Here is a 550,957-nt window from a genome sequence, read left to right on the forward strand (position 1 = left end):
CAGTTCTTTGAGTGTTGAACTTGGACTTTGGAAACTTCATGGATTTTCCTCTCAGCCATGAAGAACCACTGGTGGCCTTGGGTGAGTCATAGACTTTCAGCCTCAGATAATTTCACCTTAGGATCACCATTAGTGAGAAATGACTTGAAGAAACACAGCAGCAGCAGCAATAACAACAACAACAACAACAACAACAAAAACAGCAACAACAACAACAACGTGTTATTGTGAGCTCAGGATGCCTTATGCAATTTGTTAGAGGTTAGGTTAAAGGCTTTCCCCTGACGTTAAGTCCAGTCATGTCTGACTCTGTGGATTGGTGCTCATCTCCATTTCTAAGCCGAAGAGCCGGTGTTGTCCGTAGACTCCTCCAAGGTCATGTGGCCAGCATGACTGCATGGAGCGCCGTTACCTTCCCACTAGAGCGTTACCTTCCCACTTCCCACCTATTGATCTACTCACATTGGCATGTTTTTGAACTGCTAAGTTAGCAGGAGCTGGAGCTAACAGCGACCGCTCACTCCGCTTCCGGGATTTGAACCTGCGACCTTTCAGTCTGCAAGTTCAGCAGCTCAGTGCTTTAACACATTTCGCTTCCGGGGCTCCTTTGTTAGAGGTTAGCCTCCCCTAAATTTGAATGATATGAATTATTTCTAATTTCCACATGTATGTGTAAATGCTACCAATCCATGGTCTCTTTTTGGCAATGTCTAAGCAGCGACCATACAGAAAAGAAGGTTCTAGTCTTGGGTACAATGTTCATATCTGCTTTTGCAGATAGATCTGACACCTCCCAAACCATGGACAGTTTGTCTCATGATCATAGGGAGAGATGTGAACATTAAACACAAGGTCTTACACATGTGCGTAAAGAACAGGAAGTGCACGTCACTTGTGCTTTCTATCTCCCCATCCCGTTATTAGCATCCCAAGTTGCTGGTGCCGCTGTTTTAACATATTTGCCATCAAATGGATGAGCAGTGAAGCATAGTGTGGAATAAAAGCAGGTGGTGTAGGTAAGCAAAGTTTTCTCGGTAAAAGTCCAGATCAGATGTCATCACTCCTATACCTATTTACCATCCTAACACCTGGATGCACACAACATGAATCTGGCAAAAAATTCATGCTGTCCTTTTACAGCAAGGATGGGCAAATTGTGGCCTTCCACGTGCTGAAATGCAAGTTCAAGCAGCTGTTGCTGACTCAGGCAATAGTGACATTTGAAAAATCTCATTTAGTCGAGCCCTGCTTTAGAGGGACAGTTCCAGATCTCTGGACTGGTTTGATCTAGATTGATATATAGTTATCCTATGTTGAGAGGCAAAGTTCTCCTATACACATCTATTCAGAAGCCCACTTTGAGTGACAGAAAAAAAGCCCTATCTATGTGTGTTAGTGGTGGCAGTGCAGTGTGTTAAAGCGCTGAGCTGCTGAACTTGCAGACCGAAAGGTCCCAGGTTCAAATCTCGGGAGCAGAATGAGCGCCCGCTGTTAGCTCCAGCTCCTGCCAACCTAGCAGTTCGAAAACATGCCAATGTGAGTAGATCAATAGGTACCGCTCCGGCGGGAAGGTAACGGCGCTCCATGCAGTCATGCTGGCCACATGACCTTGGAGGTTTCTACGGACAACGCCGTATTTGCATTCAATTTTACCCAGTAGTTGTAGGCCCTAATTTTGGATAAACCATCAACTATACATACTACCAGTTCTGCTCTTACTGCAGCAGCTGGGGTCTACAAAACCCATTTATATTTAGATGTGTATATTAAAACCAAGCATACAGTCCAGTCAAGATCCAACATTTCTATATCCCATTGGGGAATTCCACACATCCTTAAATATCTCCGATTCAAATTAGCAAGATTCAAACTCTGGTTGAATCATAGCTTTAGAATGTGTATGATATTTCACACATACAGTTACATAAAAGTATACATTTTAAAATTCATATAAATTAAACATAGAAAAGAGTGATAGAGCACTATATTGCCCTCTAGACCTGTAGTCCCCAAACTGTGTTCCAGGGAGCCCTAGGGTTCCATGAAAGCATCATAAGGGTTCTCCGATATATACGAGGGTTGAATGAAAAGTAATGCTTCCACGTTCGTAACTCCTCAACAGATGGCAGTACTGGCATGCGGCAGGTACTGGCTTGTTCAGTAGATTCTTGTTCAGGAAGCCTTAGCATTAAACGGTTGTATTGTTAAAGTGCGAAGTATGGAACCCTGCGCAGACGGTCGGTCAATGCGACTTAAGCAATGAATTCTTGACAGCAGAAGGTGTCACCCCAAAGGAGATTAATCAGAGAATGCAAGCTGCTTATGGTGATTGTGTTGATGTGAGTACTGTGCGTCGTTGGGCGAGTAAGTTTAAAGATGTTGAGGTGGGAACATCTGACTTGCGCAACAAACAAAGAGTTGGACGACCTGTGACAGCAACCACCAAGTTTCACAAGCAAAAGGTTGACAGATTGATTCAGGATAAACGTTGTATCACTCAGAGAGAAATTTCAAGCATAATCGGCATTTCACAAGAACGTGTGAGTCACATTATTGCTTTGCTTGGCTATTGGAAGATCTGTGCACGATGGCTACTGTGAGATGCTGGTTGTGGAAACAGACTGTCGATTTCCTCCGTGACGGCTTCAGAAAACTTGTTCATCATTGGCAGAAATGTATCCAATTGTCTGGTGATTATGTGGAAAAGTGAATAGTGGTAGTTAAAGAGCACATTCTAAGGATTATTTCTGTGTTTGATTTATTAAAATATTCGCATCCAAACCCAAGTAACGAAGGTAGAGGCATTACTTTTCATTCAATTCTCGTGTGTGTATACTTAAAAAAATTGAATCTTTTCAGATTTACATTATACAAAACACCCAGGTAACAGAAGTAGATGAAATAAGGAAGACCTTTGTGGGTTCATAGTGTTTAGAGACAGAGTTAGGGTTCTGTGGGGGGAAAGTTTTCTGAAGGGTTGCAAGACTCAAAAAGCTTGGGAACCGCTGTCATAGACAGTTGATTCCTGAAATGGGCAACTCATATCATTATGACAGACATGTCTTTTGACAGTGACACCTTACTCCCTTAATACCACCGTTATGGCCTATGTCAACACTGATGTCAAGAGAGTAGACAGAGTAAACGTGTGAAGTCACTTGTAAAAAAAATGGTCAAATGCAAAGAATGGCAAACAAGAGAATATGTTTGTTTGGTGAATGTGTGTGTGTGTGTATTTTCCCCCCAACTGAGTAAGGAAACTGTCAGCAATGATGCAGTCTCATAAGTGCTTACTGGAGCTGAACAGTATATATAAGGCTATGCGAGACAACTAGGCAGTCACTCGAAGATTCTCAAGACTTCCAGAGGTCCTACAGAATTAGGAAGACCTCCCTTCCCTGCTTCTCCAGATCTTCTCCAAGTGTCCAAAGGTAAGAGTCAGCCTACTGTTTTGATCTAAGAGAACATTGTTGTTTCATATAGTTCTGGGAAACTTTGGCTGCCTCCGCAGGTTATTTTGTAGTGTACTTTATGCATGTTTTCTGGATGGTAAGTCCCATTTACTTCAAAGGACTTCACTTCCTAGTAAATGGTTATAGTATTGCCGCCCTGTAATATTTTGTGTCTACATAACTAGAAAGACAGGCAGGCAGGCAGATAGAAACATACACGCGCACTTATAATAAGATAAGCCTTATCTTGAGAAGCATGATGCAAAATTGTTTAAAATCTATTTCAATTAAGCACAGTGGGAATTGGTTTCCATGTTGCAGAAAGCTGTGTTATATGTAAGACATCAAATAGAACAAAGAAAAAAATAATATAAAATGAGAAATTAGCAATACAAAGTGGTTAGCTATTTTAAAAAAATCTTTAACAAATAAAGTGGTTTATTTTCGATACACAACTGTATCTTTAAAAAAAGTTTCAACAATACAGGAGAGTCTCACTTATCCAACATTCGCTTATCCAACGTTCTGGATTATCCAACGCATTTTTGTAGTCAAAGTTTTCAATATATCGTGATATTTTGGTGCTAAATTCGTAAATACAGTAATTACAACATAACATTACTGCATATTGAACTACTTTTTCTGTCAAATTTGTTGTATAACATGATGTTTTGGTGCTTAATTTGTAAAATCATAACCTAATTTGATGTTCTCCTTAATCTCTCCTGGTTATTTAACATATTCGCTTATTCAATGTTCTGCCAGCCTGTTTATGTTGGATCAGTGAGACTCTACTGTACTATTAATACAATCCAAATAAAAAATAGGAAACAGTCTAGCCAAAGTCAAAGAGCCATTAAGTTACATGTTGAGATCTCTACATCATTTAATTGTACACTTGTTTATTTATGATGTAGTTCCATTTAATTCAGTGGTGTCTATGCATTAATGGAAATGCAAAAGACCTCTGGTTGAAACACTCTGGACGTCCAAATAGCGGTCTGAAATTTGGGAACGCCATTATCTGGCACAAAAATACTGATTTGGAGCTTGGATGGGTTCCTACATGGGCAATAACTTCTAGAATCCTTCAACTAGCGTGGTTTCGACAATTCTGGGAGTAGGCAACACATTTACAAGCTCTGTATTTGTCCAGATGGGATGAGTATAAAGCAGTCTCCTATGTTTATAAGTGGACCAAAAATAATGCTTGCATCCTGCCTCCCTTTAGAGATATAAATGGGACTATACAGTGTTGTTCACAGTTATTCATTGGGCTTTAAAACAAATACCTGTATCTTTCTTTTTCTTGAACTGTTCTGGGATGCTTAGCTCTGGAACCATTATCAGTTTATTACAAACAACCCATGAAAATCTATTTTGGCAGATAGTTTTTGACCAGATGTTGATAACTGGCCAGTGCAAGAGAGCTGTGGCTCGGTTTTCTGATGGATTAGATTTTCCTCCCATTTTCTAAATGTTGCTACTGATTTGGATAAGATATGTGGCACCAGTGGAAAAGGAGCATCCAGATTTTCCCATACTGATTGGAAATGAGATTAGCCATAGAAAGAAAAGCATACAGGTATAGATAGCGCTACTCCTTCTTACTTTCTGCAGTTAGTAAAACTTTTTGGGAAATAGAAAGGCACTCTATTATCAAGGAGCCCCCGGTGGCACAGTGGGTTAAACCCTTGTGCCGGCAGGACTGATGACTTGAAGGCTTGATTGCTGACCTGAAGGTTGCCGGTTCGAATCCAACCCAGGAAGAGCGCGGATGAGCTCCCTCTATCAGCTCCAGCTCTATGTGGGGACATGAGATAAGCCTCCCACAAGGATAGTAAAAACATCAAAACATCGGGCGTTCCCTGGACAACGTCCTTGCAGATGGCCAATTCTGTCACACCAGAAGTGACTTGCAGTTTCTCAAGTCGCTTGTGACATGAAAAAAAAATCAAGTGCCATCTCACTCTTAAAGACGGAAAATAAAATATTAAATGAAAATGCATTCTAGATTACTGGTTCTCAAGGCTTGGTATGGGACTTCAACACCAAAAATTCCTGATCATTAGCCATTGTTAGCTCAGACATTTGGAAGCCAAAGTTCAACAAAATCTGAAGGACCATAGATTGAGGAAAAACTGGTCTCGAATTCATTGGGAAATAAGCGCTTGGATACAGATTTCCAATTTATGTAATTTTAAGACAGACAGTGTGGTGCAGTGGTTTGGGCATTGGAGTAGGACACTGGGAGATCAGAGCTTGAAACCCTCTCAGTCATGAAAACCATTGAATGACCTTCAGCAAGTCACATTCTCTCAGCCTCAGAGGAAAGCAAAAATAACACATAAACTCCCTCCTCCCAAAAAAACAAATCATGTCAAGAAACCCGTGATAGACTTGCTATAAGTTGAAAATGACTTGAAGGCACACAACAGAATTAAATGACAGGGGAAAAATGTGTGTGAAGCATGCAACCAATGAATACAGTTAAACTGTGTGGAAAGCCTGTAACTGATGGACACATTAAACAAAAACAAAACCATATCCATATTTCAGTGCTTTATTTATTATTTTGAACACATGCTGCATTCCCAGCAGTATACCTGGGTGCCTGACTTGCGGATGCTTAAATATTTGTCTACCTGACCAAAGTCAAACCAACATCTGAGTTACATTGTTCAGGTAGCTACAACCATCCAGGCAATGAATTTAAATTCATGCAGTCATGTCGGCCACATGACCTTGGAGGCGTCTACGGACGATGCCGGCTCTTCAGCTTAGAAATGGAGATGAGCACCAATCCTGAGAGTTGGACACTACTAGACTTAATGTCAGGGGAAAACCTTTACCTTTACTTTAACATAGTCTACTAAAATAAAAAGGCTCATAGTATGTCTGACATTATGCTATTCGTGCATTGGTAACAAGGAGTACTGCTGTTGAATAGTCAAACATATCTGGAAAAGTATAGGATCTGGACTAGGATCTTTTAATAGTTCTTTCCCACAGTATTTTCCAGCAGTTGCTTAGTTTTAGACATCATTATATGTATCAAATGCATATCAGCATATTTTCCTAGATTCCAGAATGTAAACGAATATGCTAGTCTTTTTATTAGGATATGTTACTGAAATAATAATCCTTTCCTAGCAACATCTATTCAAATATAAGCCTCGCTATAGATGTGTTCAGGATGTCAGCTTTAGATTCTTTACTGTCATTTTGGTGGTGGTGCAGTGTGTTACAGCGCTGAGCTGCTGAACTTGCAGACCGAAAGGTCCCAGGTTCAAATCCTGGGAGTGGAATGAGCACCCGCTGTTAGCTCCAGCTCCTGCCAACCTAGCAGTTTGAAACATGCCAATGTGAGTAGATCAATAGGTACCGCTCCGGCGGGAAGGTAACGGCACTACATGCAATCATGCCGGCCACATGACCTTGGAGGTGCCTACAGACAACGCCGGCTCTTCGGCTTAGAAATGGAGATGAGCATCAACCCCCAGAGTCGGTCACGAAAACCTTTACCTTTTTTATAATAAAATAAATTATAGATAGACATATAGACACATAGATCCTAGAGCAAATCATATTTAAACTGTCCATAGCATGAGAAGACATAACTCAATAGAAAAGACCAGAATGCTTGGGAAGGTGTAAAGCAGTAGGAAAAGAGGAAAACACCATTACAAATTGATAGATTCAATCCAGAAAACCACAACTCCGAGCCCCCCATATAATCCAGTTTCTGAATCCAGATTGTAGAGTCATATAATCCATTTCAAAGCAGATAATCTGAATTTAGAAACTGGATTATATGGCAGTTTAGATCCAACCTGAGCCTGTCAGTCCAGGGCTGTCGAGATTAGGCTGGCTTGGAGATCTCTCATTCATAGTGTCACTGCAAATCAAAGGATGCATTTATACTATAGAATTAATGCCATTCGACACCACTTTACTCAGTAGCGCTATGTGCTATGAAGTTCTGAGAGTTGCAGTTTGGTAAGACCCCAGCACTCTTTGGCAGAGAAGTCTAAAGACCTTGTAAAGCTATAATTCCCATTATTTCATAGCATAGATACATGGCAGTGAAAGTGGTGTCAAATGGCATTTATTCTGCATGGTAGATGGATCCAATGTTCACAACAGTAGCAACAATGTGGTCAAAATTGTTATGAGGGTAAAAAAAGCAGGACCGTTGATAATATATAATGATATACCATATATACTCGAAGATAAGCTGCGTTTTTCAGCCCTTATTTATGAGCTGAAAAAACCTCCCCTGGCTTATAATCGGGTCAAGGTCAAGCCAGCAGCGGAGCCTGGAGGCCTTTGCTTGCAATATATGATATATTTATCTCTCATCTTGCCCTCCCTTATCAGTGTTTTCTTTTCCAAAGCCTCCCTCGCTCTTAACCAAGGGAATGTTTTGAAAAGGGAAAGAAGCTCTTGCAAATCAGGAAGAAGAATATATATATATATATACATATACCCATTAATCTTATAAAAGCATTTTCCCCTGAAATATTTGTTAATCTCTGCTACAGATATATAGGCATTTCCCCCTTTGCAATCCCTATGTACCTTTATATTTGTATCTATCTATCTATCTATACACATTAATTTTATATATGAATTTCCTGGTCATATGTTTGCAAGTCTTTGCAAATCATATAAACATATCGATATCTAAAGATTTCAATGTACCTATATATCTGTATCTATGTGTATACATTATTTTATATATAAATTTTTGCCTCACATGTTTGCAAGTCTTTGCAAAGCCTATACAGATATAATTATGTTTGCAAAGCCTATACAGATATACATATAGATATGTAGGGCTTGCAAATATTGCAGGTGAAATGCACGCACGCGCGCGCGCGCACACACACACAGATTTCTAGATAGATATAAACATAAATATATAAGGCTTGCAAATATCGCTGGAGGGAAATGCACATATATAGAGAGAGGATTTGCAAACGTTTCAAGGGGAAATGCATATGTGAAATTAGTATATATAATTATAGACCTATATCTAGTTCTGCATTGTTTATTTAGGGGCCGGGCTGTGGCGCAGCTGTTGAGCAGCTGCCTTAAATCACTCTGACCATGAGGTCATGAGTTCGAGGCCAGCCCGTGGTGGGGTGAGCACCCGTCAATTAAAAATAAAAAATAGCCCCTGCTCGTTGCTGACCTAGCAACCCGAAAGATAGTTGCATCTATCAAGTAGGAGATAAGGTACCACTTATAAGTGGGGAGGCAAGATTAACTAATTTATGACCTGGAATGAGGAAGTGCCGTCAGTGTGGATGATGAAGCAGCTGCTCCCCCCTGTGGCCAGAATCGAACATCCCCTCAGAAGAAGGTTAACTTGCCTCTGCGTGTGTCTCTCAGTCTCTGTTTGATGTGTTTATGGGCATTGAATGTTTGCCCTATGTGTGTTATAATGTGATCCGCCCTGAGTCCCCTTCGGGGTGAGAAGGGCGGAATATAAATACTGTAAATAAATAAATAAATAAATATTTAGGTATTGAATGTTTGCCTGTTACTATGTTGGAAGCTGGCCTGAGTCCCCATGGGGAGATAGTGTAGGGTACAAATGAAGTTGTTGTTGTTGTTGTTGTTGTTGTTGTTGTTATTGTTATTATTATTATTATGTTATTGTTAATATCATATTTTTTTCTGACCCTACTTTTTCACTTACAGAGCTAGTTTACTGTTTTTCTTTGAAATACAGTAAATATTGAAAAACCTTTAACCTACTGATGCCTCAATATAATTTCATTCGGATCTATTTTCATTTTGAAATGTACCAGTAGCTGCTGCATTTTCCACCCTCGGCTTATACTCGAGTCAATAAGTTTCCCCAGTTTTTTGTGGTAAAATTAGGTGCCTCGGCTTATATTAGGGTCAGCTTATACTCGAGTATATACGGTAATATATTTATTTTTATATCCCGCCTTCATCTCCCCAAAGGGACATGAGTTGGCTTACATGAGGACAAGCCCGATCTAACAGAGATTAAAACCCAACATGGATTAAAACATATCTCAATAAAATCAAATGACATTTAAACAGAACAATCACATAAAAGCAGCAGCATCAGCAACCAATATTTTGAACAGTAATAAGTACTGAAATTCAGGGGAAGGAACTTGTGCAGAATTTCAGAAACAGGGCAAATGGACAAAAGTGCAAGAGTCAATATAAATTAGGACTAAAAGAATATGTCAATTAAAACACTAAACCTATAGGTCAAGAGATAGGGGTAAAGTGCAGAAATTGATGGTAGTAGTTGGGGCTGAATATTTTGTGAACTGTTTAATTGCAAGCACAGAAGGCTAAGTTACCCTATTTACTTGAAACTAGTGCTCACCTTTTTTTTTTACTTACCTTGCCAAAATTAGATTCAGGTCATATGGAAATCTTAGTGCTGAGCCAAAGCAAAAGGGGAAGTTGCTTCTGGAGCGGCACCTGGAACTCCTATTTGAGGGATGTCCTCTCTAATTAAATAGACACAGCTCAATGCTATGGGATCCAGGGATTTGTAGTTTGTTGAGCATTCATCAGCATTCTTTGGCAGAGAAGGCTCAAGACCTTGTCAGACTACAACCCTCATGATTCCATAGCATTGAACCAAGGCAATTAGAATGGATTCATTCTACAACATAGATGCAACCCAAGGTTTTCCTTTCTGTTGCTGAAAGCTTTGATGTTCTAACATTTTTGTTGTTAAGGAAGGAATTCTAAGCAGGTAGCATCATTTGGGGCTAAATGACAAAGATGACATATGTTGCCACTGCACATAACATTAGTCAGCAAATACTTTTTCGGTTTCAGGGTTTTGAAAATTGAGGTGAGCATTAGATTCGATGGTGCATTAGACTTGAGTAAATATAGTAATTTGCCACTCTAGCTTGTTGGCCATGGGAATTCTGTGTGCCAAGTTTGGTTCAGTTCCACCGTTGGTGAAATTCAGAATGGTTTTTGATTATAGGTGAACTATAAATTCCAGCAACTACAACTCCCAAATGAAAAAAACACACACACTCCCCAACCCCACCAACTCTGGGGGGTTGGTGCTCATCTCCATTTCTAAGCCAAAGAGCCAGCATTGTCCGTAGATACCTCCAAAGTCATGTGGCCGGCATGACTACATGGAGTGCTGTTACCTTCCCGCAGAAGCGGTACCTATTGATCTACTCACATTTGCATGCCAACTGCTAGGTTGGCAGAAGCTGGGGCTAACAGCGGGAGCTCACCCTGCTTCCCGGATTTGAACCGCTGAACTTTCGGTCAACAAGTTCAACAGCTCAGTCGTTTAACCCGCTGTGCTACCGGGGGCTCCAATATATCTCTATTGGATAGGAAAACTGATTTGATCTCTTAGGGCTCTTCGGCACAGCCATATAACTCAGAAGATCAAAGCAGAAAATCCACAATTGAACTGGGTTATTTGAGTCCACACTGCCATATATTCCAGTTCAAAGCAGAAAGTGTAGGATATTATTCAGCTGTGTGGAAGGGGCCTCAGAGGGTTATTTTTCTCTTTCAAAATACAATATTTCTGTCAAACAGTGATACACAATAGTGTCTCACTTATCCAACATCCGCTTATCCAACGTTCTAGATTATCCAACGCATTTCTGTAGTCAATGTTTTCAATACATCGTGATATTTTGGTGCTAAATTCGTAAATACAGTAGTTACTACGTAGCCTTACTGCATATTGAACTACTTTTTCTGTCAAATTTGTTGTATAACATGATGTTTTGGTGCTTAATTTGTAAAATCATAACCTAATTTGATGTCTAATAGGCTTCTCCTTAACCTCTCCTTATTATCCAACATATTCGCTTATCCAACATTCTACTGGCCCGTTTATGTTGGATAAGTGAGACTCTACTGTAATTGCATTTATCATTTTGTGTTGGGATTAGAAAGAAACGAATAAAATATTCTAATTTTTCATATTATGCTGTGGCCCCTTCTACTCTGTCATATAATCCAGATTATCAAATCAGATAACCAACATTATCTGCTTGCCTGGAACTGGATTATATGAGTCCACACTGCCATATAATGGGATAATCTGGATTTTATAATATGTCAGTGTAGAAGGGGCTTGTGTAAAGGGGAACATTGTGTAAAGGGGCCGGGCTGTGGCGCAGCTGTTGAGCAGCTGCCTTAAATCACTCTGACCATGAGGTCATGAGTTCGAGGCCAGCCCGTGGCAGGGTGAGCACCCGTCAATTAAAAATAAAAAATTGCCTCTGCTCGTTGCTGACCTAGCAACCCGAAAGATAGTTGCATCTATCAAGTAGGAGATAAGGTACCACTTATAAAAAGTGGGGAGGCAAATTTAACTAATTTACGACCTGGAATGAGGAAGTGCCGTCAGTGTGGATGATGAAGCAGCTGCTCCCCCCTGTGGCCAGAATCGAACATCCCCTCAGAAGAAGGTTAACTTGCCTCTGCGTGTCTCTCTCTGTCTCTGTTTGATGTGTTTATGGGCATTGAATGTTTGCCCTATGTGTGTTATAATGTGATCCGCCCTGAGTCCCCTTCGGGGTGAGAAGGGCGGAATATAAATACTGTAAATAAATAAATAAACATTGCTATCTTTGGAAGTAACACTAGAGGGCAGCATAGCACTACTGAATGAATGAAACCCGCAGGGAAAAAAAATCACTTGTTCATGAGAAAATGGAACAATGTCGGCAGATGAGTAAGAAAGAGACAAATGTTGATGAAAGCAAAGCTTTTCCATTTTTACAAAAGATGTTGCAAAACATATTATTTGGCACAATAATCTAGCAAGCATTAGTCACAACTAAAGTCTATCGCAATGGGCAAGCTTAATCTAGTCATGATAGAATGACTGCTATTGTCAGCTTTTGAGGAATTATGCTATTTGTTTAAAACTGCAAGTGTGCCGATTTGATAGTTATATTATTATTATTATTATTATTATTATTATTATTATTATTATTATTATTATTATTAATAATAATAATAATAATAATAATACACTTTATTTATATTCCACTTTATCTCCTCGGAGGAACTCACAGCGGATTACAGTACACCTAAAAGGCAAACATTCAATATCTTTTGCACAACAACGACATACAATACGCATACACAAACAAAGGTAAAGGCCTTCGCCTTTCATGTTTGGTGTCTGGAGGTGATGCTCAACTCCGGCTATGGGAAGGTGCTCTTGTTCCGTTTTTCCATGCCGAGGAGCCTGTTGTCTGTAAACATCTCCAATCGGCTTTTGCTGGCATGTTGGCATGTCTGCATGGGGTGTTCTTTTAATTTCCTACCAAAGCAGTACCTATTGATCTACTCGCATTGCATGCTTTCAAACTTAGGTTGGAGGAAGCTAGGGGTAACAGTCAGGAGCTCATCCCAACTCGCGGCTTTAAACTGCCAACTCTCCGGTCAGCAGATTTCCCACAGCTAGTGGTTTAACCCACTGCGCTACCATGGACCCATTCAAATTGAGTTGAAAGAGCAAAGCAGTTTGCACTCAGTTGACTCAGCAGAAGAAGAGGCTTAACTTTCCCAGAAGGCTCTGGCTAAAGCAGGATGCTGCAACCTTTTGTAGCTTCCTCATTAATAATTTTTTTTGCCATCTTGACCATATTCTGCTGTTGCTTGGTCTCATGTGTCCCAAATGTTGGAAAGTAGGTCTAGAGAGTCACTTCAGAATATACGATAGAACATTGGATTCATAGGTGTACAGTATTCCCTCACTACTTCGCGGTTCACTTTTTGTGGATTCGCTGTTTGGCGCTTTTTTTCAATAAACTCTAAAAGACAATTAGCTAAAGGTAAAGGTTTCCCCTGATGTTAAGTCCAGTTGTGTCCGACTCTGGGGGTTGGTGCTCATCTCCATTTCTAAGCCAAAGAGCCGGCGTTGTCCATAGACACCTCCAAGGTCATGTGGCCAGCATGACTGCATGGAGCGCCGTTACCTTCCCGCTGGAGCAGTACCTATTGATCTACTCACATTGTCATGTTTTCAAACTGCTAGGTTGGCAGAAGCTGGAGCTAACAGCGGGCGTTCACTGCGCTCCCCGGATTTGAACCTGCAACCTTTTGGTCTGCAAGTTCAGCAGCTCAGCACTTTAACACACTGCGCCACCAGGGGCTCCAAAAGACTATTATAAATCATAAAAAAATTACAATTTACAGCTTAAGGAAGGGAGGAAAGAGAAGCCAAAGGGAGAGAAAGGGAGCCCAAGCAGCAACGGGAGGAGAAGGTGGTGATTTATCCTCACACAATTGTTGATAAAAACTTAAAATAGTGTATAACTACTAAAATAATGTATAAATATTAAAATAAATATAGCATTCCCTAGCCTAAAATGATACATTTTAATATATTGGGTTTATGGTTCCCGTCCCCTTGATCTGGTCATGTAAGTGTTATTTATTGTTATAATTGTATTATTTTACTTTGTTTAATAATGTGTTATTATGTTGTTATGTAATGTTTGTGTTGTTTTTATGACTGTAAACGCCCTGAGTCCCATCCGGGAGATAGGGCGGTATATAAATAAAGTTTTTTTTATTTTTATTATTATTGTTATTATTATTATTTATTTATTTATTTGCGGATTTTCACTTATTGTGGGTTGTCCTGGAACGTAAACCCAGAGATAAGTGAGGGAACACTGTACTGTAAAGTCAATAGGATAAAAAAAATAAAAACACTTTTTCCCAGAGGGCACAATCAGGAAGCTGGTCACATCCTTCAGTCTTCTCTGTTCGTGTGAACTTGGATGCAATCCCCACAGTACTTGGGCAGGAAAGGGGCAAGAAATAAAAATTCCCAAGGAAATTTGAGATTTATTTGGGAGTGATAACAAAATTTATTTGAAGGTGGTTTGATTTGAAACAGCCAATAAAGATTCAGCCACATGACCTTGGAGGTCCACAGACAATGTCTACAGACAATGCCAGTTCTTCAGATTATTTATTTATTTACAGTATTTATATTCCGCCCTTCTCACCCCAAAGGGGACTCAGGGCGGATCACATTGCACACATATAAGGCAAACATTCAACGCCATAACACAGAACAGAGACAGACGCAGGCATGGGATGGCCTCAAACTCATGACTTCTAGGTCAGAGTGATTTGTTGCAACTGGCTGCTAACCAGCCTGCGCCACCTCCCGGCCAGATTAGAAATGGAGATGATCACCGCCCTCCAGAGTGACTAGACTTAATGTCAAGGGAAAACCTTTACCTTTAGTGTTAGGAAATAATAGCTCCAAGGAGAGATGAAAACTCCACTCAAGACAACTGCCAGAAATTTTGGTGTAGCTTCCTAGACAACTTCCTGTATTACTGGAAAAGAGATTGCAGCTAAACATTGTGAAAAATTTATTGACAGCAAGAGCTGTTCAGCAGTGGACTACGCTGCTTCGGAGCATGGTGGCATCTCCTTCTCTGGAGGATTTTGAACAGAGGCTGGATGGTTAGCTGTCAGGAGTGCTTTGATTGTATATTCTTATATGGCACAATGGGGTTGGACTCAATGGCCCTCAGGTTCTCTTCCAACTTACGATTCTAAATTCGTATACTGTATGGAACAGGTTGTGGGGCTTCTTCCACCTTGATGTAAAACATTTGAGTCAGCTGTAACTGAATTTGGATCATGTCTCAATTCAGTCTCTTAGTATAGAAGTCAAGGACCCTTCCACACAGTCATATAACCCAGAATATCAAGACAGAAAATCCCACAATATCTGCTTTGAATTGGGTTATTTGAGTCCACACTGCCATATATTCCAGTTCAAAGTAGATAATGTGGGATTTTATTCAGCTGTGTGGATGGGGCCATAGTCAAAGTCTGTTGTAAGCCCTGAAGCCCCATGTAAGCCGCCCCGAGTCCCTTTGGGGAGATGGGGCGGGGTATAAGAATAAAATTATTATCAACACAACGACGTTGTATGGCACAGCAAACAAGATAGATATGCTGGATTTCGTTTTGCAAAACCACAAGTTATTATTATTATTATTATTATTATTATTATTATTATTATTATTATTATTATTGAAATGACTGTTGTTTCTTCTCCTCCACCCCATTTCCCACAGATGACAAACATGAAAAGCATGTACTTTGTGGCTGGGTTGGTTTTGATGATTGTTCAAAGCAGCTGGCAAAGCCCCCTTCAAGAAACAGAAGAGAAATCCAGGTAAAACTCCTGAGACCAAACTCATATGCTTTTATAACCTAAGAGTGGATTGTGTGTGTGTCTGTCTATCTATATCTGTATCTGTATCTGTATCTGTATCTGTATCTGTATCTGTATCTATATCTATATCCATCTATATCTATATATCTATATGCAGAAGGAAAGCTGCATGGAATTCCCTTAAAAATACTAACATTGATTATTTTTTCTCCCCATCCATTGGCCATTGGATAAGTCAGCAGAATGTTGTTCATTCATTCAGAAAAATTTGGCTTGTTGCTGCTGTTCTCTTAACAGGATGTATTGTTACCTATTACCAAGCATTTATTGGGCAACTAATGGTCTTTCCCTAACAGCAACTTTAAAAGGGATAAAATAAATATATCATGCAAGGAGACCGAGAACTGTTATGGCACCTTTTAAATGTGCAGTCTTCAGTGCAATTAATGTGTTACAAACCACACTTATAGATCATTCAAAGCTTCCCAGGCTGAACCATTAGATGACTCTAGACAGCTGAACGAAGTGAAACGGCACTCACAAGGTACATTCACCAGCGATTACAGCAAGTACTTGGACACGAGGCGAGCTCAAGATTTTGTGCAGTGGTTAATGAACACTAAAAGGAGCGGGTAAGCAAAAAAGACACCCCGACAGTTATAAATTTCACCCATGGATTTTAAAAACTGAATTTTTCACCTAATATTCTATCAACCAGGGATAGGGAACATGTGGCCTTCCAGACATTGTTGGTCTTCTCCCATTTCCCCCCACCATTACTGGGTGAAAATTTCATTGGATGGCTACATATTCCCTGCCTATGATATAAAGCCATGGTGAAACAGTAATAGTAAATAAATGTCCATTCATTTATTAAACTATCCATCAATCTAACCATTAACTCATCCATTGCTCAGTCCATCTACATCTCCAGCCACCCCTTCTCATTCACATCTTATGTATTCTGTAGATTACAGTTCTAGCAAATGTTCTGTATATCACAGAGATACCACTAAAATCATCCATTGAGATATCATTTTCCATCACCCCCATATATATCTGCTAGGGAAACATCACTGTTTTTTTTTCCTCCAAGATATATCAGTTCAGGAAAGAATATGGAATCTATTCACTGGAGTGTTTTGCTACACAGAAAAGTTTTTTTGGAACCCTAACATCAAGCTAAGAGGACCCAAATTGGGATTGGGACCTACAGTATAAGAAGCAGTGATCGAGATCAAGTACGGTCTATACAAGTGTTTATTAGGGCCCTTCTACACTTGCTGTAAAACCTGAAAGTAACTGGGTTAAAAAGTGGGGTGGCTAAATGACGTTTAGTCAAAGTTCAAGAGGGATCAGGTTAAAAGCTAAAAAGCAGATCTTAAAACCCAATTCCATCTTAAAAATGCACCCATTTCCATGACAGTATATCACTGCGGTCATGTAAAACACATGTTTTCCTTCCCTCTCGCCATGTAGACTACTTCGGTGCACGTATGCTTTTAAAAAGCTCAAAACAGCTGATCAGCTGATTGGGCTGTCAAACAGACAAAAAAGTGGTTCAAGGGAAGCACAAATGGAGAGCAAATAGAACTCTCTGAAACTCTTTATTTTACACTTTATAATCTTAAACAGAGGTTGAATTGAAAATTAAAGGAGGAGGGATCTGAAGGAAATTTTTAAAAAATCCTCAGTTATGTGCTGGACCTCATATGCACACATGCAAATCTGCTTGTGTTTATATTAATATAGTCACATCTGCACATATATGGTCAATTGCATAATAGGGGGATTTAAAAAACAAACTCTCGCCAGATGTCCCCTGTCTGGCCACCATCTTAATCCACTTCAAAAGAAGATGTGAGGATGGCTAGGTACCATTTTTTGGGACTGAAAGCTCTGTGTGTGGACCTGCTATCAGGTCTCGGGATTTTTTGACTCATTTATAAAACATGGATTTTGGTGCTGTCTGAAAGCGCCCTTAGGCTTGATGTGAGAAAAAGGCAGGATTTCTCCCCCAACATGACAGGGACTGGTTCTACATTAATTTATTTTTCTTTTCTTTCCTTGAAAATTTATTTATTTATTTATTTTTCAAACTTATATGCCGCCACTCCCCTAGGGCTCGGGGCGGCTTACAAGAACCGGCTAAAATCAACAATTTAAAAAACATCTTTAAAAAACATCTTTAAAAAATTGCCACAGACCGGCAGACAATGGTTTGTCAACTGACACAAGTCCACAGATCTTGTGTCACAGGCGGAGTGAAAAACCAATAGACACAAGTGCTCCCCAAATAAAGTTTTTTTACACTTCACCCAAATTTTTGTCCATCTAGCCCAATAGTATCTGGCATATTGTTTATCTGATAGCATCTCTGTAAGATCTTAATAGAGTTCAGTGTCACTTATTCTTTTGCAGGGTTTTAAACTGTGGACATTTTATATCCAAGAATAGACTTTGCCCCATTCCTCCTGGGAGAATAATTGCAACTCTTTAGTTTTTGCAGCTAGATGTGTAAAGCAAGATTATCCATGTGGAAGAGAGAAATTAAATACAGCTATCTTTCCCTCTGCCAAGTTTTTTTGCACAAGTTGTAGATGCAAAGATTGCTTCACCATTAATCCACCCATAGTTTAATATAGCAGCGTCTTCCAAACTTCCTACTTTCAGCAAATCTTAGTGTGTTGTTGTCGAAGGCTTTCATGGCCGGGATCACAGGATTGTTGTATGTCTTTCGGGCTGTGTGGCCATGTTCCAGAAGTATTCTCTCCTGACATTTTGCCCACATCTATGGCAAAACGTCAGGAGAGAATACTTCTGGAACATGGCCACACAACCCGAAAAACATACAACAATCTTAGTGTGTTGATTTGTCAGCAGAAGTGTTCATCTACGAAAACATTCATATACTTTGACAAGGACTCTGGGACTTCTAATCTCTGGTGTCTCTCTGGAAACATTCAAATTCACTGGTTTAAGTACAGACTGCAGAAATGCTTCCAGACATCACTAAATCCCAGGAGAAACTGGGATATTATACTACAAAATCTCTTTTCATACTTGTAGATGTATGTTCCACTGACAGGAAAGCTGTATTCTGAGACAACTTTTCCATTATTAGCGATTTTGTGATTAGGAACCCTTAGATAAATTTTCCAGAATAAAATCTGATAAAAAAAAGCCTTGATGTAAAATGTACATACAATTTGAAATTCCTGAAATAAATACGCATGGCTGGTAAGTACCATTTCTTTCATATATTCATTCATTCATTTTCAACCTTGCTTTCTTGTCCTTCATAACCTTGTACCATTTACCATTTTTGATGCAAGCAAAGCAGTTTGATACTTTGCTGTCTCACAGGTCAGTATTTGGTCTTCAAATACCCCATCATCCATTGCTGTTTCACAATCATATCTGTTGTTGTTTTGCTTCCTTGGCATTTTTCATTGTCATTATCACCATACACTATGGTTCTGCCATCTGATAGACAGAAGTTGGGGGAGAAAGTGGTGTTTTCAGTCCTGCTTTTACATGTAATATGCAAGCCAAGCAGTAAACATCTCAGCACTGCATTGCTCCTGAGAAAGATTATATAAAGACTGGGTTTGTTGGCTGGGTTTATCCAATTTCCTATAGCCTTTGAAATAAAAACTTCTCTCATCTCTGTTTTCATCAGCAGAGTACTTGGGAAGGACTCATTTTGAATAGCCCAACAGTTAGACCTCTGAGTTTGGCTCTATGGAATTTATTTCTCTTCTATATAAGATAAAATTATACACATGGGATGGGGTGTCAGTGCTAAATATCTGTATGTTAGAGAGAAATGAGTCCTTGCCTTGCAATTCTAGAACAGGCATGGCATAATACCACTGTGGCTTGTATACTGTTGGCCCAATTCCAGTTGTAGTCAGGGATAGTCAGAACTTTTGTACCAGGCCTTTGCATGGACATCTGGCAGAAGCAGGATGATGCTCACTACAAATAATGAAATAAGCTACTAATAGTACTTTGACTTGGAAACAGTCCTTCTCTGGGGTAGATAAGCTTGGTTGTTTTACTGTGGGCCCTTGGTATGCATTTGGTTTGGTTACAAGGCACGCATACACCCCACCCCAAAGGATACCAAAAATCTATGGAGGCTCAAGTCCCATGATATTTTATGATATAATACAATTATGTACCTTATATAAAGTGGCAAAATCCAAGATTTGGATTTTTTGAGGGGTGAATATTTTTTAGCCTTGGATGGTTGACTGTGGGTACATAATCCATGGATACAGAGAATCAACTGTAATTTCCAAACACTTAATTTTATTTTGTTTGGATGCCACCCTGTGTTGTCATAGTATCTGCTGGGATGAAAGTATTTCAAGACATATTCTTTGAGATAAATGTGCCTGCTTAGAACTTAAACCTGAGCCAAAAAGGAAGCATCAGTGTTGCCTGAATAATTCTGGGCAAAAGATATGTTAGAACGGATCAAGAGGGTTGATTTGTTCATATTTGGATGGTAACCAAAATTTACTGCAAGTTGGGAGATGTTTTTGGCTCAGAGTTTGAGTGGTTTTATGAACTATGTCATTGGCACTGAGAAAAGTTTTTTTTAACTATAATCTCAGAATTCCCTAAACTGTTGTACTAGTGGCCATGTGGACATAGGAACACCAGGCATTATAATCCAAGAAAATAACTGTTTATAAACTCAATTGAAATTAAACAGTTTTGTTTCAAACATTTAATACACTGTTGCTTGCATAGTTGTTTTCATCCGTAGATCATTTTATAAAACAACAACAAGCTTGAACATTGCTAGCTACTGAAAAGATCAGTTGATCAATCAGATGTACTCTAGGTATAAATAATGACCATAATATTCATATATTATGCATATTAATCCCATAATGACTCTACACCTGTTGTTTTCAACAGGTGTAGAGTCATTACGGAATTAATATGCGGGCACGCAGTGCACATGTAATTCTTATCCTACACATTTAAATGTCATGCTAGAATGCCATGGTGTTTAACTAATTAAGAGCATTTTATGTATTCAGACATTTTAATAATTAACAATACTATGATTTTCTGCTGCAGACAACAAGGATTTGAAGAGAAAGAGAAAGAAAATCTACTGGACCAACTCTCAAGGTACTGAATGAACTTGACCACCACAGTGAAACGTATCCCAACTTCATTTGGCTGAGTTGGCATTCATAAAAGGTCCTCACATGTTAGTGTCCAATACTACTATGTATTGTGTGTCTGGGTTTGACAACCTGACCATCTGCCGAGAGGAAAAGGTTTGATTAGGAAGATCTCACCCTTTGTGGCATACTGTCAGACCTGATGGCAATGGAGAAACAACCCAGGGCTGTTCAGAAAGTCTATTGTAATATATAGTAATAATAATTTTTATTTCTTATCCACCTCTCCCCATGGCTTGAGGTGGATCACAGCAATAAAACACACAAATACTATAAAATTTCACATATATTAAAATGCAGTTCCATAAAAGAGACATATCAAGCATTTCTATAAAATACACATTAGTCACACAGGACAGAGACCAAAACACAGGTCATGAGTTTAACATTCATGCTTTCAACTGGCTGGGTAGGCCTGCTGGAAGAGATAAGTTTTTAGATGGTTTTAAAATCTGACAGCTCATTTAGCTGTCAGAGCTTTTCCGGCAGGTCATTCTGCAGTCTTGGGGCAGCCAATGAAAAGGTCCTCTTAGTAACGGTGACCAGACGGGTTCTGGCTGTTTGGAGTCATCGTCCTCAGATGTCTCAAATATTCTGGGTGGATTGTATGAGAGAAGGTGATCCTATAGGTAACTTGGACCCAATCCATGTAGAGCTTTAAAGATCAAAACAAACACTTTGTGCTTTACCCAGAAACTAATTGGCAACTAGTAGAATAACTTTAGGATAGGCATAATATGCTCACTCCTAGATGTTTCCGTAACCAATCTGGCTGCCATATTTTGAACCAGCTGGAGTTTCTGAACTTGGTACAAGGGTAGCCCAATGTAAAGCACATTGCAGAAGTCCAATCTTGAGGTTACCAATGCATGTACTACCATCTTCAGGTTCTCCAAATCTAGGAAATCTACCTTATTGCCATGCTGGTAGGAAATCCAGTCTTAGCTTTACAGCTACTCTTCCTGCAGTAGCCCTAAGTTGTATGGGAGCCACCTAAGTTGTGGTTCCTATTCCCAACAGAGGTTCAGCTCCTGTACAACATACTGCAGGTGGAACAGTCATAAAACTGAGAGTGGATTCACCATCCACCCATGAAGTTAAGGGCACGTATTACATAGTCCAGTCCTGTCTTTTCTATACCTGGAGTATAGTCAGATATATCTCCCCTGTTCTTATCACCCAATTCCCTTATTTGAAGATCATGTGGAGTGAACCTAAGCATGTGCTCTATCACGAACACTGTCCTTGTATTGCAGCTTCTTGTACATTCAGGACTTGTTCCCGGAGAACTGATGCGCTTCTGCAGTTACATACCCCTAGCTGGTTTCTTTTTGGGGAAACACGGCCCATTCATTGCGAGGAAAGTTCCATCCAAAAAGCGATCTTAGGACGCTGGCTTAAATTAGATTTTTCTAATCAATTGAATCCAAGTGTGGGCAGATAAAGTCAAGATACTTGGCAAGTGTAAACTTGCGGCAAGTTGCATATGTGGTATCACAACTAGCCATGCTCTTGGCATTGTGGGCACATGCGTCATTAGAACCATCCACACCTTCATTTTGGATAATGTTCTCTCAGACATATGGGCTACTTCACACATTATGTGGAAGCAAATTCATGATTAGTGGAACGATATAAAATGGATATATGACACACCATGTGCACCTTGCAGGGAACAAGAGCCCATCACAGCTCCTTGAGATATGTAAATACTTCAGAGAACCATGGCAAATACATGTGTGCTTTTGCCATGTGCATTCATTTCATTCTTTACTTGTAGATGTGAAATATTGTATATGTATCCATAATCACACAAAGTGTGAAGTAGTCCTTGAATAGACTTTGAGAATTTCTGTTTGCATTTACACTAGAAGCCTTTAGCAGAATTCATGTCAGGAGAAGGGACTTTAAATATATATACAGTAGAGTCTCACTTATTCAACATAAATGGGCCGGCAGAATGTTGGATAAGCAAATATGTCGGATAATAAGGAGGGATTAAGGAAAAGCCTATTAAACATCAAATTAGGTTATGATTTTACAAATTAAGGACCAAAACATCATGTTATACAACAAATTTGACAGAAAAAGTAGTTCAATACGCAGGAATGATATGTAGTAATTACTGTATTTACAAATTTAGCACCAAAATATCATGATGTATTGAAAACATTGACTACAAAAATGCGTTGGATAATCCAGAAAGTTGGATAAGCGAGTGTTGGATAAGTGAGACTCTACTGTATATATATTGCTTTATGTATCGTACTTTATATTTCACAAAATTCACACACATGCACACACAAACCCCATTAAATACAATGTAGTTGGATCAGTACACAAACAAGGAGAAAGCAAGGGTTCCTAAGACAGGTAGGTAAAAATGAATTCAGTTATTCTCTGTAAATGCTTTTAAAAATGGTAAATGCAGTGGAACTATACCTCTGTAATGCAACAAAATTACTCAAATACAGTGTTCCCTCACTACTTCGCGGTTCACTTTTTGCGGACTCGCTGTTTCAGTTTTTTAATAAACACTAAAATAATATTATAAATCATAAAAAAATTATGATTTACAGTGGTGGTAATCTCAGTCAGGTGCAGGTGGTGGGACGGAGAAGGAGCCGAAATGGCAGTGGGAGGAGAAGGAGGCAGAGCCATGTTCCTCTGCCTCTTTCTTCCCTTCTTCCCTTCCTTCCTCCCTCCCTCCCTCTTTCTACTTCCTTCCTAAGGAGAAGCTTAGCATCCCTACTTCGCGGATTTTCACTTATTGCGGGTGGTCCTGGAACGTAACCCCAACGATAAGTGAGGGAACACTGTAGACAGAAGCACAGTACTTTACAGCACAGAAAACCTAAATGATAGATTTACAGTATCATGTTTGGGAAAAGACTCCTCGGGGAAATTGTCCACACTAAAGACAGTCCAGCTAAAATTTGATCCCTAAGTGAAGAGAGTGGTCTGAATTAACTGAATGGGAGACATCTTAAACTTGACTGGAGACCATATTGAGGGTACAATGAGAAATACAATTCTTTAGCAAAGCTGATTCCTGACCAAAGGAATTTAGCACATTGAATCAGAGAACATGCGGCTATTTCCCTGTAAACATGGGACACTAGTACAGAGACTAATTCTTCCTCAAATGTCATGTCGAATGCTCCATAACAGATCTGCTTTGTGATGTATGACTGTGGGTAAAACAAATGTGGCAAAACAAACATATCTGACTGGGATGCACACTGAGGAATAGAAGGACTCTTCAGTCTGTCACTTGCCTGCCTCAGTGCTAGATTGATTCATTTGTGCCGAACTGAGAGTAATATGACAATAGCGTTGTTGTATGTCTTTCGGGCTGTGTGGCCATGTTCCAGAAGTATTCTCTCCTGACGTTTCGCCCACATCTATGGCAGGCATCCTCAGAGGTTGTGAGGTATGGAGGATGCCTCTGAGGATGCCTGCCATAGATGTGGGCGAAATGTCAGGAGAGAATACTTCTGGAACATGGCCACACAGCCCGAAAGACATACAACAACCCTGTGATCCCGGCCATGAAAGCTTTCAACAACACAAATATGACAATATTACCATCAATGAATTGGGTACTTGGGGGCTTCCTTTAGCTATCCTTAACATGTGGCATCTTGTCTTGTAGTGCTTCTGCGATCAGAGATAGCTTGAAGAATCAGGTTGCTCTCAAGCCACTTTATACAATTATACTGACTTTCTGAGAATCTAAACAGATCAGTGCTTGGGAAGTCAATCACAGGATCCCTTTATTACACGCCTAAGGTTCTGGAAAATGTAAATGTCCCTTTTTGGAGAAAAAGGGACAAATACTTATAATTGAAGGAGCCCTGGTGAAGTGTGTTAAAGCGCTGAGCTGCTGAACTTGCAGATCGAAAGGTCCCAGGTTCAAATCCCGGGAGCGGAGTGAGCGCCCACTGTTAGCTCCAGCTTCTGCCAACCTAGCAGTTCGAAAACATGCAAATGTGAGTAGATCAATAGGTACCGTTCCAGCGGGAAGGTAACGGCAATCCATGCAGTCATGCCGGCCACATGACCTTGGAGGTGTCTATGGACAACGCCAGCTCTTTGGCTTAGAAATGGAGATGAGCACCAACCCACAGAGTCAGTCATGACTGGATTTAACGTCAGGGGAAACCTTTACCTTTTACTTATAATTGTGGTCATGGGCAGGTTTCTTTACCACAAGCCATTTACTATTTAATGACAGCCCATATTAGGATGCTTGCTAGTGTGGGCTGTTTCATCCAGAAGCTTTCCTGTCCACCTCCCAAAGATTTGATCCCTGGGAGGAAAAGTGGTCTGAATTAATGGAATCAGGGACATCATAGACTTATGATGAGGGATCTTTAAAATGCTCAGCCGGAAACGTCTTAGGTTTCACTAAACTACAAGCCCCAGAATTCTGCAGGAGGCAGCCATAGGATTTCAGATGGGATGCATACTCTTTGCCTACTTTTTAAGACCTAGTGTGATAAGGACCTAAACCTGCTCCTTGCCCTGGTGACAACAGCCTCTCAAACATATCTAATCTGCATAGGCCCATTCTTTGGCCATGTTAGACCATATTAGAGCTTGAAAAACAACTTTTTTGGGCTACAGCTCCAGGAATCGAAGCTGGCTGCATAATTTTTGGAGGATATGAAGGAAGGAGAGAGGGAGGGACACTAGGGGGAAAGTGACAGCAAGAAGACAATACAAGAAGACAATCTGTCCTCAAACACTGTGTCCTTCTTTCAGCAATGGACTTGCCAGGCGTCATGCCGAGTACGAGAGACATGCTGATGGCACCTATACCAGTGATATCAGCTCTTACTTGGAAGGTCAAGCTGCCAAGGAGTTCATTGCTTGGCTTGTGAATGGACGAGGGAGAAGAGAGTAAGAACCCATCTGTTGCTACTATTGTTAAGCATTTCTTAGCTTTTGGGGGGCTATCATCAATCAAAGCATAGTGAAACTCTAATGTTATCCCCCCCTCTTTCTCCTCTGTATTTCACATTACAATTTTGTAACTGAAGATATTATCATGGGTGTGTGAAATGATCCAACTGCTTATTAAAATGTAGCTCTTTGCAAATTCATTGTGCTGTTACATATTTGAATAGGTCACTGTGTCTCATATTCTGAAGGTCAATGTTTTCCCATCTGACTTCTTCTGCACCCATCCCTGCTTCCACATGACGTACCGTGACATTCCTGGATCACCAGGATTATTATCCCAACTCACTCTTGTTTCCTATTTGCCCACAATCCTTATTCGTGTGCTTCTGGTGTTTGTGGCATTTTGCTTTCCCTGGAGTTTTTTCTAGCTGTTATTTCTAAACTTTGTACAAACTCCTCCTTCTCAAGCCTCTCCTTCCTTCCTCACCAAGAGGAGAAGTTGCTGCTAAACTCATCACCACACTGTCATCATCCTTCCACCCCTTTTAAAGTTTTATTCCTGCCTTCCCACTCTCCTTTCTGCAATACGCTGAATATTTACCCCTCCCCTGCCTCCAAGCATCCCATAACTTTAGGCTGCCAACACCTCCATCAGTAACCTGTACTCCATCAGGAACCACCTACATCCTGTTCTCACCACTCTCTTGACAACCTCCCCTTCTTTTTGCTCCTTGGTCTGTTCTACCCACTGCTAACTTTGATCCATCCTTCTAAGCAACTGTACATTTGGAACAGCATATTTTTTGCTTCATTTCCTCTCCTAATAAAGCCCACTCACAACAATCTTCAAGGCCCCTACATGTTCGCCTGCATGGTGTGTCAGTGAGACATCAACCGGCCTTGTCCCATATGTACTTATTGATACCTTTAGACTGTGAGCTCTCCTGAGCAGGATTTCTTGTTCCTTCTTCTCTCTTGGTTTCGTGCTTGAAATTAATATTGCCTGCTGTAAAAAGCACTGTGTATGGCACTGGCACGCTACGAAACTGATTATGATTGCCATAATAATAATAAAATAAGATCTGAGAGTCAACAATGTGTGCTGGAATGTAGAAAGGCAGCCAACCAAGACATGACTGAAATGCCCTGTTATACAACCCGAGATAGGCAATACTATATTGCCCTTAGATGATTTTTACAGCATTGGTTGGAACAGGATGATACCGGGCCAGAAATACCAATTTTTTTATTACAGTAGAGTCTCACTTATCCAAGCTAAACGGGCCGGCAGAAGCTTGGATAAGCGAATATCTTGGATAATAAGGAGGGATTAAGGAAAAGCCTATTAAACATTAAATGAGGTTATGATTTTACAAATTAAGCACCAAAACATCATGTTATACAACAAATTTGACAGAAAAAGTAGTTCAATACACAGTAATGCTATGTAGTAATTACTGTATTTATGAATTTAGCACCAAAATATCATAGTGTATTGAAAACATTGACTACAAAAATGCGTTGGATAATCCAGAACGTTGGATAAGTGAGACTCTACTGTACTATATGTAAGCCCTTAGATGATTTTTAAAGCATTGGTTGGAACAGAATGATACTGGGCCAGAAATACCACTTTTTATTATAAGCAAAGAAGCACATTTTAGCAGTGTCAATTTATCACGGTGAATATCAGTTCTTGGAGCCCACAAAAAGCAACAATTCAAGAGTATACATGCTTCCTTGCACCATGTTATTATGATATTTCTAAGGGACATATTTCAGGGTGGTTGTACTTTACACACAAATTCGTGTACCAGGTCTCTTTTGTTTATAGAACATTAGGGATTTTTTAAAGTAATGAAGCAATGAGAGTTTGACTATTAATTCCTTTCCCCATCTCTTTCCCATGGAGGGAGTACCCTGTTTCCCCTAAAATAAGACATCCTCAGAAAATAAGACCTAGTAGAGGTTTTGCTGAATTGCTAAATATAAGGCCTCCCCCAAAAGTAAGACCTAGCAAAGTTTTTGTTTGGAAGCATGCCCGCTGAACAGAACACCAGAGCATGCAGGATCAGTAAATGTACGTACCATAGAGTGTTGTACATGGAAATAATTGTAGTAACAAGAAATTCTTGATAGGATTCACAGTTTGTCTGGTTATGCTGGTTTGTGATGACAACTACTGTACAGTATATAATGTTCATTTTTTTGTTCAACAATAAATGTGAATTCTTCTTCATGGAAAAATAAGACATCCCCTGAAAATAAGACCTAGAGCATCTTTGGGAGCAAAAATTTATATAAGACACTGTCTTATTTTCGGGGAAACACGGTACTTCAAAGGAGGGGAAGGTGAATAGAGAAGGCTGAAGCACCCTCGCCATTGCTAGTTCTCTGTGCAAAACCCACTCCTGCCCAGAGACCATTCTGTTGTCATATGCCTATGGGTAATCTGGTACCATTGTGCTATTATGTGCCATGTGTACCTAGACTCAAAAGCTTCAATCGCTTCAAGAGAACATAACAGGTCTATGAAATGCAGTCTGTTCTGATATTATTATTACCAGTCAAATCTGCGCCATACGTTTGATGGGGATCACAGCAAGTGATTGCTCTTTCATTTCTATTTGTGTACCTGTTGAAAGGAACCCCACGGCCATAAAGCAGGAACAGGATTTCTCTCCATATGTTTGTATGCTTACACATCATCAAATGGATATAGAGAAATAAGATAGCAGGCTGTTGCAGATTCCGAGCAAAACTATCAGTGCCATCTGATGTTGCTAACAGCAAGATATTTCTACATCTTTCTCTTCTCCCATCCCACCCCAAAGCTTTCTTAGGTATTAAATTTAGAGGTGAAAAGAAATGCTCAATGAAACAGTTGGTCTTTGCTATGAGTACATTTAACTCTGAAGGATATTGGGTTTTGCATGATACTTTTTAATAGCGTATTTGCCTGCCAACAATCACATTCGGGCTTCAGTGAGATATGTTGCGTCTTTGGTTTCTGACCTTAATTAACATCACAAGCCAAGATTTCAGAACATTTGCCTCAGGAAAAGTGAATTCTGATATCTTGTCAAATATTAATTCCTCTTATCAGATAGGAAAGCTGCCTTGTGTCACTCTGAGCAGCAATACGGTATTCTTGGGCAACAAACGGGAAAAACAGAAATGCAGCACTATTTACGATAAACATAAATATCCTCATCCTTCTCTGAGAATAAAGCTCTCGAGAATACTGATATTTTTGAAAAGTTCATTAACAAAGTTCTACTGGTGTTGATAGGGAAGCACATTGGTGTATGTACCCAATCACAAATCCAGTGTATAACCTGTTGACTCCAACTGACAGTCAAAATGTTCCCTGAATTCAGCAGCGAGAAGCCTCACAATTTCTGTCACAAATTATAGATATTGTATATACTCGAGTATAAGCCTAGATTTTCAGCCCTTTTTTTAGGACTAAAAAAGCTCCCCTCGGCTTATACTCGGGTGAGGATCCTGACTGGCTTATATTTGGGTCAGCTTATACTCGAGAATATATGGTACATTTATTATTTTTCTCTATTATAATTGGTATTATTACATTTATTATTTTATTCTATTATTATTACATTTATTATTTTACTCTATTATTGTTGCTACTATTACATTTATTTTACTCTATTTTTATTATTATTAATACATTTATTATTTCACTCTGATCTTATTATTATTATTACATTTACAATAGAGTCTCACTTAACCAAGCCTCGCTTATCCAAGCCTCTGGATTATCCAAGCCATTTTTGTAGTCAATGTTTTCAATGTATCATGATATTTTGGTGCTAAATTTGTAAATACAGTAATTACAACATAACATTACTGCGTATTGAACTACTTTTTCTGTCAAATTTGTTGTATAACATGATGTTTTGGTACTTAATTTGTAAAATCATAACCTAATTTGATGTTTAATAGGCTTTCCCTTAATCCCTCCTTATTATCCAAGATATTAGCTTATCCAAGCTTCTGCCGGCCCGTTTAGCTTGGATAAGTGAGACTCTACTGTATTATTCTACTGTATTTATTATTACATGTATTATTTTCCTGTATTTATTATTATTATTACATGTATGTTTTTACTCTATTATTATTAAAAGGATACATAAGCACATTTACATTGAAGAAGATGAGAATAATGATTTAATCAGAGTTAGACAGTCTTATCTTAAATTAGAACTTGACGTAAATATTCAAAAACATTTAACCTACTGATGCCTCAGTTAATGTAAATTTTTTGGTATCTATTTTTATTTCTGAAATTTCCCACCCTCAGCTTATACTTGAGTCAATGATTTCCCAGGTTTTTTTGTGGTAAAATTAGATGCCTTGGCTTATATTCGAGTATATATGGTATATGTCTGCATTATATCAGATATATTAATCACTACTGATTGAAATTGCTCGTGAAAGTTGGGACTCCACTAACAACAATGTGTAACAAACACTCCTGGGATGAGTTAACACATATAACTGAATCCAGCCAGCATTCTCAAGTTCCATGTCTGTAGATGGGTGAGATAATCATGGGGTTCAGTATTTCCTGTTGAAATCAATGGGATATTGCAAAGACTTAGCTTATAGTGCCAAATGATACCCTTTTGAAAAAAATATTTGTAAGGCATTGCTTTTGGGGTAAAATTTCCAGCTATTTTGTGGAAAGTTGGATTGGGAACTTGCACAAAGGCAAGCTTTATTTTGTTCTAGAAGGATGTCATTTGTCTGTTTCTCCCCTTTAAGTTTCGTGGAAGGAGCTGGTGCGGCTGAAGATGTTGGCAGAAGACACGCAGATGGCACGTTCACCAGCGATTACAACAAGCTCCTGGACGATATGGCTACCCAAGAGTTCTTGAAGTGGCTGATTAGCCAAAAAGTGACCCAGAGGTGCCTGAATTATTCTTAACAATTTTGGCTGTATTTGGATTACATTCTAATGTAGGGGAACAATGTTTATTTCCACATTGTAAAAATCTATTTACAGGGTTGCAAATCAGTGGCTCCACAGATACTATTGGATGGGAATTCCCAGTAGCCATGGCCAATATACCCAACCATGAGAAATGTTAGAAGCTACAATCCAGTGATATCTGGAAGCTCACTATCACCACCCCCTTTAATATCACATGAACAGTTTTTTTAAAAAAAGGAACATTAGAGCTTTGAAAAAAATAAAAAGTCTTTCTAGGGCTCATACAAGCCACTTCTCGATTTTCTCCTTGTATGCCTTACTCATGGAAAACAAATACTGTATATACTCGAGTATAAGCCTAGTTTTTCAGCCCTTTTTTTAAGACTGAAAAGCCCCCCTCGGCTTATACTCGGGTGAGGGTCCTGGTTGGCTTATATTTGGGTCAGCTTATACTCAAGAATATATGGTACATTTATTATTTTTCTCTATTATTGTTGCTACTATTACATGTACTTTACTCTATTTTTATGATTATAATTAATACATTTATTATTTCACTCTGATATTATTATTCTTACATTTATTATTCTATTATATTTATTATTACATGTATTATTTTCCTGTATTTATTATCATTACATGTATTATTTTATTCTATTATTATTAAAAGGATACATAAGCACATTTACATTGAAGAAGATGAGAATAATGATTTGATCAGAGTTGGACAGTCTTATCTTAAATTAGAGATGTATGTAAATATTCAAAAACATTTAGCCTACTGATGCTTCAATTAATGTAATTTTATTGGTATCTGTTTTTATTTCTGAAATTTAACACCCTCGGCTTATACTGGAGCCAATGTTTTCCCAGTTTTTTTTTGTGGTAAAATTAGGTGCCCCGGCTTATATTTGGGTCGGTTTATACTCGAGTATATACGGTAGTTGCTTTTCATATAAAAGGGGAGAGTGCGAGGACTGACAAATTGGATATGAGACAGGGCTTCTGTAATTTTAATCCTGAACAAATTAAGGAATAGAATGCAATATTATAAAGCCCTAAAAAGTCAGGAAAATATACCAATGGTCTTCTAAGTTCATGAAAGTGGTGAATGTATTCTAGATTCTAAAAGAGCTGTCCAAGGTTCTGAACCATATTCCCCAAATGTATCTAGCACTTTGGATAGCTCCTTTCAAACGTAGAGCAAGAAAGAAATTATTGTTGCTTTAGCCTGGTTTGGGGCTCTCTGAAACATGTGATTCACATCCACTATCAGTGGCAGCTGATGCCTTCCTTGCTAATAGGATGGTAAATCTCCCTTATCCGCAAGAGAGTAAAAACGTGGCTTTGTGACCAAGACTTTGGAGAACTTATGCAATAGATAAATATGGAATAATGTGCAATGACTATAGGAACGGCCCTGATTATGCTTAAAGATTACGTGATTAATTGTGATTGCATTGTTTAAATGTTTCTAATTGTTTTAATGTATTTTATTATACTATTTAAAATGTTCATTTTATTGTACATTGTTTTTAAGGTATCAAATAATTGCCTGTGTGTAAAGCCACCTTGAGTCCCCTTTGGGGTAGAGAAAGGCGGGGTAGAAATGTTCTAAATAAATAAATAAATAAATAAATAAATAGATAAATAAATTATTACTGTATATACTCGAGTATAAGCCTAGTTTTTCAGCCCTTTTTTTAGGACTAAAAAAGCCCCCCTCGGTTTGTACTCGGATGAGGATCCTGGTTGGCTTATATTTGGGTCAGCTTATACTCAAGAATATATGGTACATTTATTATTTTTCTCTATTATTACTGGTATTATTACATGTATTATTTTACTCTATTATTATTACATTTATTATTGTACTCTATTATTGTTGCTACTATTACATGTATTTTACTCTATTTTATTATTATTAATACATTTATCATTTCACTCTGATCTTATTATTATTATTACATTTATTATTCTACTATATTTATTATTACATGTATTATTTTCCTGTATTTATTATCATTACATGTATTATTTTATTCTATTATTATTAAAAGGATACATAAGCACATTTACATTGAAGAAGATGAGAATAATGATTTAATCAGAGTTAGATAGCCTTATCTTAAATTAGAGCTTGATGTAAATATTCAGAAACATTTAATCTACTGATGCCTCAATTAATGTAATTTATTGGTATCTATTTTTATTTCTGAAATTTTCCACCCTCGGCTTATACTTGAGTCAATGATTTCCCAGGTTTTTTGTGGTAAAATTAGATGCCTCGGTTTATATTCAGGTCGGCTTATATTCGAGTATATATGAAATTTGTATTTTCAGAGGATTTCGTGGACAGAATCACTGGAGTGTTGTGTGGTTTCTGGGCTGTATAGCTGTATTCTATCAGCATTTTTTCTTTACTTTTTGCCTCCTAAAATCCCTAACCATGGAACAAGCCTACTAGGATTTCTGGGAGTTGGAAACCCAAACACCCGGAGGGCCGCAGTTTGAGGGTGCCTGATGTAGAGTAACTAATAGAGGAGATTCGTGTGGTTTCCAGGCTGAATGACCATCTTTGAGCAGCATTTTCTCCTGACGTTTCACCTGCATCTGTGGCTGGCATCTTCAGAAGATGCCAGTCACAGATGCAGGCAAAATGTCAGGGAAAATGCTGCTAGAACAAAGCCATACAGTTTGGAAACCACACGACACTTCAGTGATTCTGTTCGTGAAAGCCTCTGACAAAACAAATATGGGAGATCCCAATCCAGGCTAAAGCAACAATACTTTCCTTCTTTTGTCTCTCAGCAATACAATTCAGAGAGATGCTGTCTCTAAACTTAGAGTTGTGTGTAGAATTCATGTCCAATACCCACTGTAAAACTCGTCCATGAATTTGTTAAAACCATCACCATCTCTTCTGGCAAAAATATTCCATCATTTGTTTATTCATTTTAATCCTCCCTTACTCCTGATATAAGGACTCAAGGCAGGTAACAGCAAGCATGACACAATACAATTAAAAACAGAAAACTGCATTAAAATATGAACAAAAAAGCAATTATATATTTTGTGTCATGGAAAATTAAAATACAATTAAAACTGCACAGCATACAGCCCTCCAAAACCTCACTTACACCATCCCTAACAGCCTGCCTGTCATTGTTCACTGATGGCAGTAGTACGCTTTCATGATTTAATTACGTGTTGTTCGAAGAAGTGTATCCTTTTGTCTATTCTGAATTAAATGCTAGTAAATTTCCTTGGAATTCGAGGCCAGAATTCTTTACACCTTCACTCCTACGCATTCATAGCTATTACAAATAGAATTTACTTAGAAGTAATGTTGGACAGGTTCACACAGAGATAATTTAAATATATTAAAAGCTGAAAATCCACACACCGTTATCAGGAAACAAACCTCACAATCACTATGTCCAAATAAAGACCTAACTAAGTTGTGTATTCCATTTTGACTTGAACATGATTCATCCATTCAAATCAAGCGTCTAATACCACTGAGGCTGGTACAAGTCAGATCTAACCACACCCAATGGACTAGTCAGACCTGAATATACCTTTCCTCCTTTTGCTGGCTCCAATAGAGGTTTAATAATAATAATAATAATGATAATGATAATAATCAACATCATCATCATCATCATCATCACAGCGACGAAAAACAAAAGGAAAAACTCAGCCGCTATCAGGACCTCAAGATTGAACTTCAAAGACTCTGGCAGAAACCAGTATAGGTGGTCCCGGTGGTGATCGGCACATTGGGTGCCGTTCCAAAAGATCTCAGCCGGCATTTGGAAACAATAGACATTGACAAAATTACGATCTGCCAACTGCCACCCTACTGGGATCTGCACGCATCATCCAAAAATACATCACACAGTCCTAGACACTTGGGAAGTGTTCGACTTGTGATTTTGTGATACGAAATCCAGCATGTCTATCTTGTTTGCTGTGTCATAATAAAATATTATTATTATTATTATTATTATTATTACTATTATTATTATTATTTCCAAAGGCCAGCTGAGATCTTCAACTGCAAAAGGCCACCTTACTGGGATTTGCGCGCATCATCTGAAAATACATCACACAGTCCTAAACGCTTGGGAAGTGTTCGACTTATGATTTTGTGACACGAAATCTAGCATATCTATCTTGTTCGCTGTGATAAGGATGATAATAATGATAATAATGTGTTGTCGAAGGCTTTCATGGCCGGGATCACAGGGTTGTTGTATGTCTTTCGGGCTGTGTGGCCATGTTCCAGAAGTATTCTCTCCTTGGTCCACATCTATGGCAGGCATCCTCAGAGGTTACCTGCCATAGATGTGGGCGAAACGTCAGGAGAGAATATTTCTGGAACATGGCCACACAGCCCGAAAGACATACAACAACCCAATAATAATAATGATAATAATGATAATAATAATAATAATAATAATAATAATGATAATAATGATAATAATAATAATAGCATCTTTATTTTTATATCCTGCCTCCATCTCCCCAAAGGGACTCAGGGCAGCTTACATGGGAACAAGCCAGATCCAACAAAAATTTAAACCAAACACAGATTAAAACATATCTCAATAGAATCAAGGATTTTAGTAATGGCCCATTTGACCAAAGACTAAGGCCACCGTGTAAATGGTGTTATATAAAACCATCACCACCCTTGTAACACTGAACTTTAACTAGAATGCGCCCATATTTTTAGATTAAAATATGCAAAGGAGCAATTATATAGATGCGATCATTCAGGTGTATGACCTGTGCCATTCTATATATTTATGTTTGCATATACACATATGCCCACAGAGGGAGAGGGAGGAAAGAAAAGAGGAAGAAAAACTTGTAAACTGTAAGCCTACAGAATTAACTCTGGGATTTGTGGTCTAGGACATGTCTGTTTAAAATACAGGACTGGCAGCTTTCTTTCCCAAATGTGCTAGGGATCGGCTTCGTATTTGTGTCCATTGGAAAGTGTTACCTTCTATTCTGGAAACCTGACACAGATTGGACCAGATTGCCTGTTCCTCGTGGCTAATATTAACTAGGTTTTATTTTAAAAGCACTGTATAATCTCAAATGAATTTTGTCAAAGTTCTGAATAATATCCCTGTTATTAACTTTCCCTCTTTGTGTTTCCAGGGATCTGGTGGGAGAGTACCAATGAGTTCCAGAAGAAATATTACCTATCAGTCAAGGTCTTCAATTCATCTGCTACCAGCCACCAGAGATTTTTTTTTTTCAGGCTTACACATTCTGTACCCTAAAGCCACACAGCTTGGCATGCCAGGAAATGAGTTGAACCATTTTAACCTGCTACAAAATGATTGTGTAGTGAATATACCTTCATCAGCTGGACATAGCTAAAGAGTTTGTTGGTGTAAAGACTGTAGGTTTTTGGATTTTTCTGTTTATTTAAGGAAGATCTCAACAAATGCCCTAAACCACCGTGTTTACATTTAGCAATGATTTTTTTTTCTATGAAGGCAAGGTGTGCATAGAAAGGAGGCAACACTCAAACACAAAAACAAAAGTAACCACAATGCTGGCAAGTCAAAATTGTGTAGAAATGTCCCTCTTGAAACCTTTGTTATAAAAAGGATCCACTTTCCAGACACCAGTTGATAGTCTTAAATAAAATATGTATATATTCAAGCTTCTTTTCTGGTTTCTAATTTCTAAAAAACAAAACTTACGGTGCCTTTTAAAAAAAGACGGAATGAAAATATTATATGCCTATGGGTCGATTTGATTCAGCACTCCTATTTCCTACAGTCAGGTTTAGTCTCGAGAAATACATGGAAGTGTTAATGAGAAAACCCTGACAGTAACTCGTCTCCCAAACAATCTAATTCCTTTTCCTAATCATTGGGCATAATAACATTGCATTAGTATTTTAGTATAACAAAGACTAACATTTTTGCACTGCAACTTTAACTTTTAGTTATTATATGAAGCGAGACGATCAGAGGATTCAAGTGTTGGTTTGTGCTCTTTCTTAATAAATGGATACAAAGAGACAATGCTTTCTCCCACACTTGCGGAGTATTAGCATTGTAAGAAGAAAATGCCTGTTTTAGTTACTTCTGAGAAATAGATAATCAGAGTTATTTTAACATTACAACTATAATAGTAACTACCTCAATTAGGGTACAGGCTGAATAACTGCAATTAAATTTATTTACTTTTTCAAGATCATTTTCCAAGCTGAGGAAGATTTTATACTTCTAGTATCTCATCAGCATTTGGATAGGAGGAATAACATATAAAAAGGTTGAAATTGATTTTTGGTCCTTTTAATTTCTCATCCAACTTTTCTTTCAAGGCAACATTTCAAATATATCCATCCCTGGCTAATAAAAAAATCAAGGGAGTGCATGTTCATGCAAAATCGGGAATGACTGAAAAACTCTTTTCTATTTCATTTTCTCTTCTTTGTAGTAGCCAGAAAGCTTTATTATGCCAAACAGAGTATTAACACACATATTCTACTAGCAAAAGGTCTTACATACAACAAGTTCTTCTGAGAGTGAAAGCTCTTCTTTTGCAATTTAAATTCATTGATTGATTTTCTGTCCAGAGCAGGAGATACTAGAAAACAAAATTAGTAAATGCTCTCTATGGCATCATTTCTTTTACAGTGCTTTGATAGAATAATGCTTATTAGAAGGGAAGGGAATAGCAAATATTTTCAAAGAACAATCCAGTCTAAATTAAGTGTTTTAAATTTGATTGATTTCAACCGAATTGGACTTACTTTTGAGATGAGTGCAAATTAAAAGTACTTCATTATAACCATAAGGGTTTCTCTGCAAAAAAATACTACAGAGCAAGTGTTAGTACATTTCCTCATCCTAAATTGTTGTGGAAATAACACTGTTGCAATTATAGATCACTGTTGTAAATTAACAACTCCTAGCTTGACATCTGCAACCGTTTACTCAAGAAAAGCACATAGGTCTGAGTCATGCTTCCTTTTCCAAATTAAACCAAATTCCAAATAAATCCACTGTGTAACAAAAATTGAATAAATATAGTATATACTCATCATGAAGAGAAATAAAAGTTCAGGAAATCCAGAGGAATAAACAAGTTTGATCCCCACCCCGCAAAAAAGGTTGGCAAGCACTAAGGAGAATGATAGAAATTAATACTAAAAAAATACTTTCAAATACTAGAGTTGCTAATTTGATTTAACTTGCTGTCAATTGCACATGGCATAGCAGGAGGATATGAGAGCAAAACTATTCCAGACACATAATGATGAAAAGCTTTACCTGTTTGTTATTTTGAGGCTATAGTGGTGAAGCTACTAAATGTCTGGAAATCTTAAGCCTAAGATACTTATTTGCATTGTGCCCACTCCCATACAAAACAAACAGTGGAGCACAGTTAACAAAGTGAAACAGATTAAAAGGCTATTCAGCATGCACACTGAATGCTATTATCTAATAATATGAAAGAGGAAGCGAGAGGAAGAAGTTAAGCTGAAATTAAGCCTGCTCTCAGTGTGCACAATGGTTTTGCAAAAGACTCCGACCCACCCATCTGACCCACCAAGTAGCGGTTAAAACTGTTTAATAATGACTTCCTGATAGCAATAACTGTTAGACAATGGAATATGCTTTCTGGGAGTGTGGCGGACTCTCCTCCTTTGGAGACTGCATGGCCACCTATAGGGAGTGCTTTGGTTGTGTGTTCCTGCATGGCAAAATTGGGTTGGACTGGATGATGATTATGATATTATTATTTTATTGTATGACACAGCAAACAAGATAGACATGCTGGATTTTGTATCACAAAATCACAAGTCGAACACTTCCCAAGTGTCTAGGACTGTGTGATGTATTTTCGGATGATGTGTGCAGATCCCAGTAGGGTGGCCTTTTGCAGTTGGCAGATTGTAATTTTGTCAATGTCTATTGTTTCCAAATGCTGGCTGAGATCTTTTGGCACGACACCCAGTGTGCCCATCACCACCGGGACCACCTGCAATGGTTTCTGCCAGAGTCTTTGAAGTTCAATCTTGAGGTCCTGATAGCGGCTGAGTTTTTCCTGTTGTTTTTTGTCAATGCGACTGTCACCTGGGATGGCAACATTAATGATCCAAACCTTTTTCTTTTCCACAACTGTGATGTCTGGTGTGTTGTGTTCCAGAACTTTGTCAGTCTAGATTCGGAAGTCCCACAGTATCTTTGCGTGCTCATTCTCCAATACTTTTGCAGGTTTGTGATCCCACCAGTTTACTGCTGGGAGGTGGTACTTGAGGCATAAGTTCCAATGAATCATTTGGGCCACATGGTTGTGCCTCTGTTTGTAGTCAGTCTGTGCGATTTTCTTACAGTGCTGAGGATATGATCAATGGTTTCGTCGGTGTCCTTGCAGAGTCTGCATTTTGGGTCATCAGCTGATTTTTCGATCTTGGCCTTAATTGCATTTGTTCTGATGGCTTGCTCCTGGGCTGCAAGGATTAGGCCTTCTGTCTTATTATTATTATTATTATTATTATTATTATTATTATTATTATTATTATTTTAACCCACCCTCTCTCCCCGAAGCGACTCAGGATGGTTCTTACGGCCTCTTCCGACTTTTATGAATCTAAAATCCTTATTCTACCCCAGTTTTCAATTCAAAGTAGTGCAGTGTATTTTCCTGCATGTGTCCTGCCAAAACTCTTTTTGCCTGTTTCGAGATCATAATAGTCTAGAGGAGATCTGAGTGGTACATTTTGACATAAGTGGCATGCACAGTTGAATTAAACCAGGGTATGCAATTCAAGAAATGTGAGACAGGACATCCTTAAAGCCCAGTGAGAAGTCATCACTTGATACTGGGCTTTATAGTCTATCTTTTATAACCACACAAATCCACTCCCAACAACCAGGAAATCTGAAGTGATATTCAACACAATGCAAGTGCCTGCAGTTTGAAGTGAAAACAGGAGGTACGCCTGCCTAAGGATTGCTTGGGATCCTTGCCAAATTGCCTTGAGAATTAAAACACCCTTCTTACTTCTTCCGGTGGGACATGCAAAGGTTTTGATTTCTTGGGATTGTGTCAAAAAGACCCGTATCCCACCTGTTCCTGGTTTTACATGGGGGGAAAATGACCCAACATGCCTTCAGTTTACAATATTCAGATGACTACTAGTTGCTGACGGGAATGTTTCTTTATGCGCTGATGTCCCAGGTATGGAAACATTTATTGCATCTCATGCTCTCCTGTGCATTGGCTTTCCCTCTCACTTTATGGTTCTGCTACTTTGTACAAAACAACATTATACATGCTTGACAATCAACAGCAAGAGAATATGAGAGGTTATTTTAAATTATCAGCTGGAAATTCAAGACATGTACCTGCAGAACATGCTCACACTTTTGGGAATGTGGCACTTGTCACAGTCTGGGGTCCTTCAAACTGTCTGGCTTACAGCCACAGGGTTTCCTCCTTATGAAAGGCAGACACATAGGCACACAGAGACTTCCAAAATGTTGTTTGTTCTGAAGACTTTGTCGCAAGAGAATTTGGCTAACGAAAGTACTACCTGTTTCTCACAGAGGTATATATCCCAATTTTATCATTATACATAAAAATTATATGAGCTCACAGAAAACATTGTAAAAATGGGTCCTATTCTGATGTAAGTTATTCATGGAGTAACAAGCTTAAGTTAGTCATGACTTACCATATGTACTTGAGAGTAAGCTGAGTTTTCAGCCCTTTTTTGAGTGAGGGTCCTGGCCGGCTTATATTCAGGTTGGCTTATACTTGAATATATAGGTAATCAGAGTTGTACAGTCTTATCTTAAATTACAGTTTTATGCAAATATTCAAAAACATTTAACCTACAGATGCCGCAACTAATGTAATTTTATTGGTATCTGTTTTTGTTTTTATTTTTGAATTTACCAATAGTTGCTGCATTTCCCACTCTCATCTTATACTCGAGTCAATAGGTTTTCCCAGTTTGTGTGGTAAAATTAGGTGCCTTGGTTTATATTCGGGTCGGTTTATATTCAAGTATGCATAGTAATCTCATTAGTTTCAACACATGAATTTCAGATGGCAATTTTTGCTCAGTACAGTAGAGTCTCACTTATCCAAGCCTCGCTTATCCAAGCTTCTGGATTATCCAAGCCATTTTTGTAGTCAATGTTTTCAATATATTGTGATATTTTGGTGCTAAATTCGTAAATACAGTAATTACAACATAACATTGCTGCATATTGAACTACTTTTTCTGTCAAATTTGTTGTATAACATGATGTTTTGGTGCTTAATTTGTAAAATCATAACCTAATTTGATGTTTAATAGGCTTTTCCTTAATCCGTCCTTATTATCCAAGATATTCACTTATCCAAGCTTCTGCCGGCCCGTTTAGCTTGGATAAGTGAGACTCTACTGTAGTTCTAGGCTTCTCTTCTGGAGCAATAGAAAAGAAATCTACATAGGAGCCATTCAGATATTCAGGAGAGCCAGCTCATCTTCCTTTAAAACAAACACACACACACACACACACACACATTGTTTACTTTATTTATTCAATTTATATTCATCTTTCCTTTTCCAAGGGCTTCTTACAAATTTCAAGGCAAACCTTCTGCTAAAAATTTACCATTTAAAAAGCTTAAACATAATTAAACATCAATTCTTCTGAACACTCATACTGTCGGCCCACAGGATCGGTGAATTCTTTTTGCACAGATTCAACCATCCTCGGTTTGCAAACATTCCAAGCAAAACAATTTCAAAAAGCAAAGCTTCATTTTGCCGTTTTACATAAGGGAGAACATTGCATATACATTAGAGTCTCACTTATCCAAGCCTCGCTTATCCAAGCCTCTGGATAATCCAAGCCAATTTTGTAGTCAATGTTTTCAATATATCGTGATATTTTGGTGCTAAATTCGCAAATACAGTAATTACAACATAACATTACTGCGTATTGAACTACTTTTTCTGTCAAATTTGTTGTATAACATGAAGTTTTGGTGCTTAATTTGTAAAATCATAACCTAATTTGATGTTTAATAGGCTTTTCCTTAATCCCTCCTTATTATCCAAGATATTCACTTATCCAAGCTTCTGCCGGCCTGTTTAGCTTGGATAAGTGAGACTCTACTGTAATGAGATTTGAGCATCCACGGATTTTGGTATCCAAAGGGATTTTGGAACCAAGCCTCAGTGGACACCAAAGGCTCACTGTTGTGCAAAACGATATAAACATTAAAGCATAATGTAAAGCATAAAAATAAACAAAGAGCATATCATTTTGAATATTGTTCAGCCATAGAACTAGAATCAGTTCAAAGAATAAATCCATCCAGCTTTTTCATCCATTCTCTCCCCAGCCTTAGTTTTGTCATACCATCTCAATCACCTTTCTCTGGATTTATGGTAATATGTTAGTCCCAACTAAAGAAGGCTTGTTGATTCAATGGAACTAAGCTAGGTATAGACTTCACAACTCATATTCATTCAGTAGGTCTACCAAAGTTGGGACTAAAAATTGAATTTGGTTCTTCGTCTTGTTTTTAATATATAGAATGTAAAATGGATATACAGCCTGGATCTATACTGCCATATGATCTAGCATTTGGTTCCAGATTATCTGCTTTGAACTGGATTGTATGAGGCTGGATCTACACTGCCCTATATCCCAGGATCTGATCCCAGATTATCTGCTTTGAACTGGATTATATGAGTTCCCCATGCAATCTGGGATAAGCAGATAATCTGGGATCAGATCCTGGGATATAGGGCAGTGTAGAAGGGGCCTGAGTCTACACTGCCATATAGTCCAGTTCAAAGCAGATAATATGGGATCAGAAACTGGATTATATGACAGTGTAGTTCCAGCCTTAGCGAGTGTTACCTAAATCATTCCATCACATTCTTAATATGATGCATCCTATGAACAGCAAAACCACATACTATCACATGCCTTCCCCTACCTGCCCTCTGGCTGTTTTAAACAACCTGTTTTAGAAAACTTAAATTTTGATTTGAGCAGTTCTATACAAACTATTTATTTATTATTTATTTATTTACCCTATTTATATCTCGCTTTTCTCTACCCCAAAGGGGACTCAAGGCGGCTTACATATGGTAATTATTCAATGCCTTCAAAACACAAACAAAACATTATCTTAAAATATTTGCAAATTAAAAATTACTACATAATGACATTTTAAAACATTACACTCAGTTCTGTTAAAATCACGCTATCCAAAAATCGTAGTCTAAAGTCATTCCATGGTCACTGCAAATATTAAAGTAAAGGTAAAGGTTTCCCCTGATGTTAAGTCCAGTCGTGTCCGACTCTGGGGGTTGGTGCTTATCTCCATTTCTAAGCCAAAGAGTCGTCATTGTCCGTGGACACCTCCAAGGTCATGTGGCCGGCACGACCGCATGGAACTTACATGTCTATTATTTCACTGAGCTATTATCCGAAAGCTTGATCCCAGAGCCAGGTTTTTACTTTCCTTCTGAAGGCTAGGAGGGAGGGGGCTGATCTTATCTGACCGAGAAGCCCCTGTCTCTCGTCCCCGCCAATCGTGCTTGCGAAGCAGACGAGACTGAGAGCAGGGCCTCCCCAGATAATCTTAATCTTCAAGGTGGTTCATAAGGGAAGATATGTTTGGACAGGTAAACTGGGCCAGAACCATTTAGGGCTTTATAGGCTAAAGGCAGCACTTTGAATTGTGTAAAAGTAAATTAGTAAAAAGTGTTGCTTTACTCAAAATGTAGAGTTTTATCGCTGGATGTAAATAACAAATTTAATATAAGGATTTAAGTACATCGAATGAAACAATTTTTATTGATCAACTAATTAGCCTTATGAAAACAATTTAAGTACAGAAGATAGGAGCAAAATTCAAAACGATCTTAACAGATTAGAGAGATGGGCCGAAACTAACAAAATGAAGTTCAACAGGGACAAATGTAAGATACTCCACTTAGGCAGAAAAAATGGAATGCAAAGATACAGAATGGGGGATGCCTGGCTCAACAGCAGTACGTGTGAAAAAGATCTTGGGGTCCTCATGGACAAGAAATTAAACATGAGCCTACAATGTGATGCAGCGGCAAAAAAAAGCCAATGGGATTTTGGCCAGCATAATGTCAGAGTAATTGCAACGCAGCAGTAGTTGGATGGAGTCAGTGGAATGCAGAACGAAGAGACACCAGAGCCGATGGTAAAACTAGATACAAGTTTTACTGAAAGCAGTAATAAAGACAAACAAGCTTGCAGACAAAGGATGAACACAGGACTTGACTCTCACTCCAGGCAGACAGGGCTCGACTCAACTCAGAACTGAACGCAATCAGCAATGTACAAACACTTGTGTCTGGATACTCCCCAGTTCCAGCCACACATCAAGGTCATCACAGCTTCTTAGTAATTAACTCTTTCCAGACTATAGTACACTCTGGATGATGCAATCAGTATGCAATACAGGCAAGACACAAATTTCATTTAAACATTACCAATACACAAATCCTGTGTGTGATGGAGGCTCCATCTTTGGAGGTTTTTAAGCAGAGGCTGGATAGCCATCTGTCAGGGGTGCTTTGAATGTGATTTTCTTGCTTCTTAGCAGGGGGTTGGACTGTATGGCCCGTGAGGTCCCTTCCAACTCTATGATTCTATGACTCTATTATTCTACATCTATATAGATTATGGGAATAATTGGTGGATGCAAATGGGAAATGTGTATTATCAATAAAGACTGTAGAACAACACAAGAGGAAATATTGCTTTTAAACTTTAATTTCTACTTACAATTAACTTTCTGATTTCTGAAAACTATCTTATACCTGGGAGATGGCCACTGGTATTCGTTTTTTAGAAGAAAATGTTTTCTCATTTAGACAATGCTATTTCTGTGTTGGCCTAGTGGGCCAACACAGCTCTGGACATGACTGTTTAAAATAAAGATGTTAAAAATACAGTAGGTGATGAGGTGAGAAAGAAGAAGTTCTTCCTTAACGACTGTTTGATTGATGCCTTTTTTGACAAGTTCCTAGATTGAACTGATGAAGGATAAAGCTTTGCCCATCCAGTTCCAGTTCCTTCTTCTACCCTGATAGCTGTCTAGAAGGTGGATTTAGGGTGCATCTATACTACAGATTTAATGCAGTTTGACATCTCTTTCACTGCCATGGCTCAATGTCCTGGAATTGTGGGAACTGTAGTTTTAGAAGCTTCTTCTCTGCCAAAGACAGTGACTCCTATCCTAGACATTCACTCTGCAATAGTTCTGGTTTCTATAGGGAGAAAGTACAGTCTGGGCCCATTAGAAGTAAATACATCTTTAAAGAACAGCCACAAAAACTATTAATTTAAGATATATTAATTTCAGATATGGTATTAATTCAGTTTGACACCACTTCAGCTGCCATGGCTCCATGCTTTGGAATTCTAGCTTTACAAGGTCTTTATCCTTTTCTGCCCAAGAGTGCTGGTACCTCACCAAACTGCAAATCCCAGGGTTCCATAATACTAAGCCATGGCAATTTAAGTGCTGTCAAAATGCATTAATTATGGAACGGCTGCAGACCTTGTCTTCGGATGACGTCTTTTATATTGGAATGTATTTTAATTATGTTTTTATGTCTGCCTCAGTTTTAATAATTTATTTTATGCTTATGTTTTATGCCCAAGGCACTGCGCAGCTGTCGTTTGTAAGCCGCCTTGCGTCCCCCTCAGGGTAGAGAAAGGCGGAATATAAATATGGTAAATAAAATGAATAAATAACTAAATAATTTTAGTGTAGATGCACCCATACTAATCATTATGCTTCAGGTATAGGAGTCATTGTGGTGTAATAGTTTGAGCATTGGACTATGGTTCTGGAGACTTTGGAGACCACAATTCAAATCCGTCCTCAGCCATGGAACTGGATTATACGGCAGTGTTGATAGGGCTTCAAAGTCCTTGCAGGCAACCAATTCTCTCACACCAGAAGTGACTTGCAGTTTCTCAAGTTGCTCCTGACACACAAAAAAAATTGTAAATGTCAAGGCCCCTCTGAACAAATTTTGCCAAGTAAACCCTATGATAGCATCACCTTAGGCCGCAGATCAAAAACAATTTATATTTCAGATATATAAATTTCCATTTCCTCAAATATACCATATATACTCGAGTACAAGCCAACCCGAATATAAGCCGAGGCACCTAATTTTACCACAAAAAAACTGGTTAAACATTGACTCTAGTATAAGCCAAGGGTGGTAAATTTCAGAAATAAAAATAGATACCAATAAAATTACATTAATTGAGGCATCAGTAGGTCAAATGTTTTTGAATATTTACATAAAGCTCAAATTTAAGATAAGACTGTCCAACTCTGATCAAATCATTATTCTCATCATCTTCAATGTAAATGTGCCTATGTATCCTTTTAATAATAATAGAGTAAAATAATAAATGCAATAATAATAATATCAGAGTGAAATAATAAATGTATTATTATTAATAATAAAAATAGAGTAAAATAAATGTAACAGTAGCAACAATAATAGAGAAAAATAATAAATGTAATAATACCAATAATAATAGAGAAAAATAATAGATGTACCATATATTCTCGAGTATAAGCTGACCCAAATATAAGTCAACCAGAGCCCTCACCCGAGTATAAGCCGAGGGGGGCTTTTTTAGTCCTAAAAAAAGGGCTGAAAAACTAGGCTTATACTCGAGTATATACAGTACATTGGCATTTTAAACACTCACAAACAGCCTTTTAAATGCAAGTATCCCCAAAAATCAGTTTGTAAATTCAAATCCACATCAAGATTTTTTTTTTAAAAAAATCATCATAAGAATTCTGTTGGATAAAAGAATCTGATATTTTATTTTTTTCACCACCAAAAATAGCTGCTGGTGGTGGATATGATTTTAACAGAAAATGCTTCCAGAAAGAGTATGGGATGTTACAGAATATTTATGAGATAGCTTTCAGTTCATAAAAGAATATATTATTTTAATTTTATTTCTTACAAAATAGAACAGAAAACATTTAAAATAACCAGGCAGACTATTTATTTTCTCATTACTTAACAAAAGATATTGTAAATTGTTTTATTCTACACAAGAATCCTGAATAAAACAAAAATAGAACAGAATCATTATTTTAAAAAACCAAACATTTTTTTAAGAACCAGAAATGGAACTTTGGATACGTTGTGAAAACTGTTGTTTTGTTATGCCTTTCATAACAAAACAACAGTTTTCACAACCTATCCAAAGTTCAACAGGAGGCAGGCTGAACTCCCTTTGGTTGGAACTCCAAAAAAAAAGAAGACCTATCGTACCAAAAAAATATGCTAATCTCTACGGCTGCATTTTGTTTTCTTTTCCTTCTCCTTCCTAATTATAAAAATAACATTTCAGTCTCCCGTGTAGCATCTCTGTAAGGATGCTGCCAGATTGAGTGTTTATTGTGAGGATGCAGGATTTGGTGGCATCGGCCTCTTAAAGACTTTGTCCTCTTCCCTTTCTAACTTTCCCCAATATCCCTGATGTCTTTCTTTTTTTCACAGAGTCAGAGAATGGATTAATGAAGGAACGGCACTACCCGATGTCTTTTGACAATCTGCTCTCGGAGCTGCCTGTGTAGAGAAGCATTTGCTGATTTCATACAAGTTTTCCCTCTAAACAGCCATTTGTCAAATGTTTTGTAGTTTCCGCCTTTCCCCATACCAAACAGACCCTTCTTGTTCTGCCAATGAGTACCTTACAATATGGACTTTACACCCGCACAAATGGTTCCAGTTAAACAAACAGCCTTTTATTGCTTGCCCCCTCCCCAACATTCAGGGAAGGATGGAGGCCAAGAACTAGAATCTTCATGGAGCAGCTGTAAAAGAATCCCCCCTGAGAGCCATCGGAAGTTTGCAATTTAGTTTATTCTGCCATGAATACAATTTGTAGCCTATACATTGCAAAAGTGAATGTTGAGAATGTCAGCACTTTTACACACCAAGAAAGTTAGAAGACTTTCTTTGATATAAGCCAAAAAGAATTAAATAAGAAAGATCTGAGCTTCCCAGGAACTGTATGACCTTTATGCTTTATGCAATTAATTCATATAAAATGGCTGATAATATAGTGCTGAATACATGCATGAGGACACTTATTTCACATCTCTTTTTCTAACTACAATATTTCCCTTACTGTACATCTCTTTTTCTAACTACAATATTTCCAGCATAATAATAATAATAATAATAATAATAATAATAATAATAATAATAATAATAATAGACCTGGCTATGGCTCACGAATGGGACACTGAAGATGGAGACAGAAGGCCTGATACTTGCAGCCCAGGAGGAAGCCATCAGAACAAATGCAATTAAGGCCAAGATCGAGAAATCAGCTGATGACCCAAAATGCAGACTGTGCAAGGAAGCTGACAAAACCATTGATCATATGCTCAGCTGCTGTAAGAAAATCGCACAGACAGACTACAAACAGAGGCACAACTATGTGGCCCAAATGATTCATTGGAACTTATGCCTCAAGTACCACCTCCCAGCAGCAAAGCACGCAAAGATACTGTGGGACTTCCAAATCCAGACTGACAAAGTTCTGGAACACAACACACCAGACATCACAGTTGTGGAAAAGAAAAAGGTTTGGATCATTGATGTCACCAACCCAGGTGACAGTCGCATTGACGAAAAACAACAGGGAAAACTCAGCCACTATCAGGACCTCAAGATTGAACTTCAAAGACTGTAGCAGAAACCAGTACGGGTGGTCCCAGTGGTGATCGGCACATTGGGTGCCGTGCCAAAAGATCTCAGTCGGCATTTGGAAACAACAGACATTGACAAAATTACGATCTGCCAACTGCAAAAGGCCACCCTACTGGGATCTGTGCACATCATCCGAAAATACATCTCACAGTCCTAAAAACCCGGAAAGTGTTCGACTTGTGATTTTGTGATATGAAATCCAGCATATCTATCTTGTTTGCTGTGTCATACAATGTCGTGTCAATAATAATGATAATAACAACAACAATAATAATAATAACAACTTTAATTTTATATCCCGTCAACATCTCCTCGCAGGGACTCGGGGCGGCTAACATGGGGCTAAGCCCAAATAATCACAATAGAACAAATAAAACAAATAATATACAATGAGAACAAATAACATCATCAGCAGTAAAAATTCAAACAGTTTAAAAGTACTAAAACAACAGTAAACCGCCATAAGGAACAAAGCAGAGTAATATAATAAAAGACTAGGCAAAATGCATGTTGTGCATGGTTAGGAGTCTGAAGAGATCAATAATAAAGTGCTGTATTATAGCTAAGAAAAGGAGAATTCGGGGGTGGGCAAAGAAGAGGAATTAATGCCTACTATAGACAGGAAGCAGAACATTGACACAGCAAATTATCAATATTGAACATGCTAGTGTGCCGGCCATTGGCTACTGGTTAGGCTGTTGTTGAGTATTTGTTGAGTTTTACATATTTTTATGCATCAGTTTTACCAATTTTTATCTCAATTGGAATGCATTTTATGTTGTTGTATTTTATTGTACCTTACTGGGTTTGGTCCCCATATAAGCCACCCCGAGTCCCCTTGGAGAGATGGGGCGGGATATAATAATAAAGTTGTTGTTGTTGTTGTTGTTGTTGTTATTTCTATTTTCCTCACACCATTAACACAACACTTTTCTAAATATAAAACAAAATAAAACAATCTATGTTATAAGGTATTATCTCACCTGGTAGAAAAAAAAAGCTGTTAGTAGTGATAAAGAATTTTTTTGAAAAGAATAAAAATCACTTAAAACATGTACAATGTTCCCTCACTACTTCACGGTCACTTTTTGCGGATTTGCTGTTTTCCGTTCTTTCAATAAACTCTAAAAGACTATTATAAATAATAAAAAATTACAATTTACAGCCTAAGGAAGGGAGGAAGGAGAAGCCGAAGGGAGAGAAAAGGAGCCCAAACGGCAATAGGAGGAGAAGGGGGTGATTTATCAACACACTGTTGGTTGATAAAGACTTAAAATAGTGTATAACTACTAAAATAATGTAAAAATATTAAAATAAATATATTGTACCTACTTCACTGATTTTCACTTATAGCGGGTGGTCCTGGAACCTTCTCTGGAGGTTTTTGAACAGAGGCTGGATGGTTAACTGTCAGGAGTGCTTTGATTGTATGTTCTTATATGGCCCAATGGGGTTGGACTCAATGGCCCTTAGGTTTTCTTCCAATTTATGATTCTAAATTAATTTGTGGACCATGTGGAGCAGGTTGTGGGGCTTCTTCTACCTTGATGTAAAACCTTTACATCAGTTGTAACGGTTACATCAGAGTCAGTTGTAACTGTATTTGGATCATGTCTCAATTCAGTTATCTCAGTATAGAAGGGCCCTTCCACACAGCCATATAACCCAGAATATCAAGGCAGAATAACCCCAATATTTGCTTTGAACTGGGTAATCTGAGTCCACACTGTCATATATCCCAGTTCAAAGCAGATAATGTGGGATTTTAGTCAGCTGTATGTAAGGGGACTGAGAGATGATGAAACCACAACTAGAAGAGGCTGCAATTGATGTCACCATTTTCACATACCCTCTGATATTTCACAGATGAATACCTGGGCACATGTGACTAAGGCCCCTTCCACAAAGCTGAATAAAATCCAACATTATCTGCTTTGAACTGGGATTTATTTATTTATTTATTTATTTACAGTAGAGTCTCACTTATCCAAGCTAAACGGGCCAGCAGAAGCTTGGATAAGCGAATATGTTGGATAATAAGGAGGGATTAAGGAAAAGCCTATTAAACATCAAATTAGGTTATGATTTTACAAATTAAGCACCAAAACATCACGTTATACAACAAATTTGACAGAAAAAGCAGTTCAATACGCAGTAATGTTATGTTGTAATTACTGTAGTTACGAATTTAGCACCAAAATATCATGATATATTGAAAACATTGACTACAAAAATGGCTTGGATAATCCAGAAACTTGGATAAGCGAGGCTTGGATAAGTGAGACTCTACTGTATTTATTTACAGTATTTGTATTCCACCCTTCACACCCCGAAGGGGACTCAGGGCGGATCACATTGTACACATATAAGGCAAACAATCAATGCCTTAGAACATAGAACAGAGACAGAGACAGACACAGAGTCACTTTAAACCTTCTCCGGCTTCCTGCTTCTTGAGGATATGCTTGATTCTGGCCACAGGGGGAGCAGCTGCTTCATCATCCACTGCGACGGGAACTTCCTCATTCCAACGGCAGCTGGGTGATTTTTTTTATGGTGTCATAAATTAGCCTCCTCACATATAAGTGGTACCTAAATTTCCTACTTGATATCTTTCGGGTTGCTTAGGTCAATAACGAGCAGGGGCTATTTTATTTTTAATTTTAATTGTTGGGTGCTCACCCCGACACAGGCTGGTCTCAAACTCATGACCTCTTGGTCAGAGTGAGTTATTGCAGCTGGCTGCTAACCAGCCTGCGCCACAGCCCGGCCCCTATATGGCAGTGTGGACTCAGATATTCCAGTTCAAAGCAGATATTGTGGGATTATCTTCCTTGATATTTTGGGTTATATGGCTGTGTGGAAGGGCCCTAAGCAACATCAGGATGGAAAGATTGTTAATAAGGAGGAATAGATAACCTAGGGGTTGGGTATGGACGATCTGAAAGATCTTATCTTCTCATATAAGTGAGCAAGAGGTTAGGATCTGTGGGGGAAGGCTTTATCTCAGTGAGAACTTGAAAGAAAGCCTTCTTTGTGGCTACTCTCAGGTTCCATGGAAGGTCTGGTCAGTGAAGACATTTTAAGGCAAGCTTTTGAATTTTGACTCCCCTGTTTCCCCAAAAATAAGACATCCCCTGAAAATAAGACCTAGTACAGGTTTTGCTGAATTGCTAAAGATAAGGCTTCCCCCAAAAGACCTAGCAAAGTTTTTGTTTGGAAGCATGCCTGCCAAATGGAATACCAGAGCATGCAGGATTGGTAAATGGACGTACCATAGATTGTTGTACATGGAAATAATGGTAGTAACAAGAAATTATTGATAGAATTCACCGTTTGTCTGGTTATGCTGGTTTGTGATGACAACAACTGTACAGTATATAATAAATCATTTTTTGTTCAACAATAAATATGAATTCTTCTTCATGGAAAAATAAGACATCCCCTGAAAATAAGACCTAGCGCATCTTTGGGAGCAAAAATTAATATAAGACACTGTCTTATTTTCGGGAAAACACGGTAGGGAGCTGTGGTGTGTGCGTGTTTAAATGGTATACTTTAAAAAATGTTTTAACCTTAAATTGGGAAATGTTTTACATATGCTTCACGTGTATTGCAAATTGTCCTGAAACCCATTCTGGGGGAAAGGCAGGATATAAATCTAACAAACAATAATCATAGTATCATAGAGTTGGAAGAGATCTCGTGGGACATCCAGTCCAGCCCCCTGCCAAGTAGCAGGAAAATCACATTCAAAGCATCCACAACAGATGGCCATCCAGTCTCTGCTTAAAAACTAGGTGAGTTTGCTTTTGGAGAAAGCTATTGAAAGGATCAAGATAATACCGCCGTCTCTCGCCTCTTCCGCCTGCTGCTGGGTTAACTAAGTGCAAACCATTTTTGCATTTTGAATTCCTTTTGCAGCAACTGAAATAAGTCAAAGACAAAGAAGAAAAACAGGAGGAGGACAGACACTGTGACATATTTTAAAAAATGAGATTACAGAGAGTTAACTGGGATTGTTCTTGCCAGATTGGGACAGTTGGTATGCATTTTAATCTCCCGGTCTTCCCCGGTTGCTCTGGCTGGCAACCTCTCTGTCAAAGACAAAGGAAGAGGCTGGCTAAACGGCATGAGCTATTGAAAAAGATATTTTCCAAACCCATCTCTCTGCAACCAGTGCCATCTCATTGCCATTCGCTGTTATTCTGCCACGGTTGGACCATGCTTCCTTCTCCTTTTTCAAACAAATGTTTCCATCCTGAAACTCCAATGTGGAGTTTCTTAAATGTTTCGTTTAAGTTTCTTAATTTAAATGAGAAGTCAGATGAAAAGCCAGTTTAAGGAAGTTTTTCTATTAACTGGAAATCAACCACAATCTTGCGTTGTCGAAGGCTTTCATGGTCGGAATCACAGGGTTGTTGTGTGTTTTCCATGTTCCAGAAGCATTCTCTCCTGATGTTTCACCCACATCTATGGCAGGCATCTTCAGAGGTTGTGAGGTATATTGGAAAAAAACTAAGCAAGGAAGGTTTATATATACAGTAGAGTCTCACTTATCCAACACTCGCTTATCCAACGTTCTGGATTATCCAACGCATTTTTGTAGTCAATGTTTTCAATACATCGTGATATTTTGGTGCTAAATTCGTTAATACAGTAATTACTACATAGCATTACTGCGTATTGAACTACTTTTTCTGTCAATTTTTTTGTTAAACATGATGTTTTGGTGCTTAATTTGTAAAATCATAACCTAATTTGATGTGTAATAGGCTTTTCCTTAATTCCTCTTTATTATCCAACATATTCGCTTATCCAACGTTCTGCCGGCCCGTTTATGTTGGATAAGTGAGACTCTACTGTATGTGAAAGGTCCAGGGTGGGAGAAGGAACTCTTGTCTGTTGGAGGTCAGTGTGTTTTAGTTAATCACCTTAGTTAGCTTTAATGGCCTTGTCAGATTTATGATCTGGCTTCTTCCTGCCTGGGAGAATATTTCGTTCAGAGGTATTAGCTACCCCTGATAGGAGAGAATACTTCTGGAACATGGTCATACAGCCCGGAAAACACACAACCTTAATTTGGTTTGCTTTTGAACATGAATCATAGATGCATTTGATCTAAAATTAACTGGAGGAGTTTCCTCGGGAAAGTGAAATTGAACTCAAATCTGAAAATGTTCAGTTAGAAACTATTGCTTAAGAATTACGCAAAAAAAGAGTTTAATTTATGGGCTAGTTTGAACTGGTTTAAAAGACCTATTTAGTGAATACTGAGTTTCCAGTGCAGAATATCCGGCTGTTTCAATTATGTACTTGGACTGTTCTTCAGAATATTTGGAATTCCAGGAAGGAAAGAAAATTCCCAATGAGCCTTATACTTGAATATATGCAATGCCTTGCAGTTTAAGACAAAGAAGTTCTCAGGCAGAACACAGCACGATAGGAAGAAGCTTAATTTCATAGAATCATAGAATTTGTTCTGCTCTTTAGCATCTGAAACACAGAGGTACGTTGCTTTTGAATATGGAGGTTCTATCGAAATTGTCATGGTCTTTGATAGCAATTATCCTCCACGAAGCTGTATAAATATATTTTTTTTCCAAAAAAGCCACAATGCCATCCAAGCTAATGGCTATAATATCTTAAGAGTGCCATACGCTAATTATGCAGTGTGATCAAATACTTTCTTTGACAGTCCTAAACTTACTGCCAAAACCTTCAGTAGGTGTCCCAAGTTCGAGTATTATGAGAGTGGGAGCAAAGAAAATCTGTATTCATGGTGAATTGTCATCTATAATTCTGTGGTTTTGATTCTCTGCATGGTTCATGGTGTTTAAACATCCATAATTTCATCAGTATGATTCGCCTCTCTGATTCATCTCCTGCCCCTGTTGCATTAGACTTTTTTTCATGTAAATGGGTTCTAAGCTGTAAATCAAAACCATTTTAAGCAGCAACTTTTTGTGTACATTTCAATGGAAGGCCAATTCCACACTTATGTTTGAGTAAATATCTATAGAATGGTGCCACAAGAACATGAAACTTACATTCCTACTATGCAAAAACCATTTATCGGTGAAATATCAACTTGGAGACACACCAAGGACAATGAAAGTTTTTGTCAGTGTGTCTTTCCTATATTGTCTCTGTAGAATATAGATATACCTGTACGGTGCCATCTGGCTTAAGCATAGTCCCATAGCTGAAGAAATGCTAGATCTTTCATCAGACTGGCCATACTTTCAAGGTTGTCAGGAGCATTGGTAATGAAAGGTCTTATCCACTTGAAATGGGAAGACATATACTATCTTAGCCATCTTAGTAGCAACGATCTCCACTGCCTCCACTATGTCCCCCATCTTCTGTCAATCTCTCAAGCAGTGGCAGCTCGTGACTTCTGTGTCAGTAAAGCAGTGAATGCACCAGGCAAGCATCTATCCAAGAGTTGTTATTAATTGCTGTCAAGTCAACTTCAACTTATGGCAATCCTATGAATGGAAGACCCCCAAGTCACCCTATCATCAACAGCCCTGCTCAGGTCTTGCAGACTCAGGGATATGGCTTCCTTGATTGATTCTATCCATCTGGAATGTGGTGGTTTTCTTTTCCTCTTCCCTTCTACCCTTCTGTGCAGTATTGTGCAGTATTCTGTGCAGTACACCCAAGAGTATTGAAGGAACTAGTGGAAGTTATTTCGGAACCACTGGCAATTATCTTCGAGAGTTCTTGGAGAACGGGAGAAGTCCCAGCAGATTGGAGGAGGGTGAATGTGGTCCCTATCTTTAAGAAGGGAAAAAAGGACGACCCAAACAATTACCGTCCTGTCAGCCTCACGTCGATACCAGGCAAGATTCTGGAAAAGATCATTAAGGAAGTGGTCTGCAAACACTTAGAAACAAATGCAGTCATTGCTAATAGTCAACACGGATTCACCAAAAACAAGTCATGCCAGACTAATTTGATCTCTTTTTTCGACAAGTTCTGAGTTGGGTCGATACGAGGAACGCTGTAAACGTAGTGTACCTGGATTTCAGTAAGGCCTTCGACAAAGTCCCCCATGACCTTCTGGCAAACAAACTAGTAAAATGTGGGCTAGATAAAACTACAGTTAGGTGGATTTGTAATTGGTTAAGCGAACGAACCCAAAGGGTGCTCACCAATGCGTCGTCTTCATCATGGAAAGAAGTGACAAGTGGAGTGCCGCAGGGCTCCGTCCTGGGCCCGGTTCTGTTCAACATCTTTATTAATGACTTAGACGAAGGGTTAGAAGGCACGATCATCAAGTTTGCAGATGACACCAAACTGGAAGGAATAGCTAACACTCCAGAAGACAGGAGCAGAATTCAAAATGATCTTAACAGATTAGAGAGATGGGTCGAAACTAACAAAATGAAGTTCAACAGGGACAAATGCAAGATACTTCACTTCGGCAGAAAAAATGGAATGCAAAGATACAGAATGGGGACGCCTGGCTCGACAATAGTACCCATGAAAAAGATCTTGGAGTCCTTGTGGACAACAAGTTAAACATGAGCCAACAATGTGATGCGGCTGCTAAAAAAGCCAATGGGATTCTGGCCTGCATCAATAGGGGAATAGCGTCTAGATCCAGGGAAGTTATGCTCCCCCTCTATTCTGCCTTGGTCAGACCACACCTGGAATACTGTGTCCAATTTTGGGCACCACAGTTGAAGGGAGATGTTGACAAGCTGGAAAGCGTCCAGAGGAGGGCGACTAAAATGATTAAGGGTCTGGAGAACAAGCCCTATGAGGAGCGGCTTAAAGACCTGGGCATGTTTAGCCTGCAGAAGAGAAGGCTGAGAGGAGACATGATAGCCATGTACAAATATGTGAGGGGAAGTCATAGGGAGGAGGGAGCAAACTTGTTTTCTGCGGCCCTGCAGACTAGGACACGGAACAATGGCTTCAAACTACAGGAAAGGAGATTCCACCTGAACATCAGGAAGAACTTCCTCACTGTGAGGGCTGTTCGACAGTGGAACTCTCTCCCCCAGACTGTGGTGGAGGCTCCTTCTTTGGAGGCTTTCAAGCAGAGGCTGGATGGCCATCTGTCGGGGGTGCTTTGAATGCGATTTCCTGCTTCTTAGCGGGGGGTTGGACTGGATGGCCCATGAGGTCTCTTCCAACTCTACTATTCTATGATTCTATCATTCTAGTGAATCATGCTATAAAGAAAATGTTGAGGCAGGAGGAAAATCTTTTATAATATACTAGCTGTGCCCGGCCACGCGTTGCTGTGGCATTGGCTGGTGGTGTTGGTGAGAAATTGTTGAGGTAGTGGTGGTATTGAATGTCTGTTGTATGGTTGTCTTTATGTTTAGTATGCACACTGAAGTGAATTATCTGGCAGTGTGGAGTCAAGATAATCCAGTTCAAAGCAGATAATATAAGATTCTAAATGGGTTATATAGCTGTGTGGAAGGGCCTTGAGTCTACACTGCCATATAATCCAGTTAAAATCTGATAATCTGTGGAAGAGGCCTAAGTGAGGCCTAACTGTGCCTGTCCCCTGGGCTGAGTAGATTGCTAGGAGACCAAGTGGGCGGAGCTTAGCCTTCAAACTGGCAGCAATTGGATAAAAACTATTATTCCTCTCCCTGTAATTAGGACTTTTTTTCTGTTCTTTTTGTTGTATCAACCTAGAGCCGTGGATGATAGGTTGTGTTGTCAAATTTCGAGGTTGGGGGGCCTGTAGTTTTGTTGTTTTGTCCGCTGCCCTGATGCCATCACTCTTTTATATATATAGATTATCCCACTACTGCCACCAATATAACGGGAATCCGATGGCAGGGGGAAAAACTTTTAATAATATCCCACCACGGCCCCCAATATAAAGAAACTGAGCAAGCGGGGAGAGGCTAGGCTGAGAGACGAATTATAACAGATTTTCTTTTAAAACTGGTAGCTGCCACCAACCTAAAATGTCTTTAGGATTTTTAACAACCTTGCTCCCCTGGGTTGTTAATTAACTCTAACCTAGAGTCCTTCTATTAACCAGCCCAATATTGAGATACAATCCCTTGAGTTATCTCCCCCAAGAGATCCAAGCTGCCTGACTTATCCTGTCAGTTTCCACAGCTTTCAGTTCTCTCTCACACACACACTATCCCAACTCCAAAACCAAACTGCTCTTTTCAAACCCTCAAACAGAACTCTCTTCTTCAAACCTCAAAACAGAACTGCCTGGAGCTCTTTTTTTTCTGCACTCCAATACTTGGCTCCTCCCATCTGCTCTGGTTGGCCAATCCTAGGAGTCTCTCTCTAAGCTCCTCCCTCTTTCTAACCACACTCAAGATGGCTGCCTGGCCTTCCAAAACAAAATGGAGGCTGCCTCACTCACTGTTACCAAGGCTTAATCCCAGGCCTAATAGGTAAGGTTCACTACACATGCCTTCTCATAATATGTCCAAAGTTTGATAGTTTCAGTTTAGTCATCTTGGCTTCTAGGGAAAGGTCAGACTTGATTTGTGCCAGGACCATTTATATGTCTTTTAATCAGTTGATGAAATCCATAGAATTCTTCTTCAACATCACATTTCAAATGAGTTGATTTTATTCCTATCCATTGTTTAGCTTTCTCAATCATACATAGAAACTGGAAATATGACAGGCAATTCTCCCACAGTACTTGGTCCTGAGGAACAACTACCTTATAGCCAAGAATTTGTGCCTGGATAACTTTCAAGACAGCCTAGCCAACGTTCTGAGAGAGATGTCTAGAACAGGGGTCCTCCAACATTTTAAACAGAGGGCCAGTTAATGGTCGCTCAGACTGTTTGGGGGGGGACTATAGTTAGAAAAAAAATGAACAAATTCCTGCTTCCACTGCACATATCTTATTTGTAGTGCAAAAAAGCATGAAAGAGCAATACAATATTCAAAATGAATAACAATTTTAACCAACATAAACTTAGCAGTATTTCAATGGGAAGTGTGGGCCTGCCTTTAGCTGAAATAGTCAAGTTATTTAGGGTTGTTGTTGTTGTGTGCCTTCAAGTTGCTTCAGATATAGGGTAACTCTAAGTCTAAATTTTAGGCAGAGAGTGGGTAAATGACATTGGACCCATTGGCCTCTCGTCTAGAATGAGGCTAGATATAGTCAGCACCATTTTTCAACTAGTTTCAGCCCCTCGTCCAATTTTTGAACCTTGGTTTCTGCCTCTGGGGCACACTGGAATGTTTTTTTCTCCTCAATCAACTCAGCATCATGTAGTTTTCTAGTGTTTACTCTTGCATTTTCAAACAAAAAAAATCTGGTTTCTACTTTTCAACCAATTCCATTTTCTGACCCTTCTGAACCCATCAGATAAGCTGGAGCTTTCTGTAAATGCTCCAACAGATCTCAAAAAGAAACAGAAGATAATAGGCTGTAGCTCCAGGGAGTACCATGGTTTCCTATAGTGTTGCCTTGGTCTGAGAAGGAAGCAGCTATGGGCCTCTGGTGGCAAAGCGCTGAGCTGCTGAATTTGCGGACCAAAAGGTCCCAGGTTCAAATCCCGGGAGCAGAATGGGCACCCGCTGTTAGCCCCAGCTCCTGCCAACCTAGCAGTTCGAAAACATGCAAATGTGAGTAGATCAATAAGTACCGCTCCGGCGGGAAGGTAACGGGGCTCCATGCAGTCATGCCAGCCACATGACCTTGGAAGTGTCTACGGACAATGCTGGCTCTTCGGCTTAGAAATGGAGATGAGCACCAACCCACAGAATCAGTCACGACTGGACTTAACGTCAGGGGGAAACCTTTACCTTTACCTATGGACACACCCAATGTAGTGTATGAGTGTGGGTGGGTTTATACACATGGGTGTGGATGCAGAATTCACAACACACACACACACACACCCCTCAGAGACCCTTCTCCAAGTTTTTCTAGTGCCTTATAAGCAGGGCCAAAGCCAGAAAAATGTTTTGGGGTGTGTGTGTGTGTGGGGGGGGGGGGGCACTTTTTTAATCGAATCATGAAGAGTGCTTTCATAACGCAAAATAATTTAGAAATCAGGCTCCACTGATAACCTTCAGTGCACACTCAAGACATAAACTTCAGTGGACACTCATGGGGATTTGGTTAACCAGTGAAAATTCATGAGTAAACCAGTTTAAAAAAAAAACCCTGAAAATTTTCAGATAGTAGCCCCCCCCCCCCCCCCCATCTACAGCCCTGCTTATAAGGGAGACAGTTTTCCTAGTTGTGTCACTTATATTGTGAGAAAAAACTCCTGGAGATGCAAATAACATTAACTCATTATATTAATTTTGAGTACAGTACTTGGTCAAAACAAAGATGCTTACCCAGGCTTTTTGATTTAATTTATTTTTAGGCTGAGCTGTTGTTTTTAACACATATAAAAAGTATTATATGAATTGCCTTGAAAAAATCTAATTTATTACTTTTCCTGACATTTACTGCAGCAGTTGTCTTATTGTTTTTACCAGACATGGTACCATCCCATTCTCATACTTTTTCAAATTAACAAGCATATATATGCTTAGGATTTCCAATATTTTAGAAATATATCCGCCCATACTCTCTTGCAAACCGTTAAAAAGAATTCACCACAGAAAGGACAGCACTTAAAATGATGATTTTACGGGAAAGGCTTGAAGCATCCACAGTGAATACTCTAGAGCCCTAGAAGTACCTGGGAGCTCTGCCATTAATGATGTCAGTGAGGCCAGAATTTGACCTCTTGCCTCTTACATTTTGCAAACCTGCAGAAATCTCTAGCAGGATGGAGTGAAACAATGGACCCTTGTTTGGTTACTGCTGTGCTACCTGCTTGGTCAGCTTCACTTTTTCCATTAACAACAACCACAGGCACAAACTACCAAATACGGCACACGCACACACTCCCCAAACTCCAAAGTGCCATGAGTTTCATTTCATAAAGTTCATGTCACTTCAAAAAATGCTCTGACTGAAGATCACCACCACCTCAGAATACATTTCCCCCCATTATTTCAGCCCTAAGGATCCATTTTCAGTCTGTGAAAGGTTTGGGGGCCACTATTCCATCACTGAAATTGTTTAAGAATGGTATACAGAGCAAAGCACCAAATAGGCAAGGCCAAATTAAAGTGGGCAGAAGAAAATGCAATTCCTTTGCTACCAACTTGAGCATTTTTTCCCCACCAGATGTGCAAAGTACAGATCAATTTCATGCATACCTACTTAGGAGAAAGTTCAACTGCTTTTCTGTCTACAAAGCATATTTCATCCCTGACTGCAAAGCATCATTCAGTTCTATCCTATAATTTTCTCCCTCCAAAGCAAAGTTCAGTTTTGTGCACAGCATTTAAAGTTTATTCATTACAGAAAACAGCAGAAGAAACAGGCAGGCTGGATCAGAAACCATGGGAGAGATCCATTTTTCAGCAAGAGGTCTCTCCAACCCAGTCGTATTTTTCTTTTCTTTTTTCTGGACTCTTATTGTCGGTGGCACAGCGGGTTAAATCGTTGAGCTGCTGAACTTGCTGACCGAATCCAGGGAGCGGGTGAGCTCCTGCTGTTAGCCCCAGCTTCTGCCATTCTAGCAGTTTGAAAACATGCAAATGTGAGATCAATAGGTACCTCTCTGACGGGAAGATAACGGTACTCCATGCAGTCATGCCAGCCATATAACCTTGGAGGTGTCTACGGACAACGCCAGCTCTTCGGCTTAGAAATGGAGATGAGCACCAACCCCCAGAGTCGGACACGACTAGACTTAGTGTCAGGGGAAAATCTTTACCTTTACTCTATCGTCGGTATAATATATTTCAGTATTCATTTGATTCTTTTCCTTGAATGTGTATTTTTATTCTGTGTCTTTTCAGAGGTAGTCATTATTATCTTTTCAGTTAACAGGTTGCCACTATATCCCTTTCCTTTGGGGTAAACACTGCTGAATTTAATGATTCCTGCACCTAAGTAAACACATACCAGCTTGTGCACATTTGCTAACATGTTATTACTTAATCATTAAATGGTCTTATAAAATTAATCGTTAATATTAATGATTGCTTTAAACATTGTTGCTTTTAAAAATAAAGTGAAAGTAAATTGTTGATTTAGTTATTTTAATCTTTTAAAATTACTTTAAATATCCAGACTTCCAATGACTTATATTAAAATAAAATGCATGCTTCACACATAGTTTTGAGTAACAATCGAGATATGGAGACTTAAAAATCACAAAAGGTACAAAATATCCTTGAAATAGAAATAACCAACAACACAATTCAGGCAAATATCTGTAAAAGCTCATCTCACTGGCATATAAAAATGTATTTTCAGATCTGGCTAGGGGGGAAATTCAAATGAAGTACAGATTATGGAAAAATAGCAAAAGTTATACATGACTACTCTTTCTAAACATGTTTGCTGCTTAAAACATGGGAAAGAAAGTTAAATCCTAGTGGGATTTTATAAATGCAGCAGTGATTATGTGGCTATGTTTCAGTTGCTCAGAGGAAATATAATGTGTACCTCAGAAAGGTTTGTTAATTTTTTTTGGCACGGAATACATTTTGATAACCCCCAGTGAGACCATATTTGATGCACTCTGATATAAAAGGACTCATTTGTCTTATGGAACTCTGAAATGAATGGAGTTATTGTTGCCACTGATATGAAGCAAGTGGAGTAAACTAATTGCCTGTTAAGCATGCAGAAATCAAATTTCTTAAGTTCATTTACAGAACAGATTTGATATCACATTTGTTTAGCAGGGAATTCAAAACTGAAGGTGGAGAGATTTTAAGAAGATAGGCTACTTGTGAAGGACATAGTTGCATAGTCTCCGAATAATGAGATGCACAGTGTAAATGTACAGTATGACCCCCATATTACTAGACATATAACAGCAAACCCTATTGCTATAATAGCGAACTCTGTTGAAATGAACAGTCTGATTTCAGTAAGAACTCTGCAGAAGGATTTAGAAAATGCCTAGAGTAGTAAAAGGTAAAGGTTTTCCCTGATGTTAAGTCTAGTCGTGACCGACTCTGGGGGTTGGTGCTCATTTCCATTTCTAAGCCGAAGAGCCGGCGTTGTCCATAGACACCTCCAAGATCATGTGGCCGGCATGACTGCATGGAGCGCCGTTACCTTCCCGCCAGAGCGGTACCTATTGATCTACTCTCATTTGCATGTTTTTGAACTGCTAGGTTGGCTGAAGCTGGGGCTAACAGCTGGGTGCTTACGCCGCTCCCAGGATTTGAACCTGGGACCTTTTGGTCTGCAAGTTCAGCAGCTCAGCGCTTTAACACACTGTGCCACCAGGGGCCCTAAAGAGTACATATTGTTAAAATTAATTTTAAAAGCACAAATTTCCTTAGGTTAAATGAAATACAGAATGTTTAACAACAACAACAACAACAACTTTATTCTTATATCCCGCCCCATCCCTCTGAAGGGACTCAGCTTACATGGGGACCAAGTTCAGTAATGCAACAATAAAACACAATAACATAAGATACAATCAATTACAATGAATTAATACATAAAATATATAAAAACCATAAAAGCATAAACTCAACAACAACTGATAACCAATAACCAATAGCCGGGTGCAATGGGCATGTTCAAAAACTGGAGGCAAGGCAATAAATTATACATGTGCAATATACTGCAAGGTCACTAATAAGATGGGCCAGTAATAAAGTGGTGTGTCTGGGTATAGGTGGAGGTAAAAGGACTCAGTAAAATTGTGCCAAATTAGTCAAAAGCACATTGAAATAACCAGGTTTTCAGGTCTTTCTGGAATGTGGCCAAGGTAAGGACTAATCTAATTTCTCTCGGGAAGGAGTTCCAAAAACAGTGGGCCATCACTGAGAAGGATCTTTCATCCCCGCCAAATGTATTTGTGACGGTGTCGGGAGTGAGAGAAACGCCTCCCCAGCAGATCTTGAAGTTAACGCAGGTATATAGAAGAAAATGTGATTGCAAAGATAGGCTGGACCCGAACCGTTTAGGGTTCTTTCAGAGTTTGCTCTTATTTGGTTATGTTTTCAGTGGGTTCGGGGTCCCGGCGTGCCTATTCCAAAGTTTCAAATCAGACATGAACAGGATGAAGGCATGGATTAGAGGTTTATTCACTTTGGCCAAAAATGGATGTCGGGGTAGAAAATACTCCCAAATCAGGCATAAAGCAATGTATGCATTGACATTTATAGAGACTTGACAGCAATTAAAAGAATGGGGTTTTGCCACTTCAGACACTGACTAGTGAGTTACGGTGCACACAGATTGGTGGAGGTGTGCTTCCCGTTGTTGCAGATGATTGGTTCACTGGTCAGACGGGAAATTTAATAAACTATAATTGCCCCAGTGGCGAAGTGTGTTAAAGCACTGAGCTGCTGAACTTGCAGACCGAAAGGTCGCAGATTCAAATCCCGGGAACAGAGTGAGCACCCGCTGTTAGCTCCAGCTTCTGCCAACCTAGCAGTTCAAAAACATGCCAAGGTGAGTAGATCAATAGGTACTGCTCCGGCGGGAAGGTAACGGTGCTCCATGCAGTCATGCCGGCCACATGACCTTGGAGGTGTCTACGGACAATGCTGGCTCTTCAGCTTAGAAATGGAGATGAGCACCAACCCCCGGAGTCAGACGTGACTGGACTTACGTCAGGGGAAACCTTTACCTTTACCTATCATTGCTCAGTTTGAAGTTTTGTGTGTCCACCTTCTTTGTTTACTTAAGGAAATGAATGTTTTAATGGTTCTAATCCTGTCAGCTGGGATTTCACAATGCGTCCTGGCTCAGGAAAGAATGGGTGCTGAAACACCTTAATGGGTTCTCAAGGAGAGACAAAGACAGAGCTCTTGATGACTTAGTGACCTTTTGGGTTGCCCAGGAATTAATTTAGGTGAAAGGATTCATTGTTGGCCAAGAAGGAAAGGATGGGTGATTGTGTCAACTGCCTGGAGGAGTAATGAGATTAGCCCCATGTCAAGATTATATCTTTATTTATTTATTACAGTCGATGACCAGCAACAGAAAATGTACAAGCATCAGAATAGATTAGTCCCATGTCTCTCTTAGGAGTGCTTCTGTATATGGGGAAAATATCATCAGTCAGTGGGACCTTCTCTGGCTATCTGGTCAGAACTCTCTTGGTCGCAAATTTTGGGGTCCCAGTTTTCTATAACAAAATTATTAGCAAACAAATTGAAACCCTTCCTGGGCTTTAAAAACAACACATTGCTTCTTTTTCTTATTTTGTTCCTGTTGTTCTGGGGACCGGAAGGAGTGTGACTGCTTACTCTACACGTGGTCTCCGCACACCCCCCAACATTTCACACATGGAAACTTGAATACAGTAACACAATCCATTGTCAAGATAGCACACATTATTTATAACACATAAACTAGGAGCTGTTGCAGCAGTTTTGTTAAATTTTTAAAAATTGCATTAAAGTCTAAAATAAGTGTATTGCTTTTTCAAATGGAGGACTATAGTGTGTTTCAACAGCACTGAGACTTATCCAACATATTCACTTATCCACTGCCACTGTAAATTATATTTTTTATGATTTATAATATTATTTTAGTATAAAAACCCGTGAAACAGCGAGTCCGCGAAAAGTTAACTGCGAAGTAGTGAGGAAACACTGTATTATCTGTAATTTGCATTATAATTGCAAACGGTTGAGCCAGAAGACCTGCTCAATGATTTTAAAAGACAATCCACACAAGGCAGTGGATAATTAAGATTATTGTGCAAGGACTTTTTTTCCTTATTTGTGGTGGCAGATGTCATGAAAATTATGCATGGGCCCTTTTTAAAATTTGTTTGTTCATCAGCTATCATTAGGATATTTTATAATGCCTCAGTTGGCATTATAACTCTATCCTGAATTTTATTAGGTCCCTTTTATTCTGGTATTTTAACTGATGATGTTATTTTTATATTGCTGTTGCAGTCCCCCCAACCAATGAAGTCAACTGAATTGTACTTGGTAGTTGATTGATATTATTACTGCTGTATTAACTCTTGTTTTATTGTCTTACTGTGTTTGGTTTTTTTGGTATATTGTTCAATGTATTTATACTGTTGTTTTTGTAAATTGTGCTAGTCTGGCCTTGCCCCATGTGAGCCGCCCCGAGTCCCCGTGGGGAGATATTGGCGGGGTATAAATAAAGTTGTTTATTATTATTATTATTATTATTATTATTATTATTATTATTATTATTATTATTATTATATTTTATGTATGTCCCAAGACCATTCTTTTGCTTCCATTGAGGCTCAAGGAAGTCAAAGGTTTGGGCACTCCTGGATTAGAGCACAGTATTTACTTGAGTCTAATGCGCTATTGAATCTAATGCATACTTCAATTTTCAAAACTCTGAAACCAAAAAAAAGTATTTGCTGCCAAATGTAATGAGAAGTGGCAAAAAAGTGCACTCTTTGTAATTTGGCAAAACAAAAAGATGTGCATCACAGTTGCTGCCTCCTCAGAATACCTTCTTTAAAAACAAAAGTGTTAAAACACCAAAGCTTCCAGCAACGGAAAAGAAAACCTTGGAATGCACCTATGCTGTAGAATGAATCCATTTTAATTGCCTCGATTCAATGCTATGGAATGATGTGAGCTATAGTTTCACAAGGTCTTGAGTTTTCTCTGCCAAAGAATGCTGATGTCTCATTAAACAACAAATCTCAGGATTCCATAGCATCGAGCCATGGTAATTAAATTAGAGATGACATCCCTTAAATAGGAGCTCCAGATGCTCTCGAAGCAGCTTCCCCTTTTGCTTGGGCTCAGCACTAAGTTTACTGTATTACACAAATCTAACGCACACCCTAATTTTGGCGAGGTCATTTGGCCAAAAAAGGTGAGCATAAGATTTGAATAGATAGAGTGTTTAGTACTCTGAGTATTCCAAGAAGAATCAATGGCACATATAGAGACTTTATAGGATCTCCATATTAAATTTGTGAAAATCCCACAGAGAGCTTTCCCTCTTTCCAATAGTCAAACAACAAATTAAACTACTACTTGCTGTCCTTTTGTGACATCCAAAATTTGCAATTTGAAGTCACAAAAGGACAGCAAGTAGTAGCTTAACGTGGTGTTGTTTTACTGCTAGAAAGGGGAAAGAGTTGTGTGTGGGATTTTCTGCCTTGTGTGCCAAAATAAATTACTTTGGAGAATTATGTAACATGACTTGAGTGGGTGCAGAATGCCCCTGCTATGCTGCTTCAGGCATTATAATATCTTGGGCTAGCCCTATTCCTAATGCGAGTCTGCTCCGTAACATTTCTTAGTCTCATAATTAGATTCTGATTTCACAAGTATTTTGGACTCACACTTCTTTACCAGAAACAAAGTTTGTGCCTATCTTTTTAAAAAATATGCTTGCTTGCTTTTTAGGGTGCAGAAAATTGTGTTTATTGTTTGTGCAGATTTCTTCCTACTCCTTGGGGCACTGTAAAAAAAACCTTCACACATGTCTTCCCTTATAATGGGTACATTCTCAGCTTTAGATGTAAAAAAAAAAAAACCCAATCTTTGTCCAAACATATTTTCTGAAAAAGAAAATAATTGGCTCTGAGGTGAATGAAGAATGTAAAAACTTGCTGAAAGATTTATTGTGACTGAACAACTAACAATGCTTCCTGTCACTGCTTATACTTTACAATGGATGTGTGATAATATGTGATACAGCTTTAAACCGGAAAGCAGCTGCCTTCATGCAAGTGCTTCAGGATGAAGGTCAGTTCCTGAAGCAAAAGAAAAAATTGAAAGAAAAAGTCTTATTCCCATACTGTGTGTATGGGTGCATATATATGTGCCTTCAATTCACCATTGAGTTCTGGCAACTCCATGAATTTCATAGGCATAGGAGAATGAGTAGGCTGAAGCCTGTTAGAGTTAGTGGGCCAAAGCTAGTTTTGTTCTGCGGAGTGTATGAGAAGGCCTCATTATAAGAAGGCCTGGTGTGAGAAGCTTCAGTGTGAAGGCTGCCTTAAGTAAAAGCTACTACGTGAAGCTCCTGTGTAAGTTCGGCTGAGAAGAGGCTCTGTGAGAGTGAAGCTGTTTATCTGCATAAGAAAGAAGCCCAGGATGGAAGCAAAGAAGGAAGTACAATGTTCCCTCAGTACTTCACGGTTCACTTTTCATGGATTTCCTGTTTTGCGATTTTTCAATAAACTCTAAAAGACTATTATAAATCATAAAAAATTACAATTTACAGCCTAAAGAAGGGAGGAAAGAGAAGCCAAAGGGAGAGAAAAGGAGCCCAAGTGGTGACGGGAGGAGAAGGAGGCTATTTATCAACACACGATTGATTGCTAAAAACTTTAAATAGTGTAAAAAAGGTAAGGGTTTCCCCTGACGTTAAGTCCAGTCATGTCTGACTCTGGGGGTTGTTGCTAATTTCCATTTCTAAGCCGAAGAGCCGGCGTTGTCCATAGACACCTCCAAGGTCATGTGGCCGGCATGACTGCATGGAGCGCCCTTACCTTCCCACCAGAGCGGTACCTATTGATCTACTCACATTGGCATGTTTTCAAACTGCTAGGTTGGCAGAAGCTGGAAATAACAGCAGGCGCCCACTCCGCTCCCGGGATTTGAACCTGGGACCTTTCGGTCTGCAAGTTCAGCAGCTCAGTGCTTTAACACACTTCGCCACCGGGGCGAAAATAATGTGTAAATATTAAAATAAATATAGCATCCCAACATCGCGGATTTTCACTTATTGTGGGTGGTCCGGGAACCTAACCCCCACAATAAGTCAGGGAACCCTATATATATAAAGCACTTTGTGTTATGGAAACCTTGTTCTTGTAAATAGTGCAACCATATTATATGTAACCATATTATATTATTACAATGTAATAATAATTATAATTCACTACTATAATTGTATATTTATATTACATGCAATATTACTAATAATATTGCAATATAGTCGTATAATATAATATATTGTATGTATATATACTTATAAACCGCCCTGAGTCCCCTTCGGGGTGAGAAGGGTGGGATATAAATGTTGCAAATAAATAAATAAATATTATTTTGCTATAAAGAAAAGTCTCCTAAGGAAGAGATAACATTGGACTGTGTTTTTTTTTCTATCACTTTTGGCTACTGGTACTGGGTCACGCTGCTGCTAATAAGTTACTCTACTATATGTTTATGGAGAGGGTCTTTAGTTAATAAGCCCACTTGCCCAACAACATCTAGGCCCTAACCAGGACTGACCCTGCTTAGCTTCCAAGGAAGTAATTGATGGTCATGTTGCCAGTTTCTTCCTTTGCAATATAGCCTACAGTACCATGTATTGCTTGGAAGTCTCCCATCCAAGAACTAACCTGCATAGATTCCAAGATCAGATGGGATTTGGCACTTTTAAGATATTTGGGCATTTCCTAAAACAGGGTGTGGGTAGTTGCAGCCCTTCAAATATTATTGAACAGCAATTTCCACTATTGATTGTGCCTTGATCAGACCACACCTGGAATACTTTGTCCAATTCTAGGCACCGGAATTTAAGGGAAATGTTGATTTTATGATATTATATGATTGTATTAGGCTTGCCCCCGTGTGAGCCACGCCCCCGTTGGTGAGATGGAGGCGGCATACAAAAATAAAATTATTATTATTATTATTATTATTATTATTATTATTATTATTATTATTATTATTATTATTTGTTGACAGGCTGGAATGTGTCCAGTGAAGGGCACCTAAAATGATCAAGGGTCTGGAGAACAAGCCCTATGAGAAGTGGCTTAAAGAGTTGGGAATGTTTAGTCTGCAGAAGAGAAGGCTAAGAGGAGACATGATGAGGGCCATGTATAAATAGGTGAGGGGAAGTCATAGGGAGGAGGGAGCAAACTTGTTTTTGGCTGCCCTGAAGACTAGGACGCAGAACAACAGCTTCAAACTACAGGAAAGGAGATTCCACCTGAACATTAAGAAGAGCTTCCTAACTGTGAGAGCTGTTCAGCAGTGGAACTCTCTGCCCCAGTGTGTGGTGGAGGCTCCTTTTTTGGAGGCTTTTAAGCATAGGCTGGATGGCCATCTGTCAGGGTGTTTAAATGTGATTTTCCTGCTTCTTGGCAGGGGGTTGGACTGGATGGCCCATGAGGTCTCTTTCAACTGTATGATTATATGATTATGGATGTTATTGGACATAAAATTGCATCCCTGCAATGTAGAATAACAACTACTTCCTGGCATTATGAGAGGAGACATTGAACAATAACTGCTGTTGCAATGCCACACTTCTGGGTAGGCAGTGTAACTCCGTGCTCCTGCTATACTACTCCTCCCCCCCTTTCCCTTTAAAAGGCACTTTGCAATGGTGATGGGACCATCACCATTGCAAATCTATGACAAATCTATCCCAGGCTTTTCTTGGCAAGCTTCGTTCAGATGGAGTTTGCCATTGTCCTCCTCTGACACAAAGAATGTGACTTCCCAGTGGGTTTCCATGGCTAAGCCCTCCGGGTTCTAGTCCATCTGAACCCTCCAGGTTCTACTAGAGCAATGAAACAACTAACTACACTGGGCCACAATGTGGCCAGTATATGCTGGAACACAACTCCATGGAGCTCACAGCAAGGTTGTTTGTAGTTCTGAAGTAGGGAGCATGACAAAATATTAATATCTATTTGCACACTCTGTGGCAATAGCATTATTGTTGGTCATTTGTTATGTTGACTTTAAAAACTTTTTTTCATGTGGCCACTGACAAAAATAGTTCTCATTTAGGAATGTAGAGAATAATAATGTCCTTACCCTTCACACGGTTTGGTGGAAGCACAGAACAGCTGTGGGGCATGTGAGATCATTGCTTTTAAAAAGCATGGCAAAACTGATTGAAGGGGAATTCTAACAATCTTCTACTATGTGCACAGCCAGCTTAGATACAACACTACTCCACATTATTCTCTGCACACACAGTGCATAATTATCACTCAAATGAAGAGTGCAACGTATGTTACAGTGGTTAGGATCACCCTTCTCCCATCTACACTGTAGAATTATAGTAGTTTGGAACTACATTAACTGCTATAGCTCCATCCAATGGAATTCTGGAATTCGCTGTCTGTTGTGACACTAAAGCTCTATGCCAAAGAAAGATAAACATTTCACAAAATTATAAATCCCAGAATTCTATAGTTTTGAATCATGGGAGTTAATGTGGTATCGATCAACTGTAATTCTGCAGTGTAAATATAACCTTCACCTCTTTTTGTTTTTTTTCGTGTCAGGAGCAACCTGAGTTGCTTCTGGAGTGAGAGAATTGGCCGTCTGCAAGGAAGTTGCTCAGGGGACGCCCGCATGTTTTGATGCTTTACCATCCTTATGGGAGGCTTCTCTCATGTCCCCGCATGGAGCTGGAGCTGATAGAGGGAGCTCATCTGCGCTCTCCCCGGTGGGATTCGAACCTGGCAGCCTTCAGGTCAGTAACCCAACCTTCAAGTCACAAGGCTTTTATCCCCTAGGCCACCGGAGGCCACCTATTAGGGGATGGATCAATTAATGTGATGACAGACACATTACATTGCTCTGTAGTTATTCTGAAAAATTTGGTTAATTTTTTGCATTTATTTTTGCATTACAGATTTACAAATGCATTCCCCTGAAGTCAGTCATGTTTCATGAGGTTTTTCAAGTGCTATGCTTTATTCAGATCATACATTTCATGGATGTTGCATGTTGCAATTCGCTACAAAGACGTTGCCCAGGGGATGCTCGGATGTGTCATGATCCTGTGGGGAGGCTTCTCTCAAAGGATATTTAGTATAATGCCAAGTTGTTGTTGTTGTTGTTGTTTTTAACTTTGTGTTTTCAAATACATTACAACTTGTACCCTCGGTTCGCTTCTGACACGATAAATAAATACATCTCATGGTTGCTGTGTGTTTACCAGGCTGTATGGCCATGTTCCAGAAGCATTCTCTCTTGACGTTTCACCCACATCTATGGCAGGCATCCCCAGAGGTTGTGAGGTATATACAGTAGAGTCTCACTTATCCAACACTCGCTTACCCAACATTCTGGATTATCCAACGCATTTTTGTAGTCAATGTTTTCAATATATCATGATATTTTGGTGCTAAATTCGTAAATACAGTAATTACTACATATCATTACTGCGTATTGAACTACTTTTTCTGTCAAATTTGTTGTATAACATGATGTTTTGGTGCTCAATTTGTAAAATCATAACCTAATTTGATGTGTAATAGGCTTTTCCTTAATCCCTCCTTATTATCCAACATATTTGCTTATCCAACGTTCTGCCGGCCCGTTTATGTTGGATAAGTAAGACTCTACTGTAGTTCCTTCTATGGTTATATATTCTGACTTTTGACATGTACTCAAATAAAATGCAACCAAAAGGGAAAATCCAAACTTACTTTTCTAACAAACAAAAAACAAAAAAGAACAGACACAGTTTTGGTTTCCGTTTGTTTGAAAGGATTGAAGTTTAATGTAGGAAAGTTCCTCATAATAGAACTGCTTGACGAACGCGGTGTTAGAACAAAAGACCTATCTGTTTGAATCACAAATGAAGACCCAGCTAATTTAAGAGGAACCCTGCTGGCTCTGGTCCAGTGTTGTATTCCCACACGGGCCAATGAGATGCCTCTGGGAGGCCCACAAGCAGAACAGGAGTGCAGTAACACCCTCCCACTCATGTTCTCCAGCAATTGAGATGTTCTGGCTGTGACACGGGCAGATTAGCATAGAGCCGTCCTGACTATAGCCAAGGATAGCCTTATCTTCCCTAAAGCTGCTTTTAGAGATATTCCAACTTATGGCCATCACTAAGTCTGATTTGCAGACCAAAAGGTCCCAGGTTCAAACCCTGGGAGCGGTGTGAGCAGCCGCTGTTAGCTCCAGCTTCTGCCAACCTAGCAGTTCGAAAACATGCCAATGTGAGTAGATCAATAGGTACCGCTCCGGCGGGAAGGTAACGACGTTCCATGCAGTCATGCCAGTCACATGACCTTGGAGGTTCTACGGACAACGCCGGCTCTTCGGCTTAGAAATGGAGATGAGCACCAACCCCCAGAGACAGACATGACTGGACTTAACGTCAGGGGAAACCTTTACCTTTACCTTTAAGTCTGATTTATATATATATATATATATAGTGAAACATATTCAGGGGAGTTTGTTGAATATGCAGCAAAATAAAACAAAAACCCATAAAACAGTGATACTTTACAACCTACAAACTATCTACAGACCCACAAAGAAAATACAACAAATGCTACGGTCAGCGAAGGACAAGCGGGATCCTCTCACTTCTGCAGGAGTCTACCGTATACCATGCAGCTGTGGACAAGTCTACATAGGGACCACCAAACGTAGCGCCCAAACACGAGTCAAACAACATGAAAGGCACTGCAGACTCACTCAACCAGAGAAATCAGCTATAGCAGAGCACTTGATGAACCAACCTAGACACAGTATATTATTTGAGAACACAGAAATGCTCGACCACTCCAACAACTATTATGTCAGACTACACAGAAGCCATTGACATCCACAAGCATGTGGACAACTTCAACAGAAAGGAGGAAACCATGAAAATGAACAAAATCTGGCTACCAGTATTTAAAAAAATCAAAAATCAGAACAGTAAATAAGAAGCAACACTCTGAAAACAGAAGAGTTCCAGACATGAATCAACTAGGGGCAGCTAACGTCTCTGAACAAAGGATGCCCCCAGGCAGGAAGAAGCCAGGAGATGAAGCTATTCAATGCTACTTTAGGTGATTAACTACAACATTCACACTGGCCTCCAACTGACAAGAGTTCTCTCATCCTGGACTTTCCACAGATATATATAAACCTCCCTTGCTTAGTTTCTCCATACCTCACAACCTCTGAGGATGCCTGCCATAGTTGTGGGCGAAACGTCAGGAGAGAATACTTCTGGAACATGGCCATACAGCCCAGAAAACATACAACAACCCAGTGATACCTTAATTGGCCAGCCAAATGCACAGAACATATCATGCATGGTTTTGAAGCTCTTCTGGCTTCTTCACCATGTAGGAAAAGAAAGGTGACATTGTCGGTGTCACAGGTTTACAATTTGTAGCAGATATCTCTGGTTCAGTAAGTCCAGATGGATCTTTTAATGGTATACTTCCATCCCAAGTATAGTCAAAATAAAAGAGTTCACTATTATCTCCCTAAGGAGATCAGGTTAGCTCCTTCCCTGCCCATTTTCCGCCGGGAATTGAAAACATGGTTGTTCCAGAGCGCGTATGAATGAATAGGTCCAATAGAGCTGTCATTAGAATACTTCTTTCTGTTTTAAAGCGTATGGCACTTTATCACTGTTACTTATTTCCATGATACAGCACTTTATGAAACCTGTCCCCGCTGGTTTGCTTTTAATTACTCTGATTTTATCTGCTTGGATTTTAATGTATTGTGCATTATTTTATTTTGTGTATTGTTGGAATGTTTTAAGTTTTTGTCAAATATGTTGTGTTGTTGTTTCGGGCTTGTCCCTGTTGTGAGCCGCCCTGAGTCCCTTCGGGGAGATGGGGTGGGATATAAAAATAAAGATGATGATGATGATTATTATTATTATTATCTGCAGTTTCAGGTATCTATGGAATGTGTGTGTCTGGAAACATATATCTTGTGGATACAGGGGTTGTACTGAACTCAAAACTATTTATTGCAAAAGTTAAGAAAAACATACAGTAGAGAGTCTCGCTTATCCAACGTAAAAGGGCCGGCAGAATGTTGGATAAGCAAATATGTTGGATAATAAGGAGAGATTAAGCAAAAGCCTATTAAACATCAAATTAGGTTATGATTTTACAAATTAAGCACCAAAACATTGTTATACAACAAATTTGACAGAAAAAGTAGTTCAATACACACTAATGCTATGTAGTAATTATTGTATTTACGAATTTAGCACCAAAATATCACAATGTATTGAAAACACTGACTACAAAAATGCGTTGGATAATCCAGAAAGTTGGATAAGTGAGACTCTACTGTACATTTAAATACACTGTGAGATACAGATCTCAGCTGAAACATTTATAATCATTATATATATATATATATATATATATATATATATATATATATATAAAACATTTATAATCATTATATATATATATATATGGTTTGTAAACTATGCCTCCAGTTCAGCCAGGTATGTCTTAAGGAGGAAAAGATTCACAGGAAGAAGAGCGTTCCAAAAGATGAGGGTGGCAGTGGAGAAAGCCACCTTGCTGGTTGTCCACAGGACCTTCTACAATCTCATTTGTAGGCCACCAACGATGGTGAGGTTCACTGGTGGTGGGACATGTCATCCTTGTATCTTGCATTATCTTGCTACTACTGAAGCATTGGTGCCAGCCTAACTAACAGTATAATGCAGTGGTTCTCAGCCATCCTAATGCTGCAACCCCTTAATACAGTTCCTCATGTTGTGATGATCCTGAACCGTAAAATTATTTTCATTGCTACTTCATAACTGTAATTTATGAATTGTAATGCAAATATTTGACATGCACGATGTATTTTCATTCACTGGACTAAATTTGGCACAAATACCCGATATGCCCAAATTTCAATACTGGTGGAGTTGGGGGGGGGGGGGGGAGGGATTGATTTTGTCATTTGGGTGTTGTAGTTGCTGGGATTTATAGTTAACCTACAATCAAAGAGCATTCTGAAATCCACTAACGATGGAATTGGACCAAACTTGGCACATAGAACTCCCGTGACCAACAGAAAATACTAGAAGGGTTTGGTGGGCACTGGGGGCCCTGGTCGTGGCGAAGTGTGTTAAAGCACTGAGCTCCTGAACTTGCAGACCGAAAGGTCTCAGGTTCAAATCCCGGGAGCGGAATGAGCACCCGCTGTTAGCCCCAACTCCTGCCAACCTAGCAGTTCGAAAACATGCAAATGTGAGTAGATCAATAGGTACTGCTTCAGCAAGAAGGTAACGGCACTCCATGCAGTCATGCCGGCCACATGACCTTGGAGGTGTCTATGGACAATGCCGGCTCTTCAGCTTAGAAATGGAGATGAGCACCAACCTCCAAAGTCGATCACGACTGGACTTAACGTCAGGTGAAAACCTTTACCTTTACCTTGGTGGGCACTGACCTTGAATTTTAGAGCTGTAGTTCACCTACATCCAGAGAGTACTGTAGACTCAAACTATAATGGATCTGGACGAAACTTGGCACGAATACTCCATATGGCTAAATTTGAACACTAGTGGGGCTGGGGGGAGAGGGGGGATTTTGTCATATGGGAGTTGTAGTTGCTGGGATTTATAGTTAACCTACAATCAAAGAGCACCCTAAAATATATATTTTCTGATGGTCTTTGGTGACACCTCTGACACTCTCCTCGTGACCCCCCCCCCCCCCAGGGGTCTCAACCCCCAGGTTGAGAAATGCTGGTCTAAAGTATGGAAAGTATTTTTGTAAAATAAGAAAGGTGTGAGATGAGTAGGATGGAAGAGTGCTTGGAGGAGAAGGGATAGCTAGCCAAATTTTGCTTGGTTTATTTCCAAAACTTAGAAGACTTTGCTTAGCTTATTTTTGAGTCAATCTCATGAGGATCTGATCATGTCTAGAATAGTTCTTCTTGAATGCACTTTTTTGTTTGTAACAGCAACAACTCTGTGGAGCATTATAAATGGAGCGACACTGAATTACATTCACCAAATGCAATGGGGTACATTTAAAAAAATCCCCACTTCTATCTCTTTATTCATAGTTCCATGACCACAGTGTCTTGAGGCTGCAATCCTGTACACTGATATTTTAGAATAAGCTTTATGGAAATCAGTGGGGCTCCTGTCTAAGTAAGCTACCCACGAAACTCCCTGCACTTCCTTTCTGAGAAGTTGTGTGTGATTACATTGCAACCAAATCCTCCCACAGACATTCTGTTTATTAAGATACCTAGGAGCATCTAGTTCAGTGGTGGGTGAGGTTATAAACAACCCCCAAAGTTTTTTTGGGGCGGGGAGGAGGACATAAATCTTCTCCAAACCACTCTTTCTCTGGCCAGAAAAAGGTGTGAATCTTCATTTTTGGAACCCTCTAGGAGATGCAAACTGCTTTTAAAATATATTACACCCCCTTGCATTGCCTAACAATTTTGTTTTAGAAAACCTATTGATTTTCAAAAGCAGAAGTAGACTTTGGCTGTTTTATATTCCTCTTCCCTCTTATTCCTAATTTTTGGCAAATTTGGCAATCCCTCTTAGTTGTTATTTTGGAAATACAGTAGAGTCTCACTTATCCAAGCTAAACGGGCCGGCAGAAGCTTGGATAAGCAAATATCTTGGATAATAAGGAGGGGTTAAGGTAAAGCCCATTAAACATCAAATTAGGTTATGATTTTACAAACTAAGCACCAAAACATCATGTTATACAACAAATTTGACAGAAAAAGTAGTTCAATACGCGGTAGTTATGTTGTAATTACTGTATTTATGAATTTAGCACCAAAATATCACGATATATTGAAAACATTGACTATAAAAATGGCGTGGATAATCCAGAAACTGAGATAAGTGAGGCTTGGATAAGTGAGACTCTACTGTACCAGGATATAAAGTTCGCTCCAACGTCAGTTGGCCAGCTTAATCATGATGCTGCTTGGTGTGGATGTATACAAAAATGCTACCGGTGGTTTTTTTGTATGTGCCTCCTGTTCTCCAAGGATGACTGGTTTCAAATGTGCTAAAATGCTGCTGTAGATGAATGCTTCCCAGCATATGCAAAGCCTCTCCACCCCTCCGACAACTGCAACTGCCCCTCTCACAAGGCCTTTAGGATGAAGGAGCAGAACTTCTATGTCTATACACTGTACGAGCTTTTGTCATGTAATGAGCTCTGTCGGTAGCCATTTCTTAAATGTATAGAAATGCTGATTTTATTGCATGTGATGAAGTCTTCGGTCTATCTAAATGTTGGATATACAGTGTTCCCTCACTTATCACTGGGGTTAGGTTCCAGGACCACCCGCAATAAGTGAAAATCTGTGAAGTAGGGACACTATATTTATTTTAATATTTATACATTATTTTAGTAGTTATATACTATTTTAAGTCTTTATCAACCAATCGTGTGTTGATAAATCACCTCCTCCTCCTCCTCTTGCCACTTGGGCTCCTTTTCTCTCCCTTTGGCTTCTCCTTCCTCCCTTCCTTCGGCTGTAAATTGTAATTTTTTTATGATTTATAATAGTTTTTTAGAGTTGATTGAAAAACTGTGAAACAGCGAATCCGTGCAAAGTGAACCACGGAGTAGTGAGGGAACACTGTATTACTTAGGATTTATTCGAATCATCTTCCAAAGACTTGGAATGGGGAACAAAAGCAAAACCCTTTAGCAAAAGTACTACATTTCATCAGATAAGGTGCTCTTCTTTGCAGGTATAGCAATCTTCAAATGCCATGAAGAGAGAAGGAATTTGTTTCTTGAGGAATTGTGATTTTGTAGCCAATGTTTTCATAGTCAATGTTTTCAATACATTGCGATGTTTTTGTGCTAAATTTGTAAATATAGCATAATGTTACTGTTATTTTGGTGCTTAACTTGTTAAATCATAACATAATTTGGCCTTTCCTTAATCCCTCCTTATTATCCCATATTTTCGCTTATTCAACATTCTGCCAGCCCGTTTATGTTGGATAAGTATCTACTGTAAGTAAAGTTACTGGGCTTTGGGTCATTACTGTTAGGTAAGTGGCCCCTTGGCATAGCTTGGGGCTCCAGAAAAAAAACACCCGAACACTGTAGAGACCGAGAGGGGACGGGGTTGCTGTGATTTTTCCGGTCTGTACAACCATGTTCCAGAAGCATTCACAACTGACGTTTCACCCACATCTATGGCAGGCATCCTCAGAGGTTGTGAGGTCTGTTGGAAACTAGTCAAGTGGGGTTTCTATATCTGTGGAAAGTTCAGGGTGGGAGAAAGAACTCATCTGTTTGAGGCAAGTGTGAATGTTGCAATTGCCCATCTTGATTAGCATTGAATGGCCTTTCAGCTTCAAAGCCTGGCACTTCCTGCCTGCTGGAATCCTTTGTTGGGATGTGTTTGCTGGCCCTGATTGATTCACGTCTACAATTCCCGTTTCCAGAGTGATGTTATTTATTTACTGTCCTGATTTTAGATTTTTAAAATACTGGCAGCCAGGTTTGGATCATTTTCATGGTTTCCTCCTTTCTGTTGAAATTGTCCACATGCTTGTGGATTTCAGTGGCTTCTCTGTGTAGTCTGGCATGGTAGTTGTTAGAGTGGTCCAGCATTTCTGTGTTCTCAAATGATATGCTGTGTCCAGGTTGGTTCACCAAGTGCTCTGCTTTGGCTGACTTCTCTGGTTGAATGAGTCTGCAGTGCCTTTCATGTTCTTTGATTCGTTTCTGGGCAATGCTGCATTTGATGGTCCCTATGGAGACTTGTCCACAGCTGCATGGTACACGGTAGACTCCTGCAGAGGTGAGAGAGGACTCTTTTTGAATCCAGTAGTTTTAACCTACCCAGCCGTAGTTCTTTGCCAACTCCTGCCTTCCTGGCCGCCTCCCTCCACTTGCCCCGGCGGAGCGGCGCCCGCACGCCCACGGCTGTTTCTCTCTCGATCTGTGTGTCTCTCTCTTCTGCCTCGGCTCGGGCGGCCTCACGCCTTTGGCCTCTCTTTCTCTGTCGCTTGCCTTTTCACCCCCGACGGGCCCAAGGCTTGGCTCCCTGACCCCCTCCTTCTCCCCCTCCGCCCGCCCCTCTCCTCCTTCTTGCCTCTTCTTCCCGCCTCCTCCTCCTCCTCCTTTCCTGGAGTTTGCCCCGCTCGCCTTGCTACTGTTTAAACTCATCGCGCTGCTCCTGCGGCTGCCGGCGGAGGACTTCGGGGCACCCGAGGCGCCCCCAGGATGAAGGTCAGTCCCGGGCCGCCCTTCTTGCCTTGCCTGGGGCCGGGGCGGAGGGCCAGGGAGGCAAGCAGCAGGAAAAAGACAGCGCTTTGCCGGCTGCCTCTCCGCTCCCGGCCCTGGAAGCGCTTGCTCTTCTTCGCGGGCAGGCAGGCAGGCAGGCGCCTTCTACCTCTCGCCCCCTCCCTCCCTTCCTTTCCTCATGCCCACTTTCCTCCCTCTTTCTTTTACCTTCCTTCCTCACCTCCCTCCAACCCCCTTCCTTCCCCTTCCCCCTCCCCCTTTCCTCCTGTCTCTCCCTCCAACTCCCTTTCCTCCGTCCTTCCCTCTCCCTTTCCTTCTTTCCTTTTCTCCTCTTTCCCTTCTTCCTCCCATTCTCTTCCTTCCTTCCCCTTCCCCCTCCTTTCCCTCCCTCTAACTCTCTTTCCTCCTTTCTTCCCCTTCCCCTCTCCTTCCTTCTTTCCTTTTCTCCTCTTTCCCTTCTTCCTCGCCTTTCCCTCCTCCTTTCTTTCACTTCCCTCCTCCTTTCCCTCCCTCTAACTCTTTCCTCCTTTCTTCCTTCCCTTTCCCCTCTCCTTCCTTCCTCCTTCCTTCTTTCCTTTCCTCCTCTTTCCCTTCTTCCTCCCCTTCCCTCTTCCTTCCCTTTCCCCTCCTCCTTTCCCCCTGTCTCTTCCTCCAACTCCCTTTCCTCCTTCCTTCCTTCCCTTTCCCCTCTCCCTTTCCTTTTTTCCTTTTCTCCTCTTTCCCTTCTTCCTCGCCTTTCCCTCCTCCTTTCTTTCCCTTCCCTCCTCCTTTCCCTCCCTCTATAACTCTTTCCTCCTTTCTTCCTTCCCTTTCCCCTCTCCTTCCTTCCTCCTTCTTTCTTTCCTTTCCTCCTTTCCCTTCTTCCTCCCCTTCCCTCTTCCTTCCCTTTCCCCTCCTCCTTTCCCCCTGTCTCTTCCTCCAACTCCCTTTCCTCCTTCCTTCCTTCCCTTTCCCCTCTCCCTTTCCTTTTTTCCTTTTCTCCTCTTTCCCTTCTTCCTCGCCTTTCCCTCCTCCTTTCTTTCCCTTCCCTCCTCCTTTCCCTCCCTCTAACTCTCTTTCCTCCTTTCTTCCTTCCCTTTCCCCTCTCCTTCCTTCCTCCTTCTTTCTTTCCTTTCCTCCTCTTTCCCTTCTTCCTCCCCTTCCCTCTTCCTTCCCCTTCCCCCTCCTCCTTTCCTCCTGTCTCTCCCTCCAACTCCCTTTCCTCCTTCCTTCCTTCCCTTTCCCCTCTCCCTTTCCTTCTCTCTTCTTTCCCTTCTTCCTCCAACTCCTTTTTCCTTCCTTCCCTTTCCCCTCTCCCTGTCCTTTCTTTTTCTCTTCTTTCCCTTCTCCCTCCCCTTCTCTTCCTCCTCCTTCCCTCTTCCTTCCATCCCCTTCCCCCTTCTTTCCCTCATTCTAACTCCCTTCCTTCCTTCCTTCCTTCCTTCCTTCCTTCCTTCCTTCCTTCCTTCCTTCCTTCCCTTTCCCCTCTCCCTTTCCTTCCTCCCTTCTTTCCTTTTCTCCTCTTTCTCTTCTTCCTCCCCCTTCCCTCTTCCTTCCTTCCTCTTTCCCTCCCTCTAACTCCCTTCCTTCCTTCCTTCCCTCCCTCCCTCCCTTTCCTTCTTTCCTTTTCTCCTCTTTCCCTTCTTCCTCCCCTTCCCTCTTCCTTCCTTCCCCTTCCCCCTCCTTTCCTTCTCCCCAACTCTCTTTCCTCCTTCCTTCCTTTCCTTTCCCCTCTCCCTTTCCTTTCTCCTTCCTTCTTTCCTTTTCTCCTCTTTCCCTTCTTCCTCCTGCTTCCCCTTTCCCCTTCTTTCCCTCCCTCTAACTCTCTTTCTTCCTTTCTTCCATTCCCCTCTCCCTTTCCTTCTTCCTTCTTCCCTCCCTCCTTCCTCTCATTATTTTCTTTTTCCTTCCTTCCTTCCTTCCTTCCTTCCTTCCTTCCTTCCTTCCTTCCTTCCTTCCTTCCTTCCTTCCTTCCTTCCATGCAGGGACATGAGAGAAGCCTCCCATAGGGTGGTAAAACATCAAAACATCCAGGCATCCCCTGGGCAACATCCTTGCAGACAGCCAATTCCCTCACACCAGAAGCAACTTGCAGATTGCACAAAGAAAAAACCCTGCACTTTAATTGCTATGGCTCAAGGAATGGAATCTGGGAGTTGTAGTTTTACAGTCTTTAGCCTTCTCTCCCAAAAAGTGTTGATACCTCACCAAACTGCAAAACCCAAGATTCCATAGCATTGAGTCATGGCGGTTAAAGTGGTATCAAACCACATTATTTATACAGAGTAAATGCATCCTAAATCATTATTGGAGCCAGCATGATGCAGTGGTTTGAGTATTGGCGGAATAACTAAAAGAAGATTCCCTCTGTGGGAGTGTGCAGAGTTCATCTCCTGACCACTGAAGATTGAGAGATGGCCTTGTCCCCACATCTGGAATTTAAGCATATGGGCTGTTAGGCTTGAATCCTAAGCTAGGCTCGAAAACATAATTTAAACAATGGCTACAAATTGCAGAGGCCTTCTTATTGACATACGCTGGCGTTAAAACTCAGCACATCTGCATATAGATTATTTTCATATTAGCGTTTAAAAACTATTACTTCCCTCTTGTGTCCTGCTTTTTTTTCAAGTGTGGAACATATTGTAAATACATTAGAAGGAAGTGAGTGTACTCCATGTAAGTTTGACATTCACATTATAGACTGATATGCAATGAGATCTTTCAGTGAGTTACATACACCTAAGACTGCTGTTGGAGCCCACGGTGGCGCAGTGGATTAAACCGCTGAGCTGCTGAACTTGCTGACTGAAAGGTCGGTGGTTCGAATCCGGGGAGCTGTTAGCCCCAGCTTCTGCCAACCTAGCAGTTCGAAAACATGCAAATGTGAGTAGATCAATAGGTACCCGCGCTGGCAGGAAGGTAATGGTGCTCCATGCTGTCATGCTGACCACATGACCTTGGAGGTGTCTATGGACAACGCCAGCTCTTCGGCTTAGAAATGGACAGGAGCACCAACATGATTATTTATTTATTTATTTATTTATAGTATTTATATTCCTTCTCACCCCGAAGGGGACTCAGGGCGGATCACATTGTACACATATAAGACAAACATTCAATGCCATACACATAGAACAGGACAGAGACAGACGCAGAGGCAATTTAACCTTCTCCTGAGGGGATGTTCGATTCAGGCCAGAGGGGGGAGCAGCTGCTTCATCATCCACTGTGATGGCACTTCCTCATTCCAATGTCGTAAATTAGTTAAATTTGCCTCCCCACTTTATAAGTGGTACCTTATTTCCTACTTGATAGATGCAACTATCTTTCGGGTTGCTAGGTCAGCAACGAGCAGGGGCTATTTTTTATTTTTTAATTGACAGGTGCTCACCCTGCCACGGGCTGGCCTCGAACTCATGACCTCATGGTCAGAGTGATTTATTGCAGCAGGCTGCTCACCAGCCTGCGCCACAGCCCGGCCCTTGGGGAAAACCTTTACCTACCTTTACTAAGACCTCTGAAAACCACAGATTTAGGCAGGTATTTTTATGTACTTAACATATAATTACTGCATATAATCCATATCTGCTGATTCTGCATCCATGGATTCAATCAACCGCTACTTAAAAAAATTAATCCAAAACACAAACTTTGTTTTTGCCATTTTATATTTTGCATCATTTCACTACGCCATTGTATATAATGGGACTTGAGCATCCACAGATTTTGGTATCCACAAGGGTATTGAGACTAAACCTCTGAAAATACCAAGGGCCCAGTGTATTACCCAGTGGTTTACAAATACAGACACAATACAGGCTTTACAATTAAAAAAACGAATAAAGAAATCTGAAGGATATCAAACTATTAAATTATGGTGATGTTAACAGCTGCCATCAAAACTTGACATTATCAACAAAGGCAGAATATTTAGGCATGGGCATACCCAGAAAACTATGTACTAAGAAGTTTAAACCTCAGATGAAGAATGCCTTGTCACTCTCTTTATAAAGGATTATCAGATCAAGGACAGATCTGACAGATCAAAGGTCTGTGAGTTCTATCTCAGCATGGAGGCCGTTCCCGATAATAGCTCACAAGCAGATGAAATACCCTTGCAGATTGGCTGCAAGAATAGATTGAAAGTCCTAAAGCTCCATCATACTGACCTGCTGGGAAAAATGCTTTTGTGTTAAATCCTATTATATTAATTATATGTGGATAAAATCACAGCCATCCTAAGGCAACATTGGCTCCCATTGCAGCATGTATATTTGTTCACATGAAGACAAAAATTAAAATGCAATAGGCCAAACCTCTTTAATGCAAGAACAGGAATAATCTGGATGAGAGTTCTGGTTTTGTGCTGTTTCAGGGATAGGCAATTTGTGATCATGCAGGTGTGTTGAATTGCCAATCCCACAAATAGTTGCATTGGTTAAATTGGCTGATGAGAATCACAACAGCTGGGAAGGTCTAGGTATTTCTGGATTGCAACGCATGGGATTTCCAGTCTAGCAGCATATGCAGAAGTACAGCTTTCTTGTTCCTGGTTCTGAGGAAAGCACCAAGGTCCCTTTTTCAATCTTCGACAGAGCCTGATTAGATAGGTGGAATATCATGAAACTTTCAAAAATGGAAACATTGTTCCAGGTGAGAGGTGGGACATACTTTTTGGATACTGTGTCAGCCATTCTTCTTGTGGGTTGTGTGAGTTTTCCAGGCTGTATGGCTATGTTCCAGAAGCATTCTCTCCTGACATTTCACCCACATCTATGGCAGGCATCCTCAGAGTTAATGAGGTCAGTTGGAAACCAAGCAAGTGTGGTTAATATATCTGTGGAGGTAAGTGTGAATGTTGCATTAATCACCTTGATTAGCATTGAAAATCCTTGCAGCTTCAAAGCCTGGCTGATTCCTGCCTGGGGGGCTCCTTTGTTGGGAGGTGTTAATTGGCCCTGATTATTTCATATCTGGAATTCCCCTGTTTTCTGAGTGTTGTTCTTTATTTACTATCCTGATGATAAAGTAAAGGTAAAGTCCAGTCGTGACAGACTCTGGGGGTTGGTGCTCATCTCCATTTCTAAGCCGAAGAGCCGGCGTTGTATATAGACATCTCCAGGTCATGTGGCCGGCATGACTGCATGGAGTGCCGTTACCTTCCCGCTGGAGCGGTACCTATTGATCTCACGTTTGCATGTTTTCGAACTGCTAGGTTGGCAGGAGCTGGGGCTAACAGCGGGCGCTCATTCCGCTCCCAGGATTTGAACCTGGGACCTTTTGGTCTGCAAGTTCAGCAGCTCAGCGCTTTAACACACTTTGCCACCAGGGCACTCTAAGTCCTGATTATAGAGTTATTTTAATACTGGTAGCCAGAGTTTGTTCATTTTCATGGTTTTCTCCTTTTTATTGAAATTGTCTACATAAATAAAATCTGGCTACCAGCATTAAAAGAACTCTAAAATCAGCACAGTAAATAAAGAACAAAATTAAAAAACAAGGGTCTTCCAAGCATGAAACAATCAGGGCTAGTTAACACTCTAAACAAAGGATTATCCCAGGCAAGAAGCAGCCAGTCTTTCAAGCTGCAAGGCCATTCAATGCTAATCAAGGTAACTAACTGCAACATTCACACTTGCCTCAAACAATCAAGAGTTCTTTCTTCCACCCTGGACCTTCCACAGATATATAAACCCACTTGATTAGTTTCCAACAGACCTCACAACCTCTGAGGATGCCTTCCATAGATGTGGGCGAAACGTCAGGAGAGAATGCTTCTGGAACATGACCAAAACTCACAGCAATCCAGTGATTCCAGCCATGAAAGCCTTCAAGAACACATTCTTCTTTTTTGTTTTTGAAAAATGTGTTGTTGGATACATTCATGTCTGGAATCACGATAAAATGATCAAACAACAAAAAACAAAATTAAAAAAACACATTCTGTTTTTGTTGGGACAACTGGTTCTTTGTACTTGCACATAAAAGATTATCACAGTATTTATCATATACTGTAGCAATCTTCCATGTTTTATTTCTAGTTGATCGTCCAGATTTCCCAACAAATAAAATTCTGTTTTCATTATGTTAACTGTAACAATTTTTTACAGCATGAGATGTATTTGAATCCAGTATATCTGGGCCTATTTGCAAAACTATCACGTATGGTAAAATATCCAACAATTTTCTCACATTTCCAACATTTACTACAATTGCCTTTTTATGTCTTAGAAAGTCTGTCTGGTGTCAAGTACAGTAGAGTCCCGCTTATCCAACCTTTGCTTATCCAACGTTCTGTATTATCCACGCAGTTTGCCTTTTAGTAGTCAGTGTTTTTGTAGTCAATGCTTTCAATACATTGCAATGTTTCGGTGCGAAATTCGTAAATACAGTAATTACTATATAACATTACCGTGCATTGAACTACTTTTGCTGTTAGTTTGTTCTAAAACATGATATTTTGGTGAAATCATAACGTAATTGGATGTTTAATAGGTTTTTCCTTAATCTCTCCTTATTATCCAACATTTTCACTTATCCAACATTCTGCTGGCCCATTTATGTTGGATAAGTGAGACTCTATTGTACCACCCATATCTCCATATATCTATAGATATAGATATTTTCAAACCAAACTCAAACTTCAAGTTTGTTCTCCACATCCTCTCCCGTTGTTCCAGATGAATTTCTGTACCTTTATTTTGAGACCATTTAACTATACAGTTTTTCACTTGTTCTTCTTCCATTTCATTTTTTAACAACAATGTGGACATTCTTTGTAATCAAATGGTCATCCCCTAAATAGATTTTCAAACTTAGGTTTAACTTTAACCAATTCAAATGGGCAAACCATTGTATAAAGAAACCTTTTGTTATTAACTCCTCTCTCTTCTTCAAACTGTATCAATTGTTATGAAATGCTAACAAGTCTTTATAAGTTAACCATTTTCCTACTCTTTTAAACAACACCCTAATCTGTGTCTCCTAGCCATGATGTCAGAAGTGGAAATGTGTTGTCAAATGCTTTTAGGACTGGAACCACTGGGTTGCTGTGAGTTTTCCGGGCTGTATGGCCATGTTCCAGAATCATTCCCTCCTGACATTTCACCCACATCTATGGCAGGCATCCTCAAAAGTTGTGAGGTCTGTTGGAAATTAGGCAAGTGGGGTTTATATATCTGCGGAAGGTCCAGGGTGGGAGAAAGAACTCGTGTATGTTGGAGACAAGTGTGAATGTTGCAATTGGCCGCCTTGATTAACATTGAATGGCCTTGCAACAGACAAGAGTTCTTTCTCCCACTCTGGACCTTCCACAGATATATAAACCCCACTTGCCTAGTTTCTAACAGACCTCACAACCTCTGAGGATGCCTGCCACAGATGTGGGTAAATATCAGGAGAGAATGCTTCTGGAACATAGCCATGCAGCCCAGAAAACTCACTGCAACCCAGAAGTGGAAATGTTGGTCCCACCTCTAGCATTTGAGGAATCTGATTGGTCAATATGGGAAATAGAATGCTGGATTTTTTTTTGTTTTAATCCAGCAGTGCAGTTGCCATTTTCTTACATGCTTCTAATGTGTTTCTTCTTTCTTTTATTTGCAGAAAGCACTGAAATATCTGTTTGGGTTCCTTGTGGTCGCCGTTATCATTACAGCCATAGTTGTTCCTGTAGTTTTGCTGACAAACCAAAGTAAGTTGGGAGTGTTGACTGTAGTTTTGCTGACAAACCAAAGTAAGTTGGGAGTGTTGACAGTAGTTTTGCTGACAAACCAAAGTAAGTTGGGAGTGTTGACTGTCTCTTAAGTCTTTGCAAAACCTGGGGCCTATTCACACTACACAAATGTAGCTATCTCTATATGTTCCACTTTAATTGTCCTATGAAATCCCAAGGCTCGTATTCCGTTGAGACACTAAAGGATTTAGTCTCTAAATTGCAAACCCCAAGATTCTATAGGATGGAACCATTCAGTCAAACTAGAATAAAGTACTATAATGAAATGATATGATTGTACTCTCATTGTACCCACCCTTTTCTGTCACAGGAACAGAAATTTTAGGTAAAGGTAAACCTTTCCCCTGACATTAAGTCTAACTGTGTCCAACTCTGGGGGTTGGTGTTCATCTCTATTCCTAAGCCAAAGAGCCGGTGTTGTCTGTAGACACCTCCAAGGTCATGTGGTCGGCATGACTGCATGGAGCGCCATTACGTTTCTGCAGAAGTGGTACCTATTGACCTACTCACATTTGCATGTTTTTGAACTGCTAGGTTGGCAGAAGCTGGGGCTAATAGCAGGAGCTCACGCCGCTCGAACTGTCAACCTTTCAGTCAGCAAGCTCAGTAACTCAGTGGTTTAACCCGCTGCACCACCGGGTGCTCCATAGAAATCTTACTCTTAGCTAAAAGCAGACTTAATGTTATTTCATTTTGGCATTATAAAAATGTGGTTACTAGATGGTTTCTTAGTTTTTTATGCCTTTAAGTTGATTATGAGCTACAGTGAATCTATCAAGGAGTTTTCTTGGTCAGATTTGTTCATGGGGAGTATAATAATGATGATGATGATGATGATGATAATAATACTTTATTTATATACCGCCCTATCTCCCGGATGGGACTCAGGGTGGTTTCCAATCATAAAAACAACACAAACATTACATAGCAACATATAACACATTATTGAGCAAAGTAAAATAATACAATTATAGCAATAAATAACACTTACACGACCTGATCAAGGGGACGGGAACCATAAACCCAATATATTAAAGTGTATCATTTTAGGCTAGAGAAATCTTGTGCAATATATTGCAGTAGGTCCTTCCCCTTCTCTAAGGTCCCATCTACACTGCCACATAATCCAGCTTCTGAATCCAAATTATCTGCTTTGAACTGGATTATATGGCAGTGTAGACTCATATAATCCAGTTCAAGGCAGATAATCTGGATTCAGAAACTGAATTATATGGCAGTGTAGACCCAGTCCAAGACTGAGAGAGTACAGGTACACTTTTTGGGTTTCCATTGCTGATCAGAGATTTGAACCCTGATCTCCTTAAATTCAAGCTTGTACTCCAGCTCTCAGAAGATTTGTGATTCTGCTAAATAACTTAGAGGTGCAATCATTCTGATGTCTAAACACCTGATATGATTACAGATACAGATACTGTGTAGAATGAATGCAGATTGACACCACATTAACTGTCATGATTCAATGCTAATAAATCCTTGGAGTTGTAGTTTGGAAAGAGCACTCCTTGGCAGAGAAAGCTACATACTTTGTCAAACTACAACTCCATGAATCTATATCACTGAACCATGGCAGCTAAAGCGATGTCGAACTGCATTCATTCTACAGTATAGACACATCCATAATCAGATGGTGAGAAGTAGGTTTCGGTAAAGTGAAGCAACTCTGTCAGGTGATATGATGTAATAAAAAGACCGTAAATCATTAATTATATATGTTGTAATTATGATATGTTTACTGCCAGGAACTGGGAGAGGTAATTGACTGGTTGCGATACCAGGCACACAGACAGTCCTGTTTTTATCTTCTCTTTTTTAGACAACCAAATGTCTTGGGCAGTCCATTTTGCTAGTATTTTTTTCACCACTGTAACTATCATAGCTCAGCGGGAATTTGTAGTTTGGGGAAGCATCTGCATTCTGGCAGAAAAGGCTCACAAATTTGTAAAATTACTTTTATCATGATTCCATAGCATTGAGCCAGGGCAGTTAAAGTGGTATCAAACTGCATTAATTCTGCAGTGTAGATGCACCCTATAATACAGTATGTACATCCATCACATAGAAAGGAAGAGAAAGACAGGAGTAATGTCAAGATGGAGAGGTATGGCAAAACCATCCCATAACCCGCACAGGCTGATTTACTCTACACTGTCATATAAAATCCAGATTATCTGCCTTGAACTGGATTAGATGCAGCATAGATTCATATAATCCAGTTCAAAGCAGATAATGTGGATTGCCTGCTTTGATAATCTGGATTATATGGCAGAAGGGGCCTAAGATTGAATCCAGTTAAGGCTGGATCTACTTCCAGATAATCCATATTATGAAGATACAGTAGAGCAGGTGTCCCCAAACTAAGGCCCGGGGGCTGGATTCGGCCCATCGAAGCTATTTATCCGGCCCCCATGGCACAAGGGCAGAAGGGGGTTGGGCTAAATGACCCAAGGGGTCTCCTCTTCTCTTAAAACCCATTATTATTATTATTATTGCTGTTATTATTATTTATTTGAAACACAAGATGAGTCAACAGCAGACACTCTGCTGGCTGTTGTATTGGATCATACATCGGACAATTCTCAAGTGTCTAGGGCTGTGTGATGTATCGGCGAATAATGCATGCAGATCCCAGTAAGGTGGCCTTCTGCAGCTGGCAGATGGTAATTTTGTTAGCGCCAATTGTGTTTAAGTGCAGGCCAAGGTCTTTAGGCACTGCACCCAGTGTGCCAATCACCACTGGGACCACCTTGACTGGCTTGTGCCAGAGTCTTTGTAATTCGATCTTTAAATCCTCATATCGTGTCAGCTTTTCCAGTTGTTTCTCCTCAATCCTTCTGTCACCTGGGATTGCAACATCGACAGTCCATACTTTGTTTTTTAACACAATTGTGAGGTCAGGAGTATTGTGTTCCAAAACCCTGTATTATTATTATTATTATTATTATTATTATTATTATTATTATTATTATTATCATTATTACTAAACATTGAGGCTGGGTGGCCATCTGTCAGGAGTGCTGTGCTTGTGCTTTCAGTGCACAAAGGCAGAAGGGGATTGGACTCAATGGCCCAAAGGGTCTCTGCCAACCCTCTTTTTTATTATTATTGTTGTTGTTATTATTATTATTATTAATTATTATTGCTCGGTGGCCAACTATAGTCCGGCTCTCCAATGGTCCGAAGGATCTTGAACTGGCCCCCTGTTTAAAAAGTTTGGAGACCCCTGCAGTAGAGTCTCACTTATCCAACATAAACGGGCCGGCAGAACGTTGGATAAGCGAATATGTTGGATAATAAGGAGATATTAAGGAAAAGTCTATTAAACATCAAATTACCTTATGATTTTACAAAATAAGCACCCAAACATCATGTTTAACAACAAATTTGAAAGAAAAAGTAGTTCAATACGCAGTAATGCTATGTAGTAATTACTGTATTTACGAATTTAGTACCAAAATATCATGATGTATTGAAAGCATTGACTCAAAAATGCGTTGGATAATCCAGAACGTTGGATAAGCGAGTGTTAGATAAGTGAGACTCTACTGTAATCCATATTATCTGCTTTGAACTGGATTATGTGAGTCTACACTGCCATATAATCCAGACTATCAAAGCAGATAATCTGGATTTTATATAGCAGTGTGGATGGGGTCTAAAAATGCACTATATGTCTAAGTAATAAAGAACTAATTAGCTCGTTGTATAATTAAATCAGGATTGTACTAAATGAAAGTACAGACAGTACAAATTCAATTTAAGAACAAACCTACATAACCTATCTTGTTCATAATTTGGGAACTGCTTGTGCATTCTTTCATATGTTTCTTGGATCTTAAGATTGTTCATCTTTTTGGTGTTTGAATCAGTGGACAACTCTTCTCTGGACTGCATGTATCACATTAACAAGAGTACAAAATAAAATAGATTTCATAAAAAGTCTTGGGGACGGCACTGAATGCACTGGTGGAATGTTTTTTAAATCTCAGTTCTTGCAATGATACTTCATAAGAGCAACTTGCTTGCAACATTTCTTTACCGATAATTTGGTGTCCATTCTCATTACAGTGTGTAGAAGGTAACCTCCTGTATTGTTCATTACTTTTATTTTTGTTACTTAAAAAAAAACCCTTGGGGTTAGAAGAATGTAGCATAAAACTGGAAACACTCATTAAAATCTCTTTACATCCCTACATTTTTAGAAGGAACTTTAAAAACCTATCATTATATGGTGATAAAACATAGCATAACTATCATTATGGAATATCTTTATTCTCACATTTTAATTCTGGAATGTGGTTCTGTTATACTACTGTTATCCCCAGAAGCATTTTACATATAACGGTGTTACTTGTAGCTTGCATTCCACGCTCTTCTCTGTGTAATTGTATAAAGATGCCTTTAAAAACAAAGCTTTAGATATACAGTAGAGTCTCACTTATCCAACACTCGCTTATCCAACGTTCTGGATTATCCAACGCATTTTTGTAGTCAATGTTTTCAATATATCGTGATATTTTGATGCTAAATTCATAAATATAGTAATTACTATATAGCATTACTCCGTACTGAACTACTTTTTCTGCCAAATTTATTATCTAACATGATGTTTTTGTGCTTAATTTGTAAAATCATAACCTAATTTGATGTTTAATAGGCTTTTCCTTAATCCCTTCTTATTATCCAACATATTCGCTTATCCAATGTTCTGCCGGCCCGTTTATGTTGGATAAGCGAGACTCTACTGTAATTGCTTAATCCAGTTTTTAATAGACTTAATTTTTATATGGAAAAATAATGGAGCAGGACTTGAAACTACTGTATTTCTCCAATTCTAAGACACATTTTTTGCCTATACAGTATAAACATCTCTGAAATGTGGTTTGTCTTAGAATCGCAGGTGTATCTTATGGATTTTTGTTGCTGTTGGTACTGAAATAAGGGCATATCTTACAATCAATGGCATCTTACAATTGAATAAATATGATATTAAACATTCTGCATAATGTTCCAGCTATGCATTGTATATGTTACAATTTTGCAATTCCCTTATAAATGTTGAGAATTTCCTTATTTTGGACAATCACTGTGCAGTGTTATCTCCTAAACTGGCTACACATTAAAAAAATATAATAATAACCTTAGCTTTCTTTTGGAAAATCCCTTATAAATGTTGAGAATTTCCTTATTTTGGACAATCACTGTGCAATGTTATCTCCTAAATTGGCTACAAATTAAAAATATAATAATAACCTTAGCTTTCTTTTGGAAAATTCAGGACAATTAATAACAGCTGCTTTGAATGAATAACTAGGAAATTAATGATGCTGCTAACCCATTCGTGTAATGCCTTTCTTCTCAAGGATAAGCAAATATTTGTGTATTTAATTGCAGATATTTTATAATCATGCAGAAAGAAAGGTCCACTTTCTTACTTAAATATTTCTAAATGTGCAAAGAGTATGTTCAGATATATTTAAATAATTGTTATGAATTTAAGATTTTTTTTACTCCTGTATTGCAGGATGCCATTTGAATTGTATTGGCTGTAAGTTATGACTATTCAAATTATTTTAGAGCTATGAGGCAGCCTTTAAACAAATGCAAGTAAAGCCATTTAATTAAGAAATATAATGATGATGATGATGATGATGATGATACCATATTTTAAGACACCATTGATTGTAAGGCACAACTGATGGTAGTACCACCAACAGAAAAAAGCTTGATTTATATATAAGAAAACGTCTGTGATTCTAATGGCCCTTCCACACAGCCATATGATCCACAATATCAAGGCAGGGAATTCCACAATATTTGCTTTAAACTAGAATATTTGGCAGTGTGGAGTCAGATAACCCAGTTCAAAGTAGATATTGTGGGATTTCCTGCCTTGCTATTCTGGGTAATATGGCTGTGTGGAAGGGCCCCTAAGATGCACCCCATTTTTAGAGATTTTTTTATGGTGGCGGGAGTGTATCTTAGAATCAAAGAAATAAGGTAATAATAAAAATTGTTCATTACCATGCTCTCCTCAGGACTCGGATCAGTAAACAAGAGTTAAAATACAATAGGTAAAAACATAAAAATATTTAAAACACAGAGATTAGAAATGCATAAACATAAAAGTAATAAACACACATTAAAATAAATAAAAATCTGTAAGATATTGATTTAAAATCCATAGATACTGGGGGAAATACCATATATACTCGAAGATAAACTGAGTTTTTCAGCCCTTATTTATGAGCTGAAAAAGCCTGCCCCGGCTTATAATCGGGTCAAGGTCAAGGCCAGCAATGGAGCCTGCAGGCTATTGCTTTCAATATGTGATCTATTTCGCTCTTCTCCTCCCTTATCAGTGTGTTTACTTTTGCAAAACCTCCCTTGCTCTTAATCAAGGGAATGTTTTGAAAAGAGAGACACCCTTGCAAGTCAGGAAGAAGAAAAATATATATTCATTAATCTTATGAAAGCATTTTCCCCTTAAATATTTGTTAAACTCTCTGATAGATATATAGGCATTAACCCCTTGCAAGCTTTTGCAGTCTCTATGTACCTTTATATGTGTATCTATCTATATACATTAATTTTATATATGAACTTCCCCTCATATGTTTGCAGATCTTTGCAAATCCTTTATACATATAGATCCATGTACCTGTGTATCTGTAGCCATACATATACATTATTTTTATATATGAATTTACCCTAATATGTTTGCAAGTCTCTGCAAATATCTATATAAAGAGAGATGTCTGGATAGATATGAATATATTCTTACCTACCTATATATAGGGCTTAGAAATATTACAGGGGGGAAATGAACACACAAATATATATTGACATGTCTAGATAGATATGAATATATATATAGGGCTTGCAAATATTGTAGGGAAAATGCACACAAACACACAGAGGGATTTGCAAACGTTTCAGGGGGAAATGCATATGTGAAATTAGTATCTATAATTATAGATCTATATCTAGCTCTGCATTGTTTATATAAGCATTGAATGTTTTCTTGTTACTATGTTGGAAGCTGGCCTGAGTCCCCATGGGGAGATAGGGTGGGATCGAAATGAAGTTTTATTATTATTATTATTAATATTATTATTAGGTTATTGTTGATACCATATTGTTTTTGTTGCCCCTACTTTTCCACTTATAGAGCTAGTTTATTGCTTTTCTTTGAAATACGGTAAATATTCAAAATCATTTAACCTACTTGATACTTCGATTAATGAAATTTTATTGGTATCTATTTTTATTTTGAAATTTAACCATAACTGCTGCATTTCCCACCCTCGGCTTATACTCGAGTCAATAAGTTATCCCAGATTTTTGTGATAAAATTAGGTGCCTCGGCTTATATTTGGGTCAGCTTATACTCGAGTATATATGGTAACTATAATAGTATTGCACTAGTAATAGCAAGACCTGCTTTTGCTCATAGACTCAAGCGTGTTTTGCTTGGTTTAGTTTCTACAGTGTTTAATAAATAATAAATAAAATAATAATAAAACTTTATTTATGTACTGCCCTATCTCCCGGATGGGACTCAGGGCAGTTTACAGTCATAAAAGCAACACAAACATTACATAACAACATAATACACATTATTAAACAAAGTAAAATAATACAATTATAACAATAATTCACACTTACATGACCAGATCAAGGGGACGGGAACCATAAACCCAATATATTAAAATGTATCATTTTAGGCTAGGGAAATCTTATGCAATATATTCAGGCTCAGAAATTTCTGCTGTAATTTCTTATAAAGCAATGCAAGATATTTGTGCATTCTCAAAAAAGACTGCAAAGCTGTCTTGAACATGTGACCCTATTATTAGAATGGACTTTGGTCCTGCTTAAGACTTGCTGGAGATTATGGCAGCATTTTAACCTTTCCTTAATGAGGAATTGTATCAGTGTTCAAAAGGATGTAGTATGAAAAAATGCTTATTAAAATTGCCCAAAAATGTTTCAAATCATCCCGATTGCTTTTTGTTTTTTACATTATTTCCAATAAATATTATCTCTGTCTCATCTTCCATCAATGGATGAGAAGGAGTGTGTTTCCAAATGAATCTGTTATTGCCCTGCCACATTAACTGAATTTTATGGCGGGGCCTAAAATTATGTAAATATTTGCTTCTAATCCAACCAGCATCATTTTCCATTAGTGCACAAAATCTATTAAGTAGGAAAGGCTGCACAGTTCCCTCTAATAGCTAAAGTGAGTAGTCTTATATGTCGAAGTGACCTAGATGCTGTCCTTGCTTCAGTGGTACTTTATAAACAAACTGGGCAAAAAGGACGTCAATATACTGCATGTGTGTATCTTGCAAGCAGCAAGGCTGTTCAGTGCTGTTCAACCTGACCAACCAAGATTTCCCCTAGATGGAAAACCCTCAGGTTTTGAAGCCATGAGGCTACTCTGTCCCATTCAACCTGCCCAAGGAAGGATGCCACTATGTAGAAAGCAGCCAAGCTTTAAAGCAGTGAGGCTATTCAGTGCAATTCAAATTGGTCAAAAAACCATTCCCCTAGAATGCAAGTACCCAGCCTTCCAAGCAGCAAGCCTATTCCATTGTATTCCAGCTCACTAAACAAGGATTCGCATAAGAAGAAAACAGCCAGGCTTTGAGGCTGCAAGGCTATTCACTGCTATTCCACCAGGTCAACAAATGATTCCCATAAGCCACAGCAACGCGTGGCCGGGCACAGCTATAAACAGCTAAATGAACTTTATGGGGGCCCCTAAAATGATATAAATGTTTGCTTCTGATCAACCTGCATCATTTTCCATTATTGCCGAAAATCTATTAAAAAGGAAAAAAGATAAAAGGCGGCACAGTTCCGTCTAATAACTAAAGTGTCTTCTATGTCGAAGTGACCTAGGTGCTGTCATTGCTTCAGTTGTGCTTTATAAACAGACAGGGCAAAGAGGGCATCAATATACTGCAAGTGTGCACAAAACAATATGCTCTATCATTCTATAAGCAGCCAAATGAAGATAGGTGGTGTAGACTAGGAGAATGTGCAACTCAAGCCCTACAATAACTAGAGTCCGAACCAGTGTTTCCAACATTCATGAAAGTTGATGTATACTATTTTTAGAATTAATTGGAAGTAAAACCCATGCTAGTAGCAAGTCACATTGTCATCGACATTGTAGAATAAATGCAGTTTGATGCCACTTTTACTGTCATGGCTCAATGGTATAGACCAGTGGTTCTCAACCTGGGTCCCCGGATGTTTTTGACCTTCAATTCTCAGAAATCCTAACAGCTGGTAAACTGGCTGGGATTTCTGAGACGTTGTAGGCCAAAAACATCTGGGGACCCACAGAACCACTGCTGTGCAATCATAGGAGTTATTGGTCTCAGGATTCCATAGTATTAAGCAATGGCAGTTAAAGTGGTGTCCAACTACATTAATTCCTCAGTGTAAATGCATCATTATAATCTATGCAAAAGCAGAAAGATTTTTGTTTTATTTTATTTTTACACTGAACCAGGCCATTGGAGCACTGAACGTAGTAGTGCCTATCCTCATTGGGAGTGGTTCTTCAGTCTTTCACATCCGTGTTTGGATCTGCTAGTACTTGATCCTTGGACTTTGGTTATGAAAGGCATCGGTTCTCTACCTATGCTACAGTAGAATTCATGATGAGATAAGGAACCCACCCTTGTGTTTTTGCATGAGTCAGTGATCAAGGTGTGCCTTCTGATTATAAGGAAAGTAAATGCCATAGATATAAAAGCAGTGTCCATAAGGAAACAGGATATTTATTAATGAATACTATTTGAAATAATATATCAACAAAATGATTCTATACAGTTGGCTTTTCTCGTCTAATGATTCGTCCAAGCACAGCTCAAAATATTCAGAAAAAAATCCAAAAATTAAATTTTGCATATGCCATGCATTGCTATGCTGCTGTGTAGACATACCTTGGTATCACCTGTTGCTATTTCACAAGACCTTTCCAGACAGGCCCTGTGTCCTAGGTTCTGATCCCAGGTTTTCTGCTTTAAACTAGATTATATAAGTCCTCATTGCCAGATAATCTGGGATAAACAGAACACCTGGGATCAGAACCTGAGACATAGGACCTGTCTGGACCGACCCACAGATCCACAGGCTCTTTCCAGCACATGTTTGCTATTTTATATAAGCATCACTATTTTGCTACGGTATCTATATATATAAAAGAGTGATGGCATCAGGGCAGTGGACAAAACAACAAAACTACAGGCCCCCCAACCTCGAAATTTGACAACACAACCCATCATCCATGCCTCTAGGTTGATACAACAAAAAGAAAAGAAAAATAAAGTCCTAATTAGAGGGAGAGCAATAATTGTTTTTATCCAATTGCTGCCAGTTTAGAGGGCTAATCTCTGCCCACTTCGTTGCCTAGCAACCAAGGGACAGCCAGGTTTCAGTTAGGGGACAGGCAGATTTAGGCCTCACTTAGACTTCTTCCACAGATTATCTAATTTGCACTGGATTATATGGCAGTGTAGACTCAAGGGCCTTCCACACAGCTATATAACCCATTTATAATCTTATATTATCTGCTTTGCACTGGATGATCTTGACTCCACACTGCCATATAATCCACTTCAGTGTGCATTTTATACAACTGTGAAGAAGGGGCCTCATATAATCCAGTTCTAAGCAGATAATATAAGATGATCAATATACAGTAGACTCTCACTTATCCAACATAAACAGGCCGGCAGGATAAGTAAATATATTGGATAATAAGAAGGGATTCAGGAAAAGCTGATTAAACATCAAATTAGGTAATCGTAATACAAATTAAGCATCAAAACATCATATTATACAACAAATTTGACAGAAAAGGTAGTTCCATGCGCAGTAATGCTATGTAGTAATTACAGTAGAGTCTCACTTATCCAACACTCGCTTATCCAACGTTCTGGATTATCCAACGCATTTTTGTAGTCAATGTTTTCAATATATCATGATATATTGCTAAATTCATAAATACAGTAATTACTACATAGCATTACTGCGTATTGAACTACTTTTTCTGCCAAATTTGTTGTCTAACATGATGTTTTGGTGTTTCATTTGTAAAATCATAACCTAATTTGATATTTAATAGGCTTTTCCTTAATGCCTCCTTATTATCCAACATATTCGGTTATCCAACATTTTGCCAGCCCACTTATGTTGGATAAGTGAGACTCTACTGTACTGTATTTACAAATTTACCAGTAAAATATCACAATGAATTTGAAACACTGACTACAAAAACATTGATTATGAAAAGGCAGACTGTGTTGGATAATCCAGAACATTGTATAATCGAATGTTGGATAAGTGAGATTCTACTTTGATATGAAATAATTTCTAGGATAGAATAATGCAGAACAATATAATCTCTAAAACCAGGATAGTAATAAAGAAATAAAGAAATAAAGAAAGTAAATAAAGCAAGGAAATTGGAAATTCCACAAAGGAATCAATCAGGGCCAGCTAACACCTCCCAAGAAAGGATTCTTCCAGAAAGGAAGCTGAGAAGGCAGTGAAGCACTATGTATTACCAAAGTCATTATTATTACTATCATTACTATCCTTACTATTATTATTATTATTATTATTATTATTATTATTATTATTATTGTGTTGCGGTCAACCGTGAAAATGAACAATCTGGCTCCAAGTTTTCAAAAACACTAAAATCAGAATATATAAAAATTAATGTGGTATAATAAAACAGAACAATACAGTCTCTAAAATCAGAACACTAAATAAAGAACAACACTCTGAAAATAGGGGAATTCCAGACAGGAAACAATCAGGGCCAGCTAACACCTCCCAACAAAAAAATCACTCAGGGAGGAAACAGCTAGGCTTTAAATCTGCAAGGCCATTACATCCTAATCATTTTTCCTAATTGCAGCATTCATACTTGCCTCCAACAGACAAAAAAAAAAACAATCAGAAATATTGTATATTCACAACCTTTAGGAAATAATGTCCCCTGATGGCACAGCATGTTAAAGCGCTGAGCTGCTGAACTTCTGGACCGAAAGGCCGCAGGTTTGAATTGGGGGAACTGACAGAGCCCCCACTGTTAGCCCCAGCTTCTGCCAACCCAGAAGTTCAAAAACATGTAAATGTGAGTGCATCAATAGGTACTGCTCCGGTGGGAAGGTAATGCTGCTCCATGCAGTCATCCCACATGACCTTGGAGGAGTCTACGGACAACGCCGGCTCTTCGGCTTAGAAATGGAGATGAGCACCAACCCCCAGAATCAGACATGACTGGACTTAACGTCAGGGGAAAACATTTACCCTTTACCTTAACTACCACCAATTCCTCAATACTTTATTTCCCATACCACCATTCTTCGCCACAGCAACGCGTGGCCAGGCACAGCTAGTTGCATATAATGGGCTTTAGCATCCATGGATTTTGATAGCCATAGGGGTCCTGGAACCAAGCTCAGAAGATACTAAAGGGCCACTGTATATGTTTATTCAGAGGTAAACACCATTAAATTAAGTAAGATTTACTCCCAAATAAATATGGACAGAATAATGGCCATATTCACATAGAAATGTAGCTGGTATTTTTTTTTTCTGTGAGTGGGTGAGCTGGGCTATCAACAACCCTCTGTTATCTAATTTATTTCTCACAGCATATGTTTTGTACCTAAAGGTTTGCTAGTATGGAGTGGGCTAAGGTACATGGTTTTTATTGGCCTTTTGCGATTGGTTACATCTGGCACACTTCAGTCAGTTTTTTTAACTGTTAGCATTTCCTGTTGGTAGTTTGTTTATTTTTGTAATGATTGGAAGCTGCTCTGAGCACTGCAAATTGTTGCTACTGTACAAGAAGTGGTCACTAAAATGCATTTCCCACCTTCTATGAAAAGAGAAATGCAGCTTGCAGATACAGTAGAGTCTCACTTATCCAACGTTCTGGATTATCCAACGCATTTTTGTAGTCAATGTTTTCAATACATCATGTAATACAGTAATTACTACATAGCATTGCTGCATATTGAGCTACTTTTTCTGTCAAATTTGTTGTATAACATGATGTTTTGGTGCTTAATTTGTAAAATCATAACCTAATTTGATGTTTAAGAGGCTTTTCCTTAATCCCTCCTTATTATCCAACATATTCACTTATCCAACATTCTGCCGGCCCATTTACGTTGGATAAGCGAGACTCTACTGTATGTCCACTTTTCAGTTTTGTGGTGTTGATTGATGTATTTTATTATGCTTTTACTTTCTCGGTTTTAATTGTTTTAATTCAGTGGTTCCCAACCTTTTTTTGACCAGGGCCCACTTTGACCAGGGCTCACTCTCCATTAGTACCAAAATGAATTAGTTTTTGGTCAACTTGAGATTTGGTTTGATTATTTGGGGTGTTGATTCAGATTATTGCACAGAATAGACCACATCAGCTCTAGTTTCTGAAACAGAACATACGCCATCCAGTAGTTGCTATCTGCTTGCACAAGAAAAAAAATATTTAATGATCTAGAACTGATGTAATCTATCCAATGCAATGGTCAACTTTGTGGAAAGGGGCAGAAATAAAATTAATAAAATAAATAGATAAAGAGGAAGGAGGTTCGCGGACCCGATTTTTGCACGGCCCACAGGTTGAAAACCATTGTTTTAATTACATTGTTTTTTGCTATGTGTTTTGATTTTGTCTCCTGCCAACCTAGCAGTTTGAAAACATGCAAATGTGAGTAGATCAATAGGTACCGCTCCGGCGGGAGGGTAACGGCGCTCCATGCAGTCATGCCGGCCACATGACCTTGGAGGTGTCTACGGACAATGCCGGCTCTTCGGCTTAGAAATGGAGATGGGCACCAATCCCCAGAGTCGGTCACGACTGGACTTAACGTCAGGGGAAAACCTTTACCTTTACCCTTTCATTTTGTACCTTGAATTCTCTGTTTATTCTGGGCTTGGTCCCCATGTAAGCTGCCCCAAGTCCCTTCGCGGAGATGGAGGTCAGTTATAAGAATAAAGTTATTATTATAATATTATTATATTATTATTGCTTATCTTATTTTTCAGTCTTAGCTCTTAATGGTCATTATGATAATTTTAAAAATGTAATCAACAATGTTTAGAAATAATATGTTCTTCCTTGCTCACACATTAAGTTTTAGGCAGACTACGTTAGGGCAGTGATTCCCAAACTCTGGTCTTCCCGGTGTCTTGGACTTCAGCTCTAAGAATCCTCAGCCACTTTGGCCGAAGTTCTAGGATGCTGGGAGATGAAATCCACAATATAGAAAGGAGCAGGGTTTGGGAACCATTGTTTTAGGGGGATAACATCCTACAGCTTTCTTACCTTTCCCTCTTCTTGACAGATACTCCTGATCCCCGCAGGAAATTTACTCTACAGGACTATTTGAGTGATCAATTTCAATACAAATCATACAACTTGAAGTGGATTTCAGGTAACCAGCATATTATTTCTGGAATGTATTGGGGCTGCTTTCTTGACATATAGAAGAAATCAGGGAAGATTTGGTTGTAAAATGTGTCTATATGCACACAAAGTGCCCTTCCAGACAGGCCCTATATGCCAGGATCTGACCCCAGGTTTTCTGCTTTAAACTGGATTATATGAGTCTGCATTGACAGATAATCTGGGATAAACAGAAAACCTTGGATCAGATCCGGGGATATAGGGCCTGTCTAAAAGAGCCTATAGAAAAAGCCATGCATGGGATCCTTGGTAATCAAAACTCCCAGGTGCTTATCATGCATTCTAGGCTGGCATTCATCTTTCAGGACATGCATTGGTAGACAAGCATAACTAATGAAGCACAAATGCTGCAGGGAATGCAAAAATATTTAGTTTATTAAGATGCTTTTATGGCATCTATCTCTTATTTTGCTTCCTGCTCTCTCTGGAAAGCCTTGCAATGATGATACCTCTTGGTGTTAGCCTCTCAATATTCTCTCTTTCTGATATATCTGTATCTTCTGCTGCCCATTTTATAGGGACCATATGTCAACCAGCTCAACAATTCCTTTTTCCTGCTGTTACTTTGTAGCCCTGATTTCTAAATGTCATTAATGAATTCCACTTTGCGATCCTAAATTCCACGCATGCAGAAATAAGAGCTCCAAGCATCTTCATCTAGAAACTAAGGGCTCTTCCGCACAGCCATATAACACAGAATATCAAGGCGGAATAACCCACAATATCTGCTTTGAACTGGAATATCTGAGTCCACACTGCCATATATCTCAGTTCAAAGCAGATAACTTGGGATTTTATTCAGCTGTGTGGAAGGGGCCTCAATGCCATTTACAGCTTTTGACTAGCTACATATCATATAGTCTATTTGCCATATGATACCAAGCACAATAAATGCCTATAAAGTGGTGGTGGTGGTGGTAATTGGTTTATCATCACTAAATACATAAGGGGCTATTGGATATTAGAGGCAAAGATGAAGTACTTTGGCCACATCATGAAAAGTCAGGAATGCTTGGAGAAGAAAATGATGCTGGGGAAAATGGAAGGAAAAAAGGAAGACGGGCCGACCAAGTGCAAGATGGAAGGATGGTATCCTTGAAGTGACTGGCTTGACCTTGAAGGAGCTGGAGGTGGCAAGCCCCGATAGGGAGGTTTGTCTTGGACTGGTCCATGAGGTCACAAAGAGTCGGAACCGACTGAACGAATAAACAACAACAAATAAATGACTATCTTCCATTTTCTCTTTTAGGACATCAATATATCCACATCAACCAGAGCAATGCCATTCTCTTTGATGTTGACAATGGATCACAGACCATCATCTTAACAAATGGAACATTAGTAGGTTTTTATGAATATTGTATGTTTCAGCCTCTCAAGAAGTTGTAACCTGATCTTTTTCATTATAATATGTGCAGCCATAGTCTTCTTGTTTTCTAATATAACCTTTTTTTTGTTCCTATGTTAACAGGCCACTTATAACAGTAGTGAAGTAATTTTGTCACCTGACCAAAAATATGCTCTTTTACGATACAACTATGAGAAGGTACCTATGAAATGACCTTATCTCTTTCTGTTAATCTGTTTTGTATTAGTAAAAGGTTCAGATTTTGGTATACAGTGTTTCCTCACTACTTCGCAGTTCACTTTTCGTGGATTTGCTGTTACACGGTTTTTCAATAAGCTCTAAAAGACTATTATAAATCATTTAAAAAATTACAATTTACAGCCTAAGGAAGCGAGGAATGAGAAGCCGAAGGGAGAGAAAAGGAGCCCAAGCGGCAATGGGAGGAGAAGGAGGCAATTTATGAACCCAGGATTGGTTGATAAAGACATAAAATAGTGTATAACTACAGGAGAGTCTCACTTATCCAAGCTAAACGGGCCGGCAGAAGCTTGGATAAGCGAATATCTTGGATAATAAGGAGGGATTAAGGAAAAGCCTATTAAACATCAAGTTAGGTTATGATTTTACAAATCAAGCACCAAAACTTCATGTTATACAACAAATTTGACAGAAAAAGTAGTTCAATACACAGTCATGTTATGTTGTAATTACTGTATTTACGAATTTAGCACCAAAATAGCACGATATATTGAAAACATTGACGACAAAAATGGCTTGGATTATCCAGAGGCTTGGATAAGCGAGGCTTGGATAAGTGAGACTCTACTGTACTAAAATAATGTATAAATATTAAAATAAATATAGTGTCCCTACTTCGCAGATTTTCACTTATTGCGGGTGGTCCTAGAACCTAACCCCAGCAATAAGTGAGGGAGCACTGTATCAGGACTGAAAAAAGTTTTTTTATTTTGCTATGCCTTGATCAATTAACCTGTTAGTTGATACTTTATAGTTTACTACCAACCAGATACTGTCTCTTTCTTATTCAGAACCTACCTTACCTACCTAATGTCTCCAGCCAAAACATGTAGATATCTTGCAGGCATAATATAAATTATGTAAACAGGTCCTATATTTTTAGTTCTTACTTTGGAAATAAATGTTTATGGAATCAGCCAGCATTTGCTTTTTAGCAACATTGTGCTGGGATTTTGAAATGTGAATATTTTCATTTATGTGTGGATATGTGAGTGAGAGAGGGAGGTCTGGTATTTGTACAGACAGTTAAATGTGGTATGAGTAGGTGATACACAATATCATTCTGAATTAGAGGGAGTCATGACCATGAGGCTCATTTAAATTATACCAATTGTAGTTTACCATTACATGAAGTAAGCTAGTCTAACAGGGGATATGTGTTACCTTGGCCATGCGCAAGCACATGTTCTCATTTCAGTAAAGACATTATCAGAGCGCTCTGACTATTATTATTATTATTATTATTATTATTATTATTATTATTATTGACACAACAACATTGTATGACATCAAACAAGATAGATATACTGGATTTCGTATCACAAAATCACAAGTCGAACACTTCCCAAGCGTTTAGGACTGTGTGATGTATTTTCAGATGATGCGCGCAGATCCCAGTAGGGTGGCCTTTTGCAGTTGGCATATCGTAATTTTGTCAATGTCTATTGTTTCCAAATGCCGGCTGAGATCTAGATGAGTCCACAGCAGACACTCTGCTGGCTGGTGTATTGGATCACACGTCGGACACTTCCCAAGTGTCTAGGACTGTAATTATTATTATTACTATTATTATTACTTCATTTCTATCCCGCTTTTCTCCTGTGGGTGGGATTCAAAGCGGCGTACAACATATACAATTCTTACAAATACATCAGACAGCAATACATAACCAATTAAAACATCATATCCCAATGTAAGAACCCAATTAACATAGCAAATAAAACATTTTTATGCCTTTATGCTGTGAAAGGCTTGAGTGTTGGGCCAAATATACTTCCAGCTCCTTGTTTCCTGGAAGTATATTTGGGGTCCTGGTTTGTTAGCAATTCTACAATGATTTTGGGGTATGATGAGAAAACTTGATGTACCTTCTTGTTCATTTTTCCTTTTTCTCCTCTTGTGTTGAAATGCTCCTTTTGCAGGTGTGGAGGCATTCATACAAAGCATCATATTACCTCTATGATTTGGGTAGCAGGTCAGTAACAATACTTGCTTATCAAAGGGTGCTTCCAGACAGCACTAAATCACGGGTTTTAAATAGGGGCAAAAAATCCCAGGACTTCAGAAAAGGTCCACATACAGACATGTTAGTCCTAGGATTTTTGCCTCTGTTGTCCAGACTTGCTGCTTTGTTCTGAGATCTAGGGGCTCCCAAAATGGCCTACGTGAGACTTCCGCTGGAAACCTTGGCAGCTTTTTTTTTTAAAAAAAGCCCCAGGATGCAGATATACGGATATGCGGATCTCTGCAAATGTTCTTTGTCCTGGCCAGATAAACTGTGCCCTCCAGATGTTTTATGAAGTCCTGTATCTTCCAGAGCCCGGTGGTGAAGTGTGTTAAGGCACTGAGCTGCTGAACTTGCAGACAGAAAGGTCGCAGTTTCAAATCTCGGGAGCGGAGTGAGCGCCCGCTGTTAGCTCCAGCTTCTGCCAACCTAGCAGTTCAAAAACATGCCAATGTGAGTAGATCAATAGGTACCACTCCGGCGGGAAGGTAAGGGCGCTCCATGCAGTCATGCCGGCCACATGACCTTGGAGGTGTCTACGGACAACACCGGCTCTTCGGCTTAGAAATGGAGATGAGCACCAACCACCCAGAGTCAGACATGACTGGACTTAATGTCAGGGGAAACCTTTACCTTTTACTGTATCTTCCACACAAACAAACCTAACGGGGTAGGACCACTTCTGCCCAAGTTAGCACTGCACAATGAAACAGGAACACACACTTTCAAGCCAGGAACAGAACCTTGTCATTAGTGACACTTTTTAGAGCCTGACTGCCTGGCCATCTGTCCAGATAGATTTGCTTGTGTACTTGTGGCATGGAACAATAAGGTGCTGCTCCTGGGTTATACATGTGTATATAACAGTGTCTGGCCACCCTCCTGATTGCTGCGGGAGATCCTGGGATAAAGGTATTGTCTGGACAGGCCCAAAGTGTCACAATGATGATATGGATTACATTCCTTTGAGTTTGTTTCTTTGTGTTTTCCTTTCTCCCAGGTCTCTAATATCAGGCAAGCAACTTCCTGAAAATCTCCAGTACATAACCTGGTCACCAGTTGGTCATAAATTGGTTAGTAAAAAGCAAAATGCCCATCCACACACCACCCTTCCTTTGAATATTGTCAGATCTCTCTGTACATACCTATTTGTATGCAGCCAAGTCAGTCACATGCAAGAGACACATTGTTAGAGGGGATGTTATCTTAAAATTTATACATAACAAAAATCTATATGGTTAAATAAAATTAATGAGCAAATTTCCAAAATAGCCTTCATTAGACTCAGTAACACAGAATATTGAATAAGACTAAAAAACCTAGGAACCCTAAATGCTGACAACCAAATTAAAAAAAGGATGGAATAGCTGGGAAAGAAGTGGAGAGAGAGAGGAGCACAAAGAGATGAAAAAGGTGGAACAATCAATTTAATTGAGTTTCTGTGAGTCTTCCGAGCTGTATGGCCATGTTCCAGAAGCATTCTCTCCTGACGTTTTGCCCACATCTATGGCAGGCATCCTCAGAGGTTGTGAGGTCTGTTGGAAACTAAGCAAGTGGGGTTTATCTATCTGTGGAATGTTCAGGGTGGGAGAAGGAACGCTTGTCTGTTTAAGGCAAGGGTGAATGTTGCAATTGGCCACCCTGATTAGCACTGAATAGCCTTGCTGCTTCCTCCCTGGGGAATCCTTTCTTTCCTATCTGGAATTCCCTTGTTTTTTGAGTGTTGCTCTTTGTTTACTGTTGTTATTCTAGAGTTTTTAAATACTGGTAAATCCATTTCATTATCTAAATAGGTCATTCATAGGTTTATGCTGAACACGAATACTGTTTATTAAGTATTGAACATGAGAATAACATGGATAACTCGTAGCTGGGAAGAACCTTTAGCACCAACCAACAGAAAAGATCTCAAGTTTCAGACTATGTAAAATAAATGGAATTGTAAAGCAACTGAATAAAATTGGAATGATTTTGAAGAGCTACAAAACTAGCATTATCTGTTGTTCTGCTCTGTTTCTGACAGGCTTATGTTTTAAACAACAACATTTACATCAGAGAAACTCCCAATAGTCCTGATTTACAGATCACCCACAATGGAGAAGAAAATAGAATTTTTAATGGATTAGCAGATTGGGTGTATGAAGGTAATTATTGCATAGCTATAACTATATTGTTGTGGGCCAGTATGTTGTTGTAGTTTGAAGGTTGACCAAGCATGCCATCTACACTGTAGAATTAATGCAGTTTGACACCACTTTAACTGCAATGACTCAATGCTATGTTATCCTGGGAGTTGCAATTTGGTGAGGCTCTGGCACTCTTTGGCAGAAAAGATAAAAGACTTTGTAAAGCTGCAATACTCAGGATAACATGGCATTGTGCCATGGTATTTAAAGTAATGTCAAACTGCAATATTTCCAGAGTTTAGGTACAGATCAGAATCTGATTTCATAGAATTTCAGCCATGGAAACCTTCTCGGTGGCATTGGGCAACTTACATTCTCTCGGGGCTTATGTACAATGGCCCAAAACCTTGGTTCCAACTAGATCAGTGGTTCTCAACCTGTGGGTCCCCATGTATTTTTGCCTACAACTCCCAGAAATCCCAACTAGTTTACCAGCTGCTAGGATTTCTGGGAGTTGAAGACAAAACATCTGGGGACCCACAGGTTGAGAGCCACTGAACCAGATGTTGCTCTTAGACATCCACATGATATGCAGGAATTTCTTAGTTGGTAAAATGGGGTAAAACTTCTTTACCCATTTTTACTCCAGATTAGGAGAAGTTGGGGAATGTTCCAGCTCCATATATGGTAGTGAGGACAGCTGAATCAGATATAATTTAGACAGATGAGTAATCTGCAGTGCGGGAAGAAGCAGATCGATTGGGACTGTGACATCTTTGCTGTAGTAGCCATTCAAGCTCTCTGGAGAGCTACTGGGTAAAACTGGGAACCTTTGTTGATATCACCCTCTCCGTTTTCCCGGCCATGCAGACACCTTTGCTAATATCAGGAGTTCTCTGGTCTGTGGTGCCAGCTGCAGCTTATAGAAATATTATCCTGTGCAAGGGTGACCATCCAGCAGGGTTGTACTGGGCAGTCTGGATTCCAGTCCCACTATGGTTCTGGGGTGGAGTGCGTAAACATCTTCTGAATTCAGAGCTGCTCTGAAGCAGCAATGCTTTGGACCAGCCCTGGATTTAGGTGACCATGTAGATGACTCCTTGGTCTCAGAGGAAGACAATGGAAAGACAAAGCATGTGAGAGATTCATCTCTGAGTCACCTTGAGTTGATAAAAATTGCAAAATAGTCATTCCGGAAAGAAAATCCTTTTGCTCCAGAATGCTGCCAAATGTATCGAGGAAGTATACAGATTATTTCTATTATATTTAAAAGCTACTTGAACCTCCAGGGACCAAAATTAGTTTTTGCAAAAAAATTGCCTGTAGATGTTCCAAAATACTAATTATGGGGCAAGGGGTTCATTTCTGCCATATTATGTGGATCCCATAGGCCATTTTAGATGCCAGAAATGCCTTTAGAAAAAACACCCAACCCTGCCTAATTTTCCACCTCTGCTGTGTATAATTTATTATAATTTATAATTTATTATTTCCATCATTTCTATCATTTCTATTTATTTCTATATAATGTACTAGAATTGTTCTAGTGCATTCACCAACTATCATGTTGCTATGACTTGCTCACTCTGGCCATTATGAAAATGTTCTGTGTGTTCATGTTAAAAAGTTATCCAACCACCAGGACTGGCTGGGTTCCCAGTAAAAAAGTTGGATCCAAAACTATCCCAAAGGTGCTTGTGTTGATTATGGAGTAGCTTGCAATAACTGTATTAGATGAATGTTTTTAAATATGTATACTTATCTCTGATTGTAAAATTGTTTTATAGGTTTTGTTTTATATATGTACATTGTTTTATATTGTTTTTTACACAATGTATTGTGAGCTGCTTTGGGTCCCGTTTTAGGGAGAAAAGTGGGATACAAATAAAAAATTATTATTTATTATTATTATGTTGATGTTCTCTCTGAAATGAATCCTTGGCACAACTGCATGCCTTAATTGTTAACATTTTATGTTTTAGCAGTCAATGCGTGACTTTAAATGCAGTTCTACCTTTTCGAACTACAATATGTATGGCACATAGGAACTGTCAACCTAGGTTGACACTAAGGCAAACCTCTCACAGAGCAGTCTTGGCAAAATTTGCTCAAGAGGGACTTGCCCAAAAGTTACCCAGTAGGTTTCCATGGCTGAAGAGATATTCACACCCTGGTCTCCAGAATCATAATCCAGTGCTCAAACTACTACACCTTGCTTGGTCTTCATAGTGTACTCTTCCCCTTTTATCTTACATCACTATGTTTTATAGTGTCATTTTCCTTTTAACTTGCAACATAATAAAATAATGAAAAAATGACTAGAAGGAGAGGTCAATGAAAATGGATCTTGTCCTGCTCACTTATACAGCCCTTTTGCTTTCTAAAAATTGAACCATCACTGTTTCAGCATATAGTTTGCATTTTGGGGGCAAAGGTTAAAAGATATATTTACAGCATCAAGCTTTCACTTTCAATTTTACAGTGTCTGGAACCCCTTTTATATTTGATACTAGTTCTATATTTTTCTCGTTGACTGTGGGCACATCCAGACAGCACCTAAAGTGCACGCCGTCCCGCATTTTATTCTGGGGTGTCCAAATGATGTCTCAGGGAAAAATGAATGCTTTTGGGACAAAGCAGAAAAACCCTGCTTTGTTTCGAAACAATTTTTTAGCTGGAAAAAACTGGGCCTTTCAGAAGACCCGGATCGTTGCAGTTGTGGGCACTGTGTAGATGAGACCTGGGATCACGCCATGTGACTTCTGGTGCCTATGTACACATTTGTCTTGGGTTTCTTGGGTACCTGGAGCCCAAGAAACCTGAGACAGCTCACACTCAATTCTACACATCAGGAGAGCTCCAGAGAAGGGGGAATGGCAGCCGGGTAAGTTATTTTCCATTTTAAAGACTTTTTTTTTGGGGGGGGGGGGTTGTTTAGTGTCCTGGTGCCTTGCCAGGAAGTCTGTCAAGGTATCTGGACACCCCCCCCCCCCCGCCCCAGGAAAGCGCAGACGTTAGGGGAAGGTGTCTGGACTTCAACGCCAGTGCAATCGTGTTTAAGAAACGTGATTGCTCCTGGGTTAAAGTGCTGTCTGGATGGCATGCATATTTAGATATACAAAAGGCCAAACCAACAGGCATATTTAATGATCATTACATATGAAGACCAGTTCTAAACACCTGAAACAGATACAAAAAAAGAATATATACAAAGACCAGTGGATGTCCCCACATGAGGCACACTACAAAAGGGAGAACATCTTACAAGGGAAATGGTTAACTTACAGGGAATTGGTCCATACCAATTTGGAAAACTCAGAAATGAAATCCCTAGAAGAACTGAACCAATCAGGCCTTAAATGTAATTGGCTTTTATATAGACAACTGCGTGAGAAATTTAAAGAACAACTTAACACCTCGGGTTTCCAGACTGCAAAAACATGGTTTGATGTGGCGATGTTCCAGAAACCAAAAGGACTTATATCTTATATATACAAAAACCTATTGACTCGGCTCACAGAAGAGGAAATAGTAAAGGACTCAATGGTTAGATGGGCTCAAAACATCGGCCAAGAGATAAAAATGGCCCAATGGGAAAAAACATGGAACAGAAGAATGAAGTACACGGCATGTCAAAACCTAAAAGAAAACATTTACAAAATGCATTTGCGGTGGTATCTCCCTCCAGAGAGATTAGCGAAGATGTACAATTGCACCGATAAATGCTGGAAATGTGGGAAAGAAAAAGGCACATTTTACCACCTGTGGTGGTCATGCAACAAAGTAAACAGCTATTGGAAACAGATTCGTGTACATCTAGAAAATATATTAAATACAGATTTTAAAATGACACCACAAATGTACCTTTTGAATATGCCCGAAGAAGAATTGGAAAGGAAATATGGAAGAATTTTGTTTTACGTGACAGTGGCAGCTCGGATAGTATACGCTAGATATTGGAAAACCTCAGAGGTACCTTCCTTAGCAGAACTGGAACAATATATTATAGAGTTGCTGATGATGGACAAAATAACGATGCACTTAAGAGGAGAACCTTTAGAGAACTTTGTTAATGAATGGCAACCAATGATCCAACATTTCAGTGTAAAATTAATTTAAAAATGTACATAGAGGAAGCTAATAGACTGAAGGCAAGGAGGAAATGGATATTAATTTGGAACTTACAATATTTTTATATATACTATTCAAATAGAAGACTGTGACCCCTTATTGAAAATATATTGTCTGAGAAATGATTATGAAAGACTAATAGATGAAAATATTGCACTGTATGCAACAAACACTTGCAATGTATGTATATTTGAATGAATGAAAATAAATAAACATTATATATATATAAAGTGCTGTCTGGAACTGCCCTGTGTTTCCTTAAGGAGAATGGATTTGGAGATATCTAGTGTGGGTGGTAGTAGTAGTTAAGTCCTAATACCAAATCATGATAAATTATAGTGTTAGAGTTTGCTATTCATTATTGAAGCCAAATTTCTTTAACACAATATTTCCATAGAAGGGCATTTTGGAGTCTTCCGTTGCTACATTAGACACAAGCTAGGGGAAGTGTTCTGAATATTAGCATATAAACTTCCATTTGAAACGATATACAGATTAATAAATACAATGTTTTGGGACAGGAGCCAACTTATCGACTATTGCTTCAAAATAACACATTTGCATTTCTTTCAGAGGAAATGTTTGGCACTCATTCTGCTCTGTGGTGGTCTCCAAATGGCACTTTTTTAGCATATGCAGAGACTGATGATACCAAGGTTCCTGTTATTGAGTATTCATTTTATTCAGAAGATACGCTGCAGTACCCAAAGACCATTAGAATCCCATATCCTAAGGTCTGTGCTATTTATTAAACATGATTGTTGAGCAGTTTGATTAGGAGAATAGTCACATTTAATCAGTTGCTGCTAACAAAAATATTGTCTGTCTCTCCTCAACAGCTTGCTGTGATTACTGTGACTTAAGTCAATAGCATCTGGCAGCACTGAAGTATTATATTATCTCTACAGAAACAGGAAATAGAAGTGCAAATTGGAGCTTTGGAATTTTAAAAGTTTCTGAAATGGTTTATTGCAATCCATTTTGATGGGGATTAGAAGCAGGAAAATGTCCTGTTCTCTCTAGATGAATTATCTGGTTCTTTTTTATTACTCAGGCCCCTTCCGCGCAGCTGAATAAAATCCCACATTTTCTGCTTTGAACTGGGTTATATGGCAATATGGACTCAGATAACCCAGTGGGATATTCTGGGTTATATGGCTATGTGGAAGGGCCCACAGAATTTGTCTTTCCTTATTACTTACCTCTTCTGAAGGTGACACTAGCTTTTTAGAAAAAAGGTAAACACCTTTTGGCTGTGCCCAGCCATGCGTTGCTGTGGCTTATGGGAATAATTTGTTGGCCAGGTGGAATAGCAGCGCATAGCCTTGCAGTCTCAAAGCCTGGCTGTTTTCTTCTTTTGGAAATCCTTGTTTGTTTCCCTTTTTCTTGCTTAAATGGGTTGGGATAAGAGATTCCTAAATTTAAGAAGGCACATTCTCATCTTTTCATGTAACCGGGATAGGCATAAAGATGTATGTGTATTTACACATACATGTATACTAATGAATTTTATAGATAGGAACTACTACAACTTTTCTGTATCGATCTTAGACATATTCCCCTTTCCTATACCCTTCGGAGGGAAGAAAGCATTAAAGTAAGCAGCATAATTGCTCCTTCGATCCCTATTTCTTGGTATTTTACTTATTCTTTTCCTTACTGTCTGAGTTCAAATGTGACCACATAGTCTTGGAAATGTGTGTGTTTGGAATCCTTTGCAAAAATTAAGAGGGAAGTATTATGTATTCTGCATCATTTTCTCCCACAAACTCATGGAAAGTATAGTATTTCTTTTCTACATAAAGTGAAATATTTTCTGTTGGCTTTGCAGATTGTTTTCAAAAGGCCTATGTATTGTAATTTTAACAGAATTTCACAGTCTATCTTTGATAGCACTTAACTTTTTCTTTCATATTTTGTTTCTGATGTCTCATGTTGTATCTTAAAAGTAAAACTACTTCCAACTTGATTGCACTTTTATAATGGAAACATGCTCTATGTAGAATCTAAATTGTGGTATGAAGTGTTGTGTTTTTCTCTAGGCAGGCGCTACAAATCCAACCATAAGGCTGTTTATTGTGAATACCCAACCTCTTTCCAATTCTACTGAAATCGTTGCACCACCAAGCATAAAATCTGGGTATGTCAAAAATGTAGTAAAATTTGTATTTCATTGAATCATATAATTGGACAAGAAATTAATGATATGTTAGGATTCAGATTTTTTTAAAAAAAGTATTTATTGGATTTCATGAAGAATAGGACAATGTGGTTGCTGTTGCCTGCTTTTGGTCTAAAACTATTTAGCTGTTTGTGATTCCTTTATTTTATCACTTTTAAATTTATTTATTATGCAATGCTTTTGACATGAAATAAATAAATAAATGAAGAATAGGAAAAAGCAGCTGGTAGAGAGTTGGTTATCATATAACATGGCCCTTCTTCTCAATATGTGGTGCTATACTATAATAAGACCCATATTAATGCTACAGCAAAGCTGAAATGTTGATGTATGCATTAATATTATAGGGAAGTTCACATTTTGAATCTATAATTTCTTTTAGTGATGCTTTCATTAGTTTGTTCTCAATTCCATAATAATAATAATAATAATAATAATAATAATAATAATAATAATAATAATAATAATTTATTTGTACTCCGTCCTATCTCCCTGAGGGGGAGTTTCCAACAAAAGTAACAAGGGACAAACATTCAATGCTGAAAACAGACAATGATAAATCAAATCAAAACAGTGGATAAAACAATCTCAAAATAAACTTGTAAAACTAAATAAAAAAAGAATACATAAGAAATAAAAATAATATACATTTAATCTGAGCATTCAAGAAAGTCTGTCACTGCATTTCAAAACACGTATGCTTATATTTGCAAGAGAATTGAGAGCAAATGTGTTGAGTAATTTTGTTCAGTTTTTACAGTACATTCCTAAGGGTTTAATACACTCTCTCTATTCCAAAGTTGTCTAAGCACATGGCAATATACAAATGCTGTATATGTGGGCTTTCTTTTCATTTTGAGTTTAGTGGAGCAGCTTTTCATATTTTCCCCTTTTCACACAAAGCTGTTTCTCTCCATTGAAAACCAAAATAGGAAGCCCTTGCAGACAGTTTTGCTTTTTGTGTTCTGGCTTTCCTGTGCCAGCAAAAGGATTATTTTATTATGGGAAAGAAAGCATGTGACAGGGAAGAATGCGAGAGCAGCCCTGCATAATTGCATACACAAAACATATTAATCACAAAGTCATTATTTTCCGTTTTTCTTTTTTTTTATTCAGTGATAGTTTTAATACTATTTTTTGAATATTCTTTGTTTTGGATTATTCATTTTGGATTATTCAGATATTCAGTGTTTGGAAGAATGAACCTGTACTTAACCCTCATTGAGTGATTTAATCTGCTGTATCACTTAACTCCAGTACGGATCCCCACGTATTGGGGAATATAAACGGCTTCATGACCACAGGAATGTCACAATACGTAAATGTCCCAAACCAGAAAAGCACAGGTTTCCATAAAGCCATAAAGCTGTAGTGTTGGAAGGAATCCCAAGGGTCATCTAGTCCAAGCCCCTGTCAGTAATCCATAGTTGGAGCACCCTTGACAGATGGCCATCCCACCGCTGTTTAAAAACTTCCAACCAAGGAGGGCCCACCACCTGCTGAGGTAGTCTGTTCCTCTGTCAAAAAGCTCTTAGCATCGACGTGAAGAGGAATGTTTGTTTTGAGTAGCTGTCAGCCCTCCTTATTTGCAAAAAATTGTAATGAACCAAATGCAGTAGATTTGTTCAGACCATTTTGTCCCACCTGTTTTTTTGCTGTTAAAACAGCAACGACAAATGCACGTAGCAGGTGGCTGAAACTTGAGGACATTGCTTACAACTTTTGGGGTGACAATGTCAGAAAATGCCTATCTTGTAGATCTAGTTCTTTGTGAATTCTGTAGTCAAACTCAACTCGGAGGGACTGAACTGTCCCATCTGCCTGGATAAGAGTAGAAACTCACAGTAAGAGATCAAAACATGTTGTTCAGATGTAATTGATTATGAAGCCGATGTTTGTGCTGATTGGCATACATATCCTCAAATAGCCATATCCATGGCCTAGAAAAAGGATGAAAGAAATGTCAGCTCCTTCCACACAGCTGAATAAAATCCCACATTATCTGCTTTGAACTGGAATATATCGCAAGGTGGACTCAGATAACACAGTTCAAAGCAGGTATTGTGAGATCTTCTGCCTTGATAATTTGAGTTACTGTATATACTTGAGTATAAGCCTCGTTTTTCAGCCCTTTTTTTTAAGACTGAAAAAGTCCCCCTCTGCTTATACTCGGGTGGGGGTCCTGGTTGACTTATATTTGGGTCAGCTTAAACTCGAGAATATATGGTACATTTATTATTTTTCTCTATTATTGTTGCTACTCTTACATTTATTTTACTCTATTTTTATTATTATTATTAATACATTTATTATTTCACCATGATCTTATTATTATTATTATTATTATTATTATTATTATTATTATTATTATTATTGCATTTATTATTTTACTCTATTTATTATTACTTGTATTATTTTCCTGTATTTATTATTATTATTGTTACATGTATTATTTTACTCTATTATTATTAAGAGGATACATAAGCACATTTACATTGAAGAAGATGAGAATAATGATTTGATCAGAGTTGGACAGTCTTATCTTAAATTTGAGCTTTATGTAAATATTCAAAAACATTTAACCTGCTGATGCCTCAATTAATGTAATTTTATTGATTTCTATTTTTATTTCTGAAATTTACCACCCTCGGCTTATACTGGAGTCAATGTTTTCCCAGTTTTTTTTTGTGTGGTAAAATTAGGTGCCTCGGCTTATATTCGGGTCGGCTTATATTCGAGTATATACAGTATATGGCTGTGTGGAAGCGCCCATAGAGACAGCTGGAAGAAGCTGAAAAAGTAATCTGTTTTTAGACTGAAAACTAGTTTACCTATTTCACAAATTTAAGGCTGCATTAAAAAAGCAAACTTTTATATGTTTATTAGTTATTGCTTGAGTATGTTTTAATGTATTATATGTTTTATGATTTTATGTATATATGTTTTATTTTTTATTTTTTAAATATATTTTTATTGAAGTTTTACCTTATAAGATAAATTAACATCAAAAGAGTGAGAACATTTGATTGTATAGAAAGTAGGAAAACTGCGATTAAAAAAGGATCAAAAAGGGAGAGAGAAAAAAAAAACCAAAAACCTAAAACAAAGCTAGTGTCCATATTTATATAAAAAAATAAAAATAAAAATGAATCTGAACAAATAGTGATATAAAAATGCAAAAGTACTTGGCAAAGAAACACCAAAAAGCAAAAGCAAAAAAGCATTAGGACTGGCATTAAATACTTCAAGTAAAATCGCTAGTAAAATGTATATTTGTTTTAAATGTATTTATGTGATTGTATTGTGTATTGCTGGGCTTGGTACCCATGTGAGCTGCCCCGAGTCCCTTCGGGAAGATGGGACAGGATATAAGAATAAATTTATTATTATTATTATTATTATTATTATTATTATTATTATTATTATTATTACAGTAGAGTCTCACTTATCCAACATAAACAGGCTGGCAGAATGTTGGATAAGCGAATATGTTGGATCATAGGAGGGATTAAGGAAAAACCTATTAAACATCAAATTAGGTTATGATTTTACAAATTAAGCACCAAAACATCATGTTATACAACCAATTTGACAGAAGAGTAGTTCAATACTCAGTAATGCTATGTAGTAATTACTGTATTTACAAATTTAGCACCAAAATATCACCATGTATTGAAAACATTGACTACAAAAACATTGACTACTAAAAGGCAGACTGCATTGGATAATACAGAATGTTGGATAAGCGAATGTTGGATAAGTGAGACTCTACTGTATTATTATTATTATTATTATTATTATTATTATTATTATTATTATTATTATTATTATTACTATTATTACATGTTATCAAGGTTTAAACCCCGCATCTGTAATTAATTACTTCCATGAGGTTAATAATGTCCATAGCATTACAAAAGACCAAATGATATGTAGCAGATATTGCAAATGGTTTAATATGTCAGGTGTTCAGAGAAATATAAATAGTAATCACTGGTTTTTAGTGTTAAGATTTGAATATGTATGCAGTTGTATGCTTAGAATCTTTTTTTTATGTCCAGGGACCACTACTTGAGTGTTGTAACCTGGGTGACAAATGAGAGAATCTGTCTTCAGTGGCTCAGAAGAATTCAGAATTTTTCAGTTCTTGACATATGTGACTTCTCTAGACAAAATGGAACATGGCAATGCCCACAGGTATGCAAGAGGGTGCCACTTTAGATAGGGAGTCCTGGAAAAAAAATCTGTACATATTGGCTTTTAGACTCAGGAGTCAGGGCAATACAAGGTACATGTTTACTTAATTTTTTTACTTTTATTTTCCTTTTCCCTTTCAGGATAAGCAGCGTATAGAAGAAAGTAAAACTGGCTGGATTGGCAGAGTGAGTATTTTCTATTTATATATAAACTGCCTTTCTGGATCAGGTCTGCTCAGGGCTCAAATAAACATGTTACACAGCCCATGTCTCTAAAGTTAAGTCTATTTGTGCAAGTTTTTAAAATGGTTTTATTTGATATGTTAATTTGGTTTTTTGTATTAGGATATGAGAAAAGCGGGATAGAAATAAATAAGTAAATAAATAAATAATAAATTTCCTTTACTGAGGGTAGCTCTGAAGAAGTATTTTGCAGTGTAGGAATGGAGAAAGAGGCACTTAGCTCCAAATATCCTGCTTCCTATGTGAATTGTAATCCTGGATATGTGAGGCAAATAACACTTTGTAATAAAATATGAAAATGTTATTTCCTCTTTAATTGTGTGGTACAGTAGAGTCTCACTTATCCAAGCTAAACGGGCCGGCAAAAGCTTGGATAAGCAAATATCTTGGATAATAAGGAGGGATTAAGGAAAAGCCTATTAAACATCAAATTAGGTTATGATTTTACAAATTAAGCACCAAAACATCAGGTTATACAACAAATTTGACAGAAAAAGGAGTTCAATACGCAGTAATGTTACGTTGTAATTACTGTATTTACGAATTTAGCACCAAAATATTATGATATATTGAAAACATTGACTACAAAAATGGCTTGGATAATCCAGAAGCTTGGATAAGCAAGGCTTGGATAAGTGAGAATCTACTGTACTTACTTTGAAAGTCATTGTTATACTCCAGAAACTTCATTTTTGTGTCTGCCAGAAACAACATTGAATTGATTGAGACTCAATGATCAATGAAAAACTATAGAAAAATGTGCTGCAGTATGTCCTGCAACAACAAAGTTTTTGCAGTTTAATAAACTTTTTCTATGTTTTTAATGATAGATCCAATTAGAAAATGACATTGAAAGCCCAGAAACAAAAATTGTGTTACGTAGTGAAGTCATCCATAGATTAGTAGAGTTGAAAACAGTTCTGTGTTCATGTATATGTTTGTGTGTTTTTATGTGCCCCCAATGGCACAGTGGGTTAAGCTGCTGAACTTGCTGAGCAAAAGGTTGGCGGTTTGAATCTGGGGAGTGGGGTGAGCTCCCGCTGTTAGCCCCAGCTTCTGCCAACCTAGCAGTTCGAAAACATGCAGATGTGAGTAGATCAATGGGTACCGCTTCTGCGGGAAGGTAATGACACTCCATGCAGTCATGCTGGCCACATGACTTGGAGGCGTCTATGGACAATGCCGGCTCTTCGGCTTAGAAATTGAGATGAGCACCAACCCCTAGAGTCGGACATGACTGGACTTAATGTCAGGAAAACCTTTACCTATATACCTTGAATTCTCCCATTAACTTCATTGGGCTTTATCAGGCAAGGACTCAGAGATGGTTTGGCTATTCCTTGCTCTGAAATATAGCCTACAGCCCCAGATATTTGTTAGTGGATTCCAATCCAAATACTAAACAGGGCTCACTCTGCTTAGCTTCCAATATCATTGGATCTGGTGCTTCTAAGGGTATTTATAACCTCTGTGAACATATATGACTGAACATAATAGGTTCTTTGTCTGGGTTGACATTAATAGAGTTGTGAAAGTCCCTGTACTAAATCCTTGCCCATCCATCTGGAACAGATAGAGATAAAATCCTGTTGAGTTATTTATTCAAGACGTAACTAAAACAACAAAGCTTTAACAGTATGGACATTACTGTTCCAATAAGAGAGTCTTATATGTGAGTCTTACGTGTCTATATTCTGTTTCTGGAGAATATTGTACAATTTTTTAAAAAAAGAAAATATATAGAATAATTATTCTCCTTTCTCTTGGAAGCTATGTTCTTTTACATTTCTGTATTCCTGAGGAAAGCTTTCAAAAACATACACCAATCGAAGAAGGAAGCAGGACAGCAGGGACAAAAATCTACACTACAAAAATGGGAGATAATCCCACCTGCTGTCAAGCTTGTTCAGGAAGGGAAAGACCTTACAGCTAACACATTTTGCTTCTACACCATAAAGTCTCAGTCAGCAACATGATGAGCAGACTGTGTATGTTGTGAATAGTTATGCAAAGGGAAAGTGAAAAAATGGAAGTGTGGATGTACTATAAAGTAACAATAAATAGGCAATATTAATCTTTTCCCTTTAATAATTACTATACCCTATGGCTGGCCAATCAGCAACAGTTTTGTCTACAAACCATATCATTACTCTGTAGCACAAGGGTCAGAAATCCTTTGTAAAAGCTAAAGGTTTATTTACCCATTGAAAAAATTAAACAGGAGCCGGAGCCAAAACTAACAGTAGGCAGCTCCAAAAGTGAAATACGGGAGTCTTCAGAAGAAGGCCAGTGTAATGTACCTATTGTGTACAAAAATAAATAACACCAGGGCTCAATTCTCCACCCAGCCATTGAAAGAAATCCACTGGGGCCCCTTCTATGCTGCCGTATAAAATCCAGATTATCTGCTTTGAACTGGATTATATAGCAGTGTAGACTCAGATAATCCAGTTCAAAGGAGATTATTTATATATTTATTTATTTACAGCATTTATATTCCGCCCTTCTCACCCCGAAGGGGACTCAGGGCGGATCACATTACACATATAGGCAAACATTCAATGCCTTTTAACATAGAACAAAGACAAGACAAACATAGGCTCCGAGCAGGCCACGAAATCATGACCTCCTGGTCAGAGTGATTAATTGCAGCTGGATTCAGCTGGATTGCTCTCCAGCCTGCACCACAGCCCGGGCCTAATGTGGATTATCTGATTTGATAATCAGGATTATATGGCAGTGTAGAAAGGGCCTGGGTTGCCTTGGGTGAGTCACACACTCGCAGCTCCAGAAAACCCTGTGACAGGTTTGCCTTAGGGTCACCACAAGTTGGAAGTGACTCGAGGGCAAATGGCAACAACAAAGGAAATTCTGAAGAAATGTCTTTCTCATTACTAAAAAGCAAAAACAAAAAAGGAATTTATTTAAATGACATTTTTTAAATCCTTTCCATTTCAAACACTTCTCTGCAAGCTGTTCTGAAACACGGCAAAGCCATTTTATAGCATTGAGAAGACTTGTCCCTAAATCCATTTTTGAATCTCCACTGGGATAAATCTGTTTGATCAATGGGATTTACACAAATGCTGATTGACAGTTCAGAAACTGGTCCTATAGTCCTAATGTAGTCAGGGCCGGTCGGAGATAAATTTAAATATTAAGCGGGGGCGCTGAAAAGCGCCCCCCGCCGGCCCCGCCTCCTGCGCCCTGGACCCGCCTCCCACCCAGCGTGCCCTGGCCCCGCCTCCCACGCTGCGTGGGAGGCGGGGCCAGGGCACGCTGGATGGAAGGCGGGGCCAGGGTTGGCCCCGCCTCCCACGCAGCGTGGGAGGCGCGGCCAGGGTTGGAAAGAGGGAGGCTTCGCCGCCCGGGGAGGGAAGGAGGGGATCCCTCCTCCCCTTCCCGGGCGGCGAAAGAGGGAGCCACAAGGCCAGGGCGCACTGGTCGGGCGGCGGGGCACCGTCAGAGTGGTGCCCCGCCTCCTGCCCAGCGTGACGGCGCCCCCCGGGACCTGCGCCCGAGGTGGCGGCGTCACGTGCCTCTATGGTGGGGCCGGCCCTGAATGTAGTCGAGAGTCATGGAGTTCATCTGTTCGATTCCTGTTCATGCTCCTGGCTTTAAATGGCTAGAACGAATTACAATTTGCGTATTTACATTTGTTTCCTTGAGTCTATCACAATGCAAAGGATTAGAACATTTTAGTTGTTGCTGCTGTTTCTATTATGTGCTTTTAAGCCATTTCCAATTTATGGTAACCTTAAGATGTACCATATATACTCGAGTATAAGCCGACCCGAATATAAGCTGAGGCACCTAATTTTACCACAAAAACCTGGGAAAACATTGATTCCAGTATAAGCCGAGGGTGGTAAATTTCAGAAATAAAAATAGATATCAATAAAATTACATTAATTGAGGCATTGGTAGGTTAAATATTTTTGAATATTTACATAAAGCTCAAATTTAAGATAAGACTGTCCAACTCTGATCAAATCATTATTCTCATCTTCTTCAATGTAAATGTGCTTATGTATCCTTTTAATAATAATAGAATAAAATAATGCATGTAATAATAGTAATAATAATAAAAATACAGGAAAATACTACAAGTAATAATAAATAGAGTAAAATAATAAATGCAATAATAATAATATCAGAGTGAAATAATAAATATATTATTAATAATAATGAAAAATAGAGTAAAATAAATGTAATACAGTAGAGTCTCACGTATCCAGCATAAACGGGCCGGCAGAATGTTGGATAAGCGAATATGTTGGATAATAAGGAGGGATTAAGGAAAAGCCTATTAAACATCAAATTAGGTTATGATTTTACAAATTAAGCATGAATTACGAATTTAGCACCAAAATGTCATGATGTATTGAAAATATTGACTAAAAAAATGCGTTGGATAATCCAGAACGTTGGATAAGCGAGTGTTGGATAAGTGATACTCTACTGTAGTAGCAACAATAATAGAGAAAAATTATAAATGTAATAATACCAATAATAATAGAGAAAAATAATAAATGTACCATATATTCTCGAGTATAAGCTGACTCAAATATAAGCCAACCAGGACCCTCACCCGAGTATAAGCCGAGGGAGGCTTTTTCAGTCTTAAAAAAAGGGCTGAAAAACTAGGCTTATACTCAAGTATATACAGTACTTATCACATATTTTTCTTAGCAAGATTTATTCAGAAGGCCTTTGCCTTTGCCTTCACCTTCCTCCGCACACTGCCATATAAAATCTAGATTATCTGCCTTGAATTGGATTATATGGCAGTGTAGACTCATAAAATTCAATTCAAAACAGATAATGTCAATTAGCTGCTTGAATAATCTGATAATCAGTGTAGAAGGGACATGAGAGAACCTAATCAAAATTAGAAAGGCCACCTCACCACACCTCCCAAAACACAATGTCCCATTGGCTATAGTATTTTTTTTTATCAATGAAAAACAACTGCAGAAATCTACTTGCGTTTGCACTAACTGATCGGGATCTCCCTTTTAACTTTCCCTATTTTGAAATAAGGACTGTTCTGTGGAAAATGAGGATTTACTGAACAAATATTTTCTTCTACTCATGTTACACGTATCTGTTCAGAAATATTACAAAGCTGTTTAAAACAATTTCAAAGCACTTTGCAATAACAATAAAATATACAATACATTTAGGGACTTGCCATAAAATTTTCTCATGCTTCTAACTCTGGAAAAAATAAGGCTGGATCTACACTGCCCTATATCCAAGGATATGATCCCACATTATCTGCTTGGAACTAGATTATGTGAGTCTACACTGTCAGATAATCTGGGATAAGAAGATAATCTGGAATCAGATCTTGAGATATAGGCCAGTGTAAATCCATCCTAAGGCTGGATCTACACTGTTATATAATCCAAATTATCAAAGCTGATAATACAGATTATTTATTTCAAAATGGATTATATGTGTCTACATTGCCGTATAATCCAGTTAACAGCAGATAATCTGAATTTTATATGATAGTGTAAGGTAAAGGTTTCCCCTGATGTTAAGTCCATTCATGTCTGACTCTGGGGGTTGGTGCTCATCTCCATTTCTAAGCCAAAGAGCCAGCGTTGTCCATAGACACCTCCAAGGTCATGTGGCTGGCAAGACTGCATGGAGCGCCGTTACATTCCCGCCGGAGCGGTACCTATTGATCTATTCACATTAGCATGTTTTCAAACTGCTAGGTTGGCAGAAGCTGGAGCTAATAGCGGGTGCTCACTCCACTCTCGGGATTTGAACCTGCAACCTTTCAGTCTGCAAGTTCAGCAGCTCAGCGCTTTAACACACTTCGCCACCGGGGCTCCCCATATGATAGTGTAGAGGGACCTAAATTACTTCTGAACCATTACATTAAAAAGGAGCCTGGTTATAAAACTGGGAACAACTGGTTGTCTAATTCAGTGGCCAGTTGCAATTAATTGCAGATAATCAAATTCATGTAAGTGAAGTAGTGCATCTATAATTAACTTGTCATGTTTTTGTTTTATTTGGAAATTTTAAATCCCTTTTCGGCAATAGTATGTTCTGGGGGTGGGGGATACTGTGTGTTCACCCTGAGCCATAAAAGCATTGTCGTGTCTGCATTTCTTAAGACTATTATATTAAGTATTATCAACATATGAAGTTACATATTAAAAGGATTTATGAACCTTTTTTTCCAGTCTCAGCCATCTGAACCTTACTTTACAGCTGACAGTGTTAGCTATTACAAAATCATCAGTGACACAAAAGGATACAAACACATCCACTACATTGACAGCACAGGGGTAAGTGACATAGATGTTACAGCTTTTGACAGTGTTTCTTAATACCTAAATTTATATATTCCTACTCAGACGTTTGTTCATTTTTTGATGCTGGTAATCAACCGTATTAGATAGGTATGTATATCTTATATCATGATGCTTAAATCATCATATTTTAATCTATCTTTATTTTAAATTTTAGAAGGTGACACCTGTTACAAATGGATCATGGGAAGTGATCAGCATAGCTGCACTAACAAACAATTTCATGTGAGTTTCTGTTGAACTATGTAGATGTTAGTGCATTAGAGTAAGAGGGCATAGCTTCAATAATTTCTATTTAATGACTGAATTAATTTCATATCTTATCTTTTTGTTTTTATGAGATCGAAGACAGCTTATAATTTAAATGTCATAGTTCATCAACTCTCTGTTTAGAAATCAAAACCATCTTGTCTGTGTTTCATAAAGCTCTAATTTCAAATTTGACCTTTACAACAATACAGTAGAGTCTCACTTATCCAACACTCACTTATCCAACGTTCTGGATTATCCAACGCATTTTTGTAGTCAATGTTTTCAATATATCGTGATATTTTGGTGCTGAATTCGTAAATACAGCAATTACAACATAGCATTACTGCGTATTGAACTACTTTTTCTGTCAAATTTGTTGTAAAACAACCTTATTTGATGTCTAATAGGCTTTTCCTTAATCCCTCCTTATTATCCAACATATTCACTTATCCAACATTCTGCTGCCCGTTTATGTTGGATAAGTGAGACTCTACTGTAATTGGTTTTGTCCTTAACGTTTCTCTTGGTCCTACATGTCACGAGGACATGGGAGGGAGCTTTCTTGGTAGCTGTTTTCAGGTTGTGAAATTCCTTCCCATGTGAGAGTTGGGGTTCATCTAGCTCAATACCATAGAACAATGGGAGTTGTAGTTTTACAAGGTTTTTAGCCTTTTCTGCCAAAGAGGGCCAGTGCCCCACCAAACTACAAATCCTAGGATTCCATAGCATTGAGCTATGGTAGTTCAAGTAGTATCAAACTGCCTTAATTCCTTGTGAAATTCATGAGGGTACCATAAGTTAACACGTGACTGGAAGGCACATACATACAGAAATTCATAGTAACTGGTTTTAGAACCTTGCCTTTTGTGCTTATATATTTCAGTAATTTTACCTCTTGTATGTGACAGTGAGCAATTTTTGTTAGAATTTCTTCAAATCTAATAAATAACCTTTCTGCTGGCTTCATAGATACTTCATCAGTAATGAATTTGAAAATATGCCAGGAGGGAGAAATCTTTATAAGTAAGTTGTTTTCTATCATAGCTATGCATTGCTCAGGGGAAAAGAACCCTTGGTAAGGTATCATGACAGTTTTTATGATTTTAAATAGTTTAAAAAACCCTTGAAATGTTCCAATGAACCAGAAATGTTTTGAAGTTTTGCTCTGTTTACAGAGCAAAACAACAGATCCTGGAAGCTTCACAGCACACTGTTATCACCAAATCTAAACTATGCTCAGAATTGGCTATTGAGTGACTCTTTGGTCTTGTTAAGTTGTGGCCTGAATCCTATGAATCACAACTAAAATCAGTTCATTGGATTCATTGTAGAATACTGATTCTCAGTACATTTGTAAATTCCATTATTTGATTGTGTCTGATGTAGTTGTGAAGAAACAGTAGGATCTACACCCATTTGTTGGATTCAGAAATACCTCAACAGAAGAAATTTTGCTGGTGATGCCCCCAAAACAAAGCATTTAGCAAACCATTAGGCAAGAAGACTTCGTGCAACATGGGCTTAATTCAAGCATATCTTTTGAAATTTTGTCCAAGAGACTATAGATTACCTTGCTCTAATTGCAGCATGGTTTTATTTCCACATTCTGAGATCTTGTGTCAGGTATCATAAACCAACCTATTCATGGGAATGGCTTTCCTTTGTGGAAGGGCACCTTTGAATATGGCCTTGTCTTGTTGGTAGGTGAGCAGATTTCTTCTTTGAGTGCATCCATATAAATGGTCCCAAATTCTGAAGTTTTTGTACAGTGGAACATTTGTTTTTTGGGTGTGAGGGCACTGATCAAACCACATGAAACTTTAATGATAGGTTAGTTAAAATATTGTGACTTAGATTGAAAGATGATCAACAGGGTGCATAGTTACCGGACTGTGGCGCAGGCTGGATAGCAGCCAGCTGCAACAAATCACTCCTACCAAGAGGTCATGAATTCGAGGCCAGCCCGTGACTGTGTCTGTCTCTGTCTCTGTTCTATGTTATGGCATTGAATGTTTGTCTTATATGTGTGCAATGTGATCTGCCCTGAGTCCCCTTCGGGGCGAGAAGGGCGGAATATAAATACTGTAAATAAATAAATAATGCACACAGACTGAAAATATTTGACAGAAAGAAGGGTCACTGTACTTCTCTTAAGATTTATGATGATACCATTAAACAAGCAAAAAGTGTAAATTTTCTGGTTCATAATGTTGGAGATAGCAACCTTCTCAAGCCTCCTCTATTTAATGTTTTGTCTGTTTTATAATGTGTCAGTTTATTTCCTGAAGTGTATGTCTTCTTTGTTTGTAGTTTTCTTAGCTCTATGTACTTAAAGCAGTGGGATGGGCTGCAGATCTTGTGACTGATTCCGTGACTGTTTAGAATGTTCAGTTTTTAAAAGGATGACAGTTAGAAATGTCAGTTGAGGCTTGAGTCTCTTAGAGTGCAGAAGCCAGTGTTAGAAGTTAGAAGATGTTGAGGCTTGAGCCTGTCTGAGTACAGAAGCCAATGTTAGAAGTTAGAAGTCAGTTGAGGCTTGAGTTTCTTTGGAAGTAGATTGTTATGAAAGAGAACTGTACAGAACAATATAGTTTTAAATAGACTGTTAAATATTATAAGTTAAAGATACAAACTTAAATGTTTCAAAGTTTACTCTGACAAGAAATGTACCTGTATATTTAAATACATGAAGTTATGAGTAAAACAAACATGTTATTTTAAAGATATTTATGTGACTAGTGATGGAGCCCCCGGTGGCGCAGCGGATTAAACTGCTGAGCTGCTGAACATGTTGACCGAAAGGTTACAGGTTCAAATCTGTGGAGCAGAGTGAGCTCCTGCTATTAGCCCCAGCTTCTGCCAACCTAGCAGTTCGAAAACATGCAGATGTGAGTAGATAAATAGATAAACTGCTCTGGTGGGAAGGTAACAGCGCTCCATGCAGTCATGTCAGCCACATGACCTTGGAGGTGTCTAGGGACAACACCAGCTCTTTGTCTTAGAAATGGAGATGAGCACCAACCTTCAGCGTCGGACACAACTGAACTTAATGTCAGGGATGATCATCCATTACTCAATAAACTAAAGGAACACTCCTGAAACTCTGCTACCCACTAGATTATGATCTGAACAGGTCATAATCCCCATTAGGTTATGATCCTAACAGGTCACAATCCAATAGCCCAAGATATAAGACATACCATCGAGACATCATTAATAGTAAGAATGAGTATCTGAAAATCAAGAGGGAAACAATATAGCAGAGCTTAATAAAGTTTCTAGAGAAAGGAAAACATGCATAAATCATTCCATGGAAATACTTAGGAGAGATTGTAGTGGAGCACTTTTTTCCAACCAAATCCTTGTTCATTGAAAAACAGGACAGAATGGAAGATGTGTTTGTGCTAGTGTAATTGTTTGATATTCAGTAACATTCAGTCAAAACAAGTTTGGTTTGAATTCTTAATAGAGCTGTGATTGGTTTAGAGATTTATGAAATATTCTTTTTTCTTTTTCTCAACTGTGCAGAGTAGAGTTAAAAAGCGGCTTTCCAAAAAAATGCATTAGCTGTAATCTAGACAAAGAAAGATGTCAATATTATTCAGCATATTTCAGCACAAATGCAAGATACTATAAGCTGAATTGCAACGGTGAGTACAGCCATTTCTGTCTTGAGATAAATATTACTTGATATTAGGAATTCTAATAAATATAGGAGGTTTGGCAATCACTGAGAATACTGTTGCATATCCTTATTCCCTTTTATGTCTGAAGAGGGCTCCATAGCCTACACATTTGTCAATTACTGTACTTTGTATCAGCTTGAGGTTATCAGTTTCCTGGTTCAAACTTTAGATCCCAGAGATGGGCTGCTTATGGTCTTGCAGGTGTTTTTACACTGCCAGCATAGCTAATGGTCAGGGATTGTGGGAGTTGCAATTCACAACTGGAAGGCCACACATTTCCCATTGCTGTCTTAAATACTTTCTAGTTTCTCATATGAGGTATTGTACAGGCAAGGAAAGCTCTATGGGTGCATGGTTTTATGAGAATGTGCCCAAGCCTCTTCATGTGCTTATTGGGGTTTTCTGTATCATGACTAGCAAAGGCTTATTTGGTTTTAATTCAGTTCAACTTTGGGCAGCATTAATGAACATGGATATACTGTATATACTCGAGTATAAGCCTAGTTATTCAGCCCTTTTTTTTGGGTCAGCTAATACTCAAGAATATATGATACATGTATTATTTTTCTCTATTATTATTGGTATTATTACATTTATTATTTTTCTCTATTATTGTTGCTACTATTACATTTATTTTACTCTATTTTTATTGTTATTAATACATTTATTATTTTACTCTATTATTATTAAAAGGATACATAAGCACATTTATATCAAAGAAGATGAGAATAATGATTTAATCAGAGTTGGACAGTCTTAGCTTAAATTTGAGCTTGATGTAAATATTCAAAAACATTTAACCTACTGATGCCTCAATTCATGTAATTTTATTGGTATCTATTTTTATTTCTGAAATTTACCACTCTCAGCTTATACTTGAGTCAATGTTTTCCCAGTTTTTTTGTGGTAAAATTATGTGCCTCGGTTTATATTCGGGTCAGCTTATACTCGAGTATATACGGTAATATTTTTTGCATCTACAGGCACACATCCACCAATTCTGGATTTTACATTCTCCTCAAAGCATTGGAAGAAAAACACTGACACATACATCTCCATTTCCGAATCATTTTATGCTCATTTGACCAGATCTTTATTTACTTGTTTAGATGGCTATAGTTTGTTCTAGATTGTGTTCAGATATTCACTCATGCATTTGCAGAATAAATGCAGAGCATTATCCTTAGGTTTCTTCTTTGAGCATCTTTTCAAGCTTTTTATTTGTGTCATAAAAGGCAGTGGGTGCGTAGAAAGGCTGTTCGTGGAAAGGCTGTTGTTTTTTCTGCAGAAGGTCAGACTTCAGGCTGTCCATCTGGCAGTTTAGAAAAGCAGGAGAAGAATTCAAGGAGGCCATAGCAGTGAAACGTTAAGCAGTTAGTCCCACATAAAGCCTCAAGAAAAGGTTTTCTTTCTTGGCATATCTTTTCCCTAAGACTATATCCCTGCCTGAGTTACTAACCGTGAGTTCAACTATAATTAGATGAGTTCTTTGCATGCCTTGATTAAAATGAATAACTCACATATTTAACATTTTGTTCATAACAGGTCCTGGTCTTCCCTATTTCACCTTGCTTAACAGTACTACAGATCAAGGTATTTTTACTTTATTTTCCTCCTTTAGAAGACTGTGAGTACATACAGTCTTTATTGTTGGCAATGCAATTTGAAATTCAGCAATGACTAGAAGCCCACGGGCTGTTTACACCATTACAACAACTCATTACAACTGGTTATGGCTCGGGATTATGGGACGTTCATTCTAACATCATCTCGAGGGTCACACATTGTTCATCTCTGATTTAGAGTTTTTAACTTCTTTGCCTGTAGCATTGGTTTGTGATGTTTGTTATGTGAGTCCTTCATGTATCTGTCCACATGGCTTCACACATACCCAGTCTCCCCGTTGGACCCCTGATTGTACACTTTTTTATCCATAACAACAGACTCTGGGAGAACAATTGAATAGACAGTTCGGTGAATGATAATAAACAGGGTTGACCCCTAGGCTACATACATAAAACAGGGCTTATAGAGAGAGAGAGAGTAAAGCAATAGCATTTAGAGATTGTCACAGGCCCCTTCTATATTGCCCTATAAATCCAGATTATCTGCTTTGAACTGGATTATATGGCAGTGTAGACTCATATAATCCAGTTCAAAGCAGATAATGTGGATTAGAATCATAGAATCATAGAGTTGTAGAGTTGGAAGAGAGCTCATGGGCCATCCAGTCCAACCCCCTGCCAAGAAGAAGGAAAATCACATTCAAAGCACCCCCGACAGACGGCCATCCAACCTCTGATTAAAAGCCTCCAAAGAAGGAGCCTCCACCACAGTCCGGGACAGAGAGTTCCACTGCTGAACAGCTCTCACAGTGAGGAAGTTCTTCCTAATGTTCAGGTGGAATCTCCTTTCCTGTAGTTTGAAGCCATTGTTCCGCGTCCTAGTCTCCAGGGCAGCAGAAAACAAGCTTGCTCCCTCCTCCCTATGACTTTCCTTCACATATTTGTACATGGCTATCATGTCTCCTCGCAACCTTCTCTTCTTCAGGCTAAACATGCCCAGCTCTTTAAGCCGCTCCTCATAGGGTTTATTCTCCAGACCCTTGATCATTTTAGTCGCCCCCTTCTGGACGCTTTCCAGCTTGTCAACATCTCCCTTCAACTGCGGTGCCCAAAACTGGACACAGTATTCCAGGTATGGTTTGACCAAGGCAGAATAGAGGGGTAGCATGACTTCTCTGGATCTAGACGCTATACTCCTATTGATGCAGGCCAAAATCTATTGGCTTTTTTTGCCGCCGCATCACATTGTAGGCTCATGTTTAACTTGTTGTCCACAAGGACTCCAAGATCTTTTTCACACGTACTGCTGTCGAGCCAGGCGTCTCCCATTCTGTATCTTTGCATTTCATTTTTTCTGCCGAAATGATGTATCTTGCATTTGTCCCTGTTGAACTTCATTTTGTTAGTTTCAGCCCATCTCTCTAATCTGTCAAGATCGTTTTGATTATCTGCTTTGATAATCTGGATTATATGGCAGTGTAGAAGGGGACACAGAGGTATTCTGAAAATTATTATAAAATGCCTTAGGAACTACTTTATAAACATGATAAATATTATTGGTATTGTTGGTCAGGTTCAGAGCTTGAAAAAGTCACATTATGGACTACAGCTCCAAGAAATACAAAACCAGTATAAGGCATTCTGGAGGCGGTCCAAAAGGATACCTTTTCAATCTCTAGTGGCTGCATGGTGGTGAATATTTGTAGAGCTGTGGCATTTCATTATCAGTGTGATTTATTTTAAAACAAATACAAAACAGGGAAGTGTGTACGTCAGAGATATTGGGTGATGCACTGGAGACCAAAGGGTTTTCAAGCATGTCACACCTCTTCAGAGTTCCTTGTTTTTCTGAGGCTCTCTTGACCTATGTAATTACTACTTATACATTTGTAGTATTGATATTCAAGCTATTTTTCCCATTATTGATCCTTCTGGGTAATGTGTGAACCTTTCCTATCTCATGGTTTGCCTTCCTTCTCTTTGGTGACAATTGACCATGAAAAGCCCAAGTGATTTGAAAGCAGCACCACCATGGGTGCCTGAAATGAGATCTAATATATTCATTTCCCTTCTCCCACGCCTTTTGCTTTATTTATTGATTAGGGCAGAATACCATTAATCTAAATGAAGCATTGGATTTACAGTTAACATTTGCTCTGCATGTGTTGATATGAAATAAAGTTATAAAACTGTACTCACTTTTGGGGGTGTAAAATTTTGTGTTTAGGTTTATATACCGTATGTACTCGAGTATAAGCCGACCTGAATATAAGCCGAGGCACCTAATTTTACTACAAAAAAACTGGGAAAACATTGATTCCAGTATAAGCCAAGGGTGGTAAACTTCAGAAATAAAAATAGATACCAATAAAATTACATTAATTGAGGCATCAGTAGGTTAAATGTTTTTGGATATTTACATAAAGCTCAAATTTAAGATAAGACTGTCCAACTCTGATCAAATCATTATTCTCATCTTCTTCAATGTAAATGTGCTTATGTATCCTTTTAATAATAATAGAGTAAAATAATACAAATAATAATAGTAATAATAATACAGGAAAATAATACAAGTGATAATAAATACAATCATAATAATAAGATCAGAGTAAAATAATAAATGTAATAATAATAATAATAATAATAATAATAATAATAGAGTAAAATAAATGTAATAGTAGCAACAATAATAGAGAAAAATAATAAATGTAATACAGTAGAGTCTCACTTATCCAACGTTCTGGATTATGTTATTTTGGTGCTAAATTCATAAATACAGTAATTACTAAATAGCATTACTGCGTATTGAACTACTTTTTCTGTCAAATTTGTTGTATAACATGATGTTTTGTTGCTTAATTTGTAAAATCATAACCTAATTTGATGTTTAATAGACTTTTTCTTAATCCCTCCTTATTATCCAACATATTCACTTATCCATCATTCTGCCGGCCTGTTTATGTTGGATAAGTGAGACTCTACCGTAATACCAATAATAGAGAAAAATAATAAATGTACCATATAATCTCGAGTATAAGCTGACCCAAATATAAGCCAACCAGGACCCTCACCCAAGTATAAGCTGAGGGGGGCTTTTTCAGTCTTAAAAAAAGGGCTGAAAAACTAGGCTTATACTTGAGTATATACAGTAGTATATACAGGCCCGGGCTGTGGCGCAAGCTGGTGAGCAGCTAGCTGCAGCCAGCTGAGACCAATCACTCTGACCAAGAGGTCATGAGTTCGAGACCAGCTCGGAGCCTGCATCTTTGTTTTTTGTCAAGGCATTGAATGTTTGCCTTATATGTGTAATGTGGTCTGCCCTGAGTCCCCTTTGGGGTGAGAAGGGCGGAATATAAATACTGTAAATAAATAAATAAATAAATAAATAAATAAATAAATAGTTGGTCCTCTGTATCCATGGATTTTGTATCCACAGCTTGAAATTATTCCAAAACCAGCCAATTAACAAAAATCTCATTAAGCAAAGCTTGGTTTCTTCATTTTACACCATTTTACTACACTATTGTCTGTAATGGGACTTGAACATTCATGGATTTTGTTATCCCCAGGTGGTCCTAGAATCAAACCCCTGTGGATACCAATACCCAGCTGTACTTTAAAGTTAATTATCTGAATATAGGTTTCCTTCAACTCTCTTGTGCATTTCTTTTTTCTTTTTTTGTAGTTATAAAGGTTCTGGAAAACAATGTAGATTTTGAAAATTTCCTGAAAGATATCCAGATGCCCTCCAAAATACTGAAAACCATTTCACTGCATGGGGAAAGTAAGTTCACAAGCAAAATGTAATTTTTACATAAAATGCAGGAAATTAAAATTGTTTAACTATTGTTTCCAAGGAACAGATACATGTTCAGAATGTTATTGTGGAGTCCTAATGATTGAGGTTATTGAAAAAGGCTTTCTTTAATATAATGCTTGACACTGCTTCCTAAGCGAAGGTGAAGTGCCATTTCATCAGGTTGTGTGCAACATGAAAGGTGCAATGATCCCTGAAGTTGTCCTCTTGCACTCAGTGATCAGGAGAATGAGCTATGAGTAAGTTGCCAACCATGGATAGTAGAAACAAATGATGTGTGCAAAAACCTTCAGTGAGAGGCTTTTTAAAGCTACAGGTTGAACATCCCTAATCTGGAATTCTGAAATCCAAAATACAGTACAGTCTCACTTATCCAACCTCCACTTATCCAACGTTCAGTATTATCCAATGCAATCGGCCTTTTAGTAATCAGTTTTTATAGTCAATGTTTTCAATACATTGTGATGTTTTGGTGCTAAATTTGTAAATACAGTAATTATTACATAACGTTACCGTGTATTGAACTGCCTTTTTGTTGTAAAACATGATGTTTTGGTGCTTAATTTGTAAAATCATAATGTAATTTGATGTTTAATAGGCTTTTCCTTAATCCCTCCTTATTATCCAACATTTTCACTTATCCAACGTTCTGCTGGATAAGTGAGACTCCACTGTAGTCCAAAATCCAAAATTCCCCATGGTAGAGATAGTGAAACCTTTGCTTTCAGATTGTGCAATGTACACAGACTTGCTTTCACGTACAATAGCATTAAAATATTGTTTATAAAATTACCTTCACACCATGTGTATAAGGTTTATATGAAGCATGTGATTGGTTTTTGCGTAGACTTGGATACTACCTCCAAAATATCTTATTGTGCGTTGTATATGCAAATACAAGTATCCCAAAATATGGAGAGAGAAAAACAAAATCCAAACTACTTCTGGTCCCAAGCATTTCGGATAAGGGATATTCAACCTGCACCACATATGAAGGCTCAGTAAATGTCAGCATAACTGGCAAAGTGCAGAAGAATGTTAGTTACATTGAAATCTGTGTCCTGAATTGACATTTCTTTGTTTTGTTACCTTTCCACACAAACTGCGTGCAGACATTCAGCCCTGATTTTCATAAAAGTACACATATTTCTGAAGGTCCTTCATATAGTTTTGGGATGAATGAATGGTTGGACTTCTGTCACAGATGTAGTTAACTTGATTAATGCAAGTAATTAGCAGATGCTTTACCTCTACTGGTCCTCCCCTTCGCTTTACACAGCTGTCACACTGTTTATGAACCTGGACCATTGCAGAACAGGAGAAGTTCCAGCCAGTACTGGCAAATTACTCCTGTGATAAGTTTCAAATGGTGTGACCACTTATTTACAGTGGCCTATTCCTTGAATTCAGACTGGCTTACTTCCTAGAAAACATGTGCAATCCAAGACTCAGACTCCACAAACTCTGAAGGAATTTCTTCTAATGTGTTCTAACTTGCTTTTCTGAAATTCCAGCTTCTTATCTGTCAATAGTCGCTAGTGATTGAATATCCTTTTACTTCCCGCACCTCCATATGGTTCATTGTATTTGTGCTTTTTCTGAAGTAAAACTTTTATTATGTCAATATATGTAATCTAAAAGGGAGAAAATGGAAATGTAAAGATTCCTATCTTTTTATATGATCATCTCCATTTTTCTTTTACTGCTTTTCCTCTCCCAGGAGGAATTAATAGGTAAGAAAAATGTCTTTGATTTATTATGCAGTGCTACACATTTACAGTGTTCCCTCACTACTTCGCGGTTCACTTTTCATGGATTTGCTGTTTCGCGGTTTTTCAATAAACTCTAAAAGAATATTATAAATCATAAAAATTTACAATTTACAGCCTAAGGAAGGGAGGAAGGAGAAGCCAAAGGGAGAGAAAAGGAGCCCAAGCGGCAACGGGAGGAGAAAGAGGCGATTTATCAACACACAATTGGTTAATAAAGACTTAAAATAGTGTATAACTGCTAGAATAATGTATAAATATTAAAATAAATATAGTGTCCCATCTTCTCTGATTTTCACTTATTGCCGGTGGTCCTGAAACGTAACCCCCGAGATAATAATAATAATAATAATAATAATAATAATAATAATTATTATTATTATTATTATTTAGTCTATTTATATCCCGCCTCCATCTCCCCCGAAGGGGACTCGGGGCGGCTCACAGAAATATCAAATAAAAACAATAACAGTATACAGTATATCAATGCACAAAAACATGCACCAGTTATAAAATCTGAACATTAGCCTATGATATAAAAAAATGCTTAATAAAACATAGAATTGATAAATATGGGAACACTGTAAACCAGTTTGCCCAATGCAGTAATCTGAATCCTAGGAAGTTACAAGCTGCAGCTACTTGTAAGAGAGTTGTCATTTTTGATAAAGGTAAAGGTTTCCCCTGACGTTAAGTCCAGTCATGTCTGACTCTGGGGGTTGGTGCTCATCTCCATTTCTAAGCCAAAGAGCCAGCGTTGTCCGTAGACACCTCCAAGGTCATGTGGCCGGCATGACTGCATGGAGCGCCGTTACCTTCCTTGAGCTACTCACATTGGCATGTTTTCGAACTGCTAGGTTGGCAGAAGCTGGAGCTAACAGCGGGCGCTCACTCCGCTCCCGGGATTTGAACCTGTGACCTTTCGGTCTGCAAATTCAGCAGCTCAGTGCTTTAACACACTGCGCCACCGGGGCTCCATGTCCTTTTTGATACAAAGGACTAAATAAGTTACATTTCAACAATAATGTAATAAGTGGTGACAAAACACTTTGCTGGTCTAATGAGTTACACTTACCAGTTACTTTTTAAATCAATACTCTAATATATGTTTCTTGCATTTTAGAGGCATTTTGACATATATTTTCCAAGTCTTATGTCATTCACTAATCTTAAGTAAGGCCCTCAAAAGAAATGAAAGCAATGGAAAAGTAAACAGCAATCCATCAAGTTACTTTTCAAATATTATAATAGCAGTGGTACCCTGCAGGCTTATTCTCATGTTATGCTTTCATTTCTCCACATTTGCTGGGGTTAGAGAAACAGGAAAGTTAAAAACTGTAAATAATACTTTATTTTACCAGAGAACTTCTGTCTAGACATTTCAGGGTCCTTCAGCATGAAGCACAACCACATATACTGACCATATAATTATTATTTATTGTGTCAGAGGCAATGGAGAATACAGTTATAATGTATAAAAAATCACAAGCAAAGTTAAAACTTGGCATTATAGTAAATTTCCTTTGACCAGAAGCTGGCCACTTTGAGTGCCTCTGGTGTCGCTGTAAGAAGGTCCTTCTTACCACATAATTACACTGGGGATATTATCTCTAAAAATGTCTAGGTCCTCCAGTGGAGGAATTTTCCCATAGAGTCACACTGTAGGATGTGGAGATTCCTAGAGAAAACGTTTTAGTCAAAGCCATGAATAATCAAAGCTGTACAGTGTTTCCTCGCTTATCGCTGGGGTTAGGTTCCAGGACCACCCGCAATAAGTGAAAATAAGTGAAAAGTAGGGATGGCGCTCCATGCAGTCATGCCGGCCACATGACCTTGGAGGTGTCTACGGACAACGCCGGCTCTTCGGCTTAGAAATGGAGATGAGCACCACACCCCAGAGTCAGCACTCTGACTTAACATCAGGGGAAACCTTTACCTTTTAGGGACACTATATTTATTTTAATATTTATACATTATTTTAGTAGTTAAATACTATTTTAAGTCTTTATTGACCAATTGTGTGTTGATAAATCACCTCCTTCTCCTCCCATTGACACTTGGGCTCCTTTTCTCTCCCTTTGGCTTCTCCTTCCTCCCTTCCTTAGACTGTAAATTGTAATTTTTTATGATTTATAATAGTTTTTTAGAGTTTATTGAAAAACCGTGAAACTGTGAATCCACAAAAAGTGAACCGCGAAGTAGTGAGGGAACACTGTAAATGTGGAGAGCCAAATGTATTCCCATTCGTGGTTTTCCTCATTACAAATACATGTGAAAGTAACTATCCATTTTTGGAAAGTACCAAGCTTTCCATGTCATCTTCATTATATGTATTTAATCTTGCTGTCAGTATGCCCCACCACCTCCACTGAAATCTGAAATAGGCTTCTTGACATACTGCTAAATAAACATCTCTTGGGGCTGATTCCTGTGCTGTGCTCCCATTCATGATTTTTCTCATTACTTCTCTCTGATCAACACTTCTCATCATGTTCTGCTAGTCTGCACATGACACCTATCTGCAGCACCCACACATAGTTCACCTGTTCATTCTGCAGTTGTAAGCATTCCTTTCCCCCCCCTTGAAGCAGGAATATCTTGACTAAATGCAGTTAGCAGCAGAGTAGTCATGCTTGATTTTTATAAGACAGTAAAACTTTAAAGTTAGCTGGACTGCTCTGTCTTTCACCTTGATGCCACAATTCATTGGGAGAGACTTCGGCATGTACCTCTTTCCAGTGACTGTTGAGGCTTTCTAAGGGCTCGTCTACAAGAGCCACTTAATCCAAGGCTGGTCTGCAATAGCAATACTCCAGCTTGGTCCTGTGGGTGGCTTGGTCCTGTGGGTGGAGGTGCCATTGTGGGTGGCACCTCCATCTTGCAACAGCTAGGTCAAAACTGGTTCAACACCACTGAATGGTCACTTTACCCTGAATGTTTGTTTTCACCACAGCAGCCTGCCGTGGAGCTCCAAAGAGCTCATCTGGTTAGCAGATGACTAGGAAGAAGGAGTGGGAGTGGGGCAATCCTCCTTATTTTACCTGGTTGTGTGGATTCCCTTGCTGATGCCAGCAATAACTCGGCAATGGCCTGGGGCTCTCCAGAGCTCCATGGTGAACTGCCGTGGTGACAGAAGGAGGATATGGCCCAGTCCTGGCTGCATGGACAGAGGATATGTTTTAGTTAGAGTCACTCCAGCTATCCATATAAACTGTCAGAGTAATTTGCAGCACAGCAGTAGTTGGATGGAGTCAGTGGAACGCAGAACGAAGAGACACCCAGAGACTTTGGTAAAACTATATACAAAGTTTTACTGACTTCAGTAATACTCAAGACAAACAGATTTGCAGACAAACACAGGACCTGACTCAACTCAGAACAGAACTGAACTGATGCACTCAGTAATGCATACACTCCCTAGTTCCAGCCACACATCAAGGTCATCACAGCTTCTTAGCAATTAACTCTTTCCAGACTATAGCACACTCTGGATGATGCAATCAGTATGCAATACAGACAAGACACAAATTTCATTTAAACACTATCAATACACAAATCCCATATTAACATAAACCTCGGTGTATGAGGTTCCCTAATTTCTCCTAACACAGGGTATAACCAATTTAACCAATTTTACCTCGTGTTATGGACTGGTTTAAGTTGAGGCCAGTCCAGAACGTTATTTTCTGGATAGGTACTGGAGCAATTGTGATGGTGACCAGAAACACCCAACTAAACCCACTGTGGCACTGTGTTAGCATCCAAACTGGGATCACATCAGCAAGATCCCTAAGATCATCTGGAGAGGCCCTGCTCTCAGTCCCACCTGCCTCACAAGTGCGGCTAGTGGGAACGAGGGACAGGGCCTTCTCGGTGGTGGCTCCCCGGCTGTGGAACACCCTCCCCAGAGATATCCGACAAGTCCTAACCCTCTTGGGCTACAGAAGAGCCCTAAAAACATGGCTATGTGCCCAGGCTTTCAAGCAATAAATGATAAAGACGACACAGATGGACCTATGGATACAGCACGAGGTTTTCTGAATGAACGGATCTGAATAAATGTTTTAAATTTATATATTGTAATTTTATATTGTATTTAATAGTTTTAATGGATTTTATGTATTGTTTGATATTGTTTTTGTGTGGGCATCAAATTGTTGCCATTGTTGTAAGCCGCCCTGAGTCCCCTCAGGTAAGAAGGGCGGGATACAAATGTTGGAAATAAATAAATAAATAAATTTTCTCAGACCACCACCAGACATGCAGCTCCATGCAGATGCCTCTCTATCGCCAGTTGCCTGTGATGTCATAAAAGGATACCTGGAGAGGGTAGATTGATGCCCTCTTTATTGCTGGTCACATAGGTGCCCCATTCTGACATTGGCAAATGCGATCATGATGGCCAGACACTCGCATGGATCTTCATGGGCGGCAGGAAGTCACAGTGGTGACAAGCAGATAAGTCCATGTTCTGATTGGCTCAGGAAAAGGATGATTGCTTGGTGTCCATCAGTTGTCCAACCTATCTAGCTATCCAGACTGCGCTGAAGCCCTGGAATACTCGAGCGCAGTGGTTCTCAACCTTTGGGTCCCCAGATGTTTTTGGCCTACAACTCCCAGAAATCCCAGCCAGTTTACCAGCTGTTAGAGTTTCTGGGAGTTGACAGCCAAAACATCAGGGGACCCCACGCTGAGAACCACTGCTCTAGAGCTTCTAGGACACTCCAACGTACCCTTGACTTTGCCTGAAGCAGGACAAAATTGCGCTAAACCCAGAAAACTCAGGATATTATCACTGGAAGCCACCATTTTGAGTAGGATTTGAGGTGAGTTCACTTTTTCTTGTTAATGTAGACTCCCTCAATCAACTCAGTTTGGCTCAAGATTTGTCCACAAGTAAAACATAGTAATGTAATATATCTTTCATGTGCTAATTATTTGGTTGGGTCAGCATTTCAGTGATACGTTTCTGTATTTGCTTTCAGATTTCTGGTATCAAATGATCTTGCCTCCCCATTTTGATGAATCAAAGAAGTACCCCCTGCTCATTGACGTGTAAGTCAGACAACTTGGCCATTCTTGATTATTGATTGAATGATGAGTTAATTGATTGAATGCCCGATGATCCTTATGTAAACCATTTTTAGATTGAATTGTCATCAAACAGTTTGTGTTTTGTAGCAAAACTGAACACAAATAGAGTAGCTAATTTTAGCCATTGCAGAGTTTATATTTATGATATAACCATTAAATTTCATGTGCGTGGAAAGCAGTGTAAGGACTGTGGGGGCATTGTATACAAACTCGGTCAACAACAAAGAACAGTAAGAAATAACCTCAGTTGCGTTCTTAAATGTGACTTTCCCAGAAGGTGTTGATTTCCTCTTGCATTCACTACTGTCATTAGGAAACAAGGGTAATGAGGAGATGCTCATTAGCTTAGAGGGCAGGGAGTCAGGATTCATCTGAAAACAGCTGGTTTGTTCAGTCTCTTGAGACCAGTCCAGAGCTTATTAAAATCAATTGAAACACTCTTACTGACATCAGTAGATGATCTCTAGATGAAGGCTGTTATATGTCATGGAAACTACTAACTTAGAACACAATGGCCATATATTACTGGTAAAAGAAAAGGAATGTGGGTTAGAAATTATACATCTTACATCTTGTACAATTAGCAAGCACACAATGGCAGTGTTCCTACTTATTTTGCAAAAGCTATTCAAGAAATGTAACAAGACATATTCACTGGACCCTGAACATATGCTTCTGGATCCTTTCCTCCTTCACACTCCTCTGCACATATTAATGTATTTGCATTAATTATCCAGCTTCCTTTTACTGCAAATTGTAGAAATTTGTGTTTCATATTAAATAGGAAGCAAATATTCTATATTGACTGGAAATTGTCTGTCATGCATAGTAATAGGTCATCCATAGTAGCAATTGTTGTTTTTTTGTGCTCATGTTAATTTGTATTTTTAAGCCTAATGCAATGACATAATTATTACTGGATTTATATTTTTAGCTTCAAATTGCAATGAGAAGTAAAGGGCAAATATACTATTAGAAATTTGAACATCAACAGTTGTTCCTGATTTGGGTCATTAACTCATCTGAAGTTTGATAACTTTTAGGACAATGTATGGGGGAAAATAAGTGAGCACATGATGTTTAGAAGAAAGTGCTTTTTAGTAACAGAGGAATAAAAGTGATGTGGGGCACAAAAGCAAACCTGAAAGTGTCTCAGTTCTGCTGCAACAAAAGGAAGAAGGCTCCTTCTATGGATACTTTATTATATCAAGGAGAACTTTCCTGGAGAATTTTCACAGAGTTATAACATTACTTTTTAAGAGTCATGGTTATACTACAATACAATATTACAGTAAAACAAGGAAAAACCATGGGCATATAATCTAAAATGTAGGTGTGTACACATACACATACAGACAGAAGAAGCAATAACAAATCACTAAACTATACAGTACAATTCAAAATGAATTATCCAGATAAAATGCAAACCAAAACACCATATAATACAATGATTAACATACATGCAATAAAAATATTCAAGACTGCAACAAAAAAGTTATGAGAATCTGATGTTTTGATCCAACAGCCAGTTTGGATGAGCTGAGGTCACTAATAATAATAATAATAATAATAATAATAATAATAATAATAATAATAATAATAAATCTGGAACACAACACACCAGACCTCACAGTTGTGGAAAAGAAAAATGTTTGGATCATTGATGTTGCCATCCCAGGTGACAGTCGCATTGACGAAAAACAACAGGAAAAACTCAGTCGCTATCAGGACCTCAAGATTGAACTTCAAAGACTCTGGCAGAAACCAGTGCAGGTGGTCCCAGTGGTGATGGGCACATTGGGTGTTGTGCCAAAAGATCTCAGCCGGCATTTGGAAACAATAGACATTGACAAAATTGCGATCTGCCAACTGCAAAAGGCCACCCTGCTGGGATCTGCGCGCATCATCCGAAAATACATCACACAGTCCTAGACACTTGGGAAGTGTTCGACTTGTGATTTTGTGATACAAAATCCAGCATATCTATCTTGTTTGCTATGTCATAATAAAATAATAATAATGGTATGAACTCTACCACTAACCTGTTAGCACAAAACTTCTGTGCGAAAAAGGCTGGCATTGTTGATGTACTGCTGCTATCTGTCCCGCTCCTGCAGATACTACTCCTGTCTAGTATTATTGTCTGCACTCAACACCACTTTGGTCCTCTTGGTTGTACTCCTACCTCTGGTCAGTTTGACCTTGTGATGTCTACTGTTTGAGATAGGGAACTAAGTGACCCCCAGTGCCAGTCTTCATCAGTACTGTGCTCAGTTTTGATCCTGGATGTTGCATTTTTGGAAATACAATATAGGAACCATCTAACACATATTTGTGCTCTCTCCGTTATCGTTGAAAACTGCCAGGCAAGTGTGGCAGGGGAAGGAGATGAGTGACAACAGAACTGGTTCAATAGTACTGCTGATAGGGTGCCTGATTGCAGCATCTTCTTTTAAAAAACATCAACAAAACCTTTTGATGTTATCAATCTCAAATTACCAATGGCCAATGGGTTAAACCTTTGTGCAAGCAGGACTGCTGACCAAAAGGTCAGTCGTTCAAATCTGGGGAGCGAGATGAGCTCCCGTCTGTCAGCTCCAGCTTCCCATGCAGGGACATGAGAGAAGCCTCCCATAGGATTGTAAAATATCCAGGCGTATCTTAGGTAACATCCTTGCAGACGGCCAACTCTCTCACACCAGAAGCGCACCAGTTTCTCAAGTCACTTCTGACACAAAAGAAAATCCATTTTTTGTTGTTTTCCATGGATCTGCAATGAAACAAACATTCAGCAGAGCTTTTGACCCAGTCACACACTCTAAGACTCAGAGAAAGGCAAGGCAAACCTCCTTTTAACAAATCTTACCAATAAATTATTGTGATAGGCTCACCTTAGGCTGGAAATGACTTGAAGCAACGCAAACAAAAATTACAAAAACCTTCGCTATGATAGTTATTAAAACCATATAAGAAAATTAAAAATCCACTGAAATGAACATTAAAAATCCTTTCATATATTCATATCCAGATCATTTTTTTTGTGTGTGTCAGGAGCGACTTGAGAAACTGCATGTCGCTTCTGGTGTGAGAGAATTGGCCGTCTTCAAGGATATTGCCCAGGGAAGCCCGAATGCTTTTTGATGTTTTTACCATCCTTGTGGGAGGCTTCTCTCATTTCTCCGCATGGGCTGGAGCTGATAGAGGGAGCTCATCACACTCTCCCCCGATTGTATTTGAACCGGCAGCCTTCAGGTTAGCAACCCAACCTTCAAGTCAGCAGTCCTGCCAGTACAAGGGTTTAACCCACTGTGCCATCGAGGGCTCCATATCCAGATCATGCCATCTATTGAAAGTGAATGCAAACCACAGTGATAACAGTGGTTCTTGAGTTTCTCAGTTCCAGATGCATTTGCCTACTTTATCAGCCAGTTTTGTTTAAGAAAAATATAGTACCGTGCATAAAATCACCTGAGATTCTCTCCATAGATATGCAGGGCCCTGCAGTCAGAAAGCAGATGCTACCTTCAAGATCAATTGGGCTACATACCTGGCGAGCTCAGAAGATATTATTGTCGCTAGCTTTGATGGCAGAGGAAGTGGCTACCAAGGAGACAAAATCCTGCATGCAATATATCGAAGACTGGGCACCTATGAAGTTGAAGATCAGATTTTGGCAGCTGAGTAAGTATTGCAATAGTCCCCCTCTTCCTTTATATAGTAGTATTCAAATATGACAGATGACTTTGTTTCTTAGTAAAAGGTATTCCCCTGAAAGGAAGTCTAGTCATGTCCGACTCTGGGGGTTGGTGCTCATCTCCATTTCTAAGCCGAAGAGCCGGCGTTGTACAGAGCCATCTCCAAGGTCATTTGGCTGGCATGACTGCATGGAGCACTGTTACCTTCCAGCTGGAGCAGTACCTATTGATCTACTCACATTGGCATGTTTTCGAACTGCTAGGTTGGCAGGAGCTGGGGCTAACAGCGGGCGCTCATTCCGCTCCTGGGATTTGAACCTTTCGGTCTGCAAGTTCAGCAGCTCAGCACTTTAACACACTGCGCCACCACCAGGGGCATGTATTTTCTTGAATATATTTTCTGGGTTTTTTTCTTAGACAATTTTCTAAGATGCGCTTTGTTGATGAGAAAAGAATAGCCATCTGGGGCTGGGTAAGTATTAACCATTAATTGTCCTTATAGTAGCAAACTTAATTAAAAAGACCCTGCTATCATTGAAAAATATCTTGGCTGCAATTGAGAGATGAGATGGGGAAATTTTAGCTCTAGTTCCCTCCCCAATTTTACCTTCTTTTCCAGGAAAGCTGGACAAGGACACAACACTGTTACGTCTTACGTCTATTTTTCTCCAGCATTGCCTCACAGTTGCTCAATTGTTTTGTGCTTTACTGTGTATAGATAGAAAGATCGCTATGATATCAAAGGGTGGAAATTGGGGAGAATGTGGAAAGGGTTTGGGAACAAGTGTCTGGCATCTTTCCATTCTTGAGAGCAACACGTTAGGAAATATGGCCTCTAAATGAGATCTCAGTTCCCTTCCATTAGGTGTAGCTACTTCATTGGGTACATAGTTATGGCACTACTTTATCTACTGTGGTTGTCTGCTGTGGAATCCTGGGATTTGTAGTTTGGTCAGAGGCACCAGGGGAACTCTCTGAATAAGGATTTTAAGGTCCTTCCCTCCACTGCCAATTCCAGGATTCCATAGGAAAGTGGAATCAAAGTAGTGTAATTGTGTAGCGTGAAAGCAACCTGGAATTAAACATTGGGAGGCTTATGTCTGAATAAACATGTATTTATTTATTATTTATTATTATGTATTTATATTCCGCCCTTCTCACCCTGAAGGAGACTCAGGGCGGATCACAATGTACATATATATGGCAAACATTCAATGCCATTAGACAAACAATACACAGACAGACAGACACAGAGGCTATTTAACTTCCCAGCTTCTGGCTTTGTGAAGGTATGCTCGATTCCGGCCACAGGAGGAGCTGCTGCTTCATCATCCACTGTGACGACGAGTCCTTTTTGATGGAGTACTTCCTCATTCAATGTTGTAAATCAGTTAAATTAGCCTCCCCGCATAAGCGGTCCCTACATTTCCCTACTTGACAGATGCAACTGTATTTTGGGTTGCTTAGGTCAACAATGAGCAGGCCTATTTTTAATTTTAATTGTCGGGTGCTCACTCCAACACGGGCTGGCCTCGAACTCATGACCTCTTGGTCATAGTGATTTATTGCAGCTGGCTACTAACCAGCCTGTGCCACAGCCCAGCCCGGCCCCTCCAACATGACTTGCAGATGGATGTCACTGGGGTGGAGGATAATGCACAAATGAAAACTCTCAAAATGTATCAAATCACTTTTGTACAGAACTTGGAAAAATGGCATTTTATAGAAAAATAATAACTATCCTCAACATGTTTTTTTATTCCTGTAAAATCTGTTCAGATGGATTTGGTACCTTTTGGAAGCAAGCTCCACAATTGTGGCAGAAAGGAATTCTAACTGTACATTTAAGCTCTGGTAGTTGGCTGTGGAGGAAACACTGGATGTTGTCATGGTTGCTAAGGCCTCTTCCACACAGCTGAATAAAATCCCACATTATCTGGTTTAAATTGGAATATATGGCAGTGTGGACTCAGATAGCCCAGTTCAAAGCAGATATCTGTGGATTATCTGCCTTGATATTCTGGGTTATAAGGCTGTGTGGAAGGGTGTTTAATGGATACAAGCACTGGAAGAATGGGTCTTCTAGAATCTGGTGGCCCTCAAAGGTCTCCTGAAGGGGGTAAGATGGCCCTTAGTCGCCAACACTCCTGCTGTAAATCTATAGATGGAGTTTTAATTCCCACTCATTTTCAATTGTCATGCTGAGACTGACAGATGTTCCTTCTAGTAAACTGCCTTCCTGACATCACTGCTCCAGACCTTTCACTGAGCCCAGAGTTAACTTTTTGGCACATAAGTAACAGTTTGAAAGCACTATCTGCCTCCGGAAAAAGAAATGCAATATACTTTGTCATTCAGCCTGGGACAAACGTGATCAGCAAGATGTATAATTTTCAATTAAGATCATATCCTGTTTTCCTGAAAAGAAGACAGTGTCTTTGCTCCCAAAGTTGTGCTAGGTCTTATTTTCAGGGAATGTCTTATTTTTCCATGAAGAAGAATTTACATTTATTGTTGAACAAAAAAGAAACATTTATTATATACTGTACAATACTTGTCATCACAAACCAGAATAAACAGAAAACTGTGAATCCTATCAAGAATTTCTTATTACTACCATTATTTCCATGTTCAACCATTTATGGTATGTACATTTACCAATCCTGCATGCTCTGGTATTATGTTCAGAGGGCATGTTTCCAAACAAAAACTTTGCTAGGTCTTACTTTCGGGGGAGGCCTTATATTTAGCAATTCAGCAAAACCTCTACTATGACTTATTTTCTGGGGATGTCTTATTTTCAGGGAAACAGGGTAGAAAAGAACTTTTTCATAATGTGTTCATGATATCTGAATCATCATAACATTGCTGCCCGCTGAAGTATGGTGGAAACGGCAGATATTAGAAACCCTTAAGAAGAGGATATCAAACTGTAGTCCTCTCACCAATAGTAATGTCCCAAAAATATGGATGTAGGAAGGAAAAATCACATAGATTCCTGGAACAGAGGGTTCTTCTACACTGTAGAATTATTTCAGTTTGACACCATTTTAATTGCCAAGGCTCGATGCTATTGAATCATGTGAACTGTAGCTTTACAAGGCCTTTAGCCTTCTCTGCCAAAGTGTGCTGGTGCTTCACCAAACTACAAATCCCTGGATCCGACAGCATTGAGTTATGGCCCTTAAAGCATTGTCAAACTGCATTTAATCCTATAGTTGAACTGGATGTTTCTTGTGGCCTCTTCCAATTCTCTGATTCTGTGAAACTGCATCAATTCTACAGTGTAGATGCAGCCTGTGTTATTGTATAGCTTGGAAATGAAGTGCAGTGCAATGACTGATGGAACAGGTAGTATCTTATTACTAGGCAAGCTGAAATGCAGGCGAAATTGGGGAAAATGAGGAATGGTTTGTTCGCTCATGCACATACTCTCACAAAATGAGAACAGGAAGAGTTCTTGAACTGTGACAATGTCTTTTGTCCTAGTCATACGGTGGCTATGTGGCATCCATGGTGTTGGGATCTCATAGTGGATATTTCAAATGTGGAATAGCTGTTGCTCCGGTGTCACGGTGGCAATATTATGGTATGTGATTCTTTCTAGATATTTAATGGAAAGTTGTTTTGCAACATGTTACAAACCATATATATATATATATATATATATCCCCTTGCATTGCGAAGGTGTTTCAAGTGTTTACGATGTATGTACTGATTTCATCCTCCCAAAATAAATTGCCATGTGGTGCCTTCATGAACTCATGCGAGGCATTACACAGTGTCCCTGGATCATATTTTCCACTAAAAACTTGGATGGGAAAAAGAAAATAATCTGCTTAACCTTTAAAAAGCACAAAATTACTTAATATTTGAAATTTTACTATAATACAAATGTCTGCATTTGCATTCTTCAAAAGTGCCATGTGTTCCAAAGTGTTGAGGGATCATTTCTGAATGTCATAAAATTCATTAGCACTGAAACTACAGTAACTTCCTTTACTTTAGAGTGAGCTCTAAAAAGAGAGGGGTCACAAATTTAATCATGGACTGGAAGGTTTATCATTTAAATCGCATTGCTGATCACCTCTCGTATATTCACATGGGTATACAAATTTCCATATTGATTTGCTAGATGTTCCAAAAAGTTCCCAAAGGTGTGTTCTTATGTCTTGCTTCTTCAAAAACTGGAAGTAAAAGGCAAGGCATGAAATGGAAGGTGTTAATTACACAGGACTGCAGTGAAAAAAAATGTTTCAGTATTGTAGTTGTTTTATATGTCTTTTTGGATGTGGATTTTGAAAGCACCATAAAAATACTATACACACACAAGTTTCTTTTCACAGACGCAATATTTTTTTCATGATCTACATCAGGGTTCTCAAACTTTCAGCCACAGACCCCTTTTTGAAGCAAAAGGTTTTTCATAGAGCCCCAAGAAATGTGTGTGTATGTATGTATGTATGTATGTATGTGTATATATATCAGCCTTGGGCTGGGCCAATGGCAGATGGATGGAAAGTGTTTGTCTGAACTAATTCATACAGTGCAAAAATAAAAGGAAAAAATGAAAGAACAATACAATACTTAAAACGAGGAACAATTTTAACCAACATAAACTTAACAGTATTTCAGTGGAAAACCCTAGGGGCCATTCAGTCCAACCCTCTTCTGCTAGGCAGTGAAAGCACAATCAAAGCAGCCCCAACAGATGGCCATCCAAGCTTAATAATAATAATAATAATAATAATAATAATAAAAATAATAAAAACTCAGCCGCTATCAGGACCTCAAGATTGAACTTCAAAGACTCTGGCAGAAACCAGTACAGGTGGTTCCGGTGGTGATGGGCACATTGGGTGCCGTGCCAAAAGATCTCAGCCGGCATTTGGAAACAATAGGCATTGACAAAATCACGATCTGCCAACTGCAAAAGGCCACCCTACTGGGATCTGCGCGCATCATCCGAAAACACAGTCCTAGACACTTGGGAAGTGTTCGACTTGAGATTTTGTGATACGAAATCCAGCATATAGATCTCGTTTGCTGTGTCATACTATGTCTTTACGTCAATAATAATAATAGGAATAGCAGAAACCCCAGGGGGCATCCAGTCCAATCTCCTTCTGCCATGCAGGAAAAATACAATCAAATCACAATTGAGTGGTGGGAGGGAAATAGGGTTTTGGAAGCAAAGAAGAAGAGCCTATGGTGGCGCAGCGGGTTAAACTGCTGAGCTGCTGAACATGCTGATCAAAAGGTTGGCAGTTCGAATCCGGGGAGTGTGGTGAGCTCCCACTGTTAGCCCCAGCTTCTGTCAATCTAGCAGTTCAAAAACATGCAAATGTGAGTAGATCAATAGGTACTGCTCCGGCAGGAAGGTAATGGCACTCCATGCAGTCATGCCAGACTCATGACCCCGGAGGCGTCTATAGAAAATGTTGGCTCTTCGACTTAGAAATGGAGATGAGCACCAACCCCCAGAGACAAACTTTACTAGACTTGATGTCAGGGGAAAACCTTTATCTTTTCCTCCCATGACTTAATGTCAGGGGAAAGCAGCATTGCACTGCGGAGCTCCTTATTAAGGACTCTGTGAAGCACAGTTTGAGAACCCCTGATATGCACAATCAACGGCTATGCTGTGATTGAAAAAGCTCAGGCTAATTCTTCACTGAAGTTTTTTTTTTTGCAGTTCATTATCATATGGATGTTTGCAATATGCTCTTCCATGCTCTTACTTCCCTGAATCAAGCTTAGATATCTGGCATTTCTTACTCCATGTATGGTGAAATGTTTCATTGTAGAATTTTGAACATGACTTAATTAGGAAATCAATGCAATGTTCCTGTGGTTATTGCAATCCCTAGTGTCCGCTTTCTTGGGGTTTGGGATGCATATAGACCACTTCAAATCAGCAACCATTCTTTTGTTTCTCATTATTGGTTGACAGTTTTTAGTTAGAACTGCAGTAGATTTTGCCTCTGTAGTTTTAAGCAGCAATTTTGGTATGCCATCTGTTCCTGGTGACTTATTTCTTCCAAGTGCTCTGAGTGTAGCTTTCATTTCATGTTCTAAAATTGTGGTTTCATCTTCAAATGGTTTTTTGAAGAAAAAAACACTACTCACTTTAGAGAGTAGAAGGAGTCTGGCTGAATTAAGTGCAAATTCCTGCTTCTGCTGCCTTCCCAACTAGCTCATACATTCAGCAAATTATCTGATTTGAGCTGGATCATATGAGTCTACACTGCTAGATAATATTGGTTAAACAGATAATCTGGGATCATATCCTGGGATATAGAGCAGTGCAGATCATGCCTTAGTCCAAACAACTCACACAAACAAGATGACTTCTGGGTCTCTTCACACTCGGAAGTCATCTTGTTTGGATGAGGCTTTTTATTAAGTCTATCGGCCCATTGTGCATGCAGGTTTTGTGCATATTTTTGTAATTCTTCCTCTTCTTCTTCTACTACTACTACTACTTATTATTATTGACACAACGACATAGTCATTATTATTGACACAACGACACAGCAAACAAGATAGATATGCTGGATTTCGTATCACAAAATCACAAGTCGAACACTTCCCAAGGACCACCAGGACCACCAGCATTGGTTTCTGCCAGAGTCTTTGAAGTTCAATCTTGAGGTCCTGATTGCGGCTGAGTTTTTCCTGTTGTTTTTCATCAATGCGACTGTCACCTGGGATGGCGACATCAATGATCCAAACCATTTTCTTTTCCACAACTGTGATGTCTGGTGTGTTGTGTTCCAGAACTTTGTCAGTCTGGATTCAGAAGTCCCACAGTATATTTGCATGCTCATTTTCCAAAACTTTTGCAGGTTTGTGATCCCACCAGTTCTTTACTGCTGGGAGGTGGTACTTGAGGCATAAGTTCCAATGAATCATTTGGGCCACGTAGTTGTGCCTCTGTTTGTAGTCTGTCTGCTCTATTTTCTTACAGCAGCTGAGGATATCATCAATGGTTTTGTCAGTTTTCTTGCACAGTCTGCATTTTGGGTCATCAGCTGATTTTTCAGTCTTGGCCTTAATTGCATTTGTTCTGATGGCTTGCTCTTGGGCTGCAAGGATCAGGCCTTCCGTCTCCTTCTTCAGGGTCCCATTCGTGAGCCATAGCCAGGTCTTCTCCTTATCAGCTTTTCCTTCAATTTTGTCAAGGAACTTTCCATGCAATGTTTTGTTGTGCCAGCTGTCATCTCTAGTTTGTAGTGCGGTTTTCTTGTACCTTTTTTTGTTTTTGTTTTGTTTTTGTTTTTTAATATTATTATTATTACTATTACTATTATTTTATTTCTTACTCGCCTGTTCTCATGGCTCGAGACAGTTACAACATTGCAAAAACAAATAATCAAAACACACAATCATGTAAAAATACAGTAAAATACACATATTAGAACATATTTCCATAAAATGCATATTAAAAGACACAAAACAAAAGTTAGACATAGAAAGGAAGTTTAAAATATGTCATTAATACAATTATTTAAGTTAAAACATTCTAAGGATTTTAGGAAAATTCTTTTCCCCAAAAAAAACTTAAAAGGGGGGTTGTGCCTTACCTTTGATGGTGTGTTAGATGTGGTGACATTTCCTTGTATTGTAAATAATTTGTTACCTTGTTAAATATAAAAGGAAGCATTATTAGAGCATTTTACAACATATCTTTCTTTTCTCTCCTTTTTCAGATTCTATATACACTGAACGTTACATGGGTCTCCCCACAAAAGAGGATAACTTGCATAATTATGAGGTAAGGAAGTATCTTTAACATGAAGTTTTATTGATTCAAAAAGCTGTGAGCAAAATCCATCATTGTACGAGAGGACTTGTGGTCATGCAGTGTGACCTCCTTCCACTACAATACTTGATGCTCCTTATAAAATTTGCTCTGGGAGGAATTAAAGATGTGAGTAATTTCCATTGTTTTCATGGAGTACCATCCCCTATTTGTTTTTGGAAGGCATCATAATACATAGTTTTATAGGGAGCATGTGTTTATTACAGTCTGATGAGTATTGCTAATATATTCCAGATGATTTCTGAGTGATTGAATTATGTTTTCTGCCCACAAGTGCTATAGAACAAGGGTTCCCAAACTAATTCCCACTGGCTGGATGGGCCTCTCCTAGGTCATTTACCTGGCCCCTGCCCTAAACTATAAACTTAGGCTCACCCTAAGTCTGAAATGATTTGAAGGCACACAACAACGACCATGCTAAGTTGTTGGATGTTTAAACAGGCTTTTGACCCTGAGTAGGCTGAATGGGCACTTATGAAGTTGACATTTGGCACTTTGTGTATTGATGACAGCTAGTTTTATCTACTGATGTCTTTAAAATTGTATTATTTTGATTTTATGTTGTACGTGTTGACAGGGGTTGCTGTTATAATTTTATGTGACTTGCTTTATACTTATATGTACCGTTTTTTACCTGCTGTATGTTATATGCTCGGAGCCCCTGGTGGCACAATGGGTTAAACCACTGAGCTGCTGAACTTGCTGACCAAAAGGTCGGCAGTTCAGATCCGGGGAGTGGGGTGAGCTCCTGCTGTTAGCCCCAGCTTCTGCCAACCTAGCCGTTCAAAAACGTGCAAATGTGAGCAGATCAATTGGTACTGCTCTGGCGGGAAGGTAACAGTGCTCCATGCAGTTATGCCGGCCACATGACCTTGGAGGTGTCTACGGACAACGCCAGCTCTTTGGCTTAGAAATGGAGATGAGCACCAACCCCAAGAATCGGACACGACTGGACTTAATGTCAGCGGAAAACTTTTTCTTTTACCTAAGTTATATGCTGCAGCCTGGAGTGTATTTGTCGGCCGCCCCAAGTCCCTTCGGGGAGATGGTAGTGGGATATAAATAATAATAATAATAATTATTATTATTATTATTATTAAATAACTAGACTATCTCATAAGCCTAAAGCAGGCCCACACTTCCTATTGGATTACTGGTAATTTTATGTTGGTTAAAATTGTTCTTCATTTTAAATATTGTATTATTCTTTCATTCTTTTACACTACAAATAAGATATGTGTAGTGTGTATAGGAATTTGTTCATGTAACCAACTCGAACGGTCCTGGCACAACTACTGGTCCAAAGGCACTTCATGACCAGTAGTGTATTACGTGCAGTCTCTTGCACAGTATTTATTCATTTATTTATTTACATCACTTTTACCCCGCCTTTCTCCCCGAGGGGACTCAAAGCGGCTTACAATAAATAGGCAAAAATTCAATGCCTAAAAACAATGTAAAAACAACAATTCATATAAAACAATCTACAAAACAACAATTCATATAAAACAGATACCATTGCAAAATAAAATCACATTATATAAAATTTTAAGCATGTCCAAGATTAGGCAGAAAAGGGTTCCTGTCACAAAGCTGCCTTGTGTTGGAGATCATTCATGTGAATACCCTAACAGTGCCTCGACTACTGGTTGACTGTTCACTATGTTTTATTGTTTATATGCTTGTTTTATATGCTTGTTTTATATGTTCTTGTTTTAAATGCATTTGATACTGTATTTTATGCTGTACTGGGCTTGGTTCCCATGTGAGCTGCCCCGAGTCTCCTCGGGGAGATGGGACGGGATACAAAAATAAAGTTGTTGTTATTATTATTATTTGAAACACAACAAGTTGAGTCCACAGCAGACACTCTGCTGGCTGTTGTACTGGATCACACGTCAGACACTTCCCAAGTGTCTAAGACTATGTGATGTATCAGTGAATAATGTGTGCAGATCCCAGTAAGGTGGCCTTCTGCAGCTGGCAGGTGGTTGTTGGTGTTATTATTATTATTATTTTAAGTATGACACAGCAAACAAGATAGATATGCTGGATTTTGTTTCACAAAATCACAAGTCGAACACTTCCCAAGTGTCTAGGACTGTGTGATGTATTTTCACATGATGTGTGCAGATCCCAGTAGGGTGGCCTTTTGCAGTTGGCAGATTGTAATTTTGTCAATGCCTATTGTTTCCAAATGCCGGCTGAGATCTTTTGGCACGGCACCCAGTATGCCCATCACCACCGGGACTACCTACATTGGTTTCTGCCAGAGTCTTTGAAGTTCAATCTTGAGGTCCTGATTGCGGCTGAGTTTTTCCTGTTGTTTTTCGTCAATGCCACTGTCTCCTGGGATGGAAACATCAATGATCCAAACCCTTTTCTTTTCCACAACTGTGATGTCTGATGTGTTGTGTTCCAGAACTTTGTCAGTCTGGATTCGGAAGTCCCACAGTATCTTTGCGTGCTCATTTTCCAATACTTTTGCAGGTTTGTGATCCCACCAGTTCTTTACTGCTGGCAGGTGGTACTTGAGGCATAAGTTCCAATGAATCATTTGGGCCACATGGTTGTGCCTCTGTTTGTAGTCTGTCTGCTCCATAATATGATCATATGATCAATGGTTTCGTCAGTTTCCTTGCACAGTCTGCATTTTGGGTCATCAGCTGATTTTTCGATCATGGCCTTAATTGCATTTGTTCTGATGGCTTGCTCCTGGGCTGCAATGATCAGGCCTTCTGTCTCCTTCTTCAGGGTCCCATTCGTGAGCCATAGCCAGGTCTTCTCCTTATCAACTTTTCCTTCAATTTTGTCAAGGAACTTTCCATGCAATGTTTTGTTGTGCCAGCTGTCAGCTCTAGTTTGTAGTGCGGTTTTCTTGTACTGGTTTTTTGTCTGCTGTGCTTTGAGGAATTTCTGATTTTTGACTTCAATCAAAGCAGGTTCTTCACTTTGCTTTACATATTCTGCCAGGTCATGTTCTTCTTCTTTGACTGCTTGTTTTACTTGTAAGAGTCCTCTACCACCAGATCTTCTAGGCAAATATAGCCGGTCAACATCAATGCGAGGGTGCAGTGAATGATGAATGGTCATGAGTTTTCTTGTTTTTCTGTCCAAATTGTCATTATTATTATTATTATTAGAAGAAGAAGATCAGGAAATCACTTCTCTATCAACAGGGAGAAAGCTGTGTAGGCTATGTTAATTGTAGCAGCCTGACCAGATTATGGCCCTTATTTTCCTATGTGTAGAGTCATGGTAGATTTTAAAAATTGTCATACTGTATTTACAGTAGAATACTTAGCATCTTGGATACCTTTTTAAATACCAAACCAAAACCCAGAGTGGATTTTTCACCATGACACAGAAGCTCCCAGTCACCCTGAACCTCTTATTTCTTGCAAATGAGAATTATTACAGGAGACTACAAAGCGGCAGTACAAAGTAGAACAGTTGTAAATGTTCTTAGTCAAAGAACGGGCCCATTATTTTGGTGATATGCACATGGGAGCTCAACTTGGGTTGTCATAGATTCCTTTGTAGGTGTGATGAGTCATGGGCCATGTAGTCCCATTCCTGGCACTGTTGTGCTAGATGAAGAGGAAAACTGGGGTTTTTCACCGTTTCAGTCAGAATTGGAACTTTCCCAGCCAGATTTGGAAACCTTGCACCTGCAAGAGATTTGTCTTCCAGAAGTCTGTCAAACAAGCCCTGAACCTAAATCTCCTACGTTTTCTCGCCATGAGTTTTGTAAACAACAGAGGGGAGTTCAAGCGGCCTCTCGCAGGAGTGCGAGGATAGCTGCTAAGCATTCAGCTGATTAAGTCTGCTTCCATGGGAAACTTTAAGGAGTCACACATCTGGACTCAGAGAATAGCTTTCGTTTCTGGTTCTCCAGAGAACTGCTCTTTGGCGGGAAAACGGGACCCTATTTAGGTGTTTTACCCACAAAGGGATCTTGCGGAGTCAATTCGTCAGCTACCGGAGTAGCGTGTGTGGACAGCTACTCCGTTTCCAAGCCTCGTTCCTGTTTCAAGCCTTGTTCCCGATTTCAAGCCTTCGTTTCCAGCCTTGTTTTACTCTCTGGATCTTGCCTTGTTTTCCGGACCTCGCCAAGTAATTCCACGGATCCTATTCTTGCTCCTTGTTTCCTTGCTGCCTCGAATCAAGCCTTGTGTTTCAAGAATCAAGTTATTTCCTAGCCTTGCTCAAGTTCATGGACTAAGGACCTTGTCATCTCCCCTCACTTGCTTGGCAAGTGAGTGTTTCGGTTATTGGATTACAACTTTGGACCTTAATATTTCATATTGGACATTGCTTCTTTGGACTAATTTTGACCTTTCCTGAAAGGTCTACTCCTGGACTAATTCATACGCTTGCTTTTATTAACTTTACATATTTCCTTAATAAAGATATTAGATAGATTCTGGCCTCTGTGTATGGTTATTGGTGCTCTGCTGCCTGGGTCGTGACAGTTTGACTCCGCCACCCTAAGCACCAATTAACCTAGGCCAGAATGTCTACCGGAGCCGGGCCGGGTGGCCAACCGATCAGCTACACCAGGGGTCCCCAAACTACGGCCCGCGGGCCACATGCGGCCCCCTGAAGGCATTTATCCGGCCCGCACCCTCCTCCAAGGAAGGTGCGTGCCGCTACCCGCCTTTCCTGCCTTCTCCCTCCCTGCATAAGCCTTGGAGCCTTTCCTTCTTTCTCCCGCTCCCTGCACAAGCCTTTGAGCTCCCTCTCGCTGCCTTGGAGCCTTGCCTTTCCTGCCTTTCCTCCCTCTGCTGCACGAGCCTTGAGCCTTTCCCCACCTCCTCTCTCATCCAGTGCCTTTCCCCGCCTCCTCCCTCGCCCGGTGCCTTTCCCCACCTCCTCCTTCTCCCAGTGCCTTTCCCCGCCTCCTCTCTCACCCAGTGCCTTTGCCTGCCTCCTCCCTCGCCCGGTGCCTTTCCCAGCCTCCTCTCTCGCCCGGTGCCTTTCCCAGCCTCCTCTCTCGCCCGGTGCCTTTCCCCGCCTCCTCTCTCGCCCGGTGCCTTTCCCAGCCTCCTCTCTCGCCCGGTGCCTTTCCCCGCCTCCTCTCTCGCCCGGTGCCTTTCCCAGCCTCCTCCCTCGCCCGGTGCCTTTCCCCGCCTCCTCTCTCGCCCGGTGCCTTTCCCAGCCTCCTCCCTCGCCCGGTGCCTTTCCCAGCCTCCTCTCTCGCCCGGTGCCTTTCCCAGCCTCCTCCCTCGCCCGGTGCCTTTCCCCGCCTCCTCTCTCGCCCGGTGCCTTTCCCAGCCTCCTCCCTCGCCCGGTGCCTTTCCCCGCCTCCTTTCTCGCCCGGTGCCTTTCCCAGCCTCCTCCCTCGCCCGGTGCCTTTCCCAGCCTCCTCTCTCACCCAGTGCCTTTCCCTGCCTCTTCCCTCGCCCGGTGCCTTTCCCAGCCTCCTCTCTCGCCCGGTGCCTTTCCCCGCCTCCTCTCTCGCCCGGTGCCTTTCCCCGCCTCCTCCCAGTGCTTGCCTTGCAAAGCTTTGCTGGCTTCTCCCTCCCTGCATAAGCCTTGGAGCCTTTCCTTCTTTTCCCCTCTCGCTGCACAAGCCTTTGAGCTTTGGCTTTAGAGACTTTCCTCCCTCTGCTGCATGAGCCTTGAGCCCTTTCCTCCCTCTGCTTCACCAGCCTTGAGCCTTTCCCCGCCTCCTCCCTCGTGTGATGCCTTTCCCAGCCTCCTTCTTCGCCCGGTGCTTGCCTTGCAAAGCTTTGTTTTGTGTTTATAAAGGTATTTTAGTTATTATTTAATTTTTAATAATTAAGGGGGTGTTTTGCTTGTGCTATTGCTGCACAAAGGCAGAAGCTGGTTGGACTACATTGCCCAAAGGGTCTCTTCCAACCCTCTTCGTTATTTTTATTTGCATTATTTTTATTTGTATTATTATTATTATTATTATTATTATTATTATTATTATTATTAACATTGAGGCTGGGTGGCCATCTATCAGGGGAGCTTTGCTTGTGCTTTTGGTGCACAAAGGCAGAAGGGGGTTGGACTGCATTGCCCAAGGGGTCTCTTCCAACCCTCTTCATTATTTTTATTTGTATTATTATTATTATTAACATTGAGGCTGGGTGGCCATCTGTCAGGGGAGCTTTGCTTGTGTTTTTGGTGCACAAAGGCAGAAGGGGGTTGGACTAAATTGCCCAAGGGATCTCTTCCAACCCTCTTCATTATTTTTATTATTATTATTATTATTATTATTATTATTATTATTATTATTATTAATATTGAGGCTGGGTGGCCATCTGTCAGGAGTGCTTTGCTTGTGCTTTTGGTGGACAAAGGCAGGAGGGGGCTAGACTAAATGGCCCAAGTGGTCTCTTCCAACCCTCTTTATTATTTATATGATGATGATGATTTATATTATTAACATTGAGGCTGTATTTGTTCCTGTTTAGGTTTTTTTTTACTTCAAAATAAGATATGTGCAGTGTGCATAGGAATTTGTTCACAGTTTTTTTTAAAAAAAAACTATAGACTGGCCCCCTAATGGTCTGAGGGACCGTGAACTGGCCCCCTGTTTAAAAAGTTTGGGGACCCCTGAGCTACACCATCGACAAGGATGAGGTGGACCGGATCCGTGATAAGCTCAATGCGCAGGATGGGGAAATAAAGGGTTTGAAGGAACGCGGAATCCGTCTCCCGGCCATGGCGTTGCCAACCAAGTTTTCTGGAGAAGCTTCTAAGGTTCATGTTTTCCGTCGTCAATGCCAGGCTTATCTAGAGGCCCGTGCTGCCGAGTTTCCCCAAGAAGACATCAAGGTGGCGTGGGTTTACAGTCTCCTAGACGGGCCAGCGGCCAACTGGGCGACGGCACTGTTCAACCAAGCCTCCCCACATCTAAGGTCAGCGCAACACTTCTTGGACCACCTTAAGGAGACCTGGGGAATCGAGGACAATTTGGAGGCAGCCGGCCACAAACTCCGGCGCCTCTCCCAAGGGGACAGACCCTTGTCCCAGTACATAGCCGAGTTCCGAGTGCTGGCCCACAACACCGGATGGAACGATGTAGCCCTTAGAGGACAATTTCGGGAGGGCCTCAACATTGAGATGCTGGAAGAAATCTCCAAGGTGGATCCTCCCCACTCTCTTGAAGCACTCATTGATCAATGTTTACGAGCTGAAGTCATGCTTGCCAACAGAAAACAATGGGTCCGAGGCCAGAGCGGTAGAGCTGGGGTGAAACCTCCCGCTCCCACCGGCGTCCAGCCGCGCCCAGTATGGAGACCCCCGCCACCAGCCCCATACCCCAGAGGGAGCGAGGAGGTGCCGATGCAGTTGGGCAATGTGCGTCCCAGATTAGATGCCGCCGAGAAGGCCCGCCGCCAACGCCTAAATCTCTGTTGGTACTGCGGAAACGGGGGCCACTTCGCCAGAGAATGCCCAGCCAAAGGGAAGCCCGCCGCCCGTCTGGCGGCGGTGTCCTCCACGGAGACGAAGACGTCTGAGGCGGCTGGCGCACAGCCGGCGGGGGAAGCCAGCGACCGGGCGTAGAGAGGCTCGCCAACCCGGTCAAAAAACCCACTCAAGAGCCGCCAACCGGGGTCCTGTTTCTTCTAGTGGTCACCTTGTGGTCAGCAAAAAAAGGACCCGTCATGGTCCATGCCATGATAGACTCCGGAGCCACCAACAATTTCATTGATAGAGAGTATGCCGACTCTCTGGGATTACAATATCATGACTTCAAGAATGCCCGTGTGGTGCAAGCCATCGATGGCCGCCCCCTCAAGACGGGTCCCGTAAGCCAGTGGTCGGAACCCACCAGAATGTGGATAAGGGAACATATGGAAGAGATTTCCTTCTTTGTTACCGAGGTTCCCCATTTCCCTGTGATTTTGGGAATTCCATGGCTGACACTTCACGACCCAAGCATCTCCTGGTCCAACAGAGAACTGCAGTTTGCTTCAAAATATTGCCAAAACCATTGCCTTGTAGCCAAGGTCTGCCATGCCACAGACACTGAACCCATTATCACCTTGCCCAAGAAGTACTCAGAGTATTGGGATGTATTCAATGAAAAGGAAGCCGAGAGATTACCCCCACATAGACCTTATGACTGTGCCATTGACTTGGTGGAGGGGCCCCCGATCCCGCGAGGACATCTCTACTCCCTGACTGAACCGGAGCAAGAAGCGCTCAGGGAGTTTATAGAGACAAACCTTCGCAAGGGATTCATCAGACCCTCTCAATCCCCAGCCGCCTCCCCAGTGATGTTTGTGAAAAAGAAGTCAGGGGACTTACGCTTGGTGGTGGACTATAGAGCATTGAACAATATCACTAAGCGGAACAGCTATCCCCTGCCCTTAATCTCGGACCTACTAGACCGACTTCGAGGAGCCAAGGTCTACACCAAGCTGGATCTTCGGGGGGCTTATAATCTAGTTCGCATCAGAGAAGGGGACGAGTGGAAGACCGCCTTCCAGACTAAATTCGGATTATTCGAGTCCCGAGTTATGAATTATGGATTATGTGGAGCTCCCGCAACGTTCCAGCATTTTGTCAATGACATCTTTCAGGATTATCTAGATCGGTTCTTGATCATCTACCTGGACGATTTTTTGGTGTTTTCTAGATCACAATCAGAACATGAGAACCACGTCAGAATGGTATTACAACGATTGCGGGATCATGGACTTTATGCCAAGCTGGAAAAATGCGCTTTTGATCTACAAGAGGTAGATTTCCTGGGGTACCGCGTCTCGCCACTAGGGCTCTCCATGGACCCGGCAAAGGTTTCAGCAGTATTGGAATGGCGGGCGCCAACCAACAAAAAAGAGGTGCAACGATTCTTGGGGTTCGCGAACTATTACCGCAAGTTCATTCCAGATTTTGCCCGCTGGTCTGACCCAATCACCAGCTGCATCCGTGGGAAACAGCCCTTCCGCTGGACAGATCAAGCAGAGAAAGGGTTCCAGCAACTAAAGAAATTATTCACGTCTCAGCCAATCCTTCAGCACCCAGATCCTGAAACCCCATTTGTCGTGCAGGCGGACGCCTCCGATGTGGCAATTGGGGCTGTACTCCTACAACCAGGGGGAGATCATCTTCATCCTTGTGCCTTTTATTCCCGTCAATTGACCACACCAGAGAGAAATTACACCATTTGGGAAAAGGAACTATTGGCCATAAAGGCAGCTTTTGAAACCTGGAGGCATTGGTTAGAAGGGGCCAAATTTCCCATTGAAGTCCATACTGATCATCGGAATCTGGAGCATCTAAGAACTGCCCGCAAGCTTAATCAGAGGCAACAACGCTGGGCTTTATTCTTTGAACGTTTTAACTTCCAAATTCATTATGTAACCCCAGCCCAGACCAAGCAAGCAGATGCTCTGTCGCGGAAACCGGAATACGCTGCAGGGCGCAAGGAGACCTTTGAGTCCCAGCTGCTACAACCCGAGAACTTTGCCACGCTCACGGTGGGAAACACCAAATCCACTCCCATTGAATCAACTCCCTCTACCCCAGGGCCCCTTTGTGCTCAGGAAATCAGGGCTAGTCAGCAAGCAGATGCCTGGGCACAGGATCAACTTCGCCAAGGGCTACATTTTCCCTTTTCGCTTAAGGATGGGCTACTTTGCTATAGAAATCATGTTTACATCCCCCCAGGGCCGGGCAGGGAAAAAGCACTTCGTCTGTGTCATGACTGCAAGCCAGCAGGGCATTTCGGACTATTCAAAACCATGCATTTGATCCTAAGAGATTTCTGGTGGCCCAAGATCCGCAAGGATGTGGAAAAATATGTCAACACCTGCCCAGTATGCCAGCGCTCCAAGACAAGAAGGGAAAAGCCCTCAGGGCTTCTACATCCCCTTCCTACCCCATCTCGCCCATGGGAAATAATTTCTGCGGATTTTATCACCGATCTACCACCTTCCTGTGGATTCACCACGATCCTAGTGGTGGTGGACCTTTTTACCAAGTTAGCCCATTTCATTCCCTGTGATGGCCTTCCCACGGCCAAAGAGACTGCAGATCTATTCCTCCAACATGTTTTCAGATTGCATGGATTGCCCAAGAGTTTGGTCACAGACCGTGGGTCCCAATTCACCTCTCGTTTCTGGAAAGCACTACAAAAACTATTGGGCATAGACTCTCGTTTATCTTCGGCTCACCATCCCCAAACGGATGGGCAAACTGAGCGCACCAATGCCACTTTGGAACAATACCTTCGCTGTTATGTGAACTACCAACAGGACAATTGGGCTTCCCTGTTACCGCTGTCAGAGTTTGCCTACAACAATGGGGTCCAGGCTTCAACTAAAGAAACCCCGTTCTTTGCAAACTACGGCTTCCATCCACGTTTCTTCCCCCCAGTCATTGAAACCTCAGAAGTTCCCGCAGCAGAGGACTGGCTGCAGGAACTCACAGCGGTGCAACAACTTTTGCTCCAGCAACTGGACCAAGCCAAGGAGAACTATAAACGCCACGCTGACAAACATCGCCAGCCGGGCCCCGAAATCAAGGTAGGAGACCGGGTTCTTCTGTCCACTCGTTTTTTGCCCTCCCATCGCCCTTGCCGGAAATTAGATGCCCGTTTCATTGGCCCCTATCCAGTGGTGGCGCAACTTAACCCCGTGACTTTCAAACTCCAACTTCCGCGCTCTATGCGTATTCATCCAGTGTTTCATCGCTCCCTGCTCCTTCCGGCGGATGGTGTGCGCCCTGATGCAGACCGGCCGGCTCCCACTCCTGTTTTGGTAAATGGAGAGGAGGAGTTCGAGGTTCAGGACATTTTGGATTCTCGCTTTCACCACCGCCGCCTACAATATCTCATTGACTGGGTGGGTTTTGGCCCCGAGGAACGCTCTTGGGAAGACGCTTCCACAGTCCACGCTCCCGATTTAACCCGCCGCTTCCATCAGACCTATCCCGCCAAGCCGCGGCCTCGCGCCTCGGGGAGAGAGTCCCAGTTTGAGAGGGGGCTTGAGGAGGGGGATAGTGTGATGAGTCATGGGCCATGTAGTCCCATTCCTGGCACTGTTGTGCTACATGAAGAGGAAAACTGGGGTTTTTCACCGTTTCAGTCAGAATTGGAACTTTCCCAGCCAGATTTGGAAACCTTGCACCTGCAAGAGATTTGTCTTCCAGAAGTCTGTCAAACAAGCCCTGAACCTAAATCTCCTACGTTTTCTCGCCATGAGTTTTGTAAACAACAGAGGGGAGTTCAAGCGGCCTCTCGCAGGAGTGCGAGGATAGCTGCTAAGCATTCAGCTGATTAAGTCTGCTTCCATGGGAAACTTTAAGGAGTCACACATCTGGACTCAGAGAATAGCTTTCGTTTCTGGTTCTCCAGAGAACTGCTCTTTGGCGGGAAAACGGGACCCTATTTAGGTGTTTTACCCACAAAGGGATCTTGCGGAGTCAATTCGTCAGCTACCGGAGTAGCGTGTGTGGACAGCTACTCCGTTTCCAAGCCTCGTTCCTGTTTCAAGCCTTGTTCCCGATTTCAAGCCTTCGTTTCCAGCCTTGTTTTACTCTCCGGATCTTGCCTTGTTTTCCGGACCTCGCCAAGTAATTCCACGGATCCTATTCTTGCTCCTCGTTTCCTTGCTGCCTCGAATCAAGCCTTGTGTTTCAAGAATCAAGTTATTTCCTAGCCTTGCTCAAGTTCATGGACTAAGGACCTTGTCATCTCCCCTCACTTGCTTGGCAAGTGAGTGTTTCGGTTATTGGATTACAACTTTGGACCTTAATATTTCATATTGGACATTGCTTCTTTGGACTAATTTTGACCTTTCCTGAAAGGTCTACTCCTGGACTAATTCATACGCTTGCTTTTATTAACTTTACATATTTCCTTAATAAAGATATTAGATAGATTCTGGCCTCTGTGTATGGTTATTGGTGCTCTGCTGCCTGGGTCGTGACAGTAGGAGATTTTCTGGTTGCCTGTCTCAAGAGGCAATGTTCTCCACACAGGCAAATGAGTCTTTGATTATTTTGCTCTCTCTGCTTCTTCTGTCAACTGCTTCAATGATTTGTGGCCTGCCTCTAAGCTTTCTGAACTGATCCGCCCAATTCTGATGCCTTGTTCTCATCCTCAGAACCCAGTCCTCATTGTTGTTGACTGGGATTTTTGGATGCTGAATAACTTGGGGTTCTATAAAGGCAGGCTGAGTGGTAGCAGATCTGTGAGGTGGTACTTATGTAAATGGAAGTCTCTTAACTTGCTACAGATTGAAATGTTAGTGCTCTGGGTGCACAATGTCACTCTGCAACTTCACAGCACAGATGGCACCAGAGGACTGTGTAATCTTTTTGTGCCAGGAGTCGAATTTTCTTGGCTCAGCATCCATTGCTGGCAGTGTCCACGTTGAAACTGCCAGTACCAAAGAGCTAAAGGTTTCCAATGTGTTACTCAGAGGATTAAATTGGAGAGGTTGCAAGCAGGCTGTGTGTGCGCGCGTAGAAATACTGATCAAACTGTTGCAGTGCATTGCATCCCCTAAATGTGGAAAAGTGAACACTCTTGTTTATTTCCTGATAATAGGAGTCAAGAAGAAAGACAAATACATCTCTTGATATATATATCTATATATATATAAATGTAATGTGCTGTTTTACTATGGAGTAAACAGCAAAACCACTGAACCAAATCATGCCAAGTTTGGCCACAAAAGACATAGTCATCCAGTCTATGACTTAAAAAAAAAAAAACCCTAGAAAAATAAAGCCCAAATTAGAGAACGAGAAAGAGCTAGCTATTCCCTCAGCCAAAATGGCACCCAGGGCACAGGCTAAGTGCACTTAGGCCTCATCCACACTGCCTATAAAATACAGATTATTGGATTTGAACTGGATTATATGGCAGTGTAGACTCAAGTCCCCCCCACACAGCTATATAACCCAGAATGCCACAGTATCTGTTTGAACTGGATTATCTTGAGTCCACACTGCCATATAATCCAGTTCAGTGTGGATTTTATACAACTGTGTCGAAGGGGCCTCATATAATCCAATTCTAAGCAGATGATATAAGATTATAAATATAATATATAATATATACTGTGGTATAATAATACAGAACAATATAATCTCTAAAATCAGGACAGTAAATAAAGAACAACACTCCGCAAACAGGGAAATTCCAGACAGGAAACAATCAGGGCCAGCTTACACCTCCCAACAAAGGATTCCCCCAGGCAGGAAGTATCCAGGCTTTGATACTGTAAGGCCATTAAATGCTAATCAAGGTGACTAATTGCAGCATTCATACTTGCCACACCAAGACTATTAATTGTTATTCAACCTGGGCAACCAAGGATTCCACAAGCTAGAAATCGGCCAGGCTTTTAAGCTGCAAAACTATTCAGTGCAATTCAAGCTGGCCAAACAATGATTCCTCTACAAAGGTAGTAACCAGGCTTCTTTGATTGAGGGTGCTACTCCAGCTAACCAAACAAGGATTCCCCTATCTATAACACAGCCAGGCATTGAAGCTGCAAGGCTATTCAGTGCAATTCAACCAGACCAATAAAGGATTAACCTTGGTAGAAGGCACCCAGGCTTTGAAGCAGCAATACTACTCTGTGCTATTGAAGCTGACCAACCAAAGATTCCCCTAGGTAGCAAACAGCCAGGCTTAGAAGCAGCTAGGCTATTCACTGCAATTCTAGCAGCCCAAAAAATCATTCCCGTAGAATGCAAGTACCCAGCCTTCCAAGCAGCAAGCCTAATCCATTGTATTCCAGCTCACCAAACAAGGATTCCCATAAGAAAAAAATAGTCAGGCTTTGAGGCTGCAATGCTATTCACTGCTATTCCACCTGGACAACAAATGATTCCTATAAGCTACAGCAACGTGTGTGTGTGTGTGTGTGTGTGTGTGTGTGTGTGTGTGTGTGTGTGTGTGTGTGTGTGTGTGTGTGTGTAGAGAGAGAGAGAGAGAGAGGGAGGGAGGGAGAATATCAAGGATGGATTGTACGTTTTTCCATTGACCCAGGATTCTGATTATCTTGGAACAAAAGTTCACCATGTTTCTAGTTCGCTCTAACAAAGAAAGTAGGGTGAGATCCTTACAAGGGTCATACATTCCTCTTTCAGTCAGTTAAATGGAGAACCCAGCCCTACAGATTCATCTAAGGCAGTGGTTCTCAACCTTCCTAATGCCGCGACCCCTTAACAATAGTTCCTCATGTTGTGGTGACCCCCAACCATAAAATTATTTTAGTTGCTACTTCATAACTGTAATGTAAATATCTGATATGTAGGATGTATTTTCATTCACTGGACCAAATTTGGCACAAATACACGATACGCCCAAATTTTAAAAATGGTGGGGTTGGAAGGGGATTGATTTTGTCATTTGGGAGTTGTAGTTGCTGGGATTTATAGTTAACCTACAACCAAAGAGCACTCTGAACTCAGCCGATAATGGATCTGCACTAAACTTGGCACACTATCTACATGACCAACATTGAATACTGGTGGGGTTGGGAGGGCTATTTTTGAATTCGGGGAGTTGTAGTTCAGCAACACTCAGAGCACTCTGTACCAAAGTGGTCATAGTAAACTTGCCACACATACCCAACATGCCAAACTTTGAATAATGGTGAGGTTTTGAGGGGACTGACCTCAGAGGTTGGGAGTTATAGTTCACTCATATCGACAGAGCAATGTGCACCCAATTGATGGATCTGGACCAAACTTGGCAAAAATACCCAGTATGACCAACTTTGAATACAAGTCCTTCCATTTTATTAGCTAGAAAAGAATGCCATGCATGGTTTGGGAAAATATTTGTAAAAAAAAGAATGGATTAAAAGCCATTCTGAAGCTATTTATTAACGGTCTTGTATTAGGATGATACTCTCATCCTATTACTGCTTAGTTGTGCATTGCTTCAGTACTTCATTAGAGACATTCTTCTGAAAAGTTTTGAAGCATCAAGACATTGAATTAAGCTGCAAATCAGCTCAAAAAATTGACACCAAGACAAAAGTTTGGTCGTTTCTAAATGTTGAAAATCTGTACTGACTGATAGCAACACAGATTTGGATCCTTACAGCACATCCACACAGCCCTATATACCAGAATATAGGGCAGAAAACCCCACAATATTTGCTTTGAACTGGGTTATGTGAGTCCGCACTGCCATATATTTCAGTTCAAAGTAGATAATGTGTGATTTTATTTAGCTGCGTGGAAAGAGGTCTTTGTGAACTTGGGAAATGTACTGCAGAGTGATGTAATACATCTGCTAATAACATTTATTGTTAGATTTACAAATAAAAATTCAAAGTTGAGAACAAAAAAGTGATAATATTTTTAGTTTTATATGTGGGCAATATTCAATCCATAAAATAGAGACACTGGGTTTGGGTAATATCCATTGTTTTCACTGCAACCTTCATTACTTTTTTATTTCTTGGACATTTCCTTCTGGTATAAAATGCAGCCAGAATTTGATTAATATTGGTCTGTTTTCATTAAACATGTTTTAGAGAGTGATAAGGGGAAACAATACAACCTTGTTGGTCAGGAATTTTGGATATGACATTTGTTTACTGGTTGACTCATAAAATTATGGCAAAGGAAAAGATACTTGTTCAGGCCTTGGTGGTAGGGTTATGTGTTTGTAAAATGTTCATTGTTTTGTGTTCTGTTTACATTGTAAGTTGTTAATGAATGTAAATAAAAAATTATATATAAAAAAATAAAAATAAAATGGAGCCAGGTATATTGCTGAGGAGGCAATATGACTGCTAGGCAAACTATAGCTTTAGTCAGGTATGGATGTACTCAATCTGACCTATATGTTCTACTAGCTTGGGGACCCAGCGGTGCCTGGGTTATTAGAAGGCATTGTTTGTTTTGGAATGTTAGGTCATATCCGTCATTGGCTGGGTTCAGTGCTGTCTGGATAAGGGTGAACTACAACTCCCAGATTTGCTGGGCAATCACCTCCCAAACTCTGCTAGTATCCGCAGTTGGCCATGTTGGGTCTGTGTGCCAAGTATGGTCCAGATCTGTCATTGGTTGCGTTCAGGGCTCTCTGGATAAGGGTGAACTACAACTTCCAGATCCGAGGTCAGTCACCCCCAAACCAGGCCTGTATGCACAGTTGGCCATGTTAAGTCTGTGTGCTAGGTTTGGTCCAGATCTGATGTCAGCTGGGTTCCGTGCACTCTCGATACAGGTGAACTACAACTCCAAAATTCAAGGTCCATTCCCCTAAACCCCATTGTCAGTGGGGGTCACTGTTTCTCTGGATGCAGGTGAACTATAACTCCCTTTCCCCCAAACTTGTCCAATATGTTCTGTTGGTTATGGGGGCTCTGTGTGCAACGTTTGGTCCTCGTCCATCATCGGTGGGGTTCGGAGTGCTCATTCATTGCAGGTGAACTATAAATCCCAGTACCTACTACTCCGAAATGTCCAGGCCAATTCACCTCCAAACCCACCAGTATTCAAATCTGGGCATATCGGGAATGAATGGCAAGTTTGGTCCAGAGCCAGCATTGTTTGGGTTCATAGTGCGTTCTGAGTGTAGGGGAACTACAATTCCTCTACATTCCCCAGTAGGAGTCACAGTGCTCTGACTTGATGCAGGGTGAACTACAACTTCCACCATATGGAGTCAATCCCCTAAACACCTCTTCTGCTGTGTGTGTTCTGCAGACAGATTTGAAAGGGAAGGGCAGTAGGCGGGGTCATGCAAATTTCACACCAATGGAGAACCCTGGGATGCCTGTCTGTGTTGGAGGAAAATCTAGGATGAAATAAATGGTCCTCAAATGAAAGCATTCCTTGGGTGGTGTGCCATAGCGTTTGGGAAGGACATTGGCAGAATTTGGGCTACATGTTCATGGTGCTCGCTGTAACCTCAATGTCAATGGACGGGAGTGACTTGCTGGCTCCTCAGCACTGGGAACTGTAGCCTGTTTGTGGAGGCTGGAGGCTGTCTGTGTGAGCGGACATCCATGCCACATACATACATACAGGTTTGCACTTTTATTATGGACTAGCTTGGGGACCCGGCAGTGCCCGGTTTATTTGAGAAAGGCATTGTTTGCCTGTGTTTGAAGTGTAGTTTCGATGCAATGTCAGCTGGATTTAGTGAGTGTGGGTGAACTGCAACTTCCATATGCAGGTCCCTTCGTACACACTCCATCTCCCTGTAATCAGTGTCAGGATGTTGAAGTTTGGTTTTGATCAGTGATTGTGGGGGGTCACAGTGCTCACAGGAAGTGAATGAAGATACTGCAGGTCCCATCATCCGTGGTTCAAACTTTTCCAAACCGCACCAGGATGTAGGGCGGGTCATGAGTGGTCTGTGTGCCAAGTGTGGTCTTGATCAATCATTGGTGGAGGTTACAGTGGTCTTAGAAAATGAGTGAAGGTACTGCAAGTCCCATTATCCCTGGTATGTCCTCCCCCAAACTGCACCAGGACATAAAGTGGGTGAAGGGAGGTATGTCTGCCAAGTTTGGTCCTGATCCATCATTAGTGAGAGTAACAGTGGTCTGTTGGAGAGCAAATGTTTGAAAGTACAGTAGAGTCTCACTTATCCAACATTTGCTTATCCAACATTCTGGATTATCCAACGCATTTTTGTAGTCAATGTTTTCAATACATCGTGATATTTTGGTGCTAAATTCGTAAATACAGTAATTACTACATAGCATTACTGCATATTGAACTACTTTTTCTGTCAAATTTGTTGTATAACATGATGTTTTGATGCTTAATTTGTAAAATCATAACCTAATTTGGTGTTTAAAAGGCTTCTCCTTAATCTCTCCTTATTATCCAACATATTCACTTATCCAACGTTCTGCTGGCCCGTTTATGTTGGATAAGTGAGACTCTACTGTACTGCTAATCCCATCATCCTTGGTCCAGTCTTCCGCAAACTGCAGTTATGGATTTAGATTATATTTAGATTAGATTAGATTAGATTAGATTAGATTTAGATTAGATTAGATTTAGATTAGATATAGATAGTTGTAAGCATATTATAAAATAGAAGAAGACGTCAGTTGTAACATAGTGACGAAAGCCAGGATTAACTAGAAAACCTGCTTACATGCACATAAACACCTCCCTGTTTGGTTTTTGCAGTGGAGACTAGAGCAGGACAAGTCTCTAGGAGATGAGATGTGAAACAGCATACCACCTTAAGAAGTACAAGAGCAAACCAGAAGGAAACTGGGCTGACAAGTGCAAAGCAAAAAGGAAAAGACTGAAAGGGGAGCTCTCTAAGCGGGAATGGGATGATGATGCAGATACTATTTGTCATGGGCTGCCAGGAGAGCATGCACCAGGGGTGACTGTTAAACTTGTGAAAGAGGTTGTTTTGCAGTTCTCTCTTGAGTTTGATATGCTGTTGGCAAGTATTTGAAGCAGTCATACATTTGGCAGTCTTCTGCTAGCAGATTTGAAATGTTCAGTCCTCAAGAACTGCTGCATCATTAGGTTATGCAAAACAGGGTACATTTTTTGTAAATATGCCATCTTGTACTGATATGACATTTGTTCTATTATCCAAGGAATATGCCAAAAGGAGAGAGACCTTCAGCTCCCAGCCAAACGTTAACTTGTTTGTTGAGTGCTGAAGAAATGTTGACTGCTGCTTGATCTTTGTACAATGCCAGTTCTCCTTGCACTGGCCTTAGAGCTAAAGAGGAGCAGGGGGCAGCCGATAGTTTCTTCAGTTGGACTCCACGAAAACAAAATAGTCATGCAGAGAGACTTGCTTGTCTGCAAAAAGATCCCAGAGGCCTATTTCATTGCATTGTTTATGTAACTCTTGGGCAAAGATGTGAAACTTAGCTCCTCGTTTGAAACGGTAGACTAATAGTGGCCAAGTTTGCCACATAAACACTGTACTAAGTTCAGGAGATTTTGCTTAATGAATAACATCTTCTTAGAGTTGTTTTGGTTTTGGTTCTTCTTTCATTCTTGGGGATGTCTTTATTTCATTTTATCTTTTTTGGGACTCAGGCCCCTTCCACACAGCTGAATAAAATCCCACATTATCTGCTTTGAACTGGGATATATAAACTTGGATAACCCAATTAAAGCAGATATTGTGGGATTTTCTGCCTTGATATTCTGGGTTATATGGCTGTGTGGTGGAGCCCTGAGGGCTCTTCCAGGCAGTAATTTATTGTGGGTGAAAATGGGTTAAACCCTTTGCTATTTTTTGAGTTAGGGAGAAACCTTCTAAACTGGCTAATATTTGCTTTGAATGCGATTTCCTGCTTCTTGGCAGGGGGTTGGACTGGATGACCCATGAGGTCTCTTCCAACTCTACTATTCTATGATTCTGTGATTCTACTAATATTCCAGACTACAACATTAACTAATTATTATTGTTTTGGGTGTTTGCTTTTTTTTTTACATTCTTAAAAAATAGAATTCTACAGTCATGGCCAAAGCTCCATATTTCAAGGATGTTGAATATCTACTGATCCATGGAACAGCAGATGGTAAGGCACTCCTAACAAGACATCATATGTAATATAGAGTAATCACTTTGCTACTAGCAAAGGGGAAACACAAAGGGGAAAACCATGACAAACCATTGAGCACAATGACAAACCATTGAGCACATCATTGCTGTATCTTTGTTAGCTTTTAAGGTAGGCTGAGTCAGTGTGGAGTGTGGGACTAGTAATCTGGGAGACCAGCATTAAATCCCTGATCAGCTATGGAAACTGACTGAATGGCCTTTTGTAAGTCACACACTCTCAACCTGAAGGTTGGGTTGCTGACCTGAATGCTGCCAGGTTCGAATCCCACCTGGGAAGAGTGCAGATGAGCTTCCTCTATCAGCTCCAGCTCCATGCGGGGACATGAGAGAAGCCTCCCACAAGGATGGTAAAAACATCAAAAAACATCCGGGCGTCCCCTGGGCAACGTCCTTGCAGACGGCCAATTCTCTCACTCCAGAAGCGACTCAAGTTGCTCCTGACACGAAAAAAAAAAACCTCAGAGCAAGGCAAAGGCAAACCTCTTCTGAACAAATCATGCCAAGAAAACTCCTTGATCAGTTTATCAGAAATTATTTAAATGCATACAATATCAACAAAGGTGGGTTGAAGAGTGGTTTCCTGACTCCGGTGTTCAGTTTTCTCTCCTCTCCCCCACCCCACCATCTCACCCCTGGCAGATTCTTCACCTTATCCAGATAATATTATGCATTACATGAGTCACATTTTTCAGTTTCTTTTATATTTCCAGATAATGTTCACTTCCAGCAAGGGGCCCAGATCTCAAAAGCACTGGTTGATGCAGAGGTGGATTTCCAAGCAATGGTATGTGATAAGCGTCCATAGGCAGCTTGCTTGTAATGCTATTTTCATTCTAAATGAAAGAATAAAACTGCCTGTAAGAAAAATCTATATAACAAATCACCTTTCTCAGCCAGGAGAAGATGAAAAATATGGGAACAGCAGATGCTTTCTCCCAAGAAAGTTTGATCATGGAACTAAGGAATTATATTCAGTCTTAGTATCTGCAGTTGTTTATGTGCAGAAAACTTGTACTCTAGTCCTTGGTAGAAAAAATAGGAGCCTTTGGACCTGCAAAGTAGGTGGCTCTGCTGTTGAACTATGGCCTTTCCCCTAATCTAAACATTAAAGTCCAAAGTGGATGAAAATAGTTTCCTATGTAGTCTTACGTCAATGATCTACAATTTAGCCCAGGAAAAAAGGATGGCTGAGAAATATTTATTTTGTAGTTACATTTATGTACTGCATTTCATCCTGTGACCTGAAAATGCTTCTGCAGTGGTCATATATCTCACCCCACTCTCTATCCATATTACAATCCTGTTAGTTAGGTAGAAAACTTTCCCCATAGCATTGAGTCATGGCAGTTAAAGAAGGGATCAAACAGCCCTCCATATCCACATATTCAATCATCAATGGCTTGAATACACACACACACACGAGGGTTGAATGAAAAATAATGCCTCCACCTTCGTAACTCCTCAACGGATGGCAGTACTGGTATGTGGCAGGTACTAGCTTTTTCAGTAGACTCTCCTCTACAGTTCCATTTGGCGGGAAGCCTTAGCATCGAATTGTTGTGTTGTTAAAGTACGAAGTATGGAACCCTGCGCAGATGGTCAGTCAATGTGACTTAAGCAACGTGCAGTCACTGAATTCTTGACAGCAGAAGGTTCAAGCATAATTGGCATTTCACAAGAACGTGTGGGTCACATTATTGTTTTGCTTGGCTATTGGAAGATCTGTGCATGATGGGTACCCAGGATGCTGATGCCCGAAATGAAAATGCACAGACTTAATAATAATAATAATAATAATAATAATAATAATAATAATAATAATAATTTATTTGTTTGACCAGTCATATGACCATTTCAAAGTGCAATATAAATATAAACAAGGCAAAAAGGATGGGAGGACAGGCAGCTGACCTTCTGTTTGCCGTCAAAATCTTATTTTCCTGATTCTTCTTTCAGGAAATGTGCTCTTTTCTTGATAGCTTTCAGGATAAAAAGGCTTACTCTAATTATGGTGGATCTTTCTTGTCCTTGCAAGAGGACTGTCAGAAGATCATTTCTGTTGGGGGACCTAAAATTAGATAGTAATGGATGTAAATATCTGTGTCGAAGTTCAGCATATGCTGGGCAGTCAATCAAAAAATGTTCGATATCTTCCACTATTTGTTCTCCCCAGACACAAAATCTCTCATTTCTTGGGATGTTACAGTAGCGATCAGTTTGCATCATAATACCGAGTTGTTCAAACCTGGCCCTGGTATATATTCTTCTTAAGAGTAACAGAACTAGAATAGTCAAATAGTGTTCTAAATGAATATTCATTTTGTGGGAGGCTAAAAACTTTGTGGCAGAAGATTTACCTATACAGTAGAGTCTCACTTATCCAACACTCGCTTATCCAACGTTCTGGATTATCCAACGCATTTTTGTAGTCAATGTTTTCAATACATCGTGATATTTTGGTGCTAAATTTATAAATACAGTAATTACAATGTAGCATTACTGCTTATTGAACTACTTTTTCTGTCAAATTTGTTGTATAACATGATGTTTTGGTGCTTAATTTGTAAAATCGTAATCTAATTTAATGTTTAATAGGCATCTCCTTAATCTCTCCTTATTATGCAACATATTCGCTTATCCAACGTTCTGCCGGCCCATTTATGTTGGATAAGTGAGACTCTACTGTACTTGCTAGGTCCAATTGAGCATAGATATCATGAGTGCGTTGCATGAGCACTTGTTTTGCCCTAGGTCCTAGATCATTCAAAAATTGTAAAGGAAGGCCAATTTTAGCATTTCATTGTTTAAGGCCACTACCCAGGATGACTTGTGGGCACGCTGGTCTTGATCCTCTAAACATAGGAGAGGAAGTCTACTGGAATTCAACTAATTTACCTTTGACGAGTAATTGAATTGTCTCATTAAAATTTGAGCTTTTACTGGGAGCATTCCTAGCTCTGCCCTTACTGCAGCCATCAGCGTTGTTCTGGAAAGGCCCAGGAGAATACGAAGCTGCTTAACTTGGAAGGCTTCGATCTTGGCCAAATTGGTGTGCCCCCAAATTTCGGCCCCAAATAGGAGTGTTGGCATTATTTTTTTCTTAAAGACTTCTAGGGCAGGTCTGATTGTGCCTGGGTATCTATGATGGTACAGCTTGTAAATGGAAAAAACGCACAGGCTTGAAATTTGCCAGGAACTCCTCTCGCGTTACGAGAATGAAGGTGACGCCTTTCTCGTATGGGGTGACACCTTCTGCTGTCAAGAATTCAATGACTGCACGTTGCTTAAGTCGCATTGACTGACCATCTGCGCAGGGTTCCATACCCCACTTTAACAACACAACCGTTCAATGCTAAGGTTTTCCGCCAAATGGAACTGTAGAGGAGAGTCTACTGAACAAGTCAGTACCTGCTGCATACCAGGACTGCCATCTGTAGAGGAGTTACGAAGGGGGAAGCATTATTTTTCATTCAACCCTCGTGTGTGTATATGTGTGTATCCTGATTGTACTTACAGTGTTATTTTTTTGTAACTGCTGTTACATACGCTGCACCTTAACTTCTTTTTCTTCTCCTCCTCCAGTGGTATACGGACAAAGATCATGGGATTGGAGGCCATGCTCACAATCATATCTACACCCATATGAGCCATTTTATCAAGCAGTGTTTTACGTTGTCATAACACATTTTGCATCTCAAGCAGATACCTTATGAAGTTTTGTAAAAGAACACTATCCTAGTTAATGGTCTCATGCTTCATTCAGCTGAGATAGTATCATTGATTGCTAAAAATACTTGAATGAAGGAAATTTCTATTGTTGTTCTTTTTACAACTCCTGCATCCAGTGAACACAAACCAAATATCTGCAGTACTTTATCCTGCATGGAAAACCTGCTCTGTGGAAAAGTAATTTGCACCTTTGTTATAGACTGCATTGACCAGTAATTTTCCTTTTGGACAAGACAAAAGAGCACAGTCATGTGTATGTGTGAACCTTAGGATTGCAGCATTCCTATTTATTCCATTTTATTTTTCCGGGCGTCCCCTGGGCAACGTCCTTGCAGACGGCCAATTCTCTCACTCCAGAAGCAACTCTGGTTGCTCCTGACACGAAAAAAAAAATATTTTGCCAATATGTAAATGTTGCTGTTCTGAAACAAAATGTGACTTGAGCTCACATGCTCTTTGTTGCAAGTTACGGGGAAGTACTTGAAGTGCAGCTTCATTTACATGCAGAGTAAAATTTTAGCACAAATGTGATAATTTAAGCAGATAGGATTCAGCTTTTACATGGGAGAGGTTGAAAGTGAAAATACCTGCTTAAAATACCTTCTGCTGTAGCCCTCCAAGAGAGTCTTGTGCATGACAATCACAATTGGCAAATGTCATCTGCTCTGATGTAAGGACAGAGCAAGATGTGATCTGGGAGACCTGTAATTAATGTTACTTGAAATTTAAAAAATGAAAAGTCACTGGGAAAGGGGAAAGTAAATAATTAAAATAATAATTAAAAACAAATTAATTAATAAACCACTGGGAGAAAGGGAAGTTGGATGATGAGAGCACTGCTTTTTGAACCTTTCCCTTTTCTCACTGCTCTTCCCAGTAAGTTGCTCTTCACCATTCTAAAATTTAAAGATGGCAATTCTAAAATTATATGCTGTACTAGCTGTGCCCGGCCACGTTTTGCTGTGGCGAAGTATGGTGGTATGGGAAATAAAGTATTGAGGAATTGGTGGTAGTTAAGGTCAAGGGTAAAGGTTTTAACTTACATTAAGTCCATTATAAATGGGTTATATAGCTGTGTGGAAGGGCCTTGAGTCTACACTGCCATATAATCCAGTTCAAATCAGATAATCTGTATTTTATAGGCAGTGGGAAAGAGGCCCAAGTGAGGCCTAACTCTGCCTGTCCCCTGGGCTGAGTGGGTTGCTAGGAGACCAAGTGGGCAGAGCTTAGCCTTCTAACTGGCAGCAATTGGATAAAAACAATTATTCCTCTTCCTCTAATTAGGACTTTCTTTTTGTTGTATGAATGTAGAGGCATGGATGACGGGTTGTGCTGCCAAGTTTTGTGTTTCTGGGATGTGTAGTTTTGTTGTTTTGTCCTTGGCCGAAATTTCATTACCCTTTCATATATATAGATAATTTCCTAAAAACCTAACAGCAACATCAATCTCTAGGACAGTGCGTCTTACACTTTTCCCATTCATAACCTCTTTCACCCGAGAATTTTTTACATGACCTCAGGTATATCTATATATATAAAAGAGTGATGGCATCACGGCAGTGGACAAAACAACAAAAGTAAACACCCCACAACCTCGAAAATTGACAGCACAACCCCTCATCCACGCCTCTAGGTTGATACAACAAAAAGAAAACAAAAATAAAGTCCTAATTAGAGAGAGAGGAATAATTGCTTTTATCCAATTACTGCCAGTTAGAAGGCTAAGCTCCTCCAACTTGGTCTCCTAGCAACCCAATAAAAAATAATAATAAACACTAAAAATAATTAAAAACACTAAAAATTAATACAATAAAATACTATAAGAACAGAAAATAACTAAAAATGATACAAGAAAATAATAAAATATAATATTTAAAAAGATAACTTACAATAAAATTAATTAAAAAATACAAATGTCAAATAAAAATTACACAACAATTTTTAACCAATACCACCACCAGACTTCGCCACAGCAACGCGTGGCCGGGCACAGCTAGTAGATATATAAAATAGGAATAAAAATTAAATACTTACACATAATAAATCAGCATTTGCAAGGCTTGTTAAACAGGCTGATTTTCCATGTTGTGGATTACAGCTGCAAAGTCGACTATCAATGCTGCACATTGTTTCTAACAGATTTGTGTAAATGGGTGGCATTCAGAAAAGCTTTACTGTTGCTAAATTTTTTTTTGTTGAGCGAAGGTTGGAACCCATAATTTAAGAAGCAGCAGTCTAGTCCGTGCTTCTTTTTAAAAGTTGGCAACACTTGTAAAAAAATAATTATAGAAAAAGTATAAAATATATTTTAGAATGAATAGCATATGATGGTTTCTGGGTATAAACTGCCATTTATTATAGAAACAAAATAATGCTACCTATATATTCAGGTTGAGATTAGCTCCTTGGCATCCTGCAGACTGATCAGTAGAACAGTTTATCTGTTTCTTGCCCAAGTCGTCACTAGTGAATGAAGCCAGATCCAGAGCTGGGTGATGGCAGAACATGTTGAGGACTGAGAACAGATATTAAACGTGAACCTTGCACTTGCGCTCTGACCATTGTTTTTACCAAGGAACAAACCACTAAAATAGAACCATTAATATTACACTTGATGTGTCTTAGGACTCTTATGAATCTGGAACTTGAAGTGGGCTGCAATTCCAAAAATCTTATGCCAAATCAAATCTTTTAGTCTTTTCTTAAAATTTTATTATTTGGAACTAGCATTTCGCTATAGTTAGGAGAGGCCCACCAGCCATTGATGGGTTGTGTGTCCTAGAGCCTTCCAGCAAACTTAGGAGAGGAAAAGCCAACAATTATCACATATATTCTATCAGACAAAAGTAAAAAAAAACCCTGCCTTTTTATTTCCACATGTGCAAGGAGTACTGGATGGACCCAGGGATGTAAAGGTGTTTCTCAAGGAAGTTTGAAATGCTTCCTTCCACCATTGCCATAAAAGAACTTGCACTCGTGGCCACTTTTTGCAGATTTCTCTCTTTTCTAAGCAGCAAAACATAAACCTGGAATATGGATTATGTTGAGTATGCATCAAAGCTCATCTTTTGCTTTAAATAAGCGTGTTGGTGGACACTCTATTTTGCTCTTTTTCTTACTACATATTTATTCTGATGGCGAATCACAAAGAGAAAGCAATAAAAGATAATGTGATAGCTGCAACTCTTGCAAATTTAATTGATACGGCTCAGGCAGTTTATGGCATCTCACTTTTTATATCTATGCAATTCAAATGTGTATTGAAGTGCCCAACTATGAAATTTTATACTACTGCTTACCAATGTGCCTTAGAACACACTGATCAAAATCTTGAGATTTAGCTTAGCTTCGTACATTCCTAGCCCTTTACCACCACAGGTTTCAAATATAAATCCCATTGTTCTCAAATAGCAACGTCTATGTGATTTGCAAATTATGATGTCCTGAAAATCTCACTGTTTAAAAAAGCTGTAAGTAAAACTGTATTAGTGATACCAGAACTTGTATCTTGTGTGGTTTGTTTTCTAACCAAGCCTTTGGAGAACAGCTTGGCAGCAATGAAGTAAGTGTAATACGACTGGAATAGCTCCGGATTTGTGTGGTTTTGGATTTGTGTGGTTTTAATAGCTGATTTAATGTATTAATGTAATGTATCAATATGCTATGATTGTTTAACTTTTAATGATTTTAATATTTGTGTAAATTGTATCTGTTGTTTCTATGGCATTGAATATTGCCAACTTGAAAGCCACTTTGAGTCCCCTTGGGGTTGAGAAGAGAGGGGTAAAAATATAGTAAGTACAGTAGAGTCTCACTTATCCAAGCTAAATGGGCCAGCAGAAACTTGGATAAGCGAATATCTTGAATAATAAGGAGGGATTAAGGAAAAGCCTATTAAACATCAAATTCGGTTATGATTTTACAAATTAAGCACCAAAACATCATGTTAGACAACAAATTTGACAGAAAAAGTAGTTCAATACGCAGTAATGTTATGTTGCAATTACTGTATTTACGAATTTAGCACCAAAATATCACGATATATTGAAAACATTGACTACAAAAATGGCTTGGATTATCCAGAGGCTTGGATAAGCGAGGCTTGGATTAGTGAGACTCTACTGTAAATAAATAAATATCTGGCCGTCATATGGAATCTACTTATCTTAAAGTAGGCTGATTTAACCTAGATGATGATTTATTACTCAACAATTGTTTTAGTTGGTCTACTCTAATTGGGACTAATCAACATAGTTTCAGCCATAAACAAAATAAATGGTCAACAATATACCTTGCCCTATATTGAGTTGGCTGCTGAACTGAGCTTAACAGCAGGACTAACACATTCATGCCCCGATGACACAGGATCAGGTAAACTAAACTCTACTTGTAGAATGGACAAACCAGGCCAGAGGTGGTGTAAATACAAACATGAAGAACAGGTAGGATAAATATTTTATTTCCACTTAACATCTCTTAAAGATGTGAAAAACACAGTATTCTATTCACATGTACACTTTATTTAAACCTTTGTAATAAAGTACATCCAAGAAATTCAGCAATTTGTGACAAAGAAATATGAAATTAAAAGTAAATAAATGCTAGTTATTTGCAGTTTATGCTCTCTTTGTGATTTTAAAATCTTGAGATTAGCACAGGAATAGCATTGGAATTCAAAGAAAAAACAGCATTATCTTTAAAATAACTCAAAAATATTGAACAGAAATGATGCAGGGTGCCATTCAATACATTGATTTCATAAGATCCAGAAGGCTAGATAGGCAAGATTTTTTTATTTTGTTTGTTTTGATATAGAACATCAGCAACCTATTAATTACAACAGCAATCTCTTTCCAGGCCCAAATGTGCCCTGCATTGTTATGCTATGGCTGCCTTAAAACAACTGGAATGTTACAATTGATCTTTAAGTGCACAGTAACAAAAAATCTGTCTTAAATGAGCTGCATTTTAATCTAAATTTATACATACATTTACGTATATTCTGCATTTTATTTATTTAAATAAATACAATAGTTGAATCATATTTGAAGACTGGATGATACCAAGAATTTTCTAACATAAACTTCCGTGGACCAAAAAGTAACCCTAGAAACACTTTCTTTTCATCACCACCACCTGTTTTAGTCTACTTTTTGGCACAAGGACACTTGGTGGGATGTCATGTTTAGAGTAAGAAGGCATATAGAATACGGAGCTAATCTGGGCCTGTTAGAGATGCAACATGGCATTTACTCCTGGCTGATGGCACCTGTTTTTTGGAGGTTTTTTGGGTGACTATGTCCACATTAGCTGCAATCATTGGGTACTTTGGCCTCTTGCTTGCCAACTATCAGGAGATCCAGGTATCGACAGTCTGAAGATAAGCAAGCAAGAAACCAAAAGTAACTGAAACATCCCATGGGGTCTACCTTGGATCAGATGTGCTCAAAGAGTTTCCAAGTTAAAAGAAATAGCTAGTAGACCAAAGGTTGGGAATCACAGCTATAGGAGGATTATGTGCAAGGTCTGTAGAGCATGAATTGACTTTTTTCCCTGCAAAATCCTTGGATGTCTACACATGCCTAAAGCTATGAATTTGCCAACTTTATAAAGGACAGAACAGCTCTGCTTCAAGTATGATGTGCACTACTGATTTCAAAGGAAAAGTGCCAGAACCTCTACTGCCTTTATTATGAATAAGGAGATGACCATAACCCATTGATTTTGCACAGAATCCCCCTAGAGCAGTGCTTTCCTAACTTTGCCCCTCCAAATTTCTTGGACTTCAGTTCTCAAAAGCCACCACCAACTTGGCAATTATTAGGAATTCTGGGAACTGAAGCCCAAACTATCTGGAAGACCAAAGCTTGGGAATCACTATCCTATAGCAGTGCCAGTAAATGTATTGTTGAAGGCTTTCATGGCCGGGATCACAGAGTTGCTGTATGTTTTCTGGGCTGTATGGCCATGTTCCAGAAGTATTCTCTCCTGACGTTTCACCCACATCTATGGCAGGCATCTTCACAACCTCTGAGGATGCCTGCCATAGATGTGGGCGAAACGTCAGGAGAGAATACTTCTGGAACACGGCCATACAGCCCGGAAAACATACAGCAACCCAGTGCCAGTAAAGTCACCCTATTTACTGTGAGTGCTATCAAATTGGCTAAGGGTTATTCCACTAAGCTGAGAAAATCTGAAAATCAAAAGCTGGGATCAAAGCCTTGGACACTGAAATGGTCTCAGTTCCTTGCTATTCTAAACACTGTTCCAAAATCTGATTTAAAAAGAAAAACGACAAAACAAAAAGTAATAAACATTTCCCCCCAAAACAATTAAAAACATAAAAGCAAACTTTAAAATTTTCAGTACTGTCTCTTATTTTAAATACAATCCCTCCTTCTCAAAAGTGTGCACAACAAAGCACTAGTCTGCTACCTTCCAAGGGATGGCCAATGATCTACTTTTGTGAAGATCCAGCTACTTTGTTCCCCTCCATACAAATTCTGTCATGTTCTGCACATCTCCATTACTTGAACATGTTCCAAGCATATGTATATGAGGGTCATGGGGAGAAACACTATGGCTAGATCTCCCCAGCAAAGTACAACCCTTTCGCTATAGGTGGTGGTTTGTGCTTTACTGCCTAACTTCTGCCAACTTGGAAGGAGAGAGAAAAGGGTTCTAATGAATTTCCTCAAAATCTTTTTCTGTTCCCTGTAGGAAAACAAATAGAGGGGGAAATCCTCTCCGGGGCAGATACTACCATGTTCTGACATTAAAAACGATAGTTTGGCTACTGTTAAACTCTTAGCAAGACAACACAAACTATATGGCATATACAAAAAAAGTCTGAATTAAAACCTCTGTGACAATGCTTACCTTTCACCCTAAAATTCCAATTCAACTCCCAAGAAAGGTCAAGTAGGAATTCTGTTTCATTCTGCAAAACTAGAGCATTATGGCAATAACTGGGCCTGTTGAAATGTTTCACAGCCCCCATTCATTTTGATGAAATTGTGATTTCAAGCTCCATTTGCATTGGGGAATACAATCAAGGCATGATCTAAAACCTATTTCAGTCCCATGGATATCAGAGATAAGCACATGCCCAAATGACTTCCTCCAAAATCCATTGTGTCTCAGACTGCTTAACTTTGGCTAGACGGTAACCAGAGTTTATTGACCAAGTGCAAATGCATACAATGCATTTTTTTAAAAAATAGCAAACATCTGATAAAATAATGAAATAAGCACTCTAGCAAAAATAGACATAGAATTTATACCTGGATCAAATCAGTACCTATCCATAACCAGATAAGTGCAGAACATCATAAAAGGAATGTAAGGAGAGTATTCAAAGGTTTTAAGCATCCGTGGGCTTACGGATCAGCCCTGGGAGGAAGGAACGTAACCTTACTGCACTTGCCTGTAAAGGACTTGAAGCTGGAAAGCTAGAAAAATGTGGATTGTTTTACCACCACAATGCAGCTGTTAAAACTCACCACTGCAACATTTAGTACAGTACAATATAAGATATTGCAATAACAGCTTGCTTTCACAACAAATATTGTATTAATATTGCACATCAGCGGATGTGGCTTTTCTTCCAAACAAGATGAGAGAATGTTTTACTATAGCCTACGTATCTTTATATATTATATTACTTTATATTTTCCAGTTACATATAAATTTAAATATTAAATATCCAGTATTAAATCAAGGAAAATTGCACAAATATAGGGTCTGATCCAATTAGTCTCACACACATACACACATACTTCCATACACACATCCGTTCATACGTACATACATAAAAGCCATGATTTTAATGATGAGAGGTGGGGGTCATTCTTACGCTTTGCAGGATCAAGATGCTCCTTGTTTTAAAAATAGCTCTAAAACTAACATTTCATTGTTACTTTGGGTCTCTTGAAATAGCTGGCTGAAAGCTATGCTAGAAAAAGAATGGGGTGCTATTTCAAGTTTGCTTTCGGAGATGGAGAAAGCGAGGACCATACGTTGCACAGGCAAAGTAGGAAAAGTACAGTCCAAACCTACTGTGAGAGAAGTTTGAACGGACACATTGCTCATTTTCTTGAATGGACACAGGTTCAAAGGGTCTTGCATCCCAGCAAGGAAAGCACAGGATCCCTTCACTGGCTATGGTCGATTCTGGCATGGAGTATGGCCAGTGGATAAACAAGACAGTGAACCGAAGCACATATTGCACTACTTACATTACCAGTGCTACTGTGGGAGGAAAGACAGGTTGTACACACAATGAATTGATCAAACTGGGTACAGTTACGTTTGTGGCACTCCTCGCATTTGCTTATATAAAAAACAAACAAATTGAAGAGCACATCATAGACAAGTCTCGCGGTCCACACCTTTCCCTGAGTCACCTTTCTTCTCTTTTCGGCTTTCAGTGCTATGGGAGAGAGAAAAGCAGAAAGTCTTAAAATTGCCAAGCAAAACCTATACATTTTTGTTTTAAAGGATGGGGAGCCATTTGCCACACAACAACAACAACAACAACAACAATAATAATAATAATACATTGGGTGCCGTGCCAAAAGATCTCAGCTGGCATATGGGCTCGGGCTGTGGCGCAGGCTGGAGAGCAGCTGCAATGAATCACTGCAATGAATCACTCTGACCAGGAGGTCATGAGTTCGAGGCCCGCTCTAAGCCTATGTTTGTCTTGTCTTTGTTCTATGTTAAAAGGCATTGAATGTTTGCCTATATGTGTAATGTGATCCGCCCTGAGTCCCCTTCGGGGTGAGAAGGGCGGAATATAAATGCTGTAAATAATAAATAAATAAATTTGGAAACAATAGACATTGACAAAATCACGATCTGCCAACTGCAAAAGGCCACCCTACTGGGATCTGCACACATCATCCGAAAATACATCACACAGTCCTAGACACTTGGGAAGTGTTTGACTTGTGATTTTGTGATACAAAATGCAGGATTTCTATCTTGTTTGCTGTGTCATTAATAATAATAATAATAATAATAATAATAATAATAATAATAATAATAATAATACATTGAGCACGCAAAAATACTGTGGGACTTTCAAATCCAGACTGACAAAGTTCTGGAACACAACACACCAGACATCACAATTGTGGAAAAGAAAAAGGTTTGGATCATTGATGTTGCCATCCCAGGTGACAGTTGCATTGACAAAAAACAACAGGAAAAACTCAGCCGCTATCAGGACCTCATGATTGAACTTCAAAGACTCTGGCAGAAACCAGTGCAGGTGGTCCCGGTGGTGATCGGCACATTGGGTGCCGTGCCAAAAGATCTCAGCCGGCATTTGGAAACAATAGACATTGACAAAATCACGATCTGCCAACTGCAAAAGGCCACCCTACTGGGATCTGCACGCCTCATCCAAAAATACATCACACAGTCCTAGACACTTGGGAAGTGTTCGACTTGTAATTTTGTGATATGAAATCCAGCATATCTGTCTTGTTTGCTGTGTCATAATATGTTGTTGTGTCAATAATTCATCATTATTATTATTTTTATTATTATTGTTGGTGTTGTTGTGGCAAATCCAGCATATCTATCTTGTTCGCTGTGTCATACTATATCGTTGTGTCAATAATAATAACAACTTTATTTTTGTGCCCGTCTTCATCTCCTCGAAGGGACTCGGGGTGGTTTCCATATGGCACATGGTGCCTAAAATAATGCATAAAATGAACACACAGTACAATACAAAATAAAACCACTAGTATATAAAACAACAATTTGCCTCAGCTTTTCATGCTGCAGAGCGGGAATACCACTGCTGGATATGCATGAATGTAATGCACAGTTATGAAAAAACATCAGTCGACTCAACAGCATCAGCCAACAGTAAAGAGGAAGGCAAAGAACATCATTTTTGAACCACAATGAAATGGGAAATTAATTGATATAAATCTGCAAGCATGCAAGCAAAAAAATAAAATAATATCACTGCAAAGGTTTAAATGGTAGCCATTTGCTTTACAAACAACAACTGATCACATAGTTTAATGCTGGCATTTTCAGATGCACAAACAAGAAGCTGAACACTCAAGTGGTTATATACTTTCTTACCTAGCTATCAAAATCACTAATCAACTCACAGACTTAGTCAATTCCTACCTTTGTCACACAAGTTCATGGGAAAACACTGTGGGTGAAGGACCTCCTTTCCCTTCCCTTTTACATATGTTTCTGTGCTAGAGACCTGGTTTCCCTTCTGATGAAAATCAAGCTGTTGTTAATGGTGAACACCAAGGCCCTTATCCCCTTGCTTTCTCCTCATTTATTTTTTAATTTGGATTACAGCTCAAACCGAAAGAATTTTAGGATACTAGAGAAGAAATCTAACTTAAAAAGGAACAGTAACTGTCATGAAAATATGCTGTTTCCATGAAAGAGAAAGAGAGGGAATTCACACCATCATTAAAAAAGTTGAGAATATTAGTAGATTCTGTGATATAATTAACAATACAACACTGGTGGCTGAGCATGCACAATAGATATGCACATATTCTCCAACTGTGCCACTTTGTCAAGGACTGTCCTAGTTAATTCTCAGCTGTCTCACTTTTCCAGCTGCTTTTAAAATGTTCCTGTTCCTCTCTCCTTCTCCCATGGTCTTCTTTGATTTTCTTCAATTGGAATTCCAACTGTAAAAGTAGTTTGAACTCAAATATCTCAGCAAGATGAAACAAGACAGCAGAATCTTGCCCTTCCCAATAGGTTCAGGCAAAAGAAAACTGTGGCACTGTCTCCTAGCTTGTGTTCATCCTCATTATGAATGTTTGCCATCCTGACCAAATTCTGATGTGGTTTGGTCATGTCTCCCTGTTTTCATCTATGAAATTCTGGAGGGTTTATAAGCACTGTAAATACTTTAGGGCCCCAGCAGGGCCCCTGCAACAAGAAACCACCAGCCAATTGCTGCTACTGGGACTATGTAGCTACTGATAGATGTGGTAGCTTCTTCTTTTTCCTTCTTTTTTTAATAGATCAATTTCACCAAATAAAAGCTACTTGAAATGAAAATGGACTAAATCATACAAAAACTACAAATTACCAATAGAACTACACAGACTCTGGGCATTCCAAAGATATATATACACCCCACTTGCCTCGTTTCCAACAGATCTCTAAGGATACCTGCCATAGATGCAGGCCAAATGGCAGGAAAGAATACTACTGGAACATGGTCATACAGACCGAAACATTCACAGCAACCCAGTGATTCCGGCCATGAAAGCCTTCGACAACACAATTTGTTAATGATTTTAATTAAGTCAGAATATATGATTCATTTATTTCCACTAAATCATTCATTTTAAGTAACCAGTCCCATTTCCTAGATAGCAAGTATCTGTCCTTTTCAATTTTAACTTGTTCTGCTGTTCCTTTTGCTTATTTCTAGGTTATGACTGGTGAGTAATCGTCTCCTGATTTGTGGCATTCCTGGTTGAACTTCCATTTGTGCACCAGATGGGAACTGCCCAGCTTTAGATTTCTACTCAGGGCTCTGGCATTTTGTCCATTAGAAATTAAGGATGAAGTCTGGGTGACATCACTGGCCTCAGCTGCTCCCACTCTAGGTCAATCCCACAGCTTTACATCTTTTAGGGGTTAAATCTTAAATAGTTAATATTTTTAAAAATGGCCCTTTGAACCCAATCTCTTGTGTATGGTCTTGTTTATTCCTTGACTGGTTATAGAATAACCAGCCAAGTGGGTGATAAATATTTTAATGCTTTTTGACAAGTTCAGCTTTTGCTCTTATTCTTCAGTTTGATTTTCTCCAGAAAGAATATCTGGTCTTGAAAATGCATGAAATTTGTTGGATTTAGTTAAACTTCGAATAAAAGGTAAAGGTTTCCCCTGACGTTAAGTCCAGTCATGTCTGACTTTGGGGGTTGGTGCTCATCTCCATTTCTAAGCCGAAGAGCCGGCGTTGTCCGTAGACACCTCCAAGGTCATGTGGCCGGCATGACTCTTACCTTCCTGCCGGAGCGGTACCTATTGATCTACTCACATTGGCATGTTTTCGAACTGCTAGGTTGGCAGGAGCTGGAGCTAACAGCGGCCGCTCACTCCGCTCTTGGGGTTTGAACCTGGGACCTTTTGGTCTGCAAGTTCAGCAGCTTAGTGCTTTAATGCACTTCGCCACCAGTGCTCCTCCAAAAAATTAGAATAGACTCACCCAAGTGTTTTGAAGTTCCTCATTTAAGGGAAACCACTGTGGCTCCTCCTGTGGTTCTTCTATCAGTAGCCTATATTTGGCAACGTACTATTTGCTAAGGGGTTTCTTTTATATGAATCACTGTTTTCTTTTTTGTTATTGGTATTTTTTGTTTTTGTTTTGTTATTGATATTTTTGTATTTTTTTTGTTTGTTGTTATTTTGTTTTAATCTAATTATCTGAACTCCATGTTATGTTTCAATTATAGTATGCATTCGGTTTGGCTGTGGGATGTTTTGAGATCTGTTTTTGATAGAAAGATAGGATATGAATCCAAGAAGTAGTTACAACTAATTGAGGTCCCAATCATTTTAGTGGGTCTCCTGAGAGGATGGCTAAGTTGGGATCCAGTCCATTATGTTATTCCATCTAGAATCCACCAATGTGCAGTGATGTTGTAAAATTCTCATGGTCTTTTGTCAAGAGCACATGGAACTGCCATCATTTTGCAATCACAACAACCATTAGGAATAAGCTTCTGTTTAATTTTCTGCCACAGGCAGGAAATGAATATGGACACCTAAATTGGCCTCTCTCTGTTATCTCCCCTCAGTCAAATGCAACATCTAACAGTGAGGCCATCATCTAATGGATGCTGTTGCCCAGCCACCATCCTTGCTTTTATCTGTCACTAGCCTGCAGGTACTTTCAAATAGTTAAAGTTACAATAGCTGCTGCTACAGTCTTAATGCACAGGCTTACATAACATGAATAGCAGAACATTTGCTGTTATATTTTCAAGGTTTTTACAGACCATCTCCCTTCCCCAGTCTGAAAGGGGAAGATGGAACTTCTCATCTACTCAACTTATTTGGTTCAGGTTCAGCTGCATATATCTTCATTGCTCCCAACCTAGGAATTCCTCTTTATTGTTGATGATACTAAGCACATGCTGTGCTCCCCCAAAATGTTAAATACAAAGCCTGGGATCTTCTTTAAGATTTACTCCACTGTGTTGCTTAGATGGTTCATTGGAGCCTCCAGTGGCCTAAGGGATAAAAGCCTTGTGATTTGAAAGTTGGGTTGCTGACCTGAAGGCTGCTAGGTTCGAATCCCACCCAGGGAGAGCGCGGATGAGCTCCCTCTATCAGCTCCAGCTCCATGCGGGGACATGAGAGAAGCCTCCCACAAGGATGGTAAAACATCAAAACATCTGGGCGTCCCCTGGGCAACGTCCTTGCAGACGGCCAATTCTCTCATCCCAGAAGCAATTCCGGTTGCTCCTGACACGAAAAAAAGGTGGTCCATTGTAAGGCACTTTCTTGAGCAATGTGAAGAAGCAGTGGGGGAACTGAAGAGAAGTTAGCTTTAGCATCAGAGAAAACAGCCCAGCAAGCTTCCAAGCAGCCAGGAGTCAGTAAGGCAGCTTAACTGCTCAACAGAGATAATTTACTGTGTTGTCTCTTGTGTCATTGTGATATCTGTGGCCATTTAAATCCTGTTGCTGTCTACTCTGTGCATCAGGATCACAACAGAAGCCATTTGTTCTTAAAGTTAAGGAACCAAATGGTTATTGAACAAGGAAACTATCAGGAATGTACCAAACAGATCTTTGAAACATTATTCTGGTTGAAGGATTTAGTTGAAGAATAGTGCTGAAATAGCCCAACAGAAGGAATAGCACAGGGATACTCCTTTTCCTTACAATTATATGAACTCTGCATGAATAGCCAATTACATCAAATACCAGTTTGTGTGATTCAGTCTTTCCCAACAAGGAGGCCTCTAGATGATGAAGAATGCAGTTCTTATCATCCCCATCCAATACCAGCTATAGTAGGGAATTAAACCAAGATCATGGCAATCACACCTATCGATAACTGGCAAATAGAGGGAGAAAACATGGAGGCAGTGACAGACTTTATATTTCTAGGCGTGAAGATCACTGTAGATACAGACTGCAGCCAGGAAATCAGAAGACGTTTACTTTTTGGGAGGAAAGCAATGGCCAACCTTGATAAAATAGTGAAAAGCAGAGACATCACACTGGCAACAAAGGTCCGCATAGTCAAAGCAATGGTATTCCCCATAGTAACCTATGAATGCGAGAGCTGGACCATAAGGAAGGCTGAGCGAAGGAAGATAGATGCCTTCGAACTTGGACCTGAGAGTGCCTTGGACCACAAGAAGATCCAACCAGTCCATCCTCCAGGAAATAATGCCCGGCTGCTCACTGGAGGGAAGGATATTAGAGGCAAAGATGAAGTATTTTGGCCACATCATGAGAAGACAGGAAAGCTTGGAAAAGATCATGATGCTGGGGAAAGTGGAAGGAAAAAGGAAGAGAGGCCGAGCAAGGGAAAGATGGATGGATGGTATCCTTGAAGTGACTGGCAAGAACTTGAAGGAACTGGGCAGCAACGGCCGACAGGGAGCTCTGGCGTGGACTGGTCCATGAGGTCACAAAGAGTCGGAAACGACTGTGTGAATGAAGAAGAAGAAGAAGACTTGATTTGAACAAGTATTGGAAGATGCTGTTTTCCCTTCAATAGACTATGATGTCAACCTATAATGTTGGTATAGGACACAGAGATTCTACTATTTATTATGGAGGTGTAGCAACACCAGGGTGACTGCTAAGCTTCGACTTATCGGGCCCTGTATACTGTAGATATAAAATGCATATTCAGGTTGAGTGTCCCTTGTATGAAATCTATAAAAGATTTGGATTTTGTTTGGATTTGAACATAGGGACATAATGAGATATCTTAGGTTGAAACACAAAATTAATTTATGTTTCATATATTAATATATAATTTATACACATAGCCTGACAGTACTTTTATATACAATATCTTAAATATTTTCGTTCATGAAACAAAGTTTGTGTACACTGAACCATTAGAAAACAAACATTTTGCTATCTTCTCAGTTCTGGATTGTGTAGTATTTCAGGTTTTGAAGTTCTGGATAAGAGCTCCTCAACCCGTATAAGTTTTATGGTGATGTTGTAAACCCATAACACTTGGACACCAATTTAATTGCCCCCACATGCAAACACACACACACTCCTGAACTGCAGGCGAGAACTGGGACTGTGTTTCTCGATCCTGAACTGATCATCTTGTTTATGCTGCTCGGGGAGAGGAAAAACACTGCAAAAGCAACATGCCATTTTGGGGGGACAAAATGTCAGGAGACAAGAAGTCCCTTTACTCAGGTCACTGAATTCAAATTAGTATGGCTAAAGCCTGCACATTTTCTCAGTACATTGGATATTTTAAATAAATTATTATAATTTAAATTTCGGGTGAATGACAACATTGGGTAGATGCGCATGCCTGTTTGCTGATCATGGAAGAACCAATGCACACATAACCAAACAGTACTCCCAATGTGTTTTTCATGCCATTCTTGTCAATTTTGTCTCCCCAGAATTTATACATAAAAAATATTTAAGTCAGCTAGGTTTTCCAAAAGACACCATTCAGTAGCAAACAAGGGAGAGGTCTGGGAGGAGAGTCTTACCTTTGGGAATCAGCTTCGAGAGAGATTAGGAAGGGGAGCTTAGGGTAGAAATGTGAATAGTAGAACAATTAAGTAGTAAATAATGTTAATTCAAAATGAAGGGCATCTGGGGGGAAACAACAGTTAAACACAATTGTATATAGACTTGATGAAAGATAATAAATATAGATGTGCCAAGAAAAGTAGGTGTCTCCCTTTATAGTTGCCATAAGATACAACTTGGCCTTATATGATGCAGCAGCCTGGTCATAGGAGAACTAAGATCCCTAGCATCCTGTACCTCCTTCTGCTCAGTACAAAATGCAGTGCCCAGATCTTCAGCGTTTCCTCCCCAGTCATCCTTGATGATCCAGACTCAAGCTACTTAGGAAATCCGACATCACTCTTAAATCAGAAGTGGGAAAACTGTGCCCTTCTAGATGTTGCTATATATCCCGTCTGATCATTGGAAACATGGTAAACTGATGAAAGCAGCAGCCCAACACTTGGAAAGCCATGGGTCTCAAACTTCTGCTTTAAGCAGAATTTCAGTCTACACTTATGAATGGAAATGTAGTCATTCATTTTATTATAAATGATACACCAGTTGCCTTTAGCTCGGACTTAATTGTCACCATTCTATGAATTTTCCCAAACTATTTCCAGAGGAACTAGAATGAGGAGAACTATTTTCAACCTTCTTCAGCTCCTTCCAGTTTACAGCACCACAAACAAAGGAAAGTCAAAGCAGCAGAAACTCTGAAAAGGACTCTTGCAACAAGATGGGACTGCACACCAAAACCATTATATTTTATTCCACACTTGTGCAGCATAACTCTTCCTCTACTGCCCACAATTCTTTCCCCTGCTATTTTCAGATCTAGCGTAGACATGGATGGAAGCCATGGAAGAGGGTTTCATACTGATGTATGTGAGCACACAAGATACCTTCACAGGCCTGACATTTCTAGAGGTTCTGCTGATGCATTCACTGACTCTATGCATTTGTGAGAAAAACAATTGTACTCACACTTCCCTTTGACAAAATGAGGCTGCTATGCTTTAATGCCATAAGTCTGAATCAGAATGGGTTGGACATATTGATATGTTCTTATAACCTTGCTTGAATACTAAACTTGAACTAGTGAACTGGCATTTTTATTTATCTTTTGCCTACTAAAAGCAGCTTTTATTAAATAATGTAGTATAAGCAGAAGAAAGTTTAAAAACCTTTTTGAAGGAAAGCTGGACTCCTTATCCTTGGTATTTTCTGTTATCAACATCGTCTTCCACACAGTTGTTTTTGACATCTCATCAGAAATATTTATTACAGATGGGTCATCTCTAGAATGAAATAAAAAGACCAAGAAATATAACCAATTAGGATTGACAACAAACATGGATTGAAATAATTGTCCAAAGATGTCAAGACCAAGGATTTCAATCGTCCCTTATTTTGTGTTAGAAAAACCATTTTGAACAAACTTTGTGTGTGGAACACACAGTTTTCTGTATGGTGAAGGGGAAACCATTGGAATTAATACAATCAATAGTTAGGCTAGAAAATGGATTTTTTCAAAGGTTGAGAGATACAAACACAACAACATTGTTTCAGTTATCTCCAGAGTCTGGAAACATTATCTTCTGGGAACCTGGAATGGCTGGAGTAGTATGAGACTGCCAAATCCCAAATACATTTCACGTTTTTAGCCATGACATACCAATGACCTGTGTGGCAGTCATTTGAATGTTGAAAAATCAGAGTCAATTTATTTTTTACCTGTAGGGCCCCTCAAGTGGTAACTGCACTGTGCCTTCCTCTTCCAATGCCAACATACTTTGCTCCTCCTCGAATAAAAGAAAAGAAAAGTGAGCACACCTGTTCTTGTTTACAGTTATTTCTATACTGGAAACAAACCATTTTTTAAAAAAAGGGCAACGTTCTTCCACTACCCTGTTCCCAAATTGTTCACTGTAGGATTTTAAACATATATAAACAGACAATATGCCATTCCATTTTTAGTGAAGTAGCAGGCATCCGGAGCCCTTGATGGCGCAGCGGGTTAAACTGCTGAGCTGCTGAACTTGCTGACCGAAAGGTTGGCGGTTCAAATCTGGGGAGCGAGGTGAGCTCCCGCTGTTAGCCTAGCTTCTGCCAACTTTTCATGCCAATAGGACTTTTACAAGTACTTTTTCATTCCTTCATTTTCACCACCTTCTTCAAAAGAGCTTAGATCACTATGCAACAGGACAATCAAAATAAGGGTATTGGTCCCCAATGAAATCTTCCTTCAGATCCCCAACTTCTAACATTATGGGGATTGAAACATGCAGAATTGTTCACACCCATTCCTGTTGTATATTTTCCTGCCCGTTTCCTCTGGATGTGTGAGTGATGAGCGAAAACTGCACAGAAATAGTCACAGCAGGAGAAAACAGTTGAAATTATTCTTCTTCACTTGCAAGGACAAAATGCTGAACTGAATGCATCCCTAATGTAGTCACAAACAAATAAATCCCAGTTCACTCACTGTATGCCATCTGCCTTTGAAAAATTATTAGAAAGGGGTTTTGGTTAATTTGAAAATTAATGACTTAAAACATTTAAAATATATTCAAATTCATGCAATGGAGGTCTTTCCATACCGTTGTATGGCATAGAACTACCAGTTTTCAGGTACCTAGGACAAATTGGACAAGCCTTTCTCACTGAAACAAGCTTTATTCCAGGCAACCACTGGCAGGTAATAATTATTGACATTATGATGAATTTGATATGTGTGAAATCAGGCCTTCAAAAATACCAGGCTCAATATAGACTTCCTAGCTAAATGTAGACATCCTTGAATTCAACAGGACAAGTTGTTCTTGACTTATTATGTCCAGCTGATGTCATTCAGTCTCACACTTATATTAACCTAAGGCACATCCAGACTTATTGAAAAATCCCAGATTGTGTTCCTGTTCTTTCTGATTTCATACTGGGTTAAAACAAACCAGGGGCCAACATGGTGTAGTGGTTTGAGCACTGGACTAGGACTCAGGAGACTAAGGTTCAGTTCCTCACTTGGCCATGGAAACCCACTTGGCGATGGTAGTCAAGTCACACACTCTCCACCCCTGAAAACCCAATGATAGCTTCTCCTTAGGGTTTCCGTAATTCAGAAATAACTTGAAAGCACACAACAAAAAAATAAACCAGCCTAGAAAGCATGCATAAACATCTCTGATCATGCTGAGAGCTGATCGAAAATATTCTGGGTAGAAAAAACATATGGCTCTACAAAATAAAATCAGTGGCCCCTTCCACATTATCCCTATATTCCAGGATCTGATCCTAGATTATCTGATTTAAACTGGATTATATGAGTCTCTACTGCCCAGGATAAGTAGATAATCTGGGATCAGATCCTGGGATATAGGGGCAGTGTGGAAGGGGCTAGAAAGAACAGGAATAAAATATGGGTCTTTCTGATCTTTTTAATCAGTCTGGATGGAACCTTAGACCAGTCTAATGCATTATGCTGAGATGGCTATTGTCAAAAGGTATGGGTAGAGTAGCTTCAATATAAATTAAGATAAAAGCATGAAGAAGATATTGCTTCTTGACTTGGTGTAACTGGGATTGTTCTGTATAAAGCATGCCACAGAATGATAATTTGGATCCAGTCAAATCAGCTTTTTAAAAATATCTTCTCGCCTCTGCTTCTATTTGTATGGAGAACTTGTTTGCTCTTTTTAAAGCAAGACTAATAATATCTTTTCAATTACATTCCAAGGATTTCCTATAATCATTTTCTTCCTAATTCATTTTTGTCATTTACAGGTTTTAAGAATATCATAAAATATTTAGCAATGTAATTTTTAAAAAATAATCCTCAAAAAGATAGAAATGAAAAACAAAACTAGATGGGAAAATAGGCATATTTCTAGTTTTGGTTTCTGTCACATTCAGGTCTAGAAGAATGGACACACAAATAATGCATGAGGAGAAAAACAGACTAAAAAGCCAAGGATTTTTGTGACAGACATGAAGGATGAAAAAGCCTTTGGATTGTGAGAGCATGCATCAGCAAGGGAGTCAACTCGGCATGGACATGGAAATCTATAACTGCAACAATTTCCTTGGAGAAAATGTAGATGGAAAATAGAAAGCAGGTAATAAATATGTGACCTCTATGAAAGAGCTTCGAAAAGAGCCTGGAAAACCAGCTCATGTGGTTGCTAACTATTCTGGCTAGGAAATGCTGGATCTGGAGTTTGCTAAAGCACTGCTTCTTAAACTGTGGGTCCCTTTAGCTCAATGTTGGAGTCCAGAAAAATCTGGAAACCATAAAAGGTTTCTAAAAATATTTACATTAATCTGTTACATAGTGCTTACAGTGGACTCTGCAGAAAATGTTTCAGCGGTACTTCAGAAAAAAAGAAAATCAGCCTGTTTAGCAAGCCTAGCAAATGCTGTTTTTTTAATCGTGCCAGAAGCCACTTAAGAACATACTGCAAGTTGCATCTGGTATGAGAGAATTGACCGTCTACAAAGGCATTGTCCAGGGGACATCCGGATGTGTTATTGGGAGGCTTCTCTCATGTCCCCACAAGCTACAGCTGACAGGCGGAAGCTCACCCCGTCTCGCAAATTCGAACTGGCAACTTTCAGGTCAGCAACCCAACCTTCAGGTCAGCAGTTCACAAGAGTTTTACCTCACAACCTCTGAGGATGCCTGCCATAGATGTGGGCGAAACATCAGGAGAGAATACTTCTGGTACATGGCCATACAGCCCGGAAAACATACAACAACCCTGTTTAACCCACTGCACCACCGCAGCTAATAAAATAAAAAATAAATGCTGATTTGTTATCAGTAAATGTTTGTTTTTATAGTGAATTTATATATTTGTATATACCCAGGATCACGTAAACAAACATTTCTCAGGCAAAAAAGGATTGGGAATTGAAAGGTTTAAGACTCCCTATGCTAAAGTAACCTTTTCTATGAGCAAGCGGTTACACCATAGTCGCCAGCATCTTCATGCCTCCAAGGAGAACTGAGTCTTTTATGGGTTAAATGCAAGGGTAATACTCCTATCACTTAAGCATGAGGCACATTTTAGTGGTAGCACTAAGACAGCAAGACAGCTTTATTTATGGACAGAAATGGGTTCCTATGCCATCATCTCCTTTACCAGAGAATCTGTGGTCATTTTACCCGTGTTGGCTAGGGTGTTTACATTGGCATGATTATTACATCAGTCAATAAGAACAGTGTCTCAAATCCAGACCTCTTTATCCCAAATGGAGATCAACATGCCATTCACCTGAAAATTTATCCAAAGTTTAGGGGTGTGATTCTTGTTAATTTATTTCTACAAGTAACTAACAAGAAATTTCAGCAAGTTGCTTCTTGCTGTGAAGAAGTCTTCAAAAACTGTATTTTTCCAAGACTGGGATTTCATCGGGACATATTTCTGAAGGGCTTTCTGCAAAGCCTTTTAAATCCAGAAAATACTATTTGTGTGCAAAAATAATTTCAGCTTGGAAAATGTTGTTTCCGACATAGCATACAATTTTCTGCACGAAACAACCATGTCCAACATTTTGCACAGAATATGCTCCCAACTACAGGGTCTTCTGCATAGGAAATAGCTGTGCAGAAAATAACATTTCTGTGTATTATTTTCAGCACAGAAAACATTTCTCTGTATTTTTTCAGCACAGAAAATACTGTTCCCTATACAGAAAAAAAATCTGTTTTGTCTACAACCACATGCAAATTTGTCAAAGAATAAACACCTAGCCTCAAAGGTTCTCTTCATTCCATGATTCTTTTCATCAGAATTTCTCAACACTTGAGAAATGTATTTTCCAACTATTTTTGAACATTGTTCCCACCCCTAAAAAAAGATGCAGATCACCCTCACCAGATTGGACATGCATCTAGATCTGCTACACAGATGTACAATTTCAAGAGGCAATCTCAGATTACACCTCAAGTGTTTTTATACCAAAAACCCCAGGTTATCAACTCTGCAAGGGAAAGAAAGAAACCTACCTCTTTTTCAGCATCTTCAAGTTTTTTCTTCTTGCTCTCTGGCATCAAATCATCTAGCCAGCTTAGTTCCCGTTTAGTGAAAAATAAGTCCATGAGTTTTCTGACAAACACCAGTGCCAAGACCTAGATGGAACAACCACAATACGTTAAATATTATCATCAGATGTACACATCTCAGAGACCTATTTCTGGAAATGCTTTGACAAATGTATGCCATTAATGTACTGCCACTGAAGATAAAATTAATAAAATAATGTTGTGACTGTATTTTGTACTTTTTAAAACTATTTCCTTCTATAATGAATTGGTTTTATATAATCTTTTAACTAACTTTTATTATAAAGTTGGATATTTATTATTTATTTACAGTATTTATATTCTGCCCTTCTCACCCCGAAGGGGACTCAGGGCGGATCACATTATATACATATAGGGCAAACATTCAATGCCCATATACACATAGAACCGAGACAGACACAGAGGCAATTTAACCTTCTCCTGAGGGGATGTTCGATTCTGGCCACAGGGGGGAAGCAGCTGCTTCATCATCCACTGTGATGGCACTTCCTCATTCCAATGTCGTAAATTAGTTACATTTGCCTCCCCACTTTATAAGTGGTACCTTAGTTCCTATTTGATAGATGCAACTATCTTTCGGGTTGCTAGGTCAGCAATGAGCAGGGCTATTTTTTTTAATTGACGGGTGCTCACCCTGCCACGGGCTGGCCTCGAACTCATGACCTCATGGTCAGAGTGATTTATTGCAGCAGGCTGCTCACCAGCCTGTGCCACAGCCTGGATATAAAGGCAGTTTACCAAAGGAAGGGAGGAAGGGAGGGATAGATAGATGTAAACAAAGAAGGAAGACATAGAGCAAGAGGGAGGGAAGGAGAGAGAGGGGGGAGGGCATATGTCTGTGTAAAACCAAGAGTTGTTGGAATATTTGCATATACATAAGGAGACATCTTGGAAATGGGAGCCAAGTCTAAACATAGAATTCATTTATGTTCCATAAATCTATATATATAAAAGAGTGATGGCATCACGGCGACCCACAAAACAACAAAACTACAGGCCCCCCAACCTCGAAATTTGACAACACAACCCATCATCCATGCCTCTAGGTTGATACAACAAAAAGAAAAGAAAAATAAAGTCCTAATTAGAGGGAGAGGAATAATTGCTTTTCTCCAATTGCTGCCAGTTAGAAGGCTAAGCTCCTCCAACTTGGTATCCTAGCAACCCAATAAAAAACAATAAAAAACAATAAAAATTAATACAATAAAATACTATAATAACAGAAAATAACTAAAAATAATACAAGAAAATAATAAAGTATAATAAATAAAAATATAACTTACAATAAAAGTAATAAAAATTGCAAATAACGTCAAATAAAAATTACACAACAATTTTTAACCAATACCACCACCACTTTGCCACAGCAATGCGTGGCCGGGCACAGCTAGTACCTTATAAATGTATTAGTAATATATAAATGTATAATTAAATGTATACACAATGTTTTTAATTATTTCTTTAATAATTAGAAGAGCAAACATTTCACAATCTCAACCACCCATGTGGACAATTTGGAATTTTGAAGCATTTTGGATTTCAGAATTTCAGATAAGCGATGCTCAACCTATACCTTCTTTTTCTCTGTGGCATTTAACTAAAAAATCTCACAGCAAACCATAAAAGAGAGATGGCACTTTTCCTATTTTCTGCCGTATGTTCATGTAAAGTTATCTAATAACAGGGTTCCCAGTCACCCACCCACTCAGTATTGTGTTGAGTAAGAATGAAACTGCAGTCTTTCAAGCTGGAGAAAGTAAACCCATACCATCATAGGGAACACAATGGCAGCTCTTGAAGCCTTGATAACCCACAGCAGAACTAGGCAGGACAGCTGGATTACTGTGAAGAGATGGACTTTTCTGAGTGGGACGTGCCTCAGGTAGATAAAGTCTGGCTGGTGTTTGGCAGGCATCCAGAATAACTTGATTCTATCAAAAAGCTGGACAAAGAGGGAAGGCATATCATTCATTTTTGAAGCATTGACATGGAGACAGAGTCACAGATCTAGAGCAGAGGCAATGAACTTCATGGCACCGATGGTCAAATGTGGAGTCAGCAAAACAGTATGTGTGCTCATCCATAAACCACACTTTGGAACAGAAAGAAAGCATACAGTAAAGACTCTTGTAATGCATACATTTGCAAGGAAAACTGATCAAGGTTGATGTGTTATTTATTGTATTATCTAATTGTATAGTTTTTTAAATCTTATTTTAATATCAGGTTTTATGTGGTTATGTAATGTACTTGTTTTTATGATTGAAAACCACCCTGAGTCCCTTCTGGGAGATAGGGCAGTATATAAATAAAGTTTTATTGTTGCTGCTGCTGCTGCTGTTGTTATTATTATTATTTTATTATGACACAGCAACAAGATAGATATGCTGGATTTCGTATCACAAAATCACAAGTCGAACACTTCCCAAGTGTCTAGGACTGTGTGATGTATTTTCAGATGATGCGTGCAGATCCCAGTAGGGTGGCCTTTTGCAGTTGGCGGATCGTGATTTTGTCAATGTCTATTGTTTCCAAATGCTGGCTGAGATCTATTATTATTATTATTATTATTATTATTATTATTATTATTATTACTACTATTATTATTAAAACCATCTCCATGCCCCCTGCTCCCCTGAGGAATTAGTTTTGATAGGGAACATACCAGACAGAGTACTGAGATTAGATCATGGAGGTGACAAGGGATCTACAACAGACCACAGAGGTGGGCTCTATGGATCACATCTGTATGTAGGATGCAGACCTCCCCCCCCCCCAAAAAAAAAAAAAATCAGGACAGGAATTATACAGCTTTCCAAATATTTTGGAACTGCAAGTCACAATCAGCCCTGGGAAGCATTGCCAAAGGTGAAGAGTGATAGAAAAGGCAATGCAAGATTGCATAATACCCACTGTTTAAAAAAACAAAAATACTCAGCACTTCAAAATGGTATTCAAAAGTCAAAGAGTGCCTATGCTCAAGGGCTATAATGGTCCACATCTCTTAGAAGGCTACAAATACCCATGGTTTCATTGTTCCAGTGCATATAAATTTTTAAACCAGGCAGCAGATACCATCAGACTACAAAGCCATTTAGAGAGGAGGATAAAGAGAGAGAACAAAATGATCTGTGTTTAATCCATCTGCACAAGTGATCTGCAGTTATGTTTCAGTTCTACATTAAAATAATTAAAAAATATGCCTACATTTTAAAGGGTAAATATAATACTTTAAAACAGGTAAGAATCACATAGCCCTACAAGTCCTAGCAGAACTAATCATGATAAACAGTGATGAGGAATGCTGGACATTATAGTCTAACAACAGAAAGCCACATGATTTTAACTATCAAGCTAAAAAATATCTTACAGGATTGTCAAGATTTTAGTCAAGTGTGCCCAAAGAAGCTCATTTACTATTTTATGTCAATACAGTAGAGTCTCACTTATCCAAGCTAAACGGGCCGGCAGAAGCTTGGATAAGCGAATATCTTGGATAATAAGGAGGGATTAAGGAAAAGCCTATTAAACATCAAATTAGGTTATGATTTTACAAATTAAGCACCAAAACATGTTATACAACAAATTTGACAGAAAAAGTAGTTCAATACACAGTAATGTTATGTTGTAATTACTGTATTTACGAATTTAGCACCAAAATATCACGATATATTGAAAACATGGACTACAAAAATGGCTTGGATAATCCAGAGGCTTGGATAAGCGAGGGTTGGATAAGTGAGACTCTATTCCTGAAAAATATACCACAAGTAATTATGTTGGTTATGTGTAAACACACACACACAACATTTTTCTTTGCATAAAACAGGTTTCCCAACACTTCAAGATGTTCCAAAAAGGGGAGAACGCTGCAGTTTTTCTCCTGCACCGAGGAGAAAAACACTAAAATCTCTGGTGCTGGCTACTGTAACCCATAGTATTATACTGAAACCTGCTCTTCCATAATTCAAATTTCTGTGAAAAAATTCTCTTAAAACTTCACAATGTAGAGTCACAAGAAACAATGAGGTGAAAAGGGCCATAAGAACCATGAGAAAGAAATATTACCTGAATTCCTTTTAGAGAAGAGGCACCCATATACAGAAATACACCATAAAGCACAGGCATGGGAATAAACTGCAAAGAAGAGGAGAGAAAAAACCAAATTGGGTCTCTGTTCATGGACAGACATAGTAAGCAGATACACATTTGGAAAAACACTAAGGAATGCATACGATGCATATAGGAAAATACAATAGGTTATAATAATCATTTCTTCATTCTGTATTTTGTCCATGCAAGTTTGAAGTGATGGTGTATGCATATATTAATATAGCTAGCTACTTTTATTTTCATTTTTGAATGTCTTAATTACATTTTAATTGTAATGTTTTAATATGGCAGCTTACTGATTTTTTAAAAAACAAAACCATCTGATTTTAACAATACTTTGTTTTAATTTAAACTGTAAAATATATTGGATCCCACAATGAGACACACCTGAAACGAACACATGGACAAATAATCCAGTTTTCTCAAACTGTGAGATTTATGTCCCTTTGCTAAACTTGGCTCAGCTTCAGGCCTCTCATGACATCAACCATGTTTCATTACAATTCCTCAAATTCAGGAACTATCATGGCCAACGGAAACTGTAATCCAAAGATTTTTTTCAAAATCTGTTTTCCAAATCCTGACTCTACAACAATATGGTCATATATGTGTGGGCCAATGCCACGTGCAGTCTACAGGCACCAGATGTTTTCCAAAGGTACTAGATCTTGTCTGATCACAGAAGCTAAGAAGCATCAACCATGGTTAGTACTTGGATGGATTTTTTAAATTGTGTCAGAAGTGAATTGAGAATATACTGCAAGTCCCTTGGATGGATGCCTACCAATGAATACCAGGTGCTGTAGGAAGAAAATTGCAAAATCTCCTCTGAATATTCCTTGTCCATGAAATTTGACAGAAATTTGACAAGCACATACACAAAGTTGACATCCTCCTTCAAAGGAAATGTCAGGAAACTAAGCTGTGCTCTCACTGTACTTTAAACTACCCCGTTCTTGTCCATGGCAAAAACACAAGTCCAATCTGTGTGAAAGTAGCCAAGTTAAAATAGGTTAGAGCTAAGCAACATCTCCCCTTTCTGCTCCTTTTCTTCAGTGCAGAACTGTGTGGCAAAGGAAATAAAATCATCCATATGCATGAACACAAAAGCCATGTGAATTTATATGGGTCATCTGCAGGATTTGTTCATCCCATCAAATGCTAGCAGGTTATATCTGGCAGGAGGATGCAGTCTACTGCATTTCTAGGATAGCTGAATTGGTCTATAAATGCTGAAAGAATAGAAGTGCCTTAACTAAAGTCAGACTATTAACCTTCCAGGCTAGTACTGTGAGCTCAAATGGGCAGCAATCACTCAGGATCTTACGCAAAGGATTTGCTGAGATTGTTTAGCTAAGTAACTAACTAAAATGTAGTGATTCCAAGCATTGCCCTGGGACCTGAGAAACAAACAAACACATGATCTAACATTGATCGAAATAAGATAGAACCTCAGTTGTGTAAGAAGAAAGGAAAATTTACTCATGACAAAAAAGGAACTTATGCTCACAATTGAAATGCTATATACCTAATAGACTCACTGACTATTCCCTTGGTTTCTGAACCATGGACCTACCTTAAGAATCCTGGTCAAAAAAACAGATGACCCCATGAGGATAAATATCATGAGCCCAGTAACCCGTTGTTCGCGTATGCCGAGAAATTTGGGCTGCTCCCCCGGAGCAGAACATTCTGACTCGAGCTTTAGGCTGTTTACGTGAGAAATGGAGAGGACAGTGGCGGCAACAAACCAGGGCAGGCCCATGAGAGAGCAGACGCCAAGCATGAGGGCCACCATCAGCAAGTCCAGGTGATAGCCACAGCCTTTCTGTAAGAAGAACAAAGGAGACACAGAGAGGAAAAATGTTATGAGGATACAAGTTGACTCTTGGCTTTGGCCTGGGTAAACATTTGAGCAGAGGCATCCCTAATGAACAGTTAAGTGTAACAATGTACAGTGGGAAGCACTATGAGCATTACACATCTGGTGTGTAATGCTCATAGTGCAAAGAATGGACACAAACAGACATCTGGTGTGTAATGCTTATAGTGCAAAGAATGCACTGGTTCAGTGTACTCCAGAGTGCAATGCATATTGGTACACAATCTACATCAAAGTATGATGTACATCACAAATCACATTGTGCACCGATGTGTATTAGCCACTTTGCTGGTTCTAGCAATAATGTAACAGTAACCCTCTACTGGAGATGGATATTACTCAACTGCTTAATTCTAATTGCCACAGTGTAATTACACAATAATGTAAGCTCCCAACAGGATTCTGGCCAATTATCATTATCCAATTCCTAGTGTAGTATATAAATTATAAAAACAAATAAAATAATAAACAAAAATCACTTTCAGGCTGTTTCTACATTGCCATGTAATGTAGTTTGAGTTGTGTTATATGGTCAGTGTAGATGCATATAATGCAGTTTGAACTCTTCTAAACTGCATAATATGACAAAAACCCGAAAGGAATATTCCAAGTATGGGAAAACAGTGGCCTTCCAGATGTTTTTGGAAAATAATTAATTGTCCTTGGCTATGCTGGTTGGGGCTGATGAGCTCTGGAGTCCAACAACATTAGTACTATATAATATTAATATTGTGCTATGCTAATAATATAATATATTGTATATACATATAATACTGATAATAATATTATAATCTAATACAATATACTACTAATAATAATACAATATAATATTAATTATATAATATATATTACATGTAATATTACTAATAATATTACAGTATAGTGGTATAGTATAATATAGTAATATATAATGCTAATATTGTGCTATGCTAATAATATAATATATGTTGCACCTCAGCACTGGATCACCTTGCTCTTAACCCACACTCCACCACAGCAGACTTGGTTTTTTTGGTTTATTGATAAAAAAAATAGCAAAATCTTAATAAACAGCAGTAAAGAAAGCAGTAATCCAATTGCAAAGGCAAACTGCAGAATACAATTCAAAGTCTTTGTAGAAAATAGTTCAAACTTCTTTCCCTGTTTCACCCGTTTTAACCATGCTTAAAAGCTAGGAAAGCATTCCTCTGACCTTGGGTTCCCACACGTTTATTAGCGATTCTCACAGAACGTCTGGGACAAACTCTTAACCTTAATCTTGTGTCTCTATCTAAGGAAAGCTCCTCTGACTCACTGCCAGAGCCACCTGGACTTTGTTGATGTTCAAAATCTTGTAAAAGGTCACCTTTATCACTAACTTCAGCTTCTCTGCCAGCCTGCAGCCTCTCTGACAATTCAGAGCCTTCAACATTGCCTTGGTCAACCTGCATAAACCCAACCCCCCCTTCATCATCAGACTGAACCACAACAATATATTGTATGTACATATAACTTGTAAGCTGCTTTGAGTCCCTTTCGGGGTAAGAAGAGTGGGATATAAATGTAGTGAGTAAATAAATAAACAACGCTGGGGGCTACAGGTTTCCTACCACTGTTGTATGCAGACCTGTCTAGTATATCGAATAATGTCTGCCCAGCAGCAGGCACTTCTGCCTTCTCAACTTTCTTAAAGCACCTTTGGTATGAAGAGATGGAAGTCTGCTTGTGTAGACTGGATGGAATCCTATCATATGGAGTTAAGATCTGACAATTTTAATAGCTTTTGTAGTCACTTGTTCATTTGCACTGTCACAGCCAAGGGTTAGTTATGAGAAATCAGAAATAAAGAATCTGAGGCAGGTTTCATATTCCTAAGAAAATGTGCAACCTATGTGCTTCTTTCGAACTTAAGTCTCCCTCAGTCTTCCAAAGTCAAAAGGGACAGAAGTTTCACAAGGGCAAAGATGCCATTTCGGCAGCAAGTGATATTGAGTTTGCCTCTCACTCAGGCAGAAGCCTGAGGAAACTGACATATGGGAGGGAAATGAAGTGTGTCAACAGGTGACGATGCTCCATCAGACCCCAGCAAAAAAAACAAAATGAAATACAAATGAATATGGATATGCAGTAAAGCAAGAGGGCAGCCAGGAAGACCATCTGACTCCCACATGCCATGGTTGAAAGGAAGAGAAAAGGCAGGAATCAAAACACCACACACACTGAAGTTTGGCAGAGACTCCCTACATCTGTCAAGTTAACCACATGCAACACCATGGATTGACACAAGGAGCCTGAGGGACAAAGAGGGCAGAAAGAAAAAACACGGGGGAAAAACATGGAGAGACCTCAAAAAACTACGGCTTGTGCGTAGAGAAGGCAGAAACTGTATTCATAAGGTGGTTTCGGTTTTCTGAAGAGAAGCAACTGGTGCACCCATTCATATCTTTTATTTTGTCAGAAATGTGCTGAACCTTGTTTTATTTTGCCATCTGCGGAATGGAAAAATACACTGAGCTAAATCCAGTCTTCTACTGGCAGTTACCATAGGACTTTCCCCCCCACAAATACTGTCCCTTTCCTTCCAGGCTTTCACACTATCCAAAAACAAGTTCTGTAGGGTTTCCCAGAATTTGGGGAGCACATGAGAGGGCTGCAGCAGAATGTGGGGGAAATCATTCACTCCCAGTTCTGCTGGAATCAGCTATCCCCATGGTATGACTCAAGGTGGATCTACACTGTCAAATAACTGCAGTTTGAACTGCATTATTGTTGTTGTTGTTGTTGTCAGTATAGACCCCTCGGTGGCGCATCATGTTAAACCACTAAACTGCTGAACTTGCTGGCCGGAAGGTCAGCAGTTCGAATCCATGGAGCCCCCACTGTTAGCCCCAGCTTCTGCCAATCTAGCAGTTCGAAAACATGCAAAATGTATCACTCTGGTGGGAAGATAATAGCGTTCCAAGCAGTCATGCCGGCCACATGACCTTGGAGGTGTCTACAGACAACACCGGCTCTTTGGCTTAGAAATGGATGAGCACCAATCCCCAGAGACACGAATAGACTTAACGACAGGGGAAAACCTACTTATAGACCCATATAATACAGTTCAAATTGCATTACATGACAGTTTTTCATTCTCCACAATAAGAGCGAGACTAATAAAGATTTAACATTTTCACGGTGGCATGTGCTGTCATGGGCATTCAATGCATTTCATGTATCAGATCAAACACTAGCTCTAGATTCTACACTGCAAACACCATTAAAATTAGCTGCTTGCTCTATTTGGTATGTCAAAATAATCTACAGGTAACCAGGTAGAAAAGCTTTTATGACTAGGAAAAATGTTCAACCAATTCATAAATGATGAATGAGAAAACTAAAATATACATACTCAGCAGAATTAAAAGAAAACTGGTACAAAATGTTTTACAGATGGTACCTAACACCAGAAATAATAGCCAAAATCAGTAAGGACAGAAATACAATAGAGTCTCACTTATCCAACGTAAACGGGCTGGCAGAACGTTGGATAAGCGAATATGTTGGATAATAAGGAGAGATTAAGGAAAAACCTATTAAACATCAAATTAGGTTATGATTTTACAAATTATGCACCAAAACATCATGTCATACAACAAATTTGACAGAAAAAGTAGTTCAATACACAGTAATGCTATGTAGTAATTACTGTATTTACGAATTCAGCACCAAAATATCATGATATATTGAAAACATTGACTACAAAAATGCGTTGGATAATCCAGAACGTTGGATAAGTGAGTGTTGGATAAGTGAGACTCTACTGTAATGGGAAATGTTGGAAATGCGGGAAACACAAGGGTGATTTTCTACACATGTGGTGGAAATGTAAGAAAGTAAAAATATTTTGGCGTGAGACACACAGAAAGATGGAAACAATTTTACAAAGGAAATTTGAGTTAAAACCAGAATACTTTTTGTTAGGGCTTACAGATTTTCATATGGATTTAAACACAAATGAGCTATTCATTTATTTAACAACCGCTGCTAGGATATGCCTAGCCGAATTGTGGAAATCTCAAGAAGTTCCCTCTATTGAAAATTGGATATTAAGAATCCTGGACATCAGAAATATTATACTCATTGGCACAAATGTTGGCACAGAATAGTCCAAACGGACAGCCGACAGATTGGAACAAATTAAGACTTTATATGAAAAACGAAAAAATAGAACTTTACTAAAGAGGAACATAAAACAACCCTCGGAGAGATAGACCACATAGTCCAATGTTGACACAGGAAAAGGGCTAAGAAAATATGAGCAGCAACTCAGGAATTCTGGAAGTATGACCAAAATTTTCTTTTTTATTGTATTTTTTTTTCTTTTTTCTTCAACACCATCATCCCCCCCCAGCTCCCTTCCCCGATCTTTTCTCCCCCCCCCCCCCCCCCCGCAGGACATGTTCTTATCTATCCATATTCTAACTTTCTCTTTCTATAAATTGTTCCACCACTTTTATTGTAACCTCAAAACCAAAATAAAAATTAATATCCAAAAAAAAAGAGAAGATGAATGAGAAAGGCCAGTTAGCACCGATATATTTAGGAAAACTGATAGCACTTTGAAGAAGTATTCCTCACTGTGCAATTCCCCTTGGTTGTGGTTTTCATATGACACAAAGTATTTACTCCGTTCTTCAACTGCCTTTGCATTTCCATTTGTCTGCATCCTTTGCTTCAATAAATACATGGGGTTTGTTCATAGACAGGCTTCCCTATTCTTGTTACCCAAAGGTCAGTGGTTCTTGGCATGTACCAAACTACTTGAATCCGAGACCTCTTTCACATTACACAGTTATAGTACTATATTCCACTTTAAGTGCACAGTTGCGTTCTTTGAAACCCTGAGAAAATAAGGTGGGGATTTTCAGACTGAAAATCGTAAATGCTCCTATCAAAACTGTTGATTTCAAGTTCTGCCAGGTTGGAACCACGAGAGTTAAAGTGGAATCCTGGATCTATAATTCTGCAGTGTGGAAGGGCCTCTCTCACACAAATACAAATAGCAAAAAATTGAGTGAAATGTGTAATTTTTATTTTTTGAAAGGTCTTTACATAGATAACCAGTATTTTTCAAAACATGTACCGATTGAGATTCTAGAACAATAATTCAAAAGATCAAAATAATCTTACCTTTAGTTTATGTTCTTTCCTATTTATGATAACTGCGGTAATCTGCTGGTCCATAAATATTAAAATAGTACAAAGAAGTGCTGGAATTACTGCCGCCAGCACTGTCCACCAAGGATTGGGACCCACAGGTGTAACGAACCAGCCACGGTCATCTCTGGTAGGCTAGAGGAGAAGAGCAAATTAAGGTCTATGAGACTGCATTTTTATGAAACATATGCAGAGGTTTTTCAGGATCAGAGCTCACCAAACATTCCTCCTCCACTTTTGAAAAGGAATACAAATAGAAATACACAACACAAATAACTAAAAACACTGCATATTCGTCTTACATAGCATTGTGCATATCAGAAGAATAATGCAGTGATAACATAACAAAGCCAGAGAACATCAGTGCAAATATCTAATCAATAAAACTGCAATCCTAATCATACTTGCAGGTAGCAAGAGCCATAGAAATGTATGTAAGGTAAAGGTAAAGGTTTCCCCTGACGTTAAGTCCAGTCATGTCTGGCTCTGGGGGTTGGTGCTCGTCTCCATTTCTAAGCCGAAGTGCCGGCGTTGTCCGTAGACACCTCCAAGGTCATGTGGCCGGCATGACTGCATGGAGCGCCGTTACCTTCCTGCCGAAGCGGTACCTATTGATCTACTCACATTGGCATGTTTTCGAACTGCTAGGTTGGCAGAAGCTGGAGCTGACAGCGAGTGCTCACTCCGCTCCCGGGATTTGAACCTGGGACCTTTCGGTCTGCAAATTCAGCAGCTCAGTGCTTTAACACACTTCGCCACCGGGGCTCCAGAAATGTATGTACGGTAATCAAAAATGCAAGTGGGGAATCTGTAGGACTCCTCAAAGTGTTTAGGTATTTGGTTTCCATGACCCCTGCCCATTGATTATTCTGGATATAAGGATGCAATTTGGAGTCAAAACCTCCCTGAAAACCACAAGTTCCCCATCCCGATGTCTACGATTATTACCCTAATAGCATTGCAAATGGAACTAATGTGGGAACAATTGGGAATAGAGCAAAAAAATAACTTTTGACCAAAGTTTTGCTCATTACACTTGTTATCTCAATCACTTATCATTTGATTTTTCTGAAACCTAGTCTAATTGTCAAGAAAAAAATTAAACTGGAGATACATTCAAATTCATATTTTAATACATTTCTGAAAGAAATACTTATGTTATTTACAACACAGTCACTGCGACAATTTTTAATTTTAGTGAAATTTAGAAAAATGCAAGGGATTACCTTGAATTCATTTGGAACCTGAAGCTTTGGTGATGGAATCCCAAGGGCATAGTCAACTAAGACCATGCACAGGATGGTAAGAAAGACGGCAAAGTCACTCACTACAGACCGCACCTGGAGAGACATTGAGATGATTGTCAGTGTCAGCAATGGCTGCTGAAAAAAATATGCTCTCCTACTGCAGGGAGAATTTTCATGTAGATCATTTTTCCACAGTTACAAGAAGCTATTACATCCCACCTCTGTGCTGCATTTGTCCCAACTCTAAAGATCCCAAGAAATCTCATGGAGCTCCATTTTGGAATAAAGGAAGGAACAAAGAGCTATTTTCCTGCACTTGGCCCTAAGTGGATCACATATAACCAATGAACATGAATATTGCTGTGCCCTACCAATAAAATAAAATTTAACTGAATTATGGCTGCAACAATTAACCTTTGCAATTATCCAGTGCACAGCTTTATAAGAATTTTCTGAAAACATGTTCTATTTTCCAATTTCAGCCAGATGAACTGCACTGTACTGCATGACCATAATGCTCAGTGGAAGAAAAGGGTTTGATTTGTTGGGACAGAGATGCCCACTGGTGATCTGTGATCCATAGAATTTGAAGCCCTGTATGACCTGTGCCACTCACACCTCAGGAAAGGCAGTGGACATTTTGCTTTGCTCTCTTGCAGGGTTGTAGCAACCTCTTATATCACAGAGAACTGCAACAGCCATTGCAATTGGAGTGTAATCCCACAGTACACTTCCTGGTGGGTCAAGAGAGTACAACACACTTCCCTGACCCTCAGAAACTACGTATTTCTGCTTTAAGACATGTTAGTAGTCTTTGTGAACCAAGTGAGCACTGGTTCAAAGTACAAAGATGGATTTTGAGTTTAGATATCAGGTATAAAAACATCTTAGGTCACTCTTGTTAACTGAAATAGGCATCCCATTGGAGTTTTACATACACTAAATTCCCTTAGGTAAAGGTAAAGGTTTTCTCTTAATATTAGGTCAAGGTCAAGGTAAAAGTTTTCCCCTGACGTTAAGTCCAGTCATGTCTGACTCTGGGGGTTGGTGCTCATGTCCATTTCTAAGCCGGAGAGCTGGCATTATCCGTAGACACCTCCAAGGTCATGTGGCCGGCATGACTGCATGGAGTGCCGTTACCTTCCCACCGGAGCAGTACTTATTGATCTACTCACATTGGCATGTTTTCGAATTGCTAGATTGGCAGAAGCTGGGGCTAACAGTGGGAGCTCACCCAGCTCCCCATATTTGAACTGCCGACCTTTCGGTCAGCTATTTCAGCAGCTCAGTGGTTTAACCTACCGTGTCACCAGGGGCTCCTAAATTCCCTTACACCTCTGCTTTTATTTTATTTTTTGGCCATGGAGTACCAGCCACATTCAGTGAAGTTCCAAAACTGTAACTACAGTATAATCTCACTTATCCAAGCCTCGCTTATCCAAGTTTCTGGATTATCCAAGCCTTTTTTGTAGTCAATGTTTTCAATATATCGTGATATTTTGGTGCTAAATTCGTAAATACAGTAATTACAACATAACATTACTGCGTATTGAACTGCTTTTTCTGTCAAATTTGTTGTAAAACATGATGTTTTGGTGCTTAATTTGTAAAATCATAACCTAATTTGATGTGTAATAGGCTTTTCCTTAATCCCTCCTTATTATCCAAGATATTCGCTTACCAAGGTTCTGCCGGCCCGTTTAGCTTGGATAAATGAGACTCTATTGTACTGAATATGTAGGTGCACACTTTCAAATGGTACATAGCTGCCTTTAATGTAGTACCCGGTGCACCAAGATTGTGGATTTCACAATGGGACAATACGCAAGGCCATTCAGAGATACACAAATGACTGCACAATGTTCCACAAAAGAGTTGTATAGCACAAACAGCACTCAACTAGGACAATGCAGGTTTATACTATGCAAGCTTAAGATTGAAGAACTCTGTCTCTCTGTGGAGCAGACTATTACAGTCTGTTGGTCATATTTACATTCCAGATTGAACTGCAATGACTTTGCTTAATGTGTTTTGCTCTAAATGATCACATCTTCCAGTTTCAACAAAGAGGCAGAATAAAATAAAAGTACTGGTACTTTCTCTCCTCCCCATTCTCCTATACTAACATATTACTAGCAGTAAACATATAAAGAAATGCCATAAAACATTACAAATGAGAGTTGATTAATGCTAATGGCATCAATTGGTCATGGATATCTGGTAGTAAACACATAAGGAAGTGCTATAAAACGTTATAATTGGAAACTGATTGATGCTAATAGCATCACTGACATCCATAGAGACAGAACTGCAGCCTGTGTTTGCAACAAAGTGAATATTGTTTCGTTTTCAAAAGACACATTACCTTGGTTGGGAAGTATCGGCTGGTCTTGAACTGCTTCAGTGTGGATGAGAGAGTAACTGTAGAAAAGAATAAGATGACTGACCAGAAGAGAACATCTGGGACGTAAGGACCATGATGTCCACAGGCTCGTCCTACAAATGTCCCTTGCCAAAGTTCACATTCCTAACATGGAAAGTAAAGGCACGTTTTATGTTTTTGTAGCTCACCAAAAAGAAACAGAAGATTGAATTGTATTCCATTACCACTCCTGACTTGACTGACTTCCATTTAAACTACCCTATATCCATGAGATTGATATCCACAGTTTCATTTATCCGTGTCCAACAAACTATGTCTTCTCCAGGCATTTTCTACGTCCTCCAGTGTGACTCGGTGGTATTCTGAGGCCATAAACAAAGCTCAACACGATTCATTATTATCCACCGTTTTTGTGTATCCATGTGAAGTCTGAGAATGTATCCCATGTAAATAAGGGAACTATACTGGAATCCTGATCTCAAGACCACACTTAAAAAAAACATACAGTAGAGTCTCACTTATCCAACACTCGTTTATCCAACGTTCTGGATTATCCAACGCATTTTTGTAGTCAATGTTTTCAATATATCGTGATATTTTGGTGCTAAATTCATAACTACAGTAATTACTACATAGCATTACTGCGTATTGAACTACTTTTTCTGCCAAATTTGTTGTCTAACATGATGTTTTGGTGCTTCATTTGTACAATCATAACCTAATCTGATGTTTAATAGGCTTATCCTTAATGCCTCCTTATTATCTAACATATTTGCTTATCCAACATTCTGCTGGCCCGTTTATGTTGGATAAGTGAGACTCTACTGTATGTGTAAAATTTGTTAAGGTGTACACTGAAATAAAGCCCTACATTTGAAAATACATGCTATACTATGTACAGGTTGGACTTGCCAAAGCTCTAGAATTGGTTATAGGTTTCTGTTGAGTACACATTTGGTAGAATGCTTCCATCTGCTGCTACATAATACATAATATGGCCAAAACATGTTTGAAAGTGTTGAAAATAGACAAAATGAGTATCTTCTTCAGAAGAAGATGTCCTTGACAAAGAACCAGCTATTAATCCCAAGTCAACAATAACTAAATTCAAATGCTCCTTTCTTTCATCTTCCTTGTGCCTTTTTTCTTCAAGCAGTTTAGATCCTGATTTAATTAAAGCACTATTAGCTGTTAAAACACAAAAATACTAAGGAATTTAAATCACTGATTATTTGTGGTTAGGATGCTGTTTATTAAGCAAGCATTATACCATATTTTTCGGCTTAATGCCTACTGACTAATGGTAGTTGGATCAAACTAACATGTCAGTGACAGATGAAATTTATTTATTTATTTATTTATTTACAGTATTTATATTCCACCCTTCTCACTTCGAAGGGGACTCGGGGCGGATCACATTATACAAATACAGGGCAAACATTCATTGCCCATAAACACATCTAACCGAGACAGAGACAGACATGCAAACCCAGTCTGCAGAAAGGCCCAAAATCTCAATATTTTGAATGCACCTACTCATAATCACAGATAAGTTTCCACTTAAGGGCATTTTGACATTCTATAATACAGATACTTGGATCATAGCCCCAACAATTGAACAGTCATAAAAGGGCGGTCTGACGCAGGGCCCTTCCACACAGCCTTATATCCCAGAATATCAAGGCAGAAAATCCCACAATATCTGCTTTGAACTGGGTTATCTGAGTCCATGCTGCTATATATTCCAGTTCAAAGCAGATAATGTGGGATTTTATTCAGCTGTGTGGGAGGGGCCTCAGTAACAATAAAAATGAGAAGGGACCTTCAACAACTACAGAATATATAGATCTCATGGTGTTTTTTTTTTCCTAAAGAGCACTTCTATTATGTCAAAGCCTTTCATTATAAGTTGGTCCTTTTGTTGTTGCTGTGTGCATTTGAGTCATTTCCAGCTTTTGGCAACCCTAAGGTAAATCTATGACAGCATTTTCTGAACAAGATTTGTTCAAAGAGGGTTGGCTTTTTGGTCCTTTATTTCCTTTTTTTCCTCTGACAAAAAAAACACTTTACTTTTCTCTGTAATATTTTTTGTTAAATTTAACATACTGCTACTTCTAACAGAAAATGGTTAGGAAGTTTATTATGAACCAACAAGTTAAATAAAAACTGTAGGTTTTCTACAGATAGAACTGGGTAAAAATCAGTTAAATTTTTAAATCAGTTGTTAGTTGTGACTATCGACAAGTCATGACTGTATGAGCAAATATGACTATCATGAGCAAATATGTCACGGGACATGTCATTTTAGAGTTGCCCATTCCACCTTGGTGCTCCAAACTGCAACTTTCAAAATATCCAGCCAGAATATATATAAGGCAACAGGCTGGGGAAAAAGGATTAGAGGAATCTTCTGGTACTACAGAGCAGAAAAGCAACTCTTTTTGCCACAAGATGGCAACAGACTCCACAAAACTGCTTCTATTGTAACTAAAAAGAAAATTAATTATACGAAGACCCATTCATGGCACAATCTGTCATGAAGACTGAACAAATATATGAGCATGAATCCAAAGCAGTACGCATGAAATTCTACATGCTTCCTGGAGTATGTCATGTTTCTCTCCTTAATTGGGCTCCAGAAAAAGCTGATTCAGTGGACTAAAATTCTCACCCCCATAAATGTACAGAAATGCAACTTACATAGCTGGAGCCTCCGCTGGCCTAGGGGATAAAAGCCTTGTAACTTGAAGGTTGGGTTACTGACCTGAAGGCTGCCAGGTTCGAATCCCACCCAGGGAGAGCGCAGATGAGCTCCCTCTATCAGCTCCATGCGGGGACATGAGAGAAGCCTCTCACAAGGATGGTAAAAACATCAAAAACATTCAGGCGTCCCCTGGGCAACGTCCTTGCAGACGGCCAATTCTCTCACTCCAGAAGCAACTCCGGTTGCTCCTGACACAAAAAAAAAACTTACATAGCTCTCTTTGATATTTATTTCTATATCAAAATCTACAGGATACAGTGTAATAACTTGTTCCCATATCTCACAAAAAGAAAGATTTGCAGCAAACTGATTCTTGTTCCTTAGAAAAATGTGCTCCAATGACATAGCATTTTCTGTATTTTCCTCCAGCTGAATGGGAAGACACCTGGAGTATATTGCACTTGACTATCAGGATAGCATGAGAGAGGACAAGAGTTCCAGTTTAGAGAGAAAGATGCGACTATTTTTGCATTTTGAATGGCTTTTGCAGCAATTGAAATAAGTCAAGGGAAAAGAGGGAAAGTGAGAGGAGAAGGGAGACACTGGAGTATTTATTGGTTGTAAAAAGCAGGATAGTAATTTATTAGAATCATCCCTGCAAAACTGGGGCAGCTGGATACTGGATAGTGTTCCTTCATGGCCCTTCCAGATAGGCCCTATATCCCAAGATCTGACGCCAGGTTTTCTGCTTTAAACTAGATTATATGAGTCTGCACTGCCAGATAATCTGGGATAAACAGAAAACCTGGGACCAGATCCTGGGATATAGGGCCTGTCTGGGAAGGCCCTCAATTGCTAAGTATTTCTATATCTACATAGTCACTGTTATTGTTGACTTCATTTGTATCCTGCCCGTTTTCATGCATAGCAAATATATATACACAGCTAAAGACACAATTGTTGGACTGCAATAAAAACAGCAGTTAGCTTAGCCTCCTGTGCAGAAAGGAAGAGTATTTATAACAGGTGTTTAATTTCATTGTCCCCAGTTTTTAGCTTGTCACTATGTAGAAACCAAGGATTATGGTTTGAAATCTGTTCTAATCTGTGAAACAAGCCCAAAAAAAGCCAGAATTTGTGGTTGGATTGCCTAGAATTTGTTTACACTGATGCAAGCAACTTGTGGCTTTCCAGATAATGTTGGTTTATAACTCTCCTGACCCACTTCATCAATAATTATGCTGTTTAGGGAAACCAGGGTTCAAATCCCCACTGAATGATTTTTGGGCAAGTCACATTCCCTGAGCCTCAGAGGATGGCAATGGCAAACATTTTCTGAGTAAATCTAGCCAAGAAAATCCTGTGATGGGTTCACCTTAGATTTGCCATAGATTAGAAATGACTTCCAGGCACACAACAACAATGATGGATGAGGCATAACACCTGGGAAGCAATGTGTTGCCCACCTGTAGTTTATACCATTAATCCTTACAAAACAATTAACCAGATTCTCATTGAAAGAGGAATGGGAAACCCCTTGCATTTGCCAGCAGATTGCAGATAGGTGGGGTGGACAAAGCAGAAAAAATAGGGAAGCATTTAGCTGGCCCTGATGCATCTCTGTCTTTTATCTCTTGAGTCTCACACTGAAGCCTGGCAGGAAAAGCAGAAGTGCTGCTTCCCAGTCCTAACATAGTGACAGTTATCAGACCTCCTCCCTCCGAGAACAAGTTTGACTAATGCCAACCTCACATCAACCAAATGCTTTTAAAGGTTACATAAATACACACACACACACAAATATAAGACTGAATGGTGGGTGGCAGAGCTTAAATAAAAGGATAAAAGATAGTTTTGATTATGCAAGCAGTCAACTTGCAAAAATTGGATATACCACTATATTCGTCACCGACATTGGCTTTTATGACAGGAATACAATAGAGTTCCGGTTATCTGACATAAATAGGTGGGCCAAATGTCAGATAACTAAAACTGTTGGATAATAGGGAGGCCCTAGAGCAGGGGTCCCCAAACTAAGGCCCGGGGGCCGGATGCGGCCCTCCGAGGTCATTTACCTGGCCCCCGCCCTCAGTTTTATAATGTAATACATTGTATATACATATAATATTGATAATAATATTATAATGTAATACAATATAACACTAATAATAATACCATATAATAACATTAATTATATATTCTATATTACATATAATATTACTAATAATATTACAGTATAGTGGTATAGTTCAATATAGTAATATATAATGCTAATATTGTGCTATGCTAATAATATAATATATTGTATGTACATATAATTTGTAAGCCACTCTGAGTCCCCTTTGGGGTGAGAAGGGTGTGATACAAATGTAGTAAACAAATGCAGTAAATAAATGATAAATAAATTTTAGACTTAGGTTCACCCAAAGTCTGAAATGACTTGAAGGCACACAACAACAACAACAACAACAACAACAACAACCCTAATTAACATGACTATCTCATTGGCCAGAAGCAGGACCACACTTCCCATTGAAATCCTGATAAATGTATGTTGGTTAAAATTGTTTTTATTTTAAAATATTGTATTGTTCTTTCATTGTTGTTGTTGTTGTTGCTTTTGCACTACAAATAAGACATATGCAGTGTGCATCGGAATTTGTTTGTATTTTTTTCGAATGATAATCTGGCCCCTCAACAGTCTGAAGGATTGTGGACCGGCCCTTGGCTTAAAAAGTTTGAGGACCCCTGCCCTGGAGAGTTCTAGTTGCTTGAGTTCCAGTTAACTAAAAATCTACTGTACATGTTATACATTTAGCTTAATTTGGAATTAATAGAAACTGCCTTTAACTGTTTACAGATGCTAAATATAAGCACAGTTTGGTAAATATAAAGCACATTATTCCTCCATACAGATTCTAAGTTAACAAGAAACAAACCATGAAAAAGTAGGCTATTACACACACACACACACACACACACACACACAGCCTTTATTGGCACACAACAACAAAATTGGCATACAACACAGGTACAGTAGAGTCTCACTTATCCAACACTCGCTTATCCAACATTCTGGATTATCCAACGCATTTTTGTAGTCAATGTTTTCAATATATCATGATATTTTGGTGCTAAATTCATACAGTAATTACTACATAGCATTACTGTGTATTGAAGTACTTTTTCTGTCAAATTTGTTGTATAACATGATGTTTGGTGCTTAATTTGTAAAATCATAATCTAATTTGATTTTTAATTGGCTTTTCCTTAACCCCTCCTTATTATCCAACATATTCACTTATCCAACATTCTGCCGGCCCGTTTATGTTGGATAAGTGAGACTCTACTGTATATACAACAAGTGGAAGTCACAGATAAAAAGAAAACACACTTAAAAGTTAGTAATCTCAAGGATAAAATTTGCAACAATCTCACAAAAGAATGCATCAGAGTTGTTCAGAAGATATGGAATTTTATAACATCCTTACCATTGAGAACACTGTGAAAAAATGAAAATCCTATATTTCATCCACATATTATCATATTTGGGGCAAACAAACAAAGAATGATGAAGTGTTTCAACAGAGACCAAATCACAAGAACAAGCCCTTTTGGAACATTACACTTTTTATATTTCCCATGCAAAAGAGCTGATAGTAACACATTATATCTTGCCAAAGCTCTCATCTGGGTGGGATAAATCAAAATGTGAAGATATGCTGCCATGACACCACGCTCTGATTGAATTAATGATGTGGTAGGGGAACAAGTTATCTTTGCTGCAAGAGTCAGATTGTGGAAGTCAAGATCCAAAAGTCTGCTCTTGATTGACTTGCAGACTTCCACATTTGTGAGCATTAAGAGTGCTTCCAAAGATAGGCCAATTGCTTCGATCTTTCCGAGGATCAAAGAATACAATTCTGAAATAAAATGATCTAATAACAGAAAGGGAATATAGCTATCGGGGTCTGCTTGAAAATGTATATGCAATCAAAATGTTATAGCTCTCATCCATACCAAGGTTTCAAGAGTAGTTTGACCTGTCTCAATGCATAGAACAGTGTAAGGCACACATCTAGGAAGCTCCATTAGTTTCAGAAGAAACTTGGAATATGGTATGAGTTATTGATTGCAAAAATCCAAATAGGGGAGCCATACAGTAACAAAGAAGCAATCCTAGCCTCAAAAGCCTTGATTGGTTACCTTATAATTTTTATAATATAATAATTTTATTCTTCTACCCCACCCCATCTCCCCGGAGGGACTCGGGGCGGCTTACATGGGGCCAAGCCCGGTTATAACAATATAAAACAAGCAGTAAAACAAATCAAACAACAATAAAACAAGTTATAAAAACACATACAGTACATCATGATAAAATCATGGATAAAATCTGTAGGAAACTGGGCTAAAGTGCTAGTTAAGTCGAAATCATCAGGGGGGAGTGGTTATCCAAAGTGTCATAGCCATCAAAAGTGCTAGGAGAGGCATATAAACGGGACTATTCATGAAAGGAGACTGGTCAATCTTACTGTAGAAGAAATGATGAAAAGGTAGGCTATAGTATTTTGAAATAAATCTGCTGCTGTTCTCAATATGTTTTCTGCTTACCTGGTCACAATCTATACTGCTGACAATGGTGAACTGTATGTATAGAAGGATGTTTGCAATAATTTTGACAACTCAGCAATTTCACATTTTTGACTTGTCCTCGTAGTCTGAACATCTGGAAGAGTATTCAACTGAAAATGTGGAGCTTATATGCCTTTTACACACCGTAGCTTCAGATTTACCATCTGGTAGAATTTAGGTCAAATCTGCTGCTATTTCATGATTGTAGCCTTAATCTCAGTAATACTCCTTGGTGAAACACCAAAACTAGTGCACATATATTGCTATTGTTAAAAATATGCACCCACAGGGAACACTCGCTGAAAAGATTTCCTAAGGGTGCAATTTGACTCCACTTGAAAGGCCATGGTTTTTAACAGAGGTTGGATGGGTGTCTTTCAGAAGTGCTTTAGCAGTGTATCCCTGCATAGGACTAGATGGCTTTTTTAGCTGCTTCCAATGCGAAGATCTTATGATTCTATGAATATAGGAATTTAACTCATAGAGGGGAAACTTCCCATAAATATACCTGCATGAACACAATCTTTCTTCAAACAGATACCTAGAAGAGAAAAGGCTATTTAACAGTATTTCGCCCTGCCTACATTATACATTTGTTTAAGCATTCTTTGAGTCTGTCCATGCTGTGCGTTCAATGGTACACTTACTTTCCAAGTCAGGTTTCCCCAAGCTATATCATTTGAAGTCTTATTCTCGGATGCCCAGAACTGTAAAGTATTATTGCTGGGGTTGCTTGGCTCCACACAGCTGCATCTGGAAAGCAAAGCAAAACAATCATATATACATATGAATCTAGATATTGATATATTTAACTTAAAGTGGTGGCACAATGGGTTGAACCTTTGTGTCGACAGGACAGCTAACCAACAGGTTGGTGGTTCAAATTCAGGGAAAGCAGGTGAGCTCCCTCTATCAGCTCCAGCTCCCCATGCGGGGACATGACAGAAGTCTCCAACAGGATGGTTAAAAAACATCAAAACATCCAGGCGTACCCTGGGCAACATCCTTGTAGACAGCCAATTCTTTCACACCAGAAGCGACTTGCATTTTCTCAAGTTGCTCCTGACATGAAAAAAAAACAACTTAAATTGACCTTCCTTAAGAGTTGTGTGGCCAGTAATGCATAAAACTCCAATCTTTGAAAGAACCCATGTAACTTTAAGATGGAAAGCTTTCTTCAGATCTCAGTGGATAATTTTCCAGACACCTAGAATTCTACTCAAATGCTCTGATATTTTTTCAAATTTGATAAAGTTTACATTTTAAAGTACCAACACACTCTGTAGGAGATGTGGAGCTCTTTCTCCCATGTTTTTTGCACCCTCCCTCGCCTGTTGTAAGCCCTGGGAATAGCTTTCGCAAGTGTTGGAATTTATCAGAACTCACAGTATTCAGAAAAGGACCATCTCAATCTCTAAAAATTATCTGGTCACTCAAAACATGGTTGTATCTCTCCCCACTTTCCCTAGAGTGTGTGAGGGGTTTTTCAAAAGTAAACTAAACTTGAGCAAGAGACACTGTTTTAGTCTGAGAGAAAGGCAAAGGAACCCCCCTTGACTTAGAAGTTAAGTGTATTAAGAGTGGCTCATGAGAATGTGTGATGCAAAAAGTCAGCAATCCTCAGAAGTCATGAGGCATAGTCAAGACTTCTGTGAGGTGGATATCATAATTTTCACTGTTATTCATATGGCCCTTAGATACCATTGTACATCATAATGCCTCATGAAGCTGAATTTATACTGTGATTGTTTTACTTAACTTGTTTATTCTATCATGCTTATATTATTGATGTACTCTGATTGTTGTTTATGTGATTTTAATATGTTGTAAGCCGCTTTGGATCCCATGAGGGAGAAAATTAGGATATAAATAAAGAATCATCATCATCATCATCATATTTTCCCTCTGCTTAGTCTGGATTCCCTAAGATATGCCTCTAATAAAAACAAATCCCTAGACTAAAACCATTGATCATCCTATGACATGAATACAATTTGCTGCTTTATGAGAAAAACAGACTCATGTATTATACCCCTCTCATTTCCCAAAGCTGTGAAGAGCCTGGAAACATTTGCTTCATTTCCAGTACCAGAGTTGGTTGCTTGGGTCAAATAGTGTTTAGTGTTAACTGATTCTGATCCTCTTTGGGATAAACCATAGTTAGAAAGAATCACGGTTCCCCATATTGATATAATATCAAACTACAGCTGGTTAAAATGGAAATGAATTCTTCTGGCCTTCTCTTTGTGACCACATAAGAAGACAAATGAACATCAGGAAGAACTTCCTGACTGTGAGGGCTGTTCGGCAGTGGAACTCTCTTCCCCGGACTGTGGTGGAGGCTCCTTCTTTGGAGGCTTTTAAACAGAGGCTGGATGGCCATCTGTCGGGGGTGCTTTGAATGCGATTTCCTGCTTCTTGCAGGGGGTTGGACTGGATGGCCCATGAGGTCTCTTCCAACTCTACTATTCTATGATTCTATGAATAAACGAAGCTGTGCACAAAACACTAAACTGTTTAGCTTTATGTTCAAGCCAGGCCAATGATGTGTCCAATGTATGATCCCTACTTCTACCACTGCTTAGCCCTGAGGCCAGTTTTCACCTCTCATGTTTAGTCAGCTGATCAATTTATTGGACAATCGGCTTTTAAGCCTCATTCTTAAAGTAAACAAATGTCATAAATTTATATGAATTGCTATGGGTTGAAATATTTAGTCTATACTTTGTTTTTAGCATTTCCTGGATGGACAGACCTCCAACAATCTATACACATAATAAAAGTGAAAAATTTGTATGTGTGTATGTGGAGGAGGTGTCCATTTACACAGACAGCCTCCCACCTCCACAAACAGCTATAGTTCCCACTGAGCAGGAAACACCCATGGCCCTTCCTCCACTGACATACAGATTATAGTGAACACCATGAACATGTAGCCCAAGCCGAGCCAATGTCTTCCACAAACACCATGCTGCCCCCCACCCAAGTGAAGGCTTTCATGCGGGGACAATTTCATCCTAGATGTTCTTTTTTTTTCTCCAGAATGGGCATATCAGGGTTCCTTAATTTGCATGACCCCACCCACTGTCTCTACCTTAACGCTTTCCTACCCCTTCCTATGGCACACAGTTATCAGAGGAATTGATCAGCAACTGAACAAGAAGTTTGGGGAGACTTCACCATGATTTACAAGAGTTGTGCTTGACCTACATCCAGAGAGGGCTGTTAACCCAACCAACGATAGATCTGGAACAAATGTGCCATGGATAATGGGACTTGCAGTACCTTCACTGATACTGTGACTGCCACCAACAATGGACTGGGACCAAACTTGGCACACAGAAGCCCCAGGACCTTGACTTTGGGAGCTATAGTTCACCTGCATCCAGAAAGCACTGAACCAGCTGACATCAGATCTGGACCAAACTTGGCACACAGACCCAACATGGTCAACTGTGCATACAGGCCTGGTTTGGGGGTGATTGACATCAGATCTGGGAGTTGTAGTTCGCCCTTATCCAGAGAACCCTGAACCCAGCCAACGACGGATCTGGACTAAACTTGGCCCACAGACCCAACAGGCCCGGGTTGTGCCGCAGGCTGGTGAGCAGCCAGCCAGCTGCAGCCAGCTGCAACAAATCACTCTGACCAAGAGGTCATGAGTTCGAGGCCAGCTCGGAGCCTATGTTTGTCTTGTCTTTGTTCTATGTTAAAGGCATTGAATGTTTGCCTTATATGTGTAATGTGATCTGCCCTGAGTCCCCATCGGGGTAAGAAGGGCGGAATATAAATACTGTAAATAAATAAACTGTGATTACTGGCAGGTTTTGGGGGTGATTGCCTTGGAAATGTGGGAATTGTAGTTCACCTTTATCCAGAGAGCATTGAACCCAGCCAACAATGGATCTAGACCAAACATTAGTGATATTACCTAACATCCCAAAACAAACAATGCCTTCATCTAATAACCCAGGCATCGTCGGGTCCCCAAGCTAGTCCTTGATATTTTTTATCAGTTAAGGCAAATTTCTACAATTTTCAGATGCTGGGAGCAAGCAAACTACAATATGAAATGAAGTGACTGATGCACTGTTATTCACATTTGGGAATTTGTAAAGTTAACAATGACACCACTGAGCTGCTTTAGCAACAAAACTCTTCTTTCTTTGTATTTAAAATAGTGGGACAAAAATCCTTGGCTACCTCATTTGGAACAGTAAGCCACTTGTAATCCTGAATATGGGAAGAATGTGTCTTCTCCCATTAAGAAGTGCTGACTTTCCCCCCCAATTTTTGCCAATCACAAACCACCTGGCAAAAGTGGATGGAGATATTTAGCCTGGTTATATCAACCGAATCAACCCTGGCGATCAATGGGATGACAGATGTCGCAGCCAGATCGCCCTCACATCCAACACATCCCGGTTATATCCTAAGCCCATCCTCTTTAAGCTCCTCCAAAATGCAATGCTACAACTATTTTGCAGCTTTTCCCCCCCTGCTCTGAATCTGCTTCTAAGAATCCATCCTTATTTCCAACTACATAATGTAATGTAGGATTTGCAGAATATGCTAAGTGGGTGTACAAAATGTTCCAACAGAAATTTAAATTAAAGCTTCAAAATCCACAGTAGGGGAGTTGTTATTTCTCAGAGCAATTAAGAAGGGGTGCTATTATTTTGCACATGCTTTAGAAAAAGTGAGATGAACACTTCTCCGAAAGCAATAATATCAGGAAACTAAAAATCTCTGTTATCACAAACCTAGCTGTATAAAGGCAGACATTCACATGTGGGTATGTACACACAAAAGCAGAGGGAGAGAGGGAAGGAGACTGCATGTGTGGCCTCAGTGTTGAAAAATGTTCAATTTTTATTCTATGACTTGTTGTTAAAGGATTAATCAAAGGCAATGTTAAAGTCAAGCGAGACCTGCAGCAAATTTTAGAGCATTTTTCAACTTGCACTTACTCCATTACATTCTCTCCTTGGCTAAAGTTTTGTTTACCATTCCCTGGACATCAGGTAGCAGTCTATATCCACTGAACATACACAAACTCCACTGGGCTACTGAATGCAGGGTAAGAAGAGTGGTCATATAGGGTCTTGGACTTCTACCAACACCTTACCACAGGCTGACTAAACAGAGGCTGGATCCCATTCAGGATGTTTCTATTTACACTTTTTTTCATGTCAGGAGCAATTTGAAACTGCTAGTCGCTTCTGGTGTTAGAGAATTGGCCGTTTGCAAGGACATTGGCCAAGGAATGCTGGGATATTTTTACATTCTGTGGAAGGCTTCTCTCATGTCCCCACATGGGAAGCTGGAGCTGACATATGGGAGCTCACCCCACTCCCGGATTCGAAATGTTGACCTTTCGGTCTGCAGTACTGCTGATACAAGAGTTTAGCCATTGCACCACCAGGGACTGCTCTGTTTAGACTAGGCATGGGCAAACTTCAGCCCTCCAAGTGTTTTGGACTTCAACTCCCACAATTCCTAAGAGCCTACTGGCTGTTAGGAATTGTGGGAGTTGAAGTCCAAAGCACCTGGAGGGCCGAAGTTTGCCCATGCCTGATTTAGACTGATTCTGGGCAACTTTGACTAAAGGTAAAGGTTTCCCCTGATGTTAAGTCCAGTCGTGACCGACTCTGGGGGTTGGTGCTCATCTCCATTTCTAAGCCAAAGAGCCGGCGTTGTCCGTAGACATCTCCAAGGTCATGTGGCCGGCATGACTGCATGGAGCGCCCTTACCTTCCCGCCAGAGCAGTACCTATTGATCTACTCACATCTGCATGTTTTCAAACTGCTAGGCTGGCAGGAGCTGGGGCTAACAGCGGGTGCTCATTCCGCTCCCGGGATTTGAACCTGGCACCTTTCGGTCTGCAAATTCAGCAGCTCAGCGCTTTAACACACTGTGCCACCAGAGGTCCCTGGGCAACTTTGACTACTGCAATCAAAGCTGAGATACTGAAAGATTTCCTATGCCTTGGCTCAGGCATTAATCAGAATGGTATTAATCTAAATGAGAAGAAGACTAGGACTTGGAAGAGCAGGAAGATATGATTCTTAAAGATATATCTTTGAATATCAAAGTCAGGATTGTCCATGCCATCATATTTCCTTTTATATGTATGGCTGTGAAAACAGAACATTGAAGAAAGCTGATAAGAAGAAAATCAGACAATTTGAAATGAGGTCTTTGGACACAGTCTAAAAAGACAAACATATGGGTCCAGACAAATCAAGCTTAAACTTTCCCTAGAAGCCAATATGATTAAACTGAGACTGTTGTACTTCGGGCATATCATGAGAATACATGACTCATTGGGAAAACAAGGAAGAGACCACAGGAGGCAGCATGATGTTGCCCTTCCCAGTAGGCTCATTCATAAATATATTTTGCCATCTTGACCACATTCTGATGTTGTTTGGCCTTATCTGTCCTAGTTTTCAGCTGTGAAATGTTACAGAGTTTGTCAATGTTCAATGAATGCGACATTTTCAATCTATAAGTTGTAAAAGTTAGGTGAGAAAAAGCCCACTCGTTTTTGATAGCCACTGAGCACCATCCAGTAAACACACATTGTTTATAGGCACTTCCCTTTCCTTTCCATCCTAGCAGAGGGCTCTCACAGAAACTCAGTTGTCAAACTTGGCCAACAGAATACATTGATGCCTTCAGCCTGAACGACATGTCAGAATGACATGAACTTGGCACCTTCAATACCTCTGAGAATGGGACATTATGCTCCTAAATGTATGTCATGGACAGATTGTAATATGCATATCACCATGCCAAAACTGCTTAAAATTATTCAGTATGATCTGTTAATAATTGAGTAACTTCTGGTAGAGATTTTTTTAATGTCACAAAACAGAAAATCACCACTCTGGGTGAACAACATAGCTCAGCCAGAAAGGTGAGAAATGAACTAATGAACTATTATATGGACTTTACACACCACTCAAAGACACACTTACTTTTATCGCAAGAAACTGGCAAGACTGAAAGTTATTTATGAATCCTGGCTTTGAGAAGACATATTCATACAGGACAAAGAGGAGACAGAATGGTGAGAAATAAAGGGGAGTTGCCAGGACTATTACTTTAATAGATAAGAAAGTAAATGTCCACTATAATGAGTCTAGAAAACAGGGTTACCTTACTTGCTAAGCAAAGTAAATGTTTACATAGTTTACTGGCCTATAAATTGACACTGCATTTATCTCACTTTCTAAAAAAGTTTTACATTTACTGCATGGCAAAATAAAGATCATAGAATCATAGAATCATAGAATAGTAGAGTTGGAAGAGACCACATGGGCCATCTAGTCCAACCCCCTGCTAAAAAGCAGGAAATCGCATTCAAAGCACCCCCGACAGATGGCCATCCAGCCTCTGCTTAAAAGCCTCCAAGGAAGGAGCCTCCACCACAGCCCCGGGGAGAGAGTTCCACTGTCGAACAGCTCTCACAGTGAGGAAGTTCTTCCTGATGTTCAGGTGGAATCTCCTTTCCTGTAGTTTGAAGCCATTGTTCCGTGTCCTAGTCTGCAGGGCAGCAGAAAACAAGCTCGCTCCCTCCTCCCTATGACTTCCCTTCACGTATTTGTACATGGCTATCATGTCTCCTCTCAGCCTTCTCTTCTGCAGGCTAAACATGCCCAGCTCTTTAAGCCGCTCTTCATAGGGCTTGTTCTCCAGACCCTTAATCATTTTAGTCGCCCTCCTCTGGACGCTTTCCAGCTTGTCAACATCTCCCTTCAACTGTGGTGCCCAAAATTGGACACAGTATTCCAGGTGTGGTCTGACCAAGGCAGAATAGAGGGGGAGCATAACTTCCCTGGATCTAGACGCTATTCCCCTATTGATGCAGGCCAGAATCCCATTGGCTTTTTTGAATCCCATTGGCTTTTTTTCCTTTTGGAGAATGCTGTACCCATTTTGTAGTTGTCTAAAATGTTTTACGATATTTACAAAACCAAGCAGAGTTACAAGTCAAATTCTAAAATTTCTAAATACAGTAGAGTCTCACTTATCCAACATAAACGGGCCGGCAGAATGTTGGATAAGCAAATATGTTGGATAATAAGGAGGCATTAAGGAAAAGCCTATTATACATCAAATTAGGTTATGATTTTACAAATGAAGCACCAAAACATCATGTTAGACAACAAATTTGGCAGAAAAAGTAGTTCAATATGCAGTAATGCTATGTAGTAATTACTGTATTTATGAATTTAGCACCAAAATATCACGATATATTGAAAACATTAACTACAAAAATGCGTTGGATAATCCAGAACGTTGGATAAGCGAGTGTTGGATAAGTGAGACTCTACTGTACTAAAACATTCTCTCCTGTATGAAAAGCATTGTACTACTGGCAATTAGTTTGTTGAATATTGTTTTATTGAGCTTTTGCTGCTGTTTAATATTCTGCTGTTTTATCTAATTGTGTTTTATCTTGACTGTTATATTTTATTTTGTTCTTATTTTAATCCTTTTTTTTTTGCTTTAATGGATTGCTTGTATTGTTTTTAGAGTTTTATGGGCATTTTGCCCCATATGTAAGCCACCCTGAGGCCCTTCGGGGAGATGGGAAGTTGTTGTTGTTGTTGTTGTTGTTAAGCACCTCAAATGATAGCAAGAAGAATACTGCATATATATACTGTCCATCGTATTGCTATCATCCATCAAAAAGCTGTATTTCTTAACCTCCCATTCATGTATAGTTTGTAACTCATGAAATGTATGGGTGGGCAAGGATGATATTCTTCTTGTAGCAGAGCTTGTGCAAGTAGACTTATGCAAGCAAAACAACTGCTACAGCACCCCACATTTCTTTTATTTCCAGTCTATCTTTATGCAAGCACTCATTTATTTGCAGAATTATGGTTGGACCTTCACTTTTGATGGGGTGAGGAACCTAGAAATCTCTAGATCCTTCAATACAATGCTATGGTTAACTTCTGCTGGAAGTTGACCACAGAGTCATACTGAAGGATCTACAAATGCCTAGAGAAGTATTTACTCTAGGGGCCCTTCCACACAACCATGTAACCCAAGACAGAAAATCCCACAATACCTGCTTTGAAAGTCAACCTATGAGAAATCTTCTGAATTATATGGGGGAGTAAGGATGCACCTTTCAGAAAGTCAACCTATGAGAAAAGTGACAAAAAAGTGCAAAAATGTCCCTCTTTCTTGAACACCTCAATGCAGCAGGAGAGACTGATAGACCAAGCCAATGTATTATTTATGGCAGACTTGGGGAGTACTTGTCTCCTCCTCAGAGGTGGACAACTGCAGCAAATATAACTACTTGCTGCCACAGATAGCCCTCAACCCCACCATCATCCCAAAAAATAGAAGTGGAAGAAAATGTTTTTGTTTTAAAAAATACAGGCGGTGTTTTTAATGTCAAAACATCAAAGTATAATTCACCTTTTGCTATGCAGAACAAAAGAATGTGAAATTGAAAGGGTGAAGGATATAATGCAGCCCTAGAGTTTCACATTGCAACCCCTTGTACTAGGAATAACAGCCAAGAGGCAGGGACCAAGATAAATTTGCCATGTGCCATGCATAGACTCTAAACAGGAGCAAGTGAGGAATTACATAATCTAAGACAATTATAATTTTTAATTGTCAGGTGATGTTAGACAGATGTCAGACAACATCTGGGGAAACCATCTGAAAGGCATGTGTCTTGTAGGAGATTCTGATGAACTCCTGGCATTAATTGGCTAATGTGGTAGTTCTGTTTTAGAATAGTTCTGCTCCTTAGAAGTACCTTGAGGGACAATGACAACTTCAACAGGGTTCTTCAGATTGTGTATTTTATAAAAGGCAGTGAGTAAAAGGGGAAATATTACTCATCTGGGTGATATTAAAAGAACAGATCACTACTATACACCAGCATCAAAAGGATCATATAAAATTATACTGATGTCTCACATTGCTGCTAATAGACTCCAACACTGTCACTTTTCTTGTCTTCTTCTGTATGATTTTTAAACATCTTTTGCCTGGAAAGGAAGGCAGTGGAGCTTCAAAAGCTTGCCTGAAATGTTTTGTTGAAACGAAACGATTTTTATTGATCAACCAATTGGCCTTATCAAAATGAAATGTTTTGTGTATTTTGGATTTTAGAAACTATAGTCATTGACGGCCCTTCCACACTGCCCCTTTATCCCAGGATCTGATCCCAGATTATCTGTCAGTGAGGACATAAGAGAAGCCTCTCAGCAGGATGGTAACACATCGAGGTGTCCCCTGGGCAACGTCTCTGTAGACAGCCAATTCTCCCACACCAGAAGCAACTTGCAGTATGTTGTCAATTCGCTTCTGACATGATAAAAAATCTGGCAGTGGGCACTCATATATTCCAGTTTAAAGCAGATAATTTGGGATCAGATCCTGGGATAAAAGGCAGTGTGGATGGGCCCTGATACTGTGTAAATAGTAGGCCAGATCTAGGTTTGTCATCATTTTCCATCCATAGCCAAAAGGGTTCATTTCTTTGGCAGAGGAAACTAAGATCTAGCACATTCTTCCCACTGTAGAATGGAAACAATGCAATTATTTCCACTGATTTTTCCTCCTTCCTTCTGCCCTCTGTGATGGGAAGTCTAGTTGGGGCACCTAAATCCTCAAAACAGAGCACCCCATCATTTCTGATGATTCTCATGGGAATCATCATAAACCTATTCCTTCATTCCATGTGCAGGATCATCTGCTTCATTAACTTCATATCTATGCAATTTTGAATAGAATCCAATAATTTTTATTAAATTCAATGCCTGGCTGAAGTATCAAGTGAACGCTAAAGAAAAGAAGACCTTATAGTTCCTGCTGAAGAAAGAAATGACACTAGTTACAAATAACTGTGCTATTCTAAGTAATAGTTTTTATAGTTATAATTCAGCCATCTGCGTTTGTGGGTTTAACTTTTGTGGATTTGATTATTAATGGATTTCATGAATATGTTCTCTAGGAATTGACAATGGAAGTTGGTAAGTAAGTAAGTAAACTTTTATTATGGTCAATGACCAGCTCGTAACAGGGGTACCCTGTACATCCATGTCAAACTTCATTAATAATAAATAATAATAACAAATTAAAAACCATTATAAAATTGAATCATTTACCAATTTAAAATCTAGGCTAAAGACCACATACAAGTAACTATTGAAGCCCAATTAAACCCACGGGATCAACTGGGGCAGTCCCAAGGGAGGGAGTGGGGATGGGAGTTGACCATAAGACATGCTGGGGGATCTAGAGATTCCTAGAAAGAACATATTAATGAGAGAACTTCTAGCGGAAGTTGATCATAGAATTATTCTGGAGGGACTAAAGATTCCTCAAGAAATATTATTTTTGATTTAAAAACTCCACATTTTAATTTTCAGTTTTCCAATTTTTGAAGGGGTTCTGCATCCATAACCACCCCAAAGATGGAGGCCGTACTGTATTATAACTTCATCTTTGATTTCAGTTGCCAGGTATTCCTTTTCTTTGGGAAATGCAGTCTATGATGTTAACAGATAGAGTATCATCTTATATTATTCAAAAGGGTGGTTAACTGTTCTCAATGGTTTACAGAACAATTCTAATTTTTATTATTGCTGCTATTGCTGCTGCTATTTCTGTTGTACGTCACCTTCTACTGAGATGTGGCTTACAAATGTTAAAATACAAAGTCATACATTTAAAAAAACACATTAATTAATGGAATTAAAATTATTTAGAATAAATCCACTAAAAATACCAAGATACATTAAGAACAGCAAATATTACCCTGTAACAATGGTGTCAAACTTGTGGACCTTCAGGTGTTTTGGACTTCAGCTTCCAGAATTTGATATCACTGGACAAGCTGGCTAGAGCTTCTGGGAGTTGAAGACCTAAACATCTAGAGGGCCACAAGTTTGACCACCATGCCTATAAGAAGCCTTGGAAGTCAATGCCTAAGATAGTCACTAGTCAATGGTAGGACAGCAAAGAGGGACCCTTCCTAACCTCCCTAGGAAGAAGTTCAAAATCCTTGGAGTAGCCAATGAGGAGGTCCACTTCTGCATTCTCACCAAACATGCCTACAAAGGTGGTAGATCTTCTGTAGGCTAAAGTCTGCTAGTGGAAGAGCCAAAAAAGGGATGGAAAAGGGATGAGTGAGAGTAAGAAGGCTAGTTACAGTAGACCCACCATCCAAAACAGCAAAGAGTTGGAGCCAGGCAAGCCTACTTATTAATTTCAAAGAATATATAGCTTTCAATGCCTAAATAGCATTAAGGCACCAGATCCTATCTGATTTTGAAAGCAAAGTAGGGTCAGTCATGGTTAGTACAGGATGGAAGGCAGCTAATAAATACCAGATGCTGTGACTATATTTCAGAGGAAGGCAATGGTAAAACTATTTCTGAGTTCTCCTTGCCTAAGAAAACCCTATGAAATTCATGGAGTCACTATAAGTTGCCAGGCAAAAAACAAAAAGGCCCCCAGGGCAGCTGACAAGATCTGTTGTAAGACAGTTCCTGCCCTCAAGCTTACAATCTAAATTTAAGACATGACATACAAATAAAAAGGTACTGTGGGGAAAGAGGGAGGAAATCACATTCATTGTGTATAACTATTATAATAGCATTATAATACTTATCATATACTAGCTTGGGGACCCGGCGGTGCCCGGGTTATTCGTAGACGGCATTGAGTTGTTTTGGATATTTTGAATGGGCCCATTTGTGCAGATCTGTGGCTGATGGGGTTTTCAGTGGGAGGCAATTTGGGTGAAGGTACTGAAAATCCCATAATCCTTTGTCCATCCTCCCCCAAACTGCTGCAGGGTGTAAAGTGTGTCATCTGGGATATGTGTGCTGAGTTTAGTTTAGTTCTGTCGTTTGTGGCAGTTGCAGTGATCTTAGGAAGTGAGTGAAGGTATTGTAAATCCCATCATCCATGGTCCGTTGTCCCCCAAACCACATCAGGATGTAAAGTGGGTGAAAGGAAGTATGTGTGGCACGTTTTGTCTTTATCAGTCATTGTTGTGGGTTGCTGTGGTCTCAGGAAGTGAGTGAAGGTTCTGTAAATCCCATCATCCTTGGTCTGTTGACCCTCAAAGTGCAGGAGGGTCATGTGGGGCATATGTGCCAAGTATGGTTATGATGCCTCATTGGATAGAGTAACAATGGACAGCGGAAGGGAAAACATTTGAAAGTACTGCAGATCCCATCATCCATGGTCCATCCTCTCCCACACCACACCAGGGTGTAAAGTGGGGCACATAGCATCTGTGTGCCAAAATTGGTGTAGTTGTTTCATTCATGCGCGTCTCAATGGTCTGTGGGAGGTGAATCAAGGGAAGGTACTGTAAATCCCATAATCCTTGGTCCATCCTCCTCCAATTGGCACCAGGATGTAAAGGGGGTCCCGGGGGCTCTATGTGCCAAATGTGGTCCAGATCCATCACAGGTGGGCACCACAGTGGTGTGTGGGAGCTGAAGCATTTGAAACTCCTGCAAATCCCATCATCCATTGTCCAGCCTGCACCAAATGGCACCAGGAGATAGAATGGGTCATGGGGGTTATGTGTGCCAAGTTTTATCCTAATCGGTCATTAGTTAGAGGAACAGTGGTCTGACAGAAACAAAGTGTTTGAAAGTACTGCAAATCCCATAATCCTTGGTCCATCCTCCCCCAAACTGCTGCAGCGTGCGAAGTGTGTCGTTTGGGATATGTGTGCCAAGTTTGGGTCTGTTCTGTGATTCGTGGCAGTTGCAGTGGACTCTAGAAGTGGGTGGAGGTACTGGAAGTCCCATAATTCTTGGTCTGTCCTTCCCCAAACTGCCCCAGGACATAAAGGGGGTCATGGAAGTTCTGCGTGCCAAGTTTTGTCCAGATACGTGACTGGTGGGCATTGGAGTGGTCTGTGGAAGGCAAAGCAATTGAAAGGACTGCAAATCCCATCCTCCATGGCCCATCATCTCCCAAACGGCACCAGGACATAAAATGGGTCATAGGGGTTATGTGTGCCAAGTTTGGGCCAGGTCTGTCATTCCTGGCGGTCACAGTTGTCTGTGAAAGTGGGAGCCAATCAGAACGCTGCCACATACTCGCAAACAAACATTGACTTTTATTGTATATATATAGATTGTCCTAGCCCAGCTACCAGGTGCCTTCAAGTCATTCCTGATTTATAATAACCCATAAGTTTTCCTGGGAAGATTTGTTCAAAGGGGGTTTCACTTTGCCTCTCTCTTAAGCAGAGCGAGTGTAACTTGTCACAGTTCAGTCTGGGCCCAGGCATGAAGTTCTTGCGTCTAGTTGTTGCTCTTCTTTTCCCTACAGGGCCAGACCAATGGGAGCTAAAAGGAGAACCTAGGCCAATACATAATACAAAGATGACTGGCTGGGTCTAGTTAGCTCTATATAATCTCCAATATGCTTTGTTGGAAAAAATATTTAGATTCTGCTTAGCTTTAGCTGGCCTAGTGTTGGCTTACCCAATCTTTAGATACACTGGCTAGTTAGGATGGTACCATCATCCCACAAGTAAATCTGTTTAAGATTCTAGCTTAAATCTATTAATTTGCAGTAAATCTGTATATAGGGATTTAGATGTGGATTGTACTGTGGCTTAAATTTAGTTTTATACTAAGATTCCGAAGTCATAGCTATTGTTTGTGCCAACTGTAATTGATAGGATCACAAATAACATTTTACTTAAATGTTATGAACAAATTATAATATGCCACACAACTTCATAATTCTTTGTATGGTTTTGAAAGATGAATAGTGAAGAAGGCTTTTGTAACAGAGTTATAATTTTGGCGTATATACATTCCAAGAATGGTAGAAATTGTTGCAATTTTCCAGAAGATACATACATGCTATTATGCATACATACACACATGACTAAACACACCACTTTGAGAACTATGGTGAGCTTCAAAAGTGTTGGTGATGTGGAACCAAAGACAAGTTTCCACAAGGGAAATAAAATATTAAAAAATTCACTGTTTAGGCTCAAAGCCTTCAGTCTGTCTGGTTTTGATTCTGCATGAGAAATGTCTGATAATTTGACACTGCTTTGCCTTAAGATGCAAAAACAGGGCTGTTTTGTACAAGGGACTGACCACCATAGGTCAAAATTGGCACAGGTAAGACAAACTATTTGGATGCAACCACAGCTAAGTGTGGAAACACATTCTTTGCTTCTAAAAGGCCCCGGCATTTCCAGGGAGCTTTTTCAGAGAACATGAGATGACAAAACCCTTGCCTGAGATGCTGGAGAGTGGCAAATAGTATGTTCTATCTGAGGTGGTATAAAGATACCTTCTCAGGCTTCTTATAATTGGACTGTGGTAATTCCATCCTCACATATCTGAAACAAGCATAATTGCAGTGGCAATAAAAATGTAACTCTGGAAATAGGACATGTGTGCATGATTTCCCCTCTCACTCATGATCATAGAAAATGGACCACATGACATGTGCACAAATATGTATATTTTTCTCTAGAATTAATTTCACGTAGCTATTCAAATGCAATGACTTTGCTGGGCTAACTCACTCTGATTTGCTCAGGGAACAAGTGGAGGTGGTGACGGCCTAGTTCCTTTGACTGCTATTTCAGGAAACAAACTCCCTGAGCCAAGAGTTCATTTGAGTTAAAAGCATTCACCAAAACTGTATATCTAGAGGGACTTTTTGTTGGAGAGTGCTTTTCTGACCCTTCTCTGTTGCAGAGGAGATGCTGACCATTGTGTGCCTCCGGCTGGAATGCACTCTCATCTTTGCCCATGAGAATATTTCTGTTTTCACATTATGTTAGTCTACAGAAACATACTTTTTGATAGATCAGCACACTTTATCCAGCTGTGACTTTAATGGTATTGAACAATAAAGCAACACACACACACACCTGAGCACTTACATTTCTTATCAATTTAACCCCTCAAAGTACAGTTTATTTTGAATGGTTGTATACTGCTCTTTTTCCATGTGATAACTGCACTTAACTATTGGATAACAACTCTTGTGGATATCTTATTACAGTAGAGTCTCACTTATCCAAGCCTCGCTTATCCAAGCCTCTGGATAATCCAAGCCATTTTTGTAGTCAATGTTTTCAATATATCGTGATATTTTGGTGCTAAATTCATAAATACAGTAATTACAACTTAACATTACTGCGTATTGAACTACTTTTTCTGACAAATTTGTTGTATAACATGAAGTTTTGGTGCTTAATTTGTAAAATCTTAACCTAATTTGATGTTTAACAGGCTTTTCCTTAATCCCTCCTTATTATCCAAGATATTCACTTATCCAAGCTTCTGCTGGCCCATTTAGCTTGGATGAGACTCTACTGTACTTTCTAGTCTCTTGCTATTTCCTCTGGAATTGGAGAAAATAAAAGTATCTGAAAGCAATCTCAACTAATAGTCTTATCCATCGCATCAAAATTGCACTATGATGTATAGTTCACTGAACATTGATCAGTCCTTTAGTCTAGATTCAACCCTAGTGTCAACTTAGTTAAACTTAGGTCCCACTGAAATCAACTGTGGGATCTAATCAAGCTCTGGTTCTTTATTCAAATCCATTGTGTGTGAATGCTTGCTGTTAAGACCACACTGATGCAATGACATTTTGCTTTATATGGCATGAGTTATTTGTGTAGTAACTACAGATGGACAAATGGGCAATACAGCATTCCTCTGCCATTCCTTACAACAGAAACCCTGTCCTTGATAAAGGAAATCCACCATAACAAACCAATGGGGAGAAGCCAAGATGGCGCCGGAGTAATCAGACGTGCCTAATTGAGCTCCGGTATCTTTGTTGTTTTTATGTTTTTAAAGTTTTAAAGTTTGCCTTATTTTATCTGGGATTTATAAAGGGATTCAAGGCAGCTAACAATCCACACTAGACAAGTTTAAAAGCAACAGCCAGCCATAGAGGAAGAAAGCTGTTCTGTGTTTGCAGCTTCAAAGTCTTTGAAGTGAAACGGCTTTGGAAGGGTGTGGAGGAGCGTCGGAGTTGTAAGATAAGTTGAACTTTTCCTTGTTTAAGTATGGTTCACACAAGAAAAAATTATAATGAGAAAGCCTTGCCATTACACTCCCTTACAACAGAGAAAAAACAGAGACAAGCCAAGTTGACGCAATTCTTCCCCAAAGAAAAGACTCACCAGGGACGGCAGGAGGTTGTGGATGAGGAGGTTCCAGGGAACGCGAGTGTGGATTTGGAGGTTTTGCCTGCTGAGGACATGGAGGTCTGGCCGAGCAACATTAAAGGGCTTTTGCTGGGAGGGTGTCATGCCGGGGAGTCAGGGAGCGGGAGAAGCCTGGCTGAGGAGATGACTGAGTTTGTGAATCCCAAAGTTGCAGTGAAACAACCCATAAGCTGGAACCCAGCATCAGAAAAGCACCCAGGTCCATGCTTGAAAAAGGGGCATTTCGAACCTTTTACTCCCAAGAATTCCCCACAGCAACATCCCCAACCTCCCCAACTTGTGTTTCAACAAGGAAAAGAAGGGACGGAGGGATACCTGCACCTCGAATCTAAGTTTAATGCTTTTTCAAATGATTTGCTGGTAATAAAGAAATACCTACAAGAAAGCACTGGGCTCCTGTGCACCTTAGCAAGATTACTTAAAGCTGAAGAGTTATCCGGCACCTGTGAATCTAACATGGTAAAGCCAGCAGCAATCAGGCAGGACTTAGCCTCCTCCAGCCCGAAAGAAATAAGAACAAAACAGTCAAAGCTAAATAAAACCAAACAAGTTCCAGTCAACTGCAAGCGCAAAAAAAACCCCAGGAACATTAAAGGAAAGTTGAATCACAAAATTACATGCAAGCAAACAGGGCGCACTAGGTTTTGCAAACGGGGATTAAAAAAACTTCTAGCATTAATCCCACCCTCAAGAACTTCTGCAACAAAAAAGAGGGCAAATAAAAAAGACCCTTCAAAGTGGAGCCACAGTGATTCCAAAGTTGGGAAAATGGATAGAGCCAGAAAATCCAAGCAAGGCCCCCAATACATAAATGTGGCAACACAAACACACTGGGAACCTCAGGACCCCAACACGTCAAGAGAGAAGGATGACAGAAACCCAAAAAAAACAGTGAGAGCAGACGGACCTAAATCGCCAAGGACCAATCAACAAAACTACAGGCAAAAGACAAGCGACAGAGAACATTTTGGGGATAACTGGAACCTGGTCCTCATACCAAACAAGATAGTGTTCATCAAAGTTCCCAAGTCAGGAAAGCTCTCAAGTCTGGATGATCGCAAGTCCCATGTGATAAGTCTTGTGAATACGGTTTTACCAGGGGGGCTGTATAAAACTGATATAGACCAGATTGATCTCTTGTATAATGATCCTTTGTATGCTGATGCCATAGTTTCTTTTACTGACCTAAATATAGCGAAGTTCATCATAAGAGCTAAGGACCTATTTGCAAAAAAGGGCATCACAATAACAAGATTCTTCCAGAAGATCTTCAACCAAGGATCCCCTGAGGGCATAATGGACTCTGAAGAACAACTATCAGCGACGACAGAGAGAAGTGAACAGTTGCAGAGCCCCCTTGAGGTCCAAGCTGCCAGCTCCACAATGGAGGGAAAAAATACCCCCGGCCAGGAAAACCTGTTTTGCCCAGAGGAACAGCTACTGGTTGAGACATATGTGAACCTGCCAGGAAAGGAGCAATGGGCTATTCTAGATAGATTGCAGGCGTTAAGCGGTCACCTAAGAGAAATAATTTCCAAAAGACAGTATTTAAACGATGACGGTCAGATCAGAGCAAGGGTCGGGCAAAGGGAAGTGCAGGATAACATTGACTGGCTGGGGATGAGATTTTTGAACACGGAGGAAAGAGTTGACCCACCCCCTAATCACTTCCCCCTGTCCCCTGAGGTGATAGTGGTGAAACCCCAAACTATTAACCCATGTGTGGCCCATGATAAAGATTTTACTATAGGGCCTTGGGACACACAAACGGGTACTGAAAAAGAGAACAGGGGGCCAATTATTAAAACAGCATGAAGGCCAGACAGGAGGCCGGAAAAGGTAGGGCCTCAGATGCAAACCACAATACCTAGTGGAAATTGTGGTTTGAAACAGACTTCTATCACCCAATTTTTTCCATCTATAGTATCTAAAAAAAAAGAGAAAGTAAAGGCCCTTAAAGAGGGGAACCCTACATACCTATACAAAAATAAAGTCACCCAGTCACATTTAAATAGTTTAGGCCCGAACAATTATATAAAAATGAAAACAGCAAAGGAGCTAAAGATCCTGTCCTGGAACATTGCTGGATGGATGGGAAAACTAGTGGACAAAGAGTTCACAGAATATTTACAGGAGTTCTCTATCATCATGTTACAGGAGACCTGGGTGGAGGATACCCCAAACCTCACTTTGCAGGGTTTTAGGAGTTTTGCAGTGGCTGCCTCGAGGCGACATAAGTGGGGGCGCTGCTGTGGGGGTTTAGCAGTTTTTGTTTCAGTCGAGATAGAAGCTGAATGTCAAATTATGATTAACCACACGAACAATAATGTTTTAGCAGTAGAGATAAAATTCAGGGATAACCAGGTTCTGCTGTGTATTAATGTATACGTGCCCCCAGTAAACTCAACGTCTTCGACCAAAGAGGTTTGGAGGCTACTAGACGCAGCCTTAGGGGACATTACCGCGGACTTGGAAAACACGAACATAGTCTTAGGAGGGGATTTTAACGCAAGGATGGGAAAATCAAATGAGGATCTAGCGCAGCATTTTGGGCTTTATCTAGAGAACCAGTTCTCGCTTGGCAGAAACTCAAGAGACGTGAAAATTAATAAGAATGGGCTGGAACTATTCTTACTAGCCTATAAGCATTTTTTATTAATTATGAATGGTAGCTATTTAGAGGAGTCATCTGGTCTATACACTTACCACTCAGCAAGACGGGGAAGTGTTCTAGATTACTTTATAATCTCAACTGGGTTGTTACCAGCAGTTAAAACCTTTAAAGTGGACATGCGCCCAGAAAGTGACCATCACCCAATCAAATTAATTATAAAAACAGAAGTAGAGCAGGACAGTGCGTCAAATAATTATCCGCTGGACCTGGTCTCCACGGGTCCCAGACAACTCAAATGGTCAGGGCCCATGTGCGAAAAGATGTTAGACCTACTTACCGGACCGACTCTCGAAACTTGCAGAGACAAGATACTCAAAAGCACTATCGACCCAATAGAAGGTTATCAACAAATTATTACCTCCCTCAAACCCCATCTGATTCACTCAGATCCAGCTAAAGACATCAAGCACAGCAAAGGAAGTTGGTTCGATGCAGAATGCAGGAGCCAAAAAAAGACCCTTGTCCGGGCCATTAGAGCAGCCAATAAAAATGGGACCGAACAATCCTATAAAAGTCTGAGTGTAATCCGTTCACAGTATAAATCCCTACTAAAAAAGAAGAAATTCGAATTCAACAGGCAAAATTGGTGCAAACTGGACCTGGCAATTAGGCAAAAGGATGAGGGCAAATTCTGGAACATGGTACATTCTGGGCTAAGGTCCGTGCAACCCCACTTAGATTCCCAAATTTCAGCTCCTACATGGGAAGCCTATTTTGGAGAGGTATTTGACGACCCGGAGGCAGCGGGAGAGGTATCCGAACCTTTTGACGCTCCTGCTTGGCCACCAGTTTCTTCTGAGGAAATGGAAGGCCTACTTCAAAAATTAAAAGCTGGAAAAGCTCCAGGAGAGGACATGCTCCCCCCAGAACTGTTCAAATGTAACATCTCCTGGTGGGCCCCCATCTTGGCCAAACTGTTCACACATATCAACCAGACAGGAATCATTCCGAGTGGGTGGAAAACCAGTATAATTGTTCCACTATATAAAAAAGGTAATAGGACGGACCCCCACAATTATAGACCAATTAGTCTGTTGGATGTAGTATCAAAAATCTATGGTAGCTTTCTGTTAAACAAATTACAGAGTTGGGCGGAGGAAAATAATATTATTGCGGAAGAACAGGCTGGATTCCGTCAAGGCAGAAGCACAATAGATCAATGCTTTGTGCTGTCGCACTTAATCCAAAATAGTCTGAGGAAACCAAAGGGTTGCCTTTACACAGCATTTGTGGATTTCACCTCAGCTTTTGATTTAATTGATAGACAACGTCTGTGGGCAAAGTTGGCAAAAACGAATGTGGACAGACGACTGCTGTTATTATTGCACCAGCTATACTCGGGAACTGATCTAAGAGTGAGGTTAGGGCTATCAGGCAAGCTATCGAACAACATTGAAACCAAAAGAGGAGTGAGGCAAGGCTGCTTGCTTGCACCTTTTTTGTTTATCTTCTACGTGAATAACTTAGTGGCCGAGTTGAGCTCTCCTGAACATTTTCCCCCAGCAGTAGGTAACAGGAGAATCCAAATCCTATTATATGCGGATGATATGGTGCTACTCTCATCGACGCAAATAGGTCTCAGGAGACTTTTGAGGTCACTAAGTAGGATTTGTAAACAAGAGAAGCTGACAATCAATCACTCAAAAACCAAAGTGATGGTATTCTCCAAAAGGAAGCAAAGTCACACCTGGAAATTGGATGGTCACTCAATAGAGCAGTGTGATAGTTTTAAATACCTGGGCTTACACTTCGCATACAACGGTAAATGGAAGAACCATATAGAGGCAGCCAAATTATCTGCCTGGAGGTCAGCGAAAGCAATCCTAGCCTTTGGAAAAACAAAGGGAGGTTCACTGGTTTGTCCCACAGTAAAGATTTTTGCCGCTAAAATTTTACCCCAACTGTTATATGGAGCGGAAATTTGGGGGCAAGGTAACACAGAACAGGTTGAATGCATCCAGAACAAGTTTGCAAGAGCTCTTTTAGCCCTTCCCTCGGGGACCCCAGCCACCTTGTTAAGACTGGAATTAGATCTTCCCTCACTCAAGGCCAGAATGCACAAGCTTAACATCTCGTATGGGAAGAGATTGCTAGGAATGGAGGAGGAGAGCATAGCAAAGCAATGCTTGAGGGAACAGTTTAAACGGGGAGGTTGGGTGCAATCCTGGCTAGCCTTGCTCCATCAATATTTTGACGGGTCAATAACAACTCTAATGCAGCTAGACAGGAAGGCGATTAGGGACAATATCTTTGAGAAGGATGCAGCCGACAATTTAGAGATTAGTAAAAAGCAAAGTTTTTCTATATGGTATCCCAGACTAAAGAGTGACCAATACTGCCAACAATACCTTCAAGACCTAACGTCAGCTGAGTTGAGGAAAGCCTTTACAGCCCTGCGTTTCCAAACAATGCCCTCAAACTGGCTAGAAGGGAGATACAGAGGGATCCCTCATGCCCAAAGGCTTTGCATTTGTGGCGCCGGGGAAAAAGAAGATCTAACTCACTATCTATTGTACTGCCCTTTGTATAATGACCCCAGAAAAAATCTCCTGGGAACACTTCTTAAAGAAAGGGCAGCATGGCAAGAACCTGCCGTGATTGGTGCCTTACTAGCAGATTATGATAAAAATATAACACTAAAAGTAGCCACATTTGCAATCGCTGCCCAAAAGATCAGAGATAGAGTAGCAAAAACCTCGCCGGAGACCAGATAGGGAAAGGGAGATGGTTAAGGAGGTCACAGACTAGACTCTGTTATTGCTAGGTTTCTGCCAGCAAAATTTTAAAGTACTAGTTTTTAAATCTTGAACGGGTTTTGCTTTACATTGGAATGTTTTTATAAAGGTTGTATGTTATTGATGTCATGGCCTATGGCTAGTGCAATAAACTTTATTGATTGATAACAAACCAATGCAAATGTACTTACGAGTATTGTGTCAGTAGCTGCAAATTGTTATGCATGTTGATTGGATATGTCTCGCTGAGATGAAAGAGTTTCTCTAAGGCCTCATAAATGAAAATGATGCAGATAAGGGATGCAAAAGCTTCTTCCGTAAAGCGAGTAATGTAGCAGACGAGGGAACTTGCATCTGTTGCAACCAGAATGAGGCACAGAGTTGCTGTCCATAAGCCAATACTCGCTCTCAAAGAAAGGTAAGATAGCCCATAATCTCTATAAACACATGGTGGAAAGAAAATATTGCAATAGTTCAATATTTCAGTATCATTTCGTAAAAAATCATGGATCCAAAAACAAAAGAATGGAAAAGAACAGCTGTTTCAGGGAAGCATAACAAGGCAAATAGATGCATATGACACTGTATACATAATCAATGGGATGCCATAAACTGTGTTGTCGTAATAAGGCTGTAAGTTGTATTTGGTGCTTAGAAACTGACCTTCTCTGATGCTTCTGTCACATAATAATAATAATAATAATAATAATAATCATCATCATCATCATCATCATCATCATCATCATAAAACTTTATCTCCCCGAAGGGACTCAGTACGGTTTCCAACATAGATAAAACATTCAATTATCAACACAAAAACATACAAACACAACCATAATAAAACATCAACATAATTACTATTGACACAACATACTTATGTAGAATTAAAAACCACTTCAATGCTGACCCATTGGGTGAAGTTCAACTACCAATGGACAAGATTCCAGGTAGGGGCTAGACACTATGGGAAGCCGGGCCAGGGCTAGTGCAACGAAGTAATATAGAGATGGGGGTGGGTAAAGTGCAAGCTGGTGGGTAAAGTGCAAACTGGGTTTCTCGATCTCACTGCCTGTAGAGCAGCTATAAGAGGGTTAGACTAGTCCAACGATGTGTGGTAGGGCCAGGGAGGTAGGTAAAGTGCAAGCAGGGTCCTAGCTGGTGGCCAGGGTAGGATCTGGAGCTAATAATTTTCAAAGGCCTGTTGGAACCACCAGGTTTTCAAGTCCCTGTGGAAGGAGGATAGTGAAGGGGCTTGCCTTATCTCCCTGGGGAGGGTGTTCCAAAGTTGGGGGGCCACTATTGAGAAGGCCCTCTACCTTGTCCCCACGAACCGCTCTTGGGACAGTGGTGGGAGTGAAAGGAGGGCCTCCCTGGAGGATCTAAGAGTCCGTGTTGGTACATAGGGGGAGATGCGATCACGGAGATAGGCGGGACCCGAACTGTTTAGGGCTTTATAAGTCATTATCTGTACCTTGAATTGGGCCCAGAAACTTATCGGCAACCAGTGGAGCTGTTTCAATAGGGGTGTTGTACGTTCACTATAATTAGCTCCAGTTAAAAGCCTGGCTGCGGATCTTCGTACTAGTTGGAATTTCCGGGCTGTCTTCTAAGGTAGGCCCACGTAGAGCACGTTGCAATAATCCAATCTGGATGTAACCAAGGTGTGGACCACTGTGGCCAAGTCAGATTTCACAAAGTATGGTCGCAGCTGGCACACAAGCTTTAATTGTGCAAAGGCCCTCCCGGCCACCACCGACACCTTAGTATTAAGCGTCAGCTCTAAGTCCATGAGGACCCCCAAACTCTGGAGCTGGGTCCTCAGGAGGAGTGTAACCCCGTCGAGCACAGGCTGCTACCCAATACCCCGATCGACCCCACGACTGACCTGGAGGACCTCTGTCACACATATACACCTACATCAGCTTTGGACTGAATTGTAAATAGATTCCTGGAACTAATTAATTACAGTCAGAGAAATAAATTCACATTAAGAATTATATGCACCAACGGCACTCTCCTGCCTTCAAGAAATTCCCTATTCAACATGAACAAATCTGCTCTGTCAAAGCAAAAGGCCCTCATCTTGCTCTGACCAAAAGCACCAGGAGTCCTGAAATAGAGAATAAATTTAATAATAAAACTTTATTTATATACCACCCTATCTCCCAGAAGGGACTCAGGGTGGTTTACAACAAAGATACAGACATACAATACACAACAATATAAAAACACATTATTACACAAAAATAAAATTTACACTAAAATAACAATCAGTAAAATCACAGCAACTTCCAATTGGGGTCAATAATGTTGTAGGTAACATAATGAAAACCGTGAAGTATGACATCTAAACTAAACAAAACAACTCATAGAATAAGCTTCTAAATTTTATAGTATTTTAGGGAAAACAGGGACAGTGCCTTGTGGCCAGCCAGAGCACCAAGAACATATTGTACTGAATAATTCCTGGTCCTATGCAACAGTAGAGAGAAGCCAAAGTATGTATATTTTAGACAACAAAAAGAAAACACATAATTATTACGAATGCTGCAGATCATACAAAATTGATCTGTTTTTAGATGTTGATTATTTCTAGGCTAAAAGGAAAACAAGACAGAAATACTGAAAAACCCCAAGTTAAAAAAACAAACAAGCATGGTACTTACTTGCAAAATTTGAATAATATCTTTTCAAAGACCAGAACTGGTCCTGTGCTGCCCAAGATGGTAAGTGGCTGCCCACCAAAAAGTGAGTAGGCGATTCCAGTCATAGACGCACCAAACAGAGATTCTATTGCACTCTGTGTGTGGAAAAAATGCACAATGAGAAAGTTAGAGCAAATATTTCTTAGCAAAAGAGCTCTTGTAACTTTGAGGAGGGGGATTTGTTTTGTTTTAACAAATGCAACATTCCAAATGTGTTTGCTGTTTTCAATGAATCATTCATGCGTAGAAAATGCCAATCATCTATCAAAAAGATACAAAATATGCAAAATGCGAATGCTGATTAAAGAACAACACATACTATACGACCTTCCGTCGCTTCTCCCAGAAGACCGCCGAACGTGATAACAGGAGACATACACGCACAGTAGAGAAACAGAAATGATGCGAGACACTGCAAACTGAATGCGTCCGTGAAGTCACTCAAAAAGAATGGCACTTTCCTCTTGATATCTAAAATTAAGCCTCCAAAAAGCCTACAAGAATAAAAAAGAAAGACTTTAACCAAAACTTGCTCCTTAATTTTGAAATGCAATTAAACTTACTGCTCCCATCATGTTCACGCTTTAAAAAGCCATTTAAATTTACTCCTGGTGTTCATTTTTATTTTTAAAAGACATGAAGCAGATGAACCCTTTCTGAAAATGATCCTAACATGCTCATACATGGTTTTCCCTTCCTGTCCTTTAATTATTTCTACAGCAGTCCATGTAATAGAAGTGTTCTATGTACAAAATCTGGCTTTACATTATACTATTTGCTTTGAGGTGTCCTCTTCTCTGGTAACAGCCTTGATGAACTTTCTTTATAGATGCTTCACTGCAGGACGGTGCAATGTCTTGAAAATTAACCTTGAGCATATATGTCCTTTACTTTTATCTTTTTATTGATTATATACAAACCATGGCTAAAAAAAATTGTTTCATAAAAGAAAGAAAGCAGAAAGGGTGGGGGATTGTTTTCTGTGTATATTAATCTCTAATCGGTTTAAGTAAACTTTTGTAAACCATTCACATCAGATACAAAGATTTCATGGCCACCCGTGTTAAAATGCTTAAAGCAGACCAGGCAATGGCCATATCACCACAGAAGTAACAGATAAATGGCATGATAGTAACTTTTTCAGTTCAGTATTTTTGTGTGTGTCAGGAGCGACTTGAGAAACTGCAAGTCGCTTCTGGTGTGATTCAGTATAATTCAAGGAAAGGCAGATATTAAAATTGCAAGACCCACTTTATATATTTTTCTCTCTCTAAGACTCTAAGGTTTCACCTGTTTTGGGTAAAAATATCAATATATCTGGAAGAATCTCCCATCTTGTCACTCATTGGTCATGTGCCATCTACCTGCCTGGCCATAAATCAGAGTGGGGATCAAGCAAATGTTGTTGAAAGTCAAACCCCCATCAGCCCTTGCCAATAATCCTGGGATTAGCAGTCCAACAACTTCCAGAAAGGCTCATTTTGTCAACCATGGCTACATGCTGATGTCAAGTGTCAGGTGCCTACATTGTGTGTGCTGCCTTATTGGTATATGGCACAAGCAGTCATGCACATGCATGGAGCAAGTCTTCCACTTCAATTTCTGAACACACCTATTTGTCATGGGTGGATTAAACATCAAGAAAGAGCTCTCTCTGTGCATCTCTACAAAGGCAGTACTTCAGACAGGCATAACAAGATGAATTCCTCTCATCAAATAATCTATATCATGTGCAACACAAAATATTGTATATGAAAACCTTTTTGTTATTATGCTATGATGGGGTATGTGCTGTGTTAAAATATTAATTGGCACAAATTTTCAATGTGGCCTTGCAGGGGGGAGAAAGTCTCTGGCAGCAGGGGAGGAGAATGACTCTCCATCACATCCCCATGCAGCCTGGAAAGGTACAGACTACAGGCTACAGATGTCCACGATCCCTTCCTGACTCTCCATCTCCTTGAAATTGGGAGGATGATAAGGAAGTCAATTGAGGACCAGAGGTTATAGCAGGCATGGGCAAACATCAGCCCTCCAGGTGTTTTGGACTTCAACTCCGGCTGTTAGGAATTGTGAGAGTTGAAGTCCAAAATACCCGGAGGGCCAAAATTTATCCATGCCTGGCCTATAGCCTTCCACAATCATTATCTGAGTCCTCACCACTCATCTATCTGGCTGCCAACCTGGCACGGAGGAGAATGGCAAGTGAGGATTGGGGAGCTCTAGCCTCATCATCTGTGTTCTGCTAAGTGTCTGCACAGCAATGCAGACACCAGCTAGCAGACTACAGAACATAATAATAATAATAATAATAATAATAATAATAATAATAATAATAATTATTATTATTATTATTATTATTATTATTATTATTATTTTCCTTGACAAAATTGAAGGAAAAGCTGATTCATTGACAAAATTGAAGGAAAAGCTGATAAGGAGAAGACCTGGCTATGGCTCACGAATAGGACCCTGAAGAAGGAGACAGAAGGCCTGATCCTTACAGTCCAGGAGCAAGCCATCAGAACAAATGCAATTAAGGCCAAGATCGAAAAATCAGCTGATGACCCAAAATGCAGACTGTGCAAGGAAACCGATGAAACCATTGATCATATCCTCAGCTGCTGTAAGAAAATCGCACAGACAGACTACAAACAGAGGCACAGCTATGTGGCCCAAATGATTCATTGGAACTTATGCCTCAAGTACCATCTCCCAGCAGCAAAGAACTGGTGGGATCACAAACCTGCAAAAGGATTGGAAAATGAGCACGCAAAGATACTGTGGGACTTCCGAATCCAGACTGACAAAGTTCTGGAACACAACACACCAGACATCACAGTTGTGGAAAAGAAAAAGGTTTGGATCATTGATGTTGCCATCCCAGGTGACAGTCGCATTGACAAAAAACAACAGGAAAAACTCAGCCGCTATCAGGACCTCAAGATTGAACTTCAAAGACTCTGGCAGAAACCAGTGCAGGTGGTCCCGGTGGTGATGGGCACACTGGGTGCCATGCCAAAAGATCTCAGCCAGCATTTGGAAACAGTAGATATTGACAAAATTACAATCTGTCAACTGCAAAAGGCCACCCTACTGAGATCTGCACACATCATCTGAAAATACATCACACAGTCCTAAACGCTTGGGAAGTGTTCGACTTATGATTTTGTGATATGAAATCCAGCATGTCTATCTTGTTTGCTGTGTCATACAATAAAATAATAATTTTATTTTTATACCCCGCCCCATCTCCCCAAGGGGACTTGGGGCAGCTTACATGGGGCCAAGCCCAGGCAAAACAGACAATATAAAACATAACGATAACACAAATCAATCAACAATAAAGCAAGTCATAAAACTAATAAAATCATATAAAACAAACATGCTTGATAAAATCCTGGGTTGGCTCCTAAAAAGAACTGGGCCATAAAAGTGCTAGTAGTATCAGATACAGTCGAGGAGAGGACAACAACAAGGATCCTCTTCACTGGACTATCTCTACTGCACTCCCGGCTTGGGAGAATAAGAAATATGTGAGCCTATGGTGGGAGAAGTGGTAAGTCTGAGAAAAGGACTTGATGACAATTATTTTGTTGGGGTTTTCAGACACTTCTTCATTTTCCCCTCATGTTCAAGCACTCAACCATTATCTCCATTGCTATTTGTTACTAACTTTCCAGTACGTTGCAATTCTGGCCCTGAGTGTCCTCCAAGTGGCTCTGGGTCTCCATGGGCAGCAGTTCCATTTGGCACGCTGGGAATCTTACGCTTTTCCTAAACGGAATAAAGAGATATTATTTCTGTGCTTTCCTTCCCTCCCTCCATCCCATTTCAAATCACTGACTGGAAAGGAAACGGCTAAGGTCAGTTAGCAGGTTGTTCATGCTTCAAGAACTCTTTTACAGTTTTTCTTCACAAATGATAGAAATCACACAACAGAGTGTTTAATCTGTAAGGACTGTTGGCATCTGGATAGGCCATCCACAATTTGACAGGAGCAGCTTGAAAACAGCAAGGACAGGAGGAGCCTGCTTATCAATTAATAACACCCCTCTCAGCTTTAGCACCAGCCCTGCCACAGGAAAGGCACCCGTCTTTGTTAACACTTGGCAGCTTGGCTAGAAAAAGTGGCAACTAGATTTTTAAAAGAAGGATTGCAGAATGTATCTGTACTACACAGTCATAGCAGTGTCATCCCACTATAACTGCCATGGTTCCATCCTATATATATATATAAACCTGGGATTTGTAATATATAGGCTCCTTCCACACAGCTGAATAAAATCCCACATTTCCTGCTTTGAACTGGAATATATGGCAGTGTGAACTCAGATAACCCAGTTCAAAGCAGATATTATGGGATTTTCTGCCTTGATTTTCTGGGATATATGGCTGTGTGGAAGGGCTCATAGAGGGACTTAGAATTTATTACCATAGAAAGATATTGGCTTGATGGCTGCTGATGGGTGACATGCTGTTAAATCAGAGCATTCCATGCTAAAAACCACAGAATTCCATAGAATAGGAACACAGATGTTTATGTGGGAAGTGCACACATGCTTTGAGTCATGGCTTTCCTCCTCCACAGCTCCTCATTGGTTCTTAGCATATAGCAACTACTGTGCTAGAACTGAGTCATAGTTTGGGGGTTGAGGACAAGACAGTAAGAGGTAGGACCTTTTGGCATGTTACCAACATTACTATTTTGGACTAGAACTCCCAGAATCTCCAGAGATATGGTCCAATGAACTACCCTTTCCAAACTCAGCATTTTCACTCAGATCCACTGTCATCTCCACCCCTCTTCTATTTTCATGTTAGGTCAGAAGCATTTAGTTAGAAGATCCATGAAGTGACATGGACCCGACAAGAAAGGGCATGAAGTGGAATTGAGGCATAAAAACACTTCATGCATCAACCCCATCACTATTTATTAAATGTCATCAGGAATGGGATCCAACTCTGTGTCAACCAAATTAATGGTGACATGACTTTCCGAATTCATGGAAAAAACTTGTTTCAGGTAACAATGAACTCCAGATGAGGCACAATCAGAGATGGGAGAATTATGAAGCATTGTCACATTAAAATACAACAATGTGGGTTTTATTAAAACATTGCAATGATTAATTACGACGGTAAGGTAGAAGTAAAGGTTTTATATATCTGTGGAACGTCCAGGGTGGGGGAAGGAACTCTTGTCTATTGGAGGCCAGTGTGAAAGTTTTAATTAACAACTCTAACAACTATCATGTCAGACTACACAGAGAAGCCACTGAAATCCACAAGCATGTGGACAATTTCAACAGAAAGGAGGAAACCATGAAAATGAACAAAATCTGGCTACCAGTATTTAAAAAGTCTAAAATCAGAACAGTAAATAAGGAACAACACTCTGAAAACAGGGGAATTCCAGACATGAATCAATCAGGGGCAGCTAACACCTCTGAACAAAATATTCCCCCAGGCAGGAAGAAGCCAGGACATGAATCTGGCAAGGCCATTAATGCTAATCAAGGCGATTAATTAAAATATTCAAACTGGGCTCCAGCAGACAAGAGTTCCTTCTCTCATCATGGACCTTCCACAGATATATAAACCTTCCTTGCTTAGTTTTTTCCAACATACTTCACAACCTCTGAGGATGCCTGCCATAGATGTGTCAGGAGAGAATGCCTCTGGAACATGGCCATACAGCCTGGAAAACACACAACAACTCCATACCCAGCTCTATCTCTCCTGAATTGCTATCTAGATGCTATAAATTCCTATATGCAAGTGAACAGATTCAGGCTTAATTCAGACAAGATGGAAATGCAGCAGGTTAGTAGAAAAACCAATATGGGATTGGGATCACAGCCATTTCTGGATAGGTTGCATTCCCTCTGAAATATCAGGCTGGTGGCTTGGGGTTCCAGAGAACCAAAGCTCTTAAATCCAGTTCTAGTTCTGGAATGCTAGGTTCGTGTAGTGGTCAGGACCACCTTTGCTCTAATTCTGTGCCTGCTGTGGGCTTTTCTTGGAGAAAGTAGAACTAGCCATAGTGGTTCATTTCTTATCTCCAATTAGACTACTATAATGTGCTCTGAGTGGGACTGCCCTTGAAAATGTTTTGAAGCTGCAACTAGAACAAAATGCCACAGACAGACTTGTGATAAGTATGCATTTTAGAGACCATATAACACCATGTAACATTTAATGATGGTCAGTCATATCCATGCTTTCAGGTAACCGCACTCGAGCTGGGGACATATCCCCCATTGTTTCAGTGGTCTTGCTGTACATATTTTTGAAATCAGAAAACAGTATCAACAGAGCCATGTAACATATGGCACCTTGGATAAGAGAGGTCCATAGTATTTTATATGTTGTTGGATTGTCACTACCTCTAGCATTGTCAATCAACATTTTGCACGTTCTCTGCCATATACAATAATATAACAATAAAGGTAAAGGTAAAAGTTTCCCCTCATGTTAAGTCGTTGTGACCGACTCTGGGGGTTGGTGCTCATCTCCATTTCTAAGCCGAAGAGCCGGCGTTGTCCATAGACATCTCCAAGGTCATGTGGCTGGCATGACTGCATGGAGCGCCGTTACCTTCCCGCCAGAGCGGTACCTATTGATCTACTCACATTTGCATGTTTCGAATTGCTAGGTTAGCAGGAGCTGGGGCTAACAGCGGGTGCTCATTCCGCTCCCGGGATTTGAACCTGGCACCTTTCGGTCCTCAAGTTCAGCAGCTCAGCGCTTTTAACACACTGTGCCACCAGACGCCCCAATATAATAATAATAAAACTTTATTTGTATCCCGCCCTATCTCTCCATGGGCGGTTGGGATGAGAATGAATTCAAAAACGTTATCAACACAGGGTCAATGGGAAATCGCTACTGGAACCAAATCCATTTGATTTTCCTAGTAGAAACTTTCACTGCTATCATAGATTATGGAAATGTCCATTCTGTGAACTAAAATTCTGATCAATTGTTTGCGCAGGATTAATTTTTTTTCACAAAACATGGACAACAAGAGAACACTTTTTTCACAAAATGTGGACAACAAGTAGAAAAGTTTGTCTGGTATTCTTATTACAAGTTAATAAACAATTCTACAGTTTTAAATCATTGCCACTTAAGTAGATACATCTATGATCGAGTAATGTGAACTTTACACCCACCTGGGAAGGGATGTTTTTGGGAGGTTCTATACGAATTGCTGGGTCCCACTCTCCAGGAGGAAGAACAGTCACCTGATCAAGAAACTCATCGATTCCAGCAAGCAAGTCATTCCGATCTTTAGCTTTGTATGCAACATCATGAAATACCTGTGAGAGAAAACATTAAATCCATCAGATATTATAGTGGTTTTCAACTTTTAGCTGATCCTTTGGATTCCAACTCCAAAAAGCTCCAGCTAGCAGTATCAAAAGTCAAGGATTGTGGAAATTGAAGCTCTGAAATATCTAGAATACTAAAGGTTGAGAACACTGTTTTAAAAGGTGAAAGCATAAAATAAACTCGTAAACAAATGGTTGATTGGTTCTCATTGAAGCATACAACCTATTTCATTGCAAGTTTTCAGTGTAACCCATTGTGGAAAATGAACTCGTACTTTGTCTTTGGTTTGTGTTTGCTTTTTATCTTTCAAATGGTCCCAAATTTTGATTTAAACAAATTGCTGTTTAATTATGTGAGTTTTTAAAACTATACCAGGAGGTAAAATTAAATCTTAACACAAGAAGCTTTATAACTTTGAATGCGATTTCCTGCTTCTTCGCAGGGGGTTGGACTGGATGGCCCATAAGGTCTCTTCCAACTCTACGATTCTAAGGGTGAAATCAATCTGAACCAACTACCATTAACCGATAAATACCTCATCTGTCATTAATGTTCCAATTGACCTTCCAATCTCATGGTACTGTTGGCCTTTTCCTAGAGGTCCCAGGAGAATGAATAAAAATCTACAAATGAAGAAAAAACAAAACTATTCAGAGGATATTTATTTCAAAGAACTCTAGCACTTGAACCAATCTGCAAGAAATGATGACTTATCTTACATGGTTATTTAAAAACTTAGGGAGCTTCAATACAATATATTTTTTTAAAATGATGCATCATATAAATATATTTTAAATGACCATGTCTGGACTATAGTTTTGTCTCCACATTCCACATCCTCCCACAACTGGAAGCTGTCAAGCTCTGTTCTCATTTAAGGGTGGGAAAGAGAAGGAGGGACAATTCAGATGAGGGAAAAGTTATTTTTGGGAGGTAATAAAACAGTGGTTCTCAACCTGTGGGTACCCAGATGTTTTGGCCTTCAACTCCCATAAATTGTAACAGCTGGTAAACTGGCTGGGATTTCTGGGAGTTGTCAGCCAAAATACCTCGTGGCCCACAGGTTTAAAACCACTGTAATAAAGGTTCAATTCCAAAATAATACTAGTGGGAACTAGATTTCTTTTAAAAAAGTAAATGCAGTCACTCCCCTTTTTTCACATTGTGGGACAATATAAACACTGCCCTCATATGAATGAACGACTTTTTTCTAGAAAAGGGGACAATCAAATAGCCACAAGAGCTTATGGTCTGGCTCTTAACCCCTCTGCACATTTGGAGCAAAAACACAGTAAGGAAGAATATCAGCCTGAGCTTTGCTCCCAGTTTTATTACAAAGAGAAATCAGGAAAGGAGAAGACACCACACTCAAGCCTCACAAACCAAGTTTGGAACAATATATTCTTCAGTACTGAAACCTTTTGTGCACATTTGGAAGGTATCCACACCGACCTGTTATAGCCCTTTGATGGCATTTTAAATTCCACAATTTCTTCTTAGGCAATCTTGGGATTTATAGTTTGGTAGGGTACTGAGCCCCGATGGAGCAGTGGGTGAAACCACTCAGCTGCTGAACTTGCTGACCGAAAAGTCGGCAGTTCGAATCCGGGGAGTAGGGGTGAACTCCCACTGTTAGCCCCAACTTCTGCCAACCTAGCAGCTCGAAAACATGCAAATGTGAGTAGATCAATAGAGACCACTTCTGCGGGAAGGTAACGACACTCCATGCAGTCATGCCAGCCACATACACTGGAGGTGTCTACGGACAATGCTGGCTCTTCGGCTTAGAAATGGAGATGAGCATCACTCCCAAGTTGGACACGACTAGACTTATTGTCAATGGTAAACCTTTGCCTTTAGGGATTTATCTATTAGTGAATTCTGAATAACAGGATTAGAGCCCTCTGGCCAATAAACGGGTAGGTTGGTGGTCACTACACCAATGGTTCTCAACCTGTGGGTTCCCAGATGTTTTGGCTTTCAACTCCCAGAAATCCTAACAGCTGGTAAACTGGCTGGGATTTCTGGGAGTTGTAGGCCAAAACACCTGGGGAACCACAGGTTGAGAACCAGTGGACTACAGCATCTCAAATTCGATATATCTCCTATTAAAGCTCCAAACCTTGTCCATTTGAGTGCAGATTTGGAATCAACAATGGCACCTTTCATTTCTTTCTTAGCCTGGGTTACAAATTACCTTGTCGGAATTGGAACCTCTGCCAGTCCCGAAAGCAGTACGGCAGGAGACAACCTAACAAAAGCCACTACCGCACGTTCCAGGAATTCAAGCTCACCGACCAAAATGTTTGAAGCCTCAGCTCCAGGAGGGATCTTTTTCATGAAATGCAGATCAACCTGATCATTTAAAGAAAAAGAAAATCACACAGGGGGAAAGCCTATATGGGAAATAGCAAAGAGAACTTAATAGATGTAAAGGCTACTTTTTGCCTTAGTATTTTGCAGCATGGATCATTAATCACAGAACAACTTAGATAAGCACAAATATTTATCAGTAACCATACAAGCGCTCATAAATTAATTGTAAAGGTCAGTCAATTAAAATAATTGCAAGTTTAGAATGTCCAGCAATTGATCAAATAAGTCATTAGCCATCTGAAACAGGCACTTTTTAATGAACACATCTTTGTTTAAGTCATGAAATGCAGTGCAAGAAAAAAAACACCAAGGATTTTCTATATCTTAAAGGCATTGGTGTTGGTGCTTTCTTAAAGGCTGCTTGGTACTATGAGTATTGTGAAAAAGCTCTTTACGTTTCATGGTGCTGCCTTGAGGCAAGTACTGTTTAAATTTTAAAGCAGTCAAGTTTAAATGTTCACATTTAAAATTTAAACCTTAATAGTTTAAAACTCTTTAAAGCACAGCAATGGGAGGCATGAAGGTCAGGAAATCCAGCACAGCCACAATTGGTACAGCAGCAAAAGCAACTGTAAAGGACGAGGTGAGGTAAGATAGAAGCAACTTGCCTCAGGAAGGTACGAAGTCTTATTATGACTCAGATTTTATCAGTGATATGAGCCAATTCTACATTGGATCATGGCCATTATATATAAGTTTCATGTAAAGTAATTAGAATAATTTTTAATAATTAAAAGGGTTGAGATGCGAGCTGACAACTGTTAAATGCCATCAAATCAGCTTCAACATATGGTAACTCAATGCATGGGAGACCTCCAAAATACAGTTATTAAGAGTCCTATTTAGCTCTTACAAACTCAAGACTATGGTGTCCTTGACGGAGTCTCTCCACCTGTAATGTGGTCTTCCTCTTCTCCTACTGCAGTGGTTTTCACCCTTTAGTTCCCCAGGTGTTTTGACCTACAACTCCCAGAAATCCCAGCCAGTTTACCAGCTGTTAGGATTTCTGGGACTTGAAGGCCAAAACATCTGGGGACCCACAGGTTGAGAATCACTGTCCTACTGCCTCTTACTTTACCAAGCATGAGTGCTATAGGCTGTATTTCACAAGAACAAACTGGCAAAACTATCTCTGAGTATTCCTTCCCTTAAAAAAAAATACCCTTAATGGGGTCACCACAAGTCTACAGGCAACTTAAAGGCACACAAGAATCATGACCACAGTATCCAGAGTAACTAAGATGACTTTTCCAAAATCTCTGTATTGATAAATGATTCTGCCACATGTCTTTGCGAGGACTGTAAGCTGTCAGGCTGATATTACCTCTCACTCAAAGCATCATGAAAAGTAATCTTCACCTAAGCAACCTATGAAGGATTTTCCACTTATGGAACCTATGAAGGTGAACTGTAATAAACACATTCCGAGGAGTGATCGAATTGAGAACTCAAATATCTTAAGAACACCTATTGATACAAAACAGTGAGTGGGAAACAACTTTGTGATTAATGAGCAGGATTATATTTCTAAAAAATAAGGAGTTATGTTAAAAAAGATAGGGGAAATATCAAACATGAAGCTACATTGTACAGTGGGCATAGACACCCTTCAATATCAATGGAATGTGGACTCTGTTCCAAATTTTGATCTGAAATGTAATGAGGTATTCAAGTTCCTTTTCAATTCTGTCTAAAGCCCAGAGTAGATGCATATCACAACTGGCATGGAACGGCCAGCTGTCACTGAGCACAACCTTTTCCAACCTGATGACTTCCATCTGGCTGATCCACTATCACCAGCATTCAAATTCTCTGTGCTCACTACAGCTGCTGTGGAAGCCTGACTTTTGAACTGAGAAAAAATGAAAAAAGGCAAAATTTACTCACGGCAGGGAATTTCTATTTTGGTGTACTACTCTAGCACATACAAAAAGAATATTATAGATTAATCCTATTATAAGTATATGAATTCATATTATAACATAGTATAACAATGGATTTATTTTTTCCTGTCTTCCTCGTTTTTCAAAAATCTACAATGACATACAAAGACTCCAAAACCATTCCATAGTCTTTCTTTCTTGAATTTATACCCTTCCTTGGAGAGTCACTTAATTTCTAATTGTATTCTAATGCAATATTTATGGGAGGAATATAGTTCTGTTGATCTGTCACAAGACTATTCCATAATCTATCTATCTTTCATTCATTCATGTATTTATTCATTCATTTATATACTGCCTTTCTCTCAAAGTGAGTTCCAAGGCAGCCAGCCAAGCTGTTAACAGGGCCTTTGAAGATCAAGCTATATGCATTTAACCTATATTCTGGAACAGCTACCACTTTGGTTGTAATAAAACCCGAGACAAACTTGACATTTCCCATGGAAAATTGGGTCTAATAAAATCACACGTGCAGCCATCCTGCAAAACAATTCACCAGCAGCATTTATATTCCAGCCCTCCGAAGAATGCAACTCTAAAGCAAACCTGGAAACGCAACAGTTAAAAACATTTACAGGCTTTGTCTCTGGTTTGCTCCATTCATTTCAAAATGGCACCAGCTAACGGTCTGGTGCTCATAAACATATTTTATTTGCATTCTTCCCATAATACTTTACTAAATGTTATGAAGAGGGAAATAAAGTGATTCACAAAACATGTTCAAATTGATATCACAGCTTCCTAGTCTGAGAATTTCAATCTTCGGTACTTTTTCCCATTTGCTTTCCTATTTCCACTCTAAACACAAAAACAGTGACCAAATCCAATATAAACTGTTAAAGTGACCATTTTAATGTCTATCTCAGAGCCATCTGTCAGAAGCAGTGTGCTACGTCTTCAACAGTGTTTATGAAGTGGTTTTTCTTGCAAATGGCTCTGGCACGTAGACAGAATTTAAGCATAATGGAGTTGTCTGTGTCATGAAATCTCTTTCAAAAACTTTTAACATCTCCAAAAATTCAGCCCAAACAAAGCCTCTTTTGGCTGTTTTGCCATCTCATTTCCATATTCCTTATGGGAAAATAATTTTTAGTTACATATTGATCCAATACCAAGGATTTATCACTGATCACTTGAAATATAACAGTACTTTTGAGGAAGGCTACACCACAGATGGAGGATAGCATATGTACATGTTTGGAAAGGATTTGGAGTGACTTTTGATTGAAAGACTGTAATTGAGGCCTCATACACTGTGGCAAAAAGGAAGTCATGTCAGAATTTTTTAAAAAGAAAATTTCACTGTGTTGTTGTTGATGATGATGATGTGTGAATGTGGTCTGTGTGAATGTGTAAAAAATATGTTGTTCTCTTTCCCACTGTTTTTTTTTCACTGATCAAAAGAATGTCCAGTTCAGTTCTTTGTCAGAGGCAAACAAAATCGGAGGAAGATAATAAAATGTATGCACTATTGTAAAAGTAGACACTGGTATTGTTTATTGTGATAGTTGATTTCTGTATGGATAGTAACAATTGATGCACAAGATATAGTTGAATGGGAAATCAAGGCAGTCAACACAGCACAGGGATCTTAAAACCACAACATAAAAGATCCGTCATGGCCTTTTAGGTCACTTTGCGCTGTTCTTTTGTTATGCTAAGAATTTTGGATCAGAAAGAAAATACTGCCCATCACACTTTAAATCCAGTTTCTGCCTCCTGCAGAATTCTGGAGTTTGTAGTTTGGTGAGGTCCAGGACCTGTCTGGCTGAGCTGTTTAAAGCCTCCTCCCTAAAGTGGATTTAAAGAAGATCCAAGCTCTAGTGTGACGAGGTCCCTAGTCTCTCCTCACTGAAAATAAATCTACAAATCATCTTCCACCAAGCTTGGTTTTCCATTGTTTGCATTATTTACTCATTTATTTACATCCACTTATTTGCTTCTCTACCACAGATTTTGAGTAGGCTATGTACCTTCTTCCCATTCTTCCATTTTATCCTCATTAATACACTGTGAAGTATGTTAAGCTGAAAGAAGGACTGGCCCAACCAGCTCAGCTTTACAGCTTGTTGGGAGTCTTGAAGCTGGGGATACATCTACACCGCATAATTAATACAGTTTAATACCACTTGAACTGCCGTGGCTCAGTGCTATAGAATCATGGGTGTTTTATTTGTAGCCTCCCCTGCCAACTAGTGCTTGTGCATCACCAAACTACAACACCAAACTGCAATTCCATAACATTGAGGCATGGCAATTAAATTGGTGTCAAAGTGCATTAATTTGACAGTGTAGATGAACTCTAGGTCTTCCTACTATCATATTATATTGTCTCATGAACTTTACCTGAAATTTTGGAATGCACATGTGTACAACTGAGGATGAAAGCAAATATTTGGACAAAGTTTGGCATCATCCTTGAACAGAAAATAAAGCAATGTTCTATCTGAATGTCTGTTTCATTCCCAACAGATCAGACTCACCAGACTTTAAATATATCTGAACATCTTGCATAAACTGTTTGGATTGCTATTGGTTAGTGTCCTTAAGTGTGCAGTTTTATACCCACTTACCTGCAATAATCCCCTTTTAATTCAATGGGACTTCTTTTTATAGAATTGAATGGTAAAGCAAAATTATGCAAGATTACATTTTAGCAGTCAAAAGATTGATTAACTTTATGGGTATTTCTTCAGGGTATTTTTACATGTCATTCTACTCCCAAAGTTATTCCCCCTTTCTTTTTTGTGTGTGTCCGAAATGTGTGGTGCGAGCCTCAATAAAACATGAAGGGTTGTGAGGCTATTTCTTAAATGTAATACATGTGTACATACATCTGGAGCAGCCGTCTTCCAACTGGTAACGTCCAGATGATTTAGCCCCAAGGGACATTAACCCACAGAAGGAAGGCTGCTGTGAAGACTTCCCCTGGTATAGCAACAGAGCATGGTTTTCAACCTGTGCTGACATTTCAAAATAGACCCTGCTTGCAATCACTGTAGAAAGATAGTCAGATTAGGTCCTCACCTCTCTCTCTCTCTCCTCCTGATGCGGATGTCCTTTTTCATGTCTTTGTTTCATCCCAAATAGACTATTGTTATGCCCTTTTTGTTGGTCTCCTAGTCCCTGCACGCACAATTAACAGACTTCAGCTGGTACAAAATGCTGCTTCTCATATTCTGTCTGGCACCAGATGGAGCAAGCACATAACTAGTTCGGGCTCAGTTACACTCACTGACTGGATGTCACATTCAACCACAGATTCAAAGCACTGCTTGCATCAATTCCCTTAGAAGAGAATTCTGGTTAAAAATATCCCTGCTCATACCTTTGACCCAGCCAGGTTCAGCTGAGGTCAACTGCCATAACTATCAAAACTACATCTAGTGCAAACTTGCTTTAGCAACACCCCTTGGACAATTTTTACTCCAAGGATATTCTGCAACAAATTGTAGATATTCTCGGGAAGTCAAATGCTAAACTGCCACTTTTTTCCTCAATTAATTCCTCTGCCATGCTGTTATATGCCTTTGCAATGGGCAATTAATTATTATGGCATGGCACAAATGCTGGGATTCAGAACATGGTCAAAAATCTGTTCTTGGTGTTATTTTGCTGTCAATTAGTTTTCAGGCAAACACCAAAGAAATTAAATTGAAAGCTTATACACAGCACTTTCAGGAGGAAAACCCAGATACAGTTTACTGCCTCTAAAGGCAATGACACTGCCTCAACTAAGTGCCATGAATTAGGACCATTTGAATTATAATTTATTTTATTTCCAATATTTCTATCCCGCCCTTCTCACCCGAAGGGACTCAGGGCGGCGTACAATTATAAGACCATCAGATCACTCATTCCCATTTCACACCTTATCTGCACAAGCCATTTCTGCCTCTGTAAATGTAACATGGGTTACTGGACTAAACATTGGGAACAGAGATGGAGTTTACTGAAATACTTTCCATCTAGAAATTCATCAGGATGATTCAAATAGCTTGGGAAAAAAGCGGTCTAAGGACTGGGAAGGAAGGTAAAACATAAATATGATGACGTTTACTTTGCCTAAGTAGCCCTAACTATACTGAGGATAGAGATTAATCCTAGGAGAGAACTGTGTCCTTTTTGAGTGTTAGGAATATAGGGAGCTGCCTTATATGAAGAAAGACATTTTAGTGTATTGAGCCCATCACTATTTATGTGGGCTGGCAGTGTCTCTTCATGATTTCAGTCAGTGGAGGCTCCTTCTTTGGAGGCTTTTAAACAGAGGCTGGATGGCCATCTGTCGGGGGTGCTTTGAATGTGATTTCCTGCTTCTTGGCAGGGGGGTTGGACTGGATGGCCCATGAGGTCTCTTCCAACTCTACTGTTCTATGATTCTATTATTCTAGTGGTCTCTCTCAGTTCTCCAAAGAGAAATCTGGGATTGAATATAAGACCTCTTGTCTGGAAAGCATCTCTTTACAGCACCATGTTGCAGCATTTGAGTGGTCACTGAACTGCCAGTGTGTCTCTCTTGGTTTATGGGTCTGGTGTTGCTGAGTTTAAGTAAAAAGATTTGCATAGCTTTGAAAAGCTATGGCAACCTAAACTGCCAGATCTACCCACACATAGAGTATGTCACAGCATCAGCATCGCTCAAAATTCAGCTAGAGCAGGCCTGTACACCCTGCAGCCTTCCAGCTGTTTTGGCATCCAGCTCCCAGAATTCCTGGCCATTGGATGAGCTGGCCAGAACTTCTGGGAGCTGGAGACCAAAACAGCTGGAAGACCACATGTTTTGCAGGCCTGAACTAGAGGAACCAAGATAGCATAGTCAGCACCTTGGATAGCTCCATGCAATGCTGGAGCTGGAAGCTAAGCTCCAGCATTGCACGGAGCTATCCAAGGTGCTGACTATGCTATCTTGGTTCCTCTAGTTCATAGATGCCTGCATATTCCCTCAACACAAACTAGACCAGGAGGCTGGCCTCTTTGGGGCTGGTTATCCCAATCTCCCCACTGACTAAACCTTTTTTTTTAAGGGATCCAGCTTGCTATCTTAGCTTTAGTCTGTAACACAAAGGAGTATCAATACAGATAAAAATGCTCTTGGATAGAATGCAGACTTCATCTGGGATCAGGAAACTATTTCCGGAGACCTCCTAAGAAACTGTATTATGGGGTGATGTTGTACCTTTGGAGGTCTAGTCAGCACTGAGTATTTTCTCCAAACTGGTATTTATTCTGTCTTCTCCTGTAAAGATGAGCATTCACCAATGTTTCTGACACCACTGAGTACATAGGAGAAGGACTTTGTGCTCAGGCGACTCGTGGGATCCTTGTCCAAAGAAACTACTAAATTCCAGGACTCAATGAGGCTATCTAGACTTTAACTCTCGGAATGGTACCAAGCTCATTTAATCATTTATGTTGTTGGACCGTGACTCTCAACAGCCTTCATAGCTGGGACAAGAAATGCTAGAAGCTATAGTTCAACCACATCTGGAGGATGTGTAATTCCTATTTTGTGGCTTCAACTACAGCTGTGGAGAAGGGGATAGTGTGGAAAGATGTCCAAGTCCCATTCTTTCCTAGAAACATGCCACTTTTCATTCCCATGTTCCATTTTCAGAGATGGAAGTGGCTTGAGCGTATTCTGATGTCACTGACTAGTCCTCAAGACCTCTTTAACTCAGAAGCTAAATATTTTTACACTCTCTTCTAAAGTTTATGATGTCTTCACAGTGATATGGAATGAAATGAACCAACTTTTTACTTTTAAACATTTAATGTAGCCTCCTCCCCACAACCCTTTACTGTAGGTGGACTATATGTAGTATGAGACAGTGAGCAGTAACAACTCATGACACTGAAATGATGCATGCATTTTATTGCACAACCAAAAGTACATTTTTGCAACCCAAATATTCATTCAGTTAGCAAAAAAAAAATACCTTGCTGAAGTCAACAGAGCTGTTTTCTCTGCTCACATCGTTTTTGGTTTCAATGCTTGCTGGTGCAGACTGTGGAGAAACAAGCTGACCTGCTGGAAAAAATGGTTATTACAGAATACTAACAATTCTCTGCATTGTTGCAATGAAAACATTCAGTTGAAGACATATTTTATAGTCTATCCACATGAAGCATGGAATTCAAAAGCAAAGTATAAACAAAATCATATTATGTTCCCAGGGCAAATTTTAAACCTTTGCTTTCAGGGCAGTTCAATGTATTATTACTACTGAAAAATGTTTGGGGGATTAAGAGCAAGTGAAAGAATCCAATGGGTACTGAGAACACAGCCTGAGTGAACCTGTAAACACTACATTATACAGTTTGAAAAAGTTGTTTATTGCTTCATCAGACCACACAACTCAACTTGTGTTTAAATTGCCATCATGAACTTAAAGATAGTTAAGTACTACTGCAGAAAGTGTACTTTCCAAGGACATTCAGTTGATGACTATTAAGAGGAATACTGATGCCACAAATATATGTTTCAACTCTATGGAGGATGGAATCTCATTCCATTCAATGCAATTCACTTCCTATTAAGTGTGCTAAGGATTGACACTTGTTCAATTGCCATGTTTTTCCCCACAGCAGAAGATCTACATCAGTGGTGACCAATTTTTGCGCCTCCAGGTGTTTTGGACTTCAACTCTCAGAAATCCCAGCCAGCTAATCAAATGTTAGGAACTGTGGAAGCTGAAGTCCAAAACACTTGGGAGCCCAAACATTGGGAACCACTGAGTAAGTGGGGAGATTTACATCCTTCTACATTCTGCATCCACAGATTCTACCATCCACAACTTGAAATATAAAAACAAATCCAAAAAGAAAATCATGATTTTGCTATTTTATATAAGGGGTTCTGTTTTACTACACTATTGTATCTGATTTTTTTTCCCTTCGTGTCAGGAGCAACCGGAGTTGCTTCTGGAGTGAGAGAATTGGCCATCTGCAAGGACGTTGCCCAGGGGAAGCCTGGATGTTTTTGATGTTTTACCATCCTTGTGGGAGGCTTCTCTCATGTCCCCGCATGGAGCTGGAGCTGATAGAGGGAGCTCATCCGTGCTCTCCCCGGGTGGGATTCGAACCTGGCAGCCTTCAGGTCAGCAACCCAACCTTCAAGTCACAAGGCTTTTATCCCCTAGGCCATCGGAGGCTCCTATTGTATCTGATGAGACCTGAGCATCTACTGATTTAGGTATCCATGGAGGGCCTGGAAATAACGAGATACTAAGGGGCCACTTGTATATTCAATAAATCACCAACCCCATGGGTCTGTGGGGGAAGCCACAATATTAAAAGGAACAAAAAATTCACACAATTCTGTGGGAGTGTTAAACTAGATGAACCAGCCTGGCACTTATTTAAACTAAAACTAAAATTTCAAATACAGGTTGAGAATCCCTTATCCAAAACACCTGGGACCAGAATTGTTTGGGATTCTGGGGGAGGGATTTTGGAATACATATATAATGAGCTATCTTAGAGATGGGACCCAAGTCTAAACACAAATTTTATTTCTGTTTCATACACACCTTGTACACATAGACTGAATGTGATTTAATGCACAATATTTTTAATAATAGCAAGGTGATACTATCTCAGCCACCAATGTGGACAATTTTGGATTTTAGATTACTTCAGATTCCGGAATTCTGGGTAAGGGATGCCCATCCTGAATATATTTTAAGTCACAAAAGAAATCGGCCCAACACAACTATCTCTATTCAGAACAGAAATGTGGTAAAACTTTAAGTAGATGAATGTGTCTGTGGGCATGTGGAGAAAGAGCCCATGTATGATATTTTGAAATTTTGTTGAAAGTTATTGACCCAAGTTTCTAATGAAAACTGCCATGTTGGAAGAAACTGATGTGAAGACATGAATGAACATTTGAATTGGCCTAAAGGTCATGCAAGATAGGTTTGTAGTACACTACCTCTGGACTTTCAAGGAGCATAGAGAACCCAAAAGGTTAGGAGATGAGGGAGGTACAGAGATGAGATGAGCCTGTTAGAGACAGATAACAACAAAGACAGAGCAAAATAAAGGAATATGAAGATGCACAATAGTAGAGATTAGATTATGTACACAGTTTACTCATGGACACAAGAACATAAGGAGAAGGAAAGGTTTGCTATGAGATGGGAATGCTCAAGAATCACATGATCTTTATTTCAAGATTGTGGGTTGATGGCATATCTTATGTACAGAAGCAGTAAAATGAAAAGGGATGACTGAACATCAACAGCAAAAAGAGTCAACAGATATGGCTCACTTCACAAAGAGAAAAGAGGCTCCAACTTTGTCAGATCTTGCAAAGATTGTCAGATCTTGAAGTCCAAAGGAGCCTTAAATGTTCCAGGAATGAAGAACACGAATATCAAAGGATGAAGGATGTATTTTGCCCTGGTTATACATAACTACAGGCATTAAACTCAAACAGGCGTAAAATCTAAGAAGAAATTTGCCACAATTTTCATCATACATCATGATCAGAAAGGCTTGGTGCTTAATCTTAATAGGTCATGGTTTCTAAATGAATCTCTGAACAAGCTCAAAAGCATTATGCTAATTCACATATTTGACAGCTGAGCAGTAGGTACTGAAGACCATGTCTCCATTGCTGTGTTACAACAATTATTCCAGTCATGTCTGACTCTGGGGGTTGGTGCTCATCTCCATTTCTTAGCCGAAGAGCCGCCATTGTCCTAGACTTCTCCAAGGTCATGTGGCCGGCATGACTGCATGGAGTGCCATTACCTTCCCACCGGAGCGGTACCTATTGATCTACTCACATTGGCATGTTTTCGAACTGCTAGGTTGGCAGAAGCTGGAGCTAACAGCGGGCGCTCACTCCGCTCCCAGGATCTGAACCTGGGACCTTTCGGTCTGCAAGTTCAGCAGCTCGGTGCTTTAACACACTGAGCCACCGGGGCTCCTATTGGTCCACTACAAATCTTATTTCAATTATATATATTCTGTCTTAAGTGCCTGGAAAGTTAGGCTATATGGTAATAATAAATAATAATAACACTTTATTTACAGACAACCCTACCTCCCTGAAAGGACTCGGGTAGTGATTTATTTAAGGAAAACAGTATGGGTCTCAATGTTCCCTTAAAAAGAAAAGTAGTCTGTTTGTACTCCCAGTCATTTACAAGTAAATAAAATGAATGAAGGTTGAACAAGAGAAGTTCTGAGAGGTGGTAAGACATAAACAGAGATGGGTTGAAAGTGTATGACATCATTCCCTAGATCTGTGCCAAAAGTGTATGACATCATTCCCTAGATCTGTGCCGTTATGTCTAATTTGGCAGTTCATAGAAGATGTAATACCGGCCATGCCATTGCTGAGAGGGTGCCTCATGCTTTGAAGGGAAATACTCCCAATGGTTTTACAATAATTTTAGAAAAATTATGTTTCTGATTGTTTTAAATCCTGAAATGTGCCTATCAACAAATTCTCATTAACACCGTAAGCCTGTGGCTCAACTGTATGAATTCCTGTAGTAGGTCACATGATCCTCTGCATAGAGAAAACTACTATGTCAAGCTAGAGTCTGTCACCCTGATGTCTAGTTTTCTTTACATTATTTTCCATAGACAGGACATAATCATTCAAGCCATCTCTCTGCAATCTGAAGTAGTAAAGTCAAAACAAGGTTTCACAACTCAATAAAGGTTGGGTATCCCTTATCCAAAATGTTTGCAGCCAGGCATGTTTTGGATTTCAGATGTCTTCAGATTTTGGAATACATGAATTTGCTTGTACAGTACTTATATAATGAGATGTCTTGGAGAAAGGAGAAACGTCTAAACACAAAACTAATGCACATTTCATATACACTTTATACATATAGCATGAATGAAATTTTATACAATATTTTAAGTATTTTTGTGCACAAAATAAAGTTTGTTTGCATTAAACCATAAGAAGGCAAAGGTGTCACTATCTTAGCCAGTCATGTGGACAATTTTGGATTTTGGAATATCTGGGATTTCAGAATTCTGGATAAGAGATGCTCAATCTGCATAAAAATATTTCAGTTAAGCAATCTTTAAGAAGCATGGTGAGATGAGAACTGGCCATTTCAGAAAAATCATTTATTTGAACAGAACCTTTTCCCTTTAAGGAAGACTCATCACAGAAACACCACATTCACTGCCATATTTGATGCCATCTAAATTGCTACGATAATTGCTTTGCATGGCTGGAAAGTGTTCAAAACTCTAGAGTAGTGGTTCTTAACCTGGGGTCCCCAGATGTTTTTGGTTTACAACTCCCCAAAATCCCAGCCAGTTTACCAGCTGTTAGGATTTTTGGGAGTTGACAACCAAACACATCTGGGGATCTTAGGTTAAGAACCACTGCTCTAGAGCAGGGGTCCCCAAACTAAGGCCCGGGGGCCGGATGCAGCCCATCAAAGCCATTTATCCGACCCCCACGGCACAAGGGCAGAAGGGGCTTGGGCTAAATGACCCAAGGGGTCTCTTCTCTTAAACCCCCCCCCCTCCTCCTCCTCCTCCTCCTCCTCCTCCTCCTCCTCCTCCTCCTCCTCCTCCTCCTTCTTCTTCTTCACATTGAGGCTGGGTGGCCATCTGTCAGGGATGCTTTGCTTGTGCTTTCAGTGCACAAAGGCAGAAAGGGATAGGACCCAATGGCCCAAGGGGTCTCTTCCAACCCTCATTATGATGATGATGATGATGATGATTATTATTATTATTATTATTATTATTATTATCATTAACATTGAGGCTGGGTGGCCATCTGTCAGGGGTGCTTTGCTTGTGCTTTCGGTGCACAAAGGCAGAAAGGGATAGGACTAAATGGCCCAAGGAGTCTCTTCCAAAACTCTTTGTTGTTGTTGTTGTTGTTGTTATTAATTATTATTGCTCGGTGGCCAACTATAGTCCGGCCCTCCAACGGTCAGAAGGATCGTGAACTGGCCCCGTTTAAAAAGTTTAGGGACCCCTGATATATTGTATGTACATACAACTTGTAAGCCGCTCTGAGTCCCCTTCGGGGTGAGAGAGGGTGGGGTATAAATGTAGTAAATAAATAAATAAATAGTTGTTGTTGGGTTGGGTTTTTTTTTGTTTTTGTTTTTTTGCACTACAAATAAGACATGTGCAGTGTGCATAGGAATTTGTTCGTATTTTTTTTTCAAATGATAATTCGGCCCCTCAACAGCCTGAGGGACCATGAACTGGCCCTCCACTTAAAAGGTTTGAGGACCCCTGCTCTAGAGTATGCCATCCAAACAGCTCAAAGTACTGCCCTAGCAATACTATAACCTGTAGCATCTCTTCCATGTATCTGATCTCCTAGTGAATGCCCAGATAATTTCCTGGGAAGTACATACAAATGTCTTTGTTCTGACAATGGACATATTTGCTTTTCTCCAATGAATGTCTGGATTTTAAAACCATTACAATATAGAACTGAATTAAAGCCAACTCACATATATTATGATGCTAACAAGGGCTTGTTGTAGCTTATGGAACTAAGATAAAATGCAATTTCTCAAGTGCAATTCTCACTGATTAAAAAGAAGCACATGGTTTAGCTTCATAAGACTTTAAGAAGCCTGAAGACCACAACTTAGGACATTTAATACAGTACCCAAACAGTTTACCTACAATATGCTCACTGGTTTCAACTTGTCATTTCTTATTTCATAATGACAACCAGAAATTATGTGGTGATTTGAGCTTTGGACCGCGACTCCAGAGTCCAGGATCTAAATCCTCACGTGACAATGGAAACCCACTTGGACTTTGGGCAAATCACACTCTCTCAGCCTCCAAGGAAGACAAAAGCAAGCTTTCTGTGAACTAACCCTGCTAAGAAAACCCCATAATATATTTGCTTTAAGGTCAGCTAAGTCAAAATTGACATAAATGCACGCAACAAGAACAATACATATTCAATTACAATATCTCCTGAATGCTTAGCCTTGCTTGACATGAAAGTGTCCTTCTAGCCTATCTCAATTCCAAAGTTTTGCTAGCTCTGAATATTTTAGGAAACTGCTGAAAAATATCACAATATATTAATTTTACTTTCTTTAATATATTCCTTCCCTTCAGTTCAAACACAAAGCGTGATTTATAACTGAAAAAATTAAGATCCTATGAGGATAATGTAACAGATCAATACATAAAAATACATCTAATTTCTTCATACTTCTGAAAACAATAGAAAAATGGTTAAAAGTGAAGAAAGGAAATAAACTAACTCACAGCCCTGAACATCTGCAAATAATACAAGACTAGAAGTGCTTGCATTCTCTTATGATATTTTTGTTTTTTTTCCAATGGGGTAAGAAACCTTTGGCTTTCTTGATATTTGGTACTTTTAACTCTTATAATTCCTTATGGGTGAGGCTTCTGTGGACTGAAGTCCAAAACATTTGGAAGGCAAAAAAGCTTCCCACTCTTATCACATCAAGACCCCCATCCCATCAGACCAGGTCAACTGCCACAGAAGTCTCATGTCCACATATCATAACTGTAACCTCTCAAAGTGAAGGGATCACAACCTTTCTCTCTATGATCTCATGAGATAATTAAGATGAATGATTTCTGATACACTACAATGCATTTTAATACTCTACAAGGATGGTGACATAATGCAATTTAAGACTGGGATGCCAGCTAGCTTTTGTGCTGTTTTGAAGGTAAGGGGTGTAATCTCATATGTTAGGTTTCACATATTTTTCAAGATATGGCTAGTAATTGAGGCGAAGGCAACTTGACACTTTACCATTTTTGTCCATGGAATGTGGTTCAGATTGCTTCTTGCCAATATCAGCAAAAGATCGAACAATTGGGATCCTATTGCTCAGCTTCTTCTGGTTTTGATGATGGTGCTGTCTGAGCAAAGCCTCGTGTACCCTGTGTCGGACATCTTCACTGAGCTGTCCTGAGCTGATTTGTTGATCAAGAATCATGTCTGAAAGGATAAAACATGAAAGTCTCATTCACACAAAACATTGGTCTTGCCTAGTAGCAACAGAAATAATAATTATATTTCATTACACGAATTCTCAGTTTGAGAAAATTAATGATCCATGATTTTTTTCATCAGTCAATTGGTAAATGTGGTGTTAATTTAGAACCGTGATTCCCAAACTACCTGATGCAGATAACTAGCAATTCCTCCTGGTGCCACCACCATGTAGATGGCCATCTGTTGGAGTGCTGTGAATGAGATTTTCCTGCCTCTTGACAGTGGTTGAACTGGATGGCTCATGAGATCTCTTCCAACTCTATGCTTCTGTGATTCTATGTGACAGTGATAGGCACCATATTTATCCCTGTAATTGTTTACTTCTTTTCTTGCAATGTTCCAGGGAACAGGATTTGGTGGTTTGTGGACCAACACCAGTGCATGGAACACCACTTTGAATAGCATTTATTTAGATCAGTGGTTCCTAGCCTTTGGTCCTTCAGTTGTTTTGGACTTCAGCTCCCAGAAATCCCAGTCAGCTTATCAGCTGTTAGAAATTGTAGGAGCTGAAGTCCAAAATACCTGGAAGACCAAAGGCTGGGAACCACTGATTTAGATAATACAATTATACCTCCACATTTGCATTTTTTACTTTTGCAGATTTGATTATTCATGCATTTGATTAAAAATGTTACCTATAGGAGCATCTAGGTCCACCAGTGCAACTCTATGCCAACTTCCTTCAGTCATGCTGAAGGACCTAGAGCTTTCTAAAGAGACCATCTCTAGAGTCCTCCAATGCAAATCTATAGTCAACTTCCAACAGAAGTTGATAATTGACTCCTGCTGGAAGACCTAGACATAACTAGAAAAGTGTTATCTCATCTAAAATACAGCAAACATTGGTTAGTCATTATTTTTCACTTTCCTGTACCCCTTAACTCAGTGAATGTGGAGGGCTCACTGCATCTTTTAACTACCATGCAAATATTTTGCAAACAAATAGCAAAGACACAATCTGTTGAATAAACACTGTGGGGAGATATAACTTAATAAAGTATACCAGTGGTCTCCAAACTTCTTGTTTGACTGTAACTCAAGGAATTCCTGTCCACTAGTCAAATTGGCTATGGCATGTGGAAATTGTAGTCTAATGTTTGGGGGCTCAAAGTTGGAAACCACTGCCTTAAGGCAACCTCCTGATTGTTTGTGTATCTGACAAATTGGGCTTTAGGCCAGGAAATGTCAACCAGTTCATATGCGTCACATATCACATAGCAGCTAACTCCAGGGCTGGAAATGTCACGGCCCAGTGAAAAATAAATTAGCCACAAACACAGAAATTTTAAGTGTCCTGTTAGGATACATCCACAGCCTAAATGCTGTTTTATGGGTTTCTCTAAGTATAATTGAAGGCATGGCAAACTGACATACTATATTTTACATACAATAAGTTTAATTTTCCAGAATGAAAGAAGAATCTCTCAACTCAACCACTATTTCAAATCTATCTATCTATCTATCTATCTATCTATCAGGAGAATTCATATCCCCTTTTCTTCCCAATCGGAATTCAAGGCTGCTGACTATAGTTTATAAAGATGAATCAAAAACAAATAAGAAATGTTAAAATGGGAGTGAAATATCACAATCATTAGCACAATACTAAAAACCATTAGAAGTACTTAAGGCATAGTTAAAACATAGTTTCAAATAGCATGCCAAATACAATCCCTTCATTTCACACCAAAAGCCTACCCAAGTAGAGATATTAATACACACAACTCTGTATGCAACCATTCAATTCTTACAGTTTATAATTTTTATACACTACACCCTGTGTGTCCATAGGAAATATGTTCCTGAACTTACCATGGAAACAAGAAGCTCTGAATAATAGTGAACCATATTGAAACGAATTATTTTCACCAAAGATTATTACAAAATCACCCTGGGGGACCTAGAAAATTCCTTGAGGGGGCATATGTTTTGTCAGTTGTAGGTAAGTGAAACCACAAGTACTAATCTCATGTACTGTGTTCCTATGAAACAGAATTAAAAACCTGCTGTATATCAACAAAATACTTAGTATGAAAATACTGTTACCTGCAATGCACAAGAGAGTTCTTACACTATAGATATGTCATACACATTCAGGCTTACATATTTCTACAGTTTAATACTTGATTACTCAAAGATAAGCTGAGTTTTTCAGCCCTTTTGGGGGGGGGGGCTGAAAAAGCCTCCCTCGACTTATAATGGGGACAAGGTCAAGGCCAGGCAACAGAACCTGGAGGCCATTGTTTGCAATATATGATGTATTTCTCTCTTACCCTCCCTTATCAGTGTGTTTTCCAAAGCCTCCCTCACTTCAAAACAGGGAATGTTTTGAAAAGGCCTTGCAAGTCAGGAAGAAGAAATATATATATCTATTAATCTTATAAAAGCATTTCCCCCTGAAATATTTGTTAATCTCTCCTGCAGATATATAGGCATTAACCCCCTGCATGCATTTGCAATCCCTATGTACTTATATATCTGTATCTATCTATCTATATACAATAATTTTATATATGAATTTTCCCCTCATATGTTTGCAGGTCTTTGCAAATCCTATATGCATATAGATCCATGTACCTGTATATCTGTATCCATATATATACATTATTTAACCTACTGATGTCTCGATTAATGTAATTTTATTGGTATCTATTTTTATTTTGAAATTTACCAGTAGCTGCTTCATTACCCACCCTTGAGTATATACGGTATGTTTAAAAACCAATGTACGTGACTAACATGTGATGAAAATAACATTTAAGCACCACCAGTAAAATTAGGCCCAAATAAAATTAGTTATAATTCATCAGCAAACTGAACTCCCAAAACCACTGATCCCATTCTGGGAGTCATAGTCCAAAAATCTCCACAGAAAGGGTCTTCATGATAACAAGATAGTCCTTCACCTGATGGTTAAATGGAGTGTACAATTTAATGTTTGTAAGGGTATATTTAATTGTTTTGAGAATGAAACAATACAGTCTTTAATCCATGTATGGATGCAAAATAGAATAAAGGGCAGATTTGACGCTGAACAGTTGTGTGTGAGAATTGGGCCTTTATTATTATTTTTCTTTCCCTGGTCATGAGCATATGCATACACATATACACACACACATATGCACCTATACGTCAACTTTTGGTGCATTTTCTTCCTTCTTTAAAGAAAAGCAGATGAAGACATCTCAGAGAGAAAAAAGGGCAAAAGAAAGACTAAGCTTTCTTCCTTCCTTGCAACTCTTTGATTCTGCTGGAGAAATTATACTGTTTAGCTGATATTGCACCACCTGACATCAATTCGGAAGTAGCAGCCTGTAATGAAAGGACCAAGGCATTGACATCTATGGCCCATCCTCTGTTCAGATATCAGCTAGCATGCCAATGCCTTAAATCAAGAAACAGCTTCATAAGATCCACAGAGATACTCGCAGGAACACCTCAGCAAGCAAGAGTCCAAATGTGACAAGTTAAAACCTGGAACCTCAATCCATGGCTGATACAAGATGAGAAACTCCTTCCTGGGCACATAGAAGACTGGGCAACTTGGAAGGCACTGATCAGACTGTGCTCTGGCACCAAGAGATGCAAAGCCAATCTTAGGAAATGGGGCTTCAAACTGCAGTCCACAACATGCGAGTGTGGAGAAGAGCAAACCACAGACCGCCTATTACAATGCAGCCTGAGCCCTGCCATATGCACAATGGACGACCTTCTCACAGTGACACCAGAGGCACACTAAGTAAATAGCTTCTGGTCAAAGGAAATCCAGTATAATGCCAAGTTTTAAACTTTGTGTTTTTAAATACATTATAACTGTATCCTCCATTCACTTCTGACATGATACATAACTCTTTGATTCAGACTTGGCTTCTCAAATGTAGTCCATATCACATATGGAGACGAGAAGCTATTTCAAGCAATACTTGTTCCAAAGTGTTTCATTTGTCATTCAAATGTAAAGTTTACACTGGTCAGTTTGGTCATTTGCAGTATAAATGCCAAAGCAGAAAATAGAAAGATGTTGATTAGAACAGCGCAAGACAAACTCACTTAAGGTTCAAATCAGAAAATGGTTTATTGGATTTATAGGGAATTAAGAAAGACCACTGCTATTTTTATCATCAGTTTTGAATCCAGATCCACATCTGAGTGTGTTATCACTCTACACTTTAAGGAGTAGGTATGGAGTGTGCATCCCACTTTAAATCTTGTGGCTGCTACCTGTAGAATCTCCTCAAATCTGCTTTCTTCTCACTTTCTTAAACAGGTGTTTAAACAAGGAATTCTCAAATCACTAGAAAATTAAAGTGTCTGTAGACTCAACATTTAGGAGATGAAAGCCTCCTAAACTGGCAATGCACATATTAAATCCAGAGAAGGAATGGACAGATTCATTTTTGCAACTGCTCTCTTGCATAACATGGAAATGCCAATTCAAGAGATCTGAGACACTGTAGCAAACAGTAATTCTTCCCAAACCTACTCCCAAAGACAAGGTGCATAGCACGCTAAACAATGAAGTCATTTTAGCCTCTGAAGACTCTCCTCCCTTCCTGTTGTATTGTAAAAATTTAAGAATGTGCTGTTCTTTTCTGATGCTCAAAATCTGCTTCCTGGGACAGATTCCTCTCTACATAATGGAATAACCTGCTCTTAGACTTTGTGTAGAACCGTCGTTCTCAACCTTTCGGTCCCCCGGTGTTTTTGCCTACAAGTCCCAGAAATCCTAGCTAGTTTACCAGCTGTTAGGATTTCTGGGAGTTGAAGGCCAAAACATCTGGGGACCCACACATTGAGAACCACTGCTGTAGAAGATGAAGAGGAAATCTTATAGAATCTGGAGACTGGGACAGAAGAGGAAAGGCTGAGAATGGAAGCTACTGAAACACAGCATTAGATTTTTTATTTACAGTTTCTAGACTATTAAATGAAATGATGTGAAATCTCCGCCAATTAATTTCAAACATCAGCAACTGAATCAGCAAGTGTCGATGTATTTTCCAAGGAGAAGTGTGTCACACAGAATAGCTCGCACTACCCTTGTGTGAGTCATGGAGCTCTTTTGTTCAGAATATTCAGGTAGCTCACGATCTTTTTCTCCTAACCATCCCACATCACCCAGCAAGCTCAGCCATGTAAGAAAAAAACACATGCATATCAGAGCAGGCAGGATGAGTCAAGGTTTTGAGAACTGTCAGAACTAAAGGAACAGATTTTTCCATTAAAAAAATTAAACTTAGGATCAAGAAGCATAGTTTTTGTGTTAATTATGTTGACAGTGGCAGTGTGGTGTGATGACTTGAGTGCTGCACCAGGATCCTGAGAAACTGGGGTGAGCATAGAAAAGCACTGGGTGACCTTGGGCAAGTCACTCTCTCCTAGCTTCAGAGACAAACAATGGGCAATCCCTATGAACACCTTGTTTGTTTTAGGGCAAATAGGAGCTTTAATAGGAGATATATCGAATTTGTGATGCTGTAGTCCACTGGTTCTCAACCTGTGAGTCCCCAGGTGTTTTGGCCTACAACTCCCAGAAATCTCAGCCAGTTTACCAGCTCTTAGGATTGTCTGGAAGTTGAAGGCCAAAACATCTGGGGACCCACAGGTTGAGAACCACTGTTTTAGGGTACCATCAGTTGAAACAACCTTGGGCTACACAACACTAAAACCAACAATAACAGCATCAAGAATAACAACCATCTGGTCATACAAGGATATGAAATAAGCTCCTTTTATATGTTGATCTTACAAAGATTCTCGACATGACTAAAGGTACAGAGGAGATATGAGGGTGTCCTACACTCCATCAGAGCCCAATCACTGATCACGGGTGCCTGAAGTAGAAGATCCTACATGTTGAAGTATTTGTAGAGATCATAGGATTCCAGTTTCCAAATAAGGTTCGGTGAGTAGACTCTCTCCATATGGATACAGTCCATATCTAGTATATGGATAGTGGAATTCAGGTGATGAAGCTACATTACAGCAGGGCAGTTGAATAGTGCAGCCTGAGTGTTGATCTAAAGCTGTCATGGGGATAATAATAATAATAATAATAATTTTATTTTTGTATGCTGCCTCCATCTCTCCAACGGAGACTCAGAGCGGCTCACACGGGGGCAAGCCCAATACAATCATATAATATCATAAAAACAATAGTTAAGACATCAAAGAATGCATTTAAAAACAAATTAACAAGTCATGATTTAAAATAGACATAATTAAAATATTAAACAATCATCTAGGGCGTTAAAAGGTCCAATATAGGACAACAATCTGGGCGACAGTCAAACTGATGAAGGGAGTGTCTATTACAGAATAGAACATACATCAAATAGAGACAACAAGCAGGGAAGATAAATCTGAACGAAAATCAAACTATAAAGTGACAGGGCAAGTTTCAATGTGGATAAGGGTCAGGTTATAACGGACTTGTCTACTCAAAAGCACAACGGAACAACCATGTTTTTAATTGCTTTCGTGCCATGAACAAGCAAAGTGGGTGAATGGAAACAGGCAGTACACTTTCCCCATATTATTTTACTGAGATATCATCCAACAATCCTTTGAAAACGCATGAATCTTATGGGCTGCCCAGAAACACCTAGTGGCCTATTGTGCGGGATAGGGTCCTGTAATAGTTTAGCAATTCTAGCTCTCACATTCTAAAGTCCAATCTGTGCAGAAGAAGACCATAGGTCCATATATGGCACTGCATTCAGATTCCCACCGTATACACCTCAAAATCTTGTGAGTTTGTAAGCAAGGCATTAAGCCTACTATATTCCTATTTTTTCCCACATCTGGTCGACAGAGGTATATTGCAATTCAGCCATCAGCATTACAGTTCTAACCAGGTAGTTTGCAGTAAAAATTGATAGGAGCTTAAGTGACACAGTACCTGGATTTTAACATAGAGCAGAACTGGGGGGTTTGATGTCCTAGACCAGGGGTCTCCAAACTAAGGCCCATGGGCCGGATGCAGACCTCCAAGGACATTTACCTGCTCCTGTCTGAAATTTTAGATTTAGGGTTGACCTAGGTCTGAAACGACTTGAAGGCACATAACAACAACAATCCTAATTTTGGACTATTTCATCATAGTCCGCCCCCCACAGTATGAGGGACCTCCACTTAAAAAGTTTGAGGACCCCTGTCCTGGACCAACAGCACCTGTAGAGCACAAATTCCCTATTCTACGTGCATGAGAGCTGGATGTGATTACTAGATTGCATTATGCATACGCTCAAATAGACTTTTTTTTTTCATTTTTTCCAGGGTGTGGGGTTGGTTATTAAACCCAACAGCCCTTTTGGGGCCATGTTCCCCCATTAATTCCTCCATGATGCAGTAGAAAATGTGGAGATGCACAACACAGGACAAAGTGGAGTATTTGGACGTCATTGAATCAAAATGTCTTTTGCATTTGTAGAGTCTGTTTTTGTTTTTCACTCTTGTCTGGTGGGAGGAAATTCCAGATAAGTGAACAGTTACATAAAAGGTACAGTTAAAAACCAGCACAGTTTGCATCAGAAACATTTCTCTTCTCTGTGGGAAGTCTTCAGGGCATTTTTTTTAAAAAAATTGAATCTCTGCCATTGCAATGTCTCTAAAGTCTCTGTCTCTCATATATATTTCCTCTTATGGTACATATGCTCCTGGGCAACCTCTGCTCTGTAAAAGCTCTGTGCTAACTAGTTTCAGTCACATCTTCCCTTTTAGTCATACATGCACTTACAAAAGAACCACATGCTGCTGAGAGAGACTAGCAAGGTGCTGGGCATTATGCCAGAGATGGGCAGAAATCAAGATCAAAGTCTACTAATATATGGAAGATTTGCACTAGGTCACAAGGACTGTTGACTTCAGTTGCTTTACAACAGCCAAAATTAGAATGTTCTTTAGTTTTCTAAATCAGGTAGTTAAAATTCATGAAATGTAGCAATTTAGAAATAGATTGATACTTTTATGTGTGGGCCAAATTAATATGAGATACATATATACTATGCAGCAAGTAATTTACTCCTTCCATTTTGCAATCTTCTGAGTCTCCATTTTACTCCTCCTGAACCATTACTGTGATTGATGGGAACTATGCTGGAAGACCTGGGAGTTCAAGTTATTAGCTCAAAGAATATTCTGCATTACTCTTTATCGTCCCACTCATTATTCCCTTTTTAGTACTTGGGAAATAATAACAAAAGTTATGTACCCCTTATCCAAAATGCATAGGACTAGAAATTTTTGGATTTAGGATCATTTTAAAATTTTTATTAATTTTTTTATTTACAGCATTTATTGCTGGTGTATGTTGTTGGTGGTGTGGAATGTTAGATCAATTATTTGCTGTTTGGATTGTGCATATCTGTTCCGGCAAGCTTTCCAGCAGCACACGAGTTAATTACCAGCCAGCCCTGATTGACTGCCTGCAAGGCCAATAGGTCAAGTCTTCCCGTTTCAGCAGCTTGAAAGTAACATTTGTCATGGACAGTGGAATGTAGGATGTTTCCAGTGTGTGCTGATGGCAAAGAGAGAGGACATGCTTTACCCTTGCGAGGAAGCATGAGCACAGAGAGTGATGGTGTTTGTTTGTTATAGCTGTATATACTTGTAAATAAATAAAGCCTTAGAACCATTGGGATCAGCAGAATTACGACTGAGGTGTCATTTGTCGGTGCTGCTTTTGCTGGATCCTTAAGTGGTCTGACTGGAGAGAAGAAGGTGAGAGGACCTGTCTCACCAATAAATCAAGGTGTTGCGGATGTGATTTAAAAATCAACCTGTCATTTATATTCCGCCCTTCTCACCCTGAAGGGGGCTCAGGGTGGATCACAGAACATACATATGCTTCAAACATTCAATGTGTTTATATACAGACAAGACAGTCAATTGTACATAGATAGAGGTATATAGCCTTTCCCCCATTTTCGGCATCTTAGAGGCTTGTGCTCGGTTACAGCCACAGGTGGTGGTGTCGCTCCATCTCCCTGCCAAAGACTTTTGGTCATAAACTTCCTCCTTGATCTTAATCGCTGTCATTTTCTGGCATTTCTGGATGTCTTTTTAAAATACTTCTGCTTTTTTAAAACGGTACCTATTTATCTAATTCCATTTTGCTTTTGTACCACTAGGTAGGCAGAAGCTGGATTGAAGGCCAGGAGCTCACCCTGATCCGGGCTTCAAACTGTCAACCTCTTGATCATAAACATAGCACGAAGGTAATTTTATACAGAATAGTTTCAATAATTTTGTGCAAGAAACAAAGTTTGTGTACACTGAACCATCAGAAAGCAAAAGTGTTTCTATCTCAGCCACCCATATGGACAATTTAGGATTTTGGAGTATTTTGGGTTTCAGAATTCTGGAAGTTTAATCTGTATTATTATTTATTACAAATTAATTTGTTATCAATCTCTGCTTAGATAAAATATATAACACCATTATATATAAGAGTTAAAGAACATTTAAAACTGATACATATTACAACAATGGAGACAACCTTTAAAATTCACAATTTAACAATTTTCTGGATAAACCTATGAGAAGAAACTAGTCTTTATTATTATTTCCAACAGGTGAATCTTTTCTCACAAATAATTCCATAATCTGGGCTAGTTAAAGAAACTATGCAAACAGGTAAACTACCCATAGACACAGACTGATGACACGAAACTGCAAATGTTTATGACTTCTCAGAACGGATGAGAATGAAGTATTTCCAAAACAAATTTCTAGATGGCATCTAACTGGGCAGAGACCAAGATCTAGCCATTCTTAATCCTGGCTGCCAAACGGTGCTTACAAAAAGCTTCAATAATCTGTTGCATTAATCATATTCATGGCAAATAAAGCTGAATGGATTTAGTTCTTTCCCAAGCTTCCTGTTCTGAAATGACTATGTATGTGACCTCTCAGTTAACTTGTTGACAAAGTAAATTAACAAGGCTAGCAAAGCTCTGATATTCCTGCTAATATCGTCTATGAAAAGTATAGATTGTAAGTACATAAGCAGGTAAGCAGAAAATATTGTGTGCTCTCTCATACTCATTCCATTCAGTACTATGCTAGCTTATTTCTTAACCAGAATTCTGAAATACAAAATACTTTGAAATTGTCCATCTCAACTCCATAACATTTCATTATGTACACATATGCAAACACAAATATTCCAAAATCTGTATATTCCAAAATCCAAAAAAACACACCTCTGAATTCAAAATGGCCAAGCATTTTGGATAAAGGCTATTCATCTTGGGCCTCATCAGACAGGTTTTTAAAAAAGCAATGTTATGCTGGTCTCTGTTTCTTTTATCCAATTGTATAGCCACCAACACATTCCTTCACATGATACATGTCTAGCCATGCCTTCTTTTGTCCCCTTTTGCCATGTTTGCAGCATTCTGCATTGGCCACTGCAAATTACTACATCATGGGTAACACCATTGATACAGGTACGTTTCCTGCAATTTTCTCCCTTTTTGGCGCTATTTTCATGCTTCACCTGTCTTTCATTTGCAGCTGTTGACACTGACATTATATAAAATCTTGATGAGTTTCTACACGTTCAGAAAAAAAACTGTCTATCACAGACAAGATATGCTTCCAGTGCATTTGACGCTTTTTTTTTTTTGCAGGTGTAATCTTTTTCCATTTTCTACACCGCAGATCAAGCTTTTCCATCAATGTGTTAGTATCTTGAAGACATTCATTGTAAAGTTTTGTGCACTTTTCAAGTTGAATTTTAAATGGTCAGAATTAATAGAGAGGAACACTTGCAGTTCCTCAACTACTTCCCTGTGCCTTATAAACCTTTCTTGAAGTTGACCGCGGAAAAAGTCTGGAAATCAGATGTACATATTTAGCCTATAATATTACACTGGTGTTGGAATGTTGCTGGGTGTTGCTTTTACAAGTCTGCCTTGAACAGATACGAGGAATCCTAACTTCTCCACCCATAGACTCCACCACCAATCTTGCTGTGTCAAAATTCTCCTGAAATTCTTTCTTTTCTGTGCATCTTGCTGGATTTTTCTATGAGACTGTCGACATGTTGCAGATTATAGAAAATGTAATGTCTTTTTAATGCTTTGTTAAGCTGAAAGGATGATGACAGAAGCTTTCTTCGCATATGCACGGTTACTACAAATTCAGAACAGCTAACAGAAGGTGTCCAGCTTGGGGAAAAGTCTCACTGTTGTATAGAGAACTCTCTTTTAGTGTTCTCACCACCATACTGTACAGTTCAACAAAACATAAAATTGCATCCAGTCGCTCAACTAAAAATTGCATCCAGTCGCTGAAAGTAGCAACAGGTTGTCTGCTCTTGATTCAGAGAAATAGTATTTTATATTTTTCTTCAACAATTCTAGTCTGATGAATGATGCTCTGAAGAAATTGCACACAGATGATATTGTTCCTTGGCAGTTTCTGACAGGTAGAATGCTGCAAGTCTTTGCTAAGGCTAGATTTAGTGAGTTAGCACTGTAGTGGATTTATACAGCCATTTGATATTTCTGCAATATAATTGCCTGTGCACCACTAATATGACCACTCATATTAGCACCTTCATTTATTATTTATTTATTTATTTACTTAATTTCTATCCCACCTTTCTCACCCAAAGGGACTTAAGATGGCTTACAAAACTGGCAAAAATTCAATACTGATAAAACCACAGTAATAGTAAGACATAAACACAGTTAGGAACTATTAACATTAAACAATAGTACACATAAAACAGTATACAAAATGTAAAAGCATATAAAATCCATCATAACTCTATCCACACAAGCATTGCAAGTTCAGCCCATTTTTCCAGTGTTTTCAAAATAATGGCTGCAAGTCCTCCACCTGTCATATCACTTATCTTCACAAAGCCCATAAAGTCTTCTCTTATTCCTGCAGCTTCAACATCAACATACCTTACTGAGTGCGATAACTGTTCTGAGGTACTCGCATCCAAAGTTTCATCAGCCAAAACAGAGAAATACTATGATGCATTGCACCTTACAACATTTTTACTATCGTGTCACCACACATGTCCATTAGTTCATTCTGTATTTGAGGACTAGTATACTGGGCATTCACAGCTGCAATTTCAAGAAGTCTTTTCAGGTCAGTGTTTCCTGATCTGGGATGAGATCTCAACAAGGCCATGAAATTATCATAATTGCGCAATGGTTCTTCATGGGTTCTAAATCATTGCTCCCCCGTAAAGCCAGTTCTTTTCAGTCACAAAGGACAATAGTTTCCACGATTGGCAGAAGTTTATTTTTGTTTTCTTCTGCTTTCTTCTTATTTTCTTTATAATGTTGAGGGGATACATCAGGATGTTTTCCACTGTGAATTCTCAACCTGCTGCCTTCTTGATCTTCAATATGTGGATTTTTCTTTTTTGCCATGAACTCAAAAACATTATTTGGTTTTGTCGAAGTTACCTACCCTTTTTTCCCCCTCCCCTCCTATACCCTGACTTCATGTATGTTTTTATTATATGGTGAAAAAAAAGAATTATTATTGTAACAAGAAATGTACGAGTTGCTTACAAACTACATAATAAAAAATATATACAAAAAAAACATTATTTGGTTTGATAGACATTTAGATATTTTCTGGAGTCAGGTGGATGAAAGGAAGCATTAACAGCAATTAACAGGGCTTTAAGTCTCAGAATAACAATTCAAGCTAGCAGACAACTGCACAGTAAGATAGCTGTGTTTGGAATGACCCATATCGGCTTTCATGCCTTTCTTTTATACCCCAGTGGGAGGAGCAAGAAGGCAGATAGATGTAAGAGAGAGCTCTGAAAGAGAGAAGGGCAAGAGAACAGTGACATAACTACTTTCAGGTGTTTTTAAAAATAATATTTCAAAAACTATTAAAGATAATTACATGTGTTACAAAACTTAGCATGAGGATTTGATTAAGCAGTTAAAATTCATGAGGAAACCAGGTTTGTATTTTAATCTGATTTGGGGGGGGGGGTGAACCCATTACCGCCACCCCGCCAATGTGCTTGATAGTAATGGTTCAGGAAGAATAAAACGGAACTCAGAGAATTGCAAAACTAAACCAGTCACTTGCTTACTGCATTGTATGACCCTGCCATTAAGTCAACCCACACATGCAAGCACCAATCTATATATAAATAGCTACATTTCATGAATTCTATCTTCCTAATTTAACATATATATATATTTTAATTTTGGCTGTTGTAATACAACCAAAAATCAATAGATTATTCAGCAATAATAAAAAATTGAGTCACAGAAAGCAAGGTTATAAATGAAGAAATAAATGATGAAAGAAACATGGAGATAAGGGGGCAAAAGCATAGTAGTATATCAGTCGCACAATGCAATAAAATCTATGCATGAAAGACATACCTGGCTTCCAATTGTGAAATACATATATATTTGAAAAGTCATTTCCATGCAGCCTTGCTTTATTTTGCTTATGGAAGTGGCTGAACTGAAATGAAATTTCATGCAAAGGGGAAAAAGAGAGGCACAACTTGTACCCAAACAGTATAATATCTCCTATACAAGTTTTACTATCTCAAAGTCTGCAAGTCAGCCTGAGTCATTTCCATCTAATTTCCATCCACTACTCCAGGAACAGTAGTTCTCTAAAGCTAAACATTCTTTGCATTCAGTTTCTCCAAAAATACCCAACAATACAACAGGGATTTAGTGTACAATAATACATTGTTGCTACAAAAATCTCTTCCCAGCCATTCTTATGGGGGAGATCGTAACCAAAATAAAGTCTAGTTGTATTATGTGTGCTGCTGAGGTGAGCACTTTGGCATCACATATACTAAAACTATAAGACTATAGAGAAGATTGGCAATGATTGACTTCATTCTTGCTGATCAAAGTATCTCAGGGGCCTTTTCACACTACATGGTTATGGCAGTATGATTCCTCTTTAACTGTCATGGCTTCATAAAACAGATTCCTGGAGTTTGCAGTTTTCTCAGAGACACCAGAGGACCTCTTTGGATGAGGCTTCTGAGTACATCAGCCTCAGCTGGTAATTCCAGGATCCCACTGGATTTAAACATAGCAACTGAAGTGGAATTATAATCCAATTAGTTGTATAGTGTGAAAGGGTCCAGGTCTGTATCACTGGTAACTGTTCAAAGCTATTACAATGTCTTCTTCTGGCCTAACAACTATCCCATAGCAGTTTTCATACTATTCCATACCAGTTTTCAAGTCACCATGCAGAGCACATAATAGTTAAATCTGTAACCGGCACACAAATAAGTGATTTACACAAATCATAGATACATATATAGTATGAACTTCATATCTGTGAATGTTATGTTCCTAGACTTGCTGTGAATACATGAAATCATGAAAAACACCTAACACAATTCAAATGAATGTACCATAGAATCACACTGGAAAACCTAGGAAATGCCTAGAGAGGACACCTTTCCTAGGCATTTTCTATGTCCTCCATTGTAACTCAATGGTAGCTTCCAACAGATGCATACCAAAGAATCACCCTGGAGGATGCAGAGTCTAGAAAAAACATTATTTTTGGAGTCATATATGTAAATGTAATGTGCATAATTCGCATGGAATAAACAACAAAATCACTGGACCAAATCACACTAAATTGGGCACAAAATACATAAGTCATCCAATTTATGTCTTTCAATCAAAAAAACCCTAAAATTAGGTCCAAATTACAGAAAACCTCCCAAAACCAAAAATTACTAATCAAGCATGCACAGAGGCCACCTGGGAAACTTGATGTTAGCCAGGTGGGCAGGGTTTCAACGGCCACTGCACACCAAGGGCAAGGCTTCCTTCCCTTTCCGCAGAGCTATTATTATTATTATTATTATTATTATTATTATTATTATTATTATTATTATTAGGTTCCTGGGAACCATAAAAATGAACAAAACCTGCCAGCCACCATTTAAAAAAACTCTACAATCGGGACAGTAAATAAAGAACAACACTCTGAAAATAATGGTAACACCTCCCAACAAACGATTACCCCAGGGGGGAAACAACCACGCTTTGAAGCTCCAAGCCCATTCAGTGCTAATCAAGGTGACTAATTACAACATTCATACTTGCCTCCACAAACAAAAACCCACTTAGGATGACGCCACAGCAACTCGTGGCCAGGCATAGTTAGTGTTTACACAAATAGTAACTTAATTTGTGTGTTTATCACACACCTCAACAGAAAGAAATGTTATAGTTGTGAAATCAATGTTGTTAAAATACATTAAAAAACACAATAAACACACATTCTAATAAGTGGAAGCTATTAAAAAAACCTGCAGTGAAATAAGGCTGTCAAAAATGGGTAACTTTGTTTTGAACAGCCAAATGACACCATGAACAGATCATGAACCTTTTAAAAAACAATAACAATAATTGTGTGTACCTTTGGGGAATAGGAGCTCCAGAAGGAATAATGTTTGTAAAGTTAAGAAAAACACATCAGTCTTATTTGGCTGATATTGAGTGACAGCTGTCTGGCAGATGTCGAGAGAGGGCAAAGTCTAGATGTGGTCTGACTGGTTCTTGCTGCTGGAAGATCTGTGAAGTCAACACTAAATGTCCTAATGGTAATCCTGATTTACATGCTGTAGATTCATAGGTGATTCTACAATTACAGGACCCAAGCAAGGCAAAAAACGATGAGAAAAAAAGAGTTATTTTTGTTTTTGAGACAACTCTCAAAACTCTTCACAGCCTGGATGGGGTTTTCTAGGAGCTTAAGTCCAAAAAAGTAACATTTCCAAACACTTAATGTGTAACTTTCCAATAACTACGGCCATTTATTTCTCTAGAACAGTCCAAACATTTCCCTCTACCTATTATGGAGCTAATTTTTTTTTTCAAATATACAGTGTTCCCTCACTACTTTGCAGTTCACTTTTCACGGATTCGCTGTTTCGCGGCTTTTCAATAATCCCTAAAAGACTATTATAAATCATAAAAATTACAATTTACAGCCTAAGGAAGGGAGGAAGGAGAAGCCAAAGGGAGAGAAAAGGAGCCCAAGCAGCAATGGGAGGAGAAGAAGGCGATTTATCAACACACGATTGGTTGATAAAGACTTAGAGTAAAGGTAAAGGTTTTCCCCTGATGTTAAGTCCAGTTGTGACCGACTCTTAGGGTTGGTGTTCATCTCCATTTCTAAGCCGAAGAGCCAGCGTTGTCTGTAGACACCTCCAAGGTCATATGGCCGGCATGACTGCATGGAACGCCGTTACCTTCCTGCCGGAGCAGTACCTATTGATCTACTCACATTTGCATGTTTTCGAACTGCTAGGTTGGCAGGAGCTGGGGCTAACAGCGGGTGCTCATTTTGCTCCCGGGATTTGAACCTGGCACCTTTTGGTCCGCAAGTTCAGCAGCTCAGCGCTTTAACACACTGTGCCACCAGGGGCCCAATAAAGACTTAAAATAGTGTATAACTACTAAAATAATGTATAAATATTAAAATAAATATAGCATCCCTACTTCACAGATTTTCACTTATTGCGGGTGGTCCTGGAACCTAATCCCAGCAATAAGTGAGGGAACACTGTATATAAATGTAGTTACTGGAGGTTTATTTATTTCATTTATTACAATATTTATATCCCGCCCTTCTCACCCAAAAGGGGACTCAGGGCGGCTTACAATAAAACACACATATAAAACCAGGTTCCATGGAGTTCAACAGGGATGGACTTCCAAATGCATGTGTATAGGATTTCTGTGTCCAGAGAATGAAGCAAACTCGGCAATATGAACCAGAATTTATCTAGAACATGACTGTAGCGGGTGAGTTCCAGATAGGCCCTTGCAAATGTCTCTCTACTCCCAAAGACATATTGCATCTCAAATAGCTGCCACATGACAAATTATACTTAAAACAGAGAAGTTTGAGACAGGACTCAAAGATCGGGTGTCCATAAAATAAATGTCAAACTATGCACTTATTGCACTCAGTAATTTGGACAAACTTAATTTAACAGGGGGCTGGACAAATGGTAAGAAGAAACAGGCATTTCTCTATCATCCCTTGATCCAGAAGCAGATAAATGGTTCTCCTTCCATCCCAACTGCCACAGCCCTGACCTCAAAGTGAGAGAAGAAGAGGCAGGTACTGCTCCATTATGCCTAGATGCAAAAGAAGATGAAAGCCCTTCCTCCACCCTGGGCTCCAGGGGGAAAGGTGAAGGCACAGGATATCAACAGGACTGGTGACCACTGTTTCACCTACTCACAGCTGACAAAATATGTCTGCTTTAGGAATTTTCTAGGTCCGCCAGGTTATTTATTTATCATGTCAGAAGCAAATTGAGGATACAGTTATAATGTATTTAAAAACACAACAACGTTAAAAACTTGGCATTATACTAGATTTCCTTTGACCAGAAGCTGGCTACTTGGAGTGTCTCTGGTGTCACTGTGAGAAGGTCCTCCATTATGCATGTGGCAGGGCTCGTTGCATTGTAGTAAGTGTTCTGTGGTTTGCTCTTCTCCACACTCACATGTTGTGGACTCCACTTTGTAGCCCCATTTCCTAAGATTGGCTTCTGCATCTTGTGGTATCAGAGCACAGTCTGTTCAGTGCCTACCAAGTCGCCCAGTGTCCTGTGTGCCCGGCGGGGGGGGGGGGGGAGTTTCTCATCTAGTATCAGCCATGGATTGAGCCTGCCACTTTTGGACTCTCGCTTGCTGAAGTGTTCCTTTGAGTATCTCTGTGGATCTTAGAAAACTATTTCTTGATTTAAGGTGTTGGAATGCTGACTGATATCCGAACAGAGGATAGGCTGGTGATGTCAATGCCTTGGTCCTTTCAATACTTGCTACTTCCCTACGGATGTCAGGTGGTGCAATACCGACTAAATAGTATAATTTCTCCAGTGGTGTTGGGCACAGACATCCTGTGATAATGCGGCATGTCTCATTAAAAGCCACATCCACTGTTTTAATGTGGTGGGATGTATTCCACACTGGGCATGCATATTCAGCAGCACAGTAGTAACGCGCAAGGGCAGATGCCTTCACTGTATCTGGTTGTGATCTCCATGTTATGCCAGTCAGCTTTTGTATGATGTTATTTCTGGCACCCACTTTTTGCTTGATATGCAAACAGTGCTTCTTAAAAGTCAGAGCATGATCCAGAGTAACTCCCAGGTATTTTGGCGTGCTGCAATGCTCCAGTGGGATTCCTTCCCGGGTAACCCTCAGAGTTCAAGATGCGTGTCTGTTTTTAACGTGAAAAGCACATGTCTGTGTTTTAGATTGATTAGGAATCAGCTGGTTTTCCCTGTAATAGGCAGTAAGAGCACCTAAAGCTTCAAAGAGCTTCTGTTCAACCATTTCCAATCTCCCTGCTTGAGCGGTGATGGCACGATCATCAGCACAGATGAAACTCTCTGTCCCTTCTGGCAATGTCTGGTCATTTGTGTAAATGTTGAATGCTGATGGAGCCTCATCCACAGTTTTAATGTGGTGAGATGTATTCTACACTGGACATGCATATTCAGCAGCAGAATAGCAAAGCGCACGGGCAGATGTCTTCACTGTATCTGGTTGTGATCCCAGGTCCGCCTGGTGATTCTATGGTATGCTTCCACCAGGACCTAGCAAATTCCAGGAGAGGATACTTTTCTAGAAATTTTCTAGATCCTTTGGGGTAACTTCCAGCAGAAGTTGTTCATTTCAACAAGGTTCCATATTGTCTAAGATTTTCTGTTTCTACAGTAAGTTCAAGAACATCCTCCTCTATTTGAAATACTCTATAAAGGCACTTTTTTCAACAGCTTCCTGATTTACAATTTCTATCCTACCCTTCTGGTAACCAGCACCTTCCTTTCAACAACAATCACACCCAAGCAAAAATGTCTTCACCTTTAAAGTTCATTTCCACAACTCGTAATCCTTCATGCCTTCATAATAATTCTGAAAATATCAACACCGGTGTCATGCTATATATAACATATGTTTTTTTTAAAAAAAAATGCTGCTACTGTTACAAGTTGAGGTGGTTCTATTTATTTAGAAGGATGGTATGAAGAAATACTACCATTTATATTTGATTGTGTGATATTTTTCCTTACCTGCAATTTCTTCTAAAGAATTTGCCCTCATGTCTAGTAACACGGTGCCATTGAGGATACAACTTCTCACTTCAAACAAACTGTGAAGCGACAAAGTGGCAACATATGGCTTACTCCATCTCTCTCCCCCATCTTCAACATCTTCTTCAAACTTCAGCCACCTGAGAAAAGAAAAAAGTTTACTCAGCTATTTCCTTTGGTGAACTACACTGGCAAAGGTTACTGAGCATTACAGGAAAACAACACCTATATAATTCCCATCTTTGAACACAGCTGGAGTGAACCCAATCAACTGCTTAATGGTAACTTAATATTCATTTAAATACCACTGATTCAATGAGTCTTCTCTACTTTGAATTAAATTGGAGAAATATGCAGAATGCACATATTATTTTATTTGTTGCTATTTGTTGATGACATTTGGTGTCCTATTCCCTCCCCAAAGAGCTGAGAGTTATGGGAAGTTGGAAAAAGGTCAATAACAAGCTTCATGGCTTAGCAGAGACTTGATCCTACAGTTCTATACACACTACATTTGAACTAAACCAAAAGGCTGAAAATCGAATAGAAGAAGAATACTCTATAATATATAATTACTTTACAGTTAGCCCTCCATAGCCAGGAATTCTGCACCCACCGATTCAACTACAGTAGAGTCTCACTTATCCAACCTTCACTTATCCAACGTTCTGTATTATCCAACGCAGTTTGCCTTTTAGTAGTCAATGTTTTTGTAGTCATTTTTTCAATACATTGCAAACTTTTGGTGCTAAATTCATAAAAGAGTAATTACAGTACTACATAACATTACTGTGTATTGAACTGCTTTTTCTGTCACTTTGTTGTAAAACATTATGTTTTGGTGCTTAATTTGTAAAATCATAATGTAATTTGATGTTTAATAGGCTTTTCCATAATCCCTCCTTATTATCCAACCATTCTGCTGGCCCGTTTATGTTGGATAAGTGAGACTCTACTGTATGTAGGGCTTTAAAAATATTCACAAACACACATACACACACACACAAATCTTTAAAAAGTAAGTCTTAATTTTACTATTTTATATAAGGGACACCATTTTACTACACCATTGTATATAGTGGGACTTCAGTATCCACAGACTTTGTCATCCAAGCGTGTGTGGGTGTGTGTCTGGAACCAAACCTTAAAGGATACCAAGGACTCACTATACTATGTTAATTGCAGTCAATTGAACTATTTTTTATTCCAAATAGAATATCACTCATAGTAAGAGTTGTCATATCTACTATAGCCAGCATGCTAAATACAGCGGGGAGCTGGATGCACAGAGGTATTCATTTGACTCATGTTTGTAATCAATCAACCATCTATCATCATTTACTGAGAATATGGCTGTGCCTAGCATGTTAAGACTTAGATCAAATACGTGTCTATCTGCTACAGATAAAGACTACAGTGAGTCTAACAGAATTTGATTGAAATAAAATTGGGTCCCTGACTCTATCTGTGTATTTTGTTTTCTTTAACATTCCGGGCTGTGGTGCAGCTGCTTAGTAGCCAGCTGCAATAAATCACTACTGACTGAGAGGTCATGAGTTCGAAGCCAGCCCAAGTCGGATTGAGCTCCCGACCATTAATAGCCTAGCTCACTGTTGACCTAAGCAGCTTGAAAGACAGTTGCATCTGTCGAGCAGAAAATTTGGGTACTACTTTATACGGGGAGGCTGATTTAACTAATTTACGACACCATAAAAACTTCCAGCAGCGTGTAGAAAGAAATGAGGAAGTACTCCATCAAGGACTCAGTGTCACAAGTAGACGATGAAGTGGCAGCTCCCCCTGTGGCCAGAACTGAGCATACCCTCATGAAGCCAGGAGCTGGAAAATGTTAAACTGCCTCTGTGTCTGTCTATATGTCATATGTCTAATGGCAATGAATGCATGCCAAGTATATTACAATTGCTGCATGTTATTGTTTATTGATATATTGTATATTGTTATTGTTTTGCATTTGATATTTCTGTGAGCTGCCCCGAGTCCCCTCCGGAGGAGATGGTGGCGGGATACAAATCAAATTATTATTATTATTATTATTATTATTATTATTATTATTATTATTATTATTATTATTATTTGCATTGTGATTCACCTTGAGTCCTCTTCAGGGTAAAAAGGGCGGAATATAAATATTGTAAATAAATAAATAAATCCAGCATTGCTCAAAAAAAATCAGAATGAGGATTTCAATATACTACAACCTTGTAAGGTAGGTTAGTCTTTAAAATAATGCTCTGTCACAAGCAACCAAACAGAACTGCATTCTCAAGCCAGTCTTTGAAGCTGCAAGGCTATTGAATGCTAATCAAGGTGGCCGATTGCTACATTAACACTTGCTTCCAACAGACAAGAGTTCCTTCGCCTACCCTAGACTTTCCGCAGATATATAAACCCATTTTGCCTAGTTTTCAACAAACATCACAACCTCTGAGGATGCCTGCCACAGATGCAGGTGAAACGTCAGAAGAGAATGCTTCTGGAATACGACCAGACAGCCTGGAAAACTCACAGTAACCCTTTTTGAGAATATCTTCATTAGCTGAGGGTAAGGAATGCTACCCTCTACATTCCCAGGAGTTATCAGCAGATCAATGCCTGCTTTACTGGAACTTTGTTAGATTTAGGATTTACCCTGAAAGCCTATTACTTTAGGATTAGTGTTGCAAAAAGCATTATGTAATGCCTCTTCTACCTCATTACAGTAAATAGTAGTCATTCACTATATTACATTATCTAATCAGGGGAAAAGTAAGTTCAATACAATACTTGTCAGCAGCATACCTCCATTTCTAACTTTGCTATTCATTCGGGTAAGTGTTTAAATCCAATGTGTATTCACTTTAGGTTCAATCTGCTTTTTCTCCAGAAATGAATTTAAAATATGTTCATCAATTTTCATCGGATCAAAGAGAGGAGAGAGAGAGAAATCTCGCTAAAGATCTTTCATGTTAATGCTTTTGTTCATTGCCATTTCCATTAATTTCCCTCCCCTATAAACATGCACTGACCTACAAAATATAAAATCCAGCTGTGGCAACATCTGGCTTTGAAGAGTGATGTCACGGGAAGCAAGACTAGCTAGGAAGTGGATTTAAACGCACCCTTGGTTTAAATCTAATGGCCATTTGAGGAGGGAGGTTTTCTTGTGTCTTTGAAAGGTCCCACCATGTTTTTTGGATGCTGAGCAGAAGACCTCCTGAAAACAAGTATTCACCTGGCTGTCTCCCTCCATTCTGCATCCTCTCCTTCACGCCAGCAAAGTTCATCAAGTTCTGTGAACAGGTCATGGGGAATGTGTTCCTCGTCATCATCTTCTGTTCCCAAAATAAACTGTACCCTTTGTGAAGGTGTGTCTAGAAAAAAGAAGAAAGGAGAAAGGGAGTAACATCAAAGCATCAAAAGCTTATCGAAACAGCTAAGGAGTCCTAACAGGAATTCAATAGGAAGCATTGCTTGCACAGAAATGTATAAAGTAATTGAAAGTCAGGATTATGGGCTGCACCTACGTTCTTTTGTGTCACAGAGGAAAATGTTGTAACGATATAGTAAGACTATCTGGCCCTTTGTTATCATTATAATAAACTTTTAAAGCAAGAAACCATAGCAAGTAGATAAAATAATCACACGTTATCAACTCAGTCATGTATTAATGCTTGATTTTCCAAAACCAGTGGTTCTCAACCTGTGGGTCCTCAGATGTTTTGTCATTCAACTCCCAGAAATCCTAACAGCTGGTAAACCTGCTGGGACTTCTGGGAGTTGTGGGCCAAAACACCCAGGGACCCACAGGTTGAGAACCACTTCTCAAAACAGTACACACCATTTTGGCATAGATTAAGCTTTGTAGCTTTGGCAAGTTCCTTGGACAAAACCTAATAAATGTGCCTCAAAGAGAGAACATGTTTTTGCTTATACTGTATGTGAGAATTATGTCTTTCCAAATTCTTACCACTACATTTTTTTTCCTGTTTGTACACTTTCTGGTTTTCCTAATTTCAGGAATATTGCACACAAGAAACATTTGTTTTCACAATAAGGATCATTTCAACATTTTGCACAAAAACTCGAGAGCTGTTCTCAATTGAAGACTATTGGGTTATGTACCAAAAATAATGGTTGGCAACCTATACTGCAACAAAATCCAACATTCACAAAATGCGATAATTTTATTGGCCAACTAAACACACAGAAAATGCATCATACAAGTTTTTAAAAGCTTTACTGGCTTCTTTTTTCTTTTTTCTTGCTTTATAGTGTGTATAAAAAATAAAACAGACAGTAAAAACCCAAAAAAACAAAAAAAAGAGCAAAAAAAGAGAAAAAATACAATAAAATAAGCATGTTTAGACAATGGTATACAGTCAACGGGAGCCCCAGTGGCGAAGTGCGTTAAAGCACTGAGCTGCTGAACTTGCAGACCGAAAGGTCCCAGGTTCAAATCCCGGGAGCGGTGTGAGCGGCCGCTGTTAGCTCCAGCTCCTGCCAACCTAGCAGTTCGAAAACATGCCAATGTGCATAGATCAATAGGTACCGCTACGGCGGGAAGGTAATGGAGCTTCATGCAGCCATGCCGGCCACATGACCTTGGAGGTGTCTACGGACAACGCCGGCTCTTTGGCTTAGAAATGGAGATGAGCACCAACCCCCAGAATCTGACATGACTGGACTTAACGTCAGGGGAAACCTTTACCTTTTTTACCCTATACAGTCAACACTTGTTAAACATGTGAAAAATCAAATTTTGCTGTACAGTTATTATGCCTTAAGATTTCCTACCCCTCTAGCCCCACACCCGTGTACCCAACCCCAATAATCTCCAACATCCCTCACATAACTAACCCATATATCTTCTTTCACTAAATCCCCTTTATGGCAATCTTCAAATCTACCTTTGTCTTCTTTTCCAGATACCCAAGCGCCAGCTTCCATTTATTTATGAATTCTTCATTATTTCCTCCTCTGCTGCAATTTGTCAGTTTGGCCATTTGGATATAATCTACTATTTCATCTCTCCAATTTTTAATAATTAACTCTTTCACCCTTTTCCATGTTTTAGCTATTATTAGTCTCACAGCAAGAAAGCAATATTGACAAATTTCTTCATCTCCTGAGCTAATACGTCCTCTAAATAATCCTAATAGGCACATTTCTGGTTTTTCTTGACCTTTTTGTTAATTGTATTATTTGTTTCTTTCACCACGTTTTTCAGAAATCTTGAACTATTTTATAAGTCCACCATATGTGGAAAAAAGATCCCTTCATCTTCTTACATCTACAACAAGTCCCTTGTCCTGTTTTCTCTATTTTGGCCAGTAGCTCTAGAGTTATGTAAGTTCTATAAAACATTTTAAACATATTTTCTCTACTTGAGCAGTCACTGAAAATTTACACTCCTTTTTCCAAAGATGGCTTCCTCATCAGGTAAAGATATTTAAAATCATGCAGGAGAATAAAAGTGTCACAGGTGTACAATGTGTCTCAGATGTTGTCAGTCAAGATGGGTTGGAGAGGACACTACTGCTCTTGGCCATGTGGGGACCAGCAATGCTAACATGAGGGAGCCTAATGGGCCTGAGAATAATTCTTCAACGTTTCTACCTCCAACAAAGATAAAACTCTTTCATTTGGTCTAGAATTGGTAAACTTTATCTATTCAGCACCTAAAAGTTTTTCTCAAATGCAACAGAACAGAGACTTTTAATGGAATGTGAAAAGAATGGGGTTAGTTTCACATAGGACAAGAATAGCCTGGATTTCAACTTCTGTTGTCTTTCTGCTGCTAATGGGGTTGAAATATTAACTGTCTTTTATTGCAATTTGTCCCCAGCCCTCACATGACCAAGAGGCGATAGGGCCTCTGCGAGGAGAAGATGGGGTGATGGTGACAGGGGACAGGGAAAAGGCAGAACTACTTAATGCCTTCTTTGCCTCAGTCTTCTCACAAAAAGAAACCCATCCTTAACCTCAGCAATATAGAGTGGATGAAGGATTAGGGGAAATCCAATCCCAAATAGGGAAACAAGTCGTTGAGCAATACCTGGCTGCTCTAAAAGAATTTAAGTCTCCAGGGCCAGATCAACTACATCTAAGAATATTGAAGGAACTAGCAGAAGTTATTTCGGAACCACTGGCAATAATCTTTGAGAGTTCTTGGAGAATGGGAGAAGTCCCAGAAGATTGGAGGGGGGCAAATATAAGAAGACTTATATTTAAATGCCTTATCGCAGTCATGTTTCTGGCAAGTGTGGGGTGGAAACACCCTCCTCCTACATACCAATTGCCAGCAGAACAGATATCCTTCTCTTGGTGCAGCTGATCTCTAGAAAAATACATCTTGGGGGCACAGATGGCCCATGGGATGCGTGACTGAGGAGATGGTGGGCCAATGTTTTTCTGAATAGAATTCTTTGGCAATATGTGAAAAATCTCAAATCAGGCAACCATTTGTTGTATAGAGTGTCTCAATGTGTTGAGATATACTTTCTTGCTGAAAACAATAAAAGTTGTGAATATTCTTTACTTCTCCACTACCAACTGATTGGATACATAATTTTGCTAAAGCACCTCCAACATTTATTCACTATTTAGATAAGGGAACAAGCCAGGACTCCAGAGGTTGTTGAACTGCAATTCTCAGCCTTCCTGGCCATCTGCTATGCTGGTTAACACTGATAAAAGTTGCCACCTAAGAAGAGATGGAGGGCCAGCTGATTCCTACTCCTGGTTTAAATTAAGCCTCATTTCTACTGAAATCAAGCCTATAAATTTAGAGCTGAATAAATGTAACATGTGTTCCTCTGCTGTTTATTTATGCATCTATCCCACTCCTTTTCCTCTTTGGCTTCCCCAAGAATCTAATTCTAGATTGTGAACACTTTGAGGCAGAGGCTGACCTCTTACTATTCTGGAAAGTGCCAACTATGCTGGCAACACTGTATGAACAAGCAGATGTTGATATTGCCAGTGAATACATGTTACCTCTATTTGAAGTGACTATCCAAAGTATGCATTTGCTTTATTTTTTAATTTTAAAAGTAACAAACTTTTATTTTCAAGTGCTTTGAAATTTAAAATGAAGCAACATTAAAACATCTGAGTCAAATTAAAACCTGCTCCATATCCAACTGGAGCCTCACTGGAACCATCTATCTGAACAGAGTAGTAGTAGGAGAAAGACAGCAATAAACTGTGATAGAAATTTTCAATGACAAATTGCAAAAACCCCTATAAAGAACAGACTTTCTGCTTTGACAATATAACGCCAATATTTTATTTAATCTATTAGATTTAGAAGCATTTTTGCGACATTCATTTAGTCAGAAATGTCCCAGAGTCACTTACAACTAATTAACTCAATAGTCCTTGCTCTTAGAGTTGCGCTCTAGTAGATAAGGCAACATGGAAGGGAGAAGAGATGGAGAGGAAAGAGGAACAAATAATTTCTGGCATGATCAGGACCCAGTGGCGAAGTGTATTAAAGCACTGAGCTGCTGAACTTGCAGACCGAAAGGTCCCAGGTTCAAACCCTGGGAGCGGCGGGAGCGGCCACTGTTAGCTCCAGCTTCTGCCAACCTAGCAGTTCGAAAACATCCAATGTGAGTAGATCAATAGGTACTGCTCCAGCGGGAAGGTAACGGCGCTCCATGAAAGTCATGCCGGCTACATGACCTTGGAGGTGTCTACGGACAACGCCGGCTCTTTGGCTTAGAAATGGAGATGAGCACCAACCCAGAGTCAGACATGACTGGACTTAATGTCAGGGGAAAACCTTTACCTTTTACCAGGACCTGAATAGAGGGCTACTTCCCATCTCACTCAGAGTAGAAAGGAGAGTAGGAACCAAGTGGAATAAACTGGATTTATTCTACAGGATGGAATAAATGAGCATTACAGGAAGAAGACAACCAAATGGATTTCACATTTCACATTAAATCAGAGACTACACAGAATATGATCACAGGTTTCAAAACTTAGCAAACGGGTTCTAAACTAGTAAGTAAACAAATGGCATTTTAATAAAAGAAAGGGAAAATTAATGACAAGTATTTAAAAAGTGGGAGAGAAGCCATTTTTATATGTTTGTTTTTCACAGCACTACAGAATACATGCTCGGTTTTGTTGAAACAAATAAACTTCTCCCACAAACAGAAGTGGCTCTTGACAGTAAAAAGAAGGCAATAGAGTCATCCAGACACAATAACAACAACAACAATAACAACAACAACTTTATTTTTGTACCCTGCTTCCGTCTCCCTGAAGGGACTCGGGGCAGCTTACATATGGCACAAGGTGTCTAAAACAACACATAAAATAAACACACAGTACAATACAAAATAAAACCACTAGTATATAAAACAACCATTTGAACTCAGAACAGCTCCAATAACCAATAGTGTCATAAAAACATGGCCAACTATAAACAAGAAGAAAAGAAAGGGATAGTGCAAGTTGTAGCTAAGGAACAAGGGCATGGAATGAAAGTGCTGTGCTGTATCATAATTGCAGACTATTGGGCTAGACATTCTCAAAGGCTTGTCTAAACATCCAAGTCCTCAATTTCCGCTGGAAGGAGGACAGGGTGGGGGCCTGCCTAATCTCCCTGGGGAGGGTGTTCCAAAGCCAGGGACACCACCGAGAAAGCCCTCTCCCTCGTCCCCACCACGGTTGTGCTTGTGACAGTGGTGGGACCACGAAAAGGGCCTCCCTGGCAGATCTTAACATTCACGCAGGTACATGGGGGGATGCGGTCACAAAGATAGGCAAGGCCCGAACCATCAAAATGGGAGCTGAAGGAAAAGGGAGTAGAAACAAATAAACCCTCCAATGATGTTGAACCAAGGCATACAGGGAGCACACCACATCACATCCCTGTTATGTCAGCTCCACCGGCTGCCAGTTTGCTACCGAGCACAATTCAAAGTGCTGGCTTTGGCCTATAAAGCTCTAAATGGTTCCGGCCCAGCTTACTTGTCCAAATGTATCTCCCTCTATGATCCACCTCAGAGGTTAAGATCATCGGGGGAGGCACTGCTCTCGATCCCACCACCTTCGCAAGCACGATTAGTGGGAACAAAAGACACAGCCTTCTCAGTGGTGGCCCCTCATCTGTGGAACTCCCTCCCTAATGAAAACAAATTGGCCTTCTCCCTTCTGTCCTTTCAGAAAAAAACTCAAAACATGGCTATGGGACCAGGCATTCGAGCAGCAATCACAGCAATAATAATAAGAACAATTTATGTGTCTGATAATGGTCATATCCTGGACTATGACCAAGACTTGTGTCATTTTTAACTAATGTTTTATAGTTGATATTTTAATTATCTGTTCGAATTGTAATTTGTTTCTATAATTGTTTTGGCATCTAATGATTGTCAGTTGTGAAGCCGCCCTGAGTCCCCCGCCCCGGGGAGGTGAGAAGGGCAGGATACAAATGTATGAAATAAATAATAAATTAATTTTCTTAAAACTTCACCAGCCATGGACACTATAGCAACACCTATCTTAAATTTCTAGGCTGTTGGCCTCAATGACCTTTGACATCCCTCCAGACTCTCTGATTTGACTATCCAGATGATTATAATTAGGGAACTTTTTGAAAACATGGGCACTTGCACTTTGTTATATGAGAAAAATATTACTATTGTGTTGTGCTTGGTAGCACTGAGCCACAGAATAAATTCAAACAGTCCTTAAAATGCCCCTTGCTTTTAGGAATGTGGATAGTGCTCCAGATAATAAGATTTCTTGTTGTGGAAGCCAAGCACGATCTGCCTTAATTCGTACTTGAATGGGAGCTGCCAATGAATATTAGGAGCTGTGGGTTGTATTTTAAGGTAAAGGTAAAGGTTTCCCCTGATGTTAAGTCCAGTCAGGTCTGACTCTGGGGGTTGGTGCTCATCTCCATTTCTAAGCCGAAGAGCCGGCGTTGTCCGTAGACACCTCCAGGTCATGTTGCCGGCATGACTGCATGGAGCACCGTTACCTTCCCGCCGGAGCGGTACCTATTGATCTACTCACATTTTGCATGTTTTCGAACTGCTAGGTTGGCAGGAACTGGAGCTAACAGCGGGCGCTGAAGCCGCTCCTGGGATTTGAACCGGGGACCTTTCGGTCTGCAAGTTCAGAAGCTCAGCGCTTTAACGCACTTCGCCACCGGGGCTCCTAGGGTATCTTAAAGGAACTGGCAAAAACATCTCTGAGGATTCCTTGTCTAAGAAAATGGTATCAAATTCAAGGAGTCTCCTTAAGTTCACAGGTGACTTGAAGGTACACACACACACACACACACAGCCCTTCATTCTTGTGGTTTTAAAAGAATTTCCATTGCTGGGAATCACAGGATGATGGCTGCAGTTTCAATGACTCAACCGCACTGCTGTGAAAATCTTCCTTGAATGCACATAGAGGCAATGCTGCCATTAAAGGAGTAAAGTGGACTAATAGACAACAGCAGTCTGCAGTGCCTCAGAGCATTATTGCTAATATGATGTTCTTAGCACTGGTTTCAGGAAGCAATAGCACTCCAGCTAACAATAGATAAGAAATCTCACTCAGTCCACACTGTCTGGTGTCCACATGTTGAGACTCTTCATAATATTTAGGGTAGAATGAAGCCCACAGACAGAGGAAACCCCCATTTACAAAGACAGATTTCTTGATAGAGGCATTGCCTTCCAAGACACAACAGATAACCTCAGGTACAAACTATCATTCATAAATAAAAATGTTTTTATATTGCTTTCAAATGTCTGGATTTAAAAAGGCATATTCATACTCGTAAATAAATAAATCTGTCCCATAAATAAGTTGCTCTGTCCAAAGCAGTGCTGCATCAGACTTGAGCAGAGATGGTCCTAGATTTAAAAAATAGTGGATAAATGGAGATCTGTCTTTCCACTTTTTTTTAAGATGCATAGAGGAAAGAGAGAAAGGGCAGGGCAGTTCCGATTTGACTATATGGGTGATGCCATGACACAATCATCATGTCTGTCCTCAGTTTAGGTCATTTCTGCAGGGTAAGCCATGCAGCAAAGCCTAAAAATAAAAGTCTTGCAGCACTTTAAAAAATACCAAATTTACGGCATAGGCTTTCATGGACTAAAAACAAAAATCTTGGGGTATCTTTTAAAAATTAACAAATACATTATGGCATAAGCTTTCATAATTAAATTCTATTTCACTGAGGCATGCAGTCATATCTTCAGCTGCCAGGTATAAACACATGTGGCTGTAGGGAAGATAAACAATGCGCTCGGAATGAAATGAAATGGGGAAAAAAGGAGACTGACGATTATATAAAAGCTTAAATCTATTTAAAATCCATGTGATAGATATTCAGATGATAACATGACACTAAAACATTAATTAACTTCTGTGGGGGGGAAAAAATCTTAATTCAGGCTGAGGTGATGATGTTTGTAAGTCATGTTTAAATAAAGTGTGGCATCCATAATGAAATTGGATCTACCTACAGCCAACTTCAATTTGCACAGATAATGCCAAATGAGGAATTTGGAAAGAAGCAAACTAAGAACCACCAGCATATTAATCATTTTAAGCATTCTGCCTTTTTTAAAGAAATAAAATAAAATAGAATGAAGTGAAATAATCCATAGGAGCATGTGTTAAATCAACATAAGCATGTTGTAAAATCTAAACTGTTCTGGTAAATACATTTCTGTCTTTTAAGTGATTTAACCTAGTCCTCTGTGTGTGTGTGACATACAGTAGAGTCTCACTTATCCAACATAAACGGGCCAGCAGAACGTTGGATAAGCGAATATGTTGGATAATAAGGAGCGATTAAGGAAAAGCCTATTACACATCAAATTAGGTTATGATTTTACAAATTAATCACCAAAACATCATGTTACACAACAAATTTGACAGAAAAAGTAGTTCAATACGCAGCAATGCTATGTAGAAATTACTGTATTTACAAATTTAGCACCAAAATATCACAATGTATTGAAAACATTGACTACAAAAATGCGTTGGATAATCCAGAACATTGGATAAGCGAGACTCTACTGTATATGGCTACTTTCATAACTCATAGAGAAGGTTAAAAGACCTGAGCATAAAATTCAGGAAGCCAGTTACCTAAGCAAGGATTCCTATTATGGGCAATTTCCATAGTACATATTGAGCATCCCTTATCCAGAAATCTAAAATATTCTATAAAATTACCTTCAAGCTATGTGTTTAAGATATATACCAGCGTACATGCAATCATGCTGGCCACATGACCTTGGAGGTGTATACTGACAACGCCGGCTCTTCGGCTTAGAAATGGAGATGAGCACCAACCCCCAGAGTCGGACACAACTAGACTTAATGTCAGGAGAAAACTTTTACCTTTACCCTACATGCATTTTGTGTTTACACTTGGATCTCATCTTCATGATATGTCATTAAATAAGTACAGTAGAGTCTCACTTATCCAAGCCTCGCTTATCCAAGCCTCTGGATAATCCAAGCCATTTTTGTAGTCAATGTTTTCAATATATCGTGATATTTTGGTGCTAAATTCGTAAATACAGTAATTACAACATAACATTACTGCATATTAAACTACTTTTTCTATCAAATTTGTTGTATAACATGATGTTTTGGTGCTTAATTTGTAAAATCATAACCTAATTTGATGTTTAATAGGCTTTTCCTTAATCCCTCATTATCCAAGATATTCGCTTATCCAAGCTTCTGTCGGCCCGTTTAGCTTGGATAAGTGAGACTCTACTGTATATGCAAATACAGATATTTTAAAAATAAAAAGTCCAAACACTTCTAGTCCTAAACATTTTGAATAAAAGATACCAAACCTGTAATGAAAAAATAAAGTTATTGTACCAGTGAATGTGTCCAGGAATATACTGCACAAAAATAATTGATACATACATTGGCCAAGTTCAGGCATCATGATCAGCCAAGAAACCATGGAAACCTTGACTTAACAAGCACAAGCAAGCTGTCCAGTCATTCCAACTTGTAGTTAAGTGGCAAAATAAGTCATAAAGGGTTAGTCCATTAAATCAGGTAAAGCTCCCATAGATTCATGGTTTACTGTGACATTTAAAAGAGTTTCTTCAGTATTAGAGATATTATGAAAAGAAACTCAACAAGTACACAATATAGAACAATATTTTTAGCTAGACTATATATAATTTACAACAAATAACTGTCTTTCAAAAGGAACATTTCAAAAACAAATTCATTTCCTCTTCTTATATCATACAAGGCAAAAACAGAATGATTTCAGTCGCCAACTCTTGATAAAATTTTATATTTCAAAACTATCATCATCAGCTGCCAAGAGTCCAAAGAGGGTTGCATAATTCATATTTTTTCTGTTCTTAGCATTTTAAAGAAGTGTGCCTTCATTTTTCACATGCAACCAAAACAAGCATGTACTAATCCTCTGTAGCACAGCATGGCATTTCACTTTTCATCAACTGGCAGATCAAATGCACCAGGACAGTAGTGGGAAAAATAAATCTTAAACTCTTGTATCTTCAACCTTAAGAAGATATGAACAGAAGTTAGATCTTCTGGGCTCAAATAAAGACAATGAAAAAGAAATACAGTTAGCGCTCTACATTCACTGGGGCTGGGGGCATAGGACACCCCATGAGAATGAAAAATCCTGAATAAAAATTGCTATTTTTATGTTTCTGTCTATAGGCATCTTATACATTTCTGCTCCACATTGGAGAAGCTAAAGTTTGCTAGAGAGAGCATTTTGATCAAATCTATGAATGATAAAATCCACAACATTCAAAACCACAAATGTGGAAGACTGTTATAGATGGTTTTACTCTTTATGTCCTCATCCTAGCAAAGGTGTTTGGTGGCTTCTACTTCAATAGTTTTGGATTTTATTCTAGACTTTAAAAGAGCTGACCAAGGTGCTAAACCTATCAGGAGGCATAGAATTCTTCCTTACAATTAAAACTCATATTAAAATTCATATAAAAACCTTAAATATTTAAAAAGAGAATAATTTAGCTGTCATTGCTACTAAATGACACCATTCCTTTTGGCCAATTAAAACACTTTTATTTAGTTCCATAACATGGCTTTCATTGATACATAGAAATTGTTAACATCACTGTATCCACAAATATTTGCAAGTAACCTGAATCCTGAATTTCAACTAATGTGTTGTTGAAGGTTTTCATGACCATAATCTCTGGGTTGATGTTAGTTTTCTGTATGGCCATGTTCCAGAAGCATTCTCTCCTGGACGTTTCTCCCACATCTATGGCAGGCATCCTCAGAGGTTGTGAGGTATATTGGAAAAAACTAAGCACAGATGTGGGAGAAACATCAGGAGAGAATGCTTCTGGAACATGGCCATACAGCCCAGAAAACTCACAGCATCCCAGTTTCAACAAATGTCCAGATTTAAATGACTATGGGGTTGTTGTATGTCTTTCGGGCTGTGTGACCATGTTCCAGAAGTATTCTCTCCTGACGTTTCGCCCACATCTATGGCAGGCATCCTCAGAGGTTGTGAGGTATATTGGAAAAAACTAAGCATAGATGTGGGAGAAACATCAGGAGAGAATGCTTCTGGAACATGGCCATACAGCCCAGAAAACTCACAGCATCCCAGTTTCAACAAATGTCCAGATTTAAATGACTATGGGGTTGTTGTATGTCTTTCGGGCTGTGTGACCATGTTCCAGAAGTATTCTCTCCTGACGTTTCGCCCACATCTATGGCAGGCATCAGACCAATTTTGAAAAAGGCATCCCTTGATTCCTCGATTTTATCAAACTATCAACCAATTTCAAACCTCCCATTTTTAGGCAAGGTTCTGGAGTGAGTGGTGGCCTCTCAACTCCAGGGATTCTTGGAAGACACTGATTATCTTGACCCATTCCAGTCTGGTTTCAGGCCTGGTCACGGCACTGAGACGGCTTTGGTTGCCTTGGTGGATGACCTCCACAGAGAGCACAACAGGGGGAGTGTGTTCCTGTTGGTTCTCCTGGACATCTCAGCGGCTTTCGATACCATCAACCATGATATCCTTCTGGGGCGGCTCTCGGGAATGGGGATTGGGGTCATTACTTTGCAGTGGCTCCACTCCTTCCTAGAGGGCCGATTCCAGATGGTGAAGCTGAGGGATACTTGCTCGGACCTGTGGGGTCCCGCAAGGTTCTATTTTTTCCCCCATGCTTTTTAACATCTACATGAAACCGCTGGGAGAGGTCATCCAGAGTTTTGGAGTTCGGTGCCATCTCTACGCAGATGACACTCAACTCATTAAAGGTCTATAACAACCTATACAGTTTTTAAAATCTGTACTTGAACAATCTACATCCTCAAAAATACTTCTTCCTAGGTCTACACTTGGTAAAGCTCTAGACTGAATCTAGACTAAGGAAGGGAATCATGAAGCGCTTCAGAGGTTGCCAGACTGCAACTGCCAGCTTTCCTCACCATAGGCTGTAACAGTCTCAAAATTACTGTGAGCTGTAGTTCAAGAACATCTGTAAGCCCACAGTTCCCAATAGTCCACATATGAATAATTTTAAAATGATTCTAGTCAGAGAGGATCTGAAACAGCCAGAGGTACTTTGAACATAACTCAAGTAAAAGACATAAGAAACTGAATCAATGCAAGAGTTTTGCCCCTTTCCAAAACACATTACACTATAAAGACACCCACTGAAAAAGCACCAGAAATTGAAACCTAACAATATATTCCACATACCAGCAAGAGACAGAAGTTAGGAATAGCCAATTGGGAACTGAGCAAGCTTTGAACTGCTTCATGCACTTTATCTGGGCAGCGTACCTGGAAAGACCTTGTGCTTATCCAGCATTTCAAATAGAAATTCTAGAAGTCACACAGAACACACAAGGGAAAGGCATAAAGAAAAAACATACTAGTCAGAGCTATTCTACAATCTCCCAAAATCAAGTTAGATGCTTTAAAATGGTACCTAATCAACTTAGGTTGATTGGTAATAAATCATATTGTTATATTGAGGATGTCATATGCAGGAAGCAACAAGCATGTCTTCTGCTGTTCCAACAACAGATTCAAACTACAGGAAAGGAGAGTCCACCTAAATATTAGTAAAAGCTGCCTGAGGGTACAAGATGTTTGATAGTAGAATACATTGCCCCAAAATTTGACTGAGGATCCATTTACATTGGGCACGAAGTCTGGGGTTGGTTTGAATCATTGTTGCTTTGAACAAGCCCCAGATTTTGCCACAGTATTTACATCACTCTGCTCCCGAACAAGGTCAGTGGTGAGAGTGAAGTCCTCACTGTTCAGTGAAACCAAACTGGGTTCAGCCCCATTGGACAATCACCGTTACCTTCTCTTTTTTGTTGCCACAGTGTTAGCTACCGAACGCCAAAGAGTTCCTGTCCACTGCTCAGCACCTTTGCCAATGTTTGCACAATTTGGAGAGGAGAGGCAAAAAGAAGGGGACAAGTGACAGCCAGCAACAAAAAATGACAAAGGTAAAAACATCCCCTTTCCCCGAAGGCACAAAAGTCCCCTTTGGGAGATGGTAGAGGAGTATAATAAAGTAGTAGTAGTAGTAGTTGATTATTATTATTATTATTATTATTATTATTATTATTATTATTATTATTATTTCAAAACTTATTACAGTAGAGTCTCACTTATCCAAGCCTCGCTTGTCGAAGTTTCTGGATTATCCAAGCCATTTTTGTAGTCAATGTTTTCAATATATCGTGATATTTTGGTGCTAAATTCGTAAATACAGTAATTACAACGTAACATTACTGCGTATTGAACTACTTTTTCTGTCAAATTTGTTGTATAACAGCTGTGGCGCAGGCTGTTGAGCAGCCAGCTGCAACAAATCACTCTGAGCAAGAGGTCATGAGTTCGAGGCCAGCTTGAAGCCTGCGTTTGTCTCTGTCTTTGTTCTATGTTAAGGTACTGAATGTTTGCCTTATATGTGTAATGTGATCCGCCCTGAGTCCCCTTCGGGGTGAGAAGAGCGGAATATAAATACTGTAAATAAATAAATAAATAAATAAATAAATAAAATTTTTGGTGCTTAAATTGTAAAATCATAACCTAATTTGATGTTTAATAGGCTTTTCCTTAATCCCTCCTTATTATCCAAGATATTCGCTTATCCAAGCTTCTGCTGGCCCGTTTAGCTTGGATAAGTGAGACTCTACTGTATTTCCTAAATTATTTTTTAAATGACAACTTCTTCTCTTGGTTGATGTAGGATCACTCAGTGGTATGTATGGCACTGTTAAAATTAAGCAAGTGTGAAACCGCTCACTGTCTGGTGGATGCTTTTTGTAAACCTGTCTGAATTTCCAAAATATATGTATTCTTTATTTCAAACTGTTATGGTAAAAATATTAGTTTGATGAGCAGCTGTTTTCCTACAGCAGTAGCAGATGAGCAGCAAATTGGCCAAGATGCCATTCACACAAAACAGGTGTTATAGCACGTTAATACCACTTATTGTCACGACTCCATGCTACTTAATCCTGAGAGTTGTATCTCTTTTGGACTGCACTAACACATTCCCCCCTGAACTATACTGAGGCTTTTTGGCACACACACACAAAAATTAAACTACCCCATTAAAATGCAATTTCCAGGATTCTTCAGTGATCATAGTGTTACAGTTGTGTCGTGCGGAAATGCTGAATTTACACAGGAAAAAAAATTAAAATAACTTTCTCCTGAGCTGCAGTGTGATGTAATGGTATGAGCTTTGGACTGCAAGTCTGAGAGACCAAAAGTTCAACTCCCTCTCAGCTATGGAAACCTGCTGAGTAACCTGAGGCAAGTTACTCTGTCTCAGAGAAAGGCAAGAGCAACAATCCTCTGAACAAATCCACTCAGGGAAATCCTATGATGCATTTGCCTTAGGGTTGTCATAGATTGGAAGCAATATGTAACAGATTAGCCTACCTTACAAGGTTGGTGTACAGGTAATTTCAGGCCTTGCTTGCAAAAGCTAAGCAGAGCAAGGGGGAGGAGTGATCAGGCAGCCATTACTGGAAGTGCAGTCTGATTGGCTGATGTAAATGGGGAGAGTTGCTTAGCAAATGGAGATGTGCGGAGCCAAAGTGACAGTTGGAGCTAGGCAGCCAGAAAATTTATTCAGTTAGCTAGAGAGTTTGGAAGATATAGTTTTGGGAACTGTTTTGGAGAGATACCTATTTGAAGAATACAGTTTAGAGCCTTCAGGGAAGAAGGGCTAAGAACTATATTGAGACTATCGTTTAGAGTGCTGGTGTCAAGCAACAGGAGAAAAGGTTTTTTAAAGGGTTTCATAGACCTGAACTATACTCCTGTATGAGGGAACTTATCTCCACAAAATTCAAGTTATAAAACCATTCGTTGTAAGAGTTAAGCCTAATCCTTTATTGAAACCACTACACATCTTTACTGTTTAAGAACAAATAAACAGCAACTTCATGTTTTTCCTCACATAAAGTGTCTTATGTAACTCTCTAAATATTCTAACACAGAGAAAGCTTCCAAATATAACAAGTGGCAGCATTAGTAGTGGCAATGAGTTCGAATCCTCCATATATTTGTGTCAATGGGTGGCCATCTGTCTAACACACATCGAGTCCTTCATATTTTTAGTGGCAGCTGAAACCAATCCTCTGTACAATACAACAATAAAATTGTTTACTTATATGAACAATGTTCAATCTATTTTGACCATAAGTTGCATTTGAGTATATAAAAATTAAGAATATATTGCAATATGACTATTGAAACACAATATTGGGGGGGAAGGGAATCTGATGGAAGTCAATGGATAATTTCAGAACAGAGAATGCAAATTCCTAAAGCTTACTGTTCAAAGACATTGAAGCATTCAACAAATCCAGCTAGAAATTGCTTCAACAATATTAAAGTGATTACCCAATCCTACTAGTGTTTAATTTGTTGCAATGCTTTGTTATTGTTTGATGCCAACGTTTATTGTATTGTTATTTAATTTATGGTAGTTTTATTTATTTATTGGTTGCCCTTTACAGCATTGAATACTTGCGGCTGTATGCTGTTAACAGCCCCGAGTTCCCATTGGGGAAATAGGGTGGAATACAAATAAAATATTATTATTATTATTATACTTCACATCCCTGCTTTGCCATTGACTGACCCCTTGTCAACAGCCTTTCCTATATTTAAGAGTTGCCTCATTGGGAAGGCTATACTTGCCTTTTGGGGCAGAAAGGGGAGAATCCAGTGCTAGTACAAACTAAACCAATTTCACCATGTTTGCTTCTTGTGATTGAATGAGTTTGGAGGGAATTGGTGAGGCTATATGCATTCAAAAGTGTATTGGCAAGTCTAGTCTGAGTTGGAGCATCGTAACAAATACCATGATTGCCTATAACATGCCTACTACCTATTTACACTGTTCAAAAATGAATGCCAAATGTTTCTTTCCTCTGCTCTGATTTTACTTTCAGAAGCGCACATTGTCTTCCACTATTTTTATTCCCACTTTTTAAAGTTTCTTCACTGAAATAAATAATAGACTATATTTTTATATTAAATCCAAAATTCAAAACTATCTCAACTCTGTTCCAAATACCAAATAACATAGGATACATTAATAATTCATTTCTGTCAATAATAATTGCCAACTGTGATTAGTACTTAGTTTATTCTTGTCAAAACATTTTTAATCTGTCAAAACATTTTAAACCACTCTTTGTCCTTGTGAACATGAGACTGGGGCACAAAATAGTTAAAACAATAACATCCAATCAGTCTACATCCAAGGAAATTATTTAAAAATCTATTCAGTGCTCCATGTTCACAAAACTGTTTGTAGATCAAGGGTATTCCATAATATGCAATGATCCTGAGCCAGAAACTGCATATTCAGGAGTGGTTTTCTTTTGAGCAGCGGGCAACCTTCTCTTTTGTAAAACATAAAAAATTGCAATTAGGACAACAAATCCTTTGCATGTTGGTTTGAAAGGCATTCATTCAATACAGAGTAGGAGCCCCCAATGGCATAGTGGACTAAAGCCTCGTGACTTGAAGGTTGGGTTGCTGACCTGAAAGCTGCCAGGTTCAAATCCCACCTGGGGAGAGTGAGGATGAGCTCCCTCTATCAGCTCCAGCTCCATGCGGGGACATGAGAGAAGCCTCCCACAAGGATGGTAAAAATATCAAAACATCCGGGCGTCCCCTGGGCAACGTCCTTGCAGACGGCCAATTCTGTCACTCCAGAAGCGACTCAAGTGGCTCCTGACATGAAAAAAAAATGCAGAGTATAGGCTAGGTTGAAACTTTTGAAAATTCTATCTATAGAATCATAGATTTGGGAGAGACAATAAGGTCCATCCAACCCTCTGCCATAGAGAAACACACAATTAAAGCACTCCCAACAGATGGCCATCCAGCCTCTGGCTAAAAACCTTCAGAGAAGGAGACTCCACTACACTCTCAGGCAGCAGCAGATTCCACGGCCAAATGGCTCTTACCATCAGGAAATTGTTCCTAATGTTTAGGTGTAATCTCTTTTCCTGAAGTTTTAATCCATTGCTCTGAGTCTTAGTCTTCAGAGCAGCAGAAAACAAGCTTTCCCCCTCCTTAGTGTGATATCCTTTCAAATATTTAAACATGGCTATCATGTCCTCTCTTAGCCTTTACTCCAAGCTAAACATATCCAGCTCCCTCAGCCTTTCTTCATAGGGCTAAATCCCTAGACTTTCAGTCTTTCTAAGACTGTTGTTGTCCCCGCCATTTTTGTCTTCATGTGGCAGGTGGCTACATTTGAAGAGAATGGCTGGAATCCTGCATGTGCTTTCCCTATACAGGAGTCCTGTAGTTAGAAAATTCCAGCCTGAACTCCTTCCTGCAATCCCTATTTACCAGGGGTGGCTGCTGTGCTCTACAGTTTTGGAGTTGGGTGTCACCTCTATGCAGATGACGCACAACTCTACTACTCTTTTCCACCTAATTCCAAGGAGGCCTCTCGGGTGCTGGACGAGTGCCTGGCCGCTGTGTCTATCTGGATAAGGAGGAACAAGCTGAAGATCAATCCCAACAAGACAGAGGTCCTCCTGGTCGATCGTAATCCTGACCGGGGTATAGGGTGGCAACCTGTGCTGGACGGGGTTACACTCCCCCTGAAGCCACAGGTTCGCAGTCTGGGAGTCCTCTTGGATTCATCGCTTACGCTCGAGGCTCAGGCGTCGGTGGTGTCTGGGAGGGCCTTCGCACAATTGAGACTCGTGCACCAACTGCGACCGTACCTCACGAAGACTGATCTGGCCGGGGTGGTCCATGCCTTGGTCACCTCCAGACTGGACTACTGTAATGCACTCTACGTGGGGCTGCCCTTGAAAACGGCTCGGAAGTTCCAACTGGTCCAACGAGCAGCAGCCAGGATGTTAACTGGGGCCCCTTACAGAGAGAGGTCAACCCTCCTGTTCAAGGAGCTCCACTGGCTGCCATTTATTTTCCAAGCCCAATTTAAGGTGCAGGTGCTTACCTACAAAGCTCTGAACGGTTTGGGACCATCCTACCTCCGTGACCGTATCTCCGTCTACGAACCCACGCGTTCACTTCGGTCATCTGGAGAGGCCCTGCTTGTGATCCCGCCTGCGTCGCAAGTGCGGTTGGTGGGGACACGAGACAGGGCCTTCTCTGTGGTGGCCCCCCGACTCTGGAACACCCTCCCCAAGGATCTCAGACAGGCCCCTACATTGGCAGTCTTCAGAAAGAACTTGAAGACCTGGCTGTTCCAATGTGCCTTCCCAGATTAATAGGAAATCTCCAATACCAAGTCCCATAAGCACTTTATTAGAACTAAGATCGCATATCGCATGCTGCACTTGCCCTATAAGCCTTTATATATCACCTGTCACATCAGCACTTTTAATCTTGCACCCATTACTCTGGCCCGGCCCAGTTCTATTGTGTTTTAGCGTATTGTTATTGCTTGTGGTTTATACTGTTTTAATTGTTTTTAATTTGCCTTTTGTTTTGTATTGTTATATTGTGTGTTGAGGCCTTGGCCTTTGTAAGCCGCATCGAGTCCTTCGGGAGATGCTAGCGGGGTACAAATAAAGTTTAATAATAATAATAATAATACAGGGATCTGTTCCCCTTTTTCTAAGGAGGCAGCTGGCTGATGTCTCCATCTCCTGCAATAATTGATCCTCCTTGTAATAGGCAGAAATAGAGACCCTGTTACAATTTGCATTTACATTGGAGATCACACATGAGGGATGGGGTGGGAAGGACAGCCAGCCATGTGTTTTCCATATGGAGACTAGGAGCTTTCATAGTCCCTGCAGAGCCCTTAAACTAGGACAGTGTTTCTCAACCTGGGGTCCCCAGATGTTTTTGGCCTATAACTCCCAGAAATCCCAGCCAGTTTACCAGATGTTAGGATTTCTGGGAGTTGAAGGCCAAAAACATCTGGGGACCCCAGGTTGAGAACCACTGAACTAGGGGCTACTGTTACATGAATACGTCACAAGCGTCTTGCTCAAGGTTATTAATTCATAGCTGCCATACAACCACTGTTGTTTGCTCCTCAACTGTCAATGTTATAAACTCCAGTTGTTGTAACTGCAAGACAGGCAGGAGCAGCGGAAACTCTTTACACTATGTCAAATCTCTGGCAAATATAGCTAAGTGATGGCTACACATCAATTAGTTGGGTCTTCTCAAGATTTCAGACCCTTCCCCAACCTTATTTAGAAAAAACTAGAAATTGAACTTAAGACCTTTCACAGTGTTTCTTTCAGGCTATCTGTGTGGGAGACTGGCAATTGGTTTTCCCCCTCTTCTAATGTGGCGGGGAATGGTACCATATTTGTGCCCATTGGGTAAAATGGTTTCCTTGTTTCCTGGACTGGCAACTGCTGGCTTGTTGACCAGAACAGGCCCATAGGCTACCACTTTGAGCAGCACGGCTTTACTGCTTATCTGTGGCACTTTGTGGTCCAATCCTAACAAAAATAGCTTTACATTTCCTTTCATCTTGAGTTTATGTGCATGAAGGTCTGCCTGTTTGTATATGCAGAACGTGATCCAAGATATAGTTGAAAGGCTCAGAATGATTTTTACAGCCCTAAATGCTTCAAGGCACACTTTTCACAAATAATACTGGGCACAACTGTAGTTAAGGCATTAAAAAAAACCCCAAGCTTCCAAGTGACGTAGGTTTGATTATGAAAGGGAAGCTTAACATTAAGTGGCATTAAAGAGGATTAAGTAAATTAAGTAAATTTGAGTATAACTAAAGAGCTAAATTATGCCAAAATAACCAATGCTGGGGCCAGGCTGTGGCGCAGGCTGGTTAGCAGCCAGCTGCAATAAATCACTCTGACCAAGAGGTTATGAGTTCGAGGTCAGCCCATGTCGGGGTGAGCACCCGACAATTAAAATAAAAATATAGCCCCTGCTCGTTGTTGACCTAAGCAACCCGAAAGATAGTTGCATCTATCAAGTAGGAAATTTAGATACCACTTATATGTGGGGAGGCTAATTTACGACACCATAAAAATCACCCAGCCGCCGTTGGAATGAGGAAGTTGCCGTTGCAGTGGATGATGAAGCAGCTGCTCCCCCTGTGGCCGGAATCAAGCATACCCTCAGGAAGCTGGAAGCTGGAGAAGGTTTAAATTGCCTCTGCGTCTGTCTCTGTCTCTGTTCTATGTTATATGGCATTGAATGTTTGCCTTATATGTGAACAATGTGATCTGCCCTGAGTCCCCTTCGGGGTGAGAAGGGCGGAATATAAATACTGTAAATAAATAAACAAATGAATACATGATCTGTTGCCATTAACATGCATCTGAAAATCAGTGCTGCCTAGATATAATGTGTAACAGTGTTAACATACTCTGTCCTCTAAAGACACTAGAGCAGTGGTTCTCAACCTATGGGTCCCCTGGTGTTTTGGCCTACAACTCCCAGAAATCCCAGCCAGTTCACCAGCTGTTAGGATTTTGGGGGGTTGAAGGCCAAAACATCTGGGGACCCACAGGTTGAGAACCACTGCACTAGAGAAAGCTCTATCGGCCAAGAAATAAAGGAGTATACATTTTCGTGACTTTTGGTTGACTTTACAAAATGAAAATGCCAATGGTAGCTGTAGTTAGTGAGAAATTGTGATTTGCTCAAACCTGACACAACTGATCGAGTAGCTGAGGAAAAATGGCTCTATGAACTATGCCCAATCTACAATCATTTGTTTCTTTCATCTTTCCACACATGTACCCTGGAATAAACCCTTTGAACTCAATGGAAGTTACTTCTGATTAGGTAGAGGATGAAATAGTTGATTTTCAATTCCTTCTCCTCCCACCCCATTCCACTGACACAAAATGCTTTATGATTTCCAGCTAGCCCTTGTGATAACAATCTGATTCCCAGGCCCGGCCCAACATGCGACGCTAGCCACGCCCCCGCGTTGGGCGCCATGTTCCCAGGGGCGCTATCGAGCCCCCGGGAGGCAGGGCCACACTTGGCCCCACCTCTGGCGCCCTGGCCCTGCCTCCCGCGCTGCAGGAGGCAGGGCCGCACGACGCAGGAGGCGTGGCCAAGTCTGGCCCCGCCTCCCGCAGCGCCCGCCCGCCGCAGCTTGGCTGGGATGGGGTGCCCGCCGTGGGAGGCGTGGCCAGCCCTGCTTCCCGCGGTGGGCACCCTGTCCCAGCCAGACTGTAGTGGGAGTCCAGTCCTTCCAGGCTGCAGCTGGACCTTCACCGTGGCCTGGAAGGACTGGATTCCCGCCGCAGAGTGCCTGGGACAGGGTGCGTGGGGTGGGAGGCGTGGCTAGCTCTGGCCCCGCCTCCCGCCGCGCGCGCTCTGGCCCCGCCTCCCATGCCATGGGGGGCGGGGTCAGGGCGCCCGCACGCAGCGTGGGAGGCGGGGCCAGGTCTGACCATACCTCCTGCAGTGCAGTGGGGTGGGGGGGGGGCGCAAAATGTTTTTTGCGTACCCCCAAAAATTTCCTCCGACCGGTCCTGCTGATTCCATATACAGTAGAGTCTCACTTATCCAACGTAAACGGGCCGGCAGAACCTTGGATAAGCGAATATCTTGGATAATAAGGAGAGATTAAGGAAAAGCCTATTAAACATTAAATTAGGTTATGATTTTAGAAATTAAGCACCAAAACATCATGTTATACAACAAATTTGACAGAAAAGTAAAGCTATGTAGTAATTACTGTATTTACGAATTTAGCACCAAAATATCATGATATATTGAAAACATTGACTACATTGACTACATTAACATTGACTACAAAAATGTGTTGGATAATCCAGAACGTTGGATAAGCGAGTGTTGGATAAGTGAGACTCTACTGTACTACCAAAATGTTAACTTTGGGGCAATTTCTTGGACTTGGATAAACCATAAAATTCCTATTTCAGTTTCTTCACTTTGCTAGATATTGGCAAGATAACCAACTATTTGCTTATGTAGTTGTATCATTTGACTTTGCTGAAATAAAAGAATAAATCAGAAATGATTCACAGAGGCCAACATTCCTATAAGGAAATCACTTTCATAATAAAAAAGGTACAAATCCTGTATGACTAGAGCATATACAATATGACCTCTATATCCAAAGTACCAATACCAATGTTATCATTCATCCATATTTAACAAAATATGTTCTCTTTAAGCATTTTCCAGGTCCTCCAATGTGACTCTGTTATTTGTGGTTTTGCATATCCACGTGAATTCCAGAAATGTATCAGGTGAATACAGGAGTCAGACGGTAATGATTTCACATATATTCAGTATACCATGAATAACGGTTCTAGTTCTGAGTAAGCAATGTGTTCGGTGTCAATTCTGTTTCCATGATAGAATCGATGCAGTTTGACACCACTTTATCTGCCATGCCTCAATGCTATAGAATTATGAAAGCTGTAGTTTTACAAGGTCTTGAGTCTTCTTTTTCAAAGAGTTATGGTGCCTCAACAAATTACAAATCCCAGAATTCCTTAGCAATGAACCATGGTAGTTAAAGTGGAGTCAAAATGCATTCATTCTCCAGTGTAGATGCATCGTATAACACATCCATACACAATGTTACTTTTTTGAACTGCAGTTCCCACAATACCCAACCAGCTTGAGCGTGGTTACACTGGTTGAAAAATTCTGAGAACTGGATTTTTAAAGTATATATTTTCAAGTTCTCTATTAAAGGAATTTACTTTTTGTGCATTACTAAACACAAGATTGGCCATCAGATTGGAAAAAATCAATTTATATCCCCATACCAAAAAAAGGAAACGCTAAAGAATGCTCAAACTTCCGTACAGTGGCACTTATTTCCCATGCCAGTAAGGTGATGCTCAAGATCCTGCAAGGCAGACTTCAGTAATACATGGAGCGAGAGTTGCCAGATGACCAAGCTAGGTTCAGAAAAGGCAGAGGAACAAGAGACCAAATTGCCAATATCCGCTGGATAATGGAGGAAGTCAGGGAGTTTCAGAAAAACATCTACTTCTGCTTTATTGACTATTCTAAAGCCTTCGACTGTGTGGACCATAACAAACTGTGGCACGTGCTTGGTGGTATGGGGATACCAAGTCACCTTGTCTGTCTCCTGAGAAATCTGTATAAAGACCAAGTAGCCACAGTAAGAACAGATCACGGAACAACAGACTGGTTCCTGATTGGGAAAGGAGTGCGGAAGGGCTGCATACTTTCACCCTCCCTATTCAACTTGTACGCAGAACACATCATGTGACTTGCGGGGCTTGAGGAATCCAAGGCCGGAGTTAAAATTGCTGGAAGAAACATTAACAACCTTAGGTATGCAGATGATACCACTCTGATGGCCGAAAGCGAGGAGGAGCTGAGGAGCCTTATCACCAAGGTTAAAGAAGAAAGTGCAAAAGCTGGGTTGCAGTTAAACGTCAAGAAAACCAAGATCATGGCAACTACACCTATTGATAACTGGCAAATAGAGGGAGAAAACGTGGAGGCAGTGACAGACTTTATATTTCTAGGCACGAAGATCACTGCAGATGCAGACTGCAGCCAGGAAATCAGAAGACGTTTACTTCTTGGGAGGAGAGCAATGGCCAACCTTGACAAAATAGTGAAGAGCAGAGACATCACAGTGGCAACGAAGGTCCGCATAGTGAAAGCAATGGTATTCCCCATAGTAACCTATGGATGCGAGAGCTGGACCATAAGGAAGGCTGAGCGAAGGAAGATAGATGCTTTTGAACTTTGGTGCTGGAGGAAAATCCTGAGAGTGCCTTGGACCGCAAGAAGATCCAACCAGTCCATCCTCTAAGAAATAATGCCCGGCTGCTCACTGGAGGGAAGGGTATTAGAGGTAAAGCTGAAATATTTTGGCCACATCATGAGGAGACAGGAAAGCTTGGAAAAGATCACGATGCTGGGGAAAATGGAAGGAAAAAGGAAGAGAGGCCGACCAAGGGCAAGATGGATGGACGGTATCCTTGAAGTGACTGGGCTGACCTTGAAGGAACTGGGGGCGGTGACGGCCGACAGGGAGCTCTGGCGTGGACTGGTCCATGAGGTCACGAAGAGTCGGAGACGACTAAACGACTGAGCAGCAGCAACATTGACAAGAAGCATGGTTATAGGTTCCCAAAGTTCTCTCCCAGATGCAGAAGTTCACATCAGAGATGGGACTAAACACTAGATCAGTGGTTCTCAACATGGGGTCCCCAGATGTTTTTGGCCTTCAACTCCCAGAAATCCTAAGAGCTGGTAAACTGGCTGGGATTTCTGGGAGTTATAGGCCAAAAACATCTGGGGACTCCAGGTTGAGAACCATTGCACTAGATGATCCTATGGAAGCCATGTTGCCTGTCCATCTGGCTGAGTAACACCTGCATCTAGGGCTAGCATGCAAACAAAATCAATAACACAACTTTAAGAGGCTCAGTTGCTACACAGATGGTGTCCTATGACAATTTTGTGTTTTTGACCATACCCAGTGATTCAGTGCTCATGTAAACAAGTACACAAATAGATTCAAGAGAAAGTCAGTGATTCAGAAAGCCATCAACAAATTGACAATCTTTGTAAGAAACCCAGTGTATGATCCTGTGAACAAATCATAGCTCAGGATAGAAAATTTGCCAGGTATAAAATTAATCTTAGGTTCTGACTCATGACCAAATCAGTATGCAGGGACAGACTGTTCATTTTCTCCTCCACTCCTCTGAATGCATTTCTGCTTAACAGAAAAAGATTTATTATGAAGGATGGCAGGCAAGAAGCGTTTCCAAGAACTGCCACTGTCAAGAAGAAACAGAGCGATGAAGCACAAAAGAGGGGGGCTGGAGAATCACTGACTATTACAATGGGAATAAAAAGATATTTTGAAAGAGCATACGAAAAACAAAAGATAAAATAGATGGGTGTAGTCATTTTTACAAGATTGTTTTTATGGAAACACAACAAGCATGCAATGGGCCCTGGATGTTCAAGTCCTATTCTATATAATGGCATAGTAAAATGGTGTCTCTTTTTATACAAAATGGCAATATCAAAGTTTGATCTTTTTGGAATTTGAAGGGAATAATTTTAAAGCTGTGGATAGTGGAATCTATGGATGCAGAATCCACTACAGACCCAACTGTCTTATCACAGTAAATGCCCAAGCAACATAGTCATTTCTGCAGCAAAATAATGGAGCATAGCAAATGAATAGGTCTCCAATCAGGAACCTGGCTCAGACACAACTCTAAATCATAGTTGTATTTATTATTAATTGCAGGTACAGTAGAGTCTCACTTATCCAACGTTCTGGATTATCCAACACATTTTTGTAGTCAATGTTTTCAATATATCATGATATTTTGGTGCTAAATTCGTAAATACAGTAATTACTACATAGCATTACTGTGTATTGAACTGCTTTTTCTGTAAAATTTGTTGTATAACATGATGTTCTGGTGCTTAATTTGTAAAATCATAACCTAATTTGATTTTTAATAGGCTTTTCCTTAATCTCTCCTTATTATCCAACATATTCGCTTATCCAACGTTCTGTCGGCCCGTTTATGTTGGATAAGCGAGACTCTACTGTATATCCCACTCATTCTCCTGTTTGCTGGGAGAGCCTTTCTCAAACCCCAACCAGACTGCCTTCACTGCAGACTTCCCATGGGGCCTACTTTACATCTTCAGCAGGAGAAATGTATGCCATTATATCATTTCAAAGTCTTAATTCTCAAATGTAGGCCTTCCAGGTATTTTGTAGTTTAACTTCCAGGATTCCTGGCTATAGGCCACAATGGCTGTGACTTACAGGAATTTAGGTCCAAAATGTTTGCGGGACCAATGTTTGAGACCACTGTTTCAGACCATCTCTTCAATAGAGGAGAAAGGAAACCATCATGCCATCAGACTGTTATTTGTAATTTCACTGCTTGCCATTGCATTATAGTTGTTCTCTTTGTCTTTTTAATTGCCGTTTGCTTCTACTTCATCTCAATAAAACAACATTAAAAACACCATTTAAAAACAGAACAAAAAATCCCCACTGCTGTATCTAATGGCAGGTTGTGTCTGTTAAAAACCTATTTTTAAAAACATGCTTATCTATTATTTTCGTTATTTATCCTCTAGTGCTTTGTTATTTGTTTCTGTAATTCCGTTTTAATAGAACAGATAAGATACTTTAAATTAGCAACAGGTAAAATGGATTAGCCGCACCTGCTTTTCAGTGATTTGATATATGTGAGGAAATGTGTTTCTGCTTCTGCCTCAGGATTTTGGGATAATGGTAATTTGTCCAAAACAGGCTCAATAAAGTCAATTGGTATTCATCTTTTACGACCCATTCTTAATCTTCTTATTCTTCCTGAAGTTATATTTTTAAAGATACTTAATTTTTATATATATATTTCAGTTTCAAGATTTCAAGACTTTTTCTAAAGCTGTAGCCTTCATAACATCTTGCTTCCACACTCTCAACACATATAATTTTAAATCCAATTTAAAATAAAGGGCTTTGTAATGAGTACTGCAGAACCCAAAATTATACTGGCATTTGCATTTTTCTGAGAACCTAAAATATTCTTTTGTACTGCAGTGTGGTGCGATAAGGCCTCCTACCACTGTTTTCATTATAGTTTCTCTGCTTATTATAAGTTTGAAAGTGTTTTCATCCTATATATACCTTTTGCCTGAGAACAGCAAGTTATACTATTACTCAAGCCAGAAAAGACTTTCTAGAAGAAAACCCACAAGGAATTTCAGCTTGGAAGCAAGGTACCTAAGGAGCATTCAGCGACTGAACTCATTCCCAGAAGGCTGGTAGCTGAAACAGTATGAAATAACCCCTCCTCTGCATATATGAACTGTCTATAAGTATAAAGCAGTTATCAAGTGGGTCTATTTTAGTTGGGGGGTTGGTGCTCATCTTCATTTCTAAGCCGAAGAGCCGGCGTTGTCCATAGACACCTCCAAGGTCATGTGGCCAGCATGACTGCATGGAGCACCGTTACCTTCCCGCCGGAGCAATACCTATTGATCTACTCACATTTGCATGTTTTCGAACTGCTAGGTTGGCAGGAACTGGGGCTAACAGTGGGTGCTCATTCTGCTCCTGGGATTTGAACCTGGGACCTTTTGGTTTAACATACTGTGCCACCAGGGGCCCCGGGATAGTCTTATTATTTGTTATAGATTACATATATTTTTTCTGCATATATATTTGTCTCTATTCAAACCTTCAGTCTCTCTCTAAACCTGGCCCTTAGGAGAACTATAATTACTTTCTCCCAATGGTCTGAAAATGTTTGTTTATTTCATACACAAGACAAACATTCTATTCGGATAGGCGCCCCGTTTTCGGAAGTGGAGACGAAAATGAAAATGAGCCAAAACAAATGAAACTAAACAAAACAAACAGCGATTCCATACAAATGCACACCACTACTGGGTTCAAATCTCTGCTCAGTAATGGAAAGGAAACCCACTGAGAAAGTAACAATGAGACACAGGCAATGGCAAATCCTCTCTGAGCAAATCTTATTAAGAAAATGCTGTAGGGTCACTATACATTGGAACCTATTTGAAGGCACAACAAGAACAACAATTGGATTGAGTCTAAACCAGAAGGAAACAGGTAAAACATTTGTCCAGGAAACCATGCTACAAACAACAGACACAACTTCAAGTGAGTTGACAAAGCAAAGAGACATTTCTTTTCAAAAGATACTCTTGTATGTATCCAAGAATAGCTCCCTAGAAGAACATGAGTCAGAGTTCACCAAAATATCACATTACACCAAGCAAGCTGTGACAAGAGAGAGGGGATGGAGAAAATGTCCACTCCATGCGTGCCTCTCACTAAGTGGCATTTTCTCAGAAACCTGGAGCATAATAGCCTAATTATAGATTTTAGTACCAGCATGGCTCCATAAAGGTCTCTGCCTAGGTACAGAACAGGAGCACCAACTTTATAAGACTCTCAGATCAGCTACTGCCAGTTGATGAGTTTAGCCTATACTGTTGCACAAACTAATACTGCCCACTGCTCCTTGTCGCAAGGCAGTTTAGCCTAGATAAGATCTAGCCATGATTTGCAAGTACATTCATTGTCTCATTCAGTTGTGCGTACAAGCACAATTAACACATCTGTGCTGACATAAATCCTATGACATTATATATAGCATTACTATATATATTTAATACTACTACTAATAATAGTGATTTTATTATTGTTGTACCCCACCTCCCTCTATGACTCAAGGCGGGGTACAACATCATTAAGCCAAGAGATAAAACACTATTAAAGCACATACAGCAACATACACAGAGTTAAAATGAAAGTTAAAATCCACTAATGAAAGGCAGATTAACATTCACAACTCAAATTTGACTGGATAATTGCAGCATATTTGATGATTGAGACTCTCTTGTTTTTTACTGGATCTGCAGAACACATAAATCAAATAGTTGCTTACCTGTAACTGTGGTTCTCTGAGTGGTCATCTGTGAAATCCGCACATGTGGTAGTTAGTTGCACGTGTGCAGCTAGTTCGGAACCTTTAACAGCTGTTTTCAATTAGAGGGCTATGGCCCCACCCCTCCTCCCCAGAGGGTATATATATGGCTTGCGTGGCCATAGCCGCAGTTCCTCCGCCGTGTAACGGCAGAGTCCCCAGGCATGACAAACAGCGGGGAGGAAGGGCGGGGATGTGCGGATTTCACAGATGACCACTCAGAGAACCACAGTTACAGGTAAGCAACTATTTGTTCTCTCACGTGGTCTCTGTGAAAACCGCACATGTGGTAGATTAACAAGCTACTCACCGAGGCAGGTGGGTGTCATGCCACCGCTGAAAAAAGGACTGCTCGTCCAAAGGCTGCATGGCGTTTCGATAGAATGTCCAGTTTGTAGTGTTTAACAAATGTTAATGGTGTGGACCAAATTGCTGCTTTGCATATGTCCTCCAAAGGGACACCATGGTTGAAGGCTATCAAAGTTGCCACTGCTCGTGTAGAATGCCCTTTGATATGCATGGGGGGGTCCTTCCCCGCCATCTGGTAGGCTAGACGGATGGTGGCAACCACCCATCCCGAGAGTCGTTGTGGAGATACAGGGGAGCCTCTAGTGTCCTTACGGTATTTGAGAAATAGTTTGGGTGAAGAACGAAAAGGTTTGGTTCTGTTTAGGTAAAAGGAAAGTGCTCTCCGTACGTCCAAAAGATGAAGGGAGCGTTCTAATGGTGTGGTCGGTGTTTGAAAAAAGGCTGGTAAAATAATATCCTGTGAGATGTGAAAAAGAGATGCTCTCTTGGGCAGGAAGGATAAATCAAGTCTCATTACTATTTTATCTGGGTGAAAGCGGATATATGGTTCATCTGAACGGAGAGCACAGAGTTCGCTGGCCCTACGACCCGAAGTTACAGCTACGAGAAAGACTGTTTTCCACGTGACATATGAGAGATCTACTGTTGCCATTGGCTCGAAAGGCGGTTTCATGAGTGCGGAGAGCACAAGGTCAAGATGCCATGGTGGTGGTGGAGGGGCATGGGGAGGGTTGATATTTTTGAAGCCTTGCAGAAAAAGCTGTACCATGGGGTCTTGGAAGCAAGAAGAGTGACCATGTCGTCTTCTGTATGCGGTGATTGCGGCAAGGTAGCAGCGGATGGATGAGAGTGAGAGGCCAGCGGCTGCGAGGGAGGCGAGGTATTCCAAGAGGACAGAGGTAGGTGCTAATAATGGGTCTGCTCCATGAAGGTGGGCAAAGGAAGAGAATTTCAGCCACTTCGATTCATAGGAGCGTCGGGTAGATGGCCTATGGGCTGCATGTATAATGTCCATTACTGCTTGAGAGAGAGGTCTCCGTGTATCCTCCAAGCTGTGAGGCGGAGGCGATCTATGTCTGGGTGGCGTAGACGACCTTGGTTGGCTGTGAGGAGGTCTTGGCGACGTGGAAGAGTGACATAGTTGCCCTTTGCCATGGTTGACAGAAGCGGAAACCAAGGTTGGCGGGGCCACCAAGGTGCGAGTAGGATACAATTGGCTTTGTCGCTGTATACTTTGGCGATCACCTTGATTAGAAGAGGTACCGGAGGAAAGATGTAGAGGAAAGGACCGTTCCAATTGAAGAGGAAAGCATCGCCCAAACAGTTCGTCAGGTTTGGTGGGGATGCCCGGGCACAGTAAAGACGGCATTTGGTGTTGAGTGATGATGCAAAAAGGTCGATTTGAGGTTGGCCCCATTTGTTGAATAGCTGTAGAGCTTGGGTCAGATGAAGGGACCACTCGTGCGTAGCTAGTGTGGCCCTGCTGAGATGGTCGGCCAAGATGTTCTGTTGGCCCGGTAGATGTATGGCTATGAGAAAGATGTTGTGATCGATGCACCAGTCCCAGATTGCTAGTGTGATGTCCAGGAGGGTCTTGGACCGGGTACCTCCTTGTTTGTTGATGTACCACATCACCGTTGTGTTGTCGGTGCAGACTTGAACTGTAGTATTGGATAGTATGTCCTGAAACGCCCGCAAGCCCTTGAAGAGAGCCAAGAGTTCGAGGACATTGATGTGGTGTGTTATTTCTGTAGAGGTCCAATGGCCGTGGGTTGCAAGGCTTCCTGAGAATGCTCCCCATCCAGTGAGGGAGGCATCTGTTGTGATGGTGGTGGATGGGTCGCTTGGGCGGAATGGAACGCCCACGCAAATGTTGTTGCGATGAGTCCACCATTGAAGGGAGTGGCGGACGTGACTTGGGAGTGAGAGTCTGGTGTGTGGAGAGTCCTTTACAGGGTCGAAGGTCTTGATAAACCAGGCCTGAAGCGGACGCATCCTTAGGCGGGCATATGGAGTGACCGCCGTTGTGGAGGCCATGTGGCCTAGAATGGTTTTTATGTCCTTGGCTGAAGAGAAAGGGCGGTGAAGAATGAGGAGGAGAGATGTGCGTAGAGCACGAAAACGGTCTTCTGGGAGTTGAGCTGTGCACGTGGTGGAGTCTAGTAACGTGCCGATAAAACGGATCTGTTGAGTTGGCTGAAGGTGGGATTTCTTGAAGTTGACTACGAGTCCTAGATTCTGGAGGAGGGAAAGGGTAGTGTCAATATTGTGAAGGAGGGACTGTCGTGACCTCCCAATTAGAAGCCAGTCATCCAGGTAGGGGTAAAGAGTGACTCCTTGCAGGCGGAGGTGGGCTACTACTGCCACCATGCATTTAGTAAAAACACGGGGGGCTGTAGAAATACCGAAAGGTAAAACACGAAAACAAAAAGCTTGGTCACCGACCATGAAAGCAAGGTACCTGTGGTGTTCTGGAGCTATAGCCACATGAAAGTATGCATCCCGTAAATCCAGGGTAGCAAACCAGGCGCCTTTCGGTATTAGGGGTAAAATTGTGGTTATTGTCACCATTCTAAATTTCCGAGAAGTGATATAAAAATTAAGGGGTCGCAAATCAAGGACTGGGCGTTGGCCTCCATCTTTTTTTGGGACCAAGAAATAACGAGAAAAAAATGAAAATGGAAAAAAGGAAGGGTGTAAGGGTACAATTGCCCCTTTTTCGAGCAAGGTACTAATCTCCTGGCAAAGGACAGGGGATGGGGTTGTGGATCTGATGTAGCCTGTCCTTGGCTGTGTGTGAAATTCAATAACATAACCATGTGATACTACATTAAGCACCCACTTATCTGTGGTAATATGGTGCCATTGATGTGCAAAGTGTGCTAAACGTGAACCAAAGTAAACAGGAGGCTGGTGATCAGTGGAGGGAGGAGTAACAGGGTGGTGAACGTGTGCCTTTAACTCAGTGAGGGGAAATGGGTTTGGAGGTGAACAGGGGGAAGGTTTGTTAAAAACGACCCCGTGATCTAGGTTGGTACCGTCCCCTGCCCTGTTGGCGAGAGCGAGTAGATGCTGGCTGTCTCGAAGGGGGGGGGGGGTTGGGATGGTTGCGGCAGTTGTCTGTTATTGGAACCATAGGGCCTGCGCTGGTAAGATGAGTATGGGGTCCATCTATTCCTGGGAGGGTAGTTACCAGAAGAAGTAAAGCCGTAGCTATGAGTTGTCTTTTTCATCTCCTGAGTACTCTTTAATTGGCCATCAGTGTCCAGGTGGAACAGGGCATCATCATGAACTGGTAAACTCTCCGCAGTATCTCTGCCCTCCTCGGAGAGTGTGGAAGCTTGAAGCCATGCATGTCTACGAATAGCTGTCGCCGTTGCAAACATGCGACCTGCGGTATCCGCTGTATGTTTCGCCATCTCCTTTTGGGCTCTTGCAAGGGCAAGGGCTTCATGGTGGCATGCCGTAGCAAAGGAGCGGTGTTGCGGAGGTAGCATGTCGAGGTATGGACCGACCTTCTTCCATAAGTAATCTTGGTAGGAAGCCATATAGGCCCCATAGTGAGCAAGCCTAGTCACGAACCCAGCGGTGAGGTGAACCTTTTTGCCCAATCCCTCCAGTTTCCTGCCTTCCTTGTCAGCTGGGGTAGGGCATGACTTGGAGGAGCGTCTACCCTGAGTGACCTTTATTGCTAAAGAATTGGGCTTAGGTGGTCTTGCTGCCCAAAGGTTGGAGGTAAGGTCAATCCTATAGAGGCTGTCGCATCTCCTTGAAACCGGTGGGACAGCAAAAGGAGGGGTATCTGGGGTTCTGGCCAGTTGTAGGAGGTATGGTAAAGGAGGAAGAACCATAGCGGGGGTTGGAGTTTGTTGTTGTTCTGAAGGAAATAACGGGTCCTCTATAGGCTTCTGTGGGTTGGGTATTGGTAATGCTAAAGCCCGCGAGAGTCTCGTGATAAGGGCTGAAAATGTTAACATTTCTTCGGGTGGTGCGGGGTCTGACGGTGGTGGCCCCGCTTGGTCGCCCTCAGATATGTAAGATTCTGAGTCGGAGGCAGAGAGGTATTGTGGTGGCTCTTCATGTTGATATGAAGGTTGTGTCATGGGTGGGGCGTCTTGTGGAGATAGCAAGGGTGGTTGAGCTCGATTAAAGGCTGCGACTGGGCCAAAAAAATATTCTCTACCACCAGGAGACCGGTGAATAAGGTCTTCATGTAGTGGAGGGAGTGCACTGTGCATAGGTGGTTCACTCCATGTAGAGCGACGAGGAGGAGATTGGAAGAGGTCATGAGAATAGGAGGCAGCCTTTGGTGAAAGGAGGCGCTGAGCAGGAGAGATTCTTTCAGGCGACAGGATGGTAGGAAGGGAGGTGGTTGCCTGGCCCTCCTCCGCATTGTGAGCCCTGCGTGCCTCGGTCCCGAGAGCACGGGCCCGTGTGTCCAGCCTCATCGGGATGGAGAGGCTTTGTTGAGACAACGGTGCAGGGGGATTGGCTGACTCCTTTGGGAGCAGGGCCGTTTCCTCACCCCGAGAAGGTGTTGCGTTCGGAGGCTGGGGTTGCCCCGCCTCCTGGCTAAGTTGACGCCCTGGTGTGGGCGGAATTGGCGACAGCGCCGCCCTCGGAGCGGTGAAAAGTGAGTGAGAGAGAGACTGGCTGGAGGAGGCGGAGCGATGCTTCTTTCGCTTTTTCTTCTTCTCCTTCTCCTTTTCCCCGCCAGCATGCTCCCTGGTTGTGGAGGAGGAACGGCTGCGTTTAGCTGCCGCTGACGGCGTTGGAGGGAGAGACTGAGGCGGGAGACAAAGAGAGCGTCCTGGCGTTGGAGGTGCCGAGGGGTTTGCTTGAGCTGCCTGAGGAGGGAGGAGCGCTCGCTCGTAAAGGAGCGCTTTAAGTCTTGTTTCTCTATTTTTCCGCGCCTGGGGTGTGAAGGCCCGGCAGGCAGAGCAAGAGGCTGTGGAGTGAGCCTCTCCTAGGCAAAGAAGGCATTTGTCGTGCCTGTCGGTGTCCGGGAGCTTTCCTCCACACGACAGGCATTTTTTGAAAATTGGAGTCGCCATGTTTGGCAGAAGGGGAACGAGGTAAGTAAGGGAAGGAAAGGGAGTTACAGGAGGTTCCTATAGACTGCTGCTTACACGGCGGGAAAAAAAGGAACTGCGGCTATGGCCACGCAAGCCATATATATACCCTCTGGGGAGGAGGGGCGGGGCCATAGCCCTCTAATTGAAAACAGCTGTTAAAGGTTCCGAACTAGCTGCACACGTGCAACTAACTACCACATGTGCGGTTTTCACAGAGACCACGTGAGAGAAGAGAGGATTAACTCCCCCAATTCTCTCCCATATGGTAAAGAGGTATTGATCAAAGTTCTTATTAACACCAAGGACTATGCCAGTGGTTCTCAACCTGTGGGTCTCTTGGCGTTTTGGCCTACAACTCCCAGAAATCACAGCCAGTTTACCAACTGTTAGGATATCTGGGAGTTGAAGGCCAAAACATCTGGGGACCAAGTTGAGAACCACTGGACTACACCCACAGTATACATTTATAGCACCTGGATACCTTTTTAACTGACATGGCTACATCCTAGAGAATTCTGGGATGTATAGTTTGATTAGAAGCTGTATTTCTCTGTTAAAGAGAGTTTCATGTGCACTTTTCCATAAACCACAGCATTACGGCTCTCTAGCAGCCACAACAGGTAAAGTCAAACTGATTTAACTGATTAGCATAGATATCTCCTGTGAAACAAGGATAGAAAAAGTGTGGTTAAAAAAACAGAGGAGCCAAGCTAAACTGATCTGCTTACATTCCTCTTTAGGGATCATATCTGTAAATGATGCTAAGGAGGCTGTTCATGTCCTGAACCGGTGCCTGGCTACTGTGTTGAGCTGGATGAGGGCAAATAAATTGAAGTTGAATCCAGACAAGACAGAGGTACTCCTGGTCAGTCACAAGGCTGAACAGTGTATAGGGTTACAGCCTGTGCTGGATGGGGTTACACTCCCCCTGAAGGCGCAGGTTCGCAGTTTTAGAGTCCTCCTGGACTCATCGCTGAGCCTGGAACCCCAGGGGGGGGGGGAGGGGCATTTGCACAACTAAGACTTGTGCGCCAACTGTGCCCGTACCTTGGGAAGTCTGACTTGGCCACAGTAGTCACAGTAGTCTGACTTGGCCACTCTTGTTACATTCTGTTTAGACTACTGCAATGCGCTCTACATGGGGTTGCCTTCGAAGACTGTTCAGAAGCTGCAAATAGTCCAACACACTGCAGCCATGTTGTTAACCGTGGCATCGCACAGGAAGCATACAACCCCCCCCCCCCCATGGCAACTCCACTGACTGCCTATTAGCTACCGAGGATGATTCAGAGTGCTGGCTTCAGCCTATAAAGCTTTAAATGGCTCTGGTCCAACTTACCTGTGCGAACGTATCTCCCTCTATGAACCAGTTCATAGATTAAGATCGTCCGGGGAGATCCTGCTCTCGGCCCCACCAGCCTCACAGGTGCGGCTGGTGGGGATGATGGACGGGGCCTTCTTGGTGGTGGCCCCACAACTGTGGAACTCCTTCCTGAGTGAGATCAGGTCAGCCCCCTCACTTCTGATCTTTAGGAGACAGCTCAAGACCTGGCTGTGGAACCAGGCATTTGGCCCATCATAGGAATATTTAAAGTTAATGTGAAAGTGGAAAGTACAATGACCCAGGTCTGTTTACAGACAATGGCTATGCCTTTGGGTGATACGTGATGTTATTTTATGTGATGTGTTCAATAATGTTCAATGTCTTATCAGGAGAGGGACGATTTTGATGTTTTATACTGTTTTTATTGATGGCATTGAATTGTTGCTAACACTGTGAACTGCCCTGAGTCCCCTTTGGGGTTGAGAAGGGTGGTATATAAATACTGCAAATAATAAATAAATAAAATCGAAATGCTCCTTAACCCCATACAGCTGCTACTGGATACACAAGATGCTCACAAGGGGCACAGCTTCCTAAAAACAAAGTACCTGAAACTAAAGTCTCTAGTGTCTTCTTGATATGTATATAAATTCTCAAAAATACCCTGGAAAACTTCAGCTGAGCTAGAATTCAGCAGCTTGTCATCAGCATGCACCACAATACAAATACATTCTAGAATATTATATACGGGTTTGAAACAAACCTTACCAAATGAGGGAGACTCCCTGCCATCTTCTAGTTCTGAATCTCGTTCTCGGTCTCTCTTTCGGTGTTTGTGTCCACGGTGTCTGTGGCGGCGATGGCTTTTCCTCCCTCCCAATGGCACATGAACACCAATAAACAAAGTCCTGTGGCCTAGGGAGCAGAGGGAAGGGAAAATAAAATATACATCTGAAAATCACACATGGACATTATTAATGAAGTAAAACCAATGCATTATTTCTGTATGCATGTAAGTCCTTTAAAATAGTAGAGAATTGACACTTGGAATTAGATTCTGAAAGAGCAGAAAGAGAAAACTGCCCTAAGATAAATGTTTTAGGGCAGGGTAGGAAAATTTTTGTTCTCCTGATGCTTTGAGCTACAACTTTCACAGTTCCCTTATTGTTGCTCATATTGGTTGAGCATGGGAAGTTGAATTTCAAAAAACCTACAAGCCAAAGATTCCCCACGTCAGTCTAGGGTAACTTGAATACCCACAGGAGTAATGAAGCACATAAAAAGATGCAGTTAGTGCTTCTCAACCTGTGGGTCCCCAGATGTTTTGGCCTTCAAGTCCCAGAAATCCTAACAGCTGGTAAACTGGCTGGGGTTTCTGGGAGTTGTAGGCTAAAAACTTCTAGGGGCTCCAGGTTGAGAACCACTGAGTTAGAAGTTTCCAATGTTGTTTTGATTGTTTCTCCCAATGATATACAAAAGGCAAGGTATAGGACAATGATGGGCAACCTTTTGCATTTGGTGTGTCAAAATTCACCAAAAAACCTTGCATGACTTGGGCGGTGTGTCACTTCGAAAAAAAACCCCATAATTTCACAATATATATAATTTAAATAACAAAAATATATAATTGTAATATGTAACTGTATTTAATAAATCAAAAACCATTTACTACAATTATTTCCATGTACATCAATCTATGGTACCTCTTGCAATTTCCACAATGATTTCTCTCTATTGTAGTTTCAATGTAGTCATGAATAATGAATAATATAACAATATAATAGTAATAATATAATAATATACTACAATAATAATAGAATAATAGAATGAATATATATATATATAAATATATAAATGTAATGTGCATAATTCCCATGGAGTAAACAACAAAACCACTGGACCAAATCACACCAAATTTGGCCACAAAAGACATTAGTCATCCAATCAATCTGCATGCGGCAACGTGTCAGCAAAAATAGCTAGGCGTGTCAGTGCTGACACGCATGTCATAGGTTGGCCATCACTGGTATAGGATGTTCTCCTGATGTTGGATGTTGATGTTTAAACATATAAGTGGGGCATATTTCAAATGCAGAAGGGGCACACTCATCACAGAAGAAGGGGCACCCTGTTTCGATGACATGACAACTTTTGTTATTGTCCTAAACTCCCCAATTCCTTGACATGGGGCAAGATCCTGCCTGGACCGCTAAGGGTCCTTCCACACAGTCCCTAAATCCCAGGATCTGATCCCTGAATATCTGCTTATCCCAGGTTTTCTGGCAGTGCAGACTCATATAATCAATTTCAAACCTGGGATCAGATCCTGGGATAGAAGGACTGTGTGGAAGGGGCCTAAGGTGTATCCTAATCAGCATATGCAAGTATGTTGCAGGGTGAAACAAGGTAACTAGTTCACATGAGTATTTATTGGACACAACTGGATAAGTAGTTTATATCAACAATACAACTAGTATTACGACAAAAGAAATATTTTGTAAAAGGCATCTTTCATTTAAGGATTAACTAGCAAACAGACATGGCCAATTGCAATTCCAGCTGTATTTTTTACCACTTATTAGAATATTTATTTTTATCCTGCCTTTCTCCCAATATAAGGACATAGCCACAATGCATCGAGGGTATATTATTATATATATCAACATCATCCATTCACTGCACATACAAAAACACACATGAGAGGATAGGAGGGAAAAGAAAGGTCAACCACGTTAAGCTGAAGCCTCATGTGACCTCTAATCCCGTGGAGACTCTGGTAACAGTTGAAAACAGCAAGGCATCATTTGTCACAAAACATCAAAGAAATTTGGGGCTGACAGGAATTTTCTCTAGAAACAGAAATAAACAAGTGCTTGGCAGGCTATTCTTGGCAGGCTTTCTTTTCTCTTCTTCTTAATCATTACTCCCTGCTCCTCATAATATTGCACCAAATGATGAATTTGGAAAAAACAATAGTTTAAAGTTTTAATAAGGCCCTTGCATTCTCATCAGGGTTTTGAAACAACCTGAACTAGATTCAGATGTTGCCCCTGAAGAGGAAATACAAAAGCAAAGATCCACTCTTTTTAGCATGTCAGAAGTGACTTGAGAACATACTGCAAGTTGCTTCTGGTGTCAGAGAATTGGCCATCTACAGAGACATTGTCCAGGGGAATGTTACCATTCTGCTGGGAGGCTTATCTCATGTCCCTGCAAGCTAGAGCTGACAAACGGGAGCTCACCCTGTCTCACGGATTCAAACTATCAACCCAACCTTTAAGTCAGTGGTCTAGCCGGCACAAGGGTTTAACCCATTGCACAAGCACAGCTCCACACAAGTTGCGTATACTCCAGTTGGCCAAATATTCCCTCGGCATCCTCACTGTTGTTGATATTCACAATGTTAAATAGGAAAGTCTGCTGTGGTTTGCTTGAATGAGAGGAGAACCTCGAGTTCGAAGGCCCAGCATAATTTCTAGTTTATAACATGGGGAAAGAGACAGCTGTTAAGGGAAGAGCTTTTGAAAATACACTGTACTGAATTAAATAATAGTTGCTATTACTTGTGCTAATAAAATTCTAAATAAAAATGTGGGACCTGAAAAAGCCAGTGGACTAAAAAAACTAGAGACAATGGGATGATCAGGATAGAATACTACTGGAACATGGCCATACAGCCTGAAAAACTCACAGCAATTCAATGGGATGATTCTTCACAATCCCATTAAATTGTGGTATGCTACAGGATTCTAACCAATTGAGTTTTGGAATCTGGGGGCTCTGTTTCTCATTCTTGATGACACTTAGCACTATTTCTCATTCAGTTTGAGCAGTTGTATATGTGCAAATGGATGTTGTAATGGACTTCATCGGTACTTTTCTCTTGACTTTTTTAAACAATATTTTCAGAGGCATTTGAATGAGACCGTTTCAAGTTTTTTTTATTCCATTCCATTAACCACTTTGAGTTTTTTAACCGATGGAAAACAGTAATAATAAACCTAATTGAACGAATAACTTTAAAAAATAATTAAAAACAACAAAATGCAGTAGAGTCTCACTTATCCAACATTTGCTTATCCAATGTTCTGGATTATCCAACGCAGTCTGCCTTTTAGTAGTCAAGGTTTTTGTAGTCAATGTTTTCAATACATTGCGATATTTGGGTGCTAAGTTCTACATAGCATTGTGTATTGAACTACCTTTTCTGTCAAATTGTTTAACAGGATGTTTTGGTGCTTAATTTGTAAAATCATAACCTAATTTGACGTTTAATAGGCTTTTCCTTAATCCCTCCTTATTATCCAACATATTCACTTATCCAACGTTCTGCCAGCTCGTTTATGTTGGATAAGCGAGACTCTACTGTGTTTTTAAATGATATTACTTAAATCAACTGGTGCCTCTTGAATCGAGTTGAATTTTATGTGAGTACCATTAAGCCCATTAGAACAAACAATTGGATTTAGGCCATTAAAAGTTTCAGGAAACAAATTACTTTTAAAAAGAAACTTCACAAGTTTCTGAAATAACATTTCATTCTGTTGTCATCTACCAAGTTTGCACTTGAGAACCACACAATCAAGACACCAAAAAAAATCTGATACTGTTTTAGGTAAGTTTACGATTTTGTGTTGGGCTGCATTCATAGACGTCCTAAGCCACATGTGGCCCGCAAGTCATAGGCTGGATAAGCCTGCTCTAAACCAATCTTGCCAGGAAAACTCTAGGACAGGAGTTGATTTGAAGGCACAAGATTACACTTGTTAAGCAGAGAGGCACATTGTCCACTGAGTTTGATTTAAAATTTGATTTAGGGAAAGATCCATGACCCTTAATGGGCCTTTTGAGGCTTTAACTGCCTTTATAGATAGGAGAGCAATTAGGCACGTCTACTCTCTTTGACGCATGCGCAGTTCCACCAAAAGTAAGTTTAAATCAAAACTGCAATGGAAAATAAAAAATGAAACCTATGTGCATTGAAGGGAGCCCCTGATGGTGCAGTGGGTTAAACTGCTGAGCTGCTGAACTTGCTGACCAAAAGGTTGGTGGTTCGAATCCAGGGAGAGGAGTGAGCTCTCACTATTAGCCCCAGCTTCTGCCAACCTAGCAGTTTGAAAACATGCAAATGTGAGTAAATCAATAGGTACCGCTTTTGAGGGAAGTTAATGGCGCTCCTATGATGACTCATGGGCCATGTAGTCCCGTTCCTAGTACTATTGTGGCAGATGAAGAGGAAAACTTGGGTTTCCCACCGTTTCAGCCAGAATTGGAGCCCTTGCACCTGCAGGATGTTTGCCCTCCAGAAGTCAGCCAAACAAGCCTTGGGCAGAAATCTCCCCCGTTCTCTCGCTGGGATAATTATAATCGAGATAGAGGCGCTAGGGAGGCGAGTCGCCGAAGCGCCAGAATCGCTGCCAGACAATTAGCTGATTAAGCCTGTTTCCCTTGGGAAATCTTAAGGAGTCATGCATCTGGACATAGTATGGGTTTCACTTCTTGTTCCCCAGGGAAAGTGTTCCTTGGCGGGAAAACAAGATCCTATATAGGTGTTTACCCGCAAGGAGATCCTTGCGGAGTCAATTCGTCAGCTTCGGGAGTGAGATCGTGTGTGGACTACGCTACTCCTGATCCTTGTTTCCAGGACCTTGTTCTTGTTCCAACCCTGCCTTGTTCCCCGGACCTCGCCACGGACTTCGCCACGGACCCTGTTCTTGTTTCTTGCTTCTTGTTGCCTCGAATCAAGCCTTGTTTGTCAAGAATCTAGTTTGCTCTCCAGCCTTGTTGTCAAGCTCCATTGGACTAAAGGACCCTGTCATTTCCCCACACTTTGCTCAGCAAAGTGTGTGTTTCGGTTATTGGATTATTACTTTGGACTCTAATATCTCATATTGGACATTGATTTCCTGGACTATATTTGACCTTTCCTGAAAGGTCTACTTCTGAACTATATTCTTCACTCGTTTTTATTGACTTTATATATTCCTTTAATAAAGATATTAGATAGATTCTGGTCTCTGTGCATGGTTATTGGTGCTCTGCAGCCTGGGTCCTGACAGCTCCATGCAGTCATGCCAGCCACATGACCTTGGAAGTGTCTATGGACAATGCCGGCTCTTCGTCTTAGAAATCGAGATGACACCAGCCCCCAGAGTTGGACATGACTAGACTTAATGTTAGAGGAAAACCTTTACCTTATGTGCATTGAAAGAGATAATCTGACCCATATATCTACATTAGCAGCCAATGCAGCAGTAGTTGATCTACGTTGACATAACAATTTTTCTGTAAATGGGTGATAGTACTTAATATTCACTGAGCTCATGATGAAACATAATGCTAAACTTTTAGGTTCCATTAATAAAATAATACTGACTTTATGTAAAGGTCCAATAGCCAAAAAGAAAAGAAAATTTGATCTTGTAATTATTATATTACTGACACAGACGTTTCTAGCTGTGTAAGTACAATCTGTATTTACCATGTACAGTCATATACAGACTGATGTTTCTTTACCAAGAACAATTTTAGATACATGCATAGATTAACAACAATTAATTTTTGGCAACTACAGGTCCTCAGATTCCACATCCTTTCATGTTTCTCCTCAGACTCAGGCCACCAATAAAACAACTTCTACATAAGCTTGCTTGGTTTCTTATTACATTGTTACTGTATTCTATCTCCCTGTTCTCTCTGGTGGTTCATTTCATGGTTACTTCTCTTCATTATAGTGAATGAACTCCCACGGATGTGTTCACCCTTAGTTACTATGGCATGATAGTGGTAACACCACTAATAATTTAGTTGGGAATTTAGATCTTAGTTAGGTTTCTTTTTACTGAAAAACAGGAGAAGAAGGAAGAAGAGGTCATAACCGGCAGCAATCCGTATAGTGATAATGAATAATATTCCAGTATTATTAATTCAATCTCACTGGCACTTCATTACATTTCATCATACATATTTTTCAATTCAAAGACATCCAAGTACAACAAATGGCAATTTGCATGCTGCTGTGCTGGAGCATTCCACTTCTGTGCTTGAGAAGTGATGAGAAGTCGCCATTCAAAATAAAATGCATCATTTTCCATGAAGGAAAGGTCATTTGTGAATGTGTTTGAATGTGATGAAAAGCTTTCAAACCAATTGTTGCTAACAGATCCTGTCTTTTCAAAGAGTGGCATGTTGTTCTAATTCCATAGCAATGTTTTGCCATATTCATACATTATAGGTAACACAATATGACGTTATAAAACAGATTGACCATGGTCTCACCAATATTAGATTTGCTCTGTACACACACCATTTCCATAGACATTGAGAAGTCCAAAAGCCACCACTTGGCAATGTCCAACAATGGGAAGTACTGACTTTAGCTTCCTTTTGGATGGTGTGAGAATTGGATGGGGTAGAAACTGACTCTTTTGGCTTGTTGTGACAGCTATATATTTGTTCATATATAGGCAGATAATGAAGGAAAAGCTATATACTCAATTAGACAGTGCTATCTTTAAAGCAAAGAAAACAAATGCTATCTTAAGTATACTGAGATGGTAGCAAAACTCACACTTGATTTTCTCTTTTGAGCTCCTCTTTTATATAATGCCCATTTGGACCTATCAGGTGAATCTTAGAGCATTCAAAAACACAATTTAGGCAATTGAAAAATAGCAACTGACCATTGCACGCAAATATTAGCAAGCGATAAATGCAATACAAAATATGTCCAATACTTATTTGACATCTGGCATGTGTTATTTTATCTGACCATGTCTTAAAACAGGCCATTCAAGCTCATATTCCACTTTTGCAATACGCTTTATTACAGTCTATTTCCAGGGGAAAGGATTATCCTGTGAGATGGATTTCCACATATTCTAAAAAGCAGACTCTGGTATAGTAGAGAAAGGATCCGGAGAATCTTAAAACTGAACTTTGTTATGACTGCATCCTGTGGAATCCTAGGCTCTGCAGCTGAGAAATCTGAATGCCCTTCCCTAAACTGCAAATACCAGGATTTTGGAGAATTCAGCTGGAATCAGAGTGCTATAATTGTGTAGTTTGGAACAACTCCAAATATATCTGCCAATGTAATTACTATACAAGAAAGACCAAAAGCCTTTAGTCTATAATAAATGATGTAGCAAGGTTTCCTTTTAACTTGTGCCTTAATTCTTTCATAGATGCCATAGAGGTTCTACAATGGATCAACTGTCACAAAATGCCAACCTCCCAGTATTTAGGATAAAAGCTGCCCATGGAAGTCTAACCAGCATAAAACTGCTATAGGGAAAACACAAAAAAAGTTTATGTTTTAGGTAGGAACTTGGGGGCCCTGGTGGTGGCGCAGTGTGTTAAAGCGCTGAGCTGCTGAACTTGCAGACCGAAAGGTCCCAGGTTCAAATCCCGGGTGCGGAATGAGCACCCGCTGTTAGCCACAGCTCCTGCCAACCTAGCAGTTTGAAAACATGCCAATGTGAGTAGATCAATAGCTACCGCTCCGGCGGGAAGATAACGGCGCTCCATGCAGTCATGCCGGCCACATGACCTTGGAGGTGTCTACGGACAATGCCGGCTCTTCGGCTTAGAAATGGAGAAGAGCACCAACCCCCAGAGTCAGTCACAACTGGACTTAACGTCAGGGGAAAACCTTTACCTTTACCTTTAGGAACTTGGCAAGTTGTCAGGCCATCCTGGCATGATGTGGAAATGATTTCAAATCATTGAATTGGCACCTATCATATGGGACTTTTCTTGTGTTACTTCTAATCAATCAACTAGATTAATACACCCAGCTTTTTTAACCTGGTGTCCCCAGATTTGCAGTGGATAGATAGAACAAAGCAATAGCAGGGCAATGGAAATAAAATCACACACACATAAAGCAAAAGCAATCAATTAATTGGGATCACTATTACACAACTGAATGAAAGATGCACCTTTTAAAGGAGAAAGGTTGGGGAAGCCATCAGCAAAGAATGGCAAACACTGTTGAGCTCAGCCTAAGCTTCCTTACAGGTTGAGATGAAAAAGAAAGAGAACTACAGCTCCTTCCTTCCACTTAGGAAAAGAGGAATAAATAATCATGTGCTTCATTTTGGGCACATAAGAAGAAAAACAGCAAGGCCAGGCCAGGCCAGAATGTTTTGTTGGAAAAGGGGAAGATGGCTTCTAAAGGCAGTATAGGCCATGAGATGAGACTGTGCTATCTAGATATACCAAACCAGACCTCGCTCCCAAACTTCTGAGTATGGCTATTAATGGAAAGTTTTCACTGGACCAAAGAGTGACCACTTGCAATATTACACTAGCATGTAACACAATTTTGTTCCTGGGTTATACATATTTCCTAACTGGTTCTATGATTCTAAACATGGAAAAGGTTTATTAAACTCCCAAAACTTTGTTTTTGCAGGATATCCTGCAGCACATTTTGCTATAGTTTTTCAATGAATATCTCATCGAGTCTCCACCAATTCAACATAGTTTGTGGCAGCCACAAAAATGAAAATTCTGGAGTATAACATCAAAGTAATTACTGCACAATTAAACAGAAAATAACACTTTCAAACCAGGAACAGAATTTTTTCAAATTTTGTTACATAGTGTTATTTATTCTATTCCTTTTACAGAAATACACAATTGTAAAGGTTTGGTCACAGGGTGAAGATATTGATTGGTTTAGGAAATAACAACTGCAATTTTAATTCCCCATATTTTAACAGTCCTTAAATTATTCCTAATTAATCAACTGTCCAACAATGATTATTAATGCATTTTCATTCAGGATCTTTTGTAGGAGCAGAGATGATATTTGATAGCTGGAATATTATTTTCAGCATGTAGAAATGGCCTTGCATATATTTTTGGAGATTTTGAATGGCTTGAATCAATGCTTTCAAACTGAAAAGGCAATATATCAGAAACGATAAGTGCTCACCTTCTAAGTCTTCCTTTTCAAAATGTGTTTTGAGAATGGAGCGTGTTCCTCCTCTGTCCACCACTGCCTCTTCATCATTTCTCTATAGAATAAAAGCAATTGCACGTGTCAGATTTTCATTGTGCTGCCATCACTAAGCATGGAAATCCAAATAGTCAGAGGTCTGCAACATCATTGTGTATTCACATTATTTCTGACTTAGACAACCCTAAGGCAAACCTTCTATGAGTTTTGGGGTTGTGTGTTTTCCGGGCTGTATGGCCATGTTCCAGAAGTATTCTCTCCTGAAGTTTCGCCCATATCTATGGCAGGCATCCTCAGAAGTTGTGAGGTATGGAGAAAAGTTTTCTTTAGTTTTCTCCATACCTCACAACCTCTGAAGATGCCTGCCACAGATGTGGGCGAAACATCAGGAGACAATACTTCTGGAACATGGCCATATAGCCTGGAAAACACACAACATCCCTGTGATTTCAGCCATGAAAGCCTTCGATAACACTTCTATGAGTTTTTCTTGTCAAGACTTCTTCAAAGAAGTTGCTTTCCTCTGAAGCTGAGAGTGTGACTTGCCCAATGTCACCCAGTATGTTTTCATGGCTGAGTTGGGATTCCAACTCTGGTCACTGCAGTCAGAACCATCAAACCACTCCACCATATCAGCTCAAGTGGCTCCACCATTACCATGAGATAAAAATGAGGTTTAATTATAGACCTTGGCTGAAATTTATTATTATTATTATTATTTTATTTATTTCCAATATTTCTATCCCGCCCTTCTCACCCGAAGGGACTCAGGGCAGCGTACAATTGGCAACAATTCGATGCCGATACATCATTAAAAACAACAGCATATAAAAATATATTACAACCAATTAAATACAGCATAAAATATAAAACATAAAACATATGCTTAAAATCCGTTCGTCCAATATCCTCCAACTTTATCCATATAACAGTCTGTGTCGTCTTTATCATTTATTTGTTAAAAGCCTGGGCACATAGCCATGTTTTTAAGGCTTTTCTAAAACTCAAAAGGGTTGGGGCTTGCCGTATTCATTTGAAAGCTCGTTTACCTGTTTCTATTTACTTGCAATCGAAATTTTGAATGAATCAGAAGCAAAGACAAAACAGTACTGTGAACATTCAGAACTGTGATTGCTGTGCTCCATACATTTTGGAACAGAATGTGCAACTATATGTTTTACCCTGTTTTCCCCAAAATAAAACAGGGTCTTATATTAATTTTTTGCTCCAAAAGATGCTTTAGACCTTGTTTTTGGGAGCCATCTTATTTTTCCAAATTGACTTTTTAAATGAATTATATCTAGGGCTTATTTTTGAAATAGGGCTTATACTTTGAGCATCCTCAGAAATGTGGAAAAATCATGATAGGTCTTATTTTCAGGGTAGGTCTTATTTTGAGGAAAGGGTAGGGGTTGGAGAGAGAGAAATTAAGTGCAACAGTTACACTTAAGGCCTCTAATTTGGGGAAAATAGTGATCAACATTTCCATCTTATTTTATCCCAAGAAACTTCATAGAATTTTGTGTAGCAAATTACACAAAACAACAAAGTATCTTACTGAGACATGTAATGAATAATAACTAACTTATGAAGATTTGCTGAAGAAATGTGAAAGAGAATATAAGAAAAGAGATTTATTGCTGATTACTAAAGACTTGGTTTTCTTGTTTTCAGATGTTTGGAGATTTGAGATATATAAGAAGAATTATGGTTTTGAACAAAATAAATTAGTTTGGTGATGACCATGTGATAGGTAGAATGTATAAATTTTTGTTAGTGAAAGATTGTACCAATGACTTAATGGGGAAAGATGTGTCTTATCATCTTAAAACAGTGGTTCCCAACCTTTGGGTCCCCAGGTGTTTTGTACTTCAGCTCCCACAGTTCCTAACAAATGGTAAGCTGACTGGGATTTATGGGAATTTATGGTAAGCTGACTGGGATTTATTGGGAAGGCCCAAATGTTGGGAACCACTGTCTTAAAGAGAATGTGTATAAAATGATTTATTGCCTATGAGGCCAGATAAACTGACTAAAATATAAAATGATGTTTTGAATATATGTTGGGGCAACATGGGCAATGTGAAAGGACATTTTTGCCATATGTGATGCATGAGGAACAATATAATAATAATAATAATAATAAATTATTTTTATCCCGCCCTATCTCCCCGAAGGGACTCAGGGCAGTTTACAACAAAAAAAATGGCAAACATTCCGAAATAACATAACAGACAGATCAAATCAAAATAAGGCAAAGAAATTTTAGGTGCAAATATGCAGAGAACTGTTAAATTTGGAATTAAACCAGAGCTCTGTCTTTTGGTAATTTTAATGGACAGTTGCAAAATAATCATGGATATTTACTTCAATACATGATCATAGGAGCAAGATTGTTATATGCACAATCATGGGAGATCTTAGAAATGCAGTAGAGTCTCACTTATCCAACATAAATGGGCCAGCAGAATGTTGGATAAGCGAATATGTTGGATAATAAGGAGAGATTAAGGAGAAGCCTATTAAACACCAAATTAGGTTATGATTTTACAAATTAAGCACCAAAACATCATGTAATACAACAAATTTGACAGAAAAAGTAGTTCAATAGGCAGTAATGCTACATAGTAATTACTGTATTTACAAATTTAGAACCAAAATATCATGATGTATTGAAAACAGTGACTACAAAAATGCGTTGGATAACCCAGAATGCTGGATAAGCGAATGTTGGATAAGTGAGATTCCACTGTACTAACAAATGAAGAATCCTTGGTGAAATGGATAGACTTGGCTGGGATGAAAAATTTAACTTGCTTAATTAAAACTAAAGCAGATTTTTTTTAAACGATTCGAAACCATTTATGGACTTGCTGTGGGATAAGAAAAAGGAATGACAGATAATTACTAGGATTTGATCTTTGGGAGAAGTAGTAGCTTGTCAAAAGAGGAGAGAGGATTAACTATATAAAGTTGGAATCATATTTTATGTATGTATTATTTATGTAATGGAAGCTCCCACTGGTGCAGTGGGTTAAACTACTGAGCTGCTGAATTTTCGGACCTAAAGGTTGGCAGTTCAAATCTGGGGAGCGGGGTGAGCTCCCGCTGTTAGCCCCTGTTTCTGTCAACCTAGAGGTTAAAAAACATGAAAATGTGAGCAGATCAATAGGTACCACTCCAGCAGGAAGGTAACAGCATACCATGCAGTCATGCCAGCCACATGACCTTGGAGATGTCTACGGACAATGCCAGCTCTTTGGCATAGAAATGGAGATGAGCACCAACTCACAGAGTTGGGCACAACTAAACGTAATGTTAAGGAGAAACCTTTACCTTATTTATGTAAGCTAATAAATTTCAAAAAATCATCTAGAATCAAACAAATCATAACTACAAAAGTTAGTTATTCTAATGCACATCCACACAAGGCATATCAGAATTTTGCATTTGAATAACTGTTTCAATTATCTCACAACTAAAGTCCTTTTTTCTATTGTGAGTTATATTTAAAATGGATTCTCCATTTCTACCAACCATCTATGTCTCCATGGTAATATCTGGAAAAAACAATCTTTTAGTACTTCCTGTATTATGCAGTATGCCAACAATGAAGCACAGAAAGGATGCAGAATATAATGCTGTCATATCACCTGCTTCTTGTATAAGATGTTCGGGGAAGTGCAAAGTGAATTATACTAGTCAGTGATTGTTATACATTCTCAATTAACATTTAATTTGGCACAGCAAATTAACAGCAAAGCAAAAGAATTTGTTTTTCTATTCTTTTCTTTTCATGTGTCCAAAAACAAATATGGAATAAGGTCAGTGAATATTGTTATTGACTGGAAGTCAATAGGCCTCTGTTTTAGATAGTCAATGAGTGTTTTTCACATTCACTCCCATATGTGCCTTCCTAAGGGAAATGTAGAGGAAGGAAGTGAAGGTTTCTAGCATGCCCAGATGGAAAATAAGGACCTCTGCAAACAGAGAAGAAGGTGGGCTGCATTTTTATTTTCTAATAAAATATACCTCAGTGGGAAGAAAACCTTTATGGGGGAGGGTTGAAGAAAGCAACAAAATAGTTCCATGAAGGAAACAAAACCATGGAATGAATAGCTTCAGTGAGATATGTCATGTATTCTTATATCCAAAATGCTGTTACATGTTAAATACAGATTCAGGATCCCTTATCTGGAATTCTGAAATACTGCAAAATTCTAACTTCTTCATATGGAAGGTTGAGACAGGGACATCTTTGCTTTCTGGTGGTTCAATGTACACAAACTTTGTTAGATGCACAAAATTATTTACAATTCTGTGTATAAATTAACTTCAGTCTATGTGTAAAGCATATATGAAACATAAATGAATTTTGTGTTTAGACTTGGGTTCCATTTCCAAGATATCTCATTATGTACACATATGCAAATACTGTAGTATTCCAAAATCCAAAGATATCTAAAATACTTCTGGTCCCAAACATTTTGGATAAAAGATTGGCACCAACGGAGATCCTAATAGGAACCAGAAGTACAGTCAGTCCCTGTAGGTTCTGTAGGTTTGTTCTTAAGTTGAATTTGTAAACAGATTTTTAAAAAATATTTGGATAGCATAGGGAAGGGTTAACACCATTGTGGTATTTGTTTTCCTATCTGGGCCTCTGTTCAGATTATTTTGGCTCACTTTCTGTCTCTGTGACAATTGGATTTTGAAAAAATTGGCTTGTTCTGGAAACAATGATTGGTGAGAAAGCTTCAGTTGAGACACCTTTTTCCCATGATAACTCTTCCCAGAGTGAATTTCCCTTCATAGCTAGATTTCCTCTCAGTTCCTTTTGTCTCACCCCCATTTATACCTAGGAGTCATATGTAAGTTGGATGTTTGTAACTCAGGGACTGCTTTGTCTAGCATAAATAACTTGCATGTCCAGTATGGGCATTCACTATGCTACTACAGTAGAGTCTCACTTATCCAACACTCGCTTATCCAATATTCTGGATTATCCAATGCATTTTTGTAGTCAATGTTTTCAATACATCGTGATATTTTGGTGCTAAATTTGTGAATACAGTAGTTACTACATAGCGTTACTACGCATTGAACTACTTTTTCTGTCAAATTTGTTGTATAACATGATGTTTTGATGCTTAATTTGTAAAATCATAACCTAATTTGATGTGTAATAGACTTTTCCTTAATCCCTTCTTATTATCCAACATATTTGCTTATCCAATGTTCTGCCAGCCCGCTTATGTTGGATAAGTGAAACTCTACTGTACTAAGAAAAGGAACTGTTCCTGTTCTGAAAACCCCAACCTTTAAATTGAATTTACTTTGATCTAAGGCCAATAAAACTAATCCTTGGTATAGAAATCCTACTGAATCAATAGGGTTTATTTAACTGCTGACCTACTAGGCAACAACTGGGTCAGTGAGTTCATCTGCAACTAGCTACTGGATTTAGCTCTGTATGTTTAAAGATTAACACAATGTTAACAATAAAAAGCATCTATTCTCCTGCTTATAGAACATTTCCAGAAACTATATTTTGAAGTACGAACTGAATAAAATTTCTGCATGCACATCAGGTTTCAAGGCATTAGTTATTCTCTACACTTTTGTTAACGTTCACCTTGACATTGACAAGAAGTGGCTGTACTGGGGTCAAAAGAGGGATCAGCATGCTATTTGGACTTAAAAAGACATAAAAACATAAGAGGAAAAGCATTTTTTTATAGATGGTGCTTAATAGTGTGTCATAGCTGTTGGGAGAAAAGAAATCTCTGATGGCTGCCTTGTCCAACTCCACCATCTGAAAGACTGTGCTTCAAAACTGATTTAATGTGGCTAACATTTATTTATACTTTTGGTGACATGGTTATTCTCACTTCCTGCATATTATCCATATCCGTTTGAATGTGTTAGTGCCTTCAACACATGGCTGCTTAAGAAAGCATTCTGAATGTTATCTATGTAACACTCACCATCTCTCTTAACAAATTTTTTTTTTTGGGGGGGGGGCATAGGTTTTTTTTTAAGGCAATTAAGTCCAATTTTTCCAACACATTATTTGAAAATCATTTTATTTTTAATTGGGACCCAACTGCGACAGCTTTCTGTATTGAGGTTAATGGACGGATGTGCTCCTTTTGGCCAGCTTTGTACCACACACACGCACAGGACAGGATGTGCAACAAAGTAGAAAGCAATTCCAGATTTATATCTGCCCCAAGGCTGCATGTCACATACATGAGGACAGTTCCACCCTCCCTCCCTTTGGAGAGCAAAACCTAAAAGAACATCCAGATAGTGTCCCCTGCAACAATGCTAAAATGTATGCTAATCAACTTTAGCTTTCAGAGATTGATGTGCCTATGAATTTTAATTACATATGTATTTAATACTGCAAATGTACAGTTAATTTGCTACTTGAAAAGAGATGGCCCTTCTTCTCCGTTAAATCAAAAGTAATAAACAAATGCTCTAAAAGGTTGTTGTATGTTTTTCGGGCTGTATGGCCATGTTCCAGAAATATTCTCTCCTGACGTTTTGCCCACATCTATGGCAGGCATCCTCAGAGGTTGTGAGGTATGGAGAAAACTAAGCAAAGAGGTTAATATATATCTGTGGAAAGTCTATGGTGAGAGAGGTCAGTGTGAATGTTGTAGTTAATCACCTTAATTAACATTGAAAAGCTTATATGCTGTCTTCTTCCTGCCTCTGGGGCATCCTTTGTTTAGAGTGGTTAACTGCCCTTGGTTGATTCATGTCTGGAAATCCTCTGTTTTCAGAGTGTTGCTTTTTATTTACTGTTCTGATTTTTGACCAAAATGATTTTTGAAAATCAACAAAATCTGGCTACAAGTATTTAAAAAACTCAAAAATCAGAACAGTAAATAAAAACTTTGAAAACAGAGGATTTCCAGACATGAATCAACCAAGGGCAGTTAACCACTCTAAACAAAGGATGCCCCAGAGGCAGGAAGAAGACAGCAGATAAGCTTTTCGATGCTAGTTAAGGTGATTAACTACAACATTCACACTGACCTCTCTCACCCTAGACTTTCCACAGATATATATTAACCTCTTTGCTTAGTTTTCTCCATACCTCACAACCTCTGAGGATGCCTGCCATAGATGTGGGCAAAACGTCAGGAGAGAATATTTCTGGAACATGGCCATACAGCCCGAAAAACATACAACAACCCTGTGATCCCAGCCATGAAAGCCTTCGTCAACACAAATGCTCTAAATTTGATGGCACGAAATAAGCCCAAGAAAGAAGGGGAGGGGCTGACAGTTTGAATCAACCCAAAGCATAAATGCTACAAATGAATAAAACGGTCTAATTCTTTGATAAGCCATGGCTCTGTTCCAGGGGATACCTTCAGCACTGCCTGAACAGATGTGTGCTCACTGTACAGTCAATTGCACTGGATTGATTTTGTGTCAGCCTAGACTATATTGTATCAAACTGACACCAGGTTTCTTTCCTGAAGAGCCAGTGAGTTGTTTTTATAATCAGCCATGCATTGAAACAGCCAAAACAAACACTAAAAATTTTGGTCTTCTGAGGAACTAGAATAGCCTGGAAGTAAAAGCTGTAACCAAATCAAAATAAAACCTGATGGCTGGCATCTTGTTTGGTTGTTATGAGACTCTAAACTGGACTTAGGATCTCACAGTGCTTGCAATTTGCATTAACAGTTTTAAGCAGAACATGATCCCAATAATCTCCCTTTTCAGCCTGACCATGCCCCAACTCAAGGGTTTCTGAAGCTCTACAGATCAGAGCGTGGGGAACTGATATCTGCAGGGTCTCCAATCACTGTGTGCATGCGGCTGAGACAAACGGTTGTGACAGGACCCAGAAGGGTCTCTCCAGCTGCCAGCTTGACACAACACACAACTAACTTTCCCTGAGCTCTGATCTCCAACCCCTCGGAAACCATTCAGATGGGGTGCTTCCAGGCTGAAAAGGTGAGATTCTTATTATTCAAAGCCAACTTTGCAACACAACTCAGAAGTTGAGAAGTTGCCAAAATTTGGATGTCATCATTTGACTACTTCCTATTTCCCCAACATTTTATTCACTAGAATTTACCTATTAGTCACACTGATAAGGCTGAAGTTAGTATTCATAGAAAGGGAGTGGCTTAAATTCATCTAATGGGTTTCATAACTCAGTGGAAACTTGGACCTAGTTCTTCCATGTTGCACTGTGATGTTTTCATCAGTATATCCCAACAGCTCTATATAGATTTTCATATTGACAGTGGAGAATGTAAATGGTTCTCTTATTACTGTATATACTCGAGTATAAGCCTAGTTTTTCACCCCTTTTTTAAAGACTAAAAAAGCCCCTCTCGGCTTATACTCGGGTGAGGGTCCTGGTTGGCTTATATTTGGGTCAGCTTATACTTGAGAATATATGGTACATTTATTATTTTTCTCTATTATTATTACATTTATTATTTTTCTCTATTATTGTTGCTACTATTACATTTATTTTACCCTATTATTATTATTATTATTATTATTATTATTATTATTATTATTACATTTATTATTTCACTCTGATCTTATTATTATTATATTTATTATTTTACTCTATTACTACATGTATTATTTTCCTGTATTTATTATTATTATTATTATTATTATTATTATTATTATTATTATTATTACATGTATTATTTTACTCTATTATTGCTAAAAGGATACATAAGCACATTTACATTGAAGATGAGAATAATGATTTAATCAGAGTTGGACAATCTTATCTTAAATTAGAGCTTTATGTAAATATTCAAAAACATTTAACCTACTGATGCTTCAATTAATGTAATTTTATTGGTATCTGTTTTTATTTCTGAAATTTACCGCTCTCAGCTTATACTGGAGTCAATGTTTTCCCAGTTTTTTGTGGTAAAATTAGGTGCCTCGGCTTATATTCGGGTTGGCTTATACTCAAGTATATACAGTAATTTCAAGACTAGCTTTTCCAACTAGCTGTACATTTTAGCATGGGGGACACCCATGCTGGGATACAGTCCAGCCCCTGCACTTGCAAGATTAGGATCCAAGATTTCATTTGTCCATGTCTGACAAAATATGTCTTCTATGGGCATTTCTAGCTTCTCCAATGTGACTCTGGATCCATCTGGTATTCTTCAATCTGGTACTAAAGAAAGTGCTTTTGCAGTGCAGATGAGTACATAGTAGTAGTAGTAGTAGTAATAGTAGTAATAACAACAACAACAACAACAACAACAACAACAACTTTATTTTTGTACCCCGTCTCCATCTTCCCAAGGGGACTCAGAGCGGCTTACATGGGGACGAGCCTGGTCAACATCATAGAATATAATCACATTAAAATACATACACAATTATAATAATCTTGAACCAACAACCAATGAGCTTGTAATAAATAGACATGGATGGCAGGCTGGTGCAACTCACTTTTGAAAATAGGGCTAATGGATAAAGTGCAAAATCTCAGAACCAATTTGAGGCCTGGATGGGTGAACCCCAAGCCACCGAGCACTGATACATATTAAAACTTTATTTTGCACACTTTTGCGGAAGCTAGCTTCAATGGCATTGAATAGTCAGTGTAGATGGGGCCTCTATTGTATTCATGTGCCAGAAGTCCTTTCTTTCAATAGGGTTCACTATTATCTGCAGTTTCATCTATCCATGTGCAGTCTAGGAATAGATCCCTCATAAATATAGGGCTCATACTGTGTTTCAACTTGACAAAATTCAAATATGACTTGGTTATAGAAGCCTAATAATGCTTTGGTTCACATGGGCAAGCAATCTTGTTGGAAATCTTATTCCCATTCAGTGTCGTTTCCATGGTTACTGGGCCTTGGTATCTAACAAGCACTAAGGCTGCATTGTATTTAAACAGCACTTTTCTCTGCTGGTAAATCAGAATGGCTATATGAGAAGGCAAACACATTCCAGGGGCAGAAATGTGAGAAAATATGTGGTAAGAAAGGAGCCACAATTGTCTGGCTTTTAAGGAAAAGCAAAAAAAATAAAAATCATTGTATACACAATGGTACCCTACTTCTTTCCAACCCTTTCTGCCTGAAATTGTGAGCAGAACTAACATTTCTACATGCATGTGCAGCCCAGGATTCCTTGGCAACAGAGCCCACTCCTATCCACTGAAGCTCAGGGTGCACCTACACTATAGAATTAATGCAGTTTGATATCACTTTAACAGTTATGGCTCAATGGTATGGAATCATTGGAACTCTTGCTTTACAAGGTTTTTAGCCTTCTCTTCCAAAGAGGGCTGGTGTCTCACCAAACTACAAATCTTGTGATTTCCATCACCCATCCTAAAATAGTAATAGTAATTATAGTTCTTTAGTAACATGGGTCATATATGGGACTTGAAGACGTGGCTCTGCAATCAAGCCTTTGAGAATTTTTAGCCCCTAGTTTTCCTACATAGTAATTGTACATCCTGCACTCTATCCCATGCCCTCTCTCCATTACTGCAGCTGGCACTTATTTAATTCCAGTGTTTACAGCCCGACAGTTTACCGCCATGGTTAGAGAATCGCAGCTTGATTGAGTCTGAATTGATGTTTTATATATTACATGTGCTTTATTTTATTGTATTTTATACTGTGTTCACGTTTATGTTGTTTTTAGGCACTTTGTGCCATCTGTAAGCCGCCCAAGTCCCTTTGGGGAGATGGTGGCGGGATATAAAAATAAAGTTGTTGTTGTTTATTTATTTCCAGTATTTCTACCCCGCCCTTCTCCCCGAGGGGACTCAGGGTGGCTTACACAACTGGTAGGATCACTACCAGTACATCATAATACAATAAAATAAGAATAAAACAGTTAAAATAGTTAAATAATATAGTAAAATACAATATATAAAAGATTTAACACAGTGCAACACCGAATATATATGTCAATCATCCATCAGACCTTGTGCAAAAGCCTTAATCCAATCCATGTCAATGCTAACTGAGTTCATTCATTAAACGCTTGTGCGCATTGCCAGGTCTTCAACTTTTTTCTAAATCCCAGAAGGGATGGAGCCTGCCAAGGAGCCACCACCAAGAAGGCCCTGTCTCTCGTCCCCACCAGCCGCATTTGTTGTTGTTGTTGTTGTTGTTGTTTTGCTCTCAGTACATGCAAAAAAACTAGAAACTACTATTTTTATAATTAAATCTATATATTTTATAGAATGCTACATTTTGCATGCTTTAACTCCATCACATACTGACCCACCCTTGCATCCTTTAAAAAGGAGTTAAAAACTTGGTTTTTTCATTGTGCATTTGAATAACTTAGTCCCCATGATCGAAATTTAAATTAATACATTTCCTTCACACTGTTTTCTTCTCCTACAATTAATTTGGACATTTGTCCCCCTTCCTGACGGGATATGTTTGCACTTTGTGCTCTTGCCCCGAAGCACTTTATAACCATACTATTGCACTTTAGTCTAAATGGCCCCTCCATGCTATCCCCCTCCACCAAATTAGTGGACCATCTTACTTTATTATATTGTTACTCATTTTATGTTTTAAATGAGCTTTTATGGATTGATGTATTGTTCTGCATAATGTGGTTTTATTGTGTTTTTACTCTTTGTAATGTTTTAATTGTTGTACTTTGGTTATTGTTTTCGGGCCTTTGTCCCGTGTTAGCCGCCCCGAGTCCCAGCCGGGAGATGGTGGCGGGATATTAAAATAAAGTTACTTACTATTTACTTACTTACATGTTGATCTGTCTGTGCAAAAACCCATAAATGCAACATTACACTATATAATACGTTTTTGTTTCTGGGTTATAAATGTCATTTTCTATTTGGTTCTATTATTTTAAAAAACAAAGTTTCTGGAGTATACTTTCAAAATACGTACCATACAATTAACCAAGAAACAACACTTTCAAACCAGAACAGAATAGGAACAGATTTTCTTTTCAAATTCTGTTACATACTGTTACAGAATTCATATTTTCTGGCTTGATTTACTGAATGTTTCACAACCAAAAGTGAGCTGGGGTTCACATTTCATTGATTTTCTTCAATATTAGCTGAATTGTAAAAAGAGAGTAAATCCTATTACTCCAGTCAAAACTAATCTTTGGAAACCCTCTGGAGCTTTCATTAAAAACCAAGACTCTGCATGAAGTCTATGTTTTTTCCTTCAAGGAGAAACAAAATCCTCCGAGTGTAACTATGCACAGTTAAAACATTCTACTCCAAAGCCCACTTTGAAGTACATTTTCTAGCCTGGAGACTAGCAAATGATATTGCTATACAAGTATGAATGCATTATTTCTCAATGAATTGTATGTGTCCTTGTTTATCCCCCCTTCTTCTCCACATTTTGAAGGCCTTACTTATTGTATTATAAAGCTGTATTCTATTTCTTGCTGCCTACATTCTAAGCACAGAGCATTCCAGATTTTGGAAAGCTCCTCTGGATCCCTCCCTCCCTGTTTTTAAGCAGCCTCTTAATAATGCAAAATTCTATCATGTACATACTTCCATTATTCTAATAATATGTCTTTAGTTTTCTGTTGCTATACACAGGTTGTCAGCAGCTTAGGTGATGAATTCATGTTGGCTGTTTTCAGGAGCTCTCCAAGGTGCTGAACTTAGATTGGTTATATGATTCAGCACCTTGCACAGTTTCCATAAATGCTGTGGCTGTTGAGTAACTCTACTATAGATTTATTCAAACTAATGGAGCTGCTAACCATCTCTGGTTGCTAATACAGTTTTAATGATATAAATTGATGACTGTTTTAATTAATTTTGAAAATCATACTTGCATATTACAGCTAATATTTTTATATGTAAGTTTTTGTTTGTATTATTAGAAAGTAAGAAACAAGTATTTATATTCAATCAAAATAAGTATTTCTTGTAATGATTGTCATTGTCATCATCTTGAAAATGAAAGGCTGTGATCCTTGCCAAACTTATTTTCAAAAAGTTTTGTTCAAATAAGTGAGGGAATGAGCTGGGCTGCATGTTTACACTTGCCATACAGATAGCATTGCAGATCTGCCTCTTCAAAAAAAAGTTGGAAGCATCATCTTTCAAAGCAAAGAAAACTGAAGAGGCTGAAAGTCATCCTCATAAGCCTGCTTTCTCCTTCTGTTGTTTATTTTTTCGTTCTCTATCTCATCATGAATAATCTTCCATAGGCATTAGAAGGAGGAAACAGGGAAGATTGCTGGGACACCAGCAGGTTTTCCTCCTCTATATGAGTCAGCATTCTTTGCCCACACAGAGGAACTTGCCAAATTCAGGGATAACTTTGCCTTTCTAGAGTTACATCTTTCATTCTTTTTTTACTTATTCATGCTTCACTCTTCCAGCACAAAAAAACAAACAAACAATTGAAGCATACAACCAGTAAAGTTTGTGTATATACACACACACACAGAGAGAGAGAGAGAGAGAGAGAGAGAGAGAGAGAGAGAGAGAGAGAGAGAGAGAGAGAGGTAAAGGTAAAGGTTTTCCCCTGACATTAAGTCTAGTCGTGTCCGACTCTGTGGGCTGGTGCTCATCTACATTTCTAAGCCGAGGAGCGGGTGTTGTCCGTAGACACCTCCAAGATCATGTGGCCGGCACAACTACATGGAGCGCAGTTACTTTCCCATCGGAGCAGTACCTATTGATCTACTCACATTTGCATGTTTCCAAACTGCTAGGTTGGCAGAAACAGGGGCTAACCGTGGGAGCTCCCTCCGCTCCCCAGATTTGAAGTGCCATCCTTTCGGTCAGCAAATTCAGCAGATTTCACCCCATATTCCTCTCCCTGTGATAATTGGATTTTGAAAGGCTTGGCTTGTTATGGTAACAAGTATTGGTGATAAAGCTTCAGTGGAGACACTATTTTTCCACGAGAACTCTTTCAGGAGTGAATTCCCCTCCCTAAAGGTAGATTTTGCTAATTTCCCATTGCCTCACCCCCGCTTTTAACTATTAGGTGTTTCTAAGCTGGATGTTTGTAACTCGAGGACTGCATATATATACAGAGTATGTGTGTGTGTGTGTGTGTGTGTGTGTGTGTGTATAGTTTTATTGGTTTCTAAAATGACCCTCCAAACTATCTATTGGCTATACACACACACACATACATATGGAATGCAACATATAATTGAAGAAACATCAACAGAAAGAGATAATAACTTCATTAGTTGTGAACTATTTCAAATGTCAAAGTCTTCTTTGAATTTTTCTGCCAGTAAAACAACAGAAAAGGGACCAGTCTTGTCTTGTCCTTTGGGAGAACATTCCAGGCCAGCCGGAAGGTCCAGAGCTATTGAATCCTTACCAAATATGCGTTCAAGGGGGGCTAGTGGTGGTACTGAAATTACAATTGATGGCACCTTACAACTGAATAAATATGATAATTATCCACATAACATGGTCAAATATTCCAAATTACTGTGTTATGTGTTGTTGAAGGCTTTCATGACTGGAATCACTGGGTTGTTGTGAGTTTTACGGGCTTTATGGCCATGTTCCTGAAATATTCTCTCCTGACATTTCACCCACATTTATGGCAGGCATCCTCAGAGGTTGTGATGTCTGTTGGAAACTAGGCAAGTGGGGTTTATATATCCATGGAATGTCTAGGGTGGAAGAAAGAACTCTTGTCTACTTCAGGAAAGTGTGAATGTTGCAGTTGGCCACCTTGATTAGCACTGAATGGCCTCACAGCTTCAAAGCTGGCTGCTTCCTATCTGGGGGGATCCTTTGTTGGGAGGTGTCTGGAATTCCCCTATTTTTTCAGTGCTGCTTTTTATTTACAGTTATGATTTTAGAGGTTTTTCTTAATACTGGTAGCCAGATTTTGTTCATTTTCATGGTTTCTTCCATGGATTCCTTTCTGTTGAAATTGTCCACATGCTTAACATGGTAGTTATAATAATAATAATAATTTTATTTTTATATGCCGGCTCCATCTCCCCAACGGGGACTCAGAGCGGCTCACACGGGGGCAAGCCCAATACAATCATATAATATCATAAAAACAACAGTTAAGACATCAGAGAATGCATTTAAAAAACAAATTAACAAGTCATGATTTAAAACAGACATAATTAAAACATTAAACAATCGTCCGAGGTGTTAAAAGGTCAAATATAGGACAACAGTCTGGGCGACAGTCAAACTGATGAAGGGAGTGTCTATTACAGAATAGAACATACATCAAATAGATAGAGTGGTCCAGCATTTCTGTGTTCTCAAATAATATGCTCTGTCCAGGTTGGTTCCTCAAGTCAACCATAGCAGAGCACTTGATGAACCAACCTGGGCACAGTATATTATTTGAGAACACAGAAATGCTGGACCACTCTGACAACCACCATGTCAGACTACACAGAGAAGCAACTGAAATCCACACGCATGTGGACAATTTCAATAAAAAGGAGGAAATCATGAAAATAAACAAAATCAAGCTACCAGTATTAAAAAGCTCTAAAATCAGGACAGTAAATAAAGAACAACACTCAAGAACAGGGGAATTCTAGACATAAAACAATCAGGGTCAGCTAACACTTACCAAAATAAACAGTTAAATTCCCTCTCCCCAGGTTCATCCAACTTCATTTGATTAATACAAGCCCAAACAGCACTCTTAGGATCAAATCCTTAAGGCCATTGCTATTCGATGTATCAGCGGAAGCATTTGCAACCTGGGGGCCTATTAGTAAAGTCATGAAGACTTGTTGAATGGGACTCAAAGTAGTGATCATTGACAGTTCCAGATCAGTGTGTTGATTAATCTGCTATTCCTTGAAAAAGGGTTCAGCACCCTGGATAGCACCTTCACAGTTTATATTGATATTGGAGCCACCAGCTATCACTTTAGGAGATGGTTTTGGTTATAGAAGAAATCACTCTCTCTCTGTGTATGTGCCTTTTTTTACAATGTCATAACTGCATACACACAAACACACACTCATACCTCCTTTCTCTGTCCTTTGCTCCTTGCTTCCTCCCTTTACCTCAACCTCAACCTCAATAGCTCCAAGGAAAACAATAAATCCAGACTTGAGAACTGGCAAAGATAATACTGTGCAGGCAGACAGGTATACAAAAAAGATGAATAAACAATGTCTTTCTTCTCTCTCTAACAAAAGGCACAGTCCTTAGTTTCATTGGTTTCTAAAATGACTTGCCAAAAGAAAGAACTGTCTGTTGGCATCATTTTTTTTGTGCTGGCTCTGCCAGTAAGCGGATTGACTATCCAGGCAGCCTTCTCCCTGATGCAAGCTGACACGAAGCAGGGCAGAACAGCATGAAATCCCTGAAAGAAAGTGCTGACTCAATGGCCTGATCTTGCCAGGAGGCAGTTTGCTCAGACACCAAGAATCTCTCAGGAGCAACCACAGGTAAAGAGCCACCAGCATCAATAACATTAAGACACAGATTTGTTCAATTAAATGGAAAGGTCACTATGAAGATTATTCCCTCTCAGTGATATATTCTGGCACAACCCCAGGCTTCATTCTCAATAATTTCAGTCAGGCTTTCATTCCAAAATAGTTGTCCTGAATCCATAACATGCTCTTTTTATCAAGTTCTCAGGATAAAACTACAATTTTTAGGCAATGGAAAATCAGCTATGCTCCTGACTGCACATTGCTATTCATACAGAACATGCAACTACAGTAAAGTCTCACTTATCCAACACTCACTTATCCAACATTCTGGATTATCCAACGCATTTTTGTAGTCAATGTTTTCAATATATCGTGATATTTTGGTGTTAAATTCGTAAATACAGTAATTACTACGTAGCATTACTGCGTATTGAGCTACTTTTTCTGTCAAATTTGTTGTATAACATGATATTTTGGTGCTTAATTTGTAAAAACATAACCTAATTTGATGTTTAATAGGCTTTTACTTAATCCCTCCTTATTATTCAACATATTCGCTTATCCAACGTTCTGCCGGCCCGTTTATGTTGGATAAGTGAGACTCTACTGTATGTCCACATATTTTTTAAAAATACTAAAAAGTAAGTGTAGAAATCGACACTCCAAATTAGGAAGTATATTGTCTCCCCATGTTCCTAATTCACAAATGAGAGAAAGGCATAGCTGTAGAAAGGGAAGTATTAAATCCCTAACAATAAATGGATTACTGTTTCATTTTGGACCCTATCTTTTCCATGATGGAACAATCCACTTCACCCTAACCCTTTGATTTTTCCTTTGATTTTTTCTTAAGAGCATGAACTGCAAGCTGTTACCATTTTTGCTTTGAAGCCAGAGATGAAATTGTTTTGCTGGTCATCCTCTCCTGGCTACCATTCGGAAAGAACCGCCATTTATATCCCACCTGTGGCCCTCCATATGCTTATGACCTGTAGCTCTTATCAGCCCATGCCAGATGAGAAAACACTGCAAGGTTACAGGAGCTTCATTTCAAAAATATCTGAAGGTCCTCAACAGCCAAACCCTGATTTATATCAACATTTACAATGATTATAAACAAGTAATTGGAAACTGGGGAGGATAACAAATCATGCCGCTCTTTCAACTACTGAATATTACTGATCATATTCACTTTCTGGCCAAGATGTTGGAAGCAGACCTACCAGTCTTTATACCAGAAGCAAACTTTAATACAATTAACTATGGTACTGAACTGATTTAGTGATAGGGTTCAGCACCCTGGATGGTTCCTTTAACAATACAGAGTACTGTCCCAATACAGAGTTGCACACTGTGAGGTACTAGGATGCTGAGTATATTTGGAAGATATCCACTAAGTGAGGCAACTAAATATTGCATATCTGAACTGACACAAAGAATGTCCTTAGAGAAAAACAAATAGTTGGAACTAGAATGCTGTATTCACATTTCCATATACTAGGAGGATATCTTGCAAGCATTAGCTTTCACATTTTATTTTAGGCTCTCTAATTGGATACGTAATGTTCAATTCATTTCCAACACATACATTGCTCTTTGTGTGCATGTGGACAGATGTCTGCAAAATGAAACTAGCACCACCAAAAAAACCTAGAATGACAAATACAGTGTTCCCTCACGTATCGCGGGGGTTAGGTTCCAGGACCATCCGCAATAAGTGAAAATCCGCAAAGTAGGAACACTATATTTATTTTAATATTTATACATTATTTTAGTAGTTATACACTATTTGAAGTCTTTATCAACCAATCATGTGTTGATAAAGCGCCTCCTTGTCGTCCCTTTGCAGCTTGGGCTCCTTTTCTCTCCCTTTGGCTTCTCCTTCCTCCCTTCTTTAGGCTGTAAATTGTATTTTTTATGATTTATAATAGTCTTTTTGAGTTTATTGAAAAAGCGCAAAACAGCAAATCCGCAAAAAGTGAACTGTGAAGTAGTGAGGGAACACTACTTAAAAATTAATTTGGATTTTAAAGATAGAGAAACTGGGAAATGACAGAAGCAAGCACTAGTTTTTCCAAAAATTGTTGATTTTATATCATACTTCCAGAAAGCTTAGCTACTCACAACTAGTTTATTTATCTCTTAGTCCATTGCAATGACATAAGTATAACGCATTCATATTCATGCTTGCCTTACATGGGCATAAGGCCTAATATGAACTGGACATTATTCCCAGGAATATAAATTTTGGATCTTACCCAAGAATTGTTTAGGTTTTTTTCTCTCGATTTCTCCATGTACAAGTTCATATACTGGAGGGAATCTCAGTGCCTGTAGAACAAGCTACAGTTTAAAAATAAACTGGTATGAGTCATGCACTCCAGGCTATCTTAATTTCAAATTAAAATGCTCTGACTAGAAAAGGAGAATGCAACTTTGTGAGCTTATTCTAGTTCAAAAATCGTGATGTTTCTGCACTAGATTTTTCACAAGTGATGGGTGTTGTCCTAGCCTTGACTTTTAACCATTATCCACAGAACACATTTTTTTAAGTGTTTTGATCTTTTCTTGTCATAACACTGTTGGGAAGAGATCTATATCGTTCCCTTTAATAATGTATAACTAAGGGTGAGAGGCAGAAACTTTCCCAAGGCTTTCTCATAACAACCATGATCTGAACCCCACCTCTCCTGATTAAAATGTAGACTTTTTTTATACTGCTAGTTACTTTCATTCTTCTATCTCTTATTTTTAGATCTGATTTGTGATTTTAGAACACTAGTCTAAAATCTTTTATCAGTTGCCACTAAAATAGACTCACTGGATGAATGAGAACTCAGTAAACCAATCAAAGGTGAGATACTTCATTCAACATCCCCACTCAAGTTGAAACTACCCTGTTTCCATGAAAATAAGACATCCCCTGAAAATAAGACCTAGTAAAGGTTTTCCTGAATTGCTAAATATAAGGCCTCTCCCAAAAGTAAGACAAAGAAAAGTTTTTGTTTGGAAGCATGCCCGCCGAACAGAACACCAGAGCATGCAGGATCAATAAATGTACGTACCATAGATTGTTGTACATAGAAATAGTGGTAGTAACAAGAAATTCTTGATAGAATTCACAGTTTGTCTGGTCATGCTGGTTTGTGATGACAATTACTGAACAGTATATAATAAATGTTCATTGTTTTTGGTTCAACAATAAATGTGAATTCTTCTTTATGGAAAAGTAAGACATCCCCTGAAAATAAGACCTAGTGCATCTTTGGGAGCAAAAATTAATATAAGACACTGTCTTATTTTTGGGGAAACACGGTAAGAACTGCAGGTAGCCTATGTTATTGCATAGATTGCTGGATGTCCTGGGCTCCTACGAATAAGGGCAGAATCAAAATCTAACAGATAAATATTACCTGGAAGTCTCAATTAAATGAGATATTTACTGTATTTATATACCGCTTTTCTCACCCCTGGGGGAACTCAAAACAGTTTACAACATAATAATGGCAAAATTCAATGCCAAACATACATGTAAACCAAATAATTTATCTACACAATAAACATATCACTACTCATTAAAACAATCAAACCAATACAACATAAAATATAGGCAACAATTAGGCATTAAAACATAGAATTAAAACACCTAATATAAACATTAAAATCACATGATCCAAAATCGTAGACCGATGTCACGCCCGTGGCAACAGAGCACCAAGAACCGGACACGGAGGCCAATATCTATCTAATATCTTTATTAAAGAAATATGTAAGAATAATAAAAACAAGTAGAAAATATAGTCCAGCAACAGACCTTTCAGGAAAGGTCAAATTTAGTCCAGAAATGTAAAGTCCAATATATTATATTAGAGTTCAAAGTTGAATCCAAGAAACCAAAACACACACTATTGCCAAGCAATAGTGTGGGGAAGCGTCCAGGGTCTTTCAGGGTCCAAGGTAAAAACCACAACAAGGTCGAGAATAAAACTTGATTCTTGAAGCAAGATCCGTGGCTAGGAACAAGGCAAGGCAAATCTTGAATACTTGGATAGGCAAAGCAAGGTAACTGGGTTTGTGGACTTTGCGAAGTCCAGACTAGGCTGGAAACATGAATTCACTCTTGAAGCTGCTCCATTGACTCCGCACGGAACCTACCGTGCCAGGCACCTATATCTGGGCCTCGTTTTCCTGCCAAGCAGGTGTCCAGCGTCCTCTTTCCCTAGAGAACAGGAAACGAAACCCAGCTTTCTCCAGATGTGAGACTCCCTAGATTTTCCCAGGGGAAACATGGCTAATCAGTGTCTTGTTTAGCTGCAATTCTCAAACTCCTGCGAACCTGTTCCTTCACTCCCCTGTCTGCAGCATAGGACTGTCTCCTAGCAAAAGGGGGTGAGAGCTGCTCAAGGTCTGTTTTAATGGGTTCTTGGGCAAAAACATCAACATCAGGCATCTGGAAAGATTCCGGCTCTTGCTGAGCCGGCAAAAACCCCATGTTTTCGTCTTCATTAGCCACAATGGCACTGGGAGCAGGACTACAAGGCCCATGAGGCATCACAACCGAGGCCGTTCTATTGTCAATTGCACATATTCCCTATTTATTCCTTGCATACATTACATTACTGGCTAAAAGCTTGGTCTCATAGCCATGCCTTTGTTTTCTTTCTGAAGACCAAGAGGGAAGGTGCTGATCTAATCTCAATGGGGAGGGAGTTCCAGAGCCGAGGAGCCACCACTGAGAAGGCCCTGTCTCTCATCTATGTGAGATACATCCCAAATATAGGAGTGTGATGTTAGCACCATTCCTTGGAAGTTTCACATCTTTCATAACAACCTTCTGGCTTTGGTTGGTGGCTTTTTTTCACTAATCATTCTGTTCAAAATGTTTCTTATAACCTTTCTCTGTTCCATTCCCAGCACCCACACAAACATACTTCATATGGAGCCACATATTCTGCACTTTGACAATACATTGAGTCAGACTCTAGAAGTAATCAGTGACAGATGACATACATAGTTACTAGTAATTACTTTCAGGGAAACATATCGGGAAAATTCAAAAGAAGTATTTAAAATATTTACATCCCACCTAATGTCAAGAAAGATCATTACTGTTATGATTATGAGGTGTAATGAGTAACCATATCTAATGATCTTTAAAATCACTTTCAACAGACATTTTTAGATAGACAATTTATAATTATGACAGTTTTTAATGTATGTTCTTAATTTTATTGTAATTTTTAAATTTTAATTGATTTTAAATTTGATGTAAACTATTTTTCTTTGATGTAGATGTTTATATTGTAAGCCGCCTGAGTCCCCTGATGGGTGAGAAGGGAGGGGTAGAAGTGATGTAATAAATGTAATAAATAAATAGACCAGATTTTTTCAAAACATACTTTTTCCCCATCTCAAACAAAAGAGTAGAAAGCAAGACTAAAGGAATCACCCCGCAATACTCATAATAAGTTAGTCATTTGCAACACTTTAAAAAAATAACTTTCCAAATTCTGCACTGGATGTAGAGATACTAATTTATATTTAGTGGTTTGACCCAACAACCCAGTGATTCAGCCTGCCATGACATATTCTGAAGACTGCTTCCATGGCTGCAAGTTGGATCACACTGCTTTTGATTTGGATCAAGATAAAGTAAAAAACAAAGATGACAGTAGCAAGAATTGTTAAAGCACTAGGGAAGTCGTTCTTATTGTCTTGACCCTCCATTTGTTGAAAGCTTGCACAAATTGTATATCTTTTTTTGGTTTCGCTTAATTAGATACCAACCTCATATAGATTTTGGAATTTACCTAATGGCCATTAGAGTTAAACCTGCTATTTTAAAGAAGAAATATTTATTTATTTATTTATTTATTTACAGTACTTATAGTCTGCCATTCTCACCCCGAAGGGGACTCAGGGCAGATCACATTATATACATATAGGGCAAACATTCAATGCCCATAAACACATCGAACCGAGACAGAGACAGACAGACAGACAGACAGACGCAGAGGCAATTTAACCTTCTCCTGAGGGGATGTTCAATTCTAGCCACAGGGGGGAGCAGCTAATAATAATAATAATAATAATAATAATAATAATAATAATAATAATAACGTTATTTTTATACCCCGCCCCATCTCCCCGAAGGGACTCGGGGCGGCTTACATGGGGCCTTGCCCGATACAACAATCAAGTATCAATAACAAAGCAATAACACAATTATCCCAATAAAAACATCAACATCAGTAAAAACAATCATTAAAATCAACATGAATCATACAATGTTAAAATCAGGAGATTAAATTCATAGATCCTGGGCAAAGGATCTTCCAAAATGGAGAAAGGTAATTTCACAGTTAAAATGGACAATAAAGTGCAGAATAATAATGGTAAGACATCAAGGATGGGGCTATTATAGAATGGGCAGACAGATCAATCCAACAACAATTAAACGTCAAAGGCCTTTTGGAAGAGCCACGTTTTTAAGCTTTTTGAAGCCAGCTGCTTCATCATCCACTCTGACGGCACTTCCTCACTTCCTCATTCCAACGTTGTAAATTAGTTAAACTTGCCTCCCCACTTTTATAAGTGGTACCTTATTTCCTACTTGATAGATGCAACTATCCTTCGGGTTGCTAGGTCAGCAAAGAGCAGGGGCTATATTTTATTTTTAATTGATGGGTGCTCACCCCGCCACGGGCTGGCCTCGAACTCATGACCTCATGGTAAGAGTGATTTATTGCAACAGCAGCTCATCAGCCTGCGCCACAGCCTGGCCCCTTAATCTTAATCATTTCACTGTTAAGACCAATGATAGAACAGGACATTGTACTATCTCTTGTATCTGAGTGTAGTTGTACAAAATTCAGCAATAACAACAAAATGATTGCTATAGTCAAGCCATCAACCCAAGTTTTCATGTTCTTTTAAATATGAAAGTCTTCAAGGAGCAACCACTGTTTATGGTTCTAGTTTTGCATTATGCCATAATAAATTGATTGTTTTAATTGCTATGTTTATTTTGGACTGTATACCGGCATCGAATTTGCCAGATTGTGAGCCGCCCTGAGTCCCTTCGGGTGAGAAGGGCGGCATATAAATGATGGAAATAAATAAATAAATAAATAAATATGCAACTTAAATCCCTCACTTATAATGGCATTGAAGCTATAAGAAAGAGAAAAACTACCAAGCATATAACTATTGATGGGATGGCGTCATCTAGCTGGATCCAAGTGGAGAAGAGGGAGAGAATATACTGATTTGAACAATTAAAGTAGCATTGTGTTTCACTAGTTGTAAAAAAAAATACCCTGTCTCCTCCATGGTGCTTTGTAGAGATGATATATGCAGAAAACAGTGAGCATGAGAGCGAGGAAGGGCTTTGCTCCCTTACAATAAAGAGAGAGAAACAGTCCCGGCTGGGGCTTGTTGTGGGCAGGGCCAGCATAAACGTGCTCCTCACCCTTTACATTACTGTTATTATTATTATTATTATTATTATTATTATTATTATTATTATTATTATTAACAACAACAACAACAGTAATATTTATATCCCACCACCATCTCCCCAAAGGGTGGCTTACAAGGCACTCCATGGTGCACATATAACATAAGGTAAAGGTAAAGGTTTCCCCTGACGTTAAGTCCAGTCGTGACCGACTCTGGGAGTTGGTGCTCATCTCCATTTCTAAGCCGAAGAGCCGGCGTTGTCCATAGACATCTCCAAGGTCATGTGGCCGGCATGACTGCATGGAGCGCCGTTACCTTCCTGCCAGAGCGGTACCTATTGATCTACTCACATTGGCATGTTTTCGAACTGCTAGGTTGGCAGGAGCTGGAGCTAACAGTGGCCGCTCACGCCGCTCCCGGGGTTTGAACCTGGGACCTTTCGATCTCCAGCTCAGTGCTTTAACGCACTTCGACACCGGGGCTCCCACATATAACATACAACAGATAAAAACAGTAAAAAATATATAAAACAAATCACATAAAATTGTAACAACCCCCGTCAACACATATAGCATAAAATCAAAAAAATACAATTTTAAAACAACAGTAGATAAAACTAATTGCTGTCAATTCACAAAGGCCATGTGTCAGCTTCATATGGGCCCGTTCAGTTTACTCAAGGTCAAAGGCCTGTCTGAACATCCATGTTTTCAGGTTTTTCATTCCACTTATCCCTAATCTGTCGCAAGAAAATCAGGGATAGGGACATGCCCGTGTGTACCTAAGGCACCCCTTTGTGATGTAGGCCATGAATGGGAACCCTAATCTGTTATTAAACATATCGAGGTGAAGGTGAAGGCTTGGAACGGGGAGAGTTATGGCTTCAATATCCTCTGTAGATGGCACTGAATTTTCCACCCATTTCCCTGAAGGTTCACCTTGGAAACAACATTTGGGTTGCAGCCAGAGACTGTGGTATTTCTCCCTTGTTTGAGGATGAGTTGGTCTCTAATGGCCACTGCCTCGATTTTATTACACACCAAGTTCAAGTTCATGTTCGTGCCTTTAAATTAGTTGGCAGATCACACAGAGATTGATTGGTAACATATAATAAAAGTTGCCCATAGTTAACCCACACAGTTGTGTTGTCTCATTGTTTCACTGGTTGGAAAGCTAATCAAATAGCTACTTATCTAGAAACCCATGCCGGCCACATGACCTTGGAGGTGTCTATGGACAACGCCTGCTCTTCGGCTTAGAAATGGAGATGAACACCAACCCCCAGAGTCAGACATGACTGGACTTAACATCAGGGGAAACCTTTACCTTTTTATCTAGAAACGCAGTCCTCTAAGCCCAGGTATGCTGTGATTACTGAAAGGAAGAGGGAGAATTGCAATTCTCACAGGAGAATTTTATCATTTGGTTTCTCCTTTCCAAACCTCTTCCAATTGCACAATATCCTTTTTCAGGTGTGCCAACCAAATATGTATATGAGCAGTATATGGCAGCTCACAGATGTGACTGTTTTGTATGTCATTTTTAGACCATTCCAGTTTTTATTCCTTTCACATTTGAATTGACATGCCAAGTTATGATTCTGCATCACAACAGTCAGAATTAACTGTTGTGACACAGAATCATAACCGTATATTGAATTATGCTCGAATGATTGAATTTTCACATTACCTCATGGAGATCCCCCAAAATCCCATTGCTTCTAAAAGGTCCCAATGCAAGTCAGTCATTACCTAGATGGCTGTATTATACTGGGAAATGAACCAATGAATAGGTGCAGCAGCAATTCGTGGTAGTTGGTTGTTCCTATATCATTGGGCAGGGAATACATCCCCAGTTTTAATCTAACCTTTAAAGGATTTAAACTTATTCTCCAAATAGATGTAGCACTTCAGATAACTCCTTTGAAGTTCAGACTAAAAGCCAGAAAAAATTCACTGTCCCACTGACTGGAAGTTGCCAGTGCCTGATTATATCTACTGAGACCAATTTGGAAATGTTACTTCTTTGGATAACAATGCCCAGAAGAACTCATTCACCAACGGCCAAAATGTACTGTATATACTCAAAGATAAGCAGAATTTTAAAGCCCTTTTTATGAGCTGAAAAATCCCCCTCCGGCTTATAATCGGGTCAAGGTCAAACCGGCAGCGGAGCCTGGAGGCTGTTGCTTGCAATATATGACATATTTATCTCTCATCTTACCTCCTCTTATCAGTGTTTACTTTTACAAAGCCTCCCTCGCTCTTAACCAAGGGAATGTTTTGAAAAGGGAAAGAAGCCCTTGCAAGTCAGGAAGAAGAATATATATATATATATATATATATATATATATACGTTAATCTTATAAAAGCATTTTCCCCTGAAATATTTGTTAATCTCTGCTACAGATAAATAGGCATTTCCCTTTGCAATCCCTAGGTACCTAAATATTTGTATCTATCTATATACATTAATTTCATATATGAATTTTCCCCTCATGTTTGCAAGTCTTTGCAAATCCTATACAGATATAATTATCTCTATATAGAGAGATGTCTAGATAGATATATATGAATATTGAAATATAGGGCTTGCAAATATTGCAGGGGAAATGCACACACACACACACACACACCCATATAGAGATTTCTAGATAGATATAAACATAAATATATAGGGCTTAAAAATATTGCAGGAGGAAACTGCACGCACACACACACACACACACACACACACACACACACACACATATATATATATATATAGAGAGAGAGAGAGAGAGAGAGAGAGAGAGGATTTGCAAACGTTTCAGAGGAAAATGCATATGTGAAATTAGTATATATAATTATAGATCTCAATCTAGCTCTGCATTGTTTATGTAGGCATAGAATGTTTGCCTGTTACTATGTTGGAGGCCGGCCTGAGTCGGTACAAATGAAGTTGCTGTTGTTGTTGTTGTTATTATTATTATTATTAATATTATTATTATTATTAATATTTTATTGTTAATACCATATTGTTTTTGTTGACCCTACTTTTCCACTTAGAGAGCTGGTTTACTGTTTTTCTTTGAAATAAGGTAAATATTCAAAAACCTTTAACCTACTGATGCCTCAATATAATTTTATTGGGATCTATTTTCATTTTGAAATTTACCAGTAGTTGCAGCATTTCCTACCCTCGGCTTATACTTGAGTCAATAAGTTTCCCCAGTTTTTTGTGGTAAAATTAGGTACCTCAGCTTATATTAGGGTTCGCCTTATACTCAAGTATATACGGTACTTTTTCCAAACTTTGCTTCTGATTGCATCTTGCCCAAGAGTCCCATCCCCCATATATGGACTTTATAACAGAAAGATATAAGTTTAAACCAAATGGTTAGCCTTAATGCGAACAGAGCTACTGAATCAATATAAATTTGTTAAAGCAACATTTATGTAAATCACATTGATTCAGTGCATCTAGTCTAATTGGGTCTCACAGTTCATCTTTGTAGTCAGCCAGCAGTTCCCTTCAGTTTTTCTGTAAATTACAAGGCTCAAAACAAAATAAAAGTAAATTCTATATGCTGTTCATCTTCAAGCCCAATTCATCATAGGCAGTGGATTTATTGTCTTCTTCCTCAATACTTTACTGAACAGTATTCAGTATTTAAAAACCTTCTCTCAAAGTGGTAACACTAGATCAAGGATAGGGACTTGCAAACAAACTTGCAGCCACTGTTTTAGTGTCATTTCCTGTTAAAACCAATCTCCCCATTATAAACAAAAATAACTATAAAGCAAGCTTACATAGATACGTTTAGGGAAACTGCTTTCCAGAGGTTTCCTTAATCTGATTAGAAAAAAGGTCCAAAACTCTTGACATTTGTCAACATTAATGTGAATCTCAGTATTAATATTAAAGCTGTAAAACTATCCCATTTCCTCCCACTATAAACTCATCCCAATATTTTCCATAGCCGACAGCAGTGTTTCTCAAACTCTTCTCCTCCAGATGTTTTGGACTTCAGCTCCCACAATTCCTAACAGCTGGTAAGCCAGGGTTGTTGTATGTTTTCTGGGCTGTATGGCCATGTTCCAGAAGTAATCTCTCCTGACGTTTTGCCCACATCTATGGCAGGCATCCTCAGAGGTTGTGAGGTATGAAACTTCACAACCTCTGAGCATGTCTGCCATATATGTGGGCGAAACGTCAGGAGAGAATACTTCTGGAACATGGCCATACAGCCCAGAAAACATACAACAACCCTGTGATCCCGACCATGAAAGCCTTCTACAACACAGCTGGTAAACCGACTGGGATTTCTAAGAGCCGATATCCAAAATACCTGGGGGAGCAGAGTTTGAGAAACACTGGCCAGCAGTAATAGCAGAAAAGGACCATCCCTTCTACCAACACTGATTTCTACAATTATATTGTATCAGAACTGAAGTAAAGTTCATAAGCTTCACATCTAAGGACTGTAGGGAAAATAGTCAAATGCTGATATATCCAAAGAAGTATTCAATTTAATCATCACATAGCACAGCACTTCATATGCTATAACTGTTTCCCGTAGTCAAAAGGAAATTTTAATTTGCTCTCAATTGTTTGAATTAGGGAAACTATGGTTTGTGCAAAGTCAAGATTTGCTCTCAAACCAGAATTCTACAAGGTTAAGCCAATTAATAACTAGTCTTAGTTTTCTGATGGGTCAGTAAAGGAGAAGAAAAGCAAAAATGCAACTTATCACCATGTTTGATGGGTTAAGAAGATCATATCTGAATTGATCAAACCTGAGGAGGAGCTTTTCCTCTTTCACTTCTCAGATGAAAAGTGGGAGGGAAAGTGATCTTGAGAAACTCCTCATTTGTGAACGTATGTTCTTCTGCAAACATGTTCTGTTATTCCAGATTCAATGAGTGCAGAATTAATGCAGTGTGACACCACATCAATTGCCATGGCTCAGAGCTATGGAATCCTGGGAGCTGTAGTTTGGTGAGGCACTAGCTTAGTGGTTCTCAACCTGTGGGTCCCCAGTTTACCAGATGTTAGGATTTCTGGGAGTTGAAGGCCAAAACATCTGGGGACCCACAGGTTCAGAACCACTGGACTAGGCCTTGGAAGAGAAGTCTCAAGACCTTGTAAAACTACAGTGACATTACCCCATAAAATTGAGCGATGACAGTAAAATGGGGTTGTTGTATGTTTTCCGGGCTGTATGGCCATATTCCAGAAGTATTCTCTCCTGATGTTTTGCTCACATCTATGGCAGGCATCCTCAGAGGCTGTGAGGTATACAACAACCCTGTGATCCAGGCCATGAAAGCCTTTGACAATGACAGTAAAATGGTGTCAAACTGCATTATTTCTACAGTATAGATGCACCCAAAGAAATTCTTGTCTTCCTGGATTCATCACATGGCCAATCCAAACCAATCAGGGATCATTCAGTTGATGTAATGATGTCATTACACCACATAGATAATCAAATCATGCCTGATGATGTTGCTAAGGATAAGAAAAGCAACTAGGGATGGACAACACGGGCAGAGAGGAGTGGGGGGGGGGGTAAGATAAGTGAAAAAACGTGCATTTTTACAACAATTGCCAAAATAAATTACATTATCCCCAAGGCCTGAGAGTAATTCCAGGACAGATCTACACAAGATTTTATGAGTCATAAGAAGAATGATATGCTCCTTGTTTTGGTAAGAGGTAGCATGGCTAGCCTGATAAAACACCATAATACCTGAACTCACAGGAATTCCAGTTTGATGCCAAGAAACAGAATGTACTGCTTGCATTAAAATTCTCCAAAACTCAATTCTGAAAGATTAACCATGGTTCTGTGGCAACTGAAAAAGTAACGTTGAAACCTTTCTAAAAACTAATCAAGATTAAGCATGTGTCTCCTCACCCCTACTGTTATTCAAAAAATAAGCTGGATAAGTGCTCTAGGAAACATATCAATTATAGTTACCAGCAGCAAGCCAAAATATTGCTTTAATATATGCTTTTAATTAAAAATGATTGACTTGAAAATAAACCAGATTCCTAAGTGAGCCATAGCTTCAGACCACAAAAGTAGCTGAGGAAGCAATATACATCCAAATTTTAATTTTCAGTTCCAGGAAATGTGCTTTTTCAATCTAGCTCTCCTTCTGAATTATAAATATAGACGAGCTTTCAAAAACCTTTAGCCTTCTGGGTTCACCTCCTCGATGTATCTGAACATTAGCTATGCAAACTGAGCATCAGCTGCACATGGAAGCCTATATGAATATAGGAAATGTTGTTCTCAATATTATTCTCCACTTTAAAACCTGTCCTAATCGGTTACCATGGAAATGTCCAGCAAACAAGACAGAAGCCGATAAGTTGATATACAAAACTGTTGCCAGAGCATACACATTTGTGCCTACTTTCAGATATAATCTCCTTACACGTTACGCATGATGCACAAACGACAGCCCCGTCCTTTGGCAATTCAGCGCCATTTGCAATGCAAGTGCTTAAGCTGATTATAGTGCTTCCAATTTCTTTTTTTCCACCCCGAGCAGCACACAGAAATAGTCTGCTATTGACACAGTGGTGATTTAAAGGTTACATAAAATGCAAACCCAGCTGCCTTCCATTTCAGGAACTTTGTTTCAGTAGCACAACCTGGGATAACAATGGGACTGTGGAAGATTACAGGTGAAATAATAAAGAACATTACAGTAATCTGCTTATATGCATACCTCCCTCCCCTCAAAGGGCAACTTTTCCAATATTTGTAAAAGCACCTCCTTTTGTCAAGCCATTTGTATGTACAATTATCCCTAAAAGGTAGGAGAATTGTAGTTCTCTCTCCAAAAGCAAGACAGCCCTTGCTAAAACGAAACAAAAAACCGTTCTCTGGCTATGGCTTTAAAATAAGAAAAGGGTCTAGGTTCTGCAAATAACTTTGTCCTATCACTAAATGCAACCAGCTGTTTTTAGTCTTTTTTCATCAAACAGATGGCTCACAATGTGCGTTCATTCAAGTTATGTTTAGCCCTGTTTAACGTGCTACTGTGTGAATGAACTTTGCAAAGGTAATTTAAGACGCCGGGTAAATCCAAAACCCGTGTTAGTGATTGTTCCATCTATTGTCCTATGTTACATATGTACCATATTTTGTGCTATGCTGCTGACACATATGCTTTACCAGACATGGACATATATAAATCTAATTCCTCTCTCTTTGCAAAGACCTTTTCCAAATATTTAGAATAGTTCCTCACTTTTTAAAAATGCTATCCTTTTTGATATCTAAAACACACAGCCCTTCTTGCATTTCAGACAAGTCGTTGCAATTGTGCATTAACATCTAAAAATAAATGCTCCTGTTTTAGACTGAACCAGCTAAAGGCAATACTGGAAAACACCAAAATAAACTATGGTTGGAAAAAAGCAACATAAACCACAAGGCCGTACCTGGTGACTTAGAGACTGGAATGGCTCACCGACTCCAAGATGCATGACCTTTTTATTCCCAAGGAGCATCCCCTGCCTTGTAACAAAGCATCACACTTGGCTATCTATCCCTCAGGCATCTTCTGGGCCAGCAAATATAATATCAGGTCTCTCCATTGATAAGAGATGAGTGTGCTTCTTTCAAAATGCCAGCTCTTCAATATATTTCTCTCACCCCCTTTATGCCGTTACACTCCTCTACTAGGGAAACGGACTGGCAGAGCTACATCAGTGATGCTGCTAAGGCTATCCGAAAACACTAAGCTTTCTGCTTAAGGCAATCCCACATCATCCAAACAGAGCAAGCCACATCCTTCAGCTCCTCGCTGGCGAAATTATAAACCCTTGGGTTGCCATTATGGATGATAATGATGTCGTTGCTTAATCTCTGGACAATTAAAGGTGAAAACAGTCATTATGCAACACAGCAAGAAACAGAAACAGAGAGAGAAAAGCAGAGACACGCACACACACACAGAGAGAGGCGCATAGGCGCATGCATAAACGCACACACACACACTGCCAGGCAAAATGACATATCCAGGTTATCCAATTTTGCTCGCACGACCACTTCTGAACAGGCAATGCTGCTATTCTGAACAAAGCAAAAGAAGATTACCAGAAAGAAATAATAAGGAATTGCAAAGCAGATAGATATTTGAGGTTCTCTGGAACAGCAACAGCAACAATCGAGCAAAGAGGATCTACTAAATATGTATGTTTGTGTGTGTATGAATACATACATACACATACATTACATACACACAGAGTGAGATTTATCGGCACACTGCACATTTTCAAAAGGCTGTATCCTCGTTGCATTTTTTTGCACGGTTCCCTGGTAGTAACCCAGAAATCAACGGAGCTTGTAAACATGCCAGTATTATGACAGGACAAAGCAAACAAAACAATCACATATCGGAATTTCAGTTCATGCCACATATTTTACTTCATCGCAGCATTTTATTGCTCTCTTTTGAAGAGCTGTGAATAATTTATTAACAAGACGCAAGTGCCACCCAATTACATCTCACAATATTGTAGTATAAATCACACGATGCTATTTTAAGTTGTAATCACAATGAACTGAGCGCTCTCAGATTTATATTTGGGTCAAAGAGATTAAAGGTACAGATCCTCAAAGCAACGACTTCAGAATTTTCCCACAGTTTTCAACAGTTTTATCCACAGAAATTGATCTAAAGGGAAGCACAAAATAACATTTTTAATTCCAAAAGCACGTGCACCAGACAGACAATTCAATTTTTCTTGGCAATTCCCAGTGAGGAAGTTATATATATTAAATAGAAGAAAGATGTTCTTATAATATTCACACTCTCATTTTTAAAAAGAAAGACCACAGTATTGGCTCTGAATGTGATGTTGACTCCACAGACTCCAATATGTTTTAGCGTAATTCTACATAGACACTATAATGAAGTTCAAATTCAGCTTGAGGGCAGGGTGTCCACAAAACGTACACACCCAATGTGTGCTACAGATCAAGATAGAAACAGTGCATTAAAAACTCATCAAAAAGTACAGAATAAGCCATATAATGTGCTTCAACTCATCAGAGTATATCCCATGCAAGGCTTGAAACCAAAGTGATCCAGAACGGACATAGATATGCACATTAGTGCATCCAGCAAACTGGTTAAGAAAGAAACCCTGCATTTTCTGGCAGCTGTCTAGCCGTGGATACTGCAGTTCCTAGATTCAGTTCCAATCCTCAATCAGCGGATATTGTGGTCACTGTCCCAACCCCAACCCATTTCCTGGGGTGTTTGTGTGGGTGCTGCACAGCAAAATTGGTTTGTTTCAATACACTTCCAAACTGGATCATATTGTTTCTGTAGAATTGCCCTTTGACTAAAGCAGACAGCAACAACACAATCTTGTACATTTCTATTGAGTTCAAAGAAGCATGCTCTAAGGGAAATTCATGTATGATCGCATCCTTTCTCACATCCCTACTAATACTCTGCAACCACTACTACATCACACTGTCTGATTATAATAAGTCTGATTATAATATTTTAAAATGTTGATACAAGCTAAAATACTATGTAAATAAATATAAGTATTTAGCAATTTTTAATTGTCATGAAAACTAGGTAATTTGAAATGCAGGGAAGAACATAAAATCTCAAATCTTGCGACGGTACACATGTACTTGATAAAACTACAATGAATCCTTGGTATTAGCTGGGGTTTAGTTCCATGAACCCCTGTGGATACCAAAATCTGTGGATACTCAAGTCCTATTATAAACAATGGTGTAGTAAACTGATGTCCTTATATAAAATGTCAAAATTAAGGGTTGCTTTTCTTTCTTAGTACAGTAGAGTCTCGCTTATCCAACATAAACAGGCTGGCAGAACGTTGGATAAGCAAATATGTTGCATAATAAGGAGAGATTAAGGAGAAGCCTATTAAACATCAAATTAGGTTATGATTTTACAAATTAAGCACCAAAACATCATGTTATACCACAAATTTGACAGAAAAATTAGTTCAATATGCAGTAATGCTACGTAGTAATTACTGTATTTACGAATTTAGCACCAAAATATCACGATGTATTGAAAACATTGACTACAAAAATGCGTTGGATAATCCAGAACATTGGATAAGCGAATGTTGGATAAGTGAGACTCTACTGTACTTGATAAAACTACAATGAATCCTTGGTATTAGCTGAGGTTTAGTTCCATGAACCCCTGTGGATACCAAAATCTGTGGATACTCAAGTCCTGTTATAAACAATGGTGTAGTAAACTGATGTCCTTATATAAAATGTCAAAATTAAGGGTTGCTTTTCTTTCTTAGTATTTTCAAGCCATAGATCAATGGTTCCCAACCTATGGGTCTCCAGATGTTTTTGTCCTTCAACTCCCAGAAATCCTAACTGCTGGAAAACTGGCTGAGATTTCTGGGAGTTGCAGGCCAAAAACTTCTGGGGGCCCCAGGTTGAGAACCACTGCCATAGATTGTTGGACCTGTGGATACAGAATCCATTGATGAAGAGGGCTGACTATACATCTATTTATTTTGTCGAGTTGGGTTTCACATTTTGGGACTCATGACAATGCATGACTTCAGAAGTACTTCTTTTCACAAATCCACTAGTCAGCTTCAGCACAGTGTGGACAGGTATGAAACTATTAGTAAAAATGATATTCATGAGAAATGTATTATTAAGTGTTACTTTGAGAGTGTTGGGAAGCCAGAGACAAATAAGAGGTAAATTCATTATCTGAGTAAGTGATGCACTGCTTTTATTCTACTCAGAAGAACACTTGTCTTTGCTAAACCTAAAAATATTTTTGTGGATAATAGAAAATGCTAAAGAAGGATGAGAAATTAAATTGAAAGTGCTGGGCATGTTTAGACTGGCAATGTGAAGATTAAAGCAAAGTATGATAGAAGTCTTCGCACATCTGAAGAGCTGTCATGCAGAATATGAAAATGGCAGTAAGAAGAAAAATAGATGTTTGTGCTTTGGTTTTTAATGGAGTGTTTTCCCATGGTTCCTGTACCTTTCAGAAGGGTAAAGTAGGATGGAGACTTGCATGTATAATAGAGAAGAATTTTAAAAAGCTATGGTCATCTTAGAACTTGCCAACTGTTTCTATGTCAAGACTCGGAAAATTCATCAACACTTTTGGACAATTAGATAATTAGAAACATGAGCTTTCAAGTTCTTCCGATGTTTTGGAATTGACATAATTTTGTAGGAGAAAGCATTTAAATACACTAGGTTTTGGTTCCAGGACTCTCTATTGATACTCAAATCCATGCACATTCAAGTCCCATTATATGCAATGGTATAGTTAAAATGGTATATAGTAGAGTCTCATTTATCCAACATAAATGGACTGGCAGAATGTTGGATAAGCGAAAATATTAGATAATAAGGAGGGATTAAGGAAACGCCTATTAAACATCAAATTACGTTATGATTTTACAAATTAAGCAAGAAAACATCAAGTTTTACAACAAATTGACATTAAAAGCAGTTCAATACATGGTAATGTTATGTAGTAATTACTGTATTTATGAATTTAGCACCAAAACATTGCAATGTATTGAAAACATGTGTTGGATAATACAGAATGTTGGATAAGCGAAGGTTGGAAAAGCGAGACTCTACTGTAGTTATAAATAGCAAAAACAAATTGACTTTTTTGGATTTTTAAAAAAATAATTAATAACGGATGGTTGAAACCATGGATGCCGAATACATGGGTATGAAGGGCCAACTGTACAGTCGTGTCATTAGATTTGAAGCAACCACTTTAATAACAGAAATTAGAGATAAAGAATATCATGGAACATATGCTGTACCCCCTCTGAAAGATGAAAATCTAGCCAGCTTGATTTTAAATTTAGTTGGTATTTCACCTAGCTATTTCAGCACAAAATGTTCCTACAAAATATGCCACATTTGACAAAGCAAATGGAGATTATAGCACAAGAATTAATACACTGATTTCAAAAACGAGTCTAGTGTGGTCAACCAAGCATTATTAGATCACAACTCCCAGCAGTTTTAGACAGTAGATCCAGTGGTGAGGATTGATGGGTGTTGAAGCCCAACAGCAAGTGGAAGGCCATATTTTGCCTACCACTACTTTACTTGTTGGACCCGAAAAATGCAAGTGGAAGGCAATGGCCCCACAAAAGAAGCACATGCATAAGATTTCTCACAGTGCTATAACATAGGCTTTTCTGCAGCAGTGCTCGTATCTATGCCTGTGCAAAGGGTTATGTAAATTGCCTCACTCACTCTAAAATGTAGCTTTGCTTTCTCTATACAATATTCTACTGGAGAGAAGCACAGCTTAGTGGTCACATGCAGTTCTTGATTGTCCCAGATGTGGCCCCAACTCAATTATCCAACATTTTACTTTCTTGCCATTTTATACCGCACTTTATTGTCCATTCAACTGTGAAATTTCCTTTTCCCATTTCGTAACACTCTGCATTTCGCCTGGGATCTACGAATTAGTCTCCTGTTTTTAACACTGTATCCTGCTTGTTGATCTTAATGATTTTTTTTATTGATGTTGGTGTTTTTTACTGGGATAATTGTTTTATTGCTTTGTTACTGTTATTTGTTTGTTTTATCGGGCCAGGCCCCATGTAAGCCGCCCCGAGTCCCTTCGGGGAGATGGGGCGGGGTATAAAAATAAAGTTATTATTATTATTATTATTATTATTATTATTATTATTATTATTATTATTATTATTATTATTATAGTTCCAACATTGTTATTACTGGCCCTGGGACAGAGATCTTGCTCGAGATTGTGATAAAGGGAGTTCAAGCTAGTGGCAAAAACCCATACTCAGAGATAGCAATCTTTAGCAAGGATGCTGGGACTCTAACACTAAGAGTATGCTGGGACTCTAACAGTAACATTGTCCATAAAGATAGTTAGAGAAGAGGTGAAAGCCTACTACATTTACATACATATGCTTTGGGTCCAACCTATCTATGAGACCACATCTCCTTCTATGAACCAGCACGGGCATTGCGGTCTGCTGGGGAGGCCCTTCTCTCGGTCCCACCACAGTCTCAAATACAGTCTCAAATACGGGAGAGAGGGCCTTCTCGGTGGTGGTGCTCCGGCTCTGGAATGCCCTCGCTAGAGAGATCAGGCTAGCCCCTTCACTTCAAGCCTTCCGTTTCTGCTTAAAAACATGGCTCTTTAAGCAAGCCTTTGATCTTACATAGCTTTTTAAGGATTAGTCCCAGGACTTACTGTGGGCATCACGTCGACACTGAGCTATGTCAATTGAAACAACTTGTTTTTATACACAGCTATGACTGCATTTTAGGAATTTTAATGCTTTACATTGAAATTATGCATGTCTGTGGTTTTTAGCATTTCAGCAGACACAGCATGACTGCTAACTCTACCTGCACATACACCAACTTACATGGCCAATCTCTTTAGAGATGGAAGCAGGAGGTGCTTATATAGGCATGTATCTTGCCTGTCATTTCAGATCTATTTATTATCTATATGTAGCATTTTGCTGTATTTTGTTGGCCGCCCCAAGTCCCTTCGGGGAGATGGTGGCAGGGAAGAAATAAAATTTATTATTATTATGGAGCCCCCGTGGCCTAGGGGATAAAAGCCTTGTGACTTGAAGGTTGGGTTGCTGACCTGAAGGCTGCCAGGTTCGAATCCCACCCAGGGAGAGCACGAATGAGCTTCCTCTATCAGCTCCAACTCCATGCAGGGACATGAGAGAAGCCTCCCACAAGGATGGTAAAAACATCAAAACATCCGGGCGTCCCCTGGGCAACGTCCTTGCAGACGGCCAATTCTCTCACTCCAGAAGCAACTCAGGTTGCTCCTGACACAAAAAAAAGTTATTATTATTATTTGAAACACAACAAGTCCACAGCAGACATTCTGCTAGCTGTTGTATTGGATCACACGTCGGACACTTCCCAAGTGTCTAGGACTGTGTGATGTATTTATTTATTTATTTATTTATTTATTTACAACATTTATATCCCACCCTTCTCACCCGAAGGGACTCAGGGCGGCGTACAAATTGGCAACAATTCAATGCCTGCACATAATTAAAACAGCAATGAAAATCCAATAAAACAATTAAAACAATAGAAAAATATAAAACATATGATTAAAATCCATTCCTCCAAAATCCTCGTGCTGTAGCCATAAATCAGTCCAGGGTCGTCTTTTATCATTTAATCTTTGAAAGCCTGGGCACATAGCCATGTTTTCAGGGCTTTTCTAAAACTTTTCTAAAAGGGTTGGGGCGTGCCATATTTCTCTGGGGAGGGTGTTCCACAGCCGGGGAGCCACCACCGAGAAGGCCCTGTCCCTCATCCCCACCAGCCGTGCCTGTGAGGCAGGCGGGACCGAGAGCAGGGCCTCTCCAGATGACCTTAGGGATCTTTCTGGCTCACAGGAGGAGATACGTTCGAACAAGTAGATTGGGCCAGAACCGTTTAGGGCTTTATAGGTCAAGACCAGCACTTTGAATTGGGCTCGGTAGCATATCGGCAGCCAGTGGAGCTGGCTTAACAAGGGGGTGGTATGCTCCCTGTAAGCTGCCCCAGTTATTAATCTGGCTGCCGCCCGTTGTACTAGTTGGAGCTTCCAGGCCGTCTTCAAAGGCAACCCCACGTAGAGAGCGTTGCAGTAGTCCAAACGAGCTGTAACCAGAGCGTGGACCACCATGGACAAGTCAGACCTCCCAAGGAATGGGCGCAGCTGACGCACAAGTCTTAGTTGTGCGAAGGCTCCCCTGGCCACCGCCGAGACCTGGGGCTCCAGGCTCAGCGATGAGTCCAGGAGGACCCCCAGACTGCGAACCTGTGTCTTCAGGGGGAGTGCGACCCCGTCCAGCACAGGCTGTAACCCTATTCCCTGTTCGGCCCTACGACTGACCAGGAGGACCTCTGTCTTGTCTGGATTCAGTTTCAATTTGTTCACCCTCATCCAGTCCGACACAGCAGCCAGACACCGGTTCAGGACCTGGACAGCCTCCTTAGTGACAGGTGGGAAGGAGTGACAGAGCTGGACATCATCTGCTGACACCGGACCCCGAAACTCCGGATGATCTCTCCCAGTGGCTTCATGTAGATGTTGAACAACATGGGGGACAGTACTGAACCCTGCGGGACCCCACAAGTCAATGGTTGTGGGGCCGAGCAGGTGTCCCCCAATGACACCATCTGGGACCGACCCTCCAGGAAGGACCGGAGCCACTGCAGAACAGTACCTCCAAGACCCATCCCAGCGAGGCGTCCCAGAAGGATACCGTGATCGACGGTATCGAAGGCCGCTGAGAGGTCCAGCAGAACCAGCAGGGACACACTCCCCCTGTCCAGTTCTGGGCGTAGATCATCGACTAAGGCGACCAAGGCTGTCTCGGTACCATGCCCCGGCCTGAAGCCAGACTGTGCCGGATCCAGAAAATCGGTATCTACCAAGAATGCCTGGAGTTGTGCGGCCACCACACGTTCCATGACCTTGCCCAAAAAGGGGAGATTGGAAATAGGCCGAAAGTTCTCCAATTGAGTGGGGTCCAGTGATGGCTTCTTCAACAGCGGTTTGATCACAGCCAATTTCAGGCTCGCTGGAAATATGCCTTCCCGAAGGGAAGCATTCACCACCACCTTCACCCACTCGGCCAATCCCCCTCTGGCTTCTATCACCAGCCAGGATGGGCAGGGGTCTAGGATGCATGTGGTAGCCCTCACCTCTCCAAGCACCTTGTCCACGTCCTCAGGCTGAACCAATTGAAATGAATCCATCAAAATAGGACAAGCAGGTGCTCGTGTTACATCCTCGGAGACTGCCGTTAATATGGTGTCAAAGCCAGAACGGATCAAAGCGACTTTGTCCGCAAAGAACCGAGCAAATGCTTCACAGCGGGCTGCCGAGTTGTCAGGGATCCCGTCTTGAGGGACGGGATATAACAAACCTCTGACAACTCGGAACAGCTCCGCCGGACGGTTCTTTGCCGACGCAATATTAGCTGCAAAGAAAACGTTCTTTACAGCATCTATTGCCGCGGCATATGCCCTAAGATAGGAACACAGCCGTGTTCGGTTTGGCCCGCTTGGCTCCGAACGCCACACGCCCTCTAATTCCCTCTTCTTTCGCTTCATCGCTGCCAACTCCTCAGTAAACCAAGGATATGGTTTAGCTCGGGTACTCGAGAGGGGACGTTCTGGAGCGATCGTGTCTATTGCCCTAGCCGCCTCCTTGTTCCAGAGGGTGACCAGAGCATCGACAGAATCACCAGCCGAGGTGGCGGGGAATTCCCCAAGAGCCGTCAGGAATCCATCCGGATCCATAAGCCTCCTGGGGCGGACCATTTTAGGTCCTCCACCCCTGCGGAGGTTGGGGGGTGCAGTGAGTCTAAACCTGATCAGGTGATGGTCGGTCCATGGCAACGGAGCGATGGTGAGCTCCTCCACACCGCCACCTTCCTCCCATCCCTGGCAGAAAACCAAGTCAAGTGTGTGCCCCGCTCTGTGGGTAGGGCCAGATACTAATTGGGACAGCCCCATGGTTGCCATGGCGGCCATGAAGTCCTGAGCTGCACCGGAGGGAGTGGCCTCGGCATGGATATTGAAGTCCCCCAGCACAATGAGCCGTTGGGACTCCAAAGCCAGGCCTGAGACCACCCCAGCTAGCTCAGGCAGGGAGACTGTAGTGCAGCGGGGTGGTCGGTACACTAGCAGAAGCCCTAAACTGTCCCGGCTCCCTACCCTCAGATGAGCACACTCAAACAAGGTAGACTGCGGGATGAGGCACCTGGTCAGGGGGATGGACTCCTTATAGACCACTGCAACCCCTCCTCCCCTCCCTCCAGATCTTGGTTGGTGCTGCACGGTATATCCTGGTGGACAAAGCTGGGTAAGGTTAACTCCCCCAGCCTCGTCCAACCAGGTCTCAGTTATGCATGCCAGGTCTGCCCGCTCATCCAGAATGAGATCCTGGATGATTGCAGCTTTACCGTTGACAGACCTGGCGTTCAGCAGCACCACCTTCAGATCGGAGGGTCCGCCAACCTGGGCACCCAACTTTACTATGTCAGGAGGTCGTTTTAGATCTACAAGCACTCTATTTCTCACTCTAGGCCGAATTAAGTTATGCCTCCCTTTCCCGTATCTCCCCCTCCCCTGGATAACTTCGATGGGGGCCCCCCAGCTGCTAAATGCACACCCTCTCCCTACATGGTCTACCATAGTGGTAGACTCACTTTCACATCCGAGGATCATATTACCGCTGCTTCCTACTCCTACCTCCTTGAGGGTTATATTGATGTTCTGATTGGAAGCAGTAGTATACTAAGCGTAAGGAGATAGGATGTTAATTTCTTTACCCCAACCCCTATAAAAGTGCTCCAGTGCTTCAGTGTTGTTTGTATTATCTGTGGATGGTAATTGCACTGGCCCAATAGCCTCTAACCACTGCCCTCCTTCCCACCCTCCTATTAGCCTCCCTGACCCTTAATTAATACCCTAGCTACTAACACACCTTGATCACTACAGATGTTGACTGTGGTTATAACGACCACAGTGCCAAAGTGCTATAGTGCTTAATTCAAGTCCAAAGGAGGGTCCAGCAATAGGTATTTGATGTTATCATAATAAATATTTGATGTAATATAGGTGGTAAGCGGTTTAGTTCATAAAGTGCAGTGCAGCAGTTCACTTCTACTGGAAAGTGCTTATTGGTGTCCCTTCTACACTTAAAAGTGCTTTAATGACGACAACACTGTCCCCCCAAAGTGTTTGACAAACTTCTGGTTTTTAAAGTGCTCAGCAGGCAGCAGCTCAATAGGACAGAAGCTATACAAAGTTCTTCCCCCTCTGTTCTTATTCATTCCAAGGTGAAGTGAGGGAGGGAGTGAGGCTGCAGAGCTGTAGCCAAAGGCAGGATGGTCCCTTAAAGTAAGCTCCACTGCCCTCTTCCTCCAAGTTGTTTCTGGAGTTTGCGAAGTTCCCCTCCGTTCTTATCAACTCACCGGCGTGGAGTGTGGGAGGGAGGCTGCAGAGCTGTAGCCAAAGGCAGGATGGTCCCTTAAAGTAAGCTCCACTGCCCTTTTCCTCCAAGTTGTTTCTGGAGTTTGCGAAGTTCCCCTCCGTTCTTATCAACTCACCGGCGTGGAGTGTGGGAGGGAGGCTGCAGAGCTGTAGCCAAAGGCAGGATGGTCCCTTAAAGTAAGCTCCACTGCCCTCTTCCTCCAAGTTGTTTCTGGAGTTTGCGAAGTTCCCCTCCGTTCTTATCAACTCACCGGCGTGGAGTGCGGGAGGGAGGCTGCAGATGCGTGCAGATCCCAGTAAGGCGGCCTTCTGCAGCTGGCAGGTGGTAATTTTGTCAGCGCCAATTGTGTTTAAGTGCAGGCCAAGGTCTTTAGGCACTGCACCCAGTGTGCCGATCACCACTGGGACCACCTTGACTGGCTTGTGCCAGAGTCTTTGCAATTTGATCTTTAAATCCTTATATCGTGTCAGCTTTCCCAGTTGTTTTTCTTCAATCCTGCTGTCCCCTGGGATTGCAACATCGACAATCCATACTTTGTTTTTTAACACGATCGTGAGGTCAGGAGTATTGTGCTCCAAAACTCTGTCTGTCTGAATGCAAATCAAATCAAATCAAATCACGTTTTATTGATTAGCCCATCGGCCATATCAAAAGATTTAGAACATAGACATACATACAACATACAACCTGCAGTAAAAAAGAAGTTTAAATAAACAAGCTGTTAACAAGATCCCATTCAGGTCAAATATCTGCATCACCTCCACAGTTTACCCCGATTGATTCCAAATATGCAATTCTCAGCTATGTTGCTTTGAATAGGAAAAGGGCTGTTTTGTGTGTTATTTTAGGATTCTGGCCGGCCAACAAAGATGAAGTTTTAATATGTGGGTCCCAGTGTGTTTTGTGAATAATGTATGGTCCGAGGCATTGGTCTCTCTCTTTCTTATACAATTCACAGCTGAACAGTACATGTGCGATATCCTCCACCTCAGATACTCCACAAATACAAAATCGTTAATTGTATGGAAGTCTGTCTGAATTCGGAAGTCCCAGAGTTTCCGGCTTGTGATCCTACCAGTTCTTTGTCGCAGGCAGATGGTATTTGTGGCACAAGTTCCAATGAATCATCTGAGCAACGGTATTATGCCTCTGCTTATAGTCTGTCTGTGCGATCTTTTTTCAGCAGCTGAGAATGTGATCTATTGTTTCATCTGCTTCCTTGCAAAGTCTACATTTGGGATCTGTCATCGACTTTTCAATTTTTATTATTATTATTATTATTATTATTATTATTATTTATTCACACAAACACATACACAGCATTGATTGCTAGATTTCAGTTGTCAGAGAATAAAACTTCCACAGACAACCCTGTCCAGTGTGTATAGTAGGTAGGACATCAAGTGTATGTGGGCATTTGCTATATTTGATCCCAGTTAATGCCAGCATGGTCTAGTGATTTGAGTGCTGGACTACAACTCCAGAGATCAAAATTCAATTCTCCATTTGGCCATGAAAACCCACTTGATGACCCTGGACAAGTCACACACTCTCAGCCCCAGATAACTCCATGATAGGCCACCTTATGGTCACAGTAAGTTGGAAACAACTTGAAGGCACAAAGCAATAAAATTGACAGTTGTACACCTCAAGATCAAAAAGGTTGTATGAATCCAAATATTAAAAACCATTAATACAGTGAACTGCAACCTAGAATTTATAAATGAGCTGTTAAAACTGTTTCCTGTTTTGGTTCAATTCCATTGCTTCCATAATACCAATTCAGGCCTATGCAGGCCATAAGAACTGATTAATATAAAGCACCGCATCATAGACACAGGTCTACTTCAATGGTTCTTTCTCAACAAGCAGGGTCCCCCCCCCCCCTTCCCTCTTTCTCTTACTTCTCACTGAATAAAGAAGGCAAGAGCATCTGGTTCACTATTGTGACAATTATTTTTCTATCAAATAAAAGTCATCATGTCAAAGTATTATGCTAACATTAAATCTCCTAGTCTACCCAAGAATGTGCAGTGGCCCATATGGAACTCATTGTGAAACCATCTCCATAGTCTACAGCTCAGTAGCATCTCCTTCTATAGAAAAATATATGCAGTCTAGGCTCAGATGAGCTGCTGATGCTGAATATAAGCCAGAGCAATGGCTAAAGACAACACTGTCGGCAAGTCATTACCTATGAGTCACAAAAAGACCCAAACTGGCAATAGCTGTTGTTTTCAAGGGAATCATCAGTAGCAAGTATCTGGGAAGATGACACATCCATCCATGTCACAATACAGTGATGAACAAGACCGCATTGCCTTCTCTTTCACTGCAAGAGGATATGAGTCAGTCCACTGAAATACCAATTCAACACAGCAGACGCAGCATGACTGCTAACTCTACCTGCACATACACCAACTTACATGGCCAATCTCTTTAGAGATGGAAGTATGAGGTGCTTATATGGGCATGTGTTTTGCCTGTCACTGCCGTCACATCTCCAGCAAACCAAAGACTGCTTTTCAAAAATTGGAAAGGGGAAAGAGGCTGAAATTCATAACCATCAGAATCTGAAAGCACAATAGCTCAGAATTCTCTCCTAAAATGCTATGTTTGAATGAAAAAATACTAACACCACTTTGACTAACTGCTTTGAAGAGTATTTTTAATTTTTGTTTTAGTAACTGGCAAAATCATGCTTTCAGAAGATCCTCCATGCTAGGAATGTATATGTTTGTCTAGTTCACTCTTCCACGTGAGCATAAACTACTGTGCTTTCACCCAATTGAGAGAAAAATGTGACTTTTGCATATCTTTTCATTGATTTTTCACATTAGAGAATTTTGTGTGTGTGAAAATTCCACAAAAGTACAAAACAAAAATTATATTGCTATGACAATTTTATAAACCAGCAGTCTGATGATACAGCAGCATGTTTTTCCAATCTCAAACTCCCTAAGATTGGATAAAATCTGATTTCTTGTACAAGAGAACTCCACAATCATTCATAAGCTATTGCAAAACAGATCTTACAACAAGTAGCTGATCTCAGAGGCAGGACATGTGAGAGGACCAATAATGATGGTGTGGGGCAACCTTATACAGGAGAAGAAAACCTTGTCCTTTAGGCATTTATAGAACAAACAAATCCAGCATCTTGAACCAACAGCTAATGCAATTGGTTCTAGATCAACAACTACGTATGAAACAAATACCAGTTTACAATCTTTATGGTTTCCAAACACATTCCAAAGGCAGCCTCAGATAAAGTGTATTATGGTAATCTAAATGAGATTGCCTCTGGTGGCACAATGTATTAAAGCACTGAGCTGCTGAACTTGCGGACCAAAAGGTGCCAGGTTCAAATCCCGGGAGCGGAATGAGCGCCCATTGTTAGCCCCAGCTCCTGCCAACCTCGCAGTTCGAAAACATGCAAATGTGAGTAGATCAATAGGTACCGCTCCAGCGGGAAGGTAATGGCGCTCCATGCAGTCATGCCAGCCACACAACCTTGGAGGTGTCTACGGACAATGCCGGCTCTTCGGCATAGATATTGAGATGAGCACCAACCCCCAGAGTCAGACATGACTGGACTTAACGTCAGGGGAAAAGCTTTACCTTTTTAAATGAGAGGTAATTAAAGCATGAACCCTGGTTTAAAGTACGTTTATAACATGATGCCAAATTTTACTATTTACAAATTGCAAAATGTCTTGAAGGACCTGGTCTTGCAAAGATTAATAAATATATATTCTTCCCAGTGGCAGGCTAAAATATTTTTATTCACACAGTTTTTAAAAGAACAGGCATGGAGATACTACATTGTTTTAGCTGAACTGTTCTAAATAGCATTTTAATTGTATTTTAACAGGATTGTTTTAATAATTGTAATGTAATTCTGTTTGAACATTTACCTTGTCTATGCTTTTAATTTCATTTTTTATGTTGTGGGCACTTTGGGTCTCAATCTTGAGGTAAAAAGAAGGATGATGATGACAATGGTGATAGAAATAACAATTATTCACCCCAAACATAGTCACAGATCCTATGTAAAATGACTCAGATTGGGAGAAACTGATAAACCCATTTGAAAATAATGGATCTCTTCTTACTTTCTCTTTTTTCGGTTGACCATGAGCTGCAGTGGAAGAGAGTTCATGCTATTGGTTGTGGCATGGCCTGAAAGACCAGCTGTTCAATCATAAAATATAATTATTCTCAGGGTCATTCTTACCATGAGTTGACATGAAGATGTTGAGTTTGGGAAGCTGATTCCAGGGGAGGCATCATTTTCCTGCCTCCAATCTTCTTCTCTGCGTTCCTGCATGGAGGGAGGGGTGTCATTGTAACATTTTGCTTGGGTAGCTAACAATATCAAAAGCAAGCACTATCAAGTTCACAGGCAATAGTTTATATTCTTGGTAGTTGGCAAAACAACACAAGATTGCAAGCAGAAAGAAGGAACATATTTCCACTTATGGTGGACATGTGAAAAGGCAAAAAAAATGGAAAACAATACATAAGGAGATTCAGAAGATCCTAAAGACTGCTATACCATGGAAACGGGAAACATTTCTACTAGGAATACATGAAATAAAGATGGAAAAAAACACAGACAAACTGCTATTCTTACTGACAACAGCCGCAAGACTGTGTTATGCTAAGTTATGGAAAATCAAGATATACCTGATGAAGAAACCTGGATTACAAAAATTTTAGAAATCAGAAATATGGATAGGCTCACCTTTCTCATGACTAAGAATAAAGGAATGAAAATAAAGGAAACCAACTGGAAACAAGTAAATGAATATCTCATGTTAAAGAATAAAAAAATGTTGATATGAAAAAAACTATTCGTAAAAACAAAATTATGAACAAAAACAAAGGGGAAGAAAGAAGAAAGGGAGAAAAGAACAAGAATAGAAAAGAAAAATAGAAAAGGAACAGACTTCTGGAAGATACCAGGAAGTTAAAACAATCAATCATCTTTCTCTGTAACATCGTTTCTCTATCCTGATAATTTTTAACCTATGTTTATACAGTAGAGTCTCACTTATCCTAGCTAAATGGGCCGGCAGAAGCTTGGATAAGCAAATATCTTGGATAATAAGGAGGGATTAAGGAAAAGCCTATTAAACATCAAATTAGGTTATGATTTTACAAATTAAGCACCAAAACATCATGTTATACAACAAATTTGACAGAAAAAGTAGTTCAATACGCCGTAATGTTATGTTGTAATTACTCTATTTACAAGTTTAGCACCAAAATATCACGATATATTGAAAACATTGACAACAAAAATGGCTTGGATAATCCAGAGGCTTGGATAAGCGAGACTCTACTGTATTTTCATTTCATCTTTGCCTACGCTATACATATATATTATATATTTTCGTTTTTTCTCTTCTTTTCTCTACTGCAATTAAGTAATTATAACAATAACAAAAATTTTAATTAGTTTTTTCCAGTATATATACAATTTAGTATATGTAATACACATAGTAAAATACTCTAACTTGCAGTCTTAAATCTGCTCTATTTGTGTCCCTTTTTTCATATCTATATATTAACCCTTCTTTGTCTTTTTTCCTTTCTTCTTCTCTCTTTTCTTCTTTTTCTTTTCTCTATTACTATTGTATTATTATTGTATTATAAAATAAATCTTAATAAAAAGTATTTTAAAAAAAACAACAACACAAGATTGCAAATGAACAACGGCACTGCATGACTATTTCAGCTTTACAGGATAATCAGGACTGTTCCATCTCGAATGTCTATTCCAGGGTGTGGACACTACTTAGACACAAAGTTGTGTCTATGGTGCCTTTCTCTGTGGGCACAAATAACTAAACAATACTATATTTGGATACAAAATTATGGTGTCTCATGGCTTCCACAGTAATGAATCAGCTCCAGGCTTATGAATGAATTTTACAGGAGCTATCCAAAGTGCTGAACCTAGCCTCCAAAATAGATTCTATTTTGTGGATAACTCCATTAAGCCCACAGAAGGTTCACTGCTCCACATGCATGGAAGCCTCCATTCACCACTTCCAGTGACACTAAATCACAGCTTCACATTTCCAAACTCTTCCCAACTTTTTCCTCTTTCAGGAGAGGCATGTTTTAAGTTAACCTCATTTGAGCCATATACCTGAATTCAAAACAGTGGTTGTGATTACAACCATCTGAAATAAACTGATTCCATGAAATGATAGTTTCATTGACAGATGTGTTGTATTAACTTTTTAACCTTTTAGAATAGTTCTCAAGATTACTCTAAAACACTGGAACAAACTGTAGTTTTAATAAATCACAGTTAAGATTACCCAGTTTATCTAGGTTCAGGGCTTCATCTAAAATGGAAGTGAAAGCTTCTGGCAGAAGTATATGTGAGTCTGCAGCTTTCTCTAACTTATTTTCATAACATTAAGTCATGATTTAGTTTTATGTGGAAATAATAATAATAATAATAATAATAATAATAATAAAAAAACTTTATTTATACCCCGCCACCATCTCCCCGTGGGGACTCGGGGCGGCTCACAACATTACAAAAGTAACAGCGCAAATACATTAAACAATATACACAGTTTAAAACACAAGAAGATGATAAAACAGAAGTTAAAACAAAGGTTTATACAACAGTAATAATATCAAACAACCACCAATGCAAATCCGTCAACTTCACTTGCAACTTCAAATGCACTTATTACCATGCCAGGAAATCATAATTTTAATTTTAAAAATCTACAAATGTCTAACCCTTGTGGAATATGTTTGGGAAATGTGTAGATCATACCACCTATCAGAAATGAGTCTGATCAACTTTTTGAAAGTTGCCCTTTCAGTCACCAGCAAAACCAGTATATAACACATGAGAAACAAAAAAACAACAACCCAGTAGTAAATTGTGAGAACTATAGAGGGGAGTGTGACTCCTGCATTTGACTGTTAAAACAAATGTATACCGTCTGTTTCTGACACAGACTTTGCACTGACTTCTAGCAACAAGAAATTGTGATTTCAGCATTGAGCAAACAATGCTGTATGACTGCAGGATACACCAGCATTTGAGAAATTTGGGGAGGGAGGGGGTTCAGCCTTATAATAATAAAGGAGATTTGCACTTTACATATGGGCCAACCTTATACTGCTGTTTCAGCAATATATATATATACACACACACACACACACACACACACACACACACATACACACACACACACACACACACACACACACACATATCTACATGCCTCCCCTGGGCCCATACAAGCACTTGTCTGTTCTCTCTATGATGAAAGTAAGCCACTTGTGAGCACCTCTGGATTTGGTCAGTTGGCCAAAGATAAATTCATCTAACAAAAGCATGGTCTAGGAACCATTTTACTAGCTTCTCTACAATAATATCATGTGGGACCTTGCTGGAAGGCCCTCCTGAAATCAAAGTATACATACTCAGCATTCCTTTTATCTAAAAAACTTGAGACTCTGTTAGAAAAAGAATGCCATTTGTAGATTTCTGGCAACTTCATCAAATTCATAGTGTTTTCTATGTCAAAGAGTATTAAGAGCTGGCTTACCAGTTCTTTCCTTTGAAATAAAGCCTACAGCACCTAGTGTTTGCTGGTGGTCTCCCACAGAAAAACTAAGCAACCAGCTAAAATGTCCATCTTCAGTAGATTCTCGCTTATTCAACCTTTGCTCATCCAATGTTCTGTATTATCCAACCCAGTCTGCCCCCTGCCCGGATCCCTAGCTGTTTTTCTAGGCAGCAATTCTATCTTGATTTATAGTCAATTCTTTAGTAGTCAATGTTTTTGTAGTCAATGTTTTCAATGCGTTGTGATGTTTTGGTGCTAAATTCATAAATACAGTAATTATTACATAACGTAGTATTGAACTACTTTTTCTGTCAATTTGTTGTAAAACATAATGTCTTTGTGCTTAATTTGTAAAATCATAATGTAATTTGACATTTAATAGGCTTTTCCTTTATCCCTCATTATCCAACATTTTCACTTAGCCAATGCTCTGCTGGCCCGTTTATGTTGGATATGCGAGACTATGCTATATTCCCACTTTTGTCCCTGTTTGAGACTGGGGAGAAAAAAGCAGCTGCATGAATTTTTGAAAAACCAATTTCTCAACCACCACCACCACACTGGTGGTACAGTGTGTTAAAGCACTGAGCTGCTTAACTTGCGGACCAAAAGGTGCCAGGTTCAAATCCTGGGAGCGGAATGAGCACCCGCTGTTAGCCCCAGCTCCTGCCAACATAGCAGTTCAAAAACATGCAAATGTGAGTAGATCAATAGGTACCGCTCTGGCGGGAAGGTAACGGTGCTCCATGCAGTCATGCCAGCCACATGACCTTGGAGGTGTCTATGGACAATGCCGGCTCTTTGGCTTAGAAATGGAGATGAGCACCAACCCCCAGAGTCGGGCACGACTGGACATAACGTCAGGGGGAAACCTTTTTACCTACACAAAAATTCTTATTTTTTTCTTTTTCTCTCCCTTACAGTCTCAAATACTTCTGCCCCTTTGCTAACTTATTGGGTCCCTTGCAGAAACTCAGTAAACACCCAGCAGTTGAAAGCTTCAGAGTCCCTTGAAAAGATGCACCAGTATCTGGTGCAGAGTACAGGAAGATGCTCTAGAAGCAAAGAAAAGCATCCTTTTGTCAAAATTGTCTCTGCCCACTTGTTTGCTTAAAACTTTAAATCTTGGAAATAACTAAACTATCATACACTAATCATGAATTCAAATAAGTAGTTTGGATAATTCCCAATCCTGACAAGCAAGAAACGGTTTCCCAAAAATCCCAACAGAACTAGATATAGGGTAATGAACCAACTGGGAAATGTGACAACTGTTGGCTCTTTAGCACTGCCTGTCATTTTATTAATTCATAACATAATTCCGGAATTAAGTTAATCTTAAAATTCCTGCGCAAAGTCAATTAGGTTAAAGTGAAATTTAATTAAATTGCAGCTTTCTGTTAGAATAATTTCCAGTTTAGTTGATGCTAACTAAATAGTTCCTTCCTATATCTGGAAATACCACATGCTTCTTATGCCACTGCCGCATTTTATGTGGTGGGTGCTAAAGCAACCATGAGGTAGACAAGAAAGGAGTACGTTTTGTATCAGAGGCCAGCAATGCATCACATTCAGATATCTTTTAAGATTTTGGGGGCAAAAGGGATTTGATATGACCAATGGCTAAACTGAACGTCATTCCATGAAGAGAGGAAGGTATCAGTGCTTCCTTGGTAGCTGGACTCCACAGCCATTTCTCAACCCAGACATTTAAAAAGTCCAGAAGTAGTGCCATGGCAGAAAGACTAGAGGGGATCAGTTCTTTTAGACTTTTCCAGAATTGACAAGATCTTACAATTTGCCCCTCCGTTCACAGAAGGGCAGGATTCTTTTTTTGGTGCAGCCATGCAGTCATGCCGGCCACATGACCTTGGAGGTGACTACGAACAACGCCGGCTCTTTGGCTTAGAAATGGAGATGAGCACTAACCCCCAGAGTCGGTCACAACTGGACTTAACGTTAGGGGAAAACCTTTACCTTTATTCCTTGGTGAATTCCCCATCCTGCTTAAGTTTCCAAATTCAGATAAGATCTGGTCCCTTCAAGGTAGTTAAGGATCAGCTGTTACTTGCTACATCCCAATAAGTAGTCAGGATGTCCCAGAGCCAGAAAACACAGGGCTCTTTATAAGTTTCAGTCTGAGGCCCCATCTACACTACAGTTTGAAACTGCATTATATGATCAGTGTAGACTCATATGATGTAGTTCGATACAGTTAAACTGCATTATATGAGCCTACACTAACCATATCATACAGCTTCAAAGTGAATTATATGGGCTGGGGCCAAAGTTAGAAACAAATTTTATGATGAACCACTATGGAAAGGAACAACGCATACACATACAGTAAATGATACCAATCACAATAGCATTTAACATTTCACAGCATTCCAGGGACTTCAATTAAATTCTAAAAAGAAACACCAGGGTTAAACATTTATTATCATGCCCATTTGAAAGGATGTTCATCAAGTGATGGCTGGAAATGGATAAATGCTGGAAAGGTATCCCGCTACACAGCAAAACATTGCTGCGATTGCACTTCTTTGTAAACGTAGGCCTCTTGGGAGGCTTTGCAGAATCTTCACTGACCCATTAGAAGCCTTGGCTATTAAGCTGAAAGGATTTCCCCCAAGGGAACTCTCATAGATACACACAGAGAACACAAACTTGTTCTGGGAATCTTAGGTTGGTTCTTTTTCTTAAAGAGCAACTCCTGCTGCTTGGGGGCCCCAACTCTTTTTTCATAGATTCCCAAATCCCTAGACCTCTCCCCCCAAAATTAAACATCTGGGTTTAATATGATCAAACTATTGCAAGAATAGACTGAAAGTGTTTTGCTAGTGCAAGAGCAAAATCCAGGACCCAGGGCAACTACATCCCCTTCCCAGGTTAAGTGTTTTAAATGTACAAACTTTTCTGCTTGAAATAATAGCTAGCTAAGTAATAAAGGAGCCCCGGTGGCGAAGTGCATTAAAGCACTGAGCTGGAGACCGAAAGGTCGCAGGTTCAAACCCCGGGAGCGGCATGAGCGGCCATTGTTAGCTCCAGCTCCTGCCAACCTAGCAGTTCAAAAACATGCCAATGTGAGTAGATCAATAGGTACTGTTCCGGCGGGAAGGTAACGGCACTCCATGCAGTCATGACCTTGGAGGTGTCTACGGACAACGCCGGCTCTTCGGCTTGGGAATGGAGATGAGCACCAACCCCCAGAGTCAGACATGACTGGACTTAATGTCAGGGGAAACCTTTACCTTTTTAAGTAATAAACTGCAACTGACTGCCCAGATTAGTCCTTCTTTTGCCTTTTTCCTGCTGAATGAAGGGTCCTGTCTTTGTCATTTTTACGCACAGGTTGACTATATCAAGGTAGGCCAATGCCATGGCAAATCTATGCCAGGTTCCAAGCCTGCTGTCTACCTCTGGGTCTATTGAGCCAGTGATCCAAACCTGAAGCTGAAGTCTCCTGTCAACTCTTTTCTTTGGAACAGGGAAAAAATTGCTTGGATTAAGGCCAAGTCTAAGCAACATCAAGGAAAAATTGTTGTTAACTGCCACTTGCTAGGTAAGCCTTAAAATACAAGAGGTTATTCTCCCTACCAAGCTGAGAGCTGGTGTGGTAGAGTGCTTTGAGTGTTGAACTAGTACTCTGGAAACCAAGATTCAAATTGCCATTCAGCCATGGAAACCCATTGGGTGACCTTAATGATTGTCTTCAAGTCACCAGTTGACTTATGACAGTGGTTCTCAACCTGTAGGTCCCCAGATGCTTTGGCCCACAACTCCTAGAAATCCCAGCCAGTTTATCAGCTATTAGGATTTCTGGGAGTTGAAGGCCAAAACATCTGGGGACCCACAGGCTGAGAACCACTGGCCTATAGGGAAGGCAAATCTCTTCCTGAAGAAACCATGATCAGTTTAGTAGCCCACCTAGTGTTGGGCAAGTCACTATCTCTCATCTCAGAGGAAGGAAAAGGCAAGCTCCCTCCAAATGAATCTTGCCAAAAAATGCCCATATGCTGGAAACCGCTTGAAGGCACACAACCAGAAACTTTATAAGGTTCATCCATTGAGAGGGAAACGAGTAGAAGGACCACCATGATCATGGGGATTCAAAGAGATACAGTTTTACAAAACGCAATGAGAAATATCAAACTGGGGTTTGTGTGAATTTGAGTGTATTTGCTGCTCAATTAAAACAGCTGTATATGGATGCATATGGTGATTCATCTCAACCTCCTTTTCAAGGGATGTATTTATTTATTTACTAGTTTACTTATTTACATTTTTATCCCACCTTTTCTTTAAGGAATTGGCAAAGAACATGGCTCTCCTCTTCCCTAATAAATGCTAAAAATTAATGAAACGCTTTGTGTCATTAAAACCATTAAACACTAAAATATTAAAATACCACACCTATCCAAAATCCCAATTATACTGTCCCCAAAAGCCTGCCTCAGTTCACAAATCCCTAATTGCAGAGGAACATTTTCACCTACTGACAAAAGGTAAGCAGAAACATGGCCATCCTGGGCTGGATCTACACTGCCCTATATCCCAGGATGTGATCCCAGATTATCTGCTTTGAACTAGATCAGGGGTCCCCAAACTAAGGCCCGGGGGCCGGATGTGGCCCTCCAAGATCATTTACCTGGCCCCCACCCTCAGTTTTATAATATAATATTTTATTTCATTTTTAATAATATAATATATTATATAAAGGTAAAGGTTTCCCCTGACGTTAAGTCCAGTCAGGTCTGACTCTGGGGGTTGATGCTCATCTCAATTTCTAAGCCGAAGAGCCGGCATTATCCGTAGACACCTCCAAGGTCATGTGGCCATAAGCATGACTGCATGGAGCGCCGTTACCTTCCTGCCGGAGCGGTACCTATTGATCTACTCACACTGGCATGTTTTTGAACTGCTAGGTTGGCAGAAGCTGGGGCTAACAGCGCTCCCCGGGTTTGAACCTGGGACCTTTCGGTCTCCAGCTCAGTGCTTTAACGCACTTCGCCACCAGGGCTATAATATAATATATTATATATACATATAATATTGATAATAATATTATAATGTTATACAATATAATACTAATAATAATACCATATAATAATATTAATTATATGTTATTTATTACATATAATATTACAGTATAGTAGTATAATTCAGTATAGTAATATATAATGCTAATATTGTGCTATGCTAATAATATATTGTATGTACATACAGCTGCTCTGAGTCCCCTCCGGGGTGAGAAGGGCGGGATATAAATGTAATAAATAAATGTAGTAAATGAATAAATAAATAATTTTAGACTTAGGCTTACCCAAAGTCTGAAATGACTTGAAGGCACACAACAACAACAATCCTAATTAACTTGACTATCTCATTGGCCAGAAGCAGACTCACAATTCCCATTGAAATCCTGATAAGTTTATGTTGGTTAAAATTGTTTTCATTTTTAAATATTGTATTGGTCTTTCATTGTTGTTGTTGTTTTGCACTACAAATAAGACATGTGCAGTGTGCATAGGAATTTGTTCTTTTTTTTTTTTTTCAAATGATAATTTGGCCCCTCCACAGTCTGAAGGATTGTGGACCGGCCCTCTGCTTTAAAAGTTTGAGGACCCCTGAACTAGATTATATGAGTCTACACTGCCAGATAATCTGGGATAAGTGGATAATTTGGGATCAGATCCTGGGATATAGGACATTGTAGATCCAGTCCTGGTTTCTCTAGGGAGGAAGTTCTAGTCTGGAGCAGCCACTCCAAGAATGATTCTCCCAAAGTGAGTCTAAGGGCGGAGCGAAGAGTTGAAAGTAGATCTCCCTGAGTCACTCTGCCTACAATGCCATTGGCGAGCCCCCGTAATCCATGGTAGTATACAAGGTCTCTAGAATCCCTAACACATTCCTACACACTTCCACAATGTTGGTGTTACACAAAGTAAAGCTTCACACCTTCCAGGCAACTAGTGAGTGTCTTTTTGAATCCTTCCATGATAGATCTTAGTAATTTTATTTGTGCCACTGCACCAAAAAAGCATGCAAAGTATGAGCCTTTCTCTTCTGTTGCTAACCCCTTCCTATAAACTGCGCCAACTGCTTGGGGTTGCTAGGCTGCTTTCATCATGACTGTTTCTCCTCAGAAAAGACATCTTCCTTACCCTTTGGTTGCAGCTGCGTATGCCTGGAATTATATTTATTCTCACGGAGCTGCCTTAGGAGTTTGGGTTGTTATACAAGGAACAGGGAAATGTGTTGCTAGATTGAAACTCTTGTTATCTCAGAGTATGAGGTCCCTTCTACAAAGCCCTATATCCCATAATTGATACCAGATTATCTCCTTATCCCAGATTATATGGCCGTGGAGATTCATATAATCCAGTTCAAAGCAGTCACTCTGGGAACAGATCCTGGGATATAGGGCAGTGTAGATCCACCCTACACTGGTGGGACCCCTGGTAGCACAGTGTGTTAAAGCGCTGAGCTGCTGAACTTGCGGACCAAAAGGTCCCAGGTTCAAATCCCAGGAGCGGATTGCCCCAGCTTCTGTCAATCCCCACTGTTAGCCCCAGCTTCTGTTAATCCCCACTGTTAGCCCCAGCTTCTGTCAATCCTCAGAGGTTGTGAGCTATGGAGAAACTAAGCAAGGAAGGTTTATATATATCTGTGGAAAGTCCAGGGTGAGAGAAGAACTCTTTGTCAGCTGGAGGCCAGTGTGAATGTTGTAGTTAATCACCTCAATTAGCATTGAATAGCTTCATCTCCTCCTGCCAACCTAACAGTTCGAAAACATGCAAATGTGAGTAGATCAATAGGTACCGCTCCGGCGGGAAGGTAATGGCGCTCCATGCAGTCATGCCGGCCACAAGACCTTGGAGGTGTCTACAGACAACGCCGGCTCTTTGGCTTAGAAATGGAGATGAGCACCAACCCCCAGAGTCGGTCACGACTGGACTTAATGTCAAGTGAAACCTTTACCTTTACCTTTAGATCCACCCTAAGTTATCTAGGGATGATGAGAGTTGGAGACCAATTAAATGTAGAGATATTATTTATGTTAAAATTAATATATCATTTGTAATGATTTTTTTAAAAAGCCAAAATCTGGAGGACATGCACTATTTCACTGCATTGCACTCTTGGAGAATTGTTGGGAAAGTGGGTAATACTGCACATAGCAGTAACCCTTCCAACCCCTTTTTCACATTGTTTTTCAAATCAACCAGAAAACAGGGCATATGCAGTTTGACCCCAGCATCCACAGTCAGCCATAGCTGACCAATATATCCTTTCTGGGCAATTTCTAGTTTCTCCTCTGTGGCTTTATGGTATTATTGAGCCAGTAGTCCTTCACTTCAAGGGTGTTTGCTGCTATCCATGGTTTCGCACATCCACATGAAATCTGGAAATATATTCTCCATGAGTGCCAAAGGTCACATCATCAGGATTTAAAATTTACTATGAGGCAGATCCATTAATCACTGATTGTGTAAGCCAGGCCACTATCCTTTTGGTACGAGGGTTATCCAGAAAGTACATTTTGTTTTGGAATTAAAAATGAACAAAGTATAGGAGAAAACGTTTACCATATGCAGTTGAAAGCCATACCCAAATACCACATCTTACGTAGTCGCCATTCAAATCTAGGCACTTATCATAGCGATAAATGAGCTTGGAAACTCCTTCCCCACTAAATTCTGCCACCTCCGTTGTCAACCCTTCCCCTCCCGCAGCTGCGCAGCGTCGCCAAAACGCTGCATTGCCAGCCACGGCCCCATTGTTGGAAACAAGTGGTTGGCAATGGAGGCGGCAGAATTTAGTGGGGAATGAGTTTCCAAGCTCATTTATCGCTATGATAAGTGCCTAGATTTGAATGGCGACTACGTAAGATATGGTATTTCGGTGTGGCTTTCAACTGCATATGGTAAATGTTTTCTCCTATACATTGTTCATTTTTAATTCCAAAATGTAATGTACTTTCTGGATAGCCCTCGTATTTCTTCCAAGGTTAAGAGCTATATCTCTTCTTGTCTTGTTCTCAGAAAACCCTGATAAACTTTAGAAAATGTTGCTACTAAGATCACAACTAATTTTTTTACAACACATAATTTTTTCATTCCATGTCCATAGCCTAACTGAAGCAAGACTGAAGGCACCAGTTGGAATCCTGTTGGATATAAATGTGTACCCATAGAATTATGTACTTGTGACTGTTTCATATTCAAAATCGGGAAGTAACAGCCTGTAATGAAAGGACCAAGGTATTGACATCTCTGGCCCCTCTCCTGTTCCGATATCAGCCAGCAAGCCAATGCCTTAAATCAAGAAATAGCTTCCTGAGATCTACAGAGATAATCGTAGGAACACCTCAGCAAGCCAGGGTCCAAAAGTGGCAGGTTAAAACCTGGAACCTCAATCAGTGGCTGAGACCGGATGAGAAACTCTCCCTGGGCACACAGAAGACTGGGCAACTTGGAAGGTGATGAACAGACTGTGCTCTGGCACCACAAGGTGCAGAGCCAATCTTTGCAAATGGGGCTACAAAGTAGAGTCGACAAAATGCGAGTGTGGAGAAGAGCAAACCACAGACAATGCAACCGGAGCCCTGCCACATGCACAATGGAGGACCTTCTCACAGTGACACCAGAGGCACTCCAAGTGGCCAGCTTCTGATCAAAGGAAATCTAGTATAATGAGTTTTTAACCATGTTTGTGGTTTTTCTATACATTATAACTATATTCTCAATTTGCTTCTGACATGGTAAATAAATAAATAATTAAATAAATTCAAAATCCCTACTTAGCCCCTAGTTCATGGCGTGTGAAAATCCTCCAATTTTCACTTACTGGGAAGTAGCCACTGAAATCAACAGGAGCCTGTTCCCTTGTCAATTGGAAAACAGATTGCTGATTGTCCAACCTACTTCCTTGCATGACTAGCCTCTGATGCAAGTGGGAATTGTGACTGGGCCTGCTGTACTAGAGATCATTCACAGGAGGGAGTGGGTGGGAATATCAGATGCCTGCTTCCTAAGCTAGAAAGAAATGTCCCCCACTTCATTGATCACAATGGCTGCTTCCCAGTAAATGGAAATTGGGGAGTCTTGGATCCATTGAGTAGCACTACAAAGCTGATGCATTCCCATCTCCCCAACAGGATTCTAGTCATGCCTGCTTTTCTTCCTTCTTTCTACTTTCTCTCTTTGGAATTTTTTAAATAAAGGAGAAAAAAGAAAGCAGGAAAAGAAAACAGGGTAAAGAATCAATTAATCCATTAACTAATCATTTTGTAAACATTTTGTATCATACCTTCCTCCCAAGAATTGAACTCAAAGTGGCTTAGAGAATACAAGAAATAAAAGTAAAACCATGCCTAGCTACAACATACACAAAGTTACGATTAAAATAAAATTAAACTGCCCACAGAATTAAAACCATAATTTTAACTACAGTTACAAGAACATGCACAGTGTGTTAAAGCGCTGAGCTGCTGAACTTGCAGACCAAAAGGTCCCAGGTTCAAATCCCAGGAGCGGAATGAGCGCCCGCTGTTAGCCCCAGCTCCTGCCAACCTATCAGTTCGAAAACATGCCAATGTGAGTAGATCAATAGGTACCGCTCCGGCCGGAAGGTAACGGTGCTCCATGCAGTCATGCCAGCCACATGACCTTGGAGGTGTCTACGGACAACGCCGGCTCTTCGACTTAGAAATGGAGATGAGCACCAACCCCCAGAGTCGGTCACGACTGGACTTAACATCAGGGGAAAGCCTTTACCTTTTACAAGAACATGAGTGAGGCCCATGCAGATGAATATACGTTGATATTGAAGAAGATTCATATTTTTCAGGTAAGGTTTCAGATTTCTTGGCTGGGAGGCTATAAACTCCTATTAGCATAATAATACAGCAATTTATTTTTCAAAATCGAAAGGCTAAGCTTTAGCCTGATTTTAGCTTGAAAACAAAGGAGTCTGGAGTTCTGGGTAGGAAAAATACTCCAAATAAAAGATAATTATTGGAAACCTTTCTTCCCTTCTGTCAAAAGTGTGGCTTTCCCTGTTCCAGTGTTCAGAGCTGGCACTGAAACCCTCAACCTCAACAATAATTCATGCCTGCCTATTAACATGGAGTTATTAAAATTTGCTCTCCTCCCTGCAAGTCTTAAGTCCACAGAGTAAAGAGAATCTCAGTAGAGTTTTTAATGCAGACAAGAAGTGGATTAGATCCCCGATAGTCTTTCCATCATCAGAGGAACAGATGGGGCTGCCACAGAGCCTTGTAATTCAAAGGCATAGCCATGCTAGTTTGGAATATCAATATGCAAAGGGAGCTTTGTAGCACCTTAAAGACTAACTCAAAGAAAAAAGTTGGTGGCATGAGTCCATAGAACACAGTAGGTCTACTTCCTTAGATGCATGAAGTGCCTAACACAGAACTTTATACCACAGACCAGATTGTGTGTGAGAATAGCCACATAAATGTAAGACTTGTACATATGGTGATGAGGTGAAAGTTCAGTTTTAATTATGGTCACTGGGGGACAAAGGAAGGAGAAAGACGTTGCTTGATGCCAGGGTGTGTAGATGATCATATAATAAAAATAATAACTTTATTCTTATACCCCGCCACCGTCTCCCAAATTGGACTTGGGGAGGCTTACATATGGGACAAAATGCCCATAGACAAAATACAAACAATAATCATACAAACAAAAACAAAAAGGTAAAGGTAAAGGTTTTCCCCTGACGTTCAGTCCAGTCGTGACTGACTCTGGGGGTTGGTGCTCATCTCCATTTCTAAGCCGAAGAGCCGCCGTTGTCCGTAGACACCTCCAAGGTCATGTGGCCGGCATGACTGCATGGAGCGCTGTTACCTTCCTGCCGGAGCGGTACCTATTGATTTACTCACATTTGCATGTTTTCGAACTACTAGGTTGGCAGGAGCTGGGGCTAACAGCGGGTGCTCATTCCGCTCCTGGGATTTGAACCTGGGACCTTTCGGTCTGCAAGTTCAGCAGCTCAGTGCTTTAACACACTGTGCCACCACCAGGGCAAAAACAAAAACAAGGTTAAAATAAAAACATCGTTAAAAATAACAAAACAGTAAAAGACAAAAAGGCCCTCTCTCTTGTTCCCACCAAATTCACCTGCAGAGAGAAGGGCCTCTCCTGATGATCTCAGGGCTTGAGTAGGTTGGTAGGAGGAGATATGGTCCCTCAGGTAGGCTGGTCCCGAACCATTTACAGCTCTGTAGGCTAAGGCCAGCACCTTGAATTACAACCCAGGGTTCATCTATATTGCAGAATCAATGTAGTTTGACAATGCTATGGAATCGTGGCTGTTTTAGTTTGGTGAGACACCAGCACTCTTTGGCAGAGAAGGTTAAGACCTTGTAAAACTACAAGCCCAGTGATTCCACAGCACTGGATCATGACAATTAAAGTGATGACAAACTGCACTGATTATACAGTGTGGATGCACACCATAAAAAGTCTTCTAAGTCAAATACTTCTTTCCCCTGCTTTCTCTGGAACATGGCCCCATGTGTGAGGAATAGGGAAGGGTCAAGTGGCTGTACAGACAGAGACAGAAGTCCACAGCCCTCTTATTGCCTGCTCTCTGCTTTGCCCAACCAATTAATTTCCTTTGATATTATCCCATAAGTTCCTTCATGAACAGCTGAGGAAAGCAAGAAGCAAGAGGAAGTCTTCTTAAAAAGTAGAACAAGCCAGTCTCCAGAAGTGTTCTCAACATCTACCATCTAAAATGTCCATATGGCATGTTTGTTCACATTGAAATGTGCTCAGTGCAGAACGAATGAATTCATCATTTTATTGGCAGAGGCATCAAGCCTATTAATAAAAGTTTATATCAGAATGGGTTTGCTGAGCTATTCTCAAACGTTGGTTAGGCCTTGACAGACGGTTGTGGGAGGTTTGTCGGTGAGCTGTCAGAGCGCCAGTAGTGTGTCTGGGGAAGAGCACTGAGAAAGAAAGGAGGGAACAGCATCTTCCAGGTCATAAAGGGATAGACAACCACAAAGGCAGGAAGTCCATTTGTGGAGTACATGTTTGAGGGAGGGGAGTTGATTAATGAAAAGTTTGCAAGCTTATTTATCACATCCAAGGCATCGATCCATTAAAAGACAGCCCAAAAGAGACTATACTGATAGCTCCCAAGTCAATGATGTAGTAAATCTACTCCAGGTATTAGCGTAAACTTGAAAAAAGTGTCTAAGGTCTAAGCTCTATCCAAAATAAGCTCCATATCTTGAACAGTCCCTATAAAGTTGTCCTAAAACCCAGAGTAGTTTCAATGCCCCACCATGGAAGCCAGAAGCTGACACTATGCCTATATGAACTTGTGCGCCAGTTGCTCCTGCACCTTGGGAAACCAGACTTGGCCAAGGTGTTAAATGCACTGGTTACATCTTGTATAGACTACTGCAATGCACTATACATGGGATTGCCTTTGAAGATTATTCAGAAGCTTCAACTAGTCCAACATGTGGCAGCCAGGTTGCTAACGGGAGAGGCATACAGGGAGCACACAACCCCCTTGTTGTGCCAGCTTCACTGGCTGCCAGTTTGCTATTGAGTACAATTCAAAGTGCTGGCTTTGGCCTATAAAATCCTGAACGGCCCCAGTCCAACTTACCTGTCCTAACACATCTCTTTCTATGAACTTTTGTGGAGGTTAAGATCTTATGGGGAGACTCTGTTCTCAGTACCACCACCTTCGCAGGCACAACTGGTGGGGACGAGAGAGAGGACCTTCTCAGTGGTGGCCCCTTGTCCGTGGAACTCCCTCCCTAGTGGGATTAGATCAGCCCCTTCTCTCCTGTCATTCACAAACAAGTGAAAAATTAGCTTTGGAAGCAAGCATTTAGCTCAGCATAATTATGTGTGCAAGGGGGCCCCTGGTAGCACAGTGTGTTAAAGCGTTGAGCTGCTGAACTTGCGGACCATAAGGTCCCAGGTTCAAATCCCGGGAGTCTACTCTTAACTGTTTTAATGTTCTGTAAGGCACAACAAAAATACGCATTTGCTTTGCCCAGTCTCATGGTAAATAACAGAAAAGTCACAGCTCAAGGACTCAGCAACTCACTGTTGTATTTAAAATGGAAACAGGCAGTTTCTCATTACAACCCTGACCAATGGCCATGAAAAGAGTCACAACAGGTGGGTACAAGAACCCACTAGGAAACAAAATGTTGGTGTGGGTTAATTTTTAAAAAAACTGCATTGTGTGGTCAGTATAACAGCGCTTCATATAATGAAATTAAACTGCACTGAACTGCATTGTATGCATCCACACTGATCATATAATGCAGCTTCAACTGCATTATATGGCAGTGTAGATGAGACCTGAGACGAACAGAAGACAAAAAGGGTCTTTATAAAATACTAACTTTTGTAAGAAGACTTACTGCATTAAATCAGCTGAAGAAACTGTACAAACAGTTTAATGGCGAGGCAGATATGGTCAAACATTCCTTGCAATTTCTGGTCATAAATTGTGACAAAAAGATCTGCCAGCAGACTTACATCACAAAATCCTTGACCTGAAACGTATTCATAAAACAATTTTTAGCACTGAGAAGCCTAGTTAGACTCATTTACAACAAAAAGGCAAGGTATATTTGGGTCCAATTTGGCCCAATCCACTGTCCAGATAGACACCACACCTTTGCTCTTTTCTTCCATTGAACAGCACAGGGGAAGTGGATGGCTCACTCCCATGTGTCTTGCTGCCATCACTCCCATCCAGCCAAGCAGCTCCATGCCAGCAACTGGCCATCAGAATCACATCTTTTGTGTTAGAATAGAGATGGTGCAACCAGCAAGGAGGGGGTTGAAGAAATGAGGTGATGGTCCAGCAGCCTGGATGGATGAGCTAGAGTTCAATGTGGCACCGCAGCAGGTTCAGATGGATATATCTGGCTCCGGGTGTAGCAGCGAGTATAAACGTGCCCTTACTGGACAGACGTAATACATTTGGAAGAGAGCATGGAAAAGTTTTATTACAAAGCACCATGTCTTTCCATTTACATAAATAGCAATCAGCACACAGAACAAAACATAACCTAAAGCAATCTATCAGTACTGAACTATATCCAGCACATTTCAAAAATCAAATAAGACAAACATTAACCACCCAAAAATTCAACTTAACTCCCTGAATATTTTTAAGTAAAACAGGAAGATTTCTATAATAATAATTTAAAGTAAAGGTTCAGAAAAATAACTTGGAGGGATACATTGCAAAAAGATTTTGATAGCATTTGAATTGCAATTGTGATTTGGCTTCTCCTTCCCTCCCATCATTGTCTTCATTATAACCTGATAGCACTTGAGAATTGATGAGTTATTCTTTTTCACGTCAAACTCAATAGGACAATTCCAGAATAAACAGAACCAGCAGGGAACATACACTCTTATTGGAACTGAACTGAATGTTCAGAGTAATCTTCATTTTCACAGCACTGCACAAACCCTCAAGACAGTAACATTCATTTCAAGAGCTATTCAAACACGCAAGCTTTGCAAGGGAACAAAACTGGCCATTTCATGACTTTAGCTGATTATACAGCCTTTGTATTCCCTATTTAGAACCTGATATGTGGAAATCATTCAATGTTTAGAAGAAAAATAAAGAGAGCAGTCCAATTTTTAAATCTTTATGGAACAGATGTAAAATATTGTGATCCAACAGAAATATTACAGGATGGCAAAAGATACTATTCTACCCAGCGTTGGGTTCTTTCAGAGGGCAAGAAAGCGGGAAACAATCTCTCAAGCCTGTTCCATAATGTATCAATTCTCAGATATGGCTGCCTGCACATATTTGGTGCCATCCAAGTTTTCTAGACTATAACTTCCATTGCCCTCAGGCAGAATTATCAATGATTAGGGATGGCAATAGCTATATTCCAAAAGATGGGGAGTCCAAAAGGGGCATATCTGCTAAACAGGACTGAAGTATGACATAGACATGTTTCCGAACATTAATTCTTCAAACAGAAAATCTAGTATTAGAGACAGAAATGACACGGAAAGAATAGGGATATATTGTATACCACAGAGCTCCAAGGCTCTGCATCTCCAGGTAAGACTACAAGGATAACCCGGCAACAGTCATTCAAGCACTGGGAACCTCCCAGTCAGAAGATGGGAATGCTCTCCAGACAGGACTACTCTTGAAGGCTTACAAGCTGCTGCTGGTGCAGAATGCAAAAACTGCACTGCTATGAGGAACATCTTGTAGAAACAACTAACTTTATCACACCAATTCACTATTCCACAACAGTAGTATTAGTGTAGATCAGGGCTTCTTAAATTTTTTCAACTTACCACCCCATTGTTATGTGACCCTGGGTATATAGGTAGACAAAATACATACACAAATCAAATGTATTAAAATGTTGCTGGTTAAATCTGTGGATACAAAGTACCACAGCAATAACAATTAGGGCATGCCTAAATTCCCAGTACATAAAAACCAAAGCCCTTAAATAAAATACAGTGGGCCTTCGGTATCTGTTGTGGTTTGGTTCCAGGACAGAGAAAACATGGAGGCAGTGACAGACTTTATATTTCTAGGTGCGAAGATCACTGCAGATGCAGACTGCAGCCAGGAAATCGGAAGACGTTTACTTCTTGGGAGGAGAGCAATGGCCAACCTCGATAAAATAGTGAAGAGCAGAGACACCACACTGGCAACAAAGGTCCACATAGTTAAAGCAATGGTATTCCCTATAGTAATGTATGGATGCGAGAGCTGGACCATAAGGAAGGCTGAGCGAAGGATGATAGACGCTTTTGAACTCTGGTGCTGGAGGAAAATTCTGAGAATGCCTTGGACTGCAAGAAGATCCAACCAGTCCATCCTCCAGGAAATAATGCCTGGCTGCTCACTGGAGGGAAGGATATTAGAGGCAAAGATGAAGTACTTTGGCCACATCATGAGAAGACAGGAAAGCTTGGAGAAGATCATGATGCTGGGGAAAATGGAAGGAAAAAGGTAGAAAGGTCGACCAAGGGCAAGATGGATGGATGGTTTCCTTGAAGTGACTGGCTTGACCTTGAAGGAACTGGGGGCAGTGACGGCCGACAGAAAGCTCTGGGCTGGTCCATGAGGTCACGAAGAGTCGGAAGTGACTGAACGAATAAACCACAACATAATGGATACACACTGAGATGAGCATCTCCTTTTTTTCTTTTCCATAGTCCCCATTTGTTTTTCACATTCTGTCTTGAAGCCCAGTGCACTGTAAACCAAAATTTTCAGCTTGCAGCCACCTCCTCCTTTCTAGTCCCTAAGGCTATCTGCTAGCCCACATGGGCCTCAAAAGACCAGATTAGTCTTTCTTTTGCCTTTTTTTCCTGCTGAATGAAGGGTCCTGCCTTTGACATTTTTACATTCAGGCTTGACTGTATCAGGGTAGGCCAATGCCATGGCAAATCTATGCCAGGTTCCAACCCTGCTGTCTACCTCTGGGACTACTGTACCAGTGATCCAAACCTGAAGCTGAAGTCTCCTGTCAACTGTTTTCTTTGGAACAGGGAAAAATGGCTTGGATTAAGGCCAAGTCTAAGCAACATCAAGGAAAAGTTGTTGCTAACTGCCACTTGCTGGTGCCCGAGCTAGGCAAGCCTTATAATACAAAGAGTTTATTCTCCCTACCAAAGCTGGTGATAGTTGGGCTGTGGCAAAGGAGCAAGTATTTTATCAGTATGGGATATATGATCATCACAGTAACTTCTTTCCTTCGCAATTTGCTTGGAGTTTTCCTGTTTGAAACTATTCTGCTCAGAAGTGTTATCAAAAAGTGCAAAGAGGTTAACAAATTTCATTTTCTTATACTATGAGACCTTTGCATTTTTATTATTTGTAATATTTCTGTCTTGACAGTTCTGCTCCTCCTGGTAAAGAGTGCAGCATCAGCCTTGTTGTAGATTCTATTAACTGACTGCTGATATGAAGCAAAACAGAAAGAAACCATAAGACAGAAAGATGTGTGCGGAAGGGCTCATGCATTTCTTATTATTTCCTCACGACGCAGCACACGGGGCATTAATGAAGCAGACACTAGGCTGCTTCCTTTGGGTTTTCTCCTCACCCAACCTCTTCCTATGAATATTATTTATCCAAAGCATTCTCCCAGACTTGTGATACCATTTCAAATAAGCAGATACTGCAGAATTTAGAACGACAACTAAACAAACGGAATCCATTTCTAAATGCCCCAGCAGGACCTTTTCCCTATATAAACAAAGAATCTTTTAATGAGACTTCAAGGAGGAAATGTTAAATGAAACAAGTTGGCTCAGCCTTCCAGTAGAACATTCAACAAACCATTTCCCCCTAGTTTGCATGATCATTTGGCTGCTGAAATGAATTTCCAGAAGAACCTTTTGCAAATGTCAACTACGTAGAACAATCTCTTGCGTTAAACTATGGAGATCCATCCCATTGCTCTTTCCCTTTTACAGATATTCCAGGTGGTTTCTCATTATCTTGATGGCCTATCTTTAAGAGCCATACAGCCTTTTGGTGGAGGAGAGCCCACGGTGACACAGCAGGTTAAACTGCTGAACTGCTGAACTTGCTGATCAAAAGGTTGGTGGTTTGAATCTGGAGAGCGGAGAGACCTCCTGCTGTTAGCCCCAGCTTCTGTCAACCTAGCAGTTCGAAAACATGCAAATGTGAGTAGATCAATAGGTACCGCTCCGGTGTGAAGGTGATAGTGCTCCATGCAGTCATGCCGGCCACATGACCTTGGAGGTGTCTATGGACAACTCGGGCTCTTTGACTTAGAAATGGAGATGAGCTCCGACCCCCAGAGTCGGACACAACTAGACTTAATGTCATTACCTTTACCTACAGCCTTCCTAGGCTGTTAATAAGTATTAAAATCAGTATAAAGCAGATAAGTGACATGCAAAATTATTAATAATAATACAGTAGAGTCTCATTTATCCAACACTCGCTTATCCAACGCATTTTTGTAGTCAATGTTTTCAATATATTGTGATATTTTGGTGCTAAATGCGTAAATACAGTAATTACTACATAGCATTACTGCGTACTGAACTACTTTTTCTGTCAAATTTGTTGTATAACATGATGTTTTGGTGCTTAATTTGTAAAATCATAACCTATTTTGATGTTTAATAGGCTTTTTCTTAATCTCTCCTTATTATCCAACATATTCACTTATCCAACGTTCTGCCGGCCCGTTTATGTTGGATAAGTGAGACTCTACTGTACCTACAATTTTATCATTGACAAATCAACAAGATTATACAAAAAGCCAAAACACCTTCAAAATTCTTCTCCCTTTAACTGCCTGGACTGTTTTTAAACATATCAAAGAAAAAATAAATAACCAATTATTTAAAACCTGTTCAAAATGCTCACTGATAATATTGGGTAAATTTATCATAAAATGGAGGTCTACAGTAATGGAGCTACCACTATGAACCCATCTGCTCACCAGTCTGATGAAATTTACTAATGAGTCCAACGGGCAGGTTCCCAGAAACTGTCCTTTAAGGACTAGGCAGGCTTGTAAGTAAATAGCCCATTTGTTATATAATATGGTTTTGACGACAACCGACACTCTGAATCAACCCTAAAATTGTACTGCATCACATCCAACTGTCCTGATTTGACAGGGATGCATTCTGTCATCCTACTTTTTCAGCTACTTTTAAAATGCCCTAGTGTCGTTCTCCTCCTCTCATTTTCCCCCTTTTGTTTGTTGCTTATTTCAATTGTAGCAAACTGAATTTAAAATGGAAAAGTGGCTTGCACTCAGTTAACTCAATTGAAGAGGAAGAGACAACAGGAAAGAAAAAGGGCAAAGACTTGCTTTCCCCATTAGGCTCAGGCAAAAGCAAACTGCTGCAGCTTTGACTATAATACTTGTTATTCCTTATTAATAACTGAAACCATCTTGATAGGAGGTTGAACTGGATGGTCTCTTCCACTCTGTGATCTTTACACACTCTGATATTGTTTAATCACACAGCTCTTGGTTTTATCTGTGAATTATTGGAGGATACGATACTGGTTGCCAGTACAGGCAAGCAACCTACCCACACAAGTTACATTCAGTATTGGCCAAAGCTTCCACAATGCAGTGGTCCAGTTTTGATGTACTTCATGTTTTATTGATTAGCTCATCAGCCGTATCAAAACATTTAACACATTGACATACATACAACATACAACAACGGTACAAAAGAAGTTAAAATAAACAAGCTGTTAACAAGATCCCGTTCAGGTCAAATATCTGCATCACCTCCACAGTTTTGATGTAATTAAGACAAAAATGACTGTGCAAAGTCTGTTTTCTCCCTTCAGAAACATAACTGATGAATCAGCTTGCCCAGTTACTACTAACACCAAAAACAGGAGAATTCCCAAGATGCTCACCTGGTCTTTGATTGAACTATCTCTCCACTGAGAGGCAGTGTGGTATTGTGGCTTAAGTGCTGGACTATACTGTAAAATCCACGAAGTTTGACATCGGATTGCATTAATTCTATAGTTTAGATGAAACCTGCAGCATTTTATCAGTCACCTCGTGTTTACAATATTTATATTGTAAACCTTACCCAGTCTACTTTTACAACCTCTCCGTTTTAATCCACGTTTTTATTAGTTCTTGTCATTTGTTTTTAATGGCTGTTTAAATTTTTATAATTGTGCATGTCTTTTGTCTATTGTTGTGTTCTATATTGCTATTGTTTTTGTTCGGGCTTGGCCCCATGTAAGCTGCCCTGAGTCCCCTTTGGGGAGATAGAGGCGGGGTATAAAAATAAAGTAGTTATTATTATTACAACTCAGGGGACAAGGTCTGAATCTCTGGTTAGTCATGAAAATCCATTAGGTTACCTTGGGAAATTCAAACTCTCCCAGCCTCAGAGGAAAACAAAGCCAATCCCTCTTCTGAACTGTTCAAAATACAATTTATATGCATGGTAGTGATTGACGGTGATAGAGTCTATATTTTTATGAACTGAGTAGGAAAGAGGGGTAAGTAGGCATAGAGGGAGAAAAATAATGATAGAATTTTTTTTAAAAAAAGTCACAATATGTTGCAGTCGATGTAGTATAGGTTTATGAATACACAACTATGTAGTATAGGTGCTACAAAATCCTCCTAGTGAATTGTGAAGGTGTATATCCAGCTGCAGAGCCTCCGGTGGCTCAGTGTGTTAAAGTGCTGAGCTGCTAAACTTGCAGACCAAAAGGTCCCAGGTTTAAATCCAGGGAGCGGAGTGAGTGCCGCTGTTAGCTCCAGCTCCTGCCAACCTAGCAGTTCGAAAACATGCAAATGTGAGTAGATCAATAGGTACCGCTCCGGCAGGAAGGTAACGGCGCTCCATGCCAGCCACATGACCTTGGAGGTGTCTACGGACAATGCCGGTTCTTTGGCTTAGAAATGGAGATGAGCACCAACCCCCAGAGTCGGACACGACTGGCCTTGACGTCAGGGGAACCTTTACCTTTACTATATCCAGCTGCACATTGTGCTCTATCAATGTGCACTGGCAGTCCTAACTACTGTCCCTATGTGCATTGGCATTCATGACACAACAGGACCAATGGGCAATGGTCACTTTGTAGATGTATATCCACGTACATAGATGCTGAATATCATCCAATAATAATGAATAGTTTGGGAAAAACCATAATACACACATGGGAAGTTGCTGTTCATGGGATTTCCAAGCAGAATTGATAAAAATCTCTCCTAGGACAGCTGCCCTTTTACAGCAAAAACTAAGCTAAATGGGCCAGTCCTTTGCTTGGTGTAAGGCAGTCTCATTTCACTGCCTGGCTTTCTGTCTGAATGCAGCAACTATCTCTGTACAGTCATAGCTGTGAAAATGGTTGTTTTATGAAGCATTTAAAGAAATGCTGCCAGGAACTGCAGTTCTGGGAAGAATGTTTCCAGAGTCTCTAGCAGAATATTTATGTCACATCAAGGGAAATGTTGACTGCAGTGGAGCTCCTGAACAGCCAAGCTCTTGAGAGTAAAGAAAGATTGTGTAAAAAGAGAGCCTGCAATGACTGGAAATACATCTATAGTTAGCTGCTGGGAGAAATCATCCAGAAGTTTCATTTGTATGCTAACGATAAATGCACTACCTCTCTTTTCCAATTATGAATACCTGAGAGACTAGGGAAATCTTAAATAAATGTCTTGAGACAGTTTTGGGATGCATGAAGGTTAACAAGATAGAGATTCTACATGTAAGCAATATACTTATTTGGATAGTGAAACAAACAGTTGTTATTCTGAAACATGGCCATACAGCCTGGACAACTCACAGCAACCCAGTGATTCTGGCCATGAAAGCCTTTGACAACAAACGGTTGCTATTGTTGTTTCCTACTTATGACCAATCTAAGGCAAACCTATCACAGTGCTTTCGTGGCACTTATACAACATTGACTGCAACACAGTGTTGTGGCTTTTTTTATTTTCTATCATATTTTTTTATCCCGCTATCCCAGTGGTCCCCAATCTTTGGGCCCTCAGGTGTTTTGGATTTCAACTCTCAGAAATCCTAGTCACCTTACCAGCTGTTGGGAACTATCGGAGCTGAAGTCCAAAACACCTGGAGGCCCAAAGGTTGGGAATCACTGCTCTATCCCTACCTACCTACTCCTCTTTCCTACCCAGTTCATAAAGACATAAACTCTATCACTGTCAATCACCACCACACATATAAATTGTCTTTCAAGTAGTTATATGTTGTATATAAGTTGATTGTAACCTTCAACACAATTTGTTCCAAAATTTCTGAATCATATCCTATTTTGCCACTTTTGTATTGAAAGATTCCCTAGCATTTTAGTAAAACTTATAAGTTATAACTTATGAGCAAGCTTTCACTTGATTTTTAAATTTAGATATTAGCAAAAATGCCTCTCTGAAATGAAATTTCTTGCCCAAATTTGACTTAGCCATCCTAATATGCCAGAATTGACAAACTTTTGGACAAGTTGGGAAATCTGACTATAAGGCCAGAATCTTGTTGAGCGGTTTCAAATTATTAACCTAGAATTAAACATTTATAACTGCTTTGTGTTCACTAGTTTGGGAGCCATGTGAGATTGTGAAAATCGCCCAGTCTCCACTTTCTGGATAGCAGTCACTGTGAATGACAGAGGTCTGTTTGGTCCCACCATCCCTTTGCACAAACAATCTAGCACAAAGGAAACTGTAACAAGAAACCCACTCCTGTGTGACACACTAGAGCAGGGGTCCCCAAACTAAGGCCCGGGGGCCGGATGCGGCCCTCCGAGGTCATTTACCTGGCCCCCGCCCTCAGTTTTATAATATAATATATTGTATATACATATAATATTGATAATAATATTATAATGTAATACAATATAACACTAATAATAATACCATATAATAATATTAATTATATATTCTATATTACATATAATATTACTAATAATATTACAGTATAGTGGTATAGTTCAATTAGTAATATATTTATTTATTTATTTTTTATTTATTTACAGTATTTATATTCCGCCCTTCTCACCCCGAAGGGGACTCAGGGCGGATCACATTATAACACACATAGGGCAAACATTCATGCCCATAAACACATCAAACAGAGACTGAGAGACACACGCAGAGGCAAGTTAACCTTCTTCTGAGGGGATGTTCGATTCTGGCCACAGGGGGGAGCAGCTGCTTCATCATCCACACTGACGGCACTTCCTCATTCCAGGTCGTAAATTAGTTAATCTTGCCTCCCCACTTATAAGTGGTACCTTATCTCCTACTTGATAGATGCAACTATCTTTCGGGTTGCTAGGTCAGCAACGAGCAGGGGCTATTTTTTATTTTTTATTGACAGGTGCTCACCCCGCCACGGGCTGGCCTCGAACTCATGACCTCATGGTCAGAGTGATTTAAGGCAGCTGCTCAACAGCTGCGCCACAGCCCAGCCCCATATATAATGCTAATATTGTGCTATGCTAATAATATAATATATTGTATGTACATATAATTTGTAAGCCACTCTGAGTCCCCTTTGGGGTGAGAAGGGTGTGATACAAATGTAGTAAATAAATGCAGTAAATAAATAAATACATTTTAGACTTGGGCTCACCCAAAGTCTGAAATGACTTGAAGGCACACAACAACAACAACAACAACAACAACAACAACCCTAATTAACTTGACTATCTCATTGGCCAGAAGCAGGACCACACTTCCCATTGAAATCCTGATAAATGTATGTTGGTTAAAATTGTTTTTAAATATTGTATTGTTCTTTCATTGTTGTTGTTGTTGTTGTTGTTGTTGTTGTTGTTTTTGCACTACAAATAAGACATATGCAGTGTGCATCGGAATTTGTTTGTATTTTTTTCAAATGATAATCCGGCCCCTCAACAGTCTGAAGGATTGTGGACCGGCCCTCGGCTTAAAAAGTTTGAGGACCCCTGCACTAGAGATTGCTCACAAGAAGGGATAGGAACAGTAGTTAGCTGTTTCCCAAACAAAGGAGGGAAATAGCCATCAATGGCAGCAGCAGCCACTGAATAGGTGGGAATTGGGGCAAGATTCATTGTGCAACCATTCCAGTGCTTACACATTTGCAACCCCAATAATAATAATAATAATAATAATAATAATAATAATAATAATAATAATACTCCTGACCTCACAATCATGTTAAAAAACAAAGTATGGATTATCGATGTAGCAATCCCAGGTGACAGCAAGATTGAGGAAAATCAACTGGAAAAGCTGACACAATATGAGGATTTAATGATCGAATTGCAAAGACTCTGGCACAAGCCAGACAAAGTGGTCCCAGTGGTGATCGGCACACTGGGTGCAGTGCCTAAAGACCTTGGCCTGCACTTAAACACAATCAGGGCTGACAAAATTACCACCTGCCAGCTGCAGAAGGCCACCTTACTGGGATCTGCAAGCATTATTCGCCGATACATCACACAGCCCTAGACACTTGGAAGTGTCTGACGTAGGATCCAATACAACAGCCAGAAGAGGGTCTGCTGTGGACTCATGTTGTTGTGTTTCAAATAATAATAATAATAATAATAATAATAATGATGATGTGTTCGACTTGTGATTTTGTGAAACGAAATCCAGCATGTCTATCTTGTTTGCTGTGTCATACAATAAAATAATAATAATAATAATAATAATAATGTTATTTCTTACCCGCCTCTACATGTGGCATGAGGCGGGTTATAGAATAATTAAAACCCATAAAATTGTAAATAGTATTCCAACCACTACCAACTCAAATAACCCAGTTCAAAGCAGATATTGTGGGATTTTCTGCCTTGATATTCTGGGTTATATGACTGTGTGGAAGGATCCTTTGGGCAGTTCCAGACAAGCCCTATATCCCAGGATCTGATCCCAGATTTACTTTTTATCCCAGATTATCTGGAAATGCTTACTCATATAATCCAGTTTAAAGCAGAAAACCTGGGATGAGATCCTGGGATATAGGACCTGTCTGGAAGGGCCCTTAATTATAAATCAACTATTCCTCCACCCATAATGGAGACAGAGTGTGCTTTGTCCTACTGTCACCAGACCAACTTTCAAAATAACTAAGCAGAAAGTTGTATAAGGTGAATCAGATTACTGGATAAATCAGCTTAAATTATACCAAGATATACTAGATAAATAATAAATGTGAAAAGTAGTCCAAGAAAAACGTAATTATGTTTACATTTGACTTGCCTTCTGAAATTTCATACAGTTTAACTGCTGTTTCTCTTGGTAAATCTTGTAGCACTGCCGATTATTTTTGCAGGCACTTGTTCTGAGTGTGATAAACTTGATTCAATCCTACTTCAGACCTATCAGCAGCATGTGATAAGATTGATGAGATGAAGAAAGAGGAAAGAATGAAAGCTTCCTCCCGCTCATAAGTATAGAACTTGAGGGCATCTGGCAAAAACCGACTGGCAAAAAAATTATAAAACAAAATTAACTCAGGTTTTACAGCCTTTGGTGAGAGTTTGGGTGGCTTTGAAAGAGGTATGTATGAATTCATAGAGGGTATGATTACCAAAGGCTCCTTCTCATCATAAGGGATGTATATAATCTTCCAGTTATGAAGCCACTGAATTCCAATTGCTGCTGAACAAGAGCATTTACCCAACACAATGACAGGTATTCAATACCACTGCAATTGCCATGGGTCCATCTTCTGAGAACCTGAGATATGGATTTTGGTGACAGACTGAAGAGTTCTCTGTTTCTACATAGTTCTAGTGCAGTTCTTCAGAATAGGCACAGAACCTTCCCACAAGACAAGTCCAAGTACCTCAACAAACTATAAATTGTTCCCATGGAAGGAAGCCATAACAGTTGAAGCAGTATTATCAAACTAACATAACTGTATAATGTAGATCTACTTTTGGTTGGTTTCTGTAAGAAACAGGATACTGGATTATATTGGCCTTTGGTCTGAGCTAGCTCAACTCTTTTGCTATGAACTGCCCTGGAAAGACAACAGACTTGAAAGTTGGTTAAAACCTGGATTACTGTAAGAATGAAGTGGATACAACAGGAAGGAAGGAAATCTGCACATACTGCTTTGAGTTTCTTGAAGGTACTGTGGGGTGTAATGGTAACAAAGGAAATGCGAGGAAATCATATAATGGCATGAAATTTTGTATAGTTTTTCCTACTGGGACAGGGCAGGCTGTGGTGCAGCTGGTTAGTAGCCAGTTGCAATAAATCACTACTGACTGAGAGGTCATGAGATCGAAGCTCGGGTCAGGTTAAGCCCCCAGCCATTAATAGCCTAGCTCGCTGTTAACCTAAGCAGCCCGAAAGGAAGTTACATCTGTCAAGTAGGAAATTTAGGTATCACTTTATGCGTGGAGACTAATTTAACTAATTTACAACAACATAAAATTGCCAGCAGCGCACAGAAAGGAATGAGAAAGTAATACCCTCAAGGACTCGGTGTCACAAGTGGACGGTGAAATAGCAGCTCCCCCTGTTGCCGGAATTGAGTATACCCTCATGAAAGCTGGAAGCCAGAAAATGTTACAATTGCCTCTGTGTGTCTGTGTATGTCTAATTACATTGAATGTTTGTCATGTAGATGTGCATTGTAATCTGCCCTGAGACCCCTTTGGGGTGAGAAGGGTGAAATATAAATATTGTAAATAAAATAAATAAATAAATAAATAATGCCCTGCTGCCCAAAACAAGAGAAACAAAAGACTTACAAAAGAAAAAGAATTTACATTTTAATTTAACATCTTTGAAATCATTACTTTTGAATATTTCTTGCAGATGGCAAATCTTGATCAGTTTATGCCTATTCAATAATACAGTACACCCCCATGGAATTTGCCATGGAAACAGAAAGTCAAGTCAGGGCTGTATGGTGGGTGGGGAAGCATTCAGAACAGCCTTCACACGAACAACCGCATTGAGTTCTTAAAGTTGAAGGATACTGCTCCACACCCCTCTGCATTTTTGCCCATGGCATGATACAAAAACTACTATGTACTTTGCTAAAGTACTTCCTTCTACATAGGTGTGGACTCAACTGAGGAACATCAAACTAGAGGCCTAAGTTTCCCCCTACACTTACTTCAACCCCACTTTCCTTTCTTGGCTTTTCTGCGGTGCATACAAAAAATCATTTTCATTATTTTTGGGACAAACCATTTATATTATACCAGGGAAATCCAGGGCAAGACAATAATTTTTTAAAAAAGAAGGGACCTCAATCTTGTATAAGATAAAGATGATGAGGGGAAACGTGTTGGTTTTGTAGCCCTGAAAATGAACTTTTAAATTCCACTGCAACAAATGCAGTCTAGAGGCCAAGAATGTCTATTTGCCAAAGATGATTACTAGATTAGACGAAATGGCCTACTTATAGGAAAATATTAAAGAAGAAAGAGGGAAATTTTTATATGAAACCACAGGAAAAAAATAACTCAACAATATAAAAATATTTCATGGTTCCAGTATTTACAGCTAAAATAATATTATAATAAAGACAAGAAGTTGGGCGTCAGTGATAAAGACATTTTTGGGATATCAGTATCCAGAAAGAAAGAAAAATGTGGTAAGAATTTATAGCAAATTACCGGAATGGTCCACCAAAGATGAGCTGGTAAAAGACTGCATGATTAAATGGGCCACAACTATAGGAAAGTTGATAAGACTGAATGAATAGGAATGGATGTGGAACAAAAAACTAAAGTATACGTATGCAATTGGTTGGAAAGAAAACTGGTATAAAATGTTCTATCGATGGTACATGACACCACAAAAATCGGGGGTCATGTACAAAAATGTAGAGAATAAGTATTGGAAATATCATACACAAGAAGGAACTTTTTACCACATGTGGTGGACCTGCAATAAAGCAAGAAACTATTGGATAATGCTACAGGAATAATGTCAGAAGATACTTCTAAAAAATTCAGCTGAAGCCAGAATCCTTCCTTTTGGGATTAACAAATTCAGACTTTGGATTAGATGAAAATAAAGATATTCTTTTCACATATTTGACTATAGCAGCAAGAATGATCTATGCGAGGAAATGGAAATAAGATGAAATACCAACTAAAGACCACTGTCAAGATAAAGTATGGGAAATAATGGAAATTGACTGGTTGACTTTTTTACTGAAAGATAGCACAGGGAGACCCGTGACTCCAACAGATTGGAAATTGTTTTTGGAATATATGTTTTTGCAATAAATTGTTCCCTCGCTTATTGTGGGGATTAGGTTCCAGGACTACTCGCAATAAGTGAAAATCCGTGAAGTAGGGACACTACATTTATTTTAATATTTATACATTGTTTTAGTAGTTATACACTATTTTAAGTCTTTATCAACCAATCGTGTGTTGATAAATCGCCTCCTCCTCCCGTCGCTGCTTGGGCTCCTTTTCTCTCCCTTTGGCTTCTCCTTCCTCCCTTACTTAGGCTGTAAACTTAAAAAAATTATAATTTTTAATAGTTTTTTTGAGTTTATTGAAAAACCGTGAAACAGCGAATCCACAAAAAGTGAACCGCGTAGTAGTGAGGGAACACTGTAGAGTGAAACAGACTATTAGAATAATAAGAAAAAAATAAATGAAGGATTCAGATCTAAAAATAAAAGAAAGAGGGAAGAATATAATCAAGAAATAAATTGATTTAGGTGTTAAAGAAGATGGTGACACAAAGAAGACGATTGGGACACCAAGATAGTTTTTCCTATTCATTTCACCCTACTATTCCATATCCCCACCTTCATTTTCATTCCTATTTCCATTTCTTTCCCTCTCCCCTCTTTTCCCTACCTATTTTACCTATGAGTTTTTATATATGTGTTAAATAAAAAAACTTTGAATAGATATTTTTTAAAAAATAATGTCTATTTGCAAGAAGTCTCTTTACCTACCTACATCTTAAGTACAGTCTACGCAGAACTAAACATACTTTCGATGCAAATAGGAAAAAGTACTCAAAGAGGAAGAGGATCAGCAAACCTGGCCTTGATCCTAACCAATAGATCAAAGCAGCTGGAATTTTAGAGGGAAGTGAACACATGGTTGTGTCAGAAATCAAAAACAGAGTACAGTCAAAACAGAATTGGATTTTAGAAAAGTCGATTTTCTTAGGTTCAGGGAAATACTATGCAGAATCCCATGGAAGCTGTCCTGAGATCTTCAGATAAATGTTGGCATATTTAAATATTTTAAGGAATAATGAGTAAATTAGTAAATATGCTAATTGACAAAACACTCATGATGGGTAGATTTCATGAAAAAGGAACTACTAAAAGCATAATCACAAATAATTCAATGGAAGAACAAAATGGGAAACATCTGCAAAACCAAGGCCTCTTCTACACAGCTGAATAAAATCCCACAAGTTTATATGCTTTGAACTGGGATGTATGGCAGTGTGGACTCAGATAACCCAATCCAAAGCAGATATTGTGGGATTTTCTAACTTGATATTCTGGGTTATATGGCTGTGTGGAAGGACCTTTAGAGGTAGCTGGCCATGACAGAGAAAGAAACTACCCAACAATGGAGGAGGAGAAGAGAGAGAAGAGGGGGAGAGATATAGAAAGGCAAAGAAAGTACAGTATGCAAGAGCGGTGGAGGAAGAGGAGAAAGAAAACTGCCAAATTGATTTTAATGTACTTTTAAGTTATTGCTGATATTTTTTTAAAATGTTTGATCTGCATACCTATTTTATATACTTTTATACCTGGGGTCGCATAAAATGTCTTGGGTAAAAAGGGCTGGCAAGTTGGAAAAGCCCTGCTCTAGATTATGGGATATAGGGAATTTTCAGATTTTCAGATTATACAAGGAGGGATAGCCAATATAGTGGGAGATAGAGAAATAAATCAAAAAGTCCTTGATAAACTAGAAACTGGGCTGAAAATAATAAAATAAAATTGAACACAAGACAAATGAAAATTCTATATTTTATTTTAAGAAGGATATAGACAAATTGAACTTACTTCAGAAAAGGGCAATAGGGATTATAAGACATATGGAGAATAAAACATATGATGAAATATTGAAGGAGTTGGGCATATTCAACCTGGATAACAGAAGACTGGATGACACTGTGGCAGTATTTAAATAGCTAAAGGGCTGACACAAAAGAAAGATGTGGATTTGTTCTCTGTTGTCCCAGAAGGTAGAACTAGGTCTAGGACAGGAGTCTAGATATTGATTGAACATTAGAAGAACTTCTTGAGTGAGTTCGGTTTGGGAATGAAACCAATGGTCTAGAGAGGTGGTAGGGTCTTCCTCTCTTGACATCTTCAAAAAGCAGCTGGACAGGGTAGCTGAGTATCTTTAAGCAAAGTATTGGACCTGATGATCCATAGGGCTACTTCTAACTCTGGGATTACAAAGTGTCCACAACATTTGAGTATGGAGAAGAACAAATCACAGACCACTTACTACAATGCATTCTTAGTCCAACCGCAATTACAATGGAGGACCTTCTTACAGCGACACAAGAGGCACTCGAAGTGGCCAGCTTCTAAGCAAAGGAAATCTACTATAATGCCAAGTTTTTAACTTACTTTGTGGCTTTTTATACATTATAACTGTATTCTCAATTCACTTCTGACATGATAAAAAAAATAATATTAATTCAGTTTTTTAGTGCCAGGCTTGAAAATTGTGAAATTTAGCCTGGTCAGTCAAAATCACACTGAAAGAAGGAAAGGAGGTCAATTTTGGTTAATGTTGTCCCACAACAAACCCTCATGAGTAATTCCTTGATCTAAAATCAACCTGCACCCTAGAAGCAGAGTTGTCAGCTTCTTTTTCAAGGCTGAGAAAGAGGATTGTGGAAGAAAGAGTAGATAAGGTTCTGCCATAACTAACTTTATCAGAACCCCAGCAGATGTTGTATAGTTCTTACAAGCTCTGAGAAACAACTCAGAACGGGGGGGGGGGGGGGGGGATATTTCAGTATATTGATGGGAAAAAAGAATAGAACGAAAAGAATGAAACAATTCTACTATGAACTGTGTTGTGTTGTGTGTCCACTGGAGATGAATACTTTCACTACTCAACGTCAAAGAAAGATAATCTCTTCTCTCTCTGAAGCACACACACACACTTCTCTTCTTCCAGCACAGCCAGCAGCAGGTGATTGGACAGTTTTATGTCTGTTTTTTGCTTACTGATGTTTGCTGATTGTACAAACAAGCAATAATTAGCCTCCCAGGGCTTGTCTACACTTATTTAAAAAAACTGTAGTCACCTTATAGCTGCCTCAATCCTGACACAGAACTAACAACCCCTTTAACAGTGAAAGCACCTCTTTTAAAGTAATAAACCTTGCTTGGCAGCTTCCAGGAATATTCATTCCTATGAAGATACCAGCCACAGATGCAGGGAAACATCAGGAGAAAATGCTGCTAGAATATAGCCATACAGCCCAGAAATCACCCAACACCCCCAAATTCATTCTGTTGCAATATCTGTTGTTTTGCAATATGTGTATAATCTAGTTCAGGATGGCTTCAAGAGAGTGGGGGCTGGGGCAGACTGTAGGGATGGAAAGCATTACCATTTCAATACCTAGTCTTAGTATGTTGTTAGTATGCTTTTTAATGTTATATGTCTCTTCATTTTTTTCTGAATGTCACAATCTCTGCTCAACAATGACCTAACCAAGGGTGAAGGAGTGATCTTTCACTGGCTTCCTCACAGGTAAAATTCTCACTCACAAGTAAAGAGACAAAAACAATGCTGGTTCAAATTGGGCTGTGGAAAGCAATATTATTTCAGTGCAGTATATGATAGGTAGGTATGGCATTAACAAGGTGAATCAGGGGCTGAATGATATGAATTACAGCTGGGTTATTTTGATGGTGTAAACAAGCCCCCAGGTTTGATCTTAGGATTTTAATTGTGACTTATGAAACAGCCTTGTTTCTCTTCCACAATCATTTATGCCATTGTGTTATCCATAATAAATTTGCTAGCACATTGTTGTGCTACATTAAAAATTATTATTAGACCTTGGCCATTATCTGAGCCCAGATAATAATACAGGGCAGACAAAGAAAACAATAGATTTATCTTACATTGTTCCACTAATAAGAGAGATGAGATCCAATGTGGTGTGAGCATTGAGCTAGCACTATAAGAGATTAGAATACAAATCCCACTCAGTCATGGAAACCCTCTGGGTGACTTTGGGAAAGTCAGAATTTCTCGGACTCAATAAATCTTGTAAGAAAATCCCTAGGATACAGATGCCACTGTGGGAAACAGTGTAGTGATTTGCTTGTTGGACTTAGACTTGGGAGAGCAGCATTAAAATCCTTATTTTTCCATGGAAGACCACTGGGTGACCTGGAGTAAGTCACACTCTCATCCTTACAGGAAGGCAAACCTTCTCTGAATAAACCTTGCCAAGAAAATTTTGGGATAGGGTTGCCATAGGTCAAAGTCAAATTGAAGGCACATAGCACTAAAGAAAATGTTAAAAATAAGCTATTATTTCCATTCAGGTTTCTTCTCAATGCACATGGTTCAGAACACTCAATCAATAAGAATAAATTCCTATATTGGTACAGAGGACTCTACCCTGATGTGACCATCACTTCTTCCCATATGAATGATTAACTCGAGCTGAACTTCTCCCCACTTTTTGCCCCCTGAAAATTAGGGAGTCTGAAAAGATCTACAGCTAGGAATTCTCCAACCAAAACATCCCACTTGCCCCTTATGAACTTTTTCCTTCCATCCTCTCTTGAAGTGGGTCAAACAGATTAGAGTGGAATATATCCTGACGTTGCAATGTGTTGGACTTACTTCATATTGTCATATGTCATGCTGTACTTTATTAGTTTTGGATTTTATATATTTTATCACCACTACTGGATGTTTCTGCAACAGAAAGGCAGAGAATACATACCCTCCCGCTATATATTTGGCAGGAGAAAATGGTAACTCCTGAAAATGATCAGGGTACAGGCTGTTAATCTACTTTCATTACCTGAATATGTAATATTTAGAGATAGCTGATATCCTGTTAGTAAAATATGAAGGCATAACTGAAAATTACACCCAAGTACTTTTTTGCTGTGGTAGATGGAGGAATTCAGTACATCCGTCTACTATGAGGGTTGTTGTATGTTTTCCGGGCTGTATGGCCATGTTCTAGAAGTATTCTCTCCTGACGTTTCGCCCACATCTATGGCAGGCATCCTCAGAGGTTGAGAATGTTCTCTCATCTACTATGACTTTTTCATGGAGCCACCTACCTGTTTTCTGGGTGGGCACACTCCCCACATCCATGCAATGGCAGACAGATAGGTGGCTAGCTCCATTTCTGCACCCACCTGCAGAAAGGCCTCTTGGAGTTCATCTACAGTTTATGGAAGTCCTGGATTTCCTAGGATTCCTCCAGAGATCTAGAACAGTGGTTCTCAACCTATGGGTCCCCAGGTGTTTTGGCTTGCAACTCCCAGAAATCCCAGCCAGTTTACCAGCTGTTGGGATTTCTGGGAGTTGAAGGCCAAAATATCTGGGGACCCACAGCTTGAGAACCACTTGTCTAGACAGATACCATCTTCTTCTTGTTGCCAGATGACTGCCCCTCATTCTCCTCCATTGTGCCCTGGCCACTAATGACAAGGAGTGAAATTGGCTAGAAAACAGGTATGTTGAGGTGGCAGGGAAAGGAGAGGACATGTGCCACAGTCTGCTAGTGTGGCTCTGTCTTAGACTTTCGGTATATTTCATATTCATCTTTTCAATAAGTGTGCATGTGAGACAACTGTTATGAGTCCTACCTGCCACAAGGATGGTAAATCAGAATTAAATTGGGATAATAGTGTCTTTAGCTGGAATGTATCACACAACACTTAGGGCCCTTCCACACAGCCATATAACCCAGAATATCCAGGCAGAAAATCCCACAATATCTGCTCTGAACTGGGTTATCTCACTGCCGCACTGCCATATATTCCAGTTCAAAGCAGAAAATGTGGAATCATAGAATCATAGAGTTGGAAGAGACCTCATGGGCCATCCAGTCCAATCCCATTCTGCCAAGAAGCAGAAAAATCGCATTCAAAGTACCCCTGACAGATGGCCATCCAGCCTCTGCTTAAAAGCCTCCAAAGAAGGAGCCTCCACCACTGTGAAAGGGGCCTGAGTGTCTTCAACTGTTGAATTGTCTTAAGGTAAAGGTAAAGGTTTTCCCCTGACGTTCAGTCCAGTCATGTCTGACTCTGGGGGTTGGTGCTCATCTCCATTTCTAAGCCGAAGAGCCATAGTCCGTAGACACCTCCAAGGCCATGTGCCCGACATGACTGCATGGAGCGCCGTTACCTTCTTGCCGGAACGGTAATATCTACTCACATTGGCATGTTTTCGAACTGCTATGTTGACAGAAGCTGAAGCAACAGCGGGCGCTCACTCCGCTCCTGGGATTTGAACCTGGGACCTTTTGGTCTGCAAGTTCAGCAGCTCAGTGATTTAACACACTTCGCCACCGGGGCTCCATTGTGTTACATTGTTATTTTTTCATTGATGGGGAAAACCTGTTAATGGCTCCAATATTACTGTTACTGTTTGTGGTAAAATTGTTTCATTCCACTGCAAATATGGTTACTCTATGCTTTCCCTATTCCCAATTAGAGGGAATTAACTTCACTTCGGACAAAGTCCCAACAAAGAGGAGTACAGAAACAGCACAGGTTTTACACAGTTTCTCAAATTTCATTTTATTACTTTTAGATTTGTTTTACCATAATTGCACAATTGTGCTATCATGGTGGGTTGTAATTACAGCAGTCCCCTCCATTCAAAAAGAGTTGAGACTGCATATAGAAATAAGAAAAAATTAAACAACACAAATGTGCTACATAGTGTAACCATGGATAAGAAGCCAGGACCAAGTGAAGCAATATGGCAGATAGACTGCAGAAACATGCATTACCTGGAGAGATACCACAACGTTATTGGAGAGACAATGTGAAAATGATTGTTTCCATACTAATATGTTCTGTTCACTTAAAGATGATTGCTGTGAGATAACAGGATGGAGGGACAAAATCTCCAATTGTATAGTTTGCAAAATGAACCATTAGCCACTGTATTTTTTCCCTCAGGAGTGCTGGGGTGTAACTTGCATCGAAAATAAATCCAATGAAGGTGGCAATCCCTATATTCCATCTTGATATTGTGACGGACTTGAGTCTTGGTGACTACAACATCTAGTCTCTTTTGTCTACTCTTAACACCTAGACCAGGTTCTCATCCTGGGGTCTCCAGATGTTTTTGGCCTACAACTCCCAGAATTTACCAGCTGTTAGGATTTCTGGGAGTTGAAGTCCAAAAACATCTGGGGACCCCAGGTTGAGAACCACTGACTTAGACAGACTAACCCTAATAAAGGGTACTGCCCAACTATGGCTTTTAGAATGGATTCAGAATTTATTTTATGGTCCTACATGGCTTTCCTTTCTTTGTTCGCCTTCCCTCTAGGACTTTCAAAAGCTCTTCCTTCTCTTCCAAATTTAATTTAGATACCACTGGAACAAGGGAAAAGCAAACAGTCTAGATATAAGTGCTGTATCTACTCAACCCTGGAAACCTCATTTCCAAGATAAATCACAGGCAATTAAAATCACATTCATTTGAAATAGTTGCCATGGAATCATTGGTTGACAGGAAATGTCCAAAAAATGCTCACATGTCACTTGCAGTAGTACACGAAAGTGGTGGAATCAACACTATTCACCTCTGACCATCTAGAGATACATTCTACAGTTGATGAATATGAGGGGATGTATTCTGCATTGAACATGTATTGAAGAGCACATACTGGAACGCTTTTATGTATAGTGGTTTTCTCCCAAGAGTGCAATCACAAGAAAAATGTATTTTGACCACTTTTCCATTGTGTAACACCATCCAAAGTTTATCCAGGACCCCACCACATATACTCATGTACAATTCTAAACGATTTTGTTTTTAAAAAAAGCAACCCAAAATAATTGGGTTGACTTTTCCACAGATCAATGTGATTTCCGTACCTTAATTCTTAACAAACAATAAACTATGCCCTCATTTGAGTAGAACTGTTTTTTAATAGTCTCAGAAGTGATGTGAGAACATACTGCAAATTGCTTCTGCTGTGAGAGAATTGGTTGTCTACAGAGACGTTGCCCAGGGGATGCCCAGATGTGTTATCATCCTGCTCTCATGTCCCTGCAAGCTTGAGCTGACAGATAGGAGCTCACCCCATCTCACAGATTTGAATCACTAACTTTCAGGTCAGCAGTCCAGTTGGCACAAAGGTTTAACCCACTGCGCTACTGCAGCTCCTGTAGTAGAATGGTGAAAGGCCTTTCACCAATGGAATGGAGAAAGGCAAAAATTTAAGGTAAAGGTAAACATTTTCCCCTGACATTAAGTCTAGCCATGTCCGACTTTGGGGGGTTGTGTTCATTGCAATTTCTAAGCCGAAGAGCCGGCATTGTCCGTAGGCACCTCCAAGGTCATGTGGCCGTCATGACTGCATGGAGCACTGTTACCTTCCCGCTGAAGTGGTATCTATTGATCTAATCACATTTGCATGTTTTCAATCTGCTAGGTTGGCAGAAGCTGGGGCTAACAATGGGAGCTCACCCCGCTTCCCAGATTCAAACCGCCAACCTTTCAGTTAACAAGTTCAGTAGCACACCGGTTTAATCCGCTGCGCCACCGGGGGCTCCAAAAACTTAGTATGACCTAAAAGAACAACCAATTCCATCAACTCTCTCCACTCTGGTGCTGCTTTTGGCCATTTTTAAATAATTGGGTGGGGAAATGGCAGCTGGCCTCCTAAGTTGGGACTGGTGCTTTCTCCTCTCTGCAGAACCACCCTTGACTTAGCCATGAGCCACATCAAAATCCATATGCTTTGTCCCAGTCCCTGCCCTCAACTAATGTACCATATTGACTTGTACATGATTATAATATACAGTATTGTAGATTTACTTTGTGCTGTGGCATGGTAGAGTGACTTACAGAAGGTTTCAGCTGTTTTCTTCACTCCAATGGAATGAAGTGTGTTTTGGAGCCCCTTGCTTGACATGTTTTGGTTCACACTGGGATAAAGGGCAATGCTTCGTGAAGCTCTTTGCCTGAGCCTTTTTGACTGAAAGTGGTGTGGAGGAAAGATGCAGTCTTCCTCTTTTCCAATGTGAAATGGGAGGAAATAGTTTATAAAACCCTTTGCCTGTCTTTCCTTGGCTTGCAGTGTGGCAGTGAAGAGTGGACCACAGAATCCTTTACTTCAATCTTCTGAGCCTAATTTTAAGGTAAGGCTGGAAGATCTGTGGCCCTGAGATATTGTATGTTTATTTGTTTAGTTGCTTCCGAATCTTCGTGACCTCATGGACCAGCCCACGCCAGAGTTCCCTGTCGGCCATGGCTACCCCCAGCTCCTTTAAGGTTGAATCAGCCACTTCAAGGATACCATCCATCTTGCCCTTGGTCGGCCTCTCTTCTTTTTTCCTTCCATTTCCCCCAGCACCATTATCTTCTTCCAGATTTCCTGTCTTCTCATTATGTGGCCAAGGTACTTCATCTTTGCCTCTAATATCCTTCCCTCCAGTGAGCAGCCAGGAATTATTTCCTGGAGTATGGATTGGTTTGATCTTTTTGTGGTTCAAGACACTCTCAGAATTTTCCTCTAACACCACAGTTCAAAAGCGTCTTATCTTCCTTCGCTCAGCCTTCCTTATAGTCTATCTCCCAAGAAGTAAGCGTCTTCTGATTTCCTGCACTCTGCAGTAATCTTCGTCCCTAGAAATACAAAGTCTGTCTCTGTCTCCACGTTTTCTTCCTCTATTTGCCAGTTATCGATCAGTCTGGTTGCATAATCTTGGTTTTCTTGATGTTTAACTGCAACCCAGTTTCGGCAGTTTCTTCTTTCACCTTGGTTAGAAGGCTCCTCAGCTCCTCCTCGCTTTCAGCCATCAAAGTGGTATCATCTGCATGTTTAAGGTTGTTAATATTTCTTACAGCAATTTTACCTCCAGCCTTGGATTCATCAAGCCCCGCAGGTCGCATAATGTGTTCTGCATACAAGTTGAATAAGTAGGGTGAGCAGATCCAACCCTGCCATACTCCTTTCCCAATCTTGAACCAGTCTGTTGATCCATAGTCTGTTCTTGTTACTTGGGTGTTATACAGATTCCTCAGAAGACAGACAAGGTGACTTGGTATTCCCAGACCACCAAGAACTTGTCACAATTTATTATGATCCACACAATTAAAGGCTTTAGAATAGTCAATAAAACAAAAATAGATGTTTTTCTGAAACTCCCTGCCTTCCTCCATTATTTGGTCTCTCGTTCCTCTACCTTTTCTGAACAAAGCTGGGAACTCTTGCTCCATGTATTGCTGGAGTCTGTCTTGCAGAATCTTGAGCCATTGTACATTTCCCATTTTTAGTATGGGTGTATATAAGTTGATTTTTTCCAGTCTGATGGCCATTCTTGTGTACTTCATCTTTGCCTCTAATATTCTTCCCTCCAGTGAGCAGCCAGGCATTATTTCCTTTTAGTAGTCAATGTTTTTGTAGTCAATGTTTTGAATACATTGTGATGTTTTGATACTAAATTCGTAAATACAGTAATTACTATGTAGCATTACTGTGTATTGAACTACTTTTTCTGTCAAATGTGTTGTTAAACATGATGTTTTGGTGCTTAATTTGTAAAATCATAACCTAATTTGATGTTTAATAGGCTTTTCCTTAATCCCCCCCTTATTATCCAACATATTTGCTTATCCAACTTTCTGCCGGCCCGTTTGTTGGATAAATGTATTATTATTTTATTATGACACAGCAAACAAGATAGACATGCTGGATTTCGTATCACAAAATCACAAGTCGAACACTTCCCAAGTGTCTAGGACTGTGTGATGTATTTTCGGATGATGCGTGCAGATCCCAGCAGGGTGGCCTTTTGCAGTTGGCAGAACGTGATTTTGTCAATGTCTACTGTTTCCAAATGCTGGCTGAGATCTTTTGGCATGGCACCCAGTGTGCCCATCACCACCGGGACCACCTGCACTGGTTTCTGCCAGAGTCTTTGAAGTTCAATCTTGAGGTCCTGATAGCGGCTGAGTTTTTCCTGTTGCTTTTCGTCAATGCGACTGTCACCTGGGATGGCGACATCAATGATCCAAACCTTTTTCCTTTCCACAACTGTGATGTCTGGTGTGTTGTGTTCCAGAACTTTGTCAGTCTGGATTCGGAAGTCCCACAGTATCTTTGCATGCTCATTCTCCAATACTTTTGCAGGTTTGTGATCCCACCAGTTCTTTACTGCTGGGAGGTGGTATTTGAGGCATAAGTTCCAATGAATCATTTGGACCACATAGTTTGCATCTGTTTGTAGTCTGTCTGTGTGATTTTCTTACAGCATTATGATGATGATGATTATTATTATTATTATTACTCTGCCATTTAGCCAAGGGTGTTTGAACCTTGTTTTGTTAAGTTTTTTAAAAAAGAAAATTCAATAGATTGTGTGAACTCTTGGAAGAAACTATAAAATTAGCTGCACTAAGATTCTAGAATGTAAGTATTTCAAGTTTTAAAGTTTTAAAAACACTTCTCATATATTCTTTCTCTCAGTAATCCTTGAGCACTGATAATTATGTTAAAAATGCCCACATTACCTATATCTTTATCTTCCTTATGTATACAATGGTTCAAAGAAGTTTACTAGGCACACAATGCAATCTCTCATTATTTTTGCCCTACTACCCTAAGGAAGGAGTGAAGAGATAAAGCCAAGACAGTATGTCTTGCAACTGTTGAATGTGGTCCTCTCTTATTAAATTATCATCAAAGGCTATAAAATCCACACAGATCTCAAAAGGCAGATGAGATCACCTTGAATAAGACAGTGAGCCAAATCACAGGCTACAACTGAAGTCACAATATGACTTATGAAACCAAATGATGATTAAGAAGGTAGGAAATATGTGAACCTTACGGTTGGTAGGGAACCATAGCAAAGATAACTAATAGAATTTTCTATCCCTTATCTTCCTATCACACACACACATGTAGTATGCCACAGAGCAGTACTTTACATACATAATAAGCACAATATACACAAATTGCTTTCCTCTCTGTTATATTGCGAGTCTCTGAATTTCATAGAGTTGTCTCAGACAATGAATACTCAGATAATTTTGTCAATTCCTTCTTTAAACTGCAGTCTACAGTAGCCAGTATTCATTAATGGTCTCTCAACCAAGAAATAACCAGGATTGACCTTTCTTGGCTTCCAAGATCAGACAGGATCTGGTTCCTTTCGGGTTTTTAGGTTTACACTTACACACATAAACACTCATATTCTCACATACCATCATCTCTTTCATCTACCTCTTCTTCCAATTTTTAGCTTTGGCAACTTCACGTCATCAATTTAGCATCTTATTTTCCTTTTGATAAGAGGGTCCACATAGGAAACATCAGCTTTCTAATGTGTACATGCCAAATAACCCATTACACCGTTTAGATGGGAACTAAAAATCTTGTTATCTATATGAATGCACAACTGTTTTTTCACTAAACTGTACAATTCAATACAAATCTTGTGATAATTTGAAATTTTGGAGACTCTAAACCAAATTTCCTCAACTTGAATAAGATAGTGAGCCAAATCACAGTCTATAACTGAAGTCACAATATGACTTATGAAATCAAATGATGATAACGCATGTAGGAAATATGTGAACCTTACAGGTAGGAAACCAAAGCAAAGATAACTTGATTAAGAGGAATTTTCTATCTCTTATCTTCCTATCACACACGCATGTAGTATGCCACAGACCAGTACCAATGACAACTCTCCACATCTCCAGCCAATATAACCAGTGATCAGTGATTATGGGAATTGTGTAGTCCACAACAACCTGAAAAGATGCCACGTTAGACATGACAAAGATCTTTAAACTGCCACTGTTCCATCTTATTGGACTTTTTCCTCCGGTAAACTGGATCTCCATAAAAAAAATAGAGTGATTTCTATGCCATACTGCGCAAAAGGAATGAGATAACCCATCTTGATTTCTCAGTTGTTAGAAAAGAAGGACACAGATGAAGCCCTTTTGGTTTTTCAGCGTACAGATGCTGTTGTGTCTGTATAATAGCGGGCAGGCATCAGTTCAAAGTTCTACAAAAGTTCAGCGAACTAATGCATTGTCCTCTAGGCTCCCTTTTCAAAAGGATGGGTGAGGGCAACACATCTCTACCATTTCCATTTGGAAAGTATTGCCATGTGTTAGAAATACTCCAGAGTAGTGTGTGTGTGTTCTTAAGTGTTTGTATATACACAGAACTTCAACATACAAGTCTAGTTAACACAGCCTCTTTCAGGAAGGAAGGAAGGAAGGAAGGAAGGAAGGGAGGGAGGGAGGGAGGGAGGGAGGGAGGGAGGGAGGGAGGGAGGAAGGAAGGGAGGAAGGAAGGAAGGAAGGAAGGAATTTTCCAAGAAAGGAAAATGGGGAAACTGATGTATGGTTTCTGTGATGTATGGCCATATTCTAACAGCATTTTCTCCTGACGTTTCACCTCTATCTGCGGCTGGCTGGTGAAAGAACAGCAAACAGCCTCTACATGCAGGTAGCATCTATGTTTGAGTGAGAATCTGCCGCAGTATTCCTATCTCCATGTGTTTGTGTGTGGAAAAGAATCACCAGAACAAAAGAGTGGGATAGTTCAATGCTCTGTATCTATGGCAGTGGTTCCCAACCTGTGGTCCGTGGATCACCAGTGGTTCCCAAGAACTAAAACATGGTCTGCAGCCTCACTGTTACTATACCATTGCAATGACTGGTCTTGCGGGACCCTCTTATAGTGCCAAGGAAACAGGGATGTTGGGAGGGGAGAAACTGTACCCATGAAAGGCACGACAACAAGCCTCCTGACTGCTGCTTCTCCTCCTCTTCTCTCCCTGCCCCCCCCCCCCGGACAGAGCCCCTTCCATGTGGCACCTGGAACTGGGGGTGCCTTGGTGTCTTTGTTTTTAGGCCTGTTCCTGGGTTTATTTGGGGTGCTGATTCAGAACATTGCATTGGATAGACTACATCAGCTCTAGATTATTAAATATGGTTTTCTGTGGGCAAACAGATGGCGACTACTGGATGGAATATGTTCTGTATCAGAAACTGGAACTAATGTGGTCTATCCAATGCAATTTTCTGAATCAGCACCCCAAGTAACCAAATCAAATCTAAAGTTGACCAAAAACTGATTTGTAACCCTTTTGGTACTAAGCCCAAAGGAGCAGGAGTGAATTCCAGTTTGCATGTCTGTAAGAGAGAGTGCCAGCATGATACAGGGAGCCATTGAGACTTGGACTAAAACTCTGGAGAATAGGGTTTGAATCCTTGCTCGGGCACGAAAACCCATTGGATTGTTTTTGTGTGTCAGGAGCGACTTGAGAAACTACAAGCTGCTTCTGGTGTGAGTGAATTGGCTATTTTACCCGCCTTGTGGGAGGCTTCTCTCATGTCCCCGTATGGGGAGCTAGAGCTGACAAAGGGAGCTCACCCACTCTGCACACATTCGAACCACCAACCTATCGGTCAGCTGTCTTGCCAGCACAAGGGTTTAACCCATTGTCCCATCGGAGGGCTCCAAAAATGGTCTAAAACTCTGGAGAACAGGGTTTGAATCCTTGCTTGGAAACCCATTGGATGACCTTGGGCAAGTCACACACTCTCAGCTTTAGAAGAGGAGCTCCCAGTGGCACAGTAGGTGAAACCCTTGTGCTGGCAGGACTGATGACATGAAGGTTGGATTGCTGACCTGAAGGTTGCCGGTTCAAATCCAACCCAGGGAGAGCGCGAATGAGCTCCCTCTATCAGCTCCATGTGGGTACATGAGAGAAGCCTCCCATAAAAGGTAAGTCCAGTTGTGTCCGACTCTGTGGGTTGGTGCTCATCTCCATTTCTAGGCCAAAGAGCTGGTGTTGTCCATAGACACCTCCAATGTCATGTGGCCAGCATGACTGCATGGAGCGCTGTTACCTTCCCGCCAGAGTGGTACCTATTGATCTACTCACATTTGCATGTTTTCGAACTTTTTTTTCCCATGTCAGGAGCAACCTGAGTTGCTTCTGGTGTGAGAGAATTGGCCGTCTGCAAGGACGTTGCCCAGGGGATGCCTGGATGTTTTGATGTTTTTACCATCCTTGTGAGAGGCTACTATCATGTCCGCGCTCTCCCCAGGTGGGATTCGAACCTGGCAGCCTTCAGGTCAGCAACCCAACCTTCAAGTCACAAGGCTTTAGCCCACTCCGCCACGGGGGGCTATTGTTTTCGAACTGCTAGGTTGGCAGAAGCTGGAGCTAACAGCGGGCGCTCACTCCGCTCCCCGGAGTCGAACCTGGGACCTTTCTGTCTGCAAGTTCAGCAGCTCAGCGCTTTAACACACTGCGCTACCAGGACTCCTTCATTTTTGTCTTAATTACATCAAAACTGGACCACTGCAATGTGGAAGCTTTGGCCAATACTGAATGTAACTTGTGTGGGTAGGTTGCTTGCCTGTACTGGCAGCCAAAAAAAGGTAAAGGTAAAGGTTTCCCCTGACGTTAAGACCAGTCATCTCTGACTCTGGGGGTTGGTGCTCATCTCCATTTCTAAGCCGAAGAGCCGGCATTGTCCGTAGACACCTCCAAAGTCATTTGGCCAGCATGACTGCATGGAGCACTGTTACCTTTCCTCATTTTTAATTCCAGAGGAGGAGGATGGAGAACACAAGGTGGAAGGTAGAGCTGCCCTTCTGTCCTATAAGGTAGAATTAAAGGTTTCCCCTGATGTTAAGTCCAGTCGTGACCGACTCTGGGGGTTGGTGCTCATCTCCATTTCTAGGCCGAAGTGCCAGCGTTGTCCGTAGACACCTCCAAGGTCACATGGCCGGCATGACTGCATGGAGCGCTGTTACCTTCCTACTCACATTGGCATGTTTTCGAACTGCTAGGTTGGCAGGCACTGGAGCTAACAGTTGCCGCTCACGCCACTCCTGGGGTTTGAACCTGGGACCTTTTGGTCTCCAGCTCAGTGCTTTAACGCACTTATAAGGATGGTTAAAAAATCAAACATCTGGGCATCTCTTGGGCAACGTCCTTGCAGAAAGCCAGTTCTCTCACACCAGAAGCAACTTGCAGTTTCTCAAGTGAGGGGGGGGGGGAAGCTTGACCAAATCTTACTTGGTTTGGAAACAGAAATAAGAGAGAGGGGATGAGGAGAGCCAGCCCACACTATTACTCATGTGGGAGAGAAAGCCCTTAGTTGTGGATGGGAAGGAGAAGCCCAGCATTCCCTCTTTGCATGGAAACCAAAGCCAGCAATTAGAAAGCGGAGAAATCCCCAGCATGCAGCAAGAAGATCCCCCAGTGCGACAGAGCGAGACAGAGAGAGAGACATGTGCGGAGGCTGGCACAAATGGGGAAGAGGGGAGAGACGTGGTGCCACATCCTGACATCTCCAAAGGAGGTAAAGCCATGCAGGCAGTGGCTCCTGCATCCCTGTCTTCTCTCTCCATCCCTTCCTTTCTCGCTTAGCTGCCCCCCCCCTCCTTGGGCCTGACTCCCACCCATATTCCACCGCGTCCTCTGGCCGAGGAAGCACCACGCTGCGCATATCTCGAACCCGGTTGCGTGCCTGTCTTGGATGCAGTGCGGGGGGAAGCCTGAGTGCGTCGTCTTCCCCAATAGGCACGCATACATACAAACACACACACACACACCAGCCCCAATTTTCCTTCCCTCACCGTGGGCAGCAGCGGCTCCATCTGCGCGCCTTGGTCCTTGATCTCCATCTTCGCTGTCTCTGTGTGTGTGTGTCTCGAGTCTCCTCAGTTTTGGCCGCACTGCCCGGCTCTGCTTGCTGCTCGCTTAGTATTCGGATCAGGTGGCTCTGAAGCAGGAGGCAAGAACACCGCGCGGCCGGGCTCCCCGGCGAGTCACATGGCTCTCCGCGGCTCCTTCCCTCGAGGCCGCCCCCGGTTTTGGGGAGAGAAAGAGAGAGAGGCCCTTCGGAGCAGTGGCAAAAGGGGGCGCCTCTCTTGCTTGCCCCTCCCGCGGTAGTCCTGGTGGCGCAGGAGGAAGGAGAGGAGCAAAAGGAGGAGGAGCCTCCCCGGTAAAACCCGCTCTACCTTGAGGAAGGTGGCGCCACTCGGGATGGGGCACCCCGCGCGGGAGCTCAGCCTGGGAGAAAGAAAGAACTCTCTGAATGTTGCACTTGGCCAGCATTGGATAGCCTTGCCGCTTCGAAGCCTGGCTGCTTCCTACCTGGGGGGGAAACTCTTAAAATCGGGACAGTAAATAAAGAGCAACAGGGGAATTCCAAACAAGAAACAATCAGAGCCCCCGATGGCGTAGTGGACTTAAAGCCTCGCGACTTGAAGGTTGGGTTGCAGACCTGAAAGCTGCCGGGTTCGAATCCCACTCGGGGAAAGCGCGGATGAGCTCCCTCTATCAGCTCCAGCTCCATGCGAGAAGCCTCCCACAAGGATCGTAAAAGCATCCAAAAAAACAACAACATCCGGGCCTCCCCTGGGCAACGTCCTTGCAGACGGCCAATTCTCTCACTCCAGAGGCGACTCAAGTTGCTCCTGACACGAAAGAAAGAAAAAAAAACACCTCCCAACAAAGGATTTCCCCCAGGCTTTGAAGCTGCAGGGCTTTTCAATGCTAATCAAGGTGGCCAATTGCAACATTCACAGGTGCCTGGCTGCTTCCTGCCTGGGGGGAAACTAAAATCAGGACAGTAAATAAAGAGCCTAACAGTAAATAAAAACCCTAACCCTAACCCGGGGCCCCTGGTGGCACAGTGCATTAAAGTGCTGAGCTGCTGAACTTCAGACCAAAAGGTCCCAGGTTCAAATCCTGGAAGTGGAATGAGTGCCTGCTGTTAGCCCCAGCTCCTGACAACCTAGCAGTTCGGAAACATGCCAATATGTGTAGATCAATAGGTACCGCTCCGGCGGGAAGGTAACAGCGTGCCATGCAGTCATGCCGGCCACATGACCTTGGAGGTGTCTATGGACAACGGCGGCTCTTCGGCTTAGAAATGGAGATGAGCACCAACTCCCAGAGTCGGTCACGACTGGACTTAACGTCAGGGGAAACCTTTACCTTTACTATACAACTACAGTAGAGTCTCACTTATCCAACACTCGGCTTATCCGACGTTCTGAATTATCCAAGGCATTTTTGTAGTCAATGATTTCAATATATCGTGATATTTTGGTGCTAAATTCGTAAATACAGTAATTACTACATAGCATTACTGCATATTGATCTACTTTTTCTGTCAAATTTGTTGTATAACATGATGTTTTGGTGCTTAATTTGTAAAATCATAACCTAATTTGATGTTTAATAGGCTTTTCCTTAATCCCTCCTTATTATCCAACATATTCGCTTCTCCAACATTCTGCCAGCCCGTTTATGTTGGATAAGTGAGACTCTAATGGATATTGCAATATTATTAGTAATATTACATGTAATATAATTATACAATTATAATAGTGAATTATTATTATTATTACATTGTATTACATCATAATATTATCATCAATATTATATGTATATACAGTATATTATAATATTAGTCAGAGCCGGCCTTAGATATTTTTCAAGTGTAGGCGAACAGAATTTTGCCCTCCCCCCCAAACCAATCACTGAAAAATAAAAGCGTTGGATAAGCGAAAATGTTGGATAATAAGGAAGGATTAAGGAAAAGCCTATTAAACATCAAATTACATTAAGATTTTACAAATTAAGCACTAAAACATCGTGTTTTACAACAAATCAACAGAAAAAGCAGTCTCGACTGCGCCCCTGTATGTTTTGAGCCCGAAGCGACTGCTTAATTCGCCTCATTGTTGGACCGGCTCTGATATTAGTATAACAGTTAACACCTCCCAACAAAGGATGCCCCCAGGCAGGAAACAGCCAGGCTTTGAAGCTGCGGGACTATTCAATGCTAATCAAGGTGGTCAATTGCCACATTCACACTTACCTGGCTGCTTCCTGCCTGGGAGGAAACTCTCAAATCAGGACAGTAAATGAAGAACAACACTCAGAAGACAGGAGAATTCCGGACAGGAAACAATTAGGGATAGCTAAAACCTCCCAACAAAGGATTCACCCAGGCAGGAAGCTGCCAAGCTTTGAAGCTGCAATGCTATTCAATGCTAATCAAGGAAGTCAATTGCAACATTCACACTTGCCTGGCTGCTTCCTGTCTGGGGGGAAACTCTCAAATCAGGACAGTAAATAAAGAACCACACTCAGAAAACAGGAGAATTCCAGACAGGAAACAATCAAAGCCAGGTAACACCTCCCAACAAAGGATTCACCAAGGCAGGAAGCAGCCAGGCTTTGATGCTGCAATGCTTTCAGTGCTAATCAAGGTGGTCAGTTGCAACATTCACACCTTCCTCAGACAGACAAGAGTTCTTTCTCCCACCCTGAATATTCCACAGATATATACAGTGTTCCCTCATTTATCATGGAAGTTAAGTTCCAGGACCACCCGCAATAAGTGAAAATCTGCAAAGTGGGGACACTATATTTATTTTAATATTTATACATTATTTTAGTAATTATACACTATTTTAAGTCTTTATCAACCAATCGTGTGTTGATAAATCGCCTCTTCCTCCTGTTGCTGCTTGGGCTACTTTTCTCTCCCTTTGGATTTTCCTTCCTCCCTTCCTTAGGCTGTAAATTGTAATTTTTTAATGATTTATAATATTTTTTTAGAGTTTATTGAAAAACCACGAAACAGCGAATCCGTGAAAAGCAAAGCGCTAAGTAATGAGGGAACACTGTAAACCCTACTTCACTCGTTTCCAACATACTTCATTACCTCTGAGGATGCCTGCCATAGATGTGGGCAAAACATTAGGAGAAAATGCTTCTGGAACATGGCCATACAGCCCAGAATCATAGAGGTGGAAGATACCTCATGGGCCATGCAGTCCAACCCCTGCCAAAAAGCAGGAAAATCCCCCAGGCAGGAATGAAGTTTGCAAGGCCATTAATGCCAATCAAGGTGATTAATTACAATATTCACACTGACCTCCAACAGACAAGAGTTCTTTCTCCCACCCTGGACCTTCCACAGATATATAAACCTTCCTTGCTTAGTTTTCCAACAGACCTCACAATCTCTGAGGATGCCTGCCGTAGATGTGGGCGAAACGTCAGGAGAGAATGCTCCTGGAACATGGCCATACAACACAGGAAATACTGTACACAACAATCCAGAATTAAAGACCATTTTAAATTGGCATTTCATTGGTATGAATGGTTTTTATGTCTTTTAATCTATTAGTTTTATCAACTTGAGCGTAGAAGTTCAGGATCTAATATGAACAACAAAAAATTATCGGCAAGCAAAACTGTTTTATATTGTACTTCTACTATTCCTTGCTATTTGTCCTAATGCACACACGAAGGCCCTGAATATAGATTACTTATCAAGGAAAGCTGAGGGTCCTTCTGATGTGTATCTCCCCCTAAATGACAACAGCTGGAAATAATTTCATTTGCAATCACCGTTAATTGGGGGAGGTGGGTGAGTGTTAAATGTTTAAAAGCTGATTTAATCTCAGATGTTCAGAAGAAAACAAAATATTAAATTTATTTTTCAACATTGCCAGTTAATATTCTCAAATGCTTTTTCAGCATCAAGTGAAATAATAACAACATCAAGTGAGATACTGAAGTGTTGCTATATAGAGCAATCATATTTGTTAACATGAAACTGGCTGCTCTCCCTGAAATTTATATATACACACACACACACACACACACACACACACACACTTGGCTCCATAAGTTTGTGGTCACCATTTACTCTGAATGTAATAATTTTATCTAGTGACAGCTGTAACTACTGAAAAAGACAATGCCTTACTGAGCAAAGGATTAGGAATAAAATAAATAATAAACAAGTTATAAAATATATAGGAGTGCAATCCAAGCACAACAAATAGCAATTCATAGATAATAAACTCCTTAGGTGACATCCTGTGAAATTTAAGAAGAGTTCCTAAAGCTCTCTTTAAGTTCAACAAATGACCAGCAAATCAAAGGTTCACACTAATTCAGGAGTTCTTTCTTAGGCGCCTTCCACACAGCTGAATCAAATCCCACATTATCTGCTTTGCATTGGAAAACATGGCAGTGTGGACTCAGATAACCCAGTTCAAAGCAGATATTGTGGGATTTTCTGCCTTGATATTCTGGGTTATAATGCTATGTGGAAGGGCCCTCAGATCCCCAGTGTCTCTACATTCTCTCACTCATCTTCCTTACTGCCATTGCTTGTTTGCTTGTTCTTTCCTAAGTTAATAAACAACAGAAAAAGTGCAGAGTCGGAAGAGCACCCTTCATTTCCCAGGTATAATTTATGGCACCGCTTCATAGCGTCCTTTCACACAGCCACATAATGCAGAATATTAAGTTGGAAAAATCCCACAATATCTGCTTCGAACAGGAATATCTGAGTCCACACTGCCATATATCCAGAGCCGGCCCTAGGTATTTTTCAAGTGTAGGCGAACAGAATTTTGGTGCCCCCCCCCCCCTCCAAACCAATCACTGAAAAATAAAAGCATTGGATAAGCGAAAATGTTTGATAATAAGGAGGGATTAAGGAAAAGCCTATTAAACATCAAATTACATTAAGATTTTACAAATTAAGCACTAAAACATCATGTTTTACAACAAATCAACAGAAAAAGCAGTTCAATACCTTGCGGAGGCAGGCCGCAGGAGACAGGAGTTGCCTCGATGGCACCCCCAACAAGATGGCGCCACAGGCAACTGCCTAGTTGGCCTGGTGGTTGAACCGCCTCTGCATATATCGCAGTTCAAAGCAGAAAATGTGGGATTTTATTCAGCTGTGTGGAAGGGGGCCTAAGAAAGAACTCCTGAATTAGTGTGAACCTTTGATTTGTTGTTCATTTGTTGAACTTAAAGAGAGCTTTAGGAACTCTTCTTAAATTTCACAGGATGTCACCTAAGGAGTTTATTATCTATGAATTGCTATTTGTTGTGCTTGGATTGCACTCCTATATATTTTATAACTTGTTTATTATTTATTTTATTCCTAATCCTTTGCTCAGTAAGGCATTGACACCTTAGCCCCGACACCTTAGCTCAAAGTTGAGGACCCAAAAATTTTGGTAACCGTAAATGTTTTCTGAACATCACCCAGAGCCCTTCCACACAGCCCTATATCTCAGAATATCAAGACTGAAAATCCCACAATATTTGCTTTGAACTGGGTTATCTGAGTCCACATTCAGATACTGTGGGATTATCTGCCTTAATATTCTGGACTGTGTGGAAGGGCTCCCAGTGGCTGTTTTAGGCCCCTTCCACACAGCTGAATAAAATTCCACATTATCTACTTTGAACTGGGATATATGGCAGTGTGGACTCAGATATTCCAGTTCAACGCAGATATTCCGGGTTATTCTGCCTTGATATTCTGGGTTATATGGCTGTTTGGAGGGACCCTTAGATATTGACATTAATCTGTTGTGTGTTTATGGAGTCTGCAGAAAATGCTTCAGTTGTACTTCATAAAAAGGAAAATCAGCCTCTTTAGCAAGCCTTGCAAATGCTGATTTCCTATCAGTAAATGCTGTATTTTTATACCTATTTTATAGATCTACTTATCTGGAGTTTTGTCTTGCAATCCCAGAGGGGTTGCAAGATAAAAAGCTTAAGAAACCCTGCTCAATGGCATCACAGATAGTGGTTCAAGAGAGAAAGCAGAAGCTTAATGAAGTCTGACCCCACAAAAAGGTTCTGGGGCTACTTCTATTAAAATATCAAGAAAGGCACAAGGGAAGCAAAATAAAATTTAACATAAAGGGACTCTATTTCTCCTGTAAATTCAAATCTTTAGGAGTTCATTCAGAAATGAAGAACCACTGTGACCTAGCTGTAGAAAAAATCTACATTGTTTCCTGTAGCTGAATATACATCCCTGAAACTCTAGGAGCGGAAGGGCTGAAATAGCCACTAAACGTCAATAGAAATTGTTACATGTTTGCAATAAAATGGATGCTTTTTGTTACATAAATATACACCTGCATACTTTTTATTTGAAAACAAAATGCATTTCGGCACACGTCTCCCTATGTATGTAAATAATGCTGATGATAGACAAATAAAATGGGCTACTTGCAATCAGGACAATTGCTGGAGTCATAAAAATAGTTTATTAAAGAACGAATCCCATTCAACTGAAAAAGGGCTTACCTTTGAAATCACAGAGCTGTGAAGCATGAACTGAAATAAATGTTGCATTCTCTATACCTGCAAAATGCATGACTTCGTTGGTCACACTATGATAAAAAAGAGGAAAAAAAGAAGATGAAGTACAATTGAATGCATGATTGCCTTCATGGGGATATAAAACTTCTACCAGCAGTGTTTCATCTGTTTCAGTCATGTGGTGATTAATATACTTTTGGAAGGCGATAAATGGACTATCAGATAAGTGACTATCAACCATTTCATATTACATAATTATAGTATTAGGATTCCACTTTAACAGTCATGGCTGTAGCCTCTGGACTCTTGGCATTTGCAGTTTGAACAAAAGCACTAGAGGACTGAGAAAGAGAATTCTAAATGCCCTTCCCTGAACTGTAAATTCCAGGATTCCATAGGAATCATAGGATCATAGAGTTGGAAGAGACCTCATGGGCCATCCAGTCCAACTCCTTGCCAAGAATCAAGAAATAGCATTCAAAGCACCCCCAGTAGTTGTTGTGGTGGTTAAAGTGGAGTTATAGTTCTATATATTTATAGAGTTAAAGAGCCATTCGAATTTAAAAAAAAAAAAGGCAAGAGAGGGAGAGGCAATTAAGGAGGGTTCTCTGGGATGTTTCTTCTTTGTCGTATCTGTTCAGTTACTTCCTTAACTATACATGATATTGTCAAACTATGTTGTTGTGTGCCTTCATGACATTTCTGACTTATGGCAACCCTAAGGCAAACTTATCACAAAGGTTTTTTGGGACTAAGTATGGGACTTGCCCAGGGAGCCCCGGTGTTAAAGCACTGAGCTGCTGAACTTGCAGACCGAAAGGTCGCAGGTTCAAATCCCGGGAGCAGAGTGAGCGCCTGTTGTTAGCTCCAGCTTCTGCCAACCTAGCAGTTCGAAAACATGCAAATGTAAGTAGATCAATAGGTACTGCTCCGGCGGGAAGGTAACGGCGCTCCATACAGCCATGCCGGCCACATGACCTTGGAGATGTCTACGGACTTCGGCTTAGAAATGGAGATGAGCACCAACCCCCAGAGTCAGACATAACTGGACTTAACGTCAGGGGAAACCTTTACCTTTTATGGGACTTGCCCAGGGTCAACAGGTTGCTTTTCATGGCTGAGTGGGAATTCATACCCTGGCCTCCAAAGTGGTAGTCCAGTGTTGAAACCACTGTGAAACCTAGACTTTTCTTTTATCCTACATCCCGCTTCTTTCTGTCTTTCTTTCTTTCTTTCTTTCTTTCTTTCTTTCTTTCTTTCTTTCTTTCTTTCTTTCTTTCTTTCTTTCTTTCTTTCTTTCTTCCTTCCTTCCTTCCTTCCTTCCTTCCTTCCTTCCTTCCTTCCTTCCTTCCTTCCTTCCTTCCTTCCCCTCTATTTCAAGCTCATTCATAGGTCACCATGAGTAAAAGTTGACTTGATGGCAAATAACAATTATAAATATTGCAAGTGACTGATTGCAAGTGGCTTACATTTGCATTAAACAGCTAGAACAGGGGTCCCCAAACTAAGGCCCGGGGGCCGGATGCGGCCCTCCAAGGTCATTTACCTGGCCCCCGCCCTCATTTATAATATAATATTTTTATATCAGTTTTAATAATATAATATATTATATATACATATGATATTGATAATATTATCATGTTATACAATGTAATACTAATAATAATACCATATAATAATATTAATTACATGTTATATATTACATATAATATTACAGTATAGTGGTATAGTTCAATATAGTAATATACAATGCTAATATTGTGCTATGCTAATAATATAATATATTGTATGTACATACAGCTGCTCTGAATCCCCTGCAGAGTGAGAAGGGCGGGATATAAATGTAGTAAATGAATAAATAAATAATGGTAGACTTAGGCTCGCCCAAAGTCTGAAATGACTTGAAAGCACACAACAACAACAATCCTAATTAACTTGACTATCTCATTGGCCAGAAGCAGGCCCACACTTCCTATTGAAATCCTGATAGGTTTATGTTGGTTAATATTGTTTTCATTTTTAAATATTTTATTGTTCTTTCATTGTTGTTGTTGTTTTGCACTACAAATAAGACATGTGCAGTGTGCATAAGGATTTGCTCGTATTTCTTTTTCAAATGATAATTCGGCCCCTCAACAGTCTGAAGGATTGTGGACCGGCCCCCTACTTAAAAAGTTTGAGGACCCCTGAGCTAGAATGTCATCAGCAGGGCCTCTTAGCTTATGGATTTTTGTATTGATAACTGAAGGGGAATCTGAGCATGTACCTTCTTCTTAAGAAGACCATGCGTTTCTGATTCCAAAGCCGCTAGCACATAAACATGTGAACAGAGACTATGGACCAGTGGATGTAGTAGCTTTTAAGAGTAGCATTTTTCTTTTATTTTGATTCCCACAGAGTTCTGCTGGAAACATCCTTGCTCTAAGCTATCAGACTACACTGGAGATCACAGCCAAATGGTATATCCAGAGCCCCATTTACTACTAGTGGCCGAATCCGTAACAAGGCTTAGATTTGCTTCCATCTCTGAAACAAGGCAATTTAATGCCTTTGTGACTGCTAGGATCTTGCATACTACAGGATTTATTTTATTTATTGTGTCAGAAGCGAATTGAGAATACAGTTATAATGTATATTAAAACCACAAAAAAGTTTTGAAACTTGGCATTATACTAAATGTACTTTGCCTCTGGTGTCACTGTAAGAAGGTCCTCCATTATGCATGTGGCAGGGCTCAGACGTCATTGTAATAGGTGGCCTGTGGTTTGCTCTGCTCCACACTTGCATGTTGTGGACTCCACTTTGTAGCTCCATTTCTTAAGATTGGCTCAGCATCTCGTGGTTCGAGAGCATAGTCTGTTCAGTGCCTTCCAAGTTTCCCACCCTTCTGTGTGCCCAAAAGGGAGTTTCTCATCCAGGGTCAGCCACTGATTGAGGTTCCGGGTTTTAGCCTGCCACTTTTGGACTCTCGCTTGCTGAGGATCTTAGGAAGCTATTTCTTGATTTAAGGCATTGGCTTGCTAGCTGATATCCGAACACAGGATGGGCTGGAGATGTCAATGCCTTGGTCCTTTCATTACAGGCTGCTACTTCCCGGTGGATGTGAGATGGTGCAATGCCGACTAAACAGTATAATTTCCCTGGTGGTGTGGGGCATAGATATCCTGTGATAATGTGGCATGTCTCATTAAGAGCCACATCCACTGTTTTAATGTGGTGGGATGTATTTCACACTAGGCATGCATATTCAGCAGCAGAGTAGCAAAGCGCAAGGGCAGATGCCTTCAATGTATCTGGTTGTGATCTCCATGTTATGCCAGTCTGCTTTCGTATGATGTTATTTCTAGCACCCACTTTTTGCTTGATATGCAAATAGTGCTTCTTATAAGTCAGAGCATGATCCAGAGTAACTCCCAGGTATTTTGGCATGCTGCAATGCTCCAGTGGGATTCCTTCCCAGGTAATCCTCAGAGCACGAGATGCTTGCCTGTTCTTAAGATGAAATGCACATGTCTGTGCTTTAGATGGATTAGGAATCAGCTGTTTTTCCCTGTAATAGTAAGAGTACCTAAAGCTTTGAAGAACTTCTGTTCAACCATTTCAAAGCTCCCTGCTTGAGCGGTGATGGCACAATCATCAGCATAGATGAAACTCTCTGTCCCTTCTGGCAATGTCTGGTCATTTGTGTACATGTTGAATGCTGATGGAGCAACCACGCTCTCCTGAGGCAGGCTATTCTTCTGTCTTCACTATCTGATTCTCAGGCCCTGGAACTCAACAGGAGAAAATAATGTACACACTTTTTATTTTCTATTATATCATTTATCATTATGCTGTTGGCATATATATTTTAATTATTTAATTTATGGCCGTATGTGATCGTTTGTAGATGTGTAATGTTTTTATATATTTATATGGATGTGAGGCATTGAATCTTCGCCATGTATAATTCTGTATATGGCTTTGAGCCCTCCTAGAGGTGAGAAAAGTGGTCTATAAATGAATTAAATAAATAATAACAAATAATATTATATCTTTGTGACTTTTGTAAAGTGTAAATTGTGTACTGTCTTGTTTTTCAGATGAAATTACCATATATACTTCAGCATAAGCCAACCCAAATATAAGCCAAGGCACCTAATTTTTTCACAAAAAACTGAGATAACTTATTGACCCGAGTATAAGCCAATGCTGGGAAATGAAGCAGCTACTGATCAATTTCAAAATAAAAATAGATACCAATAAAATTACATTAATCGAGGTATCAGTAGGTCAAATAATGTGTGTATATGGATACAGATATACAGGTACATGGATCTATATGTATATAGAATTTGCAAAGATCTGCATACATATGAGGGGAAAATTCATATATTAAATACATGTACAGTAGAGTCTCACTTATCCAAGCTAAACAGGCCAGCAGAAGCTTGGATGAGCGAATATCTTGGATAATAAGGAGGGATTAAGGAAAAGCCTATTAAACATCAAATTAGGTTATGATTTTACAAATTAAGCACCAAAACATCATGTTATACAACAAATTTGACAGAAAAAGTAGTTCAATATGCAGTAATGTTATGTTGTAATTACTGTATTTACGAATTTAGCACCAAAATATCACGATATATTGAAAACATTGACTACAAAAATGGCTTGGATAATCCAGAAATTTGGATAAGCAAGGCTTGGATAAGTGAGACTCTACTGTATATAGATAGATACAGATATATAAGTACATAGGGATTGCAAATGCATACAGGGGGTTAATGCCTATATATTTGTAGGAGAGTTTAACAAATATTTCAGGGGGAAATGCTTTTTTAAGATTAATGGATTTTTTCTTCTTCTTCCTGACTTCCAAGGGCGGCTTTCCCTTTTCAAAACATTCCCTTTGTTAAGAGCAAGGGAGGCTTTGGAAAACACACTGATAAGGGAGGGTAAGAGAGAAATATATAATATATTGCAAGCAATGGCCTCCAGGTTCTGTTGCCCGGCATTGGCCCCATTATAAGCCGAGGGAGGCTTTTTCAGCTCAAAAAAGGGGCTGAAAAACTCGTCTTATCTTTGAGTATATACGGTACATAGGAAATATGAATATAGTACCAAAAATCGGTTGTTAACTGCATGAAAAATCCACATTTTTTATTTTACTTGTGTCCAGTGTAGAACAAGCTGTTGCTCACATATCATCCTATCTTAGTAATGTTCTTGGGATGTATTTTACTACCAGTTAGTCTGATGGAAATATGCATGTTAGTATATTTCTCATAAAGCATCAAATGGCATTCTATGTATGTTACACTTGAACTCAGTCTGCACACAACTAAACAGATTTTTACAATTAAAACTACCTCTGCAGTAAAGAGGGGGGAAAGCATGGATCGCTATTCAGTTGTTGTTCTTGTGCATTCAAATGAAGCTTATAAATGCTTGTTTTGACAGAATCCATATAGTCTAGTCCCTGAAACTATAAGAAACCTGAAAATGATATTATCAGGTTTCTGAAACTGACCACTTCTGCATCAGAAAAATTCCCCCTGCTTCCTGGCAAAGGAAGTTGTGATCTCAAAGGCTTAGCATAATTTTAAAAGGCTGATATACAGGAAGCTTTAAGCAACATTAGAGGGACTGGCATTCTCTGTGTGAGTGGCAGTAGATTAGGACTCAGCTATTTTTAGAAATATTTTGTTAATACACACTTTAGCCAAAATCCTGTTGATGACATGTGCGGGCATAACCTCTAATATGTACCAGCGTATGTACTTTTGAGTAAGTTGCAAAAGAAGATATCCTTTACTGAAGAACCTGTGCATTATTATTGATTTGTCACACCCTCTGGTTAATTACTGTTCTTGAAAACTCCATGACTACAGATGAGTGTTCTGTCTTACCTATTCTTAGCTATACTTAAAAAATCTCTTTAACTGTTTTTTTCACTATTCATAAAAAAAGAAAACAGATCCACATTTTAACTGCAAACATTAACTGAAAATCTGTAAATGGAAATAAAGAAAATACTTTTACACAGTGCAATGAAGCTAATACTTAAAATACTGCATATATAGAATACAAAGAACAACTGAAACAGACTCCCCGACAGCTTGTGAGCAAGTCAAATAAAATATATGCACAATTTGTGGACTCTCACTAATTTGAAAAGCAAACACTGTTTAAAATTCTGAGGGAGGAGGAACAGAATAGCCAAGCTTCCATCTGTGTCTTCTCGTTTTCTTCACTTGAGCTGTATGTATTAGATTTCACAATGATAATCTGTTACTACTGTTGTTGTCCCCCTCGATGGATTGTCACCTTGTCATGGTGAGGAGGCTTTTGTGTTCCACTACACAAGTGAGTGAAGCCTTTGGAGTCATATACTCCTAGAGCAGTGGTTCACAACCTGGGGTCCCCAGATGTTTTTGACCTTCAACTCCCAGAAATCCTAACAGCTGTTAAACTGGCTGGCATTTCTGGAAGTTGTAGGCCAAAAACATCTGGGAACCCCAAGTTGAGAACCACTGTCCTAGAAGGATCTCCCAAGATAGCAGAGTCACAAGTAAGGAACCAGACCAAGCACAATCCAAAGACCTCAACAGTGGAGTAGGCAGATAATAACATGGTACATGCTACGATGACTGTGATGATAGATGAAGGCTGAAATAGATGAGAGGCCACCGGTCATCAAATTAACCATGCCACTGGATCAGAACCTCTCCCTGTGAAGACTGTGTGTTGATCAGGGGTGCACTGATCTCCACATATAAAACAAATTCACACACAGGTATCTTCCAAGATATTTACTACATTTATATCCCGCCCTTCTTACCCCGAAGGGGTCTCAGAGCAGCTTACAAATAATATGTAATACAATATATTATATTATTAGCATTGCACAATATTAGCATTATATTTTACCATATTGTACTATACCACCATACTGTAATATTATTAGTAATATTACCTGTAATATATAATAAAAAGGTAAAGGTTTCCCCTGACGTTAAGTCCAGTCATGTCTGACTCTGGAGGTTGGTGCTCATCTCCAATTCTAAGCCAAAGAGCCGGCGTTATCCGTAGACACCTCCTAGGTCATGCAGCCGGCATGACTGCATGGAGCGCCGTTACCTTCCCGCCGAAGTGGTAATTCGCTCCAGGCTTCTAACTGGAGCGAATTACAGGGCGCGTTCAACGCCTCTGTTTAAGGAGCTCCACTGGCTGCCGTTTACTTTCTGGGCCCAATTCAAGGTGCAGGTTATCACCTACAAAGCCCTAAATGGTTTGGGACCCACCTACTTTAGAGACCGCATTTCCCCCTACGAACCCGCACATTCTATTCGCTCGTCGGGGGAGGCCCTTCTCTCGCTCCCACCACCCTCGCAGTCACGGTTGGTGGGGACGAGAGAGAGGGCCTTCTCCGTCATGGCCCCCCGGCTTTGGAACTCTCTTCCTAGAGAGATCAGGCAGGCCCCTACCCTCCTCTCCTTTTGTAGGAGCTTAAAAATCTGGCTCTTCCAAAAGGCCTTTGACACCTAATTTGATGTTGGACTGATCCATCTGCCCATTTTATAATAGCCCCCATTTCGAGATGTTGCCAATTTTGCACTTTATTGTCCATTTCTACCGGCACATTCTGTTCTGGATTTTATGAATTAGTCTCCTGTTTTAATATTGTATGTTTTTCGTATGCTTCTTGCCGATTTTAACGATTGTTTTATTGCTATTGATGTTTTACTGGTATAATTGTTTTATAGTCGTGTTCTGATATTGATTGTTTTATCGGGCTAGGCCCCATGTAAGCCGCCCCGAGTCCCTTCGGGGAGATGGGGCGGGGTATAAAAATAAAGTTATTATTATTATTACCTATTGATCTACTCACATTTTGCATGTTTTCGAACTGCTAGGTTGGCAGGAGCTGGAGCTAACAGTGGGCGCTCAAGCCGCTCCCGGGATTTGAACCTGGGACCTTTCAGTCTGCAAGTTCAGAAGCTCAGCGCTTTAACGCACTTTGCCACCAGGGCTCCTGTAATATATAATATGTAATTAATATTATTATATTGTATCATTATTAGTAGTATTATATTGTATTATATTATAATATTACTATCAATATTATATGTATATAAAATATATTAGCTATTATTTATTATTGTACTGTGTACTATATCATATATTATATACAATAATATATATACATATACAATAACTAGTTTGGGGTCCAAAATCAAAAAGTCCCATGGCAATTGCTGAATGGTAAAGAGGACAGGACTGTGAAATCTGGAAACTCCAAGCTATGCACCAGCATATGGGCAGTGAATATGGATGCAATTGTTCTAATTTAAGGTTTGAGTCAGTTGAGCAGTTCAGCAGCTGTATCAATGACTGAGCAGCTCTATTTAGGATCCACTCTGTTCACCCCATACTTGGAGGGGGGGGTAGAAAAAATGCCCTAAACATAGTCTGCCTCTCTTGTTCACCTGTGACTGTACTGCTGCATCCAGAGGGATCACCACCTTGCAGTCAAAAAAGAAAAATGAACTTTGGAATGTAGAATGCACAGACACTGTTGGCTAACATAGACAATGAAAGCCTTGAACAAAAGACTGCTATTATTGCAAGGGAGCTGAGACACTTTAACATTGATATAGCAGCACTCCAAGAGACCTGGAGAGCAGGAGAGGAACAGCTGAAGGCTACACCTTCTTTTGGAAATGACTGCCTGAACAAGAAGAATGAATACACAAAATCAGCTTTGCGATCAAAAATGACCTGGTAAAGCATTTGTCTCAGGCACCCATTGGCATTAATGAACAACTCTCAACCCTCTGAATTAACCTTGCCAAAAACCAGCAGGCAACTATCATAATATCTACACACCAACACTAGATGCTGACAAAGAAAAATTCTACTGTGAGCTGGACACACACTTATCTGCAATACCTAAGGAGGACAAAATCATCTTCCTGGGCGATTTTAATACAAGAGCTGGCTAGAAACTATAGGGAAAGACAGAATTGGAAACAGTAACTCAAATGGCATTCTAGGTAAAGGTATAGGTTTTCCCCTGACATTAAGTTTAGTCGTGTCCAACTCTGGGGGTTGGTACATGGTCATTTCTAAGCTGAAGAGTCAGTGTTGTCGGTAGACACCTCCAAGATCATGTGGCTGACATGACTGCATGGAGCACCGTTACCTTCCTGCCAGAGTGGAACCTATTGATGTATTCATATTTGCATGTTTTCGAACTTCTAGGTTGGCAGAAGATGGGGCTAACAGTGAGAGCTCACCCCACTCCTCGGATGTGAACTGCCGACTTTTCGGTCAGCAAGTTCAGCAGCTCAGTGGTTTAACCCACTGTGCCACAGGGGCTCTCAAATGGCGTCCTACTTCTCACCAAATGTGCGGAACACAGCTTTGTCATCACACACACTTGTGCCAAAAAATAAGTTTAAGACATCATGGAAGCACCCATGGTCAAAGCATTGCTCCTCTTAAACTATGTAATTATGTGTCAGAAACCGCCGTGATGACATGTTGTGCTAATGACTCCTGGAAAGACCACCGACGAATTCAATCCATTATGACCATCAAGATTGCTCTTAAACGTAGACTTTGAGAAAGAAAAATAAAGTGTAAAATGAACACCAAGTTCTCCAAGAACCTTCTAAACTAGCTCTTCTTCATTACACTTAAGGATCATGCAACACCCTCAAAATGTTGAGTAATACTGGAATAAACTGAAGACCTCTATCATTATAGCTTGGGGGGAAAACATTGGATAGCAAACTATGAAACATCAAGACTGATTTCATCAGAATGATAGTGAGATCTAACACTTAATCAATAAGAAAAGGAAAGCCATTCAAGTATGGCAAAGAAACATTAACTGTGCTCAGGGCCATAGTCGGGGGGGGGGGGGGGTTAAGGGATCAAACCCCACCCAAAAGGGTTCAACCCCCTCCTCGAAACCTGGTTTACTCATGCATTTTATCTGGTTAACCAATTTATGAGTAAACCAGGTTTTCTTTTTTACCTAACACATTTTGTGGAGGGGGGATTGAACTATTAACCCCCTCCTCTGGTTATGGCCCTGACTGTGCTGCTAAGAAAACTATCTACACTAGTGCAAAAGTTGAGGGCCAAAGAAGGATCTGAGAACTTAAGAACATCTGGTGGACAAAAATGCTCAAGAAGTCCAACACTTTGCAGATGTCCATAACACACGAGGATTCTTTAAAGCCACAATATTTGGCCCAACAAATCTTGGCATACACCCTCTATGCTCATCAGATGGAACCAAACTTCTGAAGGACAAAAGATCCATTGCACTGCATTGGCAAGAGCACTACCATAACCTCCTTAGCTGCAATCCCAACATGGCCAAAAAGGTCTTATCACAAATCCCTCAACAACAAACCAGGGGTGAGTTTACATCACTGCCTACCTTGGAAGAAGTCAGTGAAGACATCAACCAACCAAAAAATTACAAAGCCTGATGGAATTCCCACTGAATTATTTTAAAAGGGTGGACCTGAGCTGACACAACTCCACAAGCTTATTGAAAAAGTGTGGGTGACTGAGAAGATCCCAACAGACTTCAAGAATGCCATTATCATCACCCTGAATGTCAGAATGGATAGGATCTTCACTGCACAACAGCTCCAAGAAAAATGCAGGGAACAAAATCAACCTCTGCACATGGCATTCCTTGACCTTGCAAAGGCCTTTGGCACACTGAATCACAATGCTCTCTGGACCATCCCCCTAAAAATTGAATGCCCTGATAAATTTGTCAACATCCTACGGTTACTCCATGATGATATGATGGTAACAGTTTTGTACAGCAAGGGCTTACACCAATGTACAGCAATGGATCCCATTTAAGGTTGGATCAGGTGTTATTGCCTCAATATGATTTTCCATCTTCATAGCAATGATTGTGCACCTTGTTGATGGGAAGCAGGCTGAAAGTCAAAAGTAAAGTCACAATCCTTCTGTTATAGAAGTCCAGTATGCAAATGATAACATAGTCTGTGCTTACTCAGAGGTAGACCTATAAGCCACTTTAAATACTTTTGCAAAAGTATACTAAAAGCTTCTCACTGAACTTCAAGAAAACCAAAGTGCTCTACCAACAAATCCCTCTGCAATGCTAGAAATAAAGCTTAATAGTGCAGCACTAGAAAATATTGATACTTTCTGCTATGTAGGTAGCCACTTCTTCACAAAAGTTGACATTGATACTGGAATACAAAACCTTCTGAGTTCTGCTAGGGCATCCATTTTTTTCAAAAGGAAGAAAGAGTGTTTGAAGATTGGGACATCTGTAGGAATATCAACATGTTTGTTTCTAAAGCTATTTTCCTTCCAACTCGGTTGTATGCCTACTAAATATGGACTGTCTACAAACATCACTCTCAAATTCTGGAAATATTCCATTGGTGTTGCCTTTGAAAAATCTTGCAAATCTCTTGGGAAAACAGGTGGACAAAAGTCAGCATCCTGGAAAAAGCAAAGATCACCAGCACTGAAGCGATGATTCTCCACCATCAACTTCACTGGACTGGCCACATTGTCTGAATGCTCGATCACAGCAGTTATTCTACTCTCAGCTCAAGAACAGAAAACAGAATATTGGCAGACAGCAAAAGATAATTAAAGATGGGCTTAAAGCTAACCTTAAAAATGTGGCATAAACACTGAGAACTGGAAAGCCCTGGTCCTGAAGTGCTCTAACTGGAGATCAGCTGTTGCCAACAATACTGTGAATTTTGAGGAGGCAGGGATAGAGGGTAAAAGGGAACAACGTTCCAAGAAGAAGGCACGTCAAGCAAACCCTTGTTGGGTCTGTCTTCCAACTGGAAATGTGTGTCCTCACTGCAAAAGACAATATGGATCCAAAATAGGTCTCTACAGTCAATTGCAGACTCAGCGCCAAGACTCTACACTTGAAAGACAATCATACTCGGCCACGAGTAATAGCATATGATGACATATGATGGCATTTCCTATCTATGGCAACTCTACGGCAAACCTATCACAGGCTTTTCTTGGCAAGATTTCTTCAAGAGGCTTGCCGTTGCCTTCTTCTGAGGCTGAGAGCACGGGACTTGTCTAAGGTCACTCACTGAGTTTCATGGTCAAGTGAGTATTCAAACCCTGGTCTCCAGAGTCTTAACCCACAATTCAAACCACTGGCTCCTTTACTTTCTCCATATTCTTCAACTTACCCTGGCCATGGAGCTAAGTGGAAAAATAATACTGCATGTGAATGGCTAAGGAACTCACATTTTTCTTATGACAGCACAAGATTGCCTCAATGATTCCTGTGATTCCCAAGCAGCATTTTGTGTTTAGCTAGAGCAGAACATTGGATCACACAGTGTGTTTTCATTTACTCTAAGCATAGCTTATTTGGAGGTTAAGTCCTCAATTCTTTTATTCTCTAAGGAAGATTGAAAATGCAAGTAGGTAATCCTTTCACAATTTAATTAGAGCAAGCCTGCCTTCATTCCAGCCAAATGTAGAGGGACCAAGGTTTTTTTTCTTTTGGGGGGTGGTGGTTTAAGACCCAGAAAAGCAAGAATGTTCAAGAGCCTGCAAACTCCAGGCTCTTTTAACACGATCATTTGCAGAAGCAAGAGCTTTACATACAAACAGAAGGATTGCAGCCAGAGGTGTGGGGTTCTTTCATCTGACATGTTGCCTTTCTCAGCTCTGCAGGCTTTTGCTGTGCAAACTTGCGACTGTTATCCTTTTTTTCCCTGTCTTTGGGTTACCTTCCTTCTCCACACTTCTCTCTTTACTCTTCACATTGTCTTTCTGTACCACTCTACATCACAAACAGCTCTCTTTTCATCACTCTCCACAGCTTAATCCAGATAATATACACATGAATCATTCTACCAGTTTGTAAAAATGTTGCAGCAGGCATACATGTAGGGGACTTTTTCCTCATATGATTGTTGGGAAATGTGAGAAATGGTAGTCAATCTTTCAAGCAGAGTAACCAAATTGGCAAGGCAGAAACTGAACGATAGTAATCTCCACACATATACACAGAGGGTCTTGCAGATAAAGAGAATCTTACACTTCTTTGAGTCCCAATTTTAGGAGAGGAAGGATGTGAAGGAGGAAGATGAGAAAAAGGAGAACATATGAAATAGATTTGCTTGTATATATTCTCCCTTTACTTCCTTTTCTGTCACTCTAAGCAGCAATCATTTTCTTTTTTCTCTGTCTTCCCTCCATTTTTGATTACCATATATACTGGAGTATAAGCCGACCCGAATATAAGCCAAGGCACCTAATTTTACCACAAAAAACTGGGATAACTTATTGACTCGAGTATAAGCCAAGGGTAGAAAATGCAGCAGCTACGGGTAAATTTCAAAATAAAAATAGATACCAATAAAATTTCATTAATCGAGGCATCAGTAGGTTAAATGTTTTTGATTATTTACCATATTTCAAAGAAAAACAATAAACTAGCTCTATAAGTGGAAAAGTAGGGGCAACAAAAACAATATAGTATCAACAATAATCTAATAATAATAATAATAATAATAATAATAATAATAATAATAATAATAATAATAACTTCATTTGGATCCCACCCTATCTCCCCATGGGGACTCAGGTCGGCTTCCAACATACCCTGTTTCCCTGAAAATAAGACATCCCCAGAAAATAAGACCTAGTAGACATTTTGCTGAATTGCTAAATATAAGGCCCCCCCCAAAAGTAAGACCTAGCAAAGTTTTTGTTTGGAAGGAGGCCCGCCAAACAGAACACCAGAGCTTGCAGGATCAGTAAATGTAAGTACCTTAGATTGTTGTACATGGAAATAATGGTAGTAACAAGAAAGTCTTGTTAGGATTCACAGTTTGTCTAGTTATGCTGGTTTATGATGACAACTACTGTACAGTATATAATAAATGTGAATTCTTCTTCATGGAAAAATAAGACATCCCCTAAAAATAAGACCTAGAGCATCTTTGGGAGCAAAAATTAATATAAGACACTGTCTTATTTTCAGGGAAACACAGTAGTAACAGGCAAACATTCAATGCTTATATAAACAATGCAGAGCTAGATATAGATCTATAATTATAGATACTAATTTCACATATGCATTTTCCCCTGAAACGTTTGCAAATCCCCCCCCCCCCATGTGTGTGTGTGTGCATTTCCACTACAATATTTGCAGGTAAAGGTAAAGGTTTCCCCTGACGTTAAGTCCAGTCGTGAACGACTCTGGGGGTTGGTGCTCATCTCCATTTCTAAGGTGAAGAGCCGGCGTTGTCCATAGACATCTCCAAGGTCATGTGGCCGGCATGACTGCATGGAGCGTCGTTACCTTCCCACCAGAGTGGTACCTATTGATCTACTCACATTTGCATGTTTTCGAACTGCTAGGTTGGCAGGAGCTGGGGCTAACAGCAGGCACTCATTCTGCTCCCGGGATTTGAACCTGGGACCTTTCGGTCCGCAAGTTCAGCAGCTCAGCGCTTTAACACACTTCGCCACCGGGGCTCCCACAATATTTGCAAGCCATATATATATATATATATATATATATATATATATATATATATAGACATGTCTATATATATTTGTGTGTTCATTCCCCCTGTAATATTTGCAAGCCCTATATATAGGTAGGTAAGAATATGTTCATATCTATCCAGACATCTCTCTTTATATAGATAATTATATCTATATAGAATTTGCAGAGACTTGCAAACATATGAAGGTAAATTCATATATAAAATAATGTATATGTATGGCTACAGATACACAGGTACATGGATCTATATGTATAAAGGATTTGCAAAGACCTGCAAACATATGAGGGGAAAATTCATATGTAAAATTAATGTAAATAGATAGATACAAATATAAAGGTACATAGAGATTGCAAAACTTACAAGGGGTAATGCCTATATATCTGTAGGAGAGTTTAACAAATATTTCAAGGGGAAATGCTTTTATAAGATTAATGAATATATATTTTCCTGACTTGCAATAGCATCTTTCTCTTTTCAAAACATTCCCTTGATTAAGAGCGAGGGAGGCTTTGCAAAAGAAAACACACTGATAAGGGAGAAGAGAGAAATATATCACATATTGCAAGCAACAGCCTGAGGCTCTGTTGCCGGCCTTGACCTTGACCCGATTATAAGCCGGGGGAGGCTTTTTCAGCTCATAAAAAGGGCTGAAAAACTCGGCTTATCTTTGAGTGTATACAGTATGTAAAAGTAATTGTAAGTAAACTATTGTAGCTTAGGGTGATGTAGAAAGAAAGTAAATGCATTAAAACACCCTAATGGATGCATGCAAATAATGTGCCATGCAGATATTTTAGATCACTGTCTTCTTAAACTTAGGATTCTGACCCCGAATGGGTTCCCATTTGCTCAGTGCTGGGGTCACAAAAATTTGGGAACAGTAAAAGGTTTCTGAATGCCACCTATTTACATGAGTATGCTAGCAACATGTCGTGTTTACAGTGGAATCTGCAGAAAATGCTTCAGCTGTACTCCACAAAAAGGAAAGTCGGCCTCTTTAGCAAGCCATGCAAATGCCAATTTATTATCCGTAATTGTTTGATTTGTATACCTCATTTATATATCTACATGCCTGGGGTCACGTAAAAAAAACTCTTGGGAGGAAAGGGGTTGTGACCGGAAAAAGTTTAAGAAGGCTGTGGATCCCATTATTCTTCACCATAGGACATGCTAATTGGGACTAATGGATATTGAAGTCCAAAACATTTGAAGAGCACCAGGTTGGAAAAGCCCGTGAAGCTGCTCAGGGAGCTATTAAAATGATCTTATTGTTTACAAATATCTGTATGGACTTAAAATCCAGTCAAAGCCCAAAGCTTAAAAGATAATAAGACAATAAATATTCTAGCACATTTCAAGGCTGCAGTTCATCTTGTACTGCAGGGTTTACAAAAGTAGGTTGAATCATAATTCCCTTTTTGTCTGAATTGGTCATCCAATCTACATAATAAGAGGATTGGGAATGGAAAAATCAAGGGAAAGTAAATACATGTGTGGTTAGGGCTAAATTGTAAGCACAATATGCGAAGTTCCAGATGAGAGATGAGCAACACACACCCTCTTTTGTCACCCCCACATTCCCTATTTGCCACTGCCTGCCACTGAAAGATCATGACTATATTCAAAACTATTGATACAATGTGCCACTGCAACTTTGTGGCAGCACAAAAGAAAAGGTTCATACCATCTCCCTGTCCCAATTTGACAATCCTGATTATTTCTCCATCATTATTTCATTGTACAAGCCCTGGCCCAGCCTCTCACAGTTGTCTAGGCCCACCCTGGAATTTTGTTCACTGGCAATTGGAATTTTACTCAATGAATTAGGACTGAAACTGGTTTTAACTCTAAATAAGTGCATTTTGTTAATAGTAATTATTACGTTGATGTCTTATTATGGTTTTATGTATGTTTTTGTTTGGTAATTGAATGTTTTACCTATGTTGGGAATGGTCCTGAGTCTCTTTGGGGAGATAGAGAAGTATACAAATAAAGTATTATTATTATTATTATTATTATTATTATTATTATTATTATTGACACAAAGACATAGTATGACACAGCAAACGAGACATATATTCTGAATTTCATATCATCAAATTACAAGCCGAACACTTCCCAAGTGTTTAGGACTGTGTGATGTATTTTTAGATGATACGTGCAGATCCCAGTAGGGTGGCCTTTTGCAGTTGACAGATCATAATTTTGTCAATGTTTATTGTTTCCAAATGCTGACTGAGATCTTTTGGCACGGCACCCAGTGTGCTGATTACCGCTGGGACCACCTATACTGGTTTATGCCAGAGAATTTGCAGTTCGATTTTGAGGTCCTGATAACAGCTGAGTTTTTCCTGTTGTTTTTCATCAATTTGACTCTCACTTGGTATGGCGACAAACTTTTTTTCTTTTACACACCCGTGATGTATGGTGTGTTGTGTTCCAAAACTTTGTCAGTCTGGATTCAAAAGTCCCACAGTATTTTTGTGTGTTCATTTTCCTTGACCTTTGCAGGTTTGAGATCCCACCAGTTCTTTACAGCTGGAAGATGGTACTTGAGGCATAAGTTCCAATGAATCATTTGGGCCACATAGTTGTGCCTCTGTTTGTAGTCTGTCTGTGCGATTTTCTCACAGCAGCTGAGGATATGATCAATGGTTTCGTCTGTTTCCTTGCACAGTCTGCATTTTGGGTCATCAGCTGATTTTTCGATCTTGGCCTTAATTGCATTTGTTCTGATGGCTTGCTCCTGGGCTGCAAGAATCAGGCCCTCTGGGTCCTTCTTCAGTGTCCCATTCGTGAGCCATAGCCAAGTCTTCTCCTTTCCTTCAATTTTGTCAAGAAACTTTCCATGCAACGCTTTGTTGTGCCAGCTGGCAGCTCTAGTTCATAGTGCAATTTTCTTGTTCTGATTTTTTGTCTGCTGTGCTTTGAGGAGTTTCTGATTTTTGACTTCAATCAAAGCAGGTTCTTCACTTTCCTTTACATATTCTGCCAGGGCATGTTCTTCTTCTTTGACTGCTTGTTTTACTTGTAAGAGTCCCCTGCCCCCTGATCTTCTAGGCAGATATAGCCGGTCAACATCACTGCGAGGATGAAGTGAATGATGAATGGTCATGAGTTTTCTTGTTTTTCTGTCCAAATTGTCCAGTTCCACCTGTGTCCAATTTATAATGCCAACACTATATCTTATGACAGGTATGACCCAGGTGTTTATGGCCTTGATGGTGTTGCCTCCATTGAGCTTGCTTTTGAGAATTTTTCTGACCCTTTGGGTGTATTCTTTGCTGACCACAGTTTTTAAATGTTCATGTTTGGTGTTGTCCAGCTGCGGTATACCCAGATATTTATAGGCCTATGGCTGGGGACACTTTATTTTTTGGCCATTAGGCATATTTATGCCCTCACTTTCAATGATTTTTCCCTTCTTTAATGCCACAGTCGAACATTTTTCCAAACCAAACTCCATGCTGATATCAGTGCTAAAGAGTCGGACAGTGTTAGTCAGAGACTAGATTTCAGTTTCAACTTTCCCATACAGCTTCAGGTCATCCATGTACATCAGATGTGAAATTTTGTGAGATTTCTTAGACGTTTGGTAGCCGAGGTTAGTTTTTTGTAAGATTGGTGACAGAGGGATCATGGCAATAATGAAAGCAGTGGGGATAATGAGTCTCCCTGGAAAATTCCTCTTCTGATGTTGACAAGTCCGTAGTTTTCATTTCTAACAAACAGTTCAATTTTCCAGTGCTCCATCATATTTTCAATAAAGGTGCCAACGTTTTTACAAATCCCAATGGTGTCCAGGCACTTGCTGATCCAGCTGTGTGGGAGTGAGTCAAAGGCTTTTTTGTAGTCAATCCACATCATGTGAAGATTAGTTTTTCATCTTATTATTATTATACCACTACTTCATCTGCTTTTAAAATGCCCCAGTTTCTCTCCTTTCTTCCTAGTTCCCAGTTTTTCTTTGTAACATATTGGATGGTAATGTTGAAATCCGTGAAGCCTCTGAGGATGTGGACGAGGATATTCTAGTTTAACCTGGTGTTTCTGTGCGGGAAAGCAAAAGTGTTTTTTGAGATGATGGGAATGTTATGGGTAGAATGTTATGGGTAGGCAGTGATTCTCATGAGAATCAGCCAGGGGTTGACTCTGAAAGGAACGTGGAGGAGAGAGGAGGGTTATAGATAATCCAGCGTTTACAGATCAGAAAGCATAGTGCAAAATAGAGACAAATTCGGTGTTCCCAAAGACTGAAAGATAAACAAAGGGAACACAAGGTGTGAGAAAAAGTGATGTAATGGGCAAGCAGGAGTATTCTTAAGGAATTATAGTCAATGTTCGGTGGAGAGATCAACGTTGGATTTTCATGTGTCAAGTTGCCTGTCTTGGGAGCTCTGAGTTAGAAGTTCTGTTTTTGGGTCTGTATCTTGTTTTCCTGTAAATTCCATGCCTCCTGTTTGGATTACAAATCTTGTTTCAAGACTTTGGGATTATAGTCAAATTCAAGTATCAAGCCTTTGGATTATGATCAAGTTCGTGCTTTCAAGCTTTTGGATATAATTCTAGTTTAAGTGCAACAACTCTTGGATTACAATTTCTTACTTCTGCCTTAAGGGATTTTTAGAATTCCTATTCAGACTTGGTCATTGATTCACCCTGGAGGACCTGGAAATTCCTTCAGAATCTTTAGGTTCTCCAGGGTAAAGTGGACAATACAATCACCATTGAAAACCAAGAGATTCATGAAGAAAATATATTAATGAAAGCCATGAATAATCAAACCCACAAAAGTTAAACCCACAAATTTGAAGGGCCAATTGCTTTTTTTCTATGTTTTATAATATGCCCAAGCAATGATCTCCATAAGTAAACATTTAGACATATACTGCGTTCACTAAAAGTTTGTCTATCAGAGATTTCATTTGGTGAATTTTGTTCAGTTGTTTAAAGACAAATTTCTCACTATAAAAACCACCTTATGGAATTTTTCACCCTTCCCTTAGCTTTAAAACTTGGTTTAATCATTCATTATTATTGCAGTACATTGCATTGTAATTTATCCCCTGCATTTCCATTTGCTATATCATTCATAAAATTTTATATATTCTCCTTTCAACACTACCAGGGTCTTTCCATATAGTCCAATAAACAAACCAAAAATAAAACAATCCTGTAAAACTGATAACCAAACAAAGCATGTGAAGCAGCTTATAAACAGATCAGCAAAGCAACAACCCATTAACATCCATTAAAAAAAATTCAGCAGTAGGATGTCTCTCCTCCACCAATGAAGCTGATTGATTGATTGATTACTTTATATCTTGCCCTATATCATGGGGTCTCAGGAAGTGTACAAGTGAACAAAATTTAAATCATTCCAAATTATTCAGAAAAATGTATATAGTCTAAAATATATTAAACGCATTAAACAACTTAACAAAACAATGTAAATGTTTGAAATAATCTGTGGATTTTGGAAATGAATTTGTTATTTATATCTTGAAGTATTTATATCTTGCTAATATATATTTATATCTTGCTATATATCTTTCTCCCAAAATGGGACTCAAAGTGGATTACAATATAAAGGAAGACAAAATAGTTAATACAGTGAGTGGTACTAAAGTTAAAGAATACTAATCAGAGATCTATTTAATAAATATTTTTGCTATTTTTAAAATAAATATAATAAACAGTTTAAAAGCAATAATTAACAGTATGTTCTGCACCAGTGGATTTTTTCAAAAGCATATATACATAATCTTTGAAGCCTGGTGGCAGAGAAGTGGAGAACTGTGCCCTGCTCTTAAAAGACTTGTCCCCAGAAAGCTGTAATCATTGCTTGATAGCTTTTGACATGGCACTTCTATTCACAGCTTTACCATTAGCAGCTCACTGACACAGTGCTCAAGGTGAGTGCAAACTAACAAAGAGATCCTGATAATTTATTTATAGAAGGAAAGTCGCAATTAACCATCATATCACCAACACAACCTCACCAACATGTGTCTCCCCTGTGAATCAACTGAAGAGGTTGTCAGGCATTTAAAATAACATCGGTGCCTTCTAGCTTCGCATGGCAATAAATAAGCAAGATATTCCAGGAGTCAACAATGAACATGTAACACACTGGGAGGCTTAGCACATAAACATCATCCACAGTTTACTCAATTAATCTCATCAACTTGTATTGTGCATCTTACCCCAGAAGATCATAAAAAGCACACCTCTTCAATGAAAGGCATCTCATCCACCTCCTTAGAAACCCCAGGTTTCCACCGCCCTCTGGAAAAAATTAGTTATCAGTAACATAGCTAGCTACCTGTGAGGAACTGTGCTTAAACAAAACTCCAAAGGGCAAAATGAAATTGCAATGAATGGAAATGCAATTAATGGAAATGAAGGATGTTATCACACAATGCTGTTATACTGTCAGTGTGGTATACAGGGCCGGCCCAAGGAAATTTTCAAGTGTCGGCGAACAGAATTTTGGCGCTCCACCCCCACCCCCCACAAACAAATTGGGCATCGAATTGTTGCCAGTTGTGAGGCCACCCTGAGTCCTCTTCGGGGTGAGAAAAGTAGGACACAAGTATGGGAAATAAATACATTAATAAATAAATAAAATCAGGACAGTAAAAAAAGAACACTCAAAAACAGGGGAATTCCAGACATGAAACAATCAGGGCCAGCTAACACCTCCCAACAAAGGATCATCCCAGGCAAGAAGCAACCAGGGTTTGAAGCTGCAAGGTCAATCAAAGCTAATCAAAGTGGCCAACTGCAACATCCACACTTGCCTCAGACAGACAAAAGTTCTTTGAGTTCTTTCTCCCAACCTTTACATTCCATAGATATACAAACCCCACTTACCTAGTTTCCAACAGACCTCTTGCCTAGTTTCCAATGGTCCGCGATGGCGGCAGCAGCGGGAGGAAGAGTGAAGCCGCCGGAACAAAACGGTCCCGCCTGGGTAGGCTGCTCTGTGCCATTGCCGTGGAGACGGAAGGCCAGCCATTCCTGCACCACCCCGGCCGCCAGCACCAGCACCAGCACCGTTTTCGCCGGAACAAAACTGTGCTGGCGCTGGCGGCCAGGGCGGTGCAGGAATGGTGGGCCTTCCATCTTCACGGCAATGCCGCAGAGTGGCCTACCCAGGCGGGACCTGTGCTCCAGCCTAGGTAGGCCACTCCGCACTGTTGCTGTGGGGATGGAAGGCCTGCCATTCCTGCACCACTCTGGCTGCCAGTGCCAGCACTGTTTTCGCTGGAACAAAACAGTGCTGGTGCTGGCGGCCTGGGTGGTGCGGGAATGGCAGGCCTACACAACCAGGCCCAGGCCGAAGTCAGGCCCAGGCCAGGCCAAAGGTCCGAAGGAGGAGGAGGTGGGGAGCTGCGCACGCATGCATGCACGCATGCACACACACCCGGGGGTGCCTCAACTGCGGCCCCGGGATTATGGTGCTACAAGCAAGTGCCTAAATGGCCTCGCGGTTGAACCGCCCCTGGTGGTATATTACATTCATTCTGCTTTTACTTCTCATTGCATGACATCATTGCTCTCCAGGCATCAAGACGATGCAAAGTAATGGAAAATGTTGGTTCTTTTCATGGGAGTCAATTAATGACTCCCTTTCCCACAATAATTCAATAAGCAGTTCGGGTGTGGATCTCTCATAGTGCTTTCTGCTGTAAATGATCCCAGGCAAATCTCTGGCAGAGAAACCATAGACCACTTACGGTGCTCAGGCAGAGAAGATGACTTTTCTAGTATGTTTAAGCCCCAGGGAGTCATACAGAAAAACCTTTAAAATGTTTTTAAAGTCATTTTTTCCACTTTCATATGGGTCCCATGACGCTAACACTCCCAAAAGCAGAGAACCTCCTGTAAATCCTTATTGCTGCTTAAGAAAATACTGCTGTAAGCCAGGACAGTAGCACCTGTAGGCTTCTGTGTGAGAATAAATGTTAATTTTCCGTGGTATTTTTATGACATCTCTACAGGCCAAAACCTCTCATTTGTACGTATGATTCCACAGGAAGCTATTTTGTTTTATTTCAGTGAGCAAAGGGAAATCATCCCCAGGTGTTTCCAGCAGTCTTGGAGGGAGTGATGGCCCCTTAATCAATTTTCTCAGCAGATTACTTGGGAAGGAGAAGAGAAACCTAACAAGCACAGCATGGACATTGTGGTTGTATCCCTTTATAGGAAATTAATAACCATTAGCAGTGAACATTAGATGTGTAACCAATTCAGACCGGTATGTGAATCTAGGACACTCAGAATGTGTTTGGCTATGGTAATTGGCCAGGCTATTAATATCATTTGACCTGCTGCAAGAACAAAAGTTTACTCGGAAATGAATGAAGCTGTATCCCAAAGGAGAAATCTGTCCATAAATGCATTATTCTGTCTTTATCCTGCTTTTTAGAGTGAAAAATATATGGGCTAATTTAGAATTAACCAAGAACAATGTTTCATGCTGTCAGCAGGACATTGTGTTTGAGGGTGCATCTACTATACAAAATCCCAGAATACTTGTAAAGTATCTGCACAAACACAAGATGGTCTATGTACAAAGAAAATATGTCCAAATAGCATATAATATTATTAAAGTTCCCCGTACAAAGCTCAATTTGGCAGTACCAGACAAAATGAAAAGGAGCAACAGCTCTAACACAAAAGTTATCCAAGTCTGATATTGGTTCCAATGTATATAGGCTTCAGGGATACATAGTAAATGAAAATATCTTCCAAACAAAGTAAACAGACGGTTGGTCATGTTGCTGTATACTGGAATGAAGAAAATAATGATGGAGTACCGCTCTCAAAAAAGTCTTCGAAAGTAAAGTCCAAATAAAGTCCCAAGTCTAAAGGGGTTCCAGGGTATTTTTGTACCCTGTTTCGGGGAGAATCCCCTTCTTCAGGAGTTGGTATACTCAGCAACAATGAACTTATATCTAAAACAGTATACTGCTGGTAAAATACTTGTTACTCTATATTTTGTTTTAGATATAAGTTCATTGTTGCTGCTAAAAGACAAATGTTCCTAGAGCAAATCAAGCCTGAACTCTCCTTAGTAGCCAAGATGACCAAACTGAGATTGTCATATCTTAAACCTATCATGAGAAGACTAGAAAATACAGTAAAGGTTTGTAAGATAGAAAAAGAGGAAGGCAGCATTCCAGATAGATAGATTCAATCAAGGAGGCCACAGCTCTGAATCTGTAAGACCTGAGCAGGGCTGTTGATGATAGGGTAGCTTAGAGGTCCCTCATTTATAGGGTCATTTTAACTCAACATTGCTTTCTTTTACTCTCTGACTCAAAAATCTGATTGCAGCCTTCTTTCACACAGAGACCAAGGTTGTATCTACACTGTAGTTTAACGCCTACACTGTAGTTTAACACTGTAGCTCCATGCTATGGAATTGTGGGACTTGTAATTTCACATTTGGCCTTCTTTGCCAAAGAGTGCACGTGCCTCAGCAAATTACAAATCCGTGGATTCGTTGAGCTGTGGCAAATAAGGTGGTATCAAACTGCATTCATTCTACAATATAGATGCACCTCTAAATTACTCCATCCTTAGATGGGATGTAACAGATTTTCTTATCCAGTACATCCAGAGTTCAAATTATCCTGTGCTAAGGATCAAGTTATTTAGTTCTAATAGCAAAGTAACACTTGAAGTTCACTCAACAAGGAATGTCCAGAACCTGCAGGACTGGACAGCTGCAAACCTCTATTGTCTAGCTAGCACAAAGTTTCTCAAACTGGGGGTTGAGACTCAAAAGGGGTGTCAGAGGGGTCACCAAAGACCATCAGAAAACACATATTAATTCACAGTGCTCTCCAGAGGTAGGTGAACTACATCCCCCCTAAAGCACTGTCAATTCCTCCCAAATCCTTCCAGTATTCTGTTGGTCATGGAGGTTCTGTGTGGGAAGTTTGGCCCAATTCTATCAATGGTGGAGTTCAAGGGGCTCTTTGATTGTAGGTGAACTATACATCCCAGCAACTACAACTCCCAAATGTCAAGGTCTATTTTCCCCAAACTCCACCAGTGTTCACATTTGGGCATACTGAGTATTAGTTCCAAGTTTGGTCCATAACCATCATTGTTTGAGTCCACAGTGCTCTCTGGACGTAGGTGAACAACAACTTCAAAACAGGTCAATGCCCACCAAACTCTTCCAATATGTTATGTTGGTCATGGGAATTCTGTGTGCCAAGTTTGATTCAATTCCATCGTTGGTGGAGTTCAGAATGCTCTCTGACTGTAGGTGAACTGTAGGTGTAGGTGAACTATAAATCCCAGCAACTACAACTCCCAAATGACAAAATCAGTCATTGTCCCCCAACCCCACCAGTATTCAGATTTGGACATATTGGGAATTTTGGTCCAATGAATGAAAATACATCCTGCATATCAGATATTTACATAACAATTCATAAAAGTAGTAAAATTACAGTTTTGAAGTAGCAACAGAAATAATTTTATGGTTGGGGATCACCACAACATGAGCAGCTATATTTAGGGGTTGCGGCATTCGGAAGATTGAAAACCACTGAACTAGCATCTTCCTTCCTGAGCTCAGACTATTCTGCTTATCAGAAATATAACAAGATTTCTGCTAGATCATACAAAGAAACCATCTAGTTAATATTTTGTTTTTAGCAATGAGCAGACAAGGATTTCTGGGAAACGGGCAAGAGGCTCTGAAGGCAACCACCCCATATCAATACAACTAATAATTATTATGGGAGGCATTTTCCATGAATTTGCACAATTCCAATGATACAAGATAGAACATTACACTTAACACATAATTCTTCAGAAAAGCTTTAGAGTGGTTGCAATAATTACTACATTTTATGCAAATGAACATTTTATGCTTTGAATTGGAATATATGGCAGTGTGGACTCAGATAACCCAATTCATAGCAGATATTGTGGGATTTTCTGCCTTGATATTTGTAGGCTATATGGCTGTGTAGAAGGGCCCTGAGTGGGGGTTCAAATCTGGGTGTTCAGAGTCATAGTTCAATGTGCAAACCATTACACCATGGAAATAGAAGCCTTCAGAAAATGAAATATACAATGATGGCTTGATTTCAGTGACAAGGTTACAGTGCCATTCTGTGGCCACCAGGCAGAACTACAAGGTAATTTCTTTGAATTCTGCATGCATCGTTCTCAGTAACTAATCATCCTTAAAATCCTATCTAACATGTCCATGGGAATGAACTTCATCAAAAACAATGGAACTTAGTTTGGAATGAACATGGATTAGATCAGGGGTCCCCAAACTAAGGCCCGGGGGCCGGATGCGGCCCTCCAAGGTCATTTACCTGGCCCCCGCCCTCAGTTTTATAATATAATATTTTTATATCAGTTTTAATAATATAATATATTGTATATACATATAATATTGATAATAATCTTACATTATACAATATAATACTAATAATAATACCATATAATAATATTAATAATATGGTATATATTACATATTATATAATAGTATAGTGGTATAGTTCAAGATAGTAATATATAATACTAATATTGTGTTATGCTAATAATATAATATATTGTATGTATATACAGCTGCTCTGAGTTCCCTTCGGGGTGAGAAGGGTGGGATGTAAATGTAGTAAATAAATGCAGTAAATAAATAATTAATTTTAGACTTAGGCTCGGCCAAAGTCTGACATGACTTGAAGGAACACAACAACAACAACAACAATCCTAATTAACTTGACTATCTCATTAGCCAGTAGCAGGCCCACACTTTCCATTGAAATCCTAATAGGTTTATGTTGGTTAAAATTGTTTTCATTTTTAAATATTGTATTCTTTCGTTGTTGTTGTTGTTGCACTACAAATAAGACATGTGCAGTATGCTTAGGAATTTGTTTGTATTTTTTTTCAAATGATAATTCGGCCCCTCAACAGTCTGAAGGATTGTGGACCGGCCCTCGGCTTAAAAAGTTTGGGGACCCCTGGATTAGATTATGCTGGTAATTGATCCCAAGTCAGAATCATACATATGGATGGAATTCTGGATTTAATCCAAGAGTAGTCGACTTGTGGCCTTTTAGATACTGCTAGACTGCAACTCCCACAATCCTTCACCATTGTCTATGATGGGATCTTATTACATTGGGATATACTTTGTTTCTGAGACTCTTTGAACAGGATTCTGAACAGGCCCTATCACAAGATATTTGCCCTATTCTGTCAGTAATCCATTGGAATCTGTCTGTAAAACATTTCAGAAACAGAGTCATTGCTCATAAGATTCTGACCATGCTTTTTGATTTTATATATATATATATATATATATATATATATATATATATATATATCTGTTCTGTCCATTTCTACCTTAATAAAAACAGCGAAACTACAAAACCCAGAACCACGAAACTTGGCAACAAAACACTTGGTCCTCCCCGCTGTGTTTAAATGACAAAACCAAAACACAATTCAAACTCCATGTCCCTCAAAATCCCAAAATCCAAAAACAGCTATGTGCGCATGCACGGACCTGGCCCCTGCCCCCACCCTTGGAAGATATACGGGTATTTCAGCAGTGCACGAGCAGCCCAACCACCGCGGCAGTCAGCTTGCCTCACGCTGGGGAAGACAACGCAGCTGAGGGGAAAAAAAGGGGAAAGCTTTCCTCATCTCGCATTGGGGAAGTGCAGTGAGCCCCCACTGTTAGCCCAAGCTTCTACCAACACAGAAGTTTGAAAACAGGCAAATGAGAGTACATCAATAGGTATTGCTCCGGTGGGAGGGTAACTGCACTCCATGCAGTCATGCCAGTGGCCTCATGACCTTGGAAGTGTCTATGGATAACGCCGGCTCTTCGGCTTAGAAATGGAGATGAGCACCAACCCCTAGAGTCGGACACGACTGGACTTAATGTCAGGGGAAAAACTTTACCCTTTTTCTTAACTACCACCAATTCCTCAATACTTTGTTTCCCATACCACCATACTTTGCCACAGCAACGCGTGGTTGGGCACAGCTAGTGATTTTATATGTTGCTGAGGCACTAATTTTTTTTAAAGGAAATCACTGTGATTGTGTTAGAGAAGAGTTTCTATATGGTGACCAAGATTACAACAAGGTATCGCAGGAAGTATTCCTTGTTTCGGTGTTTGGAACACCTTCTTCAGGTAGTTGATTCTTTTCTGTACCTTTAGATATAACTAATAGAAGATAAGTCTCTGGCAATGATAAGTCTTAGGCAATCACTGACTTTGCTATAGGGTATTCTATGGTGAGCCACAATCTCGGATACCCCATATGGTCCTTCAAGATACCTATAAGTGACTTTTTTAAATCATCAGACATATTCTATCGCTATATTGGACTATTGTGTTTATGTAGATGATGTCTCTCCTGCCAACCTAGCAGTTCGAAAACATGCAAATGTGAGTAGATTAATAGTTACTGCTCTGGAAGGTAACGGCGCTCCATGCAGTCATGCCGGCCACATGACCTTGGAGGTGTCTATGGACAATGCTGGCTCTTCAGCTTAGAAATGGAGATGAGCACCAACCCCCAGAGTCGGTCATGACTGGACTTAACGTCAGGGGAAACCTTTACCTTTACCTAGATGATGTCTCCCATTTGAATTCTATATGAATATGGATATTTATTCAGGATAGAGATAAGTTTTACCTTTATATTTTATCTATAAACAATAAACCTGTCATATGATAACAGAATTGATGTTTCAAAAATAACAATAACATAATACTTTGTGTATGAGAGTACGCATACTGTCTGAATACAGTATACATCCAATCCTAAAAAATACAGGATGCATATTAATATAAATGGATTATATCCCAATATGATAGGTTCCAGGGTTAGGGGTGATAGGCAGTATGGTCCAACAACATCAGGAAGTCCACAAGTTGTCTACAATGAGCAAGCTTGCCCTTTCAGAGGCATTAATTATATAAGCATGGAGGGGTCATGGGAATGTGTGAGCCAACCCTGCTTGATTCTTCATAGTACTCTCAGTTTAAAGAAGTGTGACTGTAGCTATATTTGGCCGATTGAAGCTTCAGCCCTCAGCTCACTTGGAAACTCTGCAGAAGTAGGGATGCAGGCCACATAACATGTTGTAACTGTATTCAGCCAAATGCAGTCACAACTTTCTGATTCAATAGAGTTTTATCAAGAAGAACAGTTGGGAGTTTCTATGAAAAAAATATGCACGTGCGTTTTATGTGAAGGGAGTTCACATGAAATGTGAAGGGGGTTCACATTAAATCTGCTCAAGGTTTTGTTCATGACTTTTAAGTAGCTACCCAAAATGCTGAACCATATCCTCAAAAGTGGTTAAGAACTTTGAGTGGCTCCTTCAAAGTCTGGAATTACAGCCAGACTTCAATTCATCAATCCTTGACATGATAGCTACTGCTTACATCTGAAGACATGAGGGAACAGGGTTGGTTTGTGCATCTCTCATGCCCTTAAAAGTATTAACTGCCTAGATAGAGCTCAAATTCTGTATATAGTCACCATTCAGGTCTTTCTAGCATGCTCTCATGTGTTCTCAGAGAACAGTAAGAAGAGATTTTCCCTTCTCCACTCACTGCCTTTGTATTTCAATAGCCATAGATAAGAAGATATGTCCTGTCAGTGTCCCACTCTATCTTCTCACCTTTGACAGAATTACGATCCTCAAAGCTTTTCTAAGATGGAGAGTGAGTATTATTTAAAGCCTATAAGATAAATAGACAGATAGATCAACCCAGAGGCACCAAACTCTATATTGGAAAAATTAGTGCAGTCCTGGTTTCAGTGAATCTGGTGGGCCTAATCCAGAACACAAAAGGCTATATTGCAACAATCCAGGCCCATCCATGTACCCCACCATCAAATCAGCATTTCTAAATTGTGGAGAGACCAAAAATAATGTTTTTTAGGCCAAGATGATTTTGGAGGGATCTTAGTCCCAATAGTTACTCGAGACCTGTCAAAGAAGTACATATGGTCTAGAATCCTAAAGTATCCATCCCTCACCTAGAAATGCTACAACAAGTGGGTATTTTGTTAAGATTGAAAAGAGCTAGCCCAAACTAGAGGGCATTTAGTGAAAGTCTATTCATTTCCTCTACCCCAGTTTTAATTGCAAGAACGTTTCTATTTGTTCTGGTATAGTTTTGCCACACCTGCCCACAATAAAGTGTGTTCAGTTTTTTACTTTTTTCCAGTTGAGCTCAGGGCTTGGGGAAACAATCCTTTTATTGGAGGACACCAGGTTCTTGCATGATTTAGATCTGCTCTGCATTTGGAGAATAAAGAGCAATTTTGCAAACACCTTAGCCAAAGCAATATGAGTGACTACATTCAGAGTGTGATAGGGGAAAATTCATACTGTGGCTGATACATATAGCCATTTAGCCCTTGCAAAGAATTACAACTGCCTTGCTGAAATTTCATAAGATGAGTCTGTAATGATGGTAGGAATCAATGTATTCTATAAGTGTGTGCTTTGAGGCAAGCCATTTTGAGAAGCACCAGCAGGCAACCAAAATGCAAATTTAAGTTACTGAAATAAAGAACAAGGTAACATTTATGTTCCCACGTTTCAGTTTCTTGAGGTGTCATTTTGCAAAGGTTGTAGTAGCAAACATTACAAGTTAGATTCAAAACTCTTAGCTAAGGCCTCATTCTGCACTATAAGAACACAAGAAAGAATTACTAGTTTTATCTGGTCCAGTATAACAACAACGACAACGACAATGACTACTACTACTACTACTACTACTACATTATAACTCTATCCTGAATTTTATTAGGTCCCTTTTATTATGGTATTTTAACTGATGATGTTATTTTTATATTGCTGCTGCAGTCCCCCCCCCCCCCCCACCAATGAAGTCGACTGAATTTTACTTGGTGGTTGATTGATATTATTAACTCTTGGTTTATTGTCTTACTGTGTTTCATTTTTTTATATTGTTCAATGTATTTATGCTGTTGTTTTTGTAAATTGTGCTAGTTGGGCCTTGCCCCATGTGAGCCGCCCCAAGTCCCCACGGGGAGATGGTGGCGGGGTATAAATAAAGTTTTATTATTATTATTATTTATAACTACTTTATTTTTGTACCCCACCTCAATCTCCCCAAAGGGACTTGCGGCGGCTTACATACAGCACAAGGTGCCTAAAACAACACATAAAATAAACACACAGTACAATACAGAATAAAACCAATAGCATATAAAACAACAATTTAAACTCAGAACAGCGCCCAATAACCTATGGTGACAACTCTCATAAAACATGGCCAACTGTTAGCAAGAACAAGGGAATGGTATATTGCAAGTTGTAGCTAAGGAAAACACATAAGCCAGAATTACTTTCCTACAGTAGCCACAAATATATCTTTTAAAAATCTGGAAGCAAGAGATCACGTTCCTGAATATTCCCATCTATGTTTGTCAAGAACTGAGATCAGGTTGATCTTCTGCCTCTTGATTCTGGAAAAAAACATAAGCCATTATGACAAAGCTTAGTCAATTATTTCCTAATCCTCCACAAATCTGTCTAATCTTTTAAAACCACCAAGTAGCCCATGAAGGATCCACATGGACAGGGCCAGTGATTTGCCTCTACCCACAATTCCTGTGCATGTCTCTCAGTTCAAAAAATGGTGACAAAAAAGCAAGAAAAAAAATCCCATCCCAGAGCATTCCTTCATATGTTAGCTGTGAACACAGTGAGGAAGAAGTAATGTGTACTCAATGTGTTTTCTGTCTAAAAAGGATCCCAAATGATCCAACCCTCAATACTCTTTGTGAAGGTCAACACTTTAAAAAATCTTGCTGTGACATGGGGTTTCTATCACTAAAAAAGAGAAATGCATCACCATCAAACAAAACAGAAGCAGGTTCAGATTCTAGTGACTTGGGTATCTGCACTTTTAATAGTTTGCTGCCCAGGGACTAATTCTTCATGGGCAGTTTCAAGGCTCCTATTCTCCGTTATTGTGGTTCTTTATTCTGACACATTATGAAATGTTCAAAGATACATAATTTTAACCGTCTGCCTCCAGTTTCTGAATACGCTCACTGCGCCTTGTTGAGCTGTTTTAAATTGATTTTATTGGATGTTTTGCTTTTACATGTTATAAGTTAAATATACCTATGTTGATGTATTTAATTGTGTATTACTGGGCTTGGTCCCCATGTGAGCCGCCCCGAGTCTCTTCGGGAGATGGGGCAGGATACAAGAATAAAGTTGTTTTTGTTGTTGTTGTTGTTGTTAATATTATTAGTATAAAGTGCCTTGATTAAAAACAGTAGGCGCTTATCCATGCTGGTGTTAGCTAGTTTATGCCACAACAGGTTTCTATCGATAGAATCAAAAGCTGCTGCTAAGTCAACAAAGGCAACAAATAGATGTTTGGTAGGTCCGGCAATGGCTTGTTGGGCTAAAAAATACAAGGTCAAACACTGGTCGATTGTACTTTGTCCTTTTCTGAAACCAGCCTGTTCAGGGTAGATGATTTGGTTATCATATTCCCAGTCTTCTAATTTGTTTAACAGAAGTCTACTATATAACTTCGAGTCAATATCTAAGAGGCTAATAGGGCGATAGTTGGGGTACTTACTTGGTTTTATCTTGTTTTTAATTATGTTGGTGCTAATCCATGACATATGTAGTATTTGAAGGGCATATCCTGAGATTGATATTTGCAGCATTTTAATGTTTTAATGATTTATCTAGGGCAGGGGTCCCCAAACTACGGCCCGCGGGCCACATGCGGCCCCCTGAAGGCATTTATCCGGCCCGCACCCTCCTCCAAGGAAGGTGCGTGCCGCTACCCGCCTTTCCTGCCTTCTCCCTCCCTGCATAAGCCTTGGAGCCTTTCCTTCTTTCTCCCGCTCCCTGCACAAGCCTTTGAGCTCCCTCTCGCTGCCTTGGAGCCTTGCCTTTCCTGCCTTTCCTCCCTCTGCTGCACGAGCCTTGAGCCTTTCCCCACCTCCTCTCTCATCCAGTGCCTTTCCCCGCCTCCTCCCTCGCCCGGTGCCTTTCCCCACCTCCTCCTTCTCCCAGTGCCTTTCCCCGCCTCCTCTCTCACCCAGTGCCTTTGCCTGCCTCCTCCCTCGCCCGGTGCCTTTCCCAGCCTCCTCTCTCGCCCGGTGCCTTTCCCAGCCTCCTCTCTCGCCCGGTGCCTTTCCCCGCCTCCTCTCTCGCCCGGTGCCTTTCCCAGCCTCCTCCCTCGCCCGGTGCCTTTCCCCGCCTCCTCTCTTGCCCGGTGCCTTTCCCAGCCTCCTCCCTCGCCCGGTGCCTTTCCCCGCCTCCTTTCTCGCCCGGTGCCTTTCCCAGCCTCCTCCCTCGCCCGGTGCCTTTCCCAGCCTCCTCTCTCGCCCGGTGCCTTTCCCAGCCTCCTCTCTCGCCCGGTGCCTTTCCCAGCCTCCTCCCTCGCCCGGTGCCTTTCCCCGCCTCCTCTCTCGCCCGGTGCCTTTCCCAGCCTCCTCCCTCGCCCGGTGCCTTTCCCCGCCTCCTTTCTCGCCCGGTGCCTTTCCCAGCCTCCTCCCTCGCCCGGTGCCTTTCCCAGCCTCCTCTCTCACCCAGTGCCTTTCCCTGCCTCTTCCCTCGCCCGGTGCCTTTCCCCGCCTCCTTTCTCGCCCGGTGCCTTTCCCAGCCTCCTCCCTCGCCCGGTGCCTTTCCCAGCCTCCTCTCTCGCCCAGTGCCTTTCCCTGCCTCTTCCCTCGCCCGGTGCCTTTCCCAGCCTCCTCTCTCGCCCGGTGCCTTTCCCCGCCTCCTCTCTCGCCCGGTGCCTTTCCCCGCCTCCTTCTCCCAGTGCTTGCCTTGCAAAGCTTTGCTGGCTTCTCCCTCCCTGCATAAGCCTTGGAGCCTTTCCTTCTTTTCCCCTCTCGCTGCACAAGCCTTTGAGCTTTGGCTTTAGAGACTTTCCTCCCTCTGCTGCATGAGCCTTGAGCCCTTTCCTCCCTCTGCTTCACCAGCCTTGAGCCTTTCCCCGCCTCCTCCCTCGTGTGATGCCTTTCCCAGCCTCCTTCTTCGCCCGGTGCTTGCCTTGCAAAGCTTTGTTTTGTGTTTATAAAGGTATTTTAGTTATTATTTAATTTTTAATAATTAAGGGGGTGTTTTGCTTGTGCTATTGCTGCACAAAGGCAGAAGCTGGTTGGACTACATTGCCCAAAGGGTCTCTTCCAACCCTCTTCGTTATTTTTATTTGCATTATTTTTATTTGTATTATTATTATTATTATTATTATTATTATTATTATTATTATTATTATTAACATTGAGGCTGGGTGGCCATCTATCAGGGGAGCTTTGCTTGTGCTTTTGGTGCACAAAGGCAGAAGGGGGTTGGACTGCATTGCCCAAGGGGTCTCTTCCAACCCTCTTCATTATTTTTATTTGTATTATTATTATTATTAACATTGAGGCTGGGTGGCCATCTGTCAGGGGAGCTTTGCTTGTGTTTTTGGTGCACAAAGGCAGAAGGGGGTTGGACTAAATTGCCCAAGGGATCTCTTCCAACCCTCTTCATTATTTTTATTTTTATTATTATTATTATTATTATTATTATTATTATTATTATTATTAATATTGAGGCTGGGTGGCCATCTGTCAGGAGTGCTTTGCTTGTGCTTTTGGTGGACAAAGGCAGGAGGGGGCTAGACTAAATGGCCCAAGTGGTCTCTTCCAACCCTCTTTATTATTTATATGATGATGATGATTTATATTATTAACATTGAGGCTGTATTTGTTCCTGTTTAGGTTTTTTTTTACTTCAAAATAATATATGTGCAGTGTGCATAGGAATTTGTTCACAGTTTTTTTTTAAAAAAAACTATAGACTGGCCCCCTAATGGTCTGAGGGACCGTGAACTGGCCCCCTGTTTAAAAAGTTTGGGGACCCCTGATCTAGGGTTTTAATGGCATGTTTTATATTGTATTTGATGGTCTGGCTTTTGTGTATTTGTTTGTTTGTCTTGCATGCGAAAGACCTATGGTCTAAGCATTAAATTAAAAAAATTAATATTATTATTACAGTAAAGTCTGACTTATCCAACATTCACTTATCCAACATTCTGGATTATCCAGCACAGTCTGCCTCCCACCTGGATCCATGGCTATTCCTCTAGACAGCAAGGACTGAACTTTTTACGGCAATGTTGTTACTGTAAGTCCACTTTATGCAATTCTATCTTTATTTGTAGTAAATTTGTTAGTAGCCATTGTTTTTGTAGTCAATGTTTTCAATACATTGCGATGTTTCGGTGCTAAATTGGTAAATACAGTAATTACTACATAACATTTACCATGTATTGAACTGCTTGTTGTAAAACATGATGTTTTGGTGCTTAATTTGGAAAATCATAACGTAATTTGACGTTTAATAGGATTTTCATTAATTCCTCATTATTATCCAACATTTTCACTTATCCAACGTTCTGCCAGCCCATTTATGTTGGATAACTGAGACTCTACTGTATTAAGATCAACATTTAATAATACAATATCTCATATACTGTTGTTCTATGCACTGAACATTTCTAATCAATGTTTCCCCTCCAAGATTCATAAGTCACCAGAATTTAGAAAAGCACAGATGTATATAGCTTTGGAATACTTTATGCTTTCATAAAAAGAAACAAGAGCCCTCCAATAGGCAATTAAAAAGAGAGGTTTAAGGAAGGCAAGCTTCAACTTGTATTTCTTGTTGAGCGCATTTGTGTGAACCCCCTTCCTAATTAATACAAGTTAATTAGTTATATTTTAGGGTAGCATGCAACTGCAGCCAAAGGGAATAAACAGGTTCACCAGCTGCTATATTCTACATAGGAAGTAATATTTCTGCACATTCAAATGTGGTCCTTGCATTTCCTTTTGGGGGGAAAAATGCCCTGTGATGAATAGCACAAATGCCCTATTTATTTCAGCGAGACTTTGCAAAATTAAAATGATATGTAGTAAAAACAGTATGCGTGAGCCACCTGCTTACTATCGGATGGAGCGGATTGGCACGGAATGACAGCTGCAGCAGAGCCAACAACATTTCAGATTCTAGCTTACCTTGCCAACTGGACTTAAATTCACGCATGAGGCTCTTTACTAGCACTGAATGAATTTGACTGCTATTAATATGCACTGGCAACTGTTTCAGCTCACTCAGGTCACCAAGGGTCGGTGTTAATTCAAACAAAGGAAAATCTGTATCCAGTTGGAAGGGTTGACAAGAGTAACTTTTGGGTGGAGAAACAGAGTTCTCACAAGAGAGCAAAAAAAAAAAAACCCAGAACCTGCCTCGCACCCAAGGTGAGCTGTCATCATGGTCCTTTCATGGCCTCTAGGTGATGTTGAAGAGGAGTTCAAAGCCTTCAAGTTCATTAAACTTTTAAAAACTTTTAGAACAGATCATGGAAGGGAAATAGCAGACGAGTGCCTGGACTACTTATACACACATGAAGATGGACTTACACACAGTCATTCTCCGTTCTTATACATTTTGTCCAATCTTTCCACTAGAACTCTAATCACTTCCGGGTAAGTAGAAATTGAAGCCCTTCTGGATGGGAATGATAGGTATTGTAGTCCCACATAGCTGGAAGGTGCCAGCTAGGAAAAAAAAAGGTCTGGGTAAGAGAAGAACTTCTTGGGTCCTATTCTGGAGTCACTGAGAGAGGTATCCCTAAAAGTCACTGCCATCCTTAGACTTCTTGGGAAGAAGGAGTTCTAGAAATGTCTATATATTTTTAGAAGTGTGGAAATGTGGACCTGCTGTCATGCAAGTGTCTATGTGACTCTCTTCCCGGAGGCAAGGGAGGCAGAGGCAAGTAGTTAGCACTTCCTGGTGACTTCATAAATGTATATGCATATCCTCTCTTTCTTTGATGTACAGCCTGTGGTAGCAGATCCTACATCTCTGGCCCCTTCTACACTGCCCTATATCCCAGGATCTGGTCCTAGATTATCTGCTGATCCCATTTTAGCAGGTGACTCATATAATCCAGTTCAAATCAGATAATCTGAGATCAGATCCTGGGATATAGGGCGGTGTAGATCCAGCCTTTCTTTCTCTCTTCCAGATACGTAATTTCCTCTAACAAGAAGTAAACGTATTATATGATTTGCTGTAGTTGTGTGAACCCTTCTGACATTAGTTTATTGCTAGGCAGGCAACATCATGACAAGGAAAGATAGACATTACAAGAACTGTATAAGGAGAACACATGCAGCAGTGTCTACCACACTATTCCCACGATCCATAGGAAGAAGAGGGAAGAGGTGACATTATTATGATGATGACTGCAATGATAATAATGATAGCAATGATAGTCATAAAATGTGATGGTCACCATTCTGAAGAACTTTTCTTTTTTAAATACAGTAGAGTCTGTTAGCTCCAGATTCTGCCAACCTAGCAGTTCGTAAACATGCCAATGTGAGTAGATCAATAGGTACCACTTTGGTAGGAAGGTAAGGGCACTCCATGCAGTCATGCCGGCCACATGACCTTGGAGGTGTCTACAGACAACGCCAGCGCTTCGGCTTAGAAATGGAGATGAGCACCAACCCCCAGAGTCAGACATGACTGGACTTAACGTCAGGGGAAACCTTTATCTTTACCTTTAGAATCTGACTTATCCAAGCTAAACGGGCCGGCAGAACCTTGGATAAGCGAATATCTTGGATAATAAGAAGGGATTAAGGAAAAGCCTATTAAACATCAAATTTTAGGTTATGATTTTACAAATTAAGCACCAAATCATCATGTTATACAACAAATTTGACAGAAATAGTTCAATACGCAGTAGTGTTATATTGTAATTACTGTATTTACGAATTTAGCACCAAAATATCATGATATATTGAAAACATTGACTACAAAAATGCCTTGGATAATCCAGAACCTTGAATAAGTGAGTCTTGGATAAGTGAGACTCTACTGTAATTTTATCAGTTTTGTTAAGCATAAAAGAAAGAAGAAGAAAAGAAAGAAAAAAAGAAAGAGAGAAAAAGTGTTAAGGTAAAAAGGGAATGGGGTGAGGTAGGGTGTATTGAAGGGGTAACATAAAAAAGGGGGGTAAGGGGTATGGAGATGTGCAGGGGATTTGTTGGCCTCCTCTTCCATCATGGTCCTGAAGTAACTTTAAACTAGGTTCCATCCATTTATTTCTTTTCACCTTCCCATTTACTTTACATCTTCTTCAATATGGGGTTGTTAAGATGGGATTTGGAGATTCTCCTGCTTGTAGTAATTTTTAATTAGGGTCCAATCTGTCCTCTCTTGTGGATTCCCCTATTGCCTCCTCAGTTGTTAGGTCAAGTTGTCCATGTTCATAATATCGAGGTTCTTAATTGTTGGTATTTCCTCGGTCTTCCAATTTTTTGCATATAGGATTCTCGCCACTGTAACCAAGTAGTTGAATGGCGTGTCTTTCTTTTTCTTTCCAGCTCAAAGTCTATAATTCCTAATAAAAAGTACTCTGGTTTTAATTGGATGCTTGTTCCCAAAGTCTTCTGAATTGCCTCATGAATTGTTCTCCAGTACTTGGTGGCCTTCTTGCAAGTCCACCACATGGAGAAGACTACTCTCATTTCTAATTCCAGAGGAGGATACTGGAGAACACAAGGTGGAAGGTAGAGCTGCCCTTCTGTCCTATAAGGTAAAAGTAAAGGTTTCCCCTGACGTTAAGTCCAGTCGTGACCGACTCTGGGGGTTGGTGCTCATCTCCATTTCTAAGCCGAAGAGCCGGCGTTTTCCATAAACACCTCCAAGGTCACATGGCTGGCATGACTGCATGGAGTGCCGTTACCTTCCTGCCGGAGCGGTACCTATTGATCTACTCACATTTGCATGTTTTCGAACTGCTAGGTTGGCAGGAGCTGGGGCTAACAGTGGGCGCTCATTCCGCTCCTGGGGAAAACCTTTACCTTATATAATTAATATTATTATATTGTATTATTGGTATAATATTGTATTTCATTATAATATTATTATCAATATTATATGTATATACAATCTATTATATATTGATAAATTATTATAAATTTATATATATAATTAGCATAGCATGTTGCTATGGCACAGGAGACAAGATGGAACTATCTTCCTGGCTCTCAGGTTGGTAGGATGTCTTTCACAATTATATACAGTAGAGTCTCACTTATCCAACCCTCGCTTATCCAAGCCTCTGGATAAACCAAGCCATTTTTGTAGTCAATGTTTTCAATATATTGTGATATTTTGGTGTTAAATTCGTAAATACAGTAATTACAACATAACATTACTGCGTATTGAACTACTTTTTCTGTCAAATTTGTTGTATAACATGAAGTTTTGGTGCTTAATTTGTAAAATCATAACCTAATTTGATGTTTAATAGACTTTTCCTTAACCCCTCCTTATTATCCAAGATATTTGCTTATCCAAGCTTCTGCCGGCCCATTTAGCTTGGATAAGTGAGACTCTACTGTACCATAATTCAAAGCAGATAATATGGGATTTTATACAGCTATCTGGAAGGGGACTAAGTAATTGTTCTACTGTGGCATATTTTGCCTACTAACACACAGAGAATCCATAAAAGGAAAAGCCTTCGAGATGCCCCCCTCCCAAAAGGAGTAGAGTTTCTTAAGGCCCTGCATTCCTGTAATCCTGGGTTATCCTGCTGGAGTAATGGAAATATTTATCAGAAGGATCTACAGAGCTCAGTCGTTCAGCATGATGAGAAAAATAACTTGTAATACAAGCAAGAGGAAAACTGATGAGCTGAAAGACTATAAGGCATTCATGAAATATTCTGGATGTACCAGGGAAACTTCATAGCCAAAGTTTGTGAGAAAAAGAATAAGGATAGCTTAATCCACCAGGGGGCAGGCTACTGTTTTTTATACAAATGTGTGTGGCTTAAGGTAGAAGAAAGAGACTTCTCCATACTGTTTCTGTTAGTGTTTTAAGACTAAATTTGTAGTTCAAGTAACTATGAAACAATCCATTTAATTTGTATTTAGACATTTTTAAAGTCCCAGAAAAGATTTAGGTTGCTCCCCCTTTTCCATTCTATTTATTTGAGTCCACACTGCCAGGCGCAGGCTGGTTAGCAGCCAGCTGCAATAAATCACTCTGGTTTATTGAGTTCATGAGTTTGAGGCCAGCCCATGTCAGGGTGAGCACCCGACAATTAAAAATAAAAATATAGCCCCTGCTCGTTGCTGACCTAAGCAACCCGAAAGATAGTTGCATCTATCAAGTAGGAAATTTAGGTACCACTTATATGTGGGGAGGCAAATTTATGACGCCATAAAAATCATCCAGCCGCCATTGGAATGAGGAAGTTGCCGTCACAGTGGATGATGAAGCAGCTGCTCCCCCTGTGGCTGGAATCAAGCATACCCTCAGGAGGCTGGAGGCTGGAGAAGGTTTAAATTGCCTCTGTGTCTATCTCTGTCTCTGTTTTATGTTATATGGCATTGAATGTTTGCCTTATATGTATACAATGTAATCCGCCCTGAGTCCCCTTCGGGGTGAGAAGGGTGGAATATAAATACTGTAAATAAATAAATAAAATAAATAGTTATGTACAACACTGACTTTGTGTAGACTATTATAAACTGCCGGCTTGAGTCGATTTTCCTGTGAGGAAGCTTGTGCAGATGAAATAAAAATCAAGGCTCCTGTCAACGTTCACTATTATCTGGAAGGAACCTGTCCTAGGGAAAAAATGAGGTTTAATTCTGGATAGAAGTGGCCTAAATACCCTAAAAGCACCCGTGTGGAAGGGACCTCAGGGCCCTTCCACACAGCCCTATATCCCAGAATATCAATGCAAAAAATCCCACATTATCTGAGTGTGGACTCAAATAACCCAGTTAAAAGCTGATATTGTGGGGGTTTCTGCCTTGATATTCTGGGATATAGGGCTGTGTGGAAGGGCCCTCAGTGGAAGGAACAGCCAAAACCACATCTGAGTGTTCCTTATCTAAGAAAACACTATGAAAATTCGTTGAATCACCATAAGTCAACAGATGATTTGAACAGAATATTGTGTTGCAATTCTAACTCATATTAAGAATATATTACATCTTGGCTGAAGGGAAGATTTGGTTGTTGTCCATTAATGTTTCATGTTGATTGACAAAGTTTAGTATATTTGTTTATAGAAACTGCGCCTCCATCCAGAAAGAAACAGATTTCACCTTGCTTTGAAACGGAAGGCTGGGTATTCTGTCAAGGCTGTCTGTTGACCAATGGAATGGGCACAGCTGGTGGACCTTATTCTTCCCCCTATTTCCTCCAAATATATCTAATTCAGAGCGTGAAGTCTGAACTGTTGACAGGTGCTTGGACAGACCCTGAGAATGATAATTTAAAACAACACAAGGCGTTAACAATACAAGATGGAGAGGAGTAAGTATTCAGCCAGGAAAAATGTAACAATCTGAAATTCCAGGCAACAAAAAAAAAGTGCGGGGGGGGGGCTTAATCAATGCCAGCTATAGCACATTCAAAAATTAAAGTCTCACCATGGTATAGCTGTGCAGTGTTTGCAAATTCTGCTGTATTTATTTTCTCTGTTGGGTAAGAAACTGGCGGTACATTTAAAGGAAGAACAGAGCTTGAGAAGGTTATTTTTTGGAGTACAACTTCAGAATCCCCAGCCAGCATGGTGACTAATGTAACTTAACTTATGCCAGTAAAGTAACATGCCAGTAACTTAAAGTAGCTCAAAGGAACCATGACTCTGTGATAGAGCAAAAGTCATAAGTTTAAGCCCCAGCCCTGTCATGTCTAGTTCAGCAAAGATCATCAGTAATCTGCCAGAAATCTCCAGCCAAGGCTGGCTCAAGAGATGCTGCTGCCTGAGGTTGGTATCTACCCCACATCTCCAATTCCACATAGAGAAACTATGTATTTATTTATTTATTTATTTATTTCATCATTGTGCACCAATAAGGCTGAAAACTTGGCTTATACTTGAGTATATACAGTAATTGAATTTTGCTTCTCTATTATGATTTCTAACCTGTGTTGGTTAAGGCAGTCAGTTTATTATGAACCAGCCCTGATAGCTTCACACTGATCTCTGAACAAAACTTTCTTTGTCAGAAAGTTATAATCTGGGAAACTTCTCACCATTCTAGATGGCACCCACCCTTGCATCCTTTAAAAAAGAGTTAAAAACTTGGTTTTTTCGTTGCGCATTTGAATAACTTAGTCCCCATGATTGAAATTTAAATTAATACATTTTCCTTCGCACTGTTTTCTTCTCCTACAATTAATTTGAACGTTTGTCCCCCTTCCCAACAGTCGAGATGTGTTTGCACTTTGTGCTCTTGCCCCGAAGCACTTTATAACCATACTATTGCACTTTAGTCTAAATGGCCCCTCCATGCTATCCCCCTCCACCAAATTGCTGGTCCATCTTATTTTATTATATTGTTACTCATTTTATGTTTTAAATGAGCTTTTATTGATTGATGTATTGTTCTGCATAATGTCATTTTATTGTGTTTTTATCTTTGTAATGTTTTCATTGTTGTACTTTGGTTATTGTTTTTGGGCCTTTGTCCCATGTTAGCTGCCCCGAGTCCCAGCCGGGAGATTTTTATTTATTTATTTATTTACAGTATTTATATTCCGCCCTTCTCACCCCAAAGGAGACTCAGGGTGGATTACATTGCAAACATGTAAGGCAAACATTCAATGCCATAACATAGAACAGAGACAGAGACAGATGCAGGCATGGGCTGGCCTCGAACTCATGACCTCCTGGTCAGAGTGATTTGTTGCAGCTGGCCACTATCCAGCCTGCGCCACAGCCTGGCCTAAAAGTAAGGTTCCTGTTGACCTGGGATCTTCACTTGCATCCAGCATGCCACTCACAAACATTCATGCTATCATCCAGACAAGTGCTTTTACACTTGTATAGGCCTAGAGAATCTGTCTGCACAGGTCCACTTTTTTATTGTCAGAAGTAACTTGAGAACATACTGCAAGTCTGGGTTGCTGTGAGTTTTCCGGGCTGCACGACCACATTCCAGAAGCACTCACTCCCGACGTCCCGCCCGTGGGATAGAAAAATAAAATTACTTACTTACTTACTTTTGTATGGGGTGTCTTAGACTTGCTCCAGATTTTAGTCTGAACTTTAAAGAAAACCATCAGAGCATTTAATCCTTCCTCCAAAATAGGCTCAGTGCATTGAAGGGCTTCTTTAAAGTTCCAACTAAAAACTAGCATGGCCTTCACATCCCATTGATATGGAAGCCGGCAACAGCCACTGGAAGGACAAGTTTTCCAAATGCATCTGGTGTTGTCAGTTGGTACCCATGCAGATATACAGCCATTTCCTGAGTTACAAACATTGGACTTACAAACATCGCACAGTCAAGAATGGGGCTGAGGCTCCTTCCACAGAGCTGAATAAAATCCCACATTTTCTACTTTGAACTGGAATATATGGCAGTGTGGACTCAGAAAGCCCAGTACAACACAGATATTGTGAGATTTTCTGCCTTGATATTCTGGTTTATATAGCTTTGTGGAAGGACCCCAGGTGATGTGGGAGAGAAATCTACCCCACAGAAGGAAAATTAACTCCTTAAAGAGTTATCATGTGGAAAAAGTGTCTCCATTGAAGCTTTCTCACCCATCTTTCTTTGGACAGCAAGCCACATTACTCAAAATCCAGTGATCACAGAGACAGAAAGTGAGGTGAAATCTTCTAAACAGGGGCATAGACAGCAAAACAAACACCACAGGTCTGTTCACCTTTCCCTATGCTATCCAAAGATAGATAGATAGATAGATAGATAGATAGATAGATAGATAGATAGATAGATAGACGGAGTTATACTTAAAAAATGTACCTCTTCCGACATATAAACAAATTCAGCTTAAGAACAAACCTACAGAGCCCATCTTGTTCATAACTTAGGGACTGCCTGCATGTACTCACTTCTTTCACATAGTGCAGAGAGCTGAAGAAATGTAACCTCCCTTCCATCAGTATTGAAATGTGAGGATTGCTAAAGGTGAAGATGAATGTGTTTCCAATTTTACTGTGGTCCATTTCTTCAGGCTTTAGTTGGAAAAATTTATCTTAACACCTTTTAAATAGGTTACCCAAGGTTTTCACTTCTCTAGCAATCCTGAGCAAAACTGCTCCCTTAATTATGCTAATAGAGGCACAATAGTATTGTCTTTCTCTTCCTTTAGCGCTCCCTTGTTATACATCTGGGCTGAGGAAGAAAGAATATGGGACTTTGCAGCTCCATGGGCCACACCAGAAGCAGTCAAGGGCCACTTATAGGTCAAAATACCCACCCCACCCTACAGAGATGCCCTGCTTTTGAATTGTACCCACCATGGTGTGATGCAATATCAAGGTCAATGAAAGAAAATATTATCTCCCCACCTCTGCAATAAAAAGCCAGTAAAAACTTGATATGCATTCAGAGTTTCATGAAGATTGTTTTAGTCTGTGTGAAGTAGAGGTTACCATTTCTCATGGTCAGGTTGACTCTCACAAAAAATATACTGAATGTCAATCATGTTATTGTTCATGTTGTCACAAGATCCATTTGATTCTTCTTCTTATTATTATTATTTCCCAACAGCATATACAATTAACCATTTTGAGAACAGTATCTAAGTTGGGAAAGTACATTGTATTTAAAAAAAGAAAAAGAAAGAAAAAAAATCTGGCGATGTCTTAATACAGCTTATATGTAAAATCATTAAGAATGTTAACATTTTTGTTGTTTATTCGTTCAGTCGCTTCCAAATCTTTGTGACTTCATGGGCCAGCCCACACCAGCACTCCCTGTCCTGTGGCCACCCCCAGCCTTTTCAAGGTCAAGCCAGTCACTTCAAAGATACCACCCATCCATCTTGCCCTTGGTGAGCCCCTCTTGCTTTTTCCTTCTTTGTTCCCCAGCATCATTATCTTCTCCAAGCTTTCCTGTCTTCATCTTTGCCTCCAATATCCCTCCCTCCAGTGAGCAGTCGGCCATTATTTCCTGGAGGATGGACTGGTTGGATCTTCTTTCTGTCCAAGGCATCTCAGAATTTTTCCCCAACACCACAGTTCAAAGGTGTCTCTTTTTTTCTGCTCAGCCTTCCTTATAGTCCAGCTCTTGCATCCATAGGTTACTACGGGGAATATCATTGCTTTAACTATGCAGACCTTCATTGCCAGTGTTGCTAATCTAAAATAGCAATAAGCATAATAATAAGATTGGGAAAGGAGAACGGCAGGGCTGTATACTTTCACCCTACTTATTCAACTTGTATGCAGAACACATCATCTGATGTGCAGGGCTTGATGAATCCAAGGCTGGAGTTAAAATTTCTGGAATAAACATTAACAACCTTAGATATGCAGGTGATACCACTCTGATGGCTGAAAGTGAGGAGGAGCTGAGGAGCCTTATCACCAAGGTGAAAGAAGAAAGTGCAAAAGCTGGATTACAGTTAAACATCAAAAAAACCAAGATTATGGCAACCAGACTGATTGATAACTGGCAAATAGAGGGAGAAAATGTGGAGGCCGTGACAGACTTTGTATTTCTAGGTATGAAGATTACTGCAGATGCAGACTGCAGCCAGGAAATCAGAAGATGTTTACTTCTTGGGAGGAGAGCAATGACCAACCTCGATAAAATAGTGAAGAGTAGATGTTTTTATTTGGTTAATTGTGCTATTGCTTTGTTATTGATATTTAATTGTTGTATCGGGCAAGGCCCCATGTAAGCCACCCCGAGTCCCTTCGGGGAGATGGGGCGGGGTATAAAAATAAAGTTATTATTATTATTATAGTAGAGACATCACACTGGCAACTGTGGTGTTGGAGGAAAATTCTGAGAGTGCCTTGGACCGCAAGAAGGTCCAACCAGTCCATCCTCCAGGAAATAATGCCTGACTGCTCACTGGAGGGAGGGATATTGGAGGCAAAGATGAAGTATTTTGGCCACATCATGAGAAGACAGGAAAGCTTGGAGAAGAGAATGATGCTAGGAAAATGGAAGGAAAAAGGAAGAGGGGCCAACCAAGGGCAAGATGGGTGGATGGCATCCTTGAAGTGACTGGCTTGACCTTGAAGGAGCTGGGGGTGGCGACGGTCGACAGGGAGCTCTGGCGTGGGCTGGTCCATGAGGTCACAAAGAGTCGGAAACGACAACAACAACAAATAATAAGATGCTTCCCATCTAGTTCAGAACTTTCTCTGCTTAAGACATATTATGCTTATAATACTGTTACCATCTTCTATCTACTTAAGTATATTTTGTTTTATTCCCCCCCCCCCCCCCGTTATCCCTTACCCTTTTCTTGTGCCACCACCAACTAATCTTAGCATTCAAATCAAAAATTTCATTGTTTCAGTTGCAGGTTTGCTCTCCTTTCCTTCCATTTTAATTCTGACACAAAAGTACAGCCTATGTCTCAAGGCCAAATGAAGCCCAGTGTGGGAGATCTGTAATGGTACCTCTCACAATCTTTTCCTCTGTTTAAAGGCTGCCGCTGCTGAGCAATGGGGAGAAAGAGCACTCTGGGATTCACTCTTTTTTATATCAAAGCATTGCAACATGATCCTGTGCTAAACAAAGCTTAAAGGTATTCCTGGACTACAACTGGGGATTGTGGGAGTTGTAGTTCAAATACAGTTCTTGTCTTACCTTAGATGTCCTTTAATGACACAAGAAGCACACTTTTCTGATGGCCTATCTTCCAAACCCAGTTCTACAGCTGCTGCAAAACAAGCATTATATTACTATGATATTAAATGCACAATGGGGGAGGCAATCAGACATCACTGTTGTTTTAATTGTTTTTCCTCCAGGAAATGGATTTGTTCTCATTTATTTTAAGGCTCCCTTTTCCAGAAGGTCACGTCACTTTACCATCTGCCCCTGACTGTTAGCTTCCCACTCTACCATGTCATCTTTGCTCCGAATGCTCTCTGTAACCCTTCTGCCTCCCACGCTAATTAGCCATCTTTTCATCCCTGGAAACTGTGCACTTGCAGTAGTGCTGGATCCTTGCCATTGCCTGTGGCCTCTCCTGGCCCAATCCTACACATGCCTACTATTTGAGCTCAGTAGTACTTCATTCCATGTAAGGAACGGTAGGGTTGCCACCTCGAGAAAATCCTCTTGTCAATAGGTTGCAGCTTCAGTCTTTCACTGTGATTCTCAGTATGCTTGGAATTATCTTTACATTAATCCCTGGCATGCTGCCTCATTTTTTTCTTTTAAGTTTTAGTAGGTTTTTTTTTTTTAAGGTTGCCACAACCTATACACAAATAGTTTTGCAACCTGATTTCTTTGCCATCAACTTACAGTCATTCCTGTTGTTAAGGTAAAGGTTTCCCCTGACATTAAGTCCAGTCATGTCTGACTTTGGGGGTTGGTGCTCATCTCCATTTCTAAGCCGAAGAGCCGGCGTTGTCCGTAGACACTTCCAAGGTCATGTGGCCAGCATGACTGCATGGAGCGCCGTTACCTATCTGCCGGAGCGGTACCTATTGATCTACTCACATTGGCATGTTTTTGAACTACTAGGTTGGCAGAAGCTGGAGCTAACAGAGCGTTCACTCCGCTCCTGGGATTTGAACCTGGGACCTTTCAGTCTGCAAGTTCAGCAGCTCAGTGCTTTAACACACTTCGCCACTGGGGCTCCTGTTGTTAACTACAGTAGAGTCTCACTTATCCAACATAAACGGGCCAGCAGAACGTTGGATAAGCGAATATGTTGGATAATATGGAGGGATTAAGGAAAAGCCTATTAAACATCAAATTGGGTTATGATTTTACAAATTAAGCACCAAAACATCATGTTATGCAACAAATTTGACAGAAAAGGTAGTTCAATACGCAGTAATGCTATGTAATAATTACTGTATTTACGAATTTAGCACCAAAATATCACGATATATTGAAAACATTGACTACAAAAATGTGTTGGATAATCCAGAATGTTGAATAAGCGAGTGTTGGATAAGTGAGACTCTACTGTACTATCAAATTGATTTCAAGAATGGCTCAGTGAATGGGAGACCTCCATGTCCACTATCACCAACCACACTGCTCAGGTCTGGCAAACTCGGAGCCATTGCTTCTTTGATTGAGAAGATATATCTGAAATACGGACTTCCTCTTTTCCTACTGCCTTCTACTTACCAAGCATCAGCCAGGATTTTGGTTTGTGGGGGGGCTGAGTCTGAGGGGGGGGATCTACCCCAGCAAACCTTTTGTATCGTTATCCCAACACCCCATGCATATGGGATATATTGAGCATGGTGATCAGATCATGATATGAATAAACATAACAGTTTAAATAATAAATGTAAGGCCTTCTCGCGGACCATCCTGAAAATTTGGGGGGGGGGGCTGAAGCTCCTCAAGCCCCCCCCCCCCCAGCTACATGCTTGCCAAGCATTATTGTATTTTCTAATGAGTCATAAATTTTCATGATGTGGTCAAAGTATGAAAAGTAAAGGTTTTCCCCTGACATTAAGTCCAGTCGTGTCCAACTCTGGAGGTTGGTGCTCATCTTCATTTCTAAGCCGAAGAGCCAGCATTGCTGGTAAACATCTCCAAGGTAATGTGGCTGGCATGACTACATGGAGCGCCAATACCTTCCTGCTGGAGCGGTATCTATTTATCTACTCACATTTGCATGTTTTTGAACTGCTAGGTTGGATGAAGCTGGAGCTGACAGCGGGAGTTGACGGCTCTGCCTGAATTCGAACTGCTGACCTTTCAGTCAGCAAGTTCGGCAGCTCAGCGGTTTAACCCACTGTGCCACCAGAGGCTCCCATAGTATGATAGAATCAGTTTATTCATCTTGGCCTCTAGGGACAGATGAGATTTGATTTGCTCTAAGGCCTTTGGTGGGTTAAACTGCCGAGCTGCTGAACTTGCTGACCGAAAGGTCAGAGGTTCGAATCTGTGGAGCAGGGTGAGCTCCTGCTCTTATGGCCAGCTTCTGCCAACCTAGCAGTTCAAAAAGATGTAAATGTGAGTACATTAATAGGTACCGCTCCGGCGGGAACGTAATGGCCCTCCATGCAGTCACGCCAGCCACATGTCCTTGGAGACATCTACTGACAACTCCAACTTTTCGGCTTAGAAATGGAGATGAGCACCAACCCCCAGAGTCAGACATGACTAGACTTAATGTCAGGGGAAAACCTTTACCTTTACCTAAAGCCCATTTATTTGTCTCTTTAGCAGTTCACAGCATCCACAAAATTCTTTTCCAGCATTATATTTCAGATGAGTTGATTTTCCTCCTAGTAGCTTTCTTTATTGTCCAACTTTCACATCCATACATAGAAATGATGGATCTGATGTAGTGAACAAGCTTAATTTATTCATAACACGTCAATTTTTGTGTGTGTCAGGAGCAACCGGAGTTGCTTCTGGAGTGAGAGAATTGGCTGTCTGCAAGGACGTTGCCCAGGGAACACCTGGATGTTTTAATGTTTTACCGTCCTTGTGGGAGGCATCTCTCATGTCCCCGCATGGAGCTGGAGCTCATCCACACTCTCCCCGGGTGGGATTCGAACCTGGCAGCTTTTAGGTAAACAACCCAACCTTCAAGTCACGAGGCTTTTATCCCCTAGGCCATCAGAGGCTCACGTCATGATCTTATCTAGTTAAAGTAGATATAACTGATTTTAATGTTTGTTTATATTTATAATTATTTATGTCCCAGCATGGAGTGTTTGCTGTATATATGTTGTGCTCTGCCCTGAGTCCCCTTCGGGGTGAGAAGGGCAGAATATAAATGTTTTAAATAAATAAATAATAGTTACTTCATAGCTTTCTTTCCAAGTCCTAATCTTTTTCTGATTACAATCTCCATTCTGAGTAATATCTGAACCAAGGTATAGGAAATCATCCAATGCTGATTCCTGTTAACAACAGTTAATAACAGTTAGTACAATTAGCATTTAGAAGTATCTCTGTTCTGACCTACAGGACAAAGTCTTCCATGTTGGGAAGATGATTTCGAGGGTTGATATTACTGCACCATTGGAAATATCCTACATGGAAGTTATTATCAGTAATTCTTTAAAGAAAAAGGGTCATGATTTACTGTGGGGGTTTTTAGGGGTCCTGAGTGGGTGTCTTGTGGCTAGTGATACCATAGCTGGTCCCATTGCAAACACACAGAAGAAGTTAAAAGGATTTTTGATGAGCCCAGATAAGATAAGCAATTAGAATATCTGAATTATGCCAAGGCAACCAGCCAACAGCAACAAAAATTACAACCCAACAAGCTGAATGAATAAAATGAAGGGAAGCCTTAATTAACGTATCTGAAAGCTCAGAAGGAACTGGGAAAATGCCAGCTAACTGAAAGATGATTAAATAAATGGAAGGACCTATTCTTATAAATGAATCTATGTGTTCAGGGGGCGGAGAAATAATGCTACTTTTATTACTATTAATTAGAGTTAGTGTAAATGTATGATTCTGTAAATGTCCTGGAGGCACAGCAGGTTAAACCGCTCAGCTGCTGAACTTGCTGACTGAAAGGTCGGCAGTTCGAACCTGGGGAGCAGAGTGAGCTCCCACTGATAGCCCCAGCTTCTTCCAACCTAGCAGTTCGAAATCATGCAAATAGGTACCACTCCGGTGGGAAGGTAATGGTGCTCCATGCAGTCATGTGGCGGCTTGTGTTTCTTTTCTTTACCTTCCTCTGCTGTTTTTACTTTTGTTTCCCGTATTTCAGATTGGAAAACCTGTGGGTAAGGATTTCCTCCTTTGCATTTTGCAGCATAGTTGCTTATAGCAGAGTGATGATTCAAACACATAGCATTGATTCTGTACCAGCCGCTCTGGCTGCCAAGGTTTTTCTGAGTCTATCAACAAGAGGAATTAATTGGATGTGCCCTAATGATATTAACATGTGTGTATTATTATGCAAATATCTGTTATCATTTTGGGACTAAAACTATTGATTTATTATTATTATTATTATTATTATTATTATTATTATTATTATTATTATTATTATTATTATCCTGCCTTTCTCTGTGGGGACTCAAGGCAGCTAACAATCCCATACTAAGTCAACTTTAAAAAGCACAATACAAAAGTTTAAAAACAGATTAAAATATAATAAATACACTTAAAATAGCCTTTAAAACTCTCTCTCTCACACACACACACACCCCAATCCCACCCAAACTTCTCCAAGGCCTATCCCTTATCCTTCCCCAAATGCCTACTGGCAGAAGAAGGACTTGACCTGGGATGGGGCCATCCTGGTCTCTCTTGGGAGAGAGTTCCACTGTATTTGCTTAATAAATATAATCAAAGTACACTCAACATGCAAGTGTTAAAGCTATACTACTGTTCCACTCAGTGATTATTTCAGTGATAAGATTTAGCCAGGAAATTGATCTAAAGAACACAGGGGAGGAAATGGAGAAGGTTCATTTCATGCTGAGATATTCAGCATTTCATGCTGAAAATATTTATTTCCAAATGTGTATGTGTGTGTTTGTATACGTATACGTATACACAAATATACACACGTACATTTGGGAATAAATATTTAACAGTTTTGTCAAAGGTTTGAATAAAATTAGAGGAAGACGATGTTCTCAACCATATTTGGGAGTATAGCTGGGAAAGGGGCAGAATGTGGGCATTACCCCCATACACATTTTGCCGCTCCCCTCCTCAATGATTTTTTTTCAGTCCCCACACAGCTGAATAAAATCCCACATTTTCTGCTTTGAAATGGAATATATGGCAGTGTGGACTCAGATAACCCAGTTCAAAGCAGATATTGTGGGACTTTCTGCCTTAATATTCTGGGGTATAAGGTTGTGTGGAAGGGTCCTAAGATGCTGAAAATCATTCCAACCCAATTTGCTGTGTTCACATTCCTTCAGTCGCATTGCCCACTCCTTTTCTAGGAATTCCTGATCACTATATCTCTAAATGCTCAGCTGAAGTTTTAAAATACTTCATGTATGGATAGAAATATGGGAAATGAAGGAAAGATTCATTGGCAGGACAGAATTCCTACTGGAGGGACAAAGCCCTAATTCTGCTCGCCACCCCTATAACTGCAACCCTTTGAGACTCCCCAAGGTTTTTGTCAAAGGTTCAGATTCTCCCAGCCCCAGTGAAGCTCCACTGAGCTTCCAACCTTCCCACAAACAATTTTGGGGCAAAAATTCTCCAAATTTAGTGAAAACCCACTCCAACAAATGTTAGAATCCCAGAGTTTGTAATGTAATGTGTCACTAGATCTCTGCCTGGAACTTTTAAATGTCGCTTCCTAAACTTTACATTCCTAGATTCTATAGATTAATATTAAGTGCCCCGAAGTGGCACAGCGAGTTAAACCACTGAGCTGCTGAGCTTGCTGACTGAAAGATTGGTGGTTTGAATCCAGGGAGTGGGGTTAACTCCCACTGTTAGCCCCAGCTTTTGCCAACCTAGCAGTTCAAAAACATGCAAATGTGAGTAGATCAATAGGTACCCCTCTGGCGGGAAAGTAACGACGCTCCATGCAGTCATGCCGGCCACATGACCTTGGAGGTGTCTTTGGACAACATCGGCTGTTGAGCTTAGAAATGGAGATGAGCACTAACCCCCAGAGTCAGACATGACTAGACTTAATGTCAGGGGAAAACCTTTACTTTTACTTTGCATGGATTATTAATGGATTGTTAAATCTAAGAGTACATTTATTGTTAGCCATTCAGGAAGTTGTGTGATTGTTTAAATCTTAAGTCATTCATTGCTTTTGAATTATCTAGAAAATTTTTGCATTGCCTTTTTTCTGAGACACTTCAACTGAGTGTTTAAAATCTTGGAAGGTGATGCTGTCAAGGTGATGCATGCCATATGCCAGCAAATATGGAAAACACAAGAATGGCCATCAGATTGGAAAAAATCAATTTATATCCTCAAAAAAGGGAAATGCTAAAGAATGCTCAAACTTCCATACAGTGGCACTTATTTCCCATGCCAGTAAGGTAATGCTCAAGATCCTACAAGGCAGACTCCAGCAATACATGGAGTGAGAGTTGCCAGATGTCCAAGCTGGGTTCAGAAAAGGCAGAGGAATGGGAGACCAAATTGCCAATATCTAATGGCTAATGGAGGAAGCCAGGGAGTTTCAGAAAAACATATACTTCTGCTTTATTGACTATTCTAAAGCCTTTGACTGTGTGGATCATAATAAACTATGGCATGTTCTTGGTGGTATGGGGATACCAAGTCACCTTGTCTGTCTCCTGAGAAATCTGTATAAAGACCAAGTAGCCACAGTAAGAACAGATAACGGAACAACAGACTGGTCCAAAATTGGGAAAGGAGTACGACAGGGCTGCATACTTTCACCCTACCTATTCAACTTGTACACAGAACACATCATGCAATGTGTGGGGCTTGACAATTCCAAAGCCAGAGTTAAAATTGCTGGAAGAAACATTAACAACCTTAGGTATGCAGATGATACCACTCTGATGGCCGAAAGTGAGGAAGAGCTGAGGAGCCTTATCACCAAGGTGAAAGAAGAAAGTGCAAAAGCTGGGTTGCAGTTAAACATCAAGAAAACCAAGATCATGGCAACTACACCTATTGATAACTGGCAAATAGAAGGAGAAAACGTGGAGGCAGTGACAGACTTTATATTTCTAGGTGTGAAGATCACTGCAGATGCAGACTGCAGCCAGGAAATCAGAAGACGTTTACTTCTTGGGAGGAGAGCAGTGGCCAACCTTGACAAAATAGTGAAGAGCAGAGACATCACACTCGAAGGTCCGCATAGTCAAAGCAATGGTATTCCCCATAGTAACCTATGGATGTGAGAGCTGGACCATAAGGAAGGCTGAGCGAAGGAAGATAGACGCTTTTGAACTCTGGTGCTGGAGGAAAATCCTGAGAGTGCCTTGGACTGCAAGAAGATCCAACCAGTCCATCCTCCAGGAAATAATGCCTGGCTGCTCACTGGAGGGAAGGATATTAGAGGCAAAGCTGAAGTATTTTGGCCACATCATGAGGAGACAGGAAAGCTTAGAAAAGATCACGATGCTGGGGAAAATGGAAGGAAAAAGGAAGAGAGGCCAACCAAGGGCAAGATGGATGGATGGATGGTATCCTTGAAGTGACTGGGTTGACCTTGAAGGAACTGTGGGCGGTGACAGCCGACAGGGAGCTCTGGAGTGGACTGGTCCATGAGGTCACGAAGAGTCGAAAACGACTAAACAACTGAGCAGCAACCACTTCAGCTCAATCTGATCAAGGTGCACAAGTAAACATGAAGCAGGTAACAGCTCCAAGAATAGCTGCAGCTAGGTAATTTGTCGTGCCTGAAGCAGTATTCTAAATTTGGTAGAATTTCCCTTAGTGGTAAAGCTATACTTGTTGAATATATCTATTTCCTGCAACTGTTAAAGATGGGTCAAACCCTTGTGCCAGCTGAACTGCTGACATGAAGGTTGGGTTGCTGGTTCGAATCAGCAACCCAACCTTCATGTCAGCAGTTCAGCTGGCACAAGGGTTTGACCCATTGCACCACCGCAGCTCTAAATATGTTAAAGGAGTAGAAAAGTAAGGGAGCTGTGAGGGCATCCGAAATATTTGCGGCATAGTCTGTGCATTTCTACACTACATGCAAATACTGTACTCAAAAAACCCTAAACCTTCTATCCACAAAGCATTTCTGAAATAATAAGAAATAAATTCTATGTATATGTATGTGTGTGTATATGTCTATGTGCGCATGCACACTGAAAAACTCTTCCATGGTCCGCCATGAAATTTGAATAATAAACAAATAGTAGACAAACAGTTTGTACTGCAATAGTTAAGTCTGGCTGGCTATATGATGGGAACTAGACTGGCAATCCAAAGAGAGGAACATCTGATACAGGCTTGTGTCTATCATTATTTTCCTTCTCTTCTATGATGTTTGCTTATTGGAGAAGCCAATGCATTTGGAAGCAGATTGTAATCTATTTTGCATCTTTCAGCTAGAATGAAAAAACTATCACCGTTATATGTGTTCTCTCTTTTGCTATGTGGACAATTCAACTACTGCTGATTATGTTCCCTGGAAAGGATATGGAGCCAAGTTAAATAGCAGGAAGACTGAACAAAGACCACACTGGATGGAGAGACCAATGAGAGACAAAAAGAGGGAAAGAACGAAGAGCATTAGCAGCAAAGCCAGAGAGACAAAGGTGTTTATGATTTCTGGTATAGGACAGAGAGGGAGAATAAACATTTCAAAAGAAAATGTTGAGTGGAAGAGAGAGAACCGAGCTGAAGGTGAGATTTGGGAGCTTGTAACCTAGGTGAAGCTTGGTCATCTCACTAGGGAGGGACTAGCATACAACAGAGAAATGTTAGTTTCAAGCCCACATTGGAAAAGTACACTCTTGCTTCATTTGCCAAACAGCCAGATGGCAACAAATGTGGAGGTCTGTGCACTACATGCGGCTGAGGTTGGAGGACAAGTTGCCTTTTTACCACAGTAGATTGTCTCCAGCCAAGAAAGGACGAAAAACAGGTGTGAAGGGGGAAAGGTTTAGTCAGATTCCTAGTTTGTAACATGCATGGAAATGCTTGTAATTTCCTCCGATGAAACCAGCAAACTTGAAAAATGAAGCAGGTGAGAAAGGGAGGTCAGGAGCCATGGGTCAAAATGTTGTTAAAGTGCATTATGCAGGCAATTCACTTGAGGCTTTCTCTAATGCAGCCAATAATTGGCTTCTCATAGGTAGACATGATGGAAATACAATTCAAACCCTTTGGAAAGGATTGGACAACCTGAGACTGTGAGTGCATTTACAATGTAGAATGAATGCAGTTTGACACCACTGCAACTGCCATGGCTCAATGCGATGAGATTTGTAGTTTGGTTCTTTGGCAGGGAAAGCTACAACTCCCATAACTCCATACCATTGAGTTGTGGCAATTCAAGTGATGTCAAACTCCATTCATTTTCCAGTGTTTGATGCATTGTTTGCATCTTGGAATTCCCATCAGATACAGTATCAACTTAATGTGTTCACTGCTGAGCTGTAACACATAGAAAAGCAATAATACTCCAAACTGCTACAATTAAATGAAAAACTCTCAAGATAGAAAAGCCATCCATCTTGAATGAAAGACGGGCTTAACTCTGCACTCATCCTGGATAGATCAATCTTACAATAGTGGTCTTCCCTTCCCCCATACTGTATTCATGTTTCAAGATATCTATCCCCTTTGCAGTTCCAAAAAAACCCCACCTACCAGTCAATACATAAGATAGGATGCATATTGTCGAGGATAAGTTGTTAAAGTGAATTTGAAATGTGCTTCCCAAAATATCATTTACACATTTACCAGATGGTAAAACAAACATGTAAATTGTTATCAAGTATACACCAACTTTATCCTTCAATTTTTAGGCACTAGAGGGATGGTGTAAAAATTGCTGCATATTGTGTTACTTGTTCATTTAATAGTTTATTAGCATTTTGAAGTAAATATGTAGGATTTTTTCCCTTTTAAAAAAATAGAGGCGTTGAGGTTTTAAAAATAATTCTTAGCAACTTAACACTTTCCCCCTACTGCAGCTCCAAGCCCCACTTCAAAAGAAAATAAATCAAGGACACACAAATGGATTTTCTTAAATTGGATTGAGGTTTCTGGGGCTGTCAGATTGTGGAACAAAAAGCATGTTTTATGTTCAAATGATATTTTGTGGACTATGGGGACGGTTTGGCTGTCAGCGATCAAAGACATTTGGCAGTATTACAGAGCGAGGGAGGAGGAATCAAGTGGCTTGTATGAAATCAGGACAACAAATATATAGAACTAGTCTCACATATTTTGGTCTTGAGTCAGAAAATCCAAAGGCATCCTATAATTGTCAATCAAGCTCTCCAATCCTCTCATTTAGTATATATGACTTTGGTTCTCAACCATTAGTGCTTCAGATGGTTTAGACCTCAACTCCCCCAAATTGTTGAGCACTGACCATGCTGGATGGAACTTCTGGAATCTCAAAAACATGTGGAGAACCAAATGTTGAATATGACTGTTGCAGGGCACCTTTATCAGTCCTGGTGTCAGATAAGGACATCACATCATGCTTCGGAAAAGCATGTAGAGATCCTTATATAACCTTTCCTAAACCAGTACTATTCAGATGGTTTGGATCACAACTCCATCATCCCCATTCAGTGGTTTGTTTTTTTTTTGTGTCTGTCAGGAGCGACTTGAGAAACTGCAAGTTGCTTCTGGTATGAGAGAATTGGCTGTCTGTTAAGGACGTTGCCCAGGGGATGCCCGGATGTTTTGATGTTTTTACCATCCTTGTGGGAGGCTTCTCTCATGTCTTTGCATGGAGCTGGAGCTGATAGATGGAGCTCATCCATGCTCTCCCTAGGTTGGATTCGAACCAGCAACCTTCAGATCAGCTACCCAACCTTCAAGTTATCAGTCCTGCCGGCACAAGGGTTTAACCCACTGCACCACCGGGGGCTCCATCCAGTGGGGTGATGGAAATTACAGTACGACACATCCAGAGAATGAAGACTTGGCGAAGGCTAAGAAAATCCAAGGGAAGGTTCTGCCTCCTTTGAATGCATGAAAATTACCAGCTGACCTACATTTTTCCCAGTCCATGTCATGTGTTACTTAGGAAGAGGCAAAACAAAAGAGATTTCAAATAGTGGGTCAGTCATGACATTTCAAAAATAAGCTGTATTAGAATTTGAATTCTAATACAAATTCTAGGTGCTTTTGTCATTTTACAAACATGCTATAAAGAAAAACATGCTACAGCTCTCGAGGCCTTCCCATCATGAAGGGCCATCATGAGCCAAAGTCCATGGGCAAGTAGAAGGTCAAAATCAAGGTGGAAATTTAAGAGTAAAGAGGTACAGGTGGATGGCAAGGTAGGTTCAGGGCTGTGAAAAGTTCCTTTCTTGGACTATAAGTCCCAGAAACTGATGGCCAAACTAGTCACTAGATTCTGGAAGTTGTAACCAAAAAAAAAAAAATGCAGTTTCCGGGCACAAACAGCATACAGACAGTCATGCAGGAAAGAGGTTTTTGAAGATATACTTTCCCTATGGCTTCTGCCATTAACAGTTGATTCCTTCCATATCAGTTGAGGTGTTGACTCTATTATAAATTATCATTGAAACTTTGAAGGAGTGATCCAAGGTACAGAAACTATTTGGAAAGTAGGTTTTAGCACACTGGCCAGCTCCTTTAAAGTTCAAGGTTGTATTCATTACCCCAAACCACCAGCCACCATTGCTCTTCATCCAATGTTTGCCCATATGAAGACTCCCACCCTCTGATGCTGAATTATGCACCTTCCTACTGTGTACATTTGAGTTATTGGGTTCATGGTTCTGGAGTTTTGCTTTTTTTAATGTACAGAGATACATGTAATGCTTACAGCTCTGCTGTGATATACAATGTTGTTCACTGTGTTCATGAATATTGTTGGATTCATTATGACAGGTTCAACTGCTTCCATCACTGTTCTATGCTCAGCTTGTTTTAGTGAGGATTACCCAGGAGTAGTGGTTTATAATGAAAGCCCAGGGTGGTGCAGTGTTGGGGTGTTAACCCGGGTCTTAGAAAAGCTAAGTTCAAGCCCGAAGTCAACCATTGGTAAGATAACGCTTGGTAAGGCAGACTCATCTCAGGTCTAACTATCTTACAAAGCTGGTGTGAGAACAACTTTAGGAAGGAGTCATGAATGTTGCTCTAAACTTGCTGTAGGAACAACAGAAAATAAATATAACAATGCAAAGAGCCCCCACTTACCCCTGAATCTGAAAATGGCTGGCTCTGACTCTTTCTGGAGAAACTCTGGCCCCATCTACACTGTCATTTAATACAGCTTATAAACTGTATTATATAATCAGTATAGACTCATGCAATGGAGTTTAACTGCATTGAACTGAATTATGAGTCTTCACTTGTTATCAAAAAATCAACCCCCCCTTCCCTAATAATAACAACTATAAATGTATATTTTACTGATGCATACAAGCAGATCTCAACTGGGTTTCAAGCCCCCAACCCAGCCCCAGACATTCCTGGGGGGATTAATCTCATCATTTCCCAAATATAAAAGACAAACTGAACTAGTTTGGCAGGAAGCTCCCCTTTATTCTTTGTTAAGAAAACTATGCACAACTGTATTGAAATATCTATTTTTCCAATCTGCCACTAAAGATCAACTCTTGCATATTTTTTATTATTTTTTCCTTTCTTAAATACAACTTACATGCTGAACCAAAGCCAAAGCATATTAGATCCAGCACAGATGGATGGAAATTATTAAAGTTCAACCTAAGCACCTTCTCAGATGTTGACCTGCTGGGAAGGAGGAAATCTCATCAGGCCAGAGGCAATGCCCATCCAAAGAGAAAATGGCCCACACCCTTGTAGAGGTTTACTTTGAAATAATACTTTAGAGCCTTTCTGTGTTTGGATTCAGGTTTGTGCTTTAGTAATGAACAAAGTGGGGAGAGGACTCACACATATATATGCACAAAAGCTGGGGTGCAACCATAGCCATATTCCTGGGCATCCATAGAAACTTGAACTAAGTATATAATATTATTGTGAAACTGTTGGGGGGTTGGACATCCAGGAAGTCAACCCAACAACTGGGAGGAAATTCCCTCAGGGAAGCAAGGCCTCTTTAGAGATATAATTAAGATCAGGTTCTGAGAAAGCTATCCAGGTATTTCAGAAACATCAGATAGGAAATGCACCTCAGAAATCTGTATTGAGTTATATGTTTCCTATTAACTTGTGTATACATATTGCATAAACTTTGTCTTTTGTCTCTAAGGCTGGCTCTTTTTGTAGACCCATATAATCCCATCCTAGACTATTTACCTTGCCTCAGACCATTTCCCAAGCCTTGCTTTTTTTTTCTCCTGGGAGGATCTTCCAAATGGCTCAAGCTTCAAATGGACAAATAGCAGCTCTCCATTTTTCCTGCCACAAGGGAGACTCTCACCTCTGACATTACAGGGAGTCCCTGGTCAATAACAGCTTGGATCCTAGCTCAACAATTCCTGAACCAATCAGGGGAGGAAGTGGGTCTTTTAAATTGCTGACAAAGAGGATAAAAAGTATTGTACTGTACTGCATGTTTACTTCGGGGGTTTTCAGTGATTACTCTGTTCTGACATCCATCTGACCAGATGAATAAACTTCTGTTACTGCCTTCAAACTCGGTCATGTTTTCCTGGCTTTCAAGGTAACACAGCATGCCAGGCAATGGACCTACACTGCCTCCTGGTGGTAGATAGCTGATTTCTGTAACACACTGATCATATAATGCAGTTTCAAACTGCATTATATGGCCATGTAGATGGGACCTCTTTTTTGCCTAGGGCAAACCCAGGGCCCTTTCACACTGTATAGTTAAAGCATTATATTTCCACTTTAACTACAGTGGATCCATCCTATCAAATCATGGAGTTTATAGAATCAGAGACAACAAAGGAGCTCTTTGGCTGAGAATTCTAAAAGCCCCTCCCTAAACTGCACATCCCAGGACTCCATATGACAGAATCATAGCAGTTAGCATGGAATCATATCATTTTATCCATGTAGTATGTAAGGGTCCCTGATCCACTGCATTGCAAAACCATCCCCCTATGTGGAAACAAAAGGAAGCCTTTTATTTATTTATTTACAAGATTTTACCCCACCTTTCTCACCCATAAGTGAGCCTTTTTGATGGAACTGATGATAAAGTCTCTTAATCTGTCTTTACAGGTGGTAATGGTAGCATATACCTTTACAAGAAGAAGCCCTCTATTTATCTTGAAGAATTAATTAAAAATAATTGTCTATTCCACTCTATTTAGTGGTCTCTGCTCCCCGCCCCCCTTGTGATAGGGCAAAAACGGCTGCATTTGTGGTATTGCCATTGTTTCTAGAGCTAGGATCAGTCTTAGAATCTCCATGTGAACAATTGCTATTATTCCAAAGACCTAGAAATGGGATGCTCTGGAAGCATGAAATTTAAACTCATGTCATGTGCTTTAGTCTCTGTCCTGTGTGATTAATGTGTATTTTACAGAAATGCTTTGATCTGTACCTTTTATGGAACTGAATTTTAGTGTGTGTTTGTAGAATTTTATCATATTTGTGACCCACCTCAAGCCATCGGGAGATGCAGGTAAGAAATAACATCATCATTATTATTATTATTATTATTATTATTATTATTATTATTATTATATGTGAGCCTATTAAGTTCAAAAATAAACACAGGAGAACCAAACCAAACTGCGACCAAGTAGTTTAACCTTTGAAATCTCTGTTCTCCTGATCAAGAGTGCAAGTGGGGGAGGTACAGGCACAAAAACCATAACTGCAATTTCCATTGCAAAAAGGGCCATTGATTTTAAGCTAGGGTTTCATGCTTTATTTTAAACTGACACCTTTGTAATTTATATAATTTATTTTCTTTGTGGGGCACCAAATTTTCATAAGAAACATGTGAAGGAAGAAATGTGCACAATCCTTTTAGAAATCAAATGATAATGCTCCTATCTACACAGCCATGTAATGCAGTTTGAAACTGCATTATATGGTCAGTTTAGATGGGCCAATGTTTTCCAATAAGAACCCTGTTTTTGAGCTCAACAAATTCCTCTTCCACCACATTCATTGACTCACAAATGGAAGTGGGACTATAGCTGTGTGGTAGAGAACAAGCTTTGTAAGCAATAAGTCAGAATCAAGGAATAAGGAAAATTTCAGGAGGATGCTGTGTATATATATGTGTGTGTGTGCCTATGTGTGTGTGTGCTTAATGTATAGATCTCTTCTGATGTAGCGAAGAAGCTAATTCAGGAATCTGTTGGTAGTAGGCTCTTATCTGCAAACATTTATGCCACAATATTTTCCTTCATCTTTATGGTGTCACAGGATCCTATTATAGACTAGCATAGCTATCTTTACCACAACAAAAAGCAACAGTAATATACCTCTACATCATAACATAGAGCCGGGGGAGGGGGCCGCGTAAGTGGCCCCCTCCTTCCAAAATCCACTAGCATAGTAAAAAAACTGTATGATGACGGCATATATTTGCCCAAACTCGATACAAAAAGGGTCAGCACTGGGGATACCATGGGGTCACACACTTCATGCACTAGATACAAAAGGGATCTCTTTGTGCCTATTCTCCTAATAGTCTCCTCTTGGAGCATGCTACATAGCCTCTCCTGTCCCACCCTACTGTGCTTGGGGTGAATATACAAGATGTTGCCTCATTGGCAGTGTTAATCCTACAGAGCCACTCGATTTCTGTGCATGCAATGGGATTTTGGGTGGGCACCATCATGTCATTTTCCTCAGACAAAAGTCAGTACCACTTTCCCTATTTTGTAAAGAAAATCAGCATGGCTGTGGGATGAGGGAGTACACTCCAGGGCAGGTGATGTTAACAGAACAGGGAAGGCAACAACCTATGTTAAAAGCAAATCACTGCCTTTCCAACAGAGTTCCTAGACGAGCAATCCCTTAAATTCTTGTTCCCCCTTTTTTGTTGTTGCCAAATAAGGGCAATTGGAGGCTATAACAACAAGTTTGGAGAGCCACGTCCCACAGCCCTCTGGCTTCCATTCTGCTCAGCCATGGCATTATAAAAGAGGAACAAGAAGACTGAAGATTGTATCTCCCTCTGATGTTGTTGATCCATAACTTATAGATTTATAGAATCATAGAACTGCACAAGGCCCAATGGGCCAAAGAATCCAACCCCATGATCAGTGCAGGATCTCCAAGTACGCAGTGGTTCTCAACCTGTGAGTCCCAAGGTGCTTTGGCCTACAACTCCCAGAAATTCCAACCAGTTTACCAGCTGTTAGGATTTCTAGGAGTTGAAGGCCAAAACATCCAAGACCCACAGATTGAGAACCACTGACCTAGAGCATTCCCAATAGGCAGCTGTCCAGAATTTTTGAAGACATCTAGAGTAGGAGGAAATTTTTGAGAATGCCTTGGACTGCAAAAAGATCCAACTAGTCAAGACTCCAGGAAATAAAGCCCGACTGCTCACTGGAGGGAAGGATATTAGAGGCAAAGATTAAATACTCTGGCCACACAATGAGAAGACAGGAAAGCTTGGAGAAGATAATGATGCTGGGAAAATGGAAGGAAAATGGAAGAGGGGCCAACCAAGGGCAAGATTGATGGATGTTATCCTTGAAGTGACTGGCTTGACCATGAAGGAACTGGGGGTGGCCATGGCCAACAGGGAGCTCTGGTGTGGTCCATGAGATCACAAAGAGTTGGAAACGACTGAACGAATAAACAACAAAGAGTAGGAGGCCTCACCACCTCTTTAGGCATTTGGTTTCATTGCTAAACGACTCTGTCAAGATGGGGTTGTTGAATGTTTTCCGGGCTGTATGGCCATGTTCCAGAAGTATTCTCTCCTGAAGTTTCGCCCACATCTATGGCAGGCATCCTCAGATGTTGTGAGATTGTGTTACCTCATAACCTCTGTGGATGCCTGCTATAGATATGGGCGAAACTTCAGGAGAGAATACTTCTGGAACATGGCCATACAGCCCAGAAAACATATAACAACCCTGTGATCCTGGCCATGAAAGCCTTCGACAACACATCTGTCAAGATGTTCTGATCGATTCTTCTATTACTTAAACCCATTAGAAATTGTTTTTCCCTCTTGGGCGGCAGAGAAAAAGGCTGCCTTCTCCCTCTATGACAACCCTTGAAATATTTGAAGACATCGGCCATATTACCCCTCTGTCTTCTCTTCACAAGGCTGAACATGGCCAGTTCCTTCAAGCTCTCTTGATAGCTTTTGTTCTCCTTCTCTCTTTTAATCATTATTGCTCATCTCTGAACCTGCTCGAACTTGTCTATATCCTTTTTAAAACAAGGCACCCATAAACGAACACAGTATTTCAGGTGACCAGCACAGAATATAGCAACAGTTTTACTTCCCTCGAATTGGAAACAATGCTTCTGTTAGTGCTAGCTAAAATAGCATTCATCTTCTTTGCTGCAGTAACAAAGTGCTGACTTGGGTTCAATTTATGACCAATAATAATCCCAAGGTGCTTTTTACTAATAGTTATACTGAGCCATCTATTCTCCATCCTTTGGTTCTTATGGTTTACATGTAGAATTTTTCATTTCTCTCCATTGAACTTCATTTTATTAATTTCTGCCCAATTTTCTAGTTAATTTAGTTCCTTTTGAAATCTGTTCCTATCTTCCAATGTGTTATCTACCCTCCCAGTTTTGTGTCAAGCTTGATTAGGAATCTCTTAACCCCATCATCTAAGTCATTGATAAAAATAATGAAGAGCAATGGCCCTATGACAGAACCCTGAGGCATTCCACTCTGAAACATCTTTCCAATTTGAAGTGCAGTCATTGATGATGACTCTTTGAGCGTGGTTTTTCAACCAATTATGGATATATCTGACTGTGTCCCCATTTATTCTGTATTTAATCAATTAGCTAATCAAAATATTGTGGGGGACCTTATCAAAAGTTTTGCTGAAATCCGGATAAATGACATCCACAGTATCCCCACCATCTATTAAACTAGTAACCTCATCAAAAACAGATATAAGATAGTTTGGCAAGTATCTTGATGGCAATGCAGTGATTTGTCAAGAACAAATCCATGTTTGTTCCTACTGATCACTGCATTGCTATCAAGATACTTGCAGACAAACTCATGCATAATTCATTCTGATACTTCCTGCTATTGAGGATAAGCTGAATGCTCTGTAGTTTATCAATGTTTGACCTTCTCTGATTCTCTAGCATGTCATATGTTCTCCAAGATTTCACAAAAATAATGGGAGTACATCAGCATGTTCCTTCTGTGCTCTGGGATGCGGTTATCTGGTTCTAGTTTTTAACTCTTTTAGGTTAGTGAGGAGATTCCTAACCAATTCCCCATCAATCTTGATTTGCAATCTAGATCCCTTCCCAACTTCTCTGTTGCCATATGAAAATGTGCAGATCTCTTTTTGGGATAAAAATGAAGCAAAATAGGTATTGAGGATTCCTGCCTATTTGTTGTGACCTGTTAGCATTTGACAATCCATCAGACCCACTGTCTCCATAGACAGTCTCTTGCCTTGAATGTGTCTGGAAAAAATATTTTTGTTACTTCCTTGTCTTATCTCAGCTCATTCTGAACTGTAACTTTCTTTATACTATTCCTGAATAAATATTACCAGCATTCATCAAAATTAATTCTGCTTGCTGATCATGAACATCTGAGGGGTTCATAGCAGAATCTGGGTGGATTCCTGCCTCCAAACCTCTTTCACAAATTTGAGAGATCATCATTCCTTGGTTCTTAATCTGCCCTCTCCTTCAAACTGAATCTCAAAGTAAGATACAGGACTTACAAAAACAGCTAACCCTCTGTCTTTATTAATGAGAAAATTTCAACATATTTAAATGTCATGTGATTAACTTTAAAAGTGACAGCTAATATCAGTAGTAAATATACAGCCTTTTCAAATGTCATCAACTACATAAAAAGCGGGGGGTGGGGGGTGGAAACCTCAAGATCCATTTAAGGGCCAAAATGCAGCTCACAGTTATTCGTGCATAAATCAAATCAAAGTCAATGTTACTTGCACACATGGAATTAGTTAGCTTTTAAGACATTAAATTAGGAATTTAATATGAAGTACCTGGTACCTTCCACCATGAGAATGAAAAGGAATGCAGAGGAAAAACAGAATGTGATCCCAAAGTTGATGGCTTCCAGGGCTGTAGCCAATGGGGGGTTTAGCGGTTCAACAGCCACCCACCCTGAAATTTTTCATGTTTTAAAAAACTTGATTTACTCTTGAATTTTAACTGATTATCCAAATCCCCATGAGTGTCCACTGAAATTTATCGACGGAGGCTGATTTCTAAATTATGTTGTGTTATGGAACTACTCTTCATGATTTGCTAACAAAAAGTTTCAACACCCCTCCCCTAAAAATTTTCTTGCTATGGCCCCGATGGCTTCATAAGTAAAAGCTGAGAGTTAGAATGGGAAATGAGTACCAACGGTAGCCTCTTTGACTTCCTTACCATTTCATCACATTTACTGAATTCCACTGAGTGCTACACTTAAAATCCGGGAAGTCACTCTGCTCATCACATTAGTTTGGTTTCAAGTGTAGGATAAAACATTCTTTGCATATTTTAAGCCTGGGGGCCAGCAATCTTTTCAAACATTTCAGGAGGTGGTGGGGAACTGGATTTTTGGTAATGATCTGGGTGAATGGCCAGTTCTCTAATGGGGTGGCATTTGTTGCTCCCAGGTTTACAATGAAACATTTCCCAAATTTGTGAGAGGGAACATTGTGGGAGGAGCCAGAAGTACCCTTGTTAGGGAAAGTATTACCTTTTGCTCACCGAGTTTTTACTTTGCCAGAACAATTTCTTTTTTAAAAACAGCCTTTCCGGGTCCTGTCCTCCCCTCCCCTCCCCTTCCTTTTGTGATATGTCTGTACCTTGTGTTGCATGGGAAAGCCGGGAGAGAAGGATTATGATTATGATCATGATTATGATTATTATGCCATGTCTCCATGCTGTGCAGTCCTGGGAGTCATAGTTTTCCAAGATCCATACTCTTCTCTTGGTGCATTTATAGTATGGAATGAATGCCCTTGCACCCCACTTTAACCACCATGGCTCCATGTGATGGAGTCCTCCTGGGAGTTATAGTTTCCCAAGGTCCATACCCTCTCTTGGTGCATTTACACTATGAAATGAATGCAGCTGGACCTTAGTTTAAATACCATAGCTCCATACTATGCAATCCTGGGAGTTATAGTTTTCCAAGGTCCGAGAGAGAGAGAGAGAGAGAGAGAGAGAGAGAGAGAGAGAGAGAGAGAGAATTGCCGCTTTCCCTTCCTCCCTCCCTGCTTCCTTGCTTCCAGAATTGAAGACACATAACAGCTGACATTTCAAAGAGAGGAGGTTTCTCCCCCACAAATAATAGGGGGAAGGGCTTAAAGTGTGATGGCAAATGTACTGAAAGAATGCTGAGTGCCACAGATATATATTTAATAGTGTGATGAAGGTAGGGAAATCATCTGTTTCATTCCCACACTGAGTCAGACTGAGCTCTACACTTCCCAGCTTCAATGGGATGAAGTGGTGAGAGGATGTTATGGAAGTGCAGTACGAACCCCTTATTCTTGGATACACAAACATAGATAATTGAAATCCTATAAAAATGAAAGACTTCTGGTTCAAGGAAACAATAGTGACGTGAGAAAATCTAGAAAATCCAAGAAAGGCTATATTTTGTTGGAAATGGATAAACAAAACAGTGAGTACCTACCAGTCCTGCAGGAATGGAGATTGTATTGTATTAGACATAGTTGTACTTTGTAGTAATCAATATTTGATGCCCCATTTTAAAAAAAAGAATTCTGCTTGGCTACATTGCACTGTGTGGGCTCAGTGGTGTTTTGGAAGTGTATATTAAAACAAGCTATCCATCCTGTTGACTGCTTACATCTACAAGCTGTCCACAATGAAGATTTTTTTTTTCTTGTTTTGGACTTACTTTAAAAAGAAGACACAGAAGTATAGTTTAGAGCCCTGCTACTTGGTAGGGATCTCCCCCTTCTTTCTCTTCCAAAAAGAATCACGTTGACAGTGTTACTCTCTCCTCTCACCCAAACACATTTCTGAAGCAGAAGTGTGCTGACTTTCACAGTGTGTGAAGTAAGGGTCACACAAATCCTGGGCTCCCTCCCCCTCTGTTTATCTCTCTCTTACTGGCAGTGTAAGGCCTTGTACTTTTACATGGAAGAGTCTGTAGACTACATCAAACGTTAGTCCTAGAATAGATCCATTGAAAGGAATGGCACCTGTTAGTCACAACTTACTTAATTCCTGCTGTTTTCAAGACTAACAAGTCTTGAAGGGACAAGAGACAAGACTAACTCTGGATTTAAATCTGCCTAGGTTCAAAATGGAAGCTATTGAAATCCTACTCAAATGAGTCACATCATCTCATGATATGTTAATCATAAGATTTTGACTGAACATTAGTAGGAATTTCCTGAGACCGAGAGAGGTTTGGTAATGGAACCAAGTGCCTAAGGAGATGGTCTCCTTCTCCAGATGTCTTCAAAAAGAGTCTGGACAGCTTCCTGCTGGAGCACTAGAGATCTTGCATGGAGGAGCAAATTGGCCAAATAGCCCATGAGGCCCATTTTCTCTGTGTGTGTTGATGATTCTGTGAATTATCATTGTTTTGAAAGTCTCACTTAAAAGAAGGACCGAACATCTACGAGACTGTTTGAAAGATCTAAGTCCAATAAAGGGTTGTATAGTCATACTTCCACATTTCTAGTTTTGACTTTTGATTTAATCATTCATGAATTTGATTAAAATGTCCTCTCTAAGCATATCTAGGTTCTCCAATGTGACTGTGTGGTCCATTTCCTCCAGTCATGCTGGAGGATCTAGTGCAGGCCTCTTCAACCTCTGTCGCTCCATCTGTTTGGGCCTCCAACTCCCAGAAGTCCTGACCATCGAACAAGCTGGCTAGGGCTTCTGGGAGTTGGAGGCCCAAACACCTGGAGGGCCTTAGGTTGAAAAGGCCTGACCTAGAGATAATATCTCTAGGTCTATATTTCTAGAGATAATATCTCTCTAGGAATTTCTAAGTCCTCCAGTGCAATTTTAGAATCAGCTTCCAGTTGAAGTTGATCATGGAGTCACGCTAGAAGACCTAGAATTTCTAGAGAGGTGTTGTCTCAGGTTTCAAAAAGCAAATTTTAATGTGTGATTTGTCACTTTCACAGTAGTCCTGTGCTCCTGACTCCAATGAATGTAGATGGCTGACTGTAAATTGGTCTTCAGACCATATCTGAGGACTATGGGTTAAATCTTGGACCTTCTTCTCTTATCAGTAAGTCCTTCTGGTTTTCATGTGATTCTTTTCTGAGCCAACATCTCTGAGGCTGCACTCATCCCAGGTTCAAATCCAGGAGTCCATGCTAACCCAACTGTTACTCAGCATTTGGGACCTATGAAACACTTGTCACCCCTGAAGGTAGCGTGGCCCTTCTGTCTGTGGTTTTCACAAGTGCCAATTATCTTTCATTGCATGTCCACCATCTTTGGACAGGAAGAAGGGTTTGCATGTCTCACAAATGCTTGCTGTCTTTGCAGCATGACATTGATTTCTCACAGTCTGTAATGGAAAGGCATTCCCTTTTTCAGGGTTGTCCAACTGTCTGCCATTGGAGAAACACAACTACAATCCTTCCAGTGAATGTTGAAAGCCCTTGAACTCGTGTCCATTTGTTCTCCAGCCTACTCAAAAGTCATTCCCACTGCGAGACTTGGGGTGTATCTGCACTATTGAATTCATATTGTCTGATACCACTTTGACTGACATGGCTGAATGCTATGGATTCCTAACAGTTGCAGTTTGGTGAGACCCCAGCACTCTGACAGAGAGGGCGAGAGACCTTAAAAAACTACACATCCCATGATTCCATAACATTAAGCCATGGCAGTTAATGTGATATCAAACTGCATTAATTATGCAGTGTAGGTGTCCCCTTACTCCTGAAGAAGTCTGTGTCCATAACACCACAGCATTGATCACAGCTGTGCTAAAATGTCAGTTGAAGTTGTTTTTTTTTTTTTTTTTGCTTTGATATGTGTTTTCACACTACAAAGATAAATACCCAAACAATACATCCACACGTTAGGCCAACTTCCAAACACTGTGTATTGCTGTCCTCTTAGCGCCCTTCCACACAGCCCTATATCCTAGAATATCAAGGCAGAAAATCCCACATTATCTGAGTGTAGACTCAGATAACCCAGTTCAAAGCAGATGTTGTGGATTTTTTCTGCCCTGATATTCTGGGATATAGGGCTGTGTGGAAGGGCCCATTACCACACTGACCTGGGAGTTAAATCCTATTGAAATCAGCTTATTTCTGCAACTATCTATACTTCCTTGGGAGTAAGCAAGAAACTTTACAGTAAGCAGCCACAGGCACCAGCACCAATTACTATTGTATGCATGTCCATAGCCTCCCTTTGCATTTGATTGGAGTTCCTCTGGCATTGCAACTTTCATCTCAATGGACAATAAATATGTATGAGCATGTTTGAACCTAAAACTAACCTGCAGGTGAGCCCTACACTTACCTGAAAGATCTGCATCACAACCTATACCCGCTTTCTCTCTGTTGATTTTAAACCAAGGACTATTTTTAACAACCCCCTTTTTAATGTGCATGTTTGGTGTTTAAAATAATTATAACTCCAAAATTTTCACCAAAAAATCTAATGTCTTTTTAGGAAATTAACCGCTGCAAGGACACTAACTATATCTATGTCTAATAAATCCCATTGCCAGTGGTCTGTGGAGAGTCTTCTTGCTGTAGCTTAATAATTTTGGAGAAGATGTACTTTTTTCAAATAGGAAGGGGGGGGGGGGTCTCCTGGCCAGGGAATTCTGAGGACTTAGTGCCAAAAAATAACTCTTCCAAGCTTTGAGGTTGTGCCCATTCTGTTAACCCAAAGGTAGGGGTAGCGAGCAGGCCTGGGCTGAAGCAGGCAGGGTGTTTTAGAGACAGAAAATCTCCTAAGGACTTCTGCCTCAGACTTAGCTTTGTTTGACACCCAAACTTTACAGCTGCTTCAGAGAAATGTCAGTCAAGACTGATGGTGACGGAGGGGGAAGGAAGAAGTACAGGGCACAGGTTGGGATGTCAGCCATCCATCAAACCCCACCCTCGCCCCTTCTCCCTCTCCCTCTCCCCTCACCCCAGGAGAGCGGATGCAAGTCACCCTCTTTTCTGAGGCTAGTTCTGCACTGACCATATATTGCACTTTAAAATTCATTGAACTGCATTATAGGATTCTAGACTGACTATATTATGCAGTTCAAACTCATTATATGATCAATGTAGAGCTAGCCATAGATTTTTGATTCTCACTTAAGAGTAATCTTTGACTGCCTTGGGGTCTCCATATTTGTATATTTTAAATTGTGTGCTAATGCTTTTATGTTAAGCCACTTTGGGTTTCCTTTGGGAGAGATAAAGCAGGGTATAAATAAATGTAATTTTTTTTCATGTCAGGTGTGACTTGAAAAACTTCAAGTCACTTCTGGTGTGAGAGAATTGCTTGTTTGCAAGGATGTTAATATATATAGCATATCTTAATTTAATATAATATTATTATATCATAAATATATAAGTCAGAAACATTGTTGTTGTTGTCAGTGTTGTTGTTATGTGTCTTCCAGGCATTTCTGACCTATGGCGATGGCGAACATATCACAACGTTTATTGAAAAGAGATTATGTCACTGCTTGTCTCCGAGGCTGAGAGAGTGGAACTCAGCCAAAGTCACATAGCTGAGCAGTCACAGAGTCACCAGCCTGGCTCTCTGATCTTTGAACATTACAGACTTGCCCAGTCGGGGAACAAATAAATGCAAGCAAAACTGGTGTCTTGCTTTAGAAATTCCATCTCCAAGGCTACGTGCCTCTTATGGTGATAGAACTGGGCATGAATTTCTTTCAAGGAGGTTTGCCTTCCCCTTAGGCCAAGGGAGTTGTCATGTCGAGGCCAGTAGGTTTCCATGGCTGAGCAAAGATTTGGACCCTGCTCTTTGAAAGTCATAGACAGACATTCAAACACCCAATCTTGTTCACCCAAACAACTGAATCTAAAGGCAATCAACCCTCCCTCACATATACACATATTCACATTTTATACTCAGTGACTTGAAATATTTGTGAGCTGAACGGATCATGCTCAAGAATAAGATACTTTTCTGGTGAGTAAACAAAGAATAAAGACCCATAAGTGAGTCCTAGAACAAAGCAGACCTGAACTCTCCTTGGAAGCCAAAATGCTTTGGCATGAGAAGACATGGCCCACTAGAAAACACACTGATTTTTGGGAAGGTGGAGGGCAGTAGGAAAAGAGGAAGACCACATTCCTGATGGATAGACTCTGCCAGAGAAGCCAGGGCCCTGGGTCTGCAAGACCTGAAGATATGATGACATTGAGGTTTTTCCTTCATGGGACACCATCAGTGAGAAGTAAAAAAATGTAGCCCTGGACACACTCACATAGAAGGAAATCATATTCAGAATAGCAGGACAAACATCCTCAAGCTTGGGCTGATAATCATTTAGGTATGAATCCTAAATTACATTGAAGTCTCTTCCTGAATACATTTGTATAGGATTCCACTGCTGATCCACTTCAGTAAAAGCTAATGATTGCTTTGCATCAATAACAGAGAAAATGAGCATCAAGCTGGCTATCAGCTGCTATCAATACATACCTCTACAAAACTCAGGTCTCATCTTCCCCAACAAATGAAGTGGTTCCCTAATGGCAAACTCATTCAGCATCCTTTCCTTGCCTAGAAGCCATGCTTTCTGGTATATACTGATGTCTTTCTTCCAGCCATTCACCACCAGCTGGGTTGGATTTAGTGTAAATGATGCAGCTGTAGCAGGTTCCACAAAAGGAGCTCCCACAATAAAAGATTTTGCAATTTTTTTAAAAAAAAATTCAAAATCTAGACAAAGTAGACAAAAAAAGCATTATTTTATAGATATAGTCTATGAAGGCACCAGAATCTTTTAAGTGTTTAGGGCCTCTAAAGGGCTCAGGTCACATCTACACTGCCATATAAAATATAGATTATCTGATTTGATCTGGATTATATGGCAGTGTAGACTCATATAATCCACTTCAAAGCAGATAATGTGGATTATCTGTTTTGACAGTTTGGATTATATGGCAGTGTAGAAAGGCCCTATGTATACACTGCCATATAATCCAGTTCAAATAAAATAATATGGATTTTATATGGTAGTATAGGCCCCTTCTACACTGCCATATAAAATCCAGATTATCTCTTTTGAACTGGATTATATGACAGTGTAAACTCATATAATCCAATTCAAAGGAGATAATGTGGATCATCTGCTTTGATAGTCTGGATTATATGGTGTAGAAAGGGCCATAGAAGGGGGCTAAGAATGCTATAAGAAGCTGGCCTGGTAGTCCCATTTCTTGAGAACCGTCTGAAAAAGAGTAACAGCATAATTGCTTACATGTTTACTCAGGGATAAAAATCCAATGAGTTCAAGGTGGGTCGTATTATAGAACTGTAGTCTCATTGACTCAAAGAGTTCGGGTCAGACAGGTATCGATAATAATAGCCATCATGGATAAAGGTAGCAATTGCACATTGAGAGCTGTTTTCTCTCAATCCATAAGTGTATGACAAGGCTGTGTGTTTATGCCCTCAAGAAAACAATTTCCTGAAACAAACAGATTTAAAATATGGAGTCAATGATAAACACTATAACACTTCCTTAACTATATTGTAAGCCTTCAAATTGCCTGTTTCTTTATGGTAACCACATGAATTTCATAATGCTTTTAAAGAAAGGAAGGCTCATTCGCCTGCCTCAAAAATATAGTCTACAACCCTTGATAATCTCTGAACCAATTCCCTTTCAAGTATTAACAAGGGTTTGTCTACAATCTGGAAATCAAGCAGTTTGGCATAATTCTAACTGCCATGGCTCAATGCTATGGAATCATGGGATGTGTACTTTTACAAGGTGTTTCGGAGTCTCCGTGGACAACAAGTTAAACATGAGCCAACAATGGGATGTGGTGGCAAAAAAAAACAAACCAATGGGATTTTGGCCTGCATAAATAGGAGTCTAGTGTCTAGATCCAGGGAAGTCATGCTACCCCTCTATTCTACCTTGGTCAGACCACACCTGGAATACTGTGTCCAATTCTAGGCACTGCAATTGAAGGGAGATGTTGACAAGTGGGAATGTGTCCTGAGGAGGGCGACTAAAATGATCAAGGGTCTGGAGAACAAGCCCTATGAGGAGTGGCTTAAAGAGCTGGGCATGTCTAACCTACAGAAGAGAAGGCTGAGAGGAGACATGACGAGGGACATATATAAATATGTGAGGGGGTGTGATAGGGAGGAGGGAGCAAGCTTGTTTTCTGCTGCCCTGGAGACTAGGATGCAGAAGAAGGGCTTCAAACTACAGGAAAGGATATTCCACTTGAACATTTGGAAGAATTTCCTAACTGTGAGAGCTGTTCAGCAGTGGAACTCTCTGCTGCGGAGTGTGGTGGAGTTTCCTTCTTTGGAGGCTTTTAAACAGAGTCTGGATTTCCATCTTGGGGCTTTGGATTTCGAATTTCTTGCTTCTTGATTTTTTTTCGCGATCTTTTCCAATTCTATTTTTTTTTTTTTTTTGTGTCAGGAGCAACTCGAGTCGCTTCTGGAGTGGGAGAATTGGCCGTCTGCAAGGACGTTGCCCAGGGGACGCCCAGAGGTTGCCCAGGGGATGCCCGGATGTTTTGATGTTTTTACCATCCTTGTGGGAGGCTTCTCTCATGTCCCCACATGGAGCTGGAGCTGATAGAGGGAGCTCATCCGCACTCTCCCCAGGTGGGATTCGAACCTGGCAGCCTTCAGGTCAGCAACTCAACCTTCAAGTCACTTAGTCCACTACGCCATCTGGGGGACCCTTCCAATTCTATGATTCTATTATTCTACGGTCTTTAACCTTCTCTGTCAAATAATGCTGCTGCCACATTCAAACTACAACTCCCATATTCTCTAGCATTGAGCCATGGCAGCTAAAGTGGTGTCAAATACTGTAGATGCACTCTTAGGCTCCTTCTACACTGCCATATAAAATCAAGATTATCTGCTTTGAACTGGATTATATGGTAGTGTAGACTCATATAATCCAGTTCTATGTGGATTATCTGATTTGATTATCTGAATTACATATATGGCAGTTTAGAAAGGGCCTTAGTCTCCAAAAGCAGATGGAATCTAGTGCCCTCATGGGAGTTGTGATTATTTAATGTAAGGTATTTAGATCTTATATCAAGCACACCTTTCCCTTGAAGGCAAGACATGGATGGAGAAATAATAATATACCTATTCGCATCAGAGCCCCCTAGCGGCCACCTTGAAAATGACTCGACATCGTTCAAAAGCCAGGGAAAAGCTTTGCTTCTGAACTCCTTTTCACTTTGGATGTTCAGTCATTTCTCTAAATTTCTCTAAAGACTTCCCGCACGACGTTTTGCCAGGTTTTATTTGATGCTTGTTGTATACACAGGACAATACAAACGGGCGAAAAAAACCCAACCTTTCCCACGCGAGTGGCCTTGGCAGCTCGTAGAAACCCTTAGTTCAGGTGCACAGACAAAACAGGAACCCAGAACAAAATGGAAGGATTTTTTTTGTGTGTAGTTTGTTTCGTTTTCTTAAAAAACAAAATCACGACAATCGTCCACAGAAGAGCCCCAAATGATACACGCGATGAACACCCTGGGTGTCTTCTCTTTTGGGGGGGAAACGGTCTCCCTCTTGGCCGGAGTCCGGAATGAATCACTTTCGTCTGATGCATAATTTCACGGTTCTGTTTGCTTTTAAAAGATCCCCACACCCCATTCCCACCCCCGATATCACAAAATGGGTTGATCATATCGATTTCCTACACAAAACCCGAAGACTCGCTACTCTACATCAAGGAGGGGAGAGGGAGGGAAGGGACCAGGTCGAGTGCCTAAAAGGGGAAAGAAAAGAAAAAGGAGGGGAGAGAGAGGAGGGAAGGGAAGGGAAGGAAAGGAAAGGAAAAAGGGAGGGAAGGAGGAGAAAGGTAGGGACTGAAAGGGAAGGGAAGGAACCGAAAGGAAGGGGAAGGAAGGGAAATAAAAAGGAAGGGAAGGAACTGAAAGGGAAGGGAAAGAACTGAAAGGGAAGGAACTGAAAGGAAGGGGAAGGAAAGGAATTGAAAGGGAAAGGAAGGGAAGGAACTGAAAGGAAGGGGAAGGAAAGGAACTGAAAGGGAAGAAACTGAAAAGGAAGGGAAGGAACTGAAAGGGAAAGGAAGGGAAAGGAAGGAACTGAAAGGGAAGAAACTGAAAGGGAAGGGAAGGAACTGAAAAGGAAGAGAAGGAACTGAAAGGGAAAGGAAGGGAAAGGAAAGGAAGGAAGGAACTGAAAGGAAGGGGAAGGGGAAGGAACTGAAAGGGAAGGAACTGAAAGGAAGGGGAAGGGAAGGAACTGAAAGGGAAGGAACTGAAAGGGAAGGAACTGAAAGGAATGGAAAGGAAGGAACTGAAAGGAAGGGGAAGGGAAGGAACTGAAAGGAAGGGAAGGGAAGGAACTGAAAGGGAAGGGAAGGAACTGAAAGGGAAGGGAAGGGAAGGAACTGAAAGGAAGGGGAAGGAAAGGAACTGAAAAGGAAGGGAAGGAACTGAAAAGGAAGGGAAGGGAAGGGAAGAAACTGAAAGGAAGAAGAAGGAAAGGAACTGAAAGGGAAGGGAAGAGAAGGGAAAGGAAGGGGAAGGAACTCAAAGGAAAAAGAGGAAAGAACTGAAAGGGAAGGGAAGGGAAGCGAGCAGAAAGGAAAGGAAAAGAGAGAAAGATAAAAGGAAGAAAAGGACGAAAAGGGGGGAAAGAGGGGAAGAAAAGGAAGGGAGGAAGGAATGAAAGAAAAAAGAAAGAAAGAAAAAAGTAAAGGAGGAAAGGATTTAAAACGGAAAGGAAGGAAAGAAAGAGAAGAAAGGGGAAGGAAGAGGGAAGAAGAGGAAAGGAAAGGAAAAAGAGAAGAAATGAAAGAAGGAAGAAGGGGAGAAGAAAGGGGGAGAAAGAAAGGAAGAAAAAAATAAAAGGAAGGAGAGAACTAAGAAAGGAAGGAGAGAGAAAGAGAGAAAGGCAGAAGGAAAGACAGAGAGAAGAACTGAAGGAAGGGAAGAGAGAAAGAGAAGGAAAGACAGAAAGGGAGAGAGACAAAGCAAGGAAGGGCAGCTCACTCTTAATTGGCATGGCCTAGTCTATCTATCCCCCAGAAAGGCTGTTTTCGTGTCATTTAGTTATGCATTAAAAATATAAATTTTAAAAAAATCCCAACGGAATGCAATTTAAATTTTGAAAAAAGAAAGAATTGTACAGCTCACAAAGTCATCTTCACTGGACTACACTATGGGTACCAACAAGTCGGTCGTCTATTACCGGTTGTAGCTTCTTCATTACAAAGATTTACAGCGATAGAAATCATTGGATGAGAAGAGAGGACGGGAGGGAAGGAAGGGAGAAAAATAAGGGAAAGAGAGAGAGAGAAGTAGGGGAGATGCCCACACAGGCACCCTTTGGCTGCCCTTTTCCATCCGCCTTTCCTCCCAAGCCAAGGAGGGATCTCCCTCCTGGTCTTTCTTCCCAGCACACACTCAGCCCATAATTGGAGAAATTGGGGGAGAGGACCACAGAAGTCGGTGGGGAAAGTGTCAGTATATAAACTTACTTAGAAAGACATTCATTTCCACAGGGATTCCTTGGATCAGAATTGATAGCATATCTGTAAGTATATAGAGCAGCATTAAAGATCTGTCTCTTCCAGGCTATTTATTTAAATTGCCATATCATTACAATGTATGATTTTGATGTGTTTTAATTTTAGCTCTATGTCTTTTAAAGTTTTCACGGGCTTACTTTTTTTTCTATATATTTAAACCGTGAGGAGAGACAGGTAACAAATATTTTGTTGTAGCTCTTGACGTTGTTGTTAAAGGGTGCCCTCATTGCAACAAGTGGGCATATTTTATTGCACTGGGTTGGACCTGATGATGACGATGATGATTAGAGGCTGCCCACTGTGAAACAAGTGAAAATATTGTATTGTTGTACTATTGGACTGGATGTATTTGGCGGCTTTCTGGATTAGCTATCAGAGGTTAATACTGGAAGCTAAACAGGGTCAGCCTTGGTTGCTAATTGGATGGGAGAACGCCAAGGAATGCGGGATACATTTCAAAGGAAGGAACTGGTAAAAACCACTTCTAAGTATTCCTTCCCTAAAGCCCCTTCTGCACTGCCATATAATCCAGATTATCACAGCAGATAATCACATTATCTGTTTCGAACTGGATTGTATGAGTCTACACTGCCATATAATCCACTTCAAAGCAAACAATCTGGATTTTATATGGCAGTGTAGAAGGGGCCTAAGAAAACCCTATGACATGCATAACAGGGACAGATGGTTTTGCCCTTGAAATACAGTTCACGGCATCTGGTCTCCCACTGATGGTATCCCATCCAAGTCCTATCCAGGACTGGCCCTGCTTAGCTTCCAAGATCCGACAGGATCCATTGCCTTTGGGCCATTTAATTATCTTTACTATACTGAAAAGAAACTTCGCTGGAGACCTCTGAAATTCCATGCATAACACCTCCAGTTTCTTCAATTTACATTGAAATCCATGGGACTTGAAGGGAAACCAAGGGCATCAGAGTGAATACGATTCAAGGAAGCCACGGTCCGGATTCCGCTTGGAGCAATATACAACCAGTTTTAGAAATCTCAACTCAGAGGTTAACCCCGTTCAAATCAATTCCCAGATAAGAACCTTAACTAGCATTTTTTTTAAAAGTGGAATTGGTTTCACAAATGTTGTCTTTCAGTGAATTCGCTATACATTTTATTCCCTGATCAGACTAAGGCCTCACTTTGTTTTGATCTTTCCCACTTTTTGTTGTAAGTCGCTTTGAGGACATGTTAGAAAAGATATGTGTGTGTTTATGTGTGTGTATATATGTGTGTGTGTATGTAATATAATATAATATAATAATAATACACTATTATAATCGTATATTTATATTACATGTAATATTACTAATAGTATAATATTATAATAGTATATTTATATTACATGTAATATTACTAATAATATTACAACATAGTGTTATAGTACAATATAGTAATATATAATGCTTATATTGTGCTACAAGAATAATATAATATATTGTATGTACATACAATATATACATACAATGACTTGTAAGCCACCCTGAGTCCCCTTTGGGGTGAGAAGGGCGGGATATAAATGCTGTGTGTGTGTGTGTGTGTGTGTGTGTGTTCCAACATGTCCTCAAAGTGACTCTATATATAAATAATTGCTAATTGGATGGGAGACCAATTGCATTATATGGTCATATATATATATATATATATATATATATATATATATATATATATATATATATAAAATGCAATTTATCCCACAGTCCTTGGCGTTCTCCTATCCAATTAGCAACCAGGGCTGACTCTGCTTAGCTTCCAATATTAGCCTCTGCTAGCTAATCTGAAAGCTTCCTAATAAATCCAGTCCAATAGTAGTACAACAATAAAATATTTCCACTTGTCCCACTGAATCATCTCTAATCATCCTCCTCATCATCAGGTGCCTAAATAAATCCAATTCAGTGCACTAAAACATTTCCACTTGTTTCAATGAGGGTCCCCTTTAATAACAATAACAAATGTATACATATTTGTTGTTGTTATTGTCATATATATACTGGCGACAGTGAGGCTGGATCTACACTGCCCTATATCCTAGGATCTGATCCTAGATTATTTACTTTGAACTGGATTATATGAGCCTCCACTGCCAGATCAGATCCTGGGATATAGGACAGAGTAGAAAAGGCCTGAGTAGCTGCATCTCCATTCCCTGGAAAACCTTTCCTCAATTGGCCAAATCTCTTTCCAGAGTGAGAATACAGGCCCCATCTACACCACCATTGGACTAAATATGGAGACTCTGGGCCCTTCCACACAGCCCTATATCCTAGATTATCAAGGCAGGAAATCCCACAATATCTGCTTTGAACTGGGTTATCTGAGTCCACACTGCCACATATCCAGTTCAAAGCATATATTGTGGGATTTTATTCAGCTGTGTGGAAAGGGCCTCAGTCAAAGTTTGAACTGCATTATCATGGTCAATGTAGACTCATATAATGCAGACTGAGCCACACTGAATTTGAATATATAAATCTACACTGCCATATGATCCAGTTCAATGCACTTAATCTGCATTCTGAAACTGCATTATATGGCAATGTAGACAGGGCCAAAGTGGTGTCAAATTGTGTTAAAACTGCAGTGTTAATTCTTTCATTCATGAGGCATCAGACAAAGCAGTGAATTTGAATCTAGAGACCAATTGAGATAGTGCTGATGAGGATTACAAAAATAGGGCCCCCAGGCTGGCTGTACACTGGGAAATGAATGCAGTTTGGCACCGTTTTAACCGACATAGCTGTGCTATGGGAAAATGGTAGTTGTAGCTTGACAAGGTATTTAATAGCTGCCAAAGAGTGCTGGTGCCTAGTTTTACCACCGCCAACTCCCTTGATTCCATACTTTTGTTTTGAGATTTTATTTTTATTGCTTTCCTGGAAACTTCTCTTAATTTTCTTTCTGGTTCATGTTTATCACTGATGACTTAGCTTAGCAAAATATATTATTGATGAGTCTCCATAATAATTAGCAAAATATACTATTGATGAGTCTCCATAATAATTGCAATTGGTTTTAAATGTTTTTAATGCTTAACATTTATTTAATATTTGTTTGTGTTTGTGTGTCTCATGTAAAGATATTGAATGTCTGCCTATATATGTAAATGCTGTAATCCGCTCTGAGTCCCCTAGGGGAGAAGGGCGGAAAATAAACAAAGTGTATTATCATTACAGTAGAGTCTCACTTATCCAAGGTTCTGGATTATCCAATGCATTTTTGTAGTCAATGTTTTCAATATATCGTGATATTTGGTGCTAAATTCGTAAATACAGTAATTACAACATAACATTACTGCATATTGAACTATTTTTTTCTGTCAAATTTGTTGTATAATATGATGTTTTGGTGCTTAATTTGTAAAATCATAACCTAATTTGATGTTTAATAGGCTTTTCCTTAATCCCTCCTTATTATCCAAGTGGATAAGCGAGACTCTACTGTATTATTATTATTATTATTTCTTTTGAGCCATGGCAGCTGAAGAGGTGTTAAACTGCATTCCAGTCAAGGAGGGAAAGAAAATTGGAGGAACATGTGGGCAGTGGCTGGTTTTGTTCAGTGGCATCCTTTGTGTTTGTAAAGGCATTGAATGTTTGCCTAAGTATGAAAATACAGTAGAGTCTCACTTATCCAACACTCGCTTATCCAACATTCTGGATTATCCAACGCATTTTTGTAGTCAATGTTTTCAATAATCGTGATATTTTGGTGCTAAATTTGTAAATACAGCAATTACAACGTAACATTACTGCATATTGAACTACTTTTTCTGTCAAATTTGTTGTGAAACATGATGTTTTGGTGCTTAATTTGTAAAATCATAACCTAATTTGATGTGTAATAGATTTTTCCTTAATCCCTCCTTATTATCCAACATATTCACTTATCCAACATTCTGCTGGCCCGTTTATGTTGGATAGGTGAGACTCTACTGTACTGTAATCTGTTCTGAGTCCCCTGAGGGAGAAGGGCGGAATATAAATAATGTGTATTATTATTATTACCTTTAAACCATGGCAGTTGAAAAGGTGTTAAACTGCATTCCAGTCAAGGAGGGAAAGAAAATTGGGAGGAACATGTGGGCAGTGGCTGGTTTTGTTCAGTGGCGCCATCCCTTGCACAAAGAAATGTGCTTCAGGGTGGCTTTGGCGCGCTTTTCCTGCGCGCGCGCGCAGAAGACAGAGAGAAAAGAAAGAGCGGGATTGCGCGTGCGTAGAGAAGAGGGAGAAGGGAGGGGGCGTGGCCTCTACTGCGGAGCCAAGCGAGAGATGAGGAAAGAGAGAAAGGAAGGGAGTAAAAGGAGTGTGGGCGTGGCCTCGCCCCGCCCCGCCCCCTGGCCCTCTAGCTGTGGGCGTAGAAGCCGTAGTAGCCGATGTCCTTGGCGCAGGTGGCCTTGTCGCAGTCCCGGGAGGCGGCCAGGGCCGGCTCGCTCTTGAGCGGCGAGGAGCTCTCGGAGGCCGGGGTGCCCGCGGGGGAGAGCCGCCGGCGCTTGGCCTGCTCGTAAATCCCAGAGTCGGTGGAGTCGATGGACTTGATGGAGGAGGGCGTCTCGATCCAGCTGGAGTCGGACAAGTCCTTGGGGGGCTTGGAGTCCTCTGGGGGAGGAGGGGGCCCGGATGTAGAGGAGGAGGAAGAGGAGGAGGGCGGGGCCGGAGGGGGCGGGGCTAGAGGGGGCGGGGGAGGAGGAGGGGCAGGCGCGACCAATGGGGAGCGCTCGGGGGGCGCCAGGCTCTCGACGTCCTCGCTCCCTCCGCCGGGCAAGTAGAGGTTCCCCCCCAAGCGGGCGCCGCCGGTGGTTCCGCCCGAGGAGGAAGCGTTGGGCCAGCACGAGAGGGCCTTGGCGCAGTACTGCGGGGGGCTGCGCGCGCCCCAGCCGGATGGGTCCGGGTAATAGCCGAGCGGGCGCGCAGTGCAGCCGGCGGCCTGCAGGGGGAGCGCTTTGACGCCGGCCGCCGCGTAGGACAGCAAAGTGGCCGCGTTGCCCGCCAGCTCGCCCGCGGGGTCGTAAGCCGAGGCGGCGGCTGAGGCAAAGTCCAAGCGGTTGTTGGCGGGCGTGACGAACCAGCGCTGCGGAGAGGGCGCGTTGGGCTCCTCGGCCTGCTGCGGGGAGAGCAGCCCGTTGGGGTGGGGAACGCCGCGCTCCGGGACCGGGCCTGCGCCTCCGCCGCCCACGCCTCCCGTCACGCCGCCCCCGCCGCCTCCTCCGGCCCCTCCGCCGGAGTGGTGGTGGTGGTGATGGTGGTGGTGGTGGAAGCCGCGCGACTTGGCGTAGTTGCTGACGAACTGGTCCTGGAGGAAGGAGCCCGCCGCCGCTGCCGCCGCCATGGCGTAACGCGCCCCCGGCACCATCTGAGAGCGCGGAGAATCCCCCGGGGAAGGAGTCAGGCGGTCCATGTCGCAGCCCGTGTAGATCCTGCTGGGAAGGAGAAGAGAGAGGAGGAGGACAGCGCCGTGAGAGGGATGCAGCACACAAGATAACAATAATAACCATAGACATGGACAAAATTACGATCTGCCAATTGCAAAAGGCCACCCTACTGGGATCTGCACGCATCATCCGAAAATACATCACACAGTCCTAGACACTTGGGAAGTGTTCGACTTGTGATTTTGTGATACGAAATCCAGTATATCGATCTTGTTTTCTGTGTCATAATAAAAATAATAAACAACTACTGTATTTATAGACCTGTGGAAGGCTTTCATGGCTGGAATCACAGAGTTGTTGTGTGTTTTCCGGGTTGTATAGCCATGTTCCAGAAACATTCTCTCCTGACGTTTCACCCACATTTATGGCAGGCATCCTCAGAGGAATATACCTCACAACCTCTGAGGATGCCTGTCATAGATGTGGGCGAAACGTCAGGGGAGAATGCTTCTGGAACATGGCCATACAGCCCGGAAAACTCACAACAACCCTATCTCCCCGAGGGGACTCAGGGTGGTTTTCAACATATGGCAACTATTCAATGCTCAAAGAAAACCATACAAACAGTTTACATCAAGGCAAAGCACATTAGACAGTTTAAACAACCTAAGTGTAATTTAATAAGCAAAATGATGACAAAGAATAAAAAATAAAAATGAAAACATAAAATGCAAAACCCTGAGAAAACACATTAACAATAAAATATATAAACCCGAGCACAGCACAGAAACCCAGCCTTTGCTGTGAAAGGCCTAGTAGCTTCAGCACAGCCTCCCTCACAGTGGAACCATGTAATGCACTTCTGATTGAAAAAGGGCCCATCTACACTGGCCATCAATATTATGGCTGCCTCCTTATCTGGCACGCAATAAAGCACAACAGAAGCCTAGTCCCAGTTGCTATGAGAGGTCTAGCCGCCTTCCTCACTGTGTTGTGGAAGGCTTTCTTGGAGTGCTGTGAGTTTTCTAGGCTGTATGGCCATGTTGCAGAAGCATTCTTTCCTGACGTTTCGCCTGCAACTATAGCCGGCATCCTCAGAGGTTGTGAGGTGCCTCTGAGGATGCCTGCCATAGATGCAGGTGAAATGTCAGGAAAGAATGCTTCTACAACATGGCCATACAGCCCAGAAAACACAGCCACCCACTTCCTCACAGTGCCTTCATCCTGAGAAGGACATACAACTGCTGTACCAAGGCAAGCTTTTTGACCCCCATCTATGCTGACCATTTAGTGCAGTTTGAAGCTTCAAACCAGTACTGAAGAAAGCGATTTCACTGTGTGTAGATGATTACACAGGAATACAAGGACAGGCCTCCCTTCAGGTGTTGTATAGAAACAAAATCTCTGGGAAAAGCATAAGCCCCTCAATAACCACTGAAAACCCCTCTTCTATACAACTACTGAGGGGCCTACCACACAGCCATATAACCCAAAATATCAAGGCAGAAAATCCCACAATATCTGCGTTGAATTGGATTTTCTGAGTCCACACTGCCATATATTCCAGTTCAAAGCAGATAATGTTAGATTTTATTCAACTGTGTGGAAGGGGCCTGAGAGTCAGCTTTGTGTTATGACTCTGGAAAACAGGTGTTCAGTCCTTACTTTTTCCTGGAAAGCTGCTGGTTGACTATTAGTGGCACTCTCTCAGCCTCAGAGAAAAGCAAGAGTAAACTTCCTGAACAAATCTTGCCCTGATAGTTCACCTTGTTGTGTGCATGTTTTCCCGACCCTTGCATATTCTTGGCAAGATTTGTTCAGAAAGTGTTGCCATTGCTTTCATCTGAGGCTGAGAGAGTGTGACCCATCCAAGGATACCCAGTGGCAGGGATTCAAACCCTGGTCTCCAGAGCCACAGTCCAACGCTAAAATCACTTCTTCCCTAATAAATCTACATCCGGAATCAATGCAGTTTGACACCACTTGATCTGCCAGGGTTTACATGCAATCTTGGGAGGTGTAGCTTTACAGGCCTTTTAGTCTTCTCTGCCAAGGACTTTTGGTGCTTCACCAAACTACAACTCCCGCAATTGCATAGCCGCTAAAGTGGTGTCAAACTAACTTCGTTCTTGTTGGGTTTCATCCCTGAACTGCACAAGTCTCTTGTGTCATCAAGTTTCCAATCCTCAATGAGTAGGTAGTCTAGAGACAGGGTCAAGCTGAGGGATTCCTTCCCCCACATTCCTAGGCATGTTTTCCCAAAAGGGCTTTGTCTTTCCTCCTCCTGCTAGCCACTGTCTCCTCCCTGCCTTTAATGATGTGGTAATTGAATTCAGTGAGGAAACTTCCTTTTAAAAGTTTTATTGCCTTGGGCTGGTTATGTGGCCATTCCCCAATTTTCATTTTCCTGCTTTACTTTCTATCTATGAGGAAGCACATGTTGCTCTCTCTAGGCAAAATGTAACTGCATTGACTTTTTACCCTTTTCCCTCTTTAGAAGATGAGACTTAGTAAGCTAAATAGCTCCAAGGGCTTTTCTATCAAGAATTTATTTCTTTTACTTCAATAAATATGTTTGAACCTAAAGTTCTGACTCTGCAATCCTAAGTCATCCTAAGGAATAGAAGCTTCTCTTAGCTCGCCACACCTAAGTTATGAAGTTTACTTCTGGTACTCGGCTATATTTATGGTGGAATCACCCCGACTAAAGGTTATTTTGAGCCTAACAGCTCAGATTCCTCAACAAGCACAACCAATCGCCCGTTCCTTCACATAACTGTTGTGTGAATGGGCCCCAAGTCTACATGCCTTTCGACTGCAATGCATTTGCGTGAGAGAGGAACCCATTAAAAAAAACCTAAAACTGGGACGGGAACGAAAGAATATGGGCAAAGGGAACTGATTCAAAGCACCCTCCATGTTATAGGTCAACGCAAAGGCGAAAGCCATCCTTTTCAGAATGCAAAAGCGACCACAATATCCCAAAAACACCCCTGCTCTTAAACACCAGCCCAGCATTTCGCTAATGTTTGTTGACGTTTTGATCTAGCATCTACCCACAGAAAGAAATTGGGGAAGTGAAATGTGCACATAGGGAATTGAGTCTGCAGAAAGCCCAGGCAGGAAAAGTTTACATAAGTCCCCTGATTAAGGAGATACAACAGATTTCTAATAATAATAACAACAACCATAGCAATCCTCCTCCTCCTCCAAGGGATCCCAAATAATGACAATCCTGATCTTCCTCCTCCTCCTCCCAGGGAAAGCCGGCATTCCTGCCTCCCCCAACTCCCCCCTCCCCTTAATCCTTAAACCCAGGACCCGGTTTAAATAGGAAGCGAAGCCTAGAGCTTCAGACAAGGCAGCGCACCTGGAGATCCAGAGGGGAAGAGGGTCGCTGCCTGGCTTGGAGCCCAGAAGCCAATCAACTGAGTCCTCGTCTGCTTGATAACTAACCCAGACAAGGAAAGATTGGATTATGTCAGGTTCACTAAAGTCACACGTCCCAATAGTTGTCTTTTCAAACACTTCTTGAATTTCTTCCCTCCCCCCTAGGCCTTCCTTTTGAAGAAGGAATAAAAAGGCTCCAAAGAAACGAGATGGAAGCTCTCTCTTTCCTTAGGATTGTTTTCGGCCCTCAGAGACTTCCTTTGGAGGAGAAGAAAGACAGCTTAAGGGGAGCCCCAGTCAGAATGAGAAAATGTGCTTCTGAAGCCATTGAGGAGCGGGTTGCTGTGGGTTTTCCGGGCTGTATGGCCATGTATCCGAAGCATTCTCTCCTAACGTTTCGCCTACATCTATGGCAGGCATCCTGAGAGGTTGTTGTGAGTTTTCCGAGCTGTATGGCCATGTATCAGAAGCATTCTCTCCTAACGTTTCACCCTCCTCTATGGCAAGCATCCTTAGAGGTTGTGAGGTCTTTTGGAAACTAGGCAAGTGGGGTTTAGATAAAGTCCCGGGTGGGAGAAATAACTCTTGTCTGTTGGAGGCAAGTGTGAATGTTGCAAATTGGCCACTCTGGTTAGCATTTCAGTTTTCAAGGTCACAACCTCCGAGAATGCCTGCCATTGATGCAGGCGAAACGTCAGGGGAAAAATGCTTCTGGAACATGGCCATACAGTCGGGAAAACTCACAGCAATCCAGTGATTCCGGCCATGAAATCCTTCGACAACACGATTTAGGACTTTTGGGGAAATCTCCCCAGATTCATTCTGCCAACGTGCCCCTCTCTCTTCTGGGCCCTATCTATACTGACCATTTAATGCAGGTCGAAGCTAGCTTCAAAGTGCGGTGGCCAGACAACAAAATCCCAGAGAGAAAACCCTTAATGCGCATCAGTGCTGTATGCTCTACACGGGCCTTAAACTGGATCCAGGATTTCCAATGTAATCATCTGCATGGGGAAACTACCGGTTTGAAATTGCATGAAATTGTCACTCTAGGTGGGATTGAAATATGGCGCCACAACCAAGCCTTGGAAGAGCTGGACGGAGAACACACTTCTGTTAACAGCACTTTCTTTTTTCTACGGCTACATTTGTTAAAATTTGGTTGCTTTAGTTATTAAAGTGGTTTAAGCTACTAGGACCTATAGCGACTAACAAAAGACGCGCTGAACCAACTAGTGAGCTCGCACGAAGTGAACGCATTTGCTCAATGGCCGGATCCACAGTCAAATAAAGCACTTTGGCCTGTATTCCATGGTCACTGTAGAGCCATATAATTTAGTTAAATGCAATTCAAGTGGACCAGCGTAGGGATTTGAGCTTGTAACAAGCTGCCTTTTCTAAGAGATCTTGTCTCAAGAGCCACCTTCCAGGACAATACAAGGTGCAGAGATTGAATGTATTGTCGAAGGCTTTAATGGCCGGAATCACTGTGTTGCTATGGAGTTTTCCGGGCTGTATGTTCCAGAAGCATTCTCTCCTGACATTTCGCCTGCATCTATGGCAGGCATCCTCTGAGGTTATGAAGTCTGTTGGAAACTAGGCAAGTGAGGTTTATATATCTGTGGAAGGGCCAGGGTGAGAGAAAAAACTCTTGCCTGTTTGAGGCAGGTGTGACTGCTGTAATTGGCCAGCTTGATTAGCATTGAATAGCCTTTCAGCTTCAGGGTCTGGCCTGGGGGAATCCTTTGTTGGGAGAACCAACAACCTGGACACAGCATATTATCTGAGAACACAGAAATGCTGGACCACTCTAATAACCACACAGCGAAGCCATTGAAATCTACAAGCATGTGGACAATTTCAACAGAAAGGAAGAAACCATGCAAATGAACAAAATCTGGCTAACAGTATTTAAAAAACTCTAAAATCAGGACAGTCAATAAAGAGCAACACTCAGAAAACAGAGAAATTCCAGACAGGAATCAATCAGGGCCAGCTAACACCTCCCAACAAAGGATTTCCCTAGGAAATAAGCAACCAGACCTTGAAGCTGAAAGTTTATTCAATGCTAATCAAGGTGGCCAATTGCAACATTCACACCTGCCTCAAACAGACAAGGGTTTTCTCCCTCCCTGGACTTTCCACGGATATATAAACCCCACTTGATTGGTTTCCAACAGACATCACAACCTCTGAGGATGCCTGCCATAGAAGAAGGGAAAGCGTCAGGAAAGAATGCTTCTGGAACACGGCCGAAAAACTCACAGCAACCCAGATTGAATGTAGTTTGATGTTACTCTTAACTGCCATGGCTCAATGCTGTAGTTTTGAAAGGTTTTTCCTCTGCTCTGTCCAAGAAAGTTGTTGCCTCTCACGGTTCCAAAGTATTGAGCCATGGAAGCAAAAGTGGGACCTCTTTCGGTGTTTCGACCTTCAGGCTAACCCATCTCTCCCTTTCCCTGCCTTTTAATTTCTGAACAGGGGAAAGTCGAGGGAAAACGTACTCTAGGGAACCCACCCTTATTCTCCCAAAAAGGTCCTTGGACTGACTCTTTTGCCTGTTTGCTTCGGAGCCACTGAACTTTCGAATTGAATTGAATTTAGGGCCCTTCCAAACAGCCATATAACCCAGAATATCAAGGCAGATAATCCCACAATATTTGCTTTGAACTGGGTTATCTGAGTCCACACTGCCATATATCACAGATCAAAGCAGAAAATGTGGGATTTTATTCAGCTGTATGGAGTGCTTTAGGACCTGACAAAACTTCTGGGCAAACAAGCAATAAAAATACAGGCAGTCCTTTTTGCTTTATTTATTGCTGTTTTGACTATATTTTGAAAACCTGGTTTTCAATTGGGTTTACATTACGGATTGGGAGGAGTGGAATAGTCTCTTGGGGAGATAGGGCGGGTTATAAATAAAGTATTATTATTATTATTATTATTATTATTATTATTATTTAATTCTCACTATAGGGCTAACCTATTGAATCCATTGTGTGGTCCACTCTCCAATGGCTGAGGATCATCAGGAATTTTCGGGAGCAAAGTACAAAGAATCATTCTGGTAATAATAATAATAATAATAATAATAATAATAATAATAATAATAATAATATTGAGGCTCCATTCTCTTCAATGATGATGATGATAATGATGATGATGATGAAGCCCCATTCTCATAATAATAATAATAATAATGATGATGATGATGATGATGATGATGATGATGATGATGATGATGGTGTTGGTGGTGATGGTGATGGTGATGATGATGAGGAGGAGGAGGATGAGACTGGACCCTCAACATTACTATTATTATTATTATTATTATTATTATTATTATTATTGGATTGTCGAAAGCTTTCATGGCCGGAATCACTGGGTTGTTGTGAGCTTTCCGGGCTGTACGGCCATGTTCCAGAAGCATTCTCTCCTGATCTTTCACCCACATCAGAGGTTGTGAAGTCTGTTGGAAACTAGGCAAGTGGGCTTATATATCTGTGGAAGGTCCAGAGTGAGAGAAAGACCCCTTGTCTGACTGAGGCAAGTGTGCATGTTGCAGTTGGCCACCTTGGTTAGCATTGAATGGCCTTCCAAGCCTGGCTGTTTCCTGCCTGGGGGAAAGTGTCAGCCTATTCAGTGCTAATCAAGGTGGCCAACTGCAACATTCACACTTGCCTCAGGCAGACAAGAGTCCTTTCTCCCGCCCTGAACATACCCCGCTTGACTAGTTTCCAACAGACCTCACAACTTCTGAAGATGCCTGCCATAGGTGTGGGAGAAACGTCAGGAGAAAATGCTTCTGGAACATGGCCCTACAGCCCGGAAAATTCACAGCAACCAATTATTATTAATCCTTGATGGGTTGCTTATTTATCTGTATGCCGCTCGCTTAATTTCAAGGAGGTTGACATTACTGACATGCTCATGGCTATTAACCATGCTTGCTGGACAGGCTATGGGGCTATGGAGGCTTACCTATAGGCTCTAAACTCTAAATTCTTTTTAAAGCGAGGAGGCCCCTTCCCCTATAAAATATTAATATTCCCATTGACATGGGGCCTCTCCCACCGATAGGGGACTGAAGAGAACAGCAACTCAGACACCTTTAAGGTAGCAATTGGGTTGTTGTTTGTCTTCAAATCGCTTCCTACTTATAGAGACCTTCTCGAGGGACGTTTTAGGCACAAATGTGTTCCGTGTGTATGGGGGGGGGGGGGATTTCCTTCGCCTTCCTCTGAGGCTGAGAAATGGGTTTTCCAAGGTGGGAACTCAAACCCTAGACTCCAGAGCCTTGAACCACTAAAGATGAATTCGAATACAGTATTTGCAAACCCATTGGCTTCGAGCCTGGATAAAGAATTCAGAGGGGGCATCCCATATCCCATATTATTCCATATTATTGGATTATATATAATATATAATATATTATGTAATAAGGGCCCTCCATGCAGTCATGCCGGCCACATGACCTCGGAGGTGTCTATGGACAAAGCCGGCTCTTCAGCTTAGAAATGGAGATGAGCACCAACCCCCAGAGTCGGACACGACTAGACTTAATGTCAAGGGGAAACTTTTACCTTTACTTAATATATAATATAATATAATAATATATAATAATATAATAATATAATGTAATAATAATAATAATAATATATAAGGTAAAGCTAAATGTTTCCCCCTGACCTTAAATCGTGTCTGGTTCTGGGGATTGGTGCTCATCTCCATTTCTAAGCCAAAGAGCCGCCCAAGGTCATGTGGCCGGCATGACTGCATGGAGTGGCCGTTACCTTTCCCGCCAGAGCGGTACCTATTGATCTACTCACATTTGCATGTTTTCGAACTGCTAGGTTGGCAGAAGCTGGAGCTAACAGCGGGCGCTCACTCCGCTCCCCGGATTTGAACCTGGGACCTTTCGGTCTGCAAGTTCAGCAGCTCAGCGCTTTAACACATTGCGCCACCGGAGGCTCCATATAATAGATAATATATAATATATAACATATAACATATAATTTAAAATCACCTTCTTATCCCAGATTATCTGGCAGTTTAGATTTATATAATCCAGTTCAAAGGAGATAATCTGGGATCAGATCCTGGGATATAGGACGGTGTAGATCCAGCCTAAGATAGAAGAAGAGAACCTGACTTTTACGCCCCCTTCTCCTTGCCTAGCCTACCTCACAAAGTTGTTGTGGTTACAAAACTGCTTTAGGATAGGATAGTGAACTAACCAGATTTTCCTCACCTATTCCCCCAAACGCTGGAAATGTTTCCAGTATAGAAGCCTCGATTTGGAAGAGAACAAGAGAGCCATCCAGTCCAACCCCATTCGGCCAGGCATTGTATCCATCCCATACCAGTATTGTATCCATCCCTCTCAGCCACCTAACCGAGCAAACCCCACGCTCTGCCTCAAGTAAGAAAAACCACTTACGTGTCATAGTTGTCTCGGAAGCCTTTGGCGAAAGGGTTGTGATCTATCTTGAGCTGAGTGATCTGGAGAGGAAAGAAAGGAAAAGCGTCTCAAATGCTTCTGACAGACTAGAGTTCTTTCTCCCACCCTGGACCCTCCACAGATACATAAACCTCTCTTGTTTAGTCTTTCCAATCTACCTCACAACCGCTGAGGATATCTGCCATAGGTGTCGGCGAAACGTCAGGAGCGAATGCTTCTGCTACATGCACGACAACCCAAACATACGTTCTGCTTCGGGAAGGAATGGTTATGATGCCCTTTCATTTGGGAAGTCACAGGGACCCAAATAATGGTGAGGAAAGGACATTGAAGGACGCACACATACATCTCTATCGCCTTTTTAAGGAATGAAATAAGAAAAGGAACCGGGGATGGTTTAGAAATCTGTCCCCAAGCCCCAGAGATTTATTTATTGTGGATGATGTATTTGAGGTATTTGCGCATAGCCAACACGGCTGGCTCTGGAAATGTTTCCACCTTGTGTGGGCCATGAGGTCAATGTCGCTATTTAAGCATTGCTTCTGCAAATGTGTCGGCCATGAGGTTTATTTACAATGTCGCTATTTAAACTTCGGGTACTGCATTTCAAAAGCGTTGGTTTTTTCAGCTCTGGTGGCGCAATCCTTGTGCGGTTCGAATCCGGAAGCGGGGTGAGCTCCCTCTGTCAGCTCCAGCTTCCCATACGGGGACACGAAAGAGGCCTCTCACAGGATGGTAGAACATCAAACATCCAGGCTTCCCCTGGGCAACGTCCTAGACCGCCAATTCTTTCACACCAGAAGCGACTTGCAGTTTCACACACACAAAAAAGTTCCTATTCGCTGTGGCGACTTCACAAAAGCAACTTCTAGGTCCCATCCAAACCTCCGACACAAAATCCCTTTTTCGTTGCCAAAACGTTCCGGGCCTCAGGCGTTAAATTGGGGACATATTTCCCTCTGAGGTGGCGAAAAGCCGATTGACAGCCACTACTAGCTACATAAGAGTGCATCTATACTGTCGAATTAATGCAGTTTTGATACCACTTTGAACTTTTTTTTTCCGTTTCAGGAGCGACTTGAGAAACTGCAAGTGGCTTCTGGTGTGAAAGAATTGGCCGTCTGCAAGGACGTTGCCCCAGGGGCGGCCGGATGTTTTGATGTTTTGCCATCCTGTGGGCGGCTTCTCTCATGTCCCCGCGTGGGGAGCTGGAGCTGACAAAGGGAGCTCACCGGCTCTCGCTTGATTCGATCCGCCAACCTTCAGGCCAGCAATGGGGGGGGGGGCCTCCACCACTTGAACTGCTTTGGCGCAATGCTATGTCATTGGGAGAGTTGTCCTTTTTACAAGGTCTTTCGCCTTCTCTGCCTGAGCCTCACCAAAGGGCAGATCCCCGGATTCCATTGCATTGATTCCGTGCACCTAAGTGAGGCAAGCCGATCTCGAAACCCCCGTCACGGGTTCAACGCAACTAAGTGATATCGCACATTCGCACATTCGCACATTCGAAAAGATTGGAGGGGAAGGCTTCTGCCACGAGTACCTCCACTAAGATCTAGAAAATGGGACCCTCCGTGGTGAACCCTGTGTGTAATTCCTATTGGGATCTGTTGGATTTCCTATAGCTTCTAGCCATAGGATTCAGGCCAATCTTTCAACAATTGGGTTGCTGTGAGTTTTCCCGCTGTCTGCTCACGTTCCAGAAGCATTCTTTCCCGACGTTTCGCTATGGCAGGCATCCATGTGAGGTAGGGATGTGCGGCCATACAGCCCGGAAAACTCACAGCAACCCAGTGATTCCGTCCATCGACAACACTTTCAACTATTTTTTTTTTTAAATCAGGGTGATTGAGGAGCCCCCGTGAATTTGTATACTAAGAGAAAGGCGGGATAAAAAAGAATATAAATAAAAATGAGATACAGGAGACATCTTAACAATTCGACTCCCCATCGTCGCCTTGCCCCGAGGTGGGTTTGGGGACATTTCTATAGGCCACTGTGTTGGGACCAAACATGTCTCGACAACCTTTTGCTTGCCAATGTTGACCCCCCGCCCTCCAACACACACACAGCTTAAGAACAGTTCCAGGATCCCTCCCATTTAACATACATCCATCAATCCATCTACCGATCCATCATCCACCTATCATCTCTGTGTGTACATCTATTCTATTAACCTCTCTTTTAATTCTCTCCTTTAGAATAAAGTGGGGTATAATAATAATAATAATAACACCTCCCAACAAAGGATTCCCTCAGGCAGGAAGCAGCCAGACCTTGAAGTTGAGAGGATATTCAATGCTAATCGAGGTGGCCAATTGCAACATTCACACGTGCCTCAAACAGACAAGAGTTCTTTCTCCCACCCTGGACATTATTCCACAGAAGATATATAAACCCCACTTGCCTAGTCTCCAATATACCTCACAACCTCTGAGGATGCCTGCCATAGATGTGAACGAAAAGTCAGAAGAGAATGCTTCTGGTACATGGCCATACAGCCCGGAAAACGCACAGCAACCTAGTGAATCCGGCTATGAATACCTTCGACAGCACAATAATAATAACATATCTCTCCCTCTCTATTTCTCTCTCTTTCCATCCATAACCTATCTACACATCCATCTCTCCTTTAGCAGAGGAAAGTGGGATAAAAATTAATATAATCATTAAAATAAGAATTCTTCTATCCATTCATCCATATCTCTCTACCATCTATCTGTCCATTCCTCATCTATTAATCTTTCTATCCACCCATCTATTTCTCTGCCATCCAACTATCCATGCATCTGCCCAATTATTTACTTGTACCTATTCATCCTATCAATATATCCATCTTATCCTCCATGAATCTATCTATTATTATTATTACCCTGTTTTTTCAAACCCCTCTTTTTCTCTCCACAAGAAGACTCAAAGCAGCTTCCATTAAAAGCATCTTAATTCTCCTGAAAATCGGGTAGTTCCAGGCATGAAACTATCAGGGCCAGCTAACACCTCCCAACAAAGGATTCCCCCAGGCAGGAAGCAGCCAGGCCTTGAAGCTGCAAAACTCTTCAATGCTAATCAAGGTGATTAATTGCAACATTCGCACTTGCCTCCAACAGACAAGAATTCTTTCTCCCACCCTGAACCTTCTACAGATATATAAACCCCATTTGCCTAGTTTTCCAACAGACCTCACAACCTCTGAGGATGCCTGTCATAGATGTGGGCGAAACGTCAGGAGAGAATGCTTCTGGAACATGGCCATACATCTCAGGAAACTCAGAACAACCCAGTGATTCCGGCCATGAAAGCCTTCGACAACACATTAATGATGATGATGATGATGATGTTTGTATATATTTAGAATTTATTTTATGTTCCGGCATGAAATGCTTGCCCTATATATGTTGTGCTCCACCCTGAGTCCCCTTGGAGTGAGAAGGGCGGAATATAAATGTTTTAAATAAGTAAATAAAAATCTATTATCTATCCTAATAGAGTAAACCACAGACCACCTACTACAATACAGCTTGAGCCCTGCCACATGCAACACCAGAAGCACCCCAAGTGGCCAGCTTCTGGTCAAAGGACATTGAGTATAATGCCAAGTTTTTAACTTTGTGTTTTAAATACATTATAACTGTACCCAATTCGCTTCTGACTCGATAAACGACTAAAATCTATCCTAATATATCTACCTACTTACATGACCAATTATTTTACATTATCCAGAGAGAAGTCGTCAGTCCGGAATTCCTACCAACCCTTCTAACCATCTATTTCTTTATCAGCCAGACACCTAATCCTTAACGCAGAGATGTGCTTTTCACCTTAAGAACAGACAAGCATCTCAAACTCTGAGGTTTACCTGGGATGGAACCCCACTGGAGCATTGCAGCACACCAAAATGCTTGGGAGTTACCCTGAACCATGCTCTGACTTACAAGAAGCACTGCTTGACTATCAAGCAAAAAGTGGGTGCTAGAAATAATATCATACCAAAGCTGACTGGCACAACCTGGGGATCACAACCAGATACAGTGAAGACAAGACATCTGCCCTTGCGCTTTGCTACTCTGCTGCTGAATATGCATGCCCAGTGTGGAATACATCCCACCACATTAAAACAGTGGATGTGGCTCTTAATGAGACATGCCGCATTATCACTGGATGTTTATGCCCCACACCACTGGAGAAATTAGACTGTTTTGCACCACTTGACATCAGCTGGGATGTAGCAGCCAGCAATGAAAGGACCAAGGCATTGACATCTCCGGCCCACCCCCCTTCGGGTATAAGTCAGCATGCCAATCACTTAAATCAAGAAATCGTTTCCTAAGATCTGCAGAGATTCTGGCAGGAACACCTCAGCAAGCCAGAGTCCAAAAGTGGCAGGCTAAAACCCGGAACCTCAATCAGTGACTGATGCTGGAGGAGAGAAGACAGAGCGATTTGGAAGGTGCTGAACAGACTGCTCCCGTGCACCACGAAATGCAGAGCCAACCTTAAGAAATGGGGCTACAAAGTGGAATCCACGCATGCGAGTGTGGAGAAGAGCAAACCACAGACCACTTATTACAATGCAACCTGAGCCCTGCTACTACATGCACAGTGGACGACTTTCTTACAGCAACACTAAAGGCACTCTAAGTGGCAGCTACTGGTCAAAGCACATTTAGTATAATGCCAAGTTTTTTTCCTTAACTTTGTGTTTGCAAATACAATAGAGTCTCACATATCCAACACTCGCTTATCCAACGTTCTGGATTATCCAACGCATTTTTGTAGTCAATGTTTTCAATACATCATAGTATTTTGGTGCTAAATTCGTAAATACAGTAATTACTACATAGTATTACTGCATGTTGAACTACTTTTTCTGTCAAATTTGTTGTCTAACATGATGTTTTGGTGCTTAATTTGTAAAATCATAACCTAATTTGATGTTTAATAGGCTTTTCCTTAATCCCTCCTTATTATCCAACATATTCCCTTATCTAACATTCTGCCGGCCCATTTATGTTGGATAAGTGAAACTCTACTGTACATGCACAGTGGACGACCTTCTTACAGCAACACTAAAGGCACTCTAAGTGGCAGCTACTGGTCAAAGGACATTTAGTATAATGCCAAGTTTTTTTCTTAATTTTGTTTGTGTTTGCAAATACATTACAACGTGTACCCTCAGTTCGCTTCTGACACGATAAATAAATACATACATCTGAATATCCATGCACCCATTCATCCGTTTACCTACCTAACCTAACTCCCATCCATCTATCCACCTCTCATCCATTCATAGCTCTAGGTAAAGGTAAGGTAAAGGTTTTCTCCTGACGATAAGTGCAGTCCTGACCGACTCTGGGGGCTGGTGCTCATCTCCATTTCTAAACCGAAGAGCCAGCTTGGTTCATAGACACCTCCAAGGTCATGTGGCAGGCATAACTGCATGGAGCACCGGAGCGGTACCTATTGATCTACTCACATTTGCATGTTTTCGAACTGCTAGGTTGGCAGGAGCTGGGGCTAACAGCGGGCGTTCATTCCGCTCCCGGGACCTTTTGGTCCGCAAGTTCAGCAGCTCAGTGCTTTAACGCACTGTGCCACCAGGGGCCCCTTCATAGCTCTATCATCTATCAATTCACCCACCTAATCTACCTAGTATCTATCCAGCCAATGAACTGGGAACGATTCAAAGAACAAACGAAGCAAATTGGGGTGGAAGCAAGTGGGAGGAAATATAAACAACACCCGTGCTTTTCTAGTCCCGGGCCCCCTTTGTTCCTGCCTCAGCCGCCCCCGCAAACCATCCCCCCCCCCCCCATTCTCCTCTTTCCCACGGCGGGCCCTTGTTTACATCGGTGTTCTGGTAGGCGGTTACGGCGATGAACTGCGTCTCCGGGAAGGTGAAGGTCTGGACGCGGCCGGGCTGGCTACTGTCCTCCGTGCCGTCCTCGTTGACTTCCACCACGTGGAGGCGAGGCTGGTATTTGTGGAGCGACTGCAGGACCACCATCTGGAGCAGAGAGGGGAAAAGACAAGGGGAAGAAAGAGATGGGATGCATGCTGCCTTCGGGGAAAGGGGGAAAGAGGAAAGAAGGACCCAGGACTAGAATGGACCCCTTTCCTTCCCCATCTTTGTTCCCTATCTGACTCAGGAGAGGCCTCCACTGACCTGGCCGTTGTTGTTGGAGGCGCCTTTGTTGTTGGTGAGCTTCAGCTTCCCGAAGGAAATCTCCTGGCGCATCCAGTGGGCGCCCGTGTTGGGAGAGTCGGGGTGCATGTAGACCCGGTTGCCTGAAGAAGACACGCAAAAGCAGGCACAGGAGAGTCACAAGGGCGCCCACGGACAACGCTATCACTAATACAGAATACAGAGCCAGCAAAGCAACCAAACCAGCAGCCCCTTCCCACCTAACCCTGTAAGGAGAACTTCTGCAAAATAATAATAATAATAATAATAATAATAATAATAATAAGCCACCTTACTGGGATCTGCGTGCATCATCCAAAAATACACCACAAATACACCAGACTGACAAAGTTCTGGAACACAACACACCAGACATCACAGTTGTGGAAAAGAAAAAGGTTTGGATCATTGATGTTGCCATCCCAGGTGACAGTCGCATTGACGAAAAACAGGAAAAACACAGTCGCTATCAGGACCTCAAGACTGAACTTCAAAGACTCTGGCAGAAACCAGTACAGGTGGTCCCGGTGGTGATCGGCACATTGGGTGCCGTGCCAAAAGATCTCAGCCGGCATTTGGAAACAATAGACATTGACAAAATCACGATCTGCCAACTGCAAAAGGCCACCCTACTGGGATCTGCACGCATCATCCGAAAATAAATAACACAGTCCTAGACACTTGGGAAGTGTTTGACTTGTGATACGAAATCCAGCGTATCTATCTTGTTTGCTGTGTCATACAATATAATAATAATAATAAAAGGAAGAAGAAGAAGAAGAAGAAGAAGAAGAAGAAGAAGAAGAAGAAGAAGAAGAAGAAGAAGAAGAAGAAGAAGAAGAAGCAGCAGCAGCAGCAGCAGCAGCAGCAGCAGCAGCCACCTTACTGGGATCTGCGTGCATCATCCGAAAATACATCACACAGTCCTAGACACTTGGGAAGTGTTCGACTTGTGATTTTGTGATACGAAATCCAGCATATCTATCTTGTTTGCTGTGTCATACAATATAATAATAATAATAATAATAATAATAATAATAATAATAATAATAATAATAAGCCACCTTACTGGGATCTGCGTGCACCATCCGAAAATACACCACACAGTCCTAGACACCTGGGAAGTGTTCGACTTGTGATTTTGTGATACAAAATCCAGCGTATCTATCTTGTTTGCTTTGTCATACAATATAATAATAATAATAATATTAATAATAATAATATGCCCTGGCAGAATATGTAAAGCAAAGTGAAGAACCTGCTTTGATTGAAGTCAAAAATCAGAAACTCCTCAAAGCACAGCAGACAAAAAACCAGTACAAGAAAACCGCACTACAAACTAGAGCTGACAGCTGGCACAACAAAACATTGCATGGAAAGTTCCTTGACAAAATTGAAGGAAAAGCTGATAAGGAGAAGATCTGGCTCTGGCTCACGAATGGGACCCTGAAGAAGGAGACGGAAGGCCTGATCCTTGTAGCCCAAGAGCAAGCCATCAGAACAAATGCAATTAAGGCCAAGATCGAAAAATCAGCTGATGACCCAAAATGCAGACTGTGCAAGGAAACCAACAAAACCATAGATCATATCCTCAGCTGCTGTAAGAAAATCGCACAGATTACAAACAGGCACAACTATGTGGCCCAAATGATTCATTGGAACTTATGCCTCAAGTACCACCTCCCTGCAGTAAAGAACTGGTGGGATCACAAACCTGCAAAAGTATTGGAAAATGATCATGAAAAGATACTGTGGGACTTCCGAATCCAGACTGACAAAGTTCTGGAACACAACACACCAGACATCACAGTTGTGGAAAAGAAAAAGGTTTGGATCATTGATGTTGCCATCCCAGGTGACAGTCGCATTGACGAAAAACAACAGGAAAAACTCAGCCGCTATCAGGACCTCAAGATTGAACTTCAAATACTCTGGCAAAAACCAGTGCAGGTGGTCCCGGTGGTGATGGGCACAAAAAGATCTCAGCCGGCATTTGGAAACAATAGACATTGACAAAATTATAATCTGCCAACTGGGATCAGCGCGCATCATCCGAAAATACATCACACATTCCTAAATGCTTGGGAAGTGTTCGACTTGTGATTTTGTGATACGTAATCCAGCATATCTATCTTGTTTGCTGTGTCATAAAATAAAATAATAATAATAATACCACAAAATCACAAGTCGAACACTTCCCAAGCGTTCAGGACTGTGATAGCGTTTCGTTTTGTGATACAAAATCCAGCATGTCTATCTTGTTTGCTGTGTCATACTATGTCGCTGTGTCAACAATAAATTATTATTATTATTATTACTATTATTACCATCTGCCAGCTGCAGAAGGCCACCTTACTGGGATCTGCACGCATTATTCGCTGATACATCACACAATCCGAGACACTTGGGAAGTGTCCCACGTGTGATCTGCTGTGGACTCATCTTGTTGTGTTTAATAATAATAATAATAATAATAATAATAATAATAATAATAATAATGCTTCTTTGTTTATATTCTGCCCTGTCTCCCCAGGGATTCACACCCATAATAATGAAAATTGACAACCCAACATATAAAAACGAATTATGATTTAACAACTAAAATTAAATTAAAAAAAACGCAACCCCTTGTATCAGACATAAAACAAAACATCGAACATCGAACCGAAGCAACCGGAAATCGACTTGCAAATTAATCAATCGATCCATTCCACATGTCAAACAGGCACAGAGAAGCCACTGAAAGCCAAAAGCATGTGAACAATTTCGACAGAAAAGAGGAAACCATGAAAATGAACAAAATCTGGCTACCAGTATTTAAAAAAACTCTAAAATCAGGACAGTAACTCTGAAAACAGGGGAATTCCAGACATGAATCAGTCAGGGCCAGGTAACACCTCCCAACAAAGGATTCCCCCCAGGCAGGAAGCAGCCAGGCTTTGAAGCGGCAAGGGGATTCAATGCTAATCAAGCTGATTAATTGCAACTATGCAAGTGAGGGGTGTATATGTACATCTGTGGAACGTTTAGGGTGGGAGAAAGAACTCTCGTCTGTTTGAGGCCAATGTGAACGTTGCCATTGCCCAGCTTGATTAGCATTGGATAGCCTGACAGTCTCCCCAGGCGGGAAACAGCCAGACCTTGAAGCTGCAAGGCCATTCAATGCTAATCAAGGGGGCCAACTGTAACAACAGATAAGAGTTCTTTCTCCCACAGATATGCAAACCCGACTTGCCTGGTTTCCAATATACCTCACAACCTCTGAGGATGCCTGCCATAGATGCGGGCGAAACGTCAGGAGAGAATGCTTCTGGAACCTGGCCATACAGCCCGGAAAACTCACAGCGATTCATTCCATATTACCTTTCGAGCGCACACCCCCACTATTGGGGCAATAGGTTAATCCATAATAATAATAATAATAATAATAATAATAATAATAATAATAATAATAATAATAATATCCAGCATATCTATCTTGTTTGCTGTGACATAAAATAATAATAATAATAATAATAATAATAATAATAATAATAATAATAATAATAATAATAATAATAATAATAATAATAATCCTATGTACTTGGGAAGTGCTCCACGTGTGATCCAGCATAGTGATCTTGTTTGCTGTGTACTAATCTTGTTGTGTATCAAATAATAATCTAATCATCAACAATCCCGCTTGATTGAGACCCACAGCGACCCCCAACATTGGAGCCCCAAAGAAGGCTCCTGTGTCCCCGAGAAACGACCAGCCAGGAGTCAACGAAATGAGCACTAGTTTGCTCTTGCCTTGCGGAGATTGCCATCGGCCTCCAATTTCGTCCGGATGCGGAGGACGAGGCGGATGCTTTCAACGCAACCCAGTCTGTGTTTGCTCGGTTGTGTTGAGAAATACTGCTGGCGGTCAACGTTCCTGCTTGCCAATATTGACACCCACCCCACACACACACACACACACACACACACGTTTGAAGAACAATTCCAGGTCCCTCTCTCTATCTCTCATCCAGCCATCTATCACTTAGCAATCATTCTGTGTCTACTTATCTATCTATCTAGCATTTTTCTTTTTACAGATCTACTTTCCTATTAACCCTGCTATCACTCTACCTTCCTATGCATTCATCATTTTAGCGCTATCTATGTCTGTGGTTCCCAACCTGTAGTCCGTAGACCACCAGTGGTCTGCAAGAACTAAAATATGGTCAGCGGCCTCACCGTTACTACTACGGAGTTACTACTACTACAACTACACAGCCCAACCATTTTTTTCTTCTTCGTTTTTGCATTGAATAGACCACATCCGATTATTTAATATGGTTTTCTGTGGGCAAGCAGATGGCGACTACTGGATGGCATATGTTCTGCATCAGAAACTAGAGCTGATGTGGTCTATCCTATGCAATTTTTTGAATGAGCACCCCAAATAACCAAACTGAATCTGAAGTTGACCAAAACGTGATTCTTAATCCTTTTGGTACTAATACTGGAGAGTGGCTCTTGGTCAAAAAATGGTTGGGAACCACTGATTTATGTCTATTCTATTGCTCTGCCTTCCTATCAACATATCTATCTATACATCATCTTTTCCGCTCTATGTCTATTCCTCATTCTGTCACTCTGCATAATAATAATAATAATAATAATAATAATAATAATAATAATAATAATAATAATAATAATAATAATATTCTGTCCTATCTATCTACCTGTCCTATCTATCTATCTAGCTAGCTATCTAGCTAGCTATTAATCCATTTGTCTGTCTATTCATAATTTTATCCCTCTGCCTTCCCATCTACCTGTCCTATCTGTCTGTCTGTCTGTCTGTCTGCCTATCTATCTATCTAGCTAGCTAGCTAGCTAGCTAGCTATTAATCCATTTATCTGTCTATTCATAATTTTATCCCTCTGTCTTCCCATCTACCTGTCCTATCTAGCTAGCTAGCTAGCTATTAATCCATATGTCTATGTCTATTCATAATTTTATCCCTCTGTCTTCCCATCTACCTGTCCTATCTATCTATCTATCTATCTATCTATCTATCTATCTATCTATTAATCCATATTTCTATGTCTATTCTTAATTTTATCCCTCTGCCTTCCCATCTACCTGTCCTATCTATCTATCTATCTATCTATTAATCCATATTTCTATGTCTATTCTTAATTTTATCCCTCTGTCTTCCCATCTACCTGTCCTATCTATCTATCTATCTATCTATTAATCCATATGTCTATGTCTATTCATAATTTTATCCCTCTGTCTTCCCATCTACCTGTCCTATCTGTCTGTCTATCTATCTATCTATCTATCTATCTATCTATTAATCCATATTTCTATGTCTATTCTTAATTTTATCCCTCTGCCTTCCCATCTACCTGTCCTATCTGTCTGTCTATCTAGCTATCTAGCTATCTAGCCATTAATCCATTTGTCTGTTTATTCAAAATTTTATCCCTCTGCTTTACCCTATCTATTGGAGCCTCCATGGCGCAATGGGTTAAACCCTTGTGCGGGCAGGACTGCTGAGCGAAAGGTCTGTGGTTCCAATCAAGGAGCGTGGTGAGCTCCCCTCTGACAGCTCCAGCTTTGAGAGAAGCCTCCCACAGGATGGTAAAACATCAAACATCCTGTTGTCCCCTGGGGAACGTCCTTGCACAAGGCCAATTCTCTCACACCAGAAGCGACTTGCAGTTTCTCAAGTCGCTCTTGACACGGAAAAAAATCAATCTATCTCTTAGCAATTATTCTATCTACTTATCTAGCTATCTAACATTTTTCTTTTCGCATATCTGCTTTCCTATTTCCCCATCTACCTATCACTCTACCTTCCTATCAGTATCATTTTAGCCTCTATATACGGTATGTCTAGTTATCATTCTGTCACTCTGCCTTCCTATCAATATATCTATCGATATATCATTTTATGGCTCCATGTAGGTCTACTCCTCATTCTGTCACTCTGCCTTCCCATCTACCTGTCTTATCTATCTGTCCATCCATTAATCCATCTATGTCTATTTCTCATTCTGCCACTCTGCCTTCCTATGAAATATATCTATATCATTTTATCGCTCTATCTATGTCTACTCCTCATTCTGTCACTCTGCCTTCTCATCTACCTATGTATCTATCCATCTATCCATCCATCCATTAATCCACCTGTCTATTCATAATTTTATCACGCTGCCTTCCTATTTACCCGTCCTATCTAGCTATCATCTATCTATTGACTCTAAGAATCGGGGAGCGGGGTGAGCTCCCGTCTGTCAGCTCCAGCTGGAACCATTTGAATAGCAAGCAGACCAACAAAAGGAACCCAAAGCGGGGGAAAGGAGGTGTGGAAAACAACATAAACAAGCCTCCCTGCTCTGTGTCCCTGGCGGCATCTTTTCCTGGCAGCTTCCCTTCCTTCCTTCCTTCCTTCCTTCCTTCCTTCCTTCCTTCCTTCCTTCCTTCCTTCCTTCCTTCCTTCCTTCACTCTTTCATTTCTCCTTTCCTTCCTTCTCTCCTTCCTTCCTTCCTTCCGTCCTTCTCTCCCTCCTTCCTTCCTTCTCTTCTTCCTTCTCTCCTTCCTTCCTTCTTCTCCTTCCTTCCTTCTCTCCTTCCCTCCTTCCTTCCTTCTCTCCTTCCTTCCTTCCTTCCTTCACTCTTTCATTTCTCCTTTCCTTCCTTCTCTCCTTCCTTCCTTCTCTCCTTCCTTCCTTCCGTCCTTCTCTCCCTCCTTCCTTCTCTTCTTCCTTCTCTCCTTCCTTCCTTCTCTCCTTCCTTCTCTCCTTCCTTCCTTCTCTCCTTCCCTCCTTCCTTCCTTCTCTCCTTCCTTCCTTCCTTCCTTCCTTCCTTCCTTCCTTCCTTCCTTCCCTCTTTCATTTCTCCTTTCCTTCCTTCTCTCCTTCCTTCTTTCTCTCCTTCCTTCCTTCCGTCCTTCTCTCCCTCCTTCCTTCTCTTCTTCCTTCTCTCCTTCCTTCCTTCTCTCCTTCCTTCCTTCTCTCCTTCCCTCCTTCCTTCCTTCTCTCCTTCCTTCCTTCCTTCCTTCACTCTTTCATTTCTCCTTTCCTTCCTTCTCTCCTTCCTTCCTTCTCTCCTTCCTTCCTTCCGTCCTTCTCTCCCTCCTTCCTTCTCTTCTTCCTTCTCTCCTTCCTTCCTTCTCTCCTTCCTTCTCTCCTTCCTTCCTTCTCTCCTTCCCTCCTTCCTTCCTTCTCTCCTTCCTTCCTTCCTTCCTTCCTTCCTTCCTTCCTTCCTTCCTTCCTTCCTTCCTTCCTTCCTTCCTTCCTTCCTTCCTTCCTTCTCTCCTTCCTTCCTTCCTTCCTTCCTTCCTTCCTTCCTTCCTTCCTTCCTTCCTTCCTTCCTTCCTTCCTTCCTTCTCTCCTTCCTTTCTTCCTTCTCTCCTTTCTTCCTTCTCTCCCTCCCTCCCTTCCTCCCTCTTTCCTCTTCCCCGTCCCGTCCTCCGAGTGTCTCCCAATTAAGCCTTCGCACCTCCAGCGAAGGGTGTCGGGCGCGTGTGTAAAGGGAGGGGAGGGGGGTGGGAGGCTGGAGGGAAATGTGTTAATTAGATTTTCCTTTTTGTACCAAAACGAAGAAGAAGAAGAAGCAAGGAACCCCGGGCTTGCCTTGGACGTTGGTGTCGGCTTTGCCGCAAGGGACCCATTTGCCGCCTTGGAAGCGCCAGTGGTTGGGGTCGGCCAGGATGACATCCACGAAAATGTTGTAGTGGGCCGTGGGGTCCAGGCCGGAAATGTTGAAGCTTAAGAAAGGGAACATGCGCCTGAAAGAAAGAGAGGAAGAGACAAGGGGGGAAGGGGAAATAAAGAAAGAAAGGGAGAGGTTTCAAATAGAACAGGAACAGCAATAATCTTTCCCTATCGTTGACATCCTTTGCGCTTTACGAGCGCCTTTTGTTGCCTTCGGCTAAACCTTTTCGAAGAAACCGAGCATGGGGAAAGGGGCAAACAGCTTTCCCTGCCAAATCGGATCCGTCTTTGGACACCGAAGTTTTAGGGACTTCCTTCGGGGAGAGAGAAAGTCTAACATGCCGCCAGGAGAGCAGGGAGGCTTGTTTATGCTGTTTTCCAAACCTCCTTTCCCCCGCTTTTGGTTTCTTTTGTTGGTTTGCTTGCTATTCGAATTGTTCCCAATTCGATAGATGGCTAGATAGGTTAGTTAGGTATATAGATAGGCAGACAGATGGGTTAATAGATAAGGAAGAGGGAGCTAACTGGGAGCCCGAATTGGGCTAGGAGAGACTGAAGACTGCAAAACCTTCTGATAGAATTGCTAATAGCTAGGATTATGGTCGCACTAAAGTCTGGAAAACTTAATGCTAGCAGAAATAATATGTATTGTTAATAAGATTATTATTATTTCTGCTAGCATTAAGTTTACCAATAAAAATAATAATAATAATCTTATTAACAATAATGTATTATTATTATTTTGCTAGAATTAATAATAATAAAATTATTGTTAATAAGATTATTATTAGTAGTAGTAAACTGAATGCTAGCAGAAATAATAATAATCTTATTAACAGTAAATTATTATTTCTGCTATAATTAATAATAATAATACATTATTGTTAAGATTATTATTATTATTATTATTGGTAAACTTAATGCCAGCAGAAATAATAATAATCTTATTAACAATACATATTGTTTCTGCTAGCATTAAGTTTTCCAGACTTTATTATTTCTGCTAGAAATAATAATAATAATACATTATTGTTAATAAGATAGTGATTATTATTGTTATTATTGAAACAGAGTTGGAAGAAATCACAATGTCCATCGAGTCCAATCCTCTGCCACGCAGGAAAATTCCTTATGGGTTGCTGTGAGTTTTTCGGGCTGTATGGTTATGTTCCAGAAGCATTCTCTCCTGACATTTTGCCTGCAACTATAGCCGGCATCCTCAGAGACAGCACTCTTCTCTGTCGGAGGCAAGTGTGAATGTTGCAAATGGCCAGCTTGATTAGCATTGAATGGCCTTTCAGCTTCAAGGTCTGAACATTCCAGAGATATATAAACCCCACTTGCCTAGTTTCCAACAGACTTCACAACCTCTGAGGATGCCTGCCATAGATGTGGGCGAAATGTCAGGAGAGAATGCTTCTGGAAGATGGCCACACAGCCTGGAGAACTCACAGCAACCCAGTGATTCCGGCTATAAAAGCCTTGGACAACGCAAACTACATTATTATTGTAGGTGTTGTTATTATTAACATCATTATTATTGTGCAATCATAAAGTTGGAGGAGACCACAAGGGCTACGCAGTTCAATCCTCTGCCATGCAGGAAAACACATTATTATTGCTGTTGTTGCTATTATGGGCAAAGGAGTCCTCTCAACAGACATCGCGGGAAGAAAAATATCCCAGCGGGAGTCTGTCTTATAGAATCAGAGAGTTAGAAGAGACCGCAATCCTCTGCCACGCAAGAAAATATATTATTGTTGTTGTAGTTATGGGCAAAGGCGGCTATTCTTCTTGTTGTTGTTATGATGATGGGCAAAGGAGTCCTCTCAACAAGCATCTCGGGAAGAAAGATATCCCCGCGGGAGTCTTTGTCTTAAAGCACGAAAGTATCTGGGTTGCTGTGAGTTTTCCGGGCTGTATAGTCATGTTCCAGAAGCATTCTTTCCTGACGTTTCGCCAAGCGTCCTCAGAGGTTGTGAGGTCTGTTGGAAACTAGGCAAGTGGGGTTTATATATCTGTGGAAGGTCCAGGGTGGGAGAAAGAACTCTTGTCTGTTGGAAGCAAGGCTTCTGGAGCATGGCAACATACAGCCCAGAAAACTCACAGCATCCCAGCGATTCCGGCCAGGAAAGCCTTCGACAATACAAAAGGCAAAAGGAAGGGAGGGAGGAAGGAAGGAAAGGAAAGGAAGGGAGGAAGGGAAGGAAGGAAATAAGGAAGGGAGGGGAAGGGAAAGGAAGGAAAGGAAGGGGAGGGAGGGAGGGAAGGAAAGGAAAGCAGGAAGGAAGGGAAAGGAAAGGAAGGGGAAGGGAAAGGAGGAAATGAAGGAAAGGAAGGAAGGATTGAAAGAAGGAAGGGAAGGGAAGGAGGGAGGGAAAGGAAGGGGAAGGGAAGGGAAAGAAGGGAAGGAAAGGAAAGGAAGGAAAGGAAGGAAGGAAGGGAAGGGAAGAAGGAAGGGAAGGACAGGAGGGAAGGAAAGAAGGGAGGGTGGGAAGGAAAGGAAAGAAGGACGGGAGGGAAAGGAAGGGGAAGGGAGAAAATGAAGGAAAGGAAGGAAGGATGGAAAGAAGGAAGGGAAGCGAAGGGAAGCGAAGGAGGGAGGGAGGGAAAGGAAGGGGAAGGGAAGGGAAAGAAGGGAAGGAAGGAAAGAAGGAAGGGAGGAAATGAAGAAAAGGAAGGAAGGAAGGAAAGAAGGGAAGAAAAGGAAGGAAAGGAGGAAGGGAGGGAGGGAAGGAAAGGAAAGAAGGAAGGACGGAAGGAAAGAATGAAGGGAGGGAAGGAAGGGAAGGAAAGGAAGGAAAGAAAGGTAGGGAAGAAAGAAAGGAAGGAAGGAAGGAAGGAAGGAAGGAAGGAAGGAAGGAAGGAAGGAAGGAAGGAGAAAAGAAAAACAGACAAAAACGGGTGGGGGACAAACATTCTTCCTCGACGGATTGCCTTGTTGAAATTGGTGGAGACGAATCAAAGGAGAAGAAGGGGAAGAGGGAAGGGGAGTGGGGTGGAAGCAGAGGGAAGGGATCTGGTTGGGACCTCGCCGCTTGCTTGCTTGCTTCCTTCCTTCCTCCAAACAGGCCGGTGGGTCCCTTACCTGCCTTGCTTGGTAATGATCATCTCGGTCTGGTGCCGGTGGAACTTGAGCCAGAGCGGGCGGTTGCAGAGGTAGACCTGCGCCTTGCCCGGCACCAGCCCGCCTTGCGCGGCGGCGGCGGCGGCGGAGGGGAACTGGTAGAAAGGCGAGCCCTGGTAGCCCGAGGGCCCGTATTGTTGCGGGTAGGGGTATCCCGCCGCCGGGTAGCCCTGCGGAGCCCCTGCTGCCGCCGCGGGGTTGGCGAGGAGGCTGTTGTAGGCGCCGTTGCTGAGCGCCGGGTGATGCGCCATGTAGCGCCCGGGGCTGGCGAGAGAGAAGGCAGCGGCCGCGGGGTTGTGCTGCCCCGGGTAGGGGAACATCGCGGCGCACGGAGGAGGAGGAAGGCTGGAAGAGGAGGAAGAAGAGGAAGAGGAGGAGGAGCTGTTGCCGCCGCCGCTGCCGCCACCACCGCGAGCCACCGGCGAGGAGAGCAAGTAGCGCTCCGCCGTGGCTCCATCGAAGGCGGGACGGAGCTGGAGCGGGTCCTGGCTGTCCAAGTGCGGCGCGGCTTGCTGCTGCTGTTGTGCTTGCGGCTGCTGAGGCTGCTGAGGAGGAGAAGGAGGAGGAGGAGGATGCTGTGGTTGCTGCTGGGCGTCCCCTGGCGGGTCTTTGGAGTCATCGAAATTGTCCGCCTCGGCCTGATGCGGCGGCGGCTGCGGCTGCGTCATCGCCGCCCCCCTGGCGAGCTTCCGCAGAGGTGAGCCCCGCTCCAGGTTGTCACAAGAGGGAGGAGGAGGAGGAGGAGGAAGAGGGGGAGGAAGATGATGAGGAGGAAGAGGAGGAGGAGGAGGACAAGCCTCGTGCACAGCCGCCGCGCTCAGTTGGAGGAATCGCTTGCAGAGCATCCCCGACGGAGGCGACAGACAATGCTCCAGCTGCATGGCCAAAAAAAGGGAAGGAGGGAGGGAGGGAGGGAGGGAGATAGATAGGGAAAGAGAGAGGCTCCTCTTCCTCCTCTTTCTCCTCCTCCTCCTCCTTCTATGGGGTGTGTGCCTATTTGGGGTTTGCAAAGGTTGGGGGAAAGGGTGTTGCTGCTTTTTGGTTTGTTATTTCTGCCCCCTACTCCTCATCAGAGTGCAAAGGAAGCCCAGCTTGGTTGCTGCGAGTTTGTTGCCACGTTCCAGAAGCATTCTCTCCTGACGTTTTGTTGGGAATCTATGAGCGGTTAGACTAAAAAAAAAATAACCCTCTTTCTGAGGGCGATTCCTCAAAAAAAAATTATTACTTTTTCGTGTCAGGAGCAACCGGAGTTGCTTCTGGAGTGAGAGAATTGGCCGTCTGCAAGGACGTTGCCCAGGGGACGCCCGAATGTTTTGATGTGTTACCATCCTTGTGGGAGGCTTCTGGGCGACTTGGAAGGCGCTCTGGCAACACGAGATGCAGAGCCAAGCTTAAGAAATGGGGCTATAAAGTGGAGTCCACGACATGCGAGTGTGGAGAACAGAAAACCACAGACCACTTATTACAATGCAATCTGAGCCCTGCTACATGCACAGTGGACGACCTTCTTATAGCAACACCAAAAGCACTCCAAATGGCAACTACTGTTTTTTTTGTGTGTGTGTCTGGAACAACCTGAGTTGCTTCTGGAGTGAGAGAATTGGCCGTCTGCAAGGACGTTGCCCAGGGGACGCCCGGATGTTTTGATGTTTTTACCATCCTTGTGGGAGGCTTCTCTCATGTCCCCGCATGGAGCTGGAGCTGATAGAGGGAGCTCATCCGCACTCTCCCCGGTGGGATTCGAACCTGGCAGCCTTCAGGTCAGCAACCCAACCTTCAAGTTACAAGGCTTTTATCTCCTTGGCCACCGGAGGCTCAGATTCCTCAAAATATAGCAGAGTGGCACAAGCAGCAGAAACTTATGTGAGGTGACTTTAGGGAAGGCTTTGTTCCTGAGCATGAAAGTCTTGTCGAAGGCTTTCATGGCCGGGATGACAGCGTTGTTGTATGTCTTTCGGGCTGTGTGCCCATGTTCCAGAAGTATTCTCTCCTGACGTTTCACCTACATATATGCCAGGCATCCTCAGAGGTTGTGAGGCGTGGATTACTGTGGATTGCAAAGTCTCCTTGAAAGTTCAAAAAGGCATTTATTGAGGTAAAAAGAAATCCATTGTGGATAGAAAAGGTTTTGGAGCTAACTAGCTCCAAGCAATCATGCCGGCCACATGACCTTGGAGGTGTCTACGGACAATGCTGGCTCTTCGGCTTAGAAATGGAGATGAGCAGAGTCAGACAAAGGAGAGAGAGTAATGCCTACTGGCCGCATGGTCCGAGCCTTTTGGGGCAATAAATATTTCCAATCTAGATAGAGGAAGTTACCTCATCCCTGAAGGATCACATTGCTAAAACAACAAGGTGAGGGGAGTGGATGTAAACAGGACAGAAGAGAGAAACCAGCAAAGGCCTATCTAGGCATGTATGGAATATAGAGGTTTCCCTCATTCTAACTTATCCACTACATAGCGTAATAGTCCTGCACTTGTGTAGTCCAGGATGATATCCAACACGTTTCGCCTGCATTTATGGCAGAGGTTGGTGAGGTCTGTTGGAAACTAAGCAAGTTAGGTTTTTATATCTCTGGAAGGTCGAGGGTTGGAAGAAGAACTCTTGTCTTTCTCAGGAAATGTGTTCCATGGCACTACAAAGACAATTATCCACTGTTATAGTAATACAGAATATTTTTTTGAATGTCATAAACCTATATTTGGTTCAATGCCTCAATATGAATACAAATACAACAGAAGCATTGCTATACAATAAAACGAAGGACAGCAAAAAGATTTTTTTCTCTCGGAAAGATGAATTGACTCCTCTTTTCCTAATCATTGTTCTTTACTAGGAAATAGTAGACTCCAAATACACAAATTGACTCCTCTTCTTATATTGTTGTATGTTTTCTGTTGTACTGGAAACCGCTCTGAATCCCTTGAAAAGATAGGGCGGTATATAAATAACATTTTATTATTATTTTTATTATTATATATAATAATTGTTATTATTTCTTTGACTCCAGAACCACAACCGGTTTCAACTCAAGAGAGTCTTCATCAGGTGGAATGTAGCCTATTATTTAAGTTGCATTTGTATTCATATTGATGCATTGAACTAAATATAGGTTTAATGACGTTCAAAATATTTCTGTATTACTATCAGGGCCAGCTAACACCTCCAAACAAAGGATTCTTCCAGGCAGGAAGAAGCCAGGCCTTGAAGCCACAGGGCCTTCAAATGCTAATCAAGGTGATTAATTACAACATCCACACCTCCCTCAAACAGACAGGAGTTCTTTCTCCCATCTTGGACCTTCCACAGATATATAAACCTCCCTTGCCTAGTTTTCCAACAGACTTCACAACCTCTGAGGATGCCTGCCATAGATGTGGGCAAAACGTCAGGAGTGAATGCTTCTGGAACATGGCCATACAGCTCGGAAAATTCCTAACAACCCATGATTCCGGCCATGAAACCCTTCGACAACACATTGAACTCTTGTCTGTGGAGGCAAGTGTGAATCTTGAGTCACGTTATTTAGCGTTGAAAACCCTTGCAGCTTCAAAGCCTGGCTGATTCCTGCCTGGAGTAATCCTTTGTTGGGAGGATTCCTCGCCAAACTGGTCTCAAAGTGAAGCCACGCGCCCTCCCTTCTCTCCTTCCTCTTTTCCTCTCTCTCTCTCTCTCTCTCTCTCGCCTTCTTCCCACTTTTTCTCTTTCTATCTTTCGCTTCCTCCCTTCCTCTCTTTCCTTCTTCGTTGATTTCTTTTTCACTCCCTCCCTCCTTTTCTTTCTCTTTTCTCTCTCAATCCCTTTCTCTGTCTCCTTCTCTTTCTCCCTTCCTCCTCTCTCTCTCTCTCTCTCTCCCCCTCCTGTTGTTGAAGGCTTTCGTGGCCGGAATCACTGGGTTCCTGTGAGTTTTCCGGGCAGTATATTGCCATGTTCCAGGAGCATTCTCTCTTGATGTTTCGCCTGCATCTATGGTAGGCATCCTCAGAGGTTGTGAGGTCGGTTGGAAATTAGGCAAGTTGAGTTTATATATCTGTGGAAGGTCCAGGGTGGGAGAAAGAACTCTTGTCTGTTGGAGGCAAGTGTGAATCTTGCAATTGATCACCTTGATTAGCATTGAAAAGCCCTGCAGCTTCAAAGCAAGGCTTGCAGCTCTCCTGATGTCTCCACCACAGGCAACAGAAGAGCTGTAAGGCCAAGAACCAGCCAGGAGAGTAAAGATCCAACCAGAGGAAAAGTGTTCTTACCATATATCAAGGGAATCATTGACTGCATAGGGAAGCTGATGAAGAAACATAACCTACAAACAATCTACAGACCCACAAAGAAAATCCAACAAATGCTACATTCAGTAAAGGACAAAAGGGATCCTCTCACCTCTGCAGGAGTCTACTGTATACCATGCAGCTGTGGACAAGTCTATATAGGGATCATCAAATGCAGCATTGCCCAGACACGAATCAAGGAACATGAAAAGCACAGCAGACTAATCCAACCAGAGTAGTCAGCCATAGCAGAGCACTTGATGAACCAACCTGGACACAGCATATTATTTGAGAACACAGAAATGCTGAACCACTCTAACAACCACTATGTCAGACTACACAGAGAAGCCACTGAAATCCACAAGCATGTGGACAATTTCAACATATAGGAGGAAACCAAGAAAATGAACAAATCTGGCTACCAGTGTTTAAAAACTCTTAACATCAGGACAGTAAATAAAGAACAATACTGTGAAAACAGGGGAATTCCAGACATGAATCAATCAAGGCTAGCGAACACCTCCCAATAAAGGATTCCCCCAGGCAGGAATCAGCCAAGCTTTGAAGCTGAAAGGCCATTAAATGCTAATCAATGTGATCAATTGCAACATTCACACTTGCCTCCAACAGACAAGAGTTCTTTCTCCCACCTTCCACAGATATATAAACCCCTTTGCCTAGTGTTCAACAGACCTCA

At 40.3% G+C, this 550,957-nt stretch overlaps 4 protein-coding genes across 12 annotated transcripts; 2 read left to right on the top strand and 2 right to left on the bottom strand.

Annotated features, from left to right (window-relative positions):
• Positions 1-2,319: 2,319 nt before the first annotated feature.
• Positions 2,320-36,435, top strand: gcg (glucagon). The gene is made up of 7 exons (XM_062965178.1): positions 2,320-3,431; positions 15,572-15,672; positions 16,143-16,304; positions 20,773-20,826; positions 25,650-25,787; positions 30,579-30,722; positions 35,923-36,435. The coding sequence occupies exons 2-7, from the start codon at positions 15,572-15,574 to the stop codon at positions 35,945-35,947; spliced, it is 624 nt and encodes a 207-aa protein (XP_062821248.1). The 5' UTR covers positions 2,320-3,431; the 3' UTR covers positions 35,948-36,435.
• A 42,882-nt stretch (positions 36,436-79,317) lies between these two features.
• Positions 79,318-179,004, top strand: dpp4 (dipeptidyl peptidase 4). 2 transcript variants are annotated; one of them, XM_062965219.1, is made up of 26 exons: positions 79,318-79,473; positions 87,076-87,163; positions 101,620-101,709; positions 102,991-103,082; positions 103,213-103,287; positions 105,270-105,322; positions 106,353-106,425; positions 107,376-107,496; positions 112,183-112,343; positions 113,652-113,749; positions 117,853-117,988; positions 118,129-118,173; positions 124,437-124,541; positions 124,723-124,790; positions 125,787-125,840; positions 128,346-128,467; positions 130,049-130,096; positions 133,754-133,852; positions 140,640-140,709; positions 144,235-144,429; positions 144,861-144,915; positions 147,933-148,032; positions 152,156-152,220; positions 171,659-171,731; positions 172,486-172,559; positions 175,358-179,004. In XM_062965219.1, exons 1-26 carry the CDS (start codon positions 79,468-79,470, stop codon positions 175,454-175,456), a joined length of 2,265 nt encoding a protein of 754 aa, XP_062821289.1. In that variant the 5' UTR covers positions 79,318-79,467; the 3' UTR covers positions 175,457-179,004. The 2 variants fall into 2 exon arrangements, with proteins under 2 accessions (XP_062821289.1, XP_062821283.1); XM_062965213.1 differs by lacking the exon at positions 79,318-79,473 and adding an exon at positions 84,002-84,123.
• Positions 179,005-179,947: 943 nt separating this feature from the next.
• On the bottom strand, positions 179,948-431,424 carry slc4a10 (solute carrier family 4 member 10). Of its 7 annotated transcripts, XM_016996739.2 has the most exons (28): positions 431,172-431,424; positions 383,440-383,526; positions 337,282-337,363; positions 328,107-328,253; positions 291,865-292,003; positions 288,612-288,772; positions 269,270-269,458; positions 262,443-262,534; positions 259,534-259,632; positions 254,385-254,542; positions 252,723-252,810; positions 252,028-252,174; positions 248,526-248,626; positions 245,169-245,343; positions 244,811-244,944; positions 242,336-242,581; positions 220,140-220,245; positions 212,136-212,297; positions 209,750-209,863; positions 208,497-208,658; positions 203,037-203,288; positions 201,416-201,484; positions 199,116-199,289; positions 197,270-197,392; positions 193,000-193,067; positions 192,450-192,563; positions 191,241-191,278; positions 179,948-183,938 (listed from the first exon to the last, which is right to left on the bottom strand). In XM_016996739.2, exons 1-27 carry the CDS (start codon positions 431,217-431,219, stop codon positions 191,266-191,268), a joined length of 3,450 nt encoding a protein of 1,149 aa, XP_016852228.2. In that variant the 5' UTR covers positions 431,220-431,424; the 3' UTR covers positions 179,948-183,938; positions 191,241-191,265. The 7 variants fall into 7 exon arrangements, with proteins under 7 accessions (XP_016852228.2, XP_008117193.2, XP_016852227.2 ...); XM_008118986.3 differs by lacking the exon at positions 191,241-191,278 and having other exon boundaries at positions 262,443-262,531; XM_016996738.2 differs by lacking the exon at positions 191,241-191,278.
• Positions 431,425-512,469: 81,045 nt separating this feature from the next.
• tbr1 (T-box brain transcription factor 1) lies at positions 512,470-547,988 on the bottom strand. Of its 2 annotated transcripts, XM_062965231.1 has the most exons (7): positions 545,957-547,988; positions 542,788-542,942; positions 535,153-535,274; positions 534,835-534,993; positions 528,969-529,030; positions 523,506-523,586; positions 512,470-520,180 (listed from the first exon to the last, which is right to left on the bottom strand). In XM_062965231.1, exons 1-7 carry the CDS (start codon positions 546,874-546,876, stop codon positions 519,109-519,111), a joined length of 2,571 nt encoding a protein of 856 aa, XP_062821301.1. In that variant the 5' UTR covers positions 546,877-547,988; the 3' UTR covers positions 512,470-519,108. The 2 variants fall into 2 exon arrangements, with proteins under 2 accessions (XP_062821301.1, XP_062821307.1); XM_062965237.1 differs by lacking the exon at positions 523,506-523,586 and having other exon boundaries at positions 545,957-547,985.
• Between the last annotated feature and the right edge of the window lie 2,969 nt (positions 547,989-550,957).

The sequence above is a fragment of the Anolis carolinensis genome, chromosome 1 (genome assembly GCF_035594765.1).
Source record: "Anolis carolinensis isolate JA03-04 chromosome 1, rAnoCar3.1.pri, whole genome shotgun sequence".
NCBI lineage: Eukaryota > Metazoa > Chordata > Lepidosauria > Squamata > Dactyloidae > Anolis > Anolis carolinensis.

Coding starts and splice junctions, on each gene's coding strand:
- gcg (XM_062965178.1), top strand. CDS start 15,572: ATGACAAACATGAAAAGCATGTACTTTGTGGCTGGGTTGGTTTTGATG. Junction 15,673..16,142: donor GAAACAGAAGAGAAATCCAG/GTAAAACTCCTG, acceptor CCACACTTATAG/ATCATTCAAAGCTTCCCAGG. Junction 30,723..35,922: donor AGCCAAAAAGTGACCCAGAG/GTGCCTGAATTA, acceptor TTGTGTTTCCAG/GGATCTGGTGGGAGAGTACC.
- dpp4 (XM_062965213.1), top strand. CDS start 84,091: ATGAAACTTTCAAAAATGGAAACATTGTTCCAG. Junction 101,710..102,990: donor CAACTTGAAGTGGATTTCAG/GTAACCAGCATA, acceptor TTTCTCTTTTAG/GACATCAATATATCCACATC. Junction 103,083..103,212: donor TCTTAACAAATGGAACATTA/GTAGGTTTTTAT, acceptor CTATGTTAACAG/GCCACTTATAACAGTAGTGA.
- slc4a10 (XM_016996738.2), bottom strand. CDS start 431,219: ATGGAGATCAAGGACCAAGGCGCGCAGATGGAGCCGCTGCTGCCCACG. Junction 383,527..431,171: donor TGGAGCCGCTGCTGCCCACG/GTGAGGGAAGGA, acceptor CCCTCCATGCAG/GAACGCAGAGAAGAAGATTG. Junction 197,393..199,115: donor CCATTGTGTTCCCTATGATG/GTATGGGTTTAC, acceptor TGTTCCATCTAG/GTCTTGGCACTGGTGTTTGT.
- tbr1 (XM_062965231.1), bottom strand. CDS start 546,876: ATGCAGCTGGAGCATTGTCTGTCGCCTCCGTCGGGGATGCTCTGCAAG. Junction 529,031..534,834: donor CCGCCTACCAGAACACCGAT/GTAAACAAGGGC, acceptor TTTCCTCTCCAG/ATCACTCAGCTCAAGATAGA. Junction 520,181..523,505: donor CTTCCCCTCTGGATCTCCAG/GTGCGCTGCCTT, acceptor CCTTCCCAGCAG/GATCTACACGGGCTGCGACA.